General features: G+C 58.1%; 10 protein-coding genes, 2 long non-coding RNA genes and 1 other non-coding gene across 31 annotated transcripts; 6 read left to right on the plus strand and 7 right to left on the minus strand.

Moving 5' to 3' along the window:
* Positions 1–5,217: 5,217 nt before the first annotated feature.
* Positions 5,218–11,992, minus strand: LOC106988490 (uncharacterized). Its single transcript, XR_003423388.2, has 3 exons — positions 10,530–11,992; positions 5,996–7,221; positions 5,218–5,882 (listed from the first exon to the last, which is right to left on the minus strand). It is a non-coding gene; the product is annotated as an uncharacterized LOC106988490 (long non-coding RNA).
* A 24,322-nt stretch (positions 11,993–36,314) lies between these two features.
* ACSBG1 (acyl-CoA synthetase bubblegum family member 1) lies at positions 36,315–62,359 on the plus strand. Of its 4 annotated transcripts, XM_027068314.2 has the most exons (16): positions 36,315–36,795; positions 37,300–37,446; positions 39,841–39,939; positions 40,791–40,891; positions 48,080–48,300; positions 48,680–48,768; positions 48,957–49,077; positions 53,918–53,998; positions 54,081–54,230; positions 54,490–54,666; positions 55,273–55,454; positions 56,133–56,453; positions 56,924–57,141; positions 60,592–60,731; positions 61,244–61,490; positions 62,034–62,359. In XM_027068314.2, exons 2-16 carry the CDS (start codon positions 37,397–37,399, stop codon positions 62,117–62,119), a joined length of 2,283 nt encoding a protein of 760 aa, XP_026924115.2. In that variant the 5' UTR covers positions 36,315–36,795; positions 37,300–37,396; the 3' UTR covers positions 62,120–62,359. The 4 variants fall into 4 exon arrangements, with proteins under 4 accessions (XP_026924115.2, XP_053079404.1, XP_053079405.1 ...); XM_053223429.1 differs by lacking the exon at positions 36,315–36,795 and having other exon boundaries at positions 37,306–39,939; XM_053223430.1 differs by lacking the exon at positions 36,315–36,795 and having other exon boundaries at positions 37,306–39,939; positions 56,223–56,453.
* Positions 62,360–62,892: 533 nt separating this feature from the next.
* On the minus strand, positions 62,893–76,377 carry IDH3A (isocitrate dehydrogenase (NAD(+)) 3 catalytic subunit alpha). Of its 3 annotated transcripts, none has more exons than XM_027068317.2 (11): positions 76,282–76,377; positions 73,040–73,102; positions 70,863–70,946; positions 69,566–69,680; positions 68,246–68,433; positions 67,663–67,796; positions 66,846–66,948; positions 66,684–66,748; positions 65,329–65,413; positions 64,733–64,885; positions 62,893–64,217 (listed from the first exon to the last, which is right to left on the minus strand). In XM_027068317.2, the coding sequence occupies exons 1-11, from the start codon at positions 76,306–76,308 to the stop codon at positions 64,134–64,136; spliced, it is 1,101 nt and encodes a 366-aa protein (XP_026924118.1). In that variant the 5' UTR covers positions 76,309–76,377; the 3' UTR covers positions 62,893–64,133. The 3 variants fall into 3 exon arrangements, with proteins under 3 accessions (XP_026924118.1, XP_026924119.1, XP_026924120.1); XM_027068318.2 differs by having other exon boundaries at positions 73,064–73,102; positions 76,282–76,376; XM_027068319.2 differs by lacking the exons at positions 73,040–73,102; positions 76,282–76,377 and adding an exon at positions 71,476–71,560.
* LOC128315834 (uncharacterized) lies at positions 74,749–78,679 on the plus strand. The gene is made up of 2 exons (XM_053223433.1): positions 74,749–76,685; positions 77,786–78,679. Exons 1-2 carry the CDS (start codon positions 75,625–75,627, stop codon positions 77,928–77,930), a joined length of 1,206 nt encoding a protein of 401 aa, XP_053079408.1. The 5' UTR covers positions 74,749–75,624; the 3' UTR covers positions 77,931–78,679.
* A 6,336-nt stretch (positions 78,680–85,015) lies between these two features.
* On the plus strand, positions 85,016–102,742 carry CIB2 (calcium and integrin binding family member 2). Of its 5 annotated transcripts, none has more exons than XM_027068312.2 (7): positions 85,016–85,243; positions 89,548–89,582; positions 90,767–90,883; positions 97,537–97,648; positions 99,375–99,471; positions 101,776–101,971; positions 102,161–102,742. In XM_027068312.2, exons 1-7 carry the CDS (start codon positions 85,193–85,195, stop codon positions 102,180–102,182), a joined length of 630 nt encoding a protein of 209 aa, XP_026924113.1. In that variant the 5' UTR covers positions 85,016–85,192; the 3' UTR covers positions 102,183–102,742. The 5 variants fall into 5 exon arrangements, with proteins under 5 accessions (XP_026924113.1, XP_026924110.1, XP_014942419.1 ...); XM_027068309.2 differs by having other exon boundaries at positions 85,020–85,243; positions 99,375–99,522; XM_015086933.3 differs by lacking the exon at positions 90,767–90,883 and having other exon boundaries at positions 85,024–85,243; positions 99,375–99,522.
* A 121-nt stretch (positions 102,743–102,863) lies between these two features.
* SH2D7 (SH2 domain containing 7) lies at positions 102,864–113,449 on the minus strand. 2 transcript variants are annotated; one of them, XM_027068313.2, is made up of 6 exons: positions 112,112–113,449; positions 110,382–110,471; positions 107,183–107,348; positions 106,716–106,907; positions 104,671–105,357; positions 102,864–104,019 (listed from the first exon to the last, which is right to left on the minus strand). In XM_027068313.2, the coding sequence occupies exons 1-6, from the start codon at positions 112,285–112,287 to the stop codon at positions 103,969–103,971; spliced, it is 1,362 nt and encodes a 453-aa protein (XP_026924114.2). In that variant the 5' UTR covers positions 112,288–113,449; the 3' UTR covers positions 102,864–103,968. The 2 variants fall into 2 exon arrangements, with proteins under 2 accessions (XP_026924114.2, XP_053079407.1); XM_053223432.1 differs by lacking the exon at positions 102,864–104,019 and having other exon boundaries at positions 104,500–105,357.
* A 9,985-nt stretch (positions 113,450–123,434) lies between these two features.
* On the plus strand, positions 123,435–457,781 carry TBC1D2B (TBC1 domain family member 2B). 4 transcript variants are annotated; one of them, XM_053223438.1, is made up of 14 exons: positions 123,435–123,784; positions 138,308–138,461; positions 146,384–146,543; positions 162,282–162,445; positions 165,308–165,534; positions 166,103–166,486; positions 170,925–171,035; positions 171,859–172,052; positions 174,503–174,997; positions 177,662–177,779; positions 182,037–182,222; positions 182,371–182,492; positions 185,695–185,855; positions 188,390–188,465. In XM_053223438.1, the coding sequence occupies exons 1-14, from the start codon at positions 123,467–123,469 to the stop codon at positions 188,452–188,454; spliced, it is 2,859 nt and encodes a 952-aa protein (XP_053079413.1). In that variant the 5' UTR covers positions 123,435–123,466; the 3' UTR covers positions 188,455–188,465. The 4 variants fall into 4 exon arrangements, 1 of the variants encoding a protein (XP_053079413.1); XR_008298880.1 differs by lacking the exon at positions 188,390–188,465 and adding an exon at positions 457,766–457,781 and having other exon boundaries at positions 123,436–123,784; positions 185,695–187,554; XR_008298882.1 differs by lacking the exons at positions 123,435–123,784; positions 188,390–188,465 and adding exons at positions 123,978–124,172; positions 457,766–457,781 and having other exon boundaries at positions 185,695–187,554.
* ADAMTS7 (ADAM metallopeptidase with thrombospondin type 1 motif 7) lies at positions 190,423–231,826 on the minus strand. 4 transcript variants are annotated; one of them, XM_053223435.1, is made up of 24 exons: positions 231,458–231,825; positions 224,045–224,400; positions 222,365–222,530; positions 221,246–221,442; positions 217,060–217,143; positions 216,618–216,742; positions 215,475–215,624; positions 214,273–214,416; positions 205,329–205,473; positions 204,438–204,530; positions 203,981–204,126; positions 203,726–203,895; positions 203,452–203,585; positions 202,531–202,651; positions 201,256–201,500; positions 200,412–200,541; positions 198,353–198,479; positions 197,822–198,035; positions 196,277–197,545; positions 195,431–195,583; positions 194,982–195,155; positions 194,742–194,888; positions 192,956–193,118; positions 190,423–190,779 (listed from the first exon to the last, which is right to left on the minus strand). In XM_053223435.1, exons 1-24 carry the CDS (start codon positions 231,546–231,548, stop codon positions 190,622–190,624), a joined length of 4,902 nt encoding a protein of 1,633 aa, XP_053079410.1. In that variant the 5' UTR covers positions 231,549–231,825; the 3' UTR covers positions 190,423–190,621. The 4 variants fall into 4 exon arrangements, 3 of the variants coding, with proteins under 3 accessions (XP_053079410.1, XP_053079409.1, XP_053079411.1); XM_053223434.1 differs by having other exon boundaries at positions 200,412–200,553; positions 231,458–231,824; XM_053223436.1 differs by lacking the exon at positions 217,060–217,143 and having other exon boundaries at positions 200,412–200,553; positions 231,458–231,824.
* TRNAK-CUU (transfer RNA lysine (anticodon CUU)) lies at positions 259,013–259,085 on the plus strand. Its single transcript has one exon. It is a non-coding gene; the product is annotated as a tRNA-Lys (tRNA).
* On the plus strand, positions 265,463–288,043 carry MORF4L1 (mortality factor 4 like 1). 2 transcript variants are annotated; one of them, XM_027068297.2, is made up of 13 exons: positions 265,534–265,675; positions 270,864–270,910; positions 272,552–272,619; positions 275,992–276,108; positions 277,604–277,690; positions 278,117–278,197; positions 280,621–280,646; positions 281,355–281,443; positions 282,566–282,667; positions 283,772–283,860; positions 284,352–284,524; positions 285,030–285,114; positions 287,802–288,043. In XM_027068297.2, the coding sequence occupies exons 1-13, from the start codon at positions 265,636–265,638 to the stop codon at positions 287,884–287,886; spliced, it is 1,089 nt and encodes a 362-aa protein (XP_026924098.1). In that variant the 5' UTR covers positions 265,534–265,635; the 3' UTR covers positions 287,887–288,043. The 2 variants fall into 2 exon arrangements, with proteins under 2 accessions (XP_026924100.1, XP_026924098.1); XM_027068299.2 differs by lacking the exon at positions 275,992–276,108 and having other exon boundaries at positions 265,463–265,675.
* CTSH (cathepsin H) lies at positions 300,842–315,365 on the minus strand. Of its 2 annotated transcripts, none has more exons than XM_027068295.2 (12): positions 315,205–315,365; positions 311,897–311,928; positions 311,210–311,315; positions 310,187–310,257; positions 309,572–309,676; positions 308,017–308,103; positions 307,316–307,371; positions 306,585–306,666; positions 305,785–305,853; positions 304,790–304,896; positions 303,190–303,315; positions 300,842–301,104 (listed from the first exon to the last, which is right to left on the minus strand). In XM_027068295.2, exons 1-12 carry the CDS (start codon positions 315,293–315,295, stop codon positions 301,071–301,073), a joined length of 966 nt encoding a protein of 321 aa, XP_026924096.1. In that variant the 5' UTR covers positions 315,296–315,365; the 3' UTR covers positions 300,842–301,070. The 2 variants fall into 2 exon arrangements, with proteins under 2 accessions (XP_026924096.1, XP_026924095.1); XM_027068294.2 differs by lacking the exon at positions 300,842–301,104 and adding an exon at positions 302,098–302,462 and having other exon boundaries at positions 315,205–315,360.
* RASGRF1 (Ras protein specific guanine nucleotide releasing factor 1) lies at positions 329,595–430,905 on the minus strand. The gene is made up of 27 exons (XM_053223437.1): positions 430,269–430,905; positions 406,126–406,232; positions 399,877–400,024; positions 389,685–389,777; positions 387,323–387,576; positions 381,167–381,246; positions 379,376–379,569; positions 377,654–377,763; positions 374,522–374,640; positions 372,691–372,851; positions 369,568–369,631; positions 367,708–367,844; positions 366,456–366,538; positions 360,046–360,294; positions 355,770–356,143; positions 353,823–353,948; positions 352,352–352,522; positions 351,763–351,869; positions 351,391–351,503; positions 349,576–349,636; positions 346,451–346,554; positions 345,234–345,318; positions 342,222–342,419; positions 338,346–338,425; positions 332,801–332,918; positions 331,875–331,943; positions 329,595–330,889 (listed from the first exon to the last, which is right to left on the minus strand). The coding sequence occupies exons 1-27, from the start codon at positions 430,542–430,544 to the stop codon at positions 330,797–330,799; spliced, it is 3,774 nt and encodes a 1,257-aa protein (XP_053079412.1). The 5' UTR covers positions 430,545–430,905; the 3' UTR covers positions 329,595–330,796.
* Positions 457,782–471,661: 13,880 nt separating the features above from the next.
* On the minus strand, positions 471,662–474,149 carry LOC128315835 (uncharacterized). Its single transcript, XR_008298884.1, has 2 exons — positions 473,649–474,149; positions 471,662–473,113 (listed from the first exon to the last, which is right to left on the minus strand). It is a non-coding gene; the product is annotated as an uncharacterized LOC128315835 (long non-coding RNA).
* Positions 474,150–543,690: the final 69,541 nt, after the last annotated feature.

Below are 543,690 nucleotides of genomic sequence, written 5' to 3' on the forward strand. Positions count from 1 at the left end.
AGCGAGGAAGGGCCTTTCGTGCCAGTGAACCACGTCGTGACAGCAAAGGCAAAGTTCTCGACGGAAATGAAAGGGCTCCACCGGTGGCTATGGATGATAAGAAGGGGAAACAGCCTTATTGCCGATGCAGAGAGAGTTCGAGTGGTCTGGACAGAAGGTCCAGCCGGCCACGACGTTCCCTTCAGCTGAAGCCTCATCCGGAGCAAGGCCTGAGGCTCTTCGACTCTGCGACGGCCGAGAGAGGGCGGGAGCTACAGGAGGACCAGTCTGAAGCTGGCAGAGGCTGGTCCCTGAGGTGCAAGGACAGACACCGTCCCCACGACAGGTGAAGCAGTGATCCGGGGGATCCAGCCAAGATCGTGACTGAAGGTGGCTCCTCTGTCACATTTCCAGCGTAGATGAAACAGCCTTCTGTCAGAAGAAGATGCCGTCTAGCTGTCGTAGCTGGAGACGAGAAGCCAGTGCCGGGCTCCAGAGCCTCAAAGGACAGGCTGGCTCTCTTGTTAGGGGCTAACGCAGCTGGTGGCTTGAAATGGAGGCCAGCGCCCACTGGCTCCCCTGGGGCCCGGGAGACGATGCTTCGCCCGCCCGGCCTGAGCTCTGTAACGGAACAACGAAAGCTGGGGGACCGCACGTCCGTTTCCAACATGGTCTACTGAATGTCTTAATCCCACCGCTGAGACCTCAGCCTTCTGAGGCTCAGAAGAAAAGGAGCCCTTTCCGAATGTGGTGCTCACTGCTGACGTGGGGTGCCCAGGGGCTCTGCCGGAGGCGAGCGATGAGACCGATGGGGTTGTCGTGCTGCTAACATGACATCCACCCCGCAGCCCGTGGCTGAAGCAGTCGCTTCGACTTTCCAGTCCTGTTACTCAAGAAAGGCACTTCGCAAGGCTGTAGCCGCCCGGGACAGTGATTCTTCTGAGGATGTGGGCACACCAAGTGGAAAACTTCTGGAAAGGGTTCACCTCCTAGATGCCGTTGCTGGTGCACGGGAAGAAGACAAAATAACACAAACAGGAGTTTGGCAGAAGCTGATCGCAGCCCTCACGGAGGGCTCTGAGGGGTTCAGCACTTTGGGGAGGAAGTCAGTGCGGATGTGCTGGAAGCAGCCAGGGAACCAGGGGCAGAAGTGGGGCCCGAGGACGCGCCTGACTTGCTGCACCTCAGGATGAAACTCGGACGGGCACGTAGCTGCTTTTTATTTTTTTTATTTAAAAAAACTTTTTTTAGCATTTATTTATTATTGAGAGACAGAGAGAGAGAGCATGAGCAGGGGAGGGGCAGAGAGAGAGGGAGACACAGAGTCTGAAGCAGGTTCCAGGCTCCGAGCTGCCAGCACAGAGCCCAACATGGGGCTTGAACCCACCAACCGCGAGATCGTGACCTGAGTGGAAGTCGGATGCTTAACCGACTGAGCCACTCAGGCACCCCGAGGCACGTAGCTTCTTACGGATGAGCATGGAACGTGGTTTCTTGAGCTGGAATCCAGTCCCAGTGAGGTTGCCTTGAGGACCGTTGTTGAAATGACAGTGAAGAAAGGAGAATATCCCAGGAACAGAGTTGAGAAAGTGGCCTCAGAGGACTAACTCATTTCCAAAGAAGTTTGGGGGGTAAAATTCTGTCAGCATCTCCTGCTACAGAGAAACGGTTCACGCAGCAAACCTCAGTGGTGGTACTTTAAGCCAACAGGCTCCAGGCTCCGAGCTGTCAGCACAGAGCCCGACGCGGGGCTCGAACTCATGGACCATGAGATCATGACCTGAGCCGAAGTCGGACGCTCAACTGACTGAGCCACCTGGGCGCCCCTGACTAGCATTTCTCTTAGCAACAAAGCATTTTTAGATGAAGGTATGTACATTCTGGGTTTTTTTTTAACGTTTATTTTGAGAGAGAGAGAGAACGATCTGGGGAGGGGCAGAGAGAGAGAGAGAGGGAGAGAGGGAGAATCCCAGGCAGGCTCCTTGCTGTCAGCGCAGAGCCTGAAGCGGGGCTCGAACTCACAAACCGTGAGATCATGACCTGAGCCGAAATCGAGAGTCAGAGATGCTCAACCGACCGAGCCACCAGGCGCCCCAAGGGGTGTACGTTGCTCTTTATACGCAATGCCCTCGCACACTTCATAGGCTATAGTGTAGTGCAAACCAAACACTCTGACGCGCATCATTGCGAAACCCGCGTCGCTGCGGTGGCGTGGAACTAGACCCAAGCCGTCTCCCGGGCTTGCCTGCGTCCTGTTGAGCTCTGGGTGGGCGGGCAGGCCAAACAGGCTCTACGCAGTGCGCTTTACAAAAAATTGGCACACGTTTACATAGACGTTTATTTTCTGCTTTATTTCAGAAGAACCACTATCTTGTTATAAATAGCGCTTTTGCATACTTTTCTATTTTCAGGAATGCCAGATTATAAAATGTGTCTTGAGCCACTGCAGCTCTTAGCTTTAATCTGGAGGCACTCTGCTCTTGTGAGGCAACAGCCAAGTTCTCGAAGCAGTGCTAAGACTCAGAAATGAATCATGAATTTTATGCAGCATGCTCAAACATTGTAATGGGGTCACATAAGGTGAATACGAGTTACTGTAGAGATATTACAAAGATTTAAATCTCTTGTAAGTACTATCAGTTTTTTTAAACAGCTTTATTGATATATCATTGACATACGGCACAGTGCCCATGTTTAAAGCGTGTCTTTTGGGGGCACCAGGGGGGCTCAGTAGGTGAAGCGTCTGACTTCAGCTCAGGTCATAATCTCGCAGTCCATGAGTTCGAGCCCCACGCCAGGCTCCGTGCTGACAGCTCAGAGCCTGGAGCCTACTTCGGATTCTGTGTCTCCCTGTCTCTCTCTCTCAAAAACAAATAAACATTAAAAATTCAAAATAAATAAATAGACATTAAAAAAATGAAAGTGTGCCATTTGGTAAGACTTGACCCACGTACAAACATGGGAAACCATCACCTCGAGCAAGGTGGTGCGCAAACCCATGGCTCCCCAGAGTGTCCCATGAGGGGTGTGCATTTAAAAGATGACCTCGACAAGCTCGTCAGGGTCAGCAGTGGGGCTGGGGCCAGAGGGCTATCCCACTGTGTCCTCGTTTCGTTCTTTCCGGGAAGTAGACCCCTCAGTCCCACCGGGTATGCTGCTGGTTCTGCCCCTTCCCAGCTGTGCGACCTTGGGCGAGCTACTTTGCTTCTCTGCCTCAGTCTCTCTGTAAAAGTACCCACCTCACGGGGCTGTGGGGAGTACATAAGAGCATATGTGTGATCACACACACACACGTGCACGTACATGAATATGTAAGTTATACGATAGAAAATCCTCAGGACTGGACTTCCCACAACATGCAGTAAATGCTGACCGTCGTCACTCGATGCAAAAAACCCCACGAATGTGTTTGCTGCGAGTACCACGTCCGGAAATACAAAAAGCCCATGCCCCTCCCTTCTCCAGTGGTCCTGAGCGAGACCCCGGCCCGGCTGGGAGCCCCGCTGGAGGGTAGCCTGTGTGTCTGCTTAATGCTATGCTGGTTTCAAGTTTCCTCGGACCTTCCCGTGGCCTTGGCCGGCCCCATCTCAGCAGTAATGGCCTGTGTCAAGTATGGTCCCAAGCAAATGACAGACTGTTCCGGACCAGGAGAGAGGAGTTGGCTTCCCCCTAGACAGCCGGGCTGTCATCCCCTCCTCTGTCAGTCCTCCCCATCACCGACGGCTGTCCCTCAGAAATGTCGCCCAGACCCTAGAGTCCCTCTCCTGCCAGCTGCCTGTGCAACAGCCAGACGACAAGATTTCCAGAAGATTCCTGGTTCTGTCCAAATCACAGCCCTGCTCTGAAAGCTTTGGGGGGCCCCGGAATAGAATAATCAAATCCATACCCTCCCTTGGCATTGAAGCTGCCCCACGGTCTGGACCCGGCTCACCCTGCTTGGCTCCGGGTCCAGCCAGGACCCTTGTGTGCTCTGTCCGAACAGCGTAGTGTGGCTGGCCAGCCCAGGAGGGCCAGGGAACGAGTCTGGAGTCGGTTCAGGAGCAGAGACACCGCACTTCGTTAGGGTGCTGGCGAAGGAGTGTCTAAAATGTGCGGTAGCTAGCTTTGAGTTGTTCTCACGGTCGGAAAAACACATCGATCAGCAGTTTAGAGAGGAGTTTGTGACTCTAAGGACACGGTTCTTTGCAGACGACACCTATGTGGCCTGGCACGCCCCAGAGGAGAAAGGAGAGAGGAGGCCAAGGGAAGGGGACAGCGGACACACGAGAGCCGGGTGAGGCGACTGGCAGCTGTCCGTCTCCTCACCTCCACCTGCCAGCCTGCGTCGGCTGAACACAGGGACACGGGTGTGGGTGAGTGTGTACAGGCACGGGTGTGTGCAGGGCAGGGTGGGGTGTGGGTGAGTGTGTACAGGCACGGGTGTGTGCAGGGCAGGGTGGGGTGTGGGTGAGTGTGTGCACTCGTGGGTGTGTGCAGGGCAGGGACACGGGTGTGAGTGAGTGTGTGCACTCGCGGGTGTGTGCAGGGCAGGGTGGGTCCGGAAGGGGACCCTGAGAACACTCAGAGGAAGCCACGGGATGCCCCGCCTCTGGAAAGGCGTAGAAGCCGTGGGGGAGCTTGGATTTGAGGCTGTCGGATTTGAGGGATTTGACCCGATTTTACCTACTCTGACGATCCTCTGATTCCGTTGTCACCGTCGTTACAAAAGAAACACCCGCAGAAGGGACCCCTCCCAGGAGAAGCACAGAAAAGAGGAGCACAGTCTCGCAGGGAAAAGTAAAAATCCCTTCGGAAACCCTTGCTTGGCAGACGTTTGTCTTTCCTTTCTGGGTAGCGGACAAGTGGTTTGCGGACCGGGCCCTAGAAGACATCAGGCCCTGAACAGAGAAATGAAAATGGTCAGCGATCACGCTTTAGAAGTTCCCTGTCACTACGGACCAGAGCAATGCAGGTTAAAACAGCAGCGCCCTGTTACTCTTTGCCAGTGAGGACGGGGGTGGGGGGGTGGGCGTGGCGAAGCCACCAGGGAGGCCACAGGTCACCGTGCAGCAGAGACCGCCCCGTGCTCACCTGCCGAGGGCTCGCGGAGGAGGCAGGACCAGTGAGACCGGGTGACCCGCATCCTGAGCTTGGGTCCGAGGTCCCCCTCCACCCGCCTCCGGGCCCGTGGGTCCCCGACCCGCCCAGCAGCCGAGGTGGGACCACAGTCAGAAAGGCCCAGCATTCACCAGAAAGGGATCACAGATTTTCACGGTACTTTATTAGAATATAAATCACATGAGGTCAAAGGCACAGCACAAGCGGACGGCTCGATGACCCCTGGCACATGTACCCAGGTGACCACCACCCACGTCAAGACGGAGAGCATTTCCATCGCCCACGAGTTTGCTCCTCCTGAGCTCCGACCCCATGGGGAGGGTCTGCCTGCCTTGAACCCACATCTGGTGGACCCCCGCGAATGCGTCTCTTCGGCCCGGCTGCTTTTGCTCACCGTGTTTCTGAGGTCTGTCCGTGGCTGTGTGGGGGGCAGTGGTTCCTTTGCGTTGACGAGAGGTGTTCTGTCGTGCGAGCAGACGGCAGTTTGTTCGTCCCTGATCCTGATGAGGGACCTGCCATCGTTCCCGGCTCCCCCCTGTCAGAACAAAGCCGCGTGCAATCTTCGTGTGAACACAGGGCTTCTCTGCTCATCAGCAAATGCCTGCAAGGGCGCCGCAGGGTCACAGAAGAGCTCACACCAGCCACTCACGGAATAATTGTTCAGCGGCCATCGCACAGCCCCGCCATGAGCGTGAGGGAGTTCCAGCGGCTCTGCGGCCTCCCCGACACCAGCTGTCACCGGTCTTGTCCACTGGAGTCACATCTCGTGAAGGGAGTCACGGCTCAAGGCTTCAGTCGGCATTTCCCTGAGGACCAACCGTGTCGAGCATCTCGTTATGTACTTATTTTTTCAAATGCCAACTGGGGTATGTCAGGGACCCAGGAACTCACAGAGGGAGGTCCCCCAAAGACAGCTCACCTCCAGACTGGGAATGAGAGGTGAATTCTACCTTTGTGGCCCTCCTTCCCTTCCCCTCCCGCTGCTTTCTGTGGGCTGGTCACCGTTGTGGCAACGGGAGGACTGGGGACGTCTTCTTGTTTACAGGGGGGCGTAACACGGAAACTTTGGTGACACATGGCCCAAGCTGAGCCACCTTGGACTCCATGTGGCTACTTTCCATGAGGCCTGTGGGCAGTTCCACTGACCGGATTGGCCTTGACGTCCCTCCATCCTGTAGAAACCCTGGGGCGGCTGTGGCCTCTGGGATGGTGGGGGGAGGCCCAGGGGGAGTGGGACCGGCCAAAGGACAGGGTCCGGGCCCAGCAACGCAGCGCAGGGAAGTGCACAATATGAAAGACGGTTATTTGAGTGTCCAGCACCGATCTCCTGTCCCAGTAGCCCTTCAGAGAGTGGTCTCTCCCTGGAGAGAGAGTGGGGCGACCCCGGCAGAGGGCAGAGCCTTCCCCCCTGCACCGGGGTTACTGGAAGGCCAGGGACATGGTAGGATTCGGGCTTGACCGCCAGCGCTCTCGTCTGCGACGCTGAACCCTGCGGGAGGGGCCCAGAGCCTGGGAAGGGTCCCTGGCAGCTGCAGTGGCCGGTCTCCCTGGCTACAGACGGCTGCCCTTTCACCGCCTCCCGCTCCGTGGCTCCCAGGGCACCTTGAGGGACGCTGGCCCTCAAAGCTGGAGCCTCAGCCTCCTGGCAGGTGGCCACGGGTCCGAATTTGGCTAACGGAGAGCAAAGGGATGGTCTGGACGCCACGCCCGGAGACCCCTCCTGCACCAGCTGTCTTCCTCTGCCCGTGGCCGCGTGAGGACGGGGGACCCGAGACCCAGAACCGCCTTCAGCCTGGGCGTCTGGGTGGCTGAGTGAGACCAGGCGGCCCCCACACCCTCCACCTGCTGGAGCAGCTGTGTGGGGCCTCTGAGCAGGAAATAAATGTGCACTGTGTGAAGCTGTGGCAGTCTGGGAGTTTTCCCGATGCAGCAAAGTGTGCTGTGATTAGTGCAGATAGCCGGAGTCAGCTTCTGCCACCGGCCACCAAAGAGTCTAACTAATAAAATATATCTGGTCACGAGGCACCTAAATCTGAAGGGCGAGCACAGCTCCTGTCTCCAGAGGATGAAATTATGGGTGATTTTTATTTTCTTACTTTGCTTTTCTACGTGTTTCTTTTCTTTTCCTTTTTCTTGCATGAGCATCTAGATAAAATATAATTAGGAAAACGTCATTAAAAATAAGCAGATTTGGATTCTCTGACACAGGCTGGGAGAAGCACCAGCCTCCACACAGAAGGCCAGAAGTTCAGAGCCCCCTGGCTTGCAGCACTGGGAACCCTAGGCCCGTAGAAAATTCTCTGTGCTGCAGCGCCCAGCCAGCAGTCTTCACGGCTGTCCCTCGTGTGTCAGGACCCCCGCCCCCCCCGCCGAGTCCTGTTTGCTCCACAGAGTGCGGCCCCCACCCGAGCAGAATTCAGGGAGGCGTCTCCAGCCCTGTGGTTACTGGCATGTCCACAAGGCCCTGGGAGCGTCCCACAGGGAGCGAAGGCAGGCCCCTAGGACACCAGCATCTACCTCTCCATCTCCTCTGCTCCTCCCAGGGCTCGTGGGCTGGCAAGGGGAGACCCTCGTGCCACGGCCTCTGCCCTACAAGGGGCCCCGGCCACTTTTACTCTCTTTGTCTAGTTTGGATCAACAAACTGTCAGACTGATCAGATGTCATCCTTAGGATCCTCCCCACCCCGCTGAGAGTCCTCCCCACACGGCTGAGGGTCCTCCCCAGCTGTAGGGAAAGCATGGCATCTACCTGAGCTTTGTACCTGCCCAGTGGAGTGGATGCCATCACACTCACCTCACCAGTGAGGAAACAAACAGAGGTTAAGTAGCTAACCCAAGGTCACACAAAACTCCAGCCCGTCTAAAGGATCCCAACGCCCACCACGTTCTCTCCAGACGCCCACACACCTGCCTCTGTGGCCAAGGTTAGCAGTGGAGCCAAATCTTCACATGACCACCAACAGGACACGGGAAAACACGTCCAGCCCCAACCAAGGCTGAGAGGATACGGATTAGCTGCAGTTCGAACATTTTGCTCAGTTTCTACAAAAATCATAGAACTCACATGCACACCCTTCCAATTTTTGGATGAAGTTGAGACCCAAAAATGGGCCACAGTTTGCCCAGGGTCACGTAGCATCTCAGTGCAGGTAGGTTCGTGTCAGAGCCGGTGCGTCCTCAGTTCCAGACAACGACCTTTGTTTCGCAGAGCCAGCAAAATACCCTAATCACTGGCATATGCTCAGTTATTTTTTATTTTATTTTACTTTGCTTCATTTTACTTTATTTTATTGTAAATTCTAGTGTGGTTAACATACAGCATTATATTAGTTTCATCCGGTGCTTATCACAAAGTGTATGGTCAGTGATTTTAAAAATAAACTTCCTGGGGTGCCTGGGTGTCTTAGTTAAGCGTTGGACCTTGGCTTAGGTCATGATCTTGGGGTTTGTGAGTTCGAGCCCGTGTCAGGCTCTGTGCTGACAGTACGAAACCTGCTGGGGATTCTCTCTCTCCCCCTCTCTCTGCCCCTCCCTGCCTTGGGCTTGCTCGCTCTCTCAAAAATAAATAAATCTTTAAATAAGAATAAAAATGAACTTAATAACACCAGCATTCTTCACAGAGCTAGAACAAATAATCCTAAAATTTGTATGGAAACAGAAAAGACCCCAAATAGCCAAAGCGATCTTGAAAAAGAAAACCAAAGCAGGAGGCATCACAATCCCAGACTTCAAGCTGTAGTACAAAGCTGTAATCATCAAGACAGTATGGTACTGGCACAAGAACAGACACTCAGATCAATGGAACAGAATAGAGAACCCAGAAATGGACCCACAGACGTATGGCCACCTAATCTTTGACAAAGCAGGAAAGAATATCCAATGGAATAAAGATAGTCTCCTCAGCAAATGGTGCTGGGAAAACTGGACAGTGACAGGCAGAAAAATGAACCTGGACCACTTTCTTACACCATACACAAAAATAAACTCAAAATGGATGAAAGACCTAAATGTAAGACTGGAAACCATCAAAATCCTCCAGGAGAAAACAGGCAAAAACCTCTTTGATCTTGCCCACAGCAACTTCTTACTCAACATGTCTCCAGAGGCAAGGGAAACAAAAGCAAAAAGGAGCTCCTGGGACCTCATCAAAATAAAAAGCTTCTGCACAGCGAAGGAAACAATCAGCAAAACTTAAAGGCAACCGACAGAATGGGAGAAGATATTTGCAAATGACATATCAGATAAAGGGTTAGTATCCAAAATCTATAAAGAACATATCAAAGTCAACACCGAAAAAACAAATAATCCAGTGAAGAAATGGGCAAAAGACATGAACAGACACTTCGCCAAGGAAGACATCCAGATGGCCAACTGACTCATGAAAAAATGCTCCACATCACTCATCGTCAGGGAAATACAAATCAAAACCACCCTGAGATACCACCTCACACCTGTCAGAATGGCTCACATGAACAACTCAGGCAACAACAGATGTTGGTGAGGATGCGGAGAAAGAGGATTCCTTTTGCATTGTTGGTGGGAATGCAAGTTGGTGCAGCCACTCTGGAAAACAGTATGGAGTATGGAGGTTCCTCCAAAAACTAAAAATAGAACTACCCTATGACACAGCAGTCGCACTACTAGGCATTTATCCACGGGATACAGGTGTGCTGTTTCGAAGGGACACATGCACCCCCATGTTTATAGCAGCTCTATCGACAATAGCCAAAGTATGGAAAGAGCCCAGATGTCCATCTAGGGATGAATGGATAAAGAAGATGTGGTATATATATACACCATGGAGTATTACTTGGCAACCAAAAAGAATGAAATCTTGCCATTTGCAACTACACGGATGGAACTGGAGGGTATTATGCTAAGTGAAATTAGTCAGAGAAAGACAAACATCATATGACTTCACTCATATGAGGACTTTATGAGACAAAACAGATGAACGTAAGGGAAGGGAAACAAAAATAATATAAAAACAGGGAAGGGGACAAAACATAAGAGACTCATTCAATATGGAGAACAAACTGAGGGTTCCTGGAGAGGCTGTGGGAGGGGGGATGGGCTAAATGGGGAAGGGGCGTTAAGGAATCTACTCCTGAAATCATTGTTGCACTATATGCTAATTTGGATGTAAATTTAAAAAAATAATAAAAAATAAAATTAAGATTCAAAAAATAAAAATAAAAATGAACTTCTGGGGCACCTGGGTGGCTCAGTCAGTTAAGCGGCCTGAGTTGACTTGATGTCAACTCAGGTCATGATCTCACAGGTTGTGAGTTCGAGCCCCACATCAGGCTCTGTGCTCACAGCACAGAGCCTGCTTCAGATCCTCCGTCTCCCTCTCTCTCTCTCTCAAAAATAAATAAATGCTTAAAAAAACAATGACCGTATTTAAAAAATAAGATTAAACAAAAAATAAAAAATAAAAATGAACTTCTTACCGCAATATACCGCGCACTCAGAAAAGACACTGTCCGTGAGTACACCGCTCAGCGGACTGTCACCAGTTCTCCCGAGACCCAGCGCCCCGAGTCACGCCCGGCCGGGCAGCCCCACCTGACGTCCAACACGCAGACTGGCGTTTCCTCCTTGTGAACACTGCATGAGCGGGGTCGTGCAAGAGGTGCTCTCTGGCTCGGTGTGAGCCTGATGAGAATTAGCAGATGTTTTCGGGGCCGTTCTGGTGCCCCACCGAGCGAGAAGGCGGCCCCCGAGCCGCCCTGCGGATGGCCTGCGGGTCATTTCCAGTTCGGGGCCAGTGTAGCCGCGGACGTGCCGGGCGGTGTTCGGGCACTTGTGTGTCGGCGCCGGTGCTGACCCCTCATGCCTCCCCGCAGGCCCGTGGAGACCCCCACTCGGCGCGGTGAGGACCCCCCGCGGGGCGTGTGGGCAGCAGTGGGCACCGCCTCGCCCCTGCCGAGCCCGGCCCCACCATCCAGATAAGCCCCTTTCCGATAAACAGAGGCCCTGCGTGCAGCCTGGGAACGGGCTCTGTCGGCTGCCACTTACTGATAACCTGCTCGGCTCGAGGGGCCCCTAGTTCAGCGGGCCCGGGGTGGTGTCCCCCTGGCCACTGTGTCCCCGAGACCCATCACAGGGCCCGGAAGACGGAAGGTAGGACTGAATCTGGCTTTCTGAAGGGCGGTGCTGTCCCGAGCCCCGTGTCTGCTCCGGCCGCTGCCGTTGGAACACACACGTGTTCTCTTCCAGCGCTGGAGGCCAGCAGTCCAGAGCGGGCCCACGGGGCGAAAGTCAAGGCGTTGGCCGAGCTGCATTCCGCCTGGAGGCTCCAGAGGGAACCCCTTTCCTTGCCTTTCCCAGCTTCCCCGGAAGCCACTCGGGTTCCTCGGCGCATGGCCTCTCCTCCATCGGTGGTGTGACGGCTTCCGCTCTCTCTCTGACTTTTGTCCCTTGTCACATCTCCCCTCACTCAGACCCTCCTGCCTCCCTCCTATAAGGACCCTTGGGACCACATGGGACCACCCGGATAATCCGGGATGATCTTGAGATCCTTAACTTGACCAAATTGGCCAAGTCCCTTTTGACGTGGGAGTTAACGTATTCACAGGTTGGGTCAGGACATGGACATTTGGGGGGCCATAATTCTGCCCCAAACCCTTAGCCTGCAATCACACCCTCAAACGCGGGAACTAGGGGTTAGTCCACACCCACCCTCCTGTCCCCGCCCGCATGCCCCCCCCCTTCTCCAGGAAGCCACCCCTCGCCTGCCTCCACCCCTGAGCCACACACGAGGATGATGGCTCTGACAGGTGGCCCTTTGGGGCTCAAAGTAGGGCTCTGGCATGTGCTGCCCATGTGACCTCAGCAGCTTAACGTCTGTGTGTCTTAGTGTCCTCATCTATAACATAATGATAATCATGGCAGTTTTAGAAGGTTACACGAGGGTTAACATGCTTTAGCATAGAGCCTGGAAAACAGCAGCTTGATTTACACACTGGTCCTTTCTCCGCTGTTCCTGACGTCCAAGGCTCCCTTCCCAGCGGGGCCGGAACCCCATAGAAGCAGACCAGTGTTCCTCATCCCTGCACTGCGTGTGGTCGGGCCCCAGACGAGCAGAGGCGGCAGGGAGGAAGTCTCCATGGAAGATGCCAGGAAAGTTCGGAGAATACAGGGGCATCCGGGAAGGCTTCCCAGAGGAGGTGAGTGTGGGAAGCCTGGGGTGAGGGAGACAGGCTCTCTACCTGGGCTCTCCCCACTTTCTGCAACTTTACCTCAACTCTTCAGGCCCCCACGGCCCTGTGGAGCGAATGCGCTTTCCAAACCGTGGCAAAACCCGAGAGGACTCAATTCCGAATGCTGAGACGGTCCCAGGGGTGATGCGGCTCCTCGGTAATGCAGGTCCTCAGAAAGGGCTGACTGGAGGTGGCTCCAGAGGCCCCAGTAGGCTAGGATGAGGGCTGTCTCCCCCTGGGGCTCCGCTCCGCCGTGTCGAGGGCTGGGGGTTCAAGGTCTGTCTCAGTCCCGCCCCAGGACAGCCTCCGTAAAGAGTGAAGTTCTTGAAGTCTGACCAGTCTATTGAGGCAATCAGATTCTCAGTTGGAAAAAGAAAAAAAAGGTTTTTAGACGCCTGGGCAGCATTCATTCCACGGTGACTGTGCCCTGTGCTGAGTTCCACAGGCGCCGGGAGCTCGAGAAGGGAAGACCCATCCCCTGGGTCCGTGGGCCTCCTCTGAGCCCCCACCCACCGTTCGCGGAGCCCTGGGTGCCAGCTAAGGTGCGTCTGGAAGTCACTGGAATCAGAGGGCTAAAAACCAGCAGGCGAAGCGGGGAAGGGAAGTGACAAAGGCAAGGGAGGAGTGGGTTTGGTTTTGCAGAACAACAGCTCCAGGCCAGGGCCAGGCCCCCAGTGTGAGCACGAGCTAAGGGCCGGCACAGCAGCCCCTCGGGGGGGACGTTACCTTTAGCTCATTACAACCCGGAGTGTCCCTGCTGTGGGTGGAGTTTTCTACCATTTTTTCGGACCTACAGGGTACACACCATGTGCATGCACACCGACGTGTGTCCACAGTCGACCTGCTTACTCAAGCTCCCTGCCCCTGCCCCCAGCCCCCCGGTGAGAGCTTCCTGCGCTGACCCCACGGGGAGCCGGTGCTTTGAGAGCCATCTCCCTGTCTCCTCACTTGGAACAAGTAATACAAAGTTCTTTGCTTGCAACACACCCTCGGGTTGTGTATCCCTGGGGGATAAAGCCCTTGAGTTCGGTCACATCCGCTCTGCACACCCCGGCCTGGGTTGGACACCTGGGTCTGTTCGGCCGGCTGTGACGCTGGCATGTCTCATCCTCCCAAAGTGTCCCCATCCGTACGATGATGGGGCCGTCCTGACACACACTAGCCTTGGATATGGATGCTCTGGGTACGAGGGGCCCCAGTGTAACCCTGCTCCCCTCTCCTGTTTTAGGAGGCCAGGCTGCTGGCACTCACATCTGAGTGTGAGCTTACCTGGGCGTGTCATTTGGTCCCAGCTAGTGCCACCCGGACATCAAGGAGCAGGCCTGGAATAGGAAAGGGTCAGCTAGAACCTGAGAGGACCCCAGCCTGACTCTGCTAAAGACACTCCTCTGTTTCACCCCACTGCCTGGTCTTAGAGGTTTGTCATTAAGTAGGACACAGGGTTTGGGCAGAGAGCAAACTCCACGCCTGGATGTTCAGCCCCCATGGTGACCGGTGCTGGCCTACCGCTGCCTCAGCCCTGGCTCCTGGCTGTCTGGGCCACTCACCAGGACTCTGAGGCCTCGGCGGGGGCGCCCATGCTCCCCGTTCCCGGCCATCCCCTGGAGAGGCCACAGACACAACCGACCCAGGCAGAAGCCACAGGGTCCCCAGGCCTGGCCCCCTGGCTCCCTGATGTTGGGGGGGGTCTGTTCCAGAGGGCTCTGTGCTAGGCGGGGGATGGGACCTGTGTGCCTCCTCCCCCAATATACTCCTTGTCTCTGCCCGTTCCCTCGAGTTGGCCAGGTTACTTCCTTTCTCTGGGCCTCAGTTTCCTCAATTGTAAAATTAGAGGCATGGGCACTTGGATGGCTCAGTCGGTTAAGCGTCAGACTCTTGACTTCCGCTCAGGTCATGATCTGAAGGATTGTGAGTTCAAGCCCCACGTTGGGCTCTGTGCTGTCAGTGTGGAGCCTACTTGGGATTCTCTCTCTCTCCTTCTCTCTCTCTCTCTCTCTCTCTCTGCCCCGCCCCTGCTCAGTCTTGTTCTCTCTCAAAATAAATAAAAACAAACTTAAAAAAATAAAAATAAAAAAAGAAAGCTTCCCCAGCTCCCGGTGCCTTCTGCATGTTTAACTCAGTGTAACCCATGAGATAGGAGTTCCTATGACTCCATAAGTCAGTGTAACCCATGACTCCATTTTTCAGATCAGAGAATTGAAGCACAGACAGATTAAGCAAGTATCCAAGGTCACACAGCTTATGAGCAGCTATCTCATCCCAGGTTCTCCAGGAAACAGACCCCAAGGCAAAGCTTCTGCTGTAAGACTTTGTTAGTTCTGTATTCCTAGGGCACAGCTGGGGGGTGGGGTGGGGAATGAGGCACGAAAGCGAATACAAGGCAGTGAGCCGCCCACCGTTGCACAAGAAAACAGCTCTTTGTCACATCCCGTGTGACATCCAGACAGGCCCTGTGCTCTGCACTTGGAACCTTTCTGCTGAGAGGCCCCGGGCGGGAACACACCGCCGGCTCCTTCCAGGGTCCTATGTGTCCACCCGAGGGAGGGAGCCGGTGCAGAGCCAGAGACGAGGCGTCAGGGACAGACAGAACCGGCTGGGGAGGCGTGAGGCCCAGGCTGCCCCCCTCAGCCTGCCTCATGCCCTGTCAGCCCTGCCCTGGAGTGCAACATTTTGTTGTCCTTTTATCGCCGGCTGGCTTCAGTTGGGGTTTCTGCCCCTTGCAACCAAGAGTCCCCCTTTTATAGATGAAGAAACAGACTCGGGTGGGGCTGGCTCGTCCCAGGTCGCGTAGCTAATCCCACACCGGTGTCCGGCCTCTGCCCTGGGCCGCCCGGCCCCGGAAGACACAGGCTGTGCGGCCCTCCGTCTGGGCCTTGCCGGTGAGGGAAGGAGGTGTCTCCTCCTGCACAGAGGCCATGCGGGCCTCTGGCTTCACCCACTTCCTTCCCATCCGTCCCAACTTCCTTCCTCAAAGGTCTTGCTCTTGGCAGCCCTGTGCCCCTGGTCGGAACCCCAACATGCCTCGCTCTTGCCTCCCTGCTTCAGGAAAGCTCTGCCCTGGGGGTGAGTCCTGAGAGCCTGAGGCCCTGGGAGAGGAGTCGGAACCTCGGGAGCCCTGGGTTCTGTCCAGAGCTGGAGGAAAGCCCGCTCTGAGCCCGGGACCCACCTGTCCAGTGCGGAGACGGACCCCTGGGACACTGACGCAGCCCTGGCCACAGAGCCCTCAGGTGCACAGGGCCCTGACGCTGGGCTTCGGGACGCTGGGCTGTCCAGGGCACAGCAGGGCGGCTGAAGGAACATCCTGCCGGGGTGGACGTGTTCTTGGAAAATGGGCGGTGGGAGCCGCTGGGCCCGGGGCTCTAGTTCTCCTGACTTGCTGAGGCTTTGCTTGGACTTGGGCCCAGAGCCTTCCACCCAGGGATCAGCATTTGGAAATTAAAAACAGAAAACAAAAACCATGCCCTAGTAATACACATGCCTGGTAACAGAAAAGTAGCCCAGGGGAGCGGGGAGCGGATGCTGACCGAGCCCTGGAGGCCTGCGTGGGTTTCATTTATCTATTTTTAACCATTTCTGTTCGCAACACCTCTTTCTTGATAAAGTTCCACAGGTTTATCTCTCGAGGTCTTGGTTTTTCAGCAGTAAACTACACACGGTGACTTAGCTCATAACACTAGGCTCCCTCCAGCCTCCTGGCAATGCTCGGTCACTGTGTTCTGAGTTTTGGCTCGATCATCTGCTTCCGCACCTTTAAAAACGCGCTTATTATGCCTCCACCTTGCAGTCCAGCCACATGCACGGAACCCGAAAGTCCCCAGTGTAACATGGGGGTCCCAAGCACCCCACTCCCACTTACCCACTGGAATCTCCCGGCAGGCATTCCTTGATGTTGGCGTTGTTAACATGAAAAACAATTACAATCCTCATTGAAAATGGAACCAATTTCCCCAGCCTTTTCCGTAGCAGATCCCAAAAGTGTCCCATGATCAGATATTACAGGTGGATACAAACATGTTTTGCAAGTCTTATATTAATTTTAACATGCACTGGGAAACGTGTGTGTCAAGGTGAGTCCTTGGCTTTCTGACTTCACGGATCTTCACTGGCTTACGATGAAACCAGAGGCAATTTCTAAATTTTGAAAGTGGGTCGGGGAAAGCGAGAGTATTTAAGGCGGCCAGATGCCAGAGGTGTGCACGCTGTGACAGTGCTCTGGGATGGCCTGGGAAACTGGCCTTCATGGTCCAGACAGCTTACCCCAGAGACGGGCTACACCCCTGGAGCCCCCGCGGAGGCTCAGGGACTAGCTGTTCTCTACAATGTTGCCAATTCATACTTGCCCCAGGTTTACCTCTGCAAGTTGTTTCTTGGTGTTCCAAATCACCTTTTGTTTTGTTTCCTGTAATCATCCAACAGCACGCCTTCAGGCTGAGTCATTGCGTCTGCCCCTTTCTGGGGGGAGACACCCAGGAGCTATCTCCAAAAGGAGCTCTTTATTATGCCCCATGGCCAGAGGCCACAGCTATCCACATTTACACTCATGGGACACAGGTCACTCGTTTGCCAAATATTTACTGAGCACCTGTTGTCTGCCAGGCACCGTTTGTGAGTACCGAGGTAGAGAGGGGAAAAAGAAATCTCTGCCTTCTGGGAATGTGCATCCTAGTGGACAGGTAAATGATAAAAACCACAGTATCCCAGAATTAGGTGATGGTAGGAGCACAGAAAGGGGGTGGGGAGCGCTGGGTGGGCCTGCCTTTGCAGCTGGAGTGGTTGGGGAAGGCCTCCTGGGAAGGTGACACCAGAGCAAGGCTGAGGGAGGTGAAACAGCCCGCCGGTGTATGGGACGGTGTGTTCCCGGCCAAGGGAACGCCGTGCACAGGCCCTAGGGCAGCGGGAACAGCCAGGAGGCCCGTGTGGCTGGTGGGGCAAAGCGCTTGTAGGAGGTGATGGCAGATGGTGGGGGCAGATCACAGCGGGCCTGCTGGCCCAGGGTAAAGACCGTGATTTTACTCTGACAAGGGAGGTGTTGCGGTGGGTCTGGCAGAGGAGCACCGCGCCCTCAGACTTCAGCCATAACGGGGCCTGCGCGGGGCGGAGATCCCTCTGTGCGCAGGAAGGCTCACTCAGGTGCGCTCGTCCACCTCTGCTGAGGGAGGGTCTCCACCCCCCCCCCCCCCAGTGCGTGCCCCAGGGTCCCTTCCAGGACTCCTCCCTCTCGCAACCCTGACCCACCCCAACCCTGCCCCTTCCTCCCCTCCCTCACCCGTGCAACCCTGCCCCCTCCCCACATTCCCGAAGCCCCACTTCCTTTCCCGAAACCCCCACCCCAGCAGCACTGACACCCCCATCCCCTTGGCCCCGCCCCCTCCCCTCCCCTCCCCTCCCCTTCCCCAAGCCCCGCAGCCTCTAATCTCTGGGGAGGAGGAGGGGCTCTGTGTGCCCCTTCTCACCTCCTGTTCCAGGTCAGCAGCATCTGGGAACCTTTGCCACTGGGGCGGGGGCGGGGCGGGGACATCATCCTCCTCGGGGAACTAAGGACGCAGAGACCAGGCTATTGGCACAACGGGCTCCGTGCTGGGCCCCTTCCCAAACTTGTGGTTCTCTCCTCACCCACGACTCTCACAGAGTGGAGTCGCGATTACGAGCCCACCCACCGCGGCAGGGCTGGGGGGTGCGGTCCCTTCCCAAGGTTGCCCAGCCCCTGAACCGAAGATCACAAGCTGAAGCCGGATCTGTGTAAAGCTTGGGGCTCACTGTCCGGTAGTCTCGGGGTCTACTAAGGGCTGGGAGTCCTCTCCCTAGAAAGCTGCAGACAAATGCGGACACACACACGTGGCCCGTGACCTCAGGGACTTCCCTCCCACACTCCAACAGAGAATACCCACCCCATCCGCAGCCCCGTCTTCCCGCACTGGGCCCGCAGCATCCTGGAGACCCCGTCCTGCAGACACCTGTTGGCGGGCGGCAAGCCCTCCCCACCCCACCCTGCGCCCCAGGTGCCCGTTGGCGAGGCGGGCCCTCCAGCTGGTGCCGAATGCACAGCTTCCCTGGCCACAAACTCACATTTCTCTCTCTGTAACTTGGTGAAAATGTTTTAAAACCTTTGCCCCAGTTCCTCCTAGTGGCGGAATGTCCAATGTGTCCGCGTCACGAAAACTGTTGTTTTTAACTGCAAGTCAAACCCCAGCAGCTCTGCTTGCGGGAACTTGTCCTGGGGCTCAGTGCAGACGCCATTCGTCCGAAAAGAGCCCTCCAGAAAGTATTGTCAAGTGCAGGAAGCAAGGTGCCGGTGTGCACGCTGTGTGCTCCACCTTGTCCGCGTCCAGAACACCTGCACCCTGATGCAAGAGACAGAGGGGAAGGGGGGAGGGGCGGGGAAGGGGGGTACTGTTCACCGCGAGCCCTCTGCACCTTTCATTGAGGTGAGGGTCCCATAAAGTGAACCATTTTGAACTGCACAATCCAGCGGTGTTTAGTGCATTCACAATGTTGTGCAACCACTGCCTCTATCTACCTCCAGAACATTCCACCACCCCTAAAGGAAACCCTGTCCCCACTCGACAATCTGCCCCCTTCGTGTGTTTTACGTGTCCCACTACATCAGGCAAGTAAGATACAGCCGCTCAAAGGGCACTTGGAGACTTTCGTGAGGGGTGGGTCAGAGAGGTGAGGGCAGGTGATGGGACCCCAGGGGACAGGGGGCAGCGGAGAGCCAGACTTGGCCTGTGGCCACGGATCAGGGCAGGGCAGCCCTACCCTGGGCTGCTGGGGGCCACGTACAGGAGCCAGCCCCCAGCCACTCCCTCCACCCTGTGTCCCCCGGTGTCGGCCTAACTCAACCCCAGTGACACGCACAGAGCTCAGGGACTCTGAGGGGCAGAGCAGAATAACCAGCATACCATCACCGCTGCCCTTCCCAGTGGGACAGGCTGACTGTCCATTCAGCTAAACCAGCCTGGGCTGCTCCCCACCCCTCCCTTCAGCGCCCAGCCCGGCACCGATCCCCTGCATAGAATGTGCCTGTGGTCCTGATACCCCGTGGGGCACCAGCAGCGTCACTTGCCAGCCCCCAACTCTGCCCCCTCCCCAGTCGGGCCCCTGGTCCACTGCCTGCTCTGAGGAGAGGGCTGCCCAGGCCCCTCCCCGCACCCCTTCCTAGGACCCCTAAGGACCTGAGGGAGGAGGAGGGGGACGCACCTGCCAGGCCTGCTCACACGGCCTCCCAAACCCTTCCAGGCCTTCGTCTTAGCCAAGGATTTGACAGCTTTCTTCTCTGACCCCGTTGCCCCTTGGCTGGGGGCTCCCAGGTCACGCCAGGCACAGTCTTGCTGGCACACCCACCCAGGAACGCAGGCCCCCGTCACCTTCCGTGTCCAGGCGGCCGGTCTCAGGCCTTCACCCAAGGTCACAGGGGAGGGGGCGTGGAGGAAGATTCAGGCCTCCTGTCCTGCATACCTTCAGCAGCACTGGAGGCAGCCCCCCAAGGCCTCAGGCTGAGGCCCGAATGTCCCTGGAGACAGCCAGACTCCTTCTCAGCTGCACTCAGCCACCTGCCACCACCAGTGCAGACAGCATTCCCGGGGACCCAGCTGAACCCTCTGACCCCTCTGGGGACACCTCACAGGAACCTCCACCAACACCTCCTGTATATAGTTACCGCTGGGTTGAATCAGTTCCCAGAACTCACGCCCACCGGAGCCTCGGAATGTGACCTTACTTGGAGGTAGGGTCTCTGCCGATGTGGTTAATTAAGATGACACCATCTGGGATTAGGTGGCCCCTGGCCTAATGACTTCTGTCCTTGTAAAAGGAGACAAGGAGGGACATGGGCACAGCAGAGATGGGGGTGGGACACGCACGAGCCAGGCCATCAAGGGCAGCTAGCCACCTGTTCCGTGTAAAATCTCGGTGTGGCTTGTGCATTCCTGCCCAGAACTGCGCGTGCACACTCACGGGGGGCTTAGTTGGCTTGTGCTCTGTATGTGACCTCAGGGTCAGAATGGGCCCTTCTGTTCCTGACATCAAGAGGGATTAATGTGCCTGAGTTCCTCCTTGAGCTGGACGGGGATGCGCCCCTGGGATGGTCGGAGTACACAGATTCCAGGAGGAGTACACAGATTCCAGGGGGAGTACACAGATTCCAGGCTGCTAAGATTGCGATGCGATATGAGAGACAAAGAAACAGAAAACCAGCTGGCTGGGGTCTGCACTTAGACAAACTCCGTGACTAACCACAGATCGCACACAGGCGGTGCATATGTTGACCTAGCAGGAATAGTCAGAAGCCTCACCTGAGGGGAGGACGCTTTGCCCAGGACCCTCAGTCAGGACCCCAACAGGACCGGTCACCGCAGGCCTCCCCCAGCCGGGAGGTTGAATGTTCTGAGTACCTGACCTGACGTACGAACCCTTCTCTGTTCTCTGAACTCTCTCCCTCTTTACGTTTATTCTAATTCTTTACTTCCTTATATTCCCTTCCCCGATAACTAATAAAGTCTTCCTCCCCGAAACCCAAAGCGTGGCTATCTTGAATTCCTGTCATTCAGAACAGCCCCCCCAGCAGCTGGAAGAGGAGAAAGAGGCTCGCCTAGAGCCCGGGAGGGAGCACGGGGTGCTCGTGCCCAGACCGCACACTTCTGGTTTCCAGACTGTGAGGCAGTAAACCTCTGTGTGTTGAGCCCCTCATTCTGTGGTGCTCTGTCCCGGCCGCCTTCAGAGAGCAATACACAGTCAAAGTGCGGAGGGGTGGGGGTGGGGGGGTCTGGTATTCGGACAAAGCCCTCTATCCTCGCTGACCCACGGGCATCTATTCATGGCTGCCTGCACACCCCCGTTGACACCCTTCTATGCTTTAGCTGAGGGGGCAGCGTTCCTGCACGGTCACGGTCGTGTCTGCTTCGGTGCAGATGCTTGTAGGACAGGACAGTTGTCAGGGCTGGGAATGTCTCTCTTTCCCCCAGATGGGGCTCCTTGCGGGCAGGAGCTGCCCCTCCCAGGGCTGGACAGGTGGCCGGAGGTGAGAGCCCCTCCCGGGGCTGTGTCTGCAGGCAGAGGGTGAGGTCGCAGGGCGTGGGTGCTTGGGATGGCCTCGCGGGTGGGCCCGGTGCACTCAGGTGCTGAGCTCTTGTGCTCTGGTGTGGCCCATACGGCCAGGCCAGGGAGGATGTTCTCTCCCCTGATCTCCAGTGAAACAAAACCTCCAAGAAAAGGAAAGTTTTCTCCTGAGCAACGTCACCACTGAGGAGCAGTTTGAGCTTCTAAAAAGAGAGAGGAAAGGGCCTGGTTGGGCCACTGCACGCGCCTCCCGCCCGGCCCCGCCCCCACTGCCCACTCAAGGCCAGCCCTCGCCCAGGGGGACACTGGGCTCCCACGCAGGTGCCCGCAGCCGATGCCACGCAGCTCTGAAGCCGTTCGCGGCTGCCCCCGAGGACCCCAGCATGCCGGACAGTGGAGATGCCCCACAGGCGGGCCGGGCCCCCCGGGAAAGCTCAGCAGCCAGGTGAGCCGGCGGTCAGACCTGTGTCTGGGGTCGGGGCTCTGCCTCATGGACCTGGGCAAGCGGCTCTGCTCTCCGAGCCTCAGTTTCCTCATCTGGGAAATGGAGGGAAGGGTCTGGTTGACGTCTGGAAGGAGCACTGGGCTGGGACGTGAGTCGTTGGAGCTGCTATTGTGTCCGCTCCCCTGTGTGGCCAACAGGGGCTCAACCGAAAAGTGAGTTGCCCCCCAGGGGCTTGGGCGAGAGGCTGCTGTTGGATGGGGGGAGGGTCACTCGGTCCACAAGAACACAGGGGCCCTCTGGCCCGTGGCGTTGATAATGGACAAGGAAGGGAGAGCCAGAGGGCTCAGCAGTCGCTGGCTGTGTGGCCTTGGCAGGGCCCTGCCCCTCTCTGGGCCGCAGCTTCCCCAAAGTCCTTCCACTGTGCGTGAGTCAGAGGAAGCAGGTTCAATCAGTCAGACACGGTGTCTGCTCTGGCCCAGGCTCTGACCATCCACGGAGCAGGGGCTCCTGTGAAGAGGGGACCCGGCCCGGGGGCAGGGGAACGGCAGACACCCCCCAGAGTCCAGACATCCGTGCTCTGTGCCCAGAAGGGGTGCTGGCCAAGGGGTAGGGAGAGATGCTTCTAACCGGGGGCACTGGCTCCGGGTCACGTGTGACCAAGAGGGCAGGACACTGGGAAAGGAGAGGACAGACCTGCAGGCAGAGGGACGACATGGCACTGGGCAGCCTGTGACAGGAGTCTGGGGATTCCGGGATGGGGGAGGTCCAGGGCCTGGAGGGCGAACCGGAAGAAGGCCAGGGTAATCGCCAGCTCTGAGGCCACGGAGGACACTGTTCCGATGCGGAGGCGGTGTGAGGCGGGGAGGAATGAACGCCAACAGGCCTCAGGCACAGAGGCCCCTCCAAGGGCCGGGAGCTGGGTCTCCAGAAGCAGGGGCTCCTTGCCTGCAGGGCCTCGAGGGCATGGGGTCCAGCCCCTCCCTGGACATGGGCCACACAGGGAGGGTCACTAGACCCCTTGAGGAAAGCCGGCCAGGACTCCCTCACCCAGGGGCAGTTTCTGGACTGCTCTGGACACCGGTGGCCCTGCCACGTCCACTCCTTCCTGGGGGCAAAGCACTCACAGGCCCCAAAACCTCAGCCCTTGGCCGGAAGAAACTATCTCTGCAGTTTCTCGAGGGTTCCCTGTCCCCGTGAGTGAAGGGTCAAGGTGGGGGTCAGGACCCTAGGGTATTTTGAGGTGATGAGGGTGGCAGAGGGGTCCTGTGCCTGGCTCAGGCCTGGCCGCTCTGGAGGGGCTGAGCACCGGGGCCCACACAGGCTGAGCCCGCTTTGCAGACACCACGAAAGGGAGGCCGTCAAATGGGGCAGAGTGCCCACCGGGGAAAAGGGGGCCTGGAGACCCAGAGCTGGAGGGCCAGCCCCTCTGCTCTCCCGCTTGGGGGCTTTGGGTTAGCTACTGATCTTCTCTGAGCCTCACCATCACCCTCTGTGCAAGGGAAGACAGGACACTGACCCCCACTGACCTTGCAGGAGACGATTCACTGTTAGCTGGGGTGGATGGCACCCGCTTTCAGAAGCAGGCCAGCCTCCTGGGCATGGTAAGCATCCTGGCAAGGCCGGGAACTCTCCGAGCAGCCGTGGGCCGTGCTGGGCTCGTGCCTGGGGTTCCCATCCAGCTCTGCTCTGGACCTACTCTGACCCCGGGCAAGATGGCCTCCCTGAGCCTCAGTTTCCCCATCTGTCAACCGGGGAAGACATTCCTGCTCTGTCAGCCTCGTGCAGCTGAGAGGAGAGAACTCTGTTCTAAAGTCAAAAGTGGCTATGGCTGCTGCAAAACTCGTCTCTGATCTCTGCCCTGCAGGCCCAGCACCAAAGGCCTCCACCAAGGCCTGCCTGTCTTCTGTCTTGGCTTGTAGCCACCGCCCTGAAGATGGCGGGCCTGCATTCCTCCAACAGCCAGAGACAGACATATCTTCCCAGGGTTGCAGAGGGGAGGCTGGAGGTCGAGGGGGAGGCAGGAACTGGGACACAGAGGAAGTCTGCACAGCGGCCTGACCCCCGTGGAGCTGAGCGGCATGGGCAGCGTCTGGAGGGAAGGAGCCAGGCCAGGGCCAGAGAGGTGGGACCCGCGGAGCTGCAGCCGGGGCTGGCCTGTGCCCTTCGAGGCTGTGGCGGCGGGCCATGCCATCCATCAGGGGCACCGCTGCGTATGTCCAGAGCCCCTGTTCGATTCTCCCCAGCTTGGAGGAGGCCTTCACAGGAACCAGAGAGAGGGGTGCTTCCTTCTAGGTTTGGAAGGTTGTGGATTCCCTGGGTGGCAGGCAAGGGCACCATAAGGACTGAAGGTGTGGGTGTGGAGGGGTTACAGGTGCCATCAGACCGGTCAGGCAGGGACCAGGCTAACTTCTAGGTCTGGACAGGCCGGTGTGGCCAGACTGGGGGCGGCCAGGGCCAGAGGAAGAAACAAGGAGCCCCTGGGGGCATAGAAGCAGCAGCGGCAGAGGAGAGCCTAGTTTTCGGGGAGATGAGGCCGGAAGGGGGGCCTGGAGGCAGGAGACTGGAGCCTGGAGGGTGGAGTCTGGCCCAGGGAAAGGTGGTGAAGGGACCACACTTCCCCTGGGCTCCCAGCTGCCTCTCCCAACACCGCCCACCCAAAGACCGGGTGCAGAGAGGAGGCCCCTTGGGGCCAGGGACGTGGAGCAAGTTTAGCAGCTGCTGGGAGCCCAGGGGGAAGCTGCTCCCTCAGCTTTCCAAGGGCGACAAGGGGTAAGCTCCCCATCTCGGGGGTATGCAAGCCTGGGAGGAGCAAGAATGTCAATGCTCTGGCAAGAAAATGGAATGTCCAGTGCCTTCTGGTTCTTGCCAGCCTCCTCCCCACTTCCCCATCGTATGAAACCCAGCTGTGGCAGTTCATTTTTTATACTTGGGTATCTTTATTGTCTTTCTCTGTTTTCATAAATATACACCCGTTTATTCAGAATTATTTATTGTTGAATCTGCCCAGCACTGCGCTAAGCACTGGAAAATATCATGGAAAACAAGGCAAGCTTCTGACCTAAGGAGTCCGCATACTTTCAGGGAAGACCGACAGTGAACATTAAGCATATGGTAACCTATTAAATCGTGGTGTGACCAGTGCCACGAAGGAATTAAGAAAAAGAAGGATGGAGTGTGATCAATGCCACCAAATTGCAACTTTCTTTAGGGGCACCTGGGTGGCTCAGTCGGTGAAGCTTCCAACTTCGGCTCAGGTCGTGATCTCACGGTTCGTGAGTTCGAGCCCCACGTCGGGCTCTGTGCTGATGGCTCGGAGCCTGGAGCCTGCTTCGGATTCTGTGTCTCCCTCTCTCTCTCTCTGCCCCTCCCCTGCTCACGCTCTGTCTCTCTCAAAAATAAATATAAACATTAAATTAAAAAAATAAATAAAAATCAATCAATCAATAAAGATTAAAAAAAAATTTTTTTTTAATCTTTGGAATGTCGGTAACTTTTTTTTTTTAAATAATGGACAGAATGTAACAGATGTCCCACCTTAGTCTTGGGGATTGAGGAAGGCTTCTTTAGGGGAAGCAACATTTAAGCTGAGACCTAATAGATGAGTAGGTGATTAGGGGAAGAGCTTTCTAGGAAAAGGGCACAACACGTGCAAAGGCCCTGGGGTAGAAGGAACTCATAATGTTTGAGACTCTGAAAGGCCAGTGGGCACAGGGCAGAGAACTTGGGAGTATAAGTGCCAGAGGAAGGCAAGGTGCCAGTGTCAGGAGTGCCCAGACAAAGGGCAGGGCACATCTCGGATGTCACAGTCCCTGGTCCCAGACATCCAAATACAGATCAGGACGCCTTCAGGATGCAGGTCAGCCCAGGCCAGCCCTGGTTCCTTGCAGGGGATGCCCAGTTGTTGCCTGGGGACCATACAGCCTAAGCTGGCCTGGAGTCAGGACGCTGGGCCCAAAGCTGACTCACTCTGTCCCCAGGCAAGCCCCTGAATGACACTCTCAGGCCAGTGGGGTTTTTTAGGTCACTAACCCACTCTGTGACAACATTCACATATGATCGACCTACCCTCGGCTTGAATACCTATAGGGATGAGGAACTCACTACTTACCTCTTTGTCTCTGCAAAGACATGGCTTCGTCTAGGGAGACAGTGCTGGGAGAAAGCTCCACGTCACCCTGGGTCCTGGCTCTAGTCCCTCCTCCCAGCAGCACCGGCTCCTTGCAGGGGCACTTGTGAGGGACACCTAAGATCTGGGAAGGTGCTTCGGAAACAAGGTCGTGACCACGTGAAGGACATGTAGGACCTGGCTTGGACCCTAGCCGCAGGAAGCATACGACTAGATTCTTGCAGAATCTAATAGTTGTGTGTTTTGTTTTTTATCAATGGAAACACATTTTTCATACAGTGCAATGTACAAAGATGAGTGGAATGTGGTGACTTTTGACAAAAAGCATGCACTTCTGTAATCAACAACGCTGTAGAAATACAGACGTTTCATCAGCCCGGAACCTTCTTTGCTCCCTTAGAGGCAACCCTCGCCCCCTCTTGTGTAAGCAGCCTGTTTTGACAGACACTGTTGTGGCTGTTCATGAACATCTTGTAATGGGGATCGCACAGCGATACCTGGTAACATCTGGCTTCCTTCACTCGTTACGTCCGTGTTAAGTGTTTTAGCAGCTCGTGCCCGTGTGCTGTTGATGGATGCTGCTGTGCGGCTGGCCCACAACCCCATTATCCGGTCTTCTGTTGAGGGCCTTTGGGTCGCTTCCAGTTTGGGGACTTGATGAATATTCTTGTGTGAAGTTTTTTGCATACGTGCATATTTCACTTTCTTGGATAAATCCCTGGGGTTACCATTGCTGGATCAATGCGTTTGAAGAAGTCACCAGAAGTTTTCCCACATGGTTGTACTGTCCTCACTAGCATTTTGGGGAGCCCCGCATCCTCGTCAGTGCTGGTATTGTTATTCTTTTTAACTTTAGCCATTCCAGTGGGTGAATGGTGGGATCTCATGGTGGTTTCAATTTTAATTTCCCTGATAACGATGTTGACTGTATCTTCAGGTGCTTACTGGCCATTTCTTATATTCTTTTGTGAAGTGTCTATTCAACCTTTAGCCCATTTTGTAACTGGGTTCTTAGTCATTTTGTTATTGTTTGTAGAGATTCCTCATACATTCTGGACATCTGTCCCCCATTAAATGTATGTATTGCAGGGGCACCTGGGTGGCTCAGTCAGTTGAGCGTCCGACTTTGGCTCAGGTCATAATCTCCTGGTCTGTGGGTTCGAGCCCCGCATCAGGCTCTGTGCTGACAGCTCAGAGCCTGGAGCCTGCTTCGGATTCTGTGTCTCCCTCTCTCTCTCTCTCTCTCTCTCTCTCTCTCTCTCTCTGCCCCTCCCCCACTCATGCTCTGTCTCTCTCAAAAATAAATATAAACATTAAATTAAAAAAAAAACAAAAAACAAAGCCAGAGGGGTCTGAAAAGTGGCATTAATTTTCAGGATGTCCAGAGGAGAGTGTAGATTTCTCTAAATCCATAATGAGATATTCCTTTTCCTTTAGAAATGATCCTGCAATTCTCAATTTAGCTTCTTGATCTTCTGGGGCCATACACTGAATCAATCATTTCTGCAAGGCGTCAGATTTTTCCTAATTAGGGAAGAAGGATCAACACTAAATGCTAAGAAGGAAACAGGATCATTTTCTTCCTCTGCAGAGAATCTCGAAAGCCTTCAGACCAGCAATCTAACCAGACAAGTGGCTGCTCCAGGATCTGAATTGGAGCTATAGGTGGGATATTTCCCATGTGCATTTGTTTAACAGAATGGACTTAATCATTAAAATAGAATTAGTCAAGGGGCATCTGGGTGGCTCAGTAGGTTCAGCGTCCGACTTCAGCTCAGGTCATGATTTCACAGCTCATGGGTTTAAGCCCCGCATCACGCTTTGTGCTAACAGCTCAGAGCCTGGAGCCTGCTTCGGATTCTGTGTCTTCCTCTTTCTCTGCCCCTCCCCTGCTCATGCTCTATCTCTCTCACAAAAATAAATTAACATTAAAAAAACAAATACATAAAACCTTTTAAAAATATATATATATATATATATATATTGCAAATATTTTCTTCCAGTGTGTAAATTATCTTCACTTTCACTCGTGTCTTGATGAACAAACATCTTTTATTTGATAAAATCCAATTTATCTGCTTTTTTCTGTAATGGTTATGGACATGTGTCCTCTCTAAGAAATCTGCCTACACCAAGGTCAGAAAGATACTTAAAAAATTTTTTTAATGCTTATTTATTCTTATTCTTATTCTTACTTATTCTTTGATTGCTGTCCCTCACTTTCCTGCTGGCTCCAAGTGAGAGGCCCATGAGGCAAGGGCCGAGGGAGACCTCCAGCCAACAGCCAGAGAAATTCAGTCCAACAATTCACTTCTGGAGAATTCAGTCCAACAACCACCAGCAGCCACACGAGTAAGCTTGGAGGCAGGTCCTCCCCGGGTTGGGGCTGCAGGTGGAATGCGGCCTGGCTGATGGTTTGCGGCCCCGTGGGAGACTCTGAGCCACAGGCACCAGCTAAGCCCCACCTGGAGTCCCAACCCACAGCAACAGCATCGTGGGACACTTGTTACGCAACAACGAGTGACTGATACACTCACTCCTTTGTGTTTCCGTGCAGCATTTAGAATCATCTTGTCAGTTTCTACAAAAGAGACTGTTGGAATCTTGACTGGGAATGAACAGACTCTATATTTCAAGTCAGGGAGAATCTTCTGGTCCACGAACATAGTCGTATTTTCATTTATTGAGATATTTGATTTCTCTCATCTGTGATTTATAGTTGTCATCGCAGACGCCTTACACGTCTTTTCTTAAATTTGTTTCTAGGAATTGTATGGATTTTGATGCTACGTAAATGTATTTTGCACTTAATTTTCTAACATTTGTTGTTTGATATATACTAATACAACTGATTTTTTAAATGACCGACCTTGTATCCTGTGATCTTAATAAAGTCTTTTATTAGTTCTAGTAACTTTTTTTGGAGACCCCCCCTAAGCTTTCATATTTGCACAGTTTTATTATCTATCAATAAGGGTAGGTCTACTTCTTTGTTCCCAGTCATTTTGCCTTTAAATTCTTCTTGCCTTATGGCACTGGCTAGCACCTCCAATATCACGGTGAATAAGAAGGAACATCCTTACCTGTTCCTGATACAGTTGGCATTTCCATTGATCTGCATTCCTTTCTGTAGATTCATGTTTCCTTCTGATGCAATCCTGTCAGCCTGAAAATTCCTGCAGTATTTCTTGCAGTGAAAGTGTCCTAATTATCCTGTGCCTTAAGAAATCACTCAAGGGGCACCTGGGTGGCTCAGTCGGTTGAGCGTCCGACTTCAGCTCAGGTCACGATCTCGCGGTCCGTGAGTTCGAGCCCCGCGTCGGGCTGTGGGCTGATGGCTCGGAGCCTGGAGCCTGCTTCCGATTCTGTGTCTCCCTCTCTCTCTGCCCCTCCCCCGTTCATGCTCTGTCTCTATCTCAAAAATAAATCAACGTTAAAAAAAATAAACAAAAAAAAAATCACTCAAAAGTGTGGTGCCTCAAACCAGTAATGATCGTTGATTATTTCTCATGGGTCAATAATCTACGGGCACCTTAGCTGAGTAATTCTGGCTCAGGGTCTCTTGAGGCGGCAGTCAAGGTGTCAGCCAGGTGGCCGTCATCCAGAACTGGAGCTTTTGAGCTCCCTTACAGCTGTATTAGTTTCCCGTGGCCACTGTGACGCATCACCGCAAACCTGGTGGCCTAAGACAGCAGGTACTTATTCTTCCGCGGTTCTGGAGGCCATACTCTCCCTGGGCTCTCAAGGCGTCAGCAAGGCCCTCGGGGAGAGTCCGTCCCTCTGTCCCATTTCCGGCATTCGCCCCGGACCCGTGGCCGCACCGCTCCCATCCCTGTCTCTGTGGTCGCTCTCCCCTCCTGTGAGTGTCCCTCTGTCCGCCTCTTGTAAGCATTACGTGGGATTGCAGGGAGGGCCCACCCGAAGGATCCTGATCCCTCTCCCTGTCTTCAGACCGTTAATTTAATCACATAAGCAAAAGTCCTTTTTCGGTTAGGGGTGGGGTGGGGTAGTAAAGGGTAATGTTCACAGGTTCCAGAGATTAAGATATGGATATTTTGGGGGGACAGTTCTCTACTTACCACCCTGGTTGCTGGCCAGACACTTTAGTTTTGCCAGTGGACTCTCTGTAGGCTACTTGACGTCTTGACCTGCCAGCGGGCGGCTGAGCCTGGGGTCATCCCAAAGTCTGTTTTACTTGTGCATACGGCAGCTGCCTGAGGTGGAAAGGCTCGGGATCTGGGATTTGGAAGCTGGGCTCCCCATTATCTCCCTGTATTTCTACGTGGGGCCTTCACGTGGCCTCCTTCCTGGTGGCTTCAAGGCAGCCAGACCTCTGATGTGGTGGGTCAGGGACCCAAAATGCTGTGTCCCGAGAGCCAGGCGGAACCATATCACCTTTTAGGATTTAGCCCTGGAGACCAGAGCGTCACTGCCGCTACGTTGTATTTGATGGAAGCCCGTCGTTTAAGGCCAGCCGTCTCTGAGGACACAACCCCAGTCGGAGTGCGTGAGAGGATTTGCACACACGTGCGGGGGCAGGGGGTGGGAAGCCCTCCCACCTGCCATTCAGATGAAATGTCAGCACTTCATCTTTGTTTCGAAAGCCAATTTACGGGGAAGAGTGCCAGGGTGACCATTTACTGTAGCACTTGAGTGCATAGGGTTCCATCGTCTTTCAGGCCCCTTTGTCCTCATGGAAAGTCAGTCGTCGTGTCCACCTTCGTGTCCTGTTAGGTGGCACACTTCCCCTCCACCCGCCTTGGTTGCTTTTCAAACGTTGTCTGATTTTCTGTCTCTCAAAAATAAATGAACGTTAATGAAAAGAAGTGGGGGGCACCTGGGTGGCTCAGTCGGTCGAGCGTCCGACTTCAGCTCAGGTCACGATCTCAGGGTTCGTGGGTTCCAGCCCCGCGTCGGGTTCTGTGCTGCCGGCTCAGAGCCTGGCGCCTGCTTCGGATTCTGTGTCTCCCTCTCTCTCTGCCCCTCCCCGACTCGTGCTCTGCCTGTCTCTCAAAAATAAATAAACATTAATAAAAAAAATTTAAAACAGGGTCTGATTTTCAGCAGCTTCACTGTGATGGATTTAAGTGTGGGTTTACTTTATTTAATGCAGATTAGGCTCAGCCAACATGTATGATTTCTAGATTTTGCCTGTAATTTGTAGGCTGGTGTTTTCCCCAAATTTGGGGGAAATTTTTTTGGCCCCATTCTCTTTCTCTTCTCAGGGGCTCCAATTAAATGTGCGCCAGACCATTTGATACTGTCTCGCAGGTCACTGAGGCTTTGCTCTTTCTTTGAACGTAACAGCTTTATGGAGGCAGAATTCATCTGTCATACAATTCACCTGTTTAAGCTGTAAAATTCAGCGGTCTTCAGTGTGGCCGTCACCACAGTCACTGTCAGGACATTCCTGTCCTCCCCCAAGAAACCCTGTTAGCAGGGGTTAAGCCTGTCAGCAGTTCCCTTTCCCCTCCAGCCCCCGACCCCAGGAGACCACGAACCTCCTTTTTGTCTCTATCGATTTCTTCTTCTGGGCATTTTGCTTCTGTGAACTCGTGTGACTTCTCATCCGCCGTGAATGGCTTGTCCACCGAGCATGTTTCCACGGTTCAGCCACATTGTGCCGTGGGCCAGCGCTCCTTCCTCGAGTGGCCATGGGTTCCAGAGCATGGACGCGCCTCATTCTGCTCACCTGCTTGCCCGCTGGATGACATTTGGGTGTGGTTTCCCTTCCGGGCGTTCGTGAACAATGCTGCTGTGCACGCCTATGTATAAGTTTTTATCTGGCCACGTTTTCCTTTCTCTTGGGTCTCCGTGCAGGGAGGGAATCGCTGGGTCATCGTGTAACCTTTGAGGACCTGCCAGACTGTTCCCTGCAGCCGTGTGTGAGGGCTCTGACTCCTCACGTCCTCGCGACACTTGTTATTATCTGCCATTTTGACTACGGCCGTCCCCGGGGGTGGCGTGGTGTCTCGGGGGTTTGGGTTTGCGCTTCCTGATGGCTGACCTTGCGGAGCACCAGTTAACGTGCCCGTGGTCCGTTTGTGCGTCTTCCTTGCAGAAATGTCCGTCGAAATCCTTTGCTTTGTTTTCATCAAGTGATTTGTCATTTTATCACCAAGTTGTCGATGTTCTTTGTATATTCTATGTGTACTTCTCTTATCAGATACATAATTTGCCAATATTTTCTCCCACACTGTGGGTTATCTTTTTGCTTTTTGTGAGGTCCTTTGAGCGCAAAAGGCTTAATTTTGATGGAGTGCAACTCACCTGTTTTCCTCTTTTGCCTGTACCCTTGACATCATATCTCAGAACGCTGTGCCTAACTCGAGGCCGCATAGACTTATATTTTCTTTTAACAGTTTTGAAGTTTTAGCTCTTACATTTAAGCCTTTGACATGTTTTGAGTTAAGTTTTTGTGTGTATGACGTGGTCCGATCTCATTCTTTTGCGTGTGGATGTTCGGTTGTCCCAGAATGATTTGTTGCAAAGACTATTCTTTGCCCCATGAATGGCCTTGGCACCCTTGTGAAAACCAAATGACTGTGAGGTTGGGTTCAGGAGCTTGCACTCTGCCCCATTTATCTAATGTGTTTATTCTTATACCAGCACGGCATTGTTTTAATTACTGTAGGTGTGTGGTATGTTTTGAAATCAATCCAACTTTGTTCTTTCCCAACATTGTTTTTGGACATTCTGGGTCTTTTGAATTTTCATATAAACTTTAGACCAGTTTGTTAATTTCTGCAAAAAAAACGTCAGCTGGGGTTTGATGGGGATTCTGTTGACCTGTAGATCAGTTTAGGGGGGTATTGTCATACTTACAATGTTACGGCTCTTGATCTCGAGATGCCTTAACATTTGTTCAGATCTTAATTCTTTTCTTTTCAACAACGGTTTGTCATGTTTAACTTTAAAACTCTTTTTTCCCCTCTATTCTTTTGATTGAGAAGTTTCTATTATTCTATCTTCAAGTTCACAAAAATTTTTTTAACAGTTTCCAATCTGTTAGACTCATCTGGTAAGTTCATTTCGGAGATTGTACTTTTCTTACCCTTTCTGTTTTCATGGGCAGTCCTCCACTGCTCATCAATTATGTCTACATTTTTTCCTTTAAGTTATCAAACGTGTTGATAACTGCTTGAAAGTCCCTGCATGTTTACTGCACCGTCTACATGATATCTGACTTTGTTTCTATTGACTGCCTTTTGTCTTGATTTTGGCTCACATTTCTTGCTTTTTCAGAGGTCTGGTCATTTTTTGTCATATGTTGGAGATTGCGATGATCTGTTAGGAGTACGTCGATTCAAAGACTTTAACTAGTGTCTCGGCCACAGTGCTCTGCCTTTCTGAGTCAGTTGGCCCTGAGAAATCCCTTGTTGCTGCTGCCGAGCTGTGTACAGAGATGTCCGGAGCCCCAGGTTAGGCAGCTCATGTGGTGCCTCAGAGCTCAAAATCTGGAGTCAGACCATCTGGCTTTGAATCCCGACTATTCTGATGACTAGCTGTATCGCCCTCAGCAAATTACTTTGTCTCTGCGCTTGCTCAGCCCCATATAATGGGGGTTATATTGTAATCCGGTACCTACTTTATAGGATTCTTGATATAATTAAATGACTTAATACACGGAAAGCAATCGGAAGGGTCCCTGGCATATGCTAAGTCCTCCGTACATGTTAGTTTGCACTTAAAAAAAAAAAAAAAGTGAAATGGGGGCACCTGGGTGACTCCGTCGGTGAGGCCTCCGGCTCTTGGTTTTGGCTCAGGTCATGACCTTGAGGTCGTGGGATCAAGCCCCACGGCAGGGTCCGTGATGAGCGTGGAGCCTGCTTCGAATCCTGTGTGTGCCCCTCCCCTGCTGGCGCTCTCTGTCCCTCCCTCTCTCTCTCAAAAACAAACAAAAAAGAGCATACACTCTGAAACCTACCTGCCTGCATCTGTTGCCTGACTCTGCGAACCAAGAGACCCTGAGCAACTGACAAAAAATCTCTGTGTACCTCAGTTTCCTTGTCTGTAAAGGGAGAATGGTAGTGAGAGCCACTTCATCGGGCTGCCTGCGGGTCGGACGTGCTGATGTGCATGAGGTGCAGACGGAGTGGCCTGGTGGGAGACAGGTGCTGCACGATGCCCGGTACCAGCTATTACGTAAGTTTATTACGTCACCCCCTTCCCTCTGCCCCTCAGGCCGAGGGGCCTGGCAGCACGGAGGCTTGTGGCCTTGACCCTGCCTAGGGCAGCAGAATTCCAGTGAGGCACCCAAATTCGGTCACAGATGGAAAATCGGAAGGCCCGTTATCCGGGACGTATCTGAGGAAGCTGAGTCCCAGAGAGGACCAGGGACTCACCACGTTCAGCCAGCTGAGGCAGATCCCAGGCTAGAACCCACATGTCCCAGGCCCAGAGAACTTTGTCTCGGGCACAACCGGGTTACCTGCCAGCTCCTTCTGGGTTTTGCAACAGAGCCTGAGGATGGATGCACTTATTTCTAAGCAGCTTTGTGATCTGTCCTGACAGCGCTCTTCATGCTGCTCTTGCCAACTGGGTTAGAAGTGAACTGGCTGGTGGCGCTGACCCCACCCAACACGGCAGGAGCCAACCCAAGAGACCGGGACCAGCCTGGGAGGCTGAAGCCTCTTCCCACACCCGCTCCCACTGCTGGAGGGGCTCAGGCCGCAGGGCGTTTGCCCCAGACACCAGGTCCGGGGAACGTGTCTTACACCATCCTGCCCTGTCCTCACCTTTCGGAGAGACTGTGGGTCCCAAGAAGACCTCTGCTTGACCGAGGTCCCCCGTGAGCTGACCTGTCACCAGGGCCTTGGCACTTCCCCCTCGGGGCCAGCCTCCCCCACTGCACCATTGCCTTGGGACACTTGTAAAATAGTCGAACCTTCGCTCCTTGCCAACTTTCTAACCCCAGCCCCAGCCTGGGTCTGGTGACCCCAGTGACCTTGAATGCTTCTCTGTTTGCTGACTGTCAATGCCACCATCTCTCAGCCTCCAAGGCGAGAGCCAGGATCTTGGTCCCTCTGCCCCATGCCCCCCCAGTGTCTGCATAGATTGCTGCTAAGCCGGTCGTCACCATGGGAAAAGGACCCTCCTGGAGCCGTTGGCCGTGGGGAAGGGAGACATCAGCTCTGAGAATGTGGGCTTAGTTAAGATTTTTATTTCATGGGAGACAACTATGTTTACTAAAATAACACCCAGCCTCTATGCTAAGTGCTCTGGGAGGGCTCAGCCAGGGCAGCTCCGGAGGGTCCCTCCCAGACGGCTTCTTGGAAGAGGAGGGATCTGAAGAACAGTGGGCAGGCCAGCTTGTGGGCACTGCAAGGAGATGGAAAGCCAAGATGACACGTGTCCCCAGCCATCCCAAACCTGGAGTTAAGCCCATTTGCCTGGCCTCCTCATCAGTTTAGAAACTGTACCTCCAGAGGGGAGGGCACATGAGGGTGCCCAGGGGGCTGAGAGAGCCAAGCCTGGGGTTCTTGCCAGCCCTTGAACTTTCTGCCGCCGGCTCCCAGCCACTTGCCTGCCCAGCACCAAGTCCAATGATTAACATCGCCTCCTGGCCCTCTGCGGGAGAGCAGTAAGGGAGGCCAAGAGCCAGGCGCATCCTCTGAGACAGAGACATGTCCTCAGGGGTTGGGTCAGAGCACAGGTTTCCAAAGTCCACTGGGGACCCCAGGGCGGAGGACGGGCAGAAGCCGTGGGAGGCTGGGGGCTAGTACCGCAGACCCAAGCTGCCGGGCATCCGCGGGTGGCTCTGGTCACGTATTGCAAGGAACAGAGAACTTGAAGAGTTGGGATTTGGTGACGGGCAGAATTTTCTTGAAGTGAGCACGCTGGCACCGACCCACCCCCTCCGCGGAGTTGTCTGCGGGTCTTCTGCCCTCCGACTGGGTTCAGGGCCTTGGAACGGCCCAGCCCTGTGGCGGCCGCTGTGCCCTGCTCCTGGGCCTTCACATAGGATTTAAAATTTCCCCTTAACACCCAGTAGGGCTGTCTGCAGTAGGGGTGAGGGATCCCGGGCCTGCAGGGGTGCCTGGGTGGGGGGCGGAAACTCCAAGGAGCAGGGGCCCTGGTGTTAGAAGGTTCAGGTTCAAGTCCCTGGACCGAGACAAGGCCTGGAGGAGCACCAGAGGGCAAGGCGCAGGCGCGAGGTCATCCTGGGGCAGGGGGCGGGGCTTCCCGGTGCGCAGATGGGGTGCAAGCGGTGCCGTGGCGTCCTGGTTCCAGCGCGGGGTCCGGGAGGCGTGGCGTCCGTCCGGCTCTGCCTCCCTCTGCGCACGGACACCGCGCCCCTGGGCCTGTGTAGGTGCCTCCTCGGGCCGTGGAGCCTGTCCCCAAGTCCCCGGCACGGGGCTGCGGGCAGGGCGCCGGGAGCCGACGCACGCAGAGCCTGGGCACGGTTAAAAAGGCAAAACAAAACAGGACGAAAAGTTACGCTTCCGGCAGCCGCGGGGCCCAGGCCGGCCCAGGTGCAGGGCCCAGTGGCAGAGCGATGTCGCCCTGCCGAGGACCGCTGCCAACAGGCCGCCCGCCCGCCCCCGCAGGCCCCTCCGGGCCTTCCCACCTGCTTATGTAAGGCCTGCAGGTGGGCCGCTGGGCCGGAGCCAGGTGGGTCGGAGGTGTCGGCCACGCCTTCCCCGGTGCCTCGGGCGGTCCGGGGCGGGTCCCCGCAAAAACGCCCAGCCTCGGCCGCCTCATTACCGGGAGCAGCGCGGGCTCCCAGCTCTCGACGGCTGGCTTGGCCAAGGGCGCGGGCACACGCTCCGGACCAGCCAACATAGAGGGGGAAGGCCCGCTGGGCCCACGCGGCCCAGAGTCCTCGGCACGGTCCTCTGCCTGGAAGCCGGGTCCCTAGAGAGCTGCCGGGACTGATCTTCGAGGTGAGACAGGCCACCAGGGGCGTGGGCCACTGTGGCGGGGGTCCAGGAGCCGGTGAGGAAGCTTCTACCGGGGCAGGCTGCGACCCACCGTGTGACACGGAGCAGGGCACCTGGAGGTGATCTGGCTCAGCTTCCAGCCTGGGCCTCTCAGGGTTGGGGAAATGTTTGGGCCACGCCCTGCACAGAAGACACTGGGTGTCCGGGAGCTGGGCTCTCTGAGCGCCCTGGGCAGAGGGACATCGGGAACAGGGTTGGGGAGGACTGCCAAGGGCGGTGAGGACTCTGCATAGCAGGAGGCCTGGGGGGCCAGTCTCTTGCCTCATCCTAGTGAGCGGGCCCGCCTGAGAGTAGAGACAGAGGCCTACGGCGGGTCGGTTTCTCAAGCTAGTGGCCTGTGGACTCAGGAGGCAGCAGATTAGAGACCGGTGCCAGGCCTGGAGTGGGTGAGCCCTGCCTGGGGCCCAAGCGGCCTCGGCCGTGACACACGCTGTGTCTCTGTTGCAGGGCGGTCAGGTGGAGCGGGGCCTCCCCCGGGCTGATGAGTTCCCTACGGTCCCGGCGCTGTCCTGGGTGAGCCAGAGGCCCCGGCCCCGCGGGGACCATGCCAGAGATGCTCCTGCTCAGGTCTGCCGGCTCCGTCCTGAGGACCGTGTAAGGAAGCAGGCCCCCCCTCCTCCGCTGGCGCTGGACCCCCGGTCACTGCACTTAATCACCCTCCCAGTCGTACCAAAGCATTGTCCCCTCCTTACTCCCAGAAAGATCCGTGACGGCCCCGGAAGTAGGAGGAGAGCAGACATGCACATGAACTTTGCAGGGCTCACATGTGCTCATGACGCCACAGGGTTGACATGGAGGACCGGGGCTCAGAGAGGTGCAGTGCCTTGCCCACAGTCACCCAGCTAGTGAAGCGAGCTGAACCCAGGCAGGCCAGTTCTGACGAACCTCAATGCTATATTGTCCAAGAAGGCATTTATTGAGCCCCTGTTGTGTACAGGACAGTGACCTGGCTGCTAAAGGCTGAAAGGGAAGAAAGACCACAGAAATAGCCAGGCGATGCACCCCCGTCCAGGAGGGGCTCCCATGGGAAAGCCCATGGGCTTGTGTGTCTGCTGACTCCTGCTCTGCACATCAGTGTGCCCCAGGGCCCAAGGACACACGGCCCACAGAGCTTACCAAGCCATGTGTGGCCTTCAGAGCCTAAACCTGAGTGTTCAAAGGCTGTGAGAGTGAGAGTGTTGCAGATAATCCCTGAGGGCCCCCTGGAGGAGTTGCTGAATGAGGCTCAGTGGGCTCTCCCATCAGCACCTCTGGCAAGACAGGAAGAGAAGGGAGAGACCACCTGACCAGAGATGGTCAGGAGAGGGGGTGCAGGCTCCCCCAGGCCCCCGCCCAGCCCCCACCACACAGTGTATGCACACCACGCTCCCTTCGAGGGCTTCCTTGCTCCCAGAGCCACTGGGCAGGTGCTAAAGACATTTGGTTTCTCTGTAAGAAGAGGGCTAGGTGCTTATGGGGTGTGTGAGGGCAGGAGTGTGGTGTTCCAGAAGGCCGGGAACACTGTGCTAACCACCTGCGTCGGGCCGGGGCGCTAATCACGGTGGCCCCACCTCACCTGAGGGTCCCTGAGTGGATCGCGGTGCCACGCTGTCCAGAGCGCAGGAGTCAGAAGGGCCCAGGTGCGTGTGAGGGGTCAGAGCAGTGGGGACGCTTCGCATGTCATGTGCCCTCTTTTGAGGATGACAAATCCCACTCTGGAAGCTGTGCCTCTGGCTTACAGTCTGGGGACAGCAGGCTGGGTGGTCCGGCTTCGCTATGATGCACCCCAGGGTGCCCCAGGTGAGCGGCTGCCCCCACAGGAACGCAGGGAGGGTGAGCTATGATACAGCAGCGGCGTCCCCAACGCTGATATGGGGGCTGCGGCCACGTGGGAGGGCGCAGACCCCAGCACGACAGGGCGTGGCTCCCTTCCTGGGCGTGTTCTGAGTGGACAGGACACCAGTTACTAGTTATGGCCCCGAGTGAGCAGGAACGTTATGGGAAGGTTGGGCTCAGTCGATGGGCGAGGGTGACATCCCCGGAAAGAGATGGGATCTCAAGGGCTCTGGTGAGGGGAAGAGCGTGCTTTCCTCACTTGGAAAATTGGAATTTGGCCTTCTCTTAATTAGGCGTCTGGTATCCTTCGGGCACAGGGCTTAGGGGTTGAGTAGGAACCTCTTGCCCGACGTGGGCCGTGAGCAAGGTGTCCCCTGTCACGGCAGGCAGAGGCAGGGGACCCACTCCACCCTGTCAACGAGGGAAGGACAGAGCAGGATGGGGGAGTGGATGTCAGCACATCTGAGTCACGAGAGACCGGCCAAGGTCCCCAGCAAACAGAAGGCTCTAGTCATGATGAGTATGTTTGGCTCGCGGCTTCCTTAGGCGGCCGTCTTTTCCTGTAGTCTGGGTTTCGCTGTTTTAAATCCAGAACCAGTTTATACAGATTTCATTAGCGGGGGAAATGTCTGTGCCTTTTGATGGCAAGGGTTTCCAGACTTGTCTGTGAGGAGGTGGCTTGGATGGCGAGCGATCACAGCCAGTGGCGGCCCTGGCCCGTCCAAGGGTGAGCTGCCCAGCGGGTGCTGTCAAAGGCCAACCCTCTGGAAGACTCGCTCGTCTTCGGGACGTGGCCGGGACAGCATGGACATTGCACCAAGTTTGTGGCACCCGCGTTGGGGCTCCCGGTGGGGGACCCTCATTCGTGTCTGCGCCCAGAGCTCAGGGCTGTTTGTATCAGTATAATGTGGTGGGGCCCCTCTGCGACCCCAACGTAATGGTGGTGACCAATGACCCACAGTCGGCTGGACAAGCTCCAAGCTCAGAACCCTCCGCCTGGTGTGGAAGCCCCACCCCAGAAATTGTATCCTTTCACCCCTCCGGTGGCTTCCCTGGGACAGGCCACCTTGCTCACACACAAGAAGGGGACCAACTCAGCCCCCACTCAGCCCCCTTGTCCCTACGCCTCTCCCTTCACAACCTCCTGATGTCTTTCGATTTAAAACCTATCAGGTTCTTAAGCAGACTGCCTCCAGGTGGGCCTGGGTGTGTTCGCAAACTTAGTTTGAACATGCAGTACCAGCAAGAAGTAAGACCGAGTGTGACAAACAGGTAACTGGCCCGACAGCCTGGGAACTGGGTGGGGGTGGGACTAGCCCCACCCTGATGGGAGCCAGGGTCCTGTCCTCAGGGCTGCCGTGACCAGTTGTGCAGGCTGCAGGCTGCACAACTCCAGTAGGCACTGTTTGCATAGCCGATGACTGTGAAATGTGTCCCTGGAGTTGTGTGGGGTTACATTCCTGCCTGGCTGAGGTGTGCACTGACCTCCGTCTGCTCATCACCCAGGCGGTTGAGGTCTGGCCGGTTGAACCCTGAGGAAGAATGCTGCTGTGGATCAATAGGTTGACAACGGAGGCCCTATAACCCCTTGGGCTCTCTGGCTGGAAGGGAGATCATTCCCATGCCTGGGAAGCGAGGAGGATGTGGGCCGGAGCTCTCTAGCCCATGCCTGTCCTCTCCACTGGGGAAGGCATAGGGCACCCCGCACGCCCTCCCGGGGAGGAGAGGCCCGTGGGAGCCCTGGCACCGTCCTCAGCTCTGCTCTGAGCTTCTAAGCGTGACTGTTTTCAATGCCTGAGGCCTGGTGGGTGTGGGGTGAGGAGGGGGGCCCCTGCTGGAGTCGTGCTCAGAGTCCTGTCCGGACGGGGACACCGAGTCCAGAGAGAGCCACGCAACAGAGGAGTGTGCAGCAGCCCTCGGAGCCTCTGGGACAGGCTGGGTGGGCTGAGGGTGGCCCTACAGCTACTGAGGTCCTGTTCCCTGACCCCCACGAGGACGCAGAGCAGCCCGCGAGGCGGAGAGAGGCCAGCGGCACCCCCAGGTGCCGACGTGGGTGCGGGGCTGGCACCGGAGAGCTGGGCCAGGCCCCGAGGGTCTCACGTTGTTTCTCCCCTCCCCTCTAGCTCTCCAAGTGATGGGCAGACGCTCTCCAAAGAGTCCCTCGGCCATGCTCTCCCGCTCTCGTCCCTGGAGAAGGCGAGGGGTGCCCAGCTGGATTGCTCAGGTGAGCGGCCGGGAGGCTGTGGGCTGCGGGCAGAGGCAGAGGCGAGCCGGGGGCCCAGCACACCCTTCCCTCGTGGCCGCGTCGGGGCCGAGCGTGAGGGAAGGCAGGGGGTGGTTGGGAGGGCCGCGGCGGGAGGCGGTGGGGCCTCCCCTGGGGCCGGGCTGCCGGGCCGCTGGGACCCGGGGGAGCCCCTGTGGCCTGCGGCGAGGCCGGTGGGTGGCAGCCAGCAGAGTCCTTGCGGAGGCTTGGAGAGTCATGTGCCCTTTTAAAGACTTTGACCCTCAGATAATTGCACTTTGAGGGAGGCAGAGTTACCATTTACCCCGAAGAGTCATCAAAACGGTAGTAACACAGGGCGTGCTTGTTTTTAATGGCTCATGACAACACTGTGGCAAAGCACAAGCTAAATGAACACGGACACAGCGAGTGCCTGGCACGGAGGGTCGCCGTCTCCTGAGTTCTGCGCTGTCCGTGGGGTGGTCCACTGTTGTCGTTTGTCCCTGTCCGGTGTCACCTCTGGGGGGCAAAGAGCGGCCCGCAGAGGGGTGGGTCTTCCCGGGCTTGAGTCCCCCGGGGCTCCTCAGAGCAGCCCCGGTCCCCAGAGCACCCCAACCCCCGGCCCGGGGCTTTGGTGGAAGCCTTTGTGGCTGGCTTATCTCTGTAGAATGATCTTCAGTCCGGGCCCACCTGGCGTCCTCCCCGTGGTCAGCCGAAGCGTGGGTTTCGGGGAGCAAGCAGTAGTGTGTGAGGTGGTGTTTGGACCCCTGGACGGGTGAGGGCGGAACCAGGCAAGAGGTGGAAGGGGAGGCCTGGGGCCCCCTCCCCCAGATTTCCTCTGGCCTGGCTTTCCTGGGCGGGGGACGGGCCTGGTGGGAGGACAGAGGCAGGGTCAAGGCGGAGGTCGCCATGCCCGTTGGAAGAGACGCGAAGAGGCGTAAGGAGGGCGGGTTCCTTGGGCGCCCAGGGCCGCCTGGCTCCCTGCGGAGCAAATGCCGGTCGCCTCCGCCATGGGGCGCCTGCTGCCATCAGACAAGCTGCTCCTCTCCCAGGCCGAGCATCGCCGGCCAGAGGGGTCTCCTGGCACCGTTTCCGTCAGCGGGCACCGGGAGGAGCCGCCCCACGGGACCCTGCACTGCCCAGGGCACTGCCTGGCAGGCCTCCTGAGCCCCCACGGGCCTGGCGTGCGGCTTGTGCTCGGCCCAGCCTCCCCTGTGCAGCCCCCGTGTCTCTGGGGAGCAGCTACGGAGACGCGCCCAGCCAGGTGCCAGCCTGCTGCCAGGGGCGGGGCGGGGGCAGGGGGGGGCACTTCTCTCCAGACTCCCAGGCAACTTGAGGAGCCCGGCTCTCCCCGGGGAGGGGGCGGGAGCCTGTGCTTCTCTGGAAGGTTGGGGGAAGGCGCTGGCTGCGTGGGAAACTAAGGGGCGGGGCTTGGAGGCTACCACCGGGATTGAGCCCTGAGAGGAGGGTGGACTTCTGTTGGACTTGTCCCCTGGGCCGGGCTTTGTGCTGCTGGCACTCTTCACCTCATCTTCAAAGCAGCCCTGGGGCGGGCACTTCTGCATTCCCATTTGATGGAGGAAACCATCTCAGAGAGGCCCCGTGAGTTTCTCAGAGTCACACAACTAGTGAGAAGTAGAACTCTCAACTGGCCACGCTGCCTCTTTGGGCCTTGGTGACAGTACAGTCCCCTCCAGGCCTGGCCAGCCCCTGCCTCCCCTCCAGCTAACTACTGGGCTAGCAGCCAGCCCCCCTGGGCGTCTTGCCTTCAGGAATGAGCGTCCACCTGGGTCTCCTTGAGTTCCCAGAAGCTTGGAGGTCCCCAAGCCCCTGTCCAGGCTAGGCTCTGAGCTGGTGGTGGGGGTGGGGGGCGGGAGCCCCTGAATAGGGCCACAGAGCTGCCAGAATCGGACCCCTACACAAAGGCAGCCTTGTGCCAGGGCCTGGAGACACATTGCTTTCTAGTTCTTTCTAGCTGAGCACAAACCCCCAGCTGGAGCAGGGCAAGGCCAAGACCCCAGGGAAGGGGAGGAGGGCAGGGGAGAGCAGGTGCTGGGGACGGGGCTTTTTCCCCATACCCGTGCTTCCTAGGAACCCCCCACACCCACTGGGGAGCTCTGGTGCTGGGGGTTTCTAGCCCCGTGAAGCCCCTGGTGGGTCAGGGGGTACACAGGGCCCCACTCAGTCTCTCAGTCTTGCCCTCCCCAGATGCTCAAGGTCATGGCTTCTCTTTGGCTGCAAGGAGACAGATACCACCCTTGACCTGGGGAGCCCACAGCCTGAGGCTGGGGACAGTGGGAGGCAGAAGACAGCTCAGCTGAGCCTGGGGTGGGGGTGGGGTGGGGGTGGGGTGGGGGTGGGGAGGGGATGGGAGGGAAGGCTTCCCAGAGAACAGAGGACACTCGAGCAGGTAGATCCTCACCTGAGAAGCGGGAACAGTGGGAACCCCAGCCTCCTCAACCACAAAACAGTGGAGCCTCCAGGGATCCTTGCAGAGACTTTTCCTAACCATATGTCCAGTTCTGTCAAGGTCAAGTGTGGATCAGAGGCCATGTCCAGGCCCAGAGCTGCTCATGGCTCTCCCCGAGGTGCTGACAGGGCGTGTGCACAAAGGAGGGGCCAGGAGGCTGGGCTCGAACCCAAAATGATACAAATGCAGCCTTGGGCAACTGGGGTCCAGCCCCCAGGGTGCCCCTGAAGGTGGTCTCTGTGGGGCTGAGAAGTCTCTGGGGCTTCCAGAGGGAGGGCACCTCTGTCAAGGTTGGGGGTGCCTGCAGGTGTCACTGGGCATCAGGCAGGGACCCGGGGACCAAGGCGCCCATGCAGCCCCTGCCTGGACATTGTCCGGACCCCACCTGGATGTTCCTTACCTGGCTATTCCCTGCCCGGCCCTGCCCATGCGTGTCAGGTTGGGGCACCCGTGCCCTAGGGTTCCAGGCTGAGCTGCTCCCACCCCGGGCCCAGACCTCTCTTCTCTCCAGCCGGTGGAGACCAGCTCAGGGTCCCCTGTGCATTTCCGGAGCACGTCCACCGCCGTGTCCCCAGAGCCCATGTCAGTCCGCCCCAGCCCCGCCCTGCAGATCCAGATTGCAATTCAGATGGGGAAACGGAGGCCCAGGGAGCCCAGGGTTTCTCCGCTTAGTGGCCACAAGTCCACAGCCCCTGGTCCTCGGGCAAGAAGGCTGGCTACCAGGTGGAATGGGTGTCTCCCCTGAACCACTGAGAAACCTCAGACACCGTGCAGCCAACACTCCATTCTAGTGCGTTCCGTACAAGGGCTAGACAAACCGTCTGTCCCAGGCCGGCCTTGTCCTTATCTGGAGTCACGTCCTTCTCTTTCTCTTATCTGTCCCCTAGAGTGCCTGGCATGGGGTGGGCGGTTTCCAAGGGCCCGTGTGGAGTGGGAGCGTGCCGGCTCTAGTCCGTGACTGGCCTCTGTGGCAGGGACACCAGGGTCCAGTCAGAAGGAGCATTCTTGGAGAGAGATCTGTCCCTGGCCGAGAACCACCTTTCTCCTAGGGCCAGCGTACCCCTCCATCTGTACAACAGGCCACTTCCCACAGAAAACATCCCTGGGGCCTCTCCTCTCTGAGTTCTCCTCCCCAGACAACTGAGAGTGATTTCCTCTGCTATTCAGATGCTGTTATTCCAGAGCCTCAAGGAAAATAGCTCCCTGCCTGCCCAGCCACCCCCTGAATAATGGGTGATTGATAAGGTCAGGCCGTGACCTGGGCCGAGGGAGAGAGATAGGAGATAGGAGGAGGAGGGGGGAGGGGGGGGGAGGAGGAGGTGGAGGGAGGAGGGAGAGGAGGAGGAGGGGGAGGTGGAGGGAGAAGGGCAGGCGGGCCCTGGGAAAGCCCACCCGCAGCACTCAGCCGTCACCCTCTGCCTTGTGCTCTGGGCTGTGGGCTGCATTGTTTGCTGGCTGGGTTCTCTGTCACTTGAATAGCTGGTTGCCTTTTGGAGCTGGGTCCAGCCGGGATCTAGGGCACCTTCCTGGGTGACAGGGACCGTGATTGGGTCCTGGCCGTGCCCTTGGCTGTTACTGTAGCAGTGAGCTTGGTTGGGTCTGGCAGATCTGTGTCCCTGTGAACTTCAAGGTGGGGTGTGGACAGCTCAGTCGGTAGAGCATGTGACTCTTGATCTCAGAGTCGTGAGTTCGGGCCACACGTTGGGGTGGAGCCTACCCTAAAAGAAGAAAAAAAAACGAAAAGAGTAAAGGACTGGCAGGTCACCCTGACTTCGTATGTCTCTGCCATCAGCCTGGGGACCACATGGCTTGTGTCCCTCCCTGCTGCTTGGTTCTGGGCGGCCCACCCCGTGGCAGAGGGTCAGGGGACTCGGCCACCACTTTCTCCTCCCCCAACAGCATCCCCAAGGGAACGGACTGTGGCCCTCCCAGGCCTACACCCATTCACTGACCTGCCTCTGGGTGCAAGGCAGCCCCCAGGACGGACTGAGGTCTTGTCCCACTTCTGCCCCTACCCTGCTGTGACCTTGGCTATCCCTGCCTCTCCGGGACTCAAGCCTTCTCACTCTGACGTGCTGTGTGGGAATTTGTGACTGGCCCTCTAGCCCCCAGCTAAAGTTCTGTCTGTCGGTATCCCTAATGGGTGGCACACATGTTCCCACCAGGGGGCGCTTGCAGGGGTGCGGAGTCTAGGGGAGGAAGGGAGAGGTTCCTGAGGCCGAGCGTGGGAGCTTTGTGACACTCACGCACATGTCTGCACTTGTGACGCACACTGTCCACCCGATGTCCTGTGGACGTTTCCTGGTCGTTAAACGTCCTTAAACACTTCGTTTTAATGGCCACCGAGAGCCCAGGGCGTGGCCGCACCCTGGTGGGTCCCCAGCCCCTGTTGGACATCGGTGACCACAGTACTGTCTCTGTATCTCTGCTTGGTTCCCGTGGGCGCGTTCTGGAAGCGTGATTTCTGGCTCAAAGGTGACTCCGTCTTGGAGCCCGTGACGTGTGTCACCCGCTTGCCCCCAGGAAGGTTGCGCCAGCTCACACTCCCACCCTGCACAGCACCCTGGCCAGCAGTGAGTGTCGTCTGGGTGCCTGGGGACATCTCTGCTGCTTCACGCTTTCCACTTTGGGAGAGACCCAGGTCAGCAGGCTCTCGGTGGGTCCGGCGGCTTCAGTCCCAGCAGGTGGTCATGAGGACAGGCAGGGAAGGAAAGAGCCCAGGAGGTGGCCAGGAGCTCCGCTCCCCGCCCGCCGTGGCCTCCGTCACCCTGTAGGTCAGCGTGCCTGCCCCAGACAGCGGCCTCTGTGGCACAGTGGCCTCGTGGGCCTGGTTCAGGGCCTGGGCTCTGTGCCCAGTCCTGCGGTCGGGGGACATGGCTGGGGTCCACGGCTCAGGCTTGTGGGCGCGTGCGTCCTTCCGAGTGCTCCATCCACCTTGCTAAGAATGGGGCTTCTGACTCAAGGTCCGGAGACTTCTGTTTGGACAGAGATAAGGCTGAGCGGTGGGAGCACGTGGAGGTGAGGGGACAGAGGGGAGCGTGAGACACCCCAGGCTCGGAGATGCTCTGTCTTCCTTCTGGGCAGCCAGCACCAGAGGCTGAGGCCCCGAGCTGTGGCAGGTGCACCAGAAGGATCCTGAACAGGTCAGGGCCTCCCAGGCCTACAGGACGGGAGGCCCCCGTGCGTGGTGGGGAGGGGGCCCAGGAGCGTGGTGGGGACAGGGGGGCGGAGCACCGCTCAGGCTGGCTGTGAGGAAGGGGGCGGGCTGAGGTCACAGGGGCCAGGAGCCCTTTGGGGAGGGCCTTCCTAGAAGCCACAGTGTGGACACAACCCTGTGGTCAAGGGCAGTCATGGGAGGCCCTCGAACAGGTCAGATCTGGGTTCAGAAAGGTCACTCCGGGAGCCCCAGAACATGGGAAGAGGCAGTGGCCTAAGGTGACAGCTGTCCAGGATCATGGCTCCTGAGGCTTCTAGGACTTGGGCAGGAGGCAGGACAGTCCTCTCCCAAAGGAGCTGGGGTCAGCATGGGCCTGTGGGTCAGAAACCCAGCTTTGCCCCCAGCCGGAAGCTGTTCCCCGGCCTGCTTCTCATGGGGTCTGCAGGACGGAACAGAGGTGGTGACAGAAGACACGCATCTCCACCAGGCACGAGGCAGGTGCTCAGGAAGCAGGACCTCTGACCACAGGGGAGTGACTCCGGGGGGTGAGGACTGGATATCAAGAGGGGCTGGAGGTGGAGCCCCCGGGCCCCGCCCCTGCACAGAGACAGAGGGCCCTTCTCTCCTCCTTCCCCTCTGTCCTCCCTCGAGCGGGAGCGTGGGTGCCATGAGGTGAGGCCGCTGACAGGGAGGGGGGTCCGCGCCGGGCGCAGGAGAGCAGAAGTTAGATGAAGGAGCTCTAAAATGTCCCCCAAAAGTCCAAAAGCTTTTCCCTTCTGATCCAGTGAACACTTCTAGAACTCTCTCCTTCGGGGAGCCTAGAACGAGGGTGAAAGCTGGGAGCCGTCTGAGTGTCTGGGGGGGGGGGCAGGGGGGGCTGAGATGTGCTCCACCAGGGACTTACTGGGGTCACAGAACTGAGGATGGGTGACCTGGTCCACACAGTGTTTTCTAGAAGTGTGAGCCAACATTTACAACTCCCAGACGTCGGGTGAGCCTTGGTATCCATTCCCGCCAGGCGGCAGCTCCTAGGCCGAGGGCGGCCTCCCCTTCAGCGGGGCCGTGCCCCCCCAGTCCCCACCACCCCTGTTCCTCCCTGACACAGAGGCTGGGGTGAGGTCGGGCACTGTCCTGGTGTTGACCAGAAACAAAGAAACAGGAGGAGGCTCAGATCAGCCCCTCGGGGGTCTGCCATTCTTGTTGCTTTGACCTTCTGTCCGGCCGGTCTGTCCCCGCCCGTTCTCAGGAGGCAGAGGCAGGACCTCGGGATCTGAGGGAGCCCTGCCTTGGGACAAGTTCCAGCTGGCATGACGGCGGGAGCAGACACAGGGGCCTCCGCGTCTCCAAGGCCTCCGCCTCCTTGCTGCATCCCTAAGCCTTGTCCGTGCTTCGGGGCCATCAGACCTCCTCCTCCGGGCAGCCTCCCGCCTACCCCAATCCCTCGCCTGTCTGCCAGCAGCCAAAGCACTTTCGGGACCAAAGTCCCGGCCCGAGGAAGGCCCAGGGGCCCCGGGAGGGGGTGACCCTAGGCCGGCGTGGTCCCAGCTGCGGTCTCCCCCTGCAGAGGAGCCGCTGTGGACCACCCGGGCCGACGGACGCGTCCACCTGCGTGTCCACCCCACCTGCCCACAGCCGCCCTACACCGTGCACCAGATGTTCCACGAGGCCCTGGACAAGTACAGGGACCTCAGCGCCCTGGGCTGCAAGCGCCAGGGCGTGTGGGAGCACATCTCTTACTCCCAGTACTACCTGCTGGCCCGGAGAACCGCCAAGGGCTTCTTGAAGGTGAGGGCCCCTCCCCCGACCTGCCCTCCAGCTCTGGGCCCTCGGAGGCCTGCTCCCCGACCCCCGCCTGACAAGCCTTCAGAAATGATACCTGTGGAGCCTCCAACACTTTTTGGGTGGGTGCGGTGGGCCAGGCCCCGTTCTGAGGGTTTTACCTTTACTGAGCCCTCGTCACCCGCCGGGCACTCAGCACTTACTTTTCGTTTGTGCTCACGTTCGGATGCGCGGGGCCGCCTGGTGTGCTGGGCAGGAAGGGCCCGGGGCGCCCTCTGACTGGGTGCCTGGGAGGCTGGTCCCTGCGCTCTGGAAGGGGCCCCGCTGGGCGTGAGAGGCCCCCTTCTGAGCCGGCTGACCGGGCCTGTCTGCCTTGGTCCTGGAGCTCGGCCTGGAGCGGGCCCACAGCGTGGCCATCCTTGGCTTCAACTCCCCGGAGTGGTTCTTCTCGGCGGTGGGCACGGTGTTTGCAGGGTGAGTGGCTGTGGGTGGGGCAGGGTCTCTGGTGGGTCGGGGGTGGGCCGAAAGTGGAAGGAGGGTTGTTTCCTCTTTCCCCAACTTCCCCTTCCTCCCGGGGGCCCCCTCTGCCTGTCTGGGCCCTCCAGGGCAGGGGCTGGGCCTCTGCACTGGCTCAGACAGGACCCCTCCTGGGTCTCCCGCAGGGGCATCGTCACCGGCATCTACACCACCAGCTCCTCGGAGGCCTGTCAGTACATCGCCCACGACTCCCGCGCCAACATCATCGTGGTCGACACACAGAAGCAGCTGGAAAAGATCTTGAAGGTCTGGGGGAGTGCGGAAGTGGGCTTGGGGGCCCCGGGCCGGGTGTCCTTGTAGACCTCCAGCTTACAAAGGGCTTTTCCATCCCTCCCTCCCGGGCCCCTCCCCCTCATCCTCCACAGCAACCCCACGTCACACACATACACGTACAACAAGACAGGGCAACGGGTACCCACCCACTCGCCTGGTCGGGCCGCTGAGGCCCAGAGTTAGGAAATGTCCACCCCAGGTAAAATTTGCATCATGCAAGCTTCCGAGCAGACCAGGCTGCGAGAGTGTGGCCGGCCCTCGTGTGCTGGTCCCACATGTCGTGTTCCGTCGTGCAGTGCGCCGGTCTGCCTCTTTCGCTGAAGTTTTTGAAGCAAATCTCTGACATGAACTCATGTCCCCCCTGAGTATTTCAGTAGGCATGCATTCTCCACGAGCACACGAAATGTCTCTCACACGATCCCGGTGGTCTCATCAGCCACCCACCGCAGGGCCGTTTTGACATAGGTGCCTTTGAATCAGGACACGAACCGGCCACAGGCCGTGTGTGGCCATGTCTCTGTCTTTAATTCAGAACAAAGCCCAGGCTGGCCGGCCGGCCGACAGCGTCCTTACCTGGGAACCTGCTTGAAAATGCAAACCCCGAGGCCCCACCCCAGACCCGCTGCGTCTGACACCGGGGGCCTGGGGCCCCCGCACGCTGTCCTGAACACGCCTGCCGGGCGGGGGGTGGGGAGCGCGGCACAGGACCACACGTGGGGGCTGTTGCCGTCAGCCTGCGGCAGAAGCCGGGTCAGCGGTCCCGGGCAGTGTCCTGACATCCGGATTCATCTGCTCTCCTCCTCTTCCTCAACTTCTGGGGGCGGGGGCGGGCACTGCTCCTCCACCGTGACGGTCCCCACCAGCCTTTCTCCACTGATGGTCACCACTGAGTGGAGGCAGAATGTTGGTTTTCTAATTCACCGGCTGGGACTTTTCTCCAGACAGAGAGCTGTGTCTCACTGCCTGGGGCACTTTGCCACCGGAAGCCCCTGTTTGTACACACGTGTGGTGGGCAGGATGACGCGGTGTCTCGGCAACTGCTCCCTCTGTGCACGTCTGAAAGGACACGCGTCGGCGACGTGAACGTCGGCGTGGCCGATGGCTTCATCGTGTGTGTCCTTGTCGAGTTTCTCTTTGTTCCACCGAAGACCAGGGCCGAGAGCTGAACCCCCCGTTGTGATTGTGGATTTGTCCGTTTCTGCTGTCAGTTCCATCAGTGTTGGCTTCGGGGGTTTTGCAGTTCTGTTACATATATACCTGCATGGAGTTGTGTGTCCCCTCAATTCAGTAACCGCTTTGTCGCTAAGAAACGTCCCTAAAGAGGAACATTCTTGTCCCAGAGCTACTCTGTCTTACGCTGCGAGAGCCACCCCAGAATTCTTGTGATTAGTGGTTGCACAGCGTGTATTTCTGCTTTATTTTGCCTGGAACCTATCGGGTCCTTAGGTTTAGAGCAAGTCCCCCGTAGACTGCACAGACTTGGGTCCTGCCTTTCTGTCCCACCGGACAAACTGTAAATCGACGAGTTTGCTGCTCCTATGTGTCCTGTGCTTTGTCCCTTTTCTCCCCTTCCCGGAGTTCCTTTGGATTGAGTTTTTTATTTTTACTTTATCTTGTTTTCTGGTATTCCGTTTTCTCTCCAGTGGCTAATTAGCTCCCCCTCTTTGCTATTACGCTAGGGTTTGCCTTTGCCTTTTTAACTACGCACAGTCCACTTTATTACACGATCTATAATGCCATCTAGTGTCAGGCCATACTACTTACCATCACACGACTACATTGCTTCACATGTAATGCAGGAATCTTGCAACAACGTACTTCCTCCTCCCCCCGTCCTTGGCGCTGTTTGCAACGTACTTCTATAAGGTTATAAACCCTACACTACACTGTTTTGAACACAATTAAAATTGTTTTAATTGTTTATTTTTGAGAGACAGAGACAGAGTGCAAGCAGGGGAGAGGCAGAGAGAGGGAGACACAGAGTCTGAAGCAGGAAGCAGGCTCCAGGCTCCGAGCTGTCAGCACAGAGCCCGACGTGGGGCTCAAACCCACGAGCTGTGAGATCATGACCTGAGCCGAAGTCGGATGCTTAACCGACTGAGCCATCCGGGTGCCCCACAGACATTTTGAAAGAAGGAAAAATGTCTTTCATATTTACCGACGTTTGCCACCTACAGTCCTCATTCCTTTACGTGGATACATGTCTGCATCTGGTGTCATCTCCTGCCTTAGGAGTTTTCTTCTGGGTGCCCGGGTGGCTCAGACAGTGAGCATCTGACTCTTGATCTCAGCTCAGGTCATGATCTCAGGGTCGTGAGTTCAGGCCCCGTTCTGGGCTCTATGCTGGGCATGAAGCCTACTTAAAAACAATTTTTTTTTTCTTGTAACACAGATCTGATGGTAACACATTCTCTCAGCCTCTCTTTGTCTGCAAACATGTTTATTTCCATTTTTTCAAAAAATATTTTCATGTAGTTTAAAATTCTGTGATGACAGGGTTTCTTTTATTCTTTTAGCCTTTTAAAGAGTCCATTCCAATGTTTTTTAACTTACATAGTTTCTGGTGAGAAGTCTATTATTTCATATGTTTGTTCCTCTCCGTATATTTGGGTATCTTGATTCTTTGGCTGCTTCTATTTATTGATGTTTTTTGGCCTCCTGTTTTTATTTTAATTCCAGCACAGCTAACATTCAGTGTTATGGTAGTTTCAGGTGTACAGATAATGACTCAGCACTTCCCTACGTCACCCGGTGCTCATCGGGACAAGTGTCCTCCTTCCCCATCCCGTTTCCCTGTCCCCCACCCCTGCCCCTTCAGTAACTGTCAGTGAGCTCTCTGTAGTTGAGAGTCTGTTCATTGGTTTGCTCCTCTCTTATTTCCCTTTGCTTGTTTGGTTTCTTAAATTCCACGTATGATTTCACTCATACGGTATTTGTCTTTCTCGATTTATTTTACTTAGAATAATACTGTCTAGCTCCATCCATGTTGTTGCAAATGGCAAGATTTCATTCTTTGTTTTAAAAATATTTTTATTTATTTTTGAGATAGAGACAGAGCCTGAGCAGGGGAGGGGCAGAGAAAGAGGGAGACACAGAATCTGAAACAGGCTCCAGGCTCTGAGCTGTCAGCACAGAGCCCGACGCTGGGCTCGAACTCACAGACTGTGAGATCATGACCTGAGCGGAAGTCGGACGCTTAACCGACTGAGCCACCCAGGTGCCCCAATTCTTTTGCTTTTTTTTTTTTTTTTGAGTTTATTTATTTATTTTGAGAGAGAGAGAGAGAATGTGAGCAGGGAAGGGGCAGAAAGAGAGGGAATCCCAAGCAGATTTTGCACTGTCAGCACAGAGCCTGACTCAGGGCTTGAACTCACCAACCATGAGATCATGACCTAAGCTGAGATCAAGAGTTTGATGCTTAAATGACTGAGCCACCAGGTGCCCCACGATTTCATTCTTTTTGATCATCGAGTAATACTCCCTTATATATATATGTATATATATACCACATCTTTATCCGTTCATCCATCGATGGACATTTGGGCTCTTTCCATATTTTGGCTATTGTCGATAGTGCTGCTATAAACATGGGGGTGCGTGTGTCCCTTCGAAACAGCACACCTGTATCCCATGGATAAATGCCTAGTAGTGCAATTGCTGGGTCGTAGGGTAGTTCTATTTTTAGTTTTTTGAGGAACCTCCACACTGTTTTCCAGAGCGGCTGCACCAGCTTGCGTTCCCACGTACAGTGCACAAGGGTTCCTCTTTCTTCTCTGGCTGCTTTTAAGATTTTTTCTTCATCGCTGGTGATCAGCGTTTGATTACGTTGTATCTTGGTGTGGTTTTGCTTTGTTTATCCTGCTTGGGGTTCATTGTGAGTCTTGAACTGGTGGGTTTATAATAAAATTTGGAAACTTCTCAGGCTGCTTTTCAATTTTCAGAAAAAAATTTCCTGGGACTCCAGTTACGTGTATGTCAGGGGTCTTGATATTCTCCCATAGGTCGTGTTTTTCCAGGATTCTTTTTTCTCTCTGAACTTTACTTTGAGACTCGTGTTTGGCCCTTCTGGGCCGGTTTATATGGTCTTCACCCTCAGGCTAGTTTAGCTCCAGCGCTCAGATCTGACCTTTCCAGGTCTCCGCTCCGCACGGCAGGGGCCCTGCGTCCTGCTCACAGACACGTGGATGGTTCTGGCCCCTGTGGCCTCCCGTGGTCCTCCAGCTCCCTGGTGGTTCACTCTCTGCCGTGCACACTGGCTCAGCCAAGGACTCGGGAGGACAGGGCCCCTGACTACAGATTTCTAGAACTCTCTGTCTCCATAGTGTCTCCTTGCTGGTGTCCAGTCCCATGGCCTTCCTGAACTCTGGGCTCTGTTAACCTCCACTCAGCAAGATGACCAAGTTCTGTTCTCCCTCTGTCCCCCACTTTGTCCCCCCCGTCTGCCCCCCAGTCTGTCCCCTCCCTCTCTGTCCCCTCTGTCCCTCCTCATCCCTCTCTCTGTTCCTGCCCTGGTCTGTCCCCTCCCCTCTGTCCCCTCATCTCTGTCCCCTTTGTTCCTTCCCTATCCCTCTCTGTTGTGGGATGAACCATACTTGGGGTTCAGCCAGCCCCTGGGGTGCTTGGTTCCCTCCTGAGGGGACAGCTATGCACGAAGGGTGGCCAGCATCCCAGTGGGTCACAGGTCAGAGCCAGGGGACCCAGCGACCACAGTGCCTGCCAGGCAGACTGCAGCGACCACAGTGCCTGGAGACGGGGCTCTTGTCAGCGGGTAACTTTCTTTAACGAGACCCCATTGTGTTTCCCGTCCACACAGATCTGGAAAAACCTGCCACATCTGAAGGCCGTAGTGACATACAGAGAGGCCCCTGCAAGGAAGATGGCCCGCGTGTACACGGTATGGGTGGAGGGCCTGGGGACGGGGGCGCCCGGCCAGCGGCCCAGCTGACCGAGTGCCCGCTCTCCCCGCCTGGCTGCAGATGGACGAAGTCATGGGGCTGGGGGACGAGCTGCCGGAGGAGACCCTGGACGCTGTCATCAGTGCCCAGCAGCCCAACCAGTGCTGTGTGCTGATCTACACCTCGGGCACCACCGGGAGCCCCAAGGGCGTGATGCTGAGTCAGGACAACGTAGGACGGGGCCCAGATGGGTGGGCGCGGCTGCCGGTGGACGTTGCTCTGGCCCCTCAGCTCAGGGGCCCAGGAGACCTAGGACGGCCCGTGGGTCTGCGGCCCGCCCGCACCGAGCCCGGCAAAGGCGAGGAGGGGGGCAGGGGAGGCCTGTCCCGGGAGCTCCCCGCAGAGATGTCCCCGAAGTAGCCGAAGCCCCGGGGTGAATCTTCCAGGGCCGGCTTGTGGACCCTGCCGGGGCCGTCTGCCCGTCCTCCAGATCACGTGGACGGCGCGGCACTGCAGCCAGGCCGGCGGCATCCAGGCGGCGGAAGTCCAGCAGGAGGTGGTGGTCAGCTACCTGCCCCTCAGCCACATCGCCGCGCAGATCTACGACTTGTGGACAGGCATCCAGTGGGGGGCGCACATCTGCTTCGCCGAGCCTGACGCCCTGCAGGTCAGTCCGCTCGGCCTGTGCACTGTACCCCCCGCCCCGAGCGCATGTGCTTGTGAGCATCTGTCACATTTGTTTCGGTGGCCATCGGCATGGCCCGCGCGGCCAACAAGAAGGGACTGACTGCCGAGGTTACACACAGGAGAGGGCCAGAGTGGATGGGTGGGTCCACGCGCCATTGAGGACAGGCCACAGACGGCCACAGCCCTGCTTCTCAGCCCCATAAACTACACCCATGCTGTGAAAACTCCCGTTAACCATGAGGAGCTGCCCCTCGGCCCCCCCGGCCTCCCACAGCTCACTGGCCCTGAGTGGTGTCCCTTGTCGGCTCCTAAACTGGTCCATTGCTTCGGGGGGTTCGACGGTCACGTCTGGGGGATAGAGCCGCCCCCAGGGCTGGGAGGGACCCAGGAGCTTCGAGGCCTCTGGCTACGTGACCAGGAGGGTTGGCAGCATGAGCACACAAGGTGGGTCGTGTGCAGATGTATGTGTCCACATGTGGGCGCCCGTGTGGGGCCTGTGTGCAGGACGCCTCGGAGGTGTGCGCGCGGACACGGGTGTGGGGGCTCCTGGCACTGACCGCAGGCCCCCCCCTCTGGCGGTGGACAGGGGAGCCTGGTGAACACGCTGCGGGAGGTGGAGCCCACGTCCCACCTGGGGGTGCCTTGGGTGTGGGAGAAGATAATGGAACGCATCCAGGAGGTGGGGGCTGGGTCTGGCTTCATCCGGCGCAAGATGCTGCTGTGGGCCATGTCGGTGACTCTGGAGCAGAACGTGACGTGCCCCAGCAGGTACCACGAGGGCCGGGACAAGGGGACAGGAGGCCGGGTGGGGGCAGGGCGGGGGCCACGCGACCGTGGATGGGACACGCTGGGCTCATCCTGGGGACCCCTGTGCGGAGGCCCTGGCGGGTGCTGGGCGTGAGACCTCCGTCACCGCATCTCTGTGCTCTGAGTGGAGGGACCAACTTGCTCCGTCTGGGGTGGCATTCACCTCCCCGGAGCGGCTCCTGGGTCTCCGGAGGGGTTTCCTGACTTCAGTAGGTGTCTGGGGCAGGAGTCACACTGACGAGGGCTTTTGCAGCCTCCAAGTGACCACTCGGAGGTCACCCCACTGCCTCTGACCACTTATCACATTCCCACAGGTGCTGTGGGAGGGTCAGTGGCATAAACCTGGCCTGTGCCGATTTAGAAACAGTTTCCATTACTAGTGAGTCTGCGAAACGGTATCGCGTCTCATGAGACATGCACCTGTGTGCAAATACAGCTTCATTTGCACAGACACAGAGCGTGAATACGCATGAACGGCTCATTCGTGGGCTTCAGACGGGGTCAGACGTGTGTGTGCTCGTGTGTCCACGCACATGTGCTTCGAGTCTCTGCGCGTACGTGCGTGTGCGCCTGGACACAGCTGAACCTGACCTCCAGGCTCAGGACGTATCCCACCTGTGTGTGCGTGCACGTTCACAGGTGGCCAGGCCGCCGTGCGCCCACCCAATACTCACCTTTTTCATGTGAGCGTGTGGTTCTTCCTGCGGACCGTTCTCCTTCCCCCACCAGTGACCTGAAGTCCTTCAAGGCCAGGCTGGCAGATTTCCTGGTGCTGGCCAAGGTCCGCCGGGCGCTGGGCTTTGCCAGATGTCGGAAGAACTTCTGCGGAGCAGCCCCCTTGACCACAGAGACACAGCAGTTCTTTCTGGGCCTCGACATCCCCTTGTATGGCGGCTACGGCCTCAGCGAGACCTCAGGGCCCCCCTTCGTATCCAGCCTCTCCAACTACCGCCCCGGCAGGTACACGCGTGCCCGCGTGCCCGTGCTGATACCCCGGGGGATCTTGAACAGGTTCTGACGGAGGGACTTCCCTCCCTCCAGTAGGGTGGGGTGTGTGGGAGGGGGTCCCCCCAAGGCTGATGGCCCGGGCTCCACTGGGCGGGGGGTTGGGGGACGGGGCCAGCCCCCTGGTAGGGGGTGAATGGAGGGTCACCTGCTGTGCCTCGAGACCTCCCCTCCCTGCCGGCCCATCACAGGGCTTGAAGTTGTGCATTGGGACTCCATTCATTCGTTCGTTCGCTCATTCATTCGTTCGCCTTAAAGCTTCTTATTGGCACCCCCTCAGCTCTAAGTCCCCTGTTGCAATACACAAATCCTGGGAGGGGACACCTTCTGGCCGTCGGCCAAGAATGAGGAGCTGGGGAACCCGGGGGCTCCCAGGTGAGGCCTGACCCTGCCCTGAGGCGCCGTCTCCCTCTGACCGCCCCCAGCTCCGGCAAGGCGGTGCCAGGCTGCCTGGTGAAGCTGGTGAACAAGGACGCGGAGGGCGTCGGGGAGATCTGTCTGTGGGGCCGCAACATCTTCATGGGCTACCTAAACATGGAGGACAAAACGACTGAGGCCATCGACGCCGAGGGCTGGCTGCACACAGGCGACACCGGGCGGCTGGACGAGGACGGCTTCCTCTTCATCACCGGACGCCTCAAAGGTGAGCTCCGCTGGCCGGCCTCGTGGCTGCAGGCATGGCGGGGGGGTGTACTGCCTGCACTGTTTGTACCCCGAGTACGGAGCGCATGTTAAGTTCCTGCACTTGGACGGACATCGTTTTATTTACCCCGACCTCCCCGTGACGACACCCAGAGAGGTTAAGGAACTTGCCCAAGGTCACTCAGCTAGTAAGTGGTGGAGCTGGGATTCAGACTTCTTAAAGAAACAAGGCAAGTCTTTCCAGAAGATTCTGGGGTGTCAATATCACGTGTTTTTACACGCAAACACGGGGATGATATCGAGAACACAGATTGGATATAAAATTTAAAATAAAACACGAGACCTCAAATTTCCCATGACGAACGGGGCCCTCCCAAGGAGGAGAGCTGGGGACTTCCGCGGAAAAGGTGCTTTGCCCACTTGGCCCGAGGGGATGTAATGCCCAAACACATCCCTGCAGGAACCCCCACCCGTTTCCTGGGGAAACCGGCTCCATGAGTGGATCTCTCCAAGGCAGGGGTGCCATCGGGCCGGGCTCTGCTGGCTGTAGAGGGCGGGCTCTCGGCCGAGTCTGGGCGCCCAGGCTGCGAGCTCCCTGCTGCAGGGGTGGACTGACAGCGCCCTCTAGGGCTGAGCTTGGTGATGGCGGGGGAAGGGTGCGGTGTGGTTGGAGGTCAGCGCCCAGCATCACCGCCGAGAAGCCCGCCTGTCCCCCCGCGTCACCGTCGGGGGCTGGTCTGCCCGCCTGGACTCGCACCAGCTCCCCGAGTATCTTTGTGACACGGCCAGACGTCCACGTGAGGCCGTGGCCTTCCTCTGTGAGACGGTGCTGGCTACCAACAGGCCTGCTGCCTCCAAAAGCCCTCCAAGATTTCGAGTTTGGTTCCATCGGATCTACTGACTGATGTGGTGAGAACGTATCTCTTCGCCACACTGAGTTCCGATCCATAAACGCGGTACCAATCGCTCAACACTGGACAAACACATTTGAAAACATGAATGAGATCATTTCGTGGGAAAAGGCAAGTACTGGCAGAAAAGATAGTGAATTTAAACAGACCGGTTCCCATGGAAACAATAGTGACTGGCCCCTCCCCGCCCCCCCGCCACACACAGACACAAAAGACAAAACACGGAGACCAGCGGGTGTCCTGAGGAATCCCAATGACAATTCAACTGTTTTTTGGGCACAGAAAAGGAAAAATTCCAAATTTTTGGTGAGGTGAGTATAATATTGATACCAAAATCTTGAAAGGGTTGTATTTAAAAAGAAAACTGTGGACCAATGACGTTCATGAGCATATATGCTAAAATCCTGCATAAAATACTCGCAAACAATGTCTGCCAGCACATTAGAAAAATAACCCATCATAACTAAGTGGGATTATTCTGGAAATGCAGGGATATGTATTAAGAGAACTTTAAAAATTTTATCATCTGCACATATGTTGAAAAGGTATTTCACAAGAATCGTTAATGTCCTCATTCGTGGAAAAAAGCACGGGATAAAACCAGAAATGGATGACCACTTGCTTAGCATAATGAAGCCAGAAGCCAGGAGCAGGACCGGATGCCCACCATCCACGTCCCGCAGTGTTCGCGGTGCCGGCCACGGCCGCGGGACGGAGAGCCAGCTCCCTAAGGAGGGTGACAGCACCACGCACACGGAAAGCCAAGACCGCCACCGGGAACCGTGGCTTCCGTTTGCACGGCGATTTAGAAGGACCACGGAAGAAACTAGTCCATCTATGATCACAACAGAGAGGATAAAACATTTACGCTCAAAGAACGGAGCCCATGTGACTACTGGAGAAAAACAGAGAAATTCTGTGTCGTGTCGGAAGGCGGGAGGTCTGTGGCTCCAACCATGGGAGCCGTGAAAAGGGACTAACAGACTTTCATGACATTACAGACAGAACAAACCAGTGGGCAAACCACCACGAGCAGAGGCGGGCGACGAAGCTGGGAAAGTGTCCGCAGCCCCTGTGGTGTCAGTCGGGGTCACACGGTCCAGGTTAAACAAGGACCCCGTCTATCCCTCGGCACCCTTAAGTTTTTTTAACGTTTACTTATTTTTGAGAGAGAGAGAGAGACAGCACGAGTGGGGGAGGGGCAGAGAGAGAGGGAGGCACACAATCTGAAGCAGGTTCCAGGTTCTGAGCCGTCAGCACAGAGCCCGTCGCTGGGCTCGAACCTGTGAACCATGAGATCGTGACCTGAGCCGAAGTCAGGACGCTTAACCGACTGAGCCCCCCAGGTGCCCCCCGCCCTTGGTGTGCTTACACTGAGGTCTGTCGGCAACGTTCACAGCGTGCAGGTATTTGCACGCCTCTCCTTAGATTGGCCCTGAGTATTCTATCGTGGGTGCTGTCGTAAATAGCATCGCATAAAATCTGCGTTCTGCTCGCCTGCCGAGGGCACACAGGCTGCTTCCGCGCCCTCCTGGGGTGGCGGGGCCTCGACGAGTCATGTGACTCTGCTGGCTTGTGTGTTCCTTCCAAACCTTCAGGGACACGGTCGGATCCTCTTCAAATAAGGACAGTTTCGTTCCTTCGTTCCATTCCTGCATCTCTCTTGCCTCTGCGCCGGCAGGACACCTGGAGCCGCGTGCGGTGAATGGCCGTGGGGACAGCGATCGTCCTGTGTTGTTCCTGATCTCGGGAGGGACACTTTCAACATCTTATCCTGGAGTGTGTTTCGCGTGGGGTCTTGGGGGGTGTTCGTCTCCATGCCGCTTGCCGAGGGTTTCTAGCGGGTACTGACGGTGTAAGACGCAGGTTGGGGTGAGCGGGTGGTCAGGGAAAGCGCAGGAAGGCAGGGGTGGTGAGGGACGCCCACTCTCGCTGCCCTAGACACGCCCGGTCTGACGGCTTCCTCCCCGGCCGTCCTCTGTGCCACGGCCCGGTGAGCTCGCTGCAGCCAGGGGCTGTCTCATTCTTCTCCTCTGCCCGACGTCAACATGGGGCCCGCACACAGTGTGACCGATTCCTCTGTGTCCAACTAGAACAGGGGCACAATCGAGCTAGAGCAGTCCAGGTGTATTCAGTAAACGTCTGCTTACTCCCACCTGGCCTGGCGGGAAGAGACCAGAGCGCTGAGTGCCAGCACCTGCTCATGCACGGCCCTCCGCAGGACGAGGGGCGGACGCTGTGAGAGCAGCTTAGACGAGGGAGGGCCAGCGTGGACGAGGCGGGGGGCCTCCTGAGCTGAGCGGCCCTTGAGAGCAGGCGGTGCGCTCTGGACTGCTGGGGAGGGGAGGGCGTTTGGGAAGGGGGTAGGCGAGTCAGAGGTGCTTCCGAGGGTGTGCGCCGCCCCCCGCCAACCCCCCTGCCGGCTGCACCTCCCCAAGTGGCCGGTGTGGCTTCCAGGGGCCGTGGCCCAGGCTTGGGTCCTGGTTCCGCGGGGGTGCTGGACTAAAGCCTGTGCCGGGGGCCTGGCCCTGCCTCCCCAGAGATAATCATCACAGCCGGAGGGGAGAACGTGCCCCCTGTGCCCATCGAGGATGCCGTGAAGATGGAGCTGCCCATCGTCAGCAACGCCATGCTCATCGGGGACCAGAGGAAGTTCCTGTCCATGCTGCTCACCTTGAAGGTGCGTCTGGGCGTCTGGCTCGGGAGGGGCGGCCGGACTGGGGGTCCGGCCCCAGCAGAAGGCATGCCCGGCTGGGGCACGCATGGGGTCTCGTGACTATATCCTGGGACGACCTGTTGGCTACCTGCACAAGGGGTGGTGTAGCTTGTGGGAACACGCTCTGCCCTGTGCGCCGCCCCCAACCCCCACAGCTGATAATGTACTGCTGTGACCGTCCCTCTGTCCCAGCGCTGCCCCGCTCACATGCTCAGAGCCCAGGGTGCCAGATGTCCAGGAGAAGGTCCCTGTTTTAGACCATGGTGTGCTGGCCAAGGGCCGTCCGGTGTCATCCCAGCACGGGCTCCACGCACCAAGGGCCCCACACAGCCGGGGTGGCGTCCTACCCACCGTTGAGCCATCTTTCGGGAACAGCTCACAGTGAGCCACATCCTTGGCCCCAGCAAACCCTCCTCAAGATGGGCTCGCGTCTCATGGGGTGAGGCCCGCACCGGCTCTGACCTCTGGCTTTTCAGTGCACGCTGGACCCAGACACCTGTCACCCAACGGACCACCTGACCGAACAAGCCGTGGAGTTCTGCCGGCGGGTGGGGAGCAGCACCACCACCGTGTCTGAGATCGTGGGGAGGAGGGACGAGGCCGTGTACCGGGCCATTCAAGAAGGGATTCAGAGAGTCAACCGGAAGGCAGCCGCCCAACCCTACCACATCCAGAAGTGGGCCATTCTCCAGAAGGACTTCTCCGTGGCAGGGGGAGAGCTGGGTAGGGGTTCCTCGTTTGCCCCACTACTACAGGGGCCGTGCGGGAGGACGCAGCTGGCCAGGGGTGTGGGCTGGCGGGGTGAGCCTGGCGAACCCACAGATCGGTTCCAACACGACCCTTAACTCTGCTTCGACCGTGGGACCGTTTCCCCTGAAATCACAATGGGACCCCCCGGACGGACACTGAGGCCCTGCTGGTGCCTGGGCTGGGGCCAGCTGGCTCCCGGGGGGGCGAGACCACCGGCATCTCCTGTGAAGTCGGGGGTGGAGCCCCCCTGCGGCACAGCCCACAGACCAGAGCAGGCCTCTGGTGCCGCCTCAGCTGGACGCGGGGGCCGCTCTCCGCTGTAGCACGCTGGGGTGTCCGCCCCGGGGCGGGTGGGAGCGGCTTCCCCTGGGAAGTGCCCTCCGAGCCATCAAGGCCGAAGCGGGGTGTAAGCACTCGGTACCGCTGAGCTGCCGTCAGAGGCGCGGATCCCCACGACACATCTTCCCAGATTTCTCCGAGCCCGGGCCTCACCTCTCCTTCCACTTGCTCTCTCAGGTCCCACGTTGAAACTGAGACGGTTCACAGTCCTGGACAAGTACAAAGACGTCATCGATTCCTTTTACCAGGAGCAGAAAAAGTGACAGGGGGACATCCTCCCAGCCTCTGCCGAAGACGGCAGGCCTCCCGGGGACATCCTGAGCTCCAGGTCCCCTTCGGTCTGGGAGGTCTCTGGGTCAGGGTGAGGCAGTGACGCTTTGCCGACGGCAGCTGACAATTCCAGGAAGCTTCGCGTGTGGGTACTTTTCGTTTTCAGCATTGCCTTTTGTTCAGGTGACACGTGAGCTCAGCTCTCCCCCTGAAGCTGACGGGGGGGGGGACGGGACGGGGGTCCCGGCCTGAGCGCCAGGAGGGCTGCGGCAGCCGGGCCAGGGCGCAGGCCGTGCACAGGGGGAGGGCGGCCCAATCGCTCTGCATGGGCAGGAAAGCCCGGTCAGCGCCTCCCGACGGCCGGCCTGCCCTGGATCTAGCGGACGCTGCCGCTCGGGCACCAGGCCGTCCCGTGACTCGCACCTGCCGACTGATCTGACGCTTGATAAAACTGTGGCTGCCGACGTGATTGTACGGAGAGCGAAATTTGAATATTAAACTATTGGACAGAATTGCCGGCGAGCCCGACTTTTCTTTTCAGTTGAGCGGGCGGGACTAGTCCCGAGAGTCGTGGGTGTTTAACCCGGGGGACAGCATGCCACAGGCGTGAGACCATCGGGCAGGACGGCACCCGGGGGGGCTTTGTGAGAACGCGCCGGCTTGTGCCGGAGTGTCACCGCCATCCCACCCCTTCACCCCAAATACCTGGAGCCGAGATGGCCTCTGGCGTCTCGCCAGGAAACAGGTGGAGAAAGGGTACACTCCAGGCAGTTCTGGAATTCTTTATTAGGGCGAACCCGAGGGTCACTGGTAATTAGCACAATGCAACAGAAAAGAGGAAGCTGCGGCTTAAACAAAGTAAAAGACACCTAAGACTCGGGTCTGGTTACAAGCCTAAAAAAGCACCCAGTCAGTGAGATTTGCTAAGAAACCCCCGTGATCTGGGTGCTCTCTGCGAAGCCCCCGGGCCTGCAGCGCCACACGAAGGGCAGTCTGTTCATGAAAATAGCGACTGCGTGCCTGCCGTAAAGGACAACGTGCTGGGGGCGAGGGGGGGGTGGTGGAGGGCAGGGTCACAGCTGCGCCCAGCCCCCACTGCGGGCTCCTCTCTCACCAGCGCTGGGGTGGGTGGCAGTGATTCGGTGCTTTGGGGAAGGGGAGGGGCAGCCACTGCGATAGGAAAGTAACGGCCAGCGTCCCCAGTTAACTGGGGGCCGAAACATTCGTGGTCAGGCCTTCAGGTCGCTCTGGGCCGAGCGAGGCTCACGCCACAGGGTCCCATGGCCGACCCAGCGCCTCGCACATCCAGTGAAAGGAAGTCCCCTCCGCGCCATTAAAGCTCCCGCCAAGAAGAGTACATCTGGAGAAACCGAATCATCCACACAGACGCAAGTGCGTCTTCCTATCCCACACTCTACCTACGTCTACATCTCGTATGGATTTCTTGGATTTGAGGTCTTTATTCATACTCAGTAATTCACGGGAGAATGTACCTACCTGTCTACTTCCCACAGCACTAAGAGATATGCCGCATACACTGGGGGGTGGTGGCCTGAACTTCCCGGAACCCTCTCCTGTGGCCGTGTGGCTTTATGAGAATGTCCTCTTGTGCTATCCTGCCAATATTCCGTCTTATTCCTATTATGTTTTTCATAAACCAAGGAAAACAGGGTTTTCTTTAAAAAGTTAGATGTTTTCTCTTATTAATCCTGTATCGTATTTACAGCTGAGGAAAAACCATTTTAACTGAAGTGTAAAATGACTAACATGGCCAATGATACAGTCCACTGAGAGCTTACAGAAGACGCACACCGGACAGACACGTCATCAATAAAACGGGCCCTCAGGAAAAGTCCTCGGAGAGCAGGCTTAGCGCGTCCCTGCACCCTCCACAGAGATCTGGTTGAGAAAAGGCCGGATCTAGAAATGTACTGTCAGGAAAGAAGCAAACCGCATGTGTGCGTGATGTGGTGCGCGTGATGGACGCGGGCTCCACGCGCAGGAGCTTCAATCCAAATCTCGAACTCGACGACAGATTTCCTCCGTGAAGTCTGAGCACTTGGCATTGCCTCCTAGATCTTTTGTTAAGCTCTGAGAAAAGAAGAACAGCCAAGATAAAATGGATCCACACCCTAAACAAAGCCAGGATGCTTTTCCGGAAAGCCCCCAGGGGGATGTGGGCCCAGCCGATCTGGCTCCCGCTGGAGAGGGAGGCCCCCACCCCGGAGGACCAAGGCCCAGGTTAGCGCTCAGGGCACCCTGAGGAGGACACAACAGGGTCGCGATGAAAGGAGGCAGGGAGGCTTTCCAAAATGTCCCCTCTATCCCTACAGTACATGTGGGAAAACACTTGGTTATGTTGGGGAGGAAACGCTGTCTAGAAAAATGAGCTGACTTGACCCAGATCGTACACTGGCCACGGGACCCGAGGCCTAACTGACTGTGGCTCCCAGGCCATGGCTCTTCTGCCCGGGTGTCTCCGCGTCAGCACTTCCCGACCCTTCCCCGACCTGACACGCGGCTCCCTCTACGGAAAACACACAGGCAGCGGACACAACGCGGGGGGACGCGTCTGACACGGCCCAAGCACGGACGACCGCCGATACCTTCCCATCCTTAATTGTGGCAAAACACGCAGCCTCGACCCTGGCGGCGTGGTCGGAGAGTCCCATGTGGCGCAGCATCATCACGGCGCTGAGCAGGAGGGCCGTGGGGTTGGCCATGTCCTTGCCCGCGATGTCCGGGGCGGTGCCGTGAACCTGCCCATGGGAATGGAAGCATAGTCAGGGGGGCCCCCGCAGACAGCACTCCCCTGGGGACGCGGGGCCCGGCCAACCTTTCCTCACCGATGAGGGGCATCGCTGAATGGCTACCGTGCCCATTCAGCAGACGCGGGTCTGAGAAGGCAAGTGTCAGAAAAAGAGCCAAAGTAAGGGGGAGAAAGTGCAAACGTAGGGACTAACCATCATGCCCAACTTTCGGGAAGATGCTCTGAGGGAGGACGCCCAATAAATAACACGGACACAAAATAAAGAGGGAAGTGAATGAATAAACCAGGCTCACATGACAAACCTACACAAAGCATCAGTTTCTTCTGACAACAGGGAAAACCCATCACTTGGAACCTATTTACACAGCCAACCCGCCAGGGGCTCCCGGGCTGTGCGGGTGAGTCCCGCCTCAGGCCTCACCAGGGTCTTACCGACTCGAAGATGGCGACCCCGTTGGCTCCGATGTTGCCACTTGGTGTCACACCAAGACCGCCAATCAATCCCGCGCACAGGTCACTGGGGGCGGAAAAGCATTTCGAGAGTGTTCTGAAAAGTGAAGCTTCTCACCCAGCACCCAGACTTTGGTTTTTAACTACCACCCTCCACCAAGGGGCATGGGGTTCCTCGGAGAAATGGCCAATCCCGGACCACAGTGAGAAGATCCAGGATAAGTCCACGGCATCCTGCTGCACCGGAAAGCAAATGGTGGGCCGCGTCCAGAGGACACAACACAGCTCACAGGGACCCGCACCGGCCAGGATGGGGTGACCCGAGCACCAATACGATGATGGCTGTGGTGGTCCCGCCCACGGTGACGTCCATGCGTCCAAACGGAGAAGTACGTACGCAAAGAAACAAGCTTATGCGCACACAACGCCAACCAAAAGACCCTTTCTCCTGCTTACCCTCTTCCACCAAATCCTCCACTCACATCATGAGCGAGACTCAGGGGGAAACAAACGTGGTATTTTTCAAAGACAGACCACCGCTGCTGTACGTCCAGCCCCTCCTGCAGGAGGGGGGCCCAGTCGTTGGAGCTGGACACTTTGGGGGTCTAAATCGAGGCTTCCCGAAACTTCCAGCTAGTTACTTAAGGTTCTCTGAGCCTCAGCTGCCTTATTTATAAAATGGAGGCAAAATCTATTCTATGGAATTGTCAGGATTAAATGATATAATGGGATAAAAGAACTTAGCAATGACTTTTAGTCAAAAGTTAGTTGTTGTCCCTCTAGGTTTAGCACTTCTGTGAGCAATGTGTTGAAACTCCTAAGGCCCAAGTGAAGGAGCTAGAAACGTAGGAGTGACGGCCAACTTTGTGGGGGCGGGGGGGGGGGGGGGGCGGGCAGCGAGGGCAGCCGGGGAACCATAATGTCGGTGTGGTCAAACGTCAGCACCTGGGGGCTGTGGGTGCCGGCACACAGGAAGTCCCTGTACCTTCCGGCAACCTTTCTGTAAGTCTGAAATTGTGTGAAGTGTCACAAAAATTCTGAACAAATTTACCACTCGCTAGGTGGCTATACATGACAACACACTGAAATCACTCAACCAATAAAACCTCTCAAAACGGGAAAAGGGACTAATCATTAGGGAACAACAGCCCAGAGCCGATTTGGCAAAGAAACGAATGACCCACCCAATGTGTAATCGCTGACACGGCCGCCTGAATCACGAGGACCCGTATAACACACGCTGTAGTTCATGGCACCTGATCGAAACTCTGTAAGCCACGTTTACTTTAGGACATTTATAAATAAACGACAGGCGGAAAAGGTGCAGTCAGACTCACCTGAGGATGTCTCCATACAAATTCGGCATAACGAGAACGTCAAACTGGGACGGGTCTTGGACCATCTACGAGGAATGCGTCGGTGTGTTTAGCGATCAAAGCCACAGCCCGCGCACGGGACGCTCCGCAGAAGGCACCAGGCAAGGAAGCGGGTGTACTTACGTTCAGACACACCGTATCAAGGTACATCTCGTTAAATTTAATATCTTTACAGTTTTCAGCAACTTCCCTGCATTTTTGCAGAAAAAGCCCATCTGACATCCGCCTGCATTTAATTAAATAAAAACTGTTGAAGGAAAGACTTGCAGAAAGAAAAGGATCAGATCAAAGAAGGTCAACAAACGTTAGTTCCAGAAGCCCAGATGTCCGATTTCAATTATAGTAAAATTGTTTTTCAGGCAGTTAATAAGACACAAACTGAAAATGTCTGGGGGTGTTTCCGGAAGCACAAAAGGATACAAATATAAAATAGTTTGGTCATAATAAAGACTATTATTTTTTAATAGTCTTGTCTAGCAAGAATTAAGAAATGTGTATTCATAAAGTGTTAAAATTGCTTTAAAAGACTAACTCATCGGATCACTTAGTTGGTTTTACTATCGTACATGCTCAACACCTCCCCGTCCGCCCTGGGGAAACTGCTTCTGCGCACACCCGCCTGGCCTTAAGCGGAGTGGGGGAGGGGCTCGCCCGTGAGGGGAAGCCGAGGGAAGCCCCCGGCACTCGGTGGTCACCGCAGAAACGCTCCCGGTTCTGCCTGGACATCAGCGCCCCTGCCCTGTGACTCGCAGCCTCGGCGGAACAGCCACAGCATCTGGGGAGCCCGTCTCCAGCGTCTCTGACAGTTCTCAGGCCCGCCTTATACCCCGGATCCTGAGCTCCTGCCCCCCAATCTGCTCCATAACCGGGAGAAGGAAGGAGAGCCGGGTCACCGCTCCCTGCCCACAGCGAGCGGGGCTCTGCCTGGCCCAGGACTCACATGATGTTGGCCTTGTGCACGGCCGTGACATTGCTGCGGTGATTGTTGCGGGCGTATGCAAAGGCGAACTCAGCGATGCGCCGGCTGGCCTCCTCGGTGATGAGCTTGATACTCTGCACAACCCCATCCACGATCTGAGGGAGAGGGGGTCCTGCCTCACCGGAACGGCCGCACTAGGCCGCTGGCAGCGAGGGGGCACCACCACTGGGGGTGTGCTCACACAGTGCCAGCTGCCACGGCTCGCGTTGTGCACGTGGGGTGTCGCCGGGGCCAATAACATCGACCCCGGCCCTACGAGGTAGGTAGAATAAGGCCCACTGCACGGATGAGGAAAACAGGTGCAGAGATGGCCCCGGGCCCCGGGCCCCGCCTGTGAAGCTGAGGATTGTAACCTGAAACAGAGGACACCCCCCGCCCCCCCTCCTGCTGCCAGGCAAGGCGGGGCCAAGGCAACCGCCCTCGCCTCCTGGGGGTCAAGGCGAGCCGTCTCTGCCAAGTGTTCTCAACAACTGGGGGTCTGAACAACTGTCCCAAGAGCACAGAGAGCAACCCCAGTAAGAATTTAAGTGTGGAAGGAACATACCACATGCTCAATGCCACTGTATTCTCCTTCTGTGTTCTCTCGGATGGTGACAATGTTTACGTCGGTGTAAGGGGTTTTATAGCCCTCGATGGACACACACGGCCGCACGTTTGCATAAAGGTCAAAGGTCTTACGCAGCAATAAATTCATAGATGGGTGACCAGCTGCTATTGGGGTCTTTAAAGGGCCTGTGATAAAGAAGAGAACCCACATGACAACAGGGTACATTCGGGGGTGTTTCTTCTTTTTGTTCTTTTTTTTTTTTCTAAGAATTCATTTCCAAGTAATCTCCACACGGAACACGGGGCCCGGACCCACAACCCTGAGATCAAGAGTTGCACGCTCCACGAACCGAGCCAGCGGGCACACCTTCTTCCTTCTAAACACAAGTACCTCACGATTACTGGAAATTCCAGTTTTCCTTTGTTTTACTTTTCGGTCGCAGCTCAGCTAGGGTCCTTCCTTCGGGGGAGAAGTAGCCATGTGGTCGGTCTAACGTGCGTGCCCACGAACAAAGGGTCCAACGAGCAAGGGCCCAACAAAGGGCCCAACGAGCAAGGGTCACCTGCTAACTCCCCCGGGCTACTCCGGAGAAGGCATCTGTCTCTAGCTTTACCCTCTACTCCGGTGAAGGAGGAAGATCCGCACGGAAGCTTTCGGGAACATCACTGTGCACCCGCTGGTGGAGGACCAGGCTCCAGTGTGTGACCCTCGCCACCATCCGGGAGGTGACATCGCCCTTGCTGTCAGTTAAAAGTGAGCAGGAAAACCACAACCAAGAGAAAGAAACTTGCCGGAGCCTCCCGGCGGTCAGTGGCAGACAAGAGATCGCAACTTGGATCTATCTGTCTGGACTGAAAGCCTGGGCCGAACGGGCGTCTGGCACACGCCAGTGTTTTGAACCATGACCTGAAGTGCATGCTAATTAGAATAGCACCGAAAACATGAGAAGTATGCACAAGATAAATCCAGGTGAAGATAAACACATACTTTCATTTGACACTGGCCAGTAACACCTTCGTGTTTTTACTGGGGAGAAATACGTCCCCAGATGAAAACCACGGCATGTCACTGTAAGTTGCTTCGTGTGGTGACAACATAACGTGGAGAAGGCGTCACTACGATGCACGCCTGAAACCAGTATCGTGTTGTGTCGGCTGTACTCCGGCAAAAAAATTTGGAAAAGGAAGTAATAAGTAAATTGCTTCAAAAAGGGTGGCTTCACTTGAACACGGTCAGGCCGTATTTCGCTTACATGCACAAACTTTCAAAAATGTAACCGCTGTAGCAGAAAGCCACAGTCGCCATCGGATCCACTACCTTTCAAGCCCATCTTGTTCTTATCCATGGACTCTTTGGCTTCTGGAGGGATCATCCACTTTCCTCCGGGTCCCTGGATGGCAGTGACATTCCGCTCCTCCCACTGAATGGGCGCCTAGAGGCAGCACAGAGCACAGGAAGCTGCAGAGTGGGACTCACACGACACTGGTTACAAACTGCTTCACCTGCCGGTGCAGCCGGTGGAAACGTACAATAAAGGTCCGGAAAGTTCCTGACACGCGGGAAGAGAGGTCATTCTCCGCGCTGCCCTGTCCGGTCCACACCTGACACCTGCCCACTTATGTGTTTTCACTACTCGTAACGCGGCTAAAATTAGAATATCGCAAGGAGCTGAGAAACATGGTCCGCGGAAACACGACACGGTCCCGACACGCGGACGAACCTAGCGGTCCTTGTGCTGAGTGAAGGAAGCCAACAGAAGACAGCATGAGATTCTATTCCTGCGAAATGTCCAGAAGAGGCACATGTAGGGACAGAAAGTAGCCGGGTAGCTGCCTGGGGCCGGCCGTGGGAGGGGAGGGGGCGGACGGTGGGGGATGGGCAGTGACTGCTAATGAGCCCAGGGTTTCTTTTGGGTGGTGACGGTGCTCTAAAGTTAGACACGGCCCTGGGCTCGTGTGCGCCTCGCCACTGGCTTGGACCGCACACAGCAAATGGGGGAACCGTGCAGTTCCTTGGGGACTCCGCCACCAGGCGAGCTCCATCTCCTCTATGAGGGGCGTGCTTCGGGGAGCAGGGTATGGACGGTTCAGACCTGCCCCCGTCCTCCCCCTGCACGTGACGGCACCTGGCAGCTGTAACTGCCCTAACTGAGCATCGTGTCAAATAAAGCCCAACGTCCCCTACCCCCGAACGAAAGCATTTTAAAATATCTACCTGCGCGGAAGGCTGGGCTGCTAGAATAATCAGACCTCATGCTGGATGGTGACACCACATCAGAAATTTGTTTTCATCTCTGAAAATCTCCTACACAGTGTTTTGCAAAATCGGTTCTATTCTTCTCGGCGGGAGGGCACATACTGAGGAGACAGGTGACCTGGCAGGGCTCAGGGACCCACGCGCACGGCCGCTCGACACCGGCCTCTTGGCGGACGGCGGAGCCGGCGCAAGGGCTTGCCGTCCCCGGCACGAATGCTGCTGACGTCGGTGTTGTGGCGATGGCCACACGCCTTCCCGCGTCGCCAGATGGGACGGTTGATCCCGAGGCCACGGACTCCGGCCGGCTAAGACCAGTTTTCTGCGAGCATTACCAAAGGTCGTTTTCAAGCGCGCTTACCTTGGCAGCATCAAAAATCTTCATAACGGCCGCCGAGATCTCTGGGCCGATGCCATCCCCGGGAATTAAAGTTACCGTCTGAACCTGAGTGGAAGAGATCGCCAGAGAAGACAGGAAGAATCAGTTTTTGGCGGTCTGGAAAAGAGTATCCCCGACAAAGAAATCGGCTTACGGGGGCGGGGGGGTGTCTCAAGAAGACCCAAAGGCCTTCAAGAAAATAGGGGTGCCTCCCAAGAGCTCACCAGAACGGAGGCAAGAGTCAAGAGACCCAATTCTACTCTTTACCTGAGTTCGGAGGCTTTAAAAAAACTGAGGTGATGCTCTACAGAAAACAAAAATAAATCACAGAGTAGACCTCCTAATTCGTATTTTTTTTCCAGACAAGCTACAAAGAGCCCAATTAATTCAAGTCTGTGAAAGCAGAGAGAACAAAAATTTCAACCATGTTCTCTCGCTGAAATTCAGAGAGTTTCTCAGGAAGGCAACCGCCCTCCTCTCCACTGGGATCCTGGAAAGTTAGGTTTCTCACACAGTTTGCTCAGTCTTAAAAACACTTCAGACACATTTCCAGAACACTGCTGGGGTCTGTTTCGGAACTCAGAGAAAATCAGACCTCCGGTCACAAGGGGATCCCCGCTTCTCTGAGCTCCTCTGTGAAGCCGGCTCCTCGAGGACAAATGTCACCTAACTGAGCTCAGCGCAGCTTGTCTGTCACCTGTAAGAACAGCACACGTGCTCATACCGGCAAAGTCTGAGTTAGACGCAGAAGGACACGAGTGTCTATAATGTGACACCAGTGGTTTATTTCAAAGGCTTCAAACAATCAAGCCAGCATTTCAAACACAGAAATAAAAGCGCGTAAAGGGAAATGATGACAGGGTTTCAACGAGTTAAGGTAATGTTCAGACCCTCTCTCCCTGTTTGGAGACCCCTATATGTCATTAGGTGGGGCCTTTCTCTTGCCTGGGGGTCTGGCCCGGGCGACGGTCCCCGGTCTGTTCCAGGTCTAGTCGTCTGTGCTACCTTGTTTCAAATCACTGATTCGAGTTTCCCTGCTCTTCTGCCCTTCCACTGCAACTCACTGAGCGCGTGGACGGTTTCTCAATTTTTCTGTGTTACTGAAGAAATCTTCTAAAAACTTAGTTCCTCTTCTTGTTTCTTTCAAATATAAACCCCTCCCCACCAGGCTAATATTTTTTACACGTGGACGGCCTGAAAATAAATAATAGCAGAGAGCAATGATCTTCTCACTAGCTTTCAGAAAACGTTTGAAATGCCAGCTTGGCTGTCCGTGAGCCAGGAGTGCAAGCCTCATTCTGTGTCTTTTGCACACGCAGAGCCAAAAGAGCCTTCTGGCTTCTTGTTCCTGTTCTCCCAACATGTAATAATAAGTGTCACCAGGCCACCAGAAGAAATCCACGTCTCTTCCACGGACCAGAGAGCGACCGGAGCGAAAAGGTACGAGGACCCAATGAACCCTCACAGAGTAAGACGTGATATGGGAGCACAGGAATTGTGAAGTCCAAATCAGATTCTGTAGCCAGGGGTAAAATAAAACCAAATAGGAACTCACTGACCCACAGTCTGAGAAGGCTCTAAAAATGCGGTATCAGCTTTTAAAGCGCCGAGTTCTAACGCCGGGGATTCTAAAAGCGGCAGATTTAATGAGAAATAGATGATCCACTAACACGATCCTCTCTGAAGGCCAAGGAGGGGAGCGTGAGCCCACGGGGCTCACAGATGTGTGAGCTGCTCCTCGTTAGTGGGCCATCTACCGTGTTCAGGGAAGCCCACAAAATAAAGATGCAAAGCAGGTTTTGAAGCTTCTCAACAATTTTCTCTCAACTTGCACTAGTTTTGAAAAAAAACCTGTCTTACAAAAATGAGATTGTGAAATAAAGTAACAGGTTCAAGGGCCATTTCAATTTTTAACAAGACTCCTTTAAGATACTAACGTGACAGGCTTACGAAGCCAGCTGTGATGTAATTCTTTTAAATGTGCAAGTGACCTGATGCATTCGTGCGTGTGAGCCAGTGATTTAAATATCCAGGAGAAGTATGGCAAATTTTCCTTAATTTGAAGTAAACAGAGACAAGAGACTGTATGATAAACATGTTAGAGCACCTTTCTTGAGAAACTTCTAAAAGGAAAAAACGAAAGATGTAATCGTACTCACACCACCAGCGAACCCTCGGGTCACCTGTTTCTGGTTGTGCAGCGCCCCCAGCAGCCGAGAGACCTACGCCAACATCAACAAAGAAACGTCACTCACAGAACTAAACCACTCGGAGCGAGAGGCACAGACCAGGCCATTTCCGAGGGCTGACAATGTTACAAGTTTGCACGCATATATTCAGGAACTTCTGAAGAGTAGTCTTCTCATGTATTAGCTCAATGTGACAAGCCACCTCAGATCTGAAAACCTAACTGTTCAGTTTACCTTCGCTTTGAAAATTTAAGTACTGAATACTTTCAACGTGGATTTGATGCATATGAGTTGTCAAAAAGTGTTCAAGGTGGAATGAGACTATTATATACCTTTTTAACTCAAACACTGGATTTTTCTCAGATGATCTGGAAGGTTTTATGTCAACATTCTCAACTACTGCTTCAAGGTGGGGGTACCACATCATCTATCACTAATTTTAGAGCTGGAGGAGTCCTTAAAAACACCAGAGCCCAGTCACTCATCACACAGGTGGAGACATTGGTGTCTAAAGGGTCAGGATTTGCCTAAGGCCACAGAGTGACCAGAGACCAGAATTCAGGTCTCCTGACTCCCAGTCCAGTGCTCCTTTAATTACACATTATGCCTATTCTTCTCCCATGAATATTTAGTATTTACTCTTTACAATAACAAAAAAATCTAACAAAGTTGACTTGATACTTGGGTCATACAGAATGAAGACTTTAAATAAGTTACTTATTTTTTCTCACAACACAGGTAACATGGTCATTACTGTTAATTGCCGGGAAAGGGTCACAAAAAAAAGAAAAGTCACCTACCAACCCCACTAGCCCAAGATGGTACCACTGGTGCACTGTTTTCCGTGTAACACTCTCAGACACCAGAAACAGAAACTTTAAAAGGTGATTTTGAACTTTAGTAACTCAGTCACTGAACACTGGGACAAAGTCCTACTACGTTAGCATAATCAGAATACCATCAAAGAAATTGAGTACATCAACCAAAGCTACCAAAAGCCGTTAGAAGTTTTCAAGGTAACTTTTTTTCACGCTGGATACATAAGCGAAGACACATCTGTTAACGTCCTGTCTTAGTGTTTCCTTTTGGGGTCACTTCCCAGGAGGCCCGAACCTTTGCTGTGATACTGGCATCTACTAACGAGATGCCAACCAACAGCCAAGAAGGTATGAACGAGCGGTATTCTCCCACCTGGCGTCCACGGTCATCTGCCCGCACTGAAAATACAAGATGGGGCCAGATCCAAAGAGCACTCGATGCCAAAACCACTGGCAAAAATGTTAATCCTGGAACATGATTCACCCGCGGACAGATGGCTGCTGGGAGACAGATCTGCCCGAGTGCTTCCCCTCCCCACCCCTCCCCACCCCTCCCCACCCCAGAAAGAGGGGAAGGACATCCATCCGGAACAGGCCCCCCGTCTCCATGACCAAGACCCAGCTTCAGATGTGAACCCACAAGCACCTTGGGATCCCCAGGGCCCAGGGCAGCTGGGGGCTCACAGTAGGTGCTCAATGAATATTTTTTGGAAAAAGAAAAGCCTGCTTCCATCACCTCTCTGTCGGCCAAGTTCTCACCCCGCAAATGCCTCTAATACTTGGCAACCAGTCGGGTCGGCGTCTGTCATCTGTCCTACGTGATCTTAGAATAAGGCAGGATTCGTCCAAGTCATTAAAATGACCCAGAACTCTAAGCAGGATTTTTTCGAGCACAGGCTGGCTTGTACTTTACAATCTATTTGCATATATGTTAGTTTCTACAGAACCTGGGGAGAGAGGTGTCAGTGGCCCTTTGCAGAGAAGGAGCCTGAGGCCGGGACCTCCGGTCCTTCTGTCACAGCCCCTCACCTCCTGTCACCTTCCTGCCCAACTCAGACATACAAATACAGTGCGAGGCGCATGGCTGGTACTCTCTCAGTAAGTGTCTGCTGCAGGGAACTGGCTTGTTGGAATCATAGCATGTTAGAACCAGAAAGGTCTTTAGAAACCTAGTATTTTCTCAAAATCGAGGCTTTTTTAGGAAAAAAAACCCAATTTAAGTTGAAATCACTTTTTTCAAATAAAACCTTGAATGGAACCCCAATAAAGGAACTGCTCTGATTGAAGCCGCCCTAGCTCAGCGTCTCCCACATCCCGGGGCATCGGTCCAACCCCCAAGGGGAGAACCGGGCCGCACAGAGGTCAAAGGCCTCACAGCCAGTCGACGTCAGAGGGGAACATCTTCTATCACGCTGGGCCCCACACTCTGGGCAAAGCGCACTTACCCGCACATCCCTCACCAGGTGGGCTGCTCAGTCTACCGTCTGAAGGCGTGGTGAACCCACCAAACAGGAATCAGGTGGTAAGTGGGGCGACAGGGGCACGAAAGCCACTCCGCCTTCTGCAGCAAGTGTGGCCTAACAGTCACCGTCACACACAAGCCCAGGTCTGAAGAGGCTAACCAAGCAGAACCGCCGTCTGCTCGCGAGGGCAAGCTGAAAGCTTCAAATCTGTGTGCCGCTGCTTTCACGCCATTTAACCTCCACAACTCGGGGAGCAAACATAGGTGTTTCACAGATGGGTGCACACACGACCAGGGGCGTTAAGTCATCTGCTCAAGGTCATACAGCCAATCAGCGGCACGGCCCGAATTCGAACCTAAGACTCTGGTGTAGGCGGCGGGGAACGAGGCAGCGAGGCCCCTGGGGCCGCCCGCAGCTCCGACACCGACTCCCGCGTGACCTTGAGCGGCAGCATCCGCAGACGCAGGCTGGCTCCGCCGGGGAACCGGGGAACTGCGGGGAGCCCCTGAAGCCCCTCCCGGCTCCGGCTCCGACTCCGGCCCCGGCTCCGGCCCCGAGCTGCCAAGGGCACCACAGCTCTCGAGGTCGCGGCTTTCTCCCCAACATCAGCGGCGGGGGGCTCGGACGGGGACTCCCGCGTGCAGGGGCCCCGCGCCCTCCGAAGGGAGCACCGCGTGCTCCCGCGAGCCCCGCGCCCACACCCCGGCCCCGCCGGCCGCGCTCGAGCCTCCCCGGGCTCGATGCCAGGCCCAGCCCGGCCCCGGCGCGGCGCTCGCGGGGGCACCCGGGCCCCGCCGTGACCTTGGCCGGCCCCGCCTCAGGTGCGACCGTCCGGGCGCAAGGCTGCCCGCACCGTCCGCGGCCCCGGCGCCCGCACCGTTCCCGCCCGGCCCGCCGCCCGCCGCCGCACACCGGCCCGCCCGGCGCTCACCTTGGAGATCCACGCGGGACCAGCCATCGCGACCCTCCTCGCGCCGCGACGACAGCAGCGGCAGCAGTGCGCAACCGCGCAATACGGCCCGGGGCCCCGCCCCCGAGTGACCACGCCCCCCGGTCCCCGTCCCGCCCCCTGCCGGCTCCGCTGGCCAATCGCCTGGCTGACCTCGCGGTGACGCGCGGAGGCGCGACCCGGAAGCCACCCAGCGCGCGTCTCCAGGAAGGCCCCACCCTCTCCTCGCGGCTGCCGGCGTCGGAATCCTTTGGAGCTCTGAGCCTCCGACTGCCGGCGTCCAGGTCTGGGTGGGCGGTGGGCTCCCTGCTGCGGGCGCCCGCGCCTCCCCGAGACTCGCAGGCTCAGGCTACGGCTTCTCTCGCGGAGTTTGCAGTCTCGTGCAGGTAGATGGGACGGCTCACTCGTTCCACAAATGCTTATTGTGTGCCGGCTTCATCGACGGGTAACCCACGGACCCGGGGGTCCGATGGTCTGTAGTGAGCGCAGACCGCTGCACGGCCGCCGCCGCGGTCCTGTCCAACGCGCGGGTGTTGCGGGCCTGCGCTCAGCCCGCCCGCGCGCTCCGGGCCTCGCGGGGACGCGCCGGGAAGCGGCGGCGCCAAGGAGGTCCGCGAGGCGAACCCGGGGACCCGGCTCCAGCCCATCATGCCGGAACCGGCCCCTCTTGGCCGCCCTCGCCTCACTTTGCGGGGGGGCCGCGGCCGGGGTGACTTACACGAGACCTCCCCTCCCTGCCCTGCCAGGGCTCAGTCCGGAGGGGAGCCGCCCCCGCGCCCAGAGAGGTGATGAATCGGGGTGGGGGGGGCGGGAGTGACGCCAAAGGCCTCGGGGATAAAATAATCTGCAGCTACGTCTGTGGCCTGGTCAGGGCAGAGGGATTTCGCCAACCTCCCGCCGGCCCTTCCTGTCCTCTGACCTGGCAGTCCTGCCCTGAAGAGTTCACAGACCCTCGCCTCCGTCCCCACCCTGCCCTGCCCCCCCCCCCCCCTCAGGTGCGACCTGACCACCCTTCCTCCCCACAGCCCGCCCTCAAGCACAGCTGCATCCAGGGACCAGCCTGGCTCCCCGACCCCTGGCTCCCCCTCGCAGTCACCTCTCACCGCTATTTTCAGCCATAGTGTCCCGCCACTCCTTCCAGCCCCACTGTCCTGGAGCACCAGCCAAGTAGGACTGCTGGCCAGCCCCCAAATGCTTCCCATGGTTTACTTGCCCCATGCTCATGTCATTCTGACTGTCCGACTGCCCTTTTGCCCCCATTTCCACCTGCTGAAATTCCAGCCACTTGTTAAGACAGCTCGGATGTTGGTTCCTTTGGGAAGCACCCACTACCTGCCCACCTATCCCTCTCCCTACTCAGGACCCCCACCCCCCACCCCACCTCCCCGCTCCTGGGGACCTTATGGCATTCTCTCCTGCTACGTGTCTTTGAGAAGATCTTCCTCAAGCCCAGAGAGGATCTGTCATGGCTTTGCTTCCAGAACAGAAAACAGCACATCCAGCTGCTCAGTGACTTTGAGACAAACATTGGAGGACTTTCTCCAATCCATATCCAATCTTCACATCAACCCCATGAGGAAACCGAGGCACAGCGAGTAGCAGTGATGGCGGCATTACACTGGGACGCCTGATTACTGAGACAGTTCTAGGTTTCTGTGAGGGGCCATGCAGTTCAACAACGGCTTCCCAAGAGAAGTCCTATCAAGTGCTGGGTGAGGACGAGTAATGAATACGCCCAGGCCTACCCTCCAAGTCTAGTGAGGGAGAAACACAGAAATTCGGTGACAGGTGCTTGAAGGAGTTTGGACAGGGTGGGGCTGGCTGGGGAAGATCCCGTCTTGGAGATGGTGTTTAAAGCAGTCCTTGAGGAGGTAAGATGTCAGCAGCCTGCGATGGGGTCCGAACGGACCGGTGCCAGCAAAGACTTGGAGGCAGGAAAGCGTTGAATCCTCACAAGCTTAGGTTCTCAGACTGAAACAGCCCTCAGAGGTCGCCCGGTGCAGCCCCCATGGCAAGGTGCTCCCTGCTTCCCGAGCAGCTGGAGAGACGTCATCTGGGAGCCCCTCCCTCGATGGACCACAGGTTCCAGAACTGCTCATAGACGTTCTGGCATTCCTCCAACATGCAGGCCAGTGTCCCCTGGACAAGCACCTTTGTCCTGTGCTGGCATTTGGGAGCGCCCAGAGGTGCCATCAGCAAGGCGTGTTGGGACCAAGGTATGCTTGCCACTCAGGAGAAGGATCTGGAAGGTGTGTCCTTGTTTGTGACTACAGCACTACCCCGTCCAGGGGTGCTGTACTCTACAAAATGGTTTTAATCAAGGTGGTGGCCTTTAAATTAATAAATCAGCAAAATACATTATATTTATTCACATGCTAAATGCTTCCTTTTGCTTTTTTACAAAAGGAACACAAATTTTCTTAGTAGAGTTTCCCTAATTCATTTTCCTAAATATTAGAACTTTAGTAAATAAATGGGCAAGGGGCCCGAACAATCCTTTCACAGCCAAAGAAACCAAGAAACTTTTAACCAACCTTAACCATAATCAAGTACATGCAAAATTTTTAAAAGTTAGAAACGTCTTTGGCCCTTTTATTAGAAAGTATGGATAAAATGCTCATGTCCTCTACGGTCTGATTGGTGGTGGAATGGCTACACTCTGAGTTCTGGCTGGCTCCCAAATACTGTACCGCCACCACCTTTCTGGAAACAGTTCAGTGTGTCTCAAGACTTCTGTGTCTTCACTCTTTCACCTCGTACGTAAATCCGTTCCTGAGAATCAGTCCCTCGAAAAACCCCACAAAGATCCATCGGCACGAAGATACTCATTATAGGGTTGTGTATGATATCGTTAATTGAAAGAAAAGCAGTCTTAATGATTAACGAGGAAATGGTCGTGATTTAGGGTAAAGAATCAAATGGAGCGCTGCACCGCCCTCCAAGGTGACCATTGGGAAGACTCTTTGGCATCTTGGTCATTCTTTACACTTCAATAGTCAGAAAAAATACATTGAAACTTAACGTGTCTTCTGTGCTTGTCACCTCTTTCTACGTGTGAGCGATGACGAGTGGGAACCAGCTCCCTCACTCAGCCTTCCTCTCCGTGAAATGCACCTCCAGTCTCCCAGGTGCCCAGGTCAGAAGACCTGAGGGTCAGCTCTGTTTTTTGAGGTTGAGCTACAGGCAGACGCTCCCCGCCTTCCCAGGTCTAAGCCAGAGTCCTCTCTGGGCAGAACCAGGGCAATAGCGCGCACGCTGGTCTCCCTGCCTCCCCCCTGCCCCTCACCGTCCGCGTCCTGCCTTAGGGGTCCTGTTAAAGCAGGAGACAAATACACCGTCCTCTGCTCAGAACAGCCAGCGACACCTGTCCCTTGGAGTAAAAGCCAGTGCTCTGACCATGGTCCCTCAGGCCCTAAGTAGTCTGCTCTTGCTTCCTGCCCCCCATGGCCCAGATGGGGGGGGGGGTTCCCCACGACAGGCAACTCTCTGCAGCACCAGCTGGGTGTCCTACTGCTTAACTCGATTCTGACGCCATCTTTCCGGAGCTGTCACATCCCGAGGACCAAGGGCTCAGTCCTGTAAGACTGTCCCCATGACAGCACTGGGTGCAGGTAGTCCCTCCTGTGTCTGACAGTCAGCTGCCAACACGACCTGCCCACATTCCCCTCCTTGGGTCCAGTTCATTTGCCAGAGTGGCCCCCCGAGCTCAGGGAAACTCTTTTCACCGGTGTATTAAGGGGTGCGCCGAAGGGTGCAGGTGAACAGCCAGGTGCAGAGATACAGAGGGCGGGGTCTGGGAGGGTCCCAGGCACAGGAGCTTCCGTCCCTGTGGACTTGGGGTGTGTCACCCCCCCGCCCCCGGCGCATGGGCGTGTTCACCAACCCGGAAGCTCCCCAAACCTCACGCGTGTGTGACTCTTACGGAGGTTTCATCATGTAGGCATGATCAGTGACTAACTCTGCTTCCAGCCTCTCTCTTCTCAAGAGGATGGGCAGGGGGTGGAAATTCGAAACTTCTGATCATGGCTGGACTTTTCTTTTGACCAGACCCCCTCCAGGAGCCCACCCGGGGTCACCTCATTAGAACAAAGGACGCTCCTATCCCTCACGAAGTTGCAAAGGTTTCGGGGGCCCTGTGTCAGGAAAGCGGGGGCTGGGAAACTACAGGCCACGGGTGAGCTCTGGCCCACGGCCTCCTCTAAGCTAAGGAGTTACGGAATTGCTTTCACACTTACACTTTTAAAAGTGTATAAAATCAAGTTCATAAAAACCGGTAACACTTTGTGAGACTTCAATTATATGAATTGGAGTCGCAGTGTCGCTAAGTAATGTCTTGCTGGAACACCGCCAAGCCCATGTGTTTGGTGGCCGCATCCACAGTAGAGGGGAGTAGATGTACCAGAGTCCGTGGCTGTGGGGCCAGCAAAGCCTGAACTCTTTCCCATCCGGCCCAAACAGAAAAGGCTCACTGAACCATACAGTAATGATGCTCAGACATTTTGGTCTCAAGACTATTCTTAAAATTTGAGGACCCAAACTTTGGTAATACAGATTATTAAATATTTATCGTATTAGAAGTTAAAGCTGCACATGACCCCCAATAGCTATTTTAAAAATATGTTTTAAACAATTATAACAATAAACCCGCTATGTGCTAGCTTAGTGCACATATTTCTATGGAAAATAATATTTTTAAAGACGTAAACATTTAGTGAGAAGAGTGGCATTGTTTCACATGTTTGCAAATGTCTTTAAAGCCTGGCTTAATTTAGCGGAAGGCAGCTGGATTCTTGTGTCTGCTGCTTCGTTCAGCCTGCCGCAGCACCTTGCATGAAACTTCTGGAGAATTCCGCTGTGCACTTGTGAGAAGATGAGAGTGAAAACAGCGGACGATGTTTTACATTGTGGAAATAATAATGCTGACCTCACAGACCTTCTGTAAAGATCCCGGGGACCGTGCTTGGAGGGCAGCTCCCTGGAGGCGGGCAGACTTTCCCCAGAAGCCCACACTCCAGAGGCTCGTCCTCCGATGCCTCCGCGGTGTGAAGCCATCCCAGCAGTGGAGGATCCGCTCATTAGCAAAACGGATGGGCAAAGCGCCTGGCCTGGCTCAGACAGCGGTGCCCCAAGTGTGTTAGGTGCCGCCCACGGGCCTCTCCTCTCCCACGGACAGAGCACGAGACTCCATGGGCTCTGGTCTTAAAGGACCACGTGGCCTCGGGGTCAGGCTGCTGAGCGAGGGCACGGTGACCTGATCCCGAGTCGAAGGTTGTGTGGATCCTGATCCTTGAATACCGTTGCTTCTGCTTTGGACTGAGTCAGCGCCTGTTATGACACCTAAAAGGACAGGTATGGAGTTCACTGTGCTCACCGAGCAGGTTACGTAGCCGCTGAGGACCTCCTTGCTAATAGGTGACGGTCCACGGCGCAGAATTCAGCCTGAGACTTCTTGCGTCGCCTCAGCCACCCCACTCCCAACAGCAAAGCTCCGCTCATCTGCCGCTCGCCACTGGAGCTGACTCAGATCCACGACAAAACTGAGTCCGGTGGTGAGTGCCCTGCCCTGGTCATTTCCTGACAGACACACCACAGTGATCCCAGAGTGATGGGGATACAGTGCTACAGGTAGGGGCTCTGGCTGGAGCAGGCTGTGCTGAGGGGTGGGTACGGGTAGGGAAGGAGGGGGTCACGGATGTCCCCGAGGATTTTAAAGGCACCTGAAAGGACAGTTTGCAGGAAGTCACTATCAGGTCGTTCCCGTTCTCAAGCACCTGGGAGCCTCCCACATCCAGAATGTGTTCTGGCAGAGGGTCCGGAACAGGCCCACAGGGGCCATTCAGGGAGAAGGTGGGCTCACCTCATTTGCCGTGCACTAAAGGGCTTGGTCTCTTGATCCTCCAGCAGGAAAACCTTCTCCACGTCAGAATACTTGGGGAGTTACTTGATTCAACGGGTGAACAGGCCCAGGAAATGCAGGCTTTTAAAGAATGTTGATTCGCTATTTACCAAGACCATCGTGTCCTAGACCCTGGGGATAGAGCCAGATAAGATATGCTGCAGCCGTCCTGAACGCTAGTGTTGGAGAGGAAACAACACCTGCCCCCTCCAAAAGACACAGCCCCAGGCTGTGTATGCATCTGTCCCAAAGTAGCAAGATCTATGTGCGAAATGCTGGAGATACGGGGAAATGAGGAGACAAACTGTCCAGTGCTAGGACTGAGTTAGGTTAAATAGGCGGTTGCAGGGGTGTGTGTATGAGATTGAGGTGGACCCAGTAACCGCTCCCAGAATATAAATTGCAGCTTGGGAGAGGCCAAGATGACCAGTGCTCTGTACACAGAGATAAGACTTCCGGGAGGAATGAGGTTTGAATGGCCACTAAGATAGAGAAGCCGAGATAGTGGTAGCACGTTCCAGGAGGGGCCCTGAGGCGGGACAACAAAGGCCGGGTCTGCGGGAGGCGTCTTCACCGTAGAAGACATCCCGCCCAGGCCTTGGCCCGGGACAGCGTCTCCGTCCCCGTCATAGAGGTCCCCTCAGTCTCCAAGTCGTAGAAGACTACTTGCAGACCAAGGACATTTCATCACAAAGAATGGAGGAAGGACAGGGAAGAGGGATAGAGATTCGTGTTTCGTTGTGTAAGTTCACTCCTTGGGTTTTGATCCGTCGCGTTTTCCGTCCAACTTTTAAACTTTATGGAAGGAGTCAGAAATGGAAAAAGCCAACGTTTAATGAGTGCTTGCAAAGTGCCGGGCGCCCCCATGGGACCCTCAGCTCCCTCTCGGCATACCTTCTCGGGGCGTGTCATTTATAAGACAGCGGCTGACTAGGAGTCGAGCTCCCGGAAGCAGTGGTAACCCCGTGTTCCCATCATCGTGTAATCAAGACTTAAATCCACCTGTTACCAACTGAGCAGCTCTTCTCTGAGACTATTGCTTCATCTGTGAAATGGGCAATAAGGCCAACTCTACAGACTTAAGAGGCGTGGATAAAATGTTTTGTGTTCCCCCTTCCTTGCTGGGTGGCTCCAGGCAGGTCACTCTGCCTCTCTGAGCCCAGGCTTTCTCAACTGTAACATGGGACTGTAACTCGCCCTCCTCACGGCACTGCTGTAATAGTTTAGGACAGAGGGCCTCCTCCGCTATTGCCACTGCAATAGTGATCACAGAGGTTTTAAGGGAACTTTCACGAGGTTGTGAAGACAGAATCACAGAACTGAAAACCTAGTCTTCTTCACAGAGGTTCTGGCTTCTCTGCATGGAGCGCATGTCACACAAATACGCAAGCGTGTTAGACAATGTACCCGGGCAGGATCTGAACACTGAATTCCGGCCTGCTCATGGGCAGCGTGGCGTCGAAGATGACGAGAAGGAAACGTGTAACAGTGACTGTGTGGTCTAAGGGGGCTCCCGTCTCCCCAGCTCTCTCACACGGGAGAAAAGGGAGGTGCAGAGAGACTCTTACAAAGGTGTCTCTGCTCTAAAATTCCACAGTCTCTGAATTACTGGTCACATAGCCTGCCTTCTTTCCCACGGCTGAGACCCCATCGCACGTCTTCTGGATTGCTTCCTGCCCTTCTGATCGCCTCTCGTGACTCTTTGGATTTGAACAGGGTGGCTTGTCTGTTTAGCTGATAGCTGCTGTTCTCACCTGAAGGTGGCAAAATGTTAGGTAAACCCCAAACAGGAACCTCAGGTAAAAGGAACATGTAGAAACACCTGGGAAATCTGCCAAACTTGGAGCCTCTAACCTCCAGCGACGATTCTCAAAGTGTGGTCGGGGCCAGCAGCACCAGCAACACCTGGGATCTTGTTAGACCCCCACATTCTGGGCCTTCCAGACATACTAAATCAGAAACTCTGGGGGTGGAGCCTCCCACGTGCTTAAAGAAAGGAACCATCTATTTTTAAAGCATAACATGCTGAGTTCATGGAAGTCCAGGTGTGGAACAGCAGGCTGAGTCAGCACCTGAGTCCAGCCCAGTCCCGCTGCTTCTCAGCTGTAGGACCTGGAGTGTTACTGATCCTCTCTCAGCCTGTTTCCCCACCTATAAAATGCAGATAATGCCAGTAGGATCAACGGTCCTGGGGTTGGAAATAACACATTGTATGGGTGGGATTCCTGAAAGGACTTAGCAGTGGCTCTGTTTGCTGTGGTCTTTGGCATTTGCTTAGAAGTCCCAGGTGAGGCGCCTGGGTGGCTCAGTCGGTGTAGGAACCCTCTTGATTTCGGCTCAGGCCATGATCCCAGGATTGTGGGATGGAGCCCAGTGACCATCTGCACTGAGCCTGGAGTCAGCTTGGGATTCTCTCTCCCTCTGTCCCCCTCTCCTGCTCGCGCACACGCTCTCTCTCTAAAACAAATAAAGATTTTAAAAGTTCCTGCCCTTTGTCACACTTCACTGGATACGGTAAGTCCCGTAAATCCTCCTCGGTCTCGTGTGCAGCCAAAGATGCAAAGAAAGGCTAGTGAATCCTGTCCCGCTAAGGAACCCAGAGGGCCCGAGATGCACACACCCCTCCCCCCCCGCGCATCGGCCAGAGGTCCGCTCACCTGCAAAGAAAGGCCAACTCACTGACCCATCCTTTGCAGCGGAGGGCCGGCCCGCAGAGCCAGGAGTCCTGGCCCCGCCCAGCCGGGGGTCCTGGCCCCGCCCAGCTGGAGGTCCCGGCTGCGCCCTGCCCCAATCCTGGCCCCGCCCAGCCGGAAGTGAGGCGGGGAGAGGCCGGGCAGCACCTCCCGCGGAGGGAAGGGGCCGCCCCCTGACGGGGTGGGCGCACCGCACCGCGGGGCGGGGTCGCCCGGCCTCTCCCCGCCCGGCTCCGGTCGCTCTCCCGCCTCCGGGTGGCCGCCGGCTCGGGCTCGGCGCCCGGACGACGGCGCGGCGACCGCCATGGGCAACAAGCAGACCATCTTCACGGAGGAGCAGCTGGACAACTACCAGGTGAGCCGGCGCCCGCCCTCCCCTGCTTTTGGCCGGGAGCCGAGGCCCCCAAAGCCAGTTACTGGGTTCGGACTCTGCCCCTGCCTTCAGGTAGGAGCGTGACCTTGGGATGTGACTTGCAGCCTCAGTTTCCCCACCCTTGCGTTGAGAGCGCTTTCCTCGCGGTAGCCGTTCCTTTTCATCCCCGTTTAGCCTCCTTACTCTTGGCCCCTCGCTGGCCTCGAACCCCTCCCCAGACACCTGTCCCAGCGCCCACCTTGGCACGGAGTTGGAGGGTCATGAACCGTGGGCTGCAGGGAGGGTCCCCGATCCCAGGAATCAGCCCAGGAGAACGAGTCTCTGCAGAGCAGAAATGACCTGGGGGCCTGTCTGGGTGGGGAGTGAGGTGTATCGGCCCCCGAGGCAGATTTAAGTTGGGGGTGTCCTGTTTACCCGTTTGGGGTCTCTACCTCTGGCCCCAGCATGGAAATAATTGGAGCAAGAAGGCAGGCCATGTGCCCGTTCGCACGCCCCCCTGCAAGGTCCCTCAGCCCCCAGCAGCCACCTGCTAAGACCCTCCTAGCACCTGCTGCCTCCAGAGACAGGAAACTGCCCAGATCCGAGGCCCCGAAGCCCTTCTGCCATGGGGAGGCTTGTGTGGTTGCAGGATGAAGCCCAGCCCCCTGACTTGCTGGGGCCCTGGCCAGCCTCCGGGGCTCCTTCCCTGCCCTGTGTGCGGCAGCCACCCCTGGGCTGTCGCTGGCCTTCCTCCCTCCCTTTGCCCGTGCTCTGGGACGCCCCTTCAGATTTCCCTCATCCTTCAAGGCCCAACTGGGACGCCTCTGCCCGACTCCCCTGGGCAGAGGGGGCCTGCTTGGAGTGTGCTGTGGGAGAGAGGCACATCGGCAGTGTCTCCTGTGGCTGCCTGTTGCCTTCGTGAACATTTCTTTTCGTAATGGGCCTGAAGTGTGAGTCCTCTGAGGCCCCTTCTCCTCGGAAACGCTGGCCGTCAATAATGGTTATCAGCTCCATGTGAGGCCCTGAGAAGGACCAGGAAGCCACATTCATGGAGCACTGCTGTGTGCCAGGCATTGGAACAGATACCCTCTAGGATCCTCACGATGGGGCGAATTATCAGCCCCATTTCACGGAAGAGTAGACAAAGGCCGAGGAGCCACTCAGTGCCTGGCACAGTCCAGGCTCAAACTGGAATTTGAATCCTTTAATCCAAGGCTCACTGCTTTTGTTTGGGGGCAGGGCCTGTGTGTGCTCTTTGTCCCGGAGAGGTCAACCTTGGCCTCATGAGAGTACGATGTGCTCCAGGGAAGGAGGGTACTAGTGGTCCGTGGAAGACCCGGAGGGAAGGGGAACTTTTGCTCAGCAAGATTCAGAGAGAATGCAGTGCTTGAGCAGGGCCTTTGAAAGGTAGGCCCCCGCAGGCCCAGAAGGAGGCGTCTGGGTGGAGGGGAGCACGTGGGTGAAGGCTGGGGGGTGGCACAGGCAAGCAGGCGGACCCTGCCCAGAAGTGAAGCATAGCCCCATGGGGGGTGGGGAGCCTGAGTTTCCGCTCACACCAGCCTAGCGTTGGGTTACACTTGGGAGCCAGTCCCAGTGCTGGGTTGTGCTCCTCCACCAGAGCCAGGCAGGGTGGGAGGAACGAGAGCTGACGAAACCTGAGAGCCCCAGTCTCCCGCCCTCTGCGCTCCATCCAGCCCCACGCCTGCCAGGCTCCCAGTTACAGCCCCCTTTCCCCAGTCCTCAGGTGCCAGTGATTCCCAAGTTCAGGTTTCTTTCCAGACTTCTCTGCCCTCCAGATCAATCTCCCAGACCCCTCAAACTGCAGAGCAGGGCTCCCAGCCTCCCCCAGAACCCACCACTGCTCCTCTGGCCATTCAAGTCTCACAGGCAGCCCACATTTTCAGTTAAGAGCAAGCCCTGTAACTCACCTGGGGACCCCCTCCTCTGTCTCCACCCAAGGATCCAAGGCAAGACAAGACACTTAGAATCTGAGTACGAAACCTTATTCTCTGCCAACACTGCCAGAATCCTGAGAAGCCTTTACGGTACTTGCCACGCTCACCCCCCAGGAGCTGCCTCCCTGGGATGAGGTCCAGGCAAGGTCAACAGAAGAAAAAGCAAAACGTTAGTGGGTTAGCAGGTTCGTGGCAGTTTGGTGGTAATGTTGAAAACCTACAAACAGCTGCTGCCACGTGTTCAGGACGAGGAGAAAGTTCCGTTAAGCAGGGCCAATGCCTGTTGTGAGACATCCTGCAGCCAGTGAAGCGTGTGGAGGGCTTACGTGGGAAGACCTGTTCCTCGTCCCGGAGCCCTGTGTCGAGCACCCATGGCGCTGGATGTGGAGTACGCGGCCGGGGCAGGACATGAAGCGGTCAGTGGACGTGGTCACGGCTGGACTCTACAGTCTGTGGACTGCGGTCCAGAAGCAAAAGCCCCAGGTTGCAGTCAGCCCTCTGGGCTGCGTGTGCAACTTAGAGCAAGCTATTCAACTTCACCGAACCTCGGTTTTCCCATCTGTAGAGTGGGGAGATAATGCCTGCCTGCCTTTCCCCCCTCCCCCCACCATAGGCTAGGGACGAGGGTTGAACAAAATTGGATAACCAGAGCCCCCACGGACCAGGCCTGCGGTGATCACGGACCGGGTGGGGTGTGGTTCTCAGCCTGGGCTGCACGTTGCAGTCATGGAATGTCTCTGCAAACTCTGATGCCGGGCTCCACCCCAGGTGATTCTGCTCCAGAGCTGAGGCCCTCGTTTTAGCAACAGCATCACTGCGGGTGGAGGATCTTGGAAAGATTCGGATTCCTGGGCCCCACCCCCAGAATTTCTGGTGCAGCAGGTCTGGAGTGGAGCCTGAGAACCTACATTTGCACTAAGTCCCCAGGTGATACTGGTGCGGCCAGTCCTGGAACCACACCTTGAGGACGGTTGACAGGTGTAAGTGGTTGTGATAAGGGACCAGGGTCCTTTTGCTCGTAGGGCCTTTGGGTCAGGACCCAGATATTTCCTTTTCAACCCAGGGCATGGGAGAAAGGAGAGCAGAGGGGAAGAGGGGAGGCCAGGGCCTCTCCCTGTCCCTGGTTATGCCGACATCCCCACCAGGCAGGTTGGGAGGGGCCGAGGAGGGTCTGTGCCTGAAGACTCAGCTAGGCTGCCTTTGGGGCCTGCTCCAGGGTCTTCAGGAAATCCGTCCCCGCGTCCCCGCCTGAGTCGGAGACAGGGACTCCGAGCTTGGTGAGGGTGGGGGCAGAGGAGCTATTGCCTAGGGCAAAGCCTAGCCCGCTAGGACAAGTCCCTGGGGTCCGAGAAGGGCAGGGCGGCCTGCGGGCCTTTGGCCTAACTCCTGGGCGGCAGACTGGGTTGCAGGGGACCCGGAAGTTCCCACCGGCTCCCCCTTTCCAGCCCTCCCGCGGGCGCCTCCTCTCTGGGCTTCCTGAGTGTGCGGCACAGCTGCTCCGGTGCCCAGGGACTCCGGGTTTCACGCGGGGCAGGCCTGGCTGGCTGCAAGCCTGGGCCGCGGCTGTGAGCCCCTGGTCAGCACATCCCCAGGGGCAACGGCGGCGAGGGCAGGGGGGCCAGGGCCAGGATAAGCACAAAAGCCCTTCATCCCTGGGGTGTTTTTGCCTCCATACGTCGCACCGTGGCCAGGCACCACAGCCACCGCCACCAGGCAGGCCGGCCCGTGGACAGAGGCAGGTCACACAGACAAGGCAGGACACCGGAGACCAGTTTATAACTGGGCGACCTTAGGACCCGAGCGCTGCCCCCACCCTGAGGGTCCTAGCCGCTGCCCCCTGCCTCCTCCTCCCCTCGCTTCCGCTCACCTGGCCTCCACCGCCTCCCCGTGTGACCCCCTCTATTCCTGTGGCTTCAGATGCCACGTAGATGCCGGTGTTTCCCCAGCCTGTGTGCCCGGGACCTTCCATCTCTGTGCCTGGGACACACGGCACACGATGCGGGGCACCAATCTCGCGCTGCAGTGTGGATGGCGCCCCCTGCAGCTGAGACCCTGCCGGCCTTACCTCCTCACTGGTCTCCCAGCCCCTTTCCCCGCGGTCCCACAGAGCAGACCACAAGTCAGTGCCATCCACCTCCGGCTCGTCCCCCCGCCTGTGCGTGCACACCCCCAAGGCTGCCCCACAGACCCCCACACCATGCCGCAGTTCCCTGGGCCAGGCCACAGCTTCAGGAGGTGGCTTCCGGGCCACCAGGCTGCTCTCTGCCCAGGCCGAGGCGGTTCCCGAGAGGTCCCGAGGGAAAGCGGGGCGTGGGCCCTGCAGCGGACTGTGTGTGTGTTTTCCCTTCACAGGACTGCACCTTCTTCAATAAGAAGGACATCCTCAAGTAAGTGTGGCCTGCAGTTTGCCCGCTGGAGCTGGGCCGGGCACCTCGCGTGGGCTGGCTGCATGGGCTGGGACCGAGGGGGGCATCTGCCTGTCGGGAGCCAAGCGCAGGCCGCTGTGAACTGGAGAACTTTCCACCCCGCCCGGCGCCCAGACACTTCTGCCAGGAATCAAGTGTCTCCGTCTTGCGTGCCCGGCTCTTTGGGGGGCCGTTTCAGGCACGTTTTCATTTTATCCTCCCTGCGACCTTGTAACAGGAAAACCTTTTGTCCCTACTTGGTTGTGGGGCCTGAAGACCTGGCCTCTGACTCCAGGCCCCTTGCTGTTTATTTGACCGTGTCCGGAGATCTGTCAGACTCGGGGTCCCTGAAAATGCCCTCTGGCTCCAGCCCTGATGTCCCTCTGCCCTGGGAGGCCCAGAAGTCAAGGGCCTGGCCTGCATGCCCCCAGCATGCCTGAGCTGCCTGCCAGGGGCTCTTCCCTTTCTGGGACAACTCCTTTCTTTGGGATGGAGGAGGCGGGCTCTGAGGGAAGAGATGAAGGGGGTTGGCAGCCTTGGAGCCCCAGGCCCAGGCAGTGAGCACGACCCACAGGATGCCAGGCCCGGCCCCTCACGGGCCCTGTGCCTGAGCTACCAGGTGGCGTTAAAAGCTAGCGAGGTCACAGGACCGCTTTCACCGGAGGCCGATGGGCGGGCTGGGGCTAGAGCCTGTAGCAGCTTCCCAGGCGAGCTGTGCTTTGTCACTGTCCTGACCACTCCGCTCACACGGGCAGCTCCCTCCGCCTTTCCCCTCTGCCCCGGACACTCTTCAGCCTGCCCCCGGGTAGACAGGGGTCCCCACTTCTCCACCTTGGAGAGGTGGGGTGACGGGCAGAGCCCCGGCTGTGGCATCAGCAGACCTGGGCCCTACTCCCGCGTCCTAGCTCTGTGGCCCCGGGCAAGCTTCGAGCCTCGCTTCTTCTGTAAAGTGGGGGCGGGGACACTTACCTCATGGCAGGGCCGAGAGGCGGGAGCACCAGGGCGCGGCGTTTGCACAGTGGGATTTGGTCTGTGACTTGAATGAGGTGTGGGGTGGGGTCCCCGTCTGGACGGGGTGGCCCTCAGAGCCATAACGACAGCCGTTGCCGGTGGCGTCCTGGGCACGGACCCTCACTGAAGCCTCACCATGCTCATCCTCTGTGCAGGGCCCCCGCCTCTGGAGAGGCCACACCCCGGCTGCTCGTCCTCCGAGGCCCGTGCCCATTCCTGCTCTGGCAGCGAAAGCTTGTCTCCGCCGCCCGGCGGCCCCTTCTTCACCTCTGGTACCCACCTCGTTCCCGTGCCCCCTTCCAGACCCACCTCCGTGGTCGTCCATGCCACCCCAGCTCATGTGTCCTGCTCGTGTCCCCTGTGTCACTGCTCGTATAGTGTCCTGGATGCTCCAGGGGCTCCTGGCTCATGTGCTTGGCTCCCCCTGAAGTCGCAGTCAGCCGGGCCCCAGCCTCCCCGCCCCGTAATTGGGCACAGCACCTGGTAGCCCCCAGTGAGCGCTTGAAGACCACGTGGGTGAAGAAGGCCATGAGAGAACATTCCAGGCTAGGAGCAGCAGGGCCAAGGACACAGGCCTGCTTCACCCCATGCCTACCTCCAGTGGTCTCACTGAGAGCAGCAAGGTTGCCCATGGTACGGGCACGTGGCACGAAGGCCAGGCATTAGACTAAACGTGGTAGGTCTTTGGGGTGTCCCTTGTCCCCTGGCAAGTGACGAGCCCCAGGCAGATGGGGGGATGCCCCGCAGTCCTGGCCTGCCCAACTCTGAACCCTTCAGCACCCCAGCCTCTGTAGCTCTACCCAGAGCCCAGGCCGGGCCTGGGGTCCAGACACGGGTAGGATCCCTTCTGGCAGCTGGATGCCCCTTCCTGCTTGTCCCGTCCCTGGTTCATTCAGGCTCTGCCACTGTGTTAACACTCACTGGGGACCCAAGGGACCAGACCCGGTGCTTTTTCTGCAAAGTGGTCATGTCAGGAGGAGGGGGCGGGGGATGGAGCGCCTGCTGTGGGTCATTCCCTGTCTCTGCACTGTCCCCCTGCCCCCAGCAGGCCCCTGTGTTCAGCACAACACCGGGCCGCTTGGGGTTTTATGGCCCACCCGTGCACCCTCGGCACGGGTGGTGAGAGCAGGCAGCACGTGGGATTGTGGCCCCTGGAGGAACCACGATAGCTCCGTTCCATTTTGGCCCCTTCTCTTTTCTCCAACCTTCTCTCTGGGCCCCAGCGAGGGCCAGTGAAACCTACCAGGGACTGACCACCCCTGCCGGGTGAGCCCTCTCCGCCGTTCACACCTCAGGTCCAGGCAGGGCAACCAAGGCCCGGAGCCCAGCTCGGCAGCGTGCAGCAGGCCGTTGGCAGAGCCAGGCCCCGGCCCGCCTGGTGAGCTGCCCCCAGCCCTGGCCCGGTGGGTGGTGCGGAGGAGGAAACCCGAGCACAGGTTCTTGCAGCGGCCCTGGGTCACAGATAACCATCGGCGGTCCCCCCCCCCCCCCCCCCCCCCCCCGCCACCACCAGGTGGATACAGTTGCTCGCGTGCACCTTTTCCACCCTCATGCGGAGCCCTCTTCCTAGCAGGTCCCAGGTGGCACTCTGACTGCCCTCTGCCCCCCGTGGGCCTGTGCTCCTCGGTGAGGGGACCCGAGTCCTTTCCCCCCGGTGCAGAGAGGCCCTCCAGCTAGCACCGCAGAGTGTTTCCCTGTGTCAGTGTTTCGTACCTTGGTTTCTCAATGTGCTGAAAACTCTGTGGGCTCTGTTTTAATTAAGCTTTTTATTTCATATGTGATACGTGATGACCATAGAGAAATTCGAAAACAGAGGCGCCTGGGGGGCTCAGTCGGGTGAGCATCTGACTCTTGGTTTTGTCTCAGGTCATGATCTCACGGTTCATGAGTTCGAGCCCCGTGTCGGGCTCTGTGCTGACAGTGCGGATCCTGCTTGGGATTCTCTCTCTCCATCTCTCTGCCCCTCCCTGCTCACTCTCTCTCTCTCTCTCTCTCTCTCTCAAAGTAAGTAAATAAACATTAAAAGAAAATCAGAAATAAAGCCAGTCGAGAGAAGACGAAAATTACCTGTAACCCCATCACTTGGCGGTGATGAGCGTTGATGTTTTGCTGTGTATCGTGTCAGTGTTTTTCCTCTGTGTGTGTTTATCAAAAATGTGTCTCATGTTGTTTTATAATGTGCTTAAAATTGCTTTTCCTTAAGCAAACTCTAAAAATAGGTTTAAAAACATGATCTTGCCACATCCTTAATTCATTTGGCTGGACGTGTAGGTTTTCAGCCATTGTAATTAGTCTTGTGACAGCATGGCTGTGCCCCACACCCCTGCGGTAAATTTCTTTTTTCTTCTTTTTGTTTTAAACTTTTTTTTAACGTTTATTTATTTTTGAGAGAAAGAGAGACAGAGTATGAGCGGGGGAAGGACAGAGAGAGAGGGAGACACAGAATCGGAAACAGGCTCCAGGCTCTGAGCTGTCAGCACAGAGGCCGACGGGGGGGCCTCGAACCTACGAACCGTGAGACCATGACCTAAGCAGAAGTCGGCCGCTTAACTGACTGAGCCACCTGGGCACCCCTGGGATAAGTTCCTAACAGATTTCTGAATTGAAAGGTATAGACCTTTCTTTTTCTCTCTCTCTCTCTCTCTCTCTCTCTCTCTCTCTCTCTCTCTTTCTGGGTATAGATATTCTTAAGGCTTTTGATTTTTACTGCTAAATTGCCCCCCACCCCTGAGAGCGCTTTTGAACCATTTGCTCTGCCAGCTGCCCTGCGTGAGGTCCCATCTCCCTCCTTCCTCAGTCACGCTGGCCGTTGCATCTTTGTCTTCCGTTTCCCCCCCCCCCGCCCCCCGTCATTTACTGACTGCCCCGGGGTTCTAGCCCACAGTCGGGCCCACCCGCACAGTGGTGGCTTTAGGGGGACTCTGCAGGAACCGCCGCTCATTGGCCCGGGGCCAGTCCAGACTTTTCCTGTCCTGTTTTCATTTGTAAGTTTTGGCAGCCAAAGTTTGGATTACTGTTTCAATTTAATTTAATTATATGTACGTGAGTGCTGAGCCCAAATGCGGACCACCAACCAGACTGCGACTTCCAGAAGAATCCGCTTCTCCCAGTGATTTCAAATGCTCTTTGTCGTGGACTGTCCTCACACCCGTGCTGCGCTGTGTCTGTGCCGCTCGGGTCCGCGAGGTGACCGGCTGTCCCCTCAGACTCTGTTCTCACAGCTGAGGGGCAGACGCTCCCCCCCCCCCGGGTGCCCTCTTTCAGGCCCTCCCCCCCTCCCACCTGGTGCTTTCACACAGACTTTTGAATCTGGTCGGCAAGTTCTTTGTTTCGTTTTCTAATTTAATTATTTTTTTAAATTTACATCCAAGTTAGTATATAGCGAAGCAATGATTTCAGGAGTAGATTCCTTAATGCCCCTTCCCCATTTAGCCCATCCCCCCTCCCACAGTCCTTCTAGTAACCCTCAGTTTGTTTCCCATATTTATGAACCTCTTCTGTTTTGTCCCCCTCCCTGTTTTTGTATTATTTTTGCTTCCCTTCCCTTCTGTTCATCTGTCTTGTCTCTTAAAGTCCTCATATGAGTGAAGTCATATGATGTTTGTCTTTCGCTGACTGACTAGCATAATCCCCCCAGTTCCATCCACGTAGTTGCAAAAGGCAAGATTTCATTCTTTTTGATTGTGGTCGGCAAGTTCTCAAACAAACCGCTGCAGGTTTCAGTTAGGATCGTCTTCATTTGGCAGAAATGTGGAGACAGGAAATAGAGGCACTTACCTTGCCACCCAGATACTTTACATCTTTTTACACACTTGGTTTTCATACTTAGTTGTTGTTGGGGGGGATGATTTTTTTTTCCTATTGTGATTTAGTTCTTTTATATCTTATTTTCGAATAGGCTGATGCTGGTACATAGAAAACTATTTTGAGGGCACCTGGGTGGCTCAGTCAGTTAAGCATCTGACTTCGGCTCCGGTCATGACCTCATGGTTCGTGGGTTCGAGCCCCTTGTTGGGTTCTGTGCTGACAACTCAGAGCCTGGAGCCTGCTTCGGATTCTGTGTCTCCCTCTCTGTCTCTGTCTCTGTCTCAAAAATAAATAAAACATTAAAAAAAAGAAAACTATTTTGTGCAGAAGGGCTACTGAGCCCTTTCTCATTCAAATAGTTTTTTAACTGATTATTTTTGGTTTTCTGGCAAATAATAATTCTCCTCCTTTCCAATATTTAAATATACCGTCTCTTCCTGTACTGACCACCGTGGCCAGCGGTCACGGGGTGATGCCGTGTAGCGGTGGTGATAGGCGGCCTCCGGCTTTTCTGGGGATGGCTCTGGTGTGGTGTGGGGTGTTGATTTGGGGTAGAGCATCCCTTTGTTTCTGTTTTACTGAGGATTTTAAGCTTTATTATTGATAAAATTACTACTTAAAAATATTTATATTTTAGTGACTACTTTAAAAATTCAAGCAGTTTGGGAGCAGGTGAAGTGACAAGTGAAAGCTGGCCCCTTCTTCTCGCTCCTATCTGCCCCCCAACTCGCAGGGGCCAACAGTGTAAATGTGTGGTGCACATTTTGGCCTTTTTTCCTGTGTCCATACACCCGTCAGGTCATAACTGTAGCTACCAACTTGACAAAACAATTTTTTTTGCCGATTAATATGATTCGTAGTCACAGATTTTCGAAGGGTTAGTCCAACGGCGTATTCCTGGCTTAAATCCTACACGGTCTGAATGTGTCACTCTCTCAATACCGTGGGACTTGATTTACCAATATTTCATAAGAGTTTTGCATCTGTGTGCGCGTCGTTGGTCCCTTTTGGATGCCACCCGTCGGGTTCTGCGAGCAAGGTTCTTACTCGGTTTCTAAAATGAACGGGGAGGCGCCTCCCCGACTGCTCCGTGCTCCGGGGACTTGAAGCAGCACAGGTGTGACTTGTGCCCCGGGGTCTTAGGACAGGGCCAGCATGCCCTGTACTGGGACGGGGTGACTGTTCGGTTTCCCCACAGTGATTCAGCCTTCCAAATTCTGAGTTTGGCTTAGAAAAAATAAGTAAATAAAATAGCAGGGTCACCTTAGTCCTGGCGTCAGGGCAGGAGTCGGCCCTCCCGCCCCAGGGGACACCGCAATCTGCCAGCGCTCGGCCCTCTCCCCACCTTCCTGGTGGGGTGCCCCTGGCGGGCAGGCAGCTGAGGGCCAGGTGGCCTTGCTAATGCCATCCTCCCTGACCCCGCAAGTGTGAGGACAGCAGGACAGCCCCCATTCGCTGATGGGGAGGTCCGTGGGGGTCCGACCTCAGTCTGCCATGTGGCTCGTGCCGCGGCCACCCTGCATGCCTTTGGAGGCGGAGGGCAATGCCCACGGCACCCAGCATCACACCCCACATGTCAAAGGTCAAGGGCAGGGTGAAATGTAACAGAAGTTTAGCATGTCTGTCAAGAACGCGAAGCCAGCTGTGTAAATTGTGATATGCAAGTGTGCTGGTTCTGTGTTTGGGGACAGTAAACAAGGACAGGTTTTTCCTCAACTCGGAGAGCGAGAGCGAAGATAGCCCTTGAATGCCCCTGGCGGAGAGTCCTGGCCCCATGCTGTCACTCGGGTATCTGCTGAGGAGGGTCGGGCTTTGGGATTTCCCTCCAGCCCTGTGTTTCCCAGTGGTGGCGCTTCTGTGCGATTCCGGGACGGTCGTGGGGACTTGTGGCTGGGGCAGTGGCCTCATGGCGTTTTGCTCTGCGTTCACCCCGCCGGTGTGGAGCCAGGGCGGCCTGATAGAGACACCAGCATCCACCTCCCAAGGTGGTTGAGGGATTAAACGGAGTCATCCACACGGGGGAATCGACCCAGAGCCTGGCACAGAGTGAGGACTCGCTAAACGGGGCTGGTGTTACGTGTGCACCGGGCGGGTAGTAAAGTGCTTGGCCAGAGAGGGCTGCGGGCCTGTTGCAGGGGCCTGGGGTGTGTCTGTGGGCCAGCCACTTAGAACACTGGCTTTAGGGGAGTGGGCCAGGCAGGGCGGGGGCTCTGGGGGTGCTTTGGTCCAATTCCCAAGAGTCCTAGGCCCCCCGTTGGGTGGGTCACCCGCCTCAGCCCCTGGTCGGTGCCCCCTGAACTCGTCCCCCCATCTGGCAGCACGTCTTGGACACGATTTCATCTGACCTGAGCTGCATTTGTGTGGGGCGGGACTTGGGGGCTATTCTCCCGGATGTTAGGGGCCGAAGAGGACTGAATAATGGAGGATGGGCCTCCCCGTGAGCTAGCGGCAAGGAGGTCCCACACCCTGGAGGGTCCTCGGGTCGTTCAGGCCAGCTTGTGTCCTGGGGCCACCTGAGCACTGACCGGGCTGCCGGCAGGGCGGGAGGTGGGAGTGACTGGGGCCCTGGCAGGGCCTGCCTGTGGGCGTGAGGGCTGCCGGTGGCTATTCCAGAGACCCAACCCTTGGAGCCTGCTTGGGACCCAGCAGCAAACGGCCGGGGCTCGACAGCTTAAGGACTGGGGAGGAGGGGTAAATGCCCTGGATCTCCAGGCCTTCGTTCCAGCCACGTCCCTCGTACTTCCAGTTGTGTGGCCCTGGACAGACGGCTCTTAACCTCTTGAGGCCTCGGTTTGCCACGCTGAGAGCTGGGGGGCGCAGCTCACCTGTGTGCACAGCCGGGGGCAGAATTAATGGGGCAACACCGCTGGCATACAGAAGGCCTTTATGGGGCCCAGAGGGGGAACACGGAGACCTGGGGGTGGGGGACACGACCCTGTTATCAGCATGGGGGCCTGCTGCCCCCCCCCCCAGGCCCCACTTCCTGCGCTCAGAGCAAGGCAAGGGGGCCTGTGCGGAGCGGGGGGCTGGGTGCAGGTGGGGCAGCATCGGCTGAGGGGGACTCAGGGGATGCACACACCCCCCCCCGCCCAGCTCTTTCCCTCTGCCTCCCTCGCAGGTTGCACGCACGGTTCTACGAGCTGGCCCCCAACCTCGTCCCCATGGACTATAGGAAGAGCCCCATCGTCCACGTGCCCATGAGCCTCATCATCCAGATGCCAGAGCTCCGGGTACGACAGAGGCCGCTGCTGCTGGGCAGGTGGGCTGGGGGGCAGGCAGCGGAGGCACCCAGACCTGGTGGAAGCCGGCTCTGCCCTTGGTGGCTGTGTGGTCCTGAGAGGATCACTGGACCTCTCTGTGCCTGTTTCCTCCCCTGTACTCTCTGAATAAATGAGCCACACGTGTGGGGACTGCATACGGGTGGTCAGTGCTGCCCTATAGTCTGTGTCACCTGCTTGCCCCTTTGTGACACGGCTGGTCATCTGTGCATGGCCGACCTTATGTCTGCTTTTCTAGATTCCTCTGTCTCCCTGTCTGGCATTAGCCTCTCTAGCACGGCTATCCACACCATCACTTCTCAGACTTGAACGTGCACAGGGCTGCCTGCAGATCTTGTCAGGGCCAGCAGGTCTGGGCCAGGAGGTAAGGGTCAGCGGGTCAAGGTCGGAAGGTCTGGGCCAGCAGGTCTGGGTGAGCAGGTCAGGGCCAACAGGTCAAGGCCAGCAGGTCAGGGTCAGCAGGTCTGAGCCAGCAAGTCAAGGTCAGCAGGTCTGGGCCAGGAGGTCAGTGTCAGGGCCATCAGGTCAGAGCCAGCAGGTGTGGGTCAGCAGGTCAGGGTCAGGAGGTCAGGGTCAGGAGGTCAGGGTCAGGGTCAGCAGGTCAGAGCCACCAGGTATGGGTCAGCAGGTCAAGGTCAGCATGTCTGGGGCAGCGGGTCAAGGTCAGGAGGTCAGGGTCAGGGCCAGCAGGTCAGAGCCAGCATGTGTGGGTCAGCAGGTCTGAGCCAGTAGGTGTGGGTCAGCAGGTCAGGGCCAGCAGGTCAAGGTCAGCCGGTCTGGGCCAGCAGGTGGGCACTAAGATTCTGTTTTGCAGCATGTTCCCAGGTGAGGTTGTACCTGCTGGACGCCACACCACATGGGTGTTTGACACGAAGGTTTCATTTCACAAGCTCCTTGCCTGTAGTACGTCGAGGGCAGTCCCACAGTAGGGAAGGTTGGCTTTCGGGGCACAACTCCACACAGCTGTGCAACTCTGCCAGCAGCCCCTGCCAGCCCTTGGGTGTGTGTTCCCGGGGTCAGGGCACCACGTGGCATCCACTCCGGCGCCTCTGTCCCAAGGGGTAGTGAGGCACCGGCCTGGCCACGGCTCAGAGGGTACCTGGAGGGGTGGGCAGTCTGGCAGCAGCCCCTCGGCTGTTCCAGAGCCTCCTGGGCTCAGCACAGAGTGGGGGCTAGGGTGGGGGCTCCAGGAAACATGAGCCCCCAGAGACCTGGGATCAGAGGGAGGAGTCGGGTGTGGCTCCCCGGAGGAGGGGCCCCCCTGGAGCTGATCGAGGCCTGGGGTCTGGCTGCTTGTCCAGGCTCATTTCTCCGAGCCTTTGGGGCCCCACTTCTGCCCGGCAGGACCCTGGCCTGACCTCGCATAGCCGAGGGCTGCCTGCGCCCTGGGCCTCCTCTTCTCCTCCCCATGGTGGCAGGCACCCCTGTGCACCCCTTGGGGCAGTGGGGCGCACACCTTGGCCCTGCTCCGTGCAGGTCTGAGCGATGGGTGGGACACGAAGTGCGGTGCCTGGACTGGCATCCACACCTTCCGTGCTTTGTCTGCCCTCACAAACCAGTCGCGCAGGTGTGGCGGTTCCCACTTTGCGGGTGGGACGGGGTGGAGGGTTGCTCGGGGTCAGGTCACTCGTCCAGGGTCACCCTGCACCCACACAACCACTGTGGCTGTTTCCTCCAGGAGAACCCCTTCAAGGAAAGGATCGTAGAGGCTTTTTCAGAGGATGGCGAGGGCAACCTCACCTTCAACGACTTTGTGGACATGTTCTCCGTGCTCTGTGAGTCGGCTCCCCGTGAGCTCAAGGCAAACTATGCCTTCAAGATCTACGGTAGGGCCCTCGGGCTGCGTGCTGGTGGTGGGGGTGCTCCCCTCAGGGGCTGCGTGCTGGTGGTGGGGGTGCTCCCCTCGGGCTGCGTGCTGGTGGTGGGGGTGCTCCCCTCAGGGGCTGCGTGCTGGTGGTTGGGTGCTCCCCTCGGGCTGTGCGCTGCTGGTGGTGGGGTGCTCAGGGACCCCGGGAGAGTGCCTGACCTGTGGGGAAAGATAGTGTGTGAGGACACCAGGGGTCCTGGGGGGGAGGGAGGTCCTGGCTCCCTGGGGGCGGGGGGGTGTCCCTGGATAGGACAAGTGGGGGTGGGCGTGCCCAGTGGAGGGAATGACAAGGATGTGCCAGGCTTGAGGAGGTGAGACGCACCCAGGTGGTGTGAGCCCAGGGAGGTCACAGGACAGGCTGTGAGGAGCCAGCCAAGGAGTTTGAATCTGGTGCCCAGGACTACGGGTCCACTGCAGGGTTCCAGGTAGGTCAGGACACTTCTGGGCTCTGGAGAGGTCACTGAGCGTCCTAGAGGTGTGAACTGGAGACCAGGGGACCAGGGGCGGGGGAGGGCGCCTCTGCCAGGCAGAGAGGTTCCCAGGCGCCCCCACCCACCCCCTGGAGGTGGAGGTGGACGGCCTGACTTCTCACCCCAGCCCAGCCTATGACAGTGGTCACACGGCCACCAGAGGGCGCTGGTCCCCCAGAGGAGAGAACCTCATGAGCTGGGCCTGCCCAGGGCCAGTGGTCCTCATGGGAACACTGAGGCCCAGGGCGGGGCTGGGACCCATCGTGGACCAGAGGAGCCGTGGGCAGACCTCCTGTCTCAGCACCTTTGATCAGCTGGTGGCTCCTGGGCCTCTCAGGCTTTTTCACTTTGTTGTAGTCAGCTTGCCCATTTCAGAGGCCTGGTCTGGGTCCACGCATGCACCCCTGCGTGCGCACATCAGAAAGACAGCAGCTGGTCTACCCTCCAGTCCCAGGGCCCCGACATCGCTCCTGGGGAAGGCTGTTGTCTGCCAGCCGGGGGGTGGGGGTGCAGCCGGGCAGGAGGGGCAGGCCCCTTGCTGCCCTGCTTCTGGACAGAGGGGGTTTGGTGCTGGGGAGAATCAGGACCTGACTTCCAGCGAGGGTCACACACACACACACACCCCCCCCCCCGCCTCAGCCTGTGCACGTGAAACGGGCACAGGAATCCAGCCAACAGCCCGCACATCTGCACAGGGCTTGCTGGGCGCCCCTGTGGGGCAGAGATGAGTCCCACCCCTGCCTGTCCCAGAGGCGGTGCTGTGGGCACGTGGCAAGACGCCGGGGTCCAGTGCTGACCGGGGATGTCACTGCAGGACCCCAGTGCTTCATCCTTGCACAATGGGGACTCTGCTGGACCTGCCAATCAGCTTGTGTTTGGTGGGGGGTGAGGGGGGGCATGAGGCGGAACACGTGATGTCCCCCCAGCAGCCACACTCTTCATCACTGTCAGCGTCTGGGTGCGGCCCGTGCAGGGGGCTCAGCAGGAGGAGCCCGGAGGTCTAGAAAGCCCCCTGAAGGTGGTGTTTGAGCTGAAACTTGAAGGACCAACGGGAATTTGCAGGACAGACAAGTGGGGGACAGTCTGGGCGGAAGAAGGGCAGACATCTGGGAGCTAGGCTGGAGACTGGGGCCCATGTCGGGGTCACTGCCGTGATCACATGCCTCTCTGAGCTGTGCGGCTGTGCTGTGGGCAGCAGAATCAAACCATGTGCCCGGCTCTGTGCACAATGGCCAGCCTGGGCCTCCCTCCGAAGGGCTTCTGAGTCCTGATGCCCGTGGTGCCGGGCGGTGCAGGGGGGTGGGGGGGGGGCACCTGCGGGAGGCTGCAGGGTGCAGTTTAGGGAAGGGTGTGCTTACTGGCCAACAGGCTCGGCTGGCGGCCAGTTCCCCCTCCAAGCCACCCTCAGACCTGGATTCAGTCACTTGGCCTTTCTGGGCCTCAGTTTCCTCCGCTCCAGGGGGGGGCACAGGGCCTGCTGTGGAGTGCGGCCGGGAGGTCCTGGTGTCCCCACAAGCCTCAGATTCAGACTCTGAAGTGTCTCAGACCAGGTTTGTACCTGTGGCCATTGTGGGGACTCAACAGGGTCATAGATGTTGACTTGGAGGATGTGGTGTTCGTCTTGTGCCCCCGTGGCCCCCGTCGGCTGGGCACAGGGTCTGGGGGCCCTGGAGTGTGAACGGGCTGAGGGCCATGGGGTGCCGGGCGGGACCCCTGGCCTGAGCACCTCCACCCGCCCCCAGACTTCAACACAGACAACTTCATCTGCAAGGAGGACCTAACGCGGACGCTGGCCCGGCTCACCAAGTCTGAGCTGGACGAGGACGAGGTGGTGCTCGTGTGCGACAAGGTCATCGAGGAGGCCGACCTGGACGGGGACGGCAAGCTGGGCTTCGCCGACTTTGAGGACATGATCGCCAAGGCCCCCGACTTCCTCAGGTGTGGCCCTGCGGCCGTGGCTGGGGGCTGGGGTCCTGGGGACAGCTGGGTGTCCAGCTTTCTGCCTGTCCTTGGGGTTGCTCAGTTGTATCCTCTGCACCCTCCCTAAGGGACTGTCCAGCACGGGCCAGGGGCCTGTTGGCGTTCCACTGAGGGGCCCTCACCCAGACAGCCCTCCTCTCTTTCTAGCACCTTCCACATCCGGATCTGAGGACACTGCTGAGGGTGCGGGGCCCAGAAGCTGACCCTCTGGCTCTGCTGTCTATACGAGTGACCTCCAAGCTGCCCGGAAAAGACGCTGTGGCCTCTAGGGTCATACCAACATTTCCTTGGCCCTTTCAGCAAAAAAATCCTTAACCAGGGAAGGGGGGTGTGAGGGCAGGGCCCTTCCCAGACCCCAGACCCCACCACAGGCCCTCCTCCGTCCCCCCCAAGCTCCCCAGACCCTCATCTTCTCCCCGCCGGAAATGGCTGCACCGAGGGGGGAAGGCACAGGCCTCGCGGGGCAGGGGATACAGACGCGTCCCGGTGCTGGGCAGGCGTCCTGGTCGCCCAGGGCAAAGTGAAAAATGAAAGAGACCAAGGTTTTATGAGCTGCATGGTCTTTCTCCAGAACCCAGTGTGAAGCTGTGTGGACGCTGGGCAGAGGGCTCCATCCCTGTCCCCGGCTCTGGGCACCGAGACAGAATTCCCCGAGACAGAATCCTCACTGGTGCGTGCTGTCCACACACTGGTGAACTTCTGGGAGTAAAGCGCTTTTGCGTCCCTGTGCTCTGCCTGCCATCATTAGGACGTGCTCAGTGGCCCCTTTCTCCTGACCCTTGAAATCCCACGGCCAGCGCGTCACCTCAGGGTCAAGTGTTGCCCTCCGGCTTTGGGCAGGAACTTTTATTTCAACCTTTGTGCCTTTGGGAGGAAAACACTTTGGTGCCCCAGATCCCCAAGGTGACAACCGTGTCCATTTCCCTCATGACCGTGGTCGTTCCAGTGACAATTTATGGAGCGTTTGCTAACCATGTGTCTGAATGGGGCTGCTGGCTGTACCCTTGTCCTATAAGGCCCCTGGAGGGGGCCTCTCAGCGGCACAGGCCACCACAGTCCACAGGCATGTCCTGAGCCAGCTCGGGGACATGGGCGGGGGCCACGGCACTCCCTCTGGGGAGGGTCAGTCGGCTTTCTGCCTCCGCCGCCTGCTCAGTCTTACATGAGGGGGACGTGTGGGCAAGAGGGACCCTGTGGGCGGGGACCCAGGGAGAGCGGGAGACAGGAGCGCCTGCGTCCAGAGCCGATCGCCCGGTCGGGCTGCCCATCGGGTCTGGGTCTCAGGGGACAGGTCTGAGAACTAGCCGGAGAGGCCAAGACCGGCCGGAGGCAGAGGGCAGGTGAGGGTGGCCCAGGCGTGCACCCGGCTGAGCCCCGCAGCCCGGCCTGCTTTACGGGGGTGTGTGTGCAGGCTGTCAGCGTCATGTCAGGCAGCTTCCCGCTCCCCTCCGGGCCTGGGATTTCCTGTCCGCGCCAGGAAGGGCTTGGGTCAGGGCTGCCTGGCCTGCATGATCTGGCTGGGACGAGCGGGGGGCAGAGAAGGGCCAAGGGGGGCTGCCCCCGGGAGCCCAGCCCTCCAGGGTCAGAAGTGTTGCCTCAGGCCAGGGCTTCCCCGGCGTGGCTCCGGCCGGCCACCCCTTTCTGCTGACGGGGCCACAGGAGGGAACCGGCTTGGGTCTCAGGAACAACCGCGTGGCCTTGCTCAGCCCGACAGAACGGCCGCCCCAGCGCAGGGCTGGCCGCGTGCTCGGTGACGGTCAGCGGGGTGGGGGGGAGGGGCGGGCCGGTCAGCGAGCCCAGGCCTCAGGGTGCTCACCTTGGGGATGGGGGTGCTGACCCTACCTGTGGTCAGTCCCCCACCTCCCGGGCCTCCACCCCTCTTGGGGCCAGTGGGGGGCACTGGGGAGGCGGGGGTGGGCCGCGGGCTCCCCGGGAAGCCCCCCGGCAGGCACTCCTCAGGCTTTGTGCTTCTTGTCTGTGAAGAAGATCCTCCGGTGCTTGTCGGGCTGCAAAGAGGGAGAAGATGCTGGAGCCCGGGGCCCCTGGACAGGGGGAGGCCCGGCACGGCCTGCTGATTGCAGACTGGGGCCCCAGCCCAGGGAAGGCCGCACGGTGCCCCAAATCCCACCTCCAGTCCCCAGTTCTGGATGAAGGGTCTGTCCCTTGTGGCTGAGGGGAGGAAGGGGTCTCCCAGAGCTGGGGTGCGGCCAGGCTAGTACCCGGGGGGTGGGGGTAGGGTGGGGGTGTCCGTGGCACCAACAGGGACCAGAGAGGGTGTGGGACTTTGCAGGGGTGGGGGGAGCTGCCACGGGATTCTAGAGGGCCTGCCCACGGGCAGGGTCTGTGGTCCCGGGAGAGTCAGGGCCCTGCCCTGGGTGACTTGGGTCCCAGGATATGTGGGGTGCGGGTGGGGGGCACAGCTCCCAATCTACCTCTCACAGGCTCTGAGACCCCGGCAGTGGCCTGGACAGGGAAACCTGAGGCCCAGAGACCCCCCACCTTACATTCAAAGCGAGCACCTGTGAGCATATGACAGAGCTGGAAAACTCTAGGTCCCTCCGGGCAGCAGCAGTGACCTGAGCTGCTCACGCATGAGGGCCACAGGTCCCTCTCACCAGCAGGGGCTGGCAGCCACCCCCTCCCACCACGGAGCCCACCTTGTGTGTCCGTCCAGTCTCCTTGCTCCTGGCTGCTGGGATTTGTTCATAGGTGTTTCTGGGCTCGGGGAGCCCCGGGGCCCCCGAGAGGCTCTCGTAACCATAGACTGTGGATCCTGGCAGCTTGCTGGACGGGGCGCCCGTTCCAGGACACGGGGGCCCAGCTGAGCTGCCCCAGCAAACTGCAGCCGGTGCCCAGGTGCCGCCTTCTTGGTCCGGCACGTCGCCGGGCTCTGGTGGGGGACCTGCCGTCTGTAGGAGCTTGTAGGCGTCTGCCGGGCTGTTCTGGGAGCAGGGCTGAGCCCTGTGGCTCAGCTTTGGGGACGCCTGGCCCCAGGTGGCAGCAGAGGATCCTAGGGCCTCAGAAGGGGGGGCCGGGAGGTAGCCCCGGGAAGTGGGAGGCACCACAGGACCCCGGTCTGGGCTCACCCCAGAGAGGGCGGGACCTGGGCCGTCAGGCCTGTCCCGGCCTCCATCCGAGCGTCTCCTCGGGGGCCCCTTGCCTGGGGAGCAAGCCAGGCTGCCAACCGGGCCCAGGCCGTGCCTGCTGGACACCTCCGCGCCCAGGCCTGGCCGTGCCTGGTTCGTCTTCCTCAGGTCTGAGTAGATGATGTCATTGGGGCTTCCGAAAGACTCGTCCAGAAGGAGGGCACTCCTCTCAGGGACGGGAGGCACCCTGACAGGGACCTGGGGAGACAGGAAAGAAACTGGGCGTCTTGCAGGTGGCCTTGTCGCTGAGATGCCCTCAGGTGAGCGGAAGACTGTCTCGGACAAGCTGAGAGCCCCGCACTGGCTCCGTCTACCTGCTGCGTGTCGGCATTCGTTGCCATTCAGGTCCCTGCCGCCCCCGTACTCCTGAGTCTGGCCTCTGCCTTGGCATCCGAGGCCTGCCGTCGACGCCCAGACTCGTCCTGCCCTGTCCTCCCTGCACAGTGGGCCACTGGTCCCTCAGAGCCCCTGAGCCCACTCACGCACCGCTCCCTCCCTCTAGAACAGACCACCCCCGAGTCCGTCATTTGGGTATTTATTCCACCAACGTTTACTGAGCAAACCGTGTGCCACACACTGTCCCAGGTGCCAAGGACTGCGTGGCGAGCGTTCCCACTCTAAGCTGGGAGACGGGCAACGACCCACCCTGTTACGTCATCTAATACGACTGACTCACGATAACAGGCCACGAGATGATTGACTGTCGGGTCAGGATCAGTGGGACGAAGAAGAGTGAGGCAGGGTAATGGGATGGGCACAATGACGGGTGGGCAGGGCAGCCTCTGGGCTTTCTGGAAAGATGGCATGCAAGCAGGGAATGGAGTGCGAGCTGCAGGCATCTGCAGGAAGGACATTGCAGCAAGGGCACAGCAAGTGCAAAGGCCCTGAGGTAGGAACGAGGTTGGTGTGATCGGGGAAGATCCACAGGCCAGTGAGGCTGGACAAGAGCGAGAAGGGGGGGGTGCAGGAGCCCTGCTGAAGCCCCCACGGACCCTGGGGAAGGCCTCAGGCCTGGGGTGTGCTGTGATCTGTGTAGGAGGAAAACCTCCCTGAGCCCTTCTCAGGAGGTGAAGGCACCTCCCCTACAGTTTAGAGGAATTTTCAGGCATTTTTTTTGTATATAAATTTTTTAAAATATTTTCGAGAGAGAGGGGAGAGGGAAGGGCAGAGAGAGAGGGAGAGAGAGAGAGAGAGAGAGAGGATCCCAAGCAGGTACTGCACTGACAGCACAGGGCCAGATGCGGGGCTCGAAAACCCACCAACCGTGAGATCACGACCTGAGTTGAAGTCAGATGCTCAACTGACTGAACCCCCCAGGGGCCTCCTTTCAGGCATTTCTTACTCATTTTCTCATTCAAGCCTCAGGGGACCTTAGGAATGGTAAACTGAGGCACACAGCTAGAAAGACCCAGCCGAGGCTTGAACACATCCGGCTGGCTGGAGCCAGGCCCTGGCGTGGGTGAGCCCGCACCGCTCTGGGCCTGGCTCCCACACCCCGCAGCCCAAGGGCCGGGCCTGGGGACACGGGCACAGCCCCGCCCCGAGAGGCTCCTTACCGCCATGCATTCGTCCTCAGAGAAGCTGCAGGAACTCACGTCCAGGTTCTTCTTTGTGTGGAGGAAGGACACGGGTGGCTTTGGACAGGGGCAGGGGCTGGCAGCGTCAACTGGGCCCCTCGGGGCGGACGCCGTGGCAGGCGGATTTTCCAGGCCAGGGGTGATGGCATCGTACAGATCGCTGTCCTCCGGCTGGGGTGGTGGGGGCACAGCAGGCGTGTGGTCACGCACCCCCGGCCGGCCTCCAGCCTCCTGCTGGAGATTGCCATGTGCCCACCAGGCCCCTGACCTCAGGTGGGATGCTGCCTCGGTCTCCCCTTTCCAAACAGGGACCCCGAGCCGGCACCGAGTGCCCCTGGATGGTGGTGAGTGGGGAAGACGAGTGCAGTCATGTGCCCCCGCGGTGGACACCCCAGGCCTGGGCGCCCTGCCCCACCACCCCCACTCAGGAGGAGAGGGGTGCGTACCCGGGGGCAGGCAGCAGACAGGGTCTCCCCAAAAGGCTCAAACCGGACCTCCTGGTAATGGCGCACAAGCTCGGCCAGCGTGCTGTGGCTGCACGTGTCCCCCGAGACGAGGTAGCGCCGGTCGGGGAGCTGGTTGATGACAAAGTGCCGACAGCGGTCACTGCCCCTGCAACACAAGCACGTGTGGCCTGGGGCTGTGGGCCGGGAGGGCGCAGGGTGGGGGCTTCGGGGCCGGGACTCGGGGCCCCCGAGGGTGCGGGGCGGGGGCTCCAGCACAGACTGCCCAGCCTGGCAGGTGGCCGTGCAGGGTCTGCACCCCTGGAGAGTGCCTGAGCCTGCTCCAGCAGCGGCGGGGGGGGCGGGGGGGCACTCACTGGGGTGCAGAATTTGAAGAGTCACCACAAAGCTCCGTAATCAAAATAACCAGTAAGGCAATATTCTACAAAATTAAAATCAATACCAGAAGTTCTGTGATGGACAAAGTCTTAAAACAAGACAAGGTCCGACCCTGGGCACACACACACTCAGCCTCACTTGTCCCGCCCACCCCCGTCCCCACTGTAAAGATGGGGCTCCGGCTCCACCCCCAATCCAGCCTGTAAAACCCTGCCCCCCTCCTGTCCTCTTTCATGGAAGGATAATCCTACGGCGACACACACACATGTCCCAACCGTGGGCAGCGACGGATTTCCACACATGAACACGCCCAAGGGACCGGCACCCAGAGCAAAACCGGAAACACGTCCAGCTCCCCAAAGACCCCCTCCTGCCCCCTTCCAGCCTGGGCCCCGACCCCACCGTCAGAGATCAGTTTGCGGGTCATGGAACTTCACATAAATGGAATCAGTTTTTCTTCTTTGACTCAACATTGTATCTTTGAGATTGATTCCTGTCCACGTGGAATTAGCTTCCTTCCTCCCCCACCGATGTGTAGTATTCCATTTAATGAAAAGATCCACAATCTACCCATTATGCTGGTGGACGTTTGGGTCCTTTCCAGATTGGGGGGTGCTATAAATACAGCTGCCATGGACATTGTTGTACGTGTGTTTTGGTGAACGTGTGCGCTCACTTATGCTGGGAATACACCAAGGAGTATGCTGGTGGGGCCAGCACCCCCGTCCTTCCCTTGTAGCCCTTCGTTGTGAGTTCCATTTGTATCTCCCTGTCGCTGATGCTGCTGAATGCCGACATATTACGGTCCTTGGCGTATCCTCTTTTGTGAAGCGCCTGTCCAGTCTTTTGCCTTTATCATATTGTCTTTGTCTTATTGATTTGCGGGAGCTCTTCATATATTCCGGTACGAGTCCTTTGTTAGATACATGTATTACAATACATAACTTCTCCAACACTCTGGTTTGTCCCTTTATTCACTTAACGACAACTTTTGATTAACAAAAGACTCAGTTTGAAAGAAATCTGATGTATCGACCTTCTCTTTTATGGTTAGTAGGTTTGTGTCTTAAGAATTGTTTGGGGCGCCTGGGTGGTGCAGTCGGTTAAGCGTCCGACTTCAGCCAGGTCACGATCTCGCGGTCCGGGAGTTCGAGCCCCGTGTCAGGCTCTGGGCTGATGGCTCAGAGCCTGGAGCCTGTTTCCGATTCTGTGTCTCCCTCTCTCTCTGCCCCTCCCCCGTTCATGCTCTGTCTCTCTCTGTCCCAAAAATAAATAAACGCTGAAAAAAAAAAAAAAAAGAATTGTTTGCCTTTCTCAAAGTCTTGAAAAACTTTCCCGTTTTCTTTTAGGATTGTACCGTTTTGGGGCACCTGGGTGGCTCAGTCGGGTGAGCGTCCAATTCGTGATTTGGGCTCAGGTCATGATCTCATGTTTGTGAGTTTGAGCTCCACGTTGGGCTCTGTGTTGAAATCATGGAGCCTGCTTGGGATTCTCTCTCTCTCTCTCTCTCTCTCTCTCTCTCTCTCCCTCTGCCCCTCCCCTGCTCGCTCATACAAGCTCTTTCTCTCAAAATAAATAAATAAACTTAGAAAAAAGAGAAATGTACTATTTTGCTTTTCTCACCGGGGTCTGTGGTCCGTCTAGAATTGGTTTTTGCCTGCGGTGTGGGATGGGCGGGCCCTTGCTTTCCGGCTGGATGTCTAGTTGCTTCCCCACCACTTACTGCCTTCCCCACAGGACTGCTGTACATCAGGCGACCGAATGTGTGGGACTGTTTCTGGACCGGGTGGTGCTCCACGGATCGATCCATTCCCAGAGCTGAGCAGTAGTCCACCAAAGATCATGTTTGGAAAAAAGAGCCTTGATGCTAAAAAGACATTTGAAAACTGCTGAGCTCACGTGTTTCAAAGTACTTAGCGTAGTACTGGGCACGTAGAATAATAGTGTCTTAATAATGACTGATGTTTATTTAGTCCTTACGATGTTCCAAGCACTGTTCAACGTATAAACTCATCCAACACGTTCGGCAATCCTACAAAGAAGATACTACAATGTTCCCATTTTACAGATGAAGAAACAGAGGCACAGAGGCAAGGTTAGGATCTGAAGTGCAGCGGTCTGAGCAGGCGATAATTTTGAATCTGATCCCAGGCCTCTGAGGTTGGCCCTGGAGCCCTGGCCCCCCTTCCTGACCGGGGGAGGGGACTTTTCTCTTCCTGCCTTCCCCCACCCAACCTCCTCTCCGGACCGGGTCTGATGTCACCATCTCCGCTCCGTCCTGGCTGTCCTGCCCCCTCTCCTGTACCGTAGCCCAGCCCTCATCATCTCACAGGGCGCTTGGGCCTCCCCGCGCAGGCTGGCCGGAGAGCCCTCGAACCGTGCGAGCCCCCCTCCACAGGAGCCTGCGCCCTGCCACCCCAGACACCGCGCCTCCCCCAAGCCCGCAGTCTCCCCTGCCCCTGTACCTTTGCACGTGTGGCCCCATCGGCTGGAAAGGCCCTCCTGGACTCCCATCGTACCCTCTTTCATCCCTGGCAGATGGCTCAAGCTTCACTTCCGGAAGCCCCCCAGCCCCCCCCCCCCCCCCCAGGGGACGCTCTCTCCTGCTCCCAGTCTGCTCCCTTTGAAGGCCGGGGCTGCCTCCTAGGGCCAGTGCTGCTCAGGAAACGTCCGCTGAGCCTGTGATCGGCGGACGGGATGGCAGACCCGCGCCCAGGGAAAGCCGAGCCCTGTGGCCTGTCGGGCCCCTGTAATTATCTGCGTGGCCGCGTTGCGGGGGCCTCACAGACGTCTCCTCTCCTACCTGTAGGACAAGATGTAGCTGGTGGCCCGGTCGCTGAGGCGGATGAGGAAGGAGCCCAGAGCTTTGTCCCCAAGCAGCTTCTCCGTCTGCCTGGGCAGAGGATGCGCAGTTAACCGGGGCCTGTGCCCTTCCGGCTGGCTGGCCCCGGGCCTTGCCTCAGAGTCCCTGCTGGCCATGCCCTTGGGCGCCAGACCCAGTGCACACCCCTCCAACCCTCTGTAGAAGGCTCTCTCAGACCTTCGGCTGGGACTGAGCTCTGTCCCGGCTCAGTCAGGCAAACTCAAGACTTGCTCTTGGGCTGGGTTGGAGTCCCGCCCCCACCGCCCCCACCGCCATGCACCACCCTCCACGGCAGCCTCACTGGCAGGCACAATAGCCGCTGACCCTGGCCACCCACTCTCCACCTGAATGGCTCTGTGGTAAGAATGAATCCATATAGCTAGAGATCTTTAGTTTCGGGGAGCTCCCTGCCACAGGACCACTCTGTACAGTTGTGCACGTTGTGCACTACACAAGAAGTTTCGGGGCGCCTGGGTGGCACAGTCGGTTAAGCGTCCGACTTCAGCCAGGGCACGATCTCGCGGTCCGTGAGTTCGAGCCCCGCGTCGGGCTCTGGGCTGATGGCTCAGAGCCTGGAGCCTGTTTCCGATTCTGTGTCTCCCTCTCTCTCTGCCCCTCGCCCGTTCATGCTCTGTCTCTCTCTGTCCCAAAAATAAATAAACGTTGAAAAGAAAAATTAAAAAAAAAAAAAAAAAAAAAGAAGTTTCTGCCGGGAGGAGGTGCTGTTATGTCTGGAGCCCGGTCACAATAGCAACCCCTAGGTCCTCGTCTCCCCTGCATGTCCCTTCCAGCCCTAGGCAGCTCTGGGTATTCCTGAATGGTGCCAAGTATTTTGGAGACGTGGTGGAAAATTCCAGCTATCTTCTGGCTTGGCAGTAGGTAGACCACTTGCTCCCCAGATACTGAGTGCCTACTCTGTGAAGGCCTACTGCAGGTTTTACCCAGCCCAGCACTGAATGAAAATGCGGAGCCCCGGGGTGCCTGGGGGCTCCGACAATTAAGCATCTGACGTCGGCTCAGGTCATGATCTCGCCGTTTGTGAGTTCAAGCCCCGCGTCGGGCTCTGTGCCGACAGCTCGGAGCCTGGAGCCTGCTTCGGATTCTGTGTCTCCCTCTCTCTGCCCCTCCCCTGTTCATGCTCTGCCTCTCTCTCAAAAAATAAACATTTAAAAAAATTAAAAAAGTGTGGATCCCCTTGCTCAAAAAGTAAGTATCTCAAGACGGGGACCGCAGAGGGCTAAGTTGAGTGCGGGGCCCCCGAGGGCTGCTGGCCGGTGTGTGCTGTGGGATGGCCAGGCTGGACTGCTGTCCCTCCTTTCCTGCTCTGGCAGGTTGCAGATCCCACACCGCAGCCTTTATTCCAGAGTGAGTGCACGTCCAGGTTTGCCCGGGACGACCCCCACCCCAAATGGCTCTGTCGGCCTCCTTATGAGCAGTGTTCTGGTTGGGGGACGGGTGACACGGCCCCCGGTCACTCACCCGGTTCTCCGGGCCCGGTCTGCCCTCACCCTGCACCTGCCTGCCCTCTCGGTCAGAGTGGGGGCCGGTGTGCCCCTCGCCCTGCCCCCAGGAGCGGACCCAGGAGCCAGGCTTGTCCCAGGGCCCCAGACCACTCTCGTGGCCCCAAGGGGCTGTGGGTCTTGCTGGGCATGTGGACGGGGCAGCCTTACTTGCGGGTGACGAATCCGTGAAACCAGGGGGGCAGGGCTCCGTCGTGCAGAATGAGGGGCGCCTGTGTCTCCATGAACCACGTCCAGGCCAGCTCCTGCAGCTTGGCCAGGGCCTGGCTGTCCCCCACCTCTTTGGGCCCCTTCCCCTGGCCGGGCTGCTTCAGGCCGCCCTCCATCGTGGCCAGCACCCCGTGGAAGCAGAGTGCAGACCGCCCACACGCCTCTATATCTGCGCGCCCCGCTCATTTGCCTGAGTCCCTGCCCTCCCCGCCGCCCGCCGCACAGGAACCCTATTGTCAGCTCTGGCCGGCTCTCCTTCCTGACTCTGGGGCGGACACCTGGTCACATTAGTAGTGAGCGGGGCGGGGTGGTGGATAGGGGAGGAGACCTCAGACTTCCTGGCCCCTCGCCCCCAACCTCCAGTCTCTGCCCTGGCCGACGTCCTCAGCCCAGCCACCATTATTAGCTGGGCACTGGAACTAAATTCTAGTTCCCTCTCCCTCATGGAGGCCACTTGTGTTTTGGTGAAGTTCTGTGCTGATTAATCTCCTTCCGCTCAAGATTTATTAAGTGTTTACCCGTGTGCACGAACCCTGGGCTGTGGGCATGAAGTCGTGCCCCAAACAGCCTTTTGCCCTCCTGGCACGTACGTTCTAGCTGGGGCGGGAGGGTGGGACGGAGACCTGAGGGGTCCACATAGAGAATGTGCTGTGGGGGGTAGTGTGCATCCCGATGACGAGGGAGAGGGAGGAGGGGCTCGCACCACTCAGATGGGGGTAGGGACAGGGGCGGGGGCCGCGGAGCCTTGCCCAGGGGGAGGCCCCGGAGCGGGCAGGTGCCCGGGGAGAGATGCTGCTCGCCAGTAGAGGGATGAGGAGGGTCTTTGCCGGAGGCTCATGTCTGGGAGCCGAGGGGCCTCTGGTGTAGACAGGCCCCCTGGAAGGGCCAGGAGGAGGTTAGGATACAGGATACCTGCTCATCTGTGAATCCCTCGCGTGATCCTGAGCCCCACAGCGGAAACCCAGGCCTGGTGGACATCTGGGCAGCAGGTGCACAGGGCCAGCCCCAGGGAGAGGCTCCAGGTTGGGGGTCCTGCCTCCACGAGACCCCAGGCCCTTCGCGACTACGTTGCTGCAGGGAGGGAGCTCCATTTTGTCGCGTGTAAAATGGGAGCAGAAGCAGCAGCCGCTCTTTGACTGCGGGGCCGTGAGGACAGACGGTTAAGGTGACACACGTGGACATTCAAATCCAGACGGCGCTGCAAGGAGGTGGCAGACGCCGGGACAGCGGCTGCCTGGGGGAGCTCGTGGCCAGGAGGCGCAAGGAGTGGCCAGGAACCACTGGCATCCTTCCCTGGGTCTGGGCGCCGCGTGACTGCAACGGGTCCCCCTGTGGTTCCTGGAGCTCTGCACCCCGGGTCTGGCCCTCTGCCCTTTATGTTCCGGCCGTGGGACCCTGAGCAAGGGATTGACCTTCGCTGGGCTGCAGCGTTGTCTCTGCAGCAGGGCCAACGCTCCCGTGGCGGGAAGGTGGACGAGCAAAGTCCCAGTGATGGTGCTGGGAGTCTCGGAAAGAGACAGAACCAGCCGCTACTTTGACCGGGAGCGTGCCCTGACCTCACGGCTCCGAATCGCGGTCACGCGTGCTCATCCCAAGTCAAGATCAAAAGCCTCTGGCGACCGTGTGACACACACAGTCGTGAAACTCCCCCCCCCCCCCCCATCTCGGAGTCTCCGTTTCCACGTCCACAGAAAGGGTGCCAGACGGTCCAGTCACCCCCCCCCCCCCCCAGGGACGGAGAGACATCCGCAGAGCGTGTCCTCTGCACAGGGACAGGCGCACCGGCCCCACCAAGTGCTTCCGGAGGGTCAGCTACTGGGCCCATCACCTTCAGGAACAGTTCATTTCCAGCCTTGATAGCGAGGCTCCAGCCAGGGGCCCGGGACCGACACAGGCACGCAGGCAGTTCTAACCGGTCCTCTTGCCACAGATACAAGCCTGGAAAATACTGGGCTCAGAGTGGAAATCCCAAGGACGAAAATTTTCTACGTGGGGACGGGGGGCGGGGGGGCGCGGTGTGGACTATATCTTTATTTTCCCTAATCTCTAACTGAATTCAGCAATTTCTCCCATGACGAGTGCAGAGAACAAGGCTCATTCGTGCTCACGTCACCTGTGACTTTGTCACCAACAGAAATGACGAGACTTGCATGTCCAGCTACTGCAGACCTGTGGAGATGCTGCATTTTTCTCCTCGTTCCGTCAAAAGGATAGTAGTTGGACCCGACGCGGGATCGCGTTTTTTAACACGCTAATAAAGAAACACGGCGTTTCTACACCACAGATATTTCACCAACACTATTCCAGGGTAATTGATCTCCACCCTAATGCTACGTATTTTACTACGCGTGTTTGAAAACACTTTTCCGAGAAGAAGCGTGCGGCCTTCACCGGGCACCAAGAGGGCCCGGGGCTCAGCAAAGGTGAAGGAAGCTGGGGTTTACTGCCGGAGTGGAGCCCTGCAAGTATTCAAATGCAAAGAAATGTGTTTCTACAATTTTCCATCAGGTTCTGTCTTCCCACCTCCCTTTCAGGCAGGGCACCGTGGTGAGCAGAACCTGGTCGTTTGCATGAGAAGACAAAGGCGGTCTGTGACAGAGGGGCCGGGGGCCAGGGTTCTCAAGTCAGGCAAACAGCTGGGAGGCTGTGTCTGTGCTCAGAGGAACCCCGGGCCCAGGTCTGGCGGCATCAGGAGCCCCCCGAAGGACTGGGGTGGGTGATCTCTGATGGTGCTTCGCACCCCACTGCTCAGCCTTGCCCCCCACCCCCACCCCGCCCTGACCTGTGCTTACCTTTGGGCCGGGCCAGGCACAGAGGTGACCCTGGCGTGGCCCTGCCCCTTACAGTCCCCCTCCCCGGGGTGCCCTGAGGGGCACAGGCTCTAGGGTCACACTGACGGGCCTAGGACCCTGGCCCCTTGCTGGCTCTGCGGCTTTGAGGGGGCGCTTAACCTGCCCGCTCGGCGTCTCTGTCAACGACGGAGGGGAGAAGCCCACCCAGCAGGGTCTGGGGACTCAGAAGCCCATCCAGGTGATGGGGCAGCAGGAAGGCAGCTGCATCTGTCGGCTGGGGAGTCTTCCGAAGCCACGTCTGTCTGTCTGTCTGATCAAAACCTCCCCGCGCTGGGCTCTCCTCCCCGCGTCATGCTCCTCCCGTAGGACCCAGGGATGCTCATGGGCCATCCAGGAAGCGACTCCTGCCTGCGGGGGCCTAGCTCGCCCTCCTGGGAGGCCACCCCCAGGTCTGCCCGGCCGTTCCGCCCGAGGACCCCACACCAATCCTCCGTGAGTCCACGTACCGGGGACGGGATGCCAGCGAGGCCTTTTCAGGGAATCCTGGTCACGCGCGTGGCCGTTCTCACACCCTTGATGTCCTGGCAGTGGGCATGGATTTGCTCCCTAACACGAGGGGGTGGAGAACAAACAGGCCGTTTTCTTTCTTCTCAAATTGTCCGCCTCAGTCTCCACTCTCCTCTGTGCCGAGAACGGGCCTGGCTACGGTTAGACGCTCAACAGGCATGTTTTAAATTATTATTCCGATGCATGATACACCCACATGCCTTTAAAAAATTAAAAAAAAAATTAAAAAGTTGGCACGCCTGGGTGGCTCAGGCGGTCGAGTGTCTGACTTCGGCTCAGGTTATGAGCCGGGGGCTCAGCTAGTCGGTTCGAGCCCCGCGTCGGGTCCTGTGCCGACAGCTCGGAGCCTGGAGCCTGCTTCGGATTCTGTGTCTCCCTCTGTCTCTGCCCCTCCCCCCACTCACACTCTGTCTCTCACTCTCTCAAATACAAACATTAAAAAAAAATTTTTTTAAATATATTAAAAAGTATCCATAAAAACATTTTCCCCCAAGCATTAAATGCCGTTGTGCCCAGGTCGTCCTCGACCCCACAGGCACTACCCTTTCCTGACCGTCCTTCCTGGGTTTCTCTGTGCACGACCAAGTCTGTATGTATGTCTCTTCTCTTACATAAAGGGCAGGGTCTACACGGTGCTTAGTGTATGTCCAGAGGTTTGCTTTGTAAAACACGTTAATTCTGTACCTGGGAGCTCGGCTGCAAGAGGACTCGTGGGGTAGCTACGGTTTCCTCGCACCGTAAGTTTTGTAACCCGCCCCCACGGGAGGCCATTTGGTGGTTTCTAAGACGCTCCTATTTGCAGCACGGACTTGACTGCACGAGAGTGAGAACACCCACGGATGCCTTCCTGCCAGTGGGGTCTTGCCATTCAGAGGGCGCTTGCATTTGGAGTTCTGATAGATGTCGCCAACTTGATTGCCCTCTTTGAGGGCTGGATTCATTAACGCTCGGTACCGCTGAACGAACGGGTAGATGAATGGGTAATATTTTCGAGCTTAGTCATTGCGCGGCCGCTGGCTTGCAAGGAAAACTGGGGGAGGGGCTGCTGCGGATCCGGAGGGGTCGCCACTGTCACTATGAGTTCTTCCGGCCCCTCGGTGCAGCTGAGCAAGTTTGTTTCTGCACAGCTACTGGGGTGTGTGTGGGGGGGGTACCCAGAGATGCCATTCCGGCCACCCTCCCACCCCACACGGGCAGCTCGGCTGTACCCACAGCACGCTGGCCAAGCACTGGGAACCTGACAAGGGCCTATAAAAACATCTGTAACCTGGGGCGCCTGGGTGGCTCAGTTGGTTGAGCGTCTGACTTCGGCTCAGGTCATGATCTCACAGTTCGTGGGTTTGAGCCCCACGTCCGGCTCTGTGCTGACAGCTCGGAGCCTGGAGCTGCTTCAGATTCTGTGTCTCCCTTTCTCCCTGCCCCTCCCCTGCTCATGCCCTGTCTCTCAAAAATGAATAAACGTTAAAAAAAATTTTTTTTTAATTAAAACAAATTAAAAAAAAAAAGCAAAAAAACCAAAAACGTCTGTGACCCGAATGAGGGAACACCTCCAACCCAAAACAGTACTGGCTCTGAAGTCCCAAGAGAAAGTTGTAAAGTCACAATGAATACGTGTGTGAGTAAACGTCTATGCGATAGAATACTCATGGAAGGTTCATCGCATTCGATGATGGCTTGGGGGTCAGGTTATCTGACCCCACCAGAGTCCCCGAGTGTGTGGCAAAACTGCCAAGGCATCATCACCAGTTGTCAGTTCAATGAATTCTCAAAGCCAAATCGTTCCAAAGCAAATTCACAAACATAATATCTTCGCAAAAGCTCAAAGCAAAAGAAATATGTGTATATGTTTACACACAGTTTATCGTGTAAAACGTGACTGCCATTACAAAATTAGACACATTTGCTTCGAAGTGATGGGAGGGTTCCAGAGAGCGCCTCGGGCCTCCCACGGTCTTAAGGGCACGGCCAGCGCACCTGCTCCACAAGCCCCTGCTGTGGGCTCCTGACCACCGAGCTGTGGGCTCCTGACCACCCAGAGGGAAGGGAAACCCCCTCAGACCAGCGGGCTTCCCCGTCGACTGTCAGTTTTCACGGCAGAGACGAGTTAATTTCTCTATAGATTATCTGGCCTCCCCAGTGAGGAGTTCTGAGCCCGGCACAAAAATGAAAATCTGCAGGATTTGCATACTGTGTGCTCGTGAGGCCTGAGTAAGGGACAGCCAGTGCGAGGCCAGCTTAGGGCCCACCGGCAAGAGCAGGGCTCTAAGAGCACATGTTAAGAACACTTGTTGGGGCGCCTGGGTGGCTCAGTCGGTTAAGCGTCTGACTTCGGCCCAGGTCACGATTTCGCAGTTCATGGGTTCAAGCCCTGCGTCGGGCTCTGTGCTGACAGCTCAGAGCCTGGAGCCTGCTTTGGATTCTGTGTCTCCCTTTCCGTCTGTACCTCCCCCTTTTATGTTCTGTCTCTCTCTCTCTAAAATAATTAAAACATTAAACAAAAAAAACGATGGTGGGGCACCTGGGTGGCTCAGTCAGTTAAGTGTCTGACTTCAGCTCAGGTCATGATCTCGCAATCTGTGAGTTCAAGCCCCGCGTCGGGCTCTGTGCCGACAGCTCGGAGCCTGGAGCCTGCTTCGGATTCTGTGTGTCTCTCTCTCTCTGCCCCTTCCCCGATCATGCTCTGTCTGTCTCTGTCTCAAAAATAAAAATAAAAACATTAAAAAAAAAAAAAAAAAGAACACTTGTGCTACTGCCTCGGAGGCCAGATGGCTGCCCTGGGGCCTGGCACACAGGACACCTGCCCCCTCCCCCACAGCTGGGACAACAGCCTGACAGCGGGTCTGTAAGGATGCTTGAGTCCCTACTGTGCGCCAGCCACGTCAAATACAAGCACACACGATTTCACGTTTGCCTCAGGCACTAGAGGTGGACGACGGAGCCTGCTTGTTTCCACTGTGAAGACAGGAAACTGAGACCCGGGACTAGAGACAGATACGCTGCACCTGCCTGCCCGCCCCCCCACCCCTTGCTCCCGCCACTGCCCCTGCCCGGGGCTCTTGCCCTGCTACTCAAATTCCGTGCGCACCTCAACAATGCATCGAATCAAAATTAATAGATATTTAGCCAATATATTCAAACTTCAAAATACAAAAGAAAGTCCAGATAGGCTCTTTCGGGGTGTCCTTACTGCCTGTCATCACACCCTGTCTTCAGGGGGCTCCCTCCCAGCTCCTGGCTCCTCAGTGGTTGGCTTGCGTGAGCATCTCTTAAACTCCTTTTGGAGGCCCCTTCACTGAATCAGGGTGGTGTCTGAACTCTGTTCGAACAGCCCCTCTTCGAGTGGTCACTTGAAATGCCCCCACCGCCCAGGCGGGCCTCACAGGCAGAGAATTCGGTGCCTAGAAGTTGTGTGAGCAGGGGGGTGGAATCTGAGGGCAGGGGGCCTGGGGAGAGGAGCCCCGAAGGCAGATGGGCTCGAGTCCTGAGCACAGAGCCAGGCTGAGGAGCAGGACAGGAAACAGGAAGGACCCAGGGCCTCTGCCGGCACGGCCTCCCTCCCTGCCCCACCGGGGTCCAGTCCTCACCTGCTCCCTGGGCTGTGTGACTCCCCCTAACTCCTGTGCAGGCCCCAGCCCCTGCCAACCCTCTGCCCTCCACGGGCTCCCGGGCCTCCGCCTGTCTGAGCCCTGGTGCCCTGGCCCCCCCCCCCCCCCCCGGGGCTGGGAGGGTGGCCAGCGCCCCAGGTGCCTGCCCTCTGGGAAAAGGAACCACAATGTGTGGAGATTTGCCTGCCCATTTGGTAGGGAAACGAGGCCTCCTGGAAGCCAGAGTCTGAAAATCCGGGCTCAGAGGGTCCCTGGCGGGGCTCCTGTCTCTGCGGCTCCCCCGCCCGCCCGGGGCCAGCACCCGTGGGAGGTGGAGGCAAGGAGCCTGGGCTGGAGACTTGTTGAAGTAGCCACCACCCTGGGGACTCACTGAGCACTGGACGCTGTGCCAAGCACTCCACGTTTGTTAACTTAAGCTGTACGACAGCTCTAGGAGGTAAACGCCACAGCTGGCCTCATCCTGCAGATGAGGAAACCAAGGCACAGGCAGGCGGGTGATACGCCCGGAGTCACACGGCCCCTCCCTTGCTTTGGCCCCCTCCCACTGGCCCTATCAGGGCAGGAGGCACGAGACCTAGTGGGAGCATGTGGACAGCCTTCTTCCCAGAGGGGGTCTCCCTGTGGGGTGGGGAGGGGGCTGTTCCCTGGTCACTGCAGCCTCTGCTCTGCTGCCTGCCTGCCCCGTTCTTCCTGTTCCCTCTCCAGCACCGCCCCCTGGCCTGTGAGCTCCAGTCCCCTCCCCGACCGACCAGGACAGCTTCCTCCAGACATGCTCTGGGGTTAACAAGGCCCTACCGAGACAGTGCCTGACCTCCAAATAATAGAGCCATCTCTGTGCTCTGTGCCTCAGGGACAGGGGTGCCCCATCTGTGCCGTCTGGCCCGGGGAGCTATGGGAGGAAGACCACAGGCCTCAGGGCTGTGCCTCGGGCCACTGATCATTTCCTAGCAGGCAGGACAGGGCCCCTCGTGGTACGGGTGGGAAACGTACCCGCAGCCCAGAGAGGGCACACACGTGTCTAAGGACACACAGCATGCCAGGTGGTGAAGCCTACTTTCCTTTCTGGACTCCCCACTGGACCACGAGCTCCTCCTGTGGCTGGCTGGCATCTCTGGGGTCTGAGAGGCGCAGAGGCTCTGCGTGGCTGGGCCTCTCACCCCATCCCTCTCGATGCAAACGGGCCCAGATGAATCACTGGCTGTGTGCTCTCCCGGGGCTTGCCCAGAGGCTGGCCATGTGGGAGCAAGTTCACTGCCCAAATTTCCCCTTTTCGGTAAACAGCAGCCACTTCCTCCTGGGCTGGCCACTTCCTCTGGTCACTGGGCTCCAAGAGGCACCAAGCATGCCTGTCCTACACACAGGGGAGGGATGCAGGCCGCGTAAGGCTGCCCCCTGCCCAACAGGATATTGATATGCAATCTCAGAGACTCTGGGAACTGCAAAATGTCCTTCCAAAAAAGGGTTCCAAGGGAGAAATCAGGAGCCAGCAGAGGCGGGGGGTGGAGGGGGTGCTGGTTAGAAAAGAAGGGAACTGGCCCCAGAGTCTCCATGTAGGAAGGCCTTCGGAGGGGGGAGGGTCTGGTTCAGCATTTTACACAAACTGTAAAAACTGTGCACGTGGAGGGTGGGGGAGGTGTCGCAGGACGCGGGAGGGGCTCCATCCTGCAGCCCTTCAGCTTGAGGCCCTGAGGAACGAGGCCTGACACAACGCGGGGTTTGTTCGTGGAGAAGCAGCACGGGAGAGTGGCCGTGAGACAGTGTGCAGGGCCAGTGGCCTGGGAGAGGTCTGGGGAGGGGGGGGGGGTGGGCGTCGAGAGCGTGTTGGGGTTGGTCCTGGAGGCTCCGGCCACTTCCCCAGGGACTCTGCTGAGATGTTGTGGCCACTTGGCCCCTCAAGGGGATTCAGGGTGAGGCTGAGCACTCCCCACTCCCCGCACAGGGCCACATTCTGGGCCTGGACAGGGCACTTCGCTCCCTAGACTCTGCAGGCCCGGTGCCTGGCTCTGTGGCTTTCAAGGGGCCCACGAACTGTCTGTAGCCGAGGACAAATATACCCGAGCTCCAAAACCCAAGAGGAGCAAAATCCAAATTAATAAACACTTCTTTAGATGTCTACAAAGCGTGACATTATGTCAGCATCACAGTAATCATAAAAACGTCACTCCTGGGGCGCCTGGCCGGCTTGGCCGGTGGAGCGAGCCATTGTTGATCTTGGGGTTGTGAGTTTGAGCCCCGGGTTGGGTGTAGAGATGACTTAAAAAACTTTAAAAAATGTCACCCCCTTGGAAAACCATGTGTAGGCTGGATTTCTCTCACTCGCCAGGGTGCCCACACAGACACCACCGTCGCCAAGAAATTGTTCGTCAAACATAAACTAAAATGGATTCCTCACGGTCAGACAACATCAAGATCACAATTATAAAAATTCCTTCAAAGGTTTTTAGAGCAAAGTTTATCATAGGACGTGGGGCATTTGAACATGTTCGCTGCGGTGTGGGGTGTGGCCCCGCACAAGGTACAGGGCACCACTGCTCCCCCACGGGTGACGTGGGAGGGAGTGGAGGCTCTGGTGCAGGACGGTCACGCTCGGCGGGTCACAGAGGCCGACCCGGGTCGCGTCCCGTCTGTCCGGCTGGGGGCTCAGCCCTGTTCCTGGGAGCTCAGCCCTGTTCCTGGGAGGGGGCCTTCCTCATGCTTTGCAGAACTCTGTCTCTGCCACAGGCCACGGCCGCCCCACATTTGCAGAATTGGCCCACAGGGCTGAGGACAGTGGCTGTCCCCTGCTCTTCCCTGTGCCTCCTGCAGCCACGCGGATCTAGTAGGATCCAGCACTCCCAGCTGGTCCCTTTCCCATAGGACTTCCCGGTCGCGTCCCACACTGCCGCCTCACCCTGCAAGCCCATTAGTCACTGCCCCTCTCACCCGTAGGGCGAGGCCCAGATGGAACTTGGTTCCCCGACTCCACAGTGTGGCCCATCCCACTCCTGCTCTCGCCTCCCCCATGCTGGCTGGTCTGCTGCAGGACTGCCCTCTCAGACGCTGCTTAGGACAGTCGTGTTCACTATACAATGATAGTAATGACAGCTGGGACCTATGGAGGGCCTACTACGTGCTAGGCACGTGCTGAGCACTTTGCTGTGCATTTCTCCTGTAACCCTCACAAGGACAGTACTACGAACTGTATTATCCCCATTCCCTGGGTGAAGAAGCTGAGACTCAGAGAGGTTAAGTAACTTGCCCAAGGTCACACCTCTGGTTAGTAGCAGAGCTAGAAGACGGGTCCCATCAGTCTGGCTCCAGAGATCACCCTCAACACCTGTGTTTTGTGCTCAAAGAGAACCTAGGGCATGAAGGTGGGGGCCACGCCGGGCAGATCCTTGGGGTGGGGGTGGGGGGCGCCCACCAAAGCTATGTCCCGCGACAGTGAAGGTAGGGGGCATGTCTGGCTGGCTGAGCTCTCTCTTCCCGGAAACTGGTGGTGCCCTGCCCATCTCAGAAGGCTCAGCTTTCCGCCTTTTACTGAGTCTGTTAACAGACCTGTGTAAAAAAACGCGGAAGGAAGACGGCGCGGTATTTGCTTTGAGTTGGCTCTTTCAGAAACTCGGCTATTACCTTCCTCTTTCAGCGGAAGTGCACTTGGCACACGTGCTCCACTGGTCTCAGGTGCACGACAGTGACCCGCCGGTGTCGCTGCTACATCAGCACCGACTGTTCCCTGAGCTGCACCTGGAAGCCTGGACACCCCCATCCCCGCCCCCCTCCGGCGAGCGCCAGATTCTTCTCTGCTCCGACGTTGTGTCTCTGTGTGTTTTTCAGTTTGTACACGAGGGCCTTGGGTCCACGTTGTCGCCACAGGCAGGGTCTCGTCGTTTCTCACGCTTTCTCTCTTCTGGCGGCGGCCGGTCTGCACGGTTGTGGCCTCTGCCGGGCCGCCCCGCCCTCCGCGACCGTTCCCCAGGCCGGGCCCCCCCCCCACCCCCCACCCCGTCAACTCCCGCCGTCGGCCGCCTCCCCGCACCCCGGCCCCTCCCGCAGGTGCTGCGGGCCCCGGGAGAATGGCGCGCACAGGCGGCCCAGGGCAGGTGCCGCGGCCCTCGTGCCGCCGCGCAAGACGCGAGCTCCCCACAGGGCCGGGTCGGGGACCGCCACGCTTGCTGGGGCCGGGACGGAGTCGGCGGGGGCGGCGGGGGCGGCGAACTACAAGTCCCAGGCGGCCTTGCGCGCCCGCGGGCCGTGCGCAGCGGCGGGGCGGGGCGCGCGGGGGCGGCGCGGGGGCGCGCTGACGGGGGCGCGCGAAGCCGGGGCGGCGGCGGCTGGGCGGCTGGGCTGCGATGCCGGGGCCCGGGGCGCGGGCCGAGGAGGAGGAGCGGGAGGGCGCGGCGGCGGGGCCGGCGCGGCTGTGCGGCTACCTGCAGAAGCTGTCGGGCAAGGGCCCGCTGCGCGGCTACCGCAGCCGCTGGTTCGTGTTCGACGCGCGCCGCTGCTACCTCTATTACTTCAAGAGCCCGCAGGACGCGCTGCCCCTCGGCCACCTAGACATCGCGGACGCCTGCTTCAGCTACCAAGGCCCCGACGACGCGGCCGAACCCGGCGCCGAGCCGCCCGCGCACTTCCAGGTGCACAGCGCGGGCGCCGTCACGGTGCTCAAGGTGGGAGCGCGCCTCCGCCCCTCCGGTCGCTTCCCGGCCCCCGTCCCCGGCGTCCCCGTCCCTCCCTGGCGACCCCGGCGCGGGCGCCCCCGTCCCTCCCCTACGCCCGCCCGTCCCTGGAGTCCCCTCCCCTACCGCCCCCGTCCCGGGCGTCCCCGGCCCTCCCCGCCCCTGGCGCCCACGTCCCTCCCTTCCCCGCCCGCCCCGGGGCCCAGCGGACCCGGGCTTGGGGCTGCGGGCTGCGCAGTGCCCGGACCCGTCCTTCGCCCCCGCCGCTCTCTTGGGCTCCCCGCGCCCTCCCGGGAGTTCGCGACTGAGGGCTCCTTGACTGGCCTGGGTTACGACCCCTTTGTGCCTCCGCTACCTCTTTTGTAACGTGGGGGTAACGGTGCGTCTCCCTCGTGGGGCGTGGGGTTGAGTGGGATCCGCCGGTTGCCCTCGCGCTGCACACAGTCGGGGGCGGCGGGGCCCTTAGAGGTCACTCACTGCAGCCCCTCCTGGCGGGCAGGGGCGCTCTGTCGGGGTCGCACAGCCCGAAAGTGGCGGAGCCTGTTTTCTTGGGAGAGGTGGGAAGGGGTTGCTTTAACCGGGTCCGCCCGAGCAAGGCTTCCTTAATCTTGTAGCCGAGACGGGGTGGGAGACACACGGGCCTCCCCGCCCTCAGGTCCCGGGGGCCCTCCTGCTGAAGTCCGCATCTCCTTCCTGGCCTCGGCCCCCGCCCCCCTCCCCCGAGTCCCCACCCTCAACCGTCTTCCGTGTCGCGGAGCAGCAGGGCTGCGCGGGCCCCGGCCAAGTGCAGAGCGGCGGGGGCCTTGCGGAGTCCCTGGGCCTGGTGAGCGCACAGCTGTTGCCGGACCTCCGAGCCGAGCCGGCAGCAGCTGGAGCTGGAGCTGGAGCCATTCTCAGAGCCGCCGCAGCTCAGCTGTTGCGGTTCAAGCAGACTCTGCGTCCTGGGTTCTTCCAGGCCCTTCCACACCGCTCCAAGTGGGTGCAGACGGCCTGTTCCTCCAGAGGAAGCCAGGCAGGGCTGCAGTTCAGCTCAGGCTGACTTAGAAACCGTTTGTATAAACTTGGGAATGACTCCAGGAGCACCCGGACTTGTGCCAGAGAAAGGCTTGTCCTCGCTGCGTGTGGACCGCCCTGCGTCAGATGCATTTACTGTGGGATTGTTTGTTGAAGAACGAAATAGAGCATCCTCTTTCAGATTGTCTTAGAGGACTTCCGAGTCCTCTATGAGGTTTCTCGTTTAGAAAAATGCGAATAATGTTGGTGTGGACCTGAGTGGGGCTTTGAGGTTGAGCCTGAAGACTGTGGTGGGAGAGGTGAGTGGTCTGGAACTCGCCCGGGTCTGCCGTGCGCTTGTGCTGGGCGGCTTACGCCACCCGTCTGTCCCAGTGTCCTTTTCAGTCTCCCCTTCCTCGAGTTGTGAGCGTCCAGGAAATGTCGTGGGAAATGGCTGGCGCAGAGCGGGCGCCACGCGGCAGCCACGTGAAACAAGCAGTGTCCGTGGCCAAGTACATGGTATGGTCATGTAACAGAGCATTATGCAGCAGTGAACGTAAAGAAACAGCTGTCGACACGCTTGGCTCGTAAAACTGAGCAAGAAAAGGTTACGGAATGGTTGCACACAGACGGTACCGTTTACGGACCGGTTAAAAAGGTCACGCAGATGTCTGTGTGCTGAGTGGGGAGCCGCATGGGGTGACGAGCCCCGGACTCAGGATGGAGTTTACCCCTTGCCGTGTTCACGTCTGGGACGGGTGGTGGGTGCAGCATGCTTCTTACGGTATTCTGTCCACCTTTGTGTGCATTCAGAGTATTTTAAAGAAGGAAATGAGTTTTAGTGTGGATTTCATGTGGATCACCGACTGGGACGAATCTGTAAAGCTGAGGGTCAGCCTTACAAAAACCGTGGGAACGGAGACACAGGCAAGGCCGGGTTCCAGAGTAGGGGCTCACTTGGAGGAGGAATTTTAGTGTATAGTGATAACTTTTGAGCTGTGGGCGTAAAACTTCTGTGGTGGTAAAAGTGGAAATTAGTAATTTATGTTCCTCCCACTTTTCAGGTCCGAGAACTGATTCCTGTAAGTGCTGACGCTTCGTTTCAGGGTCCTTGGCCACGGGGGAGCCTCTGACTTGCAGAGGGGAGCCTCAGGTTAGTGAGGAGGCTTTGGCTTCGGCTGGTTGGGTATCATTTTGCAGATACCATTTCTTTTGACGGATGAGTTGAGGAAAAGAAAAATCAGCAGTCTGCGTACTGTGTTATCATGTGTTTCTTGTTTTAAAGCATCTGTCAGCCCTCTCTGGCAAAGCTGTGGTTTCGCTGGCTTTTTCAGAACGTTTTACTGCTTGAGTCTTAATGAAAGCTGATACTGGAATTTCTTGCTAAACTTCTCTATTCCTGAATTCAGGGATCTGATCCAGCGCCTTATTTTACAGATTTTACAAGGAATGGAGGCCAGAGAGGGGCTGTGATTTGCCTGAGATTGGAAGCTAGACTCAGACCCTCTTTGAAAGTAGAGGCTCCGGGAATAGTTGAGTGTTCAAAATGCAGAATATCTAATTGTGTTATCTGTTCTGACAAGTGTACCTTCTTTGACTTTGAATACCAGTGGTTTGGGATTAGATAAGGTGTAGTGGTTTTCCCTTTACTGCATTTGATTTCTGCCTTTTTCATGTAGTAAAAAGGCACTGGGAACATTCTGCACTTGGAAGTTGGTACAGTGGTCAGGCAGAGGCCGATGCTTCTGGGGCCGGCGAGTCTGGTGTGCTGGAGGCTTCTCCCCGGTGCAGGGGACAGTTGTGGAGCGAGCTGGCGCGCAGGGAGGACTGACTGTGGGTAAAACAGAGCAGGAGCCCCTCTCCTCCGCCAGGTCTCTGCAGCCTGGGGCACTCCGGGCATCACCGGACTGTCAGCAGATGCATCCCCTCCCTGGGCCCCTTTCTTGGAGCTATTTGGTGCTCAAACGGACATGGTGTCGGTTTCTGAATCACGCGCAACTACACAGGCATGCGCACTTTTGTGGGAAGGATGCACATTTCTCTGGTGTTGAAACCCCTCGCAGCTTAATGACAGGCATGTGTTAGCTCGGGGGAGCCTGGTGTGTCCCACACAGAATGGAGGCGCTGAACCGGCCTTCTGGGCTGAATGGTTCTGCTCGGCTGTCGGGCCCTAGAGGTCCACTCAGCGGTCTTCAAGTGTCATTTAGCTGTTTTATCAAGACCTGACTTCTCATGGGTTCGTCTCGGTCTCCCAGTTAATAAGCTCCTAAGAAGCAGGTGCTGTGTCATCGTGTGACGTCACCGTGGCTTCCTCTGATCCATCATCCACGGCGTGGCCTGCACCCCATTTCCTGATGTTTGTATCCTCACCTCGCGGATGCTGCCCGCAGAGTAGGTGCCCAGGCAGACGTCTGTGGAGTGAAAGCATAGAAGGGGATCACCTTCTGGTTTGGGGGCAGGCCTCGGCCCTCTAGAAGGGTGAGCCAGACCCCTCAGGTGAGCCGACTGTCCTGGCGTGCAGCACCCACGAATACAACAGGCGTCCGCTCTTCAGAGAGCTTCACCCCGATTCCGGCTGGTCCCGATTTTCGGTCTGTTGTGTTTCACGTCCGTGGCTGGACTCTGAGGAGCTGGTGTAGTTGGAGGGGGAAGGTTTTAACGACAAGGCCACAGAGTAAATATTTTAGGTCTTGTAACCGTGCTGTTTCTCTGACTGCTCCGCTCTCATGGGACAGAAACAACCAAAAAGCGAGCGTGGCAGCATTGCTATAATTTTTATCTGTGGACTGAGATTTGAATTTCATGTGATTTTCACATGTTGCAAAATATGTTCTTTTCGTCTTTTTCCCCCAACCATTTAAAAGTGTAAAAACCATTCCCGGCTCATAGGTGTATGAAAATAGGCGGTGGGCTGGGGGTGGCCCTGGGCTGGGGTTGCTTGAACCTCCTGTTTTAGGAGGGCCTGGGGCACCTCTCGTCTGCTCGCTCGTTCCCTCTGCTTAGGCCCTGGGGGCTCAGCTGAACAAAACAAGTCCTGTCCTTGTGGGGCTTTCTGGAGTGTGGGGAGATATGGATAACACCAACCAGTGCTGCACACTGTGGAGGGGACAGGGGTCCCAGTGTGTGTGTGGGGGGGGGGGTGGCGCTGGGAAAGACTTGCAGGGGTGGAGGGGGAAGGGAATGACGGGGGAATGCCAACCAGGGCCAGGTGTCAGCCAGGGAGATGGGGGGCACAGCTTTTGGCAGGGGAGGCCTTTGGGGCCGAGGCCACAGGAACCAGCAGTTTTCAGCAGGAGTTCAACCTTGTTTTTTCCTCTTCTACCCTGGTGGTTGGGTCGTGTCTGATATTTTCATCTAGGTACGTTGGACGATGATCTAGTCTGCGTAGTAAGGGTTAAAGTGTTTATGTCCCACGCTGGCAGGAAGGTTTGAATTGTGAGACTGGAGATACGGTTGCCCTGTGCTTCTTAAGCACCGCATTTCGGGGGCAGCGGGGTCTGGGAAGCTGCCCCACCCAGTGGACTGCCTTTGCTAGAACATTCCCAAATCCACCTTCACCAAATTCTCTCCTGTTCCACTTCTGCTCGTATGCATGTTACCAGTTTCCTTCCCCTTTGGACGTGGCCGTTTCCCCGAGAAGAGGAGGGCCGAACGCGTCCGGGGTTGAGGTGTGGACACCAAGTGCCAGCTCACGGAGGCTTCGGAGGGGCGGACAGGTGTCCTTGTTCGGGCGCCTTTACCCATCAGCCGCTGGGTTTCCGTCTTCCTGTCTGATCAGAGCGAAATTCCTCCAAGGAAAGCAAAGAACCCTGTTACTGTAAAAATGACTCTCGAAGTGGGGCTTAATTCGGAACCATCATTTCTCTTAGAGGTTTATGCGGTAGGGTCTGGGTGACACCGGGGTGGGCATCTGCCTACATCCCCGAGGTCCAGTCCTCAGCTGTCACAGAGTGAGCGCAGTGTGGATGGCGACGCTTCTAACTCGCGCCCCCTAAGCCCCTAAATACTCGGCCTGCAGCGGTCGGTGACGTGAGAGGCCCTCTGGGTGGGAAGAGGCCAGGACCATCCCTGGGGAGCCTGCGGATCCCACAATTTCCCAGATAAGCTGTAGCTCACCAGGCCGCTCCGGAAACCCTGAGCAGACAGAGGTTCGGTGCTGTCGCTCCTGGAGGTGGGTCCAGTCCCGTTCGGGTATTGGAGCGCCGATGCTGTGTCCTACCAGGGTACGTGGCCGCGGGCAGAGACTGTCCGGGAGCACTGCCTCCCCAGCATTCAGGGGAGTGGCAAGCGTGTCGCAGACGCTCAGTGTGACCGGATGCTCCTGTCGCAGTGTCTGTGTGGTCATCAGCGAGTGCCTCGGGAGCATCTGCTGTGCTGTAAGGTTATGCTTTTCCTGCAGATGTGGCGATAGTTTTTCCATGCATTTAAGAAACTCTAGTATCGGGACTTGAAAAATAGTCCAGCACCTGATGCCTTTGGAAAACCTTCGCAGAGAAGCCGTGTTTGGCTGCAGCATTCAGCGCTGGGCGTGAAGGTGGGATGCCTGCCGGTGTCTTGATTCTGGGGGGCGGGGGTGGCATCTTCCCAGAGTAAGCGAACAGGAGGGGTCCTGTATGTGCAGGACCGGTTTGCATGTGGCCCGGAGCCAGACGTCTGTGGTCCGTGTGATAATCCTGTGAATACTGCAGCACTGGGGAGACCTTGTGACGGTCATCGAGGGCTCCCCGCAGGAGGTCGGCCGGGGAGTGGTTGGGTTTTGGTACGATTGCGTAGCTGCTCACAGACGGAGCTCCTCTTGGGCCAGCGGGACGTGTTCCCAGTCATTTGCTTACCTTTCCCAGGCTGATTTTGTGGGAGAACCGGAATCTGGTGGGGAGGGGTCCGGAGCCAAGTCCTTGAGACTTCTGGCCCTTGCCAGGCCCCCCAGAAGGGAGCAGTGCTCCGTGTGCGCTCGGTCCGCCCCTCAGGACGGGTCTGAGTGTCGGATGGCAGGCCTGGTGGTGGATGGGGGTGGGCAAGGCCGTGCCGTCAGAGGTGTTCACCTTGCATTATAGGAATTATTTGTAGGCAGTGGGCCCGATTTTCCTGTCCCTTCAGCTCTGTGAAAAGTCGAGGAAAGACTGTGCTTGCAGACAAGGTGTCCTGACTTTCCAGGAGTGACGCGGTCAGTCAGCCTTTCGCCTAACGGATCGCGTCGAGCGAGGCCGTGATGGGCGCCTGGTGAGAGTCAGGCGCTGTCTCCGGCCTCGGGGAGCTTGTCCTGTCCTGTTCTGAGGTGTGATTGGGGCATTGTCCTCAGTGGCTCTGTGGGTCGGAGGAAGTCATGACGTGCTTTTGCTCTAAGGGTCATTTATCCCCGAGTCAGGATTGCTCGGGCCCTCAGAGGGCAGCGTGCCCTGACCCCGGGGGCTGAGTGAGGGATTGGGGTCCCGTAGCGGGGCGGCAGCCGCTTGGGCGCTAGAGTCTTCCCCAGACACACGAGGGATGTGTCATTATCTAAACCTAGCAGTTTGTGGCACTTGCTTCGTATTTTGACTTTAATCCATCGGTAGGAAGTTAGGCTCACGTGTAGCGGGTGGTGCACAGACACCTGAACCGCCCCGTACCCAATCCGTGCTGCAGCCTAGGCTTAAGAGGATTAGCCACGGGAGATTCGGAAATGGACAGTGTGGACGATAAGCTTCCCCATGGGGCTGCCTTAGCAGTGAGTGAGGCGGTGGTGTCTCCCGGCAGGGACGAGGCGTGTGCCAGAGGGGAACAGACCTCTGCTGCCTGGGAGCCGTGCCCGGCGCCCCCGCAGACCCTGTCCCGGTGGTCTTTCTTTCAAATCTGCTGTTTAAAGGAACCATCTTTTTCGGAACCGTGGTTCTCAAACTGCATGTAGGAAAGGAGCCTCCTGAGATCCTGTTTCTGCACACTGTCGGTCCTGCCCCAGGGATCCTGACTCGGTTGGTAGGCCGGAGTGCACCTCGGGAATCCGCATGTTTATCCGTCACCCCGGCCCTCCCGCTGCAGCTCTGGGGACCTCTCTTCGGGAACCACTGCTGTCCTCCGGATCGTGACTGAGCCTCCCCCCTGGCTGTGAAGTCCAGAGGGGCCGGGCTGCTGATGGTTTTCTGTGCGACTGGAAGCAGTTGTGTGGACGGAGACCAGTGAGGCGTGAGCCCCTTACCCTCAGGTTGACGCCCTGTGGTTTCTGCCTGCACATCTGCTTTGCATTCTGAGTTTCTACGAGCAGTGGTTTGGGGCCTGGCACCCCGCCCCAATTCCCCCAGGCCCTGAGGTTTGTGTCTCCTGGGCCAGTAGTGCTGCCCAGCGTCCTGGGGGTATTTCTGGGGGGTGCGGTTTAGTGATCGACTCCACTGAGGAGCTCATAAGGACTTGTAGAGCCCCCAGATTCTCACCCAGCAAAGGGTGAGTAACAGAGTGGCGTAGGGGAGCCACCCAACACTTTCCTGAGACACCAGCTCTGCCCAGAAGACTGTTAGAAATCATCATGCCTCCCAGATGGCTCGCAAACTCGCTTAAAGGGTAGGATCTCTGGTGCCACGTTCCCCTGACCCCCCCGGGTCTCTGGTGTGTGGGGCCTGGAGCCTCCCCTTCCCAAGCCCCAGTTCCTAAAACTTCATATTAAGTCATTCATTCCTGTGTCCTATTTTTTTTTTTTAAGTTTATTTATTTTGAGAGAGAGCGTGGGGAGGGGGAGAGAGAGAATCCCAAGCAGGCTCTGTGCTGTCAGGACAGAACCAGATGCGGGGCTTGATCCCAAGAACCGTGAGATCAAGAGTCTGGCTCTTGCGGCGCCTGGGTGGCTCAGTCGGTTAAGCGTTTGATGTCAGCTCAGGTCACGATCCCGCAGTCTGTGAGTTTGAGCCCCACGTCAGGCTCTGTGCTGACAGCTCGGAGCCTGGAGCCTGCTTTGGATTCTGTCTTCCTCTGTCTCTGCCCCTCCCCTGCTCATGCTCTGGTGTCTCTCTCTCAAAAATAAATAACCATTAAAAAAAAATTTTATAAAAAAGAGTCCGACGCTTAACCGACTGAACCACTCCTGTGCCCCTCCCGTGTCCTACTTTTAAGTTAAAAACTGAAGCTGGAACAGCGCAGTGCTGTGTGGTGTGTGGAAACATCATAGGCAGGGTGGTGCAGGGCTGTCCCCGGGCTGCTGGCTGTGGCTCCAGTCTGCATTTCTCCTGAGTCCATAAAACCCTGGCTCTCCCTGATTGTGCAACAGCAGAGCTGATAGGGAGCCACAGGAATGCAGCCCTGTGGCCACTCGGAGGCCACGTGCCCCTTTCTCTCTGAAACAGAAAGCGCCTTGGCGGGCTTCCGTACTTCCTGCGGGGAGAGCAGACCCAGAGAGTGGCCTTGCCCTTCTCTTGGCGAAGTCCATCACCTGGCCCGGCCCCCCACGGTCCCTTATCTGTGGTGCCGCCTCATCTGTGAGCGTGCATTTGCTTTGCCGCGTTCCTTGTCTGGGCCCTCCTTCCCTGACCCTTGCCCTCGGTTGCTCATCTCTGGGACATCGTTGAAGCTGGAAAGATGTCAGCTGACAGGTGGGTCTGTCTCAGGGGATTTGCTCTTTGAAAGAGGGTGCTTGAGTGGTGAAGGGGGAACCCCTCTGGTGTCTGTGTCCCCGAGTGGGTGGGAGGTGGGGTCTGGGCTCTTGCCCAGCCTTTGAACAGGATGGAGACCACAACTCATGTAATTTTTTTCATAGCTAACATGAAAATGCTCATTTCGAGTTAGCAGTTTGAAAAGGTAGGAGGTGTGTGCTCGTGGCACCCGCCAGAGGATGAAGGTCGGTGCAGACGCGTCCGCTTTCCGGGGGCCGGAGGGCCCGCACGGACGCCCTTCTCCGTGTCTGCCACTGGCGTGGACTCAGGCTTTGGCACCCTCCCAGGGAACAACTACATCTGTTTCATTGGTACGGGGCCAGGTCTCCTGAGATCCTGGCCAGGCTCGTGATTTCGAAACATTCAGAAGAAAATCTGGAACCTAAAGTTATTTATCAGATTTGGGTTGTTGTCTGTTTTTCCTCTGAGTCTGTGTCATCAGACCACTTACAATATTCTTGTGCTTTTTATTCCTTATGGAAGAATTACCTTAGATGCGCCTTGGGGATCTAGGCCTTTTCCAGACTTAAGAAAAAAGATTCCCTCGTGACAAGCAGACACCGTGTCCTTTTAAGCAACGTGGCCGGAGAGGTGCAGACCGGGTCCGTCCCTCTGCGCACCGTCCTTTCTGTGGCTCTTCGGAGACTGGTGATCACGCCGATTCTTCCCGCCCTGTAGACGTGGGTGGGCCCAGACCTTCTGGGGAGGAGCCCAGGGTCTGCACTCTGAGCGCCCGACCGACATGCTGTGTCGTCACATAGGGCAAGACCGGTCCTGCCAAGGACGGCAGGTGGGACGTCTGGACCGGGGCTTGAGGCGTGCATCGGAGTTCGCAGGTGGTTGGCGGGGCAGGCGGAGCGCGGGCTGTGGAAGCCGACTTGGGCTCTGCTTGCGTGTGGCGCGGGGAGGGCTGCCGTTCCGCGGAGCGGGGTGAGGCGTGGGCCGGTTAGCGTGCGCACTGCACGGCCCGCGGAAGCCATCAGAGTCTTGAAGCTTGGGGTGCGGGTGACCTCACCCGGCGGGCGTGAGAAGAGGCTTTGGGGCACGCTGCTGCCGCGGGGCGCCGAGGCGGATGAGCCAGGAGAATGCCAGGGAGCGCGAGCCGGGAGCTGGATAGATCTTGACCTTGGAGAGCTGGCCACACCCTCAGGCTGGAGAGCGGCTTCTGTCTTCCGTGCCTCCTGCGTCGCGCACGGCGCTCCCGTCGTTCCCCGCAGTGGGTCCGCAGTGGGTCCGCAAGTCGCGTGCTCAGCTCAGAGTCGTGGCTGAGAGCGTCCAGTGGACCCTGCGGACCGACGGCCGTGCTCCCTGGGACCCTGCTCTGTGTCGCCCCTGGCGCGGAAGCTACCTGTTGCGCGAACCGCTCCGGATTTTACGTGCACCGTGTCAGTATTCGGGAGGTGCCGCGGGGAGATGCGGAGATGGGCGCGGTCGTCCTCCTCTTCGAGGGATAGACGAGGGACAGACGCGGGCTGGAGCTCTGGCGGGGCCAGCCAGCGAGGTCTTGGGTGGCGGAGGGGACGCGGGTCGTGGCTGCCCAGGGAGCTGCTTGTGGGGCCCCGTTCTGAGCCGGACGTGCGCGACCTCCTGTGACCCTCAGAGCTGGCTCAGCAGGTCGGTTCCTCCCTTCCCGTCCCACCCGCCGGCCGGTTGCACACGTTGCCTAACAGCACGCGGCACGGGGGTGGGAGGGGGTGGGGGGTGGACGGACAGAGAGGCTCCAGGCACCGTGCGCGAGCCCGGGCTCAGCGGGTGATACTGCCCTGGCCGCCTGTGCCCAGCGTTCAGGTTGATGTCTGGCACGTGGCCCGTGCTCACGTGACAGCGCACCCCCCTCCCCCCTCCCCCCTCCCCCCCCCCTCGCCCACGTGCACGTCACGTAGAGGCCCAACGTGTTCTTCCGGCGTGTGTTTACGCCCGAGGAGCGCGTGAGAGGACGCACCCCGCAAGGTCAAGTTCGTTTTCCTCTTTTTCCTCCTTTCCCACATTTTGCACAGCAAATGCGGATGTTACTATTCTTTGAAATAAAAGTCTAGAAAGACAGATACCATATGTTTTCACTCTTATGTGGATCCTGAGAAACTTAACAGAAGACCATGGGGGAGGGGAAGGGGAAAAAAGGGAGGGAGGGAGCCAAACCGTAAGAGACTCTTGAAAACTGAGAACAATCTGAGGGTCGATGGGGGGTGGGAGGGAGGGGGGGGTGGGTGATGGGCATTGAGGAGGACACCAGTTGGGATGAGCGCTGGGTGTTGTATGGAAACCAATTTGACAAATTTCATATTAAAAAAAATGAAAGTCTAAAGTACGCTGTTTTTTTAAAATGTTTATTTTTGAGAGAGAGAGAGAGCATGAGTGGGGGAGGGGACGCGTAGACGTTTCCTCTGCAGGCCTTCTCGGGACTAGAAAGGTCTCTGCGGTCCAGGATTACGGGCATGTTGCAGTAGCCACGGCTCTTTTGTTGCCTGGACAGGAATCAGCCCCGTGACGCGCTCCACCCGGGCGTCCGTCTGTCCCTGTGGCTCGCAGTCCGGGGCTCTTCCCTGGCGCGCAGGGCCCTCGGGGCCTCCCGGGCGCCTTGGGGGCGCGGTTCACGGCTCACGTCTCGGCGGGAACCTTCCCCCGAATTCTTGCCGACGCTGGGCCGAGCCAAGTCAGCCCTTCCATCTACGAGGTTCCTGTCGCCAGAGGCAGAAAGAGACAAACTTGATTTTAATCCTTTAGGCATTTCCTGGTGACTTAAATGACTTTTGTTGTACATTCAAATCGTGAATCAAATTTGAATCCATGTTCTTCTCTTCCAAACTTTTAACCGGTTGTCCTGATGCCATTGCTCAATATCTAAGGTCTTTTCCCTGCTGATTTTCCTTGAAGTGCGACATTTGGTATCTGCTCTGTGTTCGATTTGCTGGCCGCGCGGGCCTTTGTCACGCGCCTCCCAGCCTCGTAGGGCACAGCCCCAGGCCTTGTGTTTTTTGTTCAGAATCTTGTAGGTTAAACTGCAGATGAATTTCAGAATTTCTGTGCTGTGCTTTGAAGAGCTCCTTTAGAATTTTGACCGGATTTTGGGGAAGTTTCTGTGATGCATGAGGATTTCTTCAACCAGGTATTTCGTAGTTTGATTGTAATTGTGAATCTGACTCTAGCTGGTTGTCGCTGCTGTAAAGGAGACAGCTCACTGGGAGTGTCTCGGGAGACCACGTCTCCCCCAGTTGTGTGCGAACGGCGACACTTGGCCCACGTTGGCGCTCGGTAACTATTTGTCAAGGAAGTGAACAAACGTTTGTGTGTGCGTGGCATCGTTCCCTTTTCCTTTTTTTGGATGGATAAGTCGAGATAGGTCTCCAGGAAGGTCACGGAGTCCAAGCAGGCGAGGGTGTGCTTTGATGGGCGGGGACCCTTTACCAGGGGAGCGAAGGGCTGGGATCCAGGGGTAGGGGAATGTGGCGGGGGGACGAGGCCTGAGACCTGCCCCTCCCCCAGTAGCACGCCCCCTGCCGGGAGCATGGGCCCTGAGTGAGCACGTGTTGAAATGAATTCACTTGGACCGATTAATGCGGGACAGTTCTGAGCCCTGGGGACAGAGACAGGCTTGGTGGGGAGCGTCCCGGGGTCCAGGGGAAGGGACAGGTGGGGTCCTGCTCCCTCAGGCGTGGGGGCTTCTAGGTTTGGGGCTGGTGGAAGTCTGGGGACAGAGGCCCGCGGGAGCAGCTAGGGCAGACTAACGAGGGACACGAAAGGAGTGCGCCCGCCTCCGTGGGAAGCTCACCTCGGGTGTGTGCTGGTGTGAGCTCTGGAGGTAGCGTCTGTGCTGGGCTTTGAGGGACGTGTAGGAGTCACAGAAACCGGTGTTCTGGGAGACTCGGTGTGGTTCCCGTGAGTCTTCAGACAGATGGTGGTCACATGTCTCATGCAGGCACCTTCTGTGTGCTGAGCCGAGCCTGGGCTCTGCCCCGTGCAGCATGATTGGAATGCCCGTGTGGCTCTCCAGAATTTGGGATCAGAGCATTTAATTTGGGGGTGGTGTGGGGCAGATACCCACTCTCTCCCAGTCCTGCTCCCCACCCCTCTGGCCGGTGGGTGCTTGGCAGCTGTGGTGGTGATAGGCTTTAGCTCCGACTGGCTCGTTCGTCACCAGCGGGGCTGGAGCTCAGCGGTGAGCTCCTGGTGATAGACTCGCTGGGGTGTTCTGTGACACCACATCACTTGGGGGTCCTGCTGCCCCGTCCAGGAAGGGCATCTGTGAGCCAGATGAGCCAGGCCTGTTGTTGTGGTCGCTGAAGAGTGTTGGCATCTCTGTAGGTAAAGAACTGAGAAGCCTTCTCAAGTCACAGTGTCCTTGGGAGGAGCAGTGGTGGCTGCCCCACACTCAGGAACCTGGTGCCTTTGGCCTGCGTTTCAGTCCTAGGCCACTGCCCACCCCCTGGGTTTCTGCCAACCTTGGCTCTCAAAACGGACTGAGTTTACTGTTACCTCTATACCAGTGCTGTCAACATGAATACGGTACGAGCCGTAACAGATGCTTGTAAGTTTTCGGATACAGATGAGGTAGCTTTAATATATGTTATTTGATCCACCGTGTCCAAAATATTTTCGATCGTGTGGCACCGGCCGCGTTTCGCATGCTCAGTGGCCACTGTGCTGGACCTGGCAGATCGGGACCGACGTTATGTGTCGGACCCAGACTGGACCCGGGCGCCTGAGAGATTTCGTTTGTGATTCTGATTCAATCCGGGCTGAGTCAGGTCAGATCTCCGTTCAGTCCTCCATGCGGGGAGACCAGAGAGAGAACACGGAGGCGGTGCTGCGACTGACGGGGCCGCCCTGCCTGCCAGCCTGCGCTTTTGTCCCTGGTCTGAGCGCCGGACGGCAGGGCCCTCGCAGTCTCCTGTCTCCCTGATGGCAGCACACGGGATCGAAGTCGGGGTGCTTTCAGTGATTTCTGGATCCTCTTTACTTATTTATGCTTGCGTGTTCGTTATTTTGAGCGAGGGTGCGTGAGTGAGGGAGGGGCAGAGAGAGGGAGAGAGAGAATTGCAAGCAGGTTCTTCACAGTGCAGAGCCCGATGCGGGGCTCAAACCCACGAACTGTAAGACGATGACCTGAGCTGAAACCAAGAGTTAGATGCTCACTGGCTGAGTCTCCCGGGCGCCCCAAAAGGGAAGGAGCCCCAGTCAGTCATTGCCTCGAGGTGGTTTTGGGTGCCTTCCCGACCAGGTTTTTGTAACCCGAGTAGTAAGTCAGACGTTGAAAACATGTGACTTTAACGTTTGTTTTTGCCCAGGAATTTAGTGAGAGATACTCACGAGGTTACTGACTGTTCCCCCGTCAGATGTTTCCCTTTAAATCGGAGCATTCTCGCACAAGCACAGCTTTCGCCATGTCTGCGGGGGCTGGGAGAGAGGCTTGTGACGGGTTCGGTTGCCCTGTGCCCTTTCTGGCACTTGCTGTCCTTGGTGTTAAAAGTTTTAGCCATTGGACGTGCCGCCCGGACGTGCGGAGGTATTTTGTATGCTCTCCAGGTGCCATCAGCTGGAACCACTGTCGTTTGATGTGATGCGGCCAGGACGCAGCCACACGTGCACGAGGTGTGAGTTCTTGAGACAGGACGTGTGTGTGTGCAGCGTGAAAGGGCGGCGACACCATGCCGTCCTCCAGGCTTCCGTGGAGGGTGTCGTGTCATCTTGGGACGTGGGAAGATTCTCATCAGGGCTGGATTCCTGGTGTTCGTGCCGTGTCCTGGCCGGGTGAGCAGAGCCGCTCACCCTGGCGGGGAGACGTCCTTGGCCTGTTCTCCCTGACGCTCCCCTCGAGGGGCAGGGTGTGCGTCTGTCCTCGCGGGATGTGGTTTGTCCCGGCCCTCGGTCCCGTCGTTGGCCTTGACTCGCTCTCTCCTTCCTCTCGTAGGCTCCTAACCGCCAGCTCATGGCCTACTGGCTACAGGAGCTCCAGCAGAAGAGGTGGGAGTATTGCAACGGCCTGGACGCCGCCACATGGGACAGCAGGGCCTCCCCGGCCCCGGGGGACTTCTCGCAGGGTCTGGTAGCCAGAGACAACTCAGGTAAGTCAGAGGCGGGGGGCTGGTGGCACTTCCTTGGGTGTGGCCCTGTGACTGGGCAGGGCAGGACAGCGTAGAAGCCCGGAACAAAAGTAACGGCGATGACCCCTCCGATGGCACTCTTGGCGCCTGCGTGCTTCCTCACGCAGAATCCCGTTCCACCCGATAACGACCTCGGGGCTCAGCGAGGTCCGTGCCCAGCACCCTGAGCGGATTGGCGACGGGGGTCTGAGGGCCGTGACCCCCGTCCTGACTGCAGGGCCAGACCCCGTGTCTGCCCCGCTGACGTGCTTGTGGCCCGAGGTCACCCATGTTTGTGTGCACTTGGTTCTCGACGTGCTTGGCCCGTGACACCGTCACGTCCCTGAGGGAGAGTGACCGTTAGATGCAATTCCGTATTCTAGGTCTGTGGCATCTCCACGACTCTGGGCGATTCGAAGTGTGGAGGTCACGTGGCTTTACGTTCAAATATCAGACTTACGGCTGCAGGGTCTTCTCGGGCCTGGTGGTGCGGAGGCCCTCACGGAACACAGCAGGTGGCCATTACTCGCGGACCATCCCTGCAGAGAGCGTGGGCGGGCCGTGTTCGCGGCTCCTGTCTCCCCGCGGCGCGGAGGGCCGCCGGGAAGAAGCAGGTCGCCGAGGCCGTTGCACCCGCGTGTCTTGACGATCAGAGACGCCGACGCCGGAGCCTGGCCAGCGAGGGCCGCTTCTCACGCCTACGGAGACGTGTGGCCGGTGCTTCATGACGCCCGCGGGCCTGCTCGGTCCCCCGCCAGCCACAGCCGGTCCCGGCATCCTCGCGGCCCTCGTTTCGGACACGGGTGCCGGGACTCCTCCGAGTCTTCCCTCTGCAAACCCGATGTCCCGCCTGCCACGTGTTCCCCGACCACAGTGTCTTCTGCAGCTGGGCTCCGGTCAGTGAGGCACGGCTGAACGTCAGCCATGCCTGTCCGGTGCGTGCTTCTCACGGACGCCGACACCGAAGGGACGTCCCTGCGTCTAGTGCCCAGTTCTGTGTCGGCTGGGGTGTTGGGAGCCGCCGTCCTAGGACTTTTGATGAGAAGAGGCTCCGTAGCTCGGCCTGGATGCTACGTGAGCATTGGAAACGCTGCAGGGAAGCGGGTGGACTGGTGCCGTGAGTGCCTTGTGCCCCTGTTTCTTTGTTCAAGTTTATTATAATCTGTGCACCTAACACGGAGCTTGAACTCACAACCCCGAGATCAAGAGTCACTGAGCTGACCGAGCTCAGCGAGCTCACTCGCTGACCGAGCCAGCTAGGCACCGCCTGGTTCTTCGTCCTGAGGACACAGTGGGTCTGACCGACCCAGGGCGCCAGACCAGAGGGAGTAGGTCTGTAACATAAATCCTTCCTTTCTTGGAGCCACGTCTGTGGCCGGGGAGCCGAGGAAGCATCTGAAGCCCACGGCTGGTTCTCTTTATTTGGTTTGGGGCCAAGTGGTGCCTCTGACGTTTGCTTGTTTGTTCAGCAAGGTGGGCACGCAGGGTGGGCCTGGTCCCTCCTCTCGCGACGTTCCGGTCACGCTGTGTGAAGATAAAGTCAGGGAAGCGTGGGACGGGAGGTGTGGGTAGCAGGGGTGCATGGGACGGAGCCCACAGCGGGTCCCCTCCGCGGAAGCGGAGTCTAGGCCGGGGCCTGAGGATGACCTGGGGGGGGGGAGGAGTCCAGCGAGGCCCCCAGCAGCTGCCTTTGAGGAGCCGGAGGGGGCCGAGCGGGGCGTGGGGGCAGCGCGAGAGCGCCTCTCCCTGTGGGTTTGGCGCTGGGGCTGCATCCTCAGGGCAGTTCCATGTGTAGACGTGACTCTCACCACAGACCTGGATTTTGGCATCTAAAGAAAGATAACGGAAGTTTGGACTGCTGGGCGGTTGTGAGACTCTTGTGTGGGAAGTCAAGAAGAGGCTGTATTTTAGCCTTTCTATCATCAGAGAGAGGGCTTGGTCAGAGGATGAAGTGCACGAGGGCGGGGAAGGCGGGTGTGCGAGGGCGGGATGGCAGGCGTGGGCAGGGCGCCATGTGATGCCGCTGGAGCCACCGTTGTTTGGGACTCTGATCTGCACGAGGAATGACGCTGTCCGCTCTGCCTCATCACCCGCCGTCCGGGGTATTTCCAGGTGTCCAGCGCCACCCGGCCCCGAGCTGCTGGGGGCGGCGTCACGGGCGTGGACACCTCCCCGTGGCAAGCAGTGGTGCATCTCGGGAGGCCGCTCCGTCGGGTGGGAGAAGCCCCGGAGCCCGGGTTCGCGTTGCGCCTCCAGGGTTTACGGCCTGAGTCCGGTCTCCTGCCGCGAGGTGTCTTCCTGGAGCTGCAGTTCATCTGCACGTCACCTTTGGCGCTTTTGTACAAGAATCAGTCAGCAGCCAAGACCACGCAGCTCATGAGCCGATAGTACTGCTACCTGGGCGTTCAGGAAGTTTGCCGACCTTGCTCTGGGGCCCTGGGCGTGTCTATCCTTCGGAGCCTTGGTCTCCTCGTCTGGGGGACGGAGAGTGTGGTGCCGGTCTGTGTTTCCAAGGAGTCTGTGGCCCGGCGAGGCCAGGCCAGTTCAGAGGCACGGGGCTGGCCTCAGGAAGCGGAAGGCGCGGCCGTTTCGGGCGCCGGGTTCCGAGGCCAAGTGGGGGCAAGAGTTTCCACCCCCCCCCCCCGCCCCGCCCCGAGAAAGCTGGACGGACGGTCAGCGGCCAGACCTGCGGTGGCTTGACAAGCAAGAGCACGGTGAGCCATGGGTCAGACGTGCCGAGTGAGGAAGGGACCTGTCGGCTGGATGGGGGGCTGGGATCGGCCCGGAAACCACAGCGGTCACAGTGAGGGCTGTGGCAGAGCAGGTGGAAAGAGGCGGGCGGCGGGGAGAGTGGGGGGGAGGGGAGGCCCCCTTGCAGCTCTGTTACGCGGGTCAGATGGCAGGCTGCCTGGGGTGCAGATCGCCTCCAGCTGCGGTCGACAGGAAACCTCACCAACAGGGACGTGTTTGCCTCGCGGTGGGCTGCTTCCCGGCACCGCCGCCCGGCGTTCGCCGTCCTTACTGCATCCACTTTCCTGCTCGGGGGCTGGGGGGGGTGGCGCCCCCGTGTCAGGAGGGAGCCCTCCGCCCGAGCCTCAGGAGCTGGGACGCTGCCGCGTGGCCTCCCCTGGCCGAAAGCGAGGTGGGGAAGCAGGTGTTGGAGCTGAGCACGTGGCCCGATCAGAACCGGCGTCGTTAAGGAAGGGAAGGCCGCGGTGAGCTCGGAGAGGCGGCGCGCACCGTCCCGCGATCGCCGAGATTTGTTTTCTGGGCTCTCGTCTTCCGGGTGAGAGTCTGTTCTCGTGCCTGGGGTCTGCAGCTTCAGGTCAGCCCGGCTGCAGGACGAGGGGACGGCCTGGCTGCATCCGTCTCCTCTCCTGCCTCCTCCCCGGGGCCTGGCCTCCGGAAGCGCGCCGTGCCTCAGGCACGGTTCTGCGCGTCTCTGTGCTCGTGTGACCGAGACCTAGTTTCAGCGCGAAGGAATGCTTTGCGGAGACCTTCCCGGCCGCGGGGCGTGAGGCGGCTGGACCCGCAGGAGGCCCCACGAACAGCTGAGAGCTCGTGGTGAGCGGCGCGCCCGGCTCGTTCTCGCTTCTATCCCGCGTAAACCGATCGGCAGACGAGCAGGGATGCCAGACTGTGTGCGGCCCGGGTGCCCGTCTGCGGACGGGGGCGTATCTTGCGGAAAATGGCAGAACAGACGGGATCACACGTTTCCCTCTCGGAGGGGGCTCGTGGGGCAGGCAGCCGTCAGCGGCTCGGAGGAGCCCCACAGCCTGTGCCACGGGCCCGGGCGCACGCCGATGCGCCCCTGGCCCTGTGGAGCCACCCCAGGTCCACGTGCTCACTTAAGCTGTCCTCCCCACGAGGTGACCCCAGCAGCTGTGCTTCTCTGATCCCGTCCGCAGGATGCCACAAGTCGCGGTACTCCACGCCGTGTCTGAGAGGCAGCCTGTCCCTGCGGGGAAAGCCCTCAGGACTGAGGGCTGACGGCGCTTCCGCGTCTGTGAACGGGATGCTCTCTGCGACTTCTGCTCTAAAGGGGATTTCTCAAATCAGATCGGGAAAGGGAGTGTGCCGGAGGTTGGATTCCAGGTGTACCTGGGAGGAGCCTCCTCGGGGCTGCGGGCAGATGGGGTGCAGGTGGGCTGGGGAGGGTGGGGGGAGGTGAGCTGGGGGGGTGTTACTGTGGGGGGTGGGAGGTGGGTGTTGGGGAGGGTGCGTGAGGTGAGCTGGGGGGTGTTATTGTGGGGGGTGGGTGTTGGTGGGAAGGGGGGAGGTGAGCTGGGGCGTGTTGGGGAGGGTGGGGGAGGTGACCTGGGAGGTGTTACTGTGGAGGGTGGGAGGTGAGTGTTGGGAAGGGGGGGAGGTGAGCTGGAGGGGTGTTGGGGGGAGAGGTAAGCTGGTGGGGTGTTGGGGAGGGTGGGGGAGGTGAGCTGGGGGGGTGTTGGCGAGGGTCGGGTGTGAGCGTCTTGCAGGAGAGGGGAGGTGGTGCAGACCAGAGAGAGGAGCCATCAGCCGGGTGTGGGGCCTCCCCCGAGACTCAGGGGTCTCTCAGAGGGAGGTGACAGGACACGCAGGTCGGAGGGCAGGCGCGTGAGCCCCCGGGCCCTCCCGTGCCAGCTCTTCATCCAACAAGTGTCGTTCACTTGTTGTTCATCTGGTTCCCAGTCGTTACTGGGCCCGTCTTCTCTACTGTTCACGAGACTTCTGTCTGCCGCGGGAGCAGCCAGCCCAGACGTGTGGACCGGCTCCCCCGGGGGCCCTGAGAGCCCCTCCTCATTGGTGCCTGGGTGGACACTCTGCTCTCAGGTCTTTTCTGTGGCTTCCGACCGCCGCTGCACAGTCTGGAAGACTCGCTCGATGGCGCGGGAAGAAGCTTTTCCTGCCAAGACCCCGCTGTCCCGCTCCCACAGAGATGTCTCTCCTGCAGTGTCTTCTCCGTCACCTGTGGGGATGGCCTTTTCCCATCGCTTTGCCTGCTTTCATGGACGGGGCAGCAGGCCAGGAGTGGGAGAGGAGGGCGGCCGCTGTCAGGACACGTCCGAGTGGCCCATGGGCCCAGGGCTCCAGGTCCGGGAAGCCGGGGCCACCACGAAGGCGCATGGAAGTGTCTGAAAGGAACAGAAAATGTCTGAACGCGCCGACCGTCCCTCCCGAGCGAAGCCGCAGGATCCTGCACCAGCTGGTGGGTCCGCTCACTGCCATTCAGGACTTCAAGGAAATGCTGCTGTGACCTAGTTTGTGTCCTCGAGGCGGTTCCTGAATGCTGATGTGAGGACTCGTGTGGACGCAAAGCCAGCCGCTCGCTCTGAATTAAGAAAATCTCCCACTGTCTTCTAAACATTGAAAACAAGGCAAACTGACAAGAGTAGCCAAAACTGGGAAATTGCTTCTTTTTCACATTCGGTAATGACTTGCAGCGTCGGTCTGTTCTGCCAGTGCCCTCTCCGGCCCCCGGCCCCCGGCCCTTTGCTCCAGCCGGGCCCCGGGGCCCAGAGCTCCTCGGGAAGGTTTCCAGTGCGGGCCAGGGGTGCTCTGCGCCCACAGGGGCTGTTCTCCTCGCTCCCCCAGCCTGCACAGGAAGGAGAGGCGGCCAGCTCGTTGTGGACATGGGTGCAGCGTGCTGTGTTCACCCCTTGGCCCGGCCTGTGGTGCCCTCCCCGAGCGTGTGTGGGAGCCCCCCCATCAGGGGAGCCCAGGCTTCTGCGTCCCCCGCTCTGGAGGAACAGAGGTGCCTTCTCACAGCTGTGGTCGCTGCACCTGCTGTGTCCGTCTTCCAGGGCACAGGCTCCTTCTCTCCGGCCCTGGCTCTGGGCTCAGTGTCTTAATAGATGAGGCAGGTACAGGGGACTGGGCCCGGTTAATAGTATTTGAACTTGTTTGTTTACTGGAACTCTTTCCAGGTGAAATCTTAGGGGGACTCCAGTCTATAAAGAGTGAAGAGGAAGGCGGTGGTTGGAGCCTAGGATGAGATCCTTCAGGAATGCGTCTTTGGGGACCGTAGGGCCCTGGAGGCCAGGGGCTCAGTGCATCCTGCTTGATGTCTTGTTATTCTGTGTCTCTTTCTGAGATGGGTTCCCGTGGGGGGCAGGTGCTTGGTCTTGTCTGAGGTACCCTGAGCACGTGGCATTCGCCATGTGGCAGTAATTTGGAACCAAGAGGTGGGAATCCGTGGTCACTGGCAACTTCTGGCTGCCTTCCCGGAGTCTCGTAAGCGGTTGCCAGCCCGCGTGTTTTCTGTCTCCCGACACCCCTCCCGCTTTGCCTGCTCAGAACCCTGCTCGAGCTGCGTGCTGACCCTCGGGGCCGGAGCCACGTTCCCTGGAAGGGCACACAACCATCCTTCTTTGTGTCACACTCGGAGCTCTTCTCAGGCTGCCGAGGTCAGTCAGTGAGCTGTCTGCACAGCGAGAGCCCAGGGCCTGCGGCCCCGCGTTCCCTGCACGCGTGCTCCGTGAGCTCCACAGACACCCGGCCCGAGCCTCTCCGGTCCTGCACTCCTCTGACCAGAAGCAGCCTTTTCCTCGACGTCCTTGTTCAGCAGGCCGTTCTGAGTTTGCTTTCACGGAGAAGAATGGTTGATAATGGCAGTGTGCAGGCACTTCAGGAAAGGGCAGCGTAGAGCCAACTGTATCTGGCTCGCTTCTGTTTGCAAACATGCCCCGATGCCCTGTTCTCAGAAAGAAGGGTGCCGTGTGGGAGAGTACAGAGTATTTGTAGTCGGGTACGTTTTTGTCAGATCTTTAGAATAAGTTTTTATTGGGGCACCTCGGTGGCTCAGTCGTTTAAGCGTCTGACTCTTGACCTTGGCTCAGGTCATGATCTCACGGTTTGTGAGTTCGAGCCCCATGTAGGGCTCTGCACTGGCAGTGGGGAGCCTGCTTGGGATTCTCCCTCTTTCTTTCTCAAAAGTAAATATATGTTTAAAAGAAGGTTCTTCAAAAAAATAAGTTTTTATTGGAATTTTTACACAAAGAGAGAATAATATCATCCCCGTGTTTACTGGGTAATTCCCACAATTAATATTTCCTGGACCTGTGCTGGTTCATGGACAGCCCTGCCCACTTTGTGTTATTTGAAGCAAATGTTATTATTATTATTATTTTTTTTAATGTTTTTATTTATTTTTGAGACAGACACCGAGCACGAGCAGGGGAGGGGCAGAGAGAGAGAGACACACACACAGAATCCGAAGCAGGCTCCAAGCTGTCAGCACAGAGCCTGATGTGGGGCTCAAACTCACGAACTGTGAGATCATGACCTGAGCTGAAGTCATCGCTTAACCGACTGAGCCACCCAGGCGCCCCTAAATGTTATTATTTCGTAAATAACCAAATATAGTTATCTTAAAGCAAATCCCAGACATCGTACTGTTTCAACCTTTAGTACTTCAGAAGCTTCCATTTTAAAGCTATTCTGAAATCTGGTCATGAGTTAGCATCAGTGCTTCTGTGACTTTAGTGAGCCGCTCCCCTGGGAGGTGCACACCTGTTGTCTCAGGGTCACGATTGCAGATATTAGCAAATGTGTGCAGGATACTCCTATTCCCCTGTTTTCTCGGGGAGAGAGTGGTAGTGTAAACTGATCTGTACTTTGCTTTTTCACCCTACTGGCCTGTCCCAGGGGTTGTTCCTTATCACTGCGGTGAGCGTGCTGGGCCACGGCTCTGTGCCAGCTTGCTGATCTGCAGGACCACGGAGGGGACCCTGGCTCTCCTGTCCCGGGCACGTGGTGCCTTGAGGCATGTCACAGCCTTTCTGTGACAAACACGGAAGTACTCTAGGTGGCCGCGGCTGCACAAGCTGCACCCTGTCGTGCAGGTGACGTTACGAGTACCCTGTAGCATGCCGCGTCCCACGTGGGAGCTCTGAGGAACTGACGTTTGTTTGCCTGTCTTTCAGATGTAATTTACCCGCACCCAGATGCCTCTGCAGAAAAAGCCAGAAATGTCCTCGCTGTGGAAACCGCCCCCGGAGAGCTGGAGCAAGCAGCTCACCAGCCAGCCGCAGGGCACCCCAATTCCAGTAATTTCTCTTTCAAACAGTGGGGCACTGAGCTCAAGTGAGTTTTTGGAAAGCAACGTATGAAACTGAACGTGGGTTATTTCTGATGACGTGTTATAATTTTATATATGAAATTGCAAAGCTGCCTTACATTTACGAGGGTCTTTGTCAAAGTCCTTTCAGGTACTTGGTTATTTTTCTAGCTTGTAGAAAGCGCCTGTCATGTGGCTCATACTGTGCCAAATGTTTTCACACCTGTGGTGTGTTTTAATTCGCTTGACTCTGTGAGGTCAGATGGTCGAGTTCTGCAGAAACAGACCGGCTCGGGAAGAGTCCTTGTCTGGGGTCTCCAGGCCCCCAGGCTGCCCGTCCAACAGTCTTCCCGGGGAGCCAGCCCCCTCCCCGGGCCCCCAGGGTTGCCCCAGGGCGCGGGCTCGAGTGAGGGAGAGGGGAGGGGAGGTGGGCTCGTGTGTGTTTGTGTTTTTAAGAAGTGCTTTGTTGAGATACAACTCCTGGACCGTCCAACTCACCCATTTAAAATGTACAGCGCAGTGGTTTTTAGTACATCCTCACGGTTGGACAGCCGTCACCGTGGTCAGTTACGGGGCAGTTCCGTCACCCCGAAAAGAAAGCCGCTAGCAACCTCTTCCCATTTCCCCGCGGCCCTGTGTCCACTAATTCACTTTTTGTGGCTGTGGGTTTGCCTGCCCTGGACGTTTCGTGTAAATGGCCTCCCGCGTGGGAGACTTGGTGCCTGCCTGGCTGCTTCCACCGAGCAGACGTTTTCCGGTCCGTCTGTGTTCTGGCAGCTGTTAGCACTTCGTTTCTCTTTATTGTGGAAAACGCTCCGTTGTTCGGAGAGACCACGTTCTGTGTGTCCGCTCTTCTGGTGACGCACATGTGGGCTGTTTCTCTTTGTGGTTGCTGTGAGCAGTGCTGCCGGGGCACCGGGTCCACGGGGGACGTGTGGTTGTCCCTGTTGGGTACGTACCCGGAGCTGAACTGCCGGGTTGTCTGGGAACTCTGGGTTTATGTGAGGACCTGCGGCGTGGTCCCCACATCCTCACCGGAGCCCGTTACCCTCCTTGTGGTTCTCGCCGTCGTTGGTGGTGAAGTACGGGCTTGTGGTTGTGACGTGCATTTCCCTGGTGACTAACGATATCAGGAAGCTTCATGTGCCTATGGGCCACTTGGGGATCTTCGGAAAGACCTCTGCTCAGATCCTTTGTCCGCTTTTAACTGCGTTGTCTTTTTTTTTTTAATTTTTATTTAAATTTTTAGTTTTTAGGTATTTTATTTATTTTTGAGAGAGAGCACAATCCGGGGAGGGCAGAGAGAGGGAGACAGAGGATCCAAAACTTGGATGAACTGGGGCTTGAACTAACAAACCACCAGATCATGATCTGAGCTGGTCAGACACTCAACCCGGCCACCCAGGCGCCCTGTCTTTTTTTTTTAATACTTAATTTTTTAAGGGAGGCTTTAGGGTGATGGTAAACTTGAGAGGAAGCTAGAGATCTTTATACATCCCTTTCCCCACACATGTGTACCCCCATCTTTTACCAAGGATGAGCCTGTGTTAATTGTAATGACCCAGAGTCCACGGCTTACGTTAGGGTCACTCTTGGTGGTGTGGGTTCTGTGTGTCTGGACACACGTATAATGACACACATCCAGCAGAGTATTATCCAGAGTATTTTCTCTGGCCTAAAATTTCTCTGTGCTCTTGCTTTGTCCGGAATGTCGATTTTGTTGGAATCATAGAGTGTTGGCCTTTTCAGATTGGCTTCTTGCACTGAGTAATACGCATTTAAGTTTCCTCCGTGTCTTTTGAGCCTGATGGCTCATTTGTTTTTAGTGCTGAGTCATATTCCGTTGTCTAGATGGAGACGGTTTATTAATCCACTCACCTGCTGAAGGACATCTTCGTTGCTCCCAAGTTTCGGCGATTATGAACAAAGCTGCCGTAGACATCCGCGTGCAGGTTTTCGTGTGGACGTGAGTTTTCAGCTCCTTTGGGTAAACGGCACGGAGCGTGATTGCCGGATTGTGTGTAAGAGTGTGTGCGCTTTTGTCAGAAACTGCCGACTGTCTTCCCAAGGGGCCGCCCCATGTTCCCGCCAGCGGAGAATGGGGGTTCCTGTTGCTGCACGTCCTCGTCGGCGTCTGGTGTTGTCGTGGTTCCAGATTTTGGCCATTCTTCCAGATGCGTGGTGGTGGCTCCCTCATGTTTTCGTTTGCGTTTCCCTGGTGACCTGTGACGTGGAACATCGCTCTGTATGCTTACGTGGCGTCGTATATCTTCCACGGTGGGGCGTCTGTTAAGGTGTTTGGCCCACTTGTAATGGATTGTCCGTTTTCTTATTGTTGAGTTTTAAGAGTTCTTTGTGTGTTTTGCATAACAGTCCTTTGTCAGATGTGTCTCGTGCAAACGTTTTCTCCCGGTCTGTGGCTTGTCTTCTAATTTCTTGACCGTGTGTTTCACAGAGCAGACGGTTTTAATTTTAATGAAGTCCAGTGAAACGTTATTTCTTTCACGAGTTGTGTCTTTGGTGTTGTATCTAAAAAGGCATCACCACACCCAAGGTCATCGGGGTTTTCTCTTCCGCGATCTTCCGGGAGTTTTCTAGTTTTGCATTTTACATTTTGGTCTCTGGCCCATTTTGAGTGGATTTTTGCGAAGGGCGTAAGGTCCGCATCTAAATTCGTTAATCTGCACGTGGACGGCCAGCTGTTCCGGCACCATTTGTTGGAGAGACTGTCTTGGCTCCTTAGTACCACCTTGGCTGCTCTGTCAAAGATTGATGGGTCGTATTCATGGGGGGTTGTTTCTGAGCTCTTCACTCTGTTCCATCCACGTATGTGTCTGTTCTTACTCTTGGTGTCACACAGTTTTGACGGCTGCAGTTTTACACTGTACTGTACTGTACTGAGTCTCCAAGTCGGGTAGTATTAGTCCTCTGGCTTTGGTCTTCTTCAGTATCGTGGAGAATTTGAGTCTTTTGCCTCTTCATTTAAACTTGAGAATCAGTTTGTTGATAGCCACAGAATAACTGGCTGGGATTTTGGTTGGGGTTTCATTGCGTCTATAGATCGATTTTGGAAGAACTGACCTCTGGACAATACTGAGTCTTCCTGCCCACGAACATGGACTATCTCCATAATTTTGTTCTTCTTTGATTTCATTAGCCCGTTTTATAGTTTTCCTCACAGATACTCTCTACGTTTTTAGATTTATATCTAAGTGTTTCATTTTCTTGGGTGCCAGTGTAAATGGTAATGTGTTTTTAATTTCAAATTCCACTTGGTCATTGTCGGTATACAGGAAAACAGTTGATTTTTGTATATTAGTCTTATATCCTGTAACCTTGCTGTAATCACTTATTAATTTCAGGAGGTTTTTATTATCCTTTCAGAGTTTTAAAAATTAATTATTTTAATGTTTATTCATTTTTTGAGAGACAGAGAGTGCGAGTGGGGGAGGGGCAGAGAGAGAGGGAGACACAGAATCCGAAGCAGGCTCCAGGCTCCGAGCTGTCGGCACAGAGCCCGGCGCGGGGCTCGAACCCACAAACAGTGAGATCATGACCTGAGCCGAAGTCAGATGCTCAACCAACTGAGCCCCCCAGGTGCCCCTAGCTCCTTTCATTTCTGACCCAGGGTATCAAAGTCTCAGACTACAGTAGTTTGTTCTTCTATTTTTCCTGTGGTTTTACCGACACTGCTGATCGGGTATATGCGTTAAGAACTGTTGTCTTCTTGGAGACCTGACCTTGTCTCATTATGAAATGCCTTCTTTATCCCTCACGACTTCCTTTCTTTTGAAGTTGGCTCTGTCTGAAAATCATACAACTGTTTCTGCTTTCTTTTGATTAGCGTTAGCACAGTGTGTTTTTCTCCATTTACCTTTTTTTAAAAATGCTTCTTTTTGAGAGAGAGACCGCGTATGAACGGGGGAGGGGCAGAGAGAGAGGGAGGCACGGAATCCAAAACAGGCTCCAGGCTCCGAGATGTCAGCACAGAGCCCGACACAGGGTGCGAACTCGCGAACTATGAGATCATGACCTGAGCCGAATGAAGTCGGACGCTCAACAGGCTGAGCCGCCCAGGCACCCCTCCATTTACTTTTAATCTGTAAGTGCTTATATTTGAAGCGGGTTCCTTAAGACAACACGCAGTTAGGTCCTGTTTTTGTCTTCCACTCTTTTTCTGCATTTTGTGGTTTTATTTTATTTTATTTTATTTTTTTAAGTGATCTCAACACGCAACGTGGGGCTTGAAGTCACAACCTCGAGATCGAGAGTTGCGTGCTCTACCAACAGCCAGCCGGGCTCCCCTTCCTCTCGTGGTTTCCGTCGAGCATCTTCTAGCTTTCCATTTTCTCTTTTAACGTATCAGCCTTACTTCTTTTTTTTAAGTGTCTGTTCTGGAGTTTGCAACACACCTTTCCCGCTAGTCCAGGTTCACTTTAAAGTCATGCTGTGCTGCTCCACAGGTGGGTGCGTGCCTTAGACAGCGAAGCCTTCTCACTTCCTGCGTCCGTCCCTGTGTCGCCACTGTCATCGTGTGGGGCGCACAGAGCACGTGCACACAACACGCACACATCAGCGAACACGTCACTGGTGTTAGTATCCTGAACGAGCTGTTATCTGGTGGATCAATCAGAATACGAAAAATAAAGTTCTGTGTTTGACTTCCCCTGCCCTGTCTTCCGGGTCTGAGTTTCTGACCTATATCGTTTTTTTCTGCCTAAAGAACTTAACTTTCTTTTGCGAGGCAAGTCCCCTGGCAACAAGTTCCCGCCATTTCTGTTCATCTGAGAGAGTCCGTTTCTCCTTCGTTGTGAGGCTGATTTTGCAGAGGAGAGTTCAAGCTCGGTGGTTTTCTTCCCAGACCTCAAACGTTTCCCTCCACTCACGTCTTGCTTGTGTGGTTTCTGAGGCGGCAGCGATGTGGGTCAGGTGTTTTCCTCAGGCTTCTCTCTGGATTTTTCCTTCACCTTCAGTTTGCTGTAATTTGGGAACGTCCTGCCAAGTTACGGTTTCTTGGAGTTTATTTTGCTAGGTGTTCTCTGTGCTTTGGTGTCTGACTCTAATCTGGGGACCCCTGCTCCTGTTTCTCTGTCGTCCCCTGGCGCACTTGGCCTCGCTCCGCAGACGGTCCGTTCTCCTGTTGACCCCAGTCTGTGGATGCGCCCTCCAGCTCCCAGGCTGTCTCCTCAGCCGTGTCCGTCCTACGAACAGGCCCTTTGGGAGCCTTTTCATTGCTCTCGTGGTGTCTTGTTTGTTTTTTTTAAATCTCTGTCATTTCTTTTTGGTTCTTCCTTGGGGCCTCCAGCTCTCTGCTCATGTTGCCCACCTGGCACCGCGTGCCGTGCTCTCTGCCCGTCAGAGCCCTGAGTTCTTTTAAATTTCGGTCAGAGTGTCCGGCATCCCTGTCTTGTCTGGTTCTGCTCACTCTCTTCACATCAGGCTGTTTGGCCTTCTGATCGGCCCCGTCACTGTTCTTGATGGCAGGTGTGCCATACGGGGTGACAGGAGCTGCGTCAGAGGCCCCTTGTGACGTAGTGATGCGGGGAGGGAGGAAGGGTCTTCGTCCTGTGACAGGCGAGCGCGGGCCCCTGTACCGTGGACCCACTTGCGTCTCTCTGTCCTTCCTTCCCCCGTAGGTGGACAGGATGGCGAGAGGGGCCAGAGCTGGGCGGGGGTCCCTTCTGGAACCAGCCCAGCCTAGCCGGATGGGCTCTGGCTGACCGGCTGACCCCAAGGGCAGGCCTTGTTAGGAGCAGGGCATTGTGGGGCATTCAGGACGTTCCTTCCGGTCTCCCTGCAAGAAGCTGAGGGCAGCTCTCCCATGTTGTCTGTGGGACCCTGGTTGAGCTCTTGGAGGTCACGTCACAGCCCTTTGGGGGGTCCCTGGGGTTGGCGCCCTCGGAGGGGGCTGCAAGAGCCTCCAGGGACCCCTGGTTCTGTTCGGGGTCCTGCCCCAGCTGCTCCAGGACACCGGGGCTCCCATGCTCTCCTGTCTTGGGGACAGCATTGGCCCCATATCCCCTGTCCCTCGAGGATCCGAGGGGCCGTGTTTCTACTCATCAACTCGACCTTGGTGGTGGCCACGGACCCCTGGGGCTTGGGCACCTTGTGGAGGGTGAGGCTGCCGTGGGGCCCCCCGGGACCGCGTGCTGTTGGCCAGCTGCTCCCCCTGGGCTTTGAGGTGTGCGTGGGGAGAGCTGTCACAGGCACCACGCACGTCGGGGGACATGTTTCACCCGGTGGCCCCTTTTTACCTTTCTGGTTGGGTTCAGTATAAGAAGAAACCCCTTCTCAGTGTGTTGTCAGTTGCTGACACACGGTTCACGTGGACAGTGAAGGGGACGTGGCCGCGCACCCGGCCTGCAGGAGGCTCTCACCCCTGCTCTCCTCCTCCCCCTCTTCCCCTGATGCTCCCGCTCCCCCCCGCCACAGGAGCCTTGTTGGTCTGCATGCGGTCGGCTCCCTAGGCCCCCGTGTCCCCGCCTGCTGGCTCCCTGAGCCATGGCATGCAGCCATGGCACCTCGGTCCACTGGGACCTTCACGCACGGTGCCCCCACCGAGGCACCAGCTTGTCTGCCGGCCCCCAGCAGGTGCTCCTGGAGAGGTGGTAGGGCCACCAAGAGACCGTCTCTCTGTTACAGGCAAAAGAGTTGAGGCTTGGAGCAGGAAGGCGGCCTGTCCAAGGTCAGGCAAGCGTACGGCAGGATGCCCGGGGGCCCTCGGTAGGTCCCACTGTCAGCATAAGGGCGTAATTTGGGAAACCGTTGGTTTTGCCGGATTTTCATGCCTGACCATTCTCGTCTGCCCTCACTTAGCAGTGGAACCAGGGGCGGCAGCCCATAACCCCCCGGTGCTCCCGTGTCCTTGCCCGGGGATGGCTGGGCCTGGGGAAAGTGCTCTTGTCCCTCCTTGTGGTCACAACACTCGGCTCATCATCGTTTGGGGTCACCGTCCGCCGCCTGTACCTACACAGGGCGGCCTTGTCCACGTGGCAGTCCCAGCTCTGCGACCTCGGGGCCTCTGTTTCTCGTTTGTGAAGCGGGGGTGGTGATCACATCCTGAGGGCCCGGCACCGGGAGGCCGTGTGACAGAGCCGCCCCCGCTGAGTCCCAGATGCGGGGAGCGGGAGCCGGAGCCGGAGCCGGAGTGGGGGCACAGCTGTGACAGAGCCGCCGTCCGCAGCGGCCCCTCCTGTGGAAACTGTAGGGGGTTGTGGTACTTACAGCATGCTTCATGAAGGTTCACGTGAAACGCTTTAGGGGCACGGAGCGACTTTAACGACCACAGAAATCATATTCCTGTATTGGAAGCTAAAGCCTCAACAATTGCATGTATGTGTATGAATTCAAAACGGCGTTTTATTCAGAATGTAGTCAGGGTTTCCAGGGCAGACCCCACCCAGCGTCCCTTCCACCGGCTCCCAGTGAACGGCGTTTTAAGTCACAGGAGTGCGCGAGGCCGCCGCTGGCTTCCAGGACTTGCCTGGGTTTGCTCCTTGCCGGTCACTGCCTGTGTCCTTGTCTGTATCAGGGAAATACTTAATTAGCCTGTATGTATGAAAGGGAATTTTTTTTTTTATCATTTATTTCTGAGACACACACACACACACACACACAGCCCAAGTGGGGGAGGGGCAGAGAGGGGGGCGGCACAGAATCCGAAGCAGGCTCCAGGCTCCGAGCTGTCAGCACAGAGCCCGACGCGGGGCTTGAACCCGTGAGCCCTGAGATCATGACCTGAGCCGAAGTCAGACGCTCAACCAACTGAGCCACTCAGGCACCTTGGGAATTTTTTTTGTATGAAAAAGAAGTTGAACGCTTGGGAGAGATTTGATAAAAGTGAGTCACTAAAATATTGCCCCCAGGACACGGGCAACATGTGCAGGGGGAGAAAATGGTGGAAAATCTGCAGACTGTAGGTTGTTTGAGGCTCTAAGTCCACTTTCCACACTCAGAAAGAATCAACAGACCTGGACGAGCTTGATGATGTCGTGTGGGTGCGGCTCGTCGGAAGAGTCCAGGCTGGGGCCCGGGCTCGGGAAGAGGCCTTGGCTGCTGACCCCAGAACGCCACACAGGTGCCCATACCTGGACAGGTGCATGCGTTGGCATGAAGTTGCTTCCCGGTGGTTCCTGCTTTTACCAACCTTTTCATTACCCCTAACAGTTCAGATCACCTTCAGTAAGAGAGCTGGGTGTGCTCTGAAGTCCAGGCCGGTCCGCGTGGGAGTCGGGGCTCAGGGCTCAGGGCTGGAGGCTGGTCCGTGTGGGAGTGGGGGCTCAGGGCTGGGGCTGGGGCTGGTCTGTGTGGGAGCGGGGGCTCGGGGCTCAGGGCTGGGGCTGGTCCGTGTGTGAGCAGGGGCTCGGGGCTCAGGGCTGGGGGCTGGTCCACGTGGGAGCGGGGGCTCAGGGCTGGGAGCTGGGGGCTGGTCCGCATGGGAGCGGGGGCTCGGGGCTCAGGGCTGGGGGCTGGTCCACATGGGAGCGGGGCTCAGGGCTGGGGGCTGGGGGCTGGTCCGCGTATGAGCAGGGGCTCGGGGCTCAGGGCTGGGGGCTGGTCCGCGTGGGAGCGGGGGCTCAGGGCTGGGGCTGGGGCTGGTCCGTGTGGGAGCGGGGGCTCAGGGCTCAGGGCTGGAGCTGGTCTGCATGGGAGCAGGGGCTTGGGGCTCAGGGCTGGGGGCTGGTCCGTGTGGGAGTGGGGGCTCAGGGCTGGGGCTGTTCTGCGTGGGAGCGGGGGCTTGGGGCCTCAGGGCTGGGGCTGGTCTGCGTGGGAGCAGGGGCTCGGGGCTGGGGGCTGGTCTGCATGGGAGCGGGGGCTTGGGGCTCAGGGCTGGGGCTGGTCCGCGTGGGAGCGGGGGCTCGGGACTCAGGGCTGGGGCTGGTCTGCGTGGGAGCGGGGGCTTGGGGCCTCAGGGCTGGGGCTGGTGCACGTTGGAGCGGGGGCTCAGGACTCAGGGCTGGGGCTGGTCTGCGTGGGAGCAGGGGCTGGGGGCTCAGGGCTGGGGCTGGTCCACGTGGGAGCAGGGGCTGGGGGCTCAGGGCTGGGGCTGGTCCGCGTGGGAGCAGGGGCTGGGGGCTCAGGGCTGGGGCTGGTCTGCGTGGGAGCGGGGGCTCGGGGCTGGGGGTGTGGGCGGGACGGGGAGAGCGTAGGCCTGGGCATGGGGAAATATGTGCTCTGGAGCTTGTGCAGGGCGTGAGGGAGACGGGTTTGTGCAGGAGGTGTGCGTGGGCCGCCACGGTGTCACAGGTTGTGTGACGACCGTGAACAGTGCCTTGTGGCCTGGACGCAAGATCCGCTGTCAGGTGCTGAGCTCTCCCTCCATTGGCGCTCTGTACAGTCAGCCTGGTTACACGTTAGCTGTGTGGTGTTGAGCCAGTCACCTAACCTCTCTGAGCACTGTATTCTCCATTAGTAAATTGGTGTGTGTGTGTGTGTGTGCGCGCGCGCCCTTCCACTGGGTGGTTGTGAATGTTCAGTGGTGGTGAAGTCACCCGGTCCTGCTGCGCTCTCCACGGTGTCTGTCGGGCCCCATCAGGGGGATGGTGGCCATAGGGACCACGCTAGCCCGCTAGTCTCGTGCCCGGCCCTGCCCTGCTCCTTTGCTCTAGCTTCTCTCCTGACCTCAGGCCTGGTGGAAGTGGTCACGTGCGTGCCCAGCTGGTGATCTGGGGAGACCGTGCAGTCTTGGGCACTAGGGCCGTGCCAGAGTGCCTGACGCCGGCACCCAGAGGCTTGGTGGTTTGGGGAGGTGGCTGACCTGGCTGTGACGTGGAGTTAGGACACGGTCTTCCTCATAGGCACAGCTCTGTGCACGTCGGGAGACAAGGTGCCAAAGCCCCAGTGCAGCATCTGAAAGTTCTTAACAAACTTTTCTGGTTTTGATGAATGTTTAGATGTGATAACGTAGAACGAACGCACACAGGAATGAATAATACAGACTTTTACATAAACGCCTCAGACCTCAAAAAAGAAAAAGCCCAAGGAGTATAGTCACACGGTTATTTTATTTAATAATTTTTTTGAGTTTATTTATTTTGACAGATATGAGTTGGTGAGTACAAGTTGGTGCAGAGTGGGGGTGGGGGTGGAGAGAGAGAGAGAGAGAGAGAGAGAATGAGAGAGAATCCCAGGCAGGCTCCATGCTGTCAGTACAGAGCCCGACAACGCAGGGCTTGAACTTAACGAACCATATCATGACCTGAGCTGAAGTCAAGAGTTGGGTGCTGGCGGGGCCTGGGTGGCTCAGTCACTTAAGCATCTGACCTCTGCTCAGGTCATGGTCTCACAGTCTGGGTGTTCAAGCCCCATGTCGGACAGCTCAGAGCCTGGAGCCTGCTTCAGATTTTGTGTCTCCCTCTCTCTCACTCTCCCCTGCTCATGCTCTCTCTCAAAAATTAGCATTTAAACAAAATTTTTATAATAAAAAAAAGAGTGGGAGGCTCAACCAACTGAGCCCCCCAGGCACCCCTGCACTGACGTTAGGACAGCACAAAGAAGGGGTAGCTGGCCTCTGGCCCCCATGGGGTGCGATGGTTGCGGGGTCCGAGGGGCTGACAGCCCCCGGGGAGCATGAGGGCGTGTTCCACACATCATCTCTCAGCTGTCTCGACCTCGACTGTCCCCAAACTTCACTTTTGAGGCCACGCATCACCAGTGCTGTGGCCGAGTGATGCCGCTCCCCGGAAACCACGACGGCCACGAGAGGCTCCAGCCCCTCAGGCCCAGCTGGAAAGTGCATTCGGCCAGCTGCTGGCCGTTGGGCAGGCTCCGAGGACGCCAGAGCCTCGTCCAGGGCCTCCCAGGCCGTGAGTGGCCCGTGTCTCCTGTCGTGTTTGGCGCTGGGGGGTGGGAAGAGGACCCTGTCTGCATCGTGTGCTGGTCCTGGGCCCTCCTGGTGCGGGGACCCCAGTCCCTGTGATCCCAAATCCCTCCTTCCTCCCTTCCTTCTCCTTGCCTCGGGCGCGAGGCCTTCCCTGCCCGCTGGGCTCCTCGCCTCCACTGCCAGCCTGCCTGGCTTCTGTCAGTTCTGCACCCGCTGGGTCTTGCCCCCGGGCCCCTCCTCGGGCCGTCCCCCTGCCGGGAGCCTTCTCTCTCCTGGGGACCCCCACCCCCGGGCTCCTCCGCAGTCGTCGTGGCCGGAGCGCTCTGCCCCTGCGCCTGTGTGCTGGGTGTGAGCGGGTGTGAGCGGCGTCCGCCTTTCTGCCCGGGAGCCACAGTGAGGGACGCACGCTTCTGTGTGGACGCGTGCCCTTCGTGAGCACGCAAAACCCGGACCACCCCCGGAGAATGTCAGCATTAGGCAGTAAAGCTAAGTAGTGTCTTGCCTTCTGGTGTGTTGGCGGCGTGCTCCTCACGATCCTCAGAGTTCGGGGCTTGCCGGGGTTGCCGCCCGCTCTGAGAAGCGGCCTCTGAAGGGCCGTCCCGGTCACCTTCATGCCCTCCCGTGCCCTCTGCGTCCTGCCATCAAGCACCGTGCCGTCAGGGGAGACTGGGGGCGGGTGGGGTGCAGGGGAGGGCTGTGCCGGCGGTCACTGCACCCCTGGCTACGCTGAGGGGTTGTGGGGAGGCCCTGTAGGACGGCGGGGTTGACTTAGGTGTTGAAGTGCACGGAGGCACCTGCAGGAGGGAAGGCGGTGAGGACAGGGTTTCCTGAGTCCCCGGGTCCACGTGCCTGGAGCTCGGGCGCTGGGCACGGGTGGCGCGGGGGTGGGTGCAGGTTCTGTGTGTTGGGCCGTGGGGATCTGGAGCGGCTCCGCCTGCCTGGGGTTCCACGAGAGGAGCATTTCTCCTTTGATGGGGCTCTCAAGGCAGCGCACATTGTGCTGGATGCCATGGCGTGTGTATGACGACGGTGTACGCATTGATCCACATCAGGTGGCCGGGCCCTCTGCACCGCGCCTTCCTGACGACACCGCTTTGCCACGTTGTCCTGTTGGCAGTAATGCGTTCTGCCTGTAGACGTGGCGGCCCACACTTGAGTGCCTGCTGAGGTTTGGCACGAGAAGTGTGGTGGGTGGGCAAGCGGATCGCCATAACAGGACCCGGGAGTCCAAGATCCGTGTCCCAAGGCCACCTTCAGGGCGTCCGAGGCTGGTTCCTCCCGGAGCCCCAGAGGGAGTCCGTCCGTGGCCTCTTCCAGCTCCTGGTGGCTGCGGCCACCCCGGGCCTGTGGCTCGTCACCCGCCATCCTCTGTGCTGGGCCCCCTCCTCCTCCCTCCCGTGTGGACACTGATGCTCCCATCTTGAGGTCCCTAGTCGCATCCACAGGCCCCTTCTGGTCACTTCTGCCTTTTTCCTTTCAGATGGCATCTCCGGATACCCTTGTGTGTGTCTGTGTTCTTGGGACAGTCTGTCTGAGAATTGATCTGTACCAGAGGATGGGCTGTGTCACTGTCACTGGGGGGGGCAGCTGTCAGGTCCCCTCCGTTGGTGACCCCGAGGCGGCCTGTGTCCAAGGTGGGGAGCCTTCCTGCCGCTGGTGGAGCTGGCGGAGTCCAGACCCGAGCTGGCAGGGTGCTTCCCCGTGGTCCCATCACATCTGGAATCCTAGCTCGAATGAGTGTTGAATAAACTATTTCCCAGGGCACCCGGGTAGGTCAGTGTTAAGCATCCGACTTCGACTCAGGTCATGATCTCACAGTTCACGAGTTCAAGCCCCACCCCGCATCGGGCTCTGTGCTGATGGCTCGGAGCCTGGGGCTGCTTCGGATTATGTGTCTCCCTCCCTCTCAGTCCCTCCCCCACTCACGCTCTGTCTCTCTCTCAAAAAAAAAAAAAAAAAAAAAAAAAAGTTATTTCTCTGTTAGATTGTAAATGTATGTGGAGAAGTCAGTCTGAAATATGTAAATTTGGAAACAAAGCTTTTCTTGTTGGTTCTGGAGGTTGCTGGTGTTTACAGAAAGTTCAGGCTGAACGTGGCAGGTCTCAAGGTGCCGTTTGGCCTTCCTGGTGGCCTCTCACTGTCCGTGCCGGTTCATTTATTGAACAAAAGCGCGGGTACCTGGCAGAGTGCCTGGGGGACATGGAAGGCCGTCTCAAAGGTTTGTCAGTCGAGAGTGGGGTCTTCAAAGAGCAAGGGCTGCCTGGGGAGGGGCCTCGAGCCTCCGCCAGGAGGTCCCGTGTAGACAGCTGCGAGCCGGGTAGTGTGTGCAAGCCAGGTCTCGTGTCGCAGTCACAGAACCTCTGAACCTCACGTGGGCTCTTTGCTGTTTTGGCTTGAGCTTCCGCTTTGAGCCTGATCCCATTGCTTCCTTACCTGGGGCTGGGTAGGCGCGTGTCCCCGCGAGGGAGAACCCGGCTTTGTGCGAGCAGCCTCACCGAGAGTGGAGATGGGGAAACCCTGTGGGGTGTGTGTGCAAGGTCCAGGTTGTGTAAATAGCTGTTCTTTCCCAGACCACCTCCTCCCGCCCTGCGCCTCCTTCCCGCGCTCTCCCCGTGAGAACCGGGGCTCAGTGCTTCTCACTCGTCCCGTTGGGGGTGCTGGTGCCCACGCGCGGCATGTCCGCGGCAGCCACGGCCGGGCCACTGAAACCGCTGTGTCGTGGGTCCGGCAGGGCCCGCACTCGGCCAAGTAACGAGCCAGTCGTGTCCAAGAAATGAGCAGATTTTCTTTCTCTTTCTGTTTCTGTTTCCCTTTCTGAGCAGCTGCTCTGCAATGGCTTTTTCTGCAAACACGGCCACCCTTGTGAGAGGTCTTTCTGGGGCGATGGTGGGCACCCGTGCAGGCACCGCGGTCGCCGCCACCGGGATACACAGCACAGGGAAGACACTGCCCGTGGTCCCGAGTAGACACTGAGCCTGTGAGCAGGTGTCCGTGCCCGGCTCCTGGGGCTGCTCGGTGGAGCTGGGGGGGGGGGGGGGGCGGTACGTGCTGATGCAGCAGCAGAAACCGAAGCGCGTTAAGTAGTTTCTCTGCGTTCGTATTTTTAAAGCACTTTGATACGGTTCATATCAGGGAAAGACAGTCATGCTTTAGAAACACCTAGAGCATTGAGACATGACTGTCGTACGTGAGGGTGCCCTCCGTCTGCTCCCCACAGACGTGCGGCCACCGCTCCCGCCCCAGTGCCTTCAGCCACACGACACGTTTCTCCCTCGTCTGTAATTTAACCACCTTAGCGGGTGTAATCTACCTACAATAAACTCACTTGTGTTAGGTGTACAGGCTGGTGGGTTTCAGGAACCGTACGTGGTTGTGTAAACCCCTCCGTGATGGAGGTTGGAGCATTTCCGTGGCCCCCCCAGCCCCCTGGGCCCCTTGCGCCGACCTCTCCCAAACCCTGGTCCCTGCAGCCCCTGGTCCGTGCTCCGCCATCGTCTCTGGTGAGTCACATGGACGAAGTCACGCTGTGTGTATTCTTTTGTCCTCATCCTTCACTGAGCACGGTCTCTCTGGGACTCTTGCGCATTGGGGAGAGTTTCATATTTCGTTCCCTTTTATCGCTGAACAGCATGTAGAGTGTGTGGACGTGTCCCGCTGGGTGACCCCCTCACCACGGATGTGCTTGGGGCTTGTACCCCGTTTGTGGCTGCTATGAATAAGGTCCGGTCCTGTGTGCAGACACGGTCTTGTTCCTGCAGGTGAACACCTGGGCTTGGGGTCAGTTGTGGGGTCGCTCAGCTATGTGTCGATCCAGCGGTGTAAGCTGCGCATCTTTGGCCCCGCACATGCCTCCTCGCCTTGACCTTCCCGCGGGTGACTGGTCACTTACAAGTCTTAACCACATGCGCATGTACAGCGTCTGTTGCCACTGTGACCTTGAAGATTTAAAATACGTCACTTTAGGGGCGCTTGGGGGGCTCAGTGGTTTAAGCGTCTGACTTCGGCTCAGGTCATGATCTAACGGTTCGTGAGTTCGAGCCCCGCCTCGGGCTCTGTGCTGACGGCTGAGCCTGGAGCCTGCTTCGGGTTCTGTGCCTCCCAATCTCTCTGCTCCTCCCCTGCTCATGCTCTCTTTCTGTCTCTCAAAAGTAAGTAAACGTTAGAAAGTTTTTTTTTTTTTAATTTTAAAACATGTCACGTGTACACGTCATTGTTTGATTTTCTTTCTTTTTTCGCTCAGCTTTTATTTTTTTATTTTTATTTTTTTTTTAATTTTTTTTCGATGTTTTTTATTTATTTTTGGGACAGAGAGAGACAGAGCATGAACGGGGGAGGGGCAGAGAGAGAGGAAGACACAGAATCGGAAGCAGGCTCCAGGCTCCGAGCCATCAGCCCAGAGCCTGACACGGGGCTCGAACTCCCGGACCGCGAGATCGTGACCTGGCTGAAGTTGGACGCTTAACCGACTGCGCCACCCAGGCGCCCCTCGCTCAGCTTTTAAAACACACTTGCCCTGTGCCACGTGTTGCTTCCTCTGGGGTACTCTGCGCCAGGACGGGAACGTGTCTCCGTCTCTGGTGGATCTTGGCACCTTGAGTGGTGGCCACGGGCACAAGCGAGCGTTTGCGGGGTGGACGCACTCCCGTTCCGCGGTGGTGTATTTACCGCGTCTGTTCTGGCAGCTGTCAGGCTCCCACCATCACGTTGTTGCCGGAATGAACGCTGCTGCCATGGGCACTCCCCTCCGTCTTCCTGCCCACGTCTGGGAACTTGGGAACTGCTGGGTCATGGGCTGGCAGCTCTTAAACTGAGCCGTGTGCTGCTGACTCCGCGTGGGGACTGCCCCTCCCTCCGTTTCCTCCGTTCGTTTTCACAGTTGTATACGTGAAGTTACATCTTGTTGTACGGTTCTTTCAACAACACGCTTCCTCTTTCCTGACAGAAATTCAATGTCATCTTTCCGTCCTGGGAGAGGACACGGTGAGAGTCGCAAGAGTGTGTTTTATACCAATGAAGAGTGGGAGCTTTTAGACCCGAACCCTAAGGACCTGGAGGAGTCAATGGTGCAGGAAGAGAGGAGGAAGCAGGCGCCCGAAGGAAACAAAGGTAGGACGGTCCCTGCTGCCTGACCCCCCCTCCGCCGGCCCCCAGGGGCGCGGGGACTCTTCCGTAGCAGGCGGTCCCAGAAGCAGGAGGCGCAGGGATTTGCATCCTGTCTGTGGGAGATGAGTCGTGAGGGCCTGTGAAGTTAGGGACGGGACATCCGGGGGTCCTGGTGCTCTTTACAGATGTATTGATTTTTTTTTTAAACCTTGTGTTTACAGAATTCTGTGACAGACACGAAGGTAGAACGTGCAAGGTCACGGATTCTGGTGTGGCCTCGTCTGACTTTGTTGTGCCGTTGTGAAATCAGGGCCTCTCTTTCTTCCCAGCCCCTTCCCCTCCCCGTGCTCACCCACCATTATTTCAAAGTAAATTCTAGACGTCACTCCATTATATGTAGATGTTTCACCTAGTATGTATCTCTAAGAGATAACGACTCATCTTAAAGTTATGGCAGCGTGTTATTACACGTAGAAACAGTGAGTCTGATCTAATAGTCTAACCCTGCACTTGTTCCACAGCTGCGTGACCAGGAGGTGACGCCAGGGGACGAGGGCACTCTGGGGCTGTGTACCCCTCTGGCCCCGCCCCCTGGAACCACACCCTGTCCTGTTCCCGCCGGTTTGGGGCTGGATTTCTGTTTGGGGGTTTGTCAGCCTGACCCCGTCTGTACAGCCGGTTGTGACGCTCTGTCCAGGGATCCACGAGGGAATGTTGATGTTTTCATGTAAAACGACAATAATATTGAAATTTTGCCTTGTGTGTGATTCTAGCGTGGGCTGGCAGGAGGAGGCGGGATTTTAGGAAATGTTTATGGGGGGGGGGCAAGTATTTACTAAAGGAGAGACCTTTCCCATCCCCTGGGGAGGGTGGCCGAGACTTGCTTCTGTTCGCTGGGTCATCCTTTGGGGCCCTCAGTCCCACGTGACGGGGTGTGAGATGCGGCCAGACGGGCGTGCTGTGCTCCCCGGGGCCGGCTCGGTGGGTGCGACGCCAGAGGGGGGCCCACCTGAGCGGGAGCGCCTCCTGAGGAAGGGGACCTGGGTCCTGGCGGATGGGCCGCCTTAGCTCTGACTTCTGGTAGAGGCTCCTGGAGTGAAAAGGAAGGGAGGGGTCAGCAAGGCTGAGCGGCCAAGTGGGCAGGAGACTCCCGGGGCCTGTGGGCACCTTCCTGACGGGAGTCGCCCTTGAGAGGCAGCGGGGGTCTGCGGACCCATCCTGTACCGGCTGTGAGTCAGCCCACCAGCTTGTCGCCCTGTCGCTCGGGGTGCCCAGCCGCTCTCCTTTGTGTTTGTTCCCCTGCTGTGTAGGTGGATTTTTTTTTTTCTTCTCAAACTTTTACTAAAATCCAAGTTAGTTATATATAGTCGGTAATAATGGTTTCAGGAGTAGAATCTAATGATTCATCACTTACATGCAGCACCCAGTGTTCATCCCAACAAGTGTCCCCTTAATGCCCATCCCCCATCCAACCCCCCCCCATCCCCAGAACCCTCAGTTTATTCTCTGTATTTAAGAGTCTCTTAGGGTTTCCTAAGTGGACTTTTAAAAAAAAAAAAAATTTAACGTTTATTTTTTTCAGAGAGAGCAAGCGGGGGAGGGGCAGAGAGAAGGAGACACAGACTCTAAAGCAGCTCCAGGCTCTGAGCTGTCAGCACAGAGCCCGACAGGGGGCTCGAACTCCTAAACTGTGAGATCACGACCTGAGCCCAAGTTGGATGCCCAACTGACTGAGCCACCCAGGCGCCCCTGCTAAGTGGACTTTTTAATCGAAAGCATAACACACACAAAGTTCCCTGATTGCAAATGAGTACTCAGCGGATTTTCCCTGTGAGCACACACTTCGACAGGACGAGACCGGACCCACCCAGTCACTGGCCTCTCCCAGGGTGGCCCCTGTCCCAAAACAGCAGGGAGTCAGGGCCTTGTTTTCTAGCTTTAAGGGACCTATGTGGTTTGTACTATTTCACATTGCTTCCTTATAGCTTGAATATGTATTTGAATCCATTGGTGCAGAAATGTATTTGGGTCCTTTAGTATTTTTAAGTACCCATTTTTTTAAAAACTTATTTTCAGAGAGTGTGAGCGGGGGAGGGGCAGAGAAAGAGGGAGACACAGAATCTGAGGCAGCTCCAGGCTCCGAGCTGTCGGCACAGAGCCTGACGTGGGGCTCGAACCCACAAACTGCGAGTTCATGACCTGAGCTCAACCAACTGAGCCCCCCAGGCGCCCCTTTAAATACCCTTTTTTTTTTAAGAAAGAGAAGGTAGTCATGCTCTAAAGCATGTTCACAATTAAGAAAACGTACATTTAGGGAGGGGTTTTGTCTTGTTTTTATTTTGCTGGGAACAGATGAGCAAAAGGAAGCCAGGGATCCCCGAGGTGTGGGAGTCCCACGGGGAACCCGCTGTCTGTGCAGGTGGGGACCCTGCAAGGACTCCAGCACCATGCTCCTCCCTGGCCTGTTCTCTTTCTGTTTGGTCCTAAAAGTGGATGACATGGGAGAACGGTGACGTGAACTGACCTTTTGGAAAAGGAACTTATGAGTCCTGAGAGAAGGTGCAGGGAAGCCTTGTCATAGACTCGTTAGCGCCACCAGGCCTCATCTTAGAAACTGAGCAAGCAGAGAGAGCGTTTTCTTTAGCAGTGATCATGTGACAAGTGTAACACGGAAGGATCCCGCTCCTTGAGTTTAGGCTTGGTTTTCATCAACGAGGAGTCGGGCGAGAGGCGCCCCCGCCTGTGTCCCCTGCGCGAGGGACACACAGCTTTCTGGAGGATGATGGATGGGATGCTGATGTGTTTCACCGGACTTCCCAGAATGAGGATTTGTCCTGCACCTAAAAAAGTTTTGTTTTTACGTAGGAGGAACCAGCTCAGGATTTCCCTTTGATTTTGGACGTATTCCCTACAAAGGAAAGCGCCCTTTGAGAGACATGATCGGGTCCTACAAGAACCGTCACGTCAGTGGCGACCCTTCCGCCGAGGGGCCGCAGAGCAGTGGCGGCGTCAGCAAGCCGGCCCCCGAAACACAGTTGCAGAGCCAGCAGGAGGAGCTGGAGCGGCTGAAGAAAGACCTGTCCAGTCAGAAGGTGACTTCCCTTCTGCGCATGTGTGTCCCCCCACATCAGCCGCCGGGACCAGAGGGGCAAAGCCTGGCTTTCGTGGGTCTCTGGATGTTTTGTTCCCCGGGGGGGGGGGCTCCCCTCAGGGTGTCACATTGTGGGCACTCTGGTGCCCCAGGCCACGCGTTCAGACACGAGTACATCAGTCTCTCTCGACACAGCGCTGGCCCAGAGTCCCTTCCCGGTGGGAACAGTCTCCACGTGCTGTCAGACAACACCGTTTCTTCCGAAACTGAGCGCGCTTGATTGCTCCGACCAGAGCTGAGGCTTAAGGTTTTAGAGCCCCCGTTTTCTAAACACCGATGTGCGCTCACTGGGACCTGTTGCTGATCACAGTTCGCGTGTTTGTTTCCTGTTTCCTATTACCGTTCTCTGCAGACAGGCTCCGTCGGCTAACGTCTCTTCCTCTCTGTTTCCGAGACCCCTCGAGAGGAGGTTCGCTACTAACACGCTCCCAGTGGGGTTTCCGCATTCCCTCCGCCCCGCCTTGCTCCCTGCATCTGTTCACGGTCCCTGCTCTCCCCTCCGGCTCCAGGAGCTTGTGCGGCTGCTGCAGCAGACGGTCCGGTCGTCCCAGTATGACAAATACTTCGCCAGCAGCCGGCTCTCCGAGGGGGTCCCGAAGGACGCGCTCGACCTTCTGCACCGCAAGGATGACCAGATCCTGGGCCTCAGCGGCCAGCTGGAGAGGCTCACCCTGGAGAGGGAGAGTCTGCAGCAGGAAGTGAGGACGCTCAAGGGCAAGGTGGGCGAGCTCAGCGAGCAGCTGGGGATGCTGGTGGAGACCATCCAGGCCAAGGACGAGGTCATCATGAAGCTCTCGCGCCAGCTCAGCGAGAGCGAGGACAGTACGTCATCCCCCACGGGGGTGCCCGGCTCCCCCGCCAGCAGGGAGCAGCTGGAGCTGGACAGGCTGAAAGTAAGTGGGGTGTGGGCTCCGGCTGCTGGGCGGGGTTCAGACAGGCGGTGCGGGCGGCCCCTCGATGTCGCGCAGGGGTGCCAGCCTCAGTGCCTGGTGGGGGAGCGGAGCGTGGGGTCGGCTGTCCCACAGGCCCGCTCGGAGCCAGCGCCCCTGTGGCCACGCTGGCCCTGGGGAGGGTGCTACTTCCTGAACACGTTGGGTCTCTGGGTTGTCCCCAGGGTGCGGACCCGTTGGCAGGTCGGGGGAGCACGCTGCTGTGGGAGGCAGGGGTGGTCTCCGTGCCTGCGGAGAAGCCTGCCAGCCCCCCCTCGCCAGGAGAGCTGAGGGCCCATGGTCTGTCCGTCAGGCCCCACAGGGACCCTGGGTGTAGTCCAGTCGACCCCACGCGGGTCTCCAGCTGCAGGTGTGTCCCGTCCCCAACACGCTCCTCACCTGGCTACCCTCGTTGTGTAGACACCTTGGCACCGAGGGTGTTTGGCCCCTGAGTGTAGTGTATCCTCGAAGGCCAAGGTCCGCCACCTTGAGGTTGTCGGCGAGGCCCCGCTGTGTGCCCGGGAGCGCCTGCCCCTGTCAGTGCAGAGGATGGCAAGTGGCAGACGTGGCGGGGGGAGGGGGGTCTCTCAGAGAATTCTAAAACAGGACTTAACACGGGGCTGACAGCAGCATCACTGGGACATGTGCAGGGCCTCCGTAGTGACGGCTTCTCGGCGACACGTCTCAGTCAGCGTTGCCAGTGGGCCGGCCTTGCTTGCGCACACGGCCTGGAACGTGCCCGACCCGCGCCGCGCGGGTGATGCGCGTTTCACGCCACCTTGTTTAACGTGGACTGGAGTTGACGTTTTGTGAGCATGCCTGTGTTGGCAGCGTCTGCCTGCCGGCCCCGCCGAGCATGCTCTGTGGGGACACACGCGGGCCCAGCCAGAGCACGTGTGCGGGATGGAGCGGCTTGTCCTGTGTCCATGCAGCTCCCTGTGGGGACCCACAGAGTTGATCCGGGTTAGGTTTCTCGCCCTTATTTACTCTCTTTTTCCTGTGGCACGGTGGGCAGGGTGGTTTCGGTCACTTGGTGATTTCGTGACCTTTTCCTCCAACATTTCTCCCCAGCTTTTAAAGCCTGTGGCTCCAAAATCCACGAGAGCTCAAGAAGGAGGAAGGTTCTCTGGAGCCTCTGTGTGGCCCTGGGGTCCAGGCAGGATGGTCGGCCACCAGCCCCACACGCTCGCCCCTGTGCTGGCTCTCCAGTTCCACACCCTCACCCCCGCTCTGGCTCCCTGGCCCCACACCCTCACCCCTCCGCTGGCTCTCCAGTCCTACATGCTCACCCTCACCCCTGCACTGGCTCGCCGGCCCCACACGCTCACCTGCGTTGGCTCTCCGGCCCCACACCCTCACCCCTGTGCTGGCTCTCCAGCCCAACACGCTTACGCTAGAACTGGCTCTCCAGTTCCACACCCTCACCCCCACTCTGGCTCTCCAGCCCTACACGCTCACCCCTGTGCTGGTTCTCCAGCCTCGCATTCTCACCCCTGTGCTGGCTCTCTGGCCCCACACCCTCTCCCCTACGCTGGCTCTCCAGCCCCACACACTCACCCCTGCGCTGGCTCTCTGGCCCCACACCCTCTCCCCTACGCTGGCTCTCCGACCCCACACGCTCTCCCCTGCACTGGCTCTCCGGCCCCACACGCTCACCCCTGCGCTGGCTCTCCAGCCCCACACGCTCACCCTGTGCCGCCTCTCCAGCCCCACACCCTCACCCCTGTGCTGGCTTTCCAGCCTTACACGCTCACCCCTGTGCTGGCTCTCCGGCCCCACACCCTCACCTCTGTGCTGGCTCTCCAGCCCCACACTCTTACCCCTGTACTGCCTCTCCAGTTACAAACCCTCACCCCTGCGCTGGCTCTCCAGTTCCATACCCTCACCCCTGCACTGGCTCTCTGGCCCAACACGCTCACCCTTACGCTGGCTCTCCGGCCCCACACGCTCACCCCTGCGCTGGCTCTCTGGCCCCACACCCTCTCCCCTACGCTGGCTCTCCGACCCCACACGCTCTCCTCTGCGCTGGCTCTCCGGCCCCACACGCTCACCCCTGCGCTGGCTCTCCGGCCCCACACCCTCTCCCCTGCGCTGGCTCTCTGGCCCCACACGCTCACCTGCGTGGCTCTCCGTGGCACTGCAGGAATTGAACGCAGCGTGAGGGGTTGTGGGTGGAAGTAGGGACTTGCTGTCCTCTGTGTCCTCCAGCACTTAATGCTGCGTGGTTCCCACGCTGATTGCTTCCCTTGTCCCCGAGTTTAAACGTCCTCGTGGGGGACTGTCTGTGTGTGTCGGCGGCACTCTGTCATGTCACTGTCACCATCGTTTCCGGGTTTCTCAGTCAAGAGTCCGTGTCTGCCGCCTGTAGGTTCGTGCTGTTTGGAACCTGCGAGCTCTTCTCATTGGTCTGATACAGACAGGGTCACTTTCCGGGGTATTTTGAGGAGGGAGTAAACGTTGGTCGTCATATTTTTCCAGCCTAGAATTTAAGGACTTTATCTTTCTCATACTTCCTTCCAGACCTTTTCCGTGGCTCCGTAATTCTGTGCCCGGAGCAGGTCGATCCCTGCTTTGTCCGGCACCATAGCCCGGCTCGGTGGGCGCTGTCCTCGCTGTGACTTGGGGCTGCCCGTCCTGTGACTGTGTCCCCATCCCCTTGTGCCGCCCTGTCCTCCTTCCTGCGATTTGCTCCTTCCGCGTGGGCCTTCACGCTTGCGGCCTTGTTCGTTTGTCCGGCCACGCGCCGGGCTCTGCGCTCTGCTGGAAGTGCACGGTGTGTCCCTCCCCACCCCGCCCCCCGCCCCCGTGGCACCCAGTGTGGCTTGAAAGCAGAGACAGAGGCAGAACCACAGCTGCACTGAGGGTGAGCAGCAGGGAAGAGACGTGGGCCGGCACTCGTGGTGGTCTAGACGCAGCTCTGGAGCCAGACCTGGCCTGCGTTCAAGCCCAGCTGTGGCGCCTGCGAGCCCCCCCACGGCGGGTGGGGCCCCTTCTCTGCCCAGTGTGTTCGCCTGAGACCCAGCCCTCCCCTCGGGGGTCTCGCGGGGATCGGGCTCCTGGTGCCTCACGGGGCTTCCCTGGTGTGATCGTCACCGTAGGGAGACCGTCCTTGTGATGAACAGTCAGGCCCTCCCAAGGAAGACACTGTTGGTCTGCTCTCCTGCTGTCACCCACCCCCTTGTGTCACTCGGCCTCGGTCCGTCGGGCTCGGTCATGTGCCGCACTTGGCCCGGCGCTCCCTCTCCTCCGTCTGCCGCCAGCAGCTCTCACCCACCAGGAGGGCGAGACTGAGGCCGCGGAAGGGGATCGGGGCCTTCTGTGGGGCTAGATTTAGGTGTCTCGCGGGCCTGTCATGACATGTGGTCCCACGGACTCAGAAGGTGTGCGTGTATCAGTCAGGCGGTGGCCAGTGGCCCGGAGTCCAGCGGCCTGGCTCTCAGAGGCCGGATCCCGGCCCCCAGGCTCCGTCTTCACCCGGGCAGCGGAGACGTGGGGACGGCTGCCCAGCAATTGTCGTGGTGCAGGCAGATCAGGAGTGTCATGCTGACCCATAATCCCTAGCAAGTGCCCCGCAAATGTTAGCGATTGAAGGGATCACGGAAACGTCATTTTCTCTGTGGGTTTTAGGCTGGTTATGGGCCGCCAGCCCCACGGCGATGTCCAGCCTGGGGCACGTCTCGGGGAACGGCCCTGGCTTCTGTCCCGTGAGGGTCCAGGAGCCCGCGGCTTCCCTGGCCACTCCCGGCCGGCCCCCGAATTTTCCTGTGGCTGTGGCCAAGGCCGAGTGGCCAGAGCCTCCCTGGGAGCCCCGGCAGAGCGGGAGAAGCACACTGATGAAGGGCTGCGCCCGGCAGCACGTGTCCGGCTCAGGCTTCCTGTCCTCAGGCTTCAAGGCCAGAGCCAAACGTGTCCCCACGTTTGGTAGAGCTTGTCGCCGGCCCGTGAGGCCTCTGAAAACATGGCAGATGCAGCAGACATTAACCATTGGTGAATTTAGGTGAAGGGTATGTTGGGTTCGCTGTGCTTCCCTTCCAGCTGGGCCAGAGTTTGACGTCTTCCACGTGGACACGGGAGGGACGTGCTCTCCAGAGCGCCTCACCCGCTGTCAGTTGCGGGTGTGGGTCTCTAGTTGAGGGCGTGTGCGGTGTGCAAAGTGGGTGAGTAAAAATGAGCACCCGCAGAAAGTGTGCTGTCTCTCTGCTTAGGAAAGACTGGAGCGTGAGGGACGTGAGTACAGGTAGGTGTCTGCACAGAGCGGGGACATGGGTCCTGGTGGCCGCGGCGGTGGTCGGGGTGTCGGCACTAATTCAGCGGGACCGTTTGATTGCAGGGGCGGAATATTAATTATGTAGAATAATCAGCCTTCAGCTGGTCTGAATCGACGGGTTTTCTCTTCCAACAGGACAGCCTCCAGGGGTATAAAACCCAGAATAAGTTTCTCAACAAGGAAATTCTGGAGCTCTCGGCGCTGCGGAGAAACGCAGAAAGGAGGGAGCGGGATCTGATGGCCAAGGTGGGTCGGGCGCGGCTCTGTGTCCTGGTGGCGGGGGACTCAAGCCTTCCGGAAGCGGGTGCCCGCAACCCTGTCCTGCTGCCGGTGGGGGTGTGGTCACGACCCCGAATCGTGTCTGAAACGTTGGGAGCGCAGAGTGCTGGGTGCTTGGTCTCATCTGAGGCGCCCTGCTGTGTCCCATCTGCACGTATAACGGGATTCACAGAAAAGCTTAAATCCTATTCTGAGGCCCCCAAATGAAGGCTCCTTGGATTGTGATTTTAGCTGTGGTGGGGGTCGATTTCCCACCTGTAAACGGGGAGGGGGGAGAACACCTCGCTGCCAGCCCAATAGCGGCGGTGCGAGAGTCTGATGGCATTGTGGTGGGAAAGGCAGCGTGAATGTGACCGCCATCTCCCCGTCCCCCGACCTGCGCCTGCGTGTTCTCCTTGGTGTCTGTCTTGTCTGAGGCGGCGGCGGACGGGAGCTGGTCCCAGGCACAGGGCCCTGGGAAAGTGTGGGTGCCACGCGGGCGCCTGCTCATGGCCCACGTGCCAGGGACACGACATGACCTCAGGAACCGGCTCGTGCTCTGGTTCCTGCTGCTCCCTTCGGCCGTCCAGGACCCATGTGGGTGTTGGCATCGGGTCCTTGGTGCCGGAGCCCCGGAAGGGAGGGGACGTGACGGGTGGCCGGTGACATAAATTAATCTCTTGTCCTCCACACGGCCCCCCACCTCTCCTCCTGGTAGTTGGGGGCTTGTCATTCATCGGCCGCCTGACGTACCTAAGGGCTGTGTATCCCGCGTCGGTCGGGATGGAGGTAACCCCCACGCTATCTGTAGTATTCCAGCCTGGAAGCCAAGCTCTGCCAGATAGAAAGCAAATACCTGATTCTGCTGCAAGAAATGAAGACGCCCGTGTGCTCGGAAGAGCAGGGGCCCTCCCGCGAGGTCATAGCCCAGCTGCTGGAGGACGCTCTGCAGGTGGAGGGCCCGGAGCAGCCGGAGCAGGCATTCGTGAAGCCTCGTCTCGTCAGGTAAAGGTGCTGGCGGGTGGTGGGACCCCCTCCTGAAGCCCCCTGCTGCAGCCACAGCGGCCGTTCACGGGGAGCGGGACACGAGGCCGTGTCCCGGCGAGTAGGCGCCCCGTCCCGAGACACAGCTGCACCCGATGGCATTGTGGCGGGAAAGGCAGCGTGAACATGACAGTCGTCACCGCGTCTGAGAGCACGGGGGCCCCCGAGTGGGGAAAACGCTTGGGTGGCCTGGCTCGGTGGCCCAGCACCCACTGAGGCTCCGACATGTGCCGTGGACACACTTGGACACGCACAGTGTCGCACGTGTTAGAAAATGGCGGAGTCTGGAAGCCCGTGCCGGCTCTCCCCCTGGGGTCCTTAGGTAGTAGTTTCTGAAAAATGAGATCCGTGAGACGTTGGGCACGGAGAAACCTGCAGATTCGGTCCCGTCTCCTCTTGCCTCCTCCGCTGGCCGCTCCGGGACGGCCCTGCTGCAGGGGCCTCGCACCTCCCGCCCCGGTGAAGCCTGGTCAGCACCGCCTCCCCGCGTCTGCGCTCAAGCGCGGCACCCGCACTGCCGAGGCCTGTGCGCCAGGAGCCGTGCGGGCTCGGCGAGGCGAGTGCGTGTACCCTCGTGCCGCACGGGAGGCTGAGGCTGTGGGGGAGACGTGCTGGCCACGGTCATGGTGCCCGGGGACAAGGACAGGGCCCGCGGACGGCACCCCGGCTGGCGGCTCTGGAGACACCGTCCTTCCTCCCTCCCTCGTGCGCCGTCGGGCCCTCGCTGTGTACATCGTACGCGTTCAAACCGCGTGTAACTAGAACGCTGACTGTATGCACGGACTCGTTTTTACTTGATGAAAATTTCAAGCCTACAAAGTGACGGCCAGCAACACCCCACGTGTACCGTCAGCAGTTACCAGTGTTTGGCCAGTCTGGTTTCGTCTTCCCCTCCCCCAAGGTTTTTTCCTGTAGTTATTTTAAGGCAAATGCCACTCATTTTGTCTTTTCACCTTAAAACACTCCAGGATGCGTTTCTAACTTCTAACCGATGGCCCTGTTTCGTAAGTGTATTTACTTGGAGAGAGGAAGTGTGTCTGGGTGTGCACATGCGCCAGGGAGGGGCAGAGAGGGAGGGAGAGAGAGGGGATCCCCAGCAGGCTCCATGCTGTCAGCGCAGAGCACGACGCGGGGCTCGAACCCGCGAACCGCGAGATCATGACCTGAGCCAAAATCCAGAGTCAGATGCTCAACCGACCGAGCCACCCAGGCGCCCCTGATGACACTTTTTAATATGCGCATCCCACCATGTTCTGTGTTTTCGCAACTGCCTGCCTTCAGTGTTAACTTCCTGAAATCGCACAGGGGGATACGTGTGGCTCCGGGCATTTCGTTCTTGCCTTGTGTACCTTCCCGGTAGGGGGGGGACGTGTGGTGCCCGGACCTCGGTGTCTTTATTCCTTCCCCTCGTGGTTCCTTCCGTGCTCCCTTTACCAGATGAGGCGGCCGAACGCGTGGTTCGTGGGTCTGCCTGTCTGTGTGCGAGCTCCCGTCCTGCCGGGTGTAGACTGGAAGGGGGATCCCCGCCCTGCAGGGAACACAGCTGCAGCCGTGCCAGGGCGGGTTTCCGGAGCAGCAGGGCACGGAAGGCCCGCGTGCTGGTTTTCCCGTGGCCGGCCTGGCGGGTCGCCACACACTTCGTGGCTTCCAACGCCGCACTTAGGCTTCTGCCGGCGGCCGACGTGTCCTGGGCTGCACTCCTTCCCCGCGGCACACGGTCACGGGATTGTCGGCAGAACGCATTCCCCGGGCTGCCGGGCGTGGCGTTCAGCCCCTGCTTCTGGAGGCCGCTGCGTCCCCGGGCTCCGGCCCCCGCTTCCTTCCGCAGCCGGCGACAGTGGGCCACGCGGCCCCTCTCCTTTGACTCCCACCGTGAAGGGCTCCTGTGCACACGCTGGCCCCTGGAACACCCGGGGTGAGCTCCCCGCCGTGAATGCCTTTTGTGAGGCGACCTCGTCACGGGTGTGAGGCCCCGGGGTTTGACGTCCTTGGGGCCACTGCCCTGCGTTCCACGTCCCTGATACCCACACAAATGTTTTCTCCCTCGTCTTTCCGCTTTTTAAAATGACGCTTTTCCAACACAAAAGTTCCTCGTCCGTCCAGGTGTGACGTACACACACGCGTGCATCAGCGTGGCCGAATCTCCCGGTAACGCCGGCGTCTTCCGCTGTGCTTTCCACACCCTCGGATTCCCTTTTTCTCTTGGTATCAAGAAGAGGTCTAGTCTAACTTGCCCCCGCGCAGACAGCCGGTCGTCCTGACCCCGTTTACGGAGAAGTTCAGTCTCTCCTGGCCGCTCCAGCGCCGGGGCCCGGGTCACGGGGCCACGTGCACGCGGCTGGCTCTCTTTGCTGTTGTGCCGTTTTGGTGGAAGTCACATCATTTTATTTTCCTCCTGTTTTTCTCAACAGCGAGTACGACATCTACGGGTTCAGGACCGTCCCAGAGGACGACGAGGAGGAGAGGCTGGTGGCCAAGGTCCGCGCGCTGGACCTGAAGACGCTGCACCTCACGGAAAACCAGGAGGTGTCCGCCGGCGTCAAGTGGGAGAACTACTTTGCGAGCACGATGAACAGGGAGATGGCACGCTCTCCGGAGCTGAAGAACCTGATCCGGGCGGGCATCCCGCACGAGCACCGTTCCAAGGTGTGGAAGTGGTGCGTGGACCTCCACACCCGGAAGTTCAAGGGCAGCACCGAGCCCGGCTACTTCCAGGCGCTGCTCCAGAAGGCGCTGGAGAAGCAGAACCCGGCCTCCAAGCAGATCGAGCTCGACCTGCTGCGGACCCTGCCCAACAACAAGCACTACTGCTGCCCCACCTCGGACGGCATACAGAAGCTCCGCCGCGTCCTGCTGGCCTTCTCCTGGCGGAACCCCGACATCGGCTACTGCCAGGGTCTGAACAGGTGGGTGTCGGCCCCACGCTGCTCCTGCGCGCCCCCCGCCGGCCGGGCCGGGCCCCTCCCCTGCGGGGACGCTGCCGGCAGCTAGGCTGGGTGGCGCGGGGTCCCCTGGGGCGCCTGCCGGCGCGGCCCAGCTCACCGTCTCCCTGTTCGTGAGTTCAGGCCCCGTGTTGGGCTCTGTGCTGACCGCTCGGAACCTGTTCGGGATTCTCTCCCCACCTCCCTCTGCTCCTCCCTCGCTCGGGATCTCTCTCCGTCTCTCTCTCCAAACGAACGAGCTTGAAAAAAGGAAAAGACGAAAACAGTACCGCTGCCGAGTTGACGTTATCTGAAGCGACTACGTTGCTTGTTCTGGTTCCTCACGAGGTTCAGGGTTTGACCAGAAGTTTGATCGCACTATACTTTCAATTATAATTTTATATGATGTTACGCTCATAACGCACGAAGCGGACGCGGGTGGCCATTCCTCGTTCATCCAGCATCTTCGTGAGTTGAGAAGTTGCCCCAGATGGTTCTGCGGCTGGTTGGAACCTGGCACCTGTGGACGAGAGTCTGCGGGTCTCACGCACGTCCCTGCTTCCATAGGCGGAGGACACTGGGAGGCCGCCCACCTCGTCGCTCCTCATTCGGAGCCGGGCTAGGGCGGGATGAGGCCACCGGAGGCCCCGGGGTCTGCGCCGCAGGGGGCTGTGTGCCGTGGCTGCTTGGTGCCTGGTGTCTGTGGCTGACGTGCTTTCTGCACTCGCTGGCCCTGCGTTCGTCCAGTGATGCTCTGTCCGTGCAGTGGGAGCAGGAGATACGTTGAAGCGTGAGGAAGCTGTGTGTGCTTGCGTGCGTTAGGAGTTTTGCCATAAGCCACGCGCACACGTTGAGTCGTGGATGCGGACGGTTAATTCTGGCCGCTCGCAGGCCCTGACTCCCCCTCTGTGCCAGATACTGACCCCCAGTAAGGGCCGTGGGTTTGTGTCTGAGTGGCCGTGCTGCAGAAGGAAGGTTTCAGCTGGCATGTTCACACTAGGCAGTTCCCAAGGAAGTCACCTGCCTCTGTGGTGGGGAGGACGGATATGCCGTCTGTGCCCCGAAAGTGATGGATTCGGCTGCCCTTTTGCGCCCCCGTTAAAAGAAAAAAAGCTGTAACCAGGATGCTGTGTAAGGAACGGTTTAGTTCTCTTTGAATCCACGGTTCATGTGGAACACCCAGTCTAACAGTTTCCAGAAGCCACAACCCTCCGAAGGCCAGCGGATCCCTCCGGCACGCCTGTTTGGGGGCGACGCTGGCGCCCCGTTCGTCTGGCGCTACTGTGGAACCTCCTCTTCCACAGTAAAACTTCCAGAAAGTTGCCCCCATCATCCGCACCCCGTCACCCTTAGGGCCTCTTAACTTTAACCATTTTATTGGGGTTTTCCCCCAAATATTTTACGTGTGCCTCCTGAGAACCCAGAACTTGGGTAGAAGAATGTCAGCCTTTTGTGAGTGATCCAGGCCTACCTTCTTGAAACTTGGTTAAAGTGACGTCCTGCAGGCTGTGCTGACTGCAGACCCCTGGCCCCGCTCCCCACACCTTTGGGTGCTGCGGACTTGCCGTCTCTCCTGTGCGTCCCTGCCGTGGCCACCTGCCTGCGGCCGTGCGGTCAGGCCTGCCTGAGGCATCCCCTTCCGCCGACCCCACGTCCCTCGTTTTAAGGTCTTAATTCGAGGTGAATCCATCGTAATTTTATGTGAGGAAGAAAAAGACCGTAACCAGCCTCGGAGAAGTAGGGTTAGGGTTTCCCGTAAGCGAGGCACAGAAGCTGTCAGAGCAGAGGCGCTTGGATTTCAGATGCAGAGAGAAGGGCTTTTTTCCTCGTTGCTTTGTGTCCAGATCCTGCCTGAATGCCTACTGGGAGTCAAGCCTGGGATCACTGGACAGGTCCGTGACTGGGGACAGTGTAACGGCTGAACCCAGGTTTCCCTTACGAGCAAGCTAACCATCGTTCAGGCTCCTGCCCCCACGTGCACGCACACCGTGGCCGCAGCTCCTTCTGAAAGCCCCTCGGAGTGGTTCTCTGTAACCCATCCTACACTCACCCCTGGACTTTCTGTGCACAAAAGAGCTGCGTTAGCTAAGCATTTTTTTTTTTTTTTTTTTTTTTTTTAACGAGGCTGGTTGATCATTGGGAAAGAATTTCAGCATCCTTAAACGAAAACCAAATGAGAGGGTTGGCGGGAGCAGTACCTTTGTTTCTCAAACATCATTTATCTTAGTGTTTATTTTGAGAGGGGGAAGGGGCAGAGAGAGAGAGAGAGAGAATCCCAAGCAGGCCCTGTGCTGTCAGCACAGAGCCCAGCACGGGTCTCGAACCCATGAACCCTGCAGTCATGACGTGAGCTGAAATCCAGAGTCGGACGTGCCTCACTTGGGGCACCCGGCTGGCTCGGTTGGTGGAACACGTGACTCTTGATCTCGGGGTTGTGAGGTTGAGCCCCACACTGGGGGCAGAGATGACTTAAAAGAGAAAGAAAAGGACGAGTGTGTTGCTCGTGCAGGAAGTTGCTTGTTCTTTGTTGGGGGACTGGAGATGGCCGCGCCTGTGTAAGCAGACGGCGCGTTGCGGCTGGCCAGCCGTGTGGCCCGGGCCCCGGTGTGCGGGGTGCTGGCCCTCACCTTGCTGTCCGTCTGTTTACAGGTTGGTGGCGGTGGCCCTCCTGTACCTGGAGCAAGAAGACGCGTTCTGGTGTCTGGTCACCATAGTGGAAGTTTTCATGCCTCGAGACTATTACACCAAGACGCTGCTGGGGTCCCAGGTACGGCTAGAAACACCGCGTGTCAGCGGCCTGGAGAGTCCAGCCGACACGTGGTGAATTTAACTTCGGTGGGGGAGGGGCTCCCGTGCGTGCTGAGCCTTGAAACAGACCTACGAGGAGGGCGTGCTGCAGACCCCGGGCCTGGCTGAGTGTGACCAGGCGGGGAAAGTCCCACCGGGCACAGTTGTCCCCCCCCCCACCCCATCCCCTGCAGTCCTGCTGTCTCCCTCCCTGAGCACAGGTGTCCTCTCCATAGCCCTGCTCTCTCCCCAGCACAAGCTGTCCCTCCCCCCCCATAGCCATGCGCTCTCCCCAGTGCAGCCTTCCTGGGGAGCCCGGGCACAGGAGTAGGCAAGCCAGAGATTTCTGAGGGGGGGCACCTGCGAAGGACCAGGGAGGGAGCAGGGAGGCGGGGGAGCCCCCAGACCAGGGACAGGAAGGTGGCTCGAGTGGGATGGGTCCCAGATGGCCGTGTGGTTCTCAGGAAGTCTCGGCCAGGCCAGCAGGGACCCCTGTGACAGACCTGTGTCTCATGCCGACAGGCTGCATCGGGGCTCTGCCGTGGTCACTTCCTTCCTGGGAGCAGGCAGCGGGGCTGGCAGTCACCCCCCTGGCGGGAGACATGCCCACAACACCTGGCGCCCGAGGGCGAAGGGGCGGGAGAGCCCAGGCTTGTCTCCTCGGGGGCAGTTCTGGCTCCAGAGCAGCCCGGGGCCCCTCCCCTGGGCCGGGCTGGGGCCACTGTCCCTGCTCCCCAGCTAGCAATCCTGCTCGTAGGCCTGCCCTTCACGGCCCTGCGGAGGCCCGCAGAGGCACCGGCGGGGGATAGGCGGGTGGCAGGAGGGGACTGACGGTAGCTCTCTCCCCGCTCTTCACGGGCGCTGCCCGTCAGTGGGTCTGACTCCGCGGTGCCCACTCCTGTCTACTGTCCCCCATCCCCGCTCCCGTGCGGGAGGGACCTCCCTGTTCCAGTCTGGGGGTGACTTCCTGCCCTTGCCTCTGGGCCACCAGCAGCCGCCTGGCTTCTCAGCTTCTCTGTCACTTGTGACTTTCATGGGTAAAATCCCTCAGGGTCTCGGTTGTAAATACTGGGAGTAGGTTCTGTCCGCCTGGCTGGCCCCTGCCTGAGTTTTGCTTTAGATTTGCACATCTGCCTTCAGACCGGGTCCATCGTGGCCTCTGTCACTGCCTGCCCTCTGCGCCCGCTAGCCCACCAGCCTGGACTCCCCCTCATTTCTCGCCCCCTGCATCCCTGCGGTTAGCTTCTGGTCATTGCCACCTGCCTGGTGGCTCTCATCCCTGCTCCCCCTTGACCCCTGACCCTTGTCAGGGTGCCCTGCCTTCCTGTATAACTGTCACTCTTGGGGTCAGCCGTGCCCTCTTGTGACGGAACACCTGCTTACCAGTCATGCCCTGACCTCGGGTGAAGACGTGACTCCCTAGGTCACCGTTGCCCTGCCTGCGTCCTGGAGAGCACCTGCTCTGAGCGCTGAGCACCGCTTCCTCGGTGCTGCTTCCTGCCCCTCTGGGGCCGCCCGCTGCTCTGGTCCGGGGCCTCGGGGACAGCGCTTGTCTGACGGGACCCTCCCCATGTGCCTGCTGGTCCTGTAGCTGGTCAGCAGCCCTGACGTTCATTTCAATACCGCGGGCACGCGGCACGGTGAGCGCGGAGCGTGTGTGAGCGAGCTCTCCGGGCGGGGGCACTTAGCGAGCCCCCCCTCGCGTCTGCACAAAACCATCCGGATGCAGGCATCACGGTCCCCCTCCTCCTCGGGAGACAAGCGGAGCTCAGAGACGCTAAGTACCTTGCCTGAGGAGCTACCACCAAGGCCCAGGCTGGGGTCTGGACCTCTGTCCACTCCTCCTGGAAGGCCGGGGAGGAGAGCAGGGCCTGGGCTCTGGGCCCAGTGATCCCAGGAGAGTCTTCTGGTCCACCGGTGACCGCTTCAGTTTGCTAAGCGACTGAGAGGCTAGTTTCGCCAGTGTATAAACTAGGAAGTGAGCAGTTAACAGGCAGCAGTCACTGTTTTGTGGGAGTGAGGGGGCCAGTAAATAATGTTCTGTGTATCACAGACGCCTGGGAGCCGGTAGCTTCAGAGACTCAAAATTTCAGATGACTGTGTTTCAGAACAAGAAGGTCTTACTCCGAAACTTACTCCAGCGTCAGGAAGGAGCCTTTGTCTTCCTTCCCTTGAGCCAGGCCCGCCCCCCTGTGGGGGCGTGGCCACGTTGCTGGCGGCCCCGTGCCCCAGTTTCCACATCTGTGAGATGAGCGTCAGACTCCCCTCCTGTGGAGTGCTTGACGTCAGGTTCAGACGATGCTTTAAGGGTCTGTCATAATGTTCAGAATTTAACAAAAACTCGCAGTTACAACAGGCAGAAGGGAAAAACCTGTCTTAAGTATGTGGACTTGAGATGAGCTGTGCCTCGTGTTGTCACGGAAAGGGAATCGTAAACCGAAGAGACTCTCTCCCCAACTGAGAAAGTCGCAGAAGCTCCCGAGGAGCAAGCAGGTGACACAGAAAGACGGTAAGAGGAGGATGAAAACGTGTTACTCTACCAGGGAGACCACGGTTGGCATTGTGATGTGCTCCCGTTTTGCTCCTCCCCCACCTCCCCTTAGGTATGGACGTTGGGGGCGTGAGGTGTCCTGGCTGCTTTGGCTGCTTCGCGTCACGGCTCCGGCGAGTTGCCCCGTCCCGTCGGGGCAGTGCGTGGACTGTATGTGTCCTACAGGGGGCCCCGCGTGGGCCGCCCTGAAGCGGGGACAGCTTGTGTGCCCCTCTGCCCCCACGGCGCCCTGCTTCCCAAATCCCTGCCGGCTGCTCGCGCCTTCTCCATCGTTCCATCCGCTGTGCACCAGGACCCGGCCGGCGCCGAGGACCCCGTCCCCCGGTGTCCCCTGGTGTCCCCCGGAGCGTCCCCCCCCCCCCCCCCCGCATCCTGCCACCTCCTGAGCCGGCGGGGCTGGAGCTGAACACAGGTCGAGCGGTGCTTGCTGCCGGCTGCTCCGCACCCGGCCCTCTGCGCCTGGACAGCCTCCAGTGCGAGGTGCCGCCTGCCGCCCGACGGATACAGGGCGGCTCTCGCGCTGTGGGGGTGGCTTCTCGCCCCTCCTCTTCAGCCCAGTCCTACTGCTCCTGGCAGAAGGAGTCTGTTCCCGTCACTCATCCCGCGGTTACTCGTTCTGGGGACACCTGCCCTTCACTCATCCTGTGGTCACTCGTTCCGCGGTCACTTGTCCCGCATTCATCCCGTGGTCACTTGTTCCGCAGTCACTCATTCTGGGGTCGCTTGTGCCGTGGTCACTCATCCCAGGGTCACTTATCCCGCGGTCACTCGTTCCATGGTCACTTGTCCTGTGGTCACTCGTCCTGGGGGCACTTGTCCCGCAGACACTCGTTCTGGGGGCACTTGTCCTCTCATCCCGTGGTCACTCGTTCCACGGTCACTCTTTCCGTGGTCACTTGTTCCATGGTCACTTGTCCCACGGTCATTCATTCTGGGGTCACTTGTCCCGTGGTCACTCGTCCCAGGGCCACTGATCCCGTGGGCACTTGTCCCACAGACACTCATTCTGGGGGCACTTGTCCCGCACTCATCCCATGGTCACTCGTTCCGTGGTCACTCGTCCCGCAGACACTTGTTATGTGGGCACTTGTCCGGTGGTCACTCATCCCGGGGTCACGTCCCACAGTCTGCTGTCCTCCCTTGCCCACCTTCAGCCCCTGAAGGTGGCCATCACTGAGCCCCGGCCTCAGGCGCGTGCTGTCCCTAGGCCGACGTTCAAATGCGCAGGCGCTGTCTTTAGCGGGTGGTGCTGACCCTGCCCACTGAGAGGGGCGAGGCTTCTGGGGAGACCCCTCCAGGGGAGCACGCACCGGCTGCATCATATGGCGCCCTCGCGTGCCCTGGAGTGGTCCGTGCAGGTGTCCTGGGGCGGCAGCGGCTGGGAGGTGCAGGCAGTGCTTCGTGCCCCGCGACATCTGTGGGACGGCCGTGCTGCTGTCACACTAACTCTTGGGCCTGGGACTCGGTTGTGACCCATATACCCCAGATCTCGCATGCAGCGGCCAGGCCGACTCTTCCCCCGGCTCAGTAGCGGATCATAGCGGCCTGTGTTCTTGGGTGTTTGGGGCACACGAGTGGGTTTCAGGCCCGGGGGTGGGCGCGCCTGCGGTGCGTGAGGTCCCTCGTGCGCGGCTCAGGCGGCGTGCCCGAGCGCACCCACGCCTCCGCCTCCGCCCCCCTCCCCAGGTGGACCAGCGGGTGTTCAGAGACCTCCTGAGCGAGAAGCTACCCCGTCTGCACAGCCACCTGGAACAGCACAAAGTCGACTACACCCTCATCACGTTCAACTGGTTTCTGGTGGTGTTTGTGGACAGCGTCGTGAGTGACGTCCTCTTTAAGATCTGGGACTCCTTCCTCTATGAGGGACCAAAGGTGGGTCTGCTCGCCGGGTTTCTGGGCAGCACGGTGGTGGCCAGCTGCCCGGGTGCGTGAGGGGCCACCGTGGGGCCGGGGTCACAGGAAGCAGCCGCGCCGGGCTGAGGTGTGCCTCTGCTCACAGGTGTCTCTGTCCCGCCCACAGGTCATTTTCCGCTTTGCCCTGGCTCTTTTTAAATACAAGGAGGAGGAGATCCTGAGGTTGCAGGACTCCATGTCCATTTTCAAGTATCTCCGTCACTTCACGCGCACTGTCCTCGACGCCAGGTGCGTCCTTGGGGGCGGGGGGGCGTGGCGAGAGCAGGAGCGCTGGTCCCTGCTTCCCGAGGAAAGGGTGGGGACAGGCTGGGGACACCAGGTGGCCTCCAGTGATGGGGAGGGGCGGGGGGAGGATAGAGGAGGACAGTTTATTTTTTCTCCAATGAACATCAGTCCCAGCAGCAAAGCAGCATTTTTATTTGTCCAGCAAGCCTTTACTGAGCGTCCGGGGCACGGGGGGCACGGTGGCCAAGGACGGACATCTCCCGTGAACAACCTAGGGGAGACCACTGGCGTGACAGGCTCAGGGCTGCCGTGGGGGGAGCCCAGATGGGACAAGTGCAGGGGAAAGGTGGGGGTGAGCGGGGCCGGGGGGACCCCAAGGAGAGGGTGTCCTGGGCAAAGGGATCCTGAGGAGTGGAGGCGAGAGGCAGCGTGTCTGGGGCCGTGGCGGAGCAGGACGGGCTTCATCCCCCAAGTGTCGGGAAGACAGGAGGGCTGGCATCGGAGAGGAGACCTGGGGCCTGGGGAAGGGGGGCGGGGGGCGGGGGGGCGGAGGGGGTAGACTAGAGCATGGGACAGGAAGTGGAGCTTGGGGAACCCTGGGCTTCTGGCCCGGGCACCAGGCCTCGGCGGATCGTGTCCGTGTTGTGCGTGTGCCCCCGACCGCGTTTGGCGGCTGCCCTGGGGACTCGCCAGGGGCTCCCACGGCCAAGGCGGGGTACAGTTCACTGCTGCCCGTGTGGTACAGGGCCGCCTTTCCCTGCACATGACCGTGTTCCACGTCAGGCTTGTCTACCCGTGAGGAAGCCATGAGTCTTTCCGCAGAGAAGTGTCTGTGGCTCACATACGTTTTCAGACTTTTTTAAATTATCTCTGAGAGAAAGAATGCAAGCAGGGGGAGGGGCAGAGGAAGAGAGAGAGAGAGAGAGAGAGAGAGAGAGGGTCCGAAGCAGGCTCCGCGGTGTCAGCGCAGAGCCCGATGCAGGGCTCGAACTCAGACTGCCAGATCGTGACCTGAGCCAAAGTTGGACGCTTAGCCGACTGAGCCCCCCAGGCGCCCCTCAGACTTTTTGGACTGTAGCTCATGAGACCATTTCGTATCAGAATGTGAACTGCCCGTGCCAGAGCGTATAGAAGTGAAACGGTTTGTTGAAATGTTTGTGGTTCTTGCTAAAGGGCTGTGTTAGATGTTGAGGTTTCTACCTTCCTGTTACAAAACGCTTGTCATGATTCACCACGTGGGTTTCTCATCCACTGATGTGTCACAACCTGCTTGAAAGCCCGCAGGGCCCCCCAGTAAGCTGGCAGGTGCCCCTCTTCTTGGCTGGCCCCGCGAGAAGCCGCAGGCCCTCAGGACACCGGCGCTGGGGGAACCCGGCCGCAGGAGGGCTCTGGGGCAGGGGCTGGGCCCAGGTCCCGGGGAGGGGACGCTGCGAGCAAAGGGGCTGATGGCTGAGGCCACGCCCGACAGCCCAGAAGGCATCGCGGTTTGTAAGGCTTTTCAGGCAGCTTGACGTATCGGCGGCGATAGTGGCCTCGGTTTCGCCAAATGAAAAGCCAGGGAGCAAAGCCTGAGACAGAGCAGGCCGAGAGCATGCGCTACCCTTCCATCAGGTCAGGGTCCCCTTACCTCCCTTCAGGCCCAGGCTGCAGGATGTGCCCCCCCCACCCTCCCGGCAGCGCCTCCCGCAAGCTCTGCAGCGCCACCTCGTGAGTGGCCTCGGGCACAGCCGCCCGGCCGTTGGCCTCAGGAACTCAGTCCCCGTGGCTGGGTGGCGACCCGGGTGTTTCACTCAGCTCCCCAGGCTGGTGGGTCCAGGGGAGCAATTCCACATAACCGAGCGGCTCCATAAGAAAGGAGGGCGCGGGTGCTGAGTCCCGTGTGCCCCGGAGACAGCGGGTCAACGGATTAAACCAGTCTCGAGTCGGGGCCCCTGGGGCCTTCAGCCTGGGCTGACCATGGGATATCTCTCATCTCCTGACCGGGCCGCAGAGCGGAGTGTTCTGCCCTGCCCGCTGGGCCACCAGGCCCCGGCAGCACGGTCCCACCAGAGGCTCTGTGAAAATAACCTAGTGTTGTTTGCCTCCCATAGAGGGGGCTGGAGGCCAGCTCTCAGGTGCGTGGAGTCTGCGACTCGTGGCTGTAGGAAAAGGGGCTGGTCGTGTGGCCCTGGGTCCCGGGTCTGGGCTCACATTTCCGTTCACAGACCCCTGCGGCCCCGGCCGGTGGAGCCCAGTAGGAGGCACGGCTCTGTGCAGGCCTGTCCTGTTCTCCCACGTGCCTGTGTTCTAGAACAGTCTGGGAAGCTTGGCATTTGAAGGTGGCCTTCCTGACCTTTGACCTCACGCAGGGAGTCCTCTGGAGTCCGGCTAAGGAGTAGGTGTTTGGAAATTCGGTAGGGAGAAATGCCAAAGGCTACACCCTCCCTTAATGTTACACCTTCTAGAATAAACTTACATCAAGGCAGCCCACGTGGGTGGATGGTGGCAGGCCACCTGTGGCCGCTGGCTCTGTCCTCACAGCCTCTCCTGGGTCTGGAGGTGCGCCAGGGCCCTGTGGCTGGGAAGAGAAGCCCCTGGGCTGGATGAATCGGGGGCTGCACCCGGCCCCAGGCCCTGGGGCACCTTCTCATTCTGATCTTACTAAACCACTGGCCAGCAGCTACAGCCCCGTTTCTGTGATTTTAAACTGTTTACTGTAAATCAGTGCCTTGATCCCAGGATAGTAGGAAACCCATAGAGTGCACATCTGTCTGGAGACGTGTTCGAGCCTCGTTGTGTGGCTCCTGGGTATGACGGTGCCTGTCAGGCGGGCTTGGGTATCCGCTGCTCCCCGGTCAGGCCCGGGACAGCCCTCCGGGCCATCCTTCTGCTGGTCCCGAAGGCTCAGGCTCGCCGGCCCTGCAGTCACAGGCAAGTGCCAGGCGCTGTCCTTGTGTGCACGTTGTGGTGGCAGCTCTGGTGACCCCAGACCTCAGGAAGGTCACTAACTTATCCCAGCCTATGGACGAGGAATCAGAAACCAGAAAGGGAAGGGACGTCACCTGCCCCACGACAGAGCGAGCGTGTGTCTGAGTCCAGGCCGTGGCTCAGGGCCAGCCCCGTAGCCTGTGCGTGAGAAGGGCTGGCCTCCAGGTGATACACCTGCGGGGGTCCCATCCTGTGTCCTGCCCTGCTGACGCTCCGTGCCTGTCCTGTGTCCTTCCAGGAAACTGATCGGTATCTCCTTTGGGGACCTCAACCCGTTCCCCCTGCGCCAGATCCGGAACCGGCGCGCCTACCACCTGGAGAAGGTCCGGCTGGAGCTGACGGAGCTGGAGGCCATCCGGGAGGACTTCCTGCGTGAACGGGATGCCAGCCCTGATAAGGGTGAGCTGGTCAGCGATGAGGAGGACACCTGAGTCCCCCGTCCCTACCCCCCCACGATGCTGCTCTTGCCTTCACAACCAAAGTGTGCCAAAGGGTGACCGCAGAGACGTCTCTGCTCCTTTAAAAGCCCAAATGTAACGCCCGTGGTCTCTGGAGATCTGCCGGGCAGACATCCGGGGCCACACCGCACTTTCTCCTTTCCACTCGCGGTGGGGTTTGTCCTGTTTACAACTGTCTTCCGTGCCGTGGCACGTGGCTGCGCCTGTCCCCGGCTCGCGTGGTCTGTGCGCCCCCAGGTGAACTGGCTGGATGTTTTCCAGGCCCTGTTTACTTCACGTGTCAGCTGGGTTGGTCATTGGCTCGCGCCCTCGGGACCCCGTCCCAGGCGCCTCCCTGTCTCGCTCCTCCTGCACCCGGTGAGGCTGAGGGCCTCCGCCGAGCAGCCACACTGTGCTTCGTGCACTCCCGGGCCACAGTGTGGCTGCTCCGGGGGCACGAGGGTAGTGAAAAGGGGCCTTTCCTAGAAAAGCAAGTGCGTCCCACGCTCAGAAGCGGCCTGTAGAAAACCCACACACCTTCCCTGCGGGCAAGCGGCCTCGCCTCAACTCTGGAACAGCACTGGCCCTTCCGTGCACAGCGTTTCAAGCAGCGAAGGGCCTGGCTTTCCAGACAGCCCACACTCCCTCCTGGGCACCAGCTGGGCTCGCCTGCCCTCAGCCTGCCCTCTGCCTGGCGCAGATCTCTGTGAAATCCTTCTTTTTGGCTGGCTCCGAGTCACCGTCTGTGGAGGGAGCCGTCCCGCAAAGCAGGCCCTGCCCTGGGGCCTCGGTAGAGGGGACAGAGCAGGGCCGTGGTGCAGGTTCCGGGTGACAGTCGAGGTCTCCTCCGCCTGCTGGTGTGGGGGGAGGCGGCTGCCGGGGCTTGGGGCACGGCTCGGGTCCCCTCCCCAGTGCTGCCCACGGGCATCCGCTCTGGCAGCGTCCTTGTTCATCCCCGAGGCCGTGGGGGTCACACCGCCCAGGCAGCTCCGGAGACGGAGCGCTAGCTGTTTGAAGCCCCGGAGAGAGGCTTTGCCCAAGGAAGTGGACTTCTGCTTTATCACAGCGAGGACCGTCCCTGATGCGGACGTGTGACACTGTTTCCTGGCACAGTATTGCTCAAATAGGAAAGAAATGACTTCAAGTGGGATATTTACACTACCTGGAGAAGTTGGAAACAGCCCTTAGTTGACGTGTTCGATGCAGCCTGAGTGCTGAACCGATGGAATTTGAAGCGCTTTTTTCCCAAGTAGGGATGTCCTGTCACCAGCGTTGAGCAGGGTCCAAGCCGGGTCCGCATCTCCACAGACTGAGTTTCCGTCCGTAGGTTGGTTGACTTGATTTTCGGGTATCAGACACGTTGCACCGTTGTTCGTTTCCTGGGGGTGGCTGGTGGCGTCCTCACTGCCATTCGAGGACCCCCTGCCCTGGCCCCCACGCAGCTGCCGGCCTGGGGACAGCGGTGAGGATGTGCGGCCGGATCAGACCGTAGTTTCCGGATCGATTTCCCGGAGGTGACGGTGCTGCTGGTTTTGTCCGTCTTGCCCCAGAAAGATGCATCTTAAAGACTGGATCGGGCCCAGGTTCCCACTGTACGTGGCTGGAGTCGTGGTTTCAGGGAGCGGCTGGCTGGGCTGTGCCGCTGCCTCCAGGCAGTCCGTGTGAGTCCAGAAGTTGGTGTGAGAGCCGAGGGGTTGGGGGTGCTGGCCTCTGGGTGTCCGGAGGGCAGGAGGGGAGCTTGGCCTGGTCCGGACGGGACAGGATGGGGCCGTCGCTCCAGAACCACAGGGCCCGGAACGGCCCCCTCTCCTGCCCCCTCCACCAGGCGGGCAGCGTCCCGATGGGGCGGCCTCAGCACCGGCCCAGGGCCCCTGCAGGCTGGGTCTCGTGGCGACACTTCTTGCCCAAACGCGTGTACCGTGGCCAAGGGGATTCCCTCAACGTGTTGGGGGGGGGGCACCTGCCGGCTTGCACGTGGATGTGTTTTTGTTTCATGGGTTGAATGTGTTAATACTTTTGTATATTTTTTCACTACAGTTTATATTTTTATAGACTTTGTATCGAGGTTTTTCTAGGTGACGTACATCTATTTTATACAAGGAGTCTTGTGTACGGCTCCCTGTATTTGTGTATAAACCTGAGCACGACGTGGCTCCCCACTCCTGGGCCCCGGGCATCCCGCCTCTGGCTCATGCTGGGGCTGCCTCCCCGGGTGGCACCTCCCTGGTCACTTGCGGCCATGCGGACAGCTGTCCAGCACCCGCTGGGGCTGGACCGAGACTGGATTCTCCTCCATTGTATCCGTATAGGAAATATTCTAGGCAGATAGCGCGTTTTCCTTTTTGAAGCTAAACGTGTGTATTGCACAAATCCCCACCCTTGGCTTTGTGCCGCGTGGTCTTCCCCAGGTGCCCTGGGCGGCGGTCAGCCTGGGGCGGGAGGGGGTGTGCCGGCAGGGGGGCTGCTGGCAGGTGACTTTCCTTCATGTCTCTGCAGCTTCTGTGCTCGTCTTCCAGTTAAACTTTGGAACGGTCCTACTAAAAAGCCAAATAAACTACTAATTTGTAGAACATTGTGGTTTGAAATGTGGTTATAATCACTCGTGATGGGGCTCACCCCAGGGCTGAGGGGGGACAGGGGCCTCCCCGTCCTGCCAGCAGGGTGGTTAGGTCCGTGCCCTTGGTTTGCTCTTTCGGGGTGCGTGGGACGAGACGCCTCGCCTCGGTCAGCGGTGCAGCCCCGGGAGCCGAGGCCGAACTGGCAAATGGGGGGCCTCGGCCGGGAGCCGCCCTGTGTCACAGCTGTGCCGTGCCCCGCCTGAGTCATGGGTTGTTTGCCTCTCGTCTGGGCTGACCGCTCGGCTGCCACCGGGGACACCATCCCCCTCAGCCCCCATCATCGGAAAAACACACCACAATGATTAAGACCAAATGTCTTTCCACGGTGTGGGGGAGGGGGCTCCAGGGAGGGTTCCCGGACAGAGCAGACGAGGGCCCAGAGAGTCTCCAGGTCAGACTCTGTGAGGCTGGGGGTTCCTGCGACCACAGCAGCGGGAGCGGAGCCGGCACTGGGACCCCCGTGCCGTGCCCTCTGGCTCTCGCCCCTGCTCAGTGTGGGTCAGGCGCCCGGACAGAGGCCGTCACAGAGCGTGGGTCCCCAGAGCTACTGCAAACACAGGAAGGAAGCCTGCTGCCCCTCCCCCAGTGCAGGATCCTGGGACTCTCTCAAGCCCCCGTGACTCGCTTTCCTGAAGTGACCTCAGAGTGACTAGCTCTGCCAAAGCCGTCCTCCCGCTGGGGGCAGCCCAGAGCTCAGGTGGAAGGGGGCTTGGGCCAGACCCACGCGGAGCGGGCGGGGCTCTGCAGCCGGCGGCGAAGGGGTATTACCGGAAGGGGTGCTGTGTGCGGAGAACGGGAAGCCGGGGAGCAGCTGGGCACCTCTCCCTCCGTGCCTTCCACGTGGGGACCAGTCCCCGGGACAGACGCCTGCCGGTGGCTTCAGCCTCTGATGCACAAGTGGCCACGTGGCCCTCGCTACCACGGCCCAAGGACCGCTGTGAACGGCACATGCCGTGGAACTGAATGTGGTGTCCGCCGGTGTGCACGGGGCTGCGGGCCTCTCTCAGCCTCGGTGTCCGCCACGTGAAGAAGGGGTCTACACTCTCCAGGAGTAGGGCTTGTGAGCACCGTGTAAGAGGGTCAAGTTCAAGACTCATGGCCAGAGGTAAGGGTTGGAGCCTACCCAGGCCACTTCCTGGAGGAGCAGCTGGGCCGCACCCCCCCCCCCCCCCCAGCGTCCTCATTCCTGGTTCAAGCCCAGAACACTCCCCAGAGCACCTGGTGCCCACCTGCCATCTGCTGTTCACGCCTGCCTCCACGGACCTAGGTCTGTCCGGCAAGAAGGGAGCTCTGGTGGGCAGGTGCTAGGTCATGGGTCAGCGTCACAGGAGCCCAGCAGCTGGGGTTGGCGGGGCAGAACCCCTCCCCCCCAAATCTGTCTCTGAACATGGAGATGTGGGAAAGGGACAAGCGGGGACCAGGAAGGATGTGGCCGCCCATCTGCTCCTACCTGCACCCCGTCTCTCCCCCTGGTGCAGGTAACAGCCGAAGTGGCGAGGGCCAGGAACCAGACAGGGCGTCCCGGACCCCATCGCCATCATCCAGGAACCAGACAGGGAGTCCCGGACCCCATCGCGATCATCCCAGGGGACAGCCCCTGCTGGAGACCAGAGGGCCTTACTGCTCGAGGGAGGGTGTGACCCATTCACTGTGAAACACAGGTCTCTCCTGGAGTGGAGACGTGGGGGGTGGGCGAGCGACTTGAAGGGGCAGAAAGGGCGTGGCCCAGGACCCCCGCCCCACCCCCGCCTTCGCCAAGCTGTACTCCCGCCAGAACACCTCCCAAGGAGGCCCCCAAGCACCTATTCTAGGGTTTCCCCGAGGAGCACGTGAAGGGTGGTGAGTCAGGAGGATAGAGACCAGGGGGTCTGACCTGAAATTCTCCCAATCCAAGAGGAAGTCACGCCGTGCTCGAAACCATAGTGCTCATTTATGTATGACAATAATAACGTTCTGCAGACTGTTAAAAAAATACCTTTCTTGGGGCGAGAGATCCCTAGCCCGCCGTCAGCGGGCCGGGTTAGCACCTTTGGGGTGCAGCCCGCACTGGGGCATGAGGTCCGTGCGTCTGGGACGGTCTGTTCATGCAGCCTGGCCTGGCTGGAGTGGGTCAGCGGCGGGCGACACGCTGATGGCCGCGGGAGGGGACCCCGTGGCCTGCTAGGGGGCAGGAGCGGCAGCACTGGGTGCGGACGGCAGGCAGCTGGCAGCGGCCCAGCAGGCGGAGGGTCTCACAGAAGCCGAAGGACAGGCGATCCCGCTCGCAGCCTGGGGTGGGGTGGGGTGGGGTGGGATCCTCAGGAGGAGCCACACCTGCTCCCTTCCCCTCACACCTGCACCCCTCCCTCCTCCACCTGGGCTGTCCCCAGGATCAGGGTGGCCAGGAGCCTCAGGGGCTTGGCAGCCACCCCCAAGGGCTTGAGCCCTCTGGGCCCGGAGGTGCCAGTCCCCAGTTGTTGCTGTGGCCCCATCCCACCTGCCTGCCCTCAGGTTTCCAGAAGAAAGGCCCCGAGACTCCACCCGTGACCATCTCAAAGGCTCCTGAGAAGGCAAAGAGCCTGCTGCCCCTCCCCTTCCCTGGCGTGACCTGGGCCACACAGCCTCCCGAGGAGGGATGGAGGGACAGAGGGAGGCGGCAGACCGGGGCCTGGCTGGCCCTCCCGCCCTGTGCTTATCGGAGCTATTTCGGGAAGTGGTTTGCTTCCAGCCCTCCCGGCCTCGCCCCCGCTGCCACTGACGTCCCCCAGCTGCCCGGCTCAGTGCCACGGACGCCCGGGTGCGGGAGGAGCAAGAAGGCAGCCACCCTGCGGGCCTGGGACATCCCCCAGGCCACACAGAGGGCACGTGGCAGCAGGCTGGCTCCTCCGCCCCGACTCCTGGCCGTGGGTCTGAGCTACGGCATCTGTGGACCTGCATCCTGTTCCCACTGTGTGACCTCAAGCGAGCTTCTTCACCCCTGGGGGGGCAGTTCCCTCCTCTGCCAACAACCCCCACCTCCACAGACAGGCGGATGTGGGCCACGCTATGTCAGCTGCCTCGCCACGGTGACCGCACACCCTGGAGTTTCCAGGCTTTCTGAATGTCTTGCCACACCAGCCCACAAACCGTCAAAACATCCTGGGGCTCCAGGATCTCGGTGTCCAAGTACCCCCAGCTGGCCTCCACCCTCAACTACTCACTTGGGTCAGGAAACACCTAGCCCCCCTTCCCCCATCGCCTCCTCGCAGCCCGCCCCCTGGCCCCCGGGACACCTGGCCAGCTTGGCTGCAGGCCCCAAAGGCCTCTGTTGCTACCCTCTCCCCCAGCTGGCCCTCTCCTCCAGACAGCGAGGCTGCCCAAGTGCCCCTGGCACTGAGCCCAAGCATGAAGGGCAGGAAGGAGCTGGGGCCGGGCTGCGTGCAGCAGGGGCCGTGAGCTGCTGCTGAGCAGATGCTGGGGGTCAGGGCAGGTGGCGTCTCCGCTGGGCCTTGAGGCTGGGATTTGAGGAGGCCAGACCGCCCCTTGCAGCGGCCTGGGTGGACCTGCCCAAGGAGGCAGCCGGGGTGGGGGGCACAGCTCGGAGGCCCTGAATGCCAGCCTGAGCACCGCACACTGTCCTATGTCCCGGGCGGGGGGGGGGGGGGGCAGGCAGCTGACGGGCACAGAAGTAGCTGGGCTCTCCTCCTGACCCCCCGGCTGCAGTGGCGGCAGCAGCTGACGGGGACCGGGCAGCAGAGGGAGAGGGCCACCCTCCCTGAGCACCTCCTGGGCCCTCCCCCGCCCGGGACCTGGCTTCTGCTCTACCCACCCCGTCCCCGAGCACGGGGGCCCTCGGCCCCTCTATGCACCGGGAAGTGGGGCCTGAGGCCGCACAGCTGGTGAGGAGCCCGGTCTCCCATGTTCGGCACAGCTCGGGCCGCCGGGGCTGCCGGAAGGCGGCTGTGCGCCCGCGTGTGTGCAGAGCCACCTCTGGCCGGGCCCTCCTCCAGCAGGAAGCAGCTGGCCAGGAAGCAGCCAGCAGGACCCTGGAAGGGAGGCGGCTGTGTGTGGCTGCACCGCCACCCTCCTCCAGCCCGGGGCGGCGGAGTGGGGGGGGGGGGGGCTCAGCCAGAGCCGGGGCTCCACAGTCCCAGGGACGTCCCTGGCCTCACTCGGCAGGTGACCGAGACCCGGAGGAAGGAGGAGCTTGCTCCAGGCCACAAGGCAACTTGGGGGCCAGGTCGGCCACCGCCGCCCCTCTTCCTGTGCCAGAGGGAGCTGCCCGTGGGGTGCGGTGGGCCGGACCCCCTTGCCTCCGACCCTGGCCCGGCCCCGGCTCCTGCCTGGTACCTGCGGCCTCACCGTTCTCAGCCAGCCAGTGCTGTGGGGGCAGCAGCTGGACAGAGGGTCCCGTCTCCCTCGTGCCCCGTCCCACCGCCCCCCCCCCGGCCCCGCCCCGGCACAGCCACCGCAAGGAAGCACTCACGTGGAGCCTCGCCGAGCTCACAGTCTTGGGTGCCGCACGGCCGGGAGCTCTCGGGCCAGGCCTCGTGGCCACACTGGTCACTGTCCTCCTCGGGCAGCCCGGTCTGGGTGTTGACACACCTGACCAGGCGTCTCTGCACACCGCCACCACAGGGGGCCGAGCACTGGGTTGGGGGGGGGAGGGGGGCAGAGGTGAGGGGCCGAGCACTGTAGGGGGAGGAGGGGGCAGGGGTGAGGGGCCGAGCACTGTGGGGGAGCAGAGATGAGGGGGCTGAGCACTGTGGGGGTGGTCATAGGTGAGGGGCTGAGCACTGTGGGGGGGGCAGAGGTGAGGGGCAGAGGTGAGGGGCCGAGCACTGTGGAGGGGGGCAGAGGTGAGGGGGCTGAGCACTGTGGGGGGGCAGAGGTGAGGGGGCTGAGCACTGTGGGGGGGCAGAGGCGAGGGGGCTGAGCACTTTGGGGGTGCAGAGGCGAGGAGGTGAGCACTGTGGGTGGGACAGAGGCGAGGGGGTGAGCACTGTGGGGGGGACAGAGGCGAGGGGGTGAGCACTGTGGGGGGGGGCAGAGGCGAGGGGCCGAGCACTGTGGGGGGGGGCAGAGGCGAGGGGCCGAGCACTGTGGGGGGGGGCAGAGGTGAGGGGCCGAGCACTGTGGGGGGGGGCAGAGGTGAGGGGCCGAGCACTGTGGGGGGGGGCAGAGGTGAGGGGCCGAGCACTGTGGGGGGGGCAGAGGTGAGGGGCCGAGCACTGTGGGGGGGGCAGAGGTGAGGGGCCGAGCACTGTGGGGGGGGCAGAGGTGAGGGGCCGAGCACTGTGGGGGGGGCAGAGGTGAGGGGGCTGAGCACTGTGGGGGGGGCAGAGGTGAGGCGCTGAGCACTGTGGGGGGGGCAGAGGTGAGGGGCCGAGCACTGTGGGGGGGGCAGAGGTGAGGGGCCGAGCACTGTGGGGGGGGCAGAGGTGAGGGGCCGAGCACTGTGGGGGGGGCAGAGGTGAGGGGCCGAGCACTGTGGGGGGGGCAGAGGTGAGGGGGGAGGAGGGGTGTCGCCTAGAGCCAGTCCCTGCACCTGACAGCCCCCCCCCATGCCCCCTCAGAGCCCACCTGGCATTCACCTGCAGGAGGTACACCTGTGTGGAGGCCCAGGAGGCCAGAGACAGGGACAGGGACAGGGACAGGGACAGGGACAGGGACAGGGCCCGGAGGACCCACCATGGCCCCGGGCAGTGCGGTGGGGGAGGGGGGGAGGCAGAAAGTTTCTCAAGGGGAGCCCTCCGTCCGGAGTCGGGCTTTATTCTGATTTGTTAGGGTCTGAGGTTGTAAAAAACCCTACAAACAGGTTTCATCTCTGCCACTCGGTGCCAGGCCCTGGGCTGAGGGCCTCATCGTGTTAACCCTCACACCCCGCTGTCGAAGACGAAGAAACAGCGGCCCAGCAAGGCAGAGCCACCGGCCCAGAGTCACTGGGTGGCCAGAGGTGCTGCAACCCCCGAGCTGCCCCCCGCCGGCCCCTCCTCCACCCCAGCTGCCGCCTAGGCCTCTGCTCGGGTCCCTGAAGGCTCACGGCTTCCGTTCCCGCCCCCCTGCGTTGGGTGCTCCCCTCGGGCCTCACCCCCCGAGTCCTCCGCGCCAGAGAACCCGCCCGGTCCTCTTCCTCTCTCCCCAGCAGCAGGGCGGGGACCTTGTGTGGCCACCGCCCGCATCTGCGGTGACCAGAAGGAACGCCTGGGGCGGAGGACCGAGCGGTGGCTGCCGGGCACCTGTCCCCCCCGCCTCCTCCGTGTGCGGCTCACCTGGCCCCAGGGCCCCACCACCCACTTGGTACAGGGCTGGGTGTTGCAGGACCGCGTGCTGTTGGGTCTCAGGGCCTCCTCGCAGAGGCCCGGCTCCGGACAGGTCACCAGACGCCGCTGCTCGCCACCGCCACAAGCCTCTGAGCACTAGGAGGGTGCGACGGCGGGGAACGGGCTGAGGGCGCTTCTAGGGGCCGAGGCCACCCCCACCCCTGCCCCGCCCCGGCCCCCAGGCCTCACCTCTCTCCAGGAAGAGACGTACCAGCTGAGGCAGGGCTGGGCGCCGCAGGGACGGCGGGCCGGTGGCATGGCCGGCCCCGGCTGGCAGTGGAAGGGCCGCAGAGGCCGGAGGTCCTGCGTGTCCACGCACTGCACGTCCCGCGTCGAGGACCCTCCGCCACAGCTGCGGGAGCACTGCAGGCCGAGCAGCACGGGTGAGCGTACCCCCCGCACATGCGCACGCGGCCCGCGGAACCCCATCCTCCGCCCGGCCCCGGGGCAGGTGGACAGAGTGCAATGTAGAGCGGGTGACGATGAGGTCCCGAGGGTGACGGCAGGTACGGCGGGGGGGGGGGGGGGGGGGGGGGGGAGTTGCTGGGGCAGGTCACAGGGAACCGAGAAGGGACCAGGCAGGGGACCGGATGAGCACAGGACGGTAGCCGGGAGCCTCCCACCCCAGGCCCGCGTACCTTACTCCAGTTGCCCGCATGCCAGGCTGCACATGGCCTCAGGTGGCAGTGGCGGGCGGGCTGGGGCCGGCCCTCGGGGGCACAGTCGTCCTCCCGGCCCGAACTGCAGCGCACGGGTCTCCACACGGCACCCAGGCCGCAGGTGGTGGAGCACTGGGGACCAGGACATGGGCCATGAGGGCGGGCAGATCCCCAGCCAGGGGCTGCCCATCCAGGTGGGGGGTGGGGACCCTGGTGGAGCCAGGGCCTCAGTCTCCCCCTCTGCAGAGGGGGGCTCTCCACCCACCTCCCAAGAAGACCGTGCGTGAGGACCAAAAATCACAAACCACGGTCTGTGCCCACAGGGGATGCACGAGGTGACCCAGCCGTCGTGACCAGGCTCACTACTCCCCAAAGTCACGGAGGAAGGGAGTCTGGATTCCTGTCTCTGCCTGTCCCTCCCCACCCAGGATGAGGAGTCTGAACAGAATTGAACAGTGACACTGGGGGGGCACCTGCCAGCTTCTTCCTGTCAGGTTCAGACCCTCGCCGGCCTGAGCGGGGAGGGGCCGCCCTGTCCAGGGAGCTTGCCAGCCGGGTGTGAGGGACGCTGCCCCCGGCTGCCCCCATCTGTGCTACCTGCCCTCCTGGCGGACCCCCGTGCCACTGGGGGCCTCTGGGGACTCCAGGGATGGGCGCCTCCCTGGACACCTCACCACTCAGACAAGAAACGGGCCTGATGGGGTGGACTGCCCCCAGGGGCACACGGAGGGCGTGACCTGAGACAACATCCCCCCCCCCCCCCCCCCCCGGCAGGGTTTGGTCTCCAGGTCCCAGAGGAGGAGATAGAGGTGGTGAGGCCCCTACCTCACTCCAGTTGCCCACTTCCCAGCTGGCATTCCCAGCAGGGGGCAGGTGCACAGCCAGGCTGGGGGGGTCTGGCTGGGCCTCGGGGATGATGCTGCCATTGGCCGAGCCGTCCTGAGCTGGTGTGAACACCACGGAACCAGGGGACTCGGGGCCCACAAGTCCTGGGCCCGGGGCCGGCAGGAGGAAGGCTCCTGGTGCTGCTGGGGTCCAAGGGGTGGGAGGCCCCGGCTCCAGGGTGCTGTCCCCGTCCCGGGTCTCTGGCTGAGCGACCGGCGGAGGAGGAGGGGCAGGAGCCCCCCCAGTGCTGGGCCACAGCTCACTGTCCGCAGGCCCCAGGCCACTGTTCAGAGTTGGCTCCCAGGCCACAGTCCCAGCTGTCCACAGCGATCCTGCGTCGGGACTGGGGGAGGAGTGGCTGGGGCCCGTGGCGGGTGAGGCAGGTGGGGTGGGGTGGGGCCCTTGAGGGGGGCCGGTACCCTCCTCCTCGGACAGCTCGTTGGTCCTCTCCCACCACGGAGGGGACGTCCAGCTCTGGCTGTCTTCCCCTCCCAGGACCCTGTTTTGGCTCCCAGGGGCAGCCGGTTTCTCCGTGCCACCGGCTGGAGTGGGGGGCCGGGGCAAGCTGGGGAGCCCAGAGTCTGGGGCCTCAACAGGGGTGTCTTCCTCAGGCAAGAAATTGACCAGGGGGTCCCCGGGGGTCTGCTCTGAGGGTGGGGGCGGGGAGAGGCCAGCCTGGCCGGGCCAAGGGGCAGGCGACCCGCCTCCTGGCGTCCCAGGAAGCTCTGAGGCCGGCAGGGGGGTGGCTGTGGGGGGCTCAGCGGGACTGCTCAGGGGCGGGGGTGTCCGGTCCCCCGCACCTGCCAGGTCTGGGGCGGGGTCCTCCAAGGGCCCGTAAGAGAGGTCCTCGTGGAAGTTAATGAAATTGTAGTCGTAGTAGAAATCGTCAACGAACACGGGCCCCGGCGGGCCCAGCCCAGGGTCCTCCTCGATGGCGTTGCCCACGCCGGTCGGCTCGGGTGACGAGGGGGGCGGGGGGCGTGGGGCCAGGCGCGGGGGGATGAAGTCGATCTCGTTGAGGAACTCGTGGCTGGAGGAGGAGCCGCTGCCCGAGCCTTCGGGGCCCAGCGCGTCCAGGGTCCGCGGACAGGGCGGCAGAGAGCAGGTAGCCTTGCCGGCCGGCCGCCGCGCCTCGTCACAGGGGACGCCGGTGTCGTTGGTGCAGAGGACACTCCGGAGCCGGGCGCCATCCCCGCACGTAGCCGAGCACTGGAGAGGAGGCCGGAGAGAGGGGCTCGGGCCAGGGGAGGTCAGGGCCCAGGGCGCCCTGCCTGCTGGCCGAGGGCAGAGCGGGAGGCCTCGGCCAGCCGACTCTGGGCCTGTCCAGCCCCAGACCATGGCGTGCCGTGGTGGCTCTCCAGGGCAGCCTAGTCCCCGAGGCTTCGGGGGACGCCCCCACCGCCCTCCCACCGTGAGGCCCGCCAGGGAGGGCCCCCTGAAGACCGATGGTGGAGCTGGGGGCGGGCCCCCCATCCTGACACTCACCTGAGACCAGTTCCCCACGGCCCAGGCGGCGGGGCAGGGCACCTCACGGTTACAAGGACTTTCGGCAGGGGGCCGGGGGAGGTGCTCGCAGGCGGGCGGCTGCAGGGCCCTCTGCTCATCCGGCCCCACACCGCGGATGCAGAGCACAGAGCGGCGGGAGAGGCCCGCGGGCCCGCAGGAGCGGGAACACGCCTGCCACTCCCCTGCCCACCACCTGTGAGGCACACGGGCCACATCAGCGGAGCCTGGCCGCGCTCCCAGGCACTGGGGGTGCAGGCGGGGCGGGGTGGGGTGGGTCGGGGCCCGGGGACAATCTCCCAGAGCTGCAAGCCCCGAAGCCCAGTGACAGGACCTCCCCGGGGGGCCGGGCAAGACCCAAACCCTAGTGACCAGGGACATCCTAGGCCAGCTGCTCCAGGCTGGGGTGGTGGTGGCCACGACCTGGGCCTTTAGCCCCACTCCCTCAGCCCCTCCTGTGGGCCCAGGATGTGGGGTCTGTGGCAGGGCCAGGAGCGGTCAGGGTGGGCTCACCGGGCAGGGCACGGCTCCTCGCTGCACTGCCTCTGGCGGTCATCAGGCCGGACCAGGGGGTCACAGTGTCTCTCGTCCACGGGCCCCACCTGTCGCTCGGTACAGTGCACAGTCTGCCTCTGCATACCTGGGGGGCCGCGGGGGCTCAGCCTGGGCCCGGCACCCAGGGTGCCCCCTGCCCGGGCTGCCCCGCACCCAGAGACAAGGCCACACCCGCTCCTCTAGAACCCTCCCAGAACAAGGCCTCCGCCTCCACCCCTAGATGGGGACCAGAGCGTGGAGGTTCGTGGCGTTGAGGGCCCAGCCCCTTGGCGTCCTAGCTGGGAGGCTTGGGCGGCTCACCTGGCCTCTCTCAACCTCCGTGTATTTATCTGTAAGTGGGAGGAAGAGTAACACCCGCCTGGAAGCCAGGGTGTGAGGACAACACGTGGTCGTGCAAACCCAGCCTCCCCTCCCAGCAGGATCAGCGCTCAGAAAAGGCGGAGCGAGGCCACTCACCAGACCCCCGAACAGACATTCCTCTCCAGCCCACCTTTGTCACTGTTCCTGTCCCCCAGCCACCACCTGCCTCTGGGCCTTTGCACGACTGCACTCTTCCCCTCGGACACGTACCCCACACTGTCTCCGGTGGCAGGACCATCCAGCAGGCCCTGCCTTCCCCTGCTTCCCTCACAGGCCAGAAGACCAGGTCTCCTTGGCCTGAGCCTTCCGTCCTGTCCACTCCTCCTCCCCTAACAGAATTCTGGTTCTCTGCGAGGACCTGCTGAGAACACTCCCCATGGGAGTTCCCGTGTGCGAGGGAAGGACACAGGGAGAAAGGACACAAGTCTCTCCCCTGGGGGTCAGCCCCTCGCCCCTTCCTTCTTCCTGCCTGGACCCCAAGAAGGGGGAGGGCGGGGCTACCTTGACACACGTGAGGGGAACACTCGGATGGGGAGAGAGGTCCTGGGTCCCTAAGGCCACCCCGAGCCACCTGCACTGGTGCTCCAGCTGGCACCCCACGACCTGCAGCGCCACACGCCCCTCAGCCGCCCACCTGTGAAGCGGCCGTCCGCTGACCCCCAGGGCCCGGTCTAACGGGTTTGCGGTCATGTTTGTAAACGTAAAGACGCTCTATGGGACAGGATACTTTTTAAGAGCTTTTGAAAATTTCTGCCAGGTTTCCGTGTGTCGGTTTCTACTTTATCATCACACGAGGTTTTTAGGGAATGTTTGAGGGGTACCTGGGTGGCTGAGTCGATGAAGTGTCCAATTTTTTATTCGGCTCAGGTCGTGATCTCATGGTTCATGGGTTTGAGCCCCGAGTCAGGCTCTGCGTGGACAGCACGGACCCTGCTTGGGATTCTCCCTCTCGCCCCACCCCCTCTCTGCCCCTCCCTGACTCGTGCTCTCAAAATAAAAAACTAAAAACTAAAAAGGAAGGAGAAGACGTCTGTCCCAGACTCCTGATGCTGAGATCCCTGGACACTGAGGGGCACTGGGGGTGACGAGTCCCGGGGAACAGGGGTCAGCGACACTGTTACATGTCTCATAGAGTTGGAAGAAATGAGTGCGTGTGGGGAACGGGCCACTGGGCCCAGAGGCTCAGAGCGGGGGTGGGGACACGCTGGTGGTCCTGGCTCCCTCCTCCCCACCTCTCCTCCTCCTCCTGATCCCCCCTGCGAAGCCCCTCCTGGGGCAGCAGCCAGGGAGCACCAGGCTCTGGGCCGCCCAGGAAGGAGCCGCAAAGCCCGTCTGCAGCAGGAGGTGGAGGAAGGAGCCCACGGAAGACTGTGAGGACGAGGGTCCGGTGTCCGGAGTGGGACAGAAGCACCGGTGAGGGGCCTGCTGAGCAGTGAGAATGAAGGAAGGGGCAGCCGGCGCGTCTCTGGGGACACAGTGCCAGCAGCTGAGACACACCGGGCGCTCAGCACGTGTCCGGTCCTGTGCCGGCCTCTCCCCCGAAGGACCCAGGGACAGGGCTGCCGGCGGCCCCGCTCTGGACACGGGGTCCCGAGAGCCACACGTAAGCAGCCAGCCGGAGGCTGAAGCCGGGCACCGCGCCCACCCCTTTCCTCACCTGTGCCACAGGTGACCGTGCACTGGCTCCAGGGCCCGTAGCTCCAGGAAAACTCGGGCGGCTGGCCGTGGCCATGGCCATCCTCCTCCCTGTGGATGGTGTACTCGTAGCGCACCCCGGGGTTGCTCTCCTGGAAGAGCAGCTAAGGCGGGTGGGCAAGGGGCCCCGTGAGCACGAGGCGTCCCCACCGCCCACCCAGGGCCCCACGAGCACAAGGCATCCCCACTGCCCACCCAGGGCCCCACGAGCACGAGGCGTCCCCACCGCCCACCCAGGGCCATGAGCACGAGGCGTCCCCACTGCCCACCCAGGGCCCCATGAGCACAAGGTGTCCCCAACCACCCACCTGGGGCCACGAGCACAAGGTGTCCCCACCACCCACCTGAGGCCACGAGCACAAGGCATCCCCACCGCCCACCCGGGGCCATGAGCACAAGGCGTCCCCACTGCCCACCCAGGGCCCCACGAGCACGAGGTGTCCCCACCACCCACCTGGGGCCACGAGCATGAGGCGTCCCCACGAGCACGAGGCGTCCCCACCGCCCACCCAGGGCCCATGAGCACGAGGCGTCCCCACCGCCCACCCAGGGCCCATGAGCACAAGGCATACCCACGAGCATGAGGTGACCCCATGAGCGCGAGGCATCCTGCCACCTGCCCAGAGCGATCACTGGAAGGGACCCAGCCCCAGCCACCTCTGGGACCTGGGGCTACAACGTGGGGCTATCCTAGAGACGGGGGAAGGGAGGCAGAGGCCCAGGGCCCTGTCTCACCGTGGGGCAGGCAGTGCTGGACCCCCGGGGCCCGACTCTTCCCCCCACCCTGGGCCTCAGGAGGCAGGCACCTGGATCCAGACGGGCTCGTCGGTGGGGCCGGGGGCCGTGAGGTTCTCCCAGTTGCCTGTGCGCGCGTACGTGAAGGTGGTGCCTGCCACCGGGTAGTCCCCGCCCCACTGGATGGTCCAGCCCCCGTTGAGGAAGTACTTGTGAGGGTCCTCGCTCCGCAGGGCCAGGAAGTTGGCGGCCTCAGCCACCTCCTCGATGCGGATCTCACGGGCGCCAGCCGGGATCAGCCCCACGTCCACGTACCCTGTTGGCCAGGGGGTGTACAGACGCTAAGAGGCTGACCGTCCCCTTCCCTCGCCCCCCTTCCCGCTCCACCCGGCCTGCTGACGGCAAAGGTCCCACCACCAGCCCGGGGGCCCGAGCTCCTCCAGAAGGCAGAGGGTCCCATGTGTCCTAGGTCACCTAAACCTAGAGGGGACCCTCAAATCCTGCCCCCGTGACCCATGCCCCTTCACGCCTCTCCTGGATGCCTAGGCTAGCTGGGCCCTTCCCAGGGACATCCTCCGTGCTGCCCACACAGCCCGTTCCTGTTCCTTCACTGACTCTATGCGCTTTACCCAGTGACGCAGGGGCTGCCGTCACCCCCATCTGACCGATGAGGAAACTGAGGCCCAGACAGATTAAGTAACGTGCCCGAGGGTCCTGCTGGGGTATGAATGGGGCTCCAGGGTCCGAGCGTCCTGGCCCAGCGCCCGAGGCCCCGCTCCTTACAGGTGCCTGCACAGAGATGCACCCGGGCCTTGGGGACACAGCTCTTTCCTGCGTGAAACGCTCCTCCCATCTCACCTGGGTCTTTCACGCACCAACTAAACTCCCCCCTCCTCCAGGAAGTCTCCCCTCACCTCCCTGGGTCAGGACCTCCTTCCTCACAGCCTGCTGGGCCCCCCACAACTGCACCTGCCACACTGAAAGCTTTCATCACCTGTCGCTGTGAGCTCCTCACCTTCAAGCCCCCCTCACCCAGCACACGCAGCCGGCACTCACACGGCTGAGGGGGTGGAGTTGGGGGGGGGGGCAGCTCTCTGAAGCCTCACAAGAAGGCGGTAGCCTCTGAAGGGGCTGGTGCCATCCATAAGCTCATCAGCCAACCCGGGGTCCCCGGGGCAGAAGGACTCCCCTGAGTACACGTCTCTGTGTCTGGGCCAAGGTGCCCGACGCCCGAGAGGACCCAGCAGGGTGGTCTCCCTGCCTCCAGTCTCTAGCCCGGGCGGGACCCTGGGGATCAGGCAGGGCTGCAGAGTTAGGAGAACCCCCCCCCCCCCCCCACTGCGTACCCAGGCCCTCAGACTCCTCGAAGGTCCCGCTCACGGTGTGGCAGGTGGAGCCGTTGCCGTGGCACACGCCACAGCGGTCCTCGACAGCACCCGAGTCAATCTCGAAGTCACAGCCCACGTTCTGGAACACACGGGAGGGAAGCCCCAGTGCCTGGCCACCAGCTGGCAGCCCTCCCTGGCCCCTGCCGCCAGGGTCCGCTGGGGGCCGCCAGGGTGGGAGCAGGCCCCCACTCCGCCTGTCCCCGGGTGTGACACAGGGGGATCCATGCGTGCAGTGAGGCCATGCTGAGGGGGCACGAGGTACGGGGGGGGGGGGGGGGGCCTTTCACAAAGAGCTACAGCAGGCAGGGCACTGGCACCCCAGGAGCTCCCCCAATGTGGACGAAAGTTTCCCGGAAACAGGAATCTGTATCAGAGGCCCCGGGCAAGCGTGTCCCTGCCACTCTGGGCCCCAGTGCTTCGGGTGGGGGACAGCGGCTGGGACACGGGTGGGGAAGAGGCCGGGGCTGACGCCAGAAGCGAGCATACACACTGCCGGCATTACTGACACTCATCTGCCAGGTTCGGGGCCCTGCGTGCCCCTGCAGTGGCGTTACCGAACCCGGTGACAGGGGTACAGGACCGGCCACTTCCTCTCTCAGAGGACACCACTGCCTGGGGTCATTCGGCCAGTAGGAGGCTGACCCGGGCTCTGGCTTCCCGGCAGGGGCTGTGCAGGTGCGGGCCGAGCTTCAGAGGCTCAGACAGCAGGCAGGGAGGAGGGGAGGAGGGCCACGGTGCAGGGGCTGGGGGTACAAGGTCCGCCTGTGAGGGGCTCCAGTGCTGGTGCGGGGGGGTGGCCTTTGCTGACGGGGGCCAGAGCGGGACCAGGAGGGAACCCGGGGCAGCCGGTGTGGGAGACGCCCCTCCTGTCGGGCATACCTTGCAGATGCCATTGATGCAGAGGTCGTGGCCGGGCCGGCCCTGGTGGCAGGGGGTGCCATCCACCACAGCGTCCCTGAGCTTCTCAGCAAAGTACTCGCCCGAAGGCCGGCAGTGCAGCTCACAGGGGCTGGCTGGGGGCCCAAAGGGAGAGCCGTGAGGGACAGCCGGGGCGGGCGTCGCACTGTGTGTCAGGGACGGGCTGGAGGCTCCAGGGACGGCTCGGCTCCTGCCACCCGCCCCCCGGCCCCTCCCCGTGGACGGCAGGACTCACCGTCGTTGAGCACCGGCACCCAGGTGTGTAGCTGGCCCTTGTAGAGCATGGCGTCAAAGTGGCTGCACTGGACGTGGCGGAACGAGGGGCGGCCGGGGGGGCAGGCCTGCAGGTTGCACAGACGGAAGCGCTTCCGCTCGCCCACACAGTACTTGCCCTTGTACTTGGGCCTGTTGGGGGGCGGGGGGAGGCAGAGTGAGCGCACGGTGAGCACGGTGCCGCCGCGTCCCCGGGTGGCCCCAGCCCCACACTCACACAGGCTGTGTGCACCGCCGTTCAGCACTCTGCACGCCCACACCACAGCTCCGCGAGCAGACGGACCAGGCGCTCCAGCCCGACCAGCCGCCGTCCACAGCCTCAGGCCGGAAGCCGACAGGAACGCACTCCCCGTTCAGACACCACTACCGAGACAGCCGACCAGGTGTGCCAGCCGACCAGACAGCCCAGGCCAGTCAGCTATCCCCGCCCTGGTGACACTGTGGCAGCTGGGGGACCGGGGCAGGCAGAGGACAAGACCAAGGAGAGAGGAGGCTCCTCCCAGTGGTGGAGGCGCACAGGAACGACAGAGCCCAGGTGCCGGCTTCCTGGTCCAGCGCGCAGGCTGGACAGGGCAGAGAGGCTGGGCTCCGACAGAGCCTGAGCCAAGGCTGCCTGCAGAGCAGAGGCACGCTGGGAGCCCCACCCCTCCCCCCCACCTGACACTGTCCCCTACCTTGCTCTCCCCACACCTGGTGCCGTCCACAGCTGCATCCAGCTTGGAGTGACAGGTGGTCCCCACGGAGCACCAGAGTGTGTGGCACACATTCTGCAGGGAGGACACAGGCCATGCCCTGACCCCTCCCTGCTGCCTCCACCCGCCCACCCCTCACCACCCTGTGTGGGGCTGGCACAGGGTGGGGGTCTGCAAATGGGATTCCCAGAGGGCCTTTCCCATGTTCTCCCAAACAAGGGGCGCTGGGGGCACCCGGCACTGGGGCTTGTTCAGAACGGCCTCCAGCCCCGCCCCCTCCCCAGCCTCCCGCCCACCTCTCCAAGCCCTGCCCATACACCTCCCAGCCCCGCCTACTCCCTCGCCCACCTCCCCATACATCTCCCAGCCCCGCCTACTCCCCCGCCCAGCCTCCCGCCCACACCTCACAGCCCCACCCACACCTCTCCCAGCTCCACCCCCTCCCCACACTTACTTCTCCCAGCCCCGCCCATACCTCTCCCAGCTCCACCCCTCACCCGCCCTTACCTCTCCCAGCCCCACCCACTCCCTTAGACGCTCACCCCCACCAAACCCGGGGTCTCTAACAAGGCTACAAAGGCCTTCACTTCGGGCAGGTCTCCCCCAAGGAGGGGGGTCTCCCCCAGGGTTTTATTTTGCCTCTTCTAACCCAGCCCTGGGAGGTGACGGTCTCGCCCAAAGCCGCACAGTTGGCAAATGGTCCACCCAGAATTCAGAGCTGGGTGCGTAGCCACCCAGCCCGAGGCAGATCCCACAGGCCAAGTCCCCCAGCATCACGTGTGGGGGTGTGGGGTGTGGGGTGTGGGGTGTGGGCCGAGCGCAGGCGCTGCAGGCTGCGAGGGTAGCCCCGCCCCCACCTGTGCCCACACTCACGTCCATGTCCTCACAGAAGGCCGAATAGGCCCCATACTGGAGGCGGCACTGGTGGCCCACGTCGTAGAGGACCCCGGGCGGCACCGAGGGGAAGTCGATGACATCCTTGGTGGGAGCATCGTCCAAGCACAGGCCCCACCCCCGGCTGCAGAGATGGGACAGGGCAAGGGGGACAGCCTGAGAGACCCATCAGGGAGGCCTCGGAGGGGCGGGGCGGGGCGGGGCGAGGGCGGGGCGCGGCGGGGCGGGAAGAGCGCTAAACCTGCAGGAAAACTGCAGCCTCCTCGCTCACCCCAGCCTCCCCTCCGACCTCCAGCCCAGACCCCCGGCCCAGCATTCAGGCCCTCCTGCTCCCTCCGGGTCTCCGGGTCTCCGGACACACTCAGGCTCCCTAACCAACTGGCCCCACCCCCAGGGCCACGGTTCCCACCCACGGTGCTCTAGCACTCTCCTGTGAGGACTGTCTCCTGGATCCCCAGCCCAAAGGCCCCGCCTCAGAAGCCTCCAGACCACCAAGCCCAAGCCCCCTCCTGGCCCTGCTCGGAATTCCTGCAGGCTCCGCCCCCCCCCCCCCCCCCCCCCCCGGCCGGCCCCAACCGCATGAGGCCCCGGCCACTTCAGTGAGGGATCTGGAGAGCATCAGGCCACAGCTGATACAGCAGCCAGCGCCTCTGACACCCCACCCCAGGCTGAGATCTAGGGTCTCTGTGGGGGACCACTGCCTGCCCGTCACTCCCTCATTTACTCCTGCCTTCGCCCTGGAAGCACAGGGAACCCTGATCGGCAGGCAGGGAGCACAGAGACAGAAGGTATCCCAGGCCCAGCTCGGGCCCACTTATGCCAGCGCATCTCTCCACGGGCACCTTGTGTGCAGCTACTGCCTCTGGGGGCCAGTGACCATCCTGCTGCCCTTGCCAGGCCCACATGTTGACCAACGAGCCCAGGGCTCACTGCCATCACGCAGGAGTCAGAAAGGTGTCCGGGGGCCTCCCTCCCTCCTCGGGATGACAGTGGCTGGGGAGAACGGAGGTCGGGGGTGATGGGGAGCCGGCCCGGGCAGCACGGACACCCCAGCCAGGCAGGGCCGGGGGCGGCAGAAGCCCTCTGGCGTTCCAGCCTGAGGTGCGGGGCGCCAGATGAGTGGAGTGTCCTGGTGAGGGTCAGAAGGCTGGAGGGGGTGGGTGCTGCGGTCTGGTGGGGAGGCACAGAGGAGACACCCCAGGATGGGGACAGGCTGGGAGATGGACGCAGGCCAGCGCACGGGCGGGTGTGGGGAGAGGCCGGGGGCCGTCGGCCCCGGGGACCGTGGGTGAGATGGGGTGGGGGTCTGGGGTCTCCTCAGTCCCCCAGCCGGCGGCAGGCCCCAAGCTCCACCCAGAGCTGCAGTGAACACTGAGACCGGACTCCCGCTGAGGGTCCTGAGGACCCCTCCCCCCAAATCACCTGGACCATCTGTGCTAGCAGAAAACAGACCCTGTCAGGCGGGCGGTGGCAAAAAACAGCTGTGGGACCCAGCCCTCTGCCCCAGGTGACCACAGGCCAGGTCCTCGCTTGCTCCTCAAACACCCTGGGCAGAATCTAATCCCCTTCTCACACACACAGGGCCCCCAGGGCAGAGCGTCACTGGCCCTGGGTCACACCGGAGAGCGGTAACGTCAGAGTCTGAGGCCAGGCCCAAGCCGCCAGTGGCCACACGAGTCCACTTGCTGGGCTGCCCAGTGCACAGCTCCTCCCCTCCGTCCATAAGCCTGACCTCAAATACTTCACCCCAATGCAAGTTCAAATCCATGGCAGCTGAGCCCTGGCAGAGAGAAAGCAGTGTTCTGACTGCTGACCTCGGTCTGGGGCTCCCTGGGCCTGTGCCCTGGGGCAAAGCGTCAGCAGGACCCTGGGACTCCTGTCCTGCAATTCAGGATATGGGCTAGGAGGGCTCACCGCCTGGGGGGAGCTCAGACCCAGCCTGGGGGCTCCTCCAACCTGCAGTCTAATTCACCCCAATGCCACACCGGGGCCACCCCCGGGCTGTTTTCCTGGCTGGAACCTGCCACGTGTCAGGTCCTGTGGGCGGGGCGGCTGGAGTGACAACAGCCCATCTGGTCCGTTCTGCGTGTGCGCGAGAGGCTGGGGCGTCGGGGCACCCTCCAGCACCCAACACCAGAATCAGGGCCGCGTTCGGGCCCAAGTGCTGATGGGGAGTCGGAGCCCCGAGTGTGGCTCCCCGCCCAGCTCCAGGTGTCGCGTGGCCTGGGCCGTCCCTCACCTTCCCTGGGCCTTCACACAGGAGGCTGAGGCTGCCTGTGGGACCGAAACCACAGAGGTATAAACAGCCGCACCAGCCCTCCGGCCAGCTCACCGCCAGGTTCCTCGCACGGGGGGACACACACCCGCGGCTACAGGTGGGGTCCAAGAAGCGTCTGGTCCGGCGGGGGGGGGGGGGGGGGGGCCCCGGGGGCCCGGGGGCACCGCGGGGCCTCCCCCAAAACCAGGGAACACTGCCTCACCCCACTCGGCACCGTCTGTGCATCTTTTCCTTCTGCCCCGCTCCCCGAGGGCGGAGCCCATCCCAGCCCCCCGCAAGGATACGGCGGGCTGAGGACGGGCTGGTCCACGCCTGCCACGTGAGCCCCCCTCCTCCCAGCTTTCCTGGGCCTCCAGGCTGGGGAGGCAGGCGTGGGGGGCCGGCCTGAGGGGCCGGCCTGAGACGAGCCTCCACTGCAGGCGCGCCTCTCTCCGGCCACCGCCCCCCTGCAGCCCTCCTCAGTGCCCCTGCGGCTGGCCCAGGCCCCGGCCTGCTCACCCCACCCCTCGCTCCAGGCCCCAAGCCAAGTCCCTCACGCATTCCAGCAGCTGAATGTGAGCACAGAGACCCCTGTGTGTCTGTGGGTCCTGGGGGCAGGGCGCGGGGGTGGGGCGCTCCCTGGGTGGGGACCGCTGGGAACAGCCCTGGGGGAGCTACGGGGAGGGGAGCGCATCTTCCAGCCTGGCCCCTTATTCTCTGCCCCCAAGTGGGGCAGGAGACACGCCCCTGGGGTGTTTTTCAGGCCTGACCCACATGCCCAGGCTGCTGCCCTGGTTCAGGTCCATATTCTCTGTGGCTTACAAGTGGTGATAACAGTTAGAAGCCCTGAGCGCTAACCACGTGCATGGCCACGTGCTGGACACTGACGTGTCTGCGGGCCAAACCTTCACAGCCACCCGGGAGGCAGGCCCGTCACGAGCCCCATGGAACACGTCTGTCAACACAAGGAAAAGCCGGGGCCAGAGACCAGGCCCTAACCATCATCCACGACCCCTCTCCGCCTCCTCCCTCACCCCAGCAATGCCTCTTCCGTCGGGGGCCAGCGCCCCCCCCCCACACATTTAAACCCCACACTGAGCAACTTCTAAAAGAACATGGCAGATTGATCTCCACTCCCTCCCTGCAGCCCAGGACAGTAAAGGAGTAAACGAGGCAGAGGTCCACAAGGACAAAAGGCGAGGGAGAGGTGACGATGGCACGTGGAACAGGTTAGCAAAACCCGGGAGGCTGGAAAGCAGCCGGTCAAGCAGTGGCTGACCTGGTCAGGCAGTGAGAGTCAACAGCCAAGTCAAATGGGGAGAAACCACCCAGAGGCAGAACCCCAGAAAGGCCCAGGCTTAGGGCCCCAGGGAGCCATGGAGGCTGGAGCACCAGCAAGACTGGGGACAGGAGACCTCAGACCCCACACCTGCTCCCAACCCCGTGTGGCCACCTGCAGAGGGTGGGGACCACTTTCTGAAGAGGGTGAACCAGAGGATCTGGCCCAGGGTGACCTACAGACAGACCAACAGAGATGAAGACAAATTTAAGTCTACAAGCCGCCAAGCCCCTTCCCCACCTTGCGCGCCACCCCCACCCCCACCCCCCCCCAGCCTGGGTGCCGGAAGCCACAGCCAGACCTACACGCCCAGGACAAGAAGAGAGTTCCTCCCTGGGGAAACAGACACGCTCCATAAAAGGGCTCTAGACACTGGTATGTGACGACCTACCGAGGACACAGCCCCATCTCGGCCAGTCCCCTGCACGGACTCAGAAACACCTGCCAACCAGTGTCCCTGTGCCTCTTCCCGTGTGTGACAGGACCTCAGATAGTTTAAAACCTCTAATATGAAAGTTTTGGTTTAGTTTTGTTTTTGAGAGAGAGAGAGCAGGGGAGGGGCAGAGAGAGAGAGGGAGAGAGAGAATCCCAAGCAGTCTCTGAGCTGTCAGCACAGAGCCCAACACAGGCCTCGAACTCACAAACCATGAGATCATGACCTGAGGTGAAATCAAGAGTCAGACGCTTAACTGACTGAGCCTGCCAGGTGCCCCAAATGTGACAGATTTTTTAAAATTAAAGAAAGATAATGCAGGGAGAAGAAAATAACTAAACCCATACAAAGAATAACCTCAGGAAGAAAAAACAGGAAACGAGTATGGAAACGTGACAATAAGGAGGAGGAAGTCAGGAACTTAAAAGTACAGTACAAAAAACTTAATAGAAGGGTGAACATGTGGATGCTGCCCAGAAAACAGGTAAAAGCCAGTAAAAAAGTAAAAACTCACAACATGAGAGAGCAGCTGAAGGTCAAAGAGCTCCCGAAGGAGAAAACGAAATTACCAAATGACACAAGAGCATTTCCAGGGGCTGAAGGACAGGCAGTTGTAGGTTAAAAGCATCCGCCAGGTCTAAAGCAGCATGAAAAAGCTCAACCTTACATGTAAAGGAGCCAGAAGAAGAACAAACAAAACCCTGAACCAGCAAAAGGGAGGAAAGAATAAAGATTAGACAAGAAATAAATATGAGAAACACGGGGCGCCTGGGTGGCGCAGTTGGTTAAGCGTCCGACTTCAGCCAGGTCACGATCTCGCGGTCCGGGAGTTCGAGCCCCGCGTCGGGCTCTGGGCTGATGGCTCAGAGCCTGGAGCCTGTTTCCGATTCTGTGTCTCCCTCTCTCTCTGCCCCTCCCCCGTTCATGCTCTGTCTCTCTCTGTCCCAAAAATAAATAAACGTTGAAAAAAAAATTAAAAAAAAAAATATGAGAAACATAAAAAAAAAAAACACAGTAATACAGATCAGGTTCTTTGAAAAGATCAACAAAATTGATATACCTTTAGCTGGACTCATCAAACCAGTGAGCGAGAATGAGACAGAGACAGGGAGAGAGGGAGGGAGGGAGGGAGGGAGGGGGAGAGAGGGGGAGGGAGGGAGAGGGAGGGAGAGGGAGGGGAGAGGGAGGGAGAGGGAGGGAGAGGGAGGGAGAGGGAGGGAGAGGGAGGGAGAGAGAGGGAGGGAGGGAGGGAGGGAGGGAGGTGGGGGGGAGAAGAGAGACAAAAGGCGGGGGGCGGGGAGGGAGGAGAGGAAAGAAAAGACTCAAATGAACAAAACCAGAAATGAAAGGAGAAATACAGCAGACTCCACCAAAGTACAAAGGCTTATAATTACAAAAAACCAAACGCCCACATTGAACAACACAGAAAAAATGGATGAATTCCTAGAAACATATAACCTCCCAAAAAGAAATCAGCAATAAATAGAAAACTTGACCAGACCAGTCACCGGCAATGAAACTGAATCAGTCATCAAAAACTCCCAACATCTGGTCCAGGACCAGATGGCTTCACAGGCGAATTCTACCAACATTTAAAGAGTTAACGTCTTTTCTTCTCAAATTGTTCCAAAAAATTAAAAAGGAAGGAAAACTTCCAAATTCATTCTATGAAGCGAGCATTACCTCGATACCAAAACCAAAGACACCACAAGAAAACAGAACTACAGGCCAGTATCTCTGACGAGCACGGACGCAGAAATTCTCAGTAAAATACTTGCAAACGGAATCCAGCAATACGTTTATAACATCATTCGCTACAATCAAGTGGGATTTATTTCTGGGTGGCACGATTCACAAATCAATCAACATGATACATCACATGAATACAAGAAAGGTTAAAAACCCCACGAACCTTCCAACAGGCGTAGAAAAAGCATTGGACAAAGTACAACATCCATTCATGATAAGAACTCTCAACAAAGTAGGTGTAGAGGGAACGTTCCTTAACTTAATAAAGGCCGTATATGAAAAATCCACAGCTAGCATCGTCCTCAATGATAAAGCGCCAAGAGCTTTTCCCCTCAGATCAGGCACGAGACAAGGATGTCCACTCTCACCAGTTTCATCCAACACAGTACACAGTACTGGAAGTCCCAGCCATAGCAATCAGATAAGAAAAAGAAATGGAAAGAATCCAGGTTGGCCAGGAAGACGTAAAACTTTCCGTATCTGCAGATGACATAATACCGTACGTAGAAGACCGGAAAGAGTCCACCAAAAATCTACTGGAACTGATAGGTGAATTCAGTAAATCTCAGGGCACAAAATCAATATACAGAAATCTGTTGCATTTCTGTGTACTAATAATGAGGTAGAAAAAGAGAAATTAAGAAAACAACCCCATTTACAATTGCACCAAAAACAAAGTACCGAGGAATCAACTTCATCGAGGTAACGACCTGCACTCTGGAAACTATAAAACACGGATGAAAAAACTGAAGAGAACGCACAGACATGGAAAGATTTCCACGCTCATGAATTAGAAGAACACGTACTGTTAAAATGTCTCTACTCCTCAAAGCAGTCTACACATTTAATGCAATCCGTCAAAACGCCACCAGCAGTTCTCACAGAGCAAAAACAAACCATCCTAAAATGTGGACGGAACCACAAAAGACCCCAAATAGCCAAAACAACCTCGAAAACAAAGAACAAAACTGGACGCGTCACAATGTCAGACTTCAAGATACGCTACAAAGCTGTAATGATCAAAACACTGTGGTACTGGCACAAAAACAGATCAACGGAGCAGGGCAGAAAGCCCAGGAACAAACCCACGGTCATATGGACAACTCACCTTGGACAAAGGAGGCAAGAATTCACAATATGAAAAAGACAGTCTCTTCAACAAACAGTGTTGGGAAAACTGGACAGCAACATGCAGAACGATGAACGTGGACCACTTTCAGGGCACCTGGGTGGCCCAGTCGGTTAAGCGACCAACTCTTGATCTCGGCTCAGGTCATGATCTCACGGTTTGTGAGTTCGAGCCCCGAGTTGGGCTCTATCTACACTGACAGTGCAGAGCCTGCTTGGGATTCTGTCTCCCTCTCTCTTTGCCCCTCCCTGCCTGCTCTCTCTCTTAACAATAAACTTAAAAAAATCTCTTAAATTAAAAAAAAGAAATTGGGCCACTTTCTTACACCATACACAAAAATAAGTTTAAAATGGATTAAAGACCTACACACGAGACCTGAAACCATAAAAGTCCCAGAGAAAAAAGAACACAGGTAGTGATCTGACATCAGCCGTGGCAACTCTTTTCTAGGTATGTCCTGAGGCAATGGAAACAAAAGCAAAAATAGAGTACTGGGACCTCGTCAAGGTAAAAAACTTCCGCACAGCAAAACGATAAAACGCTGATGAAAAGAACTGGGGAGAACACACAGAAACGGAAAGACATCCCATGCTCATGGAAGAATAAAGGGAGGAACACGGAGAGAAGAAGAGAGGGAGAGAGGGAATCCCAAGCAGGCTACCTGCTGTCAGCACAGAGCCCAAAGTGGGGCTCGAACTCACAAACAGTGAGATCACGAGCTGAGCTGAAATCAAGAGTCGGACATTCAACCCACTGAGCCGCCCAGGCGCCCAGGAACAAAGCCTCTCAACACTGACGAAGAGCGACTGACAGCCCAAAGCTGATACCAAATCAAACGATCGATCAGGTGTGAGTGTAGAATAAAGACACTTCAAACCCCTTACCTCCACGCACCTTTTCTCAGAACCTACTCCGCCAGAACAAAGAAGCACCCCCTCTAAAGTCAGCGGCAGGAGGACCCCGTGGGACAATTTTAGGGCCGGCCCAGAAGGCACCCGGTCTAGATAGGAATGGGAACAGAGGCCACACTGCCTGCTGGAATCAGCACGTGCTTCAAATGTGAACAGAAGGCAGTGACGTGTTAAGAACCACGAATGACCCAGAAACCCTGTCGTCCCGTGTTATCGGCGTTACCTCCCTGTCCCGGCCACCCACACGCCAGGAGGGAGGATGCAGAAGGGGCCACGGGCCGACCCCCAGACCCTTTTCCCTTCAGACCCCGCTTACTGGCCAGCGTAAGCCGAGGGCGGGGAGCGGTGCCAGAGCACCCATGTGTTAAGAAGTGGAATAAAAAATGGGGCACCCGGGGGGCTCAGTCGGTTGAGCGTCCGACTTCGGCTCAGGTCGCGATCTCGCGGTTCGTGGGTTTGAGCCCCACGTCGGACTCTGTGCTGACGGCTTGGAGCCTGGAGCTGCTTCGGATTCTGGGTCTCCCTCTCTCTCTGACCCTCCCCTGCTCATGCTCTGTCTCTCTCTGTCTCAAAAATAAATAAAAACATTAAAAAAAAAAAGTGGAATAAAACCCACCCAGTTCCTTTCGTACACACTTCTGTTCTGGTCAAGGGAGCTACGGGTATGGGTCGTGTCGTTTGGGGCCTTGCGCCCGAGGTCCATTCTCCTACTTATACTTACAACTGGCACTGTGAAAAATTCTGTGCTAATAACTTGCATCTTTAAATTTTCCTTAGCCGAGAACAACGTTAAATAGCAAATCAAAAACACGGTCACCAGTTGAGAGGATCAGAAAGAGGGGACAGGCTTTAGCTTCGGTGCCTCCGGCAGCACTTTCCCCAGGACTCTGTGGCCAAGCGGCCAGGGCCGTGCCCCGTCGGGTCTCCGTCCCGTCCCAAACCCAGGGCTCGACCCCAGCCCCATCCCTAAGTCCCCACAACCCCTCTCCCTCCTGTGGGGTTGCAGGACACAGAGATGGCCTCGGGGACCTCTTGGCCCAGCCCAGGCAGACCGGCCCGTGCCTCTCTGACACCGGGCGGCCCCCCACGGGCCCAGCGGACTTACTCCAGGAACCTGGTGATGTACTCGCGGCTGCAGCGGGACCAGGTGAGGGGGGCGGTGTCGTACAGGAGCTGTGGAGACATGATGGAAGGCCGTTTCCCCACGGGCTCGCAGTCATTGCCGCTTCCGTCGTGCTGAATCCCAAAACTGCGTGAGAGCACAGGCCCCGGGGGCCGGTGAGCTGCGGGGCCGCCGGGCGGCTCTGCCTCCAGACCGCCGTGGGGCCTCGGGAGGCCGACCCCTCTCGGAGCCTCAGCCTCCCCGGCCCAGAGCGTGGATGGGCGGGGGCGGGGGGCAGCCTACTGAGCCCGAGGGGCACCCACAGTGACGAGCCAGGGGCACGGGGGGACGGCTGTCCCCACATCCGCACCGGTCCCCAGCAGGGAATGACACGGGTCCCACCATGCCCTGGATTTAAGGGAGTTTGAGCGGCCCTGTCACAGAGAAACTATCGAGACGCCATCCTGGGGAAGGAGACAAGAATGATTCTCTTTGCTCAGACTTACTACGTGCCAGGCGCTGTGCTAAGCGCTTTCAGAAACCCCACCTTGCTCGGTTCTCGGAACTGCCCAGAGAGGCCCAGGAACTAGCCAAGGTAACACAGCCAGGGAACAGCAGATTTGGGGCAGACCGCTCTTGACCACCACGGGCGGCTTCGAGGCCCTGCACGCGTGGCTGTCACTCAAGGAACCCAGAGCAGGTAAATGATGATGCCGACATCTCTGACCACCAGGCCTCTCTGTGGCCCACACACCTCGCGCAGAGGGGCCGGCTGGAGGAGCCCTGAGCATCAGTGAGTCCAACCCCCTCGAGCAACAAGGGGCACACCACGGTCCAGAGAGGGCAGGGCACTTGCCTGGGGTCACAGAGCAATCAGACATGCAGGTGTGGGGGACCGAGAGTCAACACGCAAGCACTGAGCGCACCGCGGAGGGACAGCTAAAGACACTGGTGACTTTCCGGTCGTCTCAACCCCACACCGACCGGGACTCGGTCCGAGCCAGGCCCACAGGCACCCGCGTGGGCCTCCCCACGTCTCACAGGGAAGCAGCCCGGTGTGGGTGGGGACATCGCAGGGACAACGTGCGGCCACGGCCAGGCCCGCTTCCCTGGGATCCTGTGGCCCGTGGGCCCAGCTGCCTGGTGCCCCCGGGTTGGCAGGGGAAGCTGGAGCGTTAGTGCGGGAACGGGAGCAGGTGCGGTACCTGTGTCCGAGCTCGTGGGCCACCGTGAAGGCCAGCGGCAGGCCCGTGTCCTCATTGATGTTGCAGCTGCGGTGTGGCTGGCACATGCCCGCCACATGGGACAGGCCCAGGGTCTCACAGGGCCTGTTCATGGCCGCACACAGGTCCTTCCTGTGTTCAGAGAGAAAGGATCCTCAGGCTGACCTGACCAGGTGCCAGACGGAACAAAGCCCAGAAGGCCAGATGCTGGGCATGAGGGAGAGAGTAGGCGAGGAGGTGGGAGGGAGTGGGTGAGACAGGAGTGGGTGAGGTGGCGATGGGTGGGGTGGGGTGGGGTGGGGTGGGGCGGGGCGAGAGAAGGAGGAAGCAGGGAAGGGAAGAGGGGAGGAGTAGAGGGAGGGGGAGGAGGGAGAGGGGAGGGGGAGGAGGGAGGGGGAGGGGGAGGAGGAGGGGGAGGGGAGGGGGAGGGGGGAGGGGGAGGGGGAGGGGGGGAGGGGGAGGGGGTGAGGAGGTGCCCCCCACTCGGACATCGTGTCGCAGCAGCATCCACAGGGGCCACCTACTTGTGCCTAGGGGGCAGCCCCGTGCCCAATTTTGGTTACTGTCCCCGTGAGGAGTGCAGGGACAGACCCTGAACGGACCCGGACCCCAGTGGCGGAGGGGCTCCGGCTGTAAGACCGGGCCGAGAGCTCCTTCAAGGCACCACTCCTGTCTCCAGACTGTGGAGGTGGAGGCAGGATTGCACACGTGCGGTAGAAGCGGACAAGCTACACGCGCACGCTCGTGCACACTCGGGGGCAGGGACACCGGGTAAAACCTGAGGAAGTCTGTGGGCTGCGCGGGCGTCCACGTCCTGGTCATGGTCTCCCGCTATATTATCTTGGATGCCGGCACCCGGGGCACCGGGGGCACCGGGGGCACGGGGCCTGCTTCGGACAGTTCTGGGAAAACCCACAAGAGCTCCCCAAGTGCTGACGGAACCCAGGGTCCAGCCAAAGGTGCGTGCGCTCCCCTAACATGGTTTCCGGGGGCAGGGCCGTGTCCGCACCCCGCCGGGCTCGGGCAGCACCGCCCTCCAGAGCAGGCCCCCGCTGGCCGCGTTGCCCCCCCCCCACAGCTGGCGGCCCCCCTGGCGGTGTCGCACCCCCCAACAGCTGGCGGCACCTGGTGAGCAGGATGGCGGTGTCGTGGTGCAGCGGGTGCGCGTCCCCCTTCATGTTGATGCTCTTTTGCCACTTGCAGAAGCTGCGCAGGGTGTTGTCCGCGTGGTGCGTGACCTTCAGGTCTTCCTGGGGGCAGAGAGGGCAGCGCGGGTCCCTCCCCTGGGCGCCGGAGGGCCAAGCCCCTTTCTCCTCCAAAGGCAGGAGACAGAGGCCCGGGGGCCGGGGAGCCCTGGTCCAGCCTCCAGGGACCACCCCTCCCCACAGGCCCATCCTGGGGGCACCCGACAGAGGGCCGGCCGGGGACCCAGGGGCGACGGAGGACACTGCCCGGGCCACGGAGGCCCGCCGTGCCCTGCCACACGGGGCCGCCCGGGTGACGGACCAGGAGGGCTCTGGCGGCCGATGCCCATCGCTGGGCAGCCCGCGGCCACGTGACCTCTCACCTCCTCATCCTCCAGCAGGACGAGGCGCACGATGGTAATGTGGATGGGGTTCCCGATGCTGGGGTCGTGAAACAGGCCGGCCACCTGCCCGAGAAAGGGGGGGGGGGTCAGCCCACCAGCCTGCAGAGAGGTACCAGACAGCCACTGCCTGCCTCCGACCACCCACGTTCTCACGCGGGGGAGCTCACGCAGCGCACCCACATGGGAACGTGCCCTCACCTGCATACACACCGCAGAGTCTGGACAAAAGGCCGGCCCAGACCCAGGCCCGTTCTGGGCACCAGTGTGGGATCTGCTCACCCAGCTCACCCACCCCAGGGCCCTAGTTTGCCTCCTCTGTCTTGGGCTGGGAGGCCCCGCAGCCTCTTCCTGCCCTGGGTTCACCAGGACCAGCATCCCAGGACTGAGTCCTCCCACGAGGCAGGAGACGCGGGCCGGGACTAGAGAGGGGGCTGGGGCAGGCACAGGCCCCCAGAGTCTCCCCACTGCCCCACACTCAAGTTCTCCCTGGGGCACAGCCGTGGGGCCAAGACGGCAGGCGCAAGCTCTCGGAGGCCCCACGGCTGCACGGGGGCTCCCCACCCAGTCCCAGGAAAGGCCGCCCCCAAAGACGGAAGGTACGCGAAGGTGCAGGGAGATGGGTGGGGGAAGCTCCCTCAGAACAAGAAAGAGGTCAGCCTGCGACAGGCATCAGGTTCCCAGCTGGCAGAGACGGCGGGACAGGCCAGTCATGAGTTGGCTTCCAGCAGCTTCATCAAGAAAAATGATATTTTGATAGAAACGGACAAAACACACACTATCAAGAGGACACAAAAGCCCATTAACAGGATAGGTTGTTTTTTGAGAACCCAAGGTGCCTCCGTCCACCTCCATGCACCACCCCCCTCCCCAGCATCAGCCGTGCACCGCCCCCTCCCCAGCATCATCCGTGCACTGCCCCTGTCCCCAGCATCAACCAATTCCACCTCCTGGATGTTCCCTACATCCACCTCCAAGGCCACCGCCCAGCCTGAGGCAACAGCCTCTCATCTGGCCAGCTGTAAAGGTCTCCTCCAGCCTCATAGTCACCTGCCACTGAAATGCAAACCCAGTCACCGTGCCCTTGCTTAAAGCAGCAAGTGGTTCTTCCTGTCCACAGGGTGAAGACAAAAGTCCCAGTCCCGCCCCACACGCTGACGGCCCCTCCGTCCTCACTCCCTGGTCCAACCACTCTGGCTCTTTCAGAAGCCCTTCATTCTCCATACCACAGGGCCTTTGCAGATGCTGTGCCCTCAGCCTGGAATGCCCTCCCTCTCGTCTTTCCCAAGTTCTGTCCTCCCGTCTCCAGCTCTCAACCCTCGAGCACATCTTCTGAGGAGCCTTTCTTCTGCCAGACACTCCCAAAGCACGTGAACGTGTCCTTCCTAGCAGCCCCTCTGCTGACTTTCAGATTCCTCAAGATGACGGTTTCGCTGACATTGGTCTCCTCGGCCCCGCGGGGTCTGTGTGGGCCCTCTTCCAGCCCAGTGACCCATCTAGCACCTGGCGTGACGGGCACTCAAAAAGAGCTTTTTGAATAAAGGAATGAATCTTGGGCACCTGTTAAAAATTTCTGATGCCTTGTCTCATTCTAAAGAATTCGCAGAAGATGAGAAAAGCACCTTGAAGGAAGTCAGGAGTCTCCCCTAGGCCACAGGCAGCAGGTCCCAGCAGAGGGGCCTGGAGGGCGAGAAGCCCCTAAGCTTCTGCCAAGACCGTCCCGACAGCTGGCCTCCCGTGTCCCGAGTCAGGGCTGCGGGCGGCTCCGGCCACCACCAGGTCCTTCCCTTGGCACGTATGACACCTCTGCCCCCCAAGAAGTATAGACCCCAGATAGAGGCAGAGAAGTATAGAGGCAGAGCAACAGCAGCAGGACCGGAGGGAGGCAGTTGTCACCGGCCGACCCACTCAGCCAGTGAGTGTCTGCGATGGCCTGAGGTCAGTACCGGTGTTTCAACCGGATAAACGATCCCCAGCCCAGCTCTGCTGCAGGCCCGGAGAGCAAGCCTGGGTGGACTGTGGAAGATCTGGGGGTTACAGGTGACCACAAGCTTCCAGTGAGCTGACGGTATGACACAAGCCATTCAGAAAGGGGCAGGCGGGGAACTTGGCTTGCGATGCTTGGAGCAGACCCACCCGAGCTCCCACACACAGGTCTGGGTCTGGCACAGAGGGCACACTGACAAACGGGCCCACAGGAGGCCTGAGTAAACAGTGTGGCTGCCCTGAAGGTGGCTGTGGGGCTGAAGGGCAGGTGCTACAGCAGCCACACCAGCAGCAGCGGACACGTGCCAAGCCCAACGTGTACAGTCCTTGTACTGAGAGCCCTACCTGCAGTATATTGCTTAATCGTCTCACTTCTAAAGTAGGCATGACCGTCCCCATTTACAGGGAGAGCAACTGAAGCTCTAAGACAGGGTTCACCTGGGCTCAGAACCCAGGTTTGCCCCAAAGCCCCCGCTCTTAACTTCGGAAAATTCTCAACACATGTTAGCTTTGAAGGCTCTGAGAAGTCCCGCAGTAAACAGGTCTGTGTTCCTTTCTGTTAACCCTTGTTGCCAAACTTCTTCAACCATGGCACCTTTTTTTCACAGAACACTTATCAGCATCTCAGAATAAGTCCTCCCTGGAATACGCTTTGTGCCATGCTACAAAGAGGTAGAGTTTGCCGGAAGGGAACCTGTTCTCGTGCACCCGTCACTTTATCTGGGGTAGAGCTGGCACTCGGCACAGCAGCGCCAAATAAACAAACACCTGCTCCAGAGGGAAGAGGGAGGGAAGTTCTCCCTGCCTCCGCCACGGCTACCCCATCCTTCTGGCAAGCTCTGGCCACCACAGCCCTCTCTGGACCCAGAGGCACAGACTTGAGCCCCAGCCCCCTCCGTGTGACTGTGAACATGTCCCTTGGCCTCTCTGCGCCTTTCTTCCCTCACCTATGAGATGGGGGTGAGGCTCAGGCAGGGCAGTGACTACAGGAGACCGAACAGGCCGGTGTTCGCAAGGCTGCAGCCATCACCCACGGTCCAGCCCTTCTCAGCGGCTGCTGTATGCCCCCCCCGTGTCCCTGCCAGCCCCTGCAGCCTCCCCAGGTGACTGGCGCTAATGGACTCATAGGGGTCCCCTCTCTGTCCCGACCAGTGCTTGACCTGATCAAAGCCCAGTGAACGTGAGGGCCAGACCCCCCTCCAGGATGGGGCTCACACAGTGGATGCCCGTGTCCTGTGAGCCTGCACAGGGAGGCAGGAAGGAGCCAGGTCCTGGGCCAAATGGCGACCCTTCACCCAGGAGATGTCCGCCAGCCACTACTGGACCCGACAGCCTGGGGTCTGCCCTCCCACTGCCTACAGCACCCCCGCCGCCCCCCAGCCGCCCGGGCCCCCAGACCGCACCCCCGCCGCCCCCCAGCAGCCCGGGCCCCCGACCGCACCCCCGCCATCCCCCCAACCGCACCCCCGCCGCCCCCCAGCCGCCCGGGCCCCCGACCGCACACCCCCGCCGCCCCCAGCTGCCCGGCCCCCCGACCGCACCCCCGCCATCCCCCCAACCGCACCCCCGCCGCCCCCCAGCCGCCCGGGCCCCCGACCGCGCACCCCCGCCGCCCCCCAGCCGCCCGGGCCCCCCGACCGCGCACCCCCGCCGCCCCCCAGCCGCCCGGGCCCCCGACCGCGCACCCCCGCCGCCCCCCAGCCGCCCGGGCCCCCAGACCGCACCCCCGCCGCCCCCCAGCCGCCCGGGCCCCCGACCACGCACCCCCGCCGCCCCGGGCCCCACACCCCCGCCGCCCCCCAGCTGCCCGGCCCCCCGACCGCACCCCCGCCATCCCCCCAACCGCACCCCCGCCGCCCCCCAGCCGCCCGGGCCCCCGACCGCGCACCCCCGCCGCCCCCCAGCCGCCCGGGCCCCCGACCGCGCACCCCCGCCGCCCCCCAGCCGCCCGGGCCCCCGACCGCGCACCCCCGCCGCCCCCCAGCCGCCCGGGCCCCCAGACCACACCCCCGCCGCCCCCCAGCCGCCCGGGCCCCCGACCGCGCACCCCCGCCGCCCCCCAGCCGCCTGGGCCCCCCGACCGCACCCCCGCCGCCCCCCAGCCGCCCGGGCCCCTGACCGCGCACCCCCGCCGCCCCCGCCGCCCCGGGCCCCACACCCCCGCCGCGCTCCGCAGCCTCACCATGTTCATGATGGTCAGCACGTAGCTCTCGACCTGCGGCTGCCCGTGGTACTCCACCATCTTGGGGTCGGCGACCACCAGGGTCTCCACCCACTTCTCCCTGCTGACCGAGCGCTGATGCAGACGCCTCGGGCGCTGCCGACGCCACTGCTGCCGCTGCTCCCAACGCTCTCGCCGGGCCTCCGGCTCCGTGGACGCTGTGGGCCCCAGGCCGGGTGGGGGTTAGCTGCCAGCAGGCCGGCCCAGGCCGTGCCTCTCCAGGGCCTCTCCTCTGCGCTGGGATCACAGGCAGCAGCCTGGACTCCCCCCTGTGGCTCCGCCCGGGACCTGTGCCCTGTGACCCTGACCCGGTCACTTCCCCTCTCTGACCCTGAGCATCCCCACCTACAAAGAGGAATCAGCCAAACAGCCACAGAAGCTGACCTCGGAGGAGGGGGGCAATGAAACGGGGGACACACAGCGAGGCAGCTCCTGGGCCCCTAGCCCCGGGGGGCTGGTGCATCCCAGCACACGCGGTCCCCAGGGCCCAGCCCGCTGCCTGGGAGACCCACTGCACTGTCCCAGGCTGACCCGGATCAGAAGAGACAGCACATCTACGAAGCAGGAAAACCAAGGCCCAGAAGCATGACCGGATATCTGTTCCAACCAGTGGAGTCCCTGAGCGGCGGCACCTTCCGAGGCTGGCGTGCCAGCCAAGCAGTCCCCCAACCCAGCAGCCCACGGTAGGCGGCTCCCTACCTGGACTGGCCAGCACCGTGGCCGCTCTGAAGAAGAAGGGCTGGAGCTAGGTCCCCAGGGACAGAGAGGAGTTATTCTGGGCGGGGACCAGTGTGGGGAAGGGCAGGAGGTTCCTGGCTAGCTGCCCTGGTGGGCCTGGCCAGGCAGTGGGTGAGGAGGTGGTGAGAGGGGTCAGCCCAGGGCATCAGCTGGGGCAGGCCTGGCAGGCAGAGGCCTCAGGCCGGAGGCACATTTGGAAGGCACGGGCTGTGGTGATGTGTCTGTCTGTCTGCGTCCCTTTGGTCCGAGGGGAGGTGTGCATGGAGATGTGGAGAGAGGCTTCTGGAAAGAAGCTCGGTGCCTCCAGGCCCATCCCCTTCCCCGGGCAGGAGAGGACCATACCTGGTACCCCGCAGGTGCCGGGAGCTCTGGAGCCCCCCAGCTCCGCCCCCCTCTCTGGGGCTTGGCGCTTATAGACCACATGGGGCTGGGCGTGGCCAGGACGGGCAGGCACACCCTCCAGGGGCTCGATGAAGTAGTCCTCGTTGGAGAGGCGGAACACACCTGTCTGGGAAGAGGGGCAGGCTCACACGGAGCGGATGAGCACTCCCGTCCCCACCGTCCCCGAGGCCCGTGCTGCCCGCCCAGCCCACGCTGCTCCCAGCACCCGGCTGACCCCGAGCGCGCGTGCGTCTCCCGCTCTGGGCCTTTGTTCACTCCGGACCCTCCACCTGGCACGTCCTTCCCGGCCGTTTCACACAGCCAAGGGCCTGGGGGCTGAGCCCCGGAGCCACCAGCCTCCGAAGATGCCACACACGCCCACCTCGCCCCCCCCCCTTCCCTGCCCTGTTGGGAGCAGGAGACGGGAGCACCCTAGATCTGAGATGGCATCTTCCGCGCGGTCCCAGACGGCGGTCTTGAGTCGGGCGGCCCCGGGGCCAGCACCCAGGCCATTTCCCAAACGGCCGTCTTGAGTCGGGCCGCCCTTACGCCCAGGCCACTGTCCATCTCTCCTGCATGCCAGCCATTGTGTCGTCTCAAAGCTGGCCTGCAGCCCACTCTCCCGGAGGTGATGAATCACTCCAAGTGCAGCTCTCTCCACACCCCAGCCACGGAGATGCTCAGTCACCAGGACATCCTACTCCCTGGTCCCAGGACCTTCGGAGAAGGGAAGCCTGGCGGGCGTGTCTTGGGCACATCCGCCACATTCAGAGAGGCCCCAAGAGGGAGGGATTTGGGGAAGTGTCTTTGGGCAGCCGGCCACCTCCTGAGGAAGCTCAGGGCTCCGGCAGGGAAGAGGATTTCACCCCCCCACTCCCTCACCCCGCAGCTCCCTCCACCGCACCAAGTGTGCCCCTGGGGCTGTGCAGGGTCGAGGTGAGCCCCGCGTGCCAGAGAGTGCCCCCCCCCCCCAGAGGGGCTGTAGCACCGGCTAACTGGGTGGCCCTGGGCCAGTCCGTCTCCCCGCCTGCTTCCTCATCTGTTAATGGGAATGACACCCATATGAACAGCTGCTGCGGATCCAAGGAGATTAGGGAGAAAGGGCAGGCGCCTAGGGCCTGATGTGTGGCAGCTGTGGCGTGGGCTCTCATTAGGCCGGTCCTGCTACTGCCCGTGGCTCCTCCTGAGCGACCTCAGCTGAGGACCCTGGGGTGGGGGGGGGGGGGGGGAGGTCCACGCATCCCCGCGGGGAGGGGGAGGGCAGAGCCGGTCACCTAGCCCAGAGCATTGGGGGTCCCCGTGCACCCCAGCAGAGGGAGGCGACCACGTCCACCCAAAGGCCTGCTCCCCCTGGGGGTGAAGGTGAGGCTGCCTGTCCTGGAGAAGCACAGCCCAAGCGGCTGTGGGGGAGCAGTCCTAACTGACGCCGCCAAGGAGCAAGGACCGCGCGGTTCGAGGAGCTACCTGGCCTGCACAGGGATTCTCCAAGTCCGCTCTCTGCACCGGCAGAAACGGAGGCTTCGGACACTCACCCCCACCCTCCGAGGCTCTGTCCTAACAAGGCCTGCGGGCGCTCTGGCTCCGTTCAGGATTGAGCCCCGCCATCCCGGAGGACCGGCCGGGACTCCCGCGCTCACTCACCAGCCCGTCGCAGGCGCTGATGGCCGCCAGGCCGCCCTCCAGCTCGGGGTCCTGCACCTCGCCAAGCAGGTGGCAGGCGGGCGCGCGGGCGCGGATGTGCGTGCGCCCCAGGCCGCCGCGCCGCCGCGTCTCGCTCACGAAGCCGGGCGCCAGCAGGTGCGCGTTGGCCGTCAGGTTGAAGCGCAACTCGCGCCCGCGGTACTGCAGCTCGTAGAAGGCGGGCGCGGCGCGGCGCGCGGACACGTCCCGCTTGCGCAGCGCGCGCGGCCACAGCTCGTACGACAGGAAGGCGCCGCCCGCGTCCACGCGCACCGGGTGCACCACGTCCAGCGCCGCGCGGCCGTCGGCGCCGCTCCCTGCGGGGAGAAAACCGGCTGCGGTCGGGGCTGCGGGGCACCTGCCCGGCCCCCTCCTCCACCCGGGTCACCGCGACGACCTCCCGCGGGCCCCCTCCCCTCGTCTGCGTGCGGCGCAGCGGCCAGAGGAGGCCCGCCTCCGCCCCAAACCCTGCAGTGGCCGCCTCCGAACAAGGCAGAGCTCTGGCCAGTGTGGCCCCAGGCAAGGTTATTCTCAGTCTCACCTCGGCTACACCTGCCTCTCTGCGGTTCCCGCCCCACCCCCGCCCCCATGCTGCACTGCTGCCCCCTCCGGGTGGAACACGCTGCCCTGCCCGCTGCCTGTTGTGCAGGTTGTGCAGCAAGATCGAGCCCCCGCTCAAAGGTCTCACGGCCGCCTCCCCTGACCACTTTGTTTTAAAAAGGCAACTCCCTGCCCCCCTCTGCCCTTGCTTCCCGCCCCCCCCCCCTTTTTCCCACAGCACTCAGGGAATGCCATATGCCTTGTTTCAATTTTTTTTCTATTTTCTCCCAATGCAAACTCCAGGAGGGCAAGAAGCTCTCCAGTCTTTGTTGAAGACTTCACGGGCCCAGAATGTCCTAGGACTCTGAGCAGTTAAGACTTAGTTTCTCAGTGAGTGAGTCAATCTGTAGATGGGAGTAAAAACCATTTGCACCCTTAGGGCTGTTGGGAGGGTTAGTGATCTGAACCACTTGAACCACTCCACACAGCGGTGCCTGGCCCGATGACCGCGCCTGCCAGCAATTACGATTTGCGGGGATCGTATAGCCTGGTGGACTTTAACATGTGCCCTCAGGTGCCGGAGGGTTCTGCACGTCCCTCCAGGCCTCCTGCGAAGGAGAGACGGAGGAAGACCACGCAGATGAGTGGCCCCCATTTGAGCAGAGCAGCTCTGGTTCATTTGAAGAGAAGGTTCCAGACCTGGAAGACATCTGTCCTCTCTGATTTCCCACTAACACCAGATTCCTAGCCTTTTTTGCCACAGACCCCTTCTCAGAATAATGTTTTCAAATGCATAAGGTGCAAATGAGTGCCAAGGAAACCGATCATACTGAAACACAGTTATCAGAATAATTTTAGAGGTGGGATATAGAATTACGTGCTCCTTTGTGAACGCATTAAACAAGCTCTACGGGCAACTTTTATGGTGATTTTTGAAGTGACGAGTATCAACCTTATCTCAAGATACCTGCAACTGTAATGAGACAGAAAAGTGTTTTGGTTGTTTGCCTCAGTAACAAAATCACAGGTGCTAATGCCATTGTACTTTGGTGCTAATATGCATAATTGAAGGAAATGCAAACGGAGGTAAAAAGCTTGAAGACATAGTATCTTCCCGTCCAAGTTCACGGATCCTTTCCATTTTGCCCATGTCCCTGGGGCCGCAGATTCCAGGAGGGCACCTGCAGTAAAGTCTCCAGGCTGCTTCTGAAGAAAGCAAAGGGAGGTTCAGAGGAGCGCACAACCGGCCTGAAGCCACACAGCCAGAGTCATCGAGCCGGGACTGGGCTCCAGGTCTCCCAGATGGCTTGTCTCTTGAGGAACACTCTTCTACCTTCTCAGCAGTCTGTCCCCTCCTGGGCCTCTTTCCTCATCACTGACATGAAGGAGTTGTGCTACATCAAGTTGTTCAAACTTCTTTAGCTACCAGACCTAATCTGCAAGAGAAATCTCGTGTGGACACACGGACACAGCAGAGTGGCGCCACGGCGGGTGGGGGGCAGGGACCCTGGGGCTGAGGCTCTTGTCCTCTTTTGGCTCTCTGCAGTTTCCAGGCTCGGAGGAACAGTCAGGAAAGTGGCCCACCGGAGTGTGTCTCAGCCCTGCGTCCTGCTCTGACCAACCGGGCGTATGCCCGGCTCCCCAGGACAATGACCCCTAGGGCCACAGGCATGCCCGGACACCCTGCAGATGTCCCACCAAGGCTCCCTCTGTGGCTGCCGGGGAACCCAGCCAAGAGCCGCATCCTGGCCAGGCTGCAGAAACCCTCTCGCCCGGGTCCTGCCAGACCACGTGCAGAGTGCCCTGCGGAGGACATGCCCCACTGCCCACAACCGCCGGGCAGCCGGCCCTCAGGCTGCAGCCCAAGAGCACGTGCTCAGGCGAGAGGCGGACGCGCCGGGTGACCCTGTGTGGTTCCAGGCAAATCTTCCCTCCCCGAGTCTCTGGAGGACACTCGTGCGAGGATTTTCCAGACTTCTCGGGTAAGAATTTGTTAGACACGAATTCCCAGGCCCCGTCCCAGACGCACTGAATCAGCATCTCCAGGAAATGGGACTAGGAAGCTGGGTTTTCCCCCAGAGCCTCGGGGGACTGCCATTGTCAGGGAAGTTGGACGACCCTGCACCGGGAGTGCACTTGGTCTAACAGCGGCCACACCTGGAGAGCTTGGAAAGACTGAAGAGTGCAGAGGCTGGGACGGCCCAGAGACCGATTCCATAGCCCCAGAGCTCTGGGCCCCTCACTCTGCGTTTTCCGCACTTTCCCGAACCTTCCAGGGACTCTGACGTACTCATCTCGGAGGCTGACCTTCGGAAGCCAGGGGTCGGCACTTTGAGGAGGGAGACTCCTTCTCTGACGTCCAACGAGGGCCTTTGGGACTAGAGCTTCCCAACCACCGCCTGCAGACTTGTTTTCTGTCGGTTTATTGATCTTGGTCGTTCATTTTGGCTTCCGCAAATATTGGAAATATTTCATCAGTTGTCTATGTTTAAAAGTTATGCGATAGTGCACAAAGTCTCAGTTTTCAGCTTTCCTGGAAAAGCCTGGCCATCTATCCCCATCAGGCCTAAATCCCCACGTGGCCGAAGTGGCTGGAGTCGAGCAGGGAGCCCCCCTGGGAGAGGGCCCATACCCCTCCAGCGGCCTGCCCCACGGCCCCCTGCTGTGTCCCCAACTGTAAAGGTAGGGTCCTCTGGCCTCACGGTTATGCTGCCTCTCAATGACCAAAGAACTGAATTTCTAACAACAACGGGAAAACAAGAGAGAGCCCGCCCACCGTGTTTGCTCACTTGCCCTAGTGCGTGGCGTTTGGGGTGGCGCCACTGACTGCTCGTTGCGAGGGAGCAGCGGGTGCTCCAAAGTCCGGGAAAATGCAGAGGACGCCGTCCTCCCCCTCAAAACAGAGACCCGGCAGAGGGCACTCATCCTCACCCCTGGCCCCGTGCTGAGATGGGCCCCAGGCAGGGGAGGGGACGCCTCATGGGCGGATGGAGGAGGAAAAGTCTCATTGGAGAGGGCAACATGTGAGGTGGACCCACGGAGGGTCGCAGTAGTGGGCGCCGTGGGACGGACCCCGAGAGTACAAGGTGCCACGGGTGTGGGCAACACAAGACGGGAAGCTCGGCCACGCACGCGTTTTGTACAATGGGACAATGGAGTGAAAAAATCGTGCACAGCCAAGAACGTGGCTTGGAGCACAGAAAGGTTCAGGCCGCAAGCCGGCCGCTCGGTGGCTGTGTGACCGGGGCAGGCGCCATCGTGCTGAGGCTGGCCTGGCCCTGCTCACCGGCGCAGAGAACCCAGGTCGGGAACGGAGGGAGGGGCGCGGGACAAAGAGGTGGGCAACGAGACAGCTACATCCCAAGGTCTGAAGCGGCTCCCGGGCTCGGACGGTCACGGCCAAGGCCACGAACGACCGGCTGGAGGTGCGGGTGCACGGTGCCGGCCTGACGCACTCACTGCCCCGCGGAACCGCAGCCCCACCGCACACCCGCACACGTGCACACCCGCAGACGTCCGGAGCTCGCATGTGATGGGGGAGTCTGAAGCAGTGCGGAGAAATAGCCCCAAAAACTCCAAACAAATGTCCCTGGGGAGCGAGGATCCGTGTGCCCTGGGATGTGCGGTCCTGTAAAGAATCCCTGCTCTAGACCGTGGGCAAACACCGCAGGACAGAAATTCAAGGTGAGTTATACAGAAGCAGTCTGTTAAGTTCGAAACTGCGACGGGGACCAAGCAGAGACGCACGCAGGTAACCGGCTCAAGGGTCAGCGTGTGCCAGACCCAGACGCCACCCGCGGCTGTTAGCCCACGGGGGAGACACTCCAGCATCAGGTCTGTTTCTCCATCTGCGAAATGGGTATGATAATCGTCACACCTGCTCTCTCTGCCTGTGGGAGAGTCCCCTGGGCTCACACGCAGGTGCCGAGAATGGGACGTGGCACACACAGAAAACAGAGCTAAGTTGTAACTGAAAATTAGCAAGAGACACTCTGAAGCATACTCCGCAGAGAGAGAGGGAGACACAGAATCCGAAGCAGCTCCAGGCTCCCAGCTGTCAGCACAGAGCCCGACACGGGGCTGGAACTCACCAACCGTGAGATCATGACCTGAGCCGAAGTCGGACGCTCAACCGACTGGGCCACCCAGGCGCCCCAAGAAAATACTCTTTAATCAAAAAAGAAAAATAGGGGCTCCCGGGTGGCTCAGTGGATTGAGCGTCGGACTCTTGGTTTCAGCTCAGATCATGATCTCGTGGTTCTTGAGTTCGAGTGCCATGTTCTCAGCACCAGTAGTGTGGTCACTGCTCGGGAGTCTCTCCCTCTCTGCCCCACCCCTGCTCACGCTCAAGCTCGCACTCTCTCTCTCTCTCTGTCTCTCTCTCAAAATAAACTTTAAAAAAAAAAGCAAAAAGAAAAATATTTCTAGGAAGCTATCACTTTGCCATAATTTTTATCTTCTTCTTTTGTTCTGCATAATTATTTTTGTAATTAACTTTATTGTTTTGCCATTAAAATATGTCATAAAGGGGGCAAAGTGTGTTATAAAACAAATAACTCTTTCACGGTCTCCTAAAGCCGACCCCTGGCAGAGACCTGGTGGCTGAAGCGAGCAGAACCCAGTGCCGGCAAGGGGAAATTGCGGGGTCCAGTCTTAGAAGGCATGCGGGTGCACGGGCACTGGGCAAGGGGATGGGTGTGGGCACTGTGCAGGAAGACGGACGGCCAGTGGTTCACGGCCAAGTCCCTCCTGCCAGGTCAGGAGCTCTGTTCAGGGTGTTACATACTTTGAATACCATCCCTAGGTGACAGAACTGTCACTTTGCAGCTTCTACCAGAGAAATGCCAACGTGGTGTTTACTGTCACCTCTCTCTCAGGAACCAGAGTGACGGTCCAGCCCTTCAAACGACCTGACCCGAAGCTCATGCCAAAGATAACAAATAACCAAGGTGTGTGGTGTGCGTGTGGATGTGGGGGAGACAGATGCCGTCCTCCTCAGGTCGGCCTGCGTGTGCCTGGCATGCACGCACGTACACGCACACACAGGCCATGTGTGCAATTCAGCGTGCTGGTGGGGACATTACCAGGCCCCAGTCCCACCAACCCCAACAAATCCCTTGATTTGTCACAGGACAAACAATCAGGGTACAGCTTCCTAGAAGTGTGTCCAGGATATGCCCTCTGGTCTCAAAGAAGGTCATGTGCAGCGGGGAGAGTCTAGGACCTCTGGGCAGCTCCAACGACAGTGAGACGGCTCAGCTCGGCAGCCCAGGGCTCAGGCACCCCCAGTGGGGGCAGAACGGGGAGGCCCCCTGTCATGTACCTGCGGGGACACCACAATAGACATTCCACCCAGGGGTGGGGGGCACACTGGGTGGGAGAAGCTACCTGCCCTGCGTCCACTGCCAAACGGCAGGTCCAAAGCACAGGACCCACCAAGGTCTCCCCGGTCTTCCTGGGTCTCTGTGGCATTAGCGAAAATGGCCACCACACGGTAGTCAGTCACTCTGCCCTGTGCTAAGCAACTGACATTCAGCATCTCAGTCCTGCCAAGAACCGGGGGAGGCAGACACCACTGTCCCCACTTAACTACAGCCCGGGAGGGGCAGGAGGCTGGCCAAGTTCATCCATGGGTCTGGCTTCCAGTGCAAGTGGAGAACGTTCCGACTCCCCACTCCTCTCACAGCTGCCAGGGTCCTGGACCCAAGTTCCCTGGGCCAAGGGGGTCCGTGTTGCCTCATCCCCATCACCTGGTCAGTCCCCATGGGTCCCCGCTCTGAGCAGGGGGGTAAAGGACTCACGCAGTAGCTAAAGGGCCAGACTGGCAAGCCACCCTCCTCTCTGAGCCTGTCCCGCATTGTCACCTGCCTTGCAGCACTCTTGTAGGACTGATGAGAATTAAGAACCTCATTAAATATTTGCTCCCTCTACACTCCACACGCACTGCTAGAGGGAACCTCCCTGAAACCTTGCTTTCATGAGCTACTCCCCTCAACGGCTCCCCAAAACTTCTAAGATCTGATTAAAATGCCTCCTCCTACACTCCGGCCCCGGACGCTTTTCCAAGGCTGCAGCATCCCCAGCACGCAGGCCCCATGCAGCCCACGCCCCGCCGCGGGGACGACGCCCCCCCCCCCCCCCCCGACCCGAAGTTCATCCATCCCCAGTCCCTCCGGGCTCTGGCCTCTCCTCCCCTACAAAGCCCTCCCGACCGCTTGGCCCGCATGGCTCTCTCCCGGCTATCCGACCGGCCCCCATCAGCGCTCCCTGGGCACACGGCCAGGGGTCCCCTAGACCCTCGGCTCCGAAACTTCCAGGCCGGCTGCCTCGGACGCCTGGAGCTCCGCGGCCGAGCAAGGACCTGGACTCTGGCCAGAGGCTCGTCGGAGGCAAGCCGGGCGGGGCAGGGAGAGCCGAGCCCAGGGCCGGGAGAGAAGCTCCCCTCCGCTCCCCTCCGCTGCGCCCGGGCGCCTGCACACTCGGGGGAGGGGAGGCAGGAAGTGCTGGGGGCGCGCGAGCTGGGACCCCGCGCCACCGACCCCGCGCCCCGGCCCGCTGCGTGTCGGCGGGTGCTCCGCGGACCAGGCGCCGACGAGGCTCCACGCCGGGCCCTCCGCGCGCGGACCAGACGGGGGTGGGGGGGGCCCGCGCCGTGCGCCCGAGGGCAGAGGGGCTTCCTCCGGGCACGGGCGGGGGGCCGCCGGCTGCGCGGCCGTAGAGGGCGCCCAGCGGCGCGGCTTGGCCCCCCGACCTCCCCCCACCCCGGTGCCGAACACCCGGGCCGCGAGGAGAGGGGGGCGCGGGGCCGGCCGGCGGGGAGGGGCGGCCACCCACCTGGTGCGGGTCCGGGGTCGCCGGGCGCCACGGCGCAGAGCAGCAGGAGCAGGGGGCGCAGCCGCGGCGCGGGGCTGGGGCGGCCGGGCATGGCCGGGGCGGGCGGCGCCGAGGGGGGGGCCCCGCGCGCGCGCTCTCGTCCGTCCCGTCCGCTCGCTGCCCGGTCCCGGTCCGGCTCAGGACATGCCGGGCCCGCGCGCCGCTCCCGCTTCGGGACCCGGCCTGCGGCAACAAAGGCTGCAGGGCCCGCCCCCTCGGCGGCGCAGGAGGCTCCAGGGACCCAGAGCCCGACGGCTAGAAGGAAAGAAAGAAAGAAAGAAAGAAAGAAAGAGCGGAGCGAGGGAGGGAGCGCGGGAGGGGGCCGCGCGGCCGGCCGCCCCGCCCCGCCCTCGGCCCCGCCCCTCCCGGCCTGGCCCCGCCCCCGCCGCCCCGCGGGCCCCGCCGGCCGCTGTTTGGGGGCGGGCCCGGGGCCGGACGCGCGCGGCGCCCCCCGACGGCCCCGACAGCCCCGCCGGGTCGCATGCGCCCTCTGGCGGCGGAGCTCAGCCGGGCCTCTTGGCCGCGACCCTCCAAGCCCCCCAGAAACTGGAATTTCCGGAATGTGTCTTCCCTGAACTGCGCTCCCTGCGCCCGGCAGGGCGGCCCCCTCTACGAAAAGGGGTACAGAGGCCTTCCGGGGACCCCAAGGTGGATGCTGCTCCAAAGCAGGCTCAGGAGAGAGGCCCGGCCAGAGAGCGGTGGCTCCCAGGCGGGGCTGGTCCCGCAGTCCTAGTCTCCAGGCTCTCTGCTGCACGTCCGTTAGGTTAGCGCGGGGCGCAGCAGTGCCCCCCACCCCGAGCCTTGAGGCCGGCCGGCCGCGGGCGAGGGCCCAGCCGTCTGCCCTCGGTGGCCGCGGCCCTTCCTCGTGTGCGGGCAGGAGCCCGCTCCCAGGAACACTCCTGCCTTCGCTAAACCTGGTCCTGCTCAGGGACCTCCTCCTGTTCCTGGGGACGACGGGTCGTAGTCAGCTGCCCTGCCCAGCCCTGGCGAAGACCCCTCCCCTCCGAGGCCCACATGCCTCCTCACTGCCCATCTCCCGCGCTCCGTCCCTCATTCCTGGAAGCTCCCTCCTGACTCCTGCACCCTTAGCCCTGCTGTCCTCCAGGGGACCCTGGTAGCACGTGGCCTTGACGTCCTCCTTTCCAGCGACGTTTCATTCCACATGTGCCACCAGCTCCCAGGGCCACAACCTAGGCTGTCTCAGCCCTGCCTGCCCCACCTCTGAAACCTGAGGATCAGATGCCTGACCTTCAGACGGGATCCTGCGACTTTCCTCACCCTCCCCAAACCCACATCACACTATGTGTTTTCTTCCTGTGGTCCCTTGTCACCTTCTTCCTCTCCCCACCTACCAGCCCCTCCGGACTTCACCTGTCTCCCTTCCTAGCCACATGCACTGTTTGACCCCTGTGCCCCCAACTACCTCCCATTCCCCCCCCACTACCACACCCTGCCACACACCTCACCTGAACACCAAGCACCCGCGAAGTCCCCTCCCTCTGCACAGTGGGACAGCATGAAGTCCCTGCCTTCTGCACACAGTGGGGCGGCAGGAAGTCCCGGCACTCTGCGCACAGTGGGACGGCAGGTCACTCCAGCAGCGGGAGACAAATGCTTCTGCCATTTTTGTGCCCTCCCCTCCTGCTTCCCGAAGGACCTTGCTCTGGGTACCCCCTCTTAGCTAGGTCCCTACAGCTGGTGACCCTCCATCTAAAGCATTCTGCTCTCCCTCCTTGAAAGGCACTGACACTACTCCTCCACGGCCTGGGTGCCCCTCTGCTCCCCTTCCCCGTCCCACTTCTCCAGGGGCATCTAGACTTCTCCCCTGCTGGTGCCCCAGGCTCACCCCTCCTGCAGCCTCCATTCTGGCGCAAGGGCGGTCTTCCTCCCGCCCGGCCCTGAGCTTTCCAGAGGCGCCCCCACCCCACTGCTCCCCTCCACCCTCACCCGCCAGTCATGGCACCGACCTCATGGAATGACCAATGACCGAGGTCTGCTCCCGGGGTCCATCAACCCCGCCCCCTGCGAGCGGTCAAGTCGGGTCTTACTCGCCTTTGCGACCCGGCCCCCAGCACAGTAAACCTGAGAGACCAAGAGGATCTGGCGAGAGGATGCACAGCACCCCCTGGCGGGCACCACCGCCTGCCGTCCCTGCTCCTATGGCCAGCCACTGAGACCAAGACCGGTCAGAGGCCTCCTGAAAGGCAGCCCTGGCGCGTGCGTCTTGGAGCCTCGGGCTGACAGCAGTCCGCACCTGCTTCGGTTCCAGGCCACTGCCTGCCTTCGTTCCGTGTGCACCCTGCTGGGCACCGTCTCCGTGCCCCTCCTCACAAACATGCTGGACACACACACACAAGATACACACACAATGACGAGGCTTAGTCCCGCCCTCATGACATTAGTAATAACCCACCGAAGAACCCTGCACATTCTGGGGGGCCAGGAGTACATTGTGGAAGGCAGCACGCTGCACACAAGTCCATTTTGAACAAAGCAAGGGATTTGGTTTTGCAGTATGTCTGATGTCATTGTGATTGTAATTGTGCAGTTAAAGAGTTCTCCTCCTAAATCTTGACAGAGATCATTTAAAAAAAATGTTAATGTTTTATTTATTTTTTGAGAGGGGGCAGGGGCAGAGTAGAGGGAGACACAGAATCCAGAGCAGATTCCAGGCTTTGAGCTGTCGGCACAGAGCCCCACACAGGGGTGGAACTCATGGACAGCGAGGTCATGACCTGAGCCGAAGTCAGACGCTCAGCCGACTGAGCCGCCCAGGCGCCCCGAGATTAAATGATCACTGTGCGAAGCAGCCCAGACATCTCCAGTGAGATTTGCCTTAGCTGAAACGTTACCAGAAACTGATCAAACTAAATGAAAAACTAGATGTATTCTGCTTCTATATATCCATTTGTATATTGATAGATTATTTTTAAGTTTATTTATTTTGAGAGAGAGAGTACAATGAGGGAGGGGCACGGGGGGGAGGGGGGGAGAGAGAGAGAGAGAGAGAGAGAGAGAGAGAGAGAGAATCCCAAGCAGGCTCTGCGCTGTCAGCACAGAGCCTGATGCGGGGCTTGAACTCACAACCCTGGGATCATGACCTGAGCTGAAATCCAGAGACAGACACTCAACCGACTGAGCCACCCAGGCGCCCCACCCCTATCGATAGGTTGTTTAAAAGGTAGCAAGTACAGTAGAGTATTGTCCATTTAAGATTATAAACGAATAGGTAACAATAAAATGAGGCTCACAATTTTTAAAAATTTAATAAAAACTCCAGGTTTCAACTTTCTTATCGCTTAATGGAAACGGCTGCCCTATTTCACGTGTTTCCTAGAGCACTCCTTCTCAGCCAGGGGTGACTTCACCTCCATGGAATTTTGCTATGTCTGGAGACATTTTTGGTGGTCACAGCCAAGGGGGGGAAGTGCTACCAAGGTGGGTAGAGGGTAGGGACGCCGCTAACCGTCCTACAAGGCACAGGATGGTCCCCAACACAAATGATTGTCCAGCCCCAAATGTCACTCGTGCCCAGGCTGAAAAACTGCCCTGGTGGATTACCTAGTTTGAAGGCCCGCGGCAAAGTAAGAGGCCTGATGTTTCAGTGACTTGTTTCACTTTGCGTTGTTTGGTAAGGCGGGCGCAGGGTAAACATTCAAAGTTCACAAACAGTGAAAAGTAACTCTTCCTCCCAAAGCTGGTCCCTGGTCCCTCAGTGCTCCTTCCCAGGGGCCGAGTCTGACGGAGTTTCTCACGAATCCTTCCAGGAAATGTGTCCGCAGACAACACAGCGACGTTTCACACGCAGGACAGCACACGTCTCGCTCTGTCCGCTCCTGGCTTTTTTTACTTAACAATGCAGCTTAGAGATGGTTCCATGGCCCGGCTTGTGAATCTGCCCCAGCCTTGAATGGGCTCCCAGCACATGGGATGCAAACCGGAACGAATTCCACTGGGGCAGGAAACCTTGTTTTGCCCGTTGATGTATTGTAAGCACCAGTGTTTTGCTGAGACTGTCCTCTGTGCATTAGGGCGACGATGTCTGTAAGAAAAGTCCAGCACCAGGGTTGCTGTTGACGGCGTGTGCATTTGGAACTTTGACAGATAGGTGTTGCCAAACTAAAGACACTATTTACGGTGAGTTCCTTCCCCCCACCACACCCCCCGAGCAAACTACGAGAGTTACAAAAATAATTTTAAATTCTAGTGTAGGGGACAGATTGTTAAACAAGAATGCCCCCCAAAAGCCCCCTCAGAGGGTCAGGAACTGGGCCAAGAGCTGGCCTTGGGAATGCCTGAGACGACTGACTGGGAGGGGAAGCTGAGCCCACAGGCCTGACTGGCCGTTGTTCTGGAAGCCCTGGAGACCCGGGTGTCCTCAGCGTAGCCCCATCTCTGAAGCATGGTGGCCTTCACATGCGAACCCCGGGGGCCCTGGAGGGCGGTCCACCCGTGGAGCCCTGAGCCATCGTCAGCTGGACAGAGGCCAGGTGTGACACGGAAGGAGCAATGAATCCCGCTATGCCTCCCCTGCCATAGCTCGCGTCATCGTCCTCCCCAAGTGAAGCAGGGTCACCACCGTCGTCATACAGGCAGAGAAGCCGCCGCGTGCACGGGCTGACATCTGCCGAAGGTCGCAGATGTGGAGGCATCAGGGGCCAGACAGGCCTGCCTGCGGCACCCGGGTCCCTGACCACGGCACACCCCAGTCCCCAGATGGCCAGTTCGGGCTTGTCCTCAAAGGGTCTGTGCTGCGGCTCCTGCTTCAGGAGCCGTCTCTGTCACACGCTCACTGCACGGGAAACGGGCCTCCTCCCTGCGCCCGGGCTTCCATTTACCAGCGCCTCCCAAGGGCCGGTGCCCAGAGCAGTGCCGACTCCGGAGGGACCCCGGTGACAGCCGCTGTGCTGTTGCCTGTGGTCAGCTCTCGCCTTGGCCCCAAGCCCGGGAGCCCCCAGAGAGCCAGGGCCAGGTGTCAGGGGCTGGCGCCCCCCAGGACCCCGGGAGAGGCCGCTGCCTGCAAGTCTAAGCAGCTCTGGAAGTGAGCTGCGCACCCAGCCTGAGCCCACAGCCAGCCTCGCTCGGGGCTCTCACCACCTCGTCACCTCCGTGATTTCTTCTCGGTGAATTGCCTTTGCCTTCTCTGCCGTGGCCTCCCTTCAGCAATGGCCGCTCTGTATCCCTGTGTCTGAAAATAACTAGAAAACTTTTAACGCTCTTCTGTTGCCTTATACCGAGGGCCTGGGAGCTCATTTATCCTTTAACATTTTTTCATGTATTTTATTAACGTTTGTAAAGGAAATATTTGTTTCAACATTTAAAAACCAGCATCTTGGGGCACCTGGGTGGCTTGGTCGGTTAAGCATCCGACTTCAGCTCAGGTCATGATCTCACGGTCCGTGAGTTCGAGCCCCGCATCGGGCTCTGTGCTGACAGCTCAGAGCCTGGAGCCTGTTTCAGATTCTGTGTCTCTCTCTCTCTCTGCCCCTCCCCTGTTCGTGCTCTGTCTCTCTCTGTCTCAAAAATAAATAAACGTTAAAAAAAAAAAAAAACCAGCATCTTGGGGCACCTGGCTGGCTCAGTCTCTTGACTTCGGGGTTGTCAGTTCAAGCCCCACGGTGGGTGTCAAGATTACTTTAAAATAAAATCTAAAAAAATAAAAAAGAAAGAAATAAAGAAACCAGAATCTTTGCTGGTAATAAAACCCTGTATAAGATAGATTATATGGGTCGTTTTTCCTTTGCTTTTTTTAAATCAATAAAATCATTTCTCTCCTTCATTTACCCAACAAATAGTCACACGTGCTGCCTGCAGTGGGGCCTAGATGAATAAAAACAGCACGAACCTCATTCTGAAATTGCTCTCGCCAACATTAAAAATGGAGCTGGTTATATAATCGGGGGGTTGGGAACAATACTTTAAAGATGAAATCAACAGCAAAATCTGTAGGGGAGAAAAAGTGAATAGATGTGCCTACGTGAAAAGCAAAAGTTCCCCAGATGATCGAACTCCATAAATCCAACATCCACAAAACGGGAGACCAGGAAAGATCAGAGAAACCAGAGAAGACCATTAAGTAAATGACACAAGGACCCTCCTCGGAACGGAAGCACCTAAGCTTCCAGATTGGAAAAGTTTACTGGCATCCGGCGCGGTGGAGAAAACACAAAAGGCTGCACCAGAGCACAACCTCGCTGCGTCCCATGCGCCAACCCCTGGGTACTAAAGAAAGTCATTTCCGGAGTTTCCAGAGAAGGGGCAATGGTCACAAAGACTGCGGTCCAAATGGCACCGGAATCCTGTCCGGCGGCTCCAGAAGGAAGGAGGCCACCTTCAGAGTTCCGAGGAAGTGGTTTCTGACCTAGTGCTCAGGTCCCCACTCTCCGTCCCCGTTGTTGTTACGGGAGGAAACACAATCAAAGAGATAAACCCAAATATTAGTGCAAAGGGGGAGCTGTTGCCTCTGAAAAGTGGGCGAATGTTCTGGAGAGACCACGGAGAGCTGCCCAGAATCGGAGGGGCGTACAGCAGGCTCTGGGCGGCGGGGACAGCAAGTCCCCAGCTACCCTGACGGGCCCTGCACCTCCCCCAGGCCCTCCACCCTGCTCACAGCTGCTGCTCTTATTCCGGAACTAACAGAGGCTCCTAGGAACGTTCTAGTTAACCCTTGAGCAGCCCTAGGAGGTGAGCGTTACTCTCCAATTCACGGGCCAGAAAAACGGAGCTTGAGTCACAGGCACGGGGCCATACGGCAACCAAGGGGCAGATTTGAAAGCGGCCGTGTCTGTGCCCCGGGGCCAGGCTCCCACATCGCGCGTTCCCGGCCACAGAGCCCAGAGTGTAGACAAAATCCGCGTGGCGTGTCAACACCGGAGAAATGCTTGCCCTCCCCGAAAGTACAGGAACGCAGACCCTGGCACGCGGCGCACGTCTCACCCACCACGTTGGCAAAGGTTTTGGGGTTTTGCTGATGAATTTGCACATAGAGCCAAGTAATTCACGGTCACGGAGTAAAGAGGCAAGTGGTGCTACAGACACAGAATCTGGAAACCCCACCACCCCCAGCGCATGCACACCGCGCACACACACGCACGCCCTGTGGGAGGAGGGGATGCGTTTGGAAGGCGCCCCTGAGCTAGGCCTGTTCGTGGCCTTGGCCTACTGCCCCCTGCTTCCCAGCCGCACTTCCTGCAGGCTCCCCAGGGCCTCTGGGGACCTTGTCACCGAGAGCTTCCTAGCACCGCAGAGCAGAACAGGGGCCCTGGGAGGACAAGGAGGACCTGGAGGGGCTGCCGGGCAAGAACCCAGAAGGCCCCATGCCCCGTGACCCGGCCACCTGAAACCACTCTGCGGGGAATGATCCCAATGGTCACCTCCCTTGTGGAAAACGATCTATGGAAGCGCTATTTTTTCATTACAGTAACAATCAAGAGATTTTTTTTTAATTTTTTCAATGTTTCTTCATTTTTGAGAGAGAGAGAGAGACAGAACACAAGCCACGAGCAGAGGAAGGGCAGAGAGGGAGACAGAGTCCGAAGCAGGCTCCAGGCTCGGAGCTGTCAGCCCAGAGCCCAACGTGGGGCTCCAACCCACGAACTGTGAGATTGTGACCTGAGCCGAAATTGGAAGCTCAGCCGACTGAGCCACCCAGGCGCCCCTCAAGGGACTGTGTTTAGAAAAGAAATTTGGGGCGCCTGAGTGGCTCAGTCAGTTAAGCCTCTGACTTCGGCTCAGGTCATGAGTCTCATGGCTTATGGTCTGAGCCCCGAGACGGGCTTGGTGCTGACAGCTCAGAGCCTGGAGCTGCTTCAAATTCTGTGTCTCCCTCGCTCTCTCTTCCCCTCCCCACTCATGCTCCGTCTCTTTCCCTCTCTCAAAAATAAATAAACGTTAAAAAAAATTTTAAAGGAAAGAAAACGAAATGTACGCCCAGCCTGCACCCCTCTCCCCCTGCAACTGCTTCCTCTGGCTTTCATGCCGCGGTCCTTTGCTGATCCCCCTGTGTCCTGCTCTGCTTCTTGATGCGGGTGGTGGTTGCATGGGTGTGTTTGGCCTATGAAAATCCATCGTCTGTATACTTGTGACACGTGGGCATGTGTGTGGACGTTGCGTTTCATTTAGAAGGTTGGCTTGGGGTGGGGGGCGCCCGGGTGACTCAGTCAGTTGAGTGCCTGACTCTTGATTTCAGCTCAGGTCATGATGCCAGGGTCACAGGATGGAGCCCCACACCAGGCTCCCCACTGAGCATGGATCCTGCTTAAGACCCCCCCCCCCGTGCCCCTTTTTCCTGCTTGTGCCCTCTCCCAAAAATATATATATCTATTTATCCCAGGGTGATGAGGGAGCGACCTCAGGTGGGGTGGGGCTTGGGGATAAAGGCAGTGTGAGTGGTCAGGGAGGACTTCTCAGAGGAGACAACATGTGACCTGAGACCTGCGGGATAAGAAAGAGCCAGTCTTGGCACCAACTGGGTACAGCACCCCAAGCAGAGGGCCTGGCAAGTGCAAGAACAGGTTTGGTGCTCTGGAACCAAGCAGAGGCTGGTATAGCTGAGTCTCAGCACGGAGCGGGTGGGGTTAGAGGGCGAGATCAGGAGAGGAGAGCAGGCACCAGGTCAGACCAGGCCTCGTAGCCAGGTGAGGCGTGAGGAGTCAGTTCTGAATGGGACGGGAGGTCACGGAGGGTTTTGGCCGGGGGCTTGCTGTGATCTGACTCGCCTTCCGAACGCAGAGGGGAGAAGGGATCCAGCCTGTCTCTGAGTATGAGACTACAAGGGGCCTCCCCATTTTACAGGGGAGAGAACAGGGACCGGAGAGGACTAGTCACTTGCCCCAAATCACACAGCAAGTTAGTGGCCAGGGGAGAGACTAGAACCCAGGTCCCCCAACGTGCAGCGACACCTCCCACGAGAGGAAGGCGACCCGAGGCCCCCGGGGTCCCCTGGAAGGAAACCCTGTGAAAGTATGGTCTGATTCTGCAAACTTTCTATCAGATTACTAGTTCCCCCAGGCACTGGCCCAGACTAGAGCTGGGTAATTGGGTTAATTTTCCCTTTTCTGACCACTGGGCAGAGAATCCCATTTGTTGCTTATTCTCCTTCTCTTAGGCAAGGGAGGCAGAGCCCTGGAAGCAGGTCTGGCTGTGGGGACGGATGGGGGACAGGAGACATGAGGAAAACCACTTCCCGGCTCCTGGTGGCAGCCTTGCAGGGGCTCCTGGTGAAGGCAGGGAGGAAGGAAAGAGCTCTTGAGGGTGGGAGCTCCAGACTAGGGCCAGTGGGGGACTGTCCACCACAGAGAAGAGCCTGTGAACAATGGAAAGGAGGGGGGGGAGGAGGAGGGGAAAAGGGGAGGAGGAGGAGGGAGAAGGGGAGGGAGGAGGGGGAAGGGAAGGATAGTAGGTAGAAGGGAGGAGGGGGGAGGAGGGAGAGGAGGGAGGAGGGGAGGGGGGAAGGGAGGAGGGAAGCGGCATGGAGGTGGGAAGCAAGGCCCCATAGCAGCCAAATGTAAGGCATTTACCCCAGTGGCTCTGCTAATTCTCCCATAACCCTGGCAAGGAGTCATCCTCCTTTCCAGAGGGTCAAGGTTAATCGGTTAATCCCAGGACACACAGCTGGTCAGCGACGCAAAGGGGACTATGGGCTTCTCCCCTGGGGGCCCTCCCATTCTTCAGCCCATCCCAGCTTCCTGGAGCCTCCCGCCTGGTCACTCACTGCCTTTTGTGGCTGTTTTTTTTTTGTCGCCCACTCCCTCGTATGAGCTCGTCGTCTGGTTACCTGTCAGCTCCGCTCCGGGTGCGCTGCTGCCCCGCTAGTGCTCAGCCAGGTGCTCCGGGCGCTGAAGGCGCGCCCTGCATCCCTTGGGACGTAAAGAAGGGGGTGGTTGAGGGAAGGCTTTTCCGTCGGAGCAGGTGGCTCTCGAGCTGAGGCCTGAGTGCTGAGAAGCGGCCGCGGGAAAACCCAAAGAAGGGCCGAGATGGATGTGTTCCAGGAAGGTCAGGCTAGTGTGACTGGAGTGAAGCGAGCCAGCTTCAGAGCGGCAGGAGACAAGGCCTAGGAAGTGGGCAGGCCGAACGGAGATTGTCGACGCTGGCATACACTGGAATTGCTTGGGGCATCTTTAAAAATACCAGGCCTCGGATTCTACCCCAGACTTCCGGGGTGTGGAATTCGTTTATCGATTTTTATTTAAGCCCTGGTTGAGGGTCTCTGTCGTGAGGCCTTGTAGGTCAAAGCAGGAAATCTAGATTTTATCCCAATTGCAAGAGGAAGCCACTGGAGTGCGCTAAGCCAGGGGAGTATTGTGATCAGCTCACAGCCACCTCCTCTGAGAAGCCTTGCCTGCTTTCCCCGGCTTTGGGCCCCTGCTCCGAGCAAGCTCAGCAGGGCGCCGCCCGCGAGTCAACCGTCGGTTCTCCTACCCTGGCTGCCCCTGGCTTAGTCACCTCTCAGTGTCCAGCCGAGGTGCGTCAGGCCTGCTGGCCTTGGGGACGCGGTCCCGGGCGCGTGAACAGACCAAAACGGGGTTGGGAACCGGGGGTGCCCAGAGCGGCCGTGCGGAGTTAGCACCTTTATCTGGAGAGGGGTGTTCGAGCGCGCTGGGCTCAAGGCGGAGGGACGCAGGGGCACGCACGTGTCAGTTCCCGCGCCCGAGGCCTCTCGCGAGGAGTCTCGGAGGAGCGGCCAATAGAAACACGCCCTGGATGCTCTGGGGGCGGGCTTGGCTGCCGCCGGCCAATCGCCTCTCGGAACGTGCGGCGGCGGGTCCGGCCGCGGGAGCGGCGGGCGGAGCGGGTCACGGGGCGGGCGGCGGGCTGGGACCCCGCCGTCAGGCCGCGCTCCCGCACGCTGGCTGCGCCCTGACACCTCGGGGGCGGCGGACCACAGGCTGGACGGCCCGCAGGTGGCGCGGCCGGCGCGGGACGGGTCCCTGCGCGGTTCCAGCCGCGCACGGCAGACGGCTTGCCCTGTGTCAGGTGCCGACGGTGCCCGTCTGCTCAGTGAACGGGGTGCGTGACCGCAGGTGGCCCTCTCGGGCTCTGCTCCAGGGGAGGCGGACGCGGTTTCTTCCGCGCGCTGCCTCGGCGTGTTGCCTGCTCCCGGCCACGCGGCCAGCGTGGGGGGCGGACGCCTGCGTCCGCCACGTTTCCCTGACGCCGGGCCCGCTGGCTGCCCTCCGTGGTTTGCTGGAGTTCACGGTCTTCGTGCTGCCGCGGGCCACGGTGGGCGCCTGCTGCTGCTGCCGCCGCCCCTGAGCGGGTCTGTGTGCTGCCGGCCCTCGGGCCCTGCCGGCTGCCGGGTGGAGCCCCCACGCCCCGGAGGTGCTGACCAAGCTGACTGCAGCCCCTTCCCCGGCTCCGTGTGCCCTGCCCACTCCCAACAGCTGCCTCAGCCCGCTACCCTGCTGTCTGCGGCGCCCCGAATTCTGCCCGGGCCCCAGCAGCCGCACCTCCAAGCAGGCCTGAACCCCGAGAAACGCCCGTCTCAGTAAGAGAGTGTCAGGACTGAGAGTGATGGGGCAGAGTATCGTTTAGAGGGAGTGATGACGTCAAGAAGCAGTGTCTAGTTTCAGGGCCGGTGTTCTGAGGTCTCCCAGGAGGGCCGTGGATTTTACTCACGGCTGAGAGCTCCCCAAGAACCTGTGTGACCCGGGGGTGATGAGTCCCTTCCTGCCCCGCCTCGGTGTCCTCGGTCATCCAAGAAGACTCGAGAACCCCACCAGGCCTGACACTTGGGTCTCCTGCCACGGCGTCTGTGCACAGTGTCCTCCACTCCCACTCCTCGCCTATTAAAGGATGTACTCCAGCCCCCCACTTAGGTGACCCCTTTATGCGTATAAGAAGCCTTGATGGCTGGAGGTTCTGAGCTCCCATCCAGGAGGCCTGCCTGTACATGTCCTGTCTGGACCCTGGGCTGCTCTGACCGATCTGCGTCACCAATTCAGCAGAGCGCTGGCTGTTGCAGGAAAAGGGGCAGCAGGCAGAAGGGCTGAGGTGGACATAACGGAGAGGGAGCAGCAGAGGGGGCGCAGCAGTGGCCTGGGTGGCCACAGAGGGTGCAACTGTGACCTGCGGGAGAGGAGTCTCGGGAAGTAAATTTTGATCCCTAGTTATGACAGACCTTTCCCATTTTTGAGCACCTTAGAGTCATCAGGTAGTGAGCTCCCTGTCCTTGGAGGTATCCCAGCAGATGCCAGATGGTCCCAAAGATGCAGACAGAGTGAGGCACCACAGGGGGGTGTGGAGTTGCAGGATGATGGACGATTTCAGCAAGCTCTTTAGCCTCGACAGGGGGTGCGTATCTTCAGTATTTGCTTAGAGTAGGCCTTAGGTGGGGGGATCAGCACCCCTGCTCCCCACAATCGGCCCCAAAGGTAAATCAAACTCCCTTCTCTGGTAGCCAGCAGCTGATTCTCATACTGATGCAGGGCCTCTGTAAAGCATTCCCAGTACACATCACCCAACAGGAGGGGGTCAGAGCTCGGAGCTCTAGCTTTGCACCCTTGCAAAGACCTGTCTGTACATTTCATGCCTGGTGCTTCCTATGGAGGAAGGCTTGATGCTTGAACGTAGAAAAACCCATTCCTCCTCACAGGGTCCAGGCCAGGAGCCCACCAGCCTTGGGTTAGCCTAGATGTCCACGTGTCCTACCCGAGCTGGTGCCCCACAGAATGCTACCATTCCTTTAAAGCACCACGATTCGGGACAATCTTAGTGCCTCAGAGAACTTGTCCACTTACAAAGAAATACGTGTTTGGAAAGTAAAGCGTCGCAATGGTTCATTGGTAGCACCAAACCTTGATTGTTTCACTTGGTGTTAGTTTTATAAAAAAAAAAAAATTTTATTTATTTTTAAGGGAGAGACAGAGCACGAGTGGGGAAGGGGCAGAAAGAGAGGAAGACACAGAGTCGCAAGCAGGCTCCAGGCTCCAAGCTGTCAGCACAGAGCCCAACGCAGGGCTCAAACTCATGGACCATGAGGTCACGACCTGAGCCGAAGTCGGATGCTCAGCTGACTGAGCCACCCAGGCACCCCGGTGTTAATTTTAAAAGTGGGTCTTTGCAGCTCATTTCTCCCTTGTGTACAGGGGAATGTTTTGTGGGAGCAGCAGGATGGAGAAGGCACCCCTACTGTGGTTTCTACCTGTCTTCCTGTAGCCCAGGCCCCAGGTTCCACAGGACCCGCCCTGGGAGCTAACGTGGAACACAGGGTACTTTCCCAAGGGAACGTGACACTGGGAGTCACAAGTGCTCTAAATCAGAAATAATAGCTTATGACGTAGAGCTTGAGGGCAATGGTCATTTCTACAATCATTCTGTTTAAAGAATATCGTAAGAAGTTACACTCACCAGTCCATAAATACCATACTGGGATACCGACCAAGGTGTGGGAGGGAAAGACATTCAACTTGGAGTCAGCTTGGTCAGAGGCCCCTGCTCTGTGCTGCTGTGTGACCCTGACCAAGTCACGTTCCCTCTCTGAGCCCGTTTCTTACTCCATGAAATGAAGGGGTTAATAATTCAGTGATTAATTTGTATGCCCTCTGTGTTCTTTTCTAATTGCTCTTCACATGCAGACTATCTTTAGGGTCATTTCTTGACACAAGGCACAGATCCTGGGGCACCCAAGAGGCTCTGTCGGTGAAACATCCAACATTTGATTTCAGCTCAGGTCATGATCTCGTGGTTCGTGAGATCAAGCCCTGCGTCCAGCTCTGTGCTGAAGGCATGAAGCCTGCTTGGGATTCTCTCTCTCCCTCTCTCTGCCTTCCCCTGAGCTCACTCTCTCTCTCTCTCTCTCTCAAAATAAATAAACATTAAAAAAACAAAACAGAGATCCTATACATTATCACAGTTCACTTGACTCCCAGTTCTTGTGAACTGTTTCCTTTATGGAGGCCAGGGGACTTTTACTGGCTCTTGTCATAGGAGGTGAGGTTGCTCACCCAGAAACGGGCTGTGGGTCTCAAGGAGGTACTGGCAGTCACGGCCTGAGCCCAGCTCTAAGCCGGCACTCAGGAGGCTTCTCTGGGAACAGCCTTGCATGTGGAAATGAGCCCCTGGTGTGGTCCAGAAAGACAGCCACCGGTCAAGGGTGCAGCGGCAGGGACCCGCGCCTGGGGCGGAGGGGACGGCGCACTCTGAGAAGGGAATGGTCAGTGGATGCAGACGAGAGGGCGCAGAAGCGCAGCCCACTCGAGATTCCCGAAGGAAGGAGCAAACTCGAGGCCTGTGGGGCAGGAAGAGCAGTGAGCTGGCAGTGACTGCACACGTACGAAGGAGGCGGATAAATGCTCGGAGAGGACGGATTGGTGAGAACTTATGTCCTAGACACAGAGGTGCGGAGGAGGCAACAGGTCTGAGGGAATGGAGGCCAGGCTGAGCGGGTGTCAGGTGCTATAGTGGGGGGGTGGGCAGGGGGTGGTGGCCTGAGTGGCCATGGGTGCATCTGATGGTGTCCTTCATCCTGGTGTGTGCACGTCCCCCCAGTGGCGTGTAGGGGAGAGGCTGAGGGGGCCCTCAGGCTCCCGGAGCCCCTCCAAGGAGGCGAAGGTATAAGGCCGTCCACTCTGTTGACAGGGAGAAGGGGTGGCTGGAAGAGGCCCTCCGGCTTGCACAGGTGGCCCACTGCCCTGCGGCCTCTGCCGAATCCCCGCCAAGCTTCCCTGCACCCCTGACCCCCAGCCGCACAGCCCAGCTGGTATGGGGGTCCCCCAGACGCTGGCACCTTGTCTTTTCCCCCTCAGGATGGTGGTGGGGGGCAGTGGAGCCCTCTCCCATCACCTGCACGGAGGCTTCCAGATGCTGGGACCCCCGCCAGACGTGTTCTAGACCCTGCCACAATGCCAGCCTACCTCCTGCAGAAGCTTCTGGGACACCCCGCATGTGTCCTGAGCCCTGCCTCTGCCTCCGTTTTGGCTCTTGGTGGTCCGTGGGGCCGGCCGGCCCCCCTGCAGCGCCTCTGGCCCGCCTTGGGGGACAAGGACCAGGCCTGTCGTGGCCTTCCACACACTGCTCCCCCTCGGAGGATGGCACACTGCATGCTAAGTACGGTTTTCTTTCTTCTCCGTGATTATAAACTGTAAATACCTGTGTTCGGTGGTCACTCGTATGGCTTATACAGTGGGCCCTCAGCAAGTGTCTGCTGGATGAACGAACACAGCTGCGTGCGTCCTCACTGTCCTGGCCGCCTGCACATCACGTGGTCTCTGGTCCCCTTCACCCTTCTCTTCGCCCGAGCAGGGTTCCCTGGACCCCCTCCCCAAGTTCCAGAGACAGCTCCTGAAATGCAGGCTGCGGTGGGGCCAGGCCAGCTGGCGGGGGCCTCGTCCAGGCCTCCGCTTCACGCAGCCCAGGACGCTCCCTCCTCTGTGTTGTCAGCACCCTCGGGACCCAAATCACACCGTGCTCACTCCACGGAGGAGCACCCTGCGGCTGCCGGAGGGCAGTGTCACACCGTCCTGGCCCACCAGCCGTCCGGGCCTCTAATCCGAGTTGTGAGACTGGGTTAATGGAGACAAATGACGCGGGGGGAATGTGGAGGTGGCTCAGGGCCCCTTACCTGCCACAGCCGCTCTGTCTTAGGAAGAGTTGGAGGCCCTCACAGACGTGAAGGCTGCCCGGGGGGGGGGGGGGGGGGGGGGGGGGGGGGGGGGGGAGGTGCGGGGGGTGGCCTCAGGCAAACGTAGGGACTTCCAGATACTGGGAGCTGGGTCTGAGCATGGACCTCTATGAGGCTACCCCTGGCTGAATGCCCACATCCTGGATAATCCTGGAGAGCTGGACAGGGAGGGCCAGATTCTGGAGGAAAAGGTGGGAGGGTGCCCAGGTACACAGCTCTCGACGGAGGCCGGGTGGTGAGGGCGGGCGGGTGGTGGTTCCCCAGGTGCTGGCAGGAAGGAGCCAGCAGACCCAGAGGGCAGGGCCTGGGAGCGAGGGGGTGAGGGAGGTGCCAGCGTCCAGGACGGAGGAGGCCGTCCTGTGGGGCAGGGGTGGCTGAGTGCGACCCCAGGCCCTGGGGATGTGGCCTGATTTGGAAACAGGGTCCCTGTTCCAACCCTACAGGTTGATTGGATTAAGGCTGGGCTCGGCCCTGAATCCAGCGCTGGCGTCCTCGCAACACGGCCGAGTGAAAACAGGGCCGATGATGGCTATGAAGACGCAAACAGGCCCGAGATCAGCCAAGGCCAGCAGGCACCCTGGGCGCGGAGGCGTCGGGAGGCGCTTCCCAGGGGAGCATGGCCTTGTGGCTCCAGACCCGAGACCACGGAGCCCCGGAACCCGGTTGTTCTAAGCCGCCCCCTCGGGCTCATGTGTTAGGGCAGCCCGCGCTGGGGACCCGACACCGCTGTCCTGCGGGCAGGCCCCCTAGCTAAAGTGGGCAGCCCCCAGGCCGTCCTTCCCTGCCGCCCCGAGGCCGGGCAGCTTCCAAGAGTGGGCCGAAGCCCACGAGGTCTAACAAGGAGGCTCCGGGAACTGGCGCCCGGGGGGAAGCGGGGTACGCAGGGGTCCGGCCGCACTTCCGGGCTGACTGAGCCCTGAGCGGGTCACGTGACCTCACTGGGCCTCCACCCCCTCGCGTGTAAGCAAGACCTGGTTCCTCGCAGGACACGGCCTCCGCGTGCGATCCACCTGCTAGCGTGTGTCTTCCTTCTCCTCGTGGCGATCAAGTCTCATCCCGCAGACGTTTCCTGCAGGCTGGCTGTGCGCCAGGCCCGTGCCGCCCCCGGACAAGGACGTGCGCGCGCGCACACACGCACACGCACACGCACGCTACGATGCCCAGAGAGTGTCCCGCTGGATTTGAAAAAACGAGCCCACGGCTTTGTTGTGTTTACACAGGCACACCCGAACACAAGGGCACAAGCCGGCTGATCTGAACCCAGGCAAATGGGAACTGTGAGGCCGTGCTGATGCGGAAGCAGGCGGCCCAGGGCATAAAGGTGTTATGCCGGGGAGACAAGGCCAGGGTGTAACAGTATGAAATGACAATTCTCCAGCAAGATCCTTGAAAATGTTTAGCTTATGTTCACAAAATGGAAGAGCTTCAAGCTATAGGATGCAAAAACCGAGATAATTATAAAGGAGAAATGGACAAATCCGTGATCATGGCCGCAGATTTTTAACACGCCTCTCAGTAATGGATAGTTCAACAGATTAAAACTCAGGGTGTAGAAAATCTCAACAACGCAATTAACAAGTTTGATCAAAGGAATAAGTATGAAACCCTGTACCCAACAGGCAGAATATACTTTTCCTGCCAAGTGTTCAGGGAATACTTTTATTTTTTTTAAGTTTATTTATTTATATTGGACGAGGGAGAGGGAGAGAGATGGAGAGGGAGGGAGGGGTAGAGAGAGAATTCCAAGCAGGCTCTGCACTGTCCACACAGAGCCTGACATGGTTCATGAACTCATGAACCCTCAGACCCCTGCACAGACCCTGCAGGGGTGGGGGTGGGGTGGGGGTGTGCGTGGGGGAGAGGTGGGGGGGCGGGGTGGGGGTGGGCTCCACTTGTGGTTAGGATGAATAATCACTGGTAACTGACACTCTTGATGGATGTGGGGGTGGGGGGTCCCTCCTGCAGGGACCCAGCTGCCACCTTGGGTTATCCTAGTTGGTTTCTCAGTGACGCCCCAAGGGAGGTGGCCGCGTGGAGACCTGAAGCTGCCTTTAGTTTGATCAGCAAGACACAGATGCGTAAACAGAGGTATGGAGAAACCAGAGGCAGCCTGGGAGCTTTGGGCCAAGCCCCTGCTTTAGAGATGGGGAAACTGAGGTCCAGGGAGGCGAGGCCACTGCCAAGGTCACACAGGGAACCCATGTCACGGCCTGCCTCCCTCTGTCTGAAAGGCCCCAGGAGGAAGGTAGGCCAACCCTGACTCAAGGTGAGCAGCCGTCAGGTTTGCCTGGGCCCGGTTTCCTGACACCTGGGCCGCCCCGTGCCCCGCCTGGACAAGCCTGGATGGGGGTCACGCTGGTGCATGGGTCACGGTTTCTCTCTTGCCTGTCTTAAGGTCTCCCAGACAAGTTCAGAGGGCAGAGATAGCCGAGGCCCGGCCTGTCACCTGGCCCCTTCTGGCCGGGCCTGGCAGTGGGGCGGGCCGGGGCTCTAACACTGCCCTGACCCTGCCTTGTCGGGCACACACTCCCCCCAGGACTCTAGCTCAGCCAGTCTCCGACTGATTCACTCTCGTGTGTAACAGGCAGTTTAAAAGCTCCCTTGGAGATGTTGGCTTTGATCTCCATAAACATTCCCTTTGATAAATGCCAGGATCCACAGAGCAGCTATTTTGAAAGACCCTGTGTAGCAATGCGCTGGCATGTCTCTGTTACTTTGCAGGTTAAGGAGACCCAGAGGGCCCTCTTCCTAACTCTCTGTGTCACCTTGAGCAAATCATCACACCTTTTTAAAAAATAATTATTTTTTCCTAAAATTTTAATTCCGGTGTAGTTAGCATACGATGTTATATTAGTTTCCCGTGTACCACATTGTCATTCGACACCTCTGTGTTACTCACCAAGCCCACACCTCCTTGAGCCTCTGTTTCCCCATCTTCGGAGGGGGAGATGTTTATCTCTACTTCGTTGAGTTGCTCCGGGAAGTAAAGGAGAAAGACCAGCCTGGCACATAGTTCCACTCATCGAGAGGTGATATCTGTTATCTCTGCTGTTATCTCTGATTCCTGATGGCTCCCGGGCCCAGCTATGCCTTCCTCCAGGGTTCGGGAAAGTCAGCACGGGTTCAGTGAAGACTCGGGGACTCCCCAGGGATGGAAATTTATGATTTATGATCTCCCGGCCCCTGCCGGTCCAAAATTCAACTCTGCCGTTAAACATCCACCAGTATCTTTTTCAAGATTGCTCTGGCTATTTGGGGAGAAAAAGGAACCCTCGTGCACTGCTGGTGGGAACGCAAACTAGTGCAGCCACTTTGGCAACAGTATGGAGGTTCCTCAAAAACTTAAAAATAGGGGCGCCTGGGTGGCTCGGCTGGTTAAGCATGAGACTCTTGATTTAGGTCAGGTCATGATCTCACAGTTCGTGGGATCAAGACCCAAGTTGGGCTCTGCACTGACACCGAGGAGCCTGCTTGGGATTCTGTCTCTCTCCCTCTCTCTCTGCCCCTCCCCCACTCATGCGCACTCTCTCTCTGTCTCTCTCAAAGTAAATAAACATGACAAAAATTTTGAATGAAAAGAACGTTAAAAGTAGAACGACCCTACAATCCAGCAACTGTGCTACTAGATATTTACTCAAAGAACACAGAAATACAGATTCGATGGGTCACATGCACCCTGGTGTGTACAGCAGCACTATCGACAATAGCCAAATTATGGAAAGAGCCCAAGTGTCCACCGACTGGTGGATGGATAAAGATGTGGTGTATATATACAATGGAATAGTATCATCCATCAAAAAGAATGAAATCTTGCCATTTGCAATGCCATGGATGGAGCTAGAGTATATAATGCTAAGTGAGATAAATCTGTCAGGGAAAGACAAATAGATCTAACTCGTAGGTCGAATTTAAGAAAGAAAACAAATGAACAAAGGGGAAAAAGAGAGACGAGCCAAGAAACAGACACTTGACCCTAGAGAACACAGCGCTGGCCCCCAGAGGGGAGGGGGATGGGGGGGACAGTCGGAGGGGATGAAGGAGGGTGCTGGTGGTGAGGAGGGCGCTTGGGGTCCCCTTCCCCAAGATTCCGGCTTCATCCCAGGTGCTTTATGCGGAGCCAGGAGCCCACATGCTGCCGTCCTCAACTCGCCCGGCTCCTGAAGTGCCTGCAGGGTTGACACGATGTTGGGGGCAGTGGGGGGGGGCTCCGATAAGAGGTGTACTGACTCTTTGTGCTGCGCCAGAAAACACAGAGCATGGCACTTACCACCTAAACCGTGGGTCAGAGCATGACTGGGTGACGGAAACACATCGGTGGGCGCGTGACTATCAGAACTGTCTGGCCCGGAAATTCCGTCCTCGGTAAGCAATACCTCTCCCTTCCCCTGGCCCCCGGTCACCTCTGTGACCGTTCTACATGCCATCTCTGTGCATCTGACGGTTCTAAGCACCTCACGTAAGTGAAATCATGCAGTATTTACACTATCCATCCTCTGTGTCTGGCTCATTTCACCGATCACAGTTTTCTAAGGCCCACCTGTGTTGTAGAATATATCACAATTTCATGCCTTTCTGTGACTCATATTCTGTCAAATGCGTACACGGATTATGTTTATCCATTGACCCCGTTGGTAGACAATTCAGTTGCTTCCACCTTTCAGCTATTGTGAATCACCTGCTGGGGACATTAGCGTACCAGTATCTGTTCAAGTCTGAGATTATAAAATGGCCCATGGGGACCTGTTTCCTCCTTTGTAAAATGAGCAATTGTGTGACTTCCAGCTCTAAGAGTCCATGAAGTGAATTGGCTTCCAAATAAACCAAGGGGTCTCTGAGGTCAAAGGTCCACATGTGCCAGCTGCCTACCCTCCAGAACATCGGGGTTCATCAGGCATCCATGGCCTCAGGACCCAGGGCAGCCAGGGAAGACGTGCTTACACTGAGTCCTGCACCTGCTCTGAGCCGGGATCAGTTGCTAATCCCCGGAGGAACCCCACCCCCCACCCCCAGCTCCCGGGCAGGAGGTTCCAGCCAGGGGCTGGGCCCGGAGGGGATTCTCTGGTGGAGAAGCGTGGGGCACCTGCTCTCACGCTCGGTGGCAGGACCCTCAGACCTCAGCTGATCCCCGCCATGCCTGAGATGGCAGGAGGGCGGGAGGCCTGACTCTATAGCCCAACGAGTCCTGGGCGGGGGCAGTCCAGTCACTCCCCCGCCCCTGCACTGCAGAGGGTGAAGACCGGCCACCTGCGTGTTACATGCTGCCCACGGGCAGGTATGTTCAGCTGGCATAGTGCCGGCATTAAAAAATATTTGGCTGGTGAGATTTAAAAATCAGGAGCTTTTAGGGGCATCTGGCGGCTCAGTCTGTTAAGCGTCTGACTCTTGATTTCGGCTCAGGTCATGATCTCACGGTTCGTGAGTTCGAGCCCCACATCGGGCTCTGTGCTGACAGTGCAGAGCTTGCTCGGGATTCTGTCTCCCTCTCTCTCTGCCCCTCCCTTTCTGCCTCTCAAAGTAAATCAACTTAAAAAAATGTTGTAAAAATTAGGAGTTTTTAGTTAAAATCCAGGTTTCTGGGTCCTTTTTAAACAGTGGAGGAACTGCTGGTGCCACATGGCCGGCAGTGGCTCTTTGGATCCAGACTCACAGGCGTCCCTTGCCCGTCCTCCGCCCAGCCCCGTGGTCCAGTCAGCAGCAGGCCCGGACACCAGAGCCAGTTCAAGCATACTTAAATCCCTTTCAGCCCACCAAGAAACACTTCATGAGCTCCAGAAAGTGAAAGGTCAGATTTAAGAACCTATTAGCTGACTGTGGCACAATGGCCGAAGCAAGGTGCTGGGGCTAGCCGGCCTCCTCCGTGTTTCGGCTCTATTGTTCATTAGCCGCGTGACCTTGAGCAAGCTACTTAACCTCTCTGTGCCTCCGTTTCCTGATCCTTATGATGGTAATGACAACCAACACTTTGCTCCCAGGATTGCTAGAAGTCTTGAAAGAGCTCACATACACAGGGTGCTCAGGAAAAGAGCCTGAGTCGTGGAAAGTGAGAAGGGGGGTGCAGAGCAAATGATCATGGGATGCCCAGCAGGAGGCCTTGAAGGTGCCCAGGCACCAGCTCGCAGCACAAGTGTGTGAAGCCCAGCTCTGCAACCTGTTAGCTGTGTGCTCTCGGACGAGCTTTTATTTATTTCTTAAATTTTTTTCTTTAGAGTTTTGGATCTTCGTATTTCTTTCTTTTTCTTTTTTTTTTTTTTTTTTGAGAGAGACAGAGATAGCACAAGTGGGGGAGGGGCTGAGAGAGAGAGAGAGAGAGAGAGAGAGAGAGAGAGAGAATCCTAAGCAGGCTCTGCATGGTCAGCACAGAGCCCAATGCAGAGCTCAAACTCACAAACTGTGACATCATGACCTGAGCCAAAATCAAGAGTCGGACGCTTAACCGACAGAGCCCCTCCCTGTCCCCCCTGAAGGTGCTGTTAGCTCATGGGGGTGCTTCACAGGGCGGGGACCCCACAAACGACAGCTACTGCTGTGAAGTGCTCAGCGAATGCTCGCAGCCCCTGCCCACAGCTTCTCTGGGCGCGGCCCACCCCTCCCAGGGCTGCAGAGTGGACCTCGATCTGAGGCTGGAGACTGAGCTGAAAAGAACAAAGAGGCTCTTCGGGGCACAATGGCAGTATTGTGAGCGCACGGGGCTCACAGTTTCCTTTCTGTCCTCAACCTGCAGAGATGCCCTGTGGGGCCTGGGTGGGAAGGAGTGGGAGCCCTTCCAGAATTCTGCCAGCTAGCCTCAGAGAAGGTCAAAGAGGAGGCACAGGGCCTGCTGGACCCTTGTGTGGGTGTCCTTGTTATGTAGATGAACAATATGGGGCGCAGAGTGGGAGACAGACTTGCCTGACGTCACAAGAGCAAGTCGAGGGCCACAGCCCCCGCTCCAGACCTCACCTCCCCCAGGGTTTTCTTAGACTTTAGACATTTGACCTTTTCTCCAAATGAAGTTGTATATCCTGTCGTTAAACACACGGACAAGATGCAAAAAAGTAAACGTTTACTGGCAACTTAAATATTTAGAGTATGTCTAAACTCTTATCCTGTTTTGGCATTTTTTCCTTCTTTTTTAAAACAATAGTTTATTGAGATATACTTTACATAGTATAAAACTCATTTTTAAATTTTTTTAAATGTTTACTTATTTTTGAGAGAGAGAGAGAGAGAGAGAGACAGAATTCGAGCAGGGGAGGGGCAGAGAGAGGGGGACACAGAAGCAGAAGCAGGCTCCAGGCTCCGAGCTGCCAGCACGGAACCCGACACGGGGCTCGAACCCACGAACCACGAGATCATGACCTGAGCCGAAGTCTGATGCTTCGGCTGAGCCACCCAGGCGCCCTAAAACTCATTTTTGAAACTGTGTGATTCAGTGGGTTTCAGCGTGTAGCTGTAGAATTATCACTGTGGGAGGCGGCCGTCAGTCTCCTCGCTCTGAGGACGCGTGGATTCTAGACAATCAGTGCAGAAGCGATCCTACGCTGCGGTCTCTTCTGATTGGCTTGTGTCACTTAGCGTAAGGCTTTCCGGGAACATCTACACGCAGCCTGTGCGAGCACTTCACCCCTTTCATGGCCAGAGACCTTGGCATCTGGATGTGCCACGTCTTACTCGTTCACCCCCAGTTGGTAGACACGTGGCTGGTTTCCACTTTCCGGCTCTCATGAACAGCCCTGCTGTGGACACTGGGTACCACTCTTTGTGCGGACGCGTTTTCGTTTCTCCCGGCATCTACGTAGGAGCCGAACTACTGGGTCGGATGGTGACTGTGCAGAACTTTCCGAGGACCCGGCAGACCGTTTTCCAGCGGCGTTGCTATGTTGCCCCAGCACGTGTAGGGGGTTCCCCTATCTTTACATCCTCAGAGGTACTTGTGATCACCCCTCTGCTTCCCTGCAGCCGCCCAGCCGGCTTGGACCTCCAGGCCACCTGGTCCCCACCCGCAGGATGCCCGGGGATGCCCCAGGGCTACTGCCCTACATCAAGGCCCGCATGGTCTATAATCCTGCCTCCTTGATATGAATGCCGTCATCGGCGGAGGGCATGTGGCGTGGTGCTCCTCACTGAAGGGGCGCCCACTGAGGGTGGGAAACAGGGACCTCATCCAGCCGAACTCCCCGCCTCGCGAGGAGGGCGCTCAGCGCCCTGGGGAGCAGGGGGCAGGCGGCCCGCACATCCAGCACGCAGGTCTGCCTGACGCCCCAGAGGCGCTTTGCGAACCCCTAGGCTGCATGGGTGGCCCAGCGGGCATTTGAACGTAGGTGGTCTCAGGCCAGCGCCCCAGTGCCCGCTTTCCGCACACTTGGCAGAGGGACATCGTTGAGTCAGAGGGAGTGTAGTCGAGCCTGGCTGTACAAAGAACACGCTCACCATCTGGGGAGCAGTAAAGACTTCCTGGGGAAGGGGCCTCCTGACTGAGCTCTGCCAGGATGGAGCTGAGAAAGGAGAGTGGGGAGGGAGACTCCCGGCCAAGGGCAAGGGCCCTAGGCAGCCTGCAGGTGCATGGCTCTGCCCCTCCCAGAGCGGTGGGGCTGGGGCAGCAGGCAAGGGGTGAGGGCAGGGGCGTTGGGCATCCAGGTGAAGCCAGGCCCAGCAAGACGAGGCAGGTGTGCTGATGGGGCTCAGACTTCGGACTTCACCCCGAGGCGGTGGACCAGCCCGCAGAGTTTTCGGGGAAGTACCCGAAAGATGGTGCCGGCTCCAGAGATCTCCCCAGAATACCAAGGAGTCTGGTTTAGGGGCGGCTGGTACCCAGAGGGGAGAAGGAAGGCGACCAGAGAGGCTCTCTTTTCTGCCGTCTCCATGGTGACACTGGAAGACAGTACAGGTCCTTTGAATGAAATTTCCTTAGTGAAATTTCAGGTGTTTTTGTGTTTCAGGCTGGCCTAGACCCTGGCGTCACCCCCTTCTCTGTGACAGAGGGGCAGGGAATGCAGGGCTGAGGTGGCCTGAGGCAGAGGGATGCAGACGTGCTGCCAGCCCGTGCAACCTTGGCCACCCGTCCTCCCTCCCTCCCTCCTCCTTCCCTCCTCCTTCCTCCCTCCCTCCCTCCCTCTGTCCTCCCCCCAGGTCTCCCAGGCCCAGCACCTAATGGAAACCAAGTCTGTGCCTCCTGGGAAGAGCTTCTCTCCTTGCACTCACTCGGTGACGTTCCACAGAGGGCACCAGCACTTCTATCCAGGGGCGTGGATGGTCACCAGCTCGCGAGCTCCTTAGGGACCTCCTTAAGCCCTCCCTCTGTCACCCCCCATCATATTTTGCCCTTGAGGAAACGGAGGCCTACATTCGGGAAATGACTCGCATGAAGGTTAAAAATCGCAGAATAACTTCCTCAAAAAATTGAACTTAGAGTTTCCGTACCACCCAGAAATCCAATCTCTGGATACACAACTGAAAGAACTGAAAGCAGGGATTGGAACAGATCCTCGTGCACCAGCACTCGGAGCAGCATCGTTCACAACAGCCGGAAGGCGGAGTGACCCGCGTGTCCATGGGCAGAAGAAGAGGTAAACACAATGCGGCCTACGCATGCAACGGAATACTATTCGGCCTTAAAAGGGAAGGACGTTCTGACACCTGCCACAACGTGGATGAACCGTGAAGACAATATGCTCAGTGAAATAATCCAGTCACGAAAAGACAAATATTGTATAATGTCACTTATATAAGGTACCTAGAGAGATCGTATTTATAGACAGAGTAGAATGGTGGGTCCCTGGGCTGGGGAGGCGGGTGGGGGGCTAGTGTCTCATGAGGACAGAGTGTCAGTCTGGGAAGATGAAATCGTTCTGGAGACAGAGGGTGGGGATAGTTGTACTAAACAGGAATGCATTAATGGCACTGAACTGCATTTATTTTTTAATAGGTTTTTCTTAAATGCTTATTTCTTTGTTTTTGAGAGAGAGCACATGCACACAGGCAGGGAAGGGGCAGAGAGAGAGGGAGACAAAGAATCTGAAGCAGGCTGTAGGTTCCGAGCCATTAGCACAGAGCCTGACGCGGGGCTCGAACCCACAGACGTGGATCATGACCTGAGCCGGAATTGGATGCTCAACCAACTGAGCCACCCAGGCACCCCTGTGAGGGTCCCATTTTAAAGTCTTACTTTTGCTTTACTTTTTTTCTTTCTCATCTATTGTTTACAAAAATAACCTTTCTATGATCACACAAGTTTATATACGCATTTTAGGAAGCTAGAGAATAAAGGCAAGCAAAAATTCAAAAAGTAAGACTGAGAATTCCTATTCCCCAAGGGTCACCATTAATACCTTAATATATGGCCTTCTTTTTACTGAAACGAGAGATTACATTTTATCTGCAATCAGCTTTTTCTACTTTTCTATTACAGTAAGTCAGCCACCCCACCTTTGCATTACAGTAAATGTTCATCTCATCTAATATTCAAATTACATCAAATTTCCTCAGGGGATCCCCAGGTCTTTTTAATAGCTGGTGTATCCAGAACAGTGTCCGGTCTAGCATCATCTAGTGCATCTGATCAGTATGGCCCTTCTGCCTCTTCATGTGGCAAAAGTCATATCTAGAAATGTAATACAGTTGAAGACACTGGGCCCATCATCCTGCAGAACTTCCCACCTTCTGATTTGGTGTTATTGCTTCCGTGTGCTGTCATTCATTCATCTGGTTCCTCTCACGTCTTCATTTCCTGTAAACTGGAATTAATATACAAAACATTTTTGGGATAGAATAAATAATTACCACTGATCTGTGTGTTTCACGTCACATCACTGGCTTGCTGAGGGATAGTCAAATCACTGGCAAAACTCGGATTAATTTCTAGTTAGGGTGGTGACAGCAGGACCCCTCCGTCAGGCAGCTGGATTACCCCTCGTGCACCTGGGAAGTAACAGGTGCAGTGTTACTTGGCCCCTGTGTGACTCTTCAGGTCCCCACCAACTGTTAACATAGTGGTTTAGCTACAATTTGATAATCCTTGTTGGTAAGGGTTTGAAAATGATGCTTTTTGTAGTCCTACACGTTTGTGCGGTTTTTCTCCCTACAAAGCAGAGCACTCCCTCATCCACTGGGACTAGTTGGTGACTGGGAACTACAGTGCCCGCTGGAGAAGCAAAATAAGTCTTTCGTTTTTCAGTTTTAGTGGGGGCGACGCTTGAAGTAGTGCCCCTTCCCACACTGAGGTGTTGCCCGTCTATGGGAAAGAGGTCTTGGCCTTTTAGATCTGCGTGGGAGCAAACGCTGCGTGGTATTTTCAATCAATTAAGGAGACTGCGTTGGCTTTTCCATAACCTTCTATCGTGTGAACAATGTGGCATGGCTTCGTTGAAAAATCCCATAAAACCTCAGAAAAATTCCAGAAACCTCAAACGCAGAGGGGGTCGCGAGAGGCCAGTTACCTCTACTAGACCGTGCCTTGGGCTCTGAGCTTTTCCGCAGGGTTTTCGGGCCATTCCCCGGGGAGCCTGCTTTGTGCGCGTCCGGCACTTCGGAGGTCCCCTGCGTCGGGGACGAGCGGTGCCCCGGGGTCTCCGGACGCCAGCAGGTGTCCCGCACCCCGTAGGTCCCCTGCGTCGGGGAACGAGCGGTGCCCCGGGGTCTCCGGCACCTCCGCAGCCCCGCCGCCACACTCGCTCGGGTGTCCAGGCCCGAGCGGGGGTCGCCGGCGTGGCCAACTCACCGCCGACCGCTAGAGGGCCGTTTCCACGTTTTTATTAGGCAATAAAAGTTTGCGTGCGCAGAATCAGAAACGAACTGCAGTGGTGACAGTAATGAAAAACTTTACCCCCAAAAGTGTGAGAAAAAAAGAAAAGAGAAGTGGTGCACGAGGTTAAAATAACCCTATACCTTTGAAGAGCCTCGGAAAAGGCGCTGCTTCGCCTGCCCGGCTAGCTCAGTCGGTAGAGCATGGGACCCTTAATCCCAGGGTTGTGGGTTCGAGCCCCACGTTGGGCGGCTGCGGTTTTGCGGGCCCGATCTCCCTTCCCAAACCCTGACCCCTCCAGCTCTCCCTTCCCCAACCCTGACCCCTCCAGCTCTGCCTTCACCCGTTCGACCGCCGACTCGGAGCTTACTGTTTTCATCTTCTGAGTGCACAGGTGAAGGTTACCTGATGAGGAGACACACGAGTCTTGACCGCCCCCTGCGAAGGCCGGGGACTTGACTGTGAGGGTAGAGAAGACTCCAACAGTAATGAAACTGTGGCGTTCTGCCAATACGTTTGAGATGTGTGGGCCTTGATTAATATTTCATTAATTAGTATTTAATGGAATGCTGTGTGCTATTGATTAGTTTGGACACCAGCTGTGACTCACGGGGGTTTTTTAGGCATATTAATTTCCTGTTCTTAAATCCCTTAGAGTGAATCAACTTGCTTTTTGCGTGTGGGAAGGGCTATGGGGCCGCTTCAGTGATCAGCTACTCGCTGTCAACACACCAGTTAGGACTGTTTTCACCTTCCCCCCCCTAAGTTAGCGATTCAAATAGAGTATTTTTCCGTCCCCCATTTGGGAGTCTGAAAACGTATCTTAAAAGCGACAAAGACTTTTTTTTTTTCCCCCTGCATAGGTTTTCCTAAAAGAACCCAATTTCTTAGAGGGCAAAACTTGGCCTTTGTGTTGACAGCTGCAAATGTTTTCCTTAGGATTTAAATCCTTTCCATGGTTCGCAGCAATTCCCAAACATTCTCCACAGCTACCAGATGCTCTTATCAATTCAGGATACAATTTCAGACTTTGGAAGGAAGGCACAGAAAATTTCAGCATCAGAAATGAAGATCCCTAAATACCTCTATCATTACAGCACTTAAAAAAAAATCGCTAGGTGATGGGAGGTGACGTAGAATTTTTCAAAAGGCAAAAACCTTGTTGGAGAAAAGGCGAACTGGTGAATTGACAAGAAGTCAATGAAGTGGCACACATCTATTGATTGACTGGTGATGTTTAATTTTTAGTTCCGGTGTGGTTAACATAGTGTTATGTCAGTATCAGGTGTTCAATACGGTGGTTCAATAATTCTGTACACTACTCAGTGTTCATTATGCTAAGTGCACTCTTTTCCCCAGAAGTCTTCATCATGCATCTGTTTAAAAATTTTTTTTAATGTTTTATTTATTTTTGAGAGAGAAAGAGAAAGAGAGAGACAGAGTGTGAGCAGGGGAGGGTCAAAGAGAGAGGGGAAGACACAGAACCCGAAGCAGGCTCCGGGCTCTGAACAGTCGGCACAGAGCCCAATACAGGGGCTCAAACCCATGAACCGTGAGGTCATGACCTGAGCTGAAGTCAGTTGCTCAACCAACTAAGCCCCCCAGGCGCCCCCATCATGCATCCATTTGAAACCGAACATTGGTGTTACGGGGCGAATTGTGTTCCCATAACACGCATGTGTTGAGGCCCTGACCCTTGTACCCCAGAAGGTGGCCTTATTCGGAAATAGGGTTTTTGTAGATGTAATTAGTCAAAATGAGGATGTACTGGAGTCGAATGGGCTCTTACCCCCGCATAACTGGTGTCTTTATGAAAAGGGGGAATGTGGACACAGACGCACACCCAGAAATGCACATTTGGACACAAGGGGGAAGGGCCACGTGAAGACACATGGTGAGCAGAGCTGCGCTTTCTCCAGCCTGAGTGGCGCCAGCGTTCCTAGTAAACCACCAGAGCTACAGAGAGTCGGAAAGCAGGCTCCCCCTACCCGCCTCGGGAGGAACCAGCACCTGGATCTCAGACCTCTGGGCTCCGGACTGTGAGAGCAAATGTCTGTTGTTAAAGCCAGCCACTCTGTGGCACCTGTTATGGTAGCCCCAGGACACTAATATAATCCGTGTTCTATTAGGAGGTGATTTTGATTAAAAAAAAGATTTTTTATGCTTGGCATTAAGTAATTGCCATCCATTTCATTTTATTTCATCTGATCTCATTTCATTTCAAAAGTGTTGGGAAAAGCAATGGTTTGATTGGGTGTGGACCTACATTCAGCTCCGGCGAGGGTGTTAGGGTCACAGCTTCTTGAGAACTAACATTTAAAAATGACCTCGATCTCAAGGTATACTTTCTTCTTGCTGGCTGGTGATTGATTATGTTGACTAATGATTTATTACTAGTTTTACTGAAAGGATGTATTCAAAGATATATCAAATCAAACACGCTTCACTCTCTCATGGAACTCATATTTGAAGCCTGTATTCAATTATTCTATGAATGATTCATTTTAAGAAAGCTTGCTAATTCTCTGTGGTTCAGTTTCCTTAACAAGTAAAGGACAAGAAAAAGAGATAACTCAATCAAATGAGATGCAAAGAAATGTGTGAACCATGTTGGGATCCTGATTTGAACCCATCAATTATAAAAACATGTATGACACCATCTGGAGAATCTGAACGTTGACCGTATACTTGAAGATATGAAGAGGTTATTTATTTACTTATTTATTTATAACTTTTATTTTAGAGAGAGACGGAGTGCAAGTGGTGGTGGGGGGCAGGCAGAGAGAATCCTAAGCAGGTTCCACACTGAGCATGGAGCTTGATGTGGGGCTCGATCCCAGGACCCCAGGATCATGACCTAAGCCAAAATCAAGAGTCAGATGCCTTACCAACTGAGCCATCCAGGCGCTCTGGAAGTTATTTTTCATTCATTCATTCATTCATTCATTCATTCTTTCATTCATTCATTTAAATGTTTTGTTATTTATTTTTGAGAGAGGGCAGGGGTAGGGGCAGAGAGAGGGAGAGGGAGGATCCCAAGAAGGCTTTCATGCTGTCAGCACAGAGCCGGATGTGGGGCTCGAACTCACGAACCGTGAGATCATGACCTGAGCCAAAATCAAGAGTCAGATAGATGCCTGACCCACTGAGCCCTCCAGGCGCCCCAGAACTTACTTATTTTTAATTTAATAACGGTATTGTGTTTAAAGAGAGCACTCATCTTTTAGAGACACATACTAACTTATTTATGGTTGAGATAGATATGATACCTGGGATTCGTGTTGTGGATTTTGGTGGAGGGAGGAATGCTCGTACCACCACCGGAACAAGATGGGCCACGTCAATACCTTCAGGGGCTGAGTGGTGGCTACACCCTGGTTCATTGTGCTATCCCCTCTACTTTTGTTTTTAAGTCTTCATACATTTAAATGCTATTGGATTATGCGAAAACAAACTTGTCTTAACCTCCTTAGCCCAGTGATCAGATTGAACATCACTGATGAGACAGCTAGACATCACGTGTGTCTTGATGTGACAACGCTGAGAAGTGCACAGCATCGCCTCTAAGATATTCTTGTCCGAGACCCTCAACTTAGATGTGATCAAGGCTTTAGACCTAACTTCAAGCTTATCAAAAGCATAAGGAGAAGTGAGTTAAGGAACACCATGAGTGAACAATCTGACAAATCCAGGATGCCAGACATTCAAAAAGGCTCGGGTTCTTCAGAAAGCAAATGTCATGAACACACGCTAATACCACTGATAATTCAGCATGTGTGTGGGTGGACCGTTTCGTGCCAAGGGCTCCCTCCCACCCTGCGGCAGGCTAGTGAGGTCAATGAGCTCTTTTCAGAGTGATTTTAAATGTATGAAACAAAACCACATAGGACGATAAAGGAAAACAATTATATTGAAATACAGTTATCAAAATATCCTAAAATATGCCATGGTAATGTACATGCTTCATTTCTAATCTAACGCTCTAGCAGCAGGTCTGGTAAGTACAGTGATTTCAAAATAATGCTGGATGTAAGTGATAACTTAGAGATATATACAAGAACTACAGTGTGACATGAAAACAGCCAGTTTATCTTGTGGCAAAGCCATGGGTGTGGTTACTGTAGCTTGTTTCCTTCATTTACAGTGAAGGGAAATGCTAAATTTCATTCTGAATGTGATGAAAGTAAAGATGTAATTTTTTACCTATCCAAGTCCATGGACCCTTTGAATTATATCCATAGATTCCTATCTTGAGAACTTCTGGCCTAGATTTTAAAAAAGATTTTTTTTTTAAAGTGTATTTTATTTACATTGAAAGAGAAAGTGCAAGCAGGGGAGGGGCAGAGAGAGAGAAAGGGAGAGAGAGAATCCCAAGCAGGCGCCACGCTGTCAGCACAGAGCCTGACGCGGGGCTCGAAGTCACGAACCGCGAGACCACGACCTGAGCCAAATTCAACACTCTTGATTTCAGCTCAGGTCATGATTCCAGGGTGGTGGCATCGAGTCCTGTGTCGAGCCCCGAGTTGAGTGTGGAGCCTGCTTAAGATTCTTTCTCTCTCTCTCTCTCTCCGCCATTCATGGTTTCTCTCTCACTAAATAATAATAATAATTAATAACAATAATAATGATAATAATAAAATACAAATGCATTTTTAAAAAAGATTCATGTGCGCCTGGGTGTCTCAGTCATTAAGATCTGACTTCAGCTCAGGTGATGATCTCATGGTTCGTGAGTTCAAGCCCCACACTGGGTGAGCTTGAGTCCCATTTCTTTCTCTTTCTTTGCCCCTCATGGGATTCTGTCTGTCTCTCTCTCTTGCTCTCTCTCTGTCCCTCACTCACTTTCGCCCTCTCTCTCAAAAAAAAAATCTAAAAAACAAGTAAATAAAAGACTTAAGAGATTTACCAACCAAACCCCAAATGTCATTTAATGTGTTCCGCTTTGAGAAAACAAGCCACAAGCATTCAAATATAAAAACATTTTAGGAACAAGTGAGGAAAGGTGAAGTGGGAATTACATGATTTTAGGGAATCATTGTTAATTGTGCTGTGTGTGATAACGGTATTGTGGCATGTAAGAGAATGCCTTTCTATTTTAGATGTACAGAATGAGGAAATCAGGCATGGTAGGTAACATATTGTTCTTTCCAGTTCTTTTTTCTTAATTTGTTTCATGTTTATTTATTTTTGACAGAGACAGAGCATGAGTGGGGGAGGGGCAGAGAGAGAGGGAGATGCAGAATGGGAAGCAGGCTCCGGGCTCCCAGCTGTCAGCACAGAGTCCAATGTGAGAGCATGACCTGAGCGGAAGTCAGATGCTCAACTGACTGAGCCATCCAGGCACCCCTTTCTAGTTCTTTATGTTTGAAAATTTCACAATATCTAAAAGAAAGTGACTTGTAACGATATTTTTATTAGGGTATACGGTGGGTAGGGTGAAATGCATCACTCCTAACTGCACAACGTGATGAATCTGTACATATGTAAACACCATGTAGCCACACCAAAGATATAGAGCACATCCGGCATCCCCCAAAGTTCCCTCAAGCCCCCGTCCACTACCCTGATTGCTGGAAGAAATTCTGTTTGGTGTCTGGTTCCCTTTGCACAACCTGACTTCCCCCTATATTAAGACCAGGTTGCAGGGCTGATGATACCATGGTTGACAAGGATGCGGGAAAGCAGGCTCGCTTAAATTGCTGGTTGAAATGTAAACTGATGAGGCTTCCATAAGGCTGTTTTAAATGCCCACAGCCTTTGACTTAGTAATTCTACATCTCGGGTCTTAAAAAAAACAAAAGAAAAAGAAAAAGAAGAAAAAAACCCCAATGTGTGCAATGGTTTAGGTGGAAAGACATACGTGTTTTTCTGTTTGTTTGTTTTTACAGTGAAAAGTTGAAAGCAACCTAAATGTCCGGCAACAGAACCAAGGTCAGATAAACTAGGGTCTGTTTACACTGAGGTACCTCCTGAGATGGACAGATGTGACTGGAGTCATCTCTAGGCCATACCGTTAAGTTTAAAAAGAAGCCACAGAACACCATGTACAGTGTGTCTATGGGGAACGAAGAACCCACAGGGAGCGAAGGGAAACGATGCGGAGGTAAATGAGGGTAAGTAAGAGGATTGCTAACGGCGTGCGCTGTGTTTACACTTCCGGCTGCTGGGTCAGAACAAGCCAAATATCCAAGTATGAGTTGTGTAGTTAACACAAAGGCAACAACCACAACTTCGCTATGAATGGAGAAGGCAGAGAGGGTGCCGGGGTGCAGGCAGCGCAGGACGCGCGCACAGATGGGGCTGTGGTCACTTGTGTTGGGGGCGGCAGGTGAGGGGCTGAGGCGGGAACAGGGCTCACATTCAACCACTGAGTTACTCTGACGCAGACGACACTGAGGCAGCGCAAATGGAGGGCGGTGGGCAGGCTCACAAAGAGACCCCAGCCCCCGCGGGAGCCCTGACCGGAAGACCCTTTCCCCCGGCCTCCCTCCCCCTCCCCTCCCCCTCCCCCCCCGCCCGCGCAGCCTCCCCCCCCCCCTCCCCTCCGAACTACAGCTCCCGGCGTGCCCCGGGGCGGCGCGGGCGCAGCGGCGCGTGCGCGGCGTGCGGCCGTTGGCTGGGGCGGCGGCTGCGCGGTCGCGGCGCGGTGAGGTCTGCGGGCGCTGGCAAATCGGGCCCGGGATGTAGAGCTGGCGGTGCCTGACGGCGCGTCTGACGCGGAGCTGGGTGGGGTAGAGAGTAGGGGGCGGTAGTCGGGGGTGGTGGGAGAAGGAGGAGGAGGCGGCGGCGAATCACTTATAAATGGCGCCGAAACAGGACCCGAAGCCCAAATTCCAGGAGGGTGAGTCCGGGCCCCCGGGGAGAGGCGGCCGGCGGCGCGGGAGCGGCGGGCCCGGCCGGCCCGGCCGGGCGGCGGGGGCTCGGGGGCTCGGGGCCGGGGGCGACGCGGGCCGCACCCGCGGGGCTGGCGGGCAGGGCTTTGTGCTGAAGGCGCATTGCGGCGGCGGGCCTCCCTCGGCGCGGGCGGGACGGCCGCGGGCGAGGCCGAGGAGCGCCGGGCGCGGCGGGGCCTGGGCGTGCCGGCCGCCCCGGGAGGGAAGCGGGCGCGGGCGGCCGCCCATTGTGGGGAGGCGGCGGGCGCGCCATGGCGGCGGCCGGGAGGTGATGTGGCGTGGGGGAGGGGAGGCGGCCCTCCCGCCGAGGGACCGCGCGGCCCGGGCAGCCCCCGGCCGGCGCCCCAGCCGCCTGCCGCCGAGGGGGCTGCGCCCGGCGGCGCGGCGGGGCCTGGCAGGGCCTCGCGTCTGTGGCGGGAGAGGCGCGCTGCTGCGAAATGGCCGCTGCGAGGTGGCCGCGCCATCATGGCCGCCGGCGCCCGGCGCGGGCCGCGCGCGCAGCGCCCCCTCCCGGCGGCCGCGCGCTTCGGGGCGGGCGGTGCGGGGCGCGCAGCCGGGATCCGGGGCGGGGCGGGGCCGGAGGGGCGCGCGGGGCTTTGTGCCGTCCGCATCCTCCGGCGTGCGGGCGCGCTCCCTGTGCGGAGACCCGGTCCCGGTGCGCCCGCGGACTCCCCGCCCCGAGGTTGAGTGCAGCGACGCTGGACGTGCGGGGACTCGGACGCTGGCTTCCTTTGGCTTATTAATTGGCGCTTTCTTTTTTTTTTTTCTTCTTTTTCTTTTCTTTCTTTTTTTTTTTTTTTTTTTTTTTTTTTGGTGAATGCGCCTTGGCTGACGGTAGAACCAGACTTTGTTGGGAGATCTTTAGTGTTTACGGTTAACGCGTCTGTTCGCGTACATCAGAGTGGGGGCTTCACGGTAAAGTAAAACAGAAGCAACGTTTCCTAGCCGAGCAGGGACACCTTCAAAGTACCGTTCATCGCGGTCGGTGGAGCTGCGAGTCACCATAGACGCCCAGACGTCTGCCAAAAACACTTGTCGTTGCGGGGATTTTCAAACTTGTAGACCCCTTACCCCCACACCAAGCATGCTGTCACTTTACGGACTATTTGAGAAGTTATCAAGGGTATTTTTTATAAGGACTGGCTCAGTACCTGCTTTCTCCTGCCGTGAAAAGTTGCGACTACCTCCTGTGGGTTAAGGTTTATGTTTTTTTAATCCAGATGTTTTAGGTCAGGGACTTTTAGTCTAGAAGTTAGTGGGTAGAATATAGGTTTATCTGAAAGGAAGAGGGTTTTTTTTTGTTTTTTCTTTTTTTTGTCCAAGTGAGATTTTGTATTTCAATTACGAATCCATCCTCCTCTTAACCCCCCCCCCCCGCCCCCCGCACAGTAGTGTTGGCAGTGCAGCGTGGACCATCTATTCAGCTGCTCAGTCAAAATTACGGTAGTTGTTGGATTAACCAAGAGTTTGCTCCATCAGTTAAGGAGGTCATGTAACATCAGAACGTGACAGTTAAAATGCTTTGATAACCATCTCAATATAATTGGTTTCCTGTGTAATACCACGTGTTTCAGGTAGTTACAAAAACATTCTGGGAAATGACCCATAGGCTTCGCCAATGGCGCAGAAAGTCCATCCCTGCTGTAGGACATGGAAGGAAGATCACTGAGGTTTGGAACAGTCAAGGGTGGCTTTCTGGAGAAAGTGCTTTAGTTCTGAACTAGAGGGAGGAGAGAGCCAGTAGGGGGATAACCACCCAGGAGAAGCCGTGTGCTGCTGTAGTGCTGAATCAGACAAGAGTAGGAACCAAGGTGCCAGTAGTAAGGTTGGAAAGCTGCGCACCAGAGTGTTGGCCCTTACTTACCATCACTTTCCAGATGTGTTTTCTACTCTTGTGTTAACGCTGAATTGCCGGGCCATCTTTAAGAAGTTATTTGGGGGCACCTGGCTGGCTCAGTCGGTTAAGCATTGGACTCGATTTCATTTCAGGTCCTGATCTTCATGGCCTTGGGTTTGAGCCCCACGTCAAGCTCCGAGCTCAACATGGCTCGGAGTTATCTCTGCCCCTCCCCTTTTGCACACACTTACTCTCTCTTTTTTTCTAAATAAACTTTTAAATGTTGTTTATAAGATGTGTTCAGGGAATGCCTTGAAAGGAAAAAGTACTACCCTGTTGGTGGTAACAGAATTGAATTAAGACACTGCAGAAGAATTGAGTGTATGTGATGGTGGAAATATGAATTATCAGAAATAGTACTTCTTTCATGATTCCCTTAAACTTGGAGGTTTTTTTCATTTAATAATGCTCAGCATATGTTAGATAAGCGGTTTTTAAGCGTGGTGACTATTTTGTACTGGACTTGATCCTCTCTTTCAAATTCTCTTCCAGCACATGGTAAAGAAAACTGTTTAGGCCTTGTCAGGAATTCACAGGCTGGTGGTAGCTTGTTAGTGTTCCTGGTGAGCATAGACCAGTGGGAGGATGGCGCCTTGGAATCTCAACCTTGAATTTGAGAGCATTGGGTAGAATTACTTTCGTCTTACGATACTAGAAGCATTAAGAGTGGAGAAAGGCTGCAAAAGCCTGATAACCATGGTTTGCTCTCTTCCCCAATTACCAGTCTTTTTCTGCAGTTTTATTATGAGAAGTAGGCCATAGGCGTTTGTTATCCTGGTGAGTCAAATGCCTCCAAGCAGGCTGCCATCCGTCAATGCACTAGTAGCTGCAGTGGAGGTCAGAAGGGCCCCAGCCCCAGTACAGTTGTCTTTGGAGGCAGCCAGGAAGACGGAGGAATAAGGCCCTTTCCACGGTGTCTTTAAAATGTACCTGAAGAGTGAGGTTAGGAGACACAGATCCAATCTTTGCTGCTGCTGTTTGTTTGCTACACCTTATTCATGTCCCCAGGGTCTCAGTATTCAGTGGTGGCTCCACTTTGGATGGGCCGTAGCCACTGGAACACACTCCAAAGCTGGTCTAAACCCCCTCCTTCCAGTTCCTGTTTTGGTTAATATTCCCACCAGCCTGGAAGTCAGTTTAAACTTTCTGTTTTTGCTTGGTTGTCCTTAATTTCTCACTGCTTTTGGTTCAGATCTATTTCTTCCCATGGACTGCTGGCAGAAGTCTTTGATTTGTTTCCCTATTTCCAGTCTCCATTGAAGCTCTGCACAGGCCCATCTTCTGGCACGTTCTTCAGAGGGGAACCACTGCACGGGAATTACAGAGAACTTTGAGCAGAGTAACATTACTCAGCCTGCTCGGGAGGTTCTAATACAGGTCTCTGGTGAAGCTTGAGAATCTGTAGTTTTATTATTTTTTAAATTTATTTATTTATTTTTGAGAGAGAGCCAGCTGGGGAGTGGGGGAAAGGGAGAGGGAGAATCCCAAGCAGGCTCTGAGCTGTCGGCGTGGAGCCTGACTCAGGGCTCAGTCTCCCAAAACGTGAGATCATGACTTGCGCCAAGGTCAGAGTCAGCACTTAACTGACTGAGCCACCCAGGCGCCCAAAAAATCTGTAGTTCTAAAAACTCCAAGAGATTCTTGGTCAGATTTGGGAGTTCTTACAGGATGAAGTCCACACTTCATTACATGACATAGAAGGCAGACACACCATGATCTGTTTAACATTGATTTCTACTTTTACGTGTTTATCTTGTGCTCCAGCGATAGTGAACTATTTATATTCAAATGGTAAGGAGTGTGATAGTGTCACCTTGTCATGTTTCTGTGCTGCTGTACCCATTGTTTCCTTAGTAGCTCATCACTCCTATTGCATGTGAAGATAAAAATATGAAATCCAGCGAATTGTGCAAAAACTATTTGCTTCCATATCTGTGTCCCCCATTGATATGATGGTGCTCAAACAGGTACAGGAAAGACTGGGTATAAATATGTTGAAAATGAACGTATGGATTTGCTTTAGGATAACTTTTTTTTTTTTTTTAACATTTAGTTTTGAGACCGCATGAGCGGGGAAGGGGCTGAGAGAGGGAGAGAGAGAATCTCAAAGCAGACTCCACACTGTTAGCACAGAGCTGGACGCAGGGCTTGAACTCATGAACCATGACTTGAGCCGAAATCAAGAGTCCGACGTTTAACCAACTGAACCACCTGGCTGCCCCACAGTGGTCAGTTTTTGAAACTTACAAGCAGCAGTTATTTTTTAAAATAGTGAAAATCTTGGGGCGCCTGGGTGGCTCAGTCGGTTAAGTGTCCAACTTCGGCTCAGGTCATGATCTCGCGGTCCGTGAGTTCGAGCCCCGCATCGGGCTCTGTGCTTACAGCTCAGAGCCTGGAGCCTGTTTCAGATTCTGTGTCTCCCTCTCTCTCTGACTCTCCCCCATTCATACTCTGTCTCTCTCTCAAAAATAAATAAACGTTAAAAAATAAAATAGTGAAAATCTTATTGCTGTCTAGTTTCTTCAAAGTTGAGCTAGTAGGTTGTTTTCGTAGTTTTAGAGCTAAAAGAGCTAACTGTGGTGGAGTACTTTTGTTACCTCTGGGTCTGATGAAGCCCAAGTAGACTGAAAATAATGTGCAAGAAATTGGTTTCTACTGTAATCAAATGTAATTTTCAGGTACTGTCAGGAATTACCTACTTGATTTGTCTGATGAGCAGTTGGCTTCCAGGTCATCCTCTAGTCCCTTCCATTTAGTTATTCTTGCAAGTCTGAATGGTAGGTTCAACATAGAGTGTGATTTCCCAAAGTTAGAATTTTATCTGTTTTACTTGCCCAGGAAAAGGTTTGGAACCAGGGATAATAGGTAGAGCATAAGGTCCTCATTTTGGAAATATTTTAAAAATCTTATTTTCAGATGCACATTGAAACACCCAGTCCTGCCAGTAGGTAGTTACTGTAGATTTTATTGGCTTAGTAGGTGGTAGACTATCTGATGATCCAGATAGATTGATAGTCTAATACATTGATTTTTGCTGTTTACATCACATCCTAAGGTGTTTTCTGTTGTAGGGTACTGTTGAAGTTTGATCTGAAGTGTTTTTCTGTACGTAGCCTTACTCTTCCGGTTTTGCGAGCAATAACAGTACAGCTGTGATGGCCCTCACGTGCGACTCTTAGATACGAAGATAAATGAAAATTAACTCCCTTTTTTTTTCTTTCTTTTTTTTACTTTTACAGGTGAGCGAGTGCTGTGCTTTCATGGGCCTCTTCTCTATGAAGCAAAGGTATGAAACCTGTTTTCCTTTGACAAGTTAGCTAAAATTATTGGTTAGATGACTTGAGTCGTAAGAGAGTTAGTTGCTTTGTTCCAACATTTGTGATTCATAGAACCCCTCGTGTTCTCTTTCTGGGTGTCTAACTGCTTGCTGAGTGGGCCAGACAAAGCATTGCCACCTTGCCATTGTCTCAGTGACCTGCGGAAGGCCCAGTGGTTGGAGTATTTGAGGGGAGATAAAAGACAGGTTTGTGGGAGCAAGTTGCATTGTGTTGTTAATGACTTGTGAGGACATCTGGCCAGTCACTTTCATGTGTAAGTAGTTGTTGAGTAAGTACTGAGGGATCTATTACGTTAGGGATAAAACCTAATGGTAGAAATGTGAGGACATTTAACTTCTTTCTGTTGGCTCCTCTGTGAGAGTTTGAATCGCAGGGGGCTTCCTTTCCTCTGTCAGTGTCATCCCAATTGTGAAAACTGGTTTTACGTTTAGCCAGAGGTAAATGAAATAGTGAATTCCCAAGTAAAAAGTGTTTTTATTTTTAGTATTTTGTTTCTGGTAATTTTTAGTGTAGATATTTATGGTGTGACTATTTTTAATAGTGGTTTTAAAAATGGTCTGCATAGCAATACAGCCTTGAGTTACATGCAATTTCTGCAGCATTCTTGGTGGGTAGTTTATGTGTGTCTGTGAAAATGGTCTTAACAATTTTGAAGTGTGTCTCCAAATAATAACCAGTTTCACTACTTTTCAGTTGTTTAGAATATATAGATGTGTGTTTTTAAAGTTCTAAAATGGCTGAATTTGGATTCATGGAGAATCCGGTCAGGAACGTCATGTGTACGTGCATAAGTCCTCGTGATGTAATCCTAATACAGTTTTAAGTAAGTTGTGAGTCCTCTTGATCATTTATATCCCGGAGTGTTATTTTTGTTGCATCAACTGTGGCACACTCAGCTTTTCTCCTGACAGCTGAAACTCCAGGGAACAAGTTTTAAATGGTGGTTGGAATAACTTAAATTATCATGATTCTCTTGGTTGTCTCAGATAAAGACTTTTAATCCATGACGGAGAGTCGTCACTTTCACTTGTCATAGTTAATACCTTTAATGATTTGTTCTAATTTGTTTGGCTGCTTTTAAGAAGAACATAAAGTGTTTTTCATCTGTCACTTTGCTGGTTGCTGATATTTTGCAGCAAAACACTTTGCCTTCCATAAGTTAATGGCGCTTTCTAATAATAGAAAGGCACTGTCTAATTTTCTTTAGCTGAATTTGGTTTTTGAAATAAGTACTAGTTTCTGGCTGGCTAGACTTTGAGAAAGTGCAAAAATGACTTTCATTAGCTGTTCTCAGAGAGCTACTCCAGCCCATTGAGTTAAGGGCCGGGGGATCTTTTATTACAGTTTTTCAGCTTTGCTGGGCCGACTTCCACAGATTGTGACTCTAAGGCAGCTGTAGAATGGCAATGTGAGCAAGTAACCCGAGATCCTGGATGATTTTCTGTTTGGCAGTCCTGCTCTCTTGTGCTCGTTTTGGTCCCCAAGGTTTGAGTGGAGTGTCTGAAAGATTGCATACTTGAAAATCATCCAGGTAGTTGTCGCCTTTTTCAAAAACGATTTCTGAGTGAATTTTCTCTTTTTTATTTCAGTGTGTAAAGGTTGCCATAAAGGACAAACAAGTGAAATACTTTATACATTACAGTGGTTGGAATAAAAAGTGAGTATTAGTATTAGATCTTTAAAAGCAATTGTATCTCTTAACAAGGTAGCTTGTGTCGTGTGTGTCACAAACGCATGCTGCTTTCTTTCTTTTAAGTTTTTATTAAAAACGTTTTGGTAACATTTTTTAAGTTGGTTTATTTATTTTGAGAAAGAGATGAAGTGCCAGTGGGGGAGGGTCAGAGAAAGGGTGGGTAGAATCCCAAGTAGGCTCTGTGCCGTCAGCACACAGCCTGGTGCGGGGCTCGAACTCATGAACCGTGAGATCATGACCTGAGCTGAAGTCGGATGCTTAAGCAACTGAACCATCCAGGTGCCCTGCACACCCATGCCTCTTAACTTTTGGATGGTTTTACTACATATTGAAGCAAGGGTGAAGCATTTGTGGTATGATGAAAATAATAGAAATAAGGGTACCCACCATTTCATTTTGAAGTCTTTGGATGATTTCTTGTGTTCTAGTGTAATGTGTAATCGTTAGTCAACCAACTGCTCTTTTTTTCTGGTTTTGGTTCATTTTAGGACAGCTTGAGTTTTTTTGCCTTAGCACCCACGCAGTTACGTATGTATGTTACCACAATTAGTTATATTCAGAGCTAGTTGGATTATTCTGCTTGGAAAAGGAAAAAGGTTGCCTCATTAGGAAGTAGTGACGAACTTGTATTCTGAATTTTGGTAACATAAATGTTGGCAGAGAGTGATTTCCTGTGGTTCATTTTTTAGAATATGGTTTAATACAGATACAGAGATTTAATTGCCTAATTAAACTTAATTTTTCACCTTGAAGAGTTAGACTTTTCTTTTAAAGGAGTGGTGTATTGATCCGTTATGGCGAGTAGACAGTGGTCGCAGATTGAACGCGTTCTAGAATATCAAGCCAGGGGGGAGCTCTTTTTCAGCGATGGGTCTTCTCGGGACCCACAGATACGGCACATCTAATAATTTACTCATTTCTGATGCCTGAAATGGAATATCCTGTAATTTGTACTATGAGAGGTTTTAAATTACTTTTATTAGTGTGTTTTGTCCTTCAAAAATTGCCAGAAAGTAGTTTTTTGGGGGTTGTTTTCTGGCACCTTTGAAGGCTTTGTGTCCCTTGAGCTGTGCTCTGGTACCGAGTTCTCCGTCTGGTTGGAGGATTACTCTGTTGCTATGGAAGGAACTATTGTCTATGACTTTTACTGGCCCTGTGACTTTGGTCTTGTTTCATGTGGTCCTTTACCAGGTGATCCAGCCCAGTTTTATTTGTTAGAAGAATTTTTTTTCACAAAATGCTGTTAGCTGAGAAGAAATACCAGACCTTTTTTTCCATTAGTATAGTTGTAGAAAGGTGGAAATCTAAAATGTGTCAAAGTACATTCCTGACAACTTGTAATTTTTTCCCATTTAATAATTAAACTACTTCTAATAATGGCGGGTAAGATTTTAAATACTGAGAAATTCGGAAAATAATGGAGAAAATGATCGTTTTGGGTTTTTTTGTTTGTTTTGCGAGAGGGACAGCATGAGTGGGGGAGGGGCAGAGAGAGAATCCCAAGCAGGCTCCTCTCTGTCAGCCCAGAGTCTGACTCTGAGAGAGCCTGACCTGAGCTGAAATCAAGAGCTGGATGCTTAAAACTCCCATGCGCCCCCAAAACTATCCTTTTGTCTTGGAGAAGTAAACTGTGATTTTTAAATGTGATTTCAGTATTAATGCTAAATTATTTCTAACATCCAGGAGAGTTTACCATATGGCTCCTAGTGTATGTTGTAGTTTCCTATTGAGAAAATGTTTAAGCTCTAGTTCAGTCTCCTAATAGACTTACTTTACACACCGATACTATGTGAACATTGGTAAGGTTGAGAGTATTACCTTGTGATAAGAGTCTCCGTTCTCCACAGGTAATAGAATGTCGACTTTATGCATGTTACGTATAGGAAAGTTAAAGTTCATCCAGGAAATCAAAGAAAAACAAATAGTAAATTCATGGCATAGGTTTGCCCTCATTCCCATTTAAATAATTGTTGTAGGATTTGTGTTTTAATTCTTTTATGTATAATATTTTGTATAAAATTACGTGTAGATGTGTATGGCTTTAAGACTGGATTTTGAGTGGCATTTGTAGCTTATGAGAAATTGAAAGTGCCAAATGATTGTATTTCCTGATTTTATAGCTTTAAAATAATGTTTTTCCCTTTGTTAGAGTTCAGTAACACAGGTAAATGATAGACTGCATAGATTTTGTTTTGCTCTTTGTAAAGCGAATTTTATATATTCCTTGGAAAAAGAATTTAAAAATGGCACTCAACATTGGAGATATTTCATATCTTCATAGGTGTAAAATTGAGGATATTAATGAACAAAGGTAGATGTGTTTTTTGTAGTTGATTTGGAACATAGATAAATAGACATAATGTTGGAAAGTTTGATTTTTTTTTTGTGAGTAGAGAAGCCTCGAAGCCCATTTTGAAATGGGAGCACTTATTCAGCAGCCCAGCAAGTGTGTTATGTGTGTGTGTTTTGTTTTGTTGTTGTTTTTTTTTTTAGTGCTGTGTAAGCAGTGTCACCGGTCATTGTGATTGTGGGGGTTAGTGACAAGCTACCTTTAGAAAATTCTGAACTTGTTTAATGTTTGTGACCTATAAAAATTTCTGAGTGTTTGGCTTTCAGTTACTATCCTAGTAGTGATGTTCCTCAGAACAAAAAATGTCATTTAATTTTCCTGTGGTTCAGCAAGGGTTTTAGCTTCTGACACATAAAGGAAATGAGGATTGATTTGGTCTTTACTTTTTCATTAAATTTTTTTTTTTTTTTAAGTAAACCCTGTTTTTTTAAGTAAAAAACCCTGTTTTTTTAAGTAAACCCTACCATGGGGCTCAGACTCACAAACCTGAGATTAGGAGTCGCATGCTTTACCTAATGAGCCTGCCAGGGGCCCCTTGATTTGGTTTTTAGATCAAAGTTATTTTAGATGCATTTTTTATCAGAGGGGGAAGGGATTTGACGGGAACTACAATGGAGTTAGGTGGTAAATAAAAATTTTCCAGCTCTGCCTAATTCAGAGAGAGTTGGAATAGATAGAAGTAGATGTATAAATAAAAATCAGATTCTTGTTTTGAAAATGGCTTGTAAGATTCTTTTAGAAAGTCATACAACAAAAGCCCAATCTGCAAATTGGAATTTTTAAAACTTTAGTTAAGTACATACTTCTTTCACAGTAGATAACATATTTGCACAGTAGATAACATATTTCTAAATTTTCAAAAACCTTACCGGAACTCGTTGACACAGACATTTAAATATTCCATCGGTAAATAAATCTTAATAAAGCTTAAGCTAAATTCTGCACCTAGTTACTGAGATTACTTTGTACTATGCTGTCTGTATCAGAAGTGCTGTGAGGCCCAGGCGCTCTGAAAAAACTTTGAAGACACGTGAGGATATTGTAGCCCTTTTTCCTGTTCCTGAAGGAGCTCCCTCAGTACACCACCCCCTCCTGACCTCTAGGTAAATGCATGTTTTAAAGTTTTCTCTAGGAAATCATGTTGAGGATTGCTTTTTAATTATTTATTCTTCTTTTGGTTATCTTATGTAAGAGGTCAGAGGTGGGAAATCATTTGCTTTGGATACATCTATTTGTGTCACTAAAGGAGCTCCCTCAGCAGGAGAAAAGCACTTTGCATGAATAGTTAAGCATTCCCTAAAAAATACCTTGTTTTTGTTTTCCCCTTTGGAAAAAAACACATCAGAAATCTTTTTTTGTGGTTAAAAAGTTTTTTTTAATGTTTATTTTTGAGAGAGCGAAAGAGAGCACACATGCGTGCAAGCGGGGAAGGGGCGGGTGGTGGGGGGACAGAGGATCAGAAGCAGGCTTTGCATGGACAGCAGTGAGCCTGATGTGAGGCTCGAACTCAACAACCTCAAGACCGTGACCTGAGCCGATGTCGGACACTCAAGTGACTGAGCCCCCCAGGTGCCCCGACACTCGGACATCTTGAAGGAAGGAGCTTTTCTAATTGCCAGAATGCTTGTTTAAAGAGTGGTCGGTTCTTCCTTTTGATGTTTAGGAAGCCATCTCTGGTTCTGTGCGTTCATGAGTGAGTGAAGGTTGAGGATGATGTAGTCTGATAAACCATTGTAATCATTTGATTTACAGTATTTGCTGAGTTGGTGTGGATGATATTTGTGATAGACCTGATAGATTTCTGACAGACCTTGAGTGCTTTTTATGGTTCGGACTCTGAACTGTTTGACGTGTATTATTTCTCATAACGATACTGTAAGGGTAGGCACTGTTATCTCCCATTTTATAGGTGATGAAAGTGAGGCACAGCTAGTTCTGTAACTTTGCTGTTACATAGTTAGCTAACTAGCTGATCAGTTTTCCTTCTTTAAGATGGCAGCTTCTTGTGGACTCCCATGCTTCACTTTTTTTTGGAAGTTAAAATTCTTAAGATCTCTTTATTCTGTAAGGATAATTACTTAAGGGCTCTTTTTTTTTTTTTTTTTCCTCTTTTGAGAGAGAGGGCGCAGGGCACAAGTAAGCCAGGGGCAGAGAGAAGGATCAGAGAGAGAAGCGGGGCTCACCCAAAGTGGGATTCGAGGTCACCTGAAGCGGGGCTCAAGCTCATGAACTGTGAGATCATGACCTGAGCAGAAGTCAGATGCTTAACCGCCTGAGCCACCCAGGCCTCTCTGCTTAGGGACTCTTAATGTTAAGTGCCATACTGTACTCATTTTAAGAAAGGATTTGAATAATCTCTTTTTGGAATCTGGCAGTTAAGGTTTAGGGTGCTGCTTTTGAGGATGTAGTTTCTTTCTCTTACAGCACAGATTTTCACTGGATTTTCATTTCAGTTGAGAATGGATTTGTAGTCCCAATTAATTAAATCTCAGAAAAATCCAGAGTCTTGCCTCTTGGATCTCTACAAGTAATTGGAGGCAGGGTCTGAATAGTAGTAAAAATGTCTTTGAATGATAATTTAACTTTTGTCTTTTACAGTTGGGACGAATGGGTTCCAGAAAGCAGAGTACTCAAGTACGTGGACACCAATCTGCAGAAACAGCGAGAACTTCAAAAAGCCAATCAGTAAGTTTGTTTTGGCAACATGAGTAGGAAGAGAAATGTCTGTATATTAGTTCTGGGAAGTGGAATGAACAGTAGAAATCCTGTGGCCTGCCTGCTAAAAAAATGATTCTTGGTATCTGTTAGCTGCCGTGTTGTGGCTTTGACTTCAATCAGAGAAGCCTTTCCTAGAAAAAAGGAAGGAGTAGCAGACCAGTCATTTCTAGTCTGTCCATAGAGTTAGGTAGGAAGCATCAGGATGTTGGAAATTTCTGTAGTTGGAAATGCACTGTGATCTTGTTGGCTCCCGGACTCTGTGGGAGTTCTACTTGGGAAGGGCACAGGGGATCTCAGTTTGAATATAAATTTCAAAATGGGATCAAGCTGGCACAATTATTTTTCCACGGAAGTACTCCTTTGATGACAACTTCATTGGAATTCTCTTTGAAGGGAGCAGTATGCAGAGGGGAAGATGAGAGGTGCTGCCCCAGGGAAGAAGACCGCCGGCCTGCAGCAGAAAAGTGTTGAAGTGTAAGCAGACCTGTTTTAATTTGGCGTATCGTTATGGAAGTGATCGTTCTAGAAGTGATTGTTCTAGAAGTGAGCTTCAAGCTCCATATACCCATCGTCCTGTATTAGAGTTCATTGAAAATGGAACCTGGAACATTTCAACTTGAAAAATGCCAATGAGCACTCCTTTCTCAAGCGTTCAGTTGTTTGAAAATACATAATAATTACATATCCCTTAATTTCCCTTAGCAGGTTTTCTACCCTCCACCCCCTTTGTTTTATGGTGAAATATACGTAACATAAAGTTTACCTCTAACTCATTTTTAGGTGTATAATGCAGCAGCATTGAATACACTCACTTTTTTTTTTTTTTAAGGAAAAGTGTATTAAAGAATTGCTTTATTAATACAAAACGTACAAACTATTAAGTGCTAAGAAATTCAGATATCTAAGTCATAGCAAAACAGGTGGCAATTCAACATCCAGTGTCGACAGAACGCTTGGAGACTGCCACGGATTAGACTCCCATGGTTGAGAGGGCATCTTCAGAGGTGAAGGGGGGGGGCCCCAGGTGTAACAGCTTTTCAAGTTCCCTCTCCTCATCAAGGATCATGAGAGGCACTCCATTCAAGGGGAGGTGTGCAATCTGGTGCTCTGCAAGCAGGTCAAAACTCTCAAAATCTAAAGGATTGAAGGGAAAGAATTTTTCTGTTTCAAGATAGGTGTCATCCGAGGCTGGAACAGTGCTTTTTGCTTTGACAGTCTTCTCAGTTACCTTTTTGGCAGAGAAGAGCTTAGAGAAAGGATTGCAAACAACAGCAGCAGTTTATTATGTGAAATCTGTTGCATAGGTTGAGAAGTTAGCTTGCTTATTAACATAAGCAAGAAAGTTGAAACAAGAATGTCAGTCTGTTGTTGGGATTCATTCAAGTGTAGTTTATAGATGTTACGAGTTAGGGTTAGTTGTCCGTGTTTTTTCGTTGTTTTTATGGTAGAATGAGTGGGTCAGGAATGTGTGTGTAAAAGCTCTTGGTTGCTCTGGTCCTCACATGTTCTTTTTTTATTATTTTTTTTAATGCTTATTTTTGAGAGAGAGAGTGCGATCAGGGGAGGGGCAGAGAGAGAGGGAGACACAGAATCCGAAGCAGGCTCCGGGCTCCCAGCTGTCAGCACAGAGCCGGACACAGGGCTCAAACTCACGAACTGTGAGATCATGGCCTGAGCCGAAGTCGGACGCTTGACCGACTGAGCCACCCAGGCGCCCTGGTCCTCACATGTTCTTGACATCAATTAAGTAAAAGTTCATAGTTTAGTCTGACTCGGAAATACTGTTCAGACTGAACACAGATACTTGTGTTCCAGAAGTTAAACTTAGAGAAACAGGAAAAAAACTGTACTTTCAGATAGATGGCCAGCTTTTTGTATTTGTAACGGAACATAAGTTAATTTGAGTTGTAAAATGAACCTTTTGCTCTAAATTAGATGAGTACAGTTAATAACTTATAAATACTTAAAAAAAATTTTTTTTAATGTTTATTTTAGAGAGAGAGAGAGCACGAGTAGGGGAGGGGCAGAGAGAGAGGGAGACACAGAATCTGAAGCAGGAAGCAGGCTCCAGGCTCCGAGCGGTCAGCACAGAGCCGGACGCGGGGCTCAAACTCATGAACTGCGAGGTCATGACCTGAGCCAAAGTCGGTTGCTTAACCAACTGAGCCACCCAGGTGCCCTATAAATACTTTCTAAAGCTGTAGAAGGGTCAGCATACTCCAGTGTTATGGTTGGGTCTCACCAGATAGAGTCCATAATCTTGGGCTTTTTGCAAACCATTTCCTTGCATTCTGTAAGTAGTTGTATGTGGAATTAAAATGAGTAGTTTACTGTTTGCCAGTTGGTAAATGAACGAGTGAAGTTGCTATTGGAGATGATGACTAAGAGGAAGGAGACATTGGTCTCAGAAGGAAAGAGCTTATTAGGTGTCAAAAAGGAAGGACTATGTACTAGGGAGAAAGAGGGTGGAACATTGTGGGCCAGTGAGGGTGGAACATACACATTTACCAGTTCACTGAACATACACATTCACCAGTTTACTGAAGTAACGGCGAATGCTGTCTTTTGGAACTTGGATTTTGTGGAACTAGTAGGGTAACATAAACTACAGTATGGTTATAATTTACATGCTGTGAGCTTATAAATTAAGAGTATAATCCTAGAAGTCTCCCGATGTGGTTTTGGTTTATTTTTCTATTATATGGAGGGAGGTGTGAATTTAGCCAACTGTCAGTGAAAATTCTTAATGTCTGAGCAGGGCAACTATATTTACAGCCTGATCTTCTCATTCAAAGCAGTGTTTCTCTATGAACTTAACCCTGGTAAAAGGGAATGTATGGGGGCGGGTGTACTAGCAGTAATCACATATTTTTCTTTTTTTTTCCTTCTCCTTTTAGGAAAACCAAAAAGAACAAACAGAAAAGTAAGAATATTAACTTGGTTAAAAATAATTATTTTACCTTCGTAACATTTACATTTTGAAATCAGTGTTAAGCTTTAAGAGTTACAAAGTTTTGAGAGTAAGCTTATGTTTGGTGATCTCAAAGATGAGTCACAACACTGTACATAGTTAGGTACATAGTAGTAGAGAGCCAACTTTGAGAATTCTTTTTACAATGGAAAAACCTTGTAAGCGTTTATTATTTTCATGTTCTTTAGTCTTAGTCATTAAGAAGATAGTATTTTTTAATAAATGTAAGATAATGTTGCTAAATGTTACTTAATTTTTTTTTTTTTTTGATGTTTATTTTTGAGAGAGACAGACAGAATGCGAGTGGGTTGGGGCAGGGAGAGAGGGCGGCACAGAATCTGAAGCAGGCTGCGGGCTCCGAGCTGTCAGCACAGAGCCTGACGCGGGGCTCGAACTCACAAGCTGTGAGATCATGACTTGACCCAAAGTCGGACGCGCAACCGACTGAGCCACCCAGACGCCCCACTAAATGTTACTTAATGCTAAATGATAGAACAATTTATAAAAGTTGTATTTTTGGTAGGACTACGATTCTTTAGATTCAGGTAACACCTGTGTAATGGAAAAATAAGAAAGAGGGTTTATCGGGAAAGTATTTTCCTTAAGAGTGTCTCCTGTATTAAGCCGAGAACCTCCTGTCCTTGTCCTGCATGTGTCTAGCACCTGGAAATGGAGATGGTGGCAGTACCAGCGAGACACCTCAGCCTCCTCGCAAGAAAAGGGCCCGAGTGGATCCTACCGTTGAGAATGTGAGTTTTTAACATTACGAATAGCATGTTAGTGTTTCTAGTCTGTGCAATAAAATAGAACTTCAGTCTTGAAAACATTGTTGGCATGGTTAACTACTGCGATGAAAACATTCCTCTTTTTTGGATTAAGGATTTTTTTTTTTTTATACATCTTCTGTTTTACATGTAGCTCTGCATGTGTCCCTGCTGTGTATGTCCTCCCCAGCTCATCATCAAATATTCGTCTGTAAGCTCTATGTTCATGTACAGGACTAAATATTTCATTGGTATTCGACTGTATAGACTTAAGAGCTCACGTTAAATGGTTTAGTATGTCCCAAGATGATTTAATAAATCCATAAAAAATGCCACAGAAGCTTTATCTAGCCTGCATATATGTGTGTGTGAATATGAGTTTAGAATTCTTAAGTGATAAAATGTCTTGTTTCTGATTTCCAAAATTAGGAATTTGGAAGTATGGTTTTAGTTTTCAACTGACAGTTATATTTCTGAAGCTGAGGTTAGGAAGCAATGGTATACTCCTAAAGAGTGTATGTTTTGAAAATAGGCAACTTCAGGCAGTTATTGAAGATTTCATTAGAAGTCAGGACACTTAATTTTATGTATAAAGAAGTAACTTTAATCTGTATAGGATAGTCCTTAGCTATTAAGAGAAGCTTCTTTTCTCCCAGCAGCTTAGCTGTAGGGATTTTTCATTTACGATTTTTGAAATGCCAACTCTGGCAGTCCATTTGAGTACTTGAATTAATTCAGGGGAGCCTGGGCGGGCTCAGTTGGTTGAGCGTCCAACTCTTGATTTCAGCTCACTCAGGTCATGATCCCAGCCCAGGGTTGTGGGATCAAGGCCCAAGCTGGGCTTCAGATTAGGCTCCAAGCTGACAGTGCAGAGGCCACCCTGCTTGGGATTCCCTCCCTCCCTCCCCTTCCCTCCCTCCCTCCCTTGTTCCCTTCCTCTCCTCCTGCCCCTTCTGTGTGCGCTTACTTGCTCTCTCTGTAAAATTAAAAAATATAACATATACGTATGTACTTGGTGCCTCTAAATATTGAGAAAAACCCTGAATTTTGGTGTTGCTATTGAGTGAGAAAAGACAGATTTTTAATGCCCTTCCCTTTTCTGTTCAGGAGGAAACATTCATGAACAGAGTTGAAGTGAAAGTAAAGATTCCTGAAGAATTAAAACCGTGGCTTGTTGATGATTGGGACTTAATTACCCGGCAAAAACAGGTACCTTGAAAGCTACACAGATTGTAACCTGTAGGGTACGTTCTTGCTGATGTGGAAACAAATTTTAAGGAAAAAATTGTATAGACTTGGCTCTTGAAGGGGTGTGATTGATGAATATTATTTTAATTCAGAGACTGAATAGCTTGATCATCAGAAGGCATGTCTTGGAAAGGATAGAAGAAATCCATGAGTTTTTAGCGAGAAAGGGTGGCAATAACTCGGTTTTGGAGCTTTCTAGGATAGGAAGCCCTGAAAACTGGTAAAGATGAAGTAGCACGTGGTTTCTGTTCTGTCACTGAAAATGGGGTGTCCTCACGTGGTGTTGCTGCTGCTGGGCTGTAGGAAGCACACAGTTCTCTGCCAAGTATTCATGGCCTCCCAGACAACCTGAGTGTTCTGGCCGAGATGTGTGGTTACTAGTGGAAAGGAAATCGGGGCTTTGTGAGGTACGTGTGTGACATTGCAAGAGTGCGGTCCTAGACCTCAAGTGGAGAACTTTATAGGACAGATGCACCAAGTACTTAGAATGAACAGCATGGGCGGGAGTGGGGATGTGAAGATTTGGCGATAAGGAGACCTACGAGACCTCCATCGTATACAAATGTGCACTCCGTTTGGTTCTTGATTTGGTTCTGGAGCTGAACTGCGTTCAAACCTTGGCTTTACCACTTAGAGTTTGGACAAGTTACTCGGCCTCGGTAGGTCTCTGCCTCACACTAAAGATGTGAGCACGACCTCAGAGTTCACGTATGCTTCAAGCGGGGTGTGGCACATGGTACACACAGGGTACATAATGATGGTGTCTTGGAGGTGCATTTCTGCGTGGTGCATTCCCTCCGTAGTGAACGGTGTGTGTGTATCTGACAGATGCCAGTCTTTAGAGCTGTGGTGTCCAGTACGGCAGCTGCTGGTCACATTTGGCTCCTTCCTTGAAGTTAATAAAAATTTTTAGTTCCTTAGCCACATTACCCATGTTTTAAGTGCTGGAGAGTGCCATTTCCTGTTTTGTAATACTGTTAGGTGGTCTTTTATTGCCTTAAGACTTTTCTGTTGTAATTTTCCTGTAAAAAGAACACTAGTATTCAGGTGTATTTTTTTTCACAGCTGTTTTATCTTCCTGCCAAGAAGAACGTGGATTCCATTCTAGAGGATTATGCAAATTACAAGAAATCTCGAGGAAACACAGATAATAAGTAAGAATATACAAATCTTTCAAGTGCATAGAAAGATATTTTAAGTCGTCTTCTTTCCAAATCTTAATCTTTTGAAATGTCCACTTCCTCTAAATGCCATCAGAAACTAGCAAAATAGAATTTCATTGGTTTGACCTGGAGTTTGGTAGGCAAACTTTTTCCTTAAAGAGCAGATGGTAAACATTTAGGTAAAAGTGAAGCTATTATGTGTTAAGTGCATAATATAACCATTTAAAATACAGTTGTTTGAAAATGTAAAAGCCATTCTTAGCCTGAAGGCTGTGGTTTACTTAGCACTGGTTTATTTTTGGAATTGATTTCTCTTGTGCTTTTGTTTAAATCTCTTGTTTAAAAAAACCTGTTGGGTAAAAATTCATCGTCATTAGTTCAGCCTTCAGCGCCGGTCCCTTGCTCTTGTATGGGTTGAATTAATCCCCATTTCTCAGTTGTCCGTGACCTGCTTTGCAAGTACATATTTCTGTCTTTGTCAGGGAGTACGCTGTGAATGAGGTGGTGGCCGGCATAAAGGAGTACTTCAATGTGATGCTGGGGACTCAGCTGCTCTACAAATTTGAGAGGCCGCAGTACGCGGAGATTCTCGCAGACCACCCGGACGCGCCCATGTCCCAGGTGTACGGGGCGCCACATCTACTGAGATTGTTTGGTAATGTGCCATTGAGAAAAAAACTTTTTTCTTTGGGTTTTTGATATTTTTGTCTTTCCTAATTAATCTGAAGGGGTTACAGAAAATAACATTCTAAAATACTCCATTTCAATTTGAGCTTTTTATTGAAAATGTTATCTAAATTTGTTTGAAAGTTAGCATCTCTGAGACCATGTATTTTAAAAGAATCTGTGATGGGGGCGCCTGGGGGGCTCAGTCGGTTGAGCGTCCGACTTTGGCTCAAGTCATGGCTCAAGTCCGACTTTGGCTCAAGTTCGTGGGTCTGGGCCCCGCGTCGGGCTCTGTGCTGACAGCTCGGGGCCTGGAACCTGCTTCCGATTCTGTGTCTCCCTCTCTCTCTCTGCCCCTCCCCTACTCGTGCTCTGTCTCTCAAAATAAATGTTAAAAAAAAATTTAAAGGAATCTGTGATGATTGTGTTTGGTCACGTAATGCCCGTGGTGCTCCCTTGGATGTAATTTTGACTACGTTATTTTATCTCCACAGTACGAATTGGAGCCATGTTGGCCTATACTCCTCTGGACGAGAAGAGTCTTGCATTGTTGCTGAATTATCTTCATGATTTCCTAAAGTAAGTGTAACAGTATGCCTGAAATTGGAAACATGAATTAGTACAGTGCCCTGAAACTGGCTCTGACCTGTCAGCACTGTAGATCATAGCACGTGGGAAGACGCGAGTAAACGGGACAGAGCGGTACAGGAGTGAGTGGAGATGTCAGTGGGACACGAATGCGATGTGGACCACCGCGCGAGGTGGAGCAGCGCCTTGGAGCCGTTGGGGAAAGACGGGGACCACTGGCTAGTGTTCTGGAAGGAAACCATCAGATCCACACTTTCTGTCAGGCAGTGAAATTCTAGATGAATCACAAGTTTAAGTCTAACATTGAAACTACTAAGATCAAGAAGAGTGGTAATATTTTTGTTATTCTTATAGTGAGAAAAGTCTTTGTAAATAGTAAAATCAGGGGGTTTGGCTGGCTCAGTCGGTTAAGTGTCTGACGCTTGATCTCAGCTCAGGTCATGATCCCAGGGTCATCCAGGGTTGGGAGTTGGAGCCCTGCGTCATTGGGCTCTGTGCTGACAGTGTGGAGCCTGCTTGAGGTTCTCGCTCTCCCTCTCTCCCCCACTTCCCAACTTGCACACCCATGTCTTCTGTCTCTCTCTCTCTCAAAAGAAATAAACTTTAACAAAACAAAACAGATATTAAACTCTATATAGGAGGGGCACCCGGGTGGCTCAGTTGGTTGAGCATCCGACTTCAGCTCAGGTCATGATCTCATAGTTCATGAGTTCGAACCCTGCGTCGGGCTCTGTGCTGACAGCCTGGGGCCTGGAGCCTGTTTCGGATTCTGTGTCTCCCTCTCTCTCTGTTCCTCCCCTGCTCACACTCTGTCTCTCAAGGATAAATAAAGATTAAAAAAAAAATTCTTTTAACTCAATATAGGAAATAATTTATGTAAAAAGTTAAAATTCTGTGATAAAGTAGTAACACACGAAGAATTTTTAATAAAGATGATCAGACCAGTGAAAAGTAGGACATTGGGGTTTCACAGAACTGGCAGTACGGAGGGGCTGTCAGAAATGCGTTCAGTGTCCGACGATCCAAATAGCTGTGTCTCAGTGGCTACAATTGAACGTATGAGGAAAAGGGCCGTTGTGGTTTCTTCACCTTTTTAGAGGGCATTTTGGCAGTGCCTGTTGAAAGTTCAAGTGGGAACTTAGCTGGTAGAAATGCTTAAGTGCACAAAAATTTCCAAATACATGAGGATTTAAAATGTATGTGTATAACAAATTTTTAAATGTTTGCTTATTTTGAGAGCACGTGAGCAGTGGAGGGGCAGAGAGAGAGAGGGAGAGAGAATCCCAAGCGGGCTCCGGACTGCAGGTGCGGAACCTGATGAAGGGGTCAAAGCCAGGAACCATGACATCATGCGTGACCTGAGCTGAGATGAAGAGTCAGATGCTTAACTGATTGAGCCACCCAGGCGCCCCTAGACTCTGTGTGTATAATAACGAAGAATTCTAAACAGCCAAACTGCTGTTGAAGGCATGTCGGTCCGATCAGGGAAGATTCCCATGTCGTGTCCACTTAGAAAATCAAGTTGCTCTGAAGAGTATATGTGTGGTACGATTCTCGTTCATGGAGAAAATCCTTAGTGTTTGGAAAAGACCTAGAAAAGTGTGGATCATACCAAAAAGTGGGTTATTTCTTGGGCGTAGTTTTGGGAGGGAAGGTCATGTATTTCTGTATTTGAATTTTCTTAAAATGATACCATGTATTTTGTAATTCTAAAACCGCAGCACATGCTTGCAAATCTATAGTCCTTGCTCTACTAGTGAGACGTAGAGTCCTCTCTTTGCCCTGGTTTCTTTGTGAAATAAACGTACTATTTACTTGATACTTCATTTCAGGTCCCTTTGATTTTTATGGTGTTCATTTCAAATTTAAACCCGAAAGTGTCACTTTCTGAATCTGTATTTCAAAGAGCTAAGGAAAACATCTAGATGTTCTTTTTTCTTTTAATGTTTCTTTTTGGAGGGGGTAGGGTGGAGGAGGGGCCGGGGGGGGGGCACAGTCTGCAGCAACTCCAGGCTCTGAGCTGTCCGCACAGAGCCCAACGTAGGGCTCGAACTCACGAACTGTGAGATCATGATCTGAGCGGAAGTCAGACACTTAACCCACTGAGCCACCCAGGCGCCCCTAGATGTTATTTTAGGATACATTTGTGGGGCGCCTGGGTGGCTCAGTGGGTTAAGCATCTGACTCTTGATTTTAGCTCAGGTCGTGATCTCCCGATTCAGGAGTTTGAGCCCCACATCAGGCTTTGTGCTGATGGCACGGAGCCTGCTTGGGATTTTCTCTCTCTCTCTCTCTCTCTCTCTCTCTCTCTCTCTCTCTCTCTCTCCCTTTCCCCCGGCCCCCCCCCCCCCACGCTCACTTCTCACTTTCAATAAATAAACTTTAAAAAAAAAAAAAAAAGGATACAACATTTGTTTTGAGAAGATGTCCAAGCTGTCGAGTTGGTATTCTGAAGACAGCCAGCTATTCCTGTTTTGAAATGGGGGAGCAACTCTGGACCTTTATGCATTGTTGTTTGGTCCATAACCCTGACTGAGTTGTAACTCTGGTTTCACTGTGAGGTTGCCATTATTTTAGTGTATTTTAAGAGAAATTGTTTTGTGCAGTTCTGTGCCTTGATTTGGATCAAGGTGTACGATTCTTTTTCGTCTCCGTAATGAATAATGTTTTATTTTTAGATACCTGGCAAAGAATTCTGCAACCTTGTTTAGTGCCAGCGATTATGAAGTCGCCCCGCCTGAGTACCATCGGAAAGCTGTGTGAGGCGAGGCGCTGACGCTGTTTGGATTTCTGTAAACACAGTTTTGTTTAGTCCTCCTCTTGTACAAATGATGTACTTTGCAAATGTTAGTGTATAACAGAATTGATGTTTGTTTTCTGTTTGATCTTAAACAGAGAAAATAAAAGGGGTTATAGCTCCTTTTTTCTTTTCTTTTTTTTTCATTTCAAAGTCGCTACCAGTGTATTCAGTGATGGACGACGAGAGACATACTGTAGAGTGTTTTATTGCCTAGTCGACAAAGCTGCTTTTGAATGCTGGTGGTTCTATCCCTTTGACACTCCGCACTTTTATAATATGTGTTAATGCTGTATGACAAACTGCTCTGATTCCTAGTGCCAAAGGTTCGATTCAGTGTATATACCTGAACACGCTCATCCGTCTGTGCTCCTTTTTTTATGGTGCTTAAAGTAAAGAGCCCATCCTACAGGCCGTCCATGCTGTTCCTTAGGCATCGTCCCTTTGCTCCGATTGTTGAAGAATGGTGGCTTGTTTCATGGTTTTGTATTTGTGTCTAATGCACGTGTTAACATGATAGACGCAATGCGTTGTGTAGCTACAGTTTTCTGGAAAAGCCAATCTTTTAGGAATTGTTTTTCAGATCTTCAATAAATTTTTTCTTTAAATTTCAAAGAGCAATGTGCTTGTGTGGGTACATTTTGAGACCTCTGTACTGTGTATCCCTTTTCACGTCTAGTCAGTGGTACTTCAGGGAGCAGGGAGGTGTTCGATTTTCTTGTTTGGCCTTTTATGGAAGGAGGTGGTTGGCTGCAGCATCTCCCTCTAATCCACGGAAGCTTTGGCAGTTTGCTCTCGAGTTCTCGCTAAGGAGTTAGAGAGCCACAGGACCGTTTCTCTGCTTTTCGTAGACTGTTGTTAATTTTGAGCAGTAAGGGAAGTTTTACCACTGTGACCTCTTGCTTTCTCATTATTTTAAGATGTTCACTGACATTCACAGGGCCTAAAATCCAGGGTTTTCCTTATCAGACATTAACTTCTCCCCACCCATGTAAATGGAGCGGAAGAACAGAGTAGCAAAGGGTGCCTGGGTACCTCTGGGTCCAGCATGGATCACGATCTCCCCGTTTGTGAGTTTGAGTCCTGCTTCAGGCTCCGGGTTCCGTACTGGGATCCTTTCTCCCCGGCACCTCCCCTGCTTGTGCTTTCTCCCAAAATAAAAAAGAGCAGAGCATTGATAGGTCTACCTGGTGATACTAGAGGCAGTAATCTTGCCTGGACATTAACTCTATTAAGCATTTTGAGTAGGTTTTCATTTACTAGTAGTTGTTTTTTGTTTTTTTTTTTTAAAGTAGGCTTCACTCACGCCCAGCACAGGAGCCCAAGGTGGGGCTTGAACTCACCACCCTGAGATCATGACCTGAGCTGAGACCAAAAGTCAGAGGCTCAACTGACTGAGTCACCCAGGTACCCCCATATGCTAGTAATTCTTAAGGTGGTTCCAGAACATGATGTGCAGTGGTCAGGAGCTCAAATAAAATCTAATCAAGATGATCCTGAACTGATAGTTATTAATTGATGCTTACCGAAAAAAGTTTTAATGGTAAAATCTTTTTTTTTAGTTGAGATACAATTGACCTGTTGGTTTTACATGTACAACACAGTGATTTTGTACTTGTATACATTGTGAAGTGATCACCACAGTTAGGTCTCGTTAACATCCACCATACGTGTTTATACAAACTTTTTAAAAACATTTTGTTCTAATTTTTTAAACCTAGGTCTTTGTTTCCAAATGTCTGTGCGCCCCCGCCGTGGAGACTTCTGGACCAGCTTCCCTCTCGCGGCAGTGTAGAATCCCTTAGTCTTAAGTGTGTTCCTTGAACTAGGAACTGAACCCACTGGAAGGACAGGAGCAGGCCTTGTCGCTTTCACTTCCTCTCCCTCGTTCCTGCGGTGACTTCGGTGTTCAGGACCCTTTATAAGTAGCGCATCACTTCTTAAAGGCGGCAGTTTCCAAGTCGTTGGTGAAACGGCAGGTTTTGGTCCTGCATTGGCACGGTCTTCGGACCTGACGGACGTGTGTGTGTAAGGCCGCGCCCGTGGAGCAATGGGCTCCGGTCGTGTGCCGGCCCCGGGGCTGCGTCGTCTGGCTGTGACCGCGTCCCCGGCGCCCAGTGCAGCAGTGTCGGCGGCACCTTGTTCACGGGTTCGCGCTTTGACTTGTATCTGTCTTCTCGTGGTGGGATTGCCCAGGTTTTGACATTGTTTCCTCAGAATGGAGAAACTTTGCTCCTTCTTACCGCCCACCACCCCCCACCCCGTCTTTGCCTTTACAGAGCATGATTTTTGTGCAGCCCCGTCCCGCCGGGTCTCCTGGGCATTCGTTCATAACAGCTGCTCCCGTTTTTAGTGTCTGTTACAAACAGGAAGTGAAGGTTCTGCAGGGGAAGGAACTTGCCCAACACCCCCCACCCCCAGGCCACCGCCCACTCCCCCACCAGGCATGCCTCTGTTGGCCGATGGCATCGGTTACCACATGCTCCCCACACACTGTGTGCCTTTCCCACGGCCTCTTTGCCGTCGGTCGCAGAGCGTGTTTTCCATGGTGTCCTGGCCCTAACCCGCCACCAGTCTCTGCCCCTGCACGGGTCCCTTCTCTAACGTTCTCCTGTTCGGTAGTGATTGAGTTTCCGACGTGCGGTCAGGCTGGGTTAAGGGCCAGGCTCTGGGGACAACCCCTTCCTTGCCGGGCTCTGCTTCAGCCGCTTCGAAAGTTCTTCTGACCTTTTGCTGTGACGTTCGGCAGCTGAATAAAAGAGCGAGTGGAGAAGAGTATCACGGCAGATCAGCGGGTGTTGCAGTGCAGTAGACGGCGATCTGAAATTGCTCTCGCCGCAGACCCTGCAGATCCTAGAAATGCAAGGTGAAATAAAGCCCTAAAAATCCTAGGTGAGCACAAAAAGGACAGACACGAAGCCGAGTGTCCCCAGAGTTTGCCCCCAGTGTAGTTAGCACAGAGAAACCACGTAGGAAATACCTTCAGTAATAGTTAGAGAAACAGTTGTGAACACGAGAAAAGGAACAAGGGAGACGTTTAAAGAGCCCAGTAGAAAGCGACACAGTTGGTGACGGAGGCGGTCTCCTGCTGGGGGTTCTTGGAAACCACCTCTGCTTGAGGGCCTGGGCCCAGCAGGCGGGGTGGGGGGTGGGGGGGACTCGAGGGGCCAGGCCCCTGAGGGGGACGGTCCGGCGGGTGCTTGGAAGCCCGAGTGAAGGCCTGCTCTTGTCCTGCAGGTGCTTGTCCGGGGCGGGGGGCAGGGTGGGCTTGACAGTCTTGGGCCGAGGAATGTGACTTGTAGTCTGGGCCTGCCAAGAATCAGGGCCCCGCGAGGTTATACCCTAAGGTTCTGGGAGGAGACATAACTTTCTTGTAAATGACACGTGCAATGCATCATTACCTGAGAGAATGAAGAATAAAAAAGAGCATCGTGGGGCGCCTGGGGTGGTTCAGTCGGTTGAGCATCCGACTTCGGTTCGGGTCATGACCTCACGGTTCGTGAGTTCGAGCCCCGCATTGGTCTCACTGCTGTTGGCCTATCAGCACAGAGCCTGCTTTGGATTCTCTGTCCCCCTCTCTCTGCCCCTCCCCCACGTGTGTGCTCCCGAAGATAAATATTAAAAAAAAAAAAAATTGAGAAAACTCAGGGTATGAGCTCTTGGATTCAGTTTCCTTTTCACAAAGAACAAGCACCCTGAGGCCGATTCACAAGACTCCTGCAGACGTGGGAGTCACCAAGACACTTGAACTATATCTTCAGAGAGAGAGGAGTTGCCATCTTCAGAGGGGGGTTTCGGTTGAGTCCAGCAGAGGACCTAAAATAACTAGATGAGAGTTCAAGAACTGAGGCTTGCAATAGCTGAAGCAGGGGCTTAATGGGGGGGGGTGGGGGGGGGGTCTCAGACTGGACACAGGTGATGATGCCAAGCGAATTGGAAGTCGGCTTCAGATCCTGTGTCCTCTTTGCCTGTCCCTCCCCCCGCCCCCCCTGCTCTCAAAAATAAAGATTAAAGAAACAAAAATTTCAGACAAAACCAGAAAACTACGTCAAAATTTACCAGCAACCCAAACGGGAGACAAAATTCCCGTGTTTAGTACGGGAAGTGGGACTTGCGTGGAGCAGCGAAGGCCAGTGAAGGAGATGACAACGGGGGCGTCACCACCACCACGCCGTCCCGTCCACACGTGAAATCCCATCCCGTGGCGACCAGGGCCTACAAGTTTTCCTGTTGTCAAGGAACAAGGCACACAGTGGAATGCAGACAGAAAATGGGTTAATTTTTTAAATGTAAGGGAGAATAAATAGTAAGGTATTTTCAGACCTTAGTATATCAATAATTGCAAATGGCTAAACACTTCTTAAAAGATCGTGGCAGTGGTTAAAGGAACAGACCTGACTCTGCTGTCCCAAGGGATGCAGCTGACACGCCAGGTGGCACTCGAGAAGGAGGTAGGTTGTGGGTTTCCCACTGTAGGTTGTGACGGGAGTGATGTCTCCTCGTGCCTTGGGCCTTGCTGGACTCGGCTGGGGTCACTTGAGCCAGAGGGGAGATCACCCCATGGAAATTCAGGGGCCGGCCACTTCGGCGATGTGTTTGGGGGTGCGGTGGTGCGGGCTGTGTTGGAATGTCACGGTCAAGGTGAAGGCCAACTCACACCTTACTTGCACCTTGCACTGCCCACCGAGGCGCCTGGTGCAGGAGGCGCTGGCCACGGGCCTGTGTGTTTGGAACCCTGGACCGCATCTGAAGGTCCTGTGCTCACGCGGTTAGGGAGCAACCCAGAAACACGGGTGCCCCTCTTGTTCTCGTGGAGGGTTCCAGAAGGCTTGTTTATGTGGAGTATATGTACTGCTATCTATCATCTTAGAAATTAAGTTGAGAACTTCAAAAATTACTCATGAGAAAACATTGTTACCATATTTCTAATTAATTATTCTCCAAAAGAAATGTGAGAAAAATGGCACTGTTTTACAGTTTTGCAAATAATAGCCCGTTCTCAGACGTCCTGCATTCGGTCTGTGTGCCTTGTTCTGCTTGAGGTCCATGAAGAAAATCCAATCTCACACAGCAAAGGGAGTGTTTTAATAGTTGTTTCAGAGAATTGTGGGTATTTTCTGAGACAATACCAAGCTCGACAGATGGTTGTTTTTGTTTGTAATCGGCCATTTGAATTTCTTTTCTTTTCTATTTTATTACTGAAGTATAGCTAACATGCAGTGTCCTGTTCAGGCGTTGGGCACAGCAGTCTGGTGGGGCCCAGCAGTGCTTTCCTCCCCTTACACTTACCGTGTAACTGGAAGTTTGTGCCCCTTACTCCCCTCCACCTGCTTCGTCTGTCTCCAGCACACCCCCATCTCTGGCAACCGCCCGTTCCTCCTCTGTATTTAAGAATCTGTTTGCTCACTTATTTTGTTCTTTAGATTCCTATACCTGAAATTATAGTATTTGTCTCTCTCTGTCTGATTTCACTTGGCCTGATTCCCTCCAGGTCCATCCGTGTCACAAATGATGAGATTTCATTCTTTTCGATGGTATATATACACATATGGAGTAGAATGTTACTCAACCATCGAAAAGAATGAAATATATATATATATATATATATATATATATATATATATATAGCACATGTTCTTGGTCCATTCTTCTGTCGACGGACACTCTCTCTCCATACCTTGGCTGTTGTTAATAATACTGCAATAAACACAAGGGTGCGTATATCTTTTCTAATTAGGGTCTCCATTTTATTTGGGTAAATACACAGTAGTGGGATTACTGGATGATAGGATGTTTCTATTTTTAATTATTTTTTAAAGTTTATTTGTTTGTTTTGAGGGAGAGCGCGCGAGTGAAGGAGGGGCAGAGAGAAAGGGAGAGAAAGAATCCCAAGCAGGCTCCACGCTTTTAGTGCCCGAGCCCGATGCGGGACTTGAACCCACCAACTGAGATCATAACCTGAGCTGAGACCAAGAGTCAGATGCTCAACCGGCAGAGCCACCTAGGCACCCCTCCTTTTTCACTTTTTTTCACTCCACCCTCTTCTCCAGGGTGGCTGGCCAGCCTGCGTTCCCACCAACAGCGCATGAACGTTCCCCTTTCTCCACAGCCTCGCCAACGCTTACTTCTTGTGGTGTTGGTTTTAGCCGTTCTGACAGGTGTGAGGTGGTATCTCGTGGTTCTGATTTGCGCTTCCCTGGTGACGAGCGACGTCGAGCGCCTTTTCACGTGTCTGTTGGCATCTGGATGTCTTTGGAGAAATGTGTATTCGGCTCTTCTGCCCGGTTTTTAAACGTATCGCGTTTTTGGTGTTGAGTTGTACGAGTTCTGAATAGATTCTGGATATTAACCTCTGGTAAGTCATTTGTAAAAACCTTCTACTTGTAGGTTGCCTTTTCGTTTTATTGATGGCTCCCCTCCCTGTGCAAAAGCCATTTACTTTGATGCAGTCCCAGCAATTTATTTTTGCTTTTATTCTCTTGCCCGAGGAGACGTACTTACAAATATGTCGCTAAGGCCGACGTCCAAGAGATGACCGCCAGTGTTCTCTTAGGATTTTTATGGTTTCAGGACTCCCGTGTAGGTCTTCAGTCCATCTTGAATCTATTTTTGTGTAAGAAAGTGATCTTGTTTTGCTTGTTTTTTGCATGTGGCTGTCCAGTTTTCCCAGCACCATTTCTTGAAGAGACTGTTCCCCACTGGATGTTCCTTCCTGCTGTGTCATAGAGTAATTGACTATGAATGTGGGTTTATTTCTGGGCCGGCGCCCTGTTCGGTTCTGCTGATCTACGTGTCTTTTTGTGCCGGAACCATACTGTCTTGACCGCTACAGCTTGGTCCACCTTGGAGTCCGGGCTGGTGACACCTCTCGTCTCGTTCTTTCTTGGGACTGCTTTGGCTATTTTGAGGTCTTTTGTGGTTCCGTACACACTTTATGATTCATTTATTCTAGGTCTGTGAAAAGAAGCAGTGGTACTTTTCTAAAGGTTAATTTCTTTTTTTTTTTTTTTTCAACGTTTATTTATTTTTGGGACAGAGAGAGACAGAGCATGAACGGGGGAGGGGCAGAGAGAGAGGGAGACACAGAATCGGAAACAGGCTCCAGGCTCTGAGCCATCAGCCCAGAGCCCGACGCGGGGCTCGAACTCACAGACCGCGAGATCGTGACCTGGCTGAAGTCGGACGCTTAACCGACTGCGCCACCCAGGCGCCCCTCTAAAGGTTAATTTCAAAGTGGAATGTGAAACTATATAAGATTTTTTTTTTACTTTTACTACATTAAAACCCTTTAGTCTTTGTTTCATGTTTTTGATTTTATTTAATTTATTTTTTAATTTTTTTTAATGTTTATTTTTGACAGAGAGAGACAGAGCATGAGCAGGGGAGGGGCAGAGAGAGAGGGAGACACAGAATCAGAAGCAGGCTCCAGGCTCTCAGCTGTCAGCACAGAGCCCAATGCGGGGCTCGAACTCACGGACCGCAAGACCGTGACCTGAGCCGAAGTCGGATGCTCAACCGACTGAGCCACCCAGGCGCCCCTCTTGTTTTTGATTTTAAATCCTTTCGTCTTTGAACGGATACTGTGCTCCTGCATAGTTTTTTTATCAGTGGGCACCGGTCGTTTGGAAAGCATTGTTTCGCTGAGTTTACGCAAGTTTTCCCGATGTTAAGCAGCTCTTTCCACAACGTGGAGGTGAGTTATGTAGACGCACCTCTGAATAGGCCCGGAGCGAAGGTGTTTGCGTCTGTGGAGGTGGCAGGGGGCTTCCCTGACAGACGAGGCTCCTCCGTGCCGTCCCGGCCACATGGAGACGGAGCGTGGTGACCCGGCCACCGTCCCAGCAAAGGTCCTCCCTGCCCTCGAGCCTTCCCAGCCGAGCTGTCCCTTGCACACGCTCCTGCCCCAATTGCAGGTTGTGAGCGGAGGACAGGTTCACAAAAGACTCCCGCCACTCTGTGCCGGCGTGGTGTGCGAGGACAGGTGCCCTGGGCACCTGGCTACTTGCCGCCGCTGATCGTGGCGCCTGCCCCCTGCCGAGACCGCATTCCCAGGTGTCGTCTGGGCACCTGGTGACCGACCTGGGTCTCTCCCGTCATCGAGGGGAGACCAGTCCGTGCTGGATACCGAGACCTGGGCTGGCCTTCCCTGCCGCCCTTTTGCCAGCGTGTGGCCGATGGACTCAGAGACCTGGGTCTCCTGTCCCTGCGTTAAGCAACGCGTGCTCGCGGCCTGCCCGGGCCTGGGTCTCCGCCGTGGGAGCCAAGGGGCCTCTCACACCACATGCCTGGTGTCTGCGCCCCCCATTCCCGCAGCCCTGGGTCCTGCTGATCCGGGGAACTTTATCCAGAGCGTGTGACGCGTGAGCGCCCGCGCTGTGGGAGGCTGGAGCCGGGCAGGTGCGTGGCTCCCCTTGGTGCCGTCTCTGAGCAGGCGTGGGACCGTTCGTGCCTCGAGGCTGACCCACGGCAGTGACCTTTCTGTCCGAATCTGAACCGTGGGCTCGGCAAAAGGGGGGCCCAGTGACAGCAAAGAAGCCCTCAGGCCTGTCAACAGGGAGTCGGTGTAGGGCGGGCTCCTGGGCCCAGGCTGAGAAATGAGCTCGCTTACTGGGTGTTGGTTGATTTCAGAACGTCTGTGGCAGGCCGCTGCATGCCAGGCGTTAGGCAGGGGTTGTGGACACAAACGCAGGTGTGGCCCCTCCGACGGAAACTGGAGGCAGGTGGGAGAGACAGGCTGCCCGGAGGACATCCCCACCCTAGTCTAAAGCGCAGCGGTGTCTGAGCACGCACAGCACAGGCTCCGGAGCAGGAGGGAGTGCGGGCATCTAGGGTCTCAGAAGCCGGCGGGCGCGGAGAGGACCGAGGGGCCCGGCGGGGAGGGGAGTGCGGGACCTTGTGTTCTGTTCATTCCAGGAGCTGGGGAGGACCGGGCGACTTAGGTGAGCGGAGGCAGGGAGGACGCGTGATCGGACTCGTACCCTGAGCAGTTTCCTCTGCCTGCAGGGTGAGCAGTGGGCCTGGAGGAGGGGTGGTGGTTGAAGGGGCGCATGGGGAGGGACGTGGGGGGTCCAGCAGTGGCACATGTCAGCTTGGGGAAGAAGGAGGGGAGGGGTGTGTGCTGGTCTGGAGGTGTGGGTGTGGGGACAGGGGCATCGGTGCGGTGCGGGGTAACAGGGGTCCAGACCCTTGTCAGCCGAGGTCGTGGCGCCCTCTGCTGGAAGGGACCTCAGAGGCCCAGGGGGACTGGCCGGCGGGGCTCCGTGAGGTCCGCTGTGGCTCCCGTGTGGCTCCCCTGGCCGACCGCGGTCTCAGGAAGGGGTGTAGGGGCACGCCCTGGGCCACGAGGCCTGGAGAGCTGGGCTCGGCCCTTCCCCGGCCGCAGCTTCACCCCTGTGAGCCTCAGTCTCCCCGTCGGAGGAGCGAGGGCCGCAGGAGGAGTGTCACACAGGGACGGTCGTCACAGGCTGTCGACATGTGTAATGTGATGAGACAACAGCTCTGGAAGGTTCCGTCCTCCCCTCCCGCCGAGCCGGCCGGGAGCAGGCGGGCAGTTGCACTTAGCCAGAAGGAGGTGTCTGCCCCTCTGCACCCCCCCCAACCGCCCCCCCCCCCCCCGTGTGCGGCAGGAGGCATCCCCAAGACGCCTGTGTGTTCCCGGTGCCCACTTGGACCGGCAGGGCCTTCGGGGGCAGGTCCTGTGTCCTGTGACCCATGTGGGAGTCCAGGGGCTCCGCGCGCAGGGGGCGGGCGGGTAGCGAGCGGCAGCCACGGAGAGCGCGAGCCCGCAAGTCTGTTAGCTCCTCTTCCTCGCACCCGCTCCAGTTACTGCCAGTGGTGGCGCAGGTCCTTCCAGAACTTTCCAGCGGACGCCGCCGCTGGAGTCCCACTGGGGCCGGGCAAGGGAGAGCCCGGAGCTGGAGCACAGCCAAGGCGTGCGCGCGAGCACGGACGGGTGCTGTGGCGCGGGCGCGCCCGGTTGTGTGCAGGGCAGGGACCCGCGCCCCTGGGTCCCGGCGCCTCTGGGACGGTGGGGGTGGGGCAGCTGCGGAAACGAAACCAGAGTCAAGTGGCCCTTGTGCGTGTGGCTCTGTGGCCCGTCTGCATCGTGACCCTGAGGATGCTGGCAGAGTGAGAAAAACAGGAACCCAGGCACCTGGATGGCTCGGTCGGTGGAGCGTGCGGCTCTTGACCTCGGGGTGTGAGGTGACAAAAAATAAAATCTTAGGAAGGAAAAGGGAATTGAAAATGAGAAAGAAGATGTGAGACGTGGGGCGGATGGTTTCAGGAGAGCGGATCAGCTTTGCAAGGCAGCCCTGAGCGGGCGGGCGTGGGCGCCGGGGGACAAGCCTCTGAGGGTGCGAGGGAAGGAGGGAAGCCCCTGGGGGAGGCTGGCCCGTGTCGCCAGCGTGGGGCCTGCTGTCCCAGTGGTCGCTCCCGCCTCTGCTCCCACGAGGGAGGGGCGTTTTCCCGAGACCAGCCTCCGGGCCATCCAAGAATTCCAGAGGTCCGTCCTCCCTCCGAGGCCGGACTGCAGGGCCCCAAAGTCAGCGTGTGCGCTGACGGGTTGTGGCGACCACAGGTCCCCGTGGAGCATGGGGCCGGGCCCACTCTGGGGACGCCTGCACCCCAACTTGCCTGAATGGCTCCTTCTCGGCTACCATGTGTTCAGCCCTCATCAGTCAGTCTTTCCTGGTGTGGGGACTGTCCCGGGAGCCCTTAGACTTTGAACTTGGGTCAGCTGCCAGCACCTCTTCCCTTCCCCTGGGGGGGGCCCCTGCTTTCCCCTGTGAGCCTGCCTCAGGGCCACCCGGGCCACCTCAATGGCCATCCCTGCCTCCGTCCTCTGGCCCGTCACCTGGCGAGGCCCTCCGAGGCCCACACACGGCAAGTCTCGTCTACCCGCGGCCCCAGCGCAGAAAGCGTGGGAGGCTGCCCCAGGGCCTTTCCCCGACTGTCCACCGTCTGTCTGTTCTTTGTCCCCAGACCCACCGTAAGTTCTCCACTTCTTCAAAACACACCAGGGACTGGGCAAAATAGGCACCCGCTAACGTTCCCCCCCAGCCACGCCCCGGTGGCAGCCAGGGATCCAGCAGGGGAAGGACACGCGGGTCCAGAACCGCAGACAAGGGGAGGAGCCAGGTCGGTGGTGCCTGCGACCGACTGACCGTCCGGCCCCGAGGGCACCTTCCATCACTCCGGATTCCTCCCCAAGGTTGGGAGATTCCCGAGGATGGTCTGCGGAGGCGGGGGAGGGGGGGCACCGAGAGCTGGCGTGACAGCCGCGCTGTGTTGCCTCCGGACTCTGTCACTTGAGGCGTGTTGCTCAACCAGGCGGCTCCTCAGTTTCCTCCTCTGAAAATGGGGTCATAACCGCGTCCAGCTCACGGGGTGCCCTTCGTTGGGAGGGGCAGTCTGGCCGGTGACAGTGGCAGCAGAGCGTGCCGGGGCGTCGAGCTAAGCTGCCCGTCCCCGGAAGGGAGCCCCCCACCCTTGGTGCGGCCCTCAGGGCCCCGCGGGGGCCATAGGGGCAGGGTCACTCGTCCTCCCGCCGGACGTGCGGGGCCAGGGGCTCCACCAGGACTCGCCCGCGGTAGTGGACTCCCTCCCTGCCGGTCCCCCTCGGTGGCCGTTCCCCAGGGGGCCCCTGGCCCCCTGAGCTGCTCCATCAGTCCCTGCGACAGACGCAGCCTCCAGCCGAAACTCGTGGGGGCACTTACACTCTGCTGCCCCAGTAGGCCTTGGGAGCTCGGCCTCACCTGCCGCCCTCGTGGGGCGGCTGTGAGCGTCGGGCCACAAGTGTGACGCAGCTCTGTCCAGCGCGGCACACAGCTGTAGGCGTCCCTTCCCGCCCGAAGCGTCAGGTAAACAGTGGCCGGGCTGGAATTCGGGGCACTCGCAAAGCATGGGGACTCGGGGTCTCCCCGATCACACGCTCGGCAAGCCAGACCCGCCCGCCGGTTCTCCGGGGAAAGCCGCAACTTCAGCACTAAACATCCCCGGTCTCGGGAGGAGCCTGAGCGCTGGGCGGGGCAGGGCAAGCCCGGCCCGAGTTCTTCGGTGTCGCAGGCGGGAAGCTGCTTGTACTTCTGTGCACACGCACGTTTGTGACACTTCACAGAACAGGAGCCTGCCCTTTCCTGCCCACGCACACCGCATCTGAGTAGGGGAGAGGCTTGACGTTTTCAGGTTTGGGGGCTGCCGAAGGGCTTCATGCCTGTCCCCAGAAGGGTGGCTTGTGTGCGTGGACGCTGCTCTCCGGAGGCGGCTGGACCCAGAGAAGGGGCACCCCCCCCCCCCCCCACTCTGGAGGAGGGGTGTCCTCGCCCAGGAGCCCGAGCGCTCGTGCAGGTGGCGCTTGGCCTGAAGGGGACGTTCCTGGGCTGGCGGGTGCGGCCCTTCCCACGGCGCCCGGCGGGCAGAGTGGGCGCATCACCCTGGTTCCTCTCCTGCGACCACCCGCTGGGACCACGGGCCCCCAGCCTCAGCTTCCTCTGCGGACGTCGCGGCGCCCCCCGCGCCTTCCAACACGCCTCTCCCTTAACTGTCCTTTAGCGAGGCCCACTCGTCCCTCAGAGCTCAGCTCCAACGGCCTCCACCTGCGGGGCCCTGTCTCCTGGGCACAGAGCCCGGTGGCCTGGGCACAGAGCCCGGGCCCACGAACCCACAAGGGGCTCACCCTGGACTTTTTTTTTTTTTAGGTACAATTCACATACCGTAAAATTCCCACTTTCAAAGTGTACCACGCAGGGACACCTGGCAGGCTCAGTGGGTTAAGCGTCCGACTCTTGATTTCAGCTCAGGTCGTGATCTCACGGTTTGTGAGTTTGAGCCCCGCATCGGGCTCTGCGCTGACAGTGTGGAGCCTGTGCGGGATTCTCTCTTTCTCTGCCCCTCCCCTGCCTGTGCTCTGTCTCAAAAATAAACGTTTAAAAAAAGGTTTATTAAAAAAGACTACGTTCTGGGTGAAGATTTAGGTTAAATTGTTTTTCCAACTAGGTGTCCAATCTACCACCTTTTATCGAGTAGTAAAAATTAACGTGTCCATATGCTACTCACGGACCGGATTCTCCTTCTGGAGACTCTGGGTGGTACATCTGTTTGTTCTTGGCTGGTGCACCTTCCAGTGTTGACGTGCATTCCCTTCACTCATTCATAAAATCTTAGCACATCTCGGCCTTGTTTCCCTTCAGGTGAATAGAAAAGTGTCAAGCAGCTTTATTGAAAGTTTAGTTGGAAACGTACCAAATCCGTGTTTTTATTTTGGGCAAGAGTTCGCTCATTTATGTTGATGGAGAAGGTGGTTACTGCTCAATTTACCCAAGCCCTACTTTTGCTGCTAATAATTTTGTCATTTTCTTGTATCTAGAACTTCTGTTACTTTTTTTTAATCTTTATTTTTGAGAGGGAGAGAGGGAGACACGGAATCCGAAGTGGGCTCCAGGCTCCGAGCCGTCAGCATGGAGCCGGACGCGGGGCTCGAACCCACAAACCCTGACCTCGTGACCTGAGCCGACGTCGGATGCTTAACCCACTGAGCCACCCAGGTGCCCCCATACTGGTATCTTCTAAATAAGCCTTGTTGTCAGCCCCCCTCCCACTTCCCCCCAAATATCCTCAAGCCTTTAGCTCTCCAGGAGGCCCAAATGACGCAAAAGGCTTCACGGTAAGGAAACCATAAACTGCAGGACAGAGAGCAGAGCCCCAGCTCCTCCCGTGGACCCGGCTCCCTGAGGCCAAGGGCCACAGCAGTGAGTCCGTGGCCGCCTTCTGAACGGAGACCAGGAGCTCTCAACGGGGAAGGGGTGGTGTGGGGCTGGCAGGAGCGTCAGGCAGGTTGAGGGGCAGGGCTGGGGGTGGGGGGGCGGGACAGTCCTGGGGGGAGGCCAGTGGCTGGGGAGGGAGGCCACTAAGAGAGAGAAGCCACTGAGAGAGACAGGCAGGCTTCCGGGCCAACAGCGGGGATCTGAGTGCCGACTCTGCCAAGCCCGGCACGTTTGCGCACCTCCCCGCTGGGGACAACCTGTCTCAAAGCCAGCCTGTGACGGTGACACCAGTGCCCTCACTGTCCTCCCGGCCAGGCAGCCCCTCGGGGCCTCCCTCTGGGGGGACGTGTGCCTGGAGGACAGACCGGGGCCACGCCGTGTGTGGCCCCAGCACACAGCACAAGCCCGCACGGGGAGGCTTCGCCAAGTGTTTATTGAACAAAGACCGCAGGGAAGACTGTCACGGGCGCTGTCCACACGTGAGAAGCGGCCCTGTGGGAGATAAAGAATGTTCGCGGCCCCGTGGGTTGGGGTCCGTTACAGGCACAGGGCTGGCGGCCACCTTTGCGTCAGAGGACACGGGTGGGACTCCTCCTCCTCAGGACTGCAGGCAGGGCCCGGGGGCCAGGCCCCAGGTGGTGTCCCTGCCACCTCGCCCAGGGCAGGACTCCCTCCGTCAGTCCGTCTGTCCGTCCGTCCAGGCTCACACCAGCGGGATAGGGTAGGAGGCACAGGCCGCCAGCCCACACATGTTCTTTCCGCGCTCGATGAGGAAGTACCTGGGCAGACAGGGTGGGCGGGGGCCTGGCTGGAGCTTCCTCACCACAGACCTTTCTGGAAGGTTTTACCGCTCACCAAGATCTGGCTCCGGGGGTGAGGGCGTCTGAATTTACTCATAAAACAGGAGCGCTGGGCTTACTCTATGGTCAGAAAACCTGACCTGACTTTGTGAAGACCTTTTCCTTGTCTCTCTTCGGCTGACATATTGTGTCCACACCCCACCTTCCGCAGAATTTTCCGGGGCTCCTTCTCAGCCCTGACCTAGGCCCTCACATAGTTATGTATGGTCTCTGTCCCCGCCCCACCCTGCCCTAGGACGCAGACTCTGGTGGGGGACAGGACAGAGTCCCCTCAGGGCATGTACCCAGGGCACCTGGTGCCAGCCCCTGGCTGTTAACGGTCAGGGATAAGCTCGTTGCCTTGGTAACCTGCCCTCCCAGCCCGGTTCCCTCCCAGCAGGGCTCTATGCTGGTTCTGGTTCCGGCCACAGATCCCCCTGAGACAATGTTCCCGTTCCTGACACACGACTGTTAAGATCCGGGGCTCAGGGCAGGCGGGGGCTGCCAGGGACATCTCCGGGGTGCGTGGCTCACAGTCTCGGGCCCCTCCCCGGGGGCCTGCACGGGGTCTCGGCCAACTGGCCCCTGCTCAGAAGCCACCCTAACCCTAACCCTAACCCTCCAGGGCCCCCAGACCCGAGCAGTCACGCCCTTCCCAGCTGCTTACCCTTTCATCCCCCACCGGGGACCCCAAGAGTTTTTCACGATCCAGTAGGGAATCCCATCTTTTTCTCCATACCCAACAGCCAGTACCGCGTGGTTTACTTTATCTGGAGTCTTATGACAGGAAGTGCTGGAGAGCGAAAGTAAAAAAGGGCTGGACACACAGGAGGGCGAAAGCATCCGACGGCTCAGCCCCCGTCCCACCGCGGTCCCCGGAGGCTCCAAAGCAGTGTTTCTCAATGCGGGCACCGGCGCCACGTAAGGAAAACTAACTCCGCTCACGGCGCGAGACACGTAGTCCCTCCCGTCCTCCCGGTTCTGTTCACACAAAGGAGTGCACGAGGGGCACTGGCCCAGCTACAAGCCCGGACGCTCTCTGACGCCTGATTCACAGCAAGAAGAGATCGCCCTCCAGCTGCACCTGCCGTTTCCACTGCACCTGTGCACCTGTGCACGTGCCTTACCTCCTCCCATACCCGCACACCTGTGCACCCGCCCCCCTCCCGCACCTGCGCACCTGTGCACCTCCCACACCCGTGCACGCAACAGTATCCGGGGTGTTGCTTTGTTGCCACTGAATTTACTTTTAAGACCACCTGTACTTGGGGCAAACGCACAGGTTTTCCGTGGACAACGGGGAACCAGTTTCCACAAGGAAATCCTAAGAAACTCAAGAGGACAAGAGGCGGTGCTGACTCGTCACTGGGCTGACGCCTGACTGGGTTCCTGCTCTGGGACAGGCCAGGGCAGGTGGCGGTGCACCTGCAGGGCCCACAGCTCTGCTCCCGTCCCAGGGAAGCTTCGCTTGGCAGGAGGCCCCTGGCGACCCAGGGCTGAGGAGCCCGAGAAAGGCAGGCCTGAAACCACAAACCCTCAGTGTGGCTGGGGTGGGGCGCGAGGGCCGAATGGGGACCACGCGGCAGATGAGCTCAGAGAAAGAAGGGCCAGATCACCGGCGTCCCCCAGCCCAGCCGACCCTGGACCATGGACGGGTACACTGAGGAGGCAGAGGCTGGCGTGGCTGGACAGCACTCCACAAGGCGGACTCTGGCTCTGAGCGGAGGGCGGCCCGCCGGTGGGGCACAAGGACACGTGGGTCAGAGCACATTTCCAGGCAGCGTTATGAGGGTGGGGAGGAGACGTGTCGGATCTGAGGTCCCCACGGGCAACCCGCTTGAGCTGGCCGGACGGCCGTGGGTCCCGTGGGCCTGCTCATGACGTGGGACAGGCGGGTGGCCAGAGGCAAGGGTGAGGTGAGCCCCGTCCCAGAAACGCTCGGTTTTCCGAAGAGCGGTGTCGGGAGACTCCCGGCGCGGGGTCCCGAGAGCGGCCGCTTTCTCCTCCCTCTCTCACAGCTTCCCACCCTGAACACAGGTGTTTTTGGCCACGGGCAATTCTTCCACCGACGCAGAGCAAGCACTGTCGCCGAGCGGCCCGGTCTGTCCTTCTCCCCACTCCTCGCCACGCCAGACTCCACGCCCGGAGCCGCGGGGCCCGAGTGGGCCGTGGGAAACGCCAAGCCCGCGGCGCCCTCAAGCAACGGCCTGGCCAGGAGTGGGGGGACGCCCGCCCGGCCCCGGCCCTGTGGCTGTGGGCCCACTCACCTGGAGTAGACGCCCTTTCTGTACATCATGAAGTCGTCGGTGACCTCGAAGGCAAAGCTCACGGGGTTGTACAGGGCCACCGCCTCCACCATCGCCTCTTCGTCATTCTGTGGACACACAGTCTCTGTCACCTCTGACCCCGTTCAAAACGTGCTCCTTCGTCCCAGGGTAGGGACGGAGGCTGGGGGCTGGGTGGGTGCACGAGGAAGGAAGAGAAGACTGCGTTGGCCCAAAAAGCCACTAAGGGGCAGAGGCTGCACCCTCCACCCAGCAGACGGTGGGGGTTTTGCCTGAATGGCCCGGTTCCTGCCCTTTTTTATTTGGCTTACGGGCTGCTCCCCTGAAACCTCGGCTCCCCTGTGACCCTCCTTCCCTTCGCTGGGCCGGTCTGCTGGCGATCTCTCTTCCTAATAAGGAAACCCATAGGGTGGGGGCCATGGGTGCAGGCGGGCCGGCTCGTTCTGTCACTGCGGTCCCCCTACAGTCCCTCCATGACGCCCCCTCCCCTGCCCACGGGACCCCTGCCCTCACAAAGCCAGCAAAATCAACCACCTCTCCCTCTGCCTGCGTCCTGGCGTGAAGCCAGCCGCGGGCACTTCACGTTGTGAGGTTGTTTGTTACGGCAGCATAACCTGGCTTATCCTGACTGATGCGCATTCATACTCGGTGAATCTGCATTCACTCTCTCGCGCACACGCTGATGGCACTCACGCACACGCACCCTGTGTTGCGGGATGGGAGTCGCTGCCTGCAACTTACGGAGGAGGACACGGAGACAAGGCTGGAGCCCTGCACAGACCCAGGTCAGAGCCCCCGCGCCTGATGCTAGTCCCACGCTCTGCCCCTCCCGCCTCCCTCCCGCCCTCTGCCGCCGCGGTGACTGGGCACAACGATAAGACCTTCTAGTCAAAGTGCGAGGAGAGGAGGCTGCGCGCTGTGCCCCGGCCCCCTCGTGAGAACACAGTCCCCGTCGGAGGGAAGGATCCACTACTCACGATTGTGATGTTGGCTACGTCCTTCACGAAGGCAATGGCCTTGCTGGGCTGGAATTTGCAGTCCCCGTCCTGTTCAGGCAAACGGTGTGGAACACGGGTGAGGGAGGCTCGGCCCCAGGCTGGGACTTCAGGCCTCCCCCGAGCCGGCTGATGACGTCTGCGGAGCCAACGCCCCGTGCGCCGGGGGCCGGGTGATGGGGTCACTTAAAAGGGAGTCAGAGGCATCCTTGTTCTCAAGGAGCTCACAGGGGAGGGACGGCCCGGCACTGGCTTCGGCAGAGGTGGGCTCACGGGCACTCGGCGGGACGGAGGTGAGTGCGAGCCTGCCCGGCCGGGGAAGGGAGGGACGACTCAGCGGGTGGACCGAAGGAGCAGCTGTGTGACCTCCGACGGCTGGAAGGTGGACTCGAGTGAGGGTCTAGGGTGGGGACGGTCCCCAGACAGCCCACTGGTGGCCGACAGGTTTTCAGGGGGCTGGTGCTGCTCACCGGTGAGGGGACACTGGTGGCAAGCGGAGCCACAGGTCTGGGGGAAGGACAGGGCTGTGGACGGGGAGGACGTGGCCCGGTGACCTGTGGCACGTTCAGCGGGCCTTGGGCAAAGAGGGTGCGGGTGCCGGAGGGCGTGCTCTGGCACCCACGGCAGATGGGGGGAGCAGCCGAGGCTGGCGCCGGCTGAGGGGGGACCCGGAGCAGCGGGAGGGCGGTGCTGCAGCCTGTAGGGGAGGAGGAGGCGCTCCCCGAGGCTGAGGGGTCGGCGGCGCGCAGCCCAGGCCAAGAGGCCGTGCCACCCAGGGTTACCTGGCCCTTGTAGGGGTAGGTGTCTTCACCCATGATGCCTTTGTTGTACCGGATGTACTCGAACGCCTGGCTGGGGAGGCCCCTGCGAGAAGCACGAGCGGAGGTGTCTACCTGAACCGGCCCCGCCACCGGCGGCCCCTGCAGGCGCTGGACCTCGACCGGGGCAGGGCCCAGCCGCAGGGGAGCTCTCTGGGCGCGGGAGGGGCTGGCAGGGCCGCCCCAGCTCCCTGGCCCCGGGACAGACACCCGGGGTCCGAGGACGGTCAAACGTGTGTCAGGGGCACAGAGAGCCCTTGGGAGTCTCAGGGACCCCGGGCCCAGGCCTTTCTGCCAGGAAGAGCAAGCAGTCCCACTGGACGGCAGAAGGGACCCGCCCATGGCCTGCTCTGGCCGCCGCCGTGCCCGCTGGGCCCCCAAGCGCAAGGCGCCTTGCGACCATGACCGCCCAGCTCCTCCCGTGAACCCCGTGTGGCCCATGCCGTTATTTCTTGGGGCTCCAAGACGCTGAACAACCTCCCAGGGACCCCTCAGCCACAGCCATGGAAAGAGGGCGGATGGTGGAACCAGACAGGCCTGGGCTTGGATCCCCGCTCTGCCGAATTCCGGCTAAGGGACTTTGGGCATATGACCGTCCCCTCCATGAAGCCGGGACGACTCTCCTCCCACCGCTGACCCAACAGAAGCGGTCGTGGGAAACGAGGGGGGCTCTGGGCCCCCGGGCAGGGACGCACCCTTGGCAGCCATGATTGTTGAAGTCCTGGGCACAGTCGACCAGCTGCTGTTCCGCCTGCAGGAAGGGGCGAGCGCGGTGAGCGAGGGCTGGTGCACACCCCTGTGGCCTCATCGGCACTGTGTCAAGGCCGGTTACAAGCACCCAGGGTGGGGACAGCAGGTGTGCAGGGGCAGGCCAGGGCTGGCGGGCGAGGGCAGGTGGCCGCTGGGTGCTGCCCGTAGGTGTGCACAGCGAGGCTCGTGTGCCCACGGTGGCAGGCCTCACTGGAGACCCCGCTCCGCCCTCCGGGCCCTGCCCCTCGCCCCCCTTGCCCTGGGGTCACGGGGTCAGCAGTCGCACACACAGGCCCCGCTCTTCCCTCCTGTTGACAGCCGCGGCAGTCGGAAGGGCAGGGCTCCCAGACGTGCCCCACCCCGCAGGCGCTGCTTTCTGAAGTCCCCTCAGGCCGCCAAGACCAGCGCCACCTGGGCACCACCCGGAACGGGCCCTTGGCTGTGTCCTGGGGAAACCTCATTCCTTTCCGGCAAAATGTCCGTGGAGACTCCCAGGCCGAATGTCCACAAGGCTGGGGGCCCGGTGCCAGCTGGGGCAGCATCGCCACCGAGCCCCGAAGGAGCCTGAAGGCCCACCTGGCCCTCCTGCCAGGCCCTGGGGCCAAGCCACGACCTCTGTGGGTGGCCCCAGGGGCGGGCTGCTTACCAAAGACAGCAGTTTCCCGGTTTTGATGGCGATGGCGGACTCCAGGGCCCCCGTGGTGGAGAAGGTCCAGCAACTGCCACAGCCGCCCTAGACAGGCCGGGGCGGGGGTCAGTTACAGGAACCCCAGGAGGCAGGCTCCCGTGCCCTCGGACCCTTGCGGGGGTCCCTCCTGTTACAGGTGGGGTGCCTGAAGCCTGCAGAGGAGCAGGAGTGGCTGCCAGCCATGGGTGCCTCCTAGCCCCGGCCCCTCGCTGACCAGGCCCCACGGCCCCGCGAGGGCCAGAGCCACCGTCTCTGGATTCCCTCCTCCTTCTGAATCTTACGCTCCTCCTCCACTCCCCATGGTTTCTCAGCAGGACTCGCCCAAGTCTTGTTTCCAGAACCTTCTCTGTCACCTCTCCACCTCCAACCTCACTCAACCCACTGTCCTCACGAGCAAACTAACAACTCCCCAAACCCTGTGTCGGCCCTGACCTCCATCGGGGCCCAGATGGTCCCACCCCACCTCGCCCACCTGCCACAGTCACGGCCCGCCTCGGGGCGCCATGCGGGTCAGGCGCCACAGCTTGGCTGCCTGTGTGTCACCGCTGTGCCAGCCGGGGGTCGCCTCCATCCCGTCAACTGTAAAACGGGGCCGGCGCGCCTGCCTCGCGGGGCTGTGAGAGGCGCAGACAGGGTCCTGTGGCTCAGGCCTCATGCCTCTTCCTCCCTGACTGGTCGGCCCCTGAGCGCCCCTCTCATCACCCCTCATCGCCCAGGGGTCAGTCCTCCGGCCCTGCCGTCCCACAGAGGGCCTTCCTGCTGGCCTCTTCCTCCCTCCGTTCGGGGAGGACCCCATCCGGTCAAGAAGACCTTATCACGGACAAGGAGAAAATGTTTCTCAGCCAGAGTCTCAATGGAAGGCCAGTGTTCCTCGGGGGGTGGGGACTTGCCCTCATACTCTCTGGAGGTGAGGGGATGGTGTCGTTCTGGAGAAGGCCAGCGAAGGCCGCTGCACTGTGACTTCTGGGGGAGGGACATCGTGGGCAGAGGGGACAGCAGGGGGCAGGGGCAGACTCCCCGGAACACGGCCGGCTGCCTCACAGCTTTGTGAGGGCAGGAGGCCAGGCCACTGCAGGGGGCGGCCGGCCAGAGTGTGCCTGGTGGGCGGGCTCCACGCCGCGAGCTGACCGCCAGCAGCCACCCAGCGGGAGAGGCTGGCCAGGCCTCGCTGGGCGGATGGAGGGTGGGAAGAAACGACATGGGGTGGCAGGAACGGGGTCCTGGGGTCCCATCTCCGAAGGGTGCAGAGAATACGATGTTCAGAGGGACTTTGTAGGAGACCTGGGACGCATGGGGAACCCTGGGCGTGGGGGGCACAGCCGAGCTTCAGTCTAACAAGGAGGGACTTTGTCTCCCTCCAGAGCAGCCCCCAGCATCACCTCACAGCCTCCCAGAGGCGGGGGGACGGGGGACACACACAGATCTGGGGACACCTGCCATGCTCTGGGTTCTTCTGGGAATACTGTCTGCGAATGTGGCGATTTGGAGGGGAAGGGGGGGGTGCCGCGCATACCTGATTTTTCACTGGCGAGACATACTTCCCCTTTGTGCGCCAGTCCACAAACGGTGGGTAGGGACCAGTGCCCCGCAGGTAGTTACCTCTGGTGGCTGAGCAGTTCTGCAACAGCCAAACACAATGTTTTCAGGGGAAAAGCGTGCAGTTAAAACAGAATCACCGACAGAGAAGGAGAAAGAAACATCCCGCCCCCAGCGACTGGGTCCAAACGCTAACAGACGCGTGCCTTTCAGAGCCCCGGCCGGAGAACCAGGTTCGGCAAATAAAAATGCAGTTCCTGCAGTTAAATTTGAACCTGACGTGAACGGTGAATAAGTCTGTTATTCAGCCTAAGTACGCCCTGTGCACGTTTATGCCATATTTACACCAAAAAGTTACGTGCTGTTTGCATGAAATTGAGTTTTAACTGCGCATCTGTATTTTCTGGGGCAACCCTAAGTAAGTCTGGGGTCCACCAGGCTGAGGCCACAGGTGTGGACGGAGGAACTGCTCCGAGCGGCCTCTCTGACTCCCCAAGAACCCCGGTGAGGGGGTGGGGTGGGCTCTGCTGGGAAAGGAGGGCAAAGGTCTGAGCAGAAGGAGTCCCATCTGGTGACAACACACAACACCTACCTGAGGCTCCGACCAAAGATACTTGTGTTTTATTTCGGCAAAGCTCATGTCCGAAAACTGGTTCAGTCCCACTGAAAAAGAGAAGGAAAAACAAAAAACCCAAAGAAAGAGGAGCTCCTAAGCCTCTAAGAAACAGAAAAAACAAAGAGACCCACATTAACCTGCGTCCCAAGTCTGCAGCAGCCGGTGCCCTCACGTGTTCTGAACGTGACGTGACCTAACACGCCAAGGTCAGGTGTGCCTGTGCCTCCGAACCGCCCGGGGAGCGTCTCAGCTGTGCGCGCGTGGGCTGCGTGGCAGGGATGTGGGTGCGGTTAGTGTGGGGGGGGGGTGGGCCTGGGCACCCAGCGCCTGACACCCGGCCGGAGAGCCCGATGGCCGTCCAGGTGAAGAGCCTTCCACCGGCCGTCACCGCCGCACGGGGCGGGGAGCACTCCCATCTCCCCCACAGCCCAGTGAAGCATCAGAGGCATCGACGAGCTCCCCCAGGACAGCACGGCCAGTGTGGGCAGAAACGAGAGCCACGCACAGCTTTCCCGTATTACGCCTGCTGCCCACACTACGGTCAGCTGGCCCTGCCGTGGTTTCTGAGGCCCTGGATATACCGTGTGCACGTGCTTCTAGTGACTTCTCGTGACGCCACCCCGGAGGGAAGGCGGACGTCCCTAGAGGCTGCTCCTGAGTGCAGAGCACCGAAGGGGGGGCTGCTGGCCAGCACTCCAAGGGCAGGGCTCATCATCGGGACGGACCCTCGGCGGGCAGGAGCGGGCAAGAGCGGGCAAGAGAGGGCAGGGCTCCTACACGGTCTCCTATAGACCTCACGACCCGCGGGGGGGCCCGGTACCGTCCTGCATCACAGAGACTCTCGGAGCCCAGCAGAGCCAGAATCTGGGGTCCCGGAATCGGGACGTGCCCGCACCCTGACTCCCGGCGCGCCTTCCACCCTCGGGCGCCCCTAGCGCGCGTGTGTCCGGCCCTGAGACGCGGCCCCGGACGCCTGGCGGGAAGGCGGCCCCGCGGTACTTTTAAAGGTGTGGTTCCCAGCGTTGTGGGCGCTTATCCTCCTCCAGTTGCCGACAAAGGTCTGCAGCCTGCGCTGGTACTCCTCTGAGCTGTATCTCTTTTGGTGCTAAAACAAAACACATCAGGCGTAAGTCACGGAGACGAGTGGCAGCTCACTGGAAGGAGACGGTTCGTTTCCTAAGAGGAGGGCTGGAGCTTTCCTTTCCGCCTCGACCCTCGAGGGAGCCGTGCTAGTGGGCGGGCGCCGCTGAGGCGTCTGCTGAGGAAGTCAGGAGGTGGCCAAGCGCGGCCCTGCCTCCGGGGACCTGTGGCCGGAGCGAAGGCGAGGGGCCGAGTCCCGGAGGCCCCGGGAGAGACGGGCCACGTGCAGGTCCTCCGCGGACACACAGCCGCTGCCGGGTCAGGTGCCTGTCAGACATCACCGTCTCTTGGAAGCACCTGCACTCGTGTCCCCCAAACTGCCCCGCGGCCGGCAGGCGTCGCACGGCGATTAGAACGGAACACACACCTCGGAGGTGAACGCGCTCGCGTCGCTGAATCTTTCCCGCTTTGGCCAGCTCCCTGTCCGGAAGGCCCCAGGGGCAGGGGGCTGGAAAATCCCTCCCCATCGCCTCAAATCGGGCACAGCAGGGCGTGAGAACAGGCAACAGAGAGGGGAAGAGCGGCGGAAAGAAGTTGGGCACTGACCTGGACCATCCATGACTTAAAGTTAACTTTCTCTGTAGAAAGGAAAAAAAAAACAAACAACCAGATTAGGCCCCGGGTTCCTGGCCATGATGCTGGCCCGCAGCCAGGCAGGGCACTTTAGAACTGATTTGCATCTCAGGAAACTAGGCTACATTCTAAGCACCGAAAATGGTGTTGTGTCGCACAGAATGCCAAAAAGCCCTCAAACTCACTGCTGCTGCGGCTGTGGGAGCGGAAACGGCTGGTGGGTGTCCTCGGGGCGGCGCCCAGACGACAGACGGGGCCCCCGGTACTATTTTACCCCATGTGGGTGCCGGCTGTGCATCTGTTTATGTGGACCCCAAGGGCCAACAGATTTCTTCTTCAAGGGGCAGATAACAGATATCTCGGTCTCTGCAGGGTCCCGTGGTCTCCGTCACCACCACCCTGCTCTGCCCCTGCCATGTGACCACGCTCCGGTAAAACGTGAGTCACAAACGCTGCCCCGCAGTGCCCGTACGCGGGGTTTTGTGTTGTCTGCAATTTCGCGTTACATTTCAGTGGCTGCGAAGGACACATTCCAGCTTATTGTAAATACTGGCATTTTAAAATGAGACGGCCACATCGTTCTCTCAGAGTTAGCCAGGGAACCCATGTACAACACCGCGGTGGAAAAGTTGCCATCCGCAACAGAAGGGAGCGGGGCACGTGTTCACACTCGATGCCCGACCGTCCTTTCAGGCGACGAGGACGGAAAGTATGCATTTAAGTTATTTTTACTTCCTGTGACTCACACATCCCTGAACATTATACAAATGTATTCTGGATTGAATAATCATCATTAACACCCCAACTGATTAAACTATTTCAGGGGCGCCCGGGCGGCTCAGTCGGTTAAGTGTCTGACTTCGGCTCAGGTCGTGATCTCGTGGTCCACGAGTTCAAGCTCCACGTTGGGCCCTGTGCCGACAGCTCAGAGCCTGGAGCCCGCTTCAGATTCTGTGTCTCCCTCTCTGCCCCTCCCCCGCTTGCACTCTCTCCCTCTCTCTCTCTCAAAAATAAATAAACATTAAAAAAGATTTAAAAAGTATTCCAAATATACGCTATGAAAAAGAATCGTTAAACATGAAAAACAAACTTGTATCAGAAGTGCACCCCCTCATGAGATAAACAGGACTTTACTAACAACACCTGCTCGTGGATTTATAGATTCATGAGTGAATATTTCCTATTTTTTTGAACGGGTCAGCATTAATTCTAGGAATAAATCAAAGGACTAAGAAATCCTGCTAAGTAAGCAGATCTTAACTGCCGATTGCTTCTGGGAATGGAAGGCAATTTTTAGAGCAAATGCTCTCAATTCCTCTGTTCCTAATCACATGATGCTCTACAACCCCATCAGCTGATACCTCTGTGAGGCCCTCTCTTCCATCTCTGTTTCCTTGAAGAACCAGCAACAGCCTTGAAGAAGGATTTGTTACCATCTGTCTTTGCTGCCTCCGAGGTGTTTATGACCACAAGGCCCAGACTTAGGACAAGTGAGAGGCGCTCTCTCCCAGAAGATCAGTGTTAGCAAAGAGGATGTTTGGAAGTAAAGGGGCTGGACGCTGACCCCTTATCTGTGCCCAAGTCACTGGGAATTTCTCTGTGTTCCTCCAGGGACTGCCATCCCTCCCCGTCCCTCCCCGCCCCTCACCCCCACCTTGAAATTCCCCCGGTTAAAGAGCACTGCTTCTCAGCATTCTGGCTTCCCTGTGTGGGTCACACGCCTATTCAGAAACCAAGTTGTTGCCACCATCCCTGGGAAAGAAATGCCCGTTTCTCCAGTACAATCCGGTGAAAGGTTTCAGAGGGTTCCCAGTCCTGGTTTTAGGGCCCTGTGCAGCAGGTGGTTTCAGAAGAAGACAGACCTCAACTCAGGACCAGGGTTTGAGGCCAGACGGAGTTGAGGACAACTGACTGGCCTCTTTGCCTCTGGGCAATTTCAAAATCAGCAAGCAGGTGTGACGAGCCTGGCCTATTCCTCATTCGCTGGAGGTCAGTGGGAGAAAAAGCCAGAGATGCTCTTGGGGCTGGGCCGGAAGGACCTGCTGGTGAGCCCAGAGTCCCAGCCTCGGACACACCCCTTTCAAACCCACTGTGACTTCTGGAGGGGGCATCTTCACGTCTGCCCTGTCTGGGAGACTGTGCACGGGACAGCAGGGGTCAGCAAACTATGGCAAGCTGGAAAATGTTTGTTTTACACTTTCGAAGGATTGAAAAACATATACAACATTTTGTAAGACCTGAGACTCATCTGAGTTCAAATTTCAGAGTCCAGAAATAAAGGTTTATGGGAACACAGCCCCGCTCACTCACGTACACACCGTCTACGGTTACCCTCACCAGCAGAGTTAAGTAGTCGCTACACACGGTGTGACCCACAAAGCCTAAAATATTTCCCGTCTGGCCCTTACAGAAAGAGCTTGCGGGGCCCGGCTCTGGAGTTAGTACGGGTGCCTGTGCGACAGTCCACACAGCCACACAGCCGGGGCAGAGCACAGACCTGGCCCCCGGGGGAACTGGGTTCTCCTCAGCTTGGGGCTGACCTGCAGCTGGCCCCCTCGCCCCCACCCAGGTTTGCAAGACCGGGGGGCTTTCTAGCACAAATGTGTACAGAGGAACGAGGCAAGATTCTGAGCCAACAAGATTCAGCCTCCGTGATCTCTGTCCCGTCCCAAGGCTGTCCCTTGGCAATCCTCTGGGTGCAGGGCGAGTAGGGCAGCAGCAGGGAGGGCGGCAGGCTCGCAGGGAAGAGCCCTCAGCCTGGGGAGGTGCCCAGGGCCGCAGCAGCAGCAGAAGGGGTGCAAGAACAGAGTGCCCCCGGCCTAAAGGGCAGCCCTGGGGCTTGGAGCAGCGCCCTCAGGCTTCAAGGGCTAGAATAGGTCGTTCCTGCAAAGCCCATTCTACAGGGCTCTCAGGGCAACTGTGGAGATCCCCAGGAAGTTGCCAGAAAGGCTGGAAAGTCCCTGCTCATCCCCGCAGGGGCACAGCCAATCCTCTACGTCCCCCCGCGGGGCGTGGAGGCAGCGGCTTCTCCGGGGCTCCAGGCCCTGCAGGCGCCTGGGCCAGTGGGGCCTTGGACGCCCAGCCCACCCGCTCCTCTGGTCACGCAAGACGCCCTCTCAGCCTCCCCCTCCTCCCGGCCCCCTCCCCTAACGCAGTTCACCCCTCCCGGGTCCTGGGGCCGGGGAGAGGCCCTGCCTCACCGCCCCCCCAGCCAGGTGCTCCCCACCCCCGCCCGAGCCGGCCCGGCCTGGGTTCTCTCCCGCGGCGCCCCCTCCCCGTACCTAAGGAGCTCACGTAGAGGTCGGCGGCGCCGCAGGCCGGGGGTCCCAGGAGCCCCGCGCCCGCGCAGAGCAGCGACAACACGGCCCACATCGTAGCGGCTTGACCCGCGGACTGGCTCCGAGGGCCCAGGAGCGCGGCGGAGGCGGCTCCGGGGCGGGGACGGGGGCACCGGGATGGGGCGGGGCTCCGGGGGCGGGGCGGGGCTCCAGGCGGGGACGGGGGCGGGGGCACCGGGAGGGCGGGGCTCCATGGGGGAGGGGCACCGGGGATGGGGCGGGGCGGCGGGGCGGGGCTCCAGGCGGGGGCGGGGCACCGGGGGCGGGGCTCCGGGCGGCGCCCGATGAGGAGACTCACCTGAGGTGCGCGCTCTGCCGCCTCTTCCTCCTACGGTGCAAGGAAGGCCTTCGCGGGCAGGGGTTGCTGCGGGGCAGTCACAGCGTGACCTCGTCTCCCTGCCCGCCCCCACCCCCGGATGCCCCTATCTCCACCGTCCGCCCCCACCCCCCGCAGCCCCTCATCTCCTTGCCTGCCCCCCTGTCCCGCAGCCCCTCCTCTCCCCTGCCCGCCCCCGCCCCCTGAACTCCCATCTCTGGTCCTCATTAACCACGTTGGAATGAACTTACAAGTCATATATAGTCTTCCCTCTTTCTGCGGATTTCCCAAATACAGAAAATGGCCCTGAAGCTGCTAATAGGACTTGTTTTGTGAGGCTCCCCCCGCCCCCGCCCACGTTGGGGGCCATGTTCTTCACCTTTGTACTCGCCACAGGTTGTTCACCCCCCACCCACACTCCCATTTTATGGATGGGGAAACTGAGGCCCCAGAGTTTGTTAACTGTCCCAGGAAGCGTGTGTTGGGAATCCGAACCCAGGTTTGATCTACTGCAGTCTGTCATTCTCCATTTTTGCAGCCAGAGGCAATTTGGGGTGCGGTCAGGGCCTGTGGGGCCGTTCTGTCTCAGCTCCCACCTCTCTCCCCAGGGCTTTTCTCTCCCAAAGTTCTCAGCCCGGGCTGTGCTCTGAGGCCCCAGGGGAGCATGTTGGGGGGGGGGGATGAGGGTTGTCTCCTAGGATCTGGCTGGTGGGTAGGGGCCCAGGAACGTGCACGGAAGGGGCCTAAGGGTGATCTCTTGCGGCGTGTGGACACCGACTCTGCAGGAGAACCAGCATCGGTGCCCGCAGACTGTCCTGGCAGATAAAGCAGATCTTTGTCAGTTTGTGACTTTGCTCCCGTCTGGATGTCCCTCTGGTGCACTTTGAGGCAAAGATCTCGGATAATGCCCTGCAGTGAGGTTTGGTAAGTCCCCGGCCTCGGGAGGACGCACGGCTGGCCTCTCCCGCAGCAGGAAACACCGCACCTGCCCATCCCAGGCGCCTCTGACCTCTGACCCCAGACCTGCCCCCTGGGCTGGGGCCCCGGTGACCCTGTGGTGTGGATCAGGAGGGTGTGAGATGCAGTGAGGAAGGCGGTGGCTTGGTCAGCTGGAGACCGGTGTCTGGGTCTGGTCCCACTGAGGAATCACGGTGTGACCCGGGCAAGTGGTTTGCACCATAAAAGTGACTCGCCCCAGATATGGGCTCAGTCGTGTGCCCTGTGTCCTTTGCTGCCTGCACCTGTTTTCATGGCGGGTTTGTCTGCACGTCTGGCTCCCGCTGGGAATCACCTCTGGGACGGCCTCTCCGTGCTTCCGGTCCTCTGTACCTCTACAGAGGTGGCACTGGCAGCACAGCCCTGCTGGGCCCTCAGGCGGCGGCTAGAAAGTTCCGTCCTGGGTTATTTGTTCAGACACAGTCCAGGCACTGCTGTGAAGGGACTTTGCAGATGAAATCAACGTTTTCAGCCAGCTGACGTTAACGGATTGTCCAAGGGCCCCAGGACAATCACGTGGGCCCTTCAAAGCAGAAGAGGAAGAGGCAGAGAGATGCGCCCGAGGAGGTCAGAGAGCTTGAATCCCAAGAGAGACGGCCCACCGTCGCTGGCTTTGAGTGGCGGACTCCGGAAAGTGTGAATGACCCAGCCGACAGCCACCCCATGGGGCTCCTGAGTTTGCTGCGAGGGGGGGGGGGCAGGTTCATTCTCAGGGCCTCCAGAAAGGAAGACCGTGTGGGTGACCCCTTGATGTTGGCCATGTGGGATGGGGAACAGGGGAGCCCGTCACCTCCACATGGACTTCTGACTTTGAGAACTATGAGATGATGTCTGTGTTGTCCTGAGCCCCTACCTGTGCCGGTGATTCGTCACGCAGCAGGAGGAAACTCACCCAGCAGGTGAGACGTTCAGATTAACTGGTGCCTCTGGTGGCAGGTGGTGGGCACGTTCTCCGGTTCCCAGGCATGCAGAGGCTGGCACTCGTTTGCGCTTCTGGGGTCTGGGGGCTAAGAGAGGAGTTGTTACCTCCTTTACAGATGTGTTAGACCCAGTTCCAAGGGCTTTACATGAACAAACTTTCTCATCCTCGCTATTGATCCCCATTTTACAGATGAAATGATCGAGGCACTTAAGCGATCGCCTAAGGCCACACAGATAAGTGATGGAGCTGGGGTTCGAACTGCTGGCTGGCTGAACCCACAATTCTACGAACCCACAATTCTCCCTCGGGAGCAGGTCAATGACAGCGAGCCCCAGGCCTGCCCTTCTTTCTAATTAGCCATCAGCAGGGGTCGGGCACCAACCAAACCACAGCTCCTGATTCCTCGGGGATCACCCGCAGCCTGCCCCACCTCCCCAGCTGTGGTCACCTGTCAGAGTCCACCTCTTAGCGGACAAGCTGAGGGCTCACCAGATTCATTTTTGCACCCCGCCTCTGGCATCTTGTGATAGTAGGAACTGCATTAACAATGTAATATGACATAGTAATTGCCACCGATGTGGATTTGCTTATTTAATGCCCATAAACCCTGTGAGGTTTGTAGGAGCATACAGGTACCCACTTCCCAGATAAAGCAGCTGAGATGTGGGGAAGTTCAGTAGGCCTGCTGGCAAGTGATGGAGCTTTTTCCACAGCTACGTGCTGACTTTGTGTAGCGGGAAGATAGGGCGTTGGTTAAGTGGTCGGGTGGACGACTGTCTGTAGAGGGTCCTGTATGGTAGAGTGGATAGAAGGAGCAATGACTGGCTGGAGGGAGGGAAGGAGGGAAGGAAAGGAGGGAGGGAGGGGATGGAAGTATGGAAGGATGCATGGATGGTTGGATGGATGGATGAATGGATGGATGGTTGACTGGATGGATGGATAGATGAGTGGAGGAAAGGAAGGAAGGAAGGAAGGATGGATGGATGGATGGATGGGAGGGAGGAAGGAAGGAAGGAAGGAAGGAAGGGTGGATGGATGGATGGATGGATGGGAGGGAGGAGATGGATGGATGGTTGGATGGATGAATGGATGGATGGTTGATTGGATGGATGGATAGATGAGTGGATGGAAGGAAGGAAGGAAGGAAGGAAGGAAGGAAGGAAGGGTGGATGGATGGGTGGATGAATGGATGGATGGGAGGGAGGGAGGAGATGGATGGATGGTTGGATGGATGGATAGATGAGTGGATGGAAGGAAGGAAGGATGGATGGATGGATGGATGGATAGATGAATGGATAGAAGGAAGGAAGGAAGGATGGATCGATGGATGGATGGGAGGGAGGGAGGGAAGGAGGGAGGGAGGAAGGAGATGGGTGGATGGTGGGTAGATACAGAGGTGAGTGACTGAAGAGCTTGTCAAACGGGAAAGGTAAGGAATTCAGGAGGGAGTAAGTCTGCATAGGATTCATAGGAACTCGGGTCTTGTACTGGCTCTGTCATCCACCAGGAGACACTCTGTCAACTTGGTCCCTTCCTGTGCTGTGGATCAGAGAAGTTGTCCTGGAGATGTCCTCCAACTACGAGAGAGGCCACAAGTTAGTGTCCCGAGAAGTTGGTGAGCACCCTTGTTGAAGATGCTGCATCTGCAGCCAGAAGGGCGAAGGCTTCCAGAAAAGTCCGGAAGCCGCGTTTCATCAAGGCCGCCAGGACTGGGATGAAGGAAGTATGTCACGTATAAGGGAAGAGTTAGAATCCGTCATTATTTTAGTTATTAAAATTTGACACTTTGTTCACGGTTTTTTTTTTCTTTTTGCATTAATATTTGATTTTTAAAAACATTGCCCTAAAATATTATTTATCTTGGTTACTCCAATTTTTGGTGCTCGGTTACATTTTGTGCCTGAGGGGTATGTGTCGCTTCATTTGCCCTCATCTTGGCCCCTTGAGGGAACCAGCAGTTTCTGGAATCTTACGCAAGCCCCCACACTTCTGTGCAACTTACTCCTGCTTAGTTCGTTTTGCTCTTGCGTCTGGGGGAGGCAGGAGCTGGGGGGCCAGAGCCCAGAGCATGTCTGCCTCCACTCATCTCTCCTCCAGAGCCCCCTTCAGTCTCCTGTTGTGCACAGATTCTCACTGTCGACCCTGTCATGCAAGACCTCCCGTGATACGTCCGTCTGCCCACACCGCACTCTGCACCATGCACAGGCGAGCTCCCCGTCCCGCACGTCCCCCAGCTCCCTCCCTACTCTCCTGGCTTGTCCTCTCTCCCCTACAGAAACTTCCCCTTCCAGAACCCCCCAATTGATAGTCTGCATCCTTCACCGTTTGTGAGAGCGCCTTGCGGAACTGAGCGATTTTCAGCCGGTTTGCACCTGTTTGGCTGTTAGTCTGAAGGGTCAGTGCCCAAGCCGTCCTGGTGGCTAAATATTTTGAAAGTCGGGTTTCCTGTATCTTGCCCTCCATGGTGAAATGAAGATAAAAATGCTGGGGTGTTGGAGCTCAGGCCCAGGGCCCAGCATACAGCAAGCACAGCACGAATGCAGCAGTAGAAAGAGTTGACCTCATTTATTCGGGGTCAGATGGTGACAGGCTCGGGCGTTACAGGTGACACCTGAGGGGTGTCTGGCTGAGGGGGGTTTGGAGGTGCTGTGCCCACCCCCCGATGCGGCTTGCCCTTGCCGTGAGAGGAACAAGCGTGGACGTCTGGGTTTGTGGTCGGGCGCGAGGCTCATCAGGAACCAGGGGGCAGGAAGCCACAGGTGGGGCCGTGCGGGGGCCCCCGACCCAGCTTGGCCCTGCCCCGGCCGTGCGAGCGGGACATTCCTGACCTCCCTTCCCGGCAAGGAGGAGTGGCCTTGCCTCGTGGGGGGCGTGAGTCACTGGGCCTGCGCGTGGGCGACAGTTACGCGGCAAACACTCGCGGTCACAGGTGGCGAGATGAGGGCCGACAGGGAGCCGGCTGGGTGCCGGGACTGGCGAGACGGTAGCCATGCTTGGTGCACCCGGGCGACCCCTGGCCAGCCTCACGGGGTGGGGGTGGGGGGGGGGGCCAGGCGCCTCTCCTGCCCCTGCCTGGTCCCCGTCTCGCCAGCGGTCGCTCAGACCCTTCCTCCTCTGACACCCGGCCCCTCCTCTTCTCTCAGCCAGAAACCTGGGGTTTCTACCCCTTGGAGGTCCCGTGGGAGACACAGCCCCCCCGAGAGCTCTCTCTGGCCCGACCCCTTCCTCTTGCTCCGTTTTCTAACCACCGTGAGGTCTGTGCAGCACACGACCCACTGTTTTCGAGTGACCACGCAGAGGCAGGCCACGAACAGATCTAAACCGCTTCTGACCTCGGCCGCAGGGCTTTTCTCCCGACACCGGCGCTCGGTTTCTTTGTGTCTCTCTCTCTTTTGTTTGGACCGAAATTCAAATAAAATGAAGCGAGCCATTTTGGTGGCACCTGGGAGTTCACAGGGTTATGCAACCACCACGTGGGCCGAGTTTCAAAACTTTGTTATCTCCACGGAACAGCCCACGCCCATTAAGTAACCACTCCCGGCTTCCTCCACCCCAAATTCCCCAGCAGCCACTAACCTGTTTTCTGCCTGCAAACATTTGCCTGCTCTGGACACTTGGCATAAAAGGAATTCTATGCCGTGTGACCTTTACCGGGTGACGTTTCATAATTGCCTTCTTTGGCTTAGTATCATGGTCTCGAGGTCCATCCGAACCGTAGCACGTATCGATCGATGCCTTTTCGGGTCACCTCTACCCCCAGCGCGGGGCTGGAACTCCCCACCCTGAGATCAAGAGCCGGCCGGGGGCCCCAATGTTTGTTTAAGGCCGAGGGACGGTCCCTGTGTGGAGACGCCACGCTTCGTCTGTTCCACCGTCCGCCCGTGGACACGTGCGTGGTCCTCGCTTCAGCGTTATCGTGGAGGCTGCTGCTGGCGACGTCCGCGCACAGGTTTCTGCGCGAACACGTGTTTTTTTTCCCCCGGGGGTGGGGCCCTGGCAGGGGCATCACGGGGTAGTGCTGTCTGACTCCCCGAGGACCCGCCAGACCGTTTTCCCCACAGAGGCTGTGTGTCATGTTTCAGTCCCACCAGCGGTGAACGCGGGTCTGCACTTGTCTCGCAGGGACTCGTGATTTTCTGGGGGTTTGGGATGTGACCGCAGACCTCGCAGTGGGCGTGAAGCCGCGTGGCGGTTGTGATTTGCATTTCCTTCACGACGCGGTCTGTTGAGCATTGTCTCAGGTGCTCCGTGGCCGTCCGTCCGGCTTTTTTTTTTTTTTTTTAAATTTTATTTGAGGGCGGGGAGGGGCAGAGAGAGAGGGAGAGGGAGAATCCCAAGCGGGTTCTGGGTGGGGACCCCGGGTGGGGTCTCGTGGGAGGTGGTGACACAGGTCTGCGGCATGACAAAGAGGTCACCCCGAGATGGGACAGATAAAGCCCGGGACTGGAGAGAATTAAGGAAGATTTCCCGGAGAGAAGGGCATTGCCAGAGGGTGGGGTCTGGGGAGGCAGGAAGGGGACGGCAAGGGTGGTGCTCCAGGAGGAGGGGACAGCGTGACGGGGGCCGGGAGGCGGCCCAGGGCCGAGGGCTGCAGAGCTGACATCAGACCCCGCGCTGGCAGTCACTGTATACCCGGGGCACACTGCCGTGGGACAGTCGGGGTTCCTTCCCTGTGCAGCGGGGGTGGTGGTGCCCCTGGGACTCGCACAGCGGGTTGGGCGTGGCGGGTGCTTGTAGAAGCTTCCCGTCGCTGCCGTAGCAACTTATCATGCCCTTAGGGGCTCAAAACAACACAAACGTATCTTCTCCCATCCTGGAGGTCCGTGGCTCTGGGGGACGTGGCCAATCCCCCTGGGCAGGTCTCAAGACCAGAGTCGGGGGTCTGCGGGCCTGGGCTTTTATCTAGAGGTTCTGGGGGAGAATCTTCCCCCAACTCATTCAGACTCGGGCAGAATTTACTTCCTGCAGTTGTGGGGCCGAGGGCCCCGGGTCCTTGCTGGCCGTCAGCACAAGGCCACCTGTGTCTCCGTCACCGTGTTCCAGCCAGTGGGGGCGGGGAGTCCTCCTTCTCACACTTACAACTCTCTGACTTCACCTCTGCACCGTCTCTCTGCCTCCAGCTGGAGAAAGCTCTCTACTTGTTTTCTTTTTATTCTGAGAGAGAAAGACAGCAGGAGCTGGGGAGGGGCAGACAGAGAGGGAGAGAGAGCATCCCCAGGAGCCCGACGCAGGGCTGGACCCCACACTGTGAGATCATGGCCTGAGTCGAAATCCAGAGTTGGGCGTTCAACTGACTGAGCCACCCGGGTGTCCCTGAAAGTGCTCTACCTTTAGGGACGTGTGGGATTAGACCGGGCCACGTGATAAGGCTAATCTTCCTATTTTAAAGCCTATAACCTTAATTAACTCTGCAAAGCCCCTCTGGCCAACATACTATTTTCACAGGATCCAGGGGATGGGGCGTGGACACCTTCGGGGGCACATCTGCCCGCCACCGTCCCATAACTGAGGCCAGCCAATGGCGCGGCCCGGTTGGCACCTGCGGGGCTAGGGGGTGATGAGGTCACGGAAGTGAACGTGGCCGTGTCCAGGGGCCGGGTGGACCTCTGCTCACGTGTGCCTGGTGAGGCTTGGGTGCGTTATTCCCCGGGCCAGCTTCTGAAACAACCCTCCTGGAGGTGTTGAAACTCGACCCTGATTCAGGAGGCCTGGGGCGGACCCAGATCCCGCGTTCGTGACCAGGTCCCAGGTGATGCTGACATTGCGGGTTTAGGGGGCACGTTTTGAATGGCAGGATGCGGTCCATTTACTCAGCAAGCAGCCCTGCGGACCGCGCTGGGCGGTGGCTGATGCAGGACCGCGTTTCCACCCTCTTGCACACTGACAACTGTGTAATGAAGGGAGAGACGACTGTCAGATGAACGCTGGCACACTGGCCATTCTCTGGTTTTCACGAGCGTAGAGTTTTCCAGACACCACATCGCGTGTGACAGATCGAACGCGGAAGCAGACGCGGGAATTCAGCCGTTTTTGCTTCGGCCAGACACGAAAGAGATTTGCAAAAAGGTAAAACAATGCCATTTTTCTCACTGAATTATTTTGGGGGGGGGGGATTCAGTGAGTTTTCATTAACAAACGAGCTCTTTATGTCTGTTGAGAAACGACAGTCAACCGAGTAAATGTGGAGATGGAATTGGTTTTACGAAACGATTCACGGATAGGGCCACAAGCAGAGTGTGGTCTCCAGTGGGAGGTTTTACAAGAAGGAGGCGGGAAGTCCCCAAGGGAGGGACGAATGTCCAGGGCCTGGCAGGGGGTCACCCGCATGACCCCCACAGCGCTGGTCTGGGAATTTCAGCTGCTTATAAGGTGACATTCTTGTCTGAGAAGTAAGCAGTGAGCCCGTAAGAAAGCGAGTCGAGGGGACAGAAACGTGGAAAGGCCCCGCCCTGCCTGGACACAGAGGTGATTTTGGGCACCGCTGCCCCCACTGGTAAACTGGCCCTCGTTTCGTGTTCCCAGAACCTCACCCCACAGGTGGCCTGCATCCCCTTGACAGAAAGCTGGTTGTCACTGTGCTGTAGTCGGTTTCTGTCTCTCCATCTCCCCAGTGGCTCTGGTGACAGTCTGGGGACACCCATGTCTGCCTGCTTCTGTCTCTCTGTCCCCCCACCCCCAGTGGCTCTGGTGACAGTCTGGGGACACCCATGTCTGCCTGCTTCTGTCTCTCTGTCCCCCCACCCCCAGTGGCTCTGGTGACAGTCTGGGGACACCCATGTCTCCCTGCCTCTCTCTGTCCCCCCACCCCCAGTGGCTCTGGTGACAGTCTGGGGACACCCATGTCTCCCTGCCTCTGTCTCTCTGTCCCCCCACCCCCAGTGGCTCTGGTGACAGTCTGGGGACACCCATGTCTCCCTGCCTCTGTCTCTCTGTCCCCCCACCCCCAGTGGCTCTGGTGACAGTCTGGGGACAGCCCATGTCTCCCCGCCTCTGTCTCTCTGTCCCCCCACTCCCAGCGTCTCGCCCCGGGTTTCGCAGCCCGCCAGGTGCCACGTGAGCGTTAGACCCCGGGTTGTTCATTTCTCAGTTCCTTTAGCCAGGTGGAAACAGAAGGTTCGGGGAAATGTTCCTGAGTGTACATCGTTTGGACAAAACAGCACCGAGTGCCGGTGAAGGTCAGGCTTGTACCTCAACGGTGTTTCAGGTCAAATTTCGAGTTCCGTGTGATCAGGCCGTGTGACTTAGAGTACGAGGGCACCGCCGTGTTAGCGACATGGCAAGCTCAGTGATGCTTATTACCACGGCACAGAGAGCCTTTGAGTCTAAACAAGATGACCAACGCTCGCTTGGCCTGGGGCTCATACGACGTCACTCCGTGAGATGGTGTTACCACCTAGTGACAGCCTGTCCCCTCAGAGCCGCTCCTTTGTTACAGGAGTCCGAACAGCATGGCCGTGTTGTTAGGTTATGAGGACAAATACTTTTTAGAATAAGGCTCATCTGTCTGGAGCAAAGACAAGGGCGCATCCATATGTCGGGAGCACGGTCCCACGCGCCTTGAGCGATCCAGGGAGACAGACGTCGCAGGGGGCGGGGTCACGGTCCCCAAAAGACACCAGGGCCTGGTCCCTGGAACCCAACTGACTTGCCTGGGGCTCGGGCTCCAGGGTTAATGTGTGGGCCAGTCCCTTTCTGTTGTTCAAGTCAAAACCAAGGTGAAGTTCTCGGGAAAGGATGGAAGGGAGTCAAGCCTCGGGGGTGATGATTTGGGCTTGTTTCTGTTTTAACACGTCCGCACGTAATACGTTTGTTGCTGTCTGATGAGGTCTTATAAACTGTGGTAAGACATGTACAAACGCAGAATTTGCCATCCTAACTCTCGAGAGCTCAGTGGTTTAAGTACATGCACGCCGTCTGTAGCCGGCCCTGCTGTCTGTCCCCTGGACTCTCCTCATCTTGCGACGCTGAGGCTCTGTCCCCACGGAACACCAGCTCCCCCGCTCCCACCCCCGGCCCAGCCCCCATGCACCGAACCCCCCCAGTCCCCGCCACCCCCCCCCGTCCCCAGCCTCCCCACCTCAGCCCCTGGCCCACCCCCACGCACCAAACTCCCCCCAGTCCGCCGATGGATCCAGCCGGGCGCCCCTACACTTCCTCTTTAAGACTGAATTGTGTGTGCAGACTGCACACGTCTATCTGTCCGTCCATCAGTGGGCACTCGGGTGGCCTGCGCCTTCTGGCTGTGTGAAGAATGCTGCTGTGAACATCGGTGCACGGCTAACCCTTGGGGAATCTGCTCTCTGCTCCCTGGGTGCGTGCCCGGAAGTAGGATGCTGATGTTACTGCTGTTTTTAAAAGAATGGACGTAATTGTTTGAACACTTCCCCGAAGTTTTAGTTTTGAATACACTCATCAGTAAGTACCATTATAGTGGCTGATCTAACACACTTATGTGGGTTTTTGGGGGAGTCCTCAACAGCTTGCAAGCATGCAGAGGGCACCTGTACTTGGGGAACGGCTGGCCCCAGGTGAGAAGCTGCCACCTGCCTGGGAACGGACTCAGGAGGTTGACACGGACCCACAACCCCCTGCAGGTGGGTCAGGGGTGACCCCTGGTTTCTGGCTGGCACAATCGGGTGGGGTGCGGAGATCGGTCTGGTCCAATGGAGTCGAGGTGGCCGTGGGGCACCCCCATGGAGACGGCTTCTAGATGTTTGGCCGTAGGGTCGGGAGCCTAGAAGGAGGGGTGGCTGTAGCTAGAAACTCAGGGGTCATTAGCTGGGTGGGTCTCCTGTCCCCAGCTGGGTCTGGAGTTCCAGGAGGCCAGGGACGGGGTGGGATGCACATTACCTGCACAGGCGGGAGCCCCATCAATACCCGGAGGGTGTGTGGGTCCGGGTGACACCGCCATAACCTTGTGGCAACAACTGGCCCCTGTTGGGAAGGAGGCCACGGTCGTGAAGCACCGGCTGGTGGGAGTGGCTGCTGGGGCGGCCAGCCGCCCGGGCAGCTCTGTTCGCCTTGGTGAGACCCACTTACAGCACAGGACCCTCAAGGACCAGGGCAGCCTTCCTCGCGCCTACTGACCTTAACAAGCTCATGGGCTTGGGGGCGCACAGCCCCAGGAGACAGCTTACAGCTCCGCCCACAGCCCCGCCCACGGCCCCATGGGCTCCCCGGCAACCCGCCCCCCACAGCTCCTCGAGCCCACCTGCAACCCACCCGAGGCAAAGCGGTGTCCCTTCTTGATCCAGCTCCGCTGTCACCTACCTACAAAAGGAGCCAGAAGCCGTGCCCAGCCGCACACGAGCCCGAGGCCGAAGGAAAAGTCAGTATCACTGACCCTGTCTGTACCGCGAATGCTCATGTTTTGGTCACCATGCATGCTTCCGTTAATTTTGAATTTTTACTTTTTATTTTATAAATACAAAATATTAATTAAACATAAAATAAAATAAATTAAGTTTATTTACTTTTGAGAGAGAGAGAGAGAGAGTGGGGGAGGGGCAGAGAGAGAAGGAGACACGGACCCCGAAGCAGGCTCCAGGCTCCAGGCTCCGAGCTGTCAGCACAGAGCCCGACGTGGGGCTCTGACGGTGAGATCACGACCTGAGCCAAAGTTGGACCCTTAGCTAACTGAGCCACCCAGGTGCCCCCAATTTTGGGTTTTTAAAAGCATTAGAATGTCACCTGAATGACAGACATCTTTCGGCAGCCTCTTAAATTTGACATGGGGGTGGCGTGTGTTTCTCTGGCCTCGCCTTTCCTGTCCTGGAAAAGCCGGAGAGCTGCCTGGCACCTCACCCGATCTGCAGCACGTGTGCCCGCGTTCAGGTGACTGGTGGCCTCGTGGCTTCTGTAATGGTGACATCACGGTTTTGCATTCTCCGGATTTCAGCTCAGACGTGCCAGCCTCAGGTGGCCTGCACACCATGACCCTGCCCCCGGTATTTGCAAAAATTGCCCGCCGCCCGCCGTCCAGCAGAAGGCGGCTTTGTGGGGACAGGGACCCTGACGGCGTGGCTCGTAACCGAGTCCGCAGTGGCCGGGGTGGCCTGACGCTGAGCCTCCTGTAAATGTGTCATGAAGGAACAACAGCCGGCGGTCGTCTAGTGCTCGCCGTGCGCCAGTCCCCCAGCCGATCTTCACGGGAACCTTCACTGTCGTTGTAGACCCCGTTTCACAGAAGGGGACACTGAGCCAAAGGGCAGACGTAGAAGTTGCCTAAGGCCCTATAGCAGGTGAGCGGCGAAGCGGGGAGCGGACCTGGGCCGCCTGGCTCAGAGCGGGACATTTGGGGCCAGCCCGTGCACTCTTAGCTGCTGTCCCAGGTCCACCTGTCTCCCTGACCAATCGTGATGACCCGCAGACGTCCCCTGGGGAGCAAAGTAGCCACAATGCTGCCTCCCGTCGGGAACAGAGGAAGAAACACGTTGAGCTCCGGTCTGGTGCACCTGCCGCCTCGGGGTCTGCTCGCGGTGGGGAAAAGGGCGCGGGGGTCCCCATCCTGAAGGATGCGGACACCCAGTTGTGGTCTCCTCCTTCCCTCCAGGACCTCAGAGGAGGAGACAGCACTCAGCACACGCCTGGGCCTCGGGGTCTTGGGCTGGTGGGCCAGGCCCGTGGAGCCCCAGCTCGGCCTTTACACCAGACGGTAACAGCTGCTGCCATGGCTTACCACGAGAGATCTTTCTGGGACCCCGTCATGTGCTGCCCCCACCATCAGCCGTTGCTTCCGTACCGAGCGCTTTAGCTGTATTAGCTCATTTAATTCTATTCTGTGATGAAGTATCCCCACCCCTGTGGTTCAGTCACTTGCTGGGCCCCCCGCAGGCGAGTGGTGAAGCTGGCTGTCCAAAGCAGGCCCTGTCCCTGTAGAGGTGCCCCTGCCTGGGTCACAGTATTAGTGGGATAAAAAGGGTCCGGGGGACCTGGAGAGCAGGTCCCAGAGGCCATGGCCCTGGGAGGTTCCGGGAGTGGGTCCCGCCTTACCTCAGGCTCCATGCCTGTACCTGAGGGCAGCGTTCTGAGCCCAGGTTCCACAAGTGACCGTGAGGAGGCATTGGGGGTGGACCCGGGGCGGGGTGCACTCCCGCTCACCTTCCTGTCGCCCTTGGAGGCGCTGGTGGGGGGGCGGGGTCATGTCCCAGCCACAGGGCAGGTCCTAGGCCTCAACCGGCCCCACCCGGAGCTGCCCTCCCCTCCGGGAATTCTTTTCTCCCGGCTTCCCACCCTCTGCTTTCCTCCGCATCACCTCCACCTCTGTGCTGCCCCTCATGCCAGCCGCTGCCCGGACGAGGACACGGGCTCACGCTTCTGGGCTTTCGATAACCTCCCTGCCTGGGGTGCGCTCCCTCCCTGCCTGCCTGGCGGGTCGCCCCTGCTCGCCGCCTCCTCCATCTCTGCGGGGCTTCTCTGAACCCTCCCCCACGTCCTCTCCTCTGCTAGCCCCGAGGCCCTTCCTGTCCCCTCCTGTGATGGCTCAAGTGGCCTGTCTCTCTAGTGACTTGAAGAAGCTGCAAATCCTCTGCTCCCGCAGCTCGCAGCTCGATCCCCTGGTGACCCAGCAGGCCTTGGGGACGCGTGGGATCAATAGAACACTGCGGGAGCTCTGAGGCTGGGTCGCAAGTAGCCCTTCAGCTTTTTCCCAGCCTCCTGGAAGGTGGCTCTGGGACCAGGAGGAACCCAGCCACACGCAGAGGCCCGGTGTGGGTGGCGGGGGCAGGGGGACAGCCCAGCTCGGCCCCCAGCCAGCACCACCTTCCCGCCACGGAGAGCACCGTCCCGGACCCCACGTCCAGTCGAGCCTTCAGATGACCCCCCCCCCCAGCCCCAGCTGCCATGACCGTGACCTCACAAGAGAGACTCCAGCTGGACCCCGTCGGCCCCCCAGACTCTGAAATGTAACAGAAACTGTTTCAAGCCATTAAGTTTCGGCGCGATTGTTCCAGGGCGGCGGATAACTGGACTGCAGACCGCGTGTCCCCGAGGGCAGGGCTTGTGTCCCTGTCCCTCCGGTCCCTGCCCGGGCTCCAGTGAGGACCGAGCGCTCCTCAGATTCCCCTTGAGTGCACGAATGAAACCCGTCGAGACTCACTGTTCACCCTGAGATAGAAGAAATTTATTAGCAAGAGGTAATCAGGAAACATATATTTTTACAAAAATGGAAATTTCTCTTTTCCAAACAAGCTGTGAGTGGAAATATTTTAGGACTAGGAATAGAATTCTCATACCACTAAGGTATTGCTTACAGCAGGAGCAGCCTGCATGCCGTCCTGGGGCATGCCAGCCGCGCGGAGCCGACTGTGCTCTCCCCGCCGCACGGCGTCACAGCACGTGGGGGTATTCGCGGAACGGGCGCTGCCGGACTCCTGCTGGAAGGCGCTCGGACGGGACTGCGGTGTGTGCAACACAGACACTCACTGATTTCCTAGCTCTACGGCGTGGCACTATTTTCACAAAGCGAACAGACTCGGAGCATCTCAACGTAAGCTGGCGGTGACCGTTAGGCGGCTACGAGACGAGTGACATTCTCTGGGTCCCCGACTTGCGGCGGATGCCGGGCAGCGGCCGGCAGAAGTCGATGCGACTCTGTGTCGTGACTCGGTTGCCCTGGGGACGCTCCGGGGCCTCGTCCGGGTTCACGGAGACCCTGGTGTGGTTCCCAGAGCAGGGAGCGTGTGGGGCCTGCACAGGGTGGTGCGCTGGTGTCGTGGGGCGTGGTTCTCAGCGGAGAGGACCCCCTCCGTCCAGGTTACCGGGAGACGGAGAGTTCTGACCCCTGTGATTTTGGCTGAAAAAGCTGCTTTGGAAACTGGCATCGCCGTCAGCGGGAAGATCCGTGGATGACTGGACTTCAGGGTGTGGTCCCCACCCGCCTCCCCCCACCCCCCCACCCCCCCGTTACGACGACTACATGGAACATGCTGGGAGGGCGCCCGGGGGGGGGCCGCCTCAGCCCGGGGTGGGGGGGAGGCCTGGGCCGCGGAAGGACAGAAGCGGGGTGGCGCCCAGGCTGGCGTCTGCACGGGCTCCGTCTCCCCGTCCGAGAGAGTGGGGGGCTGGGAAGGTTACGGACGCGGCTGGAAAGAAACAGGTGCTGCGGGGGGCGGGGGCTGGGTGGGGGCGAAGTCTCACACGGAGCGGAGGCTCCTGTTCCGGTTCTACGGGGATCTAAGAACGAGAACGGAGCTGTATTCTCGGAGAAGCACATACTAGAGAGGAGAATCCAGGAACCAGACAATTATGTACACATCACACCGCGTGTGTCCGTGGGGCGCCGGGGCCGGGCCGGGCCGGCTTCAGGTGGGGAGTTTGGGCTCCATTCGCAGGGAAGACTCATAGAGGCTCTCCTCGTCCATGACGAAGGACTGGTCCAGCAGGTACTGGGTCACCTGGCGAGAGGAAGGCGCGGGGCAAGTGGCAGGCGGTGGGGACACGGGGCCCCCGCGGGGGTGGGGCGAACGCGTCTGAGCCAGCGCTCCGTCTTCACGTGGGCTGGCTATTATTACTGACTGCCGCCTGACGGGGATATGAAGTCATGTGTGGCCAACGTCACCCTTGGCTGAACTCTAGGTGAAGCATTTTGGGCTCGTACTTTGGAAAAATCCCCCTAAGACGTCAGTTGTAGAACCTAGGTGGCGAGTGGGTCACGTGTTCTTTCAGCGTTTATGCCGAATACGCATCAGGCTGAGCGACATTCACCCCGAGAGGAGAAAGGGGAAACCGAGGCCGCGCTTCCGGCCTCGCACGGCTCGCTCCGGGGCGAGATCGCGGACTGGACAGAATCACCCTTCCGTCAGCCCTCCCGCGTCACCTGCTGGATTCCTACAAGTAAAGGTGCTTCGAGGGGCAGCGCCCAAGCCGCACGGGCAGCCCCGCTTCGCCAAGTTCTCCTCAAGGCTCTTTCAGTTGTCGCTTGCTTGGAACCAAAGCTTCATTATTATTATTATTATTACTTTGCTCCGAAACCCAGGGCAGAAGGAAAACCACACCACAAACGGCTGCACTCGGCCAGGGGACTTTCCACCGTGCGCCCTTCCCAGCTCTGAACTTTGTAACTAGGGGGCGTCACTTTCCAAAAAGATGTTGTAAACGCTGCCTCTCTGGGCTGGGAGGGGGCCCAGGCGTGACCTCCAGCCGTCCCAGGGCAGGTGAAAATCAGACGGGAGCAGCAAGGTTAGCACCAGCCGTGGAGCGGGGAGAACTCACCGCTGGTCGGGGCAGAGGGAAGGCTTCTTGGAAAAGCTGGCGTTTGAGCAGGGCCCCGGGGGGTCAGGGGATGAGAGGGGCTGGGCGTGCAGGGAGGGGTACGGACTGACGGACGGAGTGCGTGCCCGCGTGACAGCCCGGGTGACGGGGAAAGTGGCTCCGGCTTACCTTCACCTGGTGTTCTATCTTATAGGCAGTTTGCTGGAACTGGCGAATCTCTCGGATGATGTGAGATATCTGCGAGGACGAGGACAGTTTAAGAAGACAGTTTGCTCTCGCGGGCTCCCCCAGCCCCTCCGCTCCACGGCACGGACGGGGCACCGACAGCCGAACCTGAAGTCGGTCTCTTAGCTCACACACACACCGCCTCCTGAGAGCCCCCACGGAGGCACGTGGCCTCCTTCGCCCCAGCGATCTGTGTCCAGGGGGACACTAGTAAAAAGTCTACAGGTTGATTACGTGACAGAAAAAGCATCGTTCGGTCGGAGAGGGCAGGCTGTCCAACATCCCAAAACGGTGCCCACGTCTCAGCAAAAGCCGGGCACCTGCCACGTTCTGCGTGCCCACTGTGCGTGGGTGCCGGGGCCCCATCCTGTCACCAGGACGGTGCTTCTGGCTTGCGGGTGACAGAGAAGCCCTCCTAGGGAGCCCCGTGTCGACTGGAAACCGCATCACACAGAACCCATGCGAGGGTGTCGTGAGAAAGGGCGGGGGAGCCACGACACCGGCCCGGCTCTCTCCTTCCACTCGGGGGGGGCTGCCTACGGATTCCGTCTGCCACTGGCTTCACGTGGCCAGCTCTGCCCCTCCCCCGCGGGGTGACCTCGGGTGGGCCACGGAGCCCCGCGAGCCCCAGGCTGCTCCTCTGTGAGCGGGGGCGACCCCTCAGCGGGCTCCGTCCGAGGGAGCACGGTGAGGCTGGCTGGGGGCCCGCCCGATGCTGTCTGCCTCTCTGCCTCTCGGGGACCCGCGGCGGCTCTCGTCGGAGAAGCCAGCTCCAGGCTGCCGGGCGCGCGTGCTTGATCGCAGGCCAGGCGGTCACGGGGCTCGGCCCCGGGTTTTGACGCCCCCCGGCCCTGCCCCAGGACACGTACCATCCTCATCTTGGAGAAGTTGACCAGGCCGTCCTCCGTGTAATTGGGTGTCCCCTCTTCGATAAAGGCCAGGTCGGTGAGGTACATCCCCAGGTAAGGGACACAGGGCGGGTCACAACTTCGAAGCAAACGGCATTAGACAAACGTTTTTCATTTGAAAACACGAGCGTCTACGGGACCAGAACACCCTGCATGCACGTGCTGCAGGCCTGGGGTTGCCAGCCGCCTCAGGGCCGGTCCTCTGGGGCGATGGGCCACAGACCAGCAGGACAGAAAGCCCTCCCCAACCTGTCTGCTCTCCGTCCCGGATGCAGGCTTTGGGCTCCACGGCCGGCCCCCTCCCAGCCCCCTCGCCTGACTCCCCGTGAAACTCTCCACCCAGCCCTGCTCTAGACCCACCCCCCAGGGGACCTGCCAGCCCCCACCCCATTCTGCCAGCCATGCTACCCAGCCCCCCAGTGTCGTTCTGCTCCTTGACACTCCTCCTCTGCCTCGACCGGCCGTTTGCCCCACGGGATCTCCTGCCCGCCTGAGCACTGGGGTCCCGGAGCAGGAAACCCTGGCCCTTGAGGTCCCCTCCTACAAGTGGCTTCTAAGCAGGGGGCTGGGGGACAGCGTCCCTAACAAGTGACCTCTTGGGGAGGGAGCGTTTTGGGAGACAGGACCCAGCAGTGGTGGACCACGCTGCTCCGACTTGGGGGGCTAATGTTAACATCTTCATCACAGGGTATCGCCCTGGAGCCTCTGGGAGGGGCCCCAGAAAGGGGCCGATTTTGTGTGGGTCGGGCGGCCACCGTGCTCTGGCAGAGCTCCGGGTCATGCCCTCAGGGGACCCCTGATGGTGCCCCACAGCCTCCTCTCAGCGCAGCGCAGCACGCAGACACGGCCAGTCTGGCCGCACGCACTTGCGGGGGCAGGTGACCCCGCTCCTCGACCTCTGACCTTGTCTCCTTGAGGCCACGTGGCAACCCTCCACTCTGGAAGAAGGGGAGGCAGGGAGGTCGGTGGGGCAAGAACAGAAACCCAGCCTCTGCCCCTCGCCTGCTAGGCGTGTGACCCTTGACCCGAGGGCCAAGGCCGCCCTCACACGACGGGGCTGATTGCCCAGACAGGTCTAGGAGGTCAGGTTAGGTGATGCGCCCACGCTACATGAAGCAGCATGGAGGCACGCGGGGGAAAAACACATCCAGTTTTCGTCCGGCGGTCGTACGGCTTTGACGCCTTCTGACATTGGCCATTGTCCTCCCCTGTTGCTTTCTTTTTTGGACAAACGGCAACAGGTCTCAGGACGGGTGTTGGCAAACACCAGGATCCCTGCTAGAAGCGAGAAACCGCTTTGTTTTCACCGGGTCTGTTTATCGTGGCGACCTTGTACTCGTGGTTCCCCGTTTACTGTTCTGACACGCTTTTCCTTCCTACTTCAATTTACCTCGGGGAAAACGTGAGTTAATTATAAGGAAGCTACGGAGAGCGGATCCCGCCGGCACACGGGCAGCAAAGCCGGGAAGGAGGTGGGCCCCGGGGGTGAGGGAGACCGTGGCCAGAGTTGTCTTCTGACCTGTGGGTCTTGACTCTTTCTTGGGTGGTGGAAATACGTTAAGCGATCAGCTTTTTAAAGAATGAAAACAACAACAACAACAACCCAGAAGTAGGACAAAAGAAAATATCTGAGTTGGTTGCACGGGCCAAAAGCACATGTTGTTTTGTGAAACTTTTGTTGCTGTTTGCGTGTATGTATTTGTGGGGAAAAAAGTGTTCTTACTGGGTTGTGATTTAAAAAAACAAACAAACAAGACTCGCGGGTCCTGCGGGACCACACGGTCTGTGACTGTCACAGGTCAGGCTCTCCGACCCCGCCCATCATCCTCCAAGTCTGGGCGGCAGGTGGGACTTAGTCGGGAGACGGAGAAGCAACTCTGTAGCCAGCACTGGGTGGGGGGGGAGGGGGGTTCGCTGGCCAGCGGCTTCTGAGAGGGGCTTCCCAGCTCGCCCGCTATTTCTGCTCTTGACAGTGACTAGAAACGCAGAGGGCCGGAAGGACCCCCCGTCTTGGGGGGAGGGGAGGGGGGACCAGGGCCGCAGGGAAGGAACGCGCAGTGTGTTCCCGAAGGCCGTACAGGGTCTCCAACTGCCCAGAGCGGTGGGAAGTCAGGGGTTCCTCTGATTGTGGACGTGTATTCCCCTGATGCGTTTACCGGGCTCAGGAGCCCGCTGTAGGACGGTGGCGGGTGGGCATGTGGAGTCACAGCCCCCATTACCGCTCTGTCCCTGGTCACCGCCTTCCAGGTGAGGCGCCTGGAAGGAGGGGCCCAGGGAAGCGCACACACGGTTAGTCCAGTCACGTGTGCACGCGCGTGCACGCACGTACACACGGCAAGTCCGTCCGTGTAACCAAACAACCGGCCCGGACCCAGAGCCGTGCTGGTCAGCGTGTGGGGCTGCCGACGTGGCGCTGGGTGCTGGGGGCAGGCGTGGGGAGCACGGGGCTGTGGAGGGTCCCGGAAGGCTGACACTGTGTGGGGACCCAGCGGGAGTGCCTGAAAGAAAGGGACACACGCGGAGGGCTCCTTGTGGGCCACGCCCCTGTGACCCCTGGCTGGCTCTGAACTCCCCGTGTGGGCATTTTCATCCCCCTCGGGAGGGGTCCAGCCTTGCCTGGCTCTGGGCGGATGCGGGGCGGCTTCCTCTCCTCACAGACCCCTCACCCGCCTGTAACCTGCTGTTTTAGGGAGGAGACAAAGTGCCCCGCTTTCCATTCTAAACACGGCCTCGGGTTTTCCAGGCAGCGCCTGGATGCGGGAAGCCGCCTCCCGGTGACACTGGCATCTAGGCCTTGCCTGGGACTGTCTGGGGTCCCCCACCATCTTCCGAGAAATTCTTGATGACGTCACGTGGGAGGGGAGATCACGCGGTCCCAGTGGCTGAAAGCTCCGTGTGGCTGCCTGACGGGCTGGCCACCAAGGGGTCAGCCCTTCCTCCTCCGCCCTGCCCCAGCCTGGGGAGTGGCCCTCTCTCTCACACGCCTTGCTGCCCCTGCTTAGGGATCTCCTCTCCCTCCCAAGAGGGTGAGAGGGGCACTCGGGCTGGGCCACGTGGGCTGGAGCCCCCAGGCATGCAGTGCGAGAAATAAGGTGCTCAGATTTTGGGGGAAAAATTGCAGTGGGGCCAGGAGTGGGGGTGGGGGTCGCAGTCCACTCTCGTTTTGCCACCAGGGCACCCACTGCTCTGTGGTCTCGGCAGGAGACTAGGCTCTGCTGTGTGGTCACGAGCAGAAAATACAGGTGGAAATGAGTGTGTGGCCTGGTGGCACCCCTGGGCCCCTCGCATCCACACGGATGGGTTTTGTCCCCTGTGAAGGGCGGGTGGCGACGGGCTGGTGGTCAGCAAGCCGCCTGGGTCCCCCACAGCCCTCTGCTCAGGGCGGCCACAGCCCGCGGGGAGCGTGGCCCCGCGTTCTTCCAAACGAGGGCTTCCCATCGAAGCAGAGCCCGAGTGCAGATTTGCCAACATGTGCTGGGTTCAGATTAGGCGGGTGGGCAATCCCAGAATTGACCCCAGCGGGGCTGGTGACCAAATGCTACTGAGGACTTGACTTCCTGGCCACGTTTTGCTGCACGGAACCGGAAGGGTGGTCTCTGGGCTCGGGGAAGGAGGAGGGCAGACGGGGGCACGCTCGGGGGCCCTGGGCAGGGGACTGGGGGTGCACAGGGCACACGCTGTCGGTGGGCCCGGGGGGATTTAAGAGTGTGGCTGAGGGGAGGGGAGTAGGACGTAGGGGTGAAGTCTCGGCCGGGAAAGGCCATTCACTAGCCTGCGTGCGGGCACGAAACCTTTTCAGTGACGGGCTGCACAGGAGGCCCCGTCCGGGCAGGCCACCGGCTGTGCTCAAGACTGACCTCTCCCTTCCTTCCTGTGACCACCGTCCCCCCTGCTGAGACAAGACCCCGGGGTTCACACAGCACGGCTCTACGGTGCCTCTGGAGAAGGGGTGCAGGACACATTTGCCCCACGTGCCCCGTCTCTCCTTCCCCTCCAGGGCGTGGCCTCCATGTGCATAAAGAGAGAACCCGGTTTGCATAAAGGTGTCAGCTCCTGAATGCCCGAGGTCCCCCACCCCCTTGCAGCCCGGAGCAGAGGCGTCTGGGACAGGCTGACCGGAGCCCCCGGGAAAGAGGGAAGACGGGGGGGGGGCGGTTACCGAGACAGACCCAGGCCACGGAGGCGACGGCAGACAAGGAAGCCATGGGTGGGAGGCGGATGGAAGGGCGCCCGGCAGACGGACAGGTGGGTGCATGCGCGGTAAGGTGGCCCCCACAAGCACAGCCCACGGGCTCCAGGGGGCCCAGGCGTGACAGAGACAGCACAGATGGCGGGGCATCTGTCCGAGGACGAACACGGTGGAGATGAACGCAGCAATGGCACACGGAGGTGGCGGAGGACGGCCCGCGTGCAGCGGGAGGGAGATGAGGGCACACGGGCGGGGCGCGGGTGTGCCAAGGGCTGGACGCGGTCCCCGGGGGCAGTGGCCGCGTGATTCCGCACGGCAGGCGGGAGGGGCGCTCTGCAGGGAGCCGGGACTGGGGGCGGCCCCGGGGTCTCACCAAGGACAGCAGGGAGTCACGCAGAGGCCGCGGGCACACAGCGAGCGAGCGAGCGGGCGAGCAGGGGTGACCCCAGAGCCCTCACGCGAGAGCCTGTGGCCGCCGTGCACCCCAAGGGGCTGAGGCCGATGCGCTGGGAGGGCCTGGACCCTCGGGCGAATCGCAGAGCACTGGCCTTGCAGGCCGCCTGGGCCAGGGTCTGGCTCTGTCACCGCGGCCACACGGCTCTGCGACGGCCACTAGCGCCTCAGTGTCCTTGTCTGGAGGAACGGGACGGGAGGACCCGCCTCACGGTGGCGGGCCTCCTCGGGGAGACTGCCTCTCCCGGGGGCTTGGCAACATCTGGGGGCATCTCTGGTCGTCACGACTTGGGGAAGGCACTGGCATCTGGTGGGCAGGGGCCAGGGCTGCCGCTGAACAGCCCACGTGGCACGAGACGGCCCTCAGCGTGGCGTGGTCCTGCTCTAGTGACGACCTGCCCGCCTTGCCAGCGGTCAGGTGCGACATCGGCAAATCTGTGGTCTCCGATTGCCAGATGCCATTTGTGCAAACCGCACCTGTTCCCGTGACTAATTCTCAACAAAAATGAGAAAACGCGATCCCATTAAGTAAACACCTTCACCTCACGACCTTCTCTGATGTCAGAAACACTGAACTGTGGGGATGTGTGTGCGTCAGCGTCGAGGCGTCTGGGGCCACGGCCGCCCCGCGTGCTGCCCCTCCCCTCGCCGGGAACTGCCGCGGAGACTGGGATGGCTTTAGCAGACAGTGGAGGACAGAGCCGACCCACCCTAGAGGTCTGGGGAGCCCAGGGGCCGCGTGGGTAGACGGACGGACAGACAGACACACGGACCTCCTGCTCCAGCCAGACGGGGCGCGTGGAGGCCTCCGCAATGCGGTTCTACGATTTGAAAAATAACGGTGACAAAATGGCACACACTTACTTTTTCAGAGCTTCTCTGAGATTCTTAAATCTGCCCTCTGATGACACAAGCTTTTGGAGCTTGTCAATCAAAGCTTTTGTCTAGAAAGAATCAGAAGCATTTACTAACGCGCGGCTCTCAGGGGCCCGAGGCACCGGCCCACGGTCCACGGGCCGCCCTCGGGCTCCGGGGCCGCCCCTGCTCTGCCTCCTCGCAGGGCAGGGCGTTTCCGGGGACCGCCCCCCAACTCCTGAAGAGTCAGCCACGGACCCTTGTCCTCTCACCCTTCAGAAGCACGGGGGTGGCGATGCGGGGGATCTGAGTGCCGGTCTCACCCCTGCAAACACGGACCCGGACGCCAGGGTGGGGGTGGGACCGGGTAACTGCAAGGGGCCCTCCGGAGCAGAGCGCGGCCATGGCCATGGCTTCACTTCCGTGGCCTTTCCTGCGCCCTGAACCCCAGGGATGCGGCCAAGGGTGCGGGCACAGAACCACACCTGTGTATCTCAGGACGCCGCACTAACGTAAGAATCAGGAGAAAAGATGGCAGGTGAACTGATCACCTAGAAGAAAAGACCGTGATGGGGAAGAGTGAGCCCCCAGCTGAGGGTCCCGTTTGTCTGCAGGGGGCAGACGGGAGCCACGGAGGCTGCCCAGGGTCTGGCTTTGCGGTCCTTTCCCTGCCGGCTGGGGGCCCCTTGGCCTTGGCGGTCCCCGGGTCCCTCACTTATGCAACAGCGACGTGGCTTAGTGACCCCCACCTCTCCAGCTCCTGCCCTCAAAATCCAGGCCGTGGCGGAGAACGGGCACTGGGGGCCAGCTGTGCCCAAGTGGCCTGGAGGGGACGCTGGTCACACGGGCCGAGCACACCCCTCAGCTTTGGGCCAGATGCTCCTGAGAAATCTGCCTGCAGAGAGCGACACTGAGACTTGATTCAGATGGGAGAAGAGACTGGGGTGCGGTCCTCGAGGGGCCCATCCAGTCTGCTTCCTCCTGGATGGGGGGCCGTCTCCTGGTCCTGACCAGCCCTGCTCAAAGCAGAAATGCGTGTGGACCTGGTGGCGGAGACACAGCCACGGGCCGTGATTCTGTGCCCCTGACGCAGCCGCCCTCAGGTACTGGCCCGCAGCCTGGTGCCGACGCCAACCGCGGCCCCGGGCCTCCGCTTCTCCCGTACTTTCTAGACTTCTCTCTCCAGAGCTGGGCCCGCCCCCTCCTCCTCCCCACTCGCCTGCAGAGGAATGGCCCCGAGGCAGCCGGAGACCAGATGTGGGGGCCCAGTGTCCTGGCCCTGAGGCCTCAGCAGCTCTGCACACACCCTCCGCAAGCCCACACACACCACTCCTGTTCCATGGCTGGCCTCCACTTTCACATCTGGAAAATGGGAGGGTAGGCCCCGCTGGCCACTTAGCTCCGGATGAAGTATCACCATGCTAGCAGTCCTGAGGATACATGGGGGATATTCTGATGTGTGTGGGGGGCTGGGTAGACACTTGGGACCGATCTGTGGCTCTGAGATGGGCACGCTTAGACTCCTTCCACATCTGTGCTCCTCTGGGGTGTCCTTCTGTCCAGGAAGGAGCTTTGCAGCCTGGGAGGCCCCTGGATATTCCCGCCGCCGCCGCTTACAAAGTGAGTTCCAGCTTGAAGCGGCCGGGCCAGGAGTTTCCGCCCTTTGGTGCTCAATGGGACCCAGGCCCCTGGGATTCTGGGCATCTCTGCCGGGAGGGTGGAAACAAGGGAGCCCTCGGAACATGTCACTGAAACCAGAGACCGAGCAAGGGGCCGGCCTTGTTGTGTTGACAAGGAAGGTGGTCACAGAACCTCCTGAAGGAAGATCCCATCTTCCCTCTTCACCAAACAGAATGCTTCCTGATGGCCAAGGCTGTTCCCTCCCAGAGGAGCCCCAGAGTACTGGCAGCCGAGGAGAGATTTCTGTCCCTACTGAGACTCAACTGTCCTCCAGAGAGGAGACACGAAGATCCGGCAGTCACCTGCGCCGCCCCATGGAGGGGTGCCATCCGTCCTCTCCTGGAGGGGGACACCCTTTCAGAGAGGCTGGGGGAGGGAAGGGGAGAACAGGGAAACGGAGCCAGAAGTCCCTGACAGCCTGACTGCTCGGCTCCAGCCAAGGGCTGGCCTGGACTGGACAGAATGCTTTTCTGGTTCGGGCACATCGAGCAAATGATAACAACTATCTGTTGGGGCTGCACCTCACGCCTCTAAGACACGTGGCCGTTCCAGGGGCCTGGGGGGGGGGTCACAAGTATCCACGGGATACCTTCAGAGACGCAGCAATCCTTCCCGGGCCGGTGCGGGCCAGGCGCCGCGCAGACGTGCAAGCTGAGGGCTGGGCGAGGCCGCCACAGGGCGTGTGGGCCCGATGTGCTTTCCGAGGCATCGCTGATGCCCGGGTCCTGAATGACATCCGAGAACGCAGGCCTGGCCGTTAGTCTTGATCTCTAACTGCCCTCCCTGTGCACCCTCTTGAGAGAGCGGGAGACTTCGGGATGGTTAAGGCGGTTCCCTCCCAACTCTACAATAAGGGTGATGCTGAAGAACGAGGCCAAGAGTTACGGAGCCCCCACTGTGGTGGGAGCCTCCGGAGAAGACAGCACCGTTCTGACAGCCCCAGGGCAGAAGAAAGACACGGGCCTGGAATGGCCATCACACCCGCCGACAGACCAGTCTGCTCCCTGACAGGCCGAGTCGGCTCGGATGAGTTGGGGATTCTGCAGCGGCCCGCTCAGGAATTCACAGCACTGTGGCCATGAGCGGCCAGATGGGCCTGTGGCCTCAGTCCCCGTGCGTCCAGGCTCTGTTCTTTCCAGGAGCCCACTAGCAAGCTGGCACCTTCCGCTGCCCCTGTCCCAGCCCTGGCATCTCTGTGTGTTAGGAGGCAAGAAGCCTGGCGTCACGGGGGGGCAGGAGGCACCCTGCAGTCACGCCGTCATCTGGGGCCAGAGTGACCGCACTGCAGGGAGGGCAGCATCCCAGGGCTTCCTGAGTTTGGCTGCTTTTCTAGGGAGGAGGGATGTATGGACCTGATGCCTGCTCGTGGGGGCGGAATCATGACCTGTCGTTGGTGTGAGGATGGTAAGGGGGCAGGCAATAAAGAGGACAGCGAGGTGGGCACCGTATGTAAATCCAGAGGAGACAGGCGCCCTGGAGACCCTGGGCCCCACACAGCCCACCCAGTCGTAGGACCAGACGCTGTGGCCAAGCCACTGGTATCTTTAGAGGCTTACCCTGCCCTCGGTGGCACCCATCCAGCCTCCTGCACATGTGCAGGCTGGGGTCCGGGCATACACCATGTGCACCAAGGAGGTGGCTCAAGTGCCCCACTGACCCTCCTCTTAGGGCCTCGGTGACCTCCTCGTGACCTCAGTGTAGGGAACTTCATTCCCAGGGAAGAATCATGTTCTGAGTGAATAAAGATCAAGCCCCCATTTAAGGTCACCAACTACCCATGGGTAACAGGGACCAGCGGACTCCCTGGCGGCCAGAAGGGCCAGAGAAATCAGAGACCTGGGAAGGGATCTACAAGTTCGTCCGGCCCTGTCCCGGCGACCCTGCAGGTCCAGAGTGGCATCCACCCTTCTGTCCCAACCCAAGGACAAGAGTATTGGGACCAGTGATCACTCTTCCACCTTCGTCTTTGGAGTATTAATTCTCAAGTGGGAATTAAAGTCTCATGGGTCCCAGCACCACATATGCGGGCCTGATACCTGGTCTCAGGTGATACAGGAGAAGAGGTTCTCCCGGAAGAGGGCTTACAAGGAAGTGCTGGCCTCCACCCTGTCCTCTGCCCACCTCCGGATGTCCGGAGGCCAGCACTCTGGCGCCCCGGCCCCAGCCCGGCCCCAGGCAGGCGATGGCGCCGGCTTCCCGCCGCACCTGCTTGGAGACTTTGAGCCACGTCTTTTTCAGCCGGAATATTGCGCTGCGGTTCATGGACGAGGTGATCTCCAGGACGGCGTTGTAGTTGTGCAGACAGCGGCATATGTCGGCCACGGCCACCCACTTCTCGATGGCGCTCACTCTCGCGTTGATGTCCTCGTTGCGGATGATCTCTGAAGCAATCAAGTTACTGATCTTTAAGCCCATGCAATGAGACAAGAAAAAATAAGAGGCTAAGTATTGCAGAGATGATAAATCACCATTGCTTGCAGATGATATGACTGCCCGTTTGAAAATCCCAAAAGGATACACTGGAAACTACCAGGACGACTAATAGAGCTCATGAGGGTGGCTGGTTAAACATTCGACACGTAATAACGAGTTTTCCTATACACTGGCAATACCAACTAGAAAACACCATGGAAAATATTCTCAAAATTCCAATGGGAATGTGTAAACTACCTAAGAACTTAAATATCTGAGGATTTCCGAAGACGCTGCATGAAAACAATTGACAAAAGGTTATAAAAGGTTTGGATTACAAAGAACAAGATCCAATTCCCAAAGGAGAATATAAATATGCCATTTTTCTAAACTAATACGTGACTTCAACGTGACTCAATAAAACACACAATGAGAGCTCTCTTGAGGGCTTGACAAACTGATCCCATGGTTCGCCTGGAAGAATCAGGAGGAGCCCAGCTCCGAGACCATCTCCCCCACACGGCTGGCGCTTGGAGGGGACCCATACCTTGTGTCATCACTGGGCTCACATATAAAGTGGCAGAGGTCCCCCTGCCCTCAGTGAACACACACACACACACACACACACACACACACGTACAAATCAGATGTGGGCGGGACCTGGGGAGTCAGGGAGCAAGAAACACACAGAGCTGGGGCAGCGGCTGACTCACCCTGTGCTTTTCTCTGAAACTTCCTATGAATTTAAAATTATTAAAAAAAAGTAAAAAAGAAGACTACTTGTTATAAACAATTAAGAAAAGGACATGTGCAGGTGAATGAAAACTGTAGGCCTTTACTGCCAAGATATCTTCTCAAACATAATTTCTGAAGGATGTATGTCCAAAGGATGGCTTGTAAAACTATTTAAGAATGGAAAACCACTGAAGAGAATTAGGGAGGAACGAAAACATGAAATAGTACATATGTTGTAGCTCTTGAAAACAATTCTAAAATTTACTAATTTTGAGAGAGAAAGAGAAAGAGAGAGGGATAGAGATAGAAAGAGAGAGCGGGGGAGGGGCAGAGAGAGAGGGAGACACAGAATCCGAAGCAGGTTCCAGGCTCTGAGCTGTGGGCACAGAGCCCAACGCGGGGCTCACACTCACGAACCCCGAGATCATGACCTGAGCCGAAGTCGGACGCTTAACCAACTGAGCTGCCCAGGTGCCCCAAGTTATACTAATTTTTTAAAGGAATATCTCTGTGAAACCTTCCAGAAAATAGAAAAAAAAAAAAGGGAGTATCTTACAATGCACTCTATGAAGCCAGTATAACCTTGATACCAAAAGCAGATGCAGATGACACGAGAAGGCAAATCACACATCCACCTGTCTGCCGTGCCACGACCAGGTTAGGTCTGTCCCCGGAACGAAAGGAAGGGTGAACATTAGAGAAACATCTGTAACCGTCGTTCACCACATCAACAGCTTAAAGGAGGTGAGCCGTGACCATCTCAATAGATGCGCACAATTTTGATAACATTCAGTACCGATCTGTGGCAAATACCGTCAGCAAACAAGAAGAGAAAGGAATTTCTTTAACTTGATAAAGAAACAAACATTATCCTCGACGGGGAAAGATGAGAAGCTTTCTCTTTGGAACCAACACCAAGATTCACCATCGATGTTTGCACTCAAGTCTGCCGCACGGGGGCCGTGGGCAGCAGGGGTGCCCCCCCACTCTGCCCTCGCCCTGATCCCGGAGAGCCTGGTCAGTGCCGCTCAGTAAGACAACGGCATGGGAAGCTGCAGACCCAGCCGGGGAGAGATCTAGAAACAGCCACGGGCCGTGATGGTCACCACCACGGAGGTGCACATTCTGTGTCTGAGGGACAGGGCGGATTCTAAGAGAGATGGCCAGACGCCAGGTGGTGATGAGGGCGGCCCTCGGAGGCAGGCTGTCTTGCCGTGTGATGTTGGGGATGAAACTGACCCCCCTTGGGCCTCAGTTTCCCCATTCACAAAGTGGGAATAACAGGGGTAAATGAGACCATGCTTGCAAAGCCCTGGGCACAGTGCCTGGCATGCCGCACACGGGCAGCAAACACTGGTTTCACGCCCCGCCCTTGGCTCACTTCGGTCCTGGGCGCACACGGGAGTCGGGGGGAGGACGGGGGACCGGGTTTTGCCGCCCGGGGCTGCTGCGCGTTCCCAGGACCTGCCCACCGGCTTCGCGCACTGTCTCTAACTGGACACGTGGCCTGGGTTCTGTCTGTTGCTGGGTGCCCTACGGGGGTCCTGACCCCAAGCTGCAGTGTGGCCGTGTCTCTCTTTTCCTCCCGCTGCCGCAGACCCTCCCCGATGTGGGTGTTGACCAGGGAGCCTGGCCAGGAGGTCAGGACAAGTGGAATCGTGTGCAGCTCCTTCCTCAAGGGCCTTCCCTTGGGGGGGATGACTCAGCTCAGGGGAACTTGGAGGCCAGCGCAGGTGCCCTCGGGGCTCTTTCCAGGCTGGGCGCAAGGGCCTGTGGTTCAGGGGCTGGGGCCGGGCTTCGTGCCGGGGGAGGACTTTTCCTTGCCTCCCGGACATGACTCAGGAGCCCCCAGGGCAAGGGCCCTGAGAGCCCGGCTTTCCTTAGACCAGCGTGAGGTAACAGCCCCCATCCTTTAGGGCTCGTGAGGTCACGGTGCACACAAACCGCAGACGGTCAGGCGCTAGCCTCGCGGGGAACCTGTCCTCCACCTGGCACCCTGAGGGGCCTGTGGAAGGAAAACCCGGGACAGAAGGGCACTGCCTCCCCCCCACCCCCCTCCACCGTACTCACGTCGTTGAAATGCTTCGTGGTTTTCATGATATAAGGGGTCCGCTCATTCTTCTCCAGCTTCATCCAGCCTTGTCCGAAGAACTCCCTGCGGGAAGGAAGGGCACCCGGCGGGTGAGGTTTGCACGGATGATGGCGTTGCTTTTTCTGCCTTTGGAGGCTCTAATTTCTCAGGGAGTAACTTTCTGTAGAGCCCCGGAGAGGACAGGACCCTGGGCTCGCGGCCTCAGTTCCCTCATCTGTGAAATGGGGTCAGTGGCTATTTTGTTCCCGGGGCTGTCGTGAGGCCGACACGAGGAGAGAAGTGGGAGTGAGTGCGTGGTCACGGCTGAGTCTGCTCTGCACCCTGCTTGTGACGGAGAACTCGTATCTCCGCGTGCCTGTGCAGAAGCTGTCTGCAGGACAGGGGCAGAGGCGCAACACGGGCCGAGTGGAAGGACAGAGGGGCCTGCAGGCCAAGCCGGCTGTGTGTTCCAGTACGGCGACCTCACGGGCCCCCCCCACACTGCCCGAGCCTCCCAGGGAAGCTCCGGGCTTGGCTGTGACCGTGCGGGACCCAGGCAGGGCGCCGTGGGCAGGAGGGGAGTGAGCTGTGTTTCAGAAATCTGCTTCTCCTCCCACAGGGAGCCTGTCGGGAGTGACACCTGCTTCGCATCTGGGGGAAGAGGCGGGTTTCTACCCTCTATGCTCATGAGCAAGGGCCTTGGGGAGTTTCAGGCGGGGCCGCCTTTCTGGAAAGCAGGGACCAGAAGCCTCTGACCCAGAGACACCAATCTCGGGAAGCTCTTCTCAGGCCCTTGGCAGGAACTCACGGCAACAGTGACTCACAAGGAGGTTTGCCCCCAGTTCGGACATAAACGTGAAAACTGAAAACCAGGGCAGGTGCACCAGACCACGGGGCTGTCCCCACGCTCTGCTCCCAGGGGGGGGAGCACACACACACTCCTTTCCCAGACCTGCAGAGTAGGAATGCGGAGTTGGAGATGCTTCTGGAAAAGCACACACGTGTGTGCGTGTGCAGCTCACAGTAAGGTGGGCCCTTGGGGCCGGCAAAGAGGACCCTCCCTCGTGCCTGCCGACAGACACGCGCATTTACACATTTCTGTTCCTCCTGCGGAGAATTCACGCGGCTCTGGGAGCCTCCTGCACGTGTTCCCGGGGCACAGCCAAAGCCGACTCCCAGGGAGGAGGAGGGAGGGCCCGCACCCACACCCACTCACTCGTAAGGGATCTTCTTGAAGACGAGGTGGTCCAGCAAGGTCAGCTGCTCGGCAATCTCCAGGGCTGAGTGGTTTTCAAAGGGCTCTGCCTTCACGCCTTCTGCCTGAGGGAGCAAGTCCTGAGTCAGGCCCTTCCCGATTTCTGGACACTTCCCCACTGTGACCCCTGGTGAGCGGGTGGCTGGCGTGTGCAGGGAGGGAGAGGAGGAAAGGGCAAAGGGAGCCGGGACCTTGCGGTGCCCCGAGTGTGCACCCGTGCTCCTGAGTCACCACTTCCCCTGCAACGGGTCCACCTTGCCGCAGAGCACGAATGAGACAAGAGAGGCTCCCGAGGATCACGACTGGGTCACTGGCTGGGCCTGGGGCCTGTGACCTCCCAGCGACCCGTCTCCTCCTTCAGATTCTGTCTGGACCCATACCCGCCTCTGTAACCTTTCCTTTTAAAACTCATTAGCAGGTGTGGGCTCACAGGTGTGACAGCCTCCTGGGGCGGTGTTCCTGTCCTGGGCCCAGATGGTGGCCGTCTGGCCTTCGTCTTGGGGTTCTCACGTCTCTGGGGGCTTCCATGGACACTACCCTTACAGGTGCCACCACCTGGGCCCCTTGGCCACAGGAAACACTTGCGAGGAGTCCAAGGACCCCGTGGCAGGGATTTGATAAGAGGTGGACATGGGGAGGCCTCATGGAAGGTCTGCTGGCTCCGGGGGCGCGGTGGCAGTGGAAGGGAGGGGAGGGAGTCTGCTGGCCTTGGGAGGGGCCTGTGTCCACTGGCAGAAGAACCAGCAACAAGGATCACCCTGGCCTCCAACTAGGCCGCGTGGGACGAAGGGGCCAGCTACTCTCCCCAGGGGCCCCCGGGGCTGGGCTGAGCCCCCAGAGCTGCACTCATCACAAGGGCACGGGGTCCATCCCGTTTCAAGGGGGGAAGCCATCCCTGCGAGACGGTTTCCCTCCCTCCCTCTTTCCCACTCCCTGAGCAGCGTCACTGAGCGTCATACTGCCAGGTCCTTGCCAGACACTGGGACAGGACCAGAGACACAGGACCAGGCAGAGACAGAATGCAGGGAGGCAGAGGAACTCACTCTCTAGTCTGCGTGTGCACGTGTGCGTGCTGGGGTAGCCACGCGTCCCCCTGGCACAGTCACCCCAGGCCAGAAGCCTGTGTGCAGGAGTGTGGGGACATGAAACCATCAGGGATGACAAGTCCTCAGGAAGGCGGTGGGGACTCGGGGATAGCAGCCGTAGATGCCACCCAGGGTGGGGTGTTTTGGGGTAGGGACCCTCATGGGGGGGAGCCCCCGGCAGGCAGGTGGGCAGCCCAGCCCACTTCCGAGGGCCCAGGATAGCTGATCCGTCAGGGCTGAGGGCCAGTGGCTGGCCTCGGCTGGGGAGAGGCCTGTGGGGGTCGGCCCAGGGGCAGAGAGACTTGGCCAGAAGATTTGCTCAGCAAGTGGACCCTGCTCCCTCTTGGTCACCTAGGAAAGAAGGGGACCCTGAACCAGAGCTCAGACCTCCACCTTCCTCCACCTGTCACGGGGCCTGTCAAAGTTTCACTGCAAAAGTCCTTGGGCTCTCTGGTGAGGCCACGGGGGCCTCGTCCACACAGGCTGTGCCCCCACAGGCTCTCAGGGCACTGGGAACAAGTCAGGGCGGGGCTGAGGGCGGCTCAGCCGTGCTCTGTTCCCAAGAGCTGCAGGCTGCTCGCTGGGAACAAGGGCTCTCCCGCTCCCGAAGGCAAACATTCTGGTCGGATGGGAAACAGGACGAGTGCGGTCTAGCCCCTGCAGAGAGGCGCCAGGAAGGAGCTAGTGTCTCCCAGGGTTCACCCAGCATCCTGGCCCCAAGGGTCGATCTGGTGACTGTACATGAACAACTTCCCTGCCCGGGGGCACCAGCCGGAGTGCGCTCGGGGGGCAGGACGTGGGCCCCATGTAGGCAGGTGCTCCCCCATGGGGGGGCCTCACCCATGCCCAGGGCCTGGAGTCAGGAGAGGGGGGGAGCAGTGGGCCCAGAGCCCCGAGTCCTGAGTCCCCACACTGAGTGCAGAAGGCACAGGAGGTCACTCAGCCGGTTTGAGAGGTGAGGGAGCATGGGGGGGGGGGGCCGCCTCTACCTGAGGGGGGGTCAAAACCAGTCTGCCTTGAGCTTCCTTGGCCACCGTGGTGGCAGGGGCCCGGGACTCTGGGGTGGCTCACGGTGGCATGCTGGGGGGCACACGGGGCACATCTCTGACCCGGAGAAGGCAGTGGGCCCGGCCAGGCCCTGGGAGCACGCGAGACCATCATTCCCCTCCACGGCGTGGAACACCGTCAGCCCCCTATTCCTTGTGGGAAGCACCGAGCTCCCCTGGGCTCCCCCGTTTCCGGGCAGGGCGAGTTGCACCTGCCTCTCAGGGATGAGGCAGTGAGGTGTGTGAACCAGCGCCCACTTTGGAGTTCCCCTGAGCTGACACTGTGACCTCGGGTGAGGCCCGTCACCCCCCCCCGCCACCCTCAGCCGCCTCGTCGTGAACACGGTGAGGATGTGAACTCGCTGCCGTAGGGAAGAGCACCTCGCGTCTCAGTCTAGCACGCAGCGACCACTGCCTGACCTCTGACCTGCCCCCTCTAGGGACAGGTGAGCAGAGAAGGAGCTGAGGGGCTGGGGTGGGGGCAGAGGTGAAGAGAGGAGGGGCGGGAGTGTCACGGGCCCAATTTCCTCCCTCCGAAACAGAGGTGCTGCTAACCCCTGGCATCTGGGACGCGACCTCATTTGGACACAAGGTCTTCGTAGATGTGCCCGGGTGAGATGAGGACATGGGGTGGGGGACTGATCCAACAGCACTGGCATCTGTAAGAGGGAGCAGTGTGGACACAGGGACAGTCGTGTGGAGGAAAGACAGGGATGAGGCAGGCATCAGAGACCCACGGCCACAAGCCGAGGACTGTGGGGCTACCAGGAGCTGGAAGAGGCAGGAAGGACCGTCCCCCGGGCCCCAGCCGCCACCTTCCTCGCGGGCTCCTGGCCCCCAGAACTCTGAGAACTGGTCTCTGCTGCCCTGAGTCATCTGCCTGTGTGCTCTGGGACGCCCGCCCTGGGGAGCCGGCACAGGACGGGACTGGGCGCCATCAGGGGGCCCGGCTCACCATCTGTGTGATCTCCTCCAGCGTGACCTGGTTGTCACCCGGGTCGTCCTGGGTCAGAGTCCTAGGGGGCGAGACAGCACGGTGAGCCCTGTGCAGCCCCTACCCCCCTCACCTCTGGGGCGCCCCACCCCATCCCCACGGGGTGAGCGCCCCCTAGATCCCACACTTTACCTGCCCCCCCCCCCGTGGTTCCTGTGTCGTGAGCCCACCGCCCGTTCCCATGTCATAACCTCCCCGATGGCCTGTCCTCCAGGACTCCGTTGTCTGACCCTCCCGGCCTCCGGCAGCCCCAGGCCCCTGTGCTCTCAGCCCCCGGTGTCCTGGTGTTGGGAAGGCTGCGGGCCACCCCCGGCCAGGAGCCCGAGGGCGGGGTGATGTCTGCTGTGTCCACCCCGCAGCTCTGGCCCCGGTCCCGGCCCAGGGCGGGCCTGCAGCCAGGCTCTCGTGGAGAGCCGTGGAATGACAGGATGAACGTGGGGAAGGAGCTCCAGGCCCCAAGGACAGAGCGAGCAGGAGAGCTGCGGAGCCCTTCGGACGGAGGGACAGAGGCGGCCGGGGATGGCGGAGGGGGCATCGGGCCCTGGTGGGGAGCCAGGGTGGATCGAGTCAGGCCTAAGTGCTTTGTTCCCACCGTGACGGCATCGTGACCGCCGGGGGCAGAGGATGACGCCAGGGACCCGCGGGCCGTGGGCAGACAGACTCGGACCGACTGGATGTCCGCCCCACAGAAGACATTTTACGTAAACTTCTAGCCCGGGAGGCCATCGCACGGAGAACGCGTGGCCTGTGCACGTGCCATTCCCAGCAGGGCCGCCCGACGCCGGCCAGGTCTTCTTGCTGCACCCGAGGCGGAGGGGGCTCTGGTCAGCGGGCTCAGGGGCCCAGCGCACTCCCGCGCGGAAGAGAGACCAAGAGCCTGGGGGCCGACTGCGCGGGTGTGGGTGACACAGGTGCAGGTGTGGTATAGGTGCGGATGCGGGTGCAGGGGCTGCTGAGGGTGAGAGAAGCCTGAAAGACACTGTGGGACTTCAAACCCCGGGAAGCAAAGGCACGGCCCCGGGCAAGCAAGGTGGATGGTGTGGGAGGAGGAGGGCAGGGGACTCCGGCCACAGGCAAGTGGCTGCAAGTGGGGATCAGAGACCGAGGCCTCAGGCAGAGAAGGCAGGAAGTGGGGAGGAGGAACCTGACCCTGAGCCCTGAGCCCTGGCCCCCGGGCATGGCTGGGGGTGGACCAGGTCAGCCAGACGAGCAGCATGACACCCACGGGTGATCTGCAGAAGTGATAGCGTGACCTCACCCCTGCCTCACCACAGCCCTCGAAGTGCGTGCTGCTCACCCATTTTACAGGAAGGAAACGAGGCCGAGGGAGGGGTCCGTCCGAGGCCACAGCGAGTCACCGGCTTCGCCGGCTCAGACAGGCTGCCTGACTCCCGACTGCCCAGCAGGAGAGGCGGGGGGTGGGGGGGGGGCGGCGAGGGCAAAACTCTGTTTGACCTTGACTAAGACTTCACAGCCCGGTGCCCCCAGGGGCTGCCGTAAAAGGGAGCTCAGACCAGACAGGACTTGGCAGGTGTGGATGCAGAGCGGCCTGGCTCCTGCCACAAGGGCATCCCGGGCCTGGCGGGAGAGGGGGGCAAGGACACACGGACCCCGGGGGGCCTGGATGCAGAAGCCGGGTGCCTCCCCCCGGCAGCCCAGGGATGCTCCCCTGCACACCGGACGGAGGCCACCGCGCCCGGGAAGGGCCCCGCCCAGCCCCCCATCCCCCTGCCGCCGCGTGCAGGCGGTGCTCGGCCGGGGCCGCGACCGCCCTACCTGATGATGTTGGCCGCGGCCTTCCTCTCCTGGGTCAGGAGCTCGGGGTCGTGCATGACCTCCTCCAGGAAGCTGATCACCTTGCCTCTGAGCTCATTGTTGGTCTCAAAGTCCTGTGGGGGGAGACGGGCCACGGCGCTGGCCACTGCTCTAGCGCTGCCCTGCCGTGGCCCCTGACCAGCCCGAGCTGTGTTTCTGCCCCGTCTCCGTATTCCCTGGCGGCTGCACCCCGGGGCCGGGACCCTGGGGTGCAGACCCACTTGGTATCCCTGCTGCAGACAGAGGTGGGGCGACCCAGGTCCCCGTCCCCTGGTGTCCTTGCTGCCCTCCCCGCTGCTCGCAGAGGCCAGTGCCGGGGCCCCCCTCCCCCACCTGAGAGTGTTTGGAGACCCAGTGGCGGAGCACGTTCAGGACCCGGTTGGTGGCCGCTCTGCGGATCACAAACTCCTTGTCTCCGTTCCGCTGGTCAGGGGGAAACCCTGGTGGCAGGCGTGGCGGAGGGTCAGAGGGGACGTGAGGACGAGACGCACAGCTTGGCTCTCGTCTGGGTTCAACAGCCACGTGTGGCTAAGCTGGGCCACTCCGTGGCTGGTGGGTGGACGGCGTGGGGGCAGGGGCAGGAAGACACCGAACAACCCGCCCGGGTTTGTGGCCAGCTAGACTGGAGCCCACGCAGTCTCAGTGGATACAGGGCACACACCCACCTCTGCCTGGGCTGCTGGAAGCTCTGATCTCCCGGCTGCGCTCCACCTCTGCCACGGGAGCAGTGCCGTGAGGGTGGGGGGGCGGGCCAAGTCTCCCAGGGGGCGGGGCCAGATGGGCGGAGCCAGGGCCTTCCGAGCCGGGAGCCAGGAGGGTCGGCACCAGCCAAGGCCCCGGGGCGGTGAGCCGCGCACAGGCAAAGGGGGACAGCTCCCGGGGCCGTGGTGGCCACTGCTGCCCCCAGAGCCGCCCCACGCACCTGTGCTGGCCAGGGACATCCTGCGGTACTTGTCCTTGCTTGGGGCGCCCTCGTTGGCTCCCGCCGTTGCTATGGCAAAGGCAGAGGCCGCGGACAGGGCACTGCGGCTGTTGTCCAGTTCCCGAGACGAGGTCATGACCACCCCGTTGTTGTAGGAAAAGAGGGGGAACTCTGTGGAGGGAAGAAGGCCAGTCCTCAGCCTTTGCCGGTCCGGCTCTCGGCGGTTAGAAAACCAGGGTCCCCAGCTGGAGCAGCCTCGGGACGGGCGGGCTGCCTTCACTGCCCCCGAGCAGGTGCTGGTGGGGGTCCGGCTCTGACATCCCTGGAGGAGGGGGCCGGCTCAGGGCCGGCTTGGGATGGGAAAGGCCCTGCCAGCTGCCCGGCCCTCCTCTCTGCTGCTCCGTCACCTCTTAGGCTCAGCAGGGCCCAGGCCGCTGGAGGACTGTGTCGTGAGCGTTCTCACCACCGCAGGCTATTTGGGATGAACGCGTCACCCATCCCAAGTCTGACATCAGTCGTTCATACTGACGGGCTCACTGGTGGGGTGTGGCGAGCCCCATGCTCTGAGTCCTTGCCCTGCCAGCTGTGTGGCCTCGGTGAACTGCTTAACCTCTCTGGGTCTCAGTGATCTCTGGACAAGAAGGCCAATAGTCCCTACTTCAAACAGCGGTCAAGGGTAGAGGAGAGAACGTGTGCAAGTCCGTGGTTTTGGGTGAAATGCTATGTGTGTGCCAGCGAAACTTGGCGCTCAGGTTTTAGCCGCGACAGTAGCAACCGTGACTCTGGAAACTCCTCCAGGTCTCGGGACGGCACCCTGTCTTCGGGACAGAGCACGGAGCTCCTGCCCTGCGGGGCACGTGCTTTTTTATCTCGAAAACTCAAAAAGCTTATTTCTGAGATGTGCGCTCTGGCGAATCTGCTGGGGCCGTGGCATCCACAACCCGGCGGCTCCGAGACTCGGGGAAGGCCCGGACGGTTGGGGTGCTCGGGGCTCGGGCTCACCCCATAGCGGGGCTGGAGGTGGCAGGGGAGGCGAGGCGGGAGTGCCTCGTGGGGACGGGAGGCCCTCGGGATCGTGGGTCCTTGAGGCTCGGGCGGGGGCGGTCACACCTGCGGGGACTCTGCTCCCTCGTCCGGTAACTGGGCACGACCTTGATGCACGAGGCTGCCCGACCGCGACAGGACCCGGCCCACGGCTCGGCCGACACCCGAACCTGGGTCCCCCGTGAACACACCGGTGCCGGCCCCTCCTGCCTGCCCGTGACAGGGTGACCGTGCAGACAGGGAGGAGCAGCCCCTGTCCCCGCCCTGCAGTGGCCCCGGGGGCTGCAACACAGCGGCAGACACTCGGGTCGTGTGTCTCGTGGAGAGGAGGCCCGCTCGCTGTGCCCGGCATGACCTGCCGTCCCCTCCCCACCTGGGCCGCTCGTCCCCCGGAAGCCGTCCGTGGCTCCGGAATGCTCAACTGTACCTGAGGGATTTTTGCTTTTGACCGACTTTGGCGTCGTTGGGGATTTGGTCGGCGACGCCTCCGTGTCCCCGTCCTCACTCTGGTCCTCGTCGTTATCCGACTCTTCCCTCACAGAGACTTCTGAGCCTGGGGAGAGGGGGGACGAGGCCGCGTTTCTCCCACAGTCGTCCACCATCAACTTTGGGCCTCCAGGCACCAAAGCGGAGCTGTGCAGGTCTGCATTTACCCGCTGAGGACCTTTCCCTGGGCCAGCAGGGTCGCGGGTCTCCACCATGGCCTTCCGAGTGGGCTTCTCAGACCCTGACACCCACGCCCGGGGGCCTCATGACGGTGCCGGTGCTGACCCGGAGGTCAGGGTGGGCCCGGAGGGTCGCCCCGTTAACATGCTCCAGGGGGATGCCCCGTGGCTGGTCACGGACCACGCTGAGCATCGAGGTGCCGTGTCCCAGCCTTCTGCGTGTGCGTGTGTGTGCATGTGTGTGAGCACACGTGTGTGCGTGTGAAGCATCTTGGGGACATCATCCGCCCTGCGTTGCCCAGAAAGCCCTGCTTGGCCCCTGTCGTCCCACGCCTTTGTTCACTATCAAAGCGTCCCAGTTTGGTGCAAAGTTCGTCTCCCAAGACTCAGGACGCTCCAGGGTTACACACTTTGGGGAAAAGGGATGAAGTGTATTAAAGTCCAGCTGAGGAACAGCCATCGTGGTAAGTACCCTCGCCTCTCTGGTCCTCAGTCTCCCCAGCTGCAGTGAGCGAGACCTTGGAAGGGAGGGGAGGCCCTGGAGACACCGAGTCAGCTACAGACCCTAAGAAAATGTCCACACACACACACACACACACACACACACACACACACTTTGGTACACACTTAGGTTCTGGGGCCCCTCCGTCACTGGTCAGGAATGAGATCACCTTTCAGGACTGTTTTATGTTAAGTTTCCAAATGCGGGAGGCCCGGACTCACTGAGGGTTGATGTCAGATGGTCACCCTGTCCTCTGCCCCCACAGGATGGCATCTGGGGCTTTCTAGCGGGCTGTCCCTCGGTTACAGACCTTCGGACGTACCCATCAGCCATTTACTGTATGTATCACGGTAAATGTCACTTGGTGACAGAGCCTTCCAGGAGCTTCCCTCCCCAGCTGTGTCCCTGCCGGGACCGCTCCCTGCCTCCCCCGTCTTGATGCACAGGAGAGGAATCCGGACCACCCTCAAAGTCTTTCTCGAAGGCCCCTTCCTCAGGGCCTAGGGACCGGCCGGCCCAGGGGTGTGCGCGTGCATGCCTGTTTTATGTCAAATTTCCAAATGTGACAGGCACAAACGTGCTAACCAAGACAGCGCTGGGGGCGCTGAGCTGAACTGGACCAGCCACCCAAACAGATGCCTTCCAGAATGGTCTGGAGGGCTCTAAGAGGAGGGGGCTGCCAGCCTGTGCCCCTGGTCTCTGTGCTGCCCCCACAACCAGCATTCCAACTGTGCTGGGCTCAGGCTGTTCCTGAGCAAACAATGCTTTTCCTCGCTTAGTCCTGTCCACTGCATTCCCTTGCCTAGACCGTGCTCCCTCCTCCTGGTCAAAGTCTAGACATCATGGGCCTTCCAGAAAGCCTTCTCTGACTCTCCAGACGGCGTCCCCAGCCCACTCCCTGTGCCCCTCGAATATCTCTCCAGCACATCACATCAGGTGCACACATCTCTGCGTGGGGTCCTGTTCCTCAGCTCGCTGTGGACCCCAGGGGACGGGAGCCGGGTCCGGTGACCCCTTCCTTACTGGGCCCTGACAGAGGTCCAGGATCCGGGACCCACCCTCAGACAGACGCAGGATGAAGCCACGCCCTGGGGGTCTCTGCCTGCCTGTCTGCCGGCTTCCTCCTGCCCAGACTCTGCCCACCTCCAGCATCTGGCCGGGACCCCCAAGTCCCTCCCGCCCTGGGGGAGCCTGCACGCCCACTCACTCTGCTTGCTGAGAGCCGAGGGCTCTTCGGGCTTCTCAGCGGCCATGTCGCCTTCGTCTGGAATCTTGTTGGTGAAGCCGCTGGACACGTAGAGCTTGCTGGTGTCCAGCGAGGCCTTGCTGAAGGGCGACACGGCCGAGTACAGGCTGCTGTAGCCATTGGAGTTGCAGCTGAGGGCGGCCAGGTCCAGGGCCTTGCCACCCGTGATGATGGGGATGTTCAGGGACAGCTTCCGCCGGCGGCCGGGCGACGACGTCTTGGCGATGGACAGGGGGGGCGGCGAGGAGAACTTGCGCGTGGCGCGCGGGGACTTGGGGGGGTCGCCGTACAGAAGCTTGCTGTTCTGGCCGCTGGCAAACAAGAGCTCCAGGGACCTGGGCGGGCGGGGGACGGAAGCAGACGGTCAGAGTGGGCCCGGCCGCCTTCCCAGGCCTGGGGTCTCCCGGCCTCCGGGGCGCCCGGCACCTCTCTTCTGGGGACACTCCTCCCAGAACCACCTGCGAGGCACCGCGATGGCGGGACACACCCTGGGACGTCACGATTTCAAGGGAGGAGAAGGGAGGGACAGATAGATGCCGCCGGGCCGGGGACGGTGTCGTCTCAGGGATGATAAGTCGCTGGTACAACTCCCGGTGCTCGTTCGGACGGAGGGACGGGCCTGACGCACGTTCCTGACTCGTGTTTGCAGGATTTAAGCCCCCGGGAGCACCCACGCCAGGATCACCAGGAGCGGAATCGAGGGTGCCAGACCCTGCCGGCCTTGGGACGTCTCTCAGCTCTGGCCTGGGCTCTGGTGGCTCCCAACAACTTTGCCCCGCTTCGGTGCTCAAGTCTGCCCGGGCGAGCCCCACCCCGTGAACGTGCGTGTGCCCTCAGCCTAAAACTTCCCAGTATTTTTGTGGGGGGCACACAGCGTTGGGACACACCCTTGCTGTTCTCGCTCCTTGTTCTGAGAAAAAACCCTTCCTTTTCCCAATCCTTGGCTGCGTGTGTCCTTTGGCTCAGGCCCCCAGAGGCAAAGCCAGTTTCGGGAGACACCCTCGGGACCCCTGACACCCGGGCCAATCCCCCGAGCAGGTGCACTTGCATGGACATGGGCCAAGGGGCGGTGTGACGAAACGGGCTGTGGACAGGTATGTGCGTGTGCAAGCGTCCCGTCTCGCGGTCTGGGCAGGGGTGTGCCCTTCCGTGGCACGGCGGGTCTACGGGCGCCCCTCGCGCCTTCCCTCTGGTCAGCAGCAGGGTCTGAGGCGAGGCGCTGTCCACCCGGGCCTGGTGACCCCTCGTGCTCTGACCTCACCCTCACACAGGTCCTGAGGGGGTTAGGGATGGAGAGGCTGAGACTCAGAGACAGGATGAGGCTCCAAACCCCGTGTCCTCTGTGCCCCACCAGGGCGTTCGGCCAGCCTTGGGGCAAACCCGGGGCAGGACGTGGAAAGCAGGTCTCCCAGCAACCCTGGTCGTGCCTCTACGGCTCAGGGCCAGGCTGGAAGCGGGTGACACGCGTGGGACGTATCTGCTCTGTGCTCTGCACAGGACAGACCTCCGGGCCCCCAGGAATGACCTCCTCAGCTCGCGGACGTGTCCCAGCCTGGACGGGGTGGCTTGTCCGGCTTTCCCGGGGCCCCTGGAAGCTGACTGCTGGGGTTCCGGAAGTTCAGAGCGGAGAGGCGAGCCCAGCCCTGAGGGCAGGGGCAGGTGGTCAGTGAGGAGGGTGCGGGCAGCACGGGCACTGGGGGCGCGGGTGCTCTCTGGGAGGGCGGCTGCCCTGGCGGCAGACGTGTGGGGTGGCGGGGGGATGGGTAGGGCCTCCAGGCCTCACGGCCCTTCCTTACGTCCTGGGCTCTCATTTGGGACCGGCTGGGCCTCGCGGTGGCCCTGGGAAGTTGGTGGGACACAGCATCTGCCCAGAGTTGAGGCTCTGGCCCCAAGTGTCACCCAGGGGGTGAGGGGCATTCAGAGGGACCTGCTGGTCCCTCCCATTTCCTGATGGGTCCCCCTGAACCAGTGAGGTCCCTCAGGGGCCCGGGTCCGGTCCCTGAACTCGGTCTACGGCAGGGCAGACCCATCACTCTGCCTCGGTTTCCCTGTGTTGCTTGAAGACTGCTAGCTACCTTCCCCACGCACCCCCTTTTGGGCCGCAGGCGCACTGGGGTCGCCCCCGGCCGCGCCCCGCCCAGTACTGCCCCGGACCGGTAACCGTTCGGCGACGTGGGAGTGGAGGTTTCCGTTCAGCTAAGAGGCCGGGTGTCCAGCAGCAGGACCGGTCTGCCTGTCAACGAAGCCCCGTGACCGCGGTTCCGAGGCCGGCTCTTCCGGCAAGTGCTGACCCTGTGACCCGGGCTGTGCCTGCCCTCAGGGTCCTCCCCCGGCAGGGACCCGGGGCTCACGGTGCCAACGGGTGGAGCAGGGCAGGGCAGGGCAGAGGAGGGTAAGGCAGGCCCCCTGCCTACTACACAGACTCACACAGACACGGTCAAGGGCGTCCCCGACAAGCCCAGGGCCCTGGGTTCGGGCCCCCACTCAGCCCTGCACTTCTAGGGGCTCTGGGGCGAGTCTCCTGGCCTCTCTGGGTCCCGGCGGGCTGAGCTGGGGGCGGGAGGGTGGCCTGCCTTCCGCGTGCTGCGCCAGCCCAAGTGTGCCCCCTCCCTCCAGAGCAGGTCCTGGCAGGGACGGGCCGGGAGTCTCTGCCTGTCCGCCTCCTTCCGTTGCCCTGACCCTCGTTATTCTTCCCGTTCCCCTTCTTTCTGAAACGGGAAGGTGGGGAGCACCGGCTTTTCCAGAGAGGCAGCCCTGTGCTTCGCAGTGCAGAGGTGCGGGCAGGGAGCAGAGAGCAACGTGTGCCTTGAGTCTCCCCAGGGCGGGGGCCAGACAGCGGGGGGGGCCGGTCAGCCCCCTAGTTCGGGGCAGAGACAGCTGGGGGGGCCGGTCAGCCCCCCAGGGCGGGGGAGAGACAGCGGGGGGGGGCCGGTCAGCCCCCCAGTTCGGGGGAGAGACAGCTGGGGGGGCCGGTCAGCCCCCCAGGGCGGGGGAGAGACAGCGGGGGGGGGGCGGTCAGCCCCCCAGGGCGGGGGAGAGACAGCGGGGGGGGGCGGTCAGCCCCCCAGGGCAGGGGAGAGACAGCGGGGGGGGGGCTGGTCAGCCCCCCAGTTCGGGGCAGAGACAGCGGGGGGGGCGGTAAGCCCCCCAGGGTGGGGGAGAGACAGCGGGGGGGGGCGGTCAGCCCCCCAGTTCGGGGCAGAGACAGTGGGGGGGGCTGGTCAGCCCCCCAGTTCGGGGGAGAGACAGCTGGGGGGGGCGGTCAGCCCCCCAGGGCGGGGGAGAGACAGCTGGGGGGGCCGGTCAGCCCCCCAGGGCGGGGGAGAGACAGCTGGGGGGGCCGGTCAGCCCCCCAGGGCGGGGGAGAGACAGCTGGGGGGGGCGGTCAGCCCCCCAGGGCGGGGGAGAGACAGCTGGGGGGGCCGGTCAGCCCCCCAGGGCGGGGGAGAGACAGCGGGGGGGGCGGTCAGCCCCCCAGGGCGGGGGAGAGACAGCGGGGGGGGCCGGTCAGCCCCCCAGGGCGGGGGAGAGACAGCGGGGGGGGCCGGTCAGCCCCCCAGTTCGGGGCAGAGACAGCGGGGGGGGGGGCTGGTCAGCCCCCCAGTTCGGGGGAGAGACAGCGGGGGGGGCGGTCAGCCCCCCAGTTCGGGGGAGAGACAGCTGGGGGGGGCGGTCAGCCCCCCAGGGCGGGGGAGAGACAGCTGGGGGGGCCGGTCAGCCCCCCAGGGCGGGGGAGAGACAGCTGGGGGGGCGGTCAGCCCCCCAGGGCGGGGGAGAGACAGCTGGGGGGGGCGGTCAGCCCCCCAGGGCGGGGGAGAGACAGCTGGGGGGGCCGGTCAGCCCCCCAGGGCGGGGCAGAGACAGCGGGGGGGGGCGGTCAGCCCCCCAGGGCGGGGCAGAGACAGCGGGGGGGGGCCGGTCAGCCCCCCAGGGCGGGGGAGAGACAGCTGGGGGGGGCGGTCAGCCCCCCAGGGCGGGGCAGAGACAGCGGGGGGGGGGGGGGTCAGCCCCCCAGGGCGGGGCAGAGACAGCGGGGGGGGGGGTCAGCCCCCCAGGGCGGGGCAGAGACAGCGGGGGGGGGGGGTCAGCCCCCCAGGGCGGGGCAGAGACAGCGGGGGGGGGGGGGTCAGCCCCCCAGGGCGGGGCAGAGACAGCCCCCGGCCCCGGGAGGTGCTCACGCGCACTCACCATGTCACGTCTGCGGTCCCCCCGACGTCCCCGGGGGCGGCCTACGCACCTGGCGGGGATGGCGCTGATGGGCTTTCTGTAGATGGCGATGAGCTTGTCCAGGACCACGACGGCGGTGGTGAAGACGCGGTAAGAGTGCAGGAAGGTGTTGAGGAAGTCGATGCTCAGGAAGCGCAGGTCCGTCAGCCTCTCGAGCAGCCGGCCCACGCTGGCGTAGCGGATCTGCAGCACTTTGCAGGAGTTCATGGTTTTGCTGAAGCGGATGTCCACGTCATCGCAGTACAGGGAGGCGTCCGACCTGCGGGGCGAGGGAGGACCGCGGGGAGACGGGGTCTGAGCTCAGGAGCCCACCCGGCACCGTCTCCCCGACGTGCAACGGCCGAGGGCGGACGGACAGACGGGGCGCCGAAGGGCCGCGGGCCTCCTGGGAGGAGGACGACCGCCCGCAAGATGCTGCCTCCTCCGGACGGCATCCCACGTGCCCGACGTCAGAAAACCCCCAGACGCACTGGACGACCCGTGGCCAGCTTCCAAAGCACGTGTCGCTGAGCTCACAAGATAAAAGGGAAATCTGTTCACACAGAAACCTGTCCGCCAGCGTTCACGGCTCCGCTCTTCAAACCGCCCCGGAGGGGAAACAACACGCGGTCTGCCAGCCGGTGACGGAACAAGCCAGCGGAGTCTGTCCGCACGGAGCATCCCTCGGCTGCGAGAAGGCGTGGCGTCCTGACAGGTGCTCCTGTGCGGCGGGGTCGGAACAGGCCGAGTGCACGAATCCAGAAACGAAGTCCGCGTGCTGTAGGGCTTCGCTTATGGGAAGCGTGCCAGATGGCCACGTCCAGACACGGAGCACAGGTTGCTGGCCGCCAGGGGTGGGGGTGGCAGAGACCGGAGCGGCCCTCGGCACGCACGGGGTTTGCTGAGGGGTGACGGGCACATTCTGCGATGAGGCAGTACTGAAGCTCACGCAACTTAGTGAATGCACCAAAACCCGCTAAACTGCAGGGCGGAGAAGCTGACTCGTGTGTTACGTGAATTACATCTCAGTATAAACCAAATAAGCACAAAAAAGCTAGAAGGGGGATTCCCAGAGGTCAAAACTGCAGAGAAATCTGGAAACCAGCGGATGGTTTATGTGCCTTTGGGGCATCAGCTGCTCGTAGATACCGAGCGTCTTGGGTTTCTGTAGGGAAGGGAGCCGGAGTGAGACCCCCATGAAAGCTGAGACCCTGGAAGGTGGCCTCGAAAAATCTACCCAAAATCTATCGAAGGGTGGTTCCCCGTTTTAACCCAGGCTCTGCGGGAGGGGAGCTCAGCACCCCCGAGAACACACTGCTTGCTCCCCAAGGGGCTCTGGAACGCAAGCAAGTGCCACCGCTGTGGTCTGGGGACCCCAGACAGGGGATACAGAGCTGTCACAGGCTGTGGTTCTCCACCAGGCCCTACGAGATCTTCACAGATACATCCCTCCAGAAAATGAACTCACAAATCAAAATCAGGGACCGTACGGCCCCTAATGAGCCCCGGTGAGCCAGAGTCCACACACGTAAACAAACCACTGATTATGTCCCCAAGAGTCTGATTGTTTTGTCTGAAAATCCTACTTCTTTTCCTACCAGCGATCTCTCCCGGCAGCAGGCACAGGCGCTCTCCCCTCCCTTGGCTCCTGAGAGCCAGGAAGGATGAAGCCTGAACCCCAGCCTGGGGGCTTCTTAGCAGCTCTGTCTCTCAGGGCAGGTCACACCCTCCCTGACTTCCCGCCCAGCTGCCTATTAAAGTATCAAGGTCAGTCCCTAGCCAGCAGCAGATGGCTGGACTTCAGGTACTTCCCTAAAAGTAAGACCCGCAGGGCTGGGGAGGTGTCCTGGACCAGACCTTCCGGAGTCCTGCACCCCTGGCTGAAGTGACTTCTGCTTGGCAGGGAATCTGAGTTGAAGCAATTCCACTCTTCTTCTGGGACCTTCCGCATTGGATCTGGAGGCAGCACGGCTCAGTCAGTCCTCGGGCAGGTGTCAGGTGCAGCCGACCAGGCCGTGGGGGCCTGAGGGCAGGGACCTGAGGTTGGGGCAGCGGGGGCCGGAGGTCAGCGGCCTCTCCCGGGGCGGTGGGAGCCAGCAGCGCCCTTGGGTGCCGAGGCCACAGGAGGGCGCTCTCTCGCTCTTGCAGTGCATTTCCATCATGACCGCCCCGGGGCAGCGGTGGTTTCCATTTCTGGACACCGCGAACCTCTGCACCCACACTTTCCTTTCTGTCAAGGCCGCGAGACGCCTGGGATCAGGTGTACTGCTCGCTCCAGCAGGGACACAGCAAGTGCATTTACTGCCGGGCCTCCTAGGTTTCCTTCCTCACGTTTTGTTTGCCCCAAGTCCTTCCGCACTGGTGACCGTATCTTCTCTGGTCGCTCTTATACACGGGGAGCAGGCTGCCTAAGTGGCCTGTGTTCTGGTGGGATATGATCAGAAGGGTACCTGAACGAGCAAATTCATACGTGATGTTGCTAAAGGGATAAGCCTGGGAATCATCGAAATGGGCTTCCACGAAAAAAAAAATCTAAGGAAATACGAATGCAGCTCATAGAGGTTGTCACGGCCAGAACACGTCACACAACAGGGGAGGACACGAGGCTTGGAATCAAAGGACACCTGTCAGCCCTGTTTCCTGTGTGGCATCAGACCGGGTACTCGGTCTCATCAGCTGTAAAATGGAAATATCAAGATTCACCTCACAGCGCTTTTGCAAATATTTAATGAAGTCCGTGCCTCATGGGCCCAGAATGCTGTGCGGTGCCCAGCTCATTCGGGAGGTAATCGCGCGTTCCCCCCATGGATGTCACGGGCACTCCCGGGGGCCTTTCTGTCAGGGGTGCAGACGCTGTCCTTTAAGGGCCTTCTTTGGAAATGCCCCTGGGGTTGGAAATATCCACGGCTAAGCAAACCACCTTTATCGAGTGGGGACTGCTTCTCAGGACGAGAAAACATTGGAAACCCACAGAGCCTGGAAAGGCAACGTGGTTTGAGACCTTCCTGAAGACGCAGGAAGGGGATCCTCCAAGGAAACTTTGCCGAAAGGCAGACACTTTATAAAATCTTGGGTGGGGTTTCGCCACGACTCAGGAAAATGCATGATAATCTAAGATGAGGAAGATTTCCTGGAAGCGAGACAGAAAACTGCTGAGTCCAAGGAGAGAGCAGACTGGGTGCTCGGAAATCAGCCGAGCGATGCGCTCCGTCTCTCCCGGCTCAGACCGCTGCTAAGGGCTAAAGCGGCGAGAGAGGGTGTCAGGCACACGAGGGGACAGAGAGGCACCCGGCTCGGAAGGAGGGAAGATGCGGACAGGAGACCGTGTCTGCAGGTGGGAAGGGCTCAGCCTGGGGCTGGGGGGCTCCCGCACGGCTGGCCGACACCTCACACGTCCCGGGGTGCCTAGCACAGGCCTGGCACCCTAACGGGGGCTGCCAGGCCCCTCGGGCAGCTGTTTGCTTCTAGCATTTCTTTCTGGGCTCCTTCTGCCACTGGATGGGTAGAGAAGGCTAGAAGCCCCCTCCCTTCCCCCTTCTCCTCTGAAACTGGCCATCACTGCTGGTTACAGGGTCTCCGTTCACCCTGACTTCAGCTCCCCATCTGTAAAGTGGGCGAGTCCAGTAAAGACGCACCGATTCTGATGATTCCCTCGCAGGCCATGTGCCAGATGTCTGCCCCTGTGAGAAGGGGTCTTCAGCCCCTCCCAGCGTGAGCACGTCCTGACCTCGCACCCCACACTTCTTGGTGAGACCCCAGTGCATCACCCCCCTTCCCGGGGGGGCGCTCACCTTGAGTCCATCCGTCCTGGAGGCCACCTGCTGGGGCCGAGCCGTAGTGCCCGGGAGTCGGGGCCGAAGCAGTGGGACCTCTCAGCTCTCTGAGTGGCTGTGGAGCCCCCTCTCCCGTGTCCACCAGCAGCCACACACCAGAGGGCCCGAACTTCCTGCCTCTTTGTCCCGCAGACCCCAAGTCAGGACCCTCCTGACTCACAGTCCGATGTGGGGACCGTGCCAGAAACTCAGGCTTGTGTGGGACATACACGGGGACTGTCCCCTGGCCGCCACGGATCCCCACTCGCTTCCTGCCAGAGCGGCAGCTGGGGGAGCCCATCCCCACCCGGGGCAGCCCTGAGAGCCACAGAGGAAATCCCGACTCCGCCTGTCACCTCGCCCCCCATTCACGGCGCACGGCACCGTGTTGTTTACGAAAGCCCACCTGTGCTAGAAAACATGAGAAAACACACGAGGAGGGCAGGCGAACGAGCAAACAGCGTGCAACACGGTGGACATACGCTCGCTGAGGATGGAAGGACCGAGCGGGCACCAGATGCTCACGACACAGTCGGCACGAGGCACAGGAACACTCAGTGTGAACGCCTGGCCATGCCCACTCTGGCTCTTTCCCCCCGATCCCCGCCCCCCGGCCTGGAAACACAGGGTGCCGGACACAGCTCACGCTCTGCTGGCCCAGGACCCCGCTGTGGGGCCACCTGGGCCGGCTTGTCGCCGATCCGTCGGCAGGGAAGGCTGCTGGGGCCAGGGCAGGACGGTGACACCCTGTAAACCAGGTGCCACACCAGTGGCTCACTGTGTTCATGTGTTTTTTCATTTAGAAAATTAAAAGTAAATGTTTAGAGACAGAGCGTGAGCAAAGGAGGGTCAGACAGAGAGGGAGACGCAGCATCCGAGGCAGCTCCTGGCTCCGAGCCGTCAGCACAGAGCCCGACGTGGGGCTCGAACCCATGAGCCTCGAGATCGTGACTTGAGCCGAAGTCGGACGCTTCACTGACGGAGACCCCAGGTGCCCCCGTGTCTCACTGGGCTTAGAACAGACGCGCTGCACCGTTCGACTGGCTGTGAACGCAGCTGCCACTCCCGTGCAGGCTGCCACCTCCACGATGCGCCCTCTCCCCCCCACTCAGCCCCACGGGGCGATTCATCGTCACCAACACACACGGGCCTTCCTGCCTCTGCACCTTTGCTTATGCTGTTCCCTCCTCCCAGAGCGCCCTTCCCCGCCACCACCCTCACGGTCAGCTCTGATGTCCCCTCTCAGGGGCATCTTGCCCACTGCACCAGGTGACATCGCACTAGACGTCTGGCCCCTCCAGCGCCCCCCCCGACTCTGTCTCTGACTCACAGCGGTGTTTCATCACTTCCCGCGCGCGTCTCTCACTGCAGGGTGAGCACAGAGCACGTCTGATCGCCGCTGCTCCCACGTTCTCGCAGGACCGCCCACCGTGGCCGCTCCCCCTGGAGCCTGGGGGCTGTGTGCCCTCGGCACGTCCCTTCCGTTTGGACGTTCCCTTCACTCTGTCACTATTTTCACCTTCACAGGCGACACCTCGCTCGCTTCTGCAGCCTCAAGAGGCGTCCTGGGCAGACGAGTGGGCTTCCGCTCTACGTTCAGCCTTAATTCCGCGTGATTTTAATTTGCTCGTGAAAACAGCCCTCCCTTTTGTCTCGTTGCATCAGAGAGCACAGGTTGGGTCAGCAAGCTGCTGCGCTGGGCCCTCTGAGAGCGGGCTGACGGGGAACGCGGCTCAGGACGCAGGCTCAGGCACACCTGAGCTTTCCCGAGCGGGCCGTGGGAGGCGTCTACACTCACTGCAGGACCACCACCAGCTCTCTGCATGTAAAGGATAAACACGCACGTCCTCGGACCCCCAGCAACACAAATCCAGGAGGTATCGCCATCTCCCGCTTGCGAGAAGCCTGAGCTCGGAAACGTGACGTCACCGTCCGTCGTGACACACGGAGCCAGGGCTGGGGACCGGGATGCTGCCCTCACGTTCACACCTTCCTCGGGCTCCGCCGGCCCCCGCTGTGCTGTCACGGAGCTGAACGCCACCTCCCGGGGTCGCCCGAACGCTCAGCAGACCTTGCGCGCACGACCCTGCCTGGGCTTCCCCGGCCCTGTGCACACAGAGGCGCCTTCACGCCGGGGCTGAAGCACGCGCCTGAGGCCCCCGGGGCGTCAGGGACCCGCGGGCCGCCGCCAGGACAGGGCAGGAGGAGGGTGAGGCCAGGGGCCGGGGGAGGAGCAGGCCCGGTGGCCAGGGAGGTCGGACGGTGTGGCCTGCGTCCCCCTCGCCCCTGCACCTGCTGAGACAAACACCGCGGCTCCCGAGGCCCGTGTTTCTGCAGTGTTCTCGTTTCGTAATTAGAAGAAGAAAAATAGCCACTTGAGATAAAAAAAGGCAGCACGAAGCTTCACCTGTGCCGTCGTTTAAACAGCCTGCCGCGAAAATCCGCGTTTTATGAAACAGAAACTAAGCCAAAGCCATCGTCCAAACAGACGTTAAGTCAACACCAACAAGCAGGCAGACACCCCCAAACTGCACAGACGCGGCCCAGCACCCCGGGGAGGCCCAGCGGCCGGCCGGCCCGGTGCCCCTGCTGCTGCCCGGGCCGCGAGCAGGCTCTGGCGGGCACTTACTTGATCATCTGCGGCACGGTGACCTTGGAATTCTCCTCAAACGCGTTCATCATGAGGCCGTTGCAGCGGATGTTGTCCACACACTGGAATCAGGGAGGCCCGGGGTCAGAGCCCGGCCGCCGCCAAGGGGGTAGCCGGCGTGCCCAGCCTGACGCGGGGTCCTCGCGCGCCTGAGGACCCGAGCCAAACTAATTGTGCCCCGGGAGGTGGGGGGGGGGGGGGGGTGGGACTTTCAGAGGAAGGTTCCTGTTCCCTGCATTGCCCAGCCCAGTGTCTCCACCCCGCTGCTCTTAGGCTGTCTTCAGCTCTGCCTCTACCAGCAACACCAAAACTCAGGGCGCCTGGCTGTGGACAGAGTTCCCCAGAGGCGTGAGGGGTCCCAGGGATGGGCTGGGGGCCCTGACGCCTGCTGGGATCAGCACTCTTTCCTAGTGTCTGGTTTTCCGGGTTTCTCTGGGGCACACTGGGCTCCCAGAAAGAGCACACATCTACCACACGGTACCCTGTCCTGCCTCATTCTTCCGGCATTTCCGGACGGGCAGCAGGCCAGGGAGCTGGGGGAGCGGGCGGTCGGGGGCGGGGGGCCCAGCATTAAAGAGAGCGGATCCCCAGCTTTGCCGTCTGCTGCTCCCTCACCCCGTGGAGGGCAGGCCGCAGGCAGACGGCCGGGGAGGGGTTCCTGGCTGCAGGGAGGGGCTGTACTAACCCACCGCCTGTCCTGGAGCCCAGTGCGCTGACAGCCTCTTCCAGACTCCCATGTCCCAGACTCCCTGTCTGACTTCCAGACAGACTCTGCCTGGTCTCACAGGAGTCTGTGGCTTGCCGGCTCTGCTCACCCCTCCCTGGAAGGCCTGCACTTTCCCTGCCTGCTGTGCTCACGGCCCTAACGCTTGGGCAGGCCCGATGGAGGCCAAGGCGCTCTGTGTAGCTGACCCGAGGCCGTGTGGGGCCTTTGGTCTCCAGCACCCCTGGGCTTAGGATGCTCAGACTTTTCTGTGCTTACCAATGGCCCGCGGCATGTGCTAAAATGCACTTGCATCCGGTAAGTCTGCTGGGGCCTGGGGGCAGCTCAAAAACCTGGACTTTTTAAAAATCACTGTAGCATGAGATCCAGGTGCCAAGGGTTCTCCTCCCACTCTGCCAACGTGAGGGCAGCACTTGGAGGGAACTTGTGTCTTTTCCTGGAGCACATGGAGCCTGTCCCCCCCACTCTCCTCCCCTGCCACTCCTAGGAACAGGTGACCCTGCTCACCTGGCTGATGTCACTGGTCCACGCCGCCTTCTCCTGTCTGGACGAGGCCACCAGGATGACTGTGAAAGGCGGGGAGTCCTTGGGCTCCACTCCGATCTTAAAATCCAAGTGGTCTATGTCTTGGCTGGACCCTTTGGCTTCCGGTGGGCAAAACACAGAGTTAGCATGAGTGGGGTCTCTCGGAGTCAGGAAACCTCTGACAAGGCCCTGTCTGTCTTACCCCCTGGAGGACAGTGGTGGTGGAGGGAGTGGGCACCTGGCCACTCGCTGTATCAGACATTCTCCCCTGCACTCCCGGGGGCAGGGGAGCCCCCTCGAGACGGACAAAGCAAGGACCTGGGCCGAGAAGCAGCTTACAACACGTGGGCAGTCCGGCAACAGAGCTGTGGGCACCCCCCTGCCCTTGTCACATCTCGGGGTAGCTGAGGTCACGAGTGATAATGTCCTGGAGACCCCCTGCAGGGCGGCAGCGAGGCCAGGACGAGAACGGCCTCGGGGCCGGGCCCTCCTGCCATCCCAGGGTGGTACCAGGCGGGGCTGGATGGGGAACTTCAGATCTCGCACTTTCGTGGCCCCGACCAGACACCGAGCTCAGTGTGGGCCTCCCCAGGAGCAAAGCGCCTTCTCTGCGTTTTCGTTACTGTTCTCCACCTGGGAGCTTCCTTCAAGTCTTGGGAGCTGGAAGACCGAGCTCACAGTTTAGGGTGCCTTCACTGTGCCCTCGTGAACTGGGGAACCACTTGGTGGAACGACGCAGAAGCCCGGCTCTGTCCTGCGGTCGCTACGCGGCCACGGGGGGCGCCCTTCCCGCCCCAGACGCAGACGCCCCTGTGCACGTCCGGAGACCATGTGGTGTCTCTGGGGCTCCCATCCCTTCCAGTTGGGACCCTCCAGGATTTCAGGGTTTCCTGCTGGGCACAGGGGAGCCTGTTCTGTGTGGTGACGCGGGGAGGGGATGCCGGCGGGTCCTCTGAGAAGCGGGGTGCCCGCCTGTGAGCGAGGGTGCTGAGGGGGTGCTGCACAGCGCAGGGCCTCTACCTCCCTTGGCCCCGGAGGGAAAGTGGCTTTGGGGCCTGACCACTGCACTGAAGCCTGGGCTTTCCCGTGGCCCAGCCGAGGCCACGACTGGAGAAGGTTCCACGGCCAAGGACGCTCCAGACAGACCGAGCCTATGCTTCCCGTGGGGGTTGCCTGGCTCGGCTCCAGTGGACGTGCAGGGAAGGCACAGAGCCCTGCCACCGGGGCTGACCGGGGGCACGGGCCTGAGTGTGTGTGGACGAGGCTCCCGGCGCCTGGCAGACCCCTAGCCCAAGCCCCGGGCCCGGACCAGGATCCAAGGTGGCTCAGCCCTGTTCCGGGGCACCCCAGTCTGGGGAAGGGTGAAGACACAGGGTCCTGTGCCCCGGGGGGGGGGGCAGTGAAGAAGGGACACGAGGACCAACCTTAGCCCAATCAAGTGACACTAGTGACCCCACCCTGTAACCGAAAACAATGACCCCGTCCCCCAGGGAGCCGGGGAGGGAAATCCCACAGAGCCCTTCCCCCACAGCTGGGCAACCCCCCTTGTGTCCCCCCCTGCTGGTGTCACATGTCCCCACACTTCCCACTGGAGGACAAAGCAGGCCCAGGGCCTCTCCGGCCTCTCGTGCGTGGCGCCCACGGACCTGTGCGTGGGGGTGCTCGGCGGACCCGTGCGTGGCACCTGTGGACGTGCTCGGTGGAGTGCAGTGACCCCAGACTGAACGGTGCCAACCACTCAGGGGGCCCGAAGAGTGTGGGAGGAACAGGGAAGCGGACCAAGGCTCTCCCACTGCGGGCCCGGCTTCCCTGGGTCCAAGAGCGTGCGACCCCCAGCCCTACCTTCTTCCTCCGTGCTCTCTGGGTCCTCCAGCAAGGTGCAGTCGATGAGGGAGATGACCCCGTTCTGAAAGACAACAGGGCCACCTCGAGTCACCAGGACACGGGCCGGTGAAGCCCCGGGACAGGGGCGTGGCACGGCCATACAAGCGCGAGGCTGTGTGCGTCACGTTCCGCGCGGGCACTCTGGTTCCCACGTGGAAGGACGTGCTCTTCGCATCGGGGCCCCCACGAAGCAGATCAGGTGGGACTGTCTCGGGGGCTTTCCAGGGACGAGGGTCAAGGGTGGGTGGGGCGGGGGCTGCGGAATCCCCGATTCTGGGCTGAGACTCCACGTCTGCAGCTTGGACACGGGTTTATCGGACTCCGCACACGTCTCGTTCTGATTTTACAGATGAGGAGGCGAGATCGGAGACGGGGATCACGCCTGAGGTCACCCGGACCCTTAGAGCTGGGGTCACAACCTACTGGTTGCCTGTTATCGGGGGCATCTGGGTCCCTGAGAGTGGGAGCACCTCCGCGCATCGGATGCCCCGGCACCGTGGTGAACAGGGACCACAGCCGCGGGTGCAGGATGCCGACGCCCCCCGCCCCCCCACCGAGCTGAGGTCCACTCCCCTCCCTGCCAAGTGCGGGCTGGACTCGGTCACCTGTGTCTCAGATGCTGTGCGCCTGTGGGAGCCACAGCCCTCTGCTTGCTCTGCGGGGGTCCCTGGGACCACGTGTTCTGGGGGAGCCACAGCAGGAAGGCTGGTACGGTGGGAGAGCTCAGCCTGGACTCCAGCTCGAGAGACCGCGGGCCCCACCCGCCCAGCCGGGGGCTCCAAGCCTCCTCACTCAGAAGCTGAGACCTTGGATGTGGGTAATTTGTCCCACGGGGCGGATAAGTGGGTAAGTAACGTAATAACTGATGGCGACAGAGACGCTGGCCACACATTCAATCTCCACACAGGTGTTTGCAGGGACGGCAGCCCGGGGAGCAGGGGGACCGGAGGGGGCATCGGGGTGTCCCCAATCCTGGGTTCTGCTTCTCGCTTTGCTGCTCGGTGGCCTCGGGCGAGCCCCGGGCTTGACCATCTGTAAAGCCCCATCTAGCTCTGACGCGCTCTTCCTTCTGGAAGACCTTAGGGTAGTTTTACAGCTTGACCTTGAGCCTGTAGTTCAAGGACACAGACTCTGGAGCCAGACTGCCTGCCCGGGACCAAATCCCCGCTCTGCCGCTTGCGGGCTTCTAGACGCCTCAGGTCCTTTATCCGTAAAACGGGGAAGTAACCGTATCGGCTTCGGCGGGTCGTTCCAGGAGTTGAGTGTGTGCACTGGGGGGAGCGCCTGGCCCACGGTAACGCTTACACGAGGGCTCGCTACCGTGAGTATCGTTACAAGTTCACGACCACGTAACTGAAAGGGACAACGACGGTTACCCGCCGAGCAGGTCCTGCGTCCCAGGCACCACGACACGCCCTTGCTTCACGCTCACGGCATCCCCGAGGGACGCGTTTTCACCCCCATCACGCAGATGGATTAACCGAGGCCTGGTGAGGCACCTGCTGGCAGGAGCGGGTGCTGGGACTTGACAAGCATCTCCATGTTCCTTATGAGAAAAACTTTAAAAGCCCAAACAAACACCCCCAACCAAAATACAACAAAGGGAAAGACACGTGCTTTCAGGCAGCGTCTCCAGTTTGACCTGCCCCGCTGACCCCCGCCTGCAGGAAACGTCCCCCCAGCCCGACAGAGATCCTCAACCGAGACTCCGGAGCTAATGAATACGGAGAGCTCTCCCTGACCCGGAATTCCGTCGAAACTGGAGCGTTCGCCGTAAGCTGACTTCCCCTCGTGCAGCCAAACGGCCGATTTGTGCACGTGTCAACATAAGCGGTGCGTTCCCCGCAGCCACAGCATCTCGTAGCGTCTCTGTGCGTTCTGGGCCAGGCATCCCGGGTCTGGAAGAGCGGCTTGTCCGAGGCTCTGGCTTAATCGAGGGCACCTTCCGGCCTTTTCTAGGCCGCCGCCGCCGCGTGTTCGGACCCGAGACCCTCCGAAGCGCGCTTCCCTGGGAGACTGTGGTTCACAGGTGCTCTGCCTCGACCGGGAAGATGCGCCCCCACCGCCAGCTGCTTGCGCCTCTGCAGGGCCTCTGGTGAGGATGGTCACCCCTGCTTTGCAGACAAGGAACTGAGGGAGAGACGGGCAGGGGCAGTTCTGGGCTGTTCCAGGCTCTCGTGCGTGTGAGAGACTGAGTCGGGGCCAGGTCCTGAACTCGGGGCAGTGAGATAAGCAATGTGCCAAGCTGGGTGCAGGCTGACAGCAGGCGGCACCTGAGTAGCCACGAAGGACAGGAAGGCGGTCTTCCAGGGGAGAAACAAGGGGACAGTATGAGCCAAGGCCCTGTGGTCTGTGAAGGAGCAGGAGGCGTTTGAGGTGCTGATTCCCCGTCACCTTTGCCCTCTGTGACTACTTAATTGTCCCAGGGAGGCGGAGTGCAGTCCCCCACGACCACACTGTCGAGTTCCCCTCGTATGGGGAAATTGCAGGGTCAGCACGTCCGGATGGCGGGTAAGTGTCCCCCTGGGAAAACCACCTCCGTGATCACGGCATCCCCCTGCCAGCGAGTGTTCCCCCTTGCTTTGGGGACGGGCCGATCAGCAGAGCGCGTGCGGTCTCCCGCAGGGCCGCGGGGTCCCGAGGACGGCCCTTCGTGTCTGCTGGCACGGCGTGCCTGGGATGCCCTGCGAGCCGCTGCGCGTGCCGCTGCGCGAGCTCCTCCCGAGAGGAGGCTCTGGGTGCTGCTCCGGCCTCGGCAGGTGCTGTCCTCCACCTGGCCCCTCACACGCACACACGCGTGCGCCTCTCAGCGGTTTGTCTAGGCCCCCGGGCCCTCTGCCCTGGCACCAGCGGTCGGGGGCTCCTCTGGGGGTCCTGACACGCGCTCCCGTGTTCCCCACGATTTCTCCAGCAGAGAACCCGGCTGTGTGCAGCTCTCTCCGACCCGCTCGTCAGACCAGCACACACGTGTGCACTCTCATGTGTCTGATCCCCGGCCCGCCGTCTGGGCCCCAGGTCAGGGTCAGCCAGGCCCCCGTGGTGGTGCTCGCCACGAGCCTCTGCAGCCCCCGCAGCCCTCACCTTGGTCAGGTGCAGTTTCCCGCCGGAACCCCTGGTGCAGATGATGAGATGCTTGGAGAACAAGAAACACTGTCGCTCGCCCTCCTTCCTCAGGGACAGAGACCCCAGGCGGCCCCTGGTGATCTTGCCTTTCTCAGACATGGGCACCTGGATGAGGGAGCCTGTGGGTGGAGGGCAGACCCTGAGCCCACCTCCCAGAGCCACGCCCGCCACCGGCCAGCTCTCAGGTGGGTCACGATGCCGGGAGCGGGGAGTCCCGGGTCCTGGTAGCAGGTGCACCCCGGATGCGCTCTCAGCCCTGTCAGCCAGTCCCTGCAGGACCCCTCGGCCCCCCGCCGGGGCCCCGGCAAGTGGAGGAGCCTCCAGGACAGGTCCCCCGTGGCGGGAATGCGGGGCTGGGTGGGGGTGGGGGCAGCACACGTGGGGAGCCGGCTCTAGAGCAGAAGGGTCAGCACCAGGCACGGCCCCGCGGCCACGGCAGACACGACTGCTCAGGCACAGCACGCCGTCCCTGTCCCTGACACCGCGTGCGGGAGGCCACTCCCGGGCAGGGCCATCCGGGGGAAGAAGCCACCTGCTGCCCCTGCTCCCGCCCCACACGTCCCTCCCCCCCCCCTCCTCCCCCTGGGCCTTCCGAAGGTCAGCCACCTGCCCGGCACTCTTCTGCTCTCCCTCCTCACTCAGCTCCTTACCTGTGGCTCCGAGCGAGCGAGTGCCGCTCCTTGGCGGGAAAGCCCCTCCTTTCCACCTCGTGAACTCCTATTTGTGCTTCCCTCCCAGGAAGGCCTGCCCAACTCCCCTCACCCTGCCTCCCGCCCTGTCCGGAGCCCCGTCCTGTGTCTGTCTCCTCAGGACCCCCTGCACTGTCCGCTCCTGGAGGGGGGACCGGCCTACTCTCTGGGTGTCCCTGGAGCCCAGCATTGGCCTGGCATGAACGAGGCAGGCGCCGGTGCTAGATGCGTGATGAACGAGTGAGAAACGGCTTCTGGTCCCCCCCCCCCCCCCCCCGCCTGGTTCCAGGCCCAGCACAGCCCCACGGGAGAGGAGGAAGCACTTTGCTCGGGGAACAGAGCAGATTCCTGGTCTGCGGGGACGCTGCCCGTGCCAGGAGGGGCCATTCTTTGGCCACCACAGCGTGGGCCCGGTGCTGCCCAACTCAGGCAGGGTGGACGGGGGAAGGGCACGGGGGTCACACGGGGCCTTAGAGTAAAATTCCAAGCTGAGGACACCTGCAGGGCCAGCTGCCCAGGCTGCAGGAGGTGTGGGCAGCTCCTACTCTGGCCAGAGAGGCCCAGGGCCAGACGGAGGGACCTCTGACGGGGGCGAGCACAAGCCGGTCCCCACGGGACGTGGGCTCTGGATGGGACAACCCTCAGAAGCACCGAGGCCCCAACGTCCTGGCACCAGCAGCCAGTCCCCGGCCCCGCCGGCCCTCAGTGGGGCTGCACCTCCCAGGCGAGGAAAGGGAGCCACTGTGAACGTGACCGTCCCCGAGAGGCCGAGGACACGGGCACTGAGCCACACCGCCTTCCTCGGGGCTGGGAACGCTAGATTCAGGCCTGTCCACACCTGCCCCCGTCCTCTGCTCCCTACTCTCTCCCCAGAACGTGGTGTCCGTGTTCACGGGGACACACGACAGACCGGGCCGCCTGGGAAGGAGTGTGTTCCCCTCTGGGGAAAAGGAACCCGGAGGCCAACGGTGTCTGCGTCTGCAGGTGTGGGTACGACGTCCACAGGCCTCCAGTGGCCCCGAGACACTCAGCAGACATGCCACTTGGAGGTGTCCCTGGGGCTGCCTGGGGCGGGGGAGGGCAGGGCACAGGGGACGTACCTTGTCTCACGAAAGTCTGGCTGGTGTCCAGCAGGATTTCACAGCCTTCGATAATCATGCGCTCGATGGCTAGATTTTTCCGGATGTTCTCTGTCTCGCTCACTTCGTCATGCATTATCCTGCAGGGACAGGAAATAAGTCAGAGGCACAAGGAGGGCACGGCCAAGCCTTTGGCAGTCCTAGCAGGAAAGGCCGGCCCCTGGATTCTCTGAGCCTGCAGTCACGAAGGGGGAGAGGGCATGCATTTATCAAGTGCCCGCTGTGTGCAGGATGCTCGACAGGCACGATCTCATTTTATTCTTCTGGAAACCCAAGGAGGCAAATGTTCTTATTTCAGAGAAAAGGAAATGGAGATTAACAATTAGGAAGCAAGTGTGTCTGATCTAAAAGTCTGACCCATGTGGAACAGACGGCAGACTGTGGAGGAAGATGGGAGCATAGCAAACGTCCCTTGCTCACTGTTCCGGCCCATGTGCCCCTGCTGGCCTTATTTCCATCCACAGGACAAACCATGTTCACCTCTGCCTCAGGGCCTTTACACTTGCTAGGCTTTCCTTTAATGCTCTTTATATGGTTGTTTCCTTAATGTTGTTTGGGTTCTGGACTTAGTTTTGGGATGCCAGCAACCCAGCTGGCTCAGGGGAAGCCTGACTTGAGTCCACAGGCTCCAGCCCATCGGGGAGGGAAGCAGGACAAGCCGGCCATTATTCTGAGACTCTGGGCGGCTCTCCTTTGTCCTGTTCTGACCGCGGTGGCACCCATCCTCTCCAGGAGGTGGTGCCATTTACCCGCTTTTAAATAAGCTTTGCAGAAAAGGGAGCCGTGAGTTTCCGGGGGGTCAGGAAGGTGACAGGTAAGTTTGGGGAGGGGTCTGGAAAAAGCGCCCACGTACTCCACGGGAGGCACAAAGCCCCGTTTTGTCTGATTCCACAACTAGGAAGCCAAGAGAGAAGGTCAGTGCGTGTGGTTTACAAAGTCCGAACCCAAGACAGCGGGAGGGGCGGCCCGTGGAAGCTGCACGGTGCTGAGCAGTGAGTCCACGCCTCTGTCCTGAGCCGGCCGGAGGGGAGGACCCTGGGGCGAAGACGGGGGATGATGCACTCCACGCGCTGACCCTGCGTCTGGCGCACGGCCCGCACTTCAGCAAAGGGCAGCGGTCACTGACCACAGGTCACTGAACGCGTATTTCCATCCGTTTCATCTTCTGGTTATCAGACGGGGCATGTGGCCTGGGCCTCGGTGTCCCCGCGATGCTGTCCTCAGAGTCTAGGCCCCAGCCCTCCTCCGGGAGGGACCAGTGGGGCTGTGCTGGCGCCCCGGAAGGGATTCAGCAGCCAAGGGTAACAGGAACCTTTTTTTTTTTTTTTTTTTTTATTGAGGGTGCGGATTCTCCTGGGACAGGGCTGTATTTAGTGAAAAATAAGGGGTGATAACCAAGTAGCGAAACTGGTCGTCGTCAGATAAACGCGAGGTGCAGCTGATCGGACCGTGCCAGCCCGGGGCCGGGGTCTGCGTCCGGGCGCAGGGGGCGCTTGGGGAAGGGCCGGGGTCTGCGTCCGGGCGCAGGCTGCACACGGCTGGAGGTGGTGCCTGCTTCTCTGTGAGCCCAGCCAGTGAGGGCAGGGCCAGTCCTGGGGAGGGGTCTGTGAGCACAGCTCAGGGGGGCTGGAAGCTCTCCTCAGGGCCCCAGGCAGGGTGGGGGGGTGACAGGGCTGTTGCCATGGAGACAGGAAAGCTCCCTCCTGTGCGGTTAGGGCCTCCCTCAGGGCCCAGGGGCGGGTCACTGGCTGGGACAGAGGAAGAGCCGGCCAAGTGCTCAGGACGCCGGGGGAAGGGAGTCGGGGTCTCGGCCAAACACCTCGACCTGCATGTGCCCCCTGGACCCCTGCCTGCACAGGCCGGGGTGCCCAGCAGTGACAAGGAGCCTCGCTGCCTCACGGGGGCCCCAAGGCTTCTCCTGGGGGAGGAATGTGCAGGGACAGCTCCCTGGGACTTGATAGGACGAGGTGCCCACTCCCCAGTGGTTTTGTCTGTCTGAAATCACACCCTGAGGACACCCTCACCCCGCCCTGGACCAGCCCGTCCTCCCTCTGCCCAGGTGGGAGCTGTGGCCCGGCCGGCGGCCCCTCGTCAGCCTGGGGAAGCCTCTCAGGGCACGAGTGGTTGATGGGGCCCAGGCAGGACGGGGGCTCCACACCCTGCGGGCCGAGCCTCCTTTGCAGGGTTCAGGGCCCCTTAGGTCTGGGCTCCACGTGGTGCAGCCCCTGGGGCTCAGCCCTCATCCCTGGTGGTCTCACCAGCCTCCTGACAGGCCCGTCTCTGAGCTGGCAACCTCTGACCCCCAGACACAAGTGCCCTGCCCCCTCCTGTGCCTGCCTCTGTGCCATCCGTCTGTCTCAGGTCCAGCCCAGCCCCAGGGAGATTCCAAGGAACAGGAAGGACTCCCCCTCAAACCGCCCTCCGCAGTCTCCGTCCTGGCCACCGGCAGCCCCGGCCTCCAGTCCCTGCGGCTGCGCCTAACTCGCCAGAGACACCTGCTGGTTCCGCCTTCAAAATGCACCTGGAATCTGAGCCTCACCCCCCACCCCCACCCCCACGGCCACCATCTGCCACTGGCCACCATCATCTATCTCCTGCCTGGGTGCAGGGGGCATACGGGAGCCAAGGCGTTTGGCCTGAGACCGACGCCCAGCATCCCGGGAGAGGGGTCAGCCCGCTCCTCCACACTGGCCCCGTGGCTTCTGCCCGTGCAGAAGGCGGGCTCCCCGGCTTTGGAGATGGGGCGCGGCGGGGGGGGCGGGGAGGGCCAGGTGTGGGGTCGCTGACCAGAGTCTCGGGCACATGAAGCCACGGGGCTGACACATTTACGCTGGAGGACAGAGCCAATGGCCCCTGTGGGTGCCCTTCCCCGGGCCATCCACACCGGGCACACACGGGCCACGCCATCCTGCCCGGTGCCCGCTCAGGCGTGAGCGTCGAACCGTCAGTCTGCTCGAGGGGCTCTGCCTCCCGCTGGTGTAGGCTGAGCCCCTTCCTCCCAACCCTGACCTGACCCTGACCCTGACCCTGACCCCCAGCTTTTACAACCCGGGGCTGGAAGTTCCTGCTGGGGGCGCCCAGGGCCCGGCTCACCTGGACAGCTCCTCCAGCTTGGATTTGGCATAGTCCAGGCTGTTCCGCTCCACGTGCTCATGAGGGGTGTGGGCCAGGAGCTCGTGCAGCGTCAGGATGTACCTGGGAATCTGTGGCGGGAAGGGGCAGGGGGCAGAGGCAGGGATGGGGAGACAGGGACAGGGAGACACAGAGCAGTAGCACAGAAGGACAGAGAGAGGAGGAAAGAAGGGCCCTCAGCTGGGAGGACTCCCAGGAGCAGGGCTGGGGAGGGAACTGGCTGCACTCTGTCCCTTGCAGTGTCCCACGGAGGCTGGTGGGCTCGGGCCCCATGGCAGGGCCTGCACCCGCCCAGAGAGCCCGCTCTGCGGCGCTGGATGGGGGGCGCGGCCAGGGTCAGGGGCCAGCTCCCCGTCGCCTGCCCCGGGCAGCCCCCACGCCCTGCAGGGCCAGGCCCCCTCCTCACTGTGGCCGCACTCAGCCACATCCCCCAGGCACCACTTGGACCATGAGGTAGGTGAGGAAGGTATCTAGCACCTGGAACACGGGGGAGGTGACCTGGAACACGGGGGAGGAGGGGAAAGTGTCCTGCATCTGGAACACGGGGGAGGAGGGGAAGGCGTCCAGCATCTGGAACACGGGGGAGGAGGGGAAAGTGTCCAGCACCTGGATCACGGGGGAGGAGGGGAAGGCGTCCAGCACCTGGAACACGGGGGAGGTGGCCTGGATCACGGGGGAGGAGGGGAAAGCGTCCAGCACCTGGAACACGGGGGAGGAGGGGAAAGTGTCCTGCATCTGGAACACGGGGGAGGAGGGGAAGACGTCCAGCATCTGGAACACGGGGGAGGAGGGGAAAGTGTCCAGCACCTGGAACACGGGGGAGGTGACCTGGAACATGGGGGAGGAGGGGAAAGTGTCCTGCATCTGGAACACGGGGGCGGAGGGGAAGACGTCCAGCATCTGGAACACGGGGGAGGAGGGGAAGGCGTCCGGCATCTGGAACACGGGGGAGGAGGGGAAGGCGTCCAGCATCTGGATCACAGGGGAAGAGGGGAAGACGTCCAGCATCTGGAACACGGGGGAGGAGGGGAAGGCGTCCGGCATCTGGAACACGGGGGAGGAGGGGAAGGCGTCCAGCACCTGGAACACGGGGGAGGTGACCTGGATCACGGGGGAGGAGGGGAAGGCGTCCGGCACCTGGAACACGGGGGAGGAGGGGAAGGCGTCCGGCACCTGGAACACGGGGGAGGAGGGGAAGGCGTCCGGCACCTGGATCACGGGGGAGGAGGGGAAGGCGTCCGGCACCTGGATCACGGGGGAGGAGGGGAAGGCGTCCGGCACCTGGAACACGGGGGAGGTGACCTGGATCACGGGGGAGGAGGGGAAGGCGTCCGGCACCTGGATCACGGGGGAGGAGGGGAAGGCGTCCGGCACCTGGAACACGGGGGAGGAGGGGAAGGCGTCCGGCACCTGGATCACGGGGGAGGAGGGGAAGGCGTCCGGCACCTGGATCACGGGGGAGGAGGGGAAGGCGTCCGGCACCTGGAACACGGGGGAGGTGACCTGGATCACGGGGGAGGAGGGGAAGGCGTCCGGCACCTGGATCACGGGGGAGGAGGGGAAGGCGTCCGGCACCTGGATCACGGGGGAGGAGGGGAAGGCGTCCGGCACCTGGAACACGGGGGAGGAGGGGAAGGCGTCCGGCACCTGGATCACGGGGGAGGAGGGGAAGGCGTCCGGCACCTGGAACATGGGGTAGGTGAGGAAGGTCTCCAGCGTCCTCTCCTCGCAGTCTGGCTTGGCCTCGTAGTGCTTCAGCAGCTTGTCGAAGTCCCGGTTCTGTTTGCAGTGTGCCAGGATCTGCAGGCTATACTGGTGGTTCCGCACGAACTCCTGGTAGATGTTCAGCATGGGCAGCAGGATGTCGAACAGGTCGGCTGCGGGGAAGGCGGGCTCAGCGGGGGGCGGGGGGCCGGGGCCCGGCTCAGACCCCAGCCCGGGGGTCCCGCCTCGGGGCCACCTCCGAACCGCAGACTCGTGGAGACGGCCCGTCTGGCGTGGCCCCCATGGGCCAGAGGGCCAGCAGCGGGCTGCAGCGAGGGCCCCCACCCCTTCGGGACGCCGCACACCCTGACGGCTCCCAGCTGGGAGGCCTGCCTGGAAGCGCTCTCTGCGGAGGGACGCGGCCTCGCCCAAGTCATGCTCGACCCGACGGCGGGCCCGGGTGGGGTGTGGGGGGGGGGGGCCCTGCCTCAGTCTGTGACATCTCTGAATCACCCCAGCTCTGGAGTTTCTGTGGGGTCGGCCGAAGCCTCCGCTGTAACTGCCCCCTGCCCTGGCTCCCTTACCATGTCACACGAGGGCTCCCAGGAGGCCTCCCTCCTAGCCTGTCCCACCTGTGACACAGTGATGGCCGAGGTCATGCGGGGACTCTGTGGCAGACGTGGAAGCAGGCCTCCTGACCGCATGTTCCACGGCTTCCTGCCACACCACACACCCACCCGAGCCCGTCCCTTCCCCCACGTGTCCCTCCGTTCCCATCTTTCCAGACCCGCTTTGGTGAGGTGGGTCCCCCGCCGGCCTCCTGCCCTCCCAGCCCTCTAAAGCCCAACCACTCTCCCTAGATCTCAACACTTGCCGGGTGGGATAGACCTGCCGAAACCGCTGCTCAACCCCGTTAAGAAAGAAAAGCATGCGTCCTGGTCATAAACTCTGGGCAGGGGCTGCTGGACGGGGCATTCCTCTGCCCAGTGGACGGCATCCTCGACTGGGAAGGACAGGAGGGGTGGCCCCCATCTGTCCAGGCCGCTCTGATTTTGACCTTGGGGACAGTGGGGGTCTCTGACTTGAGAACACAAGAGAAAGCGCCTGCCCGGTCAGAGGCGTCCATGGCCCAAGGGCGGGGAAGCTTTGGGTCAGTAATGCTACTTTCAGAAACTGATAGTAAGGAGAAGTCGTCACTGGCAGAGATCACTACTTCTGAGCCAACAATGGGCACCGAAGCATTACGCACCCAGCAAAAAGGATGCTTCCAGGGTAAGAAAACACTGGTGCTGTGAAGTTAGGCAAAATAAATCAATAGATAAAAATAAAAATAAATAAAACAGCAAGATTCAGAATCTAAATTCAGTATGTTTGCAATTATGTAAAATGGGGGAAAAAACCCAAGATCTCTGCATAGAAAAAAATTGAAAGAAAACACACTGAAATGTTTATAGCACTTATCTTTGGAAGGAGAACGATGATTGATATTTTTAAACCTTTTCTACTTTTCTAGATTCCCAAATTTTCTCAAACGGGTACGTAGATAATATTTTTAAAAGGGAAAAGTACAGAAGTACCTAAAAATACGCCGTTTCCTCCTAGAAATGCAGTTTTTGCCAACACGTGTGTTCTCTTCTCCCTCTGGGGGCTTCGGTGGGTTTCTGGGGGGGCTGCTCCAGGACGGAAGCACCACCGGCCCGGACAGCAGCCCCGGCGAGGGCCCTGGGGGGAGATGGGCGGCCGGGGGCCCTGCGAGGGCCAGCTACTCACCCAGGACCAGCGTGGGCCAGCTGGAGATGCGGGCCTTCAGGCCCTGGTAGAAAATCTGGTGCAGGAACATGATGGTCTCGCTGAAAGGGGAAAGCGCGGGGTGGGTCCCTGCCCCTCCAGGGCGCCGCACCCCCGCCCCAAGCCAGCCCCCCGAGGACCCTGCGGGGCTCTGGGAGCGAGCCCCTTTCTCCCCTGAGACCTCAGTGCAAACACCGTCAGCACGGACAGCGTCACCTGTGGGGCCTGGCGTGGGACGAACACCAGGACCCTTGTTAAAAAGCAATCGAGAATTTCGGCCTCAAGTGGGGGCCGCGCCCCGGGAGCCTGAACGCTGCACTGGCTCCCGGCCTCCCTGTGCCCGCAAGTTCTCACCTGCTGGGAGAGCCCCCTGGGGACCTCTGGAGGAGCCCAGGGTCCCACGGGGGCTCTGGTGGAGTAAAGGCCATCGAGGGATGTACAGAACAGTCTGTGGCCTCAGACCCACAGGAAGCAGGGCTGCACTCTGCCTAGGCCCCTTCCCTGGCTGTGTGACCTCGAGCGAGACGCCGAACGTCTCTGATCCTCAGGTCTTTCACACAAAACGTGGAGGTGCGACGGGACGCACCTGCCACTAACGGGACTATTTCAGTGTGGGGGGGGGCACTCAGTCACCGCTCACTCTCCACCACCCTTTGGGGCAAAGTTAAGGGAGCAAAAGACCCAGTGTCCCCAAGCACCAGCTCCGTCGCCCCCTGACGTGCCGGGGGATGTGCGCTGTGCTGGCAGCTTGGTGCTCTCCAGGCAGCCACACTGGCCCTGGCTTCCCTCCGGCACCCCCTCCCCGCCCACGGCTCTGCAGGCAGCTGGCCCCAGAACACAGCCCAGTCTGTCCTCACAGCTTGTCTCCTCGGGGACAGACTCCTGCTTCCTCCTAGAGCCCCTCCCCCCAACCACTGCTCCCCTCCCCCTCCCCCCGGGAGATGTGCAGGGTCTCCCCAGAGCATCTGGGGCTTGTCCTGAACCAGATGGGGAGTCCCGTAGGATGCTAAGGTCGTACACCCTATTCTTGGACTGGAAAACAGAGGCCCAGAGAGGAAGAGTTGGGGCAGCCGGAGCCTCTGAGCCCCGCTTTCCCTCTCCCCGGAATGTTCTCTGTGTCTGTGCTCTCTTCTCGCCCCCGCCCCCTTGTTCTGCTGTTCCAGGCACCGGGTATTTTCCCCCAGGGGGGGCTGGTGCAGGAGCTGTCCCCTCTCCCAGCACCACGTGCCCTGGGGTCTCGCTCCGGGGTGGAGGGTGCTGAGGGGCGCAGGGATGTGGGGAGCAGAACGTGGGGTACCCCTCATGTATAGAGGGGCTCTGATAGGCAGGGGGCTCTGTGACCCCGGGGGGAGAAGGAGGGCTGGGAGGGAAATGCAGAGACAGCGGGGGCAGGTGGGGTGGGGGAGTCGGGGACAGAGACAGACACTGCCTTCAGGCTGAACAGCAAAGCCCATGACCCCATTATTCCCACGAGACACACAGACTGGAAGGGAAACGTGGCACTGGGGGAACATATCAAGAATCCACGTAGAGGACACCTGAGTTCTCATTCTGAGCGTGGTCATTAGGGAGACCTGACTGTCATCTCCCTGAAGTCCCACGAGAATGATCCCCCAGGTGTGGGGACACACGGATCCCCGACCAGAGACACCCTCAGGTATGGACACACGGATCCCCGACCAGGGACATCCCCAATGTGTGTGGACACATGAACCCCCGATGAGACACCCCTAGCTGTGGGAACACATGGATCTCCGGCCAGGGGCCACACCCTGGTCTGAAGTCATTTTTTATTTTTAGGCAAATCCCTACAGTGACTTTTGACAGGGCTGGTTTCTGTCTCTTTGTGGCCCCTGAACTAGTCTGTTGAGTGTACAAATACCAATTCCGAGAACCTTCAGGCCACATGTGAAGACCCTTCGGGCAGTTCAAAACCAAGAGACTGACCCAAGGGTGTGTGAGAATGCACGAAGGGAAGACTGTCTGATCTGAGACAGAAGAGTGGGTGTTAGGGGACTTTCAGGGGATCTTGAGGGAGCCCGGGGGCTCTGGACTACCTGGAGTTGCCACAGCAACCCTCGGGGGAGCCACCCCCAGGCACCTCCAGCCGACAACTGCTCAGGCTGCACTGAAAAGGAAACGCACCTTCTGAAAGTCCAGTACTGCACAGACCTCTGTAGTAGCATGCTGGGAACGTCATAAGCTGGGACTATAAAAATATAGCTGACAAAGCATCCCTTTTAAAAGTAAACACTGTGAGAATTTCACCTGTAATCTTACTACCTAGAAATTACCATCGTTTCCCACCTGACAGGAAAACCAAATTATCTCATTGTGCTTTGATTTGCTTTTAAAAAAAGCCTTGTTACGTTCAGCAAACACTTTTCCTGTGTATCGGCCATCTGAATTCCTTCTTTTGGGAATGGCCTAGCCGTGTCCAATGACTCTTTTCTCTTACTAATTTTTTTTAACGTTTATTTATTTTTGAGACAGAGAGAGACAGAGCATGAACGGGGGAGGGGCAGAGAGAGAGGGAGACACAGAATCTGAAACAGGCTCCAGGCTGTCAGGAGAGAGCCTGACGCGGGGCTTGAACTCACGGACCGCGAGAGCACGACCAGAGCCGAAGTCGGACGCGTAACTGACTGAGCCACCCAGGTGCCCCTCAATGTTCTTATTTTAAAATGCTGTTACTTATATGTGTGTACATCTTCATTTGAACTTGAAGACTGGCTTGCTATCCTGCACTGACTGGAATTACGTTGCATTTACAGAATATCTTGGGTGAACGCGGCAACTTTACGACACAAAACCTTTCCATCCAAGGGTGGCCCACTCTCTGTTGTATAGCCTTCAAGCTTAGGAGGATTTTTACATTTTTAAGTGGTCTGGAAAGAACCAAATAGTATTTCACAGTATGGGAACATACGTGACACTCACAGTTTAGTGTCCATAAACGGAGACTTAGGGGAACACAGCCACGTCCATTCATTCGTGGATTGCCCATGACTGCTTAGTTTCAGCACAGACCGCATGGCCCACATGGTCTCAACTATCTGTCTGGTCCTCTACAGAAAAGGTGTGCTGATCCCTGGTCCACCTGAATAGTGTCCCTGAGCTGTGCAGTGCGTAGCTGGTACAGCTGTACGCTATGGCCCTGAACTCACCCACAGCAAGCGGGACTCAGACACGGAGTAAGTCATTATTTAAGTGTGATGGCTGCCACCGAGGGCAGCACAGGGCCCTGGGGACACATAAGCAGGGACACAAGCCTATGGTGGCAAGAGATACGGGGACGCGAGCCAAGGAAAGACATGGAGGCAGAGTGGAGACACCCGTCCAGGACACAGGGTGGGAGGCATGTTCAAGGAAGAGGCAGTGACCTGTCTGCAGGATACACCTGGGAAGAGCTCCTGGTACCCGGCGCCCCACCGGAGCCCAGAAGGCCTGACTCACCCAAGGCCAATGCGAGGTAAGTGGGCGGGGCCTGGCCCCTGCACTCCCACCCTGCCCTCTGCCCATTCATGGCCAGTTAGCTGCCTCTGTTCAGCACATCCCTCCCGCGCAGACGTGGCTCATCGATGGTGCACACGTCCCGACCCCCCAATCTCCTCGACCCGGGACTGCAGGCAGCCCTGCTCACCAGTCACAGCGGCCTCGGTGACAAGCCATCTGTCACCTGGCGGGATGCCCCTGCTCACCGGCATCGCCCGTGGTGCCCGGCACCGGGGGCCGGGCGTGGCTTTCACCACGGAGAAACAGCGCCAGTCTGCAAGCTTGTGGTCTGGCTGAACAAACCTGCCACACACTTTATGTGAAAGATCTGTCCTCCCTGGCAGAGAGGCACAGCGAGCCCCTCCCCACTCTGCGGCATCCTCCCGATCGCCCACCTGCGTGCCCAGGGGCGCTCTCTTCCCAAGCTCCGGCCGACGACGCTACCCAGTCAGCAGCGGGGTTCTAACGGGGCTGTGCATTTGAGCCTGAAACTCCAGCAGAAAGTGATGTGCAAAATGTCTTCTGGTAAGTGGGCGGCCTCTGCCCTTGGCCTGTGAGACACCGACCTCTGCACTGTGGTGGGAGGCAGGGGCTCGAGGCTCACTGGTTGTTCCTACTGAAAACAGTACAGAAATACAGAGTACGACGACCGACTCAATATTGAACCAGCCCTGCCTTCTCGGCGTAATGACGTACCGTTCTTTTTATGTAATTCTGGATCCAATCTGGAATGTTCTGTATCTATGAGATCTGGTGGGAGAGAGGCTTTGCCTGTTTTGGGTGCTAGAATGACACTGGCCTCCAGGAGGAGGGGGGACGTGCCCCCTCCCCGTTCGACGTGGGTTCCATTCTCCGCAGGGGCATCATGGGGGGCTTTACTGTGACCTCAACGTCTAACTCTCACTGAGCAACCTGAGCGGGGCCTCTCACTGGGCCCCCCAACACCTGTATGCTCCTCCGCCGGCCCCTGCTGACGATCAGGTCGGCGCTCTGGAGGCCTTAGGAATTGATCAGGCTGCTGCTGTTTGGAGCAGATCAGTGAGACCTGGAAGGCGAGTGCCTGTCAGCCTGGGGCCCGCTGCCGACCGGGGGGGGGGGCACAGGGCCTGCAGGGACCTTCTGGCACCGGGAGAGGAGGGGGCTCCTTCCTTCCTGTCTGTTCTCAGGTAAAGGCACCCGGCCTGATCCGTGCAGTCATTAAATGATAAAAATATAAAACCATAAGATATTTTTTTCAAATGACTTCTGAACAAAGGCTACGAGCTGATGCGAATACTCTTGACGGAAGATTCCAGGCTAAACGGGCGCCGTTAAAGACAGGTAAAGTGTGACAAAATCACGGGAAGGTGAAGGAAGTACCAAAGCACACCCTTCTCTCAGTGATTGTGATGAACGCTCACCAAAAACTTGCAATCTGGGCCAAAACCGCGAGAGACACGGATGTAACAACGCCTCCAGGCCCGGCTGACCCGTGGGCTGCAGACCCACTTTGTGCGACTTCTCTGATAAACACGGTCTGGCCACAAAGGTATTTTCTCTTCCTGGTGACGTTCCCAACACTGTTGTCTTTTCTCTAGCTTGTTCGTTGTGAGAATACGATATGTGATAAGTGTGGTGTACAAAATACACGTAGATAGACTACTTTTCCAGCAAGAATTTGGGTCAATGGCAGCCTCCTAGTAGTTAAGATTCGGGGAGTCCAAAGTCATATGTGGATTTCGGGGTGTGCGCCCCAACCCCCCCGAGTTGTTCGGGGAGGTCACCTGGGGCCTCCCGGAGCCTCCAGGACAGCAAGCCACCCGCAGTTACGTGAAGCTCCCTGCCGCAGCGTGGCCCGTGACCCACGGCACCTGTCACCCTGCTGGAGAGACAGCTCCCTGGGCTCCACCCCAGACCTCGAGATGGAGACGTGCAGGCGCTCACGGCGCGTGTCCGCGGACCGTGCCGTGCTACCCGGGACACCCTGCAAGACACCGCACCTGAAAGATACCGCCGGTGGAGGGCCGGTTTCGGCCAGTGACACGGCTGCACCGGGCATATTTTGGGCGGGTCACACGGTGACCCGCTGTAATTCCTGGGGGGGGGGAGGGCGGTAATCACTTATAAACTGCGGTCTGGTTTTTTTCCCGTTTTTATCCCGTTTACTCAACTTTACTACCCACTGAGAAGCGCATCTAAACCATTTCTCGAGAAACTCCCCCGACCACGCGGTTGACGGCAGAGGAGCCGCTGCTGGCTCGCCCCCGGGCGCCGCCAACCCCACGCGGGCGCCAGAGTCCCCTTCCGGGAGAGACGGCCGCTGGCACGGAGCCCGGCCTCCAGGCGGTTACGGCCGCGTCTGGAGGCCGATTCGAAACGCGCTCGGTGGCCGCTCTGCCGACGTCTGCGCGGAACGATTCTTAGCCGAGGGCCCGGCGGGCGCCGTGGGGAGGCGTCCGGCGCCGCGGCAGGTGCCCGCTCGATGCCGACAGCACCCCGCCCCCAGGCTCTGTCGATCAGAGGCGTCTCCGGACGCGACGTCCCGGCGGCGTGCCTCCGCCCGCCCGCGCCCCGCGCCCACGCTTTTCGGGGCGACTTCCGCCCCCGGTGACGGTGACGGGCTGACGGTGGCTCAGGGGCCCTCCGCCTCCGGGGCCGCCTCACCTGTTCAGGAAGATGCTGCTGACGTCGTCGTGCGTGATGGGCGGCTTCTTGGAGCTGGCGGCCATGCGCAGCGGCCGCAGGAAGTTGTTGACCAGGATGTGCAGCTGCTGAACGTACTCGGCCTCGGCCTCCAGCATGCTGAACACCACCTGGTTCCGCTTTCGCATGCTGTCGGCGTGCGGCGAGCGGATGTAGTCCTGGATGATGGTCTTCCACTTGCGCCTGCACAGCCAGCCACGCAGGAAGCTCTGGACCTGGGGGGCGGCGGGGGTGGGGGGGCGGTCAGCCGCGAGGGCCCCGGTGGGGGGGTTGGGGGGGCTTTGCCGCCAGGGACCCGGCGTGGGGGGAGGCTCTTCCGCGAGGGTCGGGGGGGGGGCGGTGTTGGGGTCCGTCGGGGGGGGGGCTCGACCGCGAGGGCCCCAGGGCAGGGGGGCTCCATCGGGGGGCGAGGCAGGGTCGGTGCCTCGTCTCGCTGCCTCCTCCGAAGTGGAGTGTGCAGGGAGGTAAGCTGGGACCAGGGCCTGGCCTGCCCGCGAGACCCTGGGCGAGTCACCGGGTCCCATAAGCCGCTTTCCCATCCGCGTGAAGGGGCTAAGGAGGGGGCGCCTGGACTCCACGTGTTGCCCCACCAGCTTTGCTGGAAATGTAGGTGCCAGGCCCCGCCCCGACCTCTGCATGTTCCCTAGACCCCCAGCTCGCCTCAGAGGTGGGGGACGTGTGGCCCTGAGTCTCTGTCACGGGAGGGGCTGGGGGTAGACGCCTGCCAGGCCGTGCTGGGCCTCCCTCATTCCTCACCTTGTCCAACAACTGGCCTGGAAGCCTAGAAGCCTCAATTAACGCTCATCGGGATAGAGGGCGATTGGCAAATTGAACAGAATGTGGCAGATTGGTTAATCTGGTGCTTGGGGCCTCAGCAGGGCCTGCCTGGAGCCCTCCTCTGGCCTCTGCAGTGAGATTGGCACAGATACTTGGCGGGCGTGTAGTTGGGCCACTGGGCGCAGCCGCTTTGGCAAGAGCTTGGGAGAGGACCTTGACTCATGGCCACGGAGACCACTGTTTTCCAACGCACCTGCCTCCAGGCCAGGCACCACCCGGCTCCTGCCGCAGGGTTGGGGACCTGGGGACCGCCTGCTGGGGGCCGGGCACAGGTGCTCATCAGAACCTCAGTGGAAAGGTGTGCGGACAGTCAGGATGTGGATGTGTGGCTGGGGGGCGTCTGCCCTGGAGAGGCGGCCGGCCCTGAGTCTGGACCGCCCCCGTCTAGACTCGGAGGCTCTCTCCACAATGGAGGGGCCCGCCTGAGGCTCCAGGAGGGTGGAGATAGAGGGAGGGAGGGGGATTTCAGCAGGCACAGAGAGATGTTCCACCCAGAATGCTTCTCCAAACGGGCAGAGAAGCCCAGGGGAGCCCCAGCAAAGGGGAGCCCTGCCTGGTGGGGCTCGGCTCAGACCTGGTGGCAAAGCCCAGTGCCTGAGGGGGCCTGGCAGGTCCCGCCGACGACGCAGGAGGCCAGCTGGTGGGGACTAATGGGGCTTGTGAGGGCAGCAGTGTGTCCCGGGGACAGAGGAGGTGGCTCTGGAGCTTGGAGGCTGGGGTTTCAACGTCACCCGCAAGCAGCTGTGTGACTTGGGCAGGTGGCTTTGCCTCTCTGCGCCTCAGCTGCCCCCCATGTGAAATGCGGATGATGGCAAAACCCTAGAGGGCTCTGCGTGAAGGGTCTGACGCATAGAAAATGCTTAATGAATGTTGGCTACTTCTATTTTTGAGACACAAAATCCAGATCGTTTAGCTTCTAAAGCACTGGCAACAAACTAAAAAGACAAAAGAACCCCACGCCGTGTGGGTTGAAGACCCCAAACACACACACTTCCCCCTGCACCTGCCCCCACTGCTGCCCCAGGCTGTTGGTTGGCACCCTGCCCCCTGCACCTGCTCCCATGGCTGCCCCAGGCTGCTGGGTCAGTACCCAGAGCCACAGGGCGGGTCCCCATGCCATCTGGGCTCCCACAGATCACAGCAGCAGGGTCAGCTTTGGGGCCCCGTGGACTTCCAATCTGGGGTGTGCTGGGGACCAAAGCCATGAGGAGAAGGCTCTGCATGGGGAGGGGACTGTGGCCTTAGGAGGCTGTCCCGTGTTGTGGGAGAAGCTCCTGGCCAACAGCCTCTCGGCCTGGGTTCCCGTCCCGGCCCCCCACCCACTCCCTCCGCTCTGGAACCTGCCCTCCCCACCTATAAATAGAGTGCATCCAGTCCAAGGCCGGGGCCGAGGAGGGGGTGGCCGGCCCTGGGGGTGGAAAGACAGTCGGTGACACTGCCCACCCCGGGCAGGGCCAGGAAGCTCTCAAAAGAAGACAGTACACACCTTCTTAATCTTCTTGATGTCACTGTCCTCATCGTTGGGGGTGACAGTCTGGGTGGACTGGATGCGCTCATTGTCCCTGAGCAGAGTCGCGATCTGTAAGAGACGAGGGCGCGGTGGTGAGTGGGGGCCCCCGCCCCACCAAGGGCTCCTGTCCCCTGCTCTGTGTGAGGCTGCCCACCTGCACACCCAGGCCCCAGCTCCTGGTGAGAGGCCCCCGCGCTCTCCGGACGGCGGGTACCCCAGTGCAATGTGGCAGCTTTGGCCTCAATCTGTGATTCTCCTCCCCACCAGCCCCTTTATTTCTGAATTTTTGTTGTGGCAAAAACAGCATAGAACAACTATTTAAACCAGTTTCAGGTGCAGAGGTCACTGGCATGAAGCACAGTGTGCCGCCGTCCCCACCGCCCATCTCCAGGACTTTCCACCTTCCCACACTGAAACTCTGACCCTATTAAACCATGTTTCCCTCTCCTCTGGCCCCACCGTCTAGGTCCTGTCTTCCGTGAACTTGACTCCTCTAGGGACCTCCTGTCACGAGTGGAAGTGGAACCCTACAGAACTTTTGTGTCTGGCTTAGTCCCCCTGCCGCGACGTCGTCAGGGTTCGTCCACGCTGCAGCAGGGGTCAGCAGACCCCTTCCTTCTCCTTCTCCTTCCTCTTTAAGGCTGGATAGGGTTCCGTGCTGTCTGCACACCGCACTTGGCGATGCACTCACGCGTAAGCGGACGCTTGGGTGGTCCCCTTAGTTTTTCCGACAAAACCCTGCTGCCGTCAGAGAAAAGCAGGTGGCGGAGGCAAAGCCGCTGGCTGTCCCCTCCCCTGGGCAGCCCTGAAGCACTTCTCTGACCGGGAGCCTCTGTGGAAACTGCCGGCCTGGAAACACAGGACAGCCCCGCGGAAGGAACGTCTGAGCTGCCCTAAAAGCCTCCATCCGGCCGATTTGGGGATCGTGCGTCAGCACCTCCATCCGGCCGGCCGATGTCAGCAGAGCTGCAAGAACAGAACCGAGGGGCGGGGCCCGGGACAGGGGGTGCCTCGGGGACCCAGCCTCCTTCCCGCCACTCCGGGGCGCCTTTCACGGGGGCTGTGGACTCCCGTTCAAGAGCTGGCATCCCCCGTCTCTGCCTGCCACTCTCATCAGAGTGCTCCCGGCGCTCAGCACACGCCTGCGGGCTACGTCCACACGAGGGAATCGGACCGGCAGCCACCAAACAAACCGCAGGCACAGGAACGCAGGGCAGCCGCGCAGGGGAACCTACAAACGCTCCGGGCCACAGCACCCTCTGCAGGGCGTGTGGCTCTGTCCCGTCGAGGCCGCAAGCCGCGCCTTGGGATGAATGGGCTCTCACAACTGAGCACTTTTGGAGCAAAACGGAGCAGTCACCCCCTCTCCACGCCCCGGTTGCTAAAATTACCCCAGCCTCTGCTTGCGGAGTGGCTGAAAATATCCGAGGAGCATTCCGGCCGGCGCGGACCCTCCTTCCTCTCGTTCCCCCTCCCCCCACCCCTCCCGGCTTGTTTTCAGCTCTCTGCAAACATCTGCACGTTGGCAGAGGCCGACTCTTTGATCCATACGCCGGAGGGCTGAGGGCGCACGCACACACAGGCTCTTAGCTCAGAAACGTGGGGATGCCCGGTCAACACCCCCACCTCTGGCCCGACATTCTCGCTTCCCAGAGGCCGTCTGCACACGGTACCCTTTTCTCTGTACAGCGGTGACGTACGTCTGTGTGTGTGCACGCACGCGTGTAAGTAGCCTGTTCTTAAAACTGATGGTGCTCTTCTCGGAGAGACGCTTTCCAGGACGACTCCTCGGCAGGGGCCAGGGCGAAAAACGGACACAATTAGGTCAGGCGCTGTGTCGCTCACAGGGGCACTGGAAAGCCCTGGGGGGTGGACTCTGGGGAACCGCGAGCCCAGGGACCCCGCAGGGGTCTTGGGCAGTGGCTTCTCCCTGCCAGGAGCTGGCGGCCCCAGTGGGCCCACACAGGCAGCTTTTCTCCCCACCGGGCAGGTCCCTCTGGGGATGGCTTGGTGGGCACCCAGGGCCTGCTCGGCTGACCCTCGTCAGCAATGGCCACAGAGAGCTGGCACCTTGGCTCCTACCCCAACCCGCTGGCTCGCACCCCGCTCCGGCCCGGCCGGGCTCACGCTCCCAGGGCGTCTCACTCACCCTGCCCACTTGCGACCCTGCGGCCTGGCTTGCTCGGCCCATCGGGGGCAATCCCTCGCTTGCCACACACTCTGGGGCCCTGAGCATCGGCGCCCGCCCCACCGCGCCCCCAAGATGGGGTCTTTGGTGCAGAATGCACTTAGCGCGGCAACTGACAGCGGAATGAGCCCACGGTGTTGCTTTTTGCTAAACAGCCAAGGTTTTGCTAACGATTTCTGTATTTCTTGCTTTTCAAACAGCTGCCGCACAGCCCAGCTCTCTTCCCCTCTCGACTCCCTCTGGCCTCTTCTAAGCCACACAGGCGTCCATCTTGGTCCTCCCGGGCCAAGCCCATCAGCACGTCCTGGGGACGTCTCTGTGCTGGGCTCTGGTGAGACACAGCTGGAAGTGGATGAGTCAGATCCCCCTGGGGGCTCCCAGCCTAACAAGGGGGTCAGACGCCCCCAGAGGTCACTCACTGTCCGATAAGACAAGGTGAGAATGGAGGCGTGCAGCTCCTGCAGTGGGGGTGGGGGGGTCTCACCAGGGAAATAGCAAGGGGCCATCCAAAAGAGGTTTTGAAGGACAAATCGAAGTCTGACAGGAGGGCGATGGGACGGAGCCCGTCCAGCAGAGGGGGCGGTGTGAACAAGGGCACGGGTCAGCAGGAGAGGCGAGGAGCGAGCCTGCAGGCAGGGAGGTGGGCCCTGTGCGGGGAGGGGTCACACGGCACTGTCCTGCTCCCCCAGAGCGGTGTCCTTGCCGACCCGTCTCACGTGGTGGGGGTCCACCTCAAAGTCTGTTTGCAAGACTGGTTCCGAACGAATCCCTGAACCAAAGATCTCAGCGGTTTCTTCCAGAGTCAGACTCCAGGATCCTGAGTGCTCCGGGCCCATAACTGAGTGCTCCAGGCTAGTAAAATATGGCGACAGCCTCCAAACTCCTACCCTGCCCTGTAGGCCCTACGTTAGCACTCCAAATTCACTTCCAACCATAAATGGAAGGAAGACAGCTACCGAAGCAAGGAAACGGAGCCAAGCTGAGCATCCCAGAGATGCCCCTCTGTCGTAGAAGGTCCTCAGAGCTCTGTGGCCTGACAGGTGCTCCGGGGAGCCCAGAGACCCAGCAGAGGTACACAGCACGGTGCAGAGCTCTGTCTGGGCCTGATCTGCAGGGAAACACGGCTGCGGGGCTGGAGGGGGGAGTGCACACGCGCCATGGGGCGGGCGACGGGCTTGGTAGCTGCAGGGGAGAGGTGGGTGAGAGACCCCCGTGACCGGAAGGGCAGAGGTTGTGAGGGCAGCCGTGTCTTCTACCTGTTTGGGAGCGGTTTTCGATGGCCGTGGAAGCCCCCCCCCCCCCCCCCCGCCCCGCCGCTGTGTCCAACCTTTTGCACAGTCTGTTCCGTATTTTGCACACCAGCTGCATCGGGGTTTGGGGACTGAAGGGGGAAGCAGTCGGGCAGTCGTTAGACTCTGGGTCTCCTGCTCGACGGCGCAGGACTGGGCTTCTCGGTCCTCTGCCACCCGACGGTGGGCGTGGTCCTGTGATGCGCCTCTGTCCCCGGAAGTGTGAGGTGTTCCCCTTCCCACGCGTGAGCCCGGGGCCCGTGGGCCGTGGCCCCGACTCTGGTGAGAGCGCAGGAGCAGGGCCCACCCTGGACCCTGGGTGCGTGAAGGAGCAGCGCTCGCTGCTTGAGCCCCCGCGATGAGGGGTTGTGGCCGCCGAGGTACTTGAGCCACCCTGACAGGGGTGCGTGGTGGCCACCGAGGGCTGCCTTTGGGCCGCTGCTGTGGACAGGGGAACCGGCTGGAACGAAGAGGTGGCCAGGAGAAGGCGAGGCCCTGCAGGCCCTCGGGACGTGCGAGACAGGGCGCCGGGGTTTGTTTGGCCGTGGGAGGTCAGGGGGACCGTGGAGGCTTGGGGCCATGCCGGCGACACCATGGTGGGTGAACGTACACCCTTCCTGCAGGCCCGGCTCCTCAGGAGGAGGAAGTTTCTGGCAGACGAGGCCAGGGGTCCGGAACCAGGAAGAGCCAAGTCCAAGCCGGGACTCCATCACTCGGGTGACCTTGGAGCCACCTTGGCTAAGTCCCTTCCTCTTCTGTGGGCTCAGCGTCTTCAGATCCCTCCAGCTCTCAGGTTCCGAGGCCTGTCTTCCTCCCCGGGGGGTCACTCATCACTCGCTCGGCTTCTCGGTGCTTCTGGCCTCCCTCACGGCCTACTTCCTGCAAACAGGCTGCATCCCCCTGGCCTGCAGGATGTGTGCGTGAGACACAGAGAGACCACAGCCTGAGAGCTTTACCAGGACGGCCTTTCTTTCAAAGTCCCTTCAGAAGAATGTTCTGCCCCAGAAAACTAGGGGGCAAAGGAAGCTCTGCTCCAAATTTGCACCATGTGGGGCCTCTGCTGCCTCTGACACACACATACACACACACACACACACACACACACACACACACAACTGACCTGCTTGCTGCTCCCCAGCCACAGAGGGGACCCCGCCCTTTGCACCCTCGCCTTCTCTGGTGTGCAAATCCTTCTAACACCATATGAAACATGGACCCATACTCTCTCTAGATGTAAAATAACTCACTTTCTGCCTGGTTCACACCGCAAGCTCTATCACAATGCCGATTTCATGGTACCACAGTTAGACCTCAGGGGTGGACACTTCCATACCTCCAGGGCCCAGCAGAGTGTGACGCACATTTTTTCGCTGAGCACCTACTATGTGCCAGGTGTGAGGGAGAGTGACAAAAGACAGCCTGGCCCTATAAGTCTCCAGTAGGTTGGGTGTGGGGATGTCGGGGAGCAGGGGTGGTGAGCCAGGGGGTCCCTGGGAGGAGGTGCTGGACTGGGGGTGGTTCCTGGGAGGAGGTGCTGGACTGGGGGTGGTCCCTGGGAGGGGGTGCTGGACTGGGGGTGGTCCCTGGGAGGGTATGCTGGACTGGGGGGTTCCCTGGGAGGGAATGCTGGACTGGGGGGGGTTCCCTGGGAGGGGGTGCTGGGCTGGGGGGCATCCCTGGGAGAGGGTGCTGGACTGGGGGTGTTCCCTAGGAGGGAATGCTGGACTGGGGGGTCCCTGGAGGGGGTGCTGGACTGGGGGTGTTCCCTAGGAGGGAATGCTGGACTGGGGGGGTCCCTGGAGGGGGTGCTGGACTGGGGGTGTTCCCTGGGAGAGGGTGCTGGACTGGGGGTGTTCCCTGGGAGGGGGTGCTGGACTGTGGGGTTCCCTGGGAGGGGGTGCTGGACTGGGAGTGGTCCCTGGGAGGGGATGCTGGACTGGGGGTGTTCCCTAGAAGGGGGTGTTGGACTGGGGGGTTCCCTGGGAGGGTATGCTGGACTGGGGGTGTTCCCTGGGAGGGGGTGCTGGACTGGGGTTGTTCCCTGGGAAGGAATGCTGGACTGGGGGGGTCCCTGGAGGGGATGCTGGACTGGGGGTGTTCCCCGGGGTGGGGGTGCTGGACTGTGGGGTTCCTGGGAGGGGGTGCTGGACTGTGGGGTTCCCTGGGAGGGAATGCTGGACTGGGGGGGTTTCCTGGGAGGGGGTGCTGGACTGGGGGTGTTCCCTGGGAGAGGGTGCTGGACTGGGGGTGTTCCCTAGGAGGGAGTGCTGGACTGGGGGGTCCCTGGAGGGGGTGCTGGACTGAGGGTGTTCCCTAGGAGGGAATGCTGGACTGGGGGGGGTCCCTGGAGGGGGTGCTGGACTGGAGGTGTTCCCTGGGAGGGGGTGCTGGACTGGGGGTGTTCCCTGGGAGGGGGTGCTGGACTGGGGGTGTTCCCTGGGAGGGGGTGCTGGACTGGGGGTGACCCCGGGGGTTGCTGGACTGTGGGGTTCCTGGGAGGGGGTGCTGGACTGTGGGGTTCCCTGGGAGGGGGTGCTGGACTGGGAGTGGTCCCTGGGAGGGGATGCTGGACTGGGGGTGTTCCCTGGGAGGGTATGCTGGACTGGGGGGGTTCCCTAGAAGGGGGTGTTGGACTGGGGGGTTCCCTGGGAGGGTATGCTGGACTGGGGGTGTTCCCTGGGAGGGGGTGCTGGACTGGGGGTGTTCCCTGGGAGAGGGTGCTGGACTGGGGGTGTTCCCTGGGAGGGGGTGCTGGACTGGGGGTGTTCCCTGGGAGGGGGTGCTGGACTGGGGGTGTTCCCTGGGAGGGGGTGCTGGACTGTGGGGTTCCTGGGAGGGGGTGCTGGACTGTGGGGTTCCTGGGAGGGGGTGCTGGACTGTGGGGTTCCCTGGGAGGGGATGCTGGACTTGGAGTGGTCCCTGGGAGGGGATGCTGGACTGGGGGTGTTCCCTGGGAGGGTATGCTGGACTGGGGGGGTTCCCTAGAAGGGGGTGTTGGACTGGGGGGTTCCCTGGGAGGGTATGCTGGACTGGGGGTGTTCCCTGGGAGGGGGTGCTGGACTGGGGTTGTTCCCTGGGAAGGAATGCTGGACCGGGGGGGTCCCTGGAGGGGGTGCTGGACTGGGGGTGTTCCCTGGGAGAGGGTGCTGGACTGGGGGTGTTCCCTGGGAGGGGGTGCTGGACTGTGGGGTTCCCTGGGAGGGGGTGCTGGACTGGGAGTGGTCCCTGGGAGGGGATGCTGGACTGGGGGTGTTCCCTAGAAGGGGGTGCTGGACTGGGGGTGTTCCCTGGGAGGGGGTGCTGGACTGGGGGTGTTCCCTGGGAGGGGGTGCTGGACTGGGGGTGTTCCCTGGGAGGGGGTGCTGGACTGGGGGTGACCCCGGGGGTTGCTGGACTGTGGGGTTCCTGGGAGGGGGTGCTGGACTGTGGGGTTCCCTGGGAGGGGGTGCTGGACTGGGAGTGGTCCCTGGGAGGGGATGCTGGACTGGGGGTGTTCCCTGGGAGGGTATGCTGGACTGGGGGGGTTCCCTAGAAGGGGGTGTTGGACTGGGGGGTTCCCTGGGAGGGTATGCTGGACTGGGGGTGTTCCCTGGGAGGGGGTGCTGGACTGGGGGTGTTCCCTGGGAGAGGGTGCTGGACTGGGGGTGTTCCCTGGGAGGGGGTGCTGGACTGGGGGTGTTCCCTGGGAGGGGGTGCTGGACTGGGGGTGTTCCCTGGGAGGGGGTGCTGGACTGTGGGGTTCCTGGGAGGGGGTGCTGGACTGTGGGGTTCCTGGGAGGGGGTGCTGGACTGTGGGGTTCCCTGGGAGGGGATGCTGGACTTGGAGTGGTCCCTGGGAGGGGATGCTGGACTGGGGGTGTTCCCTGGGAGGGTATGCTGGACTGGGGGGGTTCCCTAGAAGGGGGTGTTGGACTGGGGGGTTCCCTGGGAGGGTATGCTGGACTGGGGGTGTTCCCTGGGAGGGGGTGCTGGACTGGGGTTGTTCCCTGGGAAGGAATGCTGGACCGGGGGGGTCCCTGGAGGGGATGCTGGACTGGGGGTGTTCCCCGGGGTGGGGGTGCTGGACTGTGGGGTTCCTGGGAGGGGGTGCTGGACTGTGGGGTTCCCTGGGAGGGGATGCTGGACTTGGAGTGGTCCCTGGGAGGGGATGCTGGACTGGGGGTGTTCCCTGGGAGGGTATGCTGGACTGGGGGGGTTCCCTAGAAGGGGGTGTTGGACTGGGGGGTTCCCTGGGAGGGTATGCTGGACTGGGGGTGTTCCCTGGGAGGGGGTGCTTGACTGGGGTTGTTCCCTGGGAAGGAATGCTGGACTGGGGGGGTCCCTGGAGGGGATGCTGGACTGGGGGTGTTCCCCGGGGTGGGGGTGCTGGACTGTGGGGTTCCTGGGAGGGGGTGCTGGACTGTGGGGTTCCCTGGGAGGGAGTGCTGGACTGGGGGGTTCCCTTGAAGGGGGTGCTGGACTGGGGGTGTTCCCTGGGAGGGGGTGCTGGACTGGGAGTGATCCCTGGGAGGCGGTGCTGGACTGGGGGTGTTCCCTGGGAGGGGGTGCTGGACTGGGTGTGTTCCCTGGGAGGGGTGCTGGACTGGGGGGTTCACTGGAAGGGGGTGCTGGACTGGGGGAGTTCCCTGGGAGGGGGTGCTGGACTAGGGGGTGTTCCCTGGGAGGGGGTGCTGGACTGGGGGTGTTCCCTGGGAGGGGTGCTGGACTGGGTAGGGTTCCATGAGGCAGGGCAAGTGGGATGACAGGGCCATTCCAACAGGAGCACCAGCATGTGCCGTGGCCAAGAGGTGCCAGAGTCCTGGTTGACCGGAAAGGGGGCCTGGGGGAAGAGCAGAGGCCACAGCTGTGGTCAGGTGGCTGCAGGCACATTTCAGTGAGTGAGTGAGTGGCACCTGGACACCCCTGCTTGTGAATCTAGTGACATTGGACTGGGGCCAGGCCTCTGGTTCCTCACAGGGTGGAGCCCCAATTCGGGGATGTGTGCCAGGCTGGGGAGCTCCCGGGAGTGGCCTCCAGGGTGCAGCCGATCCCAGATCGAACCAGGTGCTGAGACACAGGACCAGCTCCTATCCCAGAGCCATGTGGGAAGGGGCTCCGGGCAGGGTGGACACACTGGCAAGTGGACAGGTGGCCCTGGGCCCTGGTCCCAGCTATGTGAGCTCAGGCACGTGACTTCTCTCTGCACCTGGTTCCTTGAGTGGCTGGTCACGGAGGGACTGAGAAGGCGCCTCTGCAGGTGCCTGGTGCAGGATGGGAAGAGGAATACTGAACCTGAAACTTCGTTGAATTTCAACTTTCAAGGGCACCGGACAGCTTGGCCGCCGAGCACCAAGGCGGAAGTGGTGACCTTCAGTCTGTGAACTTCCCAGGCAGAGCTGGCTTCGCGGGCACACGGTGGGACCCGTGCCGCTGCCATCTTGAAATTCTTAGTAATTTCCTTCTGGAATCTGTGCTTTATGGTGACATCAGATGGGACAGTGCAGCACATCCCAGGTGCTTGGGGCCTCGGCTCACGTGTGTTCCTGCCTCCCCGGGACGGGTTCTCAGCTGCCCCCTCCCCACAGCCTGGCACCCTGGGACCCATGACCATGGCTACCCTGTGCCCTGGAGGCAATGGGTGGCAGGAGCAGGGGAGACTGGAGACCCTGTGCCACCTGCAGGGGCCTGGGTGCAGGTGCAGAGGGCGTGGCCCATGGTGTCTCAGGGAGACAGCAGCCAGTGCACCAGGTGGGTGACCCCTTAATCTGGGAACATAGTGCATCACGGTGCAGAGGCTGGGGGAGGTGGAGGCTGAAGCTGGGGGTCACCTGGGTTGGGGTGGTGGGCCGTGGGACGGGGGCGGACTCCCCCAGCCCTAGCCACGGCCTTGCTTATTTCCTTTGCACTGGGCCCTGGAAATTATGTAGCGGATTCTGGCTGCAAGAGTCTGTGCGTTCACGTCCCCTCCTCCGCTCCGAGTCCGCGGCTCTTGTGCGACGGGGCCAGATGGTTCCAAGTGTGCTGTGGGGTGAGGGATCAGATCCTTCTGGGGTGGGCAGACGGCTGGCAGGGTGTCTAAAGGCCGAGAGCGTCTCCCACGCTTTCACACAAGAGGGGCTTGCTTGGGAGGCTGTGGGAGTGCAGGTTCCGATGCTGGAGGCCCCGGTTCCGCGTTTCTGACGAGAAACTGCTTCGCAGACGACACTCGGGATCAAAGCCTAGTGGGCTCAGTCCAGCAGCAGCGCAGCCTCCAGACGGCTGCCCGACGACCCCGTGAGAATGCTCCCCGCAACGGGCAGGGGAAGGGGCTGCTGTGGTGCCGACACGGGAGCGCACGCTCCGATGACCGGGCCCGCGCCCCCGCCGAGTGTTCGGCGTGGTCCTCGGCATAGCACCCCCAACGCACTCGTGACCTCGCACCACCCGCACAACCTCACCGGGTGCTGGCGAAAAGCCCACCTTACAGATGAAGACACTGAGGCACAGAGCCTAGGGCGCCTGCTCCAGTTGCCTGTCTTCAGTGGCAGAGGTGGGATCCGAACCCCGATCTGGCCACGCGCCCCTCCCGCACCGCCTGCATTGCTGCGTCTACATCTGGAGGCCGGCCCGCCGCCCCCCTCCCCGCCCCACCTGCAGGAGCCCGGGGTGCTCTGAGGTGCCGGTCTGGTGCCCGGACCCCCGCCGGCCCCCTCTGCGCCCAGCCAGCGGTCACCTCTGCCTTCAGCCGCTCGATCTCAACCTCCCCATCCTCGATCTGCCGCCGCAGCTGCGTGGCCACCGTCTTCTCCGTCTCCACAATCTGCAGCAGGTGCAGGTACTTCTGCATCAGCGCTTCGTGCTCTGTGGCCAGGGTCCGGTAGCTACGGACAGATGGACGCCGCAGGTTAGCCCCCAGCACCCCTAGAGATCCAGCCCCGGGGGGGGCCTCCCCCCCACACTCTGGACACAGTGCCCGGGGCCCCGGCCTGGCCGCCTCCTCCCCAGCCCCCGTCTCTCACTCCAACCTCTGGGTCTGACGGGTCCCGCTCCCCCGCCAGGAGCTCTAGGCCTTTGCACGGGGCAGACCTCCTGTCTGGAATCCACCTCCCCTGCCCTCCCTGTGCTAGCCCCGTCCTCTTTCCTAGGCTAGCCCCGGGCCCAGCTGAAATGCCGTCTCCAACCCGGACTATGTCCCCGCAGCCCAGGCCTCTGATGATGAACCCGGTGCTCCGGGCACACGCCCATCCGAGGGCAGCCTTGGCTGGGAGGCTTGTGTGGGGGTGATTGGCAACAAAGCCGGAAAGTTAGTGGGGACAGGTCAGAAGGCCCCCCAAAGGATAAGCAGGGGGCGGAAGAGACAGCCCAGCATTTGTGCAGATTAACAGGCGTCACCTCACATTTGCGGAGCATCACAACTGGGGGCAGGAGGGGCAGTGGGGAGCCTGGAACACCCAAGGTCATGGGCCAGGTCACCTGCGTCTGGGCCAGCTCTCCCTGACTCCCCACAGCACAATCACGGCCATCTACAGGTGTCAGAGCTGGGGAGAAACCCCATTCCAGGAAAGGGGTGCAGCCTCACAGGGCAGAAGGGCAGGGAACTGGAAAGCCAGACGTCGACTCCGAGGGAAGGTCTGGGGTCTCGGGTCCCCTCCCAAGCCCCATCCCCATCTTCCCCTCCCTGCTTCCTGTGCTGGGTCCCCAGCTCCTCCCTCCCCTGGCATCCCTGCCCAAGCCCAAGTCCCATCTGGACCCCCAAGTGTCCGTGCCCCAGACCCTGCCTTTCCCTCTGTAGTAGCAGCGGCCCCTTGTTCCATGGGCTTTGTCCTCCACACGGAGCACAGACCAAGCCCCCTCCTACCTCTGCAGGCTTGTGGAAAGAGTGGCCTGCCCTCCCCCATGGTCCCCGCGGTCTCTCCTGCCCTCGCTCCAAGCCTAGGCTGGCCTGGGTCGGCCACCAGCGCCCACAGGACCTGGGTCCCTCTCGGGGGTCACCAGCTGGCTCCCACTTGCCCAATCGAGGGGACGCCTTTCCATCTGGCATCTTCTGATGTGACTTTCCGGCTGCCCTGGGTGTGGCTGTTCGGCGGGGTGGGTGCTGGCTGCTGTCACCGACTCAGGAGCCACACACAGGTGCTCTGAGACCGAAATGGGACAATGACAGCTTCCCCACAAGCCCCGAGAGACAGGAGGACCCCAAGAGGCCGTGGGTGGGGAACAGCTCTGCAAAACGGGCTGTGTCGGGGGTGGTGGGGCACACCTGGTCCCCTGACGGTGTCCGAGGAGGCTCCCTCAGCTGAGCCCGAAGGCGGGAGGGTGTGGGGGGGCAGGGGGCAGGGGGCAGCGGGCCTGGGGGACACCCTGATCCAGAAAGCACAGCTGCGCCCTCGCCGGCCCGCCCCGTCTAAAGGTAAACGCTCTGTGAGGGGCGTCTCTGGTTTGCAGAACTATTTGATTCCAATGATTCTGTGCCTCCATTCCAAGCATGAACGTTAGCCAGAATATTCGGTTTTAATGTTTCTCCCACTTCCCAAGAGGCTCAGTCGACTTTACTCGCAAGGGGAACTGGGCCGGGAGCTCGGAGGGGCCTCTTCATTCCAGGGAGACACGATCCAAAGAGTTATTCCGCTTCGGGGCCAAGCGAGGTCTCATCTGCAGGACTGTCTGGGCGGCTTCTGCCTCCCTTCCTCCCTTATTCCCGCCTCCCCCCACCTCTTCCAGAGACGAGGTACTGAGTATCTCTTTGTGCAGCACCGTCCTTACGGACCCAGACTCGGGGCTGCAAGGGGGCTCGGGAAGCACGAAAGACCAACTGTCTCATTTTATAAATGAAGAAACTGAGGCCAGAGAAGGGACGGGACTCGCGCCAAACAACAGTCACTTAGCGTGGAGGCTGGAGCTAGACGAGGTCTGCAGCCCCCGACCACACGGGTCTGCACGTGCCCGCGCGGCCATCGGCGGCACACAGCTCCCCTCCCGACGTGTGGGTGATGCACACGCGGGTGTAACCTTCCACACGCGGCTGTTCGCGCACAGCTCAGAGGTGCCCCCCCCCCCCGACGCTGGGACGTCACATATGCAGGAGAGTACACAGTGTCCCTGCATGCCGTTAATACGTCCCAGCGCTTATTTTTGTGTGTACAATGTATCTGTTACGTAGACAAAATATGAATAAAACACCGGCAGAAACACTTACTACCAGATATAGCTGCGGGAGGCCGTCAGGCTCCCTCTTACACACACACACACACACACACACACACGATGTATTAGACTTGGAGCTAACTACGGCTCAGGGTCTGTAGTCTCCCCCTAGTTACACAGCACAGAAGCAAGTCGGGCCTGGTGCATAAGCCGTCCTAAGCCCCAGGCCCATAAATCGGATGGGCTGCTACCCCTCTCCCTCGGTCACGTTAACCGACACACGACACAGCTGGTGGGAAGATGGGGAGGGTGTCCAGGTGGGCCTGACCTAATCACTTGAACCATTTAAAAGGGAGTTTTCTCTGCTGGTCACAGAAAAGGCAGGTCAGAGATTTGGGACTGCATAATTATTATTATTATTTTTTTTAAATGTTTATTTATTTTTGAGACAAACAGAGACAGAGCATGAACGGGGAGGGGCAAAGAGAGAGGGAGACACAGAATCGGAAGCAGGCTCCAGGCTCCCAGCCATCAGCCCAGAGCCTGACGCGGGGCTCGAACTCACGGACCGTGAGATCGTGACCTGAGTTGAAGTCGGACGCTTAACCGACTGAGCCACCCAGGCGCCCCAAGGGACTGCATAATTAAAATTTGAGGTTTAACACGCATAGAATGGAGACCGCAGACCCTAAGTGCGAGGTCTGAGTGGTTTTGATCAGTCCGTGCCTGACCTGGGATAAAGGAACGTTCCCATCACCCAGGAAGTTCCCTCACGTCCCTTCCCAGCCACCCCCCCCACCCCCAACTACTGTCCAGATTCCTTCACCACATGTTAGCTCTGCCCGTTTTAGGAGTTCACGTAACTTGGGATGCCTGGGGGGCTCAGTTGGTTGAGCATCGACTTTGGCTCAGGTCATGATCTCACGGTTCGTGAGTTTGAGCCCCACATCGGGCTCTGCGCCGACGGCTCGGAGCCTGGAGCCTGCTTCCGATTCTGTGTCTCCCTCTCTTTCTGCCTCTCCCCTTCTCAAGCTCTCTCTCTGTCTCTCAAAAATAAATAAAAACATTAAAAAAATTTAGACGCTCACATCACTGGAATCACACGGTGTGTACTATTTTGTGTCTGGCTCTGTTTCCTTTGACTTTGACGTTGATCTGTTTTGTTACGCGGATTTGTGGTGGCTTCCTTTCCATCGCGGAGCGGCATTCCGTCTCGTGGATGCTCTGGGGCGTGTCTGTATGTCTGTCTGCCGATGGACACCCCGGCTATTTCTAGTCTGGGGACCACGATGCACAAAGCCGCTAAGGACATTAGCACGCGAGACTTCTCGTGGGCACTTCTGTTCCTCCCGGACAAGCACCAGAAGGTGGCATTGCTGGCCAGACAACAGGCCTGACAATTTCTAAGTTGCTAATTTTTAGGCAATGGGCTTCCAATTCTCTCAAGTGGTTGAGCCATTTCCCACGCCTGCCCGTGTGTGTGAATGATGGGGCCCCACCCTGGTCCGGCACCTGCCACCTCAGGCTGTCGTTTCTTCCAAGCTGGACTCCACACACAGCAGCGTCTCCCTGTCTCTAAAACACTTCTGTATTAATTGATTTACTAAGTCAGCGTAATCCTGGTCATCAGAATGTACAACGAATCAGAATTCTCTAACCCTTCAACACTTAGAAACCCCGCTCTTGGTTCTATGTCAGTGTCGGTGAGACTGACGTCCCCCCTGAGTCTCTCTGAGTCTGGCTTCTTCCCACGTGAATCCGTCCTCCCAAACACTGGCAATTTCCACTCAAATCCGTAGCTCTAATCATGTCACTCCCCTGGTGTAACACCTTCCATAGCTCCCACTGTTCACAGAGTAAAAGCCAAAAACTTCGGCTGGGTGTTCAAGACTGGGTATGACTGTCCACCTTCCAACACCCGCACTAGGTCTCTTTACTGTTTCTGGAAGTCTCCTACATCAGTGTCTTGGCGATGGGGCTGGGGGCCAAAGTCCTCACAGTTAAACCCATTAGATACGACCCTAGTCCTCCAGCTCAGGTCACGTGTCACCCTATTTCCAGCTTCCTCCAACCCCTGCAAATAGAAGTAACATCTCTTTTGCGTGGTGCCTGGTCCCTACCGCAGCTGTCAGGTACCAGAGCTAGTTGTGAATGTGTCTAATGTCTTCCTGACTGGACCGTGACATCCCTGGGGGACACCTGTCTGCCCAGCACCACACTCGGAGCCTGACTCTACAAGTTCACGTGTGAGAACCTGGTCTCCACTGCTGGACACTCCTTGAGGACAGGGCTGGAGATGGCCTGACCCCAAAGTCAACGCCAATGCTGTGGCCATAATAAAGGGTTTCTGGTCAGCTCACTTGTTCCAGAGCTCAAGGAAGGGCCCTGGTATCCATCCATCCACCCATATACCCACCCACCTACCCAATCACCCCTCCACCCACCCACCGTCCGTCCATCCATCCATCCATCCATCCAATCATCCTTACATCTACCCACCTATCCATCCACCCACCCACCATCCATCCATCCACCCACCCATATACCCACCCACCTACCCAATCACCCCTCCACCCACCCACCGTCCATCCATCCATCCATCCATCCATCCAATCATCCTTACATCTACCCACCTATCCGTCCACCCACCCACCACCCATCCATCCACCCACCCATATACCCACCCACCTACCTATTCATCCACCCATCCACCCACCCACCATCCATCCTTCCATCCGTCCATCCACATATCCATCCACCCACTCATATACCCACCCACCTACCCAATCACCCCTCCACCCACCCACCATCCGTCCATTCATCCATCCGTCCATCCACATATCCATCCACCCACTCATATACCCACCCACCTACCCAATCATCCCTCCACCCACCCACCGTCCATCCCTCCATCCATCCGTCCATCCACATATCCATCCACCCACTCATATACCCACCCACCTACCCAATCATCCTCCACCCACCCACCGTCCATCCCTCCATCCATCCGTCCATCCACATATCCATCCACCCACTCATATACCCACCCACCTACCCAATCATCCCTCCACCCACCCACCGTCCATCCACCCATCCGTCTGTCCATCCGATCATCCTTACATCTACCCACCTATCCATCCATCCACCCACCAGCCACCCATCCACCCACAGCTGTCTATGGATCCACCATCACTCATACTGTAAACACATCCGCTAATCACCCATCCACCCCCCATTCATCTTTCACAAACTCAACATCCAATCTCCCATCCACCCTCTATCCATTCATTCATCCCTGCCTTCTTCCAATCTACTTTGCTGAGCACTTGCTCAGGCCTCTATGAGTCTTGGGGATGTTGGATCGCTTTTGGTCTCTGCCTTCAGGACCTTGCATGTAATAGGCAGACAGACACAGAAACACACCTCTCTCTACTGAGCCACAAAAATCACCTGTTGGGAGGGGTGAATCCGGGTGTCCCTGCCCTCGGATAGTACTCAGCTCTGCCAGGGGACTGTCAGCTGTGGAGCCACACCCCAGACCACAAGCCTGTCACCTCTCCAGGACCCAAAAGATTCAATCCAGCGTGGAGCCCACTTTCTCTGCAGCATATACTAGAGCCCTTTGCTTTTGTCCCCATCTGGCTCCTGGGGCACCCGAGGGAGCTACAGACCCGGAGCTTCAGGGCTCTGAGGGGCGCCCCCTCCCAAGAGGCCTTCCCTTACGGCTCCTTCTCCGCTCCCCTCCTTTCCGCGCCCTCCCACTCCAGGGCCTGGGTTTGCTCTGGACGGGGTCCCTGGGCTCAGCCTCTCCTGCCAGGACCGTGGGGTGGGTGAGCCATACCTGGCATGAGCGATGGCTGCCACCCACTCGTCACAATCCTTGGCGTCCTCTGTCCTCAGCTCCAGGGCTTTCTGGTTCTCGTGGCTGAAGTTGACCGTGAAATAATGCTGCACCGAGAAGAACATATCTCTGATTACCAGGTGTCCACACAAGCAGCCGCGTCTGCTGCTATCAGTCTAGCTGTTTCGCAAAGTGCCTGCTGCCACATCAGCCGGGCCCAGACTCATGATGTTAACAGAGCCCATGCTCTGGATATTGTGAGAAGCAAGCGGGGCCCCCAAAGTCCCGTTTGCCAACAAACTGCAGAAAAGCCACTTTTCAACCGCCAGGTATGCTGGGAGGACGGCAGAGGAAACCCACGAGAGCATCCCCTGGGAAGTGGGTGCCCGCTGGGTGCAGCGTGCCTCGGTTCACTGCACGGAAGTGTACCGAGCACTCTTCTGGTGCTGGGGTTACAGCGGTGGACAGACAGGAGCGGCCCCAGGAAGCACCTCTGTCGGGTGTAGGGGACTTGGAGGCGGGTCAAGCTCGCGGCCCGTCCCTGGGCTCCTGGGAAGCGGAGGAACCAACAGCGGAGCATGTCTGTTATGTTGTTGGACAAGCTAAAGTGCGTGAACCCCCAGAATAATGCCCGGGACCCTCGCGAGCACAACTGTCACAGCCACACTCACTGCTGTATGGAGATGACAAGGGGCTGTCGGGGCAGAGAAAGCCACCCCCTGATCAGTCCAGAGACAGCAGGAGGACTGCCCAGCGCTGGGGCTCTGGTCCAGGAGTGACAGTCACTAGACGCGGAGTGCGGGGGCGGCACAGACGTCTGCGCCTGGTGTGCTGGGGCGGGAGGGGTGGCAGGAACAGGGATGCCGGAGGCAAGGGGGGCAGGCGGCAGGGTTCCGGGTGGCGGTGCCCAGCAGGGGGACGGGCTGGGAGGACGTTGCCAGGATGACACTCAGGTCTTTGGCTGGAGCGACTAGAGGTGGGGGGGCCACAGAGGGGGAGGGGCAGGATAAGGGGCAGGTTTGGGGGGTCGGGGTGGGGGGGAGGGACACGCAACCGAGGTGCGGTGCGTAAACTATTTTTAGCCTCTGCTGACATTTCCTGTATTTCTGTTAAGGGTCAGTCTGGGTGGCAGCCAGGGTGTGCCTGTGCGTGCGTGCCTGTGCGCGTGCGTGTGTGTGTGTGCGTGTTGTTGCACACTCCGTGTCTCTCACTTGTTTCCTAGGAAACAGACAACTGGGGCTGTGGAAGGAACTGTCAGCTGCAGCCTCGAATAACTGAATTCGGAAGGGTGGGCACACCCCCCACCTGCCCCCAGGGAGAAGCAGGTGAAGAAGGAAGGCAGCCGCGGGTGGTTCTCGAGAGACAGTGAGCACCCCCAGGTTGTCCCCCACGATCTCACGGAGTCCCACACTCACCAAGGGGGGTGAACCTGAGGCACAGAGAACTCAAGCCACTTGCTCAAGGCCACACAGCTGGAAAGCAGAGAAGCCAGGAGGACACATAAGCTGCGGCCTGGCGCTGGGTGTAGAGACGGAAAAGCTACGGAGCTTATAGGCGGGTGAGACTCGGGTCCTAACTCAGAAACAGGGGACAGACAGGGTGGGTCTCCTTGGGTCCCCAGGGGGGATGTCCTGGAGCTGGATGGGCCCACTGATGGGACCAGGCCCTGTTCCCAGGGCAAGAGTGGTCTCCTTCCCTGCCAAGCCGCTGGGTGGGGGGGGGCGGGGGTTGTGGACCTGCCGGGGAGGGGCCGGGTTGGCAAAGCCCCGGGAACCGGGCCCCCAGAGCTGCGGGCAGTGAGGGGTTTGGCTGAGGCCCCTCTCCCTTAACAGAGGCCTCTTCCCGATCGGCCCAGCTTAGAGAACACTTGGCCGCTTGCCAGCCTGGGTACCGTGACTCCCGCCACCCCCATCAGCAGGGAATTAGCCGCGAGGAAGCTCCCGGGCCTGAACCCAGGCCACCACAGACGCCTCTGGAGCCATGCGGATGCTCAACTCTCTGCCCCTCGGCGAAGGGTCTGTCCCCAGAGACTTCCTCCCCACGCCGTCCCGTCACCTCCACAGCGAGGGGCTAGCGTACCCCTCATGTACTCCGCCTGTGTGAGGCCTCGCCTCTGTCACCCCTGCTCTGGGTGAAGCCGTGTGGCCGTGGCCAGTCTCCTAACACGGGTCCTGTGCGTCTTGTCTTTGGAGACCCTGTCTAGACCCTGAGTGACCGAGCAGCGGCTGGTGGAGGGCTGGGCGTGGGGGCCCCGGGGGCGGGCACAGCCCAGAATCTTCACCGTGTCTCCTAACAAGCAGGCCCGGGGTGCTTTCAGGGCAGAGGCCGAAGGGCCTGCTGCGTGGGCAGCCTGGGAGCCTCAGCTGGAGGAGGGAGAGCCAGCGGAGAGCAGGGCCTCCCTGGACCACAGACCCCGAGGTAAAGCACACCGCCCCCATGTCACAGGGAGCGGGGGCTTGCCCGAGGCCCCCTCCGGGACACGGCTGCTCTCGGCCGGCGATGCTTCTGCGGCCCCCGGCTGCAGAGTAAGTGGCCCAGGGGACGGGAGAGCAGTGCGGTCCCGTGTGCCCGCCAGCCTTCCCCCTGACATTGGCTTACGCGGCCACTTGGCCCCGGTGACCAGCAGCCAGTGCTCACCAGGGGACGGTAAACTTGCTGCCAGCCACCTGAGTCATCACCAGTCCTGACTCTGGGCGGCTCAGGAACCAGACTGTGCTCCACGTGGGGCCTGGGGGGCGGGGGACACAGACAAGGATGGGGACAGAGTGGAGACAGTGATGGGGGGAGACGGAGAAGGGAGGCAGGGACAGAGACACAAAGCGGACAGAGGCAGTAAAATCCGCTGGGAAAGAACGAAGCCCCCACGCTGGTGAGCTCCAGGTTCCGGGAAGATGCTAGTAAGAAAGGAATCTGGACGAGGGCCTGGGCCGCGCGCAGACAGACCCAGTAAACCGCCGGCCGTGTGGTGCCGGGAAGGCGGCCGGTCCCAGGCCGGTGCGGCCAGGGTGGCCCGTGGGTGTGCAGGCGCCTGCGACACGGTGACCGCCCTCTCTCGGAGGGGCTGCGGTGGGAGGTGTGATGTGGCTCCCGCAGTCCAGGGCTCCCCCGTCATCCGGCGTTCTCTCCAGGACTGGGAGGGGCACGCCCCAAGTTAAGGGACAAGTGGCCTCCTGGGAGAGAACGGGCACCGGACGTGGAGTCTGACCCACCGTGCGGCTCGGGGCCGCTGGGCCCCTTCCTCTGTCCTGCTCGGGCTCTCATCCGTGATGGGGGGCGGGGTGCTGGGTGGACGAGCTGGGCCGTCTGTGTCTCTGAGTTCCGTGATCTCCCTGTACACCTGCACCATCTATGTCTCTGTCCTCATGGATGTGTGCCTGCCCATCTGCTGGGTGGGGGGGAGGAGGGCACAGCCGGGCTGGAGGTGAGTGTTCTGCATTTTTCCTGGAGCTCAGGACGGGCCTGGGCCGGCTCCCGGTCTCCCCGTACAGCCCGTGGGAGGCCCTGGGGAGGCTCTGGCCTGGCGCCCTTCTGTCCCGCTCAGGTGTGTGGCCTGGGGCCCTAGGTGTGGCCCCGTGTCTGCCAGGACACACACAGAGCTCCAGGTACTTGTCTGGATCTCAGTCTGGCCGGGGTGGGGGTGTCTGCTAGGCCCCCGTCCTTCTGTCACTGAGGATCACGTCCCCCTGAGGCCCCTCCTTCCAGGGGGTCTCACACCTGACTGACTCACGGCCGTGCACTGCTCAAGGCCGGGGCCGGGATTGGCTACCTTCCTCTGGGTACTCCAGAGCCCCACACAGAGTCTGGTACCGAGTAAGTGCTGACGAATGGCTGAGGAAGGAAAGGATGAACAGACACCTGAAAGCGACATCCGCTCCAGGGCTCTGATGATGTCTCCACAAGGCACCCTGCGGTCTGTGATCCTCGTCCCCTTACTCTTATTAATATTCATGATAGGGGCGCCCGGGTGGTTCAGTTGGGTGACCATCCATCCGACTTCGGCCCAGGTCATGATCTCACAGTCCGTGAGTTTGAGCCCAGCATCAGAGCCTGGAGCTCTGAGCCTGGAGCTTGTTTCAGATTCTGTGTCTCCCTCTCTCTGCCCCTCCCCTGCTCATGCTCTGTCTCTCTCCCTCTCTCTCTCTCTCCTCTCAAAAATAAACATCAAAAAAATTTAAAAAACTATTCCCGATAATGCTGCCAATATGCCCCCTGAGCACCTGCTCTGTGCCAGCCATTCTGCCTGGTGTGGCTGCATTTCTCAGGGGTCCGGGCCCTGGTGGGGAAGGCAAGACCCCGGGATGGGCACTGTGGGTGGTACGACTGTCCCTGTGCCCGCCTACTTCCCACTCTTCTCCACCTCCCCTGCAAGCATGGAGGGACGGGGCCGCTTCTCCAGGGGAAGCAGACCTCACGGTAGCAGCGAGGTTGGGAGAAGAGATCTCGGTGATGGGGTGAGAACAGCCGAAGTTAGGAATGCCCGGGGGTTTCTGAAGGGAGGGGAGACCGTGGCCCCCACTCCACTGAACCCAGCAGGTAGGCTTGATGTGTTCTGCCCCGACGTGTTCTGCCCCCACGCCCCCACCACAGATCTGTGCCTAGTCTCCACGGGGGTGTCCCCTGGACGTGTGGCTCTGGTGGCCGGGGGGCTTGCAGCTCTGGGCCCCACAGGACTGAAACAATCGGAGAGACGTTCCTGGCAGGCCACCTCCCCGGGGCACCGTGCAGACAGCAGACTGACACCCACCCCGGGCTTCCCGTGACCACCCCTTCAGGATGAGGAGAGAGCACTTTTGCCTAATACACGGAAACCAACCCGGAGAGCCAGGCAAAATGAGGACACAGGGGAATATGTTCCCAAAGAAAGAACAAGATGAAACTCCAGTAAAAAAACCTTCGTGAGACTAAGACAGCTAATTTACCTGATAGAGGGCTCAGAGTAACAGTCCCGGAGAGGCTCACTGATCTTGGGGAAGAGCAGAGGGACACAGCGAGAGCCTCGACAGAGAGAAAACACAAGAAGGCACCAAACAGGAGTCACGGAGGGAAGGATACAGTAACTCTGGACAACACACGAGGGGTTCAACAACACGGCGGACGAAGCAGAAGACAGGACCGGTCATCTGGAAGCCAGGCACACACTGGAAAAGAGCAGCAGGAAGACTGCTCAGGGACCCAGGGGATAACACGCGGGGGACAGTGTTTGGGTAGTAAGGCGCCCGGAAGAAGAGAGAAAGGGACAGAAAAGTCATTTGAAGACCCTGTGAATGACCCTGACCTGGGGGAGGAAACACACATCCGGGTCCGGGAAGCCCAGAGAGTCCCAAGGAAGGTGCCCAAAGGAGCCCCATACTGGGACACACTATGACGGAAACATCAGAAGTTAAAGAGAAAGAGGGTCCTCAAAGCAGCAAGAAAAATCAGCTTCTTACGTACAAGGGAAACCTCACAAGACTATGAACAGATTTTTCAGCAGAAACTTCGCAGGCCAGCGGGAGTGGCGGGGTATAGTCGACGTGTCGAGGGAAAAACCTTCCGCCAAGGACACGCCAGCCGGCAAGGTCGTCATTCAGAACTGAGGGAAGAGAACGTTCTCCACACTGGCAGAAGCCACGGGGGCTCACCGCCACGGAACTGGCCGAGCAAGAGGCACTCGTGGGACTTCTTTGGGCTGAAAAGCAAGGGCGCTAGCGGGGAATGAGAGCACACGTGGGAGCACAAATCTCACGGTAAAGGTAGACGCGTAGTAAAGACAGCGGCTCAGTCCCTTACAAAGCTGGAATGAAGGTTAAAGGCAAAAGCAGTAAAAATAACTACAACCACAACAACGAGGGAAGGGGTAAAAATAAAAAAGATGTGAAACGTGACATGAAAAGCCTAACACGTGGGGGAGAGGGTGTAAAAATGTTAAGTTTTAGGATGTGTTCAAACTTAAATTGCTAGCTACTTAAACTAGACTGGGGTGCACACACACACACACACACACACACGGGCACACCTCATTTCACTGTGCTCTGCTTACTGCATTTTGCACTTTTGCATACTACAGGTCTGCGACAAGCCCACATCAGACAGGTCCATCGGTGGTGCCATTCTCCCAACGGCATTTGCTCACCTTGGGTCTCTGTGTCACCTGTTAGTCATTCTTGCGGTATTTCAAGTTCTTTCACCACTATTAATTTTATTACGGGGATCTGCGATTATGACTCACTGAAAGCTCAGGAGAGAGTTAACATTGGTTAGAAATACTTTAAAATTTATGTAAGTACATTGTTTTCTCAGACATCGTGCTATCGCACATGTCCAAGAAATAATAAACTACAGGACGGCGTGGACGTAACCTTACCATGCCCTGGAAAACCAAAAAATGCATTTGACTCGCTTTATCGCAACATTCACTTTATCGCCACGGTCCGGAACCACACACGCAGTATCTCCAAGGTGTGTCTGTAGGCTGATGTACGTAGGTCACATGGTAACCACATAACGTAACACTATAGAAAGGCATCAGACCACAAGGGAAGGGAGCAAGAAGAGAAGAAGGAACAGAGAGGAAATATGAGATGTGCAGAAAATAATGAACAAAATGGCAACAAGTACATACCTATCTGTAAGTACCACAAACAAAAATGGACTAAATTCTCCAATCAGAGGACACAGAGTGGCTGAATCAATTAAAAAAAAAAAGACCCACCTATGTGCTCTCTATAACATGTAAGGACAGACAGATGTAAGGACACACAGACTGGAAACGAAGGGATGGAAAGAGATGCTTCACGCAAATGGAAACCAAAAGAAAGCTGCGGTAGCTACACTCACCTAAGATAGAAGAAACTTGGAAACAAAGCCCATAATTACAGACACAGATGGGCATTACTGATGATAAACGGGTCAATCCAGCAGAAGAGACAACATTTTAAATATTTATGTATGCAACATACGCTTCATAAACACATGAAGCAAATACTAGAGACTTAAAAAGAGAAATGCACAGCAATGCAGTTAACAGTAGGGGACATGAACACCCCACTTGCATCAATGGATACATCATCCAGACAGAAAATCAACAAGGAAACAGTGGCCTTAAAGGACACATTAGACCAAATGGTTCTGATAGCTCTACACAGAACATTCCGTCCCCCAAACAGCAGAACACACATTCTGGTCAAGTGCACATAGAACGTTCTCCAGGAGAGACCATATGTTAGGCCACAAAACAAGTGTCAATGAATTTAAGACTGAAATCACGTCAAGCATCTTCTCAGACCACAATGGTACGAAACTGGAAATCGCTTGCAGAAAGAAAACGGGAAAAAAAACACAAACGTGTGAAGATTAAACACAATGCTGAATGACAAATGTTTCAGTGAAGAAATTAAAAAAAAAAAAAACAAAACCTTGAGGTGAATAGAAGCGAAAATGCAACGTAACAGAATCTACAGGATCCAGCAAAAGCAGTTTCGGGAGGGAAGTTCGTAGCAATGCAAGAAATAAGAAAAAGCTCAAGTAAACAATCTAACTTTACACGTAAAGGAACTAGAAAAAGAGTAACAAAACCCAGCAGTTGTAGGAGGAAGGAAATAAAGATCAGAGCAGAAATAAACGAAATTGAGACTAAAAAAACAATAGCAAAGATCCATGAAAAGAAGAGTTGGTTCTTTGAAAAGACAAATAAGACTGATCAACGTTTAACTAGACTCAGTAAGTACAAAGGAGAGAGGACTCAAATAAAATCAGGAACTTTCAAAAGAGGGAAGTTACAACTGATACCAAAGAAATACGAGGGATCATAAAAGACTACTATGAACAATTATACACCAACAAATCAACAACTTAGAAAATTGTGTAAATTACGAAAAACATAGTCTTCTAAGACTGAATCATGAAGAAACAGAAAATCTGAATGGGTCAGTTACAGGAAGGAGATTGAATCAGGAATCAAAACCCCCCAACAGGCAAAAGTTGGGACCAGAAGGCTCCACTGGTGCATTCCACCAAACATTCAAAGAGGATTTAACACCTATCCTTCTCAAAGTCTTACCAAAGAATTGAAGAGGCGTGAATGCTTCCAAACTCATTTTCGCAAGCCAGCATTATTGCCCTGATGGCAAAAGCTGACAAGGACGCCATCGAAAAAAGAAAGTCACAGGCAATATCCTTGATGAGCATACATACAAAAAACCGCAACAAAACATTAGCAAGCTGAGTGAACAACACATTGAAAGGATCATGTACTGCGACTAAGTGCAATTCATTCTAGGGTTGCAAGGATGGTTTGACATCCACAAGTCAATCAGTGTGAGAGACCATGTTAGCAAAATGAGGAATAGAAATTACATGATCATCTCAATAGATGTAGAAAAAACACTTGAAGAAATTCAATATCCATCTATGATAAAAACTCTTAACAAAGCAGGGTTAGAGGGAATATATCTCCACATGACACAAGGCACATGTGGAAAACCCGCAGCTAACATCATCCTCAGTGGTGAAAAACAGCTTTCCCCGAGGGTCAGGAATGAGACAGATGTCCACTCACCACTTTTAGTCTACACGATGTTGGAAGTCTCAGCCTCAGCAACCACACAAGGAAAAGAAGTAAAAGGCATACGAGTTGATACAGAAAAATATAAAACGTTCGCTATTTGCAGATAACATAATACTATATATAGAAAACACTAAAGACTTCACCAAAAAATTACTAGAACTGATAAATGAACTCAGCAGAGTCATAGGATACAAAATCAACGTACAGAAATCTGTTGCATTTCTGCACAGTGATATTAAAACAGCAGAAAGAGAAATTAAGAAAACAACCCCATTTACAGTTGCACCAAAAATAATAAAATACCCAGGAATAAACCTGACCAAAGAGGCGAAGACCCATATTCTGGAAAGTATAAAACGCTGAAGAAAAAAACTGAGGACGACACAAGGAAATGGAAAGACGTTCCGCGCTCTCGGATGGGAGACTTAATACTGTTAAAATGTCCACATACCCAAAGCAATCTATAGATTCAATGCAATTCCTCTCAAAACTGCGATGCCATTTTTCGCAGAAATGGAACAACCAATCCTTAAATTCGTGTGGAACCACGAAAGATCACAAGTAGCTGAAGCGGTCTTGAGAAAAAGGAAGCTGGGAGCATCACGCTGGCTGATTCCAAACTGTATTAGAAAGCTGTGGTGTTCCCAACACTACGCTATCGGCATGAAGGTGGACACGCGGATCAATGGAACAGAAGGGAGCAGAAGGAAACCCGTGCTTACGTGGTCAACTGATCTACCACAAAGGAGGCAAGAATGTGCAATGAGAAAAAGCCTCTTCACCAAACGGTGCTGGGAGAACCGGACGGCCACGTGCAAAAGAATGACACTGGACCACTTTCTTACACCACACACAAAAATAAACTCAAAATGGATTAAAGATCTACATGTGAGACCAGAAACCATAAAAATCCTAGACGAAAATGTAGTCATGAAGCTCTTGACTTCACTCTCGACGGTGTGTTTTTGGATCTGACTCCAAAGGCAACGGGAATAAAGGCAAAAATAAATAAACGAACGGAACTTCATCACAATAAAAAGCTTCTGCACAGGGGCGCCTGGGGCTCCGTCCGTTAGGCGTCAGACTCTTGATTTCGGTTCAGGTCACGATCTTGTCATTTGTGGGATCGAGTCCCCTGTGTCAGGCTCTGTGCGACAGCACAGACCCTACTTAAGATTCCCTCTCTCCCTCTCTCTGCCCCTCCCCTGCTCATTGTCTTTCTCTCTGTTTCTCAAAAACAAAACAAAACAAAACAAAACAAAAAAGCTTCTGCACGGCAAAGGAAACCGCCAACAAAACAAAAAGGCAGCCTACGGAATGGGAGCAGATATTTGCAAATCATATATCTGATACAGAGCTGATATAAAACGTATGGAAAGAGTTCATATAACTCAATAACAAACAACGCAACATTCCGGTTAAAAAATGGGCAGAGGACCCGAATAGACATTTCTCCAAAGAAGACACACATGGCCAACAGATCCACGAAGAGACGCTCCATGTCACTCGTCAGCAGGGAAACGCAAACCAAAACCACAAGGGGATACCACCTCACACCTGTCAGAATGGCGAACATCAACAACACAGGGAACAACAGGTGTTGGCGAGGACGCGCAGAAAGGGAGCGCTCGTGCACTGTGGGTGGGAACGCAGACCGGTGCAGCCGCCGCGGAGAACGGTGTGGAGGGTCCTCGGGTTGGAAAAACAACGACCCTACCATCCGGCAACTGCACTTCCGAGTAGTTATCGGAAGGAGACAAAGTCGCTGATTCCAAAACCCACCCGCACCCCCACATTCACGGCAACGTCATGTACGGTGGGCAAGACACGGAAGCCACGTCGGTGTCCGTCAAAGGATGAACGGATAAAGAAGAGTGGAACCTAAAAAACCAACCAAGCCAAACCAAACTCCCAGAAAAGTAGAGAATGGACTGGTGGTCACCAGAGGTGCCGGGGGTGGGGGTGGGTGGTCTGGGGGCCCATCCCGGTTCCACCGCAGCAGCCTGGACAGGGAGCCGGGCTGCGTCCCGCCGGCATGTTCCAGGAGGAGCCCGCCTCGTCGCTCGCGGGGCTGGGAAGCCATCACCTCCCTGCTGTTCTGTGATCTTCTCTCCATTTCTCCGCCTCTATCTATTGTCCTATCCGTGCACCTCTCTGCCCCTTTCTCGCTGGGTCGGTCCCTGCCCCTTGGGTCTCCACCCTCCCCGGGTCCCTCTCCCACACCTCTCGGCCTCCTTCCGCAGGGAAGGTGAGGTCGGCTGGCCGGGGCTGCAGGAAGGAGCACCCCGCACAGCTCCCCTCTTGGTCAGTTCCTCCCTCTCAGGCTGATGACAGGCTGCAGTCAGATCAGGGGCTCCCCGTTTCTCTCCTCCTGGTGCAGAAGTCTGGACACATGTGCTCTGCCTCTGCCTCACTCTCCGCTCCCTCAGCTCCTTTCTGGCTCATTCGGGTGGGTTTGGGACAGGCTTTCTGGATCCCGGAGCAGTATGGTCTGCGGTTAGGGCACAGGCTGCGCGAGGGAGGAGGGTTCGCCGACCTGCTCTGGCTCAGGTCCCAGGATCCACGGCGTCAGTGGGACCAGCCCAGCTCACCGGAGTCTTCCAGGACCAGGATGTCCTATCCCCAGCTACCTGAGGACCTCACGTGGCTGGCAGTCTAGAAGGGAGCTGGGTGTTTCTGGGGTTCTGGATAAACACTGCCAACATCAGCCTTTTCTAGGGAGGAACAGTGACCCTGGGGACCACCGGAGCTCTTAAGATGGTCCCACAGCCTCAGATGGTGTCGGATCCAAGCTCAGACAGACCTCAGGTCGGCCCTGACAGCTTGAACCACCCCTGGGCCTTCCCAGAGAGACAAGGCCGAGCGGAGGCCAGAGGTGGGCCCCACAGAGTTGCAGGGTGGACGGCACACATACTGGGACGTGACCAGGACCACATGTCAGGCACACTCAGAATGGTGCCCGACCAAGCAGGACCACTCTGGGGCTTCTCAAAGTCTGAACTCAACCAGAATAATACGTGGGCCTCAACATGACCACAGGGCAGGACCCTCATCACACCTACCATGACAACGTGACCACGTGGGACGGATCCCTCTACAGAACAGCAGCATCGTTCTGGAATCAGCGGTGGGGACACCCCAAAGCTTTCCGGTGCGATGCAGGGCCACATGTGTGGCTTCCCAGGGACGCCGTGTGGGGAGGGGTCAGTACTCACACATTACACGTCATCGAGGATATGGGATAAACTCAGACACAAAGCTGGGGCCTCCTCTGGGAGGAGGATTCTGTACAGAATCTTAACAGGTCTCACGGGAGCTGCCGGAACAGAGCCACAGGTGCCATGGAGGCGAACCTGCCACTGGACCACACTTGACCTTGTTATGGAAGCAGGCTCGATGAGCGACCCCGGGAGCGTCCAGGGCTGCAGGGAAGGGCCCAGAAGTCCACGCGGGGGCCTCCACATCCAGGACAGACCAGAGCGTCCCTAGACCTGAAGAGGTGGGCACCTTGACTTGAAGGTTGCGATGGATCCAGAAACACTCTGAGCCTCAAAGCCAGACCGTTACAACAGCTCCAGGATTCTTTCAGGGGCCTTAGCACGTCCAGGGGCTTTGCCCACCCAACGGCTCCCACTGCCTGCTGGTGGCAGGCACGTCCTGCCCAGGCATGGTGTTCCTGGGGCCCTCAGGCCCGGGTCACAAGCTTCTACCATCCAGGGCGGCTGAGCAGACAGGAGCTCCCGGCAGCTGGGGGTGGGGTGGCTGGCAGGGCCCCCGCCTCTTGCTTTCTCCGCCATCCAGGACACCCAGCAGGACGCCCAGCTGGCGGGCAGGGTGACCACTGCCCCACGCTGCCCCCGACCAAGGGGCTCCCGAAGGACAGTCCTCCAGTGCTGACCACGGGAGTCCTGGGCCAAGCAGGACGGAGGGTCACCCCCCCCCCCCAGATGGCAGGGCCGGGCGCGTCTGGCGGTGCTCATAGCCGGGGGACACCGGGCAGCCTCTTCTCTCTCACGGGGACACAGGCGCCACAGGGGCACACAGGTGGTATCCATCATGGGAAACAAAGTTTTCCCGCGTTCACTCTCTGCCTGGGGGATTCTTCATGCACGAATCCAACCCATGTGTGTTCGGTTCCCACGGTGGCCCGCACACTGGTCACCTCACGGCTATCGATGACAAACGTGAAAGGCCTTCAGAAGGCCTGCTGCTCTTTGGACCCAGAGCTTAGCTCGTCTCTTTCCTCTCATTCTGCACTGCCAGGCGCTCCCACAATCCCTCTTCTCCCTCCGCAAAGCCATTATCAGCTTGCACTGTGAGGGCTTGTCTTTTTTTGTTAAGTTTGTTTATTTTTGAGAGAGAGAGAGGGGAAGGAGCAGAGAAAGAGAGAGAGAGAGGGAATCCCAAGCAGACTCTGCACCATCAGCGTGGAGCCCGACCCGGACTCAAACTCACGAACCAAGAGATCATGACTTGAGCTGAAATCAAGTTGGCCGCTTAACCAACTGAGCCCCCCGGGCGCCCCTGTGATGGCTTTGAAGTGGTCTTTCCGGGAGAGCAGAGAGGCTCATTCTGGGCCACGCACACTCAGGCCCCTCCTGAGACCTGTTAAAGCAGGACCAGGGGCAGAGGGTCTGGGCAGGGGGATGGGCTTGGGGCGGCTAGTCTCGATGTCCACCCAATGCTGGGAACCCCGAGGGGGCAATGCCCGGACAGAAGCACTTCCCCCGCTGCCCGCCCCTCGCCCACCGGGAGCGCAGCCCTGGGGCGGCCGGGGGCAGGTGCCCCAGCGGTCACACCCAGGGTGTCAGGTGTTTGCAACGGTGACATGGAGAGGCAGCTGAGGAGCTGTGCATGGTGACCGCCAAGAACCAGAGAGAAGGCACAGAAGGAAACAAGTGTCTCAGAGAGCAGCGGGGACGGGGACTGGGTAGCGAGGGGGCTGGTCAGAGGCGTGTTCCCGGTCCAGGCCACGGAGGCCGCACACAGGTTTTCTCCGAGGCTCCATGCGTCACCACCGCGGCTCTTCCAACAAAGTCCTTCCCTTTGCTTAAGCTGATCTGAATAAGCTCCCGTTTCCGCTAAACGATTCCTGACCAAGACATGCCCCTGGAGCTCGGCATTGTGCCTTGGCCTTGGCACGGAGCAGCCTCCATTTGCCGAATGGGTGACTGAACACATCTGTCACACATCTGTCACCGTGGCACAGAAGCCAGGCTTATTAATTAACAGCAAAGCCACAAGGCAGGTGACACTGTGCTCCCCAGGCTTGGGCGGCGGGGCTGGCCGTAAGGGGTGGGGCACTGGCCTATCACGACAGAAGTCCTTGGTTCTCGGGGACTCCCGGAGGCCTACTCACATCGTAAAGGCCCCGTGCAGTCCTGCGACGAAGGATATTTCCTGCAACTTACGCCACCATGGAACCCTTTGGTTTTCAGATTCTGAAGATCTATCAGATCGTTTTCTCTTTCACAAAACGGGGAAGGTTATCGCCCACCTCACAGAGATAATGTGAGAGTCCGTGGTTCATAAAAGTGCTTCATAATGGGTTTTGAACCAATCAAATCCTTTGCAAGTCTAAGTGGGGGGTCTAATCAAACTACTGGTGGCAAGTTCCCAGGAAACACACACGCGTGTGCGTTCGCGAGCTGTGCAATAGCAGCCTCCAAAACCCCCTGGAATCTGTGACTGTGACCTTATTTGAAAATAAGGTCTTGGGGCACCTGGGTGGCTCAGTCGGTTAAGTGTCTGACTTCGGCTCAGGTCATGGTCTCACGGTTTGAGTTCGAGCCCCGCGCAGGGCTCTGCGCTGACAGCTGGGCAAAGACACACAGGGAGAAAGCCAAGTGAAGAGACGGGCAGAGGTCAGAGAGCTGCGTCTGTGGGTCAAGGAGCACCGGGGGTTGCCAGAAGCCATCAGAAGCTGGAGGAGGTCAGGGAAGTTCTTCCCTGGGACGTCAGAGGGAGCACAGCCCCAACTTCAGACCGCTGGCCTCCAGAGCCCTTAGAGCCCACAACGGTTGTTTCAAAATAAAAAATGCCCACCCTGACCCCAAGCCCCCCCTGCGCGAGTGCGTACTCGAGAGGCTTGGGGGTCACGAACCCAGGGGTCGCAGCTGTGCCAAGGTCAAGGGTCACGGGGAGCAGGCAATGGCTAGCGGCCCATGCAACACTCCACTTCCCATCTCTTCTCATTCCTGATACTCAGCTGGCCAGCAAGGGTCTCACTCTGGAATCTCCAGACGCTGCGCCTTCCCCCATCCCGTGCCACGCCCTGCTTCAAGGCTTCAGCTCCGCCCACGTGGACCACTGAACGGCCCCCTGTGCTCCCCCTGGCCCTGGTCTCCATCCTGCTTGGCCAGAGCCCAGACCCACTGCTTGCCCCCTGCTTCTAGCTGAGCGACGGAGGCACCGTTCCTGCTCAACTCTGCTGCCCTGTCCCCCAACAGGTCCTGGCTCATCCTTCCCGCTCCTCCTTCGGGATTGTGGTCCAGCTGGCCCCGGGCTAGGCCCCGGGCCTCGGCCGGACCTCTCTGCTGGATGCTGCTTTTCCCGGTCCAGAGGGGGCTGTGCCGGAGAGCCCCGAGTGTTCTCGTGCACATGTGTGTGCGTGTGTGGACATGCCCTGGCCTAGATCCCCCCCTGCCGCATAAGGGCCGTCCATCCAGGCTCCCCCTCAGGTCCCTTCCATACCTCTCACGGTCAGACTTCCCAGGGAAGCCGCCCTGTTCCCCGGCCCCTGCAGGGAGGGGTCCTGTCCCACCCGGGCCAGGTCATCCCGGAGTGTCCTCGGCTCCCCCCCCACCCCCACTGCTTCTGCAGCAAAGAACTCGCTCCTCCCATGCTGGCCGCTCCCCCAGCCACGCCGGTCTCGTGCCCGCCACAAGGCACTCCACTAGTACAGCTTTCCCGAGCGGGCCTGCTCGCTGGCAGGACTGGCCTCCCCGGGCCGGTGGTGCTCCTGCCTCACTCCTTGGACCGACCAGCTGTCCCGCTCCTGATGCCCCGCCCCGTCCCATACGGCTCTCGAGGGGTCTGGATCCTGCCCCTGCTCCGAGGGGCCTCAGAGCTCTCCAGCTGGAATCCTCCCAGGGCCTGGTTACCACGCCGGGCTCGGCCCGGTCCCCGGGGCCACGTGTCTGTCTCAGGTCCCATCCAGCTCCCGCCTCCCATGGGGCTTGGGCTGTGTGTCCCTGCGGCCCTCCCCGGCCGGGACTGAGGCCCGCTGCTGCCGACACCTCACGGCTCACTGCCGGCCTGGCCAGGACGGGGATGAGTGGCTACAGGGCCGGCCCCCCTCAGAGTCAGCCTTGAACTAGGCGGTGCTCAGCCCGAGGCCTGGGACCCGTGTCAGCCTCCACGAGTCTCTACTGCCAGGCGGTCTCTGTCTGAAGCTACTCCTGCCCGAGGAGCCGGGGCCACGGAGGTGCTGCGTGGCTGGTCCGGCACGAACATCTTTCAGTCCATCGCCACCCCCCCGCAGACCCGTCCCAGCCTGGCCCTGCCACCGACCAGATCTCAGGACATTTTCCGAATTCAGGAACAGGCTCCAGTGTGGCGTCGGCCTCTGTCAGGAAGCCGGTGGGAAACTTCTTGGGGGGAAGGGCCGGCTCAGTAGCCAGGCACACGGGCCTCCGCGGGCCCCTACGGCCCCCACGCGATGTCCCACAGCTCCCTTCCTGCCCAAGCTGCCCTGCTGCCCCCCGGCTGGGCTCCCACAGACCCGGGCTCTGCTCTGCACCGGCACTGGCCCCCTGTGCTGCCGCGGTCTACCAGAGGCGGGGGGGGGGGGGGGGTCCTCGCTGGACGGTGAGCCCCTCCAGGGCAGGCCCTTCCTTCTGTCCCATCCTCCTGGCCCCGGGCAGCACGGGCCTGGCTCCCAGGAGGCACCAGCAACTCTGCGGAACAGAACGCCACTCCTGCTTCTAGAATTCTCTTCCTCGTTACTTCAGGGGAAACCCGGTGGCCAAAGTGCTTCTCCTGGCGCCTGCCTAGGGATGACGGTCACTGAGCATCAGGAAAAGGGGAGGCCTGGCCCAGACCTGCCCCTGCAAGTGTGAACCCACCGGGCTGAGCCCGGCTTCCGCCTCCCGCCGTGACGCCCGCCGTGAGGCGCCTGGCCTTCCCCCCGCTGCTGGGAATGTGTGTGGGGGGGAACTGTGTGTCGCGGATGCTCTGGCTGCACCCAGGCAGATGGCCTGCGGGACACAGCGGCTGGAGGCAGACGGCGGGGACGCCGGAGCTCCGCCCGCAGGCACAGGAGGCCGGCACTTGCCTGCTGCCACTGGGCTGAAGCCACGTGACTGGCCTCGTCCACTGAGCTGAGGCCAGAGCGGGTCACTCCTGGGGGCGGGGGGGTGGCCGCGGAGGCAGGTGTCAGCGCGAATCTCCATCAGCCTGGGCCCCCAGTGATCACGGCGCCCGGCGCACGGGGCGGGAGAGGCACCGACAAGAGACACACGTTCCCGCGTTCACGCAGATGGTGGTTGTTACGGCAGCTGAGCGCGGCCCGTCCTGACTAGTGCACGGCCCGGAGGCCACCCCCACGTCCCGGTGAGGGGGGACGGCAGCCTGGACCAGAGCTGGGGGAGGCAGACGCCAAGTGGGTGGGTGTGAGATGTGCAGGGGGCAAGACGGACGGGGCTGGGGTGGCCAGCAGGGATGGAACGGGCTCCTGCGGGCATCGCTCCCCGTCCCCGCGCCGGGGACAGACTTGCCGAGACCTTCCCAGAAGCGCCCAGGTTCTCCGGGTGAAGAATTACCACCCATCTTAATATCCGGGCTCAGGGCCTGCTGTCACTGGCTGCAAGCCCGTCAGAGCCGCTAGGCCCCAGGGTCGCTGCTCCGCTGAGTGAGAGGCTGGTCACGCAGGCGGAACCCGAAGCCGCAGCAGCCACCGCTTACTGACGAAACCCACTGGCTGTGCCAGCGCTTTTCAAAGAGCCACTGGTTGAAGCCTCGGAGCAGGGGGCCGAGGGAGGCTCCATCACGGCCTCCACCTCACAAGCAGGCAGGCCGGGGCTCAGGGAGCGTGACCACCCCCCAGCTACGAGGGGGCAGAACCTGCAGGAACGCCGGTCCGCGTGGCTCGAAGCCCGTGGCTACCACCTAATGCTGCCTCCCTTCCTGGGCGGGGTGGCTCGTCCTCAGTGAGCGAGCTGATGACCGGGCTCTGCATCTGAGGGGCCGTGTGCCCCTCTCTGGGGAGGGGGTGGGCATGCCCACTGCACCACAGGTGCCCGCGTGGAGGCGTCTGGGCCCCTCCCGGGTCCACGTGTCCCCGGTGCTCCCGCATACACTTCAGAGGGCTGAGTCCTGTTCTTGGCTGTGTGCACATGGGCGCCGGCTCCGGGCTCCCACGGGTTCCAGGGAGACTGGACCGTGGGATGTGGATGCCTGTCTTGGCCTTGACGCTCATGGGATTCGAACTGCGAGGCTCCCACCCAAGCAGAAACAGAAGCTGCTTCGTAGAAGTCACCGGAGCGACAGTGACATATTTTCACTTGCTGCTGATTCTTTTTCTTGGCAGAGAATGGTAAACTCCACCACCGCCCCCGGCCCAGGCCTGTGTGCTGAGCGTGGCGGAGGGCTCAGGTCCCGGAGGCAGGCGGGCGAGGGGCCCGGGTCCGCCTGCCGGCTCTGCCGCACGCTCTCTGTAATCCCGAGGGAGTCCCTGACGTCTCTGAGGCTCAGTTTTGTCGTCTCGAGAATGGGTTAGCAGTGGCTGCTGAGAGGACTCAGCAGGGGCCGGACGTGAAACCGCACCCTGGTGCCCGGCACGGATCGGAGGTGCTCCGCGAACCGTGTTCCCCACTCTCCTGTGCTCACTGGTCTAGCGTCGCGAAGCGCTCGGTGACAAGGTCACCCACGGCCAAGTCCACGTTCACTCCACGCGAGAGCTCAGGCCGCAGAGTGCTGCCTTTGGGTGAAGATGAAACTTCCTGAAGCCACTAGTAAAGATGACGTTTCACGTGGGCCCCTACTATGGACAGTGGTTAAAAGTGGGGCTGCTCCCTCTGATGAGGGCTGTGGCCCCCACTCCACTGCCCTGATGGCGGTCACCAAGGGTCCCTGCAGAAGCCCCAGGGATCCTCAGATGGCAGGGAAGCCCTAGGTTAGGGGCCGAGGAGAGGGGCCTGTGTGTCGCGTCACAGTCACCGGGTGGGCAGGAGGCTCAAACCCGACCTCCGCTCTCGGGCCTTGGCAAACGCTCCGGGCCCCGGTCCTCCTTCCACGAGGGTGCAGTGACAGAACTCTCTTGAAAGCGTCAGGAACCGAGCTGTGGGTGTGGGCACCCCGGCAAGTCGGCGTCCGCGGTGCTGGCTGCCTTTGCGGAGGGGGCAGGGACAGTGGCCGGGCCAGGCCGGGCACGTGTCGGTCCGAGCGCCCCCTTCTGGCAGTCCAGCCCGTCAGCGCCTACCCTGCTTGCCTGACGGCCTCTGTCTCTGTGAGTAGCCTCCCCACACTTGGGGTCACTGCACCTGCAGTCACCACACCTGGGGTCACCTCACATTTGACCCTTGACCTCCTGGGATGGACTCGCCATCATCCACCACCCCCCACCCCGGGTCTGCTCCCCTCCCATGTCTCTCTCTGCTGGTGGCACCGCGTCTGCCCCAGGCTGAGGTCGGCAGTCGGACGTCAGGTTCCACCCTGTCCAGCTGGACCGCAGGTCTTGCCAGGGGCACCTCAGTGTCTGTAAAAACAGTCTCTGTTGTAAAGACCCGGCTGCTGCCCGGGATTCAGCAAGCCCCCCAACTACTAGCTACGACAGCCCCATCGGCCTCTGCCCTGGCTGGCCCCGATCTCCTGCACCTGTGTTCTGGGGGGAGGGGGGGTTGTCCCCTGATCTTCTGCACCTGTGTTCTGGGGGGGGGTTTCCCCCGATTTCGTGCACCTGCGTTCTGGGGGTGGTGTCCACTCACAAACCACCAGCCAAACACACGGTCTTTGCAGACCGTGACAATGGCGTGGATGGAGAAAAGCCCCGGTGTGTGGTGAGAGAAGCCTAAGGAGGTGGCTTCTACGCTGAGACCTCGGAGGCAGGACTTGGTCACTGAAGGGCCTGGGCTGGGAGGTCATTCCAGGCGGAGGAAGTATCTGCTAAGGCCCTGAGGTAGGAAAGCAGAGGCTGGTGCAAGGTGTGGAGGGGCAAAATGTGGACGGTGGGGCAGGGCTCGGGGGGGCAGCGGCTGGGTCCCGAGGGTGCCCCAGGTCATGGCTGGGAGTTCGCATTTTTTCCTAAAGGCAACGGGAGCCACTGATGGCCTCACAGGCTTGGTGCCGCGACCTGACATGCGGTTAGACCACCCTGGTGGGGGCTGTGTGGAGGGGGGGTGAGGGGGACAGCGTGAGCGAGGGTGTTCAGTGACCCCAGCTGGGCACGAAGCAGGGGAGGGAGAGCTCCCAACACTTGGCCGTAACTATGGGAGTGAGCCCAGGGAGGGCTCCCCACCCCACCGCGAGCTCTTTGAAGACCAACATTAAGCTTTATTTTTCTCTGTAGCCGCAGGACTGAACCCGGGTCTGGCGCCTCGAGCCCGAATGTTTGTTACACAAATGGTAGTGTATTTTAGTGCAGCTGTGTGTCCTCTGGTCCGGTCCCATCACCCCACTGTCACCAAGCAGACGAGCAGTGACCTGGCATTTCCTTGTCCCAGTTAAGGTATAATTACCGAGCCTCTTCAACCTCGTTTCAGCTCTAGAGACGTAGGGGGGATGGAACGGGCACCCCACACAGTTAACCCTGGGGCCCCGCACCTGCCGGGTGGGGGAGGGGCACGCCGTGGGCCCTTCTGCAGGTGCCAGCGTCCGCAGTCCGAGCCCCGGTTCTGCGTCTCAGGGGCTGCTTCCGGCACAACCTCACCCCCTCCCTCCAGGTTTGCAGTTTTCTGATTGGCCGAGAAGCTGAATGTGCTAGAGCAACGGGAGGGCAAGCTTCGTGGCGAAGACAGTGCCGTAGCTGCGGACCGGGAGAGCCCGAGGAGTCTCAGCTCGGCCCCCGCCTTGCCGGTGGCACCGCCAGCCAGTTTCCTTATCTGTAAATCGGGCACGCTTGCAGCTTTAGGACTGTTGTTGTTGTGAACGCTCCAGGCCGACCAGGAACACGTCCTGTGAGGAGCGGGAATGGGGCTCCACCTTATCTCCGGGGAAAGGCACCCGGTTGGGGGGAGGGGGGACAATCGGTGCTCTGGGCTCCCCCACCCCCCCGGCCTCTGGAGCCTCCACCCACATCAGTGCTGAGGTTCCCGTGGAAGGGGCCTGTGTCCCTTCCCATCTGTCCTAAGTGAATCGGGAAGAGCCTGGGGTCCGCGGCTGGACCCCCTGTGGTTGGTGGGGCGAGGAAGGGGCTGGGGTTGGATGGGCAGGGTTGCCTGGTGAGAAGCTGAGGCCGGAAGCTGTATTTCAGGGGGCTCAGCACGAGGGTGGGGCGCTCAAGGCCAGAGCAGGGCTCCCACACCAAGGGTCAGCCTGTAGGGAGGCTGAATCCAAACCCGAAGTCCAGGGCACCGGGGTTGGGAGGAGAGGAAGTCAGCACTGAGCGAGCAGGGGCAGGAGGTGACCACAGCCGTGCCAGTCCGCCTTCATGAGGTGTGGGCTCCCAGGTCAGGGCTCCAGCACACCGGGGCTGCATGAGGTGTGGTCAGACCTGCACGGAAGCAGCCAGAGGCCAGGGCATCCCCCGAGGCTGAGCCTGGTGCTGGGGTCTGGGCTCCCAGAGCACCTGCATTCCGTCCTGCTGGAGAATCTGCACCAGGCGAGTGCCCGTATTTGGGGTCTGGGGGCCGTGACCATCCAGCTTCCTAGGCCTGTGACACAGTGACAGGACCTGGACCTAGCACGCGGCAGGCCCCAGGGCACAAAGCGTTGAATTAACACGAGAGACCCCGAGTTCGGCTCTACAGGTGCTCCCTGTGCACCTACTATGTGCTCTGTTCCTGACGCATTCCTGCCTGTCCAGGGGGAAGCCACCTGCTTCATCCAACACAAAGACATCCTGGTAACACGGCGGCTTCACAGATACCGGCCGGTCCGGTCAGCCTGGGCACCTCCGAGGCCCTGACCAGGGCACCCCACCACACGCCCAGCCGGTTCCGAGTCCGGGCTTCCTGTGGGCCCATATGCCAGGCAGGCCCGGTGACAGGATGGCTCGGAGCCAGGCTCGCACGCTGGGGCCCCGGGGGGTGCCATGGGGCACCCAACCCGATGAGAGATACAGGTCAGCTGCTGAGACTATCGGTTTTACTCTGAAATTTAGAACCGAAACGTTACAAATTCTTACACACACGCACAGGCCAGAGAAGGTGAGTGGACTTTTCCCGCTCGGAGCAGGACAGAAGGGACATCTAACGCAAGTGCCTGAGACCAAAGCACATGTCCCTAATGGAATCTGCACCCAAGCTGGGCCGCATCAGATCGTCACCTCCTAATCTTCTCACACCACGAGCCCGCTCTCTGAACACATCTGGGGATGCCCGATCGGTGGCATTCTGGGGACACAGCCCTTAACATGTGAGCATATCATCTCTGGGTTTTGCACTCCTGTCCCGTCCAAAATCTGCTGCTACCAAGATTCGTTACCTGAGCCAAGACTGATTTGGGATCAACACAAGATCTCCTTTTCAGGAATTCTTAGACACTGGATGAATTCTAGGTCTGATTCTGCCCTGACTTACTCTGTGGGGATAGGTGACCCCCACTCTCTGGTCCCGTTTGGCTATGTGTGAACTCTCTCTGAGCTGCCTTTCAGCTTTAACATTCTGTGTCTGGCCTTTATTCCCTGCCCAAGTGGGTAATGGAGATCCGACTACAATTTACTTAGATCCAGCTAAAACGTGTTGTGAGCATGCTTTCGTATACGTTATTCGCCCGCGTTCTAGAAATCTCAGAAAAGTAGGTGCTATTATCTCCATTATCTAAATTACAAAACAGAGGCTCAGAGAACTTGAGCGTGTGCGCTGAGGTCGTGGCGCGGAGATTCAGTCTCAGGCCTGCCTCCAGCTTCCTCCACCCCCCTATCCAGCACTCTGCTCTGGTGTGGGGGATGCAGGTGGGCTCCAGCTGGGCCTGGGGCTGCAGGCTGCCGGCAGGCGCAGGTGGACTTGGGCTGGCAAAGGTTGGCAATGTTCCGGAAGGCCCGTGAAGACAGCTATTGAGGGCTGAGAGCGGCGTCTTTGGCCCAGCCTGGGTCTGGCTCTCCCAGGTGAGTCCTCTAGGCCCCGTCTGTGCTTGGAGCCCAGGAGCTGCCAGCTTTCTGCTCAGCTTTGCCATCGGCGAGCCTCTCCCTGCCGTGTGGCCTGCCGTCCCCAGAGATGGGCCCTCGAGTATTCTTGTCCACATTTCCCAGTCCCCAGAAATCATCCAACGCCAGCAGACAAGTGCAAGGAAGGAAGGGGCGTACTGCAGACGCCAGGCTCAGACCCGTCCCCACAACACGGTGGGCCGGTTCGAGCAGGGTTTTTATTCCCGACACTTGGGCCACTTCCATCACCACTGGTCTCCATGCAGCAGTGGCTTTGAGACCCCAGTGCTCTTTTCTGAGCCTGAGCGGCCGACTGGTGGTATGACACTGGACAAGTACATTTCTCCCTGTGGGCCTCAGCATCCTCTCCAGGCAACAGCTAGCTGGTTGGAGCCCCCACGGATCTCGGGTCCCTTCCAGCGATGACATTTTAGGAACCACTATCTTTGACTTTCCCTTCCCAGAGGCATGGAAACGGAGCAGTCGCCTCTGGAGAGCGCATCGAGCTTAAAAATTGCCCTCGCTCTCGGTTGCTCCTCCCTCCCTCCACGCCAGAGGCGCACCCCCACCCCGCCCTGGCCCTCGGGCAAATCCAGGCCCGGCCCGTAGTCCTGCAGCTCGGGAAACGCAAGGGCACCGGGACTGCGGCGGTGGCAGAGTCGCAGCGGGAGGGGGAGGAGAGCAGCGCCCGCCTGTCCCGCGGCCTCCGCAGCAGCCCTGGCCCTGGTCCCCGCGCGCCAGAGGGGGTTCCTGGCACAGCCGGGTCTGGTGCTCGGGCCTGGGGCCGGCCGGGAGCTCATCGCGCCCGATGGCACCGAACCGACCCCAGCGGCCCGCACCCCCCAACTCGGCAGAGCTAGGGCGGGCTCTCCACTCCGAGCGGCTGTGGAGCAGGGGACCCAGGCGCTCGGACGCCTCCGTCTCGCCCTCTCCAGGCCTGGAGCAGACTGTCGGAGCTGTCGGGGGCCGCGGGGTGGCAGTGGGGGTGGGGGGGCACCATTTCTGGCTGGATGTCGGTCCTCATTCATCGTCTATCCCCGGTCCTCCGGAACCCCGTCTCCTCCCGCACCCCGTCGCCCCCCAGCGCCTCCGCGTCTCGGCCCCTGTGTCCCTGCCTCCCACGGAGCTCTCAGGGTGAAGGGCAGCCGCAGCCCGCGCCTACTCCCTGCCCGCAGTCCCTGCCCCCTCTGCCCGCCGCGGGGTCACCCGCCCGCCAGGGCCCAGCCTCCGCTCGCACCGAAGGCGCCCAGAGGGGAGGGACCAAAGTTCGGGCGCCGCGGGCCGGCGGAAGGCCCCGGGGTGCCGAGGGTGGCCGCGGCAGGGGCGCTGGGAGGTCAGACGCGGCGGCGGCCTCACCTGTTTCTCCAGCGGCTCCTTGGCCGAGAGCGCAGGCTTGGGGGAGGGCGCGCGGTCGCAGACGCAGCCCTCCAGCAGGTAGAGCCCCGAGGGCCGCGAGCTCGAGTCGCTCTCGAAGTAGAAGAGAAGGTTCTGCAGCAGCGCGAACCACTTGGTTTGCCATTTTGTGTTGTCCGAACTCCGCTTGCTCAGGTAGCCTTTGCGCGTGCCGTCCTTGCGCGCCAGCAGTCCCAGGGACGCGACGTGGCCATCGTTCAGCCGGATCCCCTTCTGCATGGTGCTCGGAGGCCAGCGAGACCCCACGCGCTTACATCTTCTCCGCGCGACACCCCGCGGCCCCCCGTCTGTGCGCGCGGCGCGCTGCCTTTCTCCGGCGCTCGCTCGCTCGCTCGCTCGCTCCTGGTCGCTCTCCCCTCCCCCCAAATATCTACACTCCGGGAGCTGGCGCCGGGCCGCGGCTTCTGGAAGAGAGATGTACCATTCCCCGCCGGAACTTCTTCTCCGCCCCGCGGCGCCCCCGGGCCCCGGAGAGGCCGCCCGACCCTCCCCCGGCGCCGGGCAAACTGAGGGACTGGCGAGCTGCGCGCGGGCGAGGGGCAGGCGGAGTCATGTGACGCCGATCCCTCGAAGAGCCCGTGTGAGCAGCGCGGACAGAGACACGCACGCAGCCCGCCGAGGCGCAGAGCGGCGCGCAGGCTGCACCTTGGCGCCCCCTCCCCCTCCCCGGACGCGGACGCACACACAAGCACACGCGCAAACCCTGCCCCTGTCCCCGCGGTCTCCCCTGCTCCCCTTCGGGTGCTAAAAACCAAATCAGATCAATTTTCGTTTAACCCCATGGAACCCCGGAGGCTTGCCATCCTGGGAGTCTGCCTCTCTGCGCCCCACCGCGGCGCACTGGAGACCCGGGGTTAAGTTCCAGTTTTCATTTTCTCTTCCAAAGGCTCCCTCCCGGTACTTTATTTTTCTAATCCGATGTGGATGGAAGAGGGTGGTGGTTGGCGAAATAGCTCTGAATGAGCTTTCGGTCCTATTCTTTGCGTAAACGGCCGGGTCACATTCATTTCAGGGTCCAGCCGCACTCCCGGCGGCTTCCCCAGCGACCTGAGGACCGCACAGGGGGTGCGGTGGGGGAGGGGTTAGGTGAGCGCTCATTTTATTTTGTTTCATTTTGCGCGTTGCCATAATTACCGGCGCCACCCCCCTCCCCTGCGCCCCCGAGGTCTAGCAGGCGAGCCGCCGCCGGGAGTTTTCTGCAAATACCCCCCCCAAAGCCTAAAGGCGGGCTTCAAACGCAGGCGCCGGGGACCATGGGAGCCTTCAAATAGCTGCGCTGGCGCAATGATACCTTAATGATAGATTTTCCGTTCTTATTTTTAGCTCCCATTCGCCTACACAGTTACACGGCATTTATCCGGGAACGTCACCGCGCCCGCATGCTGCACCGGCAGGGCGCGCGGGCCGCCGGGCGAGAGGGGCGCCGGGGCGGGGAGCGCGCACCGCCGGCTGCCGCAGAGGGACCCAGGGGGGCGCCCGGCCCGGCCCAGCGCGCTGGCGGCGGCGGAGGGCGGCCGCGCGGCCCCGAAGAGAGAGGGAAGGAAGGAGGGAGGGAGGTAGGGAAGGAAGGAGGGAGGAACACCATCTTACAGCACCGAACCTGCGAGCACCCCTCCCCGCCGGCGCGCGCGCGCGCGCACACACACACATACACACACACGCACACGCTCACACGCTCACACACACGCTCACACCGCCCTGGGCTGGCGCAGGGAAGGGGCCCAGGAATCAGGTAGCCGTGGGGAGGAGGCCCGCCGACTCCGCGCAGAGGAGACGCCGCGCGCGGTCCTGGGCACCAGGTCCGGCCTGCCCTCCTCCGGGGAAAGCGCTGGGGAGCAACACCGTGTTAACCTTAATGCGCCCTCTTAGCGTCCACGCTCCCCGTGCGCGCGGACTGTGCAAGGAGCCGGTTCTCTTCACGAATAATAAAAACAAAAGAGGCGAGATGGCTAAGCCTCCCGGTTCAGTCTTCATTTTCCCCAGAGGGATCCTCCACTGTGACCGCCTTTGCTTCTTTCTCGCCCTCTTTGGGGAAGCAGTTTCCAGGAGTGAGGTTCTTAACCCCAGCTCTCATCTAAACTCCTTCGTTGGGCCTGTTGATAGTGAGGCCCACAAAACTCCAGGGAAGGGGCAGTCTGGTCAGGGCGCTCCACAGATAGGTCAAGTCGTTTAATCCTTCGGCCACCCTGTGGGGTAGGTGGCCCCACCCCCACCAGCTCTGTCGTCCAGTTGGGGAAAACGAGGCTCGGAGGGCAGAGCTGGGGTTTGAACTGCGTCGTCTGTCCCCAGGGTCTGTGTACAGCCGAGGGGGTAGTCCCTGGGTTGCGGGGTGGGGCTTTTATCCTAAGATGGGGCAGGACCTCTCAGGTGGGCCAGAGCCCAGGTTGGGCCTGCAGGGCAGCCACTGTGACAGAGACCCTAAGGCACCCGAGACTGCACACAGAAATCACCTGGGGTGTGTGACAAGCAGCCACGAAAGGCTGTGAGTGGTTTACGTGCTCTCCTGGGTGGTTTTAATGTGCAGCAAAGTCAGACACCCACCAGCATGTGGCGGGCTCAGGGATTCTGTCGTGGGCACCGGAATCGCCAGGGGTCTTGTTAAAATACGGGCCCTCCTTGCAGGCAGGGTCTGAGAGCCTGCGTGTGAGTGAGCTCGTGGGCGATGTGACCCGGCTGGACCGCAGATCGCCTTTGGAGGTGTTCATTCATTCATCCACCCATTCATTCGTTCATTCCCTCATGCACGCCTGTCCTGGCAGTGCTCACTGAGCCCCCAGCCTGGGCCGCTGGGGACGCAGGGATCCACAGACCACAGCCCCTGCGCCCTGGCATTCAGGCCTCCAGTGCTCCTCTCCCACAGCGCGCTCAGTGTGCCCCCGGGGGGAGGGGGGGGGACACCTTCCCCTGAGTCTGGGGACACGTCTCTGTAGACGAGGACGCATGAAGGAGCATTAAGGAGCATTTTGGCGGGTTTGATGGCCCCACATAGAAATGGCTAGCAGATGACAGGGACTTCGGCCTGGCCAGACCCCTGCGAAGTCCTCCCAGCAGGTTTTCTACTGCACTTTGCACGAAGTCAGCTTGCGCGTTGCTTGCGATGGGTGGTCTGGTCTGTGGGTCCGCCCGGCTTCGGGCCTGGGTGCCTGAGGACTCCTGGGACCTGCGTGCGCCCTCCGCTGTGTGCGTGGGAGCTTCTGGGTGCTGCTGTATGTGTGCGTCTGTGTGCACACACGTATGCCCTGTGAGTGGTGAGCGGGTAGGTGTAGCATTTGGAGAAGCTTTGCTCTTCTGGCACTGTGTTAAAAAAACACAGCTTCCACGTCACCTAAAGGAAATGCAGAAGTAAGTATGTGGACTCAGAAGCGTTTTTGGAAATGGAGGTCTGGCCGGGAGGGTTTGCTGCTCTAGCGCTGGGGCCCGCGGGTTGGTTCTGCCAGGCACCCGTGTGCGGACACAAGGGCTTCTCGCCTTCACTCCCCAGCTGGGGACGATAACCGTGTTATTCTGTCTGATGGTAGATGTAATAAGGCTCTTTGTCAAACGTGAACATGGAAAATAAAAGGACAACTCTTCCACGGTTCTTTGTTTTTTTTCCTTGGTTTTTTTTTTCGCTAATTTTCTTGACTTTTTTCTACGCTGATATATTTGCCGAAACGGGCTTCCGCAAACAGAAGCTATTTAAAATCTCCATCTCGCTCGCTCCCTTCACTTCACAGTGTGTGGGGACAAGTTTTCATATTACCGTGAATTTAATGAACAGATTCTTCATGCTTAGGCATTTCTGCTGTTTTTCCGTTCGTAGTTTTTGGAAATAACACTGCAGTTAATATCTTTGTGTATACATTTCCCTCCCTGTGGCCACATTCCTGAAAGTGGTATTTCTGGGTTAAGGAACGTGCGTTTGAAACACGGGTACATATACTAGATTTCCAGGGAGGTCACTTCCTCTGCATGGCTACCCCGGGTGGATGGGAGGCCCACGTCAGCACCCGCCTGTCACTCCTGGATGGCCGTGCTATGCACCTCTTGAAATTTGCCCATTTTGAAAGGGCAAAATGACATCTCCTTCTTGTATTAATTTTTACTTCTTTTATTGCTTGTGAGGTTAGACTTTTTTTGTAATTTTTTAATGTTTATTTTTGAGAGAGAGAGAAACAGAGTACAAGTGGGGAAGGGGCAGAGAGAGAGGGAGACACAGAATCCAAAGCAGGCTCCAGGCTCTGAGCTGTCAGCGCAGAGCCCGACGTGGGGCTCGAACCCACAAGCTGTGAGATCATGACCTGAGCCGAAGTCGGACGCTCAACCGACTGAACCACCCAGGCGCCCCACGATGCTTTGCCTTCTTATTCAAGAAAAAAGTTTATTACTCCAATCTTTGTCCTTTAAAGTTTTCTGATAGAATTGTACACGTTTTGTTATATTTGTCTTGTATACTTCCTGTCTGATTTATTTCTGGGAGTTACATTTTGTGGCTTCTAATAAACATATGATTTTTTCTATATTTTAAAAACCTGGACATTATTAGTATTTAAGAAAGCTACTGTCATTTATACATTTATTTTGTAAGCCACCACTATCCCGAATTCTCCTTGTTTTTAAAATTTTAATTTATCTCTTTGGGTTTGCCAATCTGGCAGTTGGAAAACATTTACAATATTTAGGTATGCTTGTATTTCCTAGAAAACCCCCGTTTAACCCTGGTGAATTTTTACATTATCGCGGTTTTATTTTGTCTCTTTTTGAGTCAATCCTGGTGATTTATCATTTCCAAAATCAAAGACTGAACTGAACATTTACTTGCTATTCTGGTTTTCTCCGTCCGTGTTTCCCCTTTCTTAGGTACCGATTTTGTGTCTTATATTACCTGTCTTTCCCCGAAAAGGCTTTAATTTTATTATTATTGTTGTGAAGTTTTTAAATTTATTTGTTAGCTCTGTTTTTCTAGTTTGTTAGTATACACACGTGTCTTTATTAAACTCTTTCTCCTGCTTTCTTTAGATTTGTTTGTTGTTTCCTTCAACCTCTTGAGTGTGTAACTTATTTATTTTTATCATTTCTGGTTAGTATTTAAGACCATGCACTTTCTTTTAAGTGCAGATTTTTACAGACCCAATGAGATTGCTATACAATCATATATAAAATATGTTTTCTATATATTATACGTAAAACATATGTGCTGTATAAAATAGATAACATATGTTTAAACATTAAACCTAATGTAATTATATGTGGTCTGTACTCTGTCTACATTTGAAATGTATTTCTGTCTCTCTCGTGCCCTGTACGTGGTCAGTTCTGTGACTGCCCCCCGGGCCCTGGGAAAGAGGGCACGTGCTCTGTTCACAATGTATTACAGTTTGATGAATGTCCAGCAGGTCAACTTTAGAAATTGTATTCTCCAGGAACAAATCTCTAATTCCAGTTTCTGTTCAGGGCAGTTGGGCACAGAAGCGGCAGACGTGTTTGGTCGCGAGCAGCAGGCCCAGGAATGCCGTGTTCACAGTCCAGTGTCCCCGTGGCAGTCCAGACCCCCCGGGACTCGCTCACGATCGGCACCAGCGGCACTGGAAGCAAATATAAAACCAGTGCCCACGTGCTGCAACGCTCCGACTTCCCAGAGTCACACACACACACACACACCTGCCCCCGCCCTTTCCATCCCCTGAACATGGACACTGCATTCTACCTTCCAGTGAACTTGGCTTCCTGGCCCATCGAGGATGAGGGGCGGACGGTTCCCCGCCGAGGGAGCCAAGTATGTGGTTGACAGTGAGTTGGGAGAAGCATCTGTCTGTCCCCACCGAACAGAACACAGAGCACAGCACGACAGACAGAGGTGCACGAGTCTGTGCGGGGCACCTCCGGGTACCACTCAGCTCTTGTCTGGCAGCTCCCTGCCCTGGGGGAGGGGGTGGGAAGCAGTCCCTGGTATCAGCTCAAGGGCATCTGTTTGGGTCTGGCCCAAGAGACAGGTTTGTCTGGAGGGAGCGAGAGTAGGTTGGGGGCACCTCCCTCCTGCCAGCTCTGTCTCTAGGGACCAGTGGCTGCCCTCTCCCTTGCTCCTCGGGACCGAGGGCGGTATTCATTCCCGGGAAGAGCGTTATCTCTGGTGGCTTCCCTACTCCCAGCCCTGACCTTTGGAAATCGTCCCTTTATTACGTGCTTCTCTCGAATGATCCCATTTGAATGTTCTCTCTGTTTCCTGCTGGATCCTAACTGATGCAGAGCTGGTGGGAAACTGGGGAATAAGTCAGGCCGACCTCCTCATCTTTTGCTTGGGAAGTGATACACTCAGGGCCACACAGGAAGTTCATGGCTGGCTAGAAGCAGAATTCAGGTCTCTGGGGGGCTTGCCCTGCATTGTTGCCTCCCCACTATTCTTTCTTTGGATCAAATTGTGTTACATATATAGCCTAGAATTGACTTATAAACATGGGAGAATATAAAAAAATAAGTCAAAGATTTACCACCCCCTTCACTGGAATCAGGCCCAGCTAATCTGATCTTTTGAGTCATTTTAGGGGGAGTGGGAAGGGAAGTAGGCATATGTGCTCTGCATCTCATTTTAATTCAATATTTTTCTTATCTTTATGTTCTACTTTTTGTGATGAGAAGTTACTGGAGTGAACAAATAGGACAGGGGCATGCGTGTGCAGACTGTTGAGAAAAACTTGCAATCAGAAATGTCTGGTGCTTAAGAGAGAAGGCAAATCTTCAGCTATTTGCAGGGTTCACCTCCCCAGAATGGCACAGTTATAGAGTTGTAGAATGTTCTGGAGGAGAGGCTTTATTGAATCAGGAGGTGAGAGTAGTTGTTCCCAGGCCTTGTATTGATTCTTTGGGGTGGGCTTGTTGTGCAGTCTAAAATAAGAGAGGCCTCTAAGAAAGGGAATTCAGAGGGATTTTAAAATAAATCTATTACCATTAGGCTGATTTGGTGTTTTAAGCAAAAAAGAAAGAAAGAAAGAAAGAAAGAAAGAAAGACCAACGAAGGAATTTTTTCTTATAATTGAGGTGCCGTAAGTGGATGGTTACTTAGGAAATAACTCTGCAGGATGCCCGCGGTGGCCGGGCAGGCAGCTGGCCATTCACCAGCTCCTGGATGGGGAGGGGTCACTGGAAACTCTTGTCCTCTCTGCGGGTGGAGACGCAGGGCTCTGCACCCCTGCTCCCTCGCCTCCAGAGCAGGCGGCATACACTGCGGGGCTTCGGAAGACTAAGATGGCAGGAGTCCAGGCTGGGGTTTCCTCCTAGGGAAGGTCAAAGGCCAATGGCATGGACGAATGCACGTCTTCCCTCCCACCCCGCCACCTGACACGAATTCCCTCCTCCGATGACACTATCTCTTGCAGGAGTTTCCCGAGTCCTCCGTCCACTTGGTAGGATGAAGAGTGACCCCACCCCCAGGTCCAGGCCCGACCAATCAGAACACTGTATCCCTCGGGCCTTCGTGAATGGGCCAGCGGTGGTCATGTGATCCAAGCCCGACCAATCAGAGCCAAAGAAACTCAAATCTCGGGCCGTTCTAGGGGAGCCGCGTGGTCTTTGCTGCTGGGGACGCTGGAACCACGCGGTGTGCCCCTGCCGGCGCTGGCCGTGGTCTTGCCGCCCTCAGTGAGGTGGAAGCCGACGTGAGAAAAGCAGAGATGGTGGATGGAAGCAAAGAGACTGGGTCTTGACGGTGTTGACTAACCGCATGGGTCCGGCTGGACCTCAGTCTGCCTCTCAGTTAAAGTCGCCACAGCGAATTCTCTTTTTTGTCTCAACCATTCGGATTTTCTGGCACTTGCATCCGGAAGAACCCTGGTTAGTAGAGCTGAAAGCAAGTGTGCAGAATGGCTCTGCCTTCGGGGTGTGCCGGCTGTGGCTAAGTCTGGGGACATCACGTGCTGACGCTGTGGGCCCTGGGAGACCCCTGTCCTGCCCACCCTATTCACAGGTGGAGAAACGGAGGCCCAGGAACGGGGGGGACTCCCGGAATGGCTGGAACGCCCAGGCTCAGCGACTTCAGGGTGTCCACAGAGCTTTGCGCCAGGTGCTGTGGGGAACCAAGCGCCCTTGACCCCTGGGGAAGGATTTCAGAGCCTGGCGGTGGGCCGCTTTGTCTGGCCTTTGATGACGGATATGACAGCGGTACACGAAGGGCCCCGGTGCAGGAAGCTGAGGACGGAGCTCAGAGTTGTGCCAAAACAAAATGTGCGCGTTGGGTACATCTGTATTTTGTTCTGGGTCACTGGCTGCCGTCTGCTGTCTGTCACGGAAGAAGGTTGAATCTCCTAGGAGACTCTTGCTTGCCGAGGTGAGTGGATGTCTGCCTGAGACCTGGGCCCTCCGGGTCTTACCAGGAGAGTCAGTCACATATCCAGGCAGGAGGCGAGAGGTTTTTGCTTCAGGCTGTGAAATCCCTTTGAATCCTCCCGATGTTTCCTGGTGAGGATTCTGCCGCCGGGCCTCTTGAGTGAAAGCATGGACTTTGCCCTTTAGGGGACTGGATCCTGGCATTTCTGGGTGCAGAGCGTGGACGGGTAGGCAGAGGGGGCCCTGTGCTCCCTTGAGGGGCTCACACTGTCGTCCCGGCTTCGTGGGCCCCTGGGGTCCTCTCCTGAAAGGCGCTGGGCTCTCATCACGTCTGGAACGTAAGGGTCTTCTCGCCCCCCGTCTTTCCCTCAGCCCGAGGGCTCTCGCCTCCCCCACGTGGCCCAGGGGCACCTCCCCCCGTGGATCCGGATCCGAGGGTTCTGCCATCTCAGCGTTGGGCTTTCCAGGTTTCTTCCTCGGTGGCCAAGTGATGGTGGCAAATCTGCGTCCAAATGAGTTGAGCCGCCCAGCTCGCAGGCCACGGGGGTACACGCGCAAGCAGGTATTTCCCTAGAATGGAACTTCATTTCGATTTTGAGCCTGATTCTGATAGGACGGTAAATCCAGTTGGTTCCGGTGTTCAATGTGTGCAGCTTCACTTCCCTTTTCTTCAGTATCACGTGTACGTTCTGGGTGGCGGTGGCCTTAGGAGACCAAGCACCGGGGGGTGGGAGGCCTTCCATGTGTCGTCATCGGCATTGACAGGCCGCCGAGCATCCACTGGGGGGCCCTGTGTCCTGTTTGGACCGTGGTCGCCAATATGCATGGTCACCACTGTGCCTCCTTCTTCCCTGACCCCAGGGCTTTTCAGATGCTGCTTTCTCTCAGCAGCTCTGTGCACCTCGGGGAAGAGACTTTGGTCTCACTTACCCCTCCCCTGCTTTGCTTCCGGGGAGTGGAGAGCCCCCCCCAGCTTCCTTAGATGGCTGCCTAGACACCCTACGGGGTCAGCTCTGCTCTGCCGCCCTGGCCCCGTGCCGGGTGGGGCAGACACTCTGGGGAGACGCGGACTCCCCAGACTCCCCCTGGAAAAGAGGCACAGGCCTCCCTGGGCCCTATGATTTCCCTCAAACAGATACAGTGTTTCTGCCACTTCCTCTTGTCAGGGCGCTCTGTCCAGGAGTGTGGTGGCCACACGCCCACCGTCTGGGGACCTACCCCATCTGACTCTCGTGATCGCCACTGAATTCTCTGTGTCTTCTAGCCCAGGGATTATATGATAGGAAAAAGTATTCAGAAATATACACCAGCTTGAATAATAGTGGTGAGAGTACCTGTTGTTGCCATGTTCCTGGTCCCAGGGGGAAAGCATTCAGGCTTTCACCAGTGAGTCTAATATTAGCCGTGTGTGTGTGTGTGTGTGTGTGTGTGTTTAAAATATGGATGTTCTTTATCAGGTTGAGGAAGTTCCTCTTTATTCCTGGTTTTCTGAGAGATTCTGTCACGCGGTCCGAAAGTGTTGAGAATTTCTTCAAATATTTTTCCGTATCGGTTGATTATAAAATGTGATTTTTCTCCTTAGTCTGTTAATATGGTGCATTGTTAATGGTGCATTGTTAATATGGTTGATGGGCTTTCAAATATTGAACCAACTTTGCATCCCTGGAGGAAGCCCCATTTGGTCCTGGTGTGCAATTCTTTTTACGTATTGCTGACTTCTAGTTGTTAGTATTTTATTAAGGATTTTTGTGTCTATGTTCATGAAAGGGATTGGCCTGTAGTTTTCCCTTTTTGAACTGTATTTGTCTGATTTTGTTACCAGGGTAATACTGGTCTTACAAAGTGTCCTCTCTTCCTCTCTGGAACAGATTGTGCAGCACTGATGTTAATTCTTAGCAATTCAACACAGTGCTGCAAGTTCTACGTAGCTCAATAAAGCCAGAAAAGGAAATAAAAGTCATACAGATCAGAAAGGAAGGCATAAAACTGTACCTATTTGCAGATGGCACGAGGCCCATGTAGAAAATCCCAGGGAATCTACAAAGAAAAAATAGCCCTGGAAGTGAGAAGTGAGTTCGTAAAGGTTGTAGGATCCAAAACAACATGTAAAAATCAATCGTATTTCTATAAAATAGCATTAAATACGTGAAAACCCGAATCAGAAGTACAATACCATTCACAATAGCTAGAGAGGGAGAGACAGAGAGAGAGAGGAAGAGAGAGAGGGAGAGAGAGAGAGAGAGAGAAAGAAACAGGGAGGGAGAGGGAGAGAGAGAAAACATTGTATTCGTTTGTGGTGTAAATCCCGGTCTGAGTCCGACCGAGGGCCCAAGACCCGGGAGCATCAGTGTCCGAGGCCAGGAGGCGATGATTCCCTGGCTTTGGCAGAGAACGCACTCACCCTTCCTCTACCCTTTTGTCCTATTTAGTCCCTGGTGGGTTGGGTGGTGCCCAGCCCCACCGATGAGGGGGACCATCTTTACTCCTTCTGCTGATTCAGATGCTAATCTTTCCCAGAGACACCCTCACAGACACACCCAGAAGCAGTGCTTTACCTGACCTGCGGGCGTCCCTCAGCCCCTGTCACGTTGACACAGAAAATGAGCCAAAAGCCTATAAAATTAGCTGTAAATCACGGTCAGTTAGTTACAAGTCTAACGAGATACGTTCAGAATGTGTATACCTGAAACTGCAGAGGATGATGGGAGGCATCAAGTGCATTTAGGCCGCGGCGCGCTTTGCGCGTGGGCTGGAACTTTCCACCTTGTCGGCCGTGGGTTCTCCCCCAGGCTGGCATGCAGGTGTGACGCAATCCCTACCAGAGTTCCAGCTGGGGTTCCTGCAGTGCAGACAAGAGGATGCTAAAACTAACTCGTGAAAGGACCCAGACCAGCTAAGACACCTTTACAGGAGGAAGAAGAAAGTGGAAGAAATCAGTTCTGCCCAATTTCGAGACACTGGACAGCCGTGTGATGTTGGTGGACGGACAGTTACAGACCAGCAGGACAGAAGGATCCAGAAATGCACCCAAACAGGTTCAGTGAATGGATTTTTGAGAAAAGCGCAAAAGCAATTCAGCAGAAGAAGGTGACTCTTTTACAGAGTGCTGGAGCAGTTGATGGCTGTGGGCAAGAATGCAAACCTCGATTTAACCTCGCGTGTGCGTCAGAAATTAACCTGGGGCGCCTGGCGGGCTCAGTCAGTTAAGCATCCTATTTCGGCTCAGGTCATGATCTCACGGTTGGTGGGTTCCAGCCCCGTGTCGGGCTCTGTGCTGACAGCTCGGAGCCCGGGGCCTGCTTCGGATTCTGTGTCTCCCTCTCTCTCTGCCCCTCCCCTGCTTGTACTCTGTTCCTCTCTGCCTCTGAAAAATACATAAACATTAAAAAAAAAGAGATTAACTCAAAACATGGATCATAGATGCAGATGTAAAACCATACAACTTTCAGGAGAAAACAGGGCACAGAGCTCGGTGAAGAGTTCTCAGATTCTACAACGAAAGGGCAATCTCTTAAAGAAAAATCAATACATTGGACGACATGACAGTTAAACATTACTCTGTCAAGAGGATAAAGGGATAGGTTCCAAGCAGGGAGAAAATATTTGCAAACCACACAGCTGACAAACGATTCCTATCTTGAATACTACAAGAAAACCTCGCAGCACTCAGTGGTCAAGCTACAGACAACACAAGTGGAAATGCTTAGGCGCCAGGAAGGGACTGGGTGCTCAAGAGGATTTGGGGGCAGCAGACAAGCACCTGAAAAGATGGGCGACGTGGCTTGGCGTGACTGGGCGCGGGGGCAATGTGAGGGAACACCACGATGAGGTATTGCCACACACCCGTTACAACAGTAAAAACAAAAAACAGTAACAATACTAAATGCTGGCAAGGATGCAGAAAAACCGGAGGTCTCCTGCACGGCTGGTGGGGGCCAAGAACAGTCCGGCTGGTCTGAAAAAGAGTTTGGCGGTTTCTTACAAAATCATTTCTGTGCCCAGCACATGACCCAGAAACCACACTTCGGGGCATTTGTCCCAGAGAAATGATAACTTAAGTCCACATTAAACTCTGCACAGAGATGCTCACAGCAGCTTTATTGCGGTAACGCCGAACAGGAAATGACCAGAATGTCCTTCAGTGACAACGATCAAATTAGCTGTGACATGTTCCTACCGGAATACTGCTCAGCAGTAAGAAGTAACAAACTATCCAGCGCCCAGCACCCCAGAACTTCAAGCTGAATGAACACAGATGATCTCAAAGTCGCGTACTGTACGATTCCATTCTAGAACGTTCTCAGAGTGACAAACTACAGAGGTAGAAGACGGTTTAGGGTCAGCCTGCGTTTAGGAGCGGGAAGGAAACAGGAGAAAGGTCTCTGCCGTGGGGACGTAGTCCCGTCTCTTGGCCACAGTGGTGGTTACACAGATGTGCAGATGGGTGGTGATGCATACACTGTAGTGTGTCAGCTCCGGGTTTTGAGTCGCGTGAGATGTAACCCTTGAGGGAAACTGGGTGAAGGACATGCTAGGACTTTAGATAACATTTTGCAGCGTCCTGTCTGTAATGATTTCGGAATAAAGAGTTTAAAATGTATGCAAATGCACAAAAAAACAAAACAAAAACAAAAACCTCGCCCGGGTGCATCATCAGAATTGCTTCCACATCTATTGTTTATGCCTTTAGGGCCTTGGCTTTCAAAACACTGATTAGAATTTTATTTTGTAAATTCAAATTTATTACCCTTTCTTATTACAGATTACGGATGCAGCGACATGGTACCTGCCGCTCTCCGGGGAGTTAAAATTTGTTGTGTATTATGTTACAGAACCCACGCTCCTTTTTTATTATAGGTTTCTTGAAGCCGCGGCTTATTTTTAGTGATACGCGGAATGCACACAGATGAAAAAGTTAGTAGTGGCCCACTTCTCCCCACGTCCTCAGTTACCTTCAACCCCTCCATTTACCAGGTTTCTAAAAATTAGGTTTAAACGGATGTGGCGTCCCTCGCTGCCGATCCCCAGTGGTACGTGCTTCAGTCCTGAGACCCAGGATCTTGTGATGTGAGGGTATCTCCGAACCTCCCCCCGTTCAGCCCCCGGCCACTAAGGACCCTGGGGGACGAGTGTACAGAAAACAGGAGCTTGGTTTTGGGAGGCGTGCACTTAACCCTTCCGTTTTCACCCCTCCCCCAGGAGCTCTGTCTACCACAAGGGTGGCCAATTCTAGTGGCCTCTCGCCTCATGAATATGCAAATAGCATTAGCCAGCCGGGCAACCAGGCCAGTGTCCCAGGGCTCCAGCCCTTCAGCCTCTCGAGTTGAGAACCGGCTGGGGTTTTCTCCCGGTCTGTGGGGTCTGTGGCTGTGGCCCGTCCCGTTCTCTCCATCTCGTGGTCCCTCTTCAGTCCGACTGTAAACACTTTCCTGGCCCTTCCTTTACTGCACTTGTGGGTTCCACCTGCTCTCTGGATCCTGTGTCTTTTTCTTTCCTGTTTTACATTTGAGATCCAAAGAAAGGGTTGTGTGGGAAACAGGATATTAGAGGTTTGGGATGTCTAAAGTGTCTTTGATCTGACATTCCTTGGTTGGTAATTTGGCTGGGAATAGACTTTTAGGTTGCAGATGACTTTCTGACAACATCTGGAAGGCATCGCTCTGCTGTGTTCCAGCAGCTTACTGCTGGGAACTCTGAGGGCCCTGGGCTCTTCCTCTGTCATCTGGCTGTTGGGAGTTGTTGTTTCTTTCTTTTTTTTTCCTCTTGGAAAGCTCTTTGGGTCTGAAATTCCACAGTAATGCACACTACCCAGGCTTTTGAAATTCAAAACAGCTTTCTCTGATGTCTTTGAAACGAGTCCCAAAGTCTACTTTGTAAAAGCTAAGACTGGACTCCTGTTTTCTGTACGCCCATTCCCTGAGGTCCTTAGTGCCCGGGGCTGAACTGGGGAAAGCTAAGGAGATACCCTCACATCACAAGGGGCAAAACAAGACGTGATCCTGGCTCTCAGGACTGAATTACATACCACTGTGGATTGTCAGTGAAAGGCTCAAGAGTGAAGGCAGAGAAGGAGAGCTGAAAGAGAATTAAAATCCACAGAAATCTGGCTAAACCCTGGGGGAGTAGTAACCTGGAGATTTCAAAGGCTGTGTGCATTCTGGCCGCAGTGACTTTGCTTGAGCTATTCTCTGGGTGGAACTATCTTTGGCTGCCAATAAAGAGAGAATTCCCTCCCGTGGCCTAGATCCGTAAGGGCTTTCGTTCCCAGGTAAAGGAAGGCTGGAAGTAGGTGGTCTGGGGTGGGTCTGGTGGCTCACAGTCATGCGGGACCTGGCCTCGTTCTGTCTGCTCCCACCTTGTTTGCATGTTGCACGCATCTTTGAGGTCACAAGGTGGCTGCTGGCACTCTAGCCATCACATTCAAGTTCCAAGCAGGAAGAAAAATAGGAAGAAGCAAAGGGGCATTCTCTGCCTGATCTTTCTTTTTAAGAAAAAAAATTTTTATTACGTTTCTTTATTTTTGAGAGGGAGAGAGAGACAGAGCATGAGTGGGGGAGGGGCAGAGAGAGAGGGAGACACAGAATCCGAGCAGGCTCCAGGCTCTGAGCTGTCAGCCCAGAGCCTGACGTGGCTCAAACCCACAAACTGTGAGATCATGACCTGAGCTGAAGTCAGACACGTAACTGACTGAGCCACCCAGGCGCCCCTGCCTGATCTTTTTAAAGGTGTCTGATCCTAGAACTAAGTGACCTACACGTGTGTGTCACTGGCCATCAGGCAGGGCAGGGCAAACCTGTTAAAAGCAGGTTTCTATCGCCAAGGAAGAAGGTGAGGACGAACACTGGCCGTGTTCTAGCACTCTCCAGCTCCCGATGTCCTCCTGAGAGCACAGGTGTGGTGGCCCCTCCCTTCCCGGAGTCCCAGGCAGAACTGCAGCCGCCCAGCCCCCACGGACTCAGAGACCCCTCAGTGTTTACATCATTCTTATTTTTTCCCGAGAGGTGCTTACACCCCCATCCCCCTTGTACACCCCCCACCTCCCTGTGTCAAGTTTGGCCTCAGAGGTCTAGCCCATGGGGGCTTCCTCCAGGATTCCTTCCCTGATTTCCTCTGTCCAGGCCAAAGTACTTCCTTGCCTCCTGAGTCCCACAGCACTTTGTGCAGCCACAGTAGGACGAGGGACTGGGGTGGCCATCTGCTCGTTTGCCCCAGACTGAGGGTTCACAGGACTTTCAGAGCTACACGTGAGACAGTTCCTGGCAAACCCGGGTGGGTGTGTCCCCCTAAAGGGGACAGAACTCTGAGTGTGGCCGACGCAAGATGAGAAGGGGAACACCTGTCTGTCCTGCACCAACGGACCAGATGGTCTTGGGCCTCTCTGGCCCTCGGCATCCAAATCTGTGAAATGGGACTCCAGCCAGCTTGGCAAGGTCCGGGGACAACGAAAGCGCTTTGCAAACGTTCTGTGCAAGTGTGTGCAGTACTGGTCCACACCACCTTTCGTTTTCCCTCCTGGGCCGGGAACCTTGAGCGAAGCCCCATAAATCAGAAGGCTCGGCCGTCTCTTTGTAGCGGTTTAAGGACTGACCCAGTATTTAGTTTTGTAAGTCACATTGAAAATGGGTAAGAGCTGCCCGTCTCGTGCTCGTCGTTCCCTGGGGCGCCCTCCTCAGGGCGAGCAGGGTTTGCGTGGGCCAGGAACCTTCGCGAAGCTTGTGTCCTGCTGTGTGCAAGCTCAGTCCCACGCCTCATGCTGGCTTGAGCCCCCCCACCCCCCTACGGCCCCGGGGAAGGCGGCCCCTCCCTCCAGCCGAGCCAGGCTCAGAGATGGTCTCCGTCCCTGGTCCCATGGGCCACCCAAGGAAGGTCCTACTCCCTCTGCCCCCCAGTCGTTGCGTGGAGGTAGGTGACGCTCCTGGGTCATGGGGGTGCAGAGGCCGGCTCACCCCGCTTGTGAGGCCCGCTGTGGGCACCTCTTCTCACCTTCCCATTCACGCAAAGCCGATGGCCCTGGTGGGACTCTCTACACCACAGAGGTCAGTCCCCACCGCCAATCAGGACCGTGTCCATTGCCCCGCGGGCAGGCGGCTGCCTTCTGCCAGCACACCTCACCCCACGGCTGCTCTGTCGCTCTGTCTTGGGAATCGGGTCCCTGGGGGAGGGGCTGCTGAGCCTCCTCCTGGCATTCCAGAGCCTGTCGTGGTTGCCCTGGGGCAGAGAAAGGGAGGTTTCTCTCTGGTTTTCTGCACCTTCGCCCTCCCAGGCCTCGCTCCCCTGCTGCCGTGCTGCCCGGCCTCTTGGCTTCTGGGTCTCTTTGTGGAACCAAGCACTAAATGTTCCGTCTGGGAGGCTGGCTCCGAGGAATTGCTCATTTTCAGATATTTATGCCTTAAACCGAAGACCAGATACTCCTGTTTCTTCATGACATCATTAGTAGTTTTCAGGAGCTGATTCTGTAAGTGAACCTGCCAGCTTGTCACTCGTGAGTTCTAAGTTACCAGTGACACTTGAAGAAATGCCCAGAATAACTGCTGCCAGCCAGCAACGCAGAACCAGGGCGACAGGAGCTCAGACCCACGGGTTTATGGAGAACCATGCAGATCGCGTCTATAAGCCCGGTGATCGCTTGTATCTCTCTCTAAGGGGGTAGGCAGACTGTTGTTCCCTCCAGCCTCCTGCTCGGCACTCCTGTGAGGAGGGTACTGGGCAGAAGTTAGTGCTGTCAGGCTGTAGACGGGCCCACCGAGTGAGGCCGCAGACGGGCACACTGAGGTGCGGGACGGTTATTATACAACTGCAAGAAAATTACATAGCAGACAGCAAGGATCGCTGAAGCAAATATATGCAAAGGAAGTAGTGAAGTGGGGGAAGTGAATCGTGCATTCATCCATTTATTTATTCAACAGGCTTCAATGAGCCCCTGTGTGCCAGGCTTTTTGCCAGGATGGGGAGAGGTACAGAGATTAATAAAACAGGACTCCCACTCCCAAAGAGCCTTCAGTCTGGTTGGAGAAGCAGACACTTCAGCAAATAATTTCAAAGTTCTGTGTGCAGGCCCACCATGTACAGTTGTCTGGGTGCTTCACTGCACAAACCACTTAGCTGAAGGCACAAGGGACCTGAAATCTAGCCATTAAGCTGCTTGCCGAGCCTTTGCCCTGTCTGAGGAAGGGGTCCCTTTTTCTGGTGGTGAAAAACGTGGGTGAGCTCTGCTGTGGCCCCACGTTTTTACCGCATCAGTCAACAAACCGTACCGGATACCAATCACAAATGGATGTCCTAATAATCAACAGCAGCCACCTGCTCTGGGTTCTGGACTTCTCTCTGTCAGTGAGACGCTGTGCTTGCTCCCCCTTCCTGGGCCTCAGTCTCCCCTCTGCAGTGTCCAGGTGGGCAAGATGAGCAAAGGCCTTCGGGTGCCAGCCTAGGTGAGCACGGTTTCTTGCAGAGCACCCTAGGGGCGATGGCGCCGACCGTTACACCTGCTGGCTGGATGTTGGGTAGAGTCCCGGACTTTACTCAGCACAGAAGGGCTGCCTGAGCCCCAGTGCCCGAAGGGTGGAGGAGGTCACGGCCAATGCTGGCGGCCTTTCTGGTGGCAGGGTGATGGAGGTGCAGGTGATTGGGGGTCCGGGGCTGGTGGTGGGTGTGCAGAGGTCCGCAGGGGGCCTGGGGCCGACTCCAGCTTGTGGGTTCCAGACTCCTTTAGAGTTTCCTTCAGCACAAAGGCCAGACTAAGAAGCAGACACCAAAGCCGGGACTGGGTCAGCATGGACACAGTCGGGGGGGGTGGGGGGGGGGGACGGGTCGCAGGGGCCCTGGGGACACTTGGCACAGCCTTTCTTGGGCCTCAAAGCGGGGGGTCATGCATCAGCCGGGCCTGCGAGGACCCGCAGAGGCCGAGAACTGGGGCGGGGATGGGAGTTGCCCTTGACTGGGCCGGAGCCCACGTGCGGCCGCGGGCAGAGCTCGAGCAGGGGCGGTCGGACATCGGGGCTCAACCAGCCCCAGGACTGGAGCCGGTGCGGCTCGGCTTCCCGCCCGCAGAACGGAGGTGGTAACGCTTGCCCCGCAGGGTGGCCGTGCACGTTAGCGGTGGGGGGGCTGAGGTCCCGGCACAGGGCTCAGTAACTGCTCCCCAGGGGCAGCGTCTGAGAGTTCCAGCCAGACCGTGGCACGGGCGTGAGCAGCGTTCTGCGTGGCGAGAGGGCACGTTCCGCCCGAGCTGCAGCGGCAAAAACGCTTCCTTCTGCCGCGCGTCTGGATGAAGGAAGGGCCTGGGTGTCTGGCTCGTGTGACGGCTTCCTTTACCAGAAGGAATTCTAAGCCGGCCATCACCAGGCTGTGTTCTAGAGACGGCGACAAGCTGTACCCAGGTAGCAGGTGGCCAGACTTCTATTTTGGTGACCGTGTCAAACAGATTCTCGCGGCGCGCTGTCACATCGGAACTGCGGAGAGAGCACTGGAGACGGAGCCCGGGCAGGAGCCTCACACCTCGGTGAGGCCGCGTCAGACAGCCGGCGCGTGCCAGCGCGTCCGCGGGGCGATCAGACCCACCAGCCGTGGGAGCGTCGGGAGGACAACGCCCGCCACGGATGACGGGGGACCCGTGTGCAGCTGTCACGGGGATGGGGGCTGGCGGGAGGAACTGGCCGCGGTCCCCACGCTTCCCTCCGCCCGCCGTGTGGAACAAGCGTCTCTCGCTGATCCTCCCAGCTACCCGCCCGGGGGATGTGGTGCCCCCATTCTACAGACAGAGAAACCGAGGCCCAGAGAGGATAATAGACCAGCCGGGGCAATACGGCGTGGCATGGGGTGACAGCAGGACCAGAACCCGGGAGCCTGCTGCTGACGGCAGGGTCACCGCAGTGCGGGGTCTGTGCCCTCCAGAATTCAAGCCGGGCGGAAGCTAAGCTAATGAGGCAGGTCTGGGTTTTTCCTCCTTTTTTGTCTTTTTTTTTTTTTTTCCATTTGTTGATCCAGCGTGGGAACTTTTTATTTATTTTTCATTTATTTATCTATAATCTATCTATCTGTCTATCTATCCAGTGATCAAGCAAGTGCCAGCAGGGGAAGGGCAGACAGAGAGAGAGAAAAAAAGTCCTAAGCAAGCAGGCTCCCTGCTCAGCACAGAGCCCGATGCAGGGCTCCATCCCAAGACCCTGGGATCCTGACCTGAGCAGAAACCAAGAGTCAGACGCTCAATGACTGAGCCTCCCAGGCGCCCCCAGTCTGGGAACTTCACGCGGAGCGTGCTGGCCCCAGAGAAAGGCTGTGCTGCCTCCCCCGTCTGCCCTCCGGCTTCCCTCCGATTGACAGCGGTCATTGTGCTCTTGCGTGCCCACACCACAGGTGGGGTTTCTTACTCCTTCCTGGAGGGGCGAGTTTAACGCCTTCCTCCAGGGACTTCAGGCTCCCTGAAGGCAGGTCCTGCGTCTCTGCTTGGTGTCAGTCTTGCTGGGACGCCCGGCACACAGTAGTTGCTAAGCAAATGAAGCCCATTGCCTCTTGGAGGAGGGGGGGATTTGGTCCAGAGGAGATGGGTGGTGGCCACTCCAGGTGGAGAGATGAGCTCGGGTGGGAGAAAAGCCGGACTGAGTGTCCACATCCTCTCTGCATGGGAAGCACAGGGCCCGACGCATAGTAGGTGCTAAATAAAGATGGATTGATCGAATACTGGAAGGGAGGGAGCAAGGTCACCAGCAAATCCTGTCCGGGGTTCTTTGTTCCTTTGGGTTTGTTTGCGTGGCTGGTTTGAGTGTGAGTGGCTCAAGCACTTGTGGGTGGAAGGGGCCAGAATGCAGAGAACCTGCAGGGGCCCCCAGGCGTCCTGTGATACTGACAGATAGATGTTCCATTATCCTGGCGAGGGGACTCCAGGGCTCTGGGACTGTATGTCAGTCACCTGGGTCCCCAGAGATCAAAGATATAGCCCTGGCGTAGACTGACAGCCTGGTGGGTACATCTCTAACCTCAGCCGGTGGGTCTGGGCTGCTGGGGACCCCCATGCCTGACACAGTGCCTGGAAGGGAGTAGATAGCCATCAACATTTGGATGTTGGGTTGATTGGACGGAGAATTACCTAACAGCTCAAGACTCCTGAACTTTGGCCGCCTGGAAATTCAGAGCTAAAATCGTAAAGCAGCTTTCATAACTGTCAGGGTCCCCAGGTTAGGCATCTCTGTGTGTTGACTTCTTATCTGGGGGGGGGGGGTGGTAGGGAAGGGTTCGGGACGCCTGTGTCGCCGCCATGTTCTCTCGGCGGCCCAGAATGCTGGGTGAGTGTCAGAGGTCCAGAAGGGTCTGGGGAGGACTGCAGAGCAGGTGCGGTGAAGAAGGGGCTGGGTGGGGGGGCGCTGAAGGAGGGCCTGGGGAGGGCCCTGGAGGGGGGCCTGGAGGCAGGGCTGTGAGGCCCTTCAAAGGGGCAAGCGCAGGCCTCACCAGGTTTGGGTGGAGGGTGATGTCAGGGTCAAGGTCGCACCTGGTCTGCAGGTGACATCTGCAGAGACCTCTGACCCTCTGGACCCACACGGGCGCCCGAATGCGCAGGGGAGGGTCCCAGGGAAGAGGCCCCAGGAGGGGGCAGGAGCCCGGGCCTCAGCCACCCGGCTACCCTTGACTGGAGAGGACAGAGAGCAGAAGTGATGCCACGTGACAGGAGTCAGCGGTGGGAGAACTTTCAGGTCAACAGAGCTCCAAGTGACATCACCGGGGCTCCTTCCGGGCGACTGCCTGAGCTCCGTGTGAGCCGTGGGCTCTGCTGAGGGCAAGGTGGTCACCGCGGCCACAGGGCTCACCCTGGGCCAGCGTCCCCCAGGGGCACCCCGGGAGTGAGGAAGCCCTCCCTCCCCGTGCTGGCTCCTGCCGACCACCGACCACCGGCGAGAGGCCGGGAGGCCCCTGCCCACAGCCGGCGGGCAGCAGAGGGCGGCGGTCCCCTTCCAGCCCTCGAGGAGGGGTCTGTGCGCCAGGAGGCAGGGGCGCCCCGAGGCATCAGAAGCGGAGGTCGGCTGGGCCAGGACGGCCGTGTTGCCCCGGGAGCCGGCAGAGGAGGCCGTGGCGGTGACTCAGCGTCTGGGCCTTGAGGGGCAGGGGCGGCCGAGGTTGGCTCCCGGCAGGGAGGCCGTGGGGGCGCCGGCACAGGCTGTTTCAGGCGCTCAGCCCACACGCCACGCACGCACACATCCGTGGCCGCCCCGCATGCTCGTGACCCTCTGCGCACACCCGTGCCCGCCTGCACACACCCATACTCGTGCGCACACACCCGTGAGGCCCCCCCCACTGCCCGCCCCGCAGGCCTATGCCCGCCCCTACACACCCGTGCCCGCCCCCGCACACACCCGTGACCCCACGCACACAGTGCCCGCCCTGCACGCCTGTGCCCGCCCCTGCACACCCGTGCCCGCCCCGCAGGCCTATGCCGCAGCCCCCCCCCTCCCCCGCACACCCGTGACCCCACGCACACACTGCCCGCCGCGCAGGCCTATGCCCGCCCCGCACACCCGTGACCCCAGGCACACACTGCCCGCCGCACAGGCCTATGCCCGCCCCGCACACCCGTGACCCCACGCACACACTGCCCGCCCCGCACGCCTGTGCCCCACCCCACACACCTGTACCCCCACACGGCCCTGTGGCCCATAGGGTAACCTCCTGAGATGGTGCAGTGTGGTCCTCGGCCCAGGTGACAAAGGGGGGCCCGGTCCTTGTTCAGAGAGGCTTGGGGAGCTATGTCCCCGCCCCCTGCACATCTCTACCTGGGCATCTCAGTGGCCCTCCAGAGCCCCCTGGCGGGTCGGCAGGAATCGGGGGGGACTGGCTGGGCCCCTGGGTGTCCGCGGCAGGGCTGGCTTCTGACGGGGGGAGGAGTGCTGGCTGCAGGCTCCTTGAGGCCTAGAACAGGACTCCTTTCTCCTGGTCTGGGCGAGGCCTGGGGCCAGCCCACGTCTAGGACAAGAGGGGCCAGCAGGGTCTCGCAGGGGAGGAGCGGCTTGTGCCGCAGGTAACAGGATCATTGGCGCTGGCTGGGAGAACCGGCCTTGCCCTCAGGTCAAGTCTACACTCGGGGGGGGGGGGGGGGGGGTGCCATGGTCAGACCCTGGGGGCGGTGCTTGCGGTCTTCCGGTGCCCCACCCCTTAGTGTCCGAACTGGCCCCTGCGAGGAGGGGCCGGGGAGGGGGGTGGGGGAAGACGGTGGCCATCCCCCCACTTCCCACTGGGGCACCTAGACCCCATCGCAGACGCTTGGAATTCCTGCTGGACGGTTTCCAGGGCTTGTTCAGGGTCCTTTATTCACTTCAGCTCTGGAGGCTTCTTACCGTGCGTCGCTGGGTGGGGGGAGGCCACACCGTGGATTGTCCAGGGTCACATGCAGCCCCCAGGCTGGGCTCCTTAGTGGTGGACACAACCTCGGACTTTCCCAGGATGACACATGGTTCCCTCTGCGTGGATTCTGGGGCTGGACTTGCACACCGGGCCTTTCTTCTCGCGGCCCGCCACCGTGCCCACGGCCTCCTGCCCGAGAGCCGTCGCCTGAAGGAAACCACACAGGCAGAGAGAGACCGGCCGCCTGGAGGCGCGCCCAGCCAGCGCAGGGGTCACTGAAGCCTTCCGGGGCCTCCCAGCGGAGCCGAGTCCCAGCTGAACCCCTGGGCAGCACAGGGGCACCAAACGGCCCGCCTGCCATCCGCTGAGTTCTTGACCCTCGGGACGTCCGGCAGAGAAAAACAGTTCTGGTGTTAAGCCCCTGTTTGGGGTAGTTCTGCAGCAACAGAGGGCGGAACCAGCACCCCAGGCCTCACGTGCTCACAGGCCCTAAGCAAATGGGGCTCCCCGATTTCCCCGACACCCTGCCGCGTCCCCTGTAGGTCACAGACACTCAACACCCAGTTCAAGAGGCGGGGAATTCGGGCAGTGAGTGCCACCTCTGTTTCTGGGCCTGATGGGAATGGCAGAGCGGGATGCGCCTCCCCTCTGGAAAGCTGTCCCCTGCCGAAAGGCCCCCCTGGCCTTCTGGAAGCCCGTGTGATGATGCTGTCCAGCACAGCTGCCCGCCGACGCCAAGCGGTGGGGGGAGCTCCCCGCCCTGCTGCGACCTCTGACTTCTCCCCCAAGGGTAAGAACGGGGTGCCCAACTCCGCGGGCAGAGCCTGGGGAGGCCGCAGGGAGCGCTGAGGCACAGGCCGGCTGGAGCTCCCTCCCCAGCCCATCGGAGCCGCAAGACCCCCGTGCTGCTAACAATCTTGTCCGGGCTGCTAAGAATCGGCTCGGAAAACCACCGGTGCCCCCGAAATCCCAGAGCCGCGTCACCACAGAAACGAGCGCGGTATTAAAGAACAATCATCCCATAGGGCCTCTTGGTGAGTCCCGCTGCCGTCTGTGTGCAGAAATCATTACCTAATGAAAATGCCATGTCTGAGCCACCGGGGTTTACATCCAGTGGCGAATGTGTGCCCCAACGACAGGGCGAAAGAGATAAGCATAAATAGAAACAACCATAGTCACTAATTAAAACTTCTCCCCGCCCAGGTTAAGATCACCAAGTAGATAAGTCCCCCAAGCTGTTGAGCGTCCCCGGTCCAGATTTTATTGATAAAACCTAATCTGTTTCCCCCAGGTTATGGATTGAGTTCCCTGGTTACATTATTTATTCTCACCACCTTTTCTTCTTGAATCACAAAATAAATGTCAATTTCAAAAGTTAGATGGTGAATATTCATCTCTCTCTCTAGAATATTGTGGGTGGGAGGCTTTCTTCCTGATTTAGCAGGGGAAAAAAAACCCCACGATTTAAATATGAAGTACACACGAGAGAAAAAGCAATGGGAAATGTATTTTAAAACAGTCTTTTTTTTTTCTTTTATTTCCTTTCGATCTGCATTCCGCGCTCTCCCTACCCTCCTCCCACCAGGAGAGTGCTCTGATGTCTCTGCTGGGTGCTGCTTTGAGTGTCTTCTTGTCGGTGTGCACTGTTGGGGTGTGGATGCGTTTTTTCATTGGTGTTCTTGGTGTTGCCATAAATCCCACCGCGTGTCTCAGATCTGTCTTTGCGGCCACGTGAACGTCTAATCTGTGGATGGCAGCTGAGGTGCCTTGTTCTGTGATGTGCGGCCTCCGCGTCTCGTTGGTCACTTCTGCCCGGGATGGACCTCCCAAGGCCTCCACTCCCTGGGCCACACCGTCCTCGACTCCCTTGTTCCCGTCTCCTCGCAGACCTGGTAAAACGAGTGTCTGTGCATGTGATTCACAAACCACAGCGTATGTCCCATGCCTTTAAATTTGGTGCAAAAAAAAAAAACAAAAAAAAACATATCCATGAAGATTTATCCAAATTTAGATTTTTTCAATTCTCACTTCGTTTTAATAATGAAAATATTCAAAGAGCCCAAACAATTGACGTGGCCACTTTGAAAACACAGAATCATTTTAGAAACAAATTATTTTCTAATTTGTTTCTAATTTAGAACATAGCCATGAGGGGGAAAAAAACCCCCCTAGAAACCGTCAAATCTGTTGTGTTAAAACAAGCACTCCGGGACGACCTCCTGAGGTCTGCACGAGGTGTTTCTCAGGCCAAGCAGAGTGTTGGCGGTTTGGGAAGGGCTCCCGGATCACAGGGCAAACGGATCACGGGGGCCTCAGGCGCCGCGCAGGGGTGCTTTCCTCCCCTTCCACTTCTAACTCCTGCAAGAAGCCGGATGCATCCGCAGGGGCACGTGGCTCGTACCGTGGATTCTTTTATGGGACCCTGACGCTCTCAGTCCACATTCCCGTTGGGATCTGGCATCTCCCCACTCGGAGACTGGCTTGCCTGGGAGCGGCTGGCCATGCCCTGGTTACTCAGCGAGAGGGCCGTTATGTGCCAGGCAAAGCTCACCGTCCAGAGGCCCTTGAGCCCTCCAAGTCGCTGGCAGGTGAGTAATTGGGGCTGTGGTTTTTGTCATCGCCTCTCTACGTGGGTGCAGAGACCCTTGTGCACGGTCAGAGGCAGTGCGCCTGAGGGCTGGGGGACCCCCACCCCCACCGAGCCGTCTCCTGTTTTAGACGAGGCAAGCCTGGTGTGCTGGGGTCATAATCCCCTCAGGTCTCAGCCCTCATCAGCTTCCCGCTATTCCTGGAACCTGGAAGCCTGTCCCTCGTTCCTCTGTCCGTGATGCTTCACCACATCCCCCTCCAATTCCTATTGAAGCCTCCTTTAAAAAGATGTACAAGAATAGCAGAACATTTTAGGGATGGTTATAAAGAAGGGAGGGATCTCGATCAGGTACTACCGTGCTTTAAGTGAGGACAACTGAACTCGTTTGGGACCAGCACAGGGGTTGACAGACGACTGGATGGAAGGGAAATCTGGGAATACTATATCCAAGGCTGGGAGTACCACCCAATCCTTGTGTGTGCATGCCGGGGATGGTTAGATCCCTACCTCACACCAGATACATGAAATACCTAAATGTTCATAGAGAGAGTTCTCAGTAGACTGGAGAATATTGGTGAAAATTATATCTAAACTGAGAATGAGGAAAGCTTTATAATCGTAGCAGCAAAGACAAAAACCATAGAGAAAAGTATTGATAGATTTCACCCAAACGGAAACTTAGATAACTTCTGTATCTACAGACCCATTAAAAATAAAACTTAAAAGCAAAATAAAATAAAAGCGGGGGGATGCTCATAGCGTGCATGGTAATCACTCGTATCATCAGTGTATCAGGAGCTGTCAGAGATCGGCAGGGACAGAGGTGAGGCTGGGCTGAGCCCTGGATAAGGCCCCGCTGTGCAGGGGAGCTGCTGGCCACGTGGGGACGTGTTGACGGAATGACCCCTTTGTCTCCATCTGGAGTTCTGTCTCTGCACGTCCTGGTGTGTCTCGCGTCTGCCAGCGATCCCGTCTGCGGACAACAGAGCCAGCGTGTGGCCTCAGCGCGAGGGACCCATTTCACGGAGGAGCAGGGGGCGGCACACAGCAGCGGGGCTTTCCGAGTCCCGATTGGCCGGAAGGGGCCAGCCCAATAAAACAGCGGAGTTACCTGTTGTCACCTTAGTGGAGGCAGCTCTGGGACAGCGCCTGCCTGGGGTGTGCGGGGCCCCGGCTGCCGTGTGCACACCCCCCTCCTCTCCCCCCCCCCCCCCCCCCGATGAGTGATGGTTGGCGCTGTGCTGCCAGTGGCTGGAGCCCTTGGGTCTGGGGACCCACCTGAGAAAGGTGTGTTCCTTCCCTGTGAACTGAGTCACTGTGGGATCAGAGCTCGTTTCCCAGGTGCAGAACGTTCCTGTCAGGGGACACAGTAACTCTGACCTTGAAGCCATAATCTTCTCGCACCCACGGACCAGGAGGCAGAGAGAGGTGTCTTTCTGGTGTCCCTCAGTGGGGTCTCCGAGCAGCTGGCCCTGGCCCAGGGTTTGAGTGCAGATGCTTTATTTGAGAGGGGATTCCAGAAAATACCAAAGGGGACGGGGACATAAGACAGAAGAAGGAAGGAAGCCAACACAGGGTGTTATCGGGCAGGTTGCTGCTGTGGGGACCCCTGGGGGCTCAGGTGCCAACCTCAGAGCTGTCTCTGCAAGAGGGGCCGGGGCCCGGGGCTTTAGCTCCACACTCTGCACTGAATGGGAGCTGAGCAAGCTCCTCAGGCTGGAGGACCTCCCTGTCCCCGCCCCCTGTCCCCTGTCCCCCCTGTCGCAGCAGGGGGCACTGGTGTTGGAAGCAGGTGCCCCTGGGGACACAACAGCAGCTCTCTGGGCTCCGTGTTTGAGTGTGATCATCAGCACGCCTGGCCCGCTAGCTTTGGGGGATACCGGCCTTGCAGGGGTTCCGGGGAAGCCTGGCTTTTACACTGCGTCCTGAGCTGGCACCAGGCCGGTCCCAGGTTGTTAGTTTCTTTCTTTGCAGCTTCTGTGGCTGGTGACGCAGTATTATGCTTGTAACGACCATCGTCTCCTTGCTTTTCAAGCGTCAGAGCTAGTGCTGGACCGTGCACCCCCTCTCCCCACGTGGTACCTGGTGCCGGAACGCACACCCCCTCGCCCGGTGCACCCCCTCCCCCCAGGCACCCCCTCCTCCCGTGTTCCCCCTCTCCCCATGCATCCCCTCCCCCATGCGGTACCTGGGATGCTGGGGCACAGCTAGGGCAGCCACCACGCAGCGACCACGGAAGTTGGGTGCCTGTTGCCACCTTCAGTGAGGGACCCAATTCCAGAACGCCAGCCTAAGGGGCTGCTTCCTAGGGCCACTTCTGTTGCCAGATGTTCTAGTTTGGGTTCCCTGCAAAGCAGGGAGACTGGACCTTGAGGGTGAATAGTTAAGTTGGGAGGTGATTCCAGGAACCAGCAGCCGGGGTGAGAAAGTTAGACAGGCGAGGGGGCCCGTCCAGTGTGTGCGTGAGTGATCACAGGCCCCCCACCGCGGGCAGTGGGAGACCGCGGAGCAAGCCTCCCATCCCGGCCTCACTGGAGGGGCCGCGTAGCCGGAGACTGTCCCCCGGTGCCCGCTCCCCAGCACCCTTGACCTGGGCTCAGAGTGAGCCAAGCACCTCTCTGCAGCCAGAGGGTCTTGGGTGGGGGTTCTCCAGGCCTGGAGGTATGAGCCACCTGTGTGCACTGACAGCCGCACGCGTGCGGGATGTGTGTGATTTATCCTCATGACCACCAGGTGCTGGGTCGTCCTCCACAGCGGGGACAGGGAGGAGCATGTCTGGAGCCCCGAGGGTTCACTGGACTTCTGTGCTGCTCCCCTTCCCGGTGACAAGGTGCGTGGAGAGTTTTAGCCGCTGGAATCGCAAAAGGACGAGGCGGTAGAGGAGGCTCGGGTGACAAGCTGGGTCCCCCCACTGGGCAGGCAGCATAGATCCGCGTGCTGGTCGAGGTTGAGGGGGGTCTCCGGGTGGCAGGGGACGAGGAGGGGGATGGTTCTGCGTGCGTCCCACTTGACTCCTCAGAAGTCCCCTGGTGTTGAGCGCCGCTCCCCACAAAGGTGGCCAGATTGGTGGCCCGTCCCCGGGTTATCCTTCCCCGTTTCGCTTCCCTGTCCCTCACCTCTGCTTCCCCGGGGTTAGCTCCCAGTAGATGAACCTCCTGCCAGCCTCGGGCAAGCACAGGCGGGCCTGCTAGAGGGCCCAGGATGTTTGGGATACGTTTTATTAAGGGTCACTTCGGCGTCACTTCCTTTGTCCCACGGGAACCTGACTGATGAACTGTCACAACACGAAAACTCAGCACCCTTGCGAGCTCGCCCAGACCCCAGGCAAGGCGCTGCTGTCTGCTTGAAGGCTCCAGCGTGGGTGACCCCTGACCTCACCTGCACGTGGGTGTCATCGGTGGCATCGTAGAGGGTGACCCCCGGTCGGGCCCTGCTCGGGAGACCACCGTCTGCAGGACTTTGCCATCTCTGCATGTGCCACAAGCAGACGCTTTGTTCCAGACTTCTTCCTGACATGTCCACATAGTGACGTGTCTACCTGACGGGTAGAGAGCATCTCCCTCGGGAACAACGGGCAGGCCTGTCCCCTCCATTTAGAACAGATCCAGCTTCCTAAGTTCAGGGTTCCGCTCCTGAAATACGGTGTCACCTGCCACTGTTCCTGCCACCTAGACCTCTTTGTGTCACCCTGTGAGACAAAAAAAGGCGGCCACTGTGAGTCACAGAGCGCTCCGCCTCTGACCCAGGACGCTGGTCTTGGCGAGCACCTGTGGGGCTGTGATAGGCTGACTCGGTGGCTTGTGGGCGGGATAACATCTTAGTTCTTCCGGATTTGCATGTGCTGTTCCCGCCCTTGCTGAGACCCTCCCTCCATGTGGCTAACCCCCCACCGTGCTTTGCCCTCAGCCTTGGGTCACAAGGGTCACTCAACAACCACGGCACCAGTTTTCAGTGAGGACCTCCCGTGCGTCCAGCGCTGTCCCGAGTCCTGGAGACACCGCATATATACAGACACGGTCCTCACCCCGCTTTCCTCTGTGCCTCCGGCGTCCCCTCTGCTGTGACGCTCGCTGCATCAGGCGAACCGAAACTCACCAGCGATGCGTACTCTGTTCCCTCTAAGCGGAGACCAGCCTGTCCTTCCTGCAGGGAAACAGGTCTGTGAGTCTCTCTCACGTCAGCACCGCCGTCGCCGCCTCCCACTTTGAGGCTGGGAGCCCAGAGCCCGGCCCTCGGTGACCTTGGACTGGCCTCGTCCACTCGCACAGTGTCCACGCATTCATGCGGGATGGCGCCACCGGGCGCGTCCTGCCGAGCTGTTGGAGGCGTTGGAGGAGGTCCTGTGTGTAAAGTCCCTGACTTTCTGGGCAGTGACCACTCATCCTGTTCCAACCCAGTCCAGCCCTAGCCCAGCCCCCAGTCCCACCCTTGCCCAGCCCCCCAGTCCAGCCCCAGTCCAGCCCCCAGTAAGGACAGGTTGGAAAGGGGGAACCCAAGTGCACCTAATTGTCTACGTTTCTCCGATTTTGGACTCAGGGATGGTCTGACGTCACCTCCACTCTCACACCCTGATTTCCACACGGTCCACTCAGCCTACTCCCGCCCCATCGTTTGGTCCCGAACGGCCCCACCCTGAGGCCACGGCTCCCTGCGGCCCGAGGCAGACGTCCACCCCACCTATGCTGGGGCCACACAAACTTTGCTTCCGTGGCAACTGCGGTTGGTTGCAGTCGCTGACCTTTGAGGCCCCTTACAAATGTGCAAACTGTGTTGCACGAGGTGGCTTCACATCAGTGAGAGTGGGTTCCTCCTGCTCTTAAGCCACATCCTTGAGACATCTTACCTCCACTCCCCGCTTAGAAGCACCTCGGGCGCCTGGGGGGCTCAGTTGGTTAGGCGTCTGACCAGCTCAGGTCGTGATCTCGCGGTTCATGGGTTCGAGCCCCGTGTCGGGCTATGTGCTGACAGCTCGGAGCCTGGAGCTGCTTTGGATTCTGTGCCCTCTCTCTGTCTGCCTCTCCCGCGTTCATGCTGTCTCTCTCAAAAATAAATAAGTAAGCATTAAAGAAAGAAAAAAGAAAGAAAGGAAGACAAGGGGTGCCTGGGTGGCTCAATCAGTTAAGCGTTCGATTCTTGGTTCCGGCTCAGGTCGTGATCTCACGGTTAGTTGGACCAAGCCCCGTGTTGGGCTCTGCACTGATGGTGCCCAGTCTGCTCTCTCTCTCTTTCTCTCTCTCTCTCCCCCTCCCCCGACTCACTCTCTCTCAAAATAAATAAACAAACTTAAAAAAAAAAAGAAGTGAAATGTTTGTTTCTGGTGGACATTGGGGGAGTATAATTAAAAACAAATCCCAGCCCAGAACACCTTCACACAAAGGTAGAAGAGAAAGAAAACAATTTTCTTACTGAGTAACTTAAAGCGGCATGTGATGTGCACGTCGGGCGGTCCACCAGGAGACCGCAGGCACAGGAGTCCCCTTTACCTGGCCGAGCACGTCACCCGATGGCACACCTGCTCTCCGGTGACAAGACAGCAGCACTTGCTACTTGGGTGACCACCTGTATTCGCTAATCGGCTTGACCCAAAGGGAAAATGAACTTCCCGCATCTGACGGCCGGAGGTGGTTGGGCAGCCTGGGGGGCCTGCCCTCAGAAACGGGGGCAGGCGAGCGCCAGCTGCCCAGGTGATGCCATCTGGGAGAGACGGCCCGTCCTTCAGAAGGGCAGCCCTGGGTCTTAGAGCCGGCCAGGGGCTTGTCCAGCTTCTGGAGAAGATTGACACCCATTTCAACTCACAAGTTTTCTGAAGTAAAGGCTCCTAGAAGGGGCAAGGGGTGGGGGAAGTTTTTCTCGTCTTCAACAAGGGCACTAAGTCTCTGGATTTTAATTTGTATTTACCCTTAATACATGGAGACACCCCGGGCAAAACTCTGTTTTAAAATGGCTCTTTGAACAAGTCGATTCTGAGGTGTTTCTTTTTTAAAAAAAAATTTTAAATGTTGATTTATTCTCCAGAGACCGAGAGAGACAGAGCATGAGCAGGGGAGGGGCAGAGAGAGAGAGGGAGGCACAGAACCCAAAGCAGGCCCCAGACTCTGAGCTGTCAGCACAGAGCCTGATGTGAGGCCCCAACTCACGAACCAGGAGATCATGGCCCGAGCCGAAAGCAACAGTGGGACCCTCAAGCGACTGAGTCCCCAGTCGCCCCCAGAGGAAGGGCACACCACGGGATCACAGAGGGGAGGCCGTTCTCACTTCTTTCGCTTACTGTGTGCCAAGGAAGGTGAGGCCTTGGGAATCAGCCCTGGAAGTGGTCCCCTGACATCAGCCCTGGGAGACGCTGGTGTTCTTGGCCAGCTAACGTTGTAGGGTCTTTTTCTTTGCTTTTCAGAAAAACAAAAAATCACCTGAGTTTCAGACTCCGCCTAGACCTAACTCAAGGACGCATCGCGCCGGATGGGGACGTGGGAGCCTGTCGCAAATCCAGAGGGGGGGCGCCTGTGTGGATGACACCCAGGTGTGTGCAATGTGGCCTGCGTCTCTGTGCGTCACAGCCATTCATCCGTGTCCCTTACAGAAAACCCGTGTACGGTTGACCTATAACTCTCTGTGGCTCCTGCCTGAGAAAGGCCGGGGCAAGTCCAGACAGAAAGCTTCCAAGTTTCCTGAGAACTGTTCCTGCTTCCTCGTGTCCGTTGATGAGACTTGGAAAGAGACTCGTACTTCCAAGCCCAGCTTCCTGGCAGCCTGGCCTCCAAGCCCCTCGCACATTTCAGAAGGAGCACTTATGTACGGAGCTGTTGGGCCGTTCCGACTTTTATAAACGTGGGATAAAACTGTTTTGAGTCTTTGAAACAAAACCTAACCTCATGCAGTCTCCTGTTTCAGGGTTCCAGGTTCCCACTTTTCCAACATCTCCTGGCAGCCCCGCCTTCCTCCAGTCTTTGGGAAACACGATAACCTGATGTTAGAGGGATGTCCCAAGAGGGCCAAGACCTCCAGGTGGAACCAGAGACTCAAGCCAACGAGGTCCTTACCCAAGGGGCCATTGAGACCCAGGCTACCCTACTATTGGTATTCTGATGGAAGACAGAGAAGGTTCCAGAAGTAGGGACCTTAGCCCACACTGCTGGGATTTAAATCCCACTAACCTGGTGAGAGTTAGGGTCAAACCGAGTGTAACAAACCAGCTCCCGCCAGGCCCCAGGCCCTTGAGGCCTCTGCAGGGCAGGGCTTGATCCGCAGCGGCAGTCTGGGCCCCGAGTTACACGTCTGCCCAAGGACCAGAGGGGGCTTGAGACGTTTTGAACATAAAGGATCCGAATTCATCGCCAAGCAGAAGTTGCCAGAAACTCCTATTAGGAAGCAAAAGAACTTCAAAATGCTGTACTACTGTGGGGGAATTTTAAACTAGCACATTTCCCTAAAGTAGACTTTCTTCTGAGAAATGACTTCTTTTCAAGACCATATGGCTGGAGCACACTCCGTGTACAATAACACGCTCGGTTCTGGTGACAATGAAGAAGCTGTTGAGATGGGAACCATGAGCACACAGGTGCCACAGTCACCGAGAGCCGGGAGTTACGGTTTTCGGCGGCCTCTGAGGGCCCGAGATGGCTGCTCTTGGCCTGCTCGGCTCGGGGCTTGGAGAGGAACGGACGAGGAATGAGCGGAAGGGTGGCAGGGGGAACAGGGTGAAGAGAAGGAAATGATATAGAGAAGGAGAGAAAGAGAGTCTATTTTTTTTTTTTTTGATGAAGTCATCGGACTGTCAAAGGAAGTTACTTTAAGGACAGACTCTGGTTTTCAAGGGAGCAGGGGTCTGTGTGGACCTGGTCATCCACACAGGGCGCTGCCTCCGGGTAAACTCCCCCTTTGGAGCTGGAGTCGCAGACACCGAGCTCATGGGAAGCAGAGGTGGGGAGAGGGAGGCCATGGGGGTGGGCTGGGCACTGGTGGGTGAATGTCTTTATTTACTGGAGCTGAGCCTCCACTGCCAGCCTCCCTAGACTGCAGACACACGCCCAGGAGTCTGTCCTTCAGGGGAAAAAGAAATACCCTGGAGGGCTGTCTCTAAAGACACTGAGTGGCTGGAGCCAGAAACGTCCCACCTGATAGGGCGGAGTCACCCCTGCGAATCACCAACTGCTCCTGCTTATTGCCTCCTGCATATGCAGAACTCACTCTCTGGCTTTCTTTCTGTTCTGTTACATATGAAGGGAAATCCTCCAGCATGAAAGAGAGAGACTGAATAAGCAGACAGCATGACCCTGGAAAAACAGATGAACTGGGGGGAGCAGAAGGGAGATTAAAAAAGCAGCATATCCCAGTTATTCTCTAGAAGATGTATTCATTAACCAAGAACAGGACGTCATGAAAAAGTCATGCTCATGAAAGAAGGCGTGTAGACATTAAGACTGACGTTGCCCGGAGACGGCTCCGAGGAACAGCGAGAGGACCTGTCCGAGGAAACGCTGTAGGAAGCTGAAGATGAGTGGAAGGAAGAGAGGAGGGATCCAGGTGAGGAGGCCAACATCCGAACAATGGGAGCCCCGGGAAGTGGAAACGGGGAGAGCAGAGGGAAGAACGCGGTTAAAAATCCAAGGTTCTTTCCCTGAACTGAGGCCACAGAACTCTTGATTGCAAGGGCTTGTTGGGGGGGTGGGCGGGGGGGCAAGAACGAGGGAGGAAGGAGGCCGCCACCCAGCCACATGGCTGCACCATAGCCCACCCCAGGAAGAGCTGGGAGAGCTCCAGACATGATGCGGGTCAGCTGGAGAATAACAGGACTCGGATTAGCCATGGCTGTGTCACCCACTGTGCTGGGTTCTGGAAGCCATTAGAGCCCTGCCTTCTATGTTTTGAGGGGGAATTATAATTACAATTTTTTTTAATGTACGAATCCATTAAAAAATAGTAAACACATTACGTGTTAATATAAATGACAATTTCATGAAAGACAGCATTCTGGAAATCTCTTTAACGTCTGGCTTAGTAGATGAGGCCAGAGGGTCCTATCTGTTTCTGCATTTAGTCTGTTATGATTTCTTGTTTTGGTTGAGGAACAAGGATTTTAACCTGGGCATGAGAAGGTGGGAAGAGGTCATGTCAGATGTGCAGGGACTCTGAAACCTCACAAAGCTTAGAAGCTATTTGAGAACATGCCTGAGCAAAGAAGAAAGGAGCAGACCAGGAAAGGCGGTGGGGCTGGGGAGCACCAGACGGGATCCCCCTGGAGATCGGTGAAGAGGAAGCCAGAGGGTGCTTAGAGCCACTCCGCAAGGGAGGTCCCTGGGGGAGAAAGGAACTCGGTCGACCAGGTTATATTACGGAGCGTGTGAAACAAAAGGAAATAGCGATAATAGGACACAGAGCGTCATTGGAAACCGCAGGACGAGTGAGCGGCAGCCTGTGGGGCCCGGCTGTGCTGTCCGGTGTCGCGGGACCGCAGACACCGGCCAGTGTCAGCATCTGGCCACGTCCCGCAGACAGAACAAAGGCAACTTGAGTCCTGGGATGGAACAGAAGGGTCCGGCTGCCGGTGTTCAAATGCAGCGGAGACAGCGCGGCGGGCAGAGGCGGAGGGGGGCAGGTGTTCGACAGGGCAGGAAGCCGTGTTGGCTCGTGGCTCAGAGTTACAGAGGTCATCCAGGTGGAGGTCCAACTAGTCTAACATCAGGACGTTGCAGAGGGTGGAGGCGAGGGGGGTTTCGGGCAGCCACATCCTCATCCAGCACGGCAGCCGGCTGGCAAGTCAAGAAACAATGGTGGACGCCTGCCATTCTGTACTATGGAGGTAAGAGCCAGGGGAGCCCAGAACACAGGACGAGGAAAGGCAGGAGGTTGCTGCTTTTATGGACCGTGTTTTAAAATTAACTTCAGAAAAAATAAATAAATAAAAAATAAAAAAGAAATAAAATTAATTTCAGGACATAAAGAAAAAGAAACAGACTTGTGTGGGCCAGGCCACCGACAACCACGTCAAGTTGGCCCAGTTCGTCCTTGTCTTGTTTGGCGACATTGAGGTTGGGGAGGGAGGAATCAGAATCTGGCCTGTTTTGTTTCAACCTACATCTCAAATCTGGATCAGAATGCTCCGGAAGAGCCTTCAGGATCGTGGTATGCAAATGAAGACCCACTCTTTTTCAAATAACATCCTTCTTTCTTATTGAATCTTATCTCTGTAGGAGGGTTGACAAATGTTCCCTATTATCAACCACAACTTCATATACTGTCAGTGGAGGGCTGTGGAGGGTGCTGCTAGTCAGGGGTGGGATGGGACAGAAGATGATGTTCTCTCTTACAGCAGCGTCAGTGGGGTCCATGACTGCCAAAGACACTCCCAGAAAAGTTTGATACGTCACCTGCTGCCATCTTGGTGAATGCCTTGGACGCTCGGTCCAGATACTAAAGGAAAATCAGTTCTTCAGACGCAGCACAGGAATCAACCCTGAGGCTTACCTGCAGCTCCTTAATGGAGGGGGCAAAGGGCACAAAGAAAGTGGCCTCTAAGATACCCCATTTCACCCAAACTGGCAGGTCCTAAGTCCGGCAACCGAACACATTGAGAATAACCATGCTGGTGTGCCAGGTGTCAACAGGGAGCCTGGAATGCCAAGAAAAGTCCCACATTGTCTGCCTGGAACAGGTGTCTCATTGTCATCTTGTGGAGACCAGAGAATCCTTCCAAGCCAAGCTTGTTCATCATGAAGTTCATTGAGTAGTAGTTATTTAGAGTTAACTTAATGAGATCTGGCGGGTGGGGGGGGGCGGAGAGAAGGTTGAGAGAGGTTTATTGGTCCCAATTGGATTTAACCATGAGGTAGCCTGTATGCCTCTGGGAGCTGACCTCTGTAACTCTCAAAGGTATGGAACTTTGGGGTGCTGGGGGGCTCAGTTGGTTAAACGTCCAACTTCACGACTTCCGTGATCTTGCGGTTTGTGAGTTCAAGCCTGGCATCGGGCTCTGTGCTGACAACTCAGAGCCTGGAGCCTGCTTTGGATTCTGTGTCTCCCTCTCTCTCTGCCCTTCCCCACTCAAAAAAAAAAATACATATGTATATATAGATAGATAGATAGATAGATAGATGGATAGATAGAACTTTGGCCATTACATGATTTAAGTTTCCAGATGTGGATTTCTTGGCTGAAAAATAGACTTTGATGATTGTCGTGGGCATTGACCACATATTACAGACGCTTAGAACCTTTTGAGTCATGTTGCTACATTCAGAGAATTACAGCCTTACAAACCCCATCTTTTTTCCCTGAGGGAGAAACTTGGAAACTCATTTCCCCGCTGGCTTGGCGTCCAGGATGCGGGCACATGACCTTACAATCAGACTCGTGTCCTTGAGGTTCTGATGTGAGAGCGAGGTGAGGAATGGCTGGGGTGGGGGGGGCTGCCCAGGCATCTGACTTTTGGGGTGAAGCCTCTGCAAGGCGGGGCGGCACCTGGGGCAGTGGGGTAGGGGTTTTGTCGACAGGAGAGGTGCGGTTTTGAAATTTTTTTTTAACGTTTATTTATTTTTGAGACAGAGAGAGAGAGACAGAGCATGAATGGGGTAGGGGCAGAGAGAGAGGGAGACCCAGAATCTGAAACAGGCTCCAGGCTCTGAGTGGTCAGCACAGAGCCTGACGCGGGGCTCAAACTCACAGACCGCGAGATCATGACCTGAGCCGAAGTTGGACGCTGAACCGACTGAGCCACCCAGGCGCCCCAGGAGAGGTGCAGTTTTGGTCATTGATCTAAGAACCTCAGATTCAAGTGTCAGCTTTCTCAAAGCACCCGGCGAGCGATGAACTGTCCTTCAGTGGACGCCTTTGCTGGGTCATCCGCTGGACACACTGTTGCTGATGGGTATGGTGGTCTGTGCTGGTCAGAAGCACCAGGTAACTGCCAGACCGTTCAAATGCCATGAACCCGTTCGTAATTGGGCAGGGCACGTGACTGAAGTTCCACGTCCAGTTTTAGACAGTGCCCCAAAGCCCGATACACTGACATTTTATTAGGTTTTCAAACCAAACGCTAGCTAACTTTGAGTCTGAATTATGGTGGCAGAAACGTCTGACAATATAATTATGATCATACCTCTTAGCTGTCTCACGTTGTGCAAAAACAGATCCTTATTCCCCAAGGAACTTCTGGAGAATGGGGGGGCTCTTCTGCCTGGGTGGTTATGAAGGGACTAAGGTTTGGATATCTTAGAAGATATTTTCATCGTGTTATTTTCCAGTGTACTTAAATCAAGTTGTTCTTTAAAAATTTCCAAAGAAATTCAGCTTCAGTAGGAGAACGTACCACAAGACTGTACCCAAAGTCAGCACAGTCCAGCATTTCTAGGATTATCTCTAAGTGACAAAAATAACAACAGAGGGGCTTGAATTCAAAGGCCAATGAAAGACTTGGCAGGATTTCTATTGCGGGAATGTCAGCTCAAAGAAGACACCGGAACATTTTTTTCTTTGTTTTTTCTGGCAGAATATCAGAATTGTAAAGGAGTTTATGTGGTCTAATAGCCTAAAACTGGCAGGGTGGGTCTGTGTTTGCTCAAACTGGAAGGAGACTTCCAGGACCCCTTAGTTACACAGTTAGGGGAAAAGGTTCAGAAGGAGAGTCCTCTCCCAAGCCCCCCTAATACATGGTCATGGGGAATAATGGGCAAGGGAGATGTTCTCAGGGTGCAAAGTTTGGGACATCCTTAGTGACAGACCAAGGAATTCACTCCATGGCCACACAGTGGAGTCTGTGTAATCCTCGTGAGGCAGCGTGTGGCTTACACCATTCACTCGAGACTGTGCTCACTGTTTTCCGCTTTTCCAGTTTTCCACGTGTGCGTGCGTGCATGTGTGTGTGCACATGTGCACGTGTGTGTGCGTGCATGTGTGTGCCAGTATTCCTCCGCTACTGTGTACCGAGCGTGTTTGGAGCGGGTAAACGATCGTCTGATCATAGGAGCTGCATCCAGATCTGATGGACAGAAATGTACAAGGTTGATGCATATTTGACGCATGTGGGATCGTTGCGCTGTGTTAGGTAGGCATTTAAAAATTGCGTGTGTGGGAAGAGGTGTGTGTGCATGCGCACATGTGTGTACACACACTGGGGACGTCAGGGGTGGGGTGTACCAGGCTGTGCTCTGGTTTCCGACTCTCCCGCGTGGTTGCCGTATCCTTCCTCTGATAAAAGTAATCCACTTTTTCTTTGGAAAACGACCTCTGCCTCAAACTCTGGTGTGTGGATGAGGTGGTTAATCATGGCCGCTAATGTTACTTTGGCCACAGAGTTGGGGCACTTGAGCCAGGTCTGTGCCGCCAGGAGTGGGCACGCTCTGGACCACAGGGACTGTTTCAAAGATGAGCATTTGTCGCACACCCGGCTGTCAGAGTCCTAGCTGAGGCTTTTCAGCTCATGGAGAAGATGGTCCCTTTTCCACCAGCCTTGGAGGGGGTGAGCCTGCAGCTCAGGCCGCCAAGCAGCCCGCCCCCTGCAGAGGACGTGCCTCAGCAGGTGTCTGTGGAGTGCCGAGTGAGTGCCAGGCCCTGTGCCGAGTGCTGTGAATGCGTCGTCTCATCCAATCTGCGCAGCGATTCTATGAGATAGGATTTATTGTATCCTCCCCCCCCCCCCCCGAGCAACGGGGAAATCAAGGCAGAGAGAGCCGAGGATAAATCACTTACATTCGTGGTGCAGCAAAGACCCACATTCAGGGAGTGTGACTTTGCAGCGACACAGCCCTGCTGGGCAGAGCATAGGAAAGCCGAGGGCAGGAAGAACCGGAAGGGGGGCGGGAAGGAGGCTGAAGCGTCGATTAGAGGAAGCTGAGACAGGCAGAACCGAGGGACGCAGAGACTCTAGCGAAACACGGGAGCCAGCTGCGCACAGGGCTGTGCAGGTGCTGACCGCCCTCAGGGCTCTGCATGAGTTCGGGTGGGTTTTCGTCACCTGTCACGGCCCCACGGCACATTCTGTTTTCCACCAGAAGGAAACGTTCCACGCTTGGGATGTCTGACACAGCAGCCACCAGCCACACGTGGCTATCGAATCACTAAAATGTGCCTAATGCACCGAGGAGCCGAACTTTTAGTTTTGTCATGTTCTAATTAATCAAAATTGAAAGTTAAGTAGCTGGCAGGTCCTGTGTTGGACAGCACTGGTCTGGAGGTCTCTGTTCTCAGAGCCCTGCATTACTACACACGCAGGGCTGGAAACTAGTTTTTACAACCCAAGAAACTGGAAAGATAACGAAAAGCGAAAGTAAGGAGACGAAAGGAAGGGTTCACAAAAATGAGGAAAATTACTGGCTCAGAAAATAGGACACTAGCACATAAACCCAAAAGCTAGGTAACTTGAAAGAAAAACGCACTCGTGATGAGGGGGGCAAGACGCCCGCCAACCTGCACAAGGCCAAAGGGGAAAGCACAATCATACAAAATTAGAAGTGGAATTGGGAAATAATCACAGGTACAGACAAAATCACATTTTAAGAAAACGCTTCAATTGTCTTCATGCAAGTAAATAGGAAGAAATTGGACTACTTTTTCTAGGAGAATGTCAGTTTCCAAAACTGATTGTGTCCTAGGTGGAAAATCTAATCCAGCCCGACGGCCCGTCATGGAGGAAGCGGCCTGCCCGAGTGGACTCTTCAATAGCCTTCTAGCATCTCATCCCACATCCACTCATTCCTCGCTGCCCACTGCTGGGCGTTTGAGACTTGACTAGTGCCTTTCAAACAAAGTGTGAGTTCCGTGCAACTTGGCGGAAAGGAGAACCCCCAACTCCTTAAAGGGTATCAGAGGACATTTCACATTGAGCTTAATGCCAACGTGATATGGATTCAGATCCGATGAGCCGTGATAAAGAATTATAGAGGTAAACTTGAGGTACAAAGATCGATACAAAATCCTGAGAAAATACTAACAAGTAGAAATGATGACAAGGAAGACATTTCCACTAATGGGACTCATCACAGAAGTTAGAGATGGCCCAGTACAGGGTCACGTTTCCTTACACTTCATTTATTATCGCTCTTGATTTTACAGTGTTTTCATGAAATAGAAATTGAGGAAACGCCTACAAACAGGTATTTCCTCAACAGGACAAAACTATACCTCAAGCCAGAAGTCAGCATGATTCTCACTGACGTAAACCGGTTGACGAGAGTGACATCCAGAAGAAGACGTGGGTAGTTTTCCTGGGCTGCTCAACCATAAGAAAAGACATAGCGGTGTAAAAATTTTAAGGAAAGAGACAAAATTGGTTTTTTTTCATGATACATGGAAGGATGCTTATGTAACTAGAAAGCCCAAGGAATCGACTGAAAAACACTGGTAGAAGCAATAAGAGAATCCAGCTGCTGGTTTCCAATCGATACACAAAAATCGATAACTTTCCTAAACGGAATAGCGTTTCGCTAGTTAATATAATGCACAGAAACACGTCAAAACATGCAGACTTTCATTCCTATTTAGCGAATCAAATGAAAACAAGTACTCTTTCTTCACTTATGATAAAGTCGAGACAATGGACAGTAGCTAAAAGTCTAGGGAAATAGACGTTGTTATAAAATACCAGAGAGAGAGCCAGACCGGTACAGCTTCTTTTGGGGGCGAGGAAACATTACGTAGCATCATAACCATAATCCCACTGTTTCGCTTTGCTCCCCCACATCTAGGGGTTAACCCAACACCTAGCTTTCACGTGCAAACACGAATATGCAAGAGTGTTTCCTGCAGCCCGGTTTGAAGTGCCAATACGTGTAAAATCAGAAATGTCCAGCAAAGGGAGGGGGGAAGTTATATGTGTTTGGAATGGAATACTACACGGCTGTTGAGAGGAATCTCCACGTGCAGATATGGAACAATGCCCGGCACGTATGTTAAAAAGGGAAACCCCACAAGACATTGAGCAGTGCCCGCGGTCTGTTCCCACTCGCGTCAAGAAAAAAGAGATCTAGCGATAATAATTCCTGGAAGATAAAGAACCTATTAGCAGGTGACCAGAAGTGCAGACAAGAGGAAAGCCTTGCTTCTTTCGTAATGTGTCAGCCTTCTACCGCGGGCACGTATCATCCTCAATTAAAATGACCAGCGTATCGATATATGAATGAATGCAGCCCCCATCTGTCATCTGTTCATCCTTTTGTTTGTTTATTCACAAAGCGTGTCCTGAGCCTCCTCCTGCTGGGCCCGGGAGGGACAGCAGGGAACAAAAATGTATGTTCTGGTTTCTTCCAGCGTGAAGTCTAGGCTAGGGCTTTGCTACTCAAAGTGTGGTGCCTGGACCGGCAGCACGGACATCATCTGGAGCTTGTTCGAAATGCAGCATCTTGGGCCTCACCACACACCTGCCTTTGAGTCAGCCTCTGCAGCTTAGCCAAGTCCCCAGGGGGGTCCTCAGTGGGGTTTGCAAGCACGGTTCGAGGGACCATTCCCGAATACTGCACCCTCGCTAGCTCACGTACAGTTTCTGGACCAGGAGAGAGAGGGCATATTCGGAGCTCGCTGGGAACACGCTGGGTGTGCTCAGAGGACTGTGGGGGACGGAGGTTAAATACCCACGGCCCAAATTGCGCCATAACTTGACATTAATCCTTGTGCCGACTTGTCTCTCACGAGTTAACCACAAAATAGCTTTGCTGTGCTGTTGCTACGGCAACGGGGTCTAATAGCGCTGTTACTTTTCCCATTTCCAGATCCCGCAGCCCAGTCTCCCTGTCTCCAACCAAGCCTGTTTTCTGTTCGCCAAAGTTGAAATCAAACACCTGGCCGTGGGGGCAGTCACAGTCCCCGCGTGACGCCGCAGGTGTGTTCTCTGCCTACCTTTGCATTCATTTCAGACCGCCGGGCTACGCTCGGCTGATCCCCGCCTTCAGAACAGCCATCCCTTCCCCCAGAGAGAAGAGCTTCCTTGAAAATCGTACATTTTCATTTTAAAATGTCTGTAGTATTTGTTTGGTGTATATGGTAAAAAATGAGAAAGCGCAAATCAGCGGGACAAAAATGCACCAGCTCTCCAAGTGCATGCGTGTATCTCGCTTTTAGCGCCTGTGGATTATTCCAGGCGGGAGAAGAGAGGTGGTGCGCGGCCCCACATCCTGCGAGCCTACAAACCGCGGGGATTCTCATCCCCCCTTCTCCCGAGTTATAAGGCAGGTGCTGGCCACACTCCTTTCCTTGCGGCGCTGACAGCCTCCATTTGTCCCGAGTAGTATTACAGCCTTTCCGAAGTGCCTTCACAGGTACACGGGGTGTAGACACGAAGCCACAGTCGTCCTTGCCCAAAGGACAGTGGCTGGAAATGCAAGCACAGACACTCCATATGGTGGGGGCCAGTCTCTTAGACCGGACCATACGTCAGCTCCTACTAGACCTTCCCTGGAGCTGCCTCCTCCCCCTTGTTTGTTTTGAAACAAATGTCTAGGGACTTTGGGGACGAGGGGGTCGTGTGCACCTTGATCCCGGGCAAGGCTCACCCATTTGTGGATGTGGTCACGGTGGTCCCAATAAGTCACACGAGGTCTTACAGCAACCACACTGATGGCAGAGGGGACGTCAGGTAGCTCTTCTGGGTCTCCTGTCACATCAAGAAGAAATGTAACATTTTGTCAGATTACCACATATGGCAGCAAAGTGTGCACATGTTGTGTGTGTGGCTCGGTGAAGCTTCACATATGTGCATACCCGTGTAAACACCACCTACATCAAGACATAGAACGGGGCCACAGACTCCCTCATGCTGTCTCCCAATCAATATCCCCACCAAAGAAAGTCACCATCAGCCTAGATTCATTCTGCCTGAACTCGTGATTCTGAGCATCTCAGGAGCTGCTCCTGCCACGGCCGTTTCACACGTGAGCAATTTGTGACCCTCATCGAGTAACAGCAAAACCATCTAGTATGTCACGACTGCTGCCTGAATGCCTGTGCACGTGCACACGTCACTCAGTGCTCACGCCTCCGTGCGGCTAACACTTTCCCACCCGGTGTCTATGGACATCTATCCATCCACCCATCCATCCATCCATTTAGCCATTCAATCTTCTACCCACCTTCCGTCTGTCTGTCTATCTATCTATCTATCTATCTATCTAATCATCTGTCTATCTTACCGGGTTTTAACCTTCACAATGTGGGGCTGATTAAGCAGTGTCTGGAAGGTTGTTTATTTGCGTCTGATGCCGGGCCTTGAATCCCACAGAGCAGGCCATGGGGGAGGGGGCTGGAAGGAAAGTAGGGGAGAGTGAGACCCAGCTGGACCCCGTAAGCCAGAACTGTGACCAGCTATCCTGTTTTTCTGGGACCGAAGGTGTTCCCAAGATGCAATACTTTCACTCTTGACATTGGGCAAGTCCCTGAGGGAGGAGGAGGTCACCCCAGCTGCAAACCGAAGGACTGCGAGCTGTGTCAGTCCATGCTGCCTCAAGCCTCGATGGGGCCTCTCCTGGAGCTGGATACAGACCTGGCCTGGAAGACACAGAAACCGAGGGGGTCGAATGCAGGCCCCACACCAAAGAGGGGGGCCGGCAGATGGTGCCGCCCTGTGTGAGCCCTGATTACAGGCTGTGGTTCAAGGGCTGCGTGTGTGCCCGGCACCCACCGGCGGGTGAAAAGGTTTCTTGGCCTGATGACGCGGCAGGGGTCAGCCCAGCCCTGCCCCAGGACCCCCAGCAGCCCCAGGACATGGAGACAGACTGGGGTGGAGGCCCGGCTCCCCTCCCCCCCCCCCCCACCGGGGCAGGGGCAGTGGGAGGGCTGCTGAGTCAGGGCAGTGGTGCAGCCGAGGGGGCAGAGACTCCTCGGGGTTGTCACCTGCCACATGTCCCTCCCCCAGAGTGGCAGTTTTCAGAGAAGGGCTTTAAGACACTGGTCTGCCAGCCTGGGCCCCGGGTGTCAGCGGCGGGTTTTTGAGCATGAGGACAGTCCCAGCAGAGAAGGAAACAGAGCAGTGACCTCACTGCCCACTGTGCTGCCCACGGCTGCACCAGTTTCCCAGAGTTTGGTGCTAAATTTAGAATCCAGCTTCTTGGACTGTGTTAGGTTGGAGGAGGAATCCAGGGCCGATGAGATTCACCTGCCAGTCACTGCCTGACTGGCAGGGGCCACCACCCATGGGGACGGCACAGGACACTGTCAGTGTCCGTGTGTGTGCCCTTGTCCTGGGCCACTCCCCAGGTCAGGGCTGTGTGGCCACCAGGGCAGGTCCCTGACCTCTACTGTGGGGCCGGAGGGCCTCGAATAGGGCTGCTGCCTTGGATTGACAATGATCTTGTGGGTGGAGTCAGTTCCAACTTTTCATCTGAAGCTCCTGGTGATTTCGAACTTGACCCTGGGGGATGGGATTCACCACTGGGGCTTCTGGGCCCCAGGGCCTTATCTACTGGTTCAGGGAATCAGTTATTCCCTAGGCCAGGGCAGAGCCCTGACTCAGTGGAAGTCAGCCTGGGGATTTATTGAGTACCTACTGTGTGCTGGGCTCTGTGCGAGGCCTGTGAAAACAGGAGCTGTCTGTTCAGAGCGGTGTTTAAAACTCAGACTTCTGCACAGCAAAGGGAACAGTCAACAAAACTAAAAGGCAGCTGTTGGAATGGGAGAAAAAATACTTGCAAATGATGTATTGGATAAAGGGTTAGTATCCAAAATCTATAAAGAGCTTATCAAACTCAACACCCAAAAAACAAATAATCCAGTGAAGAAATGGGCCGAAGACATGAATAGACATTTCTCCAAAGAAGACATCCAGATGGCCGACCGACACATGAAAAAATGCCCAACATCACTCATCATCAGGGGAATACAAATCAAACCCACCGTGAGATACCACCTCACACCTGTCAGAATGGCTCACATTAACAACTCAGGCACAAGCAGATGTTGGCGAGGATGCGGAGAGAGAGGATCCCTTTTGCATTGTTGGTGGGAATGCAAACTGGTGCAGCCACTCTGGAAAACAGTATGGAGGGTACTCAAATAACTAAAAATAGAACTACCCTATGACCCAGCAATTGCACTACTAAGAATTTATCTAAAGAGTAAAAAAATGCTGCTTTGAAGGGGCACGTGCACCCCAACGTTTATAGCAGCGCTATCGACAATAGCCAAATCATGGAAAGAGCCCAGATGTCCACTGACTGATGATGTGGTATATATACAATGGGATACTACTCACTGATGAAAAAAAAATGAAATCTTGCCATTTGCAACAATGTGGATGGAACTGGAGGGTATTATGCTAAGGGAAATTAGAGAAAGACAAACATCATATGACTTCACTCATATGGAATTGGAGAAACAAAACAGATGAACATAGGGGAAGGGAAGGGAAATTAAGATAAAAACAGAGAGGGAGGCAAACCATGAGACTCTCAAATACAGAGAACCGTCGGAGGGGTGCTGGCGGCAGGTAGGTGGGGGATGGGCTGGATGGGTGATGGGCACTGAGGAGGGCCCGTGTTGGGATGAGCACTGGCTGTCATGTCTAAGTGATGGATCACTGGGTTCTACCCCTGAAGCCAAGGCTACACTGTGTGTTACCTAACTTTAATTTAAAAATAAATAAATAAATAAATAAATAAATAAATAAGACAAACTCAGAGTCGCCACCGTCCGTGGACCACGGAATCAGCTTGGGGGATCACAGCCAGCACTTAAGAAAATGAAATAAGGAGCATCTAGGTAGCTCAGTCGGATGTCTGGCTCTTGATTTCAGCTCGGGTCATGGGCTTGTAGTTCCTGGGATCCGGCCCCGTGTTACACTCCAAGCTGACAACACGGAGTCTGTTTGGGATTCTCTTTCTGCTCCTTGCACGTGCTCTCTCTCTCTCTCTCTCTCAAAAAATAAACAAACTTAAAAGAAAATGAAATAAAATAGAAAAGACCAGAGGTCACTGAAAATAGAAAGGATATTGTTTCCTGAACTGTTTGTAGGTAAGGACTAGACTTTAACGCAAAATGTGTTTCTTGCCAAAGGCCAACGTCTAGAAGAGTTTCAGATACACTGGCCTAGAGGGGGAGGAATTGTAATGGAACCTGCAGCTGTGGGAAGGGGCAAGTCCTGGGTTTGAATCCTGGGTCCGTCCCCAGCTCTGCCATCTGGTGTAGGCAGTGACTGTAAGTGTCTGTTTCTCTTTTTTTAAAAGATGGATAGTAATGTTTTCGAGGACGGATTTTAACAGAAGCTAGGGTGAAGCACAGGGCTTGGCACCACAGTGGGTGCCCAACACCGGGCGGAAGCTGGTGATGTTGTCCCGAGTGCCCAGAGTGACCAGGAGAGGGGGTGGGGCTAGCCCTGGGGCTGGTAGAGGCTTCACAGGAGAGCTGAGCGCCGGACTGAGCTTACGAGATGAATAAAAGCCTGTGAAAGAAAGTGGAGGGCGTAGGGTGACCGTCCTCTCTCAGGGAGGGGTACAACAGGAGCGGTGAGGGTTGTTGGGCTGGCTGGCAGGTAGAGCTGGAGGCAGGAGGTGAGCCTGTTGGTGACATGGGGCCCCGTGAGGAGGGGGTCCTGGAATCACATATGGGGAGTTGGGGCATCCCCAGGATCCATCCAGGATCCATCTGGTCCATGGTCAGATGTGCCTTCAGGGTTAGTTCCTTGCTCTGTATGCTTATTTCCATGATTTATTTTCAAAAAAACCCTCTCCTCTGGAAACTCAGAGTGGCCCCCAGCTGAAGCCAGGGCTCTTAGTCACATAGCTGCAAGGAATTGAATTCTGCCTGAACTAGGGGCGCCTGGGTGGCTCAGGAGGTTAAGCATCGACTTTGGCTCAGGTCATGATCTCGCGGTCAGTGGGTTCGAACCCCGCATCAGGCTCTGTGCTGACAGCTCGGAGCCTGGAGCCTGCTTCGGATTCTGTGTCTCCCTCTCTCTCTGCCCCTCCCCTGCTCACACTGTGTCTGTCTCTCTCTCAAAAATAAATAAACATTAAAAAAAATTAACTTGAGGTTGTGTATATTTTCACAGGTTCAAGAAACATTTGTATTTTCTTCTCTGAAATCTGTGTTCATATCCTTTGCCCTCTTTCTTATTTGCTTGTTGGTTTTTTTTTTTTCAGATTGATTTGTAGAGCTCTTTATCTATTAGGATAACTAGCCCTGTGTGATATGGATTGCAAATACTGTATTTTTCCTAGACTGCATTTTGACCTTGTTTATGGTGGCTTTGCAGTATTTACTTCTACAGAGCCCAATTTATTAGTTTCATCCTCCCCTTCCCTCCCTCCTCCCTTCCCTCCTTCCTCCCTTCCCCCCACCCTTCCTTCTCTTTTTCTTTCTTTCACAGCTTCTAAGTTTGCCGTCTTACAAAGTCCTTCCCCACTCAGAGACAATAATAACGATTTCCTATTATTGTGCTTCAGAAATATCGGTAAATATGCCAGAAGGAAGTTGGTGCCTCTGAAACTGACCAATAAGAACATCTCTGGTAAAAACCACACAGGAAGCAAAGATTTCAACTTCTGAAGCCAGAAAATGGAGGCAGGTGCAGTCTGGGCAAAGACTGAGTGCAGAAATCAAAGAGATCCCAGCCTGGATCAGCCTGACCTCCCCAGTTCAGGGGCCTAGGTTTTGTCCCAGTTCCAGGCTCTGTCACCCTGAGGACCCGAGGCCCATGATACCAACAGGTGCCATCGACTTCATCTGTAAAATGGGAATGCCATTACCTGCCCCGCCGTGCCTGCCTTGCTGGGTTGCTGGGAGAAACAAACAGCCAGACAAGGCCTCGAAGACCTCGAGTGCTGTGTGCGCGCAGCTCGCCCTCCCCAGCATCCAGAATAAACATGTCCAGCCCCGTCAACACCGACCGCTTCAGCACGCCCCAAAGCGCCCTAGCTGGAGCACCCCACGGTCATGTTCGGCCCCCTTGCCCTACGTCCCCTGCGCCCGAGGACTTGCCAGGACTCGCTGATTCTAAGGCTGACATTTCTCTCGCACGTGTCTTCTCTTTTCTGTTTCCACCGCCGCTGCCACTGTTCTGTGTGCATCATTTCCTGGTTCAGCATAATGTCCTCAGTGTCTGGTGGCCACGGCTCCTTGCCTTCCAGACCACAGCCCTCAGCCCTGGCCTGTCCTTGGAGGGGAACTGACCACGTGTTCGGGTCCATTTAAGCACAAATAACCGAGGCAGAGAGCGGGTGATTGCCTGCGCGAGGCCACCCCCTGCTTCCCCCTTGCAGACCCCAGCAGGAGAGGAATGGGGCCCTGCTCTAGTCCCGGGGGCGTGGCTATTACGTTAGCCAATCACGTAGGTCCACGCCCCTTGCCAGTGATTGGCTTAGGCACGGGGGTGGGGCACCGTTCCAGCCAATGAGATGTGGCGGGAAGATTGGCTGCGCAATGCTGGCTCGAGGGTGGCCGGCGTGGAGCCCTTCTCCGAGGCTGCGTGTTTGCAGGTGCGCAAGGGACGTCCGCAACCGTGACAGACGTTTTGGGGCTGTGACGGGGCGCGAGCCACGGCCAGCTGGTGGTGGCAGAAAGAGAGAAGGAAGGACCTGCGTGTGTGAGACTGTGAACTGCTGAGCGGATCGCACCTGGACTTGCCCTACCTCGCCCCGAGGCCTACCCGAGATAACAAGCGGGTGACAGGTTCTGCGCACCGGTTTCTGTCACTGTGGCCACGGCAGTGTCACTGCTGAAGATACTAGGATGGCCTGTAGCAGCGGGACAGGGGGCCTGGCCGGGGCCGAGCCGCCCCGTGGGCACCCCCGGCATGAGGGTTCTGCAAGCCTTTGTTGGTGTTAGCCTGTGGGGGGCTCGTCGTGTTGGCCTGGGGGAGGGAGGGTTCGGGTTCAAGCGGTGGCGGCGGAGATGGGAAGGAGGAGGATGGGGGAGGGCCACAAGGACGCTGCTCCTACCCTCCCAATGACCCGCCACCCCCACCCCTGCGCTCTGTCTACAGAGTCCCAATAGGCTGTGGGCCTTGCTGAGGGAGGGTCGGGCCAGGGGTCATGCTCTTGAAACAAGGCGGGAGACCCCGAGCCCAAACCGCTCCAGGCCCCAGCTGCAGGAGAAAGCGGCGGCAGGGGCTGGCTGGGAGGCTGCTGTGACAATTCACGTGGAGAGAAGGCGGAGGCCCGGGACAGGGGGCCGCAGGGTGGGAGGGGGGCTGGAGGGGGCCGGGGGTCAGGACGGAGAAGAGCCCACTGAAGCAATGGCCGCAGAGCCGGAGCCCGTGCGGGGCGGTCTGGGAGCGATGCCACGTCCTGGGGCCAGAGCGGGTCACGAGGGCTGCACACGGGGCAGCAGACAGGGGAGCAGGGCACCCCGACTCCGCCCTCGGCTTAGAGGCGGAGGTGGAACAACTACCAGGTCTGGGAGATGGGCCTCCTGTCTAAGCCAAGTCCCCAGATTCTGGCGGAAGCAGGGGCTGTGGTGACAATGGTGGGTGGAGCCTGGGGGAAGCACCTTGTGAGACTTTGAACACAGCAGCGCTCGCCCACGTGGGGGTCCTGGTACCTCCAGGCTCCCAGCGGTCCCTTCCACCGGAAGAGGGCGGCACTGGGGCCCGTGCGCACACCCAGGGACCTGGCGCCCAGGAGGGCGAGTCTGCAGCCCTCTTGCCACCTGCCGCCCTGAGTCCCCCGAGGCTCCACGGGGCCTTTCCACGTTTGCTCCCTCCTTCCCCAGCCCGACAGCCCTGCTCAGACGCCATGGGACGCAGCCCTGCGGGCAGTGACAGGGGGGCCCCTGCAGCTGCGTTCTCTTGCCATAGCAACAAGGTAGGGAAACCCGCCCCAGACCACAGCCCTCTCCCCACCCCCCACCTCTGTCATCAGGGCCCTGCGGCCCCAGAACGTCCAGGAATTTGAGAGGAAATTTGAGTGGGTGGGATCTTAGAGGCTTGGCCAGAGGACACGGTCCCCCTTCCCTCCTCATCTGTGCCCGCCACCACCTGCCACCAATGTGCAATTTCCCCATCTCCTTGTGAATTAGCAGCGGCGCCAGAAAGGTGTTCCCGCTTCCTGTCAACACACAGGCTTACGGAGAAGAAAATGTCTACTTGAGAGTGGCCTGAAAAATTGACTGATGCTCCCTCCGCCCATGGCCTGACGAGGGGCTTGGGGTGCTTTGGTCAACCCGGGCTGGGCGGCTTTCACCATAGACAGTCCTCACGGCTGTGGGGGCGGGGCAGGCCAAGTCCAAGGTGCTGGCTGATTCGGTTTCTAGTGAGGCTCTACTCCAGGCTTGCAGGGGACCACCTTCGAGCCGTGTGCTCGCACGGCCTTCCTCCTGCGTGTGCAGAGAAGAGCGTAAGCACGCTCCCAGGTGCCTCACAGGGGTCCCTGCCCTGGGACCTCATCTAACCCTACTTCCCTTCCCACGGCCACACGTCCACATTCCGTCGGGAGCTTTGACATGAATTTTGGGGGACACAAATGTTTAGTCCATAACATGGGGGTTGCAGAAGTTGAAAGTGGCCCTTTACCTATCAGGGAACATTTATTTTCTTTTTTCCTTCCTTCACCCTTCCTTCCTTCCTTCCTTCCTTCCTTCCTTCCTTCTTTCCTTCCTCTCCTTCCTCCCTCCCTTCCTCCCTCCCTCCCTTTCTTCCTCCCTCCCTTCCTTCCTTCCTTCCTCCCCTTCCTTCCTCCCTCCCTCCCTTCCTTCTTTCCTTCTTCCTTCCTTCCTTCCTTCCTTCCTTCCTTCCTTCCTTCCTTCCATTCCTCCCTCCCTTCCTCCCTCCCTCCCTCCCCTTCCTTCCTCCCTCCCTCCCTTCCTTCTTTCCTTCCTTCTTCCTTCCTTCCTTCCTTCCTCCTTCTCTCCTTCCATTCCTCCCTCCCTTCCTCCCTCCCTCCCTTCTTCCCTTCCTTCCTTCCTTCCTTCCTCCTTCCCTTCCTGCCTCCCTCCCTTTCTTCCTTCCTCCCTCTGCTCCTTCCCTCCCTCCCTGCCTCCCTCTGCTCGCTTCCTTCCTTCTTTCCTTCCTTCCTCCCATCCTCCCTTCCTTCCTCCCTCCCTCCCTTCTTCCTTCCTTCCTTCCTTCCTTCCTTCCTTCCTCCCTCCCTCCCTCCCTCCCTTCTTTCCTTCCTTCCTTCCTCCTTCCCTCCTTCCATTCCTCCCTCCCTCCCTTCTTTCCTTCCTTCCTTCCTCCCTTCCTCCCTTCCTTCCTCCCTCCCTCCATTTCTTCCTTCCTCCCTCTGCTCCTTCCCTCCCTCCCTGTCTCCCTCTGCTCGCTTCCTTCCTTCTTTCCTTCCTTCCTCCCATCCTCCCTTCCTCCCTCCCTCCCTCCCTCCCTCCCTTTCTTCCCTCTTTCCTTCCCTCCTTCCCTCTCTTCCCTCTCTCCTTCCCTCCCTCCTTCGTTCCTTCTAATATTTTGACTACCAGACACTATTCCATGTCCCGAGCATATAACAGTGAACAAAACAGACAAAACTTCCCACACCACACGTCTCTCTGGCTTCCGGACGGACTGAAGCTGGTGTGGACCGTTCCTGTCTGTGTGTTACGATCTGTCTCTGGCTGGAGCGGTGGTGACCCCCCACCCCGCCCACCCAAGCATGCTCCGTGCCTTTGGCTTCCCCTTCCCTCCATTCGCCCCTGCCTTCCCCCAGTGTCAATTTTACTTCCTCTTGGTTTGTTTGTTTTTTTTTTTTAATCAAATTTGCCATGACATTTCGTCTGGGTGGTTTGAATATTAAATCTCTTCATTTCTGGAAAAAACATTCCCATGCCATGAAGCTTACCTTTTCATGGCAAAGGATAGGAAAATTGGTAAGCAAGCAAGTAATTTATGGAGTCTGTGAATGATAAGCACAATCAAAAAGGCACAAGGCAGGGGAGGATGGTTGGGATGCTGGAGGGGAGTGGTTGGAATTTGACATCTCCCAAAGCTGCTTCCTGCCAACTTCGACCTCTCCAGGGAGACCTGACCCCTCGTCGGCAAGCTTTGGCTCAGGTGTTTTGCCAAAACTTCCTCAGCCTGTACAGAACCCTAGGACGTTTCCATGATGCCTCCTCTCCTCTCCTTCCGTGGGGTCAGACTTCCGTACCCACCAGACCGCAACCCTGGCCTCCCCCTGCTCATCCTTACTTCCGTTCATGAGGACATTTCCCCTAATGAAAGCCTTGCATGGCTGATCTCTCTGGTCCTGGGAGGACCAGGAGTAACACAGATCTGAAAAGTTTGAGAGCAAGCCCTGGGGACTGCAGAGGGAAAAGTGTTCCAGGCCCAGGGAACAGAGGCTGCAGTGGTCCTGAGGTTGGGAGCGTGGTTGGTTTGTGTTAGATCTGGAACATGATTTTACCCAACTCACTCGTAGGTAGTTAGCCGTTGTGGTCCACAGATGCTGGCAGGAGGTACGCGTCTCACGGGTCACAAAGGACTTCAGTACTCAGGGCAACGCATTCCACGGGTCCAAACCAGCCAATAGGACCGTCCAGCCTCGGGGGCGGGAGGTGGGGGGAGGAGGAGGGGAGCAGCTCTCTTCCTGGGGCGAGGACCTGAAAGGTCCTGTTGCGGAGACGGAGATGCTGGGTACAGGGAGGAGAAGCGAGTGCCACGGCAAGGGCAGGAGCCAGGGAAGTGGGGGCCTGAGGACTCAGAGGAAATTCTTCCAGGGACCAGTCAGTCAGCGCCTCACTTCCCCCAGCTCTCACCCAGAACCAGCGACCCATCCTGCCAAGGGCCAGGGGCCACCGCCCCCAGGGTCCTGGAGAGAGCCCAGCCACCGGCCCCCTTCCCTGCCGGCCTGAGACGCCTTCCATTGTCCTGCCTCCTGTGGGGTGATGGGGGGAGGGGGCAGCCTGGGAACGGCAGGAGCTGCCAGCTCTCACCTCCGCCATAATCGCCCGCGCCGCACCCCCACTCACTGCCACGGTTGCCCTGCCACCGGGGTCCAGATTGCCATCAAATTAGGGAAGCAATTTGCTCGTGTGGAACGTGCCTCCGTTGGAGTTTCTCTCTGGTTATTAGCTAATTTGCAGTGCTTTAGCGTAGCCCTTGTTATCCATAACCATGGCAACAATGCAGCGCGAGTGCATGCCTTTGCTTTGGACTCTGGAAGCCCCAGCACGGTCTATTTCTGTCTCTGGGCTGCAGGGAGGCTGGGCGGGTCTGTGGGCACGGCACCGGGGCCCCGGGATTTGCGGCACAGAACCCCTCTTCCGGGGCCTCAGTGTCCCCGACTGGGAGGTGTGGGCGTGGGGCTCACGGCCTCGGGGGACCCTTCCAGCACCACGTGGCCGGCAGCGGGACTGGTGTGTCCGGGATCCAGCGGCCGAGTACCCGGGGAGGCCACCAGCCGGCTGGCTGTGAGCTGGGGACGTGGGCAGGGGTGTGCGGCTGCCGCAGCTGACGGCCCCTCTTTCTGCTAATTTGGTGCCTCGCTACATAATTATACTGTGAAATTCCCTGACTGAAGACAGTTTTTTTAAATATCCTTCCCCGGCTCCCACCTCTCACTGCCCGGATTCGTGAATGGGGAAAGTGGGTGTTCGCGGCTTTTGGCGGAGAACGAGGGGTGTTATGCAACCAGCCCTTCTCTGCATTTCCCAGCACCACCCCCACGCTGGGCTTGGGGGTGGGGAGGGTAGGCCCTCTCAGCGTGGGAGGATGTGGATTTGGACCTCCCTGGGCCGCGGTTTCTGATCTGTCAAGAGGGGAGGTGGTATCTTCCTTCTGGTGGGGGGGGAGTGAAGGGGCCTGTGCCTTCTGACTGCAGGGGGCGGGAGCAGAATGCTGGCGCTCTCCCTGGGCAGATGGTCCTCCGAGCCTCAGTTTCCCCGTCTCTAAGTGGGGTCAACACTGGCTATGTCACGGTTGCTGTGGGGGTTCGGTGGGTTACTGCCTGACATGGAGTCGGTGTTCCGTGATTGGCATTTACCGTGATGGTTCGGGGAAGTTGCCCTGTGCCGTGGCACCCTGCACGGACCCCAACGGCTGTGGGCTGGGCCGCCAGCTCTGTGAGGTGTGGCCGGAACTGGCACCGAATGGGTCTGTCGGCTCCGTTCAGAGCACTTCTCGGAGCTCCCCCGAGGCAGGCGCTGATGCCACATCGATGAGCCACGTCCCTCTGATGCGTTCCTGACATTTCCGGCCTGACTGGGTCAGCGGTCACACTGAGTCACAGCCACGGCCCCTGGCTGTCCACCGCCCCAGGGTGCGGGGGGGGGGGGGGGGGGGGGACCGGCTCGGTATTCCTGTTTTAAAACTCTACAATTTGTTCCTTATTTAACACGCGTATCGTTGCGATCCTAACATAACAAAAACCCCTGGGATGCTTTGACCTGACTGATTGACCGCACATGTCGCTGCATGTTTACTGGGACCCAGAGGAAGGTCTAGAGGGTAGACAGAAGGACTTTAGCGGTTGTTGTGGCTGGGGCGGGGGGCTGGGGCAGGGGTCCAGGGGCTCAGGGCGGTGGGCTCAGGGCTCAGGCATACACTTCACAGACCCCACGAAGCGTCAGGATCAGCAAAGGCGTTAGATTTGGGTTTGAGTGAGTGTTCTTCTGTATTTCGTGTTTAAAAACTTGAAAACGATAAACGAGAGAGTTTGCTTTGGAACTGGAAATACTTTTCAAAATTTAAAAAGACAAACGTTGAACATACCTTTCAGGAGGAGGCTCATTTCCATCGTGTTTCTCTGAGTGTGCGGATGGGGCTGATCGCCAGGGCCCCTGGGAACGGCCGCTCCTGCTTTCATCCTGTGTGGGGACGAGGGCTGCCGCGGGGACCCGGGGGGCAGGGGCGGCCGCGGCCAGCTCAGGCCTGTTTCGGTTCTGTGAGTGGGTCTCTCCTTCCCTCCCGAGTGTGAGGAAAGATCCTGAGGCTCTGGGCCCACCTGCCTCCTGCTGATCCCCACCTCACCCCCACCCCCAGCCCACTGCTCTCCCCCCTCCCCAGCTGGATCAGACTTTACAAAGCCCTTGGCACCTGCTGCATCCGTGGCCTCTCTGCGGGAAAGATGCTCAGCAGTGTGGACCCTGGATGGCCACCCCAGCCCCACCCCCAGACCCACTCCACAGAACATTCTGGAACCGTCTGGTGGGAGAGTCTCCCCTTGAATGGGGGGGAGGGGAGCGGTCTAGCCAGTGTGGACCACTTTCAGGGGGGACAATACGGTCCCTCCCCCAGAACTTCAGAGTCCCCTCAGGTAGGCATCAGGGCACTTGCAAATTTCGGAAGAGGAGACTGAAAGCCGGAAACCTAGACTGGGGGAGGACAGATGCCACAGGCTCTCGCTGGCGGGGGAGGCCGTGTGCTCACTTCCTCTGGGAGGGGGCCGCGGAGTCTCAGCAAAGGGTTTGAATCCCAGCTGTGCCACCAATCGCCGTGTGACCTTGAGTAAGTGACCGCACCTATCTGAGCCCCAGTTTCCTGATATGTCAAAGTGGGATCCAAATCCCTCACAGGATTTTGAAAGAGGACTCCCATCCATGAGATCAAATATGTGAGGTGCCCCAAGTGATGAACGTTAATATTAGCGCTCAGAAGACCAGCCATGACCGCCGTGTTGGGGGCCTCTGTGCGGGGCAGTCAGGTAGACGGGAGGGGACAGATGTCGCCGTGTGGGGGACGGCAGTGTCCTCTGTCCCTTGCTACCCCAGGTGTGGTGGCATCTGGAACCCACTCTGCCACTTACTTGCTGGATGACATTCAGTGAGTTCCTCCTCCTCTCTGGGCCCCAGAGCCCAGCCGACCGTGTCCGTGCAAGGTGCGCATGTCCACGGGCCTTTGAGGCGTTTCCCTCCCGGCCCACCCCTGCTGACCCCTCCCTGCTCACGCAGGAGGGGCCGCTGTTTCCGGGGGGAGGTGACAGGAGCCCCTTTCGGCCACCCAGCTCCTAAAGGAGGATGCATCCCCCAGCCAATCAGACACCACAGGCCCCTGGACCCCCTGCCCCGGCCGTGGCCACCCCTGCCGGAGTCCATCCCGGGGTCACACTGACCTCAGAGCCCAGAGCCCCAGGCCTCGCATGGGCCTGCTCGCAGGCCCGGGGTTCTGGTTTTGGATCCCCTATTTCGATTTGGGTCCATCGTTCTTCCCAGCTCTTGTGGGGTTGCACCCGCTCTGGTGCCCCCGTGCCCCCACCCCTCTGCCCGCTGCCTGCCCGGTGGGCTCTGGAAGGTGTCCTGGCAGTCCCTTCCGGAGTCGGGCGGACGTGGCTCCATGCCAGGGGAGCAGGTGACCTCTGTCCCGGGATGCTCCCCACTTTCCCGCCTTGGCCGCCCGGCCGTGGTCGCTGTGGCCCTGCGTGGGCCTCCCCCGGGCCCTACCCTGACCGAGCCCCAGGGCCCTGCAGGGCAGCCGAGGACGTGTGAGTCACCGGCTCCTGGCTCAGCCCTGTCTTTGGTTTTTCCTTCCTTCCAGGCCAGCCTAAGGCCGCACGGAGTTCCACTTCCTGCACCTCCCTTCCACTCTTTGGACTGAGGGCGTCTGGCCCCAGGAACGCACTTTGCTCATCCAGCCACACCGGGAGGGCGGCGGGAAGGTGGGTGCTGTGGGGGCCACGTTTCCTCGGGAGCCCCGAGCCTGGAGCCCGCACCTGGGCTGTGCTTGGCTCGCGCACGGTCCCCATAAAGCACCTGCTTCTCAGCTGGTCTGGAGGTGAGCCCTCTGCGCGGATGCCCTCCCTGCTCCCTCCCCCAAAGCTGGGAGCAGGTGCCAAATCCCAAGGCCGGGCAGGAGCTCAAGCCTGGCGGTGGTTCGTGGTGGGACACAGACTCCTCAGCCGTGGACACTGGACCGAGGTCCCCTGACCCCCGGTTCCAGCGCTCTGCCACAGTCTGGCACTAAGTGCTTAGGCCGACAGCGGGCTCTTTCTGGCCAGCCTCCATCAGATCCACCCCAGGCGAGGTTGCTGTGGGATTTACACTCACGGAGCCGAGCTGTCCCGGGGTCTGGCCTCTGGCTGGCAGGTGACCGCCCCGGGGCCTTTGCAGCGGCTTAGCCGCCCCCTCTCTGAACTCCCGCTTGGCCCCAGGGCCGATAGACATAAAGGAAGACATCCAAGGAGCCGGCGACAGTAGAAATTAATAGTGGTGATTAGTGGCCAGGAGCGGAGACCGTGGCGACGGGGGTTGGGTGACAGAGTCAGAAACCTTGGTCCCTTTGCTGAGCTGCCCTCCAAAAGGTCCCCCTTCTTTGTGAACAGCTCACGTCAGCTTCGTGAAGAGCCCAGCTTTGGGGTCAGCCTTGATTCTGAGCCCTGCCCTCCCACCCGTCCTGCTGTGCTGTCCGGGCCAGTTCAGCCCACTTCCTTGTGTCTCCACCTGCACCGCGGACAGAGGAACCCCACTGTGCTGAGCTCCCGGAGGGCCAACCAGACGGCGGGCTCTGGCACCAGCTTCTTGCCGAGTTCAGTTCCCGCACCGACACCCGTTAGCCGTCTGAACCGCCAGGCCCTCGTCTGTCACCTGAGCGCCGGCTCCCTGAGCTGCCCTGTCCCGTCCCGGGGTGAAAAGGGCTCAGGGCCCCCACCTGGCTTTCCCGGGGGACTCACTCCTTCCCCGCCCAAGACCACTCGCCAACCAAACCCTCATCCCCTAAATTGCTTCATGAGACCACCATCCAGGCGAGGCCCCTAACCCACGAACTTGGGTGTCCTCTTAAACGGGGTGGTGGAGTGCCTTCCGGACACAGGGACCGGGTCGTGGATCAGAGCACAGAGACCCAGATGGCATCGGATCGTAGGCGCTGAATTGGCTGAATTGTTTGGGGCTGGGAGGGTGTGCGTGAGGGGCGGGGACGTGAGCAGGGCCCCGCCCAAGGTTCCCAACCCTATAGCTTGTGGGGTCACCGAGGAGCTTAAGGCCCGGGTCCCACCCCGGAGATTCTGACTGCCTGGGTGATGCCTTAGAGATTTCCAGCTGATTCTAGCACCAAGTGGATAGCTGGTAATCTAGATGGTCATGTGAGGAAACGCAAGCCGTGTTGGGTACGTAGACGTGCTCTGTCTGATAAATTAATTACCTGTAAGTAAAATTAAACCCTCAGTTCCTCAGTCCCACGAGCCCATGTCAGGTGTTCTGGGGCCACCATGCCGGACGGCAGGGGCCGCGCCCAGCAGCCCCATCATCTCTGAAAGTTCTAGTGGGAGTGGGAGGACTGGTTCATCTTTAAGTACACCTGGTTGGAATTAGAAGCCAGCTAAGCATTTTAAGGACAGCATCATGGGCGGGCTTTGCCTCAGACAGATCTGGGGGCAGGATAGAAACTGGCTTCAGTAGAAGGGGTGCGGGCCAGACTGAGTGTCCTCGGAGTAATTAGGAGACTGTTCTGATAGTTCGGGTGGAAGGGGAAGACCCCACCGTTGGTGCTGAGACGTCGGGCCTGAGTCGGGAGTCAAGCAGGTGGGACCAAGTGGAAGGCGGTGAGGAAGGCGGGTGGGTTGAGGTGGCCTGGAGGCCTCAACCAGGGCGATGTTGCCCTTGGGGGACATTTGGTCATAGCTAGAGATGGTGTAGGTTATCATCAGGGGACTGTGGGGTGCTCCCACAATCACCCATGGCTCCCAGGACGGACGCCCACAACAGAGAATTCCCTGGCACGCTGTATGAACGTGAGAAACCCCGTTGTCTGGGCAGCAGAGGAGGAGGGAAGACTGGCCCAGATGGGAGGGAGGACTGGCCCAGACTGGGGGGAGGACCGGTCCAGACAGGAGGGAGGACAAGTCCAGACAGGAGGGAGCACGGAACGATGCTCTCAATCCTTGTGAGCGTGGCTGGTGGCATCTCAGCAGACGGTGGCCCCTGGACCCGGAGCTCAGGGCAGGAGGAGCGGGGAGCCCCCAGACACATCTGCTGCATCCAGACCATGTGGTGGACCCTGGGGTGCTCAGTGAGAATCGGGGCTGAGAGTGGGGTCTCTGGGAGCAGCCACGCTCCGGGGACAGGCAGACGGGGGTCACCACATCTCTGGAAGCTTCTTTGTCTCGTGCCAAACACTGTGTGTGTTCTGTAGTGCCCACGGGGTCCCCCCCGCCTCCATCAGGTATTGGTGGGCGGCAACCATATAGCTTTGCTGCTCCTCCGGCCCCCAGCACCCCGGCTTCGCCCCTCCGGCCCCCAGCACCCCGGCTTCGCCCTTCCGGCCCCAGCACCCCAGGCCTTGCCCCTCTGGCCCCCAGTACCCCCGGCTTTGCCCTTCCGGCCCATGTCCCAGGCCCCGGCTTGTTTGTGAGGGATATCTTCCAGACTCCTCGTGATGCAGGCCGTGCTCCATGGGAGGGAAGGGCCGGGAGGGAGGCTCTCCCGTGCCGAGACCCCTCTGTGTCCCACACCCCACAGGCACGCACAGAGGGCGTCCACGGCCAGGTGGCCGAGCACTGGGCTCAGGACTGTTGAGTGGGCGAACGGTGCCATCGTCAGCTTTGAAGGCTGTGCCTGTGGGCAGTTGAATAGGGTCCCCCAAATATACATCCGCCGGGAACCTCAGAACGTGACCTGATATGGAAGTAGGGTTTTTGCAGGTGTTCTCAGTTAAAGATCTCGAGGTGAGGCGCCCTGGATCTAGGAAGGACTTTCAGTCCAGCGACATGTCCTTATACGGAGGGGAGAGGCGGGATGAGAAGACAGAGGTAGTCATAGAGCTGCTGCAAGCTGGGGGTGGGAGGGGGGAGTGGGGGGGTGGGAGGGGGGAGTGGGAGGGTGGGAGGAGGGAGTGGGAGGGTGGGAGGAGGGAGTGGGAGGGTGGGAGGAGGGAGTGGGGGAGTGGGAGGGTGGGAGGAGGGAGTGGGGGAGTGGGGGGGTGGGAGGGGGGAGTGGGGGGGCCGGGAGGGGGGAGTGGGGGGGCCGGGAGGGGGGCGTGGGGGCGGGGAGGGGGGCGTGGGGGCGGGGAGGGGGGCGTGGGAGGGCCGGGAGGAGGGAGTGGGGGGCCGGGAGGAGGGAGTGGGGGGGCCGGGAGGAGGGAGTGGGGGGGCCGGGAGGAGGGAGTGGGGGGGCGGGAGGAGGGCGTGGGGGGGCCGGGAGGAGGGAGTGGGGGTCGGGAGGAGGGAGTGGGGGTCGGGAGGAGGGAGTGTTTTTGGAGCCTCAAGGGGAGCACGCGTTCCACCTTGATCCCAGACCTCCAGCCTCCCCAAGACAGGCTGTCCTGTGACAACTGCTAGGATGGGCCGCTCTCGGGCCCCAAGACTGAGTCCTGGCCGCTGGGCCCTGTAAGCCTGTCCCCAGTGACTCGTCCGACCCCCGCGGGCCTCGGTTCCCTCAGTGAGGGGACAAGGCATAACAGTGACCGCCTGGCTGCCTCGCAGGGGTGGGGTTTGAATCAGGACGAGCCCAAGGTGGCACCAGTGGCTGGCGGAGCCCAGAGCCCCCGCCTCGGGGGGGCAAGGCCTTGCTCTGTGCGCAGACTCGCTCTCTGCTTCCGGGCTTCCAGTGTCGCTGTCGGGAACCGCACTGTCCAAGCGGGGGACACTCCCCACACCTACGGAGAGGGCGAGCAGAGGTCACTGGGGAGGGCGCCGGACTCTGCACACTTCTCAAATCCTGCCCTCAAAGGGCAGCTCTCCTCAGGCCCTGCTCCCATGCTTCCCACCTCGGATTTGGTCAGAACTTTAAAAAAATGTTACAAGGATGTTGCAAAGGAAGGAAAAGACAGGGAAAAGCCCCTTAAGAACGGAGGGGAAGTGTGTATAACGTGGGACCACCATGTTGGCCACCTGAGCTGGGCGTGGTCTAACCTCCTCAGGCGGAGCACAGACCTTTGGTGATCTGACCTGCATCTCTCTCCCCAGCCTGCTGACTCCCGAGCTGCACTGGATGTATTACCAGTTAGGCAGATTTGAATGACTGGCTACCTTGTCTTTGCTCGTGCTGCCGCCTGGAATTCTCTTTGCTTTCCATCCAACAGACCCCTTCTCATACCCCAGATGGATTTACAGGACGCTAAAGAACGTCAGCTTTCGGGCCTGTCCGGCACAGTCCCGTCCAAGGCCCTGCAAGGGGCCCTGGCAATGTGTTTATGTGACAATAAGTCATTTAGAAATTTGCAAAGTAAGATATCCTGCCTGCACTTGTCTAAGCCCCCTGGCTCTTCCTGCTCGGAGGCCCTCCCGTCACACTGACGCTCGCGTCCGTGTAATTGGAGATGCCCCTGACACATCCCACTGTGGTACGACCCCTGGCCTGCGCTTCTGGGTCACGACAGCGAGGGGCCATGGGGGTCTTACTCGAAGCCCCTCCCGCACAGGGGCGGCTCCCGCAGACCCCGCCACGGCTCCCCCCAACTCATGCCCGCCTCGCTGGAGCCCCCAAATGCCTGGGGCAAGCCGCGCAGCGTGTTCTCGCGGTGTTTTAAGGAACATACACCTACATTTCGAGTTGGAGGACGAACTCAAACACTGACACAACATGCAAAGGTTACTTGAAAAGTCTCTAAGCTCAAATCCACCATCGTAACTGTAGCTTGGAGGGACGTGTTGGGATGTTTTCCACAGGACGAATGAGAAACCACAGACTCCTGACTCGGACAGTACGAGGGAATCCTTCTTCTGAGGCCGTTCAGCTTATTCGCTAGAGAGGGGAGGGGCTGTTCAAGTAAAGACAAGCGGGATACGGGGCAAAAACTTCAAAAGTGGGCAGCGAAATGGACAGCAAGTGATCCGTGCTGAGGAGTGAGCTCCCTGATTCACTGAGAACAACAACTGCATTTTCAGTGCGGACAGCGTTCTCGGAAGGTTCGACCGTGAAGGGAGCCATCCTGTCACCCTGCTTGGAAAAGACTGAAACTTCCTGCCAATTTGGAACAAATACGAGCATCGACGAAGACAGCGTAAAACGTATAGCGTGCTGCCCGCCAAACGCTTTGGTCACAAAGTCAACGGCACCATCAGTTTAAGGAGCATTTAAGACAAATCCTTGCAACCCTCTCCCCCACCCCCACCCCCAAAAAAAACAACCCCTTTGAAGTGCCTTGAAATCTTACAGTTCACATGTGAAAGGTCCTGGACGGTGGTTTTCCGAAATCGGTAACCATCCTAAAAATGTACTTGACTTCACCAATAATAGGTTGTGACATTATCACGACAACACTTTTTTCTGATCATCCGGCTGGAGGAAAGACCGATTCATCTTTTTATTCTCTCTACCAAAAAAAAAAAAAAAAAGGCCAATCGCACCGCCCACCAGCTCATTGTCACATGCAGAGGCCGTCAAAGGTTATGCGTACAAAAAATACAGGAGGCGAGTATTTCAGGTAGAAGCCAGGCATTCTGTTAATCAAAATATGATGTTCTTTTTCTGACTTTCCTGAACTTGGTAATGTCTCCGGGCTCTGAAATACTGGATTTGTTGTGGTTTCTCTCCTCATTCCGAATCACTGTTAGATTTTGTCCTCAATCTTGCTTGGCTTTGCGTTCTTTCACTTGCAGAAGTTTCCCGCTCCCCCTGCCGGGAGCACGCCCGCCCTCAACAGTCCGAGCGCCAGGCCCATCTCCCTGTTTAGAGAACCTGGCGGACTCCCCTGTAGAGGGAATGCTCTGGCTCCCGCAGGACCGTGGGGCACCTGCCCCAATCGCCCCTCACGCCCCCCACTGGTGCTGTGCTTTTGTTCCCGCCTTCCCGGAGGGGACAAGAGCATCTCGCAGATCTGGCTAGCTGCACCCAGCACCCGGCCTGGCCCGAGCAGACACCTGGAAATGCAAGAGTCCGGGGGTGAGAGCACTGCCAGTAGGCAAGGGAGGGGAGGGGAGGGGGGTTGGCCGCCCCAGGTGCCTGGAGCATAGGATTTCTCTCTTCTCTTCTTGCTCTCTGGAAAAGACTGGATACTCATTCACTGTGGGGTTCAAATGCCTCACTTTTGATTACGCTGTGTGCCTTCCCAGGGCTTCCAGTTTTTCCACGGGGGGAGTCTTCAGCCCCAAGCATCAACATGCTCGGTGGTGGGCCTGCGGGCGTTGGGGAGCAGGGGAGGGGGGTTTGGCTGCGCGCTGTCTAATCCAGGCAGCAGGCGTCTGGGGTCGTCATCTGTCGGAGTCCGGCTGGTGCTAGGGAGGAAAGGACTGAGCCTGCGTGTGTGTTTGGGGGGGGACGGAGAGGTGTCCCCGAGGGCGGGGGCAGCGAAGGGGCCACGGGTATGAGCCTGGGGGTGGGGGCGGGCGCACCTGCAATTCTGTCTTCCATTTCTAGGGCTCCTCTGGAGAGACCGGGAGTCCAGAATAATTTCATCCCGGGGAGCATCTGGCTCATGTTTCTCTCTCGAACACGATTTGAGCCTCTGTGTTCCCCTCCGTAATGCGAAGATTATCCTTGCAGACAGTGCTGAATGCTGGGAGAAGCTGATGAAACAGCAGACGTGAGACTATGCTCCGCAAACACAGCATCAGAGCAGGTGCTCAGCTAACAGGACTGATGCCAGGCAGGTGCTCAGCAAACAGGGCCGGGACAGAGCGGGTGCTCAGCTAACAGGGCTGATACCGGATAGGTGTTCAGCCAACGCTGGTACAGAGCAGGTGCTCAGGTAACGGGTGTAGCTGGTTTGCTGAAGTCGGGAAGCCTGCTCCTGCTGGCTGGCTGCCTCCCAGGATGTCTCCATGTGATCAGAGGGCCACGTGCCTTTGCCAGTTGGGAAACGCCCACGTGTTCCTGGCGCGGAGCTGTGGGGTTCCTGGGCCAGGGCACCCCCGGAGCCCACCTGGGACATGGGTCCTCAAACTGTTTTCGCCACAGAATCCCTTGTTCGGATGAACAAAGCCCAGTGGAAGCCCAGTATGTAGACAGGTAAAAAGGGGCTGGTCGGGTGGCAGCACGAGGCGAGGGGCGCAGGGACCCACGCCTCGATCACTTAGCGTGCAGGTCTGGGGTCAGCCCTGGCCGCCGCCCCCCCCCACGTCCCGTCCCCAAGGAGCTGCCATGACACCCAACATTCCAGTGTGGAAACGGATTTGGAAGGGGAACTATCATACAGGAGGAAGATAACTACTCAGGAAACTCAAGGAGCCTTTCGCTTTCTCTCGGCCTCAGTTTCCCCGTCTGTAACAGGAGGGCAGGTAGTCGGATCACCCTGTTTGGAGGCGCTCGGGCCGGGACACCAGTAACACATGGCACAGGCGCCACCTAGTGGAGAGGAGGGGCTATGGCAGCTAGCGCCGCCCACCCGCCCTTCCCGCCGGCCTGCCACTAACTAGCCCTGTGTGATCTCGGCCAGCTCCCTTCCCCTCTGCATCCCCTCAGCATCTCCTCCTGCAACGCTGAGGGGCTGGGCCAAGGCTCTTCATGCGCGGTCCAGGGATCCGTGGCCGGGGATTTTGTGAATTCCCCGAAGTGTCACGAAACTTGTGTGTGTGGGGGCGAAGGTCTCTGCCCCGCTCTCTGAGGGGCCTGCTCTAGATGAACTGCAAGGGCATCCAGGGCTCCTGAATTCTAGGAGCTTCCTCTCTGGAGTGTGCTCACGTTCAGACAACCCGGAGGGCCCACGCTCGGCACATGCATCCGGTCTCCCAGTGATGTGGGGAAGCCAAAGACAAATGAAAAGCAGCCGCCCAGGTACACGCCGGTGACGGAGGGAATGCAGCTCAGCCCCCCGTGCTCTGAGGTTGGTGGCTGCGCCGGGGACTCTGCAGACCTCCGCCAGCTGAGGCCTCCATCTGGGCTTGCCGGCCCCTGAGGGGACCCCCGCGGCCCCTTCCAAGAGGGGGGGGGCCGACCACGGCAGCACCGAACAACTAGTCCTCCGTCTGGCCCCCTCCTTGGGCTCACCCCCAAGGCCTACCCGCCCCCAAGTGTCCCCCTCGCGCAGGGCACCGAGTGGGGGACGGAGGAGGGTGAGGAGGAAGGCACCAGCTGTCTCTGCCCCGGGGGCCGGCTCCGTGCTGAGCATTTTACCGCGATGAGCCCACCCAGTCCTGGCTCTGTGAGCATCTCAGGCGCCGCCCCAGCTCCTGGCTGGCCGCCTCGTCAACCCGTCGGCCCGAAATTGCCCACTGACTCTGCCGTTTGGATGTCTCATTTCCCAGGGGCGGGTGATGGTGAGCCAGCATCTGACCTGGACGCTCCCCAGACCACACCCTGCTCTGCTGTGTCCGCACCTTTCCTCCGCTCCCTCCAGGGCCGGCGGGCCGCCCCTGCCTGCCCAGAGAGAGGGCAGGTCCTGGCCGGCCCTACCGCGGCCCCATCGGGGCTCCCAGCCCAGGCGGTGGAGCTGCCCCACTCACCTGTCCCCCAGGCAGCCTTCTGCACCCGGGGTTTCCTGGGCATCCGGGAGACTGTCAGATGTCAGGCAGGGGGGACCAGGGTCACGCGGACGCCCTCGGCTCCTGTCTACAGCAGGGCCTCCCTGTTTCCTCTCCCCGTTCCTGCAGACGCCGTGAGCCGGTCAGAGACTGCCTGTCCCTGCGCGGATGTAACGAGGGAGATACTCCCCTGAGTGACGGTTGGGCACCGATAACCAGCTGTGAGGGTGGGTTTGATCCCGTGGACTCAGTTAGGGCCCGTGCACTTCCTCCCGAGGCCGTGCTGCCATCCGGAGGGGTCTCGGATCCTGATGGCATCATGCCGCCTGGTCAGCACGGTGCCCGGCTCCGCAGGGCGTGCGGCTTCCACACCTTCTTGGCGGTCCCGTCTCTCACCTCCTGCCGGGTGACAGCCGCCTGCATTCCAGAGTCTTGGGTTAGATTTGGTAAGCTGGTTTCCAGCCTCCCGGAAGCGTAATCATACGTCACCCCAACGTGCTCACAGGGTTGTCACGGTGCATGCTCCCCTGTGGCAAATCCCAGACGGATAAAATAAAGGGAAGAGACTGGGTCTGTCATGACCTCTTTCCGGTGACATCCTTTCCTTCTTGGAAGTTCCTCTTGGCTTCTGATTTACTTCCTTTGCCCACATCCCTCGTCCCTCACTGGATGGCCCGACAGCCGCCTCAGCGCGAGGATCTGGGTCTCTGCTATTGTGCCCCTGTCACTTTGGGTGCGGAGTGCCGAGCCCGGCCGTGGGCCGGGAAAACCGTGGTCTTGCCTTCCAGTCATTTGGGGTCCAGCTGTTCTCACACGATGACAGGGAGGAGGAACCATCGGGGGATGAGGACTTGGAACAAATCCGTGTGGGTCTCCTCCTCCAGGCTCCCACGCCCCGGGTCAGGGACAGAGGCCTCCTCCTTCCAGGTGTCACCTCCCCTTCCTGCTGTGAAGCTTGGAGCCACCTCTGGTGAGAACCCTAACAACACGCACGTCTGCGAACCAGGAGGGAAGGGGGCCTGATTCCTACCCCAGCCTCCTGATCGCACGCGCCCGCGTGCCCATGTGGAGGGTGCACACGGTGTCTGCGTTCCAGAAGCACGAGGAGGTCACCGTGTGGGAACGCGGGGAGTGCACGCATCATGTGACAGTGTGTTCCGAAGGGAGGGGTCACGGGTTCTCGGCAGACGGAGAAGGGGAAGGCGTGGGACCTTTCTCCATCGTTCCAGCCCGAGATGGGGGGAAGGAAGCAGGCTGGGTGGCCTTGGTGCCCCAGCTGGACGGGCTCTTGGTGTCTCCCCGTCCTGCTGTCCCCGTGCTGCGGGCCGGCGGAGGGCCGGGTGTCGTCCAGAGACCAGAGACACACCGTCCCAGGAGGCACTGGTGCCAGGGAGTTTAAGTAAGTTTTCACAATTAAGTAAGTATGCACAACTAGGTATGGTAGTTAACTAGGTACAGTAGTTAACTTACATAGTAGTTAACTAGGTATGGTATTTAATTAGGTATAGTAGTTAACTAGGTATAGTAACTGGGTGTAGTAGTTAACTAGGTATAGTAACTGGGTGTAGTAGTTAACTACTTGTAGTTAACTAGGTGTAGTAGTTAACTTACGTAGTAGTTAACTTACATAGTAGTTAACTAGGTATGGTATTTAATTAGGTATAGTAGTTAACTAGGTATAGTAACTGGGTGTAGTAGTTAACTACTTGTAGTTAACTAGGTACAGTAGTTAACTTACATAGTAGTTAACTAGGTATGGTATTTAATTAGGTATAGTAGTTAACTAGGTATAGTAACTGGGTGTAGTAGTTAACTACTTGTAGTTAACTAGGTGTAGTAGTTAACTACTTGTAGTTAACTAGGTGTAGTAGTTAACTACTTGTAGTTAACTAGGTGTAGTAGTTAACTAGGTATGTAGATAACTAGGTGTAGTAGTTAAATAGGTGTAGTGGTTAACTAGGTGTAATGGTTAACTATGTATAGTAACTAGCTGTTGTAGTTAACTAGGTCTAGTAGTTAACTAGGTATGTAGTCAACTAGATATAGTAGTTAACTAGGTATAGTAGTTAACTAGGTATGTAGTCAACTAGATATAGTGGTTAACTAGGGGTAGTGGTTAAGTAGGTATGTAGATAGCTAGATATAGTAGTTAAGTAGGTGTAGTGGTGAACTAGGTGTAGTGGTTAGCTATGTATAGTAACTAGTTGTCGTAGTTAACTAGGTGTAGTAGTTAACTACGTATGTACTTAACTAGGTATAGTAGTTAACTAGGTATGTAGTCAACTAGATATAGTGGTTAACTAGGGGTAGTGGTTACGCAGGTGTAGTAGTTAACTAGGTGTAGTAGTTAACTAGGTGTAGTAGTTAGGTATGTACTGAACTAGGTATAGTAGTTAAGTAGGTATGTAGTCAACTAGATATAGTGGTTAACTAGGGGTAGTGATTAACTATGTATAGTGACTAGTTGTCGTAGTTAGCTAGGTGTAGTAGTTAACTGGGTATGTACTTCACTAAGTGTAGTGGTTAACTAGGTCTAGTAGCCCTTGAAGTGATTACACCACAATAACCAGGTGTTTCCGTTCTCTTATCTTCTATTTTCACACAACTCTGACTAGATTTCTTTGTGTGAGTAGGGACATTCACTCTAAAGTTTGATGGCAATTTTATTATTCTGGGAGAAAGACCAATTCGAGCCTGCCTCGCCTCTCAGGGGGTCAGCGGACCTTTCCTACAAAGGGCGGGATAGTAGGGGCTTTAGGCGCGGCGGGCGGGCGCATGGTGGCCGTGAACTCTGCAGTGTGAGAGCCGCTCTGGATGAGGCCTCCTCACCCAGCCCCACCGCGCCCAGCGGGGCCACCGTCTTCCGGGAACAAAGCGCGCTCCGCGTGGCCCCACACGTGGCCACGAGCAGCACGGGCCGGCAGGCAGAGGCTGCAGGGGGCCAAGGCCGCAGGGGAAGGGACGGCGGCAGGTGCCAATGCGGTGTTCGCAGGTGTGCGGGGCAGCCCTGTGCCGGGGGAGAGCGGAGGGTGGGGCCGTGGGAAGTGAGTCTCCAGACAGAGGTGGTGGGACGCCTTCCTCCTGCCAGACCCTCCGCTCACTCCCTGTGGATCTTCCGCATCCCACGAGCACACCTGGATGCCTGCAGCTTCCCTGCGGAGGCGAGCCCACCCCAGGGTACCAGCCGATGGGACGTCCTCCCTATGTCCAAGGTCCGGCGGCCACTCTTGGAGATGAGGGGCGACCCGGGTCCTTCTGGAACTCAGAGCCAGACCCAGCCTTGCCCCCGCATCTGCGTTTTCGTGCATCGTTGCAAGAAGGGGCCTGCCTCGGTCCCTGGTTTGCTTTCTGGAAATAGGGTCTGCCCGGAACTGGGCAGGACCCCAGCTACACGCCCAGGCGCTACTGCCCGAGTCCCCGCCTCCTAGCTCGGGTCCCACCCAGAGCTGCCACCATCTCACCCCCTCCCGACCCCACGGTTCCACGCTCTTCCACCATCACAGGAGCATCATCTGGTCCAGGAAGTCCAGGGCCACCCCCTGGACAGAGCCCCTGGGGGCTCAGGGCTCCACCAGCCACTGTGACACTCAACTCTGGGGCCCATGGCCGGCCCTGCAGGCCCCGAGTCCTCCCGACCTGAGTCCTCCTCCCCGAGTCCTCCTGAGTCCTCCCAACCCGAGTCCTCCCGACCCGAGCCCTCCTTCCCGAGTCCTCCCGACCCGAGTGCTCCCTACCCGAGTGCTCCTGACCCGAGTCCTCCCGACCTGAGTCCTCCTGACCCGAGTCCTCCTTCCCGAGGCCCCCTGACCCGAGGCCTCCCGACCCAAGTCATCCCGACCCGAGTCCTCCTTCCCGAACCTGTGAGTGAGTGGCTGCGTTTCTCACACTATTGGGAGAGCCCAGGGGTTATGTGCACAACCACGCCTCACATGGCCACAGCTTTGGGCCCCGTCCGCCGGGTGTGTGGGCTTCCGCCCTCGTTAGAGGTTGCTTTGCTCTTTTGTGCCTCCCTGGACGTTCCCAGGGAGGGTGTGTTGGGCCGGTTTGGGTCTCGGCTTCTGCTGTTTCCTGCTGGCCTCTGTCCCTCTCCATAGGCCTGTGTGTCCACAGATGTCCCTCAGGCCACAGCATGCCCGGGGTGGGAAGCAGGAGAGGGGACGTATTTCTTATGACGGGGACTCCTCGTTTCCCAGGTGGTGCAGAAACCAGTCTGTACGTGCCGATGGGACGTTCTGAAGCACTCGGGGCAACGTCCCAGCGCAGCGCTCCCCGCCTGTCTCAGCCCGCCCCGGGCGGTGGGGCCCCGCCAGCGCCTCCGTGAGAGCCTAGTGACTCTGACTCCCTGGAATCCGGGGCCCGGGAACGCTCGCTCCCTGCAACAGGGAGAGGACTGAGAACACGGCGGAACAGGTGCAGCCGCTTCCGGAAGCCCAGGGGGCCTCCCTTCGAGGAGCTTTCTGCACAGAACCCTGGCTGAATGTTCCAGGCCGAGTCTCCTCCCACCAGGCCCCGCTTGCCTGTTGGTAGAGGTGCCTCTCACACGGGGCATGGATGGTGTCTTCCCCCGCTCAGCCTCAGAATGCCTGTCACCAAATCTACACTCACACAGCTTCTCGAGAATCCACAAGCCCGGGGCAGCGCGAAGCCGCGTGTGGAAATAACCGAGTGTGCGGGGCAGAGGCTGACCCAGCCGCGAGCCGTGCGGGAACTTGACTCACAGAGCAGCTAGCTTCTTAACGAAAAGCAGCGGTTTTCAGCTGGGAGATCGGGAGCTCTTGGGGGAGGGTGGCCTGGGAACGGGCCTTTTCCAAAGCTCCCAGGTGATCCGCGTGGTCTGAGAACCACTGCTTTGAAGCGTCGACATCGAGGTGGCCGGTCGTGTCTGTCTGGAGAGGCCGGGTCGTGCTGCGGCAGCTAATTTGTCCCAGATCACAGCAGAGGGCTTTTGGCCACGCTGCCCGTGGCTTTTGGCCACGCTGCCCCACGCGGGAGGCGAGCAGCGGTGCCTCCTTCTTCTGAGAGGGCTCCATGTTGGCACAGGGCCTCCTTGGCTGCAGGGGACGGCGCCCCAAAGTCACGCCAGGCTCTTCTGTGTTTGGGGCCAGAAGTGGCCTGTGTTATTCCCCGGCGGCCCCCACAGAGCTGGTCAGGCAGCTCCCCCCCACCCCTGTGGCAGGGAAGCTGGGGGCCGGGCAGGGGGCTGGGGTGTTGACAAGCAGCCCCTTGGAGTTCAGGCCCCCGTCACCCCCTCAGGGGCCCAGAGCTGCGTGCCATGTGGTAACTTACTGGCTTCCTCACGTTCCGCTGAAGTTTCACGAAACTGGGTGTTTTTACTGTGGTCGCTTATGTGTCCGGCCTGTCATCTCAGGACCTGCCACCAACTTGTGGTGTTGTGCCGTCCTCGGGTCAGGGCCACGGCCTGGCGGGGACACTCTTCAGTCCAAGTCCCTCTCCCCACTTTTCACAGCTGCCTTTTTCTCCCCCATGCGTTTATTTCCCCCAAAATTGCCAGTGAAAAACTGTTACAGAATTTGATTATGATTTTTCCTGGGATTGGGCATCTTTATTTTGTTTGTTAAAAAAATTTTTTTAATGTTTGAGTGAGAGGGAGACAGAGTGCAAACGGGAGGGGCAGGGAGAGAGGGAGACACAGAATCCGAAGCAGATTCCGGGCTCTGAGCTGTCGGCACAGAGCCCGACGCGGGGCTCAAACTCACAAACTGTGAGATCATGACCCGAGCCGAAGTCAGACGCTTAACCGACTGAGCTACTCAGGCGCCCCAGGATTGGACATCTTTATAATTTTATCTCTGCCTCAAGAAAATGCTCTGTAATTCTAATTATTAAAATCTTCTGTGAGTCCCGGTGTTTGTTACCACTGTGTTCTTGTAGGTATCACACGTGTCGTATTAAATGTATTCTCAAATATATAAAATATATATACATGTGCACAGCCGTGTGTGTCTATATGCTCATGTTTGTATAAACTGTGTGCAGGCTATTTTCCATTCACAATTCAAACTGCGATGTTTATTACGTTTAATGTCGGGGTTTGGGGATAGAAATCATTATTGTATTAGGAAAATATTCTTATTTCAGTTCACAGAATACTTTTTTTGTAATAGGGGATGCTGGATTTTATAAAGTCCCCTTTGCCGATATGATTATATGCATTTCCCTCCTTTTTTGTCCCTTTCTTTTATACCCTGTTTTTGTCCTGTAGATGTGACACTAATGATTTTTCCAGCACTACACTAACTCTGGAGGAATAAGGGCAGAACTGTTGGCTTGGCGTCTGACAGCCTTTAATGACTGAGTCTGAACGGACGTTTGCAGTCCTGTGTCCCACCACCCCCGTCCCCGTCAGCACATCTCCCCAAATACACAAAACTTTCTGGAATCTCTGTGCTATTCACTGCCTGGGATCAGGACTCTTATCTTCAGGATGGGGACCCCTAAGCACTCTTCAGAGTGAGGGTGACCGGATGCCCCCCTCGCCTGGGACACTTCTGGTTTGCACCTGTTGCCCAGGGAACTCACCACCCTCCCAAGTGTCATCGCCTGGGTGGGGCAGTGAGTTGTACGGTCACCCTCTCCTAGACAATTGTCCCTGCTCCGAAAGTGTTGACTCCCTCCCTCTGTGCCCCTGCACCTTCCTGGGCACACTCACACTGTGGCATTTATGACACTGTATGCCCCCACCCCCCACCCCGGCGGCTCCGGGCTGGTGCCCACAGGTGCTCAGTGCACTGGCCAGGGTGGTTGGTTGAGTGAATGAATGAATAAACGAATGACCTCCTTTTCAAAAAACAAGGGTGGCTCTCCTTCCACAGCACGTCCCCCCATAGTAGATGCCCTCTGAGGGTCTCTGATGGGCGTGCTGCTGGCAGGCTGGCACCAGTGACTGTATGACGTGGAGAGGCGGGACGGACCCGGGAGGGCCCCCCACAGGAAGCTGGCTTCGTTGGGGCCGCTGGGAAGTTCCGACAGCGGGCATGACCTGACAGAGGAGGAGGAAGGGTGGAGGCGAGACAAGGAGGGAGGTGGGGGCTGGAGAGAGAGGGGGGTGGAGGAGGCAAGGAGGTCGTGGCCGCCCCAGAGCTGGGCTGTGCCCTCTCTCTGCTCGCACCGCTATTTTGGGGGTGCTAACTTCTTGGCGCTTTGGGGAAACTCCGCAGGCGTATTCACCTGCCTCAGATGTCTCGGGCCTGTGATTGTGGAACCGGGTCACATTCCTCTCAACCGCCCTAGAATAGAACAAACCTGTGCTGTCTTTGATGCAGAAATAACACCCCCCAACCAAGGGGTCCGGAGGCCCCGTTCCTGCAGGTCCTTGGGCTGCAGTCGCTGGCACGCTCAGAGGGCAGCTAGGTCAAGGCCATGCACCCTGGTCCCTCCTTCCTCTGCTCCTTGCTGCCTCTGGTGCCCGTGACAGGTGCTCCCACTGCCCTGGTCTCCGGGGAGAAGGACTCTGTCCCCCCTTGGCTCTCAGGCCCGCCTCTCATGTTTCTTTTTTTTTTCTCTTTTCTTTTACGTTATTCATTTTTGGATAGAGAGAGATGGAGCGTGAGTAGGGGAGGGGCAGAGAGAGAGAGAGGGAGACACAGAATCCGAAACGGGCTCCAGGCTCTGAGCTGTCAGCACAGAGCCCGACGCGGGGCTCGAACTCACAGACCGCGAGATCATGACCTGAGCCGAAGTCGGACGCCCGACCGACTGAGCCACCCAGGCGCCCCGACTGCCCCTCATGTTTCTACAGCATGGCAGACCCCAGCCCCGTCTTTAATTAAGCTTCACTGAGAGTCGAGAGAGAATGACGGGCACAGCCCCGTGGGGAGGTCACAACGATGCCTGTTTAGGGTCCTTTTGGGGGGACCTCGCAGTCCGGCCCCTCCCGCGGGCACTCAGCAGGGGCCCCTCAGCTTACCGTCCCGTCCCCACGGCCACGTGGCAGTCCTCTCTCCCCCCAGAGCGGTCTCCGGGGCCCGTGTTAGTCTCCTGAGGGCTGTGACAAGCGACCACAGACCAGGTGGCGTAAAACACGGATGTCTACTCCCACGGCTCTGAAGGCCAGAGGTTCAAAGTCAGGGGTGAGCCGGCTGGCTCCTTCTGGAGGCCGTGAGGGAGTCTGCTCCCTGCTCCTCTCCTGGCTGCTGGACGCCCTGGACGCCCCTGGGGCCTATACCTGCTTCCTTCCAACCTCGGCCTCTGTCTTCATTCAGCCTTTTCCCCCTGCGTCTCTGGATCTCTAACCATCCTCGTCTTACTCTGATATGGGCCCGGTCGCTAGGTTCAGACCCTATTTCCAATTAAGGTCACCCCCGCAGATACCAAGGGTTTGGACTCGGACGGGTCGTCTGGAGGCCGCGGTTCAGCCCGCCATGGACGCTCACTTCCTGTTTCAGGATGGGCACCTTCCGGGATGAAGAACCATTAATTCTTGACCTCCTGCAGGTGCAGTCCTGCCCCCTGACCCCACATGGCGCACACGAGTCCCATATCCGTCCTTGTCGGATACTGTCCGTCAGAGGGGCAGCTGGGAGCTGCCGGTGGGTGGTGGTGCTCTGACCACTAGGGGGCAGCACACGCCATACCCGAGGGCCATGAGGCACTAGCGGCGCGGGTGGGGACACAGCCCTGCTAGCAGGGGTCATTGGCCTCACCTCGTAATAGCAGCTGAGCCGGGGACAGGGCCGGGGGCTCCGCGAACCGGGGGCCTCTGTAGGAGGAAGTGCGCGCCCCAAGGCCAGAGCCTGCTAAGAGCCAGGTGCCGACTGCAGAATTAGAAGATGTACAGCTGTGTGAACCGGATCGTTTCGAGCTCTGTCTTCCTTTCCTAAGGACTGGACGTCGAGAACCTCTGTTCTCCGCTAAGAAGTCCTGGGCCTCCTTGACCAAGGCCACAAAGAGGTCTGGAGATGTGGCTATTATTGTTATTATTAGTTAATGTTTTATTTTTGACAGAGAGAGAGAGACCATGAGCAGGGGAGGGGCAGAGAGAGAGAGAGAGAGAGAGAGAGAGAGAATCCAAAGCAGGCTCCAGGCTCCACGCTGTCAGCACAGAGCCCGATGTGGGGCTTGAACCCATGAACTGTGAGATCATGACTTGAGTCGAAGTCAGAGGCTCAGCTGACTGAGCCCCCCAGGAGCCCCTGGAGATCAGGCCGTTATTTGAATGATTATCATCAGAAAAAATGTCTGCTAGGCCTAAACTGTGTAGATAATTCCTCTTCGAGTTGTGTTTTCTTCGCCATCTAGACACACGGGCTGAGAAAGGGCTGGGTACTTCTAAGTTTCTGCAAGGTCTGTGGGAGAGTTGAAATGTCGGAACATGTTTTTCTTTGGTTGTGAACTTAGCCCGTGGCCTTGGGAGGGACCTGCCAGTTGATTAAGCGCCTTGAGAGCCACGTGGCACAGAGGGTCCAGCCCCGAGCGCGGGCGTCCAGAGGACAGAGCTCCGGGCAACATTCTCCTCTGACGGCTTTAGACGCCCCACTGGGGAAGCCAGGGGCTGAACCTGGCCGACCCCTAGAGACCCCACAGCTGTAAAACTTGATGACGTGTGACCCCTATTCCTGAAGGTCTTACTCTAAGATCCCTTGATTCTAGAATTCCTTCTGAAAGAATTTAGAATTCCTTATCCCCCTCTTGGTTCCAGATAGAAATGGGGGCTTGGGATCACAGATTGTATTCTTGGCAAAAGGGGTTTACAATGGCAGGAGATGGTCTTAGGCTGGGAGCTTCCTAAAAGACACTCTTTAAAAAATTTTTTTTAATGTTTATTTATTTTTGAGAGAGAGAGGGAGAGTGTTTGTACGAGAGCGCTCACATCATGAGTAGGGGTGAGGTGGAGAGAGAAGGGAACAGAGGATCCAAAGCGGGCTCCAAGCACTGGGTTGACAGCCTGGTGCGGGGCTTGAACTCATGAACTGAGAGATCATGACCTGAGCCAAAGTCGAGCTACCTGGGTGCCCCCGAAAGGGTGCTCTTAGACAAGGTTGATTACAAGTGATTTATCTAGAAGGCTGACTGGGGAACACAGAGAAGAGAAGGAGACCAGTAGAGAGGGTGTGGACAGGTGGATCCCACTAGACGCCCCCGAGGGAGTGTATCCCAGAGCCTTACCCCGACGGTGGGGCGGCGGGGGGCAGCTTCCCCCTCACGTCTAGCTCGCAGTCTGCACAGGCCCAGGAGCTCCCTCCGGCCAGCACAGCAGCCATGCGCAGCCGGGGGCACACGCAGGACCCTGATGGCATCCCCACTGCCGTGCTGCGTGGGGCACGGCTCTGGTGTCCTGCTTGCTCACGTGCACAGGAGCTCTCTCGTGTATGCCTCCAGATATTTGTGCCGGCTCTGGAGGGTTCCCACGTCCCTCACTCGCCACTCAGGGCCCTCAGAGAGGGCCCCGTCCTCAAGGGGACACAGGGCCAACAGTAACTGCAGCGGGGTGTGGGGAAACGAGGCCGGGAGAGAGAGGGGCGCACGTGGGGCTGAGCCCGGGCGGAGCAGGGCGCCCCCTGTGACCGTCGGGGGGCGTGCTCACCTCCCAGCCTCCCGGGGCCATTTCAATACCAGTTACCTCCTGTCTTTTCTTACACACCCAAGCCCTGAGTGAGGACCAAATCCTAACCAGTTTGGTTTGGGGACCGTGGCTCTGTTTCCGAGCCCCTGTTCATCTGTCCGACCACATCAGCGGGGCCGCTCAGCGCGCCTGCCCCCCACTCCCCACGGCCGCGGCTCCGGGGCGTCAGCTCGGCTCACACGGTGCTTCCAGGTGGGCGTCAGAGGAGCAGAGAGGAGCGGGGTTCGGGCAGGGGCCGCGGCTGGTTCTTGACCTGCTGGGTGCAGCGGTGAGGCCGCTCCCAGGGGCGGCTCTGCGAGGTCGCTGCGGGCCAGGCCCGGATCGCGTCCGCTGCGCTGCCCCATCCAGCAAATGCAGGCACGGAGCCCGTTCTGGGCGTCGCCTGCCCGCTGCCACTGCTGTTCTCTGAGGCCCGGGCCGGGCCGTCCCGAAGCAGATGAGCAGAGCCCGGGGCATGTTTCTGGGGCCAAAGCAAACAGCCGGTGTCTCAGCTGAGCACATTCCTGAGCTCATTAAACTGGGTGAAGTGAGCCCAACCGGATGGAGGCCGGGAGGACACAGGGGTCACGGCCCCGGAGCATGGCGGGCAGGGCAGCCGAGTCTGGGCAGGGGCTGGCCGGTGTCCCTCTCCCTCCCCACCTGTCCTGATTCGGTCCCTTCCACCACCCGTCGGACACCCAGCCAGGGGGCGTGTGTGTCTGTGCGGGCGCTTGGCTGGCTGGGGGTCGCCGTCAGCGCTGCCCGCGAGGAACTTGCTCACAGACAGGCTGTGGCGGAACCAGTCAGTCGGCAGGAAGGGATTATGTGCGATGCAAAGTGGATGTGACAGACCGTCCGGCCAGAGAACCGGAAAGATGGGGGTTTCGTAACCCACGGGGGCCCCGCAAGGCCAGAGAGGCCTGGCCGAAAGCCCGGGTCGGGTCCGCGGGGGAGCCGTTTGGACGGGCGTTCACGAAAGATGGGCCGGGCGTGGTTCAGCTTCTCAGGACTCACTCTGCTCCCCCTTCGAGCCTCCTTGGCCGTGACCGTCCCCCCGCCTCCGAGCTAACGAGCAGGAAATTGCTTCAAGAGTCACGCACGACCTGGCGTCTTCGTGAGAGGTGTTGACCCGCTCGCTTGTGCCCTCGGAGAGGCCCGGTGGTGCAGGAGAAATGAAACAGGGCCGACATCTGGGGTGTAATTCTGACCAGCTGTGAAACGTCGGACACGTTACCTAACGTTTCTGAATGGGTTTTCTTCTGTAGAGAGTCGAACTGATCGCTAAGAAAATGTACTGAATCAGAGGTGGGCACACCCAAGTCCGCTAATAAATACACGAAGTGGCCGTTAGAAGGACGTATTCAGAGCTGCAGGGACAGGCCCGTTGGTGGCTTTAGAACATGTTTTGGTAAAAAGCCTTGAAGACACAGCAAAAGCAAACAGGAGAGTCTGGAGGGCGATGCAGCTCTGGGGCCACAGAGCGAGTGAGCCGAGGGGACGGCCTGGGTTCCAGCACGTGGTCCAGCCATGAGCAGGCGGCCCCCCCCGGGCCCCCAGAGAGGGCCCCTGATGTTTCAGTCCCTACCGGGCGGGGCAGCCGGGGCAGGAGGGTGGGAGTGAGTCTGGGGGCGCACACGCCTGGTGTTTCTCCTTCTGGCGCAGCCGGGACCTCGTAAGTTGTAAAGTGTTGCCGCGGGACGGGGGTCCCCTTCTCTGCTCGCCGGCCTTGCTGTCTGCGAGGGGCCTTGGGATGGAGAACGGAGCTCATCTCACTCTGTGTCCCTGACTGCTTCTCATGACCCTTGCTGCGCCCAGGAGGGGCAAGCCCACCCGAGTACACGTGCTCAGGAGTGTGCATGATGTGTGAGGAACCCTGAGCTCAGCATCGGGCCCGTGGGTGCTACCCGGATGTAGTTGTTTGGAGAACGTGTTGTTTAAATTAAAGAAAAGGGCACCGTCTCCACTGCCATGGGATGGCTTCAAGCTCTTACCCCCTCACCCCCCTCATCTGCCCTGATGGTCCCCGACACCCTCCTCTTTCCAGACCTCCTTGATCCTTGTCGCCGTGTCATGTGACTTCCCTGGTGCTTCCCTGGTGGGACCCACACTAAAGGAGCCGATGTCCAGCGTGCTGTGACCGGCCTGACAGTGTGCTTCCAGCCTCAGTGCACACGGCCATCTGGGGCTGTCCTGGACAATTGTCCAAGGATGGTTTGGGCCCTCGGGAGGAGGTGACTGGGCCCCGCAGGTCAGCGGTTGGCCAGCTACAGTGTCCCCCTCCTCCGCCTCTTGATCCTCCTAGCTCCCGTTGGAAGACACCTGCTTTCTGGTCTGCATCGTAGGCGTGTTGTGGTCCAGGGTCAAGGACCAGAGGGCTGGAACCTTGGGACTGTGGCTGAGTTGCAACCTGGGCTGTGCTTTCCCACGGGTAAAGCAAGAAGGTTGGGCCAAGTAAGAACAGGCGTGTGGTCACCGTACAGACCAGCTTCCCCAAGAGGGTGGTCTGCGGGACGCTGACCTATGTCAGGTCAGGGTCAGGGAGCTCAGACCACCTCAGATCAAGGTGCTCCTCCCTCCCACACACCTGGACTCCTTGAGCATTGAGCGCTCACCTCCTTGATCCTGGGACTGGTGCCATCGTCCCACCGGCTGGAGCCCTGATTGCACCGTTTTTCTGAGCCCCGGACCTTTGACAGAGCGGGAGGGCTGCAGCTGTTATCAACCGCTCTTGCCGAATAAGGAGTTGGTTTCCGGAGCCCTGTGGGTCATCGGTGCCCTCTCTATGGGGTGCAGGTGGGACAGGAGCTGGTCTGTAGGGCTGGACCCCAGGGAGTCCCTCCAAGAGGACTGGTGCAGCTTCTTTGGGAACATGAGCAGGAATAGCTGCCACCTGGTGGCAAGGTCAAGGTCAAGGTCACTGTCCGTGCTTGTGTTATCCTGTTAATGACATCAGCTGCCCGTCTCTTCAGTTCTCTGTGCCTGTGGCCTTCTGTAGCTCACCTCGGGTCACCTTGACCCCAGCCCTGTGAGGTAGGGGAGTGGGGATCGCTGCGGCCTTCGTGTGGATGCGGAAGGGAGGCTCTCAGAGGCCGGGGGACTGACATAGAGCCAGTGAATGGCACAGTCAGGACTTAAGTCCAGGCCACGTAGCCTTACACCGTTCACCTGTTTAATCTGCACGGCCACACCGTGAGGTAGCTGTTAAGACCCCCCTTTGCAGAAGCAGCAGCTGCGATTCAGAGAGTTTGTGAGATCTGCTAAAGGCTGTGTGCCCTGGACTGGGCCCTCGGTACCAGCACAGTGCTTTCTAGTCCTTTCCGCACTTTATTCTCAGAGGGGCCTGGGAGTTAGGCGGTGCTGTCTGTTTCAGGGATCAGGGGCTCGGAGAGATTCAGCAGTTTGCTCCAGATTAGACAACGAGGAGGTGACCCAGCAGCCGGTGAGCAAAGCGGGCGTCTTTACACAGCGCCGCACTCCACAGGCATCCGTCCCTGAGCTCGCCGCGCTCTTTGGGTTTGCCCTGAGGCAGAGAACAGCGTTCAGGTCTCTGCAACGGAAGCCGTGTCGCTGGGTTTTGGTTTCCAAAACCTCTGCACGGGTCAGTGTGGACGGTCAACAGTCAAGAGGGAGGAATCTGACGTGGCGGGGCAGGGACGGCTCCCCGCTAGACCCGAACCGCACCCCGACGGGTCGGTCAAGGCCCCATCGCCCCATCCCGGTGCACAGGTCCAGTCCAGCCCGGCAGATCTGGGCGGGTGGGCCCTGGCCTGGGGCCCGCACCTCTGGAGGACCAATCGCGGCCGGGGGCGGGGACTCCGCCAGGGGCTTTATGAATGGCACGTGGGTGTGGCGGACAGACAGAGTCCCCCAGGAGTGGAGCGCGCGGGGCCTGCCCCAGACCCGTAAGGAGCTTTTGGGTAAAGACTTTGCTCACTTTGGTTTATTTATTAATTTCAATATTTAAACTAGGTTAAAAATTTAATCTGCTTTTTAAAAAATGCGAGGAATTCGCTACTGTGCCTAGCATGTCTCAGTCTCTGTGTGCAGGAACGTGAACGTCCGGCCAGATGTCCCGAGGGGAGGCAGAAACGCAGGCGGAGCACCGCCCTCCCCCCCCCAGGCCGGGTGCGGGAGGGAGGGGCCGCCGGAAGTCAGCCGCGCTCTCAGTCGTCCTGCAGACTTCGTCACCCTCTCTGCCCGCCAGTCACATCCCCTTGTCACTTCTCCAGCCAGCTTTGTGACTCTAAGTGTTGGACGGAGAACTGATGAGGGTAGGTGGTTGTCACAGCCTGCGGAGCCGCGAGGGTCACCCGCTCTGGAGGCGCCCGGACCCGGCGGCCCGGGACCCGGTCCGCGCTGCCCGCCGAGGATGCCAGGGCAGCTTTTGCGTTTTGTGCTCAGTGAGTGCCCCCCTTCGCTTCTTCCAGACGTGCCCTGTGCCGCTGGGGCCGGGGTCCCTGCGTGATGAGAACTCCTGTGGGTGCCTGTCTCTAGTATCTGCTGGGAGGTGAGGGAAGAGACCACACGGGTTTGGGAGTTGAGGCAATCTTGGAGAAAACAAAGCGAGAGCAGGAATTTCCATGTGATCCCAGTGAAGGTGCCCCCCACCCCCCCAGACATTCCCAGCGGCCGGCAGATGTCAGACTCCGTGCCTAGGGACCGAATGTGAACGCGGAACGTGTCAGGGCAATAACCAAACTTCTTTTCTTTCTGCCCCACTAAAAACGGTTGCCTATCATGTTGCTGATTCCGTGCGACCCTTTAAATTCATAATGGCTTATATTAAAGCAAATTCCGTACGTTTCCGTTGAACTGGCAAATGGTGGGGACCGAGGGACACACACACACGTGGAAAGCAAGACAAAACAGCGGATTCACGTTCCGAGAAGCACAAACGCCTCTACTCGGAGGGACGTGTATCCAGATTAGCACACGAGGGTTCATGTCCCAGCCCAACAGGTAACCAGCACCTTTATCTTTTTTTTTTTTTTTTGGCTGTGATTAAGTATCATGATTTTCCTTAAAGAGGAAATAGAGTTTGAAAGTTGGATAAGCATGTGACCTCCTAACAGTGGCTCTCAGGCTTAGCTGCACGCCGGAAAGAGCCGGGCGTTTTGAACCACCTCACGGGCCCCGGCTACGTCAGAGTCTCTGGCAGGCCGTCGGCCTGGGTCTGAGTCGGTTGGGAACGCACCAGCAGGACGTGAACCGAGGCCCGTGGCGTGGCGGTCACGTGGGGGCCTCCCGGCTCCGACCCGGTGCTGTCCGCCCTGGCCGCCCGATAGTGATACCAGGGGCTCAGAGATTTGTCCTAGTCCCTGCAGGGAGGAAACGCTGTGCCCGGCTGAGCCCTCACCCCCCGCCCAGACTCTACATACGCCTTTAACCCTTTTATGCTCCTTTCCTCCTCAGTAGCGTAGAACCTGGCACAGCCGGGGGCAAACGCCTCCTCCAGCCCCTCCGGCTCTAGGTGACCCGGCCCCTGAAGGTCTCCTCCCTGGGTCCCGGCTCGAGGAAAGCCGCTCAGGAGGCCTCGAGGTGAACGGGCCGTGGGTGCCGGGAGGCACAGAGGGTCAGTGGGGCCTCCGTCACCTCCTCTGGACGGAGAGAGGCCGGTGAGGGGCGGGCTGGACGGTTTGACGGCCGAGCACCAGGAGACTGAGAGCTGCCCGTCCCCCGCGGGGTCCTGGGACGCTGGAAGTGGCCGGCGGTCGCCTGGCTTATGGCCTCAGGACGACAGCCGAAACAGAGCAGATGGTTCTCCAAAGGTTTGGTCTGTTTTCACAGCCCTGCCTGGCTCTGTCTGTGGGCGGTGGGCATGCTCCCAATTTGGTTTTGCTTTTTGGATCGGCCCAAAGACAGACGTAAGGAAAGATAGAAAAATACCTTGTATTGTCCCTCGGAGTGAGGAACGCTAATGATTAAAAGTACAGCTCACTTTTGTTTAGGTCTTACCGGGAAATCTCTGTGCAGAGACCTTTACCTTTAAACGTTAGTAACTTTTCAATTTGCTTTTGTATTAAATCACTTAATTATCATTCCGACAGTCAGCTAGGGACCACTACCAGTCGCCTCCAGTTTATGGTCGGGGATACTGGGGTCCAAAGAGGTTAGGTGACAGGCCCCGATCGCACAATAGGGCGGCGGGTCGGGACTTGAACCCCGGGCCTGTCTGACTCCCGCTCACCCACCCCTGACCTCAGGTGCGCGGTGGGGGCGGGCCCAGGGGGGTTGCACCTGTTCACCTATGAGACATCAGTCGATGCCCCCAAACCTCCTGAGAGGCAGGTTTTAGGGCCAGTCACATTGGGCATTTGGGGACACTGATCCAGAGCAGGGACCCGCCCAGTGACCTGCCACGGCCGGGCAGCGGAAGGGTGGGGGCTGAGTCCACCTTTGCCGGGTCCGAGGCCCAGGTTCCTCCTCCAGCTCACGACACGTCCTTGCTGAGCGAAAGCCCCCGGACCTGACAAGCTCGCAGGGCCAACCCCTCCCGACCCAAAACAGCCTTTAGAGATTCCAGCTGGTGAACCGCCTCCCCGGGGGGGGGGGGGGGCGCGGGAGGAGCAGAGGGCTTCCGTGGACAAGTCCCACGCTCTGGAACACGGCCCTGCACGTGTCCACCTTCCGCGCCCAGACTGTGCCAGCGACGGCACAATGAACATCTCACGGCAGGTCTGGAAGGCGACCTCGGCCAAAGGTGGGGAGGACCCCGGGTGGCGATTCAAGAGATCTGGTTCCAGCCCACGTGTCCTCCCTCTCGAGGGGAAGACGCGCGTCCCTCCTGTCCCCGCGCGGCCGTCCCCGGGCCTGGGTGCCTCCCCTCGGCCTCCGTGCCTGGGGGCAGGGACGGGAGGGGCCCCGTGCGTGAGCTGTCTGCAGAGACCCAGCTGGGCGAGCAGGTGCCCCCCACTCCCCCTTTCTGCTCTGGGCTACTGCCTGATTGCCCCTGAAAGGAAGGCTTACTTGTGGCGGGAAACCCCTGAGGCAGCGGATTTCGGAGTGAGTAAGCAATTCCAGGGCATTAAGGGGAATACAGGCCTGTCTGCGGCCCCCAAAGCTGCCGGGTTAGACCAAAGAGGGAGAGGAAGCCTGGGTTTTCTCAGGGGCCAGGCACGCAGCCCCCAGATTAAGTCCCTGTGGAGGAATGTCTTCATCTTTATGGATGCAGGAGGAATCCGGTGTTTCGTGAATGGAATGGGGGCAGCAAAGCCAGATTCAGGAAATTCCCTTCGTCCTGGGCGTGGGGTCCAAGCAGCTGAGACCGGAGGCCCCTCCCGCCTCTGCAGCCCTCACCCCTGCGACCTCCAGGTGAACTTGCTGGGTTTGGATTTGTGTGGAGGACCCCGCCATCTCCGTGACGACGGCTCACCGCGGCCAGGGGAGGGTACCGTAGAAGCAGCAGCCGTCGCTGCCGTTCAGCGACAGTGTCCACGCACTCTGCCTAATTCGGTGTTGAACGGGTTTCCAGGTGAAGAAGCCGAAGTCCCCCCAGGTCTCTGTGTCCCCAGAGCCCAGCCGGTGAGGCGCAGCCAGGGGCCCAGCTGGCCATGCGGTGCTGGGAGGCCTTCCCCGGCCACCTCTGACCTCGCCCGCCCTCTGTCCGTCCCCCTCCTCCCTCCCGCAGGACCCCTGACCTCGCCCTCCCTCTGCCCGCCCTCTGCCCTCCCTCTGTCCGGCCCCCTCCACCCTCCCCGCACCACCCCTGACCCCACCCTCCCTCTGCCCTCCCTCTGCCCTGCACCCTCCTCCCTCCCCTGCATGACCCCTGACCTCGCCCTCCCTCTGCCCACCCTCTGCCCTCCCTCTGTCCTGCCACCCTCCTCCCTCCCTGCACCACCCCTGACCCTGCCCGCCCTCTGCCCTCCGTCTGTCCCCCACCCTCCTCCCTCCCCGCACCAGGAGTCTGCCACAGGCCACAGGCCACAGGAGACAGGAGGGCGGGGGAGTGTGGGCCTCTGGAGGGCAGGTACCGCCTCAGCTCCGGGCGCTTAGTCATCCGCAAGACGCTGGCCACACGCCGCGGGGTCGACACTCCGCACGCTGGACGGGCCCCGCCCTTTCCTGGGCCACCAGCAGTGCCAGGGGCTCTGATGACCCGAACCGCAGTCGTGAGGACCACAGCCGCCCTCGCGTCCCCGTGTCAGCACTGGGGCCCGGAGGTGCCGTGGCTCCCGCAACAACCCAGGCCCCGCCAGTGGCCCCACCGAGAGGCCGGAGACACGGGAGCTCTGCAGCCACAGGGCTTCCCAAGGCTCCTTGGAGGGAAGAGTGGAGCAAAGCCTCGAACCCAGAGCCTCCCGCTCCAACCCCACACGGTCGCGGACTCTGTTGTACCTAATCCACAAACAGGTGCCCGGACGCCTCTTGCCGGGTGCGAGCAGGGCTCTGAGCCGCTCACTTAGTCCATAAAATAGTGCAGTGAGGAATGTGCTGCTGATGTGCCCCGTTCCCTCTGAGGAAACTGAGGCACACGGATTTTCAGGGCTGGGAGCTGTAGGCCAGGCAGCCGGCAGCCGGCCGAGCCGGGGTTCTCCGGGGGCCCGTGCGCTCACCTCTGCCGTGCGCGTCTGTCCCTGACGCGGACGCGGTGTCCTGGCTGAGGCCCCGATGGCCCAGACGCCGAGCACAGGAGCTGAACGTGGGCCCTGGTCGGTCGGACTCCAGGGCATGGAGCCCCGAGCCCGCCTCTTGCTCACTTTGTGGGGGGTCCCGGGGGCTGCGTCCACACCCGCAGGTCACACCCTTTAGTGGTGACCTGGCTGTGCTGGGGGTGGGTTCTCTGTGGAGCTGAGTTTCTAACTACAGTTCAAGCGGAGCCCCTAATTTGGGGACAGAGTCCGGGGCTTTAGGAGTGGCTGGGGGTGGGGACACCAGGAACCCCTGCAGTTGGGACCGGGGCTCTGGTGCCGGGAGGACGGGGGCACCTCCGCTGGGGTCAGGCCCCTGTTCCCTGGCCCCTCCGTCCCCAGGAGCAGGGACAGCTCCGTACTTGGTTCAACTCTCTGCTCTCACCACTTTGGAACTCTTAATTGTTAACAGGGGGCCCTGGGTTTGTACTTTCCACGGGGCCCCCCACGCTGCGTAGCCAGCCCTCCCTCTGAGGGAGGCCCCTTCGCCGGGCCCTCATCTGAATCAGAAGAGTGGCTCCTGGGGCCGAGGGCCTGCCTGCACCCCGGCTGCTGCATAGGGCGGAGGCCCAACCCAGAGGCCGCTCACTGAGAGCACCCGGGCACCGGCCGGGGCTTCTGGTCCAAATCACCTTGGCATCCCTGCAGCCGAGCTTGGGGAACGCAGTTCTCAAGGGCCACGCTGCGGGTGCGAGGCACGCGGTCCCATCCCAGCTCACTGCCCCGGACCTGTCCCTTTGTCTCTGCTCCCGCAGCCCTCGGCTGCTTCCGTCCCATTCCCAGGGGTCAGGCCCCGTCTTTCGCTGCGGAAGAGTGTGCAATGCAGCGGATAGTGCCCGGCAGTGCAGGATAGGGGGCGACAGGTGCGCAAAGGGAAACTTGGGGCGGGCTATCGAACACGTTATATTGCCGCACGCACGGAACCAAATAAAAGTAGACGTCAAACCTCTCCGCATGCAAAGATGACCTCTTTGTGGGTTGAAGATCTAAATGAGAAAAAGTATAAAAATATTAGAGGTAAAAACAAGGTGTTTTTTTTAAACAAACTTAGGGCTGGCCTTTACAAGCAAGAAAGATATACCTAGTAGCCATTAAAAAAAATGTCAGATTTAACGATATAAAAGCTTCAAACTAGGTGCGGCCAAAGGCATCACCAAAGAGGGGACGAGGGCGGCCGGGTCAGTGCCTCCGACGGCACTCGCGGTAGATGGACACGTTCCGTCCGTCCCGAGCTGTCTGGGGAGGCAGCCGCCGGGTGGGAGTAGTCATCGGGCCTCCGTGAGGCTGGTGTGACCGAGGACACGCGTTAAATGGAACGAAAATTAGTGTAAGCGCGTGACCACGGGGTGGCTGGCCGCCACGAAGAAGCCCAGGTCTGACGGGAAATGCTGAAAACTTATATGATCCACAAAGGCAGCAACTCGAAAAAACAAACTCCCACAAAATGAGAGGACAAACAGGAAGGGAGGGAAACAGAGGACCCACGGGAGAAATTCCTGGAAGAGGCAATGGAGGTGGAGGGCAGAGAGCAGCCACCGGGGAACCGTAAGCTATGTAGCAAAGTGCGCGTGTTTGGGGTCGCCCCGACGGCGCCCAGGGAGCCAGGAGCCCCAGTGCTGCCAGGGGCGCCTCTGTTACCAGTAGGAGTGTAAATCGTTCTAGGTTTTGCGGGAAATTATCTACCGCAGCTGACAGCGTGTGCACCTTTGACGCAGAGCCCCCCTCGCGGGACGAAGTAGGAGGATGAGCGCCCGGGGTCAGAACAGGTGTCCCCAGCCCCGGACTGGAAACAAAGTCGTGTTCGTCGGGACGGGAACGGGGAGGGCTGGCCAGTTCTCTCCCGTACAAGGTTCCCCAGGGGGTTCTGAGGAACAGGCTTGGGCCCCGCACAACGAAATGCGCCAGCACCCAGCACCCAGCACCCAGCACCCAGTTCTCTATGGAACGTTTAGGTGGCTTTCAGCTTTTTTGCTGTTTTGAAGAATATTTATTTGCGGCGAAATCCTAGAGCACATCTTTCACTTCTTCCTCAGGATTAAATCCCCCAAACTGGAACGGTTGGATTTAAGGGCACGTACATTTTGGGAGGCTTTTCCTAAGCGTAGCTAATTTAGCCCCCGTCTGACCTATTTTATCCGATGATTTTGTTTCTTCATCGCACCAACGATTTCCGCGTAACTAATCGTTGTAAAGTGTCGTGGCTTAAATTACAACCATTTGTTTTGTTCCTGAAGCTGCCATGAGGCTGGGGTGTGTGTGGGGGGGGGGTAGCTCCTTTCTGCCGCATGCCATGGCAGCCGGGGGGGGGTCACCCGGAACACTCTTCACGGGGGACTCCTCGCGGGGCTGCGTGGGGGTCCTCCCGGCACAGTGGCTGGGCTCCAAGAGCCGGCATAGCCAACACAGCAGGAAAACCAAGTATCACCTTCTACAACCTGGCTCGGTTGTGGGGGGGGGGGGGTCATACAACGTGGCCCCACCGCAGCCACAAACCAGGTTGAAAGAGGAGGGAGCTCGGATCCCATTTCCTTTTGGAAGGAGCCTCAATGAGATCGAGTAAGACGGTCCCGTGGGAGGGAAGGGATTGTTGCGATCACCCTCGGAAAACGTAACCCACCACGTATCCGTCTCGGCAGCCCAGTTTTATGAGTTTTCTCGACATTCCTTCTCCGGTTGAAAGAGCTTTGAGTTTCTAAAATCTAAACCTCTGCCAGAATTTCGTACTTTCAGTAAAGGATTTTGAGAATGTGAGCACTTCTGTCCGGGGCCCCCGGCGTTCTGGTGCAGAGACAGCAACATGCACCCGGCTCACGGGGCTTTACCTCGGGGACGCGGGGCATCTGTGGGCTACTGAAAAAGTTCATTAGGGGAGTACTGGGGGGCTCAGTCAGTTAAGCGTCCGACTTCAGCTCAGGTCATGATCTCACTGTTGGTGGGTTCGAGCCCCACGTCGGGCTCTGTGCTCACAGCTCGGAGCCTGGAGCCTGTTTCAGGTTCTGTGTCTCCCTCTCTCTGCCCCTCCCCTGCTCGTGCTCTGTCTCTCTCTCCTTCCGAAATAAATAAACATTAAAAATTTTTCATTATATTTTCTTTATAGTATATAATTAGGGTGAGTAAAATAACAAAAATATTAGAGAAAATACAAAATATTGGCTTTAAATAAAACTTAGAAATAAAATGTTTTCAAGTTTCTTAGTGAGAAACTTACTTGTGTTTGTGTCCATCTATATTTTTAATAATCAGGTTTTATGCCTGAAACGGCTCCATGGAGTTTCTGATCAGGCTTTTTAAACCCAGCATACTGACTAGAAATATCCACCCCCCCCTCCCCACCAGGAAATGATAAAAAAAAAAAAAAATTAAGAGCCATTTCACCATTTGAAATTATGTTTGAAGACTGGAACATGCTTTCCCCTGCTTCTCTGGCACTTGTGATGTTGAATTTTGTTTTGGTTCATGTGAACCGATCTTGAATCCAGCCAAACTTTTCTACATCAAGTTTTTGGAAATAATCAGTGAAGTGCTATTTTGCAAAAGCGTGTGTTGTAAGAGCAGTCACCTGCCGGTGTCAGGGACAGCGTGAAGGGGCACACTGGCCGCTCACGAGCAGGGACTCGGGGAACCTGCCCCTGCCCCCACCCCTGTGCATCTCAGCGGTCATGTATCCGAGCACGATTCTGCACGCTCAGCAGCTGGCTCACGGTAGCGCCCGGGGCCGAGGGCAGCTCTGGGCAGCACTTGGGGCCTGCATCCCGGGGACACTGCGGCCCCCCCGCCCTGCTGGCCAGCACCCTGTGGCCTATGAAGGCCTCCGCACACTGCCCCCACCCAGGGCGCAGATCCCCTCCCCAGTGCGCACTCAGCACACGTCTCCTGGGAGCTGACTTGGGCCCTGGCAAGAAGCTCCCTGCCGGGGACATAGGAGGTGCAAAGTCAAGGTTTTCCCTCCGGGGGCAGAAGCGTGGTAACTCCAAATCACACCCCTCGTGTCCCCAATGTGGAGAGCGCTGCCCAATCTGTTCCTTTTTAGAAAAAATTTAAATGTTTATTTATTGTTTAGAGAGAGAGACAGAGTGCGAGCGGGGGAGGAGCAGAGAGGGAGAGACACAGAATCCGAAGCAGGCTCCAGGCTCCGAGCTGTCGGCACAGAGCCCGACGCGGGGCTCAAATTCACGAGCCGTGAGATCATGACCTGAGCCGAAGTCGGAGGCTTAACCGACTGGGCCCCCCAGGCGCCCCCCAATCTGCTCTTGAAAACGGCCGAGGCTGCAACAGAACGCGGGCAGCAGGCAGTCTAGCAGCTGGACGCCAGAGGGAGGACACTTGCGGCTTTGTTTGGGGATGATTCCGGAGGGCAGCTGGCTTTAGTCAAGCCTGTCATGAGGTTTGTCACGCTGAGTGAGGGTCACGGACATTTCATAGCAGAGACCTCTCCTATTGTCTGCCGCCCCAGCCTGGAGCCCGGCCCCTCCGCACAGGGAGAACACGTTCTGGAAAATGGTGCTTGTTTTCCAGGGAATTCGTTCACGCACTCATCCGTCCATCCATGTGGTCAGTCAGTCATTCCACAACTCACGTAGCCATTCGCTAGAGACACAGACAGTCCTGGACACCACGGCTGCGTCCTCGCCGGGTGCCAGGGGGAGAGCAATGAGGGGGGCCCTCCCCAGCATTGGGACTCTGTCCATCTGGGGAGAGATGGCGTCACAAGCAGCCAGGGGCCACACCGTGTGACACTGCTGTGGAGACTGTGTGAGCTCAGAGGAGGCCACGCCCTGGTGGCTGGGCCAGGGCGACGTGATGCGTGACGCTGTCTAGCTCCAGACCTTTCCCTGCAGGACACACACACACACACACACACACACGGGGCAGTCGCGGGGGCGCGTGTGAGTGGTCAGCATCTGTGTGGCTTGGGCTTGGAGGACAGCACCCCCTCGCTCCGTGGCCCCAGCACCCCCGCGTCCCTCCTCCTCACCCTCGGGCACAGGTCAGGCTCCGCGGGCTGTGCTGCCTCCTCCCCGCTGCCCTGTGATCGCAGCCGCCCTGAGCAGTGGCAGGGGGACCCACCCTGCCACGCAGCCTCGTCTCTGCTCGCAGCCGTGGCCCTGGGCACGGGCCTCGCCATCCTGCCGCCAGCTGCTAGAAAGCCCCGGAGCCAAGCGGTTTGCCTTAGCACAGCTCGTTGTGGAGCAGCTGCAACTGGCCAGGGTGTGTGGATTCCAAACGGAATCCAAACGGATTACTCGTCTCCCTGCAGCTGCCCTGCCCTGGCCCTCCCTCTGGGCAGTGGCTCCCCTAGGGATGGCTCAGCCTCCTTCCAGAAAGTTCAGTGGCTTGCAATTAGGAAGAACTCAGCTCCGTTCGTGTAAAAATGTCGATCTCACATCTATTTAAAGCTTTTCTTCCCTTTCCCCTCAGAGCAGGTGAGACTGGGCCGGGCTGGGGTTTCGGATGGAGGCTGGAGGCTGGGCGGGGTGAGGGGCAGGTGCCATCGGCTCCGACTGCCCTGCTCCCCACCCTGGCATGGCTCTCGGAGCGGAGGCAGGTGGGTGCAGGGAGGGAGAACAGAGGTTTTCTTCACACCCACCACTGCGGGTGTCCTTCTGTCCGGCTGGCCCTGCCGAGCCACCACCAGCAACCGGGTGGGATCTGTTGTCCACCCTCCTGGTGGTCAGACGGGATGTCCCTGGCCTCCTGTACCCCTCCCTGTGACCCCCCCCCCCCGCCATTATACTCTCTCCCTCCGGAGAGCCCCTCCCGGCTCTGGTCACCTCGGGGGTAGGTGGACGATTGGAGCCAAAGTCCCAAGGCTCCCAAACCGTGGGTCTCTCCTCTGGTTTCGCTGCCCTCACTTCAGCCCCCTTGGCAGGGCCCCGGACCTGCCCCAGACCCTGGGCCCCTCTCTGGGGGCTGCTTTTGCTGCCCGTTCACCTGCAGAACTGGCTGTGCCCCATGCACCTGTGGCCTGGCTTCCCTCTTGTCTGTGCCCTTGTCCCCAGACACTGTACGTGCGGATACACAGATGCCCTCTGGGCCGGGCTCGCAGGGCCCACCCCTCCTCCTCCTCCACTCCACGTCCAAGCCTGACTCATGGTGACACCGGGAGCTGACGCCCTCTGGAGCAGTGTGGCCACGCAAGCTCAGGGGGCTGGCCGGTGCCCCAGCCTCGGGCCCCGTGGCAGGCATGGGGGCAGGGCCGTGCACAGGATTGGGATGAGCTCCAGGCTATTTCAAACCTGTCTGATGTTTGGCCTGCATTTCTCTGTCCTTCTGCGTCTCAGAGTCATACTTGGACTGTTCTGCGTTGGCCCACATCCTCGATGGCAGCCGAGGGCGCGTCTCATCGCAGAACGCTGCGTCGCCCCCGTTTGCGCAGGTGGGCTTGGAATTCCGCAGCCTCCCCGGTGCGCCACACCCTCATCCATCTTATCTATCAGTGTATTTGCCGGACGGACATCACTGCTCGAGCAGAATCTGCGCATCAAGCCCAGGAACCGTGGTTCTGACGGCCCAGGGCCGGGCATCCCGGCCGCTGCCCTGGATCATCGAGGACACCCCAGCGGGCACATCTTTCTGAACCGGGGCAAGTCGCCTTTGTGGGCTCACTTCGCTCGTCCGTCACGACGAAGGACCCTGGTGATTATTCTAGGACGTGGGTTGCTATGGTGACGGGAAAGGGGGACTCCAGGCAGAGCTGACATCCCCCCGTCTCCCCTGCCTTCCTCCTCTCCCTCAGCCCCCTCTGAGATGGTGCGCCTGCCCTAGAGAGCCCTCTTCTGTCTTCCTGTCCCCTGCGCCGTGGCTCTGGTCCCGGGGGTTCTGCAGGGTCCAGGTGTGGACGCCCGCTCGGGGAGCCTCCCGAACCAGCCCTGCGTGAGGGCTATTTTTCCGGCCCCTTCTGCAGACATTGCTGATCCTGGTGATTTGCAGAGTGCTGTGTACGCGAGTCACTTCCAATCTGTTCCTTGGTGGTAGGACGGGCCCTCTGGCAGCTTCTGCCTCCCCGCCTGGTCTTCTGTCTGCTGCCCTCCCCGTGGCCCACGTTCCTGCCAGCTTGGGACCTGCGGGGGCCCCTGGATGTCCTGCGGGATTGCCATGGCAACGAGAGCTTGTTTCAGCCCTTAAGGTGGTGTCTTCATTAAGCTCCTCTTGGAAAGAGCTTGGGCTGGAGTCTGCAAGCTGCATATTGAAGCAAGCCCTCTAATGTCAAAGTGTGTCTCCGGGTGAGACTCCAAATCGAAATATCCTCAGAACTTCTAACAAGTTAGATATCATTTTGTATTCAATTTATCATTTTTTAATGGTCTGTGATTTTTGTTTGTCCTGTTTAAGAAATATCACTGCTATGAGATTACAAAGATATTCTCACATTTCCCTTTAGGAGCTGAATAGTGTCCTTTTTTTTTTTTTTTTTTTAATTGAAATATATTTGACGTGTAACATTGTGCAAGTTCAAGGTGTTGATGTTGAGCTACGGGAGCAAAATTGGCCATCCCAAAATGCATCTCTTTGGCTTGTGGATTATTTGGGGCTAATTATTTTTGAGAAAGAGAAGACTCAGGAAGGTTTTCTTTTTCGTCTCCCGCCTAAATGCCTGAAAGAATTTACGCAGAGGACCTGCTCCAGGAAGGGAGCTCTCACCCCAACCAACTACGGGAGCACATGAACTAGGTGGGGCCGACAGGGACGAGCCCAGCAAGGCCCCTTTGATCGAAGTCCTCTCTCAGTCGTATTGTTTCTGGATGGCCCAGCACATGTTTGTTACCAAACATTTTCTCTTTCCATTTCTCCTGTGAATTGCCTTCCTTGCCTTTGAAGCTCACACCCACAGTTCGGGACGACCCGTATACCTCCTTTTGCCCAGATGTCTTTGGAACCTCTCATTTTGATGCGGATTCCCCATAGGTACATAATTAAATTTTATTTTCTCCTGTTAATCCGTCTCATGTCAATTTAATTCTTAGACCACACAAAAGAACCTTGAAAAGTAGAGGAAAATATTTCCTCCCCGACACCGACTTGATACGTTTATGTATTGCAATAAGACTTCCATTGTAAAACTCGCAGGTGTCTCTAGCCTGTCGCGAGTACCATTCTTTTTTGTGGTGGGAATAATTAAGGTCTGGTTTTGACTGAAGTATAACATTTATGCGGCCATTAAAGTATTAAAGTGCACTAATCTTAAGTGTACAGATTAATGAAACTAAATTCTTATGTATCTGTGTGCCCGTGTAGCAGAACGAAGCGGGCTCTGGAGTTATATGCTCCTCCCCGCCCCCACCCTCACCCCTCCCCCGCCCCCCACACTCTCTTGCTTTTTAATTAGGTCCAAGAGCCACGTGGTTAAGAACAAGCAACGCTCACAGCCATTTCCGGATTCGTTTCACATTTGTACTTTTTAAAAAATTGTGGTAAAAGCCACATGACGTGAGGTATACACGCATATGATGTTGTTAACCGCGTGCACACTGTTGTACGGAAGGTCTCGAGAGCTTTCCATCTTGTGTGCCCGAAACTCTGTCCTCACCGTACAGCCACTTGCCATCTCCCCCCCCCCCTTCAGCTCCTGGAACCCCTGTTCCACTTTCTGCTTCTGTGGGTTTGACTGCTTTAGATGCCTCACGTAAGTGGAATCATGCTGTATTCTGTCAAGTTCCTATTGCACAGAGCACAATGTCTCAAGCTTCATATCATGGCAGGTGACAGGATTTCCTTCTTTTTCGATGTGGAATAGTCCCGGGTATGTAGAGACCACACTTCCTTTATCTGTTCATCCACCGACAGACACTCAGGCTGTTTCTGCCTCTTGGCCGTTGTGACTAATGCTGGTCTGAAATGAGAGTGCACACACCTCTTTGAAATCCTGGTTTTCAGTTCCTTTGGACAAAATACGCAAGCATCGTGTAGTAGTTCTATTTTTGGGTTTTTGAGAAAACTCCATAGTCTCTAACAAGGTCACTGCGCCATTTTTTCCATGTCCACTCACAGTGCACGAGGGTCCTAATTCCTCCTCACCCTCTACCTCCTGCTTTTTGTGACAATGGTCACCTTAATGGGTGTGAGGTGGTACCTCGTTGTGGTTTGATTGGCATTTCCCTGATGATCAGGCACGTTGAGCATCTTTTCATGTGTCTGTTGGCTGTCTGGATGTCTTCTGTGGAGAAGCACCTGTTCAAGTCCTTTACCGTTTTTCCTTGGATCATTATCGTTATTGCTGTTGTCGTTATTATTTTGCTATTGAGTTGCAGGGGTTCCTTGCACTCAGGTTTCTACTTTATTGCTGCCTCCCTGCATCCTTTGAGCCTCTGAGGGAGGTGATGGCTGAGTCCCACAGCCGGTAAAGGGGGGCGGGCTCTGGCTCCTTCCCCTCGAAGTTCAGGGCAGTGGGAACAAACGTGTCCTTCTGGTGAGCACGTTGAGAGACCCAGGGGCCAGTCACAGGGTGAAACAGGCCATCTGTGCTGGTCTGGGGTTCTGGCTGACCCTGTGATCACGGGCATGGGGTTGAATTCCGGGGGGGGGGGGCGCGCTCTGCCTGGTGCTGATGCGCTGGAAGCTTCGTGGGGCCCGGGCAGCAGCTGTGGAGGAGGGAGGGCAGGACTGCGATGATGCCCCTGATTCTTTGAAAATAAGTGCCTACGTCAGGGGGATGTGTGAGATCCTCAGAGGAACACGTGGCTGGAGGTTGGACAGCAGGCTGAGGGTGCGGGGTGTGAACTGGAACACAGCCACGGATGCAGCGGGTTTGCAGGGGTACCGGCTGGTACCTTCTTCATACTGGAAACAACAGCTCTCCCTCCAGCCTGGGGGCACCTCCCACCGGAAGTGCTGCCATCTTGTAAGCATCTTCTTGGACTAACATCTCAGAGAGGGGCAAACTTGAGCACCGGTGAGGACCTCTTTCATGTCGTGGGTTTGATCAGGCTTTGGGAGAAGGAGCAAGGAAGAGGTAGCACCTAAGAGAGCTGGCAGGGAGAGAAATTCCTTGTCTAGGGACGGTAGTTATTGTTTTTTTAAAATGTTTATTTATTTTTGAGAGAGAGAGAGAGAGACAGAGACAGTGTGTGAGCAGGGGAGGGGCAGAGAGAGAGAGGGAGACGCAGAATCCAAAGCAGGCTCCAGGCTCTGAGCTGTGAGCACAGAGCCCGACGCGGGGCTCGAACTCACAGACCGCGACATCACGATCTGAGCCGAAGTTGGACGCTTAACCGACTGAGCCACCCAGGCGCCCCAAGGGGAAGGTAATTATTATACAGATATTATTTTCCCTATAACAGTTATGTTTGCTGGTTGTAAAAGTAAATTGATCCGTTGCAAAAATGTTGGAGAAGGCAAAAATCATAAAGAAGGAAATCAAAATAACCTATAAATTGCATCTCGGGGGTGCCTGGGTGGCGCAGTCGGTTAAGCGTCCGACTTCAGCCAGGTCATGATCTCACGGTCCGTGAGTTCGAGCCCCGCGTCAGGCTCTGGGCTGATGGCTCAGAGCCTGGAGCCTGTTTCCGATTCTGTGTCTCCCTCTCTCTCTGCCCCTCCCCCGTTCATGCTCTGTCTCTCTCTGTCCCAAAAATAAATAAACGTTGGAAAAAAAAAAATTGCATCTTGGAGTTTTGGTTTGTATGGGTTCTGGAATCAGATAAACTCACATTGGAGTCTGGTTCCAATAACCATTGTCCTCTTTCTTCCCAGAACTTGGCCACAGGGCCCCTGGAAATCCCGTCTCCACGGTGTGGTCGTCTTTAGTGCTGGTCTCCAGATGTCGCTGGGTCCCCTGTTTGTGGGACACACTTCCCAGCTCCCTGGCCATTAAGCGGGGCTGAGTGCCTAGTTCTGACCAGTGGGTCGTGAGTGGAAGTGACGGGCGTCATTTCCGGGCTGGAGCTGTAAGTTGCCAGTGCCAGTCCCTCTAGTTTTCGTCCCCTCTGTAAGGATGACAGGCAGTGTACAGACAGCACCTTCTGCGTCACCTGGGAGGGACTGTGATGAGCCAGGTCCTCGGCTGACCGGGGTAGCCACGGAACATCAGCAAAAACGAATCATCCTTTGTGTTCTTAGAGCCCTGAGCCCGTCGGGTTCTTTGCTATCACAGCACAGCTCGGTTTACACTGACTGGGAAGCCGGTGTTCCTCGTCTACGGCTACTCTCTACAACCCGCTTCAGCGGAACAACCCCGTGGCTTGCCTTCCCACTGCCCTCCCTGGGCCGCCTTGCAGCAGCCTCCGGCCCCTCCCCTCCACTGTACCGCCTCCTGGACCCCTCGCCTTCGCGTCTTGGGGACCTTTCAAGTGCTACAGCACTTGTCCAGCTGAGCCCATCACCCACTCACCTGTCGCCCAAGCGGGCGGCATCTCAGACGTGCCCCTCTCAGCAGACGGCACCTCCGTCAGCACAGCGGATCAGAACAGAAACACGCTGTCATTCTCTCCTGCCATCTCTTCCTGACCGTGACCTCCAATCGACCTCCATGCTCACCCGCTCCGTCTCCGTAATCTTCTCCCGGCGCCCCCCCCCCCCCCGGGGCTAGGATCTCTTCATCTTTCACCCAGAGGGACCACAGCCTCCTTGGTGGCTCCCCGCTTACAGCCACGTCTTCCCCAATTCCTGTCCCGGGCCACGTCCCGTCCCTTGAAGACATCACACCCTTTATCACATCCCGGCTTCTGAACGCGACCTCTGCTCTGTTGGAAACATTCTTCCCAAAGCCCAGCCCTCACCCTGTCGGATCCCAGCCGCAGCTCAACGTCCATCGGGCAAATCTCACCCCCTCGTCCACCGGCGAGCCTGTGCGCTCCCCGCGGAGCCCTGGCTTACTCGGACGTGTTGTGGAGCCTTTCTTTCCCCCTCTCCCTACGCCGTAACCCCTAGGCCAAGCGGCCCCACGTTCAGCCGGCCGTGTCCGGCGCACTGTTTGGCACATACAGAGGCCTTAGCGTGGCAGCGGAACGTATAGCGGAAAAAGAAGGAGTCCTTGACGAGCGTACGTCGGTTCCTGGTCAGCACCCGAAAGTGCCCAGCGGCCGCTGACCTCACAGCTGGCTGCGGAGTCTGTCCGAGGATCGGCGCTCCACGGACTGGTTTTTCTGGAGATGGGCCCTCTGCTCAGCAACAGGTGGCTTGGGGCAAATTACTTGGCTCTCTGTGCCAGAGTCTCTTTCCGTGTGAAATGAGGACGACAATATCTACTTCATGGTGGTTTTGAGAGGATTGAGTAACATAATGCACGTAACCCCTGCTGCAGCGTGTCTGGCCCACCGGAGGGGCCCGTGTCGGTTTGCAAACTGGCCCCACACGCAGAGGGTCGGGGGGGGGGGACTGAAGGAAGAGGCAGCCCGCTCCGATCGGCAGGTGGCAGATTTCCTAAGTCAGGGGATCGACATGGGAAGCTCGTCTCGACAGCCTCACGACCAGTGGGTCTTTGAGGCTACCCTCCGGGATCTTAACGCTTCATAGAGACGCCTTAACTGGGTTCAGCGTGCCCGCCGTGCAGACGGCCTCAACCCCACGTCACCATGCCACGTCTGCGTCCTTGAGCGTGGCTCCCATCGTGAGGACAGCAGCACGCTCCGAGGACGGGAAGGGGTGAAGAGCCTTCGACGGTCTGGGTCTGGCTCACCGGTCCCTGACTTCCCCAGCAGCCCATTGAATTATTGCTGACCACTGAGTGGCGGGGTGGGCTCCCTCACAGAGCTCTGCAGTCCCACTCAACAGTTACTGAACTTGATGGCAGGGTCAGGGGTGGTGCTGGGGGGGACAGGAGCACCGGAGAGCCTCTGGTCCTGCCGGATTGTCTCTGGAGCGGGGCAGCCGCGCAGGTGAACAGCGGGACGCGGTCTGGGACAGAGAAGCCAGCGGAGGCCGAGGCTGCGGGCGGAGGCCGCCGTGCCCCTGTTTTCCTGGAGCGACGGTACTCGCATGTCCCCACCGCTCCGGCTGACACGGCCGGGCTGCCGCCCGCAGGTCGTCTGGGCTATTTTTGGAACGGGTCTGTAACGTTCTGCCTCCACGAGCGCGGGGAAAGCTTCGCAAATGTCTTTCCCACCCGGCAGGCTGCCTGCTGATGTTCCTGGAGACGCTAATTGGGTGGCAAGTACTTTCTCTTGCTGAAGGAAATGTCAGTTTCTAATAATATCCCGTTATTAGGCCACGTCAGCTCCTGCCTGGACAGCTCTAACCCTCAGCACTGGCCTTCCGGCTCAGACGCGCTCCTCCGCGGCCCGTCCTCGGCCCCACTGCTTTGGGACCGCCGTTGGCTCCTCTGGGCTGGCCTCCGTGGCTCCCCAGGTATGCGGGAGGCAGCGGGCCCGGCCGACATGCTCCCAGCGCCTACGTGGGGACTGTGGGCACCCCGTGCCCACAGCTTCGGACTCTGTGGAGTCAGAGGTCCTGCCCCTTGGGCGGGGGACGAGCCCCCGAGGGCCGTGACAAGGGTTTTCCCGGATTTCAAGCTGCTGCCTGGCCCCGTTGCGTTCTTTGTGCCGACTGGGAGAGGAGTCACCGTCCTGGGCGAGGTCATCGCCGCTAACGTGAGGTTGAAACCCGTCATCTGAAGGGTGTTACAGCCACAGCCTGAGACGGGCTCAGACCACAGGTCACCCGCGAGAGAGTTCCCCCAGAGCAGAGGACAGGCTCACTCCGGGTGGGGGGTCCCGGACGCGCAGCGGGGGAAGCAGACAAGGACCCGCTGTGATGGCAGAAAGGCGGTGCACCCACTACCTTCTTCCCGTGAGGGTGTTCTTGGAACGTGCCCACGGCACCGGGTGTGAGCGCCACGGGGGGGTGGCCACGCCAGCTACGTGTCCCCACCTGCAGGGCTGAACAGCCCCAGGGAACGGGCGCTTTCCAGCTCGGGCCCTCTTCTCAGGGCGTGTCCTCGTCGGGGGAGCCAGTTCACCCAGTCGCGGCCCCTCCCGGTGCAGCCTGCGTCTGGTGACGGGGTGACCTGGGGCCAGGAGGTCTGGTCCCTTCGCTCAGTTTGGGAAACCTCTCGAGGGACACCTGACCTGCACCAGCTCCTCTAGCCCCCCTCCTTCATCCGGCTGCTTGGACGGAGCTCCATCTGGGGCCGCGGGCACACGGGCCACGCCCTCAGATTGTTCGAGCAGGAACCTAGTAGAGCCTGGGTCCCCGGTCACAGCGGCCGCAGACGGCTTATGTCTGAGCTTCGGTCTTTCAAGGTCACTGTTACTTGGGGTCTTTGTTACCTCCAACCGAACGTTAATTCTGCCGCAGGCACCCAAGGGGCAGGCAGGGAGGTGGGGGTGTGAAGCTACCCACGCACGCTTGGGATTCCGCAGCACAGAGATGACACTGGAAGCCACTGGGGGGAGGGTGTGTGTGCACAGAGGAGAGGAACAGACTGACCAGCCAACAGTTACAGGGCGGGAGGGGAGCGGATCCAGACAAGGAGACCACATCAGAGCCGCTGTCGAGGATGCAACCCAGGAGCGCCCACGGGAGGGCCGTGGGTCCCCACCACGGACTCGGGAGAGGGCGCCCAAGGCCCGTCGTGGCCACGCCTGCCCCAGGCTTTATGATCCCGCGGTCCTGAACTGCTTTTCCCCCTCAGCGCCCGCCGCGCGTCACTGGCCTCGGTGCCTTTGCTCGTGTGCGCCTCTGCCGGGAATGCCTGTGCCGCCCCCACCAGCTGACTTCCACTCCGCATCATGCTCTGCTCTGTTCTAGCTTCTCCAGGGAGCCCTCCCTGACTTCTCTGTCCCTGCCCCACCTCCCAGCCAGTGTTCTGTGCTCCTCCCTCTGACGGCCATCAGATCTCCATCCTGGGGCCGGTGACGCAGCTTTGAAGTCGGGGCTTTACCTCGTCTTCCACGGAGAATCGTGAGCCTCTTGGTGGCAGAGGGTGGGACAATCACCTCCCTGCCACGCGTACCGTATGGGGCCCGGTAGGCGTTTATGGAGGGAAGCGACCCTTCCCCGCAACTTGCACGGCTTACTCGAGTCCCCATCTAGTTAGGAACCTCATAATAAATGCCTTTATGGGCTGTCACGTGCATACATCCATTTTACCTAAAGTGCTAAACTCACAAAAGCTCTTCGCAGATGCACTTGGGGGATGCTGCAGGGTCGGGTGGGGGCGGGCCCTGCGGGTCCTCTCTGGATGGTCGCTGGGCCTCCTTCCACGCCGACCCCGCTGCTGTCCCCAGACCCACTGGCGCGTCCCCGTTCCTGCACGAGGGCACTGTCGTTCGGTTTTCTTCATTTCTCCACCTACACCTTCGAAACCTCTTCTCAGGAACAGCACACCCTACCTCCCGCTCCAGACAGGTTTCTGCACTAGTCTTAATTTGGAAATAATCACTACAAATTGGATTTCTGTTCAGCGCCTCCCACACTCCTCGATTAACTCCGGCACGTTAACAAACACCAAAATACTCCTGTGAAAATATTTCCCCCTCGGAGAACGCTGTTTCTTTTTTCAGCCCCCTCTGTTTAATGCCATCTGACGGGAGCTGACTGTAGACTTAATTACGCTTTTACTGAAGCCTGCCATGTCTCCGTCAGACACGCGGTGACAAGAGCCAGAGCCGGGATGGAGGCAGACCGTGTGCGAGGTGGTGCCTCGGAGCTGAGGCTGCCTCCCCGTAGACGTAACGAGACACAGAAGCAGAAGGCACGTTGGCAAAGAGCAAAGTGGCCACCTTCAAACAGATGCGGGATGGCAACCTCCAACCGTAAGTTTGAAAGGCGTCACCAGAGATGGAAGTTTCTCAAATTCAAAGCAGGCGTTTCTCCACCCCTGGGAGGCAGTGTGCCTGCCACACAAGTCACGGTGACACCTCTATTTGGAGGGAACAGTTGGGGATCGGTGGGTGGGAGGCCCAGGAGAAAGGTGTGGAATGTACCTTCCAGATCAGGGATCTAAGCGGGGGAGACGTGCAGCAGTGTCTGGGGACATTCTTGGTTGTCACAGCCTGGGGGGGAGGGTAGGTGCCACTGGCGTCTGGAAGGTGGAGGCCAGGGAGGCTGCTAAACATCCTTCAGGGCACAGGATGGTCCCAACACAGGACACAGGACGGCCCCCCAACACAGGGAGCAGGATGGCCCCCAACACAGGGCACAGGGTGGCCCCCAACACAGGGTATAGGACAGTCCCCAACACAGGGCACAGGACGGCCCCTAATACAGGGCACAAGACAGCCCCTAACACAAGGCAAAGGACGGCCCCCAACACAAGGCACAGGATGGTCCCCAACACAGGGTACAGGATAGTCCCCAATACAGGGCACAGGACGGCCACTAACACAGGACAAAGGATGGCCCCCAACACAGGGCACAGGATGGCCCCCAACACAGGGCACAGGACGGCCCCCAATAGGGTGATCTAGTCCGAGAGGCCCCTAGTGCTGGGGTTGGGATCTTCTACAGACGTATAGGCCCCCACGGTCTTCCTCCCACAGATAAACTGTATGGCTGGGAGCAGAGGAACCATTCAGTTTTCCTCCAACCATATTCTCTGTGTTTAACCAGCTATTTGAACAGTATGTATCAGCAAAAACCCCGCTCTATGCTGTTTACAAAACAGCTACTCTAAAGATGGCTGGTAAATTCAGGTCAATAAACGCGAACAAAACCGGCAGCTGTATATCAATAAGGAGAAAAGTTTAATCTAAGGCAAAAAGAGAAAGACAAAAGGGGGAGCTTTATGAAGATAAAATTTGTAATTTCCCATGAATATATGGCTCTTCTGAATCCTTAAATAATGAGCAAAATAACATCAATGTAATTCTTTTTAAGCTGCAAAACAAGATGGGAGCTGACTAGAGAGTATGGCCCATCTCACATTTCACAGAAGCTGCCCTTTTTTTCTTTTTGTTAATTTTTTGATGTTTATTTATTTTTGAGAGAGAGGGAGAGAGAAAGAGAGAGAGCGGGGGAGGGGCAGAGAGAGAGAGGGAGACACAGAATCTGAAGCAGGTTCCAGGCTCTGAGCCATCAGCACAGAGCCTGATGCGGGGCTTGAACTCACGAACCACGAGATCATGACCTGAGCTGAAGTTGGACGCTCAACCGACTGACCCCCCAGGTGCCCCCGCAGACATAACTCTTAATATGTGCTGGGAAACCAAAAATTCATTAGACTGGCTTTATTGTGAAATTTGCTTTATCGTGGTGTTCCGGAACCACCCTCCAGCACCTCCAAGGTGTGCGCATCATAAGAGATGTTAACTCAGTTCACAGTGGGTCTGGCAGACCTCCCTCCATAAAACAGGGATGGATATTATGAATAATGAAGTGAACTCTGCACCCTAAAAACAGACAATTCATATCTTTTCAGGAACCTATGGAATTTTAATTTAAAAATACAATTAATATCAATATGACAGTAAAACACAGAAATAGTGCAGAGCATATTCCCCGATCCAATGCAATCAAACTATAAAGACAAAAATATAAATAAAAAAACCTAGGTCTGCTTAGGTTTTCATCTCCTTCTTAAACAACTCTGTATCGAAAAGGAGACCAAGCTGAAATTCTAATGCCGTGCTTCCCAATATGGTAACAATTAGCCACATGTGGCACCAGAAGACTTAAAAGGAAAAAACAATGTAAACTATCTCATGAATATGAAGGGAAATTAAACAATTAATTCAAGAATTTAGAAGAAATATAATGAAACAAACCTAAGGAAGGCAGAGGGAAAACACTAATGGAGAGAAGAGCAGAAAGCAATTAAGTAGAAAAACGAAAACAGAAAAAATTGATACAAAGATTCAAGAACCTACCCTCAATATCGGCTGAAAAAAATTATTAAAACATGATAAACCGGAGCGCAGCCTACTTTTTGTAGAAATATTATAGGCACACAATGCTGTGCTTGTTTAAGGTGCGTGGCACATCTATGCGGCACTCGGCACTCAGCTCGACAAGGGGGGGTGTCACCGTCTGTCACCACCAGATGCTGGCACGTGTCACTGATTACGTTCCCTGTGCTTTTCGTCCCTGTGAGTTGTCTATTGTTTTTTCAAAGGAGAAGACTCAAGCAACATTGGAACCGAGAGCAGGGGGAGGACTTAAGATTTCGAGAAGGATTGCAGAGTGCTTTGCACGGCCTCTGTGGTTAAATATTAGACAATGTGGATAAAATGCATACTTTTCTAAAAAAAAATATGAGTCACCAAAATGTACCAAAGGAGAGTCAGACTGTGGGAGAAATTGAGGAAAGGTGTCTGAGAGCTGTCCCTCTGCCCGTCCCCAACCTACAGGCACGGGGCCGGCCAGCCTCGCAGGTGAGTCCCACATGAATGGATGATGCAGAGCTGTGAGGACCTTCCAAAGGTGGTAAGGTGTAGAAATCACCTGAGGACGTGAGAATTCAGCCACTGTCCTTGTGAGTGCTAAGGCCACAGGCCTCCCAGGTAACTTCTTGCAAATGTTTAAGATACCGATAACTACCGTGCTACTTTCTGTTCCCAGACGGGGAGAGTCCCACCCAACGCTTGACCAAACCACAGGCAAAACGAGAAGCATCCAGGTCAATCTCGACTGTGATAACCCTCGCAAATTCCTAAATAAGATACCGGCAAGGAGGCCTCGGACGGCATTAAAAGAAAGACGCACAAAGAGAAATAAATCCCCGCCTGCACGGGTGGTTCGGTGTGGGAAAAGCTGACGCTTACGAACGGATTTGTTAGCCATCGGGCTTTGACGTGGTCTTTTTAAGGTGTCGGAATAGATGCTAACGGAGACTCTGTTCAATGAGGACACTATAACCCCCCTCCCCCGGAAACCAGCACAACCGGAAGGAAGTGCTCCCGGTCTCACACGTGAGAACAACGTAGGAGGCACAACACTTGCACAGGAAGAGGCGTCTGGTTATAAAGTTTGGGCCCCAATCAAAGCTTTACTATTACGAAGAATGACCGGTTAGAAGTCTCGTGGGAGAGAAGCCCTTCACGCTAGAAACAAAGAGAGGCGTGAGGACGAATGTACTAAATGCTGGGGCTCCGTGCTGAAAATTGAAACTTCCTATTAAAAGCCATAAAAATGATTTTAATAAGTCAAAGCCTCCCTTGCTTTCCTTTGGAAGACGCTTTGGTGGGACATTTTCAATCCCTGAATCTCTAAATTCAGGGCCTTCCCGATCCAGTTCCGACAAAATTTTGTTGGGAACGTGATAAGTTAAAACTAGATTGTGTCTGACAGAATAAACCCAGGATTGGGATCGAAGTTCTGGCGAAGGATAAAGAATATAACCGTGACACTATCGGGTATTAAAACTGTGGCCAAGGCCACAGACATTTAAAACAAACTTTTAGAGCAGGAGAGAGCGAGAGGTCACATAGGAGGATAGGGAGTCCAGACCCGAGTCGAGTACATACAGAATTGAGCATGTGATTAAAATGGCATCATTAAATGTATCTGTAAGAATTGAACAAACCTTTGGGAAAACTGGTCAGTCATCTGAAAGAAAAAATTTGGATTTCTTACTTATTCTTCACGTGCAAATAAACGTTATGTGGATCCAAGACTTAAATATAAAAACTGGAACCATAGAAGGTACATTCAGAGAATAACGACAGACGACTCTGCACGGCGCTGTGGGAGCAGGTCTAAACACGGAGATTAAAATGAAGGTACAGGCCCATGTTAAAAGGGGGGCCCCTTTCAGGGTGTGCAGTGAAAAGCACTAGCAGCCGGGTCTCCCCAGGGACCCCAGGCTGGAAGGCCTCCTACCAGGTGAGTCCTGGATCCCCTTGAGGTCAGGGAGTGGGCAGGTGGGACGTGTGCCCCAGGACAAGGCTGGCCCCCCAAAAGTCCTCCCTCCATCATCCTTTGTCAAGGCCACCTGAGGCAGACATGCAAATAATGAATACCCCAAACTTGGCACTATGCGTATTCAAATGATACCTTAAAGCAGACAAACGAATCTTCTGTCAACGGCTAGAAACGAAGCGGTTAGAGAAGAGGTCACCGATGAACGCTCAGGACACTGGAGGCACACAGGCCACGGTGTGCTAGCGAGACCTGTGCGTGGCAACAGAATGTGGCCACTGGTCCGGCAAAGACCCGCCGGGGGAGGCCCGGGCCGGGCAGAGAAGCCCCCGGGCTTGGCTACTACAGCGCGGGCCAGAGTCGGGCCAGCGGCACTGGTGTGATGACACATGGATGCCCGGGCCGCGTGGGGTCCGGCTGCAACACCGGGGGGCACCTTCCAGTTGCTTCTATGCCGCTGACCAGGCTACCAGCACAGCTGCAATCTCAGAAACCAGAAGAGGTCACCTTTGAGCAAATCTGCACGTCTTTAGTCCAGCGGCTCTCAAGAGCGTATGACAGATCACTGGACGTTTCCTAGTCAGCAGACCCGGGGCCGCGCCCAAGGATTCGCTTTTTCTAGCAAGTTCCCAGGTGCGCTGAGGCTGCTGGTCCGACGCCACTCCGAGACTCACCGGATTCGTCAGATGTCTTCGGGGCAAAGCAGACCTAGCCCCTTGGGGTCTCCCTTGAACCTGCTCATCACGAGACTGATTTACACCTTCATCCCCGTGACTTTCAACGGGGGGCAGGCCTGGCAGGGGACCGTATGTGGGCGACCAACGGCCGTCACTCTTTCCTGCCTTCTTCCTACACTTTATCGGTCAGGAGGTGTGGGAGGGATGAATAGATGTAGGGTTGGCCTTGTGTGTGCGTGTGTGTGAGCATGTGTGCATGCATGTGTGCATGCATGTGAATGTGTGCACGTGTGCGTGTGTTTTGCATGTGAATGTGCATGTGTGCATGCACGTGACTCTTGCTCTGCTCACCAAAATTAAAGCTAAACCTTTAAAAATAAGAAATTATAGAGGAAACCAGTACGGTCAGAATTTGCCGTGCTTCCTTGGAAGCAAGAACGGGGTGCGGGGGGAAGGGGACAGCACCCGCCGAGCGTCCTGTGCGCCACAAGGGCACGCCCTTGTCTGGTTATTGCTTACAACAATCCTGGGGGACAGGTGTTACTCCCAGCCTTCAGATAAGGAAACTGAGGCATAGAGAAATCCGGGTACCTCCTCAAAGTCAGATGGGGAGCAAGCCACAGCACCCCACTCTGTCGGACTCCACGGCCTGTGCTGCCGGCCACTGCCCTCCAGCCCTCCAGCCCGGGGTGTGGGGGAGACGCCCGGTTCAGAAGATGAAGCCTGGTGCGGGTCCGGTCCTGGGATGGTGGGCGAGGAACAAGTCGGAACCAGGGTCGAGCGCTGGTCCAGCTGCCCCTTGACGAGTCTGGCCAGGAAAAGAGGGGCAGGAGATGCGTCCCAGGGGCCACCTGCCTGGAACGGAGACAGGGACGAGTAGCTGGGTCCTAGGAAAGGTCGGGATGGCCGTTGGGGACCCTGGGGGAATTCACAAGCCGTGATTTGTTGCCCAGCCCCACCTGCTCCTGAAGCCCCAGCTCCCCTTTGCAAGAAGCCTGGAGAGGCCACGCGGTGTCACAAAAGGGCAGGTACCTCAGGGGACAGACACCTGGGTTAACCGTGCCTCCGCCCCCTCCAGGTGAAGGTCCTGGCCCTTCTGGGCCCTCTGCTTCCTCATTTGTGCATCAGGATAGCAGTCAGTGCCCCCCTCCCAGAACCCGTGTGCGGACAGGATGACACAGCCGGTCCGGTAAGGCAGGGCAGGGACTCGACCAAAACCTGTTGAGGGAGTGAATATGTTCATTTGCTCCACGTGTATATTTCCTCATCGGCCCCGCGGAAAGCTGAAAGCCCAGAGAAGGGAGGTTTATCTAGCTGGTTCTGCTTGGACGACAAGAATCTCCCTTTTTCATCGTCTGCAGTTGAAACCTTCCAATTTGGGAAACTGGGTCAAGTCATATCACTGTGCGTTAATTAACAAGCTGTGATTCCGGCAAAGCTGTGGAAAGCTGAGGGAACCGTCCAGCACCCGCAGCCACAGACGTGCCTCAGGTGACAGCGCCATAACCCTCCATAACCTTCCAGCTGCATGGACCCGGGCGGCTCTCAAAGAACCGCTCAGGCCCGTGACTGTGTATCCTGCTTTCGAGGAAGGGCACGTCATCCCATTTTGTGGATGAGGAAACTGAGGCTCCAGGAGCTGCTGACGTGCTTGTTGACCTTGTCACAGATTTCAAGGACGAAGCCCTGGGTTGTCCTACCTGGTTCCGCCTGCCTGTCCCCCCTGAGGCCCTCGGGGGAGGTTCTAAGGCTCCTATCTGTAGACTGCACCCCATTCTCCCTCCAGAGCCAGACTGGAAGCAGACAGGAGCGCAGCGGCCTTGATCCCACAGACTCACGAGGCCGTGGGAGCTGCGTCCTTAAGACCATCGCATCCGCGACCTGGCCGCACAGCCAGGACACTGTATCTTACCCTGGAGCTGTGCAGATCTGGCTGTGACCCGGTCCAGCCCAGGGTGAAGGGCGATGGTGCTTACCTGGAGAGACAGGATGACACACAGGTGAGGAAGAACCTGCTGCTTACTGGTTGCCTACTGTGTGCCATGTGCATGCATGACCCAAGGCGCTCACGCATTCAGCAATACTGTCACTATTATTCCCCTTACACCGCCGGTGGGACAGAGGCTTGGGGAGAGACGTGGCTCCGAGCTGGTGGCGGTCAGGGACTGAAATCCCGTTCTGTTCATTGTGACCCCAGGCCCTCCTCAGCAAGGCTCCATGACAGGCTGAACTCTGATATCCTCCCTGCTTCCTCCGCAGAGATGAGTCACAGCCTTTGGTCAGGACTGTTCTGGGAAGGCACGGGTGAAGCTCACCCTCAGAGAGCCCGTGTGGAGGGACAGGACCCGCCTGCGTCCTGCACATGTAGGAGGGGAGGACCATCAGGGAGAGCCAGCCTGGAGCCTACAGCACAGGCAACTGGAGAGACCGCGCGGGGATCCCTCCTGGGACCTAGCACCTGCCACCTGCAGGGACAGGGAGCCACGGGCTCTCTGCTGCCGGAAGGTGGCCGTCCCTTCCCAGCCTGCCTCTCACTCCTGTGTCTCCTGGAGGAGGGGAAAGGCTGCTCCACTGGTGAGATCGTGCCTACCAGCCCTTCCAAGGGTCCTCCCTTGTCCCCACCCACACGTGGGCACACGCTTTCTTCCCGGTGCCCTCAGCCCTGTTGCTGGCCGAGGCTGGCTCTGCCCTGGGCGGGACATGCCTGTCTGTAGTTTGAGGACGGGACGGGAGGCCCAGTTCAGAGGAAAGAAAAGAAGAGGGAAACCAGGGACGCCTGGACGGCTCCCTCTGTTAAGCATGGGACTCTTGATTTGGGCTCAGGTCACGATCTCACAGTCGGTGGGTTGGAGCTCGGCATCGGGCTCTTTCTGTGTTGACAGCCTGGAGCCTGTTTGGGCCTCTCTCTCCCTCTCTCTCTGTCCTTCCCCTGCTCACACCTCTCTCTCTCTCTCTCAAAATAAGTAAATAAACTTAAAAAAAAAGAGAGAGAATAGGGAAACCAGACTGGGGCCTCGGAGTCAAGGTGCTTTCCCAGCGAGCCTTACCGGCCATAAAGTGGACCCTCCCACATCCCTGTGCTGCATTGCCGGGGCCAGAGAGGGTGCTGGACTCACGTCCATCTCCGTGGTTAGTAGAGGCCCTGAAATTCCAACATGGGAAACGGGGGAGAGGAGAGAAGAGGCAGAGGTGGTACAGTCACACACTGGTGCACACACTAGTGCAATGCGGTTGTTCCAACCTCGCAAGACGCCGTGCTACCTGCCCCCTGCTCCGAAACACTCACTCACCCTTCGCCCGGTACATCTGCGGGAGCCTGACGTCCAGACTTGGGCTCCACCCACCCGTCCAGGCCCCGCCCACCCACCAGGCCCCTCCCCCTCCACACTCCTCCCCTTGCAGGCTCCTCCCTCTCCCCCTCCAGGCTTCACCTCTCCAAGCTCCTTACCTTCCAGGCTCTTCTCCCCTCCACACTCCTCCCCCTGCAGGCTCCTCCCCCTCCAGGCTCTACCCCTCCCAGCCCCACCCCTCCCCCTCCAGGATCCTCCCCCACAGGCTCCTCCCCCTCCAGGCTCTACCCCTCCCAGCCCACCCCTCCAGGCTCCTCCCCACAGGCTCCTCCCCCTCCAGGCTCTACCCCTCCCAGCCCCACCTCTCCAGGCTCCACCCCTACAGGCTCCTCCCCCACGGGCTCCACCGTCTGATGGGCACCGACTTGCCCACCCAGAAACCCCTGTCCAGCTCCTACGTCCGTGTCGGCCTCCCTGCTGGCAATGCCAGGGTTCGGTGACAGAATGTGGCAGGACGTGAGGTCACCTTGTTCAGCCCTCATCTGAAGAAGGAGCGTCTGAACTTGGTTTTCTTGTTTTGCTCCTGGAGCAGCGTCTCCGGGACTTGGCATTTCTGCTTTTTCTGAGCAGTGTCTTGGGACAAGCGCTGTGTGCCGTCCGCGCCACGACGCGCGTTCCGGGCATCCCTGCCCAACCCTCTCTGGGCGCCTGGGCCCGAGAAGCCAGACGGCATTCGGCCATTCGCAGGGCAGGCGGGAGGCCCCGCTGCCAGCTGCCTCGTTCCGTGTCTGGGGCCCTGCCCTCCCCTCTCCTGTGAGTCGTGAGTGGTTCGTGTGGCTCAAGTGCTCCTTCACAGTGCATCCGTGCCCAGCCTCTGGGCTGCTGACCGCTTGAAGCAGGAAACCGATGTGCACGCATTCGGAGCGCAGGGTGGTGACCCCATTGGAAAAGAGGAGTCCAGATATGCCGAGGGGCAGCGAGGTGGCCGCCAGCAGACCAGCACTGGGTCAGCAGGGGCGGGGCGGGAAGCACCAGCAGGAGAGGGCCTAGGGCGCTGAGCCCACCACATGCCTCAAACGTGCCCTTTTATCTGCAAGCGTGGGACAGACACGGACAGACAGCCACAGAGGCACGAGGAGGGTTTGAAAGAGGCCGGTCCTCGTGTGCCAGAGAACGGCCCTTGGGCACTTAGGGTGCCAAGCTTGTCCTGGCTCGCCCAGGACTTTCCCGATTTTAGACCGACAGTCCCGAGTCCGAGGGGAAACCCAGACAGACAGGCCTCTGTACTTGACCCGCCGGCTGCAAGGACGGCCCGGATTATCAGCCCGTTCGTTGTCGTCTGAGCAACACAAATTACACCGCACATAATAATTTGTGATAAAGACGTTGGTGAGTTAGCTGCAAACACTGGAAATATGCTGGCCGCAGGGGGATTTCTTTATATTTTTAACATACGGAGCAGCTCAAGCTTCAGGCAGGAGGACCAGGAAAATGCAGAAGTGAGAGAGAGAGATAGCAGAGTTCGGGGTTGGGGCAGCGAGAGCGCCCATCGGAGGTACAGGATGTGAACCCTTGTGGGGCTGAAGTTAGGGCTGGCATGGCCACAGGGCTCTGCGGGCCAGGCGGGGGACTCTGTCATCGCTTCGGGGAGCCACACACCCTGTACCGCATACGAGTGTCACGAGTGTCACGGCTGGATCAGAAGGTCCACACGGGTGTGTTTTGGAGAGCTGGCTAGGGTGGGGGTCGCAGAAGCCCAGGTCGGAGGTGAAGACCGTCCCAGTGCTGCCGGGACCATTTAGGAGGGATGGACGGGACTCTGCTGTCGAGGGTGATGAGTGGTGGCAGGAGGTGGGCCGTTCAGCTCTGGGTTAGGGACGACCAGAAGATCGGGGCTTAAAGAGGAAGGTGACTTCAGGGGGAAATGCTGCTTGGGCCCTGGGCCCTCCGAGTGGAGACACCCTGCAGCCAGAGAATGTCTGAAAGGAGGGAGATATTTGACTATCATAGGCCTTCCAGGTCCAAGGTGCCTGAAGCGGGCGGGTGTGAGCAGAGAGGTGGCCCCAGCCCCAGGCAGGGGTGGGAGGGGGAGGGGCTGGGGGCTGAGCTGGGTCCGCCAGAGTGCTGGCTCTGACCGCTGTCCTCAGTGTCCATGCACACAGGCAGGTCCCTGGGACCCATCCGGGAGGACTGTCCTTTCTCTTGTGACCCAGTTCCAGATAAGATGACACTAATAATACCCAGTCACCTCTCTGGACTGTGAGGAGTCGGCAGCTAATGTTTGCACTGGGCTCGTTATGAAATAGCCTGTCCTGAGGCACGGTGCACTTGTCCTTCCTCTCCTCTCCCAGGATTCTGGAACTGTCTACAGCTGCCCGCACAGCCCTGGTCTTCCTCCAGGTGTCCGGAAGCCTGTGCCTGAGCATCTCTTGGAAACAACTATCTTCATTGGCAGCCCCGTCTTCAAACAGTTCGGCCTACGAGAATGCTCACTTAGAGTCCACTGCTATTTCTAGATGAGAAAGCGCGGCCCCGGGGACTGAGCAGGTGGGTGCTGTGTGACCGAGGCCGTCTCTCCCTCTCTCAATTGCGGCACGATGGGAATGTCGCGTGAGCCAGATGAACTGTGGAGACCCAGCCCCGATGTGCTGGCTGTCTCGTGCTAGACCAAACGTCTCACGGTCCACCAGGGCCTGCGTCAGAAATACTAAAGTGTGTTTCGACACAAGGAGTTAAAGACGCTAATTTTCATCATCTTGCTTATTCATTCCGTAAATAGGTATGGGATGCCCGCTGGAGGTGGGGGATGGGGCCTGTGTGGGTGGGGCAGTGGGGAGGGGACACAGGACGGCCCCTCTTAGGACTCCGAGGGAGACACATGCCGGCAGGAGGTGCAAAGCGGGGGGTGTGGGCAGAGGACGAGGGAGGCAGGGAGGCCGGGGTGGAGCCTGTCCCCACCGTCCCGGGGCCCCTGGCTTACAGGGTTCCTTCAGGATGCGCTGGGCCCACGTCCACCTCCGTGAGAAAAGCCTCCGAAACACTCAGAGGGTTCGGGGCACCCCGCCCTGCACAAGGAGCGCCCCGTCCTGGGGGGGCGCATGGCCCTTGCTCATTGCTCCAGCCTCACCGGGAGCTTTGCAGGTGGCGGAGGGCTGGCTCAATTGTGCCTGAACTATTTTTAACTGCCTGTCACCATGGCAGCGTGAGAGCCGCTGGGAGAGATGTAGATTTCCCGACAGGGCTCAAGACGCCGCTGGCCTCTCCTCTCACTTAAGCCCCTGCGTGCCAGCACCAGAATAACCCGCGTCAACCCTGCCTCCTCCTGCAGACAAGCTGGCTCTCCTCTCTGTGCCTCCTCATCTGCAAAGGAGGGATTTTAATTAAAAAGAGCCCAAGCCAAACACAAACACCTCCCTTCCTGAGTCGCACCCCCCCGGGGGTCAGGTCACATCACCCACGCATGAGAGTCCCTGCGTGCCCCTGTTAGGTTCTGTCGCCAAGGTCTCACTCCCACTTCTGCCCCCCGAGCCTGCTAGCGGTCTACGGGGTCCGCGAGGTCCGGAAACAGACGGTATCATGTGCATGTTGACACAGGGTCTCGTCCTTGCCCGTTGACCACTCGTTTGCCCCCGTTTCCAGACCCTACGGCCCCCCTGGAGGGTCGCTACATGCTTGCATCCTGCCTGGTCTTTACATCCCGAGGGCAGGGACTGCTGTCTTCCCCTCGCTGTGCCAGGCCTGAGGACAGACAGAGACACTTGACTCATATTTGATGACTGAAGGAAGGAAGGAACACAGGGTCAGTTGGGAGCACAAGTGAACTACTGTGATTTATAATAAGAAACACGTTTGGTCTGTGTCCTGCTCCCAGCACAGAGCTCCTAAAACTCATGGAATTTCCCGAGCGGTGAGACTAATAAAGTGTCTGTCGTTGTGTCAACGAGCTGGCCTCTGGACCCACCGCTGTGGGTCACCTAAGGACGGGAACAGAAGTGTGACTGGGGCTTGGAACTCTCAAGTGTCTTCCCTCCCCCACTCCGTTGATGGGAAGGGGTCGGAGATCGCGTTCGGTCACGAGCGGCCAGTGATATAATCAATCGTGCTTGTGCAGCGAAGCCTCCAGAACAACACCACAATCGCAGAGGGACAGGTTTCGGAGAGCTTCCCGGTGGGTGCGGGGACCCATGGGGCCCCCACCCCCTTCCCCACACCTGGTCTCCGCACTTGTTCTGTCCGACTGCTGCTGAATCATAACCTTCTAGAACCAGGAATCTCGTAGGTGAAATGTCTGAGTTCTGCAGCGGCTCTGGAGAATTAGCCAAACCGGAGGAGGAGGGGTGGTGGGGACCTCTGATCTCCAGTCGGTGGGTAGAGGTGCAGGTGACAGCTGGGGCTGGCACCCTGGACTTGTGACTAGCGTCTGAGGTGGGGGCAGTCTGGCAGGACTGAGCCCTTAGCCTGTGGGAGGTGACGCTGCCTCGGGGTAGATGGTGTCAGAACGGAGTTGAGCTGCAGCCCTCCCAGCCCGCGTGGGGGGCCTGACCGGCGTGGACAGCGCCCCCCACCTGCTGGAATCGGGTGCAGAAATACAGCAAGCCAGGGGGGCTGCCTCTGAGAGAGGCTTCCCCAGGGAGGAAGGACTTGCCTGGGGCCTGGAGGGTGGGGGGAGGAGGGGGAAGCCCCCCTGAGGGCCTCAGATGTAATCCTCACGTCATCTGCACTTTACCGAAAAGGAAGCTGAGGCCAGAGGTAGGAAGAAGGGCCCAGAACCCGCCGGTTAGCGAGTGGCAGAGAGAGATGTGCAGGCCTCATGGTTAGGCTCCAGAGCTCTGGCTCTTTCCTCTCCGCGTGGCCCGGGGGACGGGAGTCGGGGGGGAGGGGACGTTTCCAGCAGAAGGAGGACAGGCGTCCAGCTTGGCCGTCGTGAGCGCCACCTCGAGTCCGCCCGCGAGCGCCTGGCACTGGGCTCGCGCCACGGGCGAGCGTGTGGGCAGGTGCGTCTGGAGGGGAGAGGCGCGCAGCCTCGCCGGGTTCCCTGAGGCTCCCCGAGCCTGGAGAAGGGCCTCACTCTGTGGGCAGAGCTTCCCGGGAAACCACAGAGCCCGGCTCGGAACAAGGAGCAGAAAGCCGCCGTCGGAACGTGCTCCGGGTCTTGTGTCGGGA

This window comes from Acinonyx jubatus, chromosome B3 (assembly GCF_027475565.1).
Source record: "Acinonyx jubatus isolate Ajub_Pintada_27869175 chromosome B3, VMU_Ajub_asm_v1.0, whole genome shotgun sequence".
Taxonomy (NCBI): Eukaryota; Metazoa; Chordata; class Mammalia; order Carnivora; family Felidae; genus Acinonyx; species Acinonyx jubatus.

Bases quoted from the DNA above. Each gene is read 5' to 3' on its own strand.
- ACSBG1 (XM_053223429.1), top strand. From the start codon at position 39,605: ATGGTGGTGACCAATGACCCACAGTCGGCTGGACAAGCTCCAAGCTCA. The intron at 39,940-40,790 runs GTAACTGGCCCG...CCTCCCCTCTAG, and splicing joins AGACCGAGTGTGACAAACAG to CTCTCCAAGTGATGGGCAGA. The intron at 53,999-54,080 runs GTATGGGTGGAG...GCCTGGCTGCAG, and splicing joins AGATGGCCCGCGTGTACACG to ATGGACGAAGTCATGGGGCT.
- LOC128315834 (XM_053223433.1), top strand. From the start codon at position 75,625: ATGGGTGCACACACGACCAGGGGCGTTAAGTCATCTGCTCAAGGTCAT. The intron at 76,686-77,785 runs GTAGATGGGACG...CTTCCAGAACAG, and splicing joins GAGTTTGCAGTCTCGTGCAG to AAAACAGCACATCCAGCTGC.
- IDH3A (XM_027068317.2), bottom strand. From the start codon at position 76,308: ATGGCTGGTCCCGCGTGGATCTCCAAG. The intron at 73,103-76,281 runs GTGAGCGCCGGG...ATGTTGGCGTAG, and splicing joins GTCCCGCGTGGATCTCCAAG to GTCTCTCGGCTGCTGGGGGC. The intron at 70,947-73,039 runs GTGAGTACGATT...TCTTCCACTCAG, and splicing joins CCCGAGGGTTCGCTGGTGGT to GTTCAGACGGTAACTTTAAT.
- CIB2 (XM_027068309.2), top strand. From the start codon at position 85,193: ATGGGCAACAAGCAGACCATCTTCACGGAGGAGCAGCTGGACAACTAC. The intron at 89,583-90,766 runs GTAAGTGTGGCC...TCCTCTGTGCAG, and splicing joins AATAAGAAGGACATCCTCAA to GGCCCCCGCCTCTGGAGAGG. The intron at 90,884-97,536 runs GTACCCACCTCG...CCTCCCTCGCAG, and splicing joins CGGCCCCTTCTTCACCTCTG to GTTGCACGCACGGTTCTACG.
- SH2D7 (XM_053223432.1), bottom strand. From the start codon at position 112,287: ATGGAGGGCGGCCTGAAGCAGCCCGGCCAGGGGAAGGGGCCCAAAGAG. The intron at 110,472-112,111 runs GTAAGGCTGCCC...TCCTCTGCCCAG, and splicing joins CACGGATTCGTCACCCGCAA to GCAGACGGAGAAGCTGCTTG. The intron at 105,358-106,715 runs GTAAGGAGCCTC...CTGTCTCCCCAG, and splicing joins CTGAGGACGAATGCATGGCG to GTCCCTGTCAGGGTGCCTCC.
- TBC1D2B (XM_053223438.1), top strand. From the start codon at position 123,467: ATGCCGGGGCCCGGGGCGCGGGCCGAGGAGGAGGAGCGGGAGGGCGCG. The intron at 182,223-182,370 runs GTGGGTCTGCTC...TCCCGCCCACAG, and splicing joins TCCTCTATGAGGGACCAAAG to GTCATTTTCCGCTTTGCCCT. The intron at 182,493-185,694 runs GTGCGTCCTTGG...GTGTCCTTCCAG, and splicing joins CGCACTGTCCTCGACGCCAG to GAAACTGATCGGTATCTCCT.
- ADAMTS7 (XM_053223434.1), bottom strand. From the start codon at position 231,548: ATGCCCGGCCGCCCCAGCCCCGCGCCGCGGCTGCGCCCCCTGCTCCTG. The intron at 204,531-205,328 runs GTGAGTGTGGGC...TCCTCCCTGCAG, and splicing joins CCTTCTGTGAGGACATGGAC to AATGTGTGCCACACACTCTG. The intron at 202,652-203,451 runs GTATGCCCGACA...CGTGTGTTCCAG, and splicing joins GCATCAATGGCATCTGCAAG to AACGTGGGCTGTGACTTCGA.
- MORF4L1 (XM_027068297.2), top strand. From the start codon at position 265,636: ATGGCGCCGAAACAGGACCCGAAGCCCAAATTCCAGGAGG. The intron at 277,691-278,116 runs GTAAGTTTGTTT...TTCTCTTTGAAG, and splicing joins GAACTTCAAAAAGCCAATCA to GGAGCAGTATGCAGAGGGGA. The intron at 280,647-281,354 runs GTAAGAATATTA...GCATGTGTCTAG, and splicing joins CAAAAAGAACAAACAGAAAA to CACCTGGAAATGGAGATGGT.
- CTSH (XM_027068294.2), bottom strand. From the start codon at position 315,295: ATGTGGGCCGTGTTGTCGCTGCTCTGCGCGGGCGCGGGGCTCCTGGGA. The intron at 306,667-307,315 runs GTGCGTCCCTGC...TGCTTCTCGCAG, and splicing joins AACAATCATGGCTGCCAAGG to GGGCCTCCCCAGCCAGGCGT. The intron at 304,897-305,784 runs GTGAGTAGTGGA...GTGTGTCCACAG, and splicing joins ACGTAGCCAACATCACAATC to AATGACGAAGAGGCGATGGT.
- RASGRF1 (XM_053223437.1), bottom strand. From the start codon at position 430,544: ATGCAGAAGGGGATCCGGCTGAACGATGGCCACGTCGCGTCCCTGGGA. The intron at 377,764-379,375 runs GTGCCGGACGCC...TTCCCGCCACAG, and splicing joins TCACCTACCCCATGTTCCAG to ATTCCCAGGTACATCCTGAC. The intron at 332,919-338,345 runs GTAAGTGTGTGC...TTTGCTTCGAAG, and splicing joins CTCAGAGAAGCTCTGAAAAA to TTGTGACCCGCCCTGTGTCC.